Source organism: Neopsephotus bourkii, unplaced genomic scaffold (genome assembly GCF_033783945.1).
Source record: "Neopsephotus bourkii isolate Nb327-2 ecotype Australia unplaced genomic scaffold, CSIRO-AGI_Nbou_v1 NB_1763, whole genome shotgun sequence".
Lineage (NCBI taxonomy): Eukaryota > Metazoa > Chordata > Aves > Psittaciformes > Psittacidae > Neopsephotus > Neopsephotus bourkii.
In genome coordinates, this window is record NW_026902237.1 from 1 (window position 1) to 462,329 (window position 462,329).

At 37.5% G+C, this 462,329-nt stretch overlaps 4 protein-coding genes and 1 long non-coding RNA gene across 5 annotated transcripts; 3 read left to right on the forward strand and 2 right to left on the reverse strand.

Moving 5' to 3' along the window:
- Positions 1-3,728: 3,728 nt before the first annotated feature.
- On the reverse strand, positions 3,729-285,606 carry CFAP47 (cilia and flagella associated protein 47). The gene is made up of 63 exons (XM_061378057.1): positions 285,441-285,606; positions 285,174-285,382; positions 268,555-268,706; positions 267,274-267,389; positions 265,195-265,333; positions 259,789-260,017; positions 258,861-259,021; positions 257,885-258,018; positions 256,797-257,032; positions 255,893-256,085; positions 254,534-254,747; positions 253,979-254,131; positions 252,377-252,566; positions 252,176-252,272; positions 250,786-251,002; positions 249,886-250,130; positions 248,771-248,901; positions 247,555-247,677; positions 245,996-246,127; positions 244,656-244,733; positions 243,944-244,088; positions 242,288-242,382; positions 232,316-232,484; positions 229,242-229,342; positions 227,907-228,066; positions 220,666-220,858; positions 219,087-219,293; positions 209,277-209,377; positions 207,433-207,558; positions 204,626-204,842; positions 203,626-203,835; positions 201,131-201,227; positions 200,404-200,541; positions 194,531-194,726; positions 182,170-182,267; positions 181,838-181,954; positions 170,513-170,647; positions 169,890-170,002; positions 165,206-165,356; positions 164,212-164,300; positions 163,021-163,107; positions 156,016-156,092; positions 153,855-154,000; positions 148,313-148,421; positions 147,196-147,422; positions 140,654-140,834; positions 121,333-121,529; positions 119,911-120,054; positions 118,681-118,854; positions 109,227-109,338; positions 101,469-101,606; positions 81,312-81,409; positions 66,898-67,073; positions 64,664-64,771; positions 62,662-62,773; positions 56,188-56,292; positions 51,031-51,187; positions 45,710-45,805; positions 21,861-22,020; positions 21,158-21,252; positions 17,657-17,818; positions 5,342-5,513; positions 3,729-3,894 (listed from the first exon to the last, which is right to left on the reverse strand). Exons 1-63 carry the CDS (start codon positions 285,604-285,606, stop codon positions 3,729-3,731), a joined length of 9,372 nt encoding a protein of 3,123 aa, XP_061234041.1.
- A 40,295-nt stretch (positions 285,607-325,901) lies between these two features.
- Positions 325,902-358,948, forward strand: PRRG1 (proline rich and Gla domain 1). The gene is made up of 4 exons (XM_061378061.1): positions 325,902-325,992; positions 342,711-342,760; positions 346,899-347,059; positions 354,886-358,948. Exons 2-4 carry the CDS (start codon positions 342,751-342,753, stop codon positions 355,408-355,410), a joined length of 696 nt encoding a protein of 231 aa, XP_061234045.1. The 5' UTR covers positions 325,902-325,992; positions 342,711-342,750; the 3' UTR covers positions 355,411-358,948.
- A 35,534-nt stretch (positions 358,949-394,482) lies between these two features.
- Positions 394,483-430,196, forward strand: LANCL3 (LanC like family member 3). The gene is made up of 6 exons (XM_061378054.1): positions 394,483-395,155; positions 420,874-420,997; positions 422,773-422,970; positions 426,116-426,323; positions 427,406-429,474; positions 429,517-430,196. Exons 1-5 carry the CDS (start codon positions 394,610-394,612, stop codon positions 427,563-427,565), a joined length of 1,236 nt encoding a protein of 411 aa, XP_061234038.1. The 5' UTR covers positions 394,483-394,609; the 3' UTR covers positions 427,566-429,474; positions 429,517-430,196.
- On the reverse strand, positions 418,714-426,283 carry LOC133225552 (uncharacterized). Its single transcript, XR_009729188.1, has 3 exons — positions 426,145-426,283; positions 420,424-420,598; positions 418,714-418,828 (listed from the first exon to the last, which is right to left on the reverse strand). It is a non-coding gene; the product is annotated as an uncharacterized LOC133225552 (long non-coding RNA).
- Positions 430,197-436,371: 6,175 nt separating the features above from the next.
- Positions 436,372-453,653, forward strand: XK (X-linked Kx blood group antigen, Kell and VPS13A binding protein). The gene is made up of 3 exons (XM_061378046.1): positions 436,372-436,673; positions 445,423-445,685; positions 452,247-453,653. The coding sequence occupies exons 1-3, from the start codon at positions 436,429-436,431 to the stop codon at positions 453,071-453,073; spliced, it is 1,335 nt and encodes a 444-aa protein (XP_061234030.1). The 5' UTR covers positions 436,372-436,428; the 3' UTR covers positions 453,074-453,653.
- Positions 453,654-462,329: the final 8,676 nt, after the last annotated feature.

The following is a 462,329-nucleotide window of genomic DNA, read 5'->3' on the forward strand; positions in this document are numbered from 1 at the left end:
TATATGCAGGATGAAAAAAAAAACCTGCCTCTCTTTTAAGTACCAGAACTGATTCTCTAGGTGATTGTGCTGCTAATAGTTCACTTGAAAAAACTCCAAAGGCCTGATCATTTTTGTCAGGGGAGGTCTATACGATGCCACTTCATATCCCAAATGAAACTTTCAGTCCATAATTTAATATTTTGTGGTTTTATTTTTAATCTAAGTAATTTGAGTTATTTAAGCCTTAAATTACATCTGTAGTATGCAGTTTCTTGTGTAATTGCTTTAAACTGCAGATCCAATATACTTAACTTTGGTTGGCTGGTTTATTTCTATTACGAAACCTCCACCACCAAAATCTTGTAAGGAAGTCAGAGACAAGATAAAGCAGAATAAAACTTACACAGCAGTTGTTGGCACTATTTACAACATGGAGCTTATTCAGTATATGCAAGCATTACATTTTGTATTTGAAATATATGGGGGGAACCCTTGTGTAAAATAAAGTTGGAAATTGGTTAAAGAAAACAAGAGAATCTATCTTCCATCATGGCTTCTTCTTTTTATAACTGTAATGACTGAGGTTTTATAACATCTTTTGGGAGAACATTAGGTTTCTTCACTACTATCAAACACCTACCAGGAGATTACAGTATTGCCAGAGCAATTGCTTCATTTTTGTTCCTGAAGCAGCCCATTCCATTGAAACTATTAATTTGAACACTGTGATATAAGCGCTTTTCAGAATCCTTAGTAATCATCATCACTGACAGCCATCTGAAAGCTGGAACAACTGTCCATCTTAGAGACACAGCTTTTGGATATGAACTCTTAAAACAAAAATCAGCTGGAACAAAGGACACTTCCTGCTGGGGATACCACAAAAGCATGTATCACAGTATCACAGTATCACAGTAGGTTAGAGATTGGAAGGGACCTCAAAAGATCATCTAGTCCAATCCCCCTGCCGGAGCAGGAACACCTAGATAAGGTTACACAGGAACGTGTCCAGGCGGGTCTTGAATGTCTCCAAAGAAGGAGATTCCACAACCTCCCTGGGCAGCCTGTTCCAGTGTTCCGTCACCCTCACTGAGAAGAAGTTTCTTCTCAGGTTTAAGTGGAACCTCTTGTGCTCCAATTTGTATCCATTACCCCTTGTCCTTTCATTGTTTGCCACTGAGAAGAGCCTGGCTCCATCCTCGTGACACTCCCCCTTTATATATTTATATACACTAATAAGGTCACCCCTCAATCTCCTCTTCTCCAAACTGTAGAGACCCAGCTCCCTCAGTCTTTCCTCATAAGGGAGATGCTCCACTCTCTTAATCATCTTAGTTGCCCTGCGCTAGACTCTCTCCAGCAGGTCCCTGTCCTTTTTAAACTGAGGGCCCCAGAACTGGACACAATATTCCAGATGAGGTCTCACCAGGGCAGAGTAGAGGGGAAGGAGGACCTCTCTCGACCTACTAACCACCCCCCTTCTAATACACCCCAGGATGCCATTGGCCTTTTTGGCCACAAGGGCACAGTGTCGGCTCATGGTCACCCTGTCGTCCACCAGGACCCCCAGGTCCCTCTCCCCTACACTGCTCTCTAACAGGTCGTTCCCCAGCCTATACTGGAACCTGGGGTTGTTCCTGCCCAGATGCAGGACTCTACACTTTCCCTTGTTATATTTCATCAAGTTATTCCCCGCCCAGCTCTCCAGCCTGTCCAGGTCCCTCTGGATGGCAGCACAGCCTTCTGGCGTGTCGGCCACCCCTCCCAGCTTAGTGTCATCAGCAAACTTGCTGATAGTACACTCAATTCCCTCATCTAAATCGTTAATGAATATATTAAATAATACTGGTCCCAGTACCGACCCTTGAGGCACTCCACTAGATACAGGCCTCCAACTAGACTCCGCCCCATAGACTACAACTCTCTGGCTTCTCTCCTTCAGCCAGTTCACAGTCCACCTCACTACCCGATCATCCAGACCACACTTCCTCAATTTAGCTGCAAGGATGCTGTGGGAGACCGTGTCAAACACTTCGCTGAAGTCGAGGTAGACCACATCCACCGCTCTGCCATCATCCATCCACCGTGTTATTTCCTCATAAAAGGCTACGAGATTGGTCAAGCACGACTTCCCCTTGGTGAAGCCATGTTGACTGCCCCTCATAACCCTCTTATCCTTGATATGCCTTAAGATGGCACCAAGGACAAGGTGTTCCATCACTTTCCCAGGAACGGAGGTGAGGCTAACCGGTCTATAGTTACCCGGGTCCTCCTTCTTGCCCTTTTTGAAGACAGGAGTGACATTTGCTTTCCTCCAGTCCTCAGGCACCTCTCCCGTTTCCCAAGACTTGGTAAAGATGATGGAGAGCGGTCTAGCAATGACCTCAGCCAGTTCCCTCAGCACCCGCGGGTGCATCCCATCTGGACCCATGGATTTATGGATATCCAGATTGCTCAACTGGTCTTTAACCCATTCCTCATCGACTAAGGCAGACCGCTCCGTTGACCTATCTTCATCCGGGGTCTCAGCGGTACAGGGCTCTTCAGGACTGCCTCCAGCAGAGTAGACAGAGACAAAGAAGTCATTCAGTAACTCTGCCATCTCTGTATCTTCTGTCACCAGGGCACCCGTCCCGTTCATCAGCGGGCCTACATTGCCTCTGGTGTTAGTTTTACCTGCCATGTATTTGAAAATGCTCTTTCTGCTGTCCTTGACCCCTCTCGCCAGCTTTAATTCCAAGGAGGCCTTAGCCATCCTAGCAGCTTTCCTACATCCTCTAGCAGCAGCCTTATATTCTTCCCAAGTGGCCAGCCCTTCTTTCCATGACCTGTAAACTCTCCTCTTCCACTTGAGCATACCGAGCAATTCCCTATTTAACCACGCAGGTCTCCTGACCCTCTTCCTCGACTTCCTACGTGTCGGGATGCTCCGATCTTGAGCTCAGAAAAAGCAGTCCTTGAACGTCAACCAACTATCTTGGGCCCCTTTCCCTTCAAGCAGCCTAGCCCACTGGATTTCCCCTAGCAATCGCTTGAAGAGGCCAAAGTTTGCCCTGCTAAAGTCCAGGGTTGCGATTCTACTTGCTATTCTACTGACCCTACCACACAAGATCCTGAATTCTACCATCTCGTGGTCGCTGCAACCAAGGCAGCCCTCAACCTTCACTCCTTCAACCAGACCCTCCTTGTTAGTGAGGATGAGATCCAGCAGCGCACCTCTCCTGGTTGGCTCATCCACCATTTGCATGAGGAAGTTATCATCCATACACTGGAGGAACCTCCTGGACTGCGGCTGGGTTGCCGAGTAGTCCTTCCAGCAAACATCAGGGAAGTTAAAATCCCCCACGACGACCACGGCCTGTGACCGTGAGGCCGCTGTCAGCTGCCTGTAGAAGGCAGTAAAACCAGGAAGGTTTTGATAGTAGCCTTTAGTATCACGACATACCCTCCTGAACATTGTATTACACATTTTAACACACACACAGGCATTTTAGGGCAAAACTGAAGTCACAAAATAAGCATTTGGACCTGTTCCATAAATTTCCTCTTGAGAGCCAAGAGACTAAATGCAGTATGTTTCTGTCTTCTACAGTATAGATTCAAAATCATGTTACCTATAAAATACAGCACTTTAAATTAATGAAATAGCTGCAGCCCAGTTATGATTCTGTTGCTCAGATCTATCCTATCTGATGTTTGAGATTAGGTTCTAGCCTCAGAAAACTGCATAAATACTTTACGTATTTTTACCTTGTCTGGCTTGTAAGCTTAAAGCCAACTATAGATTCCTTATTCAGGCCAACTGCTTCAATGTTGATGATATCATCCACTTCTGGCTCCAAAGCAATGAACAGAACTGGAAACTTCCAAATACCTCCTGCAGTGTACTGTACTACAAGAGTTGCTTCATTCCTTAAAATTTCAGATAGAATAATACATGGAAAAACATTATAAAACATAAACTGAGTAAATGTCCAAAATAAACTTTGCGTGTGTAAAACTATACTACAGTAAAATGAAAATACAGATAGCTTTAGCTGGAATACATTCTTAATTTTTCATGGTATAGTATGTACCAGTTGCACTTAGACTGGAACATAGACTAAATAGTACTCAATATTTGCAGCAAAATACAAGAAAGAACATAACAGTAAAGCAAAATAATTGGCACACCCATGACATTTGTTTCTTCTGCTTACTCTCTATTGAGTTAAACAAATTTAACTCAATATTTTTACTTATTATTCTTTATGTACTGTGTCGGAGAATTTTGTCCAGAATATTTCAACAGTTCATACTGGAATCAAATATATCTGACAAAGGTTCATGTCCTTTAGAAAAATTTCAGACTCTAATCTCCTCAGACCCTCTAAGAAGAAAGCTGGTGCTGTAGATTTTGAGATAAAGAACCTAATTAATTGTAGTTATTGAGTCCTCTACATGAAGCCTGATAAGTCTCAAGCACAAAATGATAAAAAAAACCAAAATAATAAAATAAGGAAGGAAAGTGTAGAGATAAAACAGTTTTCTAAATTGACAGTACATGGGCTGAGTGGATAGTCATTCCTAAAGGTTTGCTTCTTGTTCGGTTGTCTTTTGGACTAGTGGAAATAAGCGCTCCCTCCTGCATCCTAAAAATGCTCTCTTTGCTTGCAACCTATAATATTCGGCAGTGACTGCTCCCTAATCTTCCTCATAATGTTGAGCATCTGAAATTATCATGTGCCTGCAAGTTACTGAATCTTCATTCCAACTTCCCATACACATCTGACTGCTTCAACAGGAATGTGCAACTTCTTTCTCTCTGAAAGGATCCCCCTTTCACAGCTTCTTTTCAAAGAGGTGGGAAAATAATGTAAATCAAAGCAAATCTGTAATTTTTCACATCACAGCTATAAAAGAGGATAATATTTTCCTGTGGACTGTTGTTACTGGGGATGTAGAGACTAATTTCAAATTCAACAATCCCATTCAGCCAAAGAATATGCACACATGCTTTCTAGGAAAACTTTTTCAAGACTGATAGACCATCTTGTCTGCGTAATTTCTATGAATTTTAAGAACAACTACATTTTATTGAAAGTCTTTCAATACTCCAATGTTTAGAAATAAATTGATGCACACACAGACTAATGCAGTAACTCAACAGAGCCATCTCACAGACAGCAAAAAGAAACACTGTCAGTTTTAATACCAAAGATACCATACTGAGAAGCAGCAAGTGAGAAAACTTACAATAATAGATCTTTGAGGTGAAAACAAAATGAAGAAAAAAATGCAGGGTGATGCCTACATAGCTAAGAGTGACCATGCAGTATTTTATTACATATTCACTTGGTAATAAGGAACAACAGCTTACCTCATTGGTTTGTTAGGTGCAAACACTATATTAAACACCAGCGTTGCAATTCTGGATTCTGTATCCCATTCTCTTTCAACAAGATGCATACCAACCAAAGATTCGAGCTGAGATTTAATTTCATTTGATTGATATTGCAATTCATACAGAAATTCCTCTGTTGTAGAGAAATCTAAATGATACAAGAGAAAAAAATATCAGTCTGTGCACACCCTAGCATCACACAGTTGGCTGGCTAGTAGCTACAATTCTTTAATTACTAAAAATGACAAGTAAACCCACTAGATATCCAAAGCTCAGTGATTTGCTCCTGATGGCATAACAAAAACTTCCAGTTTCATATGGCAGACTATATTGTTTCCAGCAAAATGAAAGCTGAAAAACTTACTTAGGAGATGTGACCAGTAGTCGCAATATTGTTCTGGCAACCACTTCTGCATTATGGTGACCTATTTCTAGTGCATCAGTCAAATGAAAATTGCATGAATGTAAGCCATTTGACTAATGCTGCTGGGGAAAATCTCAAAAACAAAACAAACAAAAAAAAAACAACAACCCCAAAACCAAACAAAACCCCCTAAAACAAACTGCGGAGACAGTGTTCTCACAGGAGAATGGATACTTGGTACAGAAAGTCTGAATAATCCTGAAAGATACAGCAAGGCCATGAGAGGCCTGAGGAAGCCTAAACAAGAAAGATAAGAAGAAGCTGGAATTCACCAAGTTAATGAGAACTGTGGACTGTTGGCAAGTTTTCGAGGTCAAGTTCTCACACCTGTGCTTAACCAATTATATGTTAGCCACTAAAGGTCTTCCAGATATGTATCCAATCGTAATATGCCAAATCACTGTAAGTGCATGTAAGAAATAGTATATAAGGGGTTAAGGCTTTGTAATAAATGGCTTCTGTCTGATCATATTTATCTCTGACTGGGTCCATATATTTTCTGTGGCAACAAACAATATTAATGACATCAGTGCCATTGGTGGCTGCGTGCCTGAGAAACAGAATACAGAAAACTAGTGAGGATGTCACTAGGAGCCTCTTTTTATTTCCTGTAGAAGCTATGAAAAGGCCAAGTAGCAATGACATAAGAATAAACATCTGAGTTTCTTGAAGCAAGTGTCTCCTCCTGTGATATTCAGCATACAATAGTAATTTGTGCACAGAAGGGAACATTTGTATGAGGAAAACAATCTCAAGTGGCTAATTTATTTAAAAGTTTTACACATTTTTATGGACAAAAAATCTTTTAACACATTCACAAAATCATACAGGAGATTCCATTTTATTATGACCATGTATCTCAGGGCACATTTTTAATTTGCACAGCTTAATAGAATGTGTGCTGTGCATAACTCCCATGTATGCTTCCCTGTATACGTTTGCTGGGTATAGGGTGGTAGAGATAATTCCCAAGCCCTTCCAACTTGGAATTCTAAAGTACAGACTACATATGTAAAAATTCCAAAAGACAATGAAGTTTTAGATAGTTGAACAAAGATTACTTTGATTTTGCCAAACTGTAATGCTACCCAAGTTTTAGTATGGAGCTGTCTTCTTACGCTTGTGGTCCTTTATCCTTTTCTGAAATGTACATATACCTTCTTTCTACTTCATTACTAACAAGCAGCTTGAACTTTTGTTGCCAATATTATTGTTACACAGATTAACCATATTAAATTTTGCAGTTTATATTGAAACATTTCCAACTTTAAAATGGATCCTTCACAGACACATGTACAATTTATGCTTTATTATAATAAATGTACTTTGTAATAATGAAATGAAATGTGAACTTTTTTACATTTAATAAAATTCCTGAGATCATCCTATATTATTCCATGCTTTGTTGTTTCTCTATTTGAAAAATACAACATTTATGCCATGCATTCAGATTCCAACACAGACCAAAGCTTGAAGTAGTCACCCTAGACAAATACCAAAGCATGGAGATTCAGACATAAAAATTAACTTATCATGGGAGAGAAAAGATGACATAATTTGGGACTTTCCACAGTGACAAAATCACAACTGTTCAGGAGATGTGCCTTTTAGCAGTTATATCGCACAATGCTACTCAGGACAAACTTATATTCGGATGTGCTAGGAAGAAAATATTGTGAATTCCATGCTGCTTGTAGTATTCAAAGACATTTGGTTTTGGTTTGATATATGCATATACCATGTTTTAGTCAAAAGCAATTAAATATTTATTTTTTTTCAGCTTCAGGCTGTTTTGTAACTTGTTCCATGCACATATTAAGTATTTAGTTAAAATATTTTAACATTTACAACAGCTAAGGAAAGATGATGCATTTATAAGTGTCCATATTTGAAAGCCTCATTATGCTGCTCACTTAGCTGGTTTTGATCTGCACTGCTGATTTCATTTAGGACTGTTCAAGAAAGAAAAATGTAATGAGATTTTTACCACAGCTGCCCTGAGGACTACTATATTACCATACTATGGGAAGCCTCTATGAATATGTTAATATTTGATTCTAGAGAATTCCACAGTATACATTCTGCCTAAACAAATTGGAAGAAACTAGAGCACTGGAGACAGAATTAATATTTTCTTTAAAGTAATGTCAAACACAATATGGCATATGGTTCAAATATGCCTTGATGCTTTGCCATGGTTTAAGCCCAGCCGGCAACCCAGAACCACGCAGCTGTTAGCTCACACCCCCCCCCCCCTTCCTCCCCTCCATTCCCAGAGGGATGGGGAGGAAAATCAAAAGAATGTAACTCCCATGGGTTAAGATAAGAACAGTCCAGTAACTAAGGTATAACACAGATCACTGCTGCTACCACCAATAATAATAATGATAAGGGAAATAACAAGGGAAGAGAATACAACTGCTCACCACCTGCCAACTGATACCCAGCCCAACCTCGGCAGTGATCTGACCCTTCTGGATAACTGCCCCCAGTTTATATACCAGGCATGACGTGCTGTGGTATGGAATACCTCTTTGGTCCATTTGGATCAGGTGCCCTGTCTCTGCTTCCTCTCGGCTTCCCCTCCTCCCTGGCAGAGCATGGGACTCACAAAGTCCTTGGTCAGAGTAAACATTAGTGAGCAGCAACTAAAAACATCAGTGTTATCAGCGCTGTTCCCAGGCTGAAAGTCAAAACCACAGCACTGCACCAGCTACTAAGAAGGAGAAAAATGACTGCTACTGCTGAACCCAGGACACCTTTTTAGCCCAGCAATTTGCATGTCTTCATTCACCAGTTTTCTTTTAAAAATCCTCCGGTTTAGTCCAGGTAAAATTTTTATTTTCTCTCATGCAAACTGAAAAATACACATGCAGATATAAAGTATACCCCAATTAATCCACCTCTGTTCTCTAAACAGAGAGCAGCAGGAAGAGTTTTAGCCACATCTGACACAACATAGATATGTTTATCAATCCGAACACTGGGAAATTATAAGCAAACTATTTAAACACATCTTGGTACATCTAGGGAATGGAAATTGCTATTATAAATATATTACTTTTTCATATTTCCTGAATAATATTATGCATTATTTAAGCGAGAAAAATGCAAAGAATATGGGAGGTTTTTTTCAGGTAATTGTTCCAAGACAATTTTTTTTTAAATCATTAAATATTTTTTTTTTGTTTTGCAAGGCAATGCATCTCAGTCTTTAAGTGTTTTCCTTTCTGTAAATAAAAACTTCCAAAGGGTAGCATGCTTTTACACAACATTTATGTATGCAGGATTACTGAAGCAGCTATGTTTAAAAGACAAACTATTTCTTCATAGCTCCATTCAGCACTCATTTGACACTTGGCCTTTTCCTGCTTTTGCACTGTCTTCCATGAGTCTTCACACACACTGCTGGAACTCAGCAGGCAGAAGGGAATGAACATTAAGTATGCAGTTATGCATTACCACCAAAAGCAGCATCAGATAGAATACATTACTGTGGAGTAGATTAGATCATTTTAATACAGTTTTCAAGTAAATATTCAAGTGAGTAGCAAAAGTGAATCACAAGAGTAATAAAGGAAAAAAATAAAAGGAAGCTTAGTGGTCAAGAACATCTTAACATTTAAGTAGATGGTATCATCTGGGTGGTAAGAAATGAATCTTGTATGAGAAGCAAATACCTACTTTTTGCTATAAAATGTCATAATACCACAATATCATCAGCAAAATAAAGAAGTTGCACAAGAACCTCAAAAGACCTGGCTGTATTAAAAAATGCCTTTCACTACATTTCTTCCAACAGGTACAAAAATGCCCTCTTTTGATCGGGCATTCTACATAGATTTGTACGCTAATCTATAAATTAATGCTTTAAAGGAGCTGATTAAAATGTTTTGGTTTTGTTTTATATTTCAAATCCATTCTATTACTTTTTCAACACTCTCCTATTTAGCATTATCTTCATTTATCTAGCCATTCTAGCAAATAAAGATCACATCTGTAGCTGAGCACAGTCGGTGTCAAACCAGCTTCTTCAACAACATATGTTATGATGTAGTCTTAATTCACACAGACATTATTTTTTCAATAGTATACTGACTCATTTGCCTCACTTTGAATGTTGCCCACTAAAACCAGTGACAACTCAAAATATCTTTTAATTTAACCATTGAATTTGTAATGGCCCACACAAATGCTAAACTGAAAACGATATTATTTCTGATTTCACATATTTTTCCACTGCATTTACTATGATGATATCTATATGCTTTAACGCTTAAGGTAGATACATTAATGACTAAAAAAAATTATGCTTGTCATTTGGAAGACCAACTTCCAACACAAGCAGATTTCTTCAGATTTCTTTGCAGGGGCAGTGTGTTTACAAATAAGTCACCAGATAATCAGTAGATCACGAAGCAATAGATCTTTTCTCCAGTCTTTTTATATGTCAGCATTATGGCTATGCTTTTCTCTCTCCCAGGCACACTCTCACCCCAGAAGTATCCTAGTTTTTAGTTTTCTTTTTTATTGTTTGGTGATTTACTTGAGATAAGTAATTCATAGGGCATGGTTTATGTTTTGGGTTGTTGTATTTTTTAAATGCATCAATGGCTCTAAGTGCCAATATTCTATAGGTAGTTAAAAGGATACCAGTCATTTTGTTCTACTTCCTTTATCACACTCTTGTGTTCAAATAATTTTCTAGCTTTGTGTATATTAAATTGTATACACTTAATCACTTTCTCTTTTCAAAAGTCATTCTTATACTCACTTGCTTTAGAAAAGTTTCTTACCATTTGTATTCCAACACTGTCACTATGTACAGTCTCTAGTTTTTTTCTCTGAGGCAGAAAACACCTTTTTCCATATTTTGAAATGTAACATTTCCATTCATGGGACTGTATCACTTACCAGTTAAAATATAATTTTAACACTGCATGAAATTGACCTTCCAAATGAGAACTGCTAATAGATTTAGCCTATCAGTCACTAGCTATTTCAGTTCCTTCAGTTCCTTGTCAGTTATATGCAAAATACAAATAAAATTTGTCCTGCTGAATAAGAGCAATTACCCATTTAGAAATTAAAACTCCTTCATAGTTACTTACAAAATTCTTCATGTTCAGGAATACAATCTTAAAATATTGTGGATCTGAGCATCACTTTGTAAATCAGCTGCGTGTCTACACAATGTATGGTGGTTTTTCTTAACTAATGGTGATACAATTAATAAGTTTAAAATACCTATTCTGAGATAAGTGTTTTATGACTACTTTAAACTTCTGTCTTGTAACTTCAGTGTAAAATTAGATCCATTTTGCTTTTATAAAAATAGATTATTTTAATAAGCCTTGATCAGTCTGGAACAATTTTAAGTGACAAGGAACACCTTAGATGTTTGCTGCTAATAATCCAAATATATTAAATTGCACTGAAGTGGGGCTCTTACTCAGCAAGACCAGCTTCAGGTTTTTTGCTGTTAAAATATTCCTGTATCCAGTATTATCTATTTGCCCGTTGAAATTCTGCAGGGCTGACCCAAAGCAATCCAAGACTCTTCACCTGAAAGCTCTGAAATTCGTAATGCTTGAAATAACATCCCTCATAGGTAGCAAAGATCTTTGCCTTGATTTTAAAGGCACTTTTACACGTTTGCCAGCTACAGGATGTAGTACTTCCAGAAGTCCTCCATCTTTTTTATAGGAGGTTTCAGAAAAGGAAGGGCAGCATGGGAATGTGTCTATTGCATGGTTCTGGATGTGGTTTTTTGTGGGTTTTGTCTATATAGAGAAGAACATATGCTAACTATAGTAATTTGCAGTGTATCTGTTGATTCACAGTCATCATACGAAACTGGGACCTAGGAACCAGGAATTGTTTCTGTTCTGTTTCTTTTTTAATACCGTCATTTATTAGAAGTTTGGGTGACAAAAATGTCAACTTAGGTTATGATATTTCCCAGTATCTTATTCTAAGTCACTAGGCAAATAAGTCTGTGTGACTATAGACTAAAGAACTTCAGTCTAAAGATTTTCTCATACAAAAAGAGATTTTTGTGCTTTGAAACACATAGAAAGCTCCCACTCAGTAGCTCTGCAAATTAAAAAAGCACACTACACAACAAAGTAAACACAGGTAAAAGGCTAATATAAACTTGCAGTCTCAGATGGAGTGATTTTCTGTGTTTCCTTTCTAACTTGAAAGGCGATATTGAAAAAAGTTTCTTAATAAGCATTGTACATCTATTCATCTCTTCAAATACTATTCTTATAAACGAGATAGAATCTGTGTCTCATATCACATCACAAGGAAAGTTGTTTATAGGTTTCCTGACATAATTCCAACACCTGTGCTACAATATAATTTTGATTCAATTGTCATATATTCATTTTTCATTGAAAATTAACAAAAAATGAAAGTTTACACACATGGAATATATGTTCATGTGCATAAAATTAAAAAAATAAAAATATCAAAAAAAATTAAAAAAGTTTAAAAAATGAAAATTTATGCACATTTATCTGAGGCAGAGAAATTGTTTCTAGTACTGTCACTAGAATTTGTAAGTGTGTCTTCGATATTTTTACACTATACTATGATGTAGCAAAAAAGGATACATTATCTATCTGACTTTTTTAATATACAAAACAGACTGAGCCACAGAGACTGGAACACGTAATCACTAGGGTCACATTGATTTGTTTTGTTTCCCTTATACAATTAATTGCATTCAGTTATACATAAGATGGAACATCTATACCAGGGTATTGTAAATTGTTCTACTCTAAAATAGATGTAATCTCATGGGAGTTATCCACTTGTGTTATTTTTGGATATTAATCATGTTACAAAACTAATACAAATTTTGTGCAGTAAATTTCTGGGGTTTCACTCTGTCTTCTCCACTGGTTTAAAGAGTAATGGTTCAAGGTTACAGTTTCATTCATTGTTCCATGGTGATTCTATGTAACTTCTAACTACTTGTCTTATACATTTAAAATCCATCTGTATCTTCAAAGCTTCAGATCAACTTGTTTTTAAACTGTCAAAACTTCAGGCCCAATGCATTAATTTATAAAATCATAATGTTTTATACATATTGTCCATAACAAGTGAGGAAGTTTTGTTTTTTCTTTCTTGCTTCAAGTTGTGATTGGAAATGTGCAATGTGGGAGGGATAAAGATCTAAAGTAGATAACTTTATTTTCTCTAACAACAACACTTGAACAGTGCAGCTTCAGAAACAGAAGACAAGTACAGACAATTTTAGCGCAAAAATGACAGGTTATAATAACCTGGAAATGTAACAGCATTTGGAATAGACTAGTATGTGTGCAAGTGTTTGGTAGTACAGCGACTGTCAGATACATGGTCTGAGGCAAACTTAGGTGTATAAACCCTCTGCTTTCTTTTCTATAATAAAAGTTTGCAAATTAATGCAGCCAGATTATTGTGAGGTGTTGGGATGTTGCAGAAGCACAGCTAAGACCTTGGAGATCTGTGCTGACTATGGTTTCAATTTACAGAAGCTTTCCCAAAATATCTTTACAAAACGATATAGTGGTTCCACTTCTATGGAAGTAATTACAGGAAATTCTGTGAACAAGAACTGGGAGAAATAGAACTTTGGCAAGCACAATCATATAACAAAGTAATTCATAGACGCTTGCAGCGAATTATATTGCCTAGGTTTCCCTTAACTGCTAAGTCAAAATACATTTTTAAGAGATATCTATTATTTGTGTGTTCTTGTTTCAGGGATATGTTATTTTGTGGTAACCAATCGATTCTTTTGGATTTCTCATTTTTCCTGGACATACATCATACTGAAAAGTAACGGTAGAAAGAATTTCATAATTTCTGGGTTTGTATTAATTTCTGGTTTTGTACTTTGTTAAGTTAAATTACTAACATCAGATTAGTTTATAATGGTTTATATGGTTCCCTGCAAGTGTTGAATATTTTAACTGAGCACGATTTTGCATAGGTGTTAGAAAGCAATTTTTAATTTATGTAATGATGACTGTTGTTCTTAAGGCTTGTAGATTTCAATTTATGAAATGGCAAAGAAACAGAAATGAGTGACTTTTCTGTAAACAGAAATATGAGCAGTTCCAAATCATTCTTCCTCACAACTGACAAGTTGGGGTTTTTTTCCAGTATTTCTAGTGATTATTCTAATTATATTAAGAAATGGGAGTAGGAGGGATGACTTGTGAGAGAAAAAAAAGCTGAATTGTTTCTTTTTTTAGTGGACTAAGTGGTAACCTTGTATATCAATAGGTAAATAAAGTCCTATTTGAAGTTGTTCATGAAAATACCTACATATATTGCAGTTCATTAAAGGAAACAAACAATACATCAAATCTCTCCCATGTTTCTCTCAAAATAAAAATCAAATTACCAGATGTTAACAAAAATTATATAGTTGACAAAATAACTTATATAGGCTTCCATCTCTACTCTGATGTTCTGTTCTTTGCTTCTACTAGTTCTCTGTTTTTAGCTGGAGTTTTCAACTTTAAAAACAAGGTAGTAATCCATAATAGAGTGACCCAGTTGGCTGTTCACCACAATGTCAACATTTTCATTTTGCCATTGCTCACAGCTTTCAGCAACTGTTAATCCGAAAGAAACACTTTCTTGTTCTTTTTTATATTGCAGGAATTTTTGAATGTTAGATAACTGCTAAAAATTTACAGAATACATTTGCTGTTTTTGCAAATGGTGGAACAAACTGAAGCAATTGCAAGAGAGAGGTTACAAACGACCATTTCAAACAAAAAAGACAGAACAGGACTGATAAGCATACTTCCTCAACCAGAAGATACTCTCTCTGTGTACCCCACATGCTCTCAACATAGTCAAATCTGGTTGCTTAGAAAGTTGTGAATTTCAGTCAAATATCTATAACTGATAATTTGTGAGTGTTGGAATGTTGTTCTTAGAAGATCACAGAAAATGAAACGTGTATTTCACAATGAATATTTAAAGTAAAGTAAAAATGCTGGTTTATTCAAATAAAAAGTAACAATCTCCATACTTGTTTGGGTGAATCTTGGCTCTTAAATTACATTCACTGAAAATACCAGTAGGGACATATGGAAGAAGATAGATTTAAAATACATAGAGGGTAGAAATATGTATTTAATACATTTGGAAATTATTCTTTAAAAAGGGCATATCATAATTGTTATGTCTAAACCAATAAGCTTTAATTATTTGATCTCTGGAGCTCTGCTGACTTCTGAACAAGTGTCATTTTAGCTAGACAGTATTTAGACTGTCCCCTCTCTTTTAAGAAATTATAACAATTTACTGTTTGAAATTGTGTCTTCTGGATTGGATGAAATTTAGTTCTTTACACAAAAGACCTGCTTGCAGATTTTTCTTCAATTCATGCTTGTCCAAATAATTTAAATACTGAAGCCCAGTAGTAACTTTTTAAATCTGATCTGCCAGTAATTATAATAATTTATCTTTGGATGTAAAAGCTTCTAACTACACATCACATATAAACTCTGATGAATCACTCTTTCAAAACAGAAAAAAGGAGAAACGGCTTGCCAGGCTGTTATCTTAGGTTTACACTTCTATTTATTACTGGTAGACTGCAGGAAACTTAGATAGTACCATTAAATTTGATTCCTAATGGGCATCAAATTCATCTATCAAGAATGACATATAATGTCATTGAAAACCATGAAAAGCACAGTTATAAATGATCATACTACTCATGGTACAAAGCATTTCATTACCAGACTTCATTTGAAAAGATGCAATGTCCCAGATCAGTCTTGCAGTATGTGCAGAAGCCAATGGTAATGAATATGAAATATTATTTGTATTAATAAAACACACAATACATATCATAAATCTGTAAGTAAGTCTTTCAAAATGCTGCCTCAACTTGCTCAATGAATGTTATTCTTGGCAATTCAGATACCACCATGTTGGAGGGAAACAGCCCAGATATGTTTAAGGTAGCTTACTCATATGTAACAAGTCAATAATGTTACAACCCATTAATGTAGTCTCTGCAGGACTAGCAATGGGAAGCAGTGAATCATTAAGGGGTAATGGGTTTAAATTTAAACAGGGCAAGTTCAGGTTAGATATAAGGAAGAAGATCTTTACTGTGAGGGTGGTGAGGCTCTGGAACAGGTTGCCCAAAGTGGTGAATGCTCTATCCCCTGCAGTGTTCAAGGCCAGGCTGGACAGGGCTTTGATCAAGCTGGTCTAGTGTGAGGTGTTCCTGCCCATGGCAGGGGGATTGGGATTAGATCTTAAGGTCCTTTCCAACCCAGACCATTCTATGATTTTTTGATAATGATCAGCTAAGCCTGCTACTCCATAGTAAAAAAACACAACCATGTACCCTGTATATTAATACACAGCTGTTCTCACAAGGCTGAATAAAATTCTGTAACAGTATTTACAGTTCTCCAAAGAAGCAAGAATCTACATTGAGAACTTCACATCTTTTTATTTTACTAGATTGATCAATATCACTTTGTAACATGGGAATATATAATAATGTGCCCAGACAAAATCTTTGACACCAAAATATGAATAAATACAGTTTATAAATAAAGTTTAAGCTATTATAAGTATTAACTAATTAGGAAGCATATGCTGTGAAAGCTCTTGTTAACTGCTCAATTTCAGATCCCTTCCTGTTTTAAAATCATTCAGAAATAAAATTTGTTTAAAGATCTGGACAGTGATTGTTAATATGAGATCACATTGGTCAGTGGGCAGGGCAGGGGCATGTTTACATGAAAATCATCCTTAAAGGAAGTATCTAATTCATCTTGATTTACCTTTTACAGCTTTTCAGTTTTTCACAGTTCTTTGGCAGGAGAGTTTCTGTAATATGGTATTCCTGTAAAGCCTGTAGTGGACCAGACTTTAAATAGCAGAAATGAGGCACAAAAGCCAAGCTTGCCTACCTGTCAAACTGATTGCCTAATAGACTGCAGTCATAGCAACTTCTACAGACTCATCTTTTATCATTTTACAATGCAGCACACTCTTAAAGTAGGAGCATGGGTGAAGTCCTTTTCTTCATTTATAGATATGTGAAACACACAGTAAGGCATCTCATTTCACGGGCCATAATTTTTAAATAATATTTTTCTTGAAAAGTAGGATGACTGATCTCCAAAAAAAATAAGGTTAAGTTTCAAAAGTGCAATAATTGATGAAGGTAAAATGTAACAATTCATAGTTTGTTGTATTAAGTATGACTGTTAACACACAAATATTAACAGAGATCCTGGGCATGTAACAGTAACAGGCATTCTTTTCTCACTACTTATATGTTGTATCGTTCTATTTCAAAGAGACATATGACAAGCTGCTGTATCTGTGAAGAAATTGATTTTCACTGTGTCCTCTGCTGTTTAACAGTAAGTGGAAGCTATATTTTTATAATGCTTTATTGCTTCTTCTGAACAAAGCCTCCTTCTATCCATTTTGTTGCAGATACTGGCCTGCTAGTGAGAATGCATCTTACAAATAGGGACAATCTGCAGATAAATACTTCCTTGAAGTGCTTACACAGCATACTTTTGCTAACGTCAGACTTTGTGCAAGCTATTCTCTTTTAAAGGAGAGATGGCATGTTTGCAAGCCTCACATTCAAGACAGATACATAAAGATCATTTCAGGCTCAAAGGTGCCTATAACTGCAGACATATGATCATACAAACGTCCCATATTTGCAACAGGGTAGAACAGGACTGAGAGAAGGAACTTCTAAAACTCATCTGTTGTCATGACAGAGCTTCACAATTGGTGAAGTGCTAACCTTATTTGCAATGTTCTTAAAACAGTGTGGTATCCAAACTACACATTCTTACCATCAGTGACTTGAACATTTTCTTGGGTGTTGGCTGGCTTGTTTGTATGAACCATAGCAGAATTTCTTGCAGCAGGCATAGCAGTTGCAGCAGGAAGTCCACCAGTCAGCAGCACTTCTACTCGTCTTTCTACTCTCTGCCTGGCTCGACAGTGTACCACAGCTACAGGGAAGCAAGAACCCAAGCAAACATTGTCATCTTGATTTTAACAAAAAAAAAACAAAATTGAACACAGATGTTAAATGTTATATGAGAATTTCAATAAGGACCAAGACAACTGAAAGCTTAAGCCCAACACACAGTTTCTATTGTTCTGTTTAGTTGAAGTAGTAGAAAATATTGCTAAGCAAACGAAAGTCTGTTCCTACAGTTAGCTCACAATAGCACTTGCAATCCTCTTTTTTTTTTTCTTAATCATGAAATATATCTTTGCTTTAGTTCATTTTTTTCAAATAGAAATTATGGCATAGTATGACATGTAAGAAAGAAAGACTGAAAAGAAATTAAAGAATTTAAATTCAAAAGTTAAATGAAAGAATATTGTTACTCTTTGGGTTTTTAATTTAAAAGTACTGTTTTTTAAACTTCAGCTTTTATAGAACTATGACAGAATAAAAAGTATTCTGACATGAGTTTCTCTTTGAAGCATGACAGATCTTTTTTCAGTTCAGTAAGTGATTCTCAAATATTACTTTTTTCATTACAAGGTAGTTTGGTTTTTAGCTTATACACCAGATTTTATAAAGCTTACTACAATAGATATTGTTTATCATTCTTTCTGTGCCAATAATTATAGGTGGCAGAAAAGAGGTATAAAATAGATGCAAGAACTGAAAGAAAAATATATTTTCCTAAAGAAAAGTCTTCAAATGTTCTAGTTACAGAAATCAACATGAAAAAGAAGAGCTGATTACACACTTCTCAGTTTTAAGGTCTACATATTATTTTCATCAGATTTATACCAACAATTCTTTAAAAATAAAGTCTGAGCTTACCATAAAGATTTAAGGATTAATAATTTAGAATCACATCTTGGTAAATAATCATATAAAATATTTTTAAAAAGAGCAATGAAACTCATACTTTGATACCATATTTATTTATCTTCAACTTTGAGTTCTGAAGCTTGATTAACTACACATTTTTTTTAACAGATCATTGCATACCAAGTTCAAGTAATTTTCTTTCTCTAAAAAATAAAATTAAAAAAAAAAAAATTCCCTTGGCCTTTTCCTGTTCAACAGGGTTTAAATTATTTCTATAGCTCTCTTCTAGCTCTCTTCTAAGCATTTCCATGAGGGAGAGTTACTGAAATAGTTGATAGTTAAAAACACATCTTTTTCTTCTGAGATGCATGGCCTTGTATTTAAGAATAAATTACACTGTCTGTATTACAGCAGCTTATCAGGTATTTCAGATTACTGTGTGCACATGTTGTGTCACATCATTTTCTATTCCACCGCTCCTCTTACTATGAGAAATGATTTTACATTTTCTTTTTCTTATATGGCTAAGTAATATTTATGGCTAAAAATCTTTACTCAAAAGTCCCTGAGCAACCTGGTGTAGTCAGACCTGGCTTTGAGCAAGGAGCTGGATTAAATGACCTCTGGTTGTCTCTTCCAACCTAAATTATTCTATCCCACTTTCAGTCTACAAGAATTGGAAAAAAAAATCTGGATGATTCTCCATTGTATAAAACAGCCAAGTTGTAATCTCCTTAACATGTACTACATGGATTGTGACCACAGATCATTTTAATTGGTCTCATGAGATACTAAGCCAAGTAACTTATTGAAGTTTAAATATATTAAGATGCAAATAAGAATGATATGAAAGATGAGCTGTCTAATACCGTAGCAAGGCAGATTTTGTTTTTGACATAACAGTTTGTAGCCTTCAGGCAATTTTAAAAAATGTCTGCATTAAAAGAAATGGAAATACTATTTTGATCATTTTTAAAACAATGATTTAAAACCAAAGAAGGTTTCCCGTAAATGGCCTGCTTTGGATTCATATCTTATAACAGAGATTTTTAAAAAGTCCATTTATAACTGAAAACCATAGGCTTTCAGAATTATAGCAGGAATGGATTCTGCTTCATAGACACACTTATAAACAGGATTCCAGGTCATTTTTCAATGTAGGATCTAGTACTTCCTTATAAAAAAATAAATAAATGGCCCAATGTAACACAGTGATGACCAAAGAGAGATACATATCCAAAATTAATTGCATTAATTCAAATATTGCACAGTTTAGTTCTGCTGTTTTAAAAAAACATTTAAGAATTTAAAATTATGTAAGATTTACTTAAGTTCCTAATCATATATAAAAGTGATGTTACTTAAGCAGTTTATGAATGCTAACAGTTTTAATTAATAACTTCTACACCCACAGATTTTGTGATTCTGTAACGAAAAGAACAGCCCAATAAAAGGGAGATTTATCACAAAGTCTGCCAATGAACAACACAACAGCTTTAAATAACACAACAAACATTCACATCAATATACATAGTTTTAATGCTAATGAGACTCGTTAAAACTGTCATTATGGGCAACAGCTGATAGCATGATAATATTCTGCTTCATCCCTTAAGGTATGAAAGTAGAAATTAAAGAGATGAAAGTTCTAATTAATATTATATCATTGGCATTTGCCTGCAACCAAATGGTCCTTAAGCAAACTAAATTGATAGCAAAAATGTCTATTTCTATAGCTTTCCAGAAGTTATTCCTGTACCTTAGTCTATTTAGTGTAGAAAGGTACTATATTCACTCATCAGAAGACAAGATGAAAAGACAAGTTGGTGTAAAATTGTCCCTCATCTAAACCTTGAGCTGTAGTTTCATCAAGGTTATAGATTTAAAATACTATCCACAATTTCTATTTCACAGTTCTGGAAATATATCACACCTTTAAAAAATTGGTGTATCAAATCTATAAACAATTACTATCCCAAAAATAAGTAACAACAAAAATCCTATGAATGTCAGTTATCTTTTAATGTAAGTTAACTTCTCAGTAGCAAGTGGAAAACTTACTGCTATTCACACTAATGTATATTCTGGGATTTAAGGAATCAAATTCAAGGCTGAGAGAAACAGTAGATACATACTCCAATATTTTGTACCCTGTAAACTCTCCAGCAGGTTGTTCTGGGTATGCTAGAAGAAAATTTACCCTTTTGTCAGTCTTTTGTTTGATTTACCTTCACTTCTCTAACTTAGCATTAACTGGGACACTGAATGGCACAAGTCTTCAGATATTCAACTGCTCATGACTCCTTTTATCCACAATGAAAACAAAATAATAGGTTTAGCTTCGTTTTGTAGGTTGGGAAAGGAGATTTTATTTTCAGTACATGCTTTTATCTTTTTTAAGATATAGCAAAGCGCTACTGCAAATTCTCATGATCAAGCAGGTGAGAACACAAATGACTTTCATTTTCTTAAATTAATTAATTTTCTTTAATTCGAGTTTTTTGTCATTACTTACTTGGAACTAATTTTTGCTGCGGTGCTTCTGGTAATCCATGAACTGGATAGATCCAGAGTATTCCTTTAATTCCCCCATTCTCTGCTACAGTAACACTGTTTGGAAAATAATTGAGAAGTATCATTATGATAGACTGATGAGACTTTCTTCAAAAGAAATCTAGTCTTAAGAGCTATTGGAGAGTTGAGACTCCATGTTTAGCATTTCAGCATATAAGAAAAATCCAACCAAATCAGAACAGCAATTATCACTTAGTTTAGTGTCTCTGAATATTATTTGAAGGCTATGAGAACATTTGTCCTTATCTGCTATCTCTTATGTCATGTCTGCAATGAAAAAAAATTATACCGTTTTTATGCATTAAATAAAAATATCCATAGAATAATTATTATTAGTCAAATATGTTAAAAGAATTAAAGGCATCTAAGAGCTTTCATTTGCTTAATATTCATAACTGCACTGGCAGCTAGTACTTTACATTTTCTTTATTTAAAGTTAGAAAAAATATTTGATATTGAAATAGATAAAAGCGTTACCCTAAATCTGTATATCTTGCAGGATACCTTTAAAGCTTATGGTGGATACCTAGTGCCTTCAAAATTAGACACTTTATTGCTCTTGGGAGATACACACAAACAGACAAAGGGGAAAATAATAACAGGATTGAGTACCCTCAACTACTTTTCCTATTAAAATAAATTACCTCTGTAAGTCTTTATTTAATTTAGCAGAATCCTCATAAGGCCAGTTTTCACCATTTTCCCTCATTACATGAATTACCACTACCGCCTCATAAGTTTTCATTGTATCTGGCATGAATAACACTGGGATGTTCAGTTTTTGTTTTGGAGCTAATCGGATTCCTGTAAGATAGAACAGAACATTATGGTATTTCAAAAGTTTTGAAAATGATTTGCATCATTTTACTCATATATTTCCTTTTCTCCTTTTTGACTGATACACTATGTAACATTTTATCATAGCATACCATTCTCCCAGTGATAGCAGATTTCATTTTACCCTGCTCTTGCTACAGCCAAATCTCAAAATCTTTTGTATAGTAGCACTCATAAAACTTTGAAATGAAACCCAGGGAGACCCTGAAGGCTGAAAACAAAACTATCATGATTAAGTGAATGTCCCACACTTAATATTCAAGAATCATGTATAATATAAGACAATCCCATTATCTTCTAGGGCCTAAATCATGTTTTTTGAGCATCTGAGGGCTGCCATATAAGAGAGTAACACTGCATAAAAAAAGACTAATCCAAAAGTAATTGTTCATGTTGAAGACATAATTGATATACATTTGAAAGAATCTACAGTATTATACAAGCCATATATTTTCTGTACAATTTTTCATCTGATTGAATTTGCTGTTAAAAAAAAACAACAAACAAACCTATGTTGCCTATAATGAAGGTGGTGTGATAAACTGCATTTTTAAGGGCCTTTTTCCAATGACTTGCCAGTCTGCCAAGTGTCAGAACATCTATCTCAGGGTATTACATATATTTCAGAAATAAGGTTATAGAAAAATTACACAGAATAGAGCTAGTAAACCATATGGTCTTTTTACTATGAAGCTCTTTGCTTTGAAAAGAAATCTTGACATTTGATGGAACTGACAGCTAGGGGTTAGGGTTCCAGCTTTAATTCTATAAGCAGAAAAACCTCTTAAGTTATGAATAACTACTTCTATATTAGCTTTGAATTGATTTTTGTGATAATTTGTCACTCCTGCTACAATGCATACATGTTAATACAGGTCTATGAGGATTACTCAGTGAATCTGCTCAAATTTATCTGAGACTGAATCTGCTCAAATTAGTGTGCATGGGACAAGCAGCACTCTCCCTGTAATTGCTTCCTCTGATAACCACAGGTTACTGTGTGCTCAGAAAATGTCAGCAGGGAAACTATCTTGTGAACCAAATGTTCAACTTCCTGCAGCCTAAATGTCTTGAACGAGAAGACTTCAGTGGTGAGACATGTATCAGAATGGGTGATAAGGAAACTGTAGTGACATCTTGGATATAAAAAAGAGGTGGTTTTATGGAAGGTGGACGTGTAGAGAGAGTAAAATGATGACAAGAAAGGACAGAAGCAAAAGAGGTCAAGTAAGTCATAGGAGGGTGGCAGAGATGGGCTTGAAATATAGCTCTCCAAAACACAGAACAGAAGTTAGGACTCCTCATCTGCACTAACTCTCTGCTACCATTTAATTATAAAGTCTACCGGACAAAGCAAGTTCTATTGCTACCTCACAATCTCTTCTTACTGTCATTTATTCCTTCAACACAAACAGCAACCTTGAATAAAGATACCCAGAGTATCTTGAGTAGATTAACAGCATGTTTAAATTAATGAATAGCCCTGCCCATACTGATTACCTTCATGAAGAATTATCATGTACTGTGCTGTGTAGGTATCTCTACAGTATATAACCCCACTGAAGTTGATATGCTTCAGTAGCTGTACATCTCTTCGCTAGAAACAATATTAAATTAAAATAAACTAACCAAATTAAGAATGGAAAATTAATCTTAAATTATGAAAGTTGGGATTACTTAAAGACAAACCACTCCACAGGATTTCTGCCTTTCAGTAATGATGCCTAAAAACCTTAAACATAGACCCTCCCCCACATTATTAATGGGTGCTACAAACACTAGGGATTTCTTACCCAACTATATCTGGATTTCTGCATGTAAAAGTTTTATCATGTAGTACTTATGGAAATTAAGCAACTGTTTTGCTTTTATAATTGCTTAAATTTTGTGTATTTTTTTAAGACTATCATAGCATGAGCAATTTGTCTTTGAAATAATTATTTCAGAAGTCTTTTACCTCAAAATAGCTTGAAAATATCATTAAAAAGTAATTAAAAATTAAAAAATTAAAATTTAAAATAGATAAAAATTAGATTATATTTCTTTTGTTTTCTATAAATAAACATTAATCTCCCTATTTGATGTGTTCAGTACACCCAATACACATCCAATATTTAAAAGAGATGTAACATATATTCATATTTTGTGCAATATTTTGGTCAATTAAAAAAAAAAAGAAACTTTAAAAATTAGCAACTAATTTTTTAATACAGTATCCAAAATAGTTAAGATGACCACACACATTATTCCCATTTGTCTGAAAATATCTCAGATAGGATCCATCTCTCTGGAACAGAAGTTAGCTCCTGCACAGGTGCATTATTTTCCTTCTGTGAGAGAAAAGGCAGCTCTCTAATGTGATCTGCCCACTTTGGGCTTCTCTAGTGTAGACAAGCAGAGGCCTTTAAGTTCTTTAAATTAGAAGTGCATTCTTCAGGATACAGTTGCAATTAATTGCCTTATACAATATTGACACAAGAACATGCATATCAAAATAGTGTAATCAACAACAGTATGCAAGCACTTTGTAACACCATCATGATAACATCTGTAAGTTTCATTTGCAACTCTTTTATCAAACGACAAATAGAACAGAATGTAAATTAATACTTATTTTTACTACATATGCACTGCATATACTGTTTGAGCTATAGCTCAGTTATGCCTACTACAGGACATAGTGCATTGGATTTTTTTAATCAATTTAAATACAGAACACATAAGATAGCATTCTGGGTCATTCTGGCAGAAAATTGGTTATTAAAGATCATGAAAAGATAAATTTTACAATATTGCTGTTGAAACAGATGGGATTCACAATTTTAATAAATATCTTCTTAGTGGAAGCTTTTCATAACGACAGTAATTTCTGTACCACTGGGCTTGCCTGCAGCTGTCAACTAACCAACTGAACATTAACTGCTAGTACAGATTTATTTCCTTATGAATTTGCCTGGTTTATAAAACAGATGAAATAGATCTAACTGCAAAAACCACACATTGCTTCATGCTTTTCTTTTCTTCTCATTTAGAGAAAGTCAGCCAGCGCAAAAGACAGTATCTATGTGAACATCTTTAATACAAATTTGCATTACCAGCCAAGTTGCTCCTATTTGCCTGTGGATCTCAAGTAACCTGCCAGGTATACCAAGAACTGATACCAGCAGTAGAACCCCTATCTTCATGTATTTATATTGTGATGACTCAACATGAGCAGGACATGGAGCTGTTGGAGCAAGTCCAGAGTGGAACCACAAGGATGATCAGGAGTCTGGAGCACCTCCCATATGAAGATAGGCTGAGAAAGTTGGGGCTGTTCAGCCTGGAGAAGAGAAGGCTGCATGGAGATCTCATAGCAGCCTTCCAGTATCTGAAGGGGGCCTACAAGAGTGCTGAAGAGGGACTGTTCATTAGGAACTGTAAGAGATAGGACAAGCTGTAATGGGTTTAAACTTAAATAGAGGAAGTTCGGGTTGGATATAAGGAAGAAATTCTTTACTGTGAGGGTGATGAGGCACTGGAACAGGTTGCCCAAAGAAGCGGTAAGTGCTCCATCCCTGGCAGTGTTCAAGGCCAGGATGGACAGAGCCTTGGGAGACATGGTCTAGTGTGAGGAGAGCTGGAGCTAATTGATCCTAAGGGCCTTTCCAAACCTAACCATTCTATGTTTCTATAACTATCCACAAATTCTTAATAAGAAATCCACAGAAATACATAGTGAGGTTTGTGTGGGGTTGTTGTTTGTTTGTTTGGGTTGTTTGTTTGTTTGTTTTAATAGAGCTGCATCATATTTAGTAAAATGCTTTGAGCCACATTTTGTTAATAATTGACTTTCACTGTCCTAGAGGCCATTAGGAAACAGTGATAGCAGAGTAAACTCAGCTGACCCTTTAAAAAACTGAAGCCATCTGATTCAAGCCAAGGGCTGCAATTAGAGTCAGCTGTCTTACAGAGAAGAGATCTATCTCCTCCCTCATTTCTTTTTTAGGTAACCTGTTTTCAAGCCTTGCCTCAAGCCTCTCCAAAGGCTGATTAAAAGATTTCTTGGGCACTGCATCCTTTGACACTTGAGTCTAGAAATCAGAACTGCATTAGGTAATTAAATCAAAATGAGTGTATTTCAGATTCCCTGCTTCACTTCTGTAGGGCACTGCACTGTGGTCAAGTTCTATGTAATTTCTCTGTCAGCCCTAGAAAGCACATAAATGCGAGAGCTAAAATTAATTAAAGTAATGAAGCAGAGGATCCCCATCGTTGGGATGCTATTTGGAAGGAATACAGATGGGTAAAAATGCAGTTGTTGCCTCTGCAGTACCTTAGGGAAATGTTTAAAAGCAAGCATCACAGGCAGGGCCACATTGGTAAAATTGTGATGGCAATGAGCAAAGTATCTTGCAATATCTTTGAAAAGAATCATCATCCTCTCATCTAACCTTATCTTAAAGCCATGTATTTTTCATATTAGTAAGGTGCTTTGATGGCAGATTTTCTAGAGGCTGAAAGGACTATCTCCTTGATGTATTGCACTTCATTTTGTAGTGTCTCAGATTGCCTTCCATTGATTGTACTCCAAAGAATGGCACTCAGTTCAGATTCCTCTAATTGAAAAAAGAGAGATGAGGCAGAGGTCACTATGTCTTCTTGAAGTCTGATGGAGAATCATTTAAGACTTGACACTTTTGTTTGTTTGGGTGTTTTTTGACTGGATAGTTTCTCCATTAAAATTATTAGTATAGAGTCACTCCACTTAAAACCACAGGCAGCCCTGCTAAAATTAGCACTGGCCATGTAAACATCAGCCTAACATAATCAGGTCTGGTTTCTACCAGTATCCTCAGAATCTGGAAAGGACAACCTCCAAAATATTCACAGACAGCAGCAGCTGCTGCTGGAGAAGGATTGCTAATTATTTCTCAATGAACTCATGCAGAAAAGGGGCCTGATATCAGGCAGTAAAGAGTGGGATATTGCCAGCACTCCACTAAGTATCTGAAATACACAATAAAAGTCAGGCCCAGGTTTTCTTCATTTATTTTGCCCTGCTAGCAGAGATAAAAGAATGGGTCAGAAATGAAGACTAAGATTTTTTTATAGCAGCTCTTCCAAAAATGGTTCAGTGCAAAATTCCAAGAGTTTAATAATGAATTAGACAGCATTTTTGCCTCAGCTGTTATTAAGGGTAGATTAATTTTTGTTTGCATCTTCCTTTGTTGTGGTTTTTAATTAATAAACTGTGAGAATGTAAAAGTCTGCATTAGTTTTGCTACATCAGTATTATAATTAGGCAGAGTCAATGGGTAAATATAAATAAAATTTTCTCAACTGACAGCCATCACACAACAACCAACAGCCTCCATCTGTAGAAATACTGACAGGACATGGTCCTGGACAACCTTGCTTGAGATGATCCTGCTTGAGGAAGGGAGGGGTTGGATGGACAAGATGATCTCTAGAGTTTCCTTATCACTTAAATGGTTCTGTGATTCCTCAATTCTGTGATCAGGATAAGATAACTATTCTTTGTCTTATTTCTGATTTTAAGAACACATAAAAAATACATTCTTGTTTGCTAAGCTAGATGCAGCTGGTTCATCTCAGTGAATTGCAGGTAATATGAAGAAAAGTCCACCTCCTACGAAGGGAAAAGAAGAAGGTAGAACAAGAGATCACCCCAGCTTAACAATTAGCTTTTCAGTGCACCTAAAGGCAAGGAAAGCAGCATACCAGCTATGGAAAGGTGGACAGGTATCCATCGAGGACTACAGGAGCTTATACAGAAATTCAGCCAGGAAGGCAAAGGCTTAGCTAGAACTGAAATAGACAAAGATATCAAAACAGCAAGGAAAAAAAAATTCAGATATGTGAGTAGTAAGCAGAAGCACAAGGAAGAAAGTCCCATTGTTAAATGGGTCAGGGAAGCTAGTTACATGTAATGCTGACAAGAAAGCGGTTCTCTCCAAGTTTGCTGTTGATACTGAATCACTGAGGTGGACAGAAGGGAAAGCCAAATTACAGACACTTGGACAGGCTGGAAAAGTGGGCCAGGAGGACTGTATGAAGTTCAGCAAAGTACAAGGTCCTGCAGATGGGTCGACATGACCAAATGTCCAGCACAGGCATGGAATGTAATGCAGTTCAAGTTACTTCGTTATATACAATAAAGTAAGCAAAAGCTAATACAATAAGGATGCAAAATGCTAAAGGTTAAATTCATCTCATCCTGATTTTTAATGTTTACATTACCAATTTTCTGTCATCAGTACAGTGTATTAGGTACGTAGGATGCAAGAGAGATTTCTTTCACAGATGGCTCACAATGATTGCATTTCTAGGAGCCTGCTTCCTGAATTATGGTTTCTTCTAGGAAAAGTTAGAGTTGTCCTCTCCCCTACCTCTGAAGGCTTCACAAAATGACAAAATAGTTGAAGCTGGAAGGGGCCTCAGGCAGACATGGTAGAATCTCCCTGCTCAAGCATGGTCACCTAGTTGCCAAAGAACATGTTCAAGAAGGCTTTTGAATAGCTGCAAGGATAGAGAAGAGACTCCACCACCTCTCTGTGTGTAAGTTTCACTGTTCCTGTGCTCAGTCACCTTCACAGTAAAAAAGTTTCTTTTATGCTCAGATGGAAGTTCCTGCTTTTCCTGTCACTGGGCACCCCTGAAAGAACCTGATCCTATCCTTCTTGTACCTTCCCTTCAGGTATCTATTATATACATCAGCAAGATCTGCTCCTGAGTTGCTGAGTTCCTTGGTTGAAAAAATTAATTCATGAATATACAGCTCAGATGTTAATAAACAATTTTACAAATGACTGGTTAAAACTTGAGAAGTTGCTTTAAAAAATAATGGCACAAATAAAGGAATGAATATTTGAGTCTTCAACTGAAAGGTTTCACATCATCACCATCATAGGAAAACAATAAAATGCATTTGTTTGCAATTTTACAAATCTCGCATTAATACAATTTTGGCTTATTTCATTGAGAGATTTCATTCAGAGGAATTTCTTTCTGGTACAAAAAATGGATACAAATTAAATGCTTGCTATTCAGGTTAAAATAAATTGAAAACAGGGCTCAGTAACTAAATATGTTGTTTCATTTAATGCAATTTATTTTGTTTTTAAATGAAGCACGTCTAAAAAGCCAAGCATAAAGTTTCCTTTCCAGTTATAAAATTATCCTCTATTAGCCTATTGTGCAGTTGCAGCCAAAATCAAAAACATTATTTTGACATGAAAGCAGAAGCAGTGGAGGAGGCCACCCTGCATTAGATGAAAGACATCTGGCAGAAGGAATGCCAAATAGATAAGAGTAGGGAGTGAAGAAGAATAATCAGGCATGAAAGTAACAAAAGTTTTCTAATTATTCTATGGTCCAACACTTTTTCTAAAACTTTGTGGTGGACTGACAGTTCCTCTTGTTTTCCCTTCCAAATCTATTTTTTCCCTCTGATAATCTGATAGAAAGTAGATGTATCCTATTTTCCTTTGACCATTTTATACATATGAAAATTGTTTATTGATCATCCTAATTTCCCTGATGACAGCTTTATGTTGATAAAATTTTGTGAGATCCAGGCATCCAAAATATAAAGGTCTGCAGCACAGTAATGCCCTAGATCCAAACTCAGAGAAAGTAGGAGACATACTGCAGAAGTGAAGGAAAACAATGCAAAATCTCTTCTACATCAGCACGGTTAGAGATGTACCAGTACACCTTTTCTCTGAATGATTCTATTTGTGGCACACTAAAAAATGGAAAAGTAAAACTCAGTTACATTAGGTCAATTGGTTCTTCCTTAACTAAATTTTAATTTTATTTTTTAACACATTTAAACATAATTCTGATATTCACAAGACAGATTAGTTCGTAAATAATGATCTAGAAGAAATACCAGAAACAGTGTGGATGAAAAAGGATTGCTGAGGTGAGTGGAGAGTTAGATAGTGATATTTTTTTAGAAACAGGATCTTAGATTTTCTGCCCTACTGTGCTAACAGGAAAACTATGGGCCATTCAAACTCTATCCCACCTTAATATAGTGAATTAAATGTGTTCTGTATGTAACTAGTCTACTAGCACTTAATAACCTGCCTAAAATCTTAAAAAAAAATAATTTGAAAATAACCACAAAAATATACATAAAAATGAAAGAAGCACACAAGAAATATCATATGCTTTGTAAACAAGTGTGACTTTCTTTTTAGTACCCAGCCACAAAAAACCCACCAAACTTTAACCTTTCTCTCTTGAAGAAAGTTCATGTTACCCTAGGATAAAGTACTAGCAAATAAGACTATGACAGCTTCCCCTTTTCTTAATCTTTTTCTAGACTTAAACACACACAAAAATGTCTTGAGTCCATGGCTGAAAGGAAACTGTAATTGCTTCGGTTCACACATAATTGAATTTCTTGACATATTTCAAATATCTGATTATTTTTGACAGATGTATTTTTACTTTCATTTTAAACTTTTACTGGATATACATATCGCTTAGTCCAATCTCTGAAAGCACAGTAAAGTTCTGAGGCTGTAGCAGATTTTAATCAAAATCTGCAGTGTTGTGAAGTCAGTAATGACACTGGTGCTGTTACATCCTTCTACTTTTTATATACAACCAAAAATTGTACTGCTTGTTTCCAGGAGAAATATCACACTTCATACAGCAGACAGCAACTGGAAACATCTACATATATATATTATATATATACACACTCTTACTGTCTCTTTTAAGTGAATGGGAAAGATTACTCAGCACTTTTGCCTTTTCCAAAGTTGTTTCCTTGACATAGTTCATTAACTTTTGAAACAGCCAGTTTAGCTATTATTCTTTGCTGTGAGTCACATATATATATATTTTCCAAGTTATGCATTTTCATAGTCTTAATGTTTACACTCTTCAATTTTTTAAGTTGAAAGGTTTCTGTAGTAAGGTAGAATTGAGCTCCACTCTATATTTTTGGTTACTTGGTACTGAAGAAAACAGGCAAAATTGGTAAGAAGAATTGTGTGCAACATCCTAAAATGAAATATGTGGCAATGTGAGCCTCAATGTGAAACCCTGAAACTTGTCAGCAAATAATCTCTGGATTCAAACATTCTCATGGAATTAGCTACACCTATTACTCAAACTGAAAATAAAGGAAATCAGGCTTAAATGAAAATACATGGTCATGCTCTTACCTACAAAGCAGAAAAGCAAATAAAATACAAAAGACTATTCTAGATTTACTTGCATTTCACTCAAAATCCTTAGACAGAACAAAGGTTTTTAGAGCTGGGGGTTCAGTCTTTACATGAACTGTTTTAAAAGTTGTCCCCTTAACTGAAATTTTTCTCCTACTCATAGCTTTGCAGATAACTTTCCTTTGTTCTTGTCCCCATAGGTAAAATATTCAGAAGTTAGCCAGAATATTGCTGCAATGTAACTGAAGTATTTTGGATTTGGCTAGGAGCTGATATCTTTGAAGAATGTCATCAAGGCTTGAGACCTCTCTTGCCTCAAGTTACTTCTCTCAATAGAAGTTTTGTTTCACAATTTTGAGTAGTTTCTTTTGCTCAGACAGCAAAATAAACATTTCAAAACCTTTGTTCTATTATGTTTTATATGCTACACATATAAAGTAATATGAGCCTGAAATCAATTCTGTTTGCTTATTTGGTTTTAGAAGTACTGAAGGCTTTCCACAGAAATAGCTATGACACATTAAGAACAGCAGCAGTAGAAAACTTGGCACTTAAACCAAGCAGTCATATCTTCCTAGTGCTAGATATGAGTTGAAGATGTTTATTTGGCATAATGCAAGTGAAAAAAAAAATACACTCTGAAAACAAAGTTTCAGGACTGAATTTATAAATTACAATAATTATATTTCTATTCTATTACAAAATAAAAGCCCTCAGAAAATATAGCCTTCATTTCTTTTAAATTTATTATCAAGTCATTTTGATTATTTCCTCAGTCCAGAATAGGAAGTTAAGTCAAATAATGGCCTGGGTGTCATTGCTGATGGATTTTATTACAGTTTTGGGAGTGAGCCCTGATGTAACTGCAGTCACCAACTTGTTCTTTTTTTAACACTAATACTTTCTGACAGAACCCACACATACTGTACTTGTTTTAGGTCTATAGGTCTCAAACTACAAAATAATTTATTTTTCAGACTCTGAAGATCCTCATGTCTACACATATCATCTTTTATTGTCAGTGTTGTCTCACATGGTATTTATGTACGCCTCTGCTCCTCAGTCATTATACCATGTAAGGACACATCAGTTTATGTTCAGAAATATTTAAACCCTACTGCAAAGATCAGGGATACACTGGGCACATAGATACTCACTGGTTGTACTCAGATCATATTTAAATTTTATTAAGATTTCATTCAAGTCTCATAATATTTTACTCCCTAAATTCCTGTGGCTAAGATGACATTTATTATGATTCTCCTGGTTTCCTGAGGGGTCACTGAAATATAGCATAAAGAGATAAAGACAATTAGCAGTTCTTGGTTGAGGATTGTGCATTGCTTCCTCTTGTGTGAAGGTTACAACCTACTCAGGAGTGCTAATTTAGAGCAAAATATAGTCAGTATTCAAAAAAATCCAATAAATATATGAGTTGGTGGCCTCTCAAATTCAGAAAGGAATATCAAGGGATATGTTTGGGCCCTTGAGAAACAGAAGAAAAGGACAAAATGCTTAGAAGCAGACATGTAGGAAATTAACTGGACTGAAGAGTCTTGCTATAGTATGAGATTAAAAAAAAAAAAATCAATAAAGTCCCCAGTGAAGACAGAAAGCAGAAGCCACTATAAGATATTCTGGAAGGGATCGAGGACCCAAATTACTCAACAGTGTCAGAATCGCTCTGAATCGTACTGACATGGAAGACAGGCTTTGGATGACTCAACGTTAAATGTGAGCTGCAGTGTTTCTTAATAGTTGCTGCAGACCCTGTACACCTGTATGAAGCCAGAAATGGGAATCACAAGTAATCCATAAGTCAGGAGGTAAGATGATTACCAACAGCAACGTTTTCATGTGAAATATAACAAAATTCTACAATTTAGATTTTACTTATTTTTGTTGTGGCTCCTCCGTTATAGTTCTTAGTAAGAGACATGTTGATTTTCTTTGATTCAGGAAGAAAGCAAACACATCATCATTGCTGATTCTTTTTTACACTTAAAGTACAGTAGTGGATAAAATCACACTAAAAAAATACCTTTCTGGAACAGGAGGACACATTTAAGGTCAGTAACTAACTTTCACTGACAATATCTTGCCATGAGATAACTGGGAATGAAAATTGTCATGGAAGTGACTTAATCAATTAGGATTTTCCATTTTAAACCTGTCAAAACAAGAAGCAGCAGCCTTCAAATCTACGGTGTTTTCATTTTCCATGTTTGACGACAGTCTCTAAAGAAGCTCAAGGCATAACTGATTTGCAGTCAAAAATTGAACAAAGGTAGGGACAAAAGTTTTTCCCAATAGCTGTTTGCCATTGGTGTCAACTGAAGTAAAGGTAGAGCAAAAAATCCTTGTGCATAAAGATGACAGTAAACAGATTTTCTCAAACTGTCATTTGTTATCAACTTAAAGAAAAAAAATGAAAAGGTTTATTTTCTGATATATGGCAGCACTAAATTGGAGTAAAAGTTAGAAAAGGGTTAAAAAACTTATTAGTTCATTTTTCTTAAAACCTAAGGGAATACATTGGATCTCCAAATTTAATTTCATTATTAGATATCTTCCTTTTATGTAAAGACTAATGACCACAAAACTTAAAAGAAAATGGTGATTCATTAGAGCCAACAGAATGCAGTGGTTATGCGTAAAGAAAAGAAAGCTTGTGTAGTCTGTATCTAATCATAGAATCATAGAATAGTTAGGGCTGGAAAGGACCGTAAAATCATCAAGTTCCAAACCCCTGCCATGGGCACAGACACCTCACACTTAACCATGCCACCCAAGGCTCTGTCCAACCTGGCCTTGAACACTGCCAGGGATGGAGCATTCACAACTTCCTTGGACGACCCATACCAGTGCCTCACCACCCTCACGGCAAAGAACCTCTTCCTTATACTCAATCTAAACTTGTCATGTTCAAGTTTTAACCCGTTACCCCCTGTCCTGTCACTACAGTCCCTAATGAAGAATCCCTCCCCAGCATCCTTATAGGCCCCCTTCAGATACTGGAAGGCTGCTACGAGGTCTCCACACACGAGCCTTCTCTTCTCCAGGCTGAACAGCCTCAACTTTCTCAGCCTGTCTTCATATGGGAGGTGCTCCAGTCCCCTGATTATCCTCACGGCCCTCCTTTGGACTTGTTCCAACAGTTCCATGTCCTTTTGATGTTGAGGACACCAGAACTGTACACAATACTCCTGGTGAGGTCTCACAAGAGCAGAATAAAGGGGCAGGATCACCTCCTTCGACCTGCTGGTCACGCTCCTTTTGATGCAGCCCAGGATATTGTTGGCTTTCTGGGCTGCAAGCGCACACTGCTGGCTAATGTTCATTTTCTCATCGACCAACACCCCCAAGTCCTTCTACACTGGGCTGCTCTGAATCTCTTCTCTGCCCAACCTGTAGCTGAAATTGATGGTACTTGATTTCTTGCCCCAGTTTTCATCCATCATTAGCAAAAGAATAAGCAAAATAATATAACGGAAATTCTAAAAATGCCAATTCAGAAACTTAAAGCACTGTTTGCCATTTTTGATTGAACCAATACAAGCATGTTTAAAAAATGTTTACTTATCCAGAACTCAGCAGAGCTTTTTTTTTTTTTTCATTTCTTCACTGCAAAACATTTCACTCATTGCAATCATTTAATTTAACATTAATAAACAGGATTTCTTAGAACTCGTTTGAAAAACTCAAGGCTCAGTGTGAGCTACTTTTCTTGAACAAGTTAATTTAATTAGAAAATAACCCTGTCTGCTTGATGTAATATTTTCCAGTGATGATTACTTCGCCTTTCGGGACCTGCTGGAGAGAGTCCAGCGCAGGGCAACTAAGATGATTAAGGGAGTGGAGCATCTCCCTTATGAGGAAAGACTGAGGGAGCTGGGTCTCTATAGTTTGGAGAAGAGGAGATTGAGGGGTGACCTTATTAGTGTATATAAATATATAAAGGGGGAGTGTCACGAGGATGGAGCCAGGCTCTTCTCAGTGGCAAACAATGAAAGGACAAGGGGTAATGGATACAAATTGGAGCACAAGAGGTTCCACTTAAACCTGAGAAGAAACTTCTTCTCAGTGAGGGTGACGGAACACTGGAACAGGCTGCCCAGGGAGGTTGTGGAATCTCCTTCTTTGGAGACATTCAAGACCCGCCTGGACACGTTCCTGTGTAACCTTATCTAGGTGTTCCTGCTCCGGCAGGGGGATTGGACTAGATGATCTTTTGAGGTCCCTTCCAATCTCTAACCTACTGTGATACTGTGATACTGTGATACAAAAATTCATTTTTATTTGGAAAAGGGAAGAATCAATAAGAAGAAAAGACTAATATGATACAGTTGGTGATTTTGCACTTGAAAAGATGTAGAGCAAGCTGGAATGGCAAAGGTTCCTCAATACGTAGTGACATGCTACTATATTGTGTATTGTGGTCTTGCACTCTTTTGTGTGATAAAACTGAATTGCTTGTTTGTGCATGTTGAAATCTTAATGTGTTATTCATACAGGTCTGAATAACAGTTCTTTTCAACAATCAAATTCTTATGTTCCTATTTAATAGAAAAGATAAAACCACATAAAATGGCTAGAAAAAAAGGAACTGTAACAGCTTCTGACAGGACTGCCTACAATTCAGCTTGTGGTTTCTGCTGGTTGTATGTAGCAGAGGTAATAAAAATTGCAGCAGACCTCAGGAATGAGCTTAAATTACTGGTCTCCATTGTGAAAAAGGCAGTGGTATGTGTAATTTAAAGACAGCAACTTTTATGGCCTATTAACATTTCTTTTATCTTAATATCTACATGAAGAAGAAAATTATTTCATTTATAAGGGAGTTTCATGGACTCCTTGATGGTTATATGCAATAGTTTGCATTCTAATTCTCTGTCCTTTAGACTATGAAAATTGTTTTCCAAATGCTTCACCGTATAGTTGTGAGAAAAAAGTATTTGCTTACTTTTCAAGACTCTAAGTTTTATTTTAGTATGGGAAAATTTTAGTACGCCTATGTCTCTGTTTCTCTGGGTTAAAATGAATACAGTGTTAAATACCTTCCCTCAAGTAGAGTGGAGATTTGTGAAAATAAAATTATCAAGTGCCTTACCAACATGCAAGGGTGGGAAGTACTTTAGTATCGGTGCACTTTCATTACCTACTTAAATTATAAAGGTTATATCTATTTTTGCAAATACATGTTTTACCTTACATAGCATATTAACAGTAATAACAGAAGTGTCAAATGCTTAGGCTTAAACTACTGCATGGCAAAATTAATGTAATAGCAAGCAGAGTCCCAGAAAATCAAATACTCTTTCAGCTTTGTTTTCATGGGCCTATAAACCTGTTGTCACCTCAAAAAATATTACTGTGCAAAGAAAAAAGTTCAATTTCCCTCTACTGAGCAGATGATACTGGACCAACTGACTATGAATGCAATAAAGCATATTATGTGTGTTGTTAACATAAACCCTGATGTTCAATGAAGAATTTTGTATTGCGTGCTTCAGTGGTTGTGAGATATTATTCCTTATAACAGTAAAGGTTATGATTTAAACTTATGATTTCATATATTTGTAACATAAATCTTTATTCTGCATTACCCAAAGAATACCCAAATTATGTCCTATACTTAATATCAACCTTCCCTCTGTATGCTTGTATACTATGACTTATGAGCAGGATAAGCATTACATTAAAACAGAGACAAAGACTAATTTACAGTAAAGCACGTCCTCCCTTTACACACAGCAAACACAGCAGTAGTGCACAAGTTCCTTTTTTCCTGGGCGGTTTGGGTCTCAGGTAGGTTTTTGTAGCTTGGAATCCATGACGTATTTAAAGAAAAAAAATACTGCTTAAACCTAAATATTATTGTAAAATGTGAGATCATTACTGATGCTGGTGATTGAAGGCATCAGCCTTGTCTTCATGTAAACAGGAAGGGTTCCAGCATAAATATTGTGAAAGATGAAAATATGATCCTGTACGCATCACAAAAGGTAGAAGAGAAAGACAAATCAAGTTTTACTGAGTCTTGTGAAGAGGAAAGAGTTACTAGTGATATGAATTTTTTGCAAGTACACTCAAGCAGGTATAATCCCAGTGGCTTTATCAAACTGAAATAGGCCCTGCCTAATCATTTAGGCTTTGTGACAGAAAAATAAATCAGGGAATCCAACTCCTCCTTTGTAACTGAAAGATATCAATTCTTAATGAGAATGTGAATAATTTATTATCTCCTCCATAAAAAATATTTTGAATAATTTGTTAATCTTAGTAATAGCATGACAAAATATCTAGGGAAGAGAAATAAAGCAGCAGAGTACGAGGGATATTATGTTGATGTTAATTAAATTATTTCTTTCCTACAGAGAACGGTTTTAAAGACCCCATGTTTCAAGAACTGCAGCTACAGTATTATTGATCCAGGTTTTACTTCTGAACAAGAAGAAATAAGTAATTTTGAGGTGAACGTAGAGATATTGGCATACCAAAGTATTGATCAAAAGAATTAAGGATACAAATAATCCTATCTTAATTCATACTACAGCAATTAGAATACATGCCTAACATAAACATTTACATTTCCCATAATTTCAGTGCAACTAAAGCAGATGGTTGAATTTAAATCCTTTGTTATTTAGGGATTGTTTTGCATACCTGAAATTAAACATACTCAAATGTTCTTCTGAATCAAGAACTTTAGCCATCAGTCAGAACTGAATAACTAAATGCATCTTCCGCTATAATGAATAATTTGACTGACTTTTTAGCAGCTGTTATTTCAGTTAATCACATACCCCACCACAGAACCAAACACACTATTTAAGTTATACAAAATCTATTATGGGATGCTCAGAGGAGGAAACACAGGAGGGAAAAGAGAAAGACCAAAGTGGATGAGGGAGTTACAAACATAGGAGAATAAAGGTAAAAGAGGATAAATTATGCCAGTCATGTAATCAGGTGCTAGCCAGTAATACTGACAATGCCTCAGAACTGATTACTACTCTATACTTTTATCAAATCCTATGCCTATCTTCTGTGCAAGCTCATTCCATATCTTGAGCCTCTATGCGAGCTGGCCACTCTAACAAAGTTCTAACTGGACTGGCAGCAAGTAGGATGATGCCTGAGTACCAGCTACTGGGGGGGACTGAGACAAGTCACTGGAGAGAACAGTGTTTTTCATGGGTGTTGGGTGTCAGCTGCTACCTAATATCAAGTCAGACCAGCCAGCAAGCAGCAAGAGGGCAGCATCTGGAATGATCCATGGTCAGGACCAGAAACCTGGTAAAGGGACTACAGACTGAGCACGCATACAGGACAACCTTAAATCCATGTTAATATTCAAGAGAAAAGCAGACATACATGCATTTGTGAGCTGAGTGAATGTATCTGTATGTTCTGACAGTGAAGTTTGAGCTGGACTAGCCAACAAGTAGGAGCAGACCAACATCCAGAAAGACCCAAGATATCAGCCAGTGACCACATAAGAAGCTAGAAGCCAAACTCATACTGGACAAACTTTAAAGTCTATGCTGATATTTAAAAGATAAGGGAAAGGGGTGTTAGTGCATCAGTAGGTTGAAGGTGAGTGCATGTACCTCCATCACAGTTCAGTCCTAAGAGTCAAATAGCACCGCCCTCACCAGGCTGCTCATGCTATTCATATTTACATGACTGCTGACTGTGCTTATGGGTGTGCTGGTAAAAGCACTGATCTCTGTGTCAATCTCTGCAGTTGGCTGTGTTTGCACTCTGTGTGTGTGGGTGTGATGGTCTGTCTGCAGAAATAGCTAATCAGCCTGGCTACTGGGGGGGCAGGAGAAGCCCCTGCCTCAAATCTGGCTCCAGCAGAAGATTAAAGAATCCTTTGTGGTCCAAAAGTCCAGCGGATTCTTACCTCTCAGTCTGAGGCTCACATTTTAAGCATACTAAGCCTTTGCTACATCATAGACACTCTTAAATGTTAAACCTCCTTATTCAGCAAGATTTTTTCTGCTATTGCCGACAATTCTGGAACTATCTATCATGCATACTGCTAAACTAAAGCCCAGCCAACACTAACTACCAAGAAGTAGAAAATACGTATCTGCATGCCCAGCACACGGACAGCTTCCCTACCCAATTCAAATAACTACCTCTGAGGACTTAGTGACTAAACTCACACACACAAAAAAAATACAACCAAACAAAACAAACCGAATTTCCTTTCTATTCCTTGCTGGCTGCAATTCAGATTGAGATTTCACGTCATTGCATCTGAGTTTGTAGTGTAAGAACACTTTCAGAAAGCAACAGAAATATGTTTCTATTGAAGGTAAATGTGTAAATTCAAGGTTGTTTGGCAGGATAATGATGGAATTATTTAATTCTATACGTTTGACTTGTGTGATTGGGTTTTACACAAATACAAGATAAAAAAGAGATGCTCCTGTGTAACATACCAGGATCTGTGCTACATTACAGTGAATTCCAGAAGAAATTACAGGTCCATCCCTGTTGTTCACAGACCCCCAATATAGCACCAAGAGTACCAACGCTTTGCAAAAAATGTCTTACAGTTGCCTTCTAAATACCTGTGCCCAGTAACTCCTCACTCTGGCACCTGAGCCTAAATGTCTAAGAACATTTGATGCTACTTTGGATGAGAAAGTAAGAGTCAGAGCAGGGATCATCACACTTAAATAGGTATAAAAAGCTCAACACTGGGAAATATGACGCAGAAGTACACAATGAACCTGCAGGTCAGTTAAGAAAAATCTTCACTGGCTTTAACATGTAAGCTGCTATATTGAGCCATATTACAAAACAGCTAAGGCAAAGTCGAATTCTTTACATAGTATGCATTCAGTATTTCCAAATTTTACCCACAGCAGTAACAAAAGAGTTCTGTTACTGTTAGAGTGGTCTAACTTAGAATTCTGTTAAGACTGCATCACTCATGTTGCTATGTCGTGTCCCGGTATGGACAACCTCTTTAAAAAAGCTTCTCTGTCAGTTAAAACATTACAACAGTGCTCATTTAATAATGGTTTCACTTGGTTAAGAAAGGCAAGCCAGGGTGATTCAGTGGTCAGGAGACTGCCATGTACATGGAGTAGAAAGGAATCCCAAGCCTTCCCTTTTGCTGGAAATTTCACAAAGCAAATCTGCCTCTGTACAATCTTTGAAGTGCCTTGATGGCATTTCAGAGGTAACAGGAAAAGGAAAAATGCTAGCTGAAAACAGAAAAAAAATTCTATTACTGCCTTGGTTAAAAATTGTTGCTACTGGATGCATGCTATGTAAAGATTTAGACTTTGCCTTAGCTTGTTTCTTATATTGGAGATTCGTTCTCTATTGACCAAAAGGGAAAAAAAAAATAAAAAAAAAATCAATGAAAACATTTTGCAAAAAGTCTAGGAAAATCTAAGTTCAGGAAAAAAAAAAAAAAGAACATTAATTCTACAGTATAATTACCAAGTACATTTACAGCATAAGCCTTCAAGGTTGAAAGCTGTTTTAATACTGCCTTCTAGAATTAGTGCTTTAAAATAAAATCTGTGCCCCAGACAATTACTTAATAAGATAAGTTTAAATTGTTTTTTTCTCTCCTGGACAGAATACAGTAATTGAAACAAAAAGGTCATTAAAGTTCAAACAAGCTAGCTCTTCTTCCCCTCAACCCATCTTGTGAAAAACATCAAATTTTATCATGATCTTCCAAGTCCAGAAGTTCTGAAATAAAAGATTCATTTTCTTTCCTATACATACCTCCTCATTTAAAAATATAGTCTGTTAAGGTAATTTTTTTCAAGAACTCTGTAACTGTTTTCAGCCTTTTCTTTATTAAAAAATCTATGTAATTGTACCATCTCTCCATACATTTTGTTATTAATATCAATACAGTAGGGTGTGTTTGTAGGGGATGTTTGTTTCTTCTTTAGTCTTCTGTCCACTTTCAGCAAAATCAGACACAGATCAACACTCCAGTGTTGTGCAAAGCAACAGCTGGCTAGACTTGAAAGTCACCATGGAAACACAAATGAAGAACAGCCATAGCAGTCTCAACAGTTGTACTTTTCAGACGCAAAATTACTAGCGAGTTTAGGGAAGGGGATAAACTTAGTCTCTAGTATATATTTGGGGTGGAGCATGGATATGGAAGGGTCTTGTACAGATGAATTAATAGCAGAGAGAGGTATGCTGTGATTATTCAAAGAGCAGAGGACGGGCGAAATGGAATATAGGAGTCTAGAAAATCAAGCTTCTTTAGTTCTGCTGCTTGAGAAACTTTTTAATACTGCTGGTAATTTTCCTACGGTGCATGTGTGTCTAGAAACGAAAGATTAATGCAGAAAATTTTTATAGCCAATTTAGAGCCAGACATAGATGTATTGATTAATTTATAGAACGAAACAAATCTGTGTCTCTGGAGTATTTACTGGGTTTACTACCTAAAAAGGTGAAGCCTAGAAGCAAAAACAAAAAGAAAAGGGGAGAAAGGAAGTAGTTGTGTCTTGTTCAAGGACACACTCTGGCTTCATCTGATCCATCCAGACTTCCCATCAAATAGATTAGCAGCAATACACTATTCTAAGTTAGAATTAATCACCTTTTCATTTTCTAACTCTATTGAAATTGAAGGAGACAGTTTCATATCAAGTTATAAAACACAGCAGGTATTTTTAAATAGAAAAATAAGATAATGCAAAATAACAGCCTCCCCTAAGGCAAATTTTCATAGTTTAAATGCTCTAAAGTGCTACACTCTGGATGTTCAGGAACAAATCATGAGATTCTAATGAAACTTACTGCATGGCCTAGCTTAAATCTGGGAGGCAATTATGGTTTGAAAATCTGTTTCCCAAGATAAATCCACATGGGAAGTCTTACGTGGATTTTCATGAGACTATGCAAAAGATGAGTATCTATCTGATGTCTTCCCTTAATTTATTTGTAACCTGAATACCTTTTTCCTTTTTTGCAACATCAGGAGAGGGTGCTGAAGTAGATAAATCATTTTGCTATATATTCAAGGGAGTGTAGTGTTCTACTTCAATTCCAGAGACTGCTTTTTTAAAAGAACAGTAATAGAGAATTTCTGCATGTTCTTACAGTGCTGCCTTTCCCTTCATTAGTTATTTCACTAAAACAGTTTTCTGGAGTTGCAAAAACACATAAGGATATACCTGCACCATGTAATTTGCAAAGAAAATAAAATTTAAATGTAAAAAAATTGCCTATAACAGGACCTATAAATATATGTAATGACCTGAAGAAATTCCAGAAAAGTACAGAGAATATTTTTTAAGTTTTATTGTTCACTGCAATAGAATATTTCATATTTTTATGTACCAATATACCAAGCACAGCTTTTTCAGTGCTGAAAAGCATATAACTCACTAGCAGTACAATTCCTACTGTGTGTCAGAATATTTTTGAGCACAGATTCCCCAATTATTCATAAAGTCAATTTGCAGGAATGCCTTAAAACATGACACAAAATTGGCCCTACTGATTCCATGTGAAGAATGTGTCAAATGTGCTGTGGCTTCAGAGAGGTTCCCTTGGAGCTGTGGCTGCGAGGTTTCCCATGCTGACAGTGGGAAAAACCTACACTCAGGAATGCCAACAGCTGGAATGCACTGACTTTGTTAACATATCTCTCTGAAAAGAGAGAGTTTAGGCTGCATCACTCATGTTGCTATGTCATGTCCCGGTATGGACAACCTCTAAAAAAGCTTCTCTGTCAGTTAAAACATTACAACAGTGCTCATTTATAATGGTTTCACTTGGTTAAGAAAGGCAAGCCAGGGTGATTCAGTGATCAGGAGACTGCCATGTACATGGAGTAGAAAGGGATCCCAAGCCTCCCCTTTTGCTGGAAATTTCACAAAGCAAATCTGCCTCTGTACAAGCTTTGGAGTGCCTTGATGGCATTTCAGAGATAACAGGAAAAGGAAAAATACTAGCTGAAGGTTTAAACAAGGCAAGAGTCATACATATAGGCCAAAGATGGCCAACAAGGAAACTAATTCTTTGCATACACAGGGTCAAGAAGGCTGCTTTTTCATGGTGAACATAATAATTTTGTCAAAAACATATGTAATCTTTAGAGTAGCAGTTTGCCTGCTTATGATGCAAAGCCTAATTAGGTGCAGCATAGCACTACAACTTTGGATTGATTTTACGGAGAAAATTGGTAAGTGTGAGAAAATACCTAAGTTTTGCAAAATAAGAACGGTAAAAACATAGATAGGAGTAGTAGCACCTCAGAGACTCAGTAAGAAACTACTGAAAGAAAAACATATAAAAAAAAAAAAAGAGTCTTCCTAGGAAGACAATCTGTATGATCAAGTATTTTAGTTTCATTGGTTTTCAGTCCTGGAAATTAATCAAAAGAAAACACAGATTGCGCATACAGAATTGATGAAAGAAAAAAATCAGATGCAAATAAACATAGAAATGAAGAACGAAGTCTTAAAATCTAGCATTTTGAGGCCTGAGTACCTGAATAAAATTTATGCCATTTCTTAGATGAAATTAGTTTAAAAGCCAAGTTAATCATAATCATCATGGACTGTACATGACATCAGAAGAAAGCTAAAATGCTTTCTCAAACATTGTTGAATAAAATATGAAACTATAATAGCAACATGTTTCCAAAGTGCAAACATAGAATTTTTACATATCAAATTTGATTGCCATCAAAGTGGTTTAACACTGCAGGCAGCTTTTTGGAAAATGTCTCCTAATAGCATATATATTTATGGAATATATTTTATCTTTTCTTCCTAAGTGCTTCGGAGAGTTAATACATGTATTTGACATTAAAACAAAGTTAGAAGGCAAAATTAAACAGCTAAGCTTAGAGATCAAGTAAAAACAGAAAAGAGATGAACATGCAAAAGGTGACATAACAGCTATAAAATACAAAAGTTTCTATATATAGAACTCGTGATGAAATATGAAGAGAGATACCTAAAAGACTAGGTTCAGCTAATTGCCCAGTGTACTGTTGCTGCTTGACGCTACACCAGGTCGTTCACAACAGACAGGCTATTGACTACCTGAAACATAATCCATAAAATGCAACGACTGAAGGTTGAATGCAAAATGAGATCACAGCTTCAGATTAGGACTGGTAGTAATGCAATTTGGTGCTACTGGAAAACAGTATCGGGCAGTCAGAAGACTTGTGTGGCTACTGTGAAGCCAAGGCAGGAAAAAAGGATAGTCTACTGTGAGTAGCAATTTCAAAGCATGGCTAGTATTTTGGCTTTTTTGTAAAAGTATGAAGAAAAAAATATTCCAAGATTCTCAGCCTCACTATTTCAGAATTTCTTCCTTTTTTTAGAGTCAGTGATGGAAAAAAACAGAGTAATTAAATAGCAGCAATCACACTTTCTCCACCAGCATCAATGTTGCTTATAAAATGATCTAGCAAATATATTCCAGCAAGTCTCCTAAGAAGAATATTTGGTTCCAACACATTTTCAAAGAATCCCTTCTTCATTACAGGGAATAGTGATAAAGCAGCAACACCTGCATTAATCCACACTTCATCTACTGTCATGTGTAAGGAAGAAGAGCTACAAAGTCTATCCATAAAAAAGATTTTTAATGTGACTAAAAAAAAAAAATCTTATGAGAACAGTTACAATTTTTATATATTGCAGTATAAAATATACATACAGAAAATAGTATGATATTCAGATCAATTCTTACATCATCTTTTTCTCCTAAATTCTTCTTTCTATATCACCCAAAAATATTGTTCAGGCATAGTAAACTTCAAGGAGAGAAAGCAGAAACAGTTCCTTGCTGGGAACAGCAAGGCCTGCAACATTCTTCACAAAATAAAGTTTTGGCAAGTACATCTTCAGGAAAATCACAGTGAATGACAAATTTTCAAATGAAATTGAAAACAAGTAACCCTCATTTTCCTAATTCAGGTCTTTCATTTGGGCAGATACTATTTCTTCAAGGAAAATGATACAGCTTATTCTAATACCTGTATTAACATGAAATTGATGACCACACATACTTTTAAGAAGCTTCCCAATTTAAATATAATTAAGAATTTTATGTTAGTAAACAGTTAATGCTTTTCTACCTAGTATTTCATAAGATTCTTTATAGTGGTGTTGCTTATCTTGACAGTCCTAAAATACAACTATATATATTTGGATTTAATCTCTTAATTCAAAGACTTTCCTAGGAATCCATCAAGACTGAATCACTCATTCACCCTTTAATTTTACTGCATGTATCTCTAACTATTATTTACTTTATTCTTTAAGTGAGACAAAAAAAACATCACTGACATGGATTCTTGTTTTCACAAGCAGCCAGATTCAGCTGATGAGTTGCACTCATCAAAACACTGAATTTCACAAACTTTGGATATCAGGACCATAAAAAATAATACCATGTGAAAACTTCAAAAGAGAACTCAAGAAATTACATACCTTGTGGTTGTTTAAACAGAAGACAGAAAGCAGATTCCTTACTGGGGGACTTCAACAGGGCAGATGAACTGAGTTGACAACTGGACTGCTCTTGATCTAGAAAAGAAATAAAAGTCAGTGAAATACATTTTGAAGTAAAAACCCGATTGAACAATTTCCCTAATAAAACAGCTTCTTAGACAGACATTTTACCAAACACATTCTCAAATGGGAGCAAATGGGACTTTCCAAAGTTTAAAATATCTGTTATTCATCTTTTCTTTGTGTCCACCTACATATTCAGCTAAATAAAATTTTCACAGAACTAGCTAACTAATCTCTGAAAAACAATGTCACTTCATAAAATGAAAAACACTAGGTTATGCTTTGTGCTAACACTGACTTAAATATATGAAATAATGCTTATGTCCAGTGTATTTTGCCTGAGAGAAAAAAATTGTTAGTAGCAGATTTGCCTTTGATAATTTAGTTCTGTTACATAAAAAAGTCAGAGAAAGCAGTCTGAAAAGATTTTGCAGTGCACATTTAACAAGGGGCATTCCTACTTTGGAAATCTTTTTATGGAAAAAGGCATGGCCAAGCTACAGTGCATGCAGTCTTATCTGAGAAATAAGGTGAGTTTTAACAATCAACAATATAAGCCAGCTATTTCAGTATAACTGTGCATATAACCTTACCAAAAGCAATCTTATACATTGCCACAGATACCAGTTTTGATAAACCAGATAACACTGGATTTAAGACAGAAACCAATTTACCTCCCTTATCCAATTTCTAACCACTACTGTAGCTTTAATCTTTTATTTGACCATTTCCCTCCAAACTTTGAAGTGAATATCCTCTAAAAAAAATTACACATTTTTCCAGAAACATCAAAATACATTTGGCCATTGAAAACTTGAAATCAAATTATCCACATAAACTGAAATAAAGCATGACAGTTATTAACAAACCACTAATAGTTAGGGTCAATTCTTATACATGTAAAATTATACAGGTAAATTCTCTGGGGTCTGGTTTATGGTGGAGATTTCAGTAGTACCAATGATCTATATTGGTTTAGTTGTTCCATAAAGTCTTAGTAACAATATTATATAGTGTTATTTACAGAAGAGCAGTAACTTTCAGCTTGAAACAGCCGAAATAGTACAAGTGCTTTTTAAATGATCTGTAACGAGTGTTCGTGTACTCTGTAGTTCTGATCATTGGCTCATATTGGGGAAAATGAACTACTGTTAAATGAACATTACTCTCAAGAATATTCTTAGTATAGCTATGAAGGCTTACGTGAATAAGAGCTGCAGATTTAAGCCACAGATGTGTATCTAAGTCCTGGGAAGAAAATTTATTGCTATTAAAATCAGCCAGAAAACATCAAGTTTTAAGAGGTCCAAGATTTCATCTGTGCATCACAAAGTAACAGATGGTGGGTAGTTTTACTTGCTCTATAATTATTCAAAACAAAGGACTGTTTGTGCTACAGTATCAGTCAAAATTCACAGAAAGAAACATTTCTGAGGAATAATGGGTTTGACAAAGTTTCAGAAATGCAAATGGCAGCTTCAGAAATGGTCCAGATATGACAATTCCCAACTAATTTCTATTTTAATTCCTAAACTATGCAATTCTAAACATAATTTCACAACTGTCTAGGGCAGAAACTGCCTATCAAAACGTTACTTGAAAACAAGATACAGAAAACTTCTGTAATCTTCTTTAACGCATTAGGTGAATCTATAAATGTTGATGTTTATTACTTGTACACTTTAATCAAGATGTCCTATTTTCATTGTTGCAACTTCTAATTCTCTTAAGAGACACATGGTCTGAAACACAATTTGTAAAGACCAAGATCAATCTAACATTTCATTCTCTCTCCTGACTTGCTACTTTCTGTCAATTTCCCCAATCCGCCTTCTCGATGGCCTCCAATAACACCAGCAATGATCGTGATGAGTCCAGTGCAATACTAAGTAAAGGAAGGCATTCCGCTAACTTGCTTTAATGTTAAAATATCAGCTAAGAGGTTTCAAAATGGTAGTAGCTTTGGGTTTATATTACTAAAACTACAAGTTTAAGAACTATTCTCGGAGATAGATTCAAAAATTTCTGTGAAGTTGAGTTACCTGCTGACAGGAACAATTCTACTTTTTGGATTAATATTTTTCAGGAAAAAAACAGGTTTTAAGAATGACTAGGCTGTCACTCTTTAAGGAATAAATTAAGAGTATGATGATGATAAAGGGGCTTAAGCACCGCCTGCATAAAAACAGGCTGAGAAAATTGAGGCTATTCAGCCTGGAGAAGGCTGTGTGGAGACCTCCTAGCAGCCTTCCAGTATCTGAAGGGGGCCTACAAAGGTGCAGTAGAAGGACTTTTCATCAGGGGCTGTAGCGACAGGACAAGGAGCAATAGGTTTAAACTTAAACAGGGGAAGTTCCGGTTAGATATAAGGAAGAAGTTCTTTACTGTGAGGGTGGTGAGACATTGGAAGAGGTTGCCCAAAGAAGTAATAAATGCTCCATCCCTGGCCATGTTCAAGGCCAGGTTGGATAGAGTGTTGGGCAATATAGTCTAGGGTGAGGTGTCCCTGCTCATGGCAGGGGGGTTGGAACTAGATGATCTTAAGATACTTTCCAACCATAACCATTCTGTCATTCTGTGATTTCAGACTAAAATATTTGTGTTTAACTAATTCAGATAGAAGGTTCCTACTGTTATGTCAAGTAATATTACAGTCATTGCTAATTAGCTTTTTCTTTTCTGAGTGTGTTCTTGCACTGCCGTGAGAGAAACTAGAACAAAAGTAGGTTCTTCATGTCAAAACACATTAAACTAACACATAGCTCATCATAACATGGATAAAAGATCCAGTCTTCTCCATAATATAGGACTGTAAATGGCCTTGAAATAACGTTCTGGTTTGAACAGCTCAAACTGATACAAGCAAAATAGACCGGGGAAAGCAAACAAACAGTAGTTAACAAAAAAAAAAAACAAAAAAAAAAAACAAAACAAACCAACAACAACAACAAAAGGAGTTTGTAAAAAAGCAAGTTCACAACTCACGACTACCAACAGTTCAGTTCTTGATAGGACAGGAAGGGTACTATGAATAATATATTCACAGTTGGATAACTTTCTGACCAGCCTGATTAGTCTCATGGGATGGCAAATTCATTCCTAATGTTGCAAAACCCCAAATTGATTAGCTTTTACTGTACACTGGGCTAACATATGTGCATTGCTGTGGTATATACAATATAAAAGTTAGTATACTAAAATACTATCTGCTTCCATCTGAGGTAAACTATGTCTTGATAACAATCAGCTAAATATATAGGTCTTTATGGAAATTATTTCCCATCATATATAAGGGCCAGAAATACTAAGCTGAAGTTGTGCATCCTTGACTTTGCTTATAATACTAGATTTCCTCTGGGAAGAAGGAAATAGGAATTACAGTAAATATTAGAACAGAGAGCAAATCATAGCATGTATGAACATGTCTAAAGACAGTCTGAATGCATAACTAAACTATCTTATTGTGATTAAAACCAAGCAAACATAATATACAGGTCACCAGCAGCAACTGGATGAGAAAAGTAACATTAAATATTAAACTGATTAACAAATTCAAGACAGCTTTTAAAGGACAGTATGGTATTACTTCCATAAAGATCACAGTACAAAATTAATTTATCTCAAAGAAAACTTTCCATAATCCCATAGACAGCAAAAACATTAGGTCATCATCATATCAGGTCTACTGATGTGTACAGAAAAATGAAAGCTGGCAACTTCTGATGCATAAAACCCAACATCAGTCTTTCACTAAGCCAGTTGCCTCTTCACTGTCCCTTTTCCAATATGAATGTCACTTTTGAGCATTCTGTATGTGCTGGACATGACTGTTCTGCACTCTGCCAGGTCCCCTACTCAGCACGTAAAAGCTGGCACTGTCCCTGAGAACTTAGCCATGATTCACTTAGTGTGTAAACACTGGATCCACTGCAAACTGTTTCTTCCTTCACTGTTGTCCACATGAGAACATCAACAGAAACTCAGAAGTGGTCTTATCATTTACAAATAGAATTCTATTTTGTGATAACCGAGAATGAAAATATATCAGCAGTTACACATGGGAAACTGTAGTGAAGTACTTAGGTCAGCAAAAGCATAGAGAATTCAGTCATGAGAATAAAATGCTCTTGACCAGACACTATTCAGGTAAAAGAATCAGCAAAATCCCCCGCATATTAACTCCATATGCAGCTAAAGCTGTATTTCTGTATTTCCGATTTATATCTCTGAAGCTGTAATTAAAAAGCATGAGTTCCATTCAACAAATAAACATGAATCTCAATTTTTTAAAGTCACCTTTCTTCACTTATGTGCCACAAACCCCAAATCACATCATGAGTGTGTAAACCTGACTTAAAACTTACCTTTGCGCAGGCTTGAATTTGCTATTCTCTTATGTTACTCCATCTACTGACTTGGTGTCAGGGGCCACTGGAATGTTTATCTTCAATTTTTGCTATATGAAGGTGCCAGAAAATGGTTTGGCACCTGTTTTTTAATTCTACATGTTAGGCTGAACTAGGTGGAGATTCACAGACCTTCTAGAGCTCTCTGCTTCTCTCAGAGTGAAATTTATTCTTTCACTGAGTAAATCTCAGTCATCAAGGAGAACCTGGGACTTCAGACTTGAGTTCTACAGCGTTTGTGAAATCTCAGTATGATTTGGCGATCTTTGATAATTCTAGATTTTATTTTTTAAAGTATGCTTGAAAATATTGCCGAAACATACTTCCCTGGAAGGTCAATCGGAAAAAAAGCCTCAAATGTTTTGCCCTTAGGAACTCCTTTAGCTGATAAAATAAAATATTTTGGAAAATAACTGACCAAACAACACATTACAACAAATTGTTTGGAACAACAAGTTGTTTGGAAAACAACTGACCAAAACAACACATTAGCTATTTGGCTTAGACATACAGCTCCCAAAACAGACCCAGGAGACCCCTACTGCCTGAATGCTACAGTGCAGTACATGGGCAATAACCAGCTTCATGTAGACATGAGACTGTTTGACCTAAGAGTTCTACTGTGAACAGTTTTTAAAGGGTTGTGTTATTTCTTAGCTGACACAGCACTGTCTAACAGAGCTTTCCAGGGTAGATGTGAATGATACACAATATCTCCATTGCCAGGAAATGAAACGAGGCAAATGTAACCACATCCCACTCACACTTCTAATGCAACTCAAGGAGTTTAAGTTCCTTTCCTCACCCCCAAAAAAATCCAAACCTCTGTACCTGTCAGCGTGACATCTACCACCACGTTTTCAGGAGTTGGATTTTTGAAGGATATCATGACAGAAGAACGCTGGCCAATACATGCACTTATGCTGGTTGGTTCCATCAGCTGAGGAGGAAGACCAGTCCCCGAAAGGTTAAATATCCACTCTGTAAGCTGTAGATGAAACGTCCTTATTTACTATTTGACAAGTTAGATCTGTACATTTTAAGGCATTTTGCCTACTTCTTCCTTCAAGTGTTCTATGTCTCTCTTCTGTTGTAAGTGAACTGCTGTTAAATGCTTGCTTTGCTTGCTTGCTTGCTTGCTTCTTCCAGCAAGCTGCTATGTTACTCTTAAGTATTGCTACCCCATACTGGGAGATGTTCCCATCTTCTCTTTGCATTATCTTTTGGGCTACACCGAGTACAGAGTATTTAACTTCTAAGCTACTCAGAGCTTCCAGTCAAGTGAATGAAATATGTAGGTGGTTGCAAGAGGGCAATTCAAAGCACATATATTAGAACCTGAAAGCAGACGAATTGAGAAGTTCTTTTCAGAAGATAAGTGAATAAGAAAAATAGTTCTTTGATTGGACAGCAGAGAATCATACAGAAAGCTAAAATTGTTACTCCAAAGATAATAAAGAACATTAACCACTATGCACAGAAGAATCTATAATATTGAAAAGAGCTAGCAGAAATAGAGTACCACCACAAAGCATAAAAAAAAGAAAATATAATCTTTATGTGTTTATTTTGATCATTTTTTTTTTCAGCACAAGAGTAAGGAGTTGCCTGCACTACACTTACTTACTCCTTTAAGATTATAAAGAGTGATGTTAATAATGCCACTCACTGTGGAACCTTTAAAGCTGAATGAGCAGCAAAGTTGAATGGTAAATACAAAGGTAATATTATTTTAAGAAAAACGTTTAATTTGTACATTCATGTTGCTGCCTTTAAATAAGAACTGACTAAAATGTTATGCTTATTACAAACTGCTCAAAAAGTGGCCCTTTGGTCTGTTTTGTTCATTATAACTCAAAAAGGTATACATCATAAGCAGAATAGAAATTCAAACCACTACTTCCATTATCTGAAATACTGCATTTACTTCTGCACAGCCTGTCTGAAATAATTAGGGAAAATCCGTGATAGACAGGGTTCAAAAATCTAACAACAAATATGGAAATATTTAAAATAAAAAGTGACTAATATATTAAGACTTCTCAGCATAAACAGGGATAAATAAAATGTCACATCATACGTCTTCAGAAAATAGCTTTGGACAGCAAAATTGAATGCCTTTATTATCATATTATAGAGGAACATTCAATCCAACAAGAAAAAAGACATTTTAGTCTTACTGAAGAAAATTATTTGGTAGAAGTCATCCAAGGCTACAAGGTTACAAAAAAATAAAAATAAAAAGAGGAAAACCTGTTTATATACTGATGTAGAGAAAAGACTATATAATACTAAAATTCAGAATATAAAAATAGGGCCTATGTTTTGTTTAGGATTTAGACTAGACAGTGATTTATATTACCTGATTTGCAGGGAGTTCTGCATTTCTCAGTCTAGTAAAAATTGAAAACTACCTCCCTTTAAAATTACATTTTATTTCATTGTTGACTTAAACATGGCCTATAGCCTGTTTATTGTTACAAACTCATGAGCAGGAAGCTAACACCACTCACTATTCAGATTCTGTCAGGAAGGTGAATGCTGCCACTGTACAAACTTTGAAGCAACAGAGGGACTAACTCCTTGGTGAAACCCCTTTGCTGGTAGTAACCGACAAGAAACTGCCCAGCAGTTGCCAAGCCAGCATACCATAGCATTTGTGTTCCTGACTTGTTCTTCCTTCCCACATTGGCTTCAAAAAGTTAAATATAAACAATAGGCTGAGCACACTTTGCAGGCTTATTTTGAAGGACTGGAACACAGGCATGAGCATGCCAGAAGATCATGTTTTCAGAAAGCTGCACGTGTCAAGCAGTTAGTGGTTACACTGGCCAGTCATTGCTACTTTGTGCTTGCTTACACACGCGGCAACAATATATACATATATGTATTTCTGCAAATCTCTTAATACATAAGTTATGAGGCAATATTAGTATAACAGTGCTTTCCAAACCCTCTGTAAATCTGTGTGAACCACCTTGTTCATAGCAAGTAGTTTTACACGGATGTGCAGTGTAGAGGTGGGAAGAGTGAGCCTGCTTTATTTTCTACAGGTGAGCTGTAAAGATCAAAGGGCTATGAAGAGCTTTATTGCTGAAGGCCCAGGCTCATGGTCTACAAAAACTAGAGACTGCAGTTTCCACTGATTTTTTGGTGGTTAGCAAGCAGAGCGATTTTGATCCCCATTGTTTCAAGTGTTGAGCACCTTTAAAACTTAAAACAGCACACAGAAACTGTCAAACTGAACAGCTAAAGGAGCCAAACAAAATTAGTCGTTGGCCTGGAATACAAAACAAGACAACCAAAAAATTATACTGATTATAGAACAGGCCTGCCTTGCCTGATCTGCAGTTACTGTTCCTCATTGACCCACTCTGTGATGGAGCTCAAGACCATGTATGATCAGTGCAAGAAATCAAGAGGATATTTAAAAACCAGAATTGTTAGGAAAATAATACAGGATAGGATCTAACATCAGGTTCATTTTCTCTCTAATATTACTTACTTCTGTTAAATGCTTTACATTATACCTGGATGCTAGCAATGTGGTAAAAGAAGAGGATAATACAGGTAAATTAGAACTCTGGGTGCAGATTACATTAAGACTGACCTTTCAGTTGTGCTGTCCCAACAAACTTAATTTCAGATTTTCACAATGGTTAGAGCTAAACTCAGACTCACTTTGTGAAGAGCTCTTCATACAGCTTCAAACCAGAAACAAATGAAGCAGGTAATAGAACAGAACAGTTTCTCTCAGTTCAGCGAAGAAGCACAATCAGAAGTAGTTAAGGCTTATCCTGTAAGTACTCTCATTAACTGATTTGAGATTAGTCAGCTATTCAGCTATCAGATGGCTTAAGTGTCCATTCAGATATATTTAATCAGAGAAATCAAGGGAGGAAAACCAGTGTCAGGGAAGGGGGGTTACATTCAAAGTTGTCTGAGGCATCGACCACTGATGAGAAGCATTCTTCAAGTCTTAATTAAAAAGGGCAGTTGTATCTCTGTAAATATTTATTGCCAGCTACCAGTATAACAATTAGCAAACTAAAATAGTCTGATATTAATTTACTAAAGACTAGCAGTGAAAATGAATACAAATCTACAGAATCCTCTAGATTCAAGCATGCCCTGGGTTCAGCCTCTTCCCCCTTCTCAGTAGCTGGTGCAGTGCTGTGTTTTTGAATTTCAGCCTGGGAACAGCGCTGATGACACTGATGTTTTTAGCTACTGCTCAAATGTTTAGTCTGACCAAGGACTTTCTGAGTCTCATGTTCTGCCAGAGAGGAGAGGAAGCCGGGAGGAAGCAGAGACAGGACACCTGACCCAAACGAGCCAAAGAGGTATTCCATACCACAGCATATCATGCCCAGGATGAGAGTTACCTGGAAAGGCTAGTGCACTGTTCGGTCAGGCTAGGTATTGACAGGTGGTATTGTACTCTCTTCGTTATTTCCCTTATCATTATAATTATTGGTGGTAGCAGCAGTGGTTTGTGTTATACCTTAGTTACTGGGCTGTTCTTATCTCACCCCGTGGGACTTACATTCTTTGGATTCTCCTCCCCATCCCTCTGGGAGCGAGGGGAGATGAAATATGGGGAGCGAGCGAGAGGGCTGCATGGCTGATGTGCAGCCTGGGCTTAAACCACGACAAGGCACAAAAAGAGCACTAAGAAATTACAACAAATATAAACCAATATATTGATATGGTTAAAGAGATCTGGAAAAAGCATTTGGAAGGATGGCATATTGACTAAAGTTCACTGCAGATAAAAATTTGGAGATTTGACAATTCTTGACAGGATGTTGCACTGTATGACAAGATTCAGGTGGCAGGGCTCACTTTGCTAAAATGAATTGTTGTATTGTTTTATTACTTCTGTATTTGGTGAATAATTAATTTTTTTTTTTCATTAAATTTCTATGTGCCATTAGAATCCAGAAAAGATAAGGACATTCTGCCCTCTTGAACTGGCCTTGGATATATACTATTCCTATGATAATTGCTTTCTCCTTGGTTTTGTCCTTAATAAATATTTTGAAACAGAGATCCTGAAAATAAATGTTGTGCTAACACCACCTATAAGTAATCTGTCCAACATATTTTATCAGGAAAAAAAAGGCCACATCGCTTCTTTCACTATTCGTTTTCTTCATATAAAATAGGTTTTTTTGCAGTATTACTTATAACACTACTGAAAACTCTTGGTAGCATGTAACTGGAGTAATTTACAGGTCAGCAATCTATTAGGATATCTGACAATCCAAAAATAATACAGAGAGGAAACTACACAGAAAGTAAATACTTCTTTCAACCAGAGCTCATGTGATAAAATATTATAATTTACATCACACTATCAGGTTTCATTTTTGTTTCCAGTTGCAATTTTTAACCAGCCAGTAGGTCATGTTGATCACTCATATTTATTTATTTATTTGTTTCTCATTTAAAAGAAAGAAAACTCAGAGATTAAATTGTCAACAATTCTAAAATGCTTACAGCAAAAAAACATTTTCAGATAAACTGAAAGGAATAATTCACTTTTTCAAGTGAATTACCTTTGCATTACCTTCCAAAGTTCAGATGAAATAAAAAATGAATCGATTTAATTTCATTAGGGAGTGGGAAAAATAAAAAGAAATTTAATTTGAGAGGTGTCAATGCTAAGAAGTGACACTCTTCTGCTGTCAAAAACAGCAGAACTAATTACCAAAAAAGCTAAAATTATTCATCACTTATTCTTGCTTCCACATCATTGCCTCACATTTTAATATTGTAAATAGAAAATTTTCTGTGTAACAAAAAAAAAAACAGACGGTTAAAACAAATTATAACTTTCAAATACCTTTGTATTTGCTCTTCCATTATGTATCCATCCACTGAATTTCAACTTCACCTACAGATTGAAACCCTTACTTACTTTCCTATTAAAATATTATCTAATTTGAATTCCCAGTGTTGTGGACAGCAAACACAGTATCATACCTGTGAACAGATGAAGGTTACTGATGCTTTGTGATTGCCTCTTCCAAGGGCAGACGGACAGAATTGCACAGGTACTTCAGTGGTGGAATGAGGAGCAACAATCACCTGTACAAGCACAAGAAAGAAGCAAAGGAAAGAATGGGCAAATAAATCAATGTTTTGTTTGGTTTTTTTTTCATCTGTTTCTCTTTTGTGCTTTGTATCAACACTGCTGATGCTTATGTGATTAATGTGTTCCACCAGATGAATTCTCTCCTCACAGCAAGCACAGGCTGCTACGGCAGCAAATGCACTGCAGTAAACAATCCTAGTGGCAGTCACTGCACGTTCATTCCCCAGAAACTACAGAGCTGGTGTTACAGATTGCTCCAAGGACATGGACAGTGGCTCACACCAATTCTGTTCAAACATGACTTTGGTGTCTGATCATATTGATGATACTGAAAGGTTATCACATTGACCTCCAGAGACAGAAATTGGCTTATAAGGGAAATACATGGCAGGTTTTAATAAAGTAGTGTTTTGTCTCTCTTCTGCTTACCTTTATCTAAAATAACATTATAAATGATGTTGTTAGGTTTCTCTTCATGTGAAGTATACTGCTTGAATCTCAATTGCACAGGGAAAGGTACGGTATCTGATTACAATGGGGTCATAAAAGTTTTTAAGAACTAGATAAGCAATGAAAGAATAGAATTAAAAATATTAAAAATGCCAATGCATCAGGAGAATTATTCAGTACAATCACTGAATACGCAATCACATGTCTGTTTCAATTAAAGAAAAATGTACTAGGTTTTTAATATCATACATGTCTAAATAATGTTTGCATGTAAGAAGATTTATTGGAATTATGGACGCTTGAGCTGTATTTTATAAAATTAATCTAATTTGCAGTTAATAAAGGTCAAAACAACACCCTACAACAGCTGGCACTGACAAGCCCTTCTATAAAGGAAATGTCAGCACTGGAAGAACAGGCTGCTAACAGGCACCAAACACAAGTTATTAAAACATTAATTTTTGTTTACTATGTTTAATAGTTGCAAGATGCTTGACTGCACCAATAAGCCCTATGACCTCTTTCTACCCTGGGGTTTTAATTGCCTTTGCTCTGATACAGTACTTGCCTTGCAGCTAAGGAAGGCTTGAGCTTATGGCACACCGAGGCAGAGACCTCCACCTGTAGCCCTTTCCTATCCCACCCAGAAACAGCAAGCAGAGCCATGACAATGATAGGTATGAGGCCCCAGTGCAGCACCAGGACCACTGGTGATGGCCACAGTGCTGAGAACATACTGCAGGCCCCAGAGAGTGAATCAGCGACAGAGGTGGCCGCTCCCATCTCAGGGCAGAGGCCCCTGGTGAGGCTTATGTTGCTTTTCTTCTCTGCCATTTCAGAGCTGGGCCTGGGCAAAGGCCACAGGTGTCCTGGTCCTTACAGTCATCTTTAGGGTGTGTCTATAGGATATTAGCATGATTACAGACTGAGATGCTAATGTGCCTTGAACAACAGATATTCCTACTGATGGCATCAGGAGCTACACTGAGCAGTAGAGAGGACAGAGCTCAGGTGTGGTCAACCAATGCACAAAACTTGAAAAGTTATTTTTCTCTCTTGAGGGGGAAGGTTTTAAAACAATTTATCAAAATATTGCCATAACAGTTTATTGCAGACATTAGGTGCCTTGTCTATTACAGGGGGGTGGAACTGTATTTTTTTAACCTTTAAAAATTTCATTTTACAGTTTCCACTGCATGATAAAAACATTTCTGGAAGGGAAAGTAGGTGGGTCTCACACACAGCATGTAGCTCACTGCTTAGGGCCCACTCCCACTTGGCTGTTAGAGCACTTGCACCTCCCACACGGGGAGCACAGCACTGCTGTGTCACCCACACTTCACAATCTCATATGTTCTGTAGGTGAGTGATACCTTGAAGGCGTATTTGCCACCAGCAGTCAGCTGCCACCATCCGACACTCACCACCTTTGCACGGCTTCTGTATTAATCAGAATAACATACCTGAGGGAGAGTCACCTCCCACAAACCACCTCCACCCCCATCTGCCCCACTGCCCAGAGTTCATTTAGCTGTTCACCATCTAAAATGAGCCTGAACAGCTCATTTCTCTTTGAGTTCCTGGGCATGCTCAGTATCCAGAGACCTTTTTTTGAGATTCTGTACTTCATCTGCAGCTTAGTTTCTGCTTACTGTGTCCAAACAGATCAGCCCATTTATCAAATGAAGGCTTACAAATGGAGAAATAACCTTAATAAATGCCCCCTCCCAAATACTTTTGAAGGAAATGAAAAAGCAGTTGTCACAGCATAAGAATATATGATTAAAGTAAAACTACAGTTTTTAAACTTTTAGTAATTTCACTAGGAGATCTACATTCTTTGGAAAAATAACTCTCCAATAAAGACAAAAACTGACTGGAAATCCATTTTCAATAAGCATTACTTGGCATATTATCATTGCACAGAAAATGCACTGCCATAATGAATCTAAATAATCAATATGGAGTTATGATAATCCAGCAGACTGCCCAGTCTGAAAGCAGAAAAGAGTTTTATTTTTTACATTATAGACCTGTTTTAAACATTTTATATTACACAGTATGCTCTTTTACCATGTCCAGAAAATGATTTGGTTTAAATAAAAAGATGGGTAAAAAATATAACTTATTTTCTACTGAAAAGCAAAGAATAAATTGCTTTTTAAAATAGACTTGAGAAATAACACTAATAACATATTTAAAGAAGGTCATACTTTGCTGCAGTCATTCAATAACATAATCTGGACGTAACCCATCCCCTTCCTTTCTTTTTACTTTATGTAAACAAGTGTCTTCTAAGATACTCATGTGTAAGGAAGCTGGTATCATTGCTTTTTATAAGGTATCAGAGATAACTGTTCAAATACGGAAACTGAGTCTGGAGAAGGCTGAGCAACTACACATGTCTTATTCCTGTTACAAATCCAATAAAGGCAGAAAGCTTTTAATGAAATTTAGAAGTTTATTCTCTACTCTGTACAAAAAATAATTACTCATGGTCATTATAAAAATAAAGTTTCTACACAGAGACTTTGAGATTGCGCTCCTCTCTGCCAGCCCTTCTTTCTTAATCTAGTTTTCTTTAATAAAAATTGTGGTTTGTAATAATTGGGATGGAATACAGCTTCATGAAAAAGGTTTAGGCTAGTTTATAGCCTGCCTTATAGCCAGGAGAATAGCAAGCTGAAGACTTACAGTGAAAGCATGTTTTTTTGGCAATATAGATGATCCCATTTGCAATAAGTTTTTGTACATTTAAGTTACATCATAAATATATATTCATATAATACACATACATGTGAAATCTGCCCATGTATTTATATAGTGGGAAAGAAATAAGTTGGGGAACATAGCATTACTGATGATTTGACAATTTTCATCTTTTAAATGCTGAACACAAATCACTCCTTTCAAGAGATAAAGCAAGCTGTGGTTAGGAAAACACCACAAAATTCAACACTCTGATGACTGTTCTCCCAGAAACTCACGCTTCTTACTATAATAATGAAAGGCAAGGGAGGAATTTTTAAGTAAATTTATGGGAGTTCACTTCTACTCCAACTTCTAGAGATTTTGGCAGAATTTACAAGGATGTTAAGTTAACCCATACAGCATAAGACCGACAAGAAGGGGAAAAAAATTAGGCATAGCCTGCTAATAAACACGTAAATAAATAAATGTTACGGAAATCCAACTCACATTAAATGAAATCCTTGAAAACTTCAAATTCTTGAAAGAAAACCAAAATGTTATATTCCATTTAAAGCTTGTTTAAGCTACAACTACAAAGCCACTTATAAGAAACCTATACTTTTCTCATTTTCATCAATTTACAAATAAGTTAATGGAGCTGCTTCTAATATAGATAAAACTGACAAGAGATCTTTAAAAACTTTGAATATAATTTAGATTTCATTAAGCAACCAGAAGTTCAGGAATACTTGAGCATAATTCAACTGGACCTCAGGAAAGCTTATTATTAATGATGTCAGTACTTGAAGTTGAATCAGATCTATAGAAATACCTTGTGGTATTTCAGTAATGCCTTCTGTTGCAAACTCAAACTGCAACAAACTTTCACACACATGGAATAAATACAATATTAAATTTGTTTACATTCTAAAATATTAGACAAAATTTTAGTTAATATTTAGGCAACTAATTTGTAGGAAACAAACTGCGTAACATTTTCTCTTCTATCTGGTGAATCTGGTTTATCTAACAGAACTTAGTAACAGATGAAATCATTTGAGATAATTTCTGACTGACAGCCCAATATCTTCATCAGTTTTACATCTTAGATGACATAAACCCAAATATGGATAATTATATGACATAGTAAAAATACTGATTTAGAATACGCAGAATTCTAGAATCATTCATTCTCTTCAAACATTACTTATCTTAACCGGACAAATTCATCATCAACCTGTTGTTCTAATAATTTGCTCTTTATTGCTGTATTTCAACCAAGCATCACTAAAATCAGAAATTTTCTGCTAAGAAGAAAGAATTATTTGCTATAAAGAGAGCAGAAACTTGAATAATTAAGATGGGAAAATGCTTCCACACAACACAAAGACACTGAACCAGGCAATATAAACTAATATATTTAGTTTATATTAGTCAACACATTACAGTTTATAAAAACAAGCAGTAATCTCTGGAAGATGAACGCAGTGCTGTATGGAAGGACTAAACCTAGGATGCAACATATTCAGGAGAAGCAGCAAGTATTTAAATGGCATCTCCTGCCTTTGTGATCAAAACTATGAAGGAAATGATGCTACCTCTTCAAACATGGGTCTGCAATGGAAGAAACAAGTTCAAAAAGGAACAGAGAGATTAAATAAATATTAGGTAGTTGCTTATAGAAAATTCACCAAAACTATCCTTTCACTGGAAGAACTACTGTAATTCACAGTGAAATTTCAGAATTCAATGCATGATTAACATAGATTGCATCCATTATGTTTCTTTTCTCCTATTCAAATGCCATTATTAGTAATAGCACTTGGTGAGTTTTAATATAAAAAGTGTTAATATGCATGACATAAAAGACAGACTAAACCACTTCACAGTTTATAGTGAATTTGGTATACCATGTATGCAAAATACAGGGCAGTTTAATTCAGTTGTTATCTTTAGAGTGCCTGTTAAGAAAATTTGGTTTTGTTGTAATGCTATGTTTGAGGCTGAAAGCTGTTTAGTTTGAGAAAGCAAAAAATACACATATTATAGCTTTGTATCATTCCTCTATTTTCCCAATACAATCTATTTTCTACCTTCTCAACTTTATTTTAGGATCTGATTACAATATACCTGTCCTCTCCCTCTGACCCTTATGCTAGTTTGCTCAAATAGAATCATAGATCCATCAAGTAGTTTGGGTTGGAAGGGACACACCAGCCCCAGTGTATGTCTTTCCTGTATTATCTTCCTAATGTCTAGAAAGGTGCAATTGCCATTTATTTCCTGTCTGCAACAGGTTTCTTCATTTTCTTTTTTCACATTAAAGGTTCTATATTCACATTCTAGTAAGAGGTCCCTCGATCCCTTGCACCACATTTTCCATGCATCTGTCCCCTTTTTTCTCATCTCCCCACCATAAAAAGGACACATTTAAGGGCATTAATTGTTAATAACATCCAAAGAGTTCTTCATAGGACCTGTACTATGAACTAGTAATCAATTGTCAATAAAAGATATTTTTCAGAATCTTGACCATCTAGAACTCTAGCCAATCTCAATAAAAACCTGAAAGCTGAGCCTATCTATATTATTCTCAGTCCTTGAAAGGACAAGAACTTTAGGCAGGAAGATGGAAGGGCTTCTGTGATGGAGAAGGAAAACATTGTGTAATAATAATAATAGGATGATGATTTTCTCAGTAAAATTCAATCCTAGGGTAAATATGAGTTTGGGGAATAACATTATTCCAGGTATTTGCTTGAAGCTTGTGGCTAAACTAATAAAATTCTTATGAAGTTCTGCAAGTTTGTTATAACTGCCATGACTTAAATTCTTACTAAAATTTTATCTACTTATCCTTAATATTTACGGGCTTATCCTGTTGATTCTTAGAAACTTGTGAAACTTCTAGTACAGCTGATTTGTTTGCAACTTCTAATATCGCCTGAATATGATTTGCAACCAATGCTGCAGTCCTTCTCAAAACCATTCCACAAAGCATTTGAGGAAAATACATCCATACTTCAGCTTGCATTGTTTTTTCAAATTTAACTGTTTTCATCCTTAAGCTAGAAAAATCTTTAGAATACACACTTATAATGCCTCCAATCCTTGAGACTATGTTGTGTATTCTGAACCCACAGTATGACACACAATTCAATGTGTTTTGGAAAGAAGGCTCTCTTCTATCACTTAGGTGAAAGCACAGAAATCTTACTTACAGGGTGTTTTGGATCAGCCTCAATTGAAAAATTGCTAGGATTGCTGTTAACAAATTCTAGCTCCAGAGTTTCTTCAGTAGGATTAAAGAGAGGTATGTATAGACGAGAACATCTGGAAAAAATACATATATGCAATGACCATTAATTACAAAGCTTCTTCCATCACATTTTATTATTCATCACATTTTCTTTCTTGAAAAATGAGTACTTTTTTTAAAAAAAGTTATGCTTCATTATATAAATAATAATTTATGTATCAGTATTTTTCTACTAGTATGGATGCATATTTAATAGCATTAATTAATATTATTAATTGTTACTAAAAACAATATAAATGATAGCAATAACTATTCTAAATACTTGAGTCAGTTGTAAGGGCAGAATTTTTTTGGTGGACTTCAGTTGCCTGGAAGTTAAATCTGGCTAAAAGGACTGCCTAGCTCCCTCAGTACTCAAGAAGAAGAAAAACAATTTCAGGGAGAACTGATCCTAATGTAGGTCACCAAGATGTGGAATCACTTTTCACAGTCTGCAGAAGGAGCCTAGTCTGAATGCCTTAAACTTGATGCCTAACTTCTATATGGTAGAAATGAATCCTAGTGTAATCAGCACCACAGCTTCACATTTATTCCTAGGCTCCAATCTGCAGATCCATGTTTTGCCTTTTTTCCTTACTTTCTGTAGATCAGGAAAAGCACTGGAGAGAAATTATAAGGTAATCAGATAAATGATATCTGCAACTCCTTTTTGTCTAAGCAACGGTTTACAGGAAAATCTTGTAATTAAGTGGTGGTGCAAATAGCTTCTCATTTAGTGCCACTAGGCATGCATTCTTCTCGATAACTTTGTAACCTTGAGATCTCAAATCAAACTTAGTGTTTCACACCAGTCATTTCAATGGAGGCTCCTCCTGTTTCCCTCTTTCTTCCTCTGAATGGACTCAAAATCTGTTTCATTTTGTACAGTTGTTACATTATTCATTACAGCATAATGGAAAATCATTATGTTGAACGTGTAGATTATGTATTTTACTCTGTCTGTCCCAGGACAAAGATTAGAGTATGCTTATTGTCTAACTGTCATGCTTTACATCTGTTGGCACTCTGACAGACTGCCCTTCTTTATTTTCTAATTAAAGAATAAACAAACCCAAGATACCTTCAATAGGGAGCACAGTTTTTAAGAGAATTTGTAGGACTCCCCCAAATTCCTCTATTCTGATCAAAATGATATATTATTTGTCCTTAAAAGAAGATTTATGACTGTAAATCACATTCTCATTATAACAGTAAGAGACACAGAAAAGATATTAAAGGTGAATCAGCGAAAACAGCAAATAAGAAAAGTTTGAAAAATACAACACATATATTGGGTTTGCAGTAAGTTATCTATCTAATGGATATTCCCTCTAGGGAAAGGTGTGGCAGGCCAACTGCCAGATTTCTCCACATATTTATCCTCCGGAAAACGTTACTCAGTTAATCATAGCTAAATCAGTAAGAAAAAAGAACACATAAAAAGCAACATTCAGAAGAGAAGTTTTTCCACTCAGGCTTTATGATCATAACTTCAGGCACTAAAACTTGCATGAAGGGGGCTCCTTCCAGAATATAAATCCCCAGGAGCTGAGTGACAGACTTGTTTCTGCCTAATGCTATGAAAGCATTGTATCAGTGAAGTATCTAAAGTAGAGAGTATAGAAATACTAGTTCAGTATTAGTTCAGAAAGAGAAAAGAAACAAAAAATTATAACAAACCTACAGAACTCTATTATGTTCTGCAGTATTTTCATAGTGGTTTCTATATAAAGACTTCAGATGATATCTATGTATACACTACTATTCTATTTATGCAGCTCTATCTATACATATATCCATAAAAATCATCTGCAAACTACTACAGTAAACATACAACACTATTCTGGCTAGTTGATGTAAACTCTTCATATGTTTTCGATGACACTTTAAAACACTAAGTCCAGCATTATGAACTACATACTTACTTTCCAAGTTCACATTGTATTTCAGGTATATTAGTTGGCAACGGTTTCTCTACAGTCAACTTCAGCGCATACCAGAACTCTTCAATCATGTCTGACAGGAATATGACACTAAAACCAGATACATAAGCTTAATATAATACAACCTTTGTGCAGACAATTAAAAATGTATGGGTTAAAAATCAGTTTAACACATGTTCTTTAATTAGTGACCAGCTTTCCCATAACACTTCTCACTGCTATCTGAATTCAGTTACCAAAACTAATACTATTTACAATTATTGATGCAGCAAAATCTCATCATCTTTCTTAACTTTTTAGCATTAAAAGTTGTGTGTTGTTTGTTTTGGAAACTTTTTTTGTATTTTAGGGACAGTAAAAACTACAACTCAAAAGCATTTCAACTGCTGACTTACAAGAGTAAGATGTAATTTCGTTTCAGTGTCACAGTATGTTCTTTCTATCTATTTTGAGCTCATAGCACACAGGAACAGAAATAGCATTCACTGATTTTTATAAGGAAAATCTTTTAAAATCTACTGATGAAACTGGGATAGACATAGACACATTTATATGAGCATGGCAAAGAGGTATGCTTTAAAAAAATATTCAATATACTGTTTTTATTCAATCAAATGTTGTCATGACTGAAAACTGCTTGCTACTAGGTGAGATATGTACAGCAGTATATTTCTGTGATGAACATTCTAACACAGTCCTTTGCTATTGTGGATTTGCAGTGTGCAAACCCATGACCCACTAAGGACCAGTTCTTGTTCTAAATGATAGATAACTACGTCTGTTCCATGACTTTATGGGTCCAGACTAACAGAGTCTTTAAAGTGAGCATAAAAACAGCTTTGGAAAGAATGATCCATTTGAAAAGATACACCTGCCACAAACATTTTTATAACACTTTTTCCCATCTGCTACCATAGAAAAGGAAACAGAGCATGGCTTCAAAAAAAAAAGATGATAGCCTGGATGTAATGTGGAAGTACCTCTGCCCAGCTGTAATTGTAGTACAGTATTGCATAATTGTATTCACATGTACAGGTGTGCTTTATGTCATCTTTGCATATATTCCTCTATGTCCCGGCCCACCAATCAGCCCAAAAGTTTGCCAGTTATTTTATTATTTGAAAATTCTGCACTTGAAAGATACCAGAAATATTATCAGGTATAAAAAAAATTTAGGTCTCTCTTCATTTGCAGAATGTATAGTCCCTACAAATTCCCACAGAAAAAAAATATTTACTGCAGTGGTAACAGTACTCATTTTTAGAAAACAGTATCACTTGAAAGCTGTATTGTACAATGACACCTGGAATTATTCTGGTCTTTGTAAAAATCAGTACAAGCAAATTGAACAGAACTTTGAAACACATGGATCTTGGCTTTGTAAATATTGTGTCTTTGAACACAAGTCATCTGTTTCTGCCCTTCATACCACCCTGCCCTCTTCCCCATCCCCACACTTTTGCCATTGAATTGATACCACTGAAAGACAGGGAATCGTTTTCCTCAATTAAGTAATGCTCTGCTAACCAAATTCCAGGAAAATAAGCTTTGCACTTTTTCACTCTTCACTAACTTGCTGAACTGGTTTAGATGAAACTAAGACCAAGATGTCATCTGTATATATACTGCTAATTACCATACCTGCACAGTTCTGTTGGCATTCCTAATGTAATTAAAATATTGTTAATTAAAAACTTCTCCATATTCATTTCCTAGATCATTGTCATTTAATGGAAGATTCTGAAGCTAAATGGATTTATGTGAAGATTGTTAAAGGGCTCTTCACCTGGCTTTAGTTAAGTTGTTATAGTTTTGCTTATACAAAGAACTAAAAATAAAATCGTGTTATTTCCTTGACAGGACTTTGAAATTTAGAAAACAAACAATTCATCTGAATTTTTCAGAGGGGCCAGCCTTCTAATTGTAAATAAATTTCTAAAACACTGTTCACAGAATCAATGCAAACTAGAAGAACTAGGGGTTATTCTACTGTCTGCCAGTTGAGTTTTTGCCCTCAGAGGAAAGATGCTGTATGGGATATAATGTATTTAAAGTTGAATTTTTTATATAAAATCCATTTATAACCTTTTTCTTTTTGGGTTTTGGGAGTTATTTTAGGACAGTATCCACGTCCAGTAACTGATGTTTCAACGAAAGTAGTTCACTTATATTAGTACAAGAGCCACAACCACAAGCATGAAAGCTCTACAACCTACCTTTCATCTGAAGTGCCAACAGTGACTGGGGAAAACTGCAGCTCATACAAAAATGCTTGTCTGGGACTAAGAATGAAAGATTTTTGTCCACAAAGTAACTGATTCTCCAGCACCACATCCAGCTTAAGAATTTTATCTGAGGGATTAGTGATGGGAATATGAATTCCAACAGTATCCTAGAGCAAAAAAAAAAATAAAATATGAACACATAAAAGATCTTTCTCAAAGAAGTGTAAGATGCTTACTTATGAATTACACCTATGTGAACACACAAGGCTGCATCTTTGATGTGTAACTCAAAAGAGAGAAGCTGCAGCAAGAGACATTTCAGACAATCTTCAAATTGAAAAGTAGGTAATTCATAGAATCATAGAACAGTTAGGGTTGGAAAAGACCTTAAGATCATCTAGTTCCAACCCTCCCACCATGATCAGGGACACCTCACACTAAACCATGTCACCCAAGGCTCTGTCCAACCTGGCCTTGAACACCACCAGGGATGGAGCATTCACAACTTCCCTGGGCAACCCATTCTAGTGCTTCACCACCAGTACAGTAAAGAACTTCTTCCTTATACCCAACCTAAACTTCCCCCTTCAAGTTTTAACCCATTACCCCTTGACTACAGTCCCTAATGAATACTCCATCCCCAGCATCCTTGTAGGCCCCCTTTCAGATACTGGAAGGCTGCTATGAGGTCTCTACACAGCCTTCTCTTCTCTAGGCTGAACAGCCTCAACTTTCTCAGCCTATCTTCATACAGGAGGTGCTCCAGTCCCCTGACCATCCTTGTGGCATGCCTCTGGACTTGTTCCAACAGTTCCATGTCCTTTTTATGTTGAGGACACCAGAACTGCACACAATACTCCAAGTGAGGTCTCATGAGAGCAGAGGGGCAGGATCACCTCCTTCGACCTGCTGGTCATGCTCCTTTTGGCACAGCCCAGGATACAAATTCCATATATAAGGAAACAGAATTCCATAAGCAAGGAAACACTCAAGTCTTCCTGGGCAGTCTACATTCTAATAAGCTAGTTCACCTGCCAAGATATGGCTGAGGCTTGACATAAAACACCTTACCTACAGATCTGCTATAGTCCCAGCCAGGTAAACCCTCCCAAGGCATCTCTCAGCGGCCAAACACAGACTGCTGAAAAATTCCACTTTGCAAGCTGTCAGACGATTCAGGCCAAGTTCTACAGGTTCTGTTCATCTTCATTTTTAAGTTACATCATACTATTTGACATTAAAACAACACCACCACAACAAACATTCCTTCTCTCATGCCTTTATGCCATTTCTCTTACTACTGGTCTCCATAACTTTTTTGTTTAAAGTCTAGAACATTTCAGACAAGGACAACCTTTTCTTGACCACTAGAAAACATGGCTACTACTAAAGACACATATTAAATTTCAGCTACTATAATAAAAAGAAGCCAAACGATGGCTTAATTAGATAAATATGTATACTTTACACATGGAACACCTTTAAGATGAGCAGGAGCTGGGCAGAGGTGGCTCACTCTGAACAGCTCCTATAGTGCATTCTTGAGCAGCCCTCAAAACGCAGTTATTTTCCAGCAGGGTTACATCAACCATCAAAGTAACCTTTGCAAACTTGTACACAAAGGAGATTTTATATTGCCAACATTAGCTTAATATTTTTCCCCTGCCAGTATAAAATAAATGCCTAGGATTACATATTTCCCTGGAATTTCTCAAGAAATTTCCCAGGAATTGCTATAGTTTTCAAAGACCTGCTACTTCACAGATGGCAGTAAGAGTACATACATATTTATCAACACAATGTAGATATATTGTACATTTCTTACATCCTTAATGGATTGTTAGCACAGTACTAGGACAAATAACAAAATGCCCATGCAATGATTAAAAGCATTATTTTTCCTGAAGCCACCATTTTACCATAAAGAATGCATAGGTTTCACACCATAGCCAAGTTCCACACAAATTTATACTCATTAATTTTGATTTACATCTCAGCATTGTGATTTTTACAAACATTTTTACAAAGGAAAAATATAAAAGCTGGAAAAAGAAGAGAATTAATCTCATTCCTCAAACTTCTTATGTAAAGAGTGCCAGTGCCCAAGAAAGAGCCATTCTGGTGCAGTATGTCATGGTTTTATTTCTTTAGAATTTGCTGTGATCCGCTTGTCCACTGCAGATGTTTCTTTTAAAATAAACTTACATAAGGTAAAATAAAATGAAATAATAAAATAAATATAAATCTGAAGGAATAGTCTCTGTAGGATTTATCTGGTTCTGTGCCTCACTGTGATTTAAAAGGTCAGATGAACTGTAAAAAGAAAACATCCTCATTTTGTTGTTCCAAGAAAAGTTAACTTTTAAGTCAATGAAATTTGCCCACAAATTACTGTCTCACATAAAACAGCTGTTGCATTATTAATTTTTCTTCCTGTGTCATACTAGAGGTATCTGTATTAGAAATCTGTCCCACACATTCCTTCAGTATTTTCTCTGAAAAAGTAATGCAAGTTAACTATATCACAAGCAATGTTTATTAATAATATTAGCATAATGTATATATTATTGACTGATATGTGTTACTAGAACCTCTGAAAGAGCTAAAATCAGAGCAGACTGAACCAAGGCCACACTTGCACTTCTCTGGTTTCTCTATGCAATCCAACTAGTTCTGCTGTTACCCAGAAAGCAGCCTCTCCCAGTGTATGAGAAAGATGCAGAAGTCTTTATTAGAGAACCATGGACTTATGAATAAGAATATAAAGCTCTTTAAATACTGATCTCTCCATATTCCTGTGGGCTCAGTTTTGAGTACCTGGCAGATCTTCTTCTGAGGGAAAGGACTTTTATCACAGCCACCTGAAATACACTTTTTTTGGCGTATCCATTTGTCTGGACACGAGACATTATTTCACCCTATATTTTTTATAAAGGGTATCCTACTGAGATTTAGATTTTAAAACTTGTGTAAATATCAGTGAAGTGTTTCTCAGTTGTTACATTCATCCTACAGTCACCATCTGCTGTGTATGGGTCACATAAAACAGACTGTTGCATTAATTTTTCTGGAGACTGCCAAAAACTGGGAGTTTCAAAGTCTGGAAAGAGCCAGAAGCAGTAATGGAAACACCCTGCCTATTCTTAGATCTGCATGTAAACATCTTGCTAAGCATGAAGACTCTGACAGTGATCTTTTGAAATTACCACTGAAGAGCACAGCAGCAGTTCATTAGTGGTACAGATCTGTGAACCATTACAAATGACAACAGTGACACAAGTTTCAGCTCAGCAAGAACAACTCTCGTGGAAGTGGGGGTGGGCAGCATATGTTTCAGAGTTACATTACCAACTTCTGAGTATGCAATGTGGTTCTCAGGGACTTGAGAGAGAGAAAAAGATTTGGCAGAGAATAGACAAAACCATTGTCTCCTCACTTGTGTGGAAACCAAAATAAATCCCTTCAAGGCATTTGACTTTATTAAAGCAGAAACTAATAATTCACTGTTCAAAATAGACCTTCCCCTCTGGCTTATCTTCTGCTGTACAGATCCTGCTTGGAACTCACATATTAGTTACTTCCTCTCAAAACAGCCAATACTATTTTTCAAATATATGGATGGATTAGAAAGTCTCTTGACTCAGTGAACCAGCAATATACACTTAGATGATATTTTTTTCCATGAAAGAGACAACTGCTAAAGAGTAAGTGTGCTCAAAGCAGTAAATGACAGCCTTTAAACATTTTACATAAAAACTTAAAAATTGGCTTGCTTCTTGACCTCTACATACAACCTGAAGGCAAAGTAACTGTTACTGTCCATTTTTCTAAACAATCTAAGATAATGAACCTGAATTTAGCAGCTTAAGTTCACCTTCTGTACTACTGTTGCCCACTGAAAAATCCACAGTACACACCAAAGTAAAATTCAGTAACCAAACCCTATTTTTTTTAAGTGTAAATTGTTACAATGTTGTCAATGTCTGAAGTTACTTAATAATTATCTATTGGTAACATTAAAAAATATGGGGTTTTACTCTGCATTTAGAACTAAAAATACCTGCAAACATACAAATGACTTGTAATAACCAAATGTTACTTAGCTAATGGATAATGAATATTCATGAACAAAATTTTCTTTGGCTTTTGAAGATTCCTGTTTTCTCAGGTGGTTCCTTTGAACTGCGAAAATTCTTTGTAATGTATCCTTTCTAAATTCCAGATAAATATATCAATGAATAACTACTGAATTTTCTAATATTTCAGCTACAATGATTTTGATATACCTTTATACCAGGTATGGAACTCAAGCAGAAAATTCATCTAAAAAATGCTGAGAAACAACCTTCAGAGAGTAACAGACACTGGTAACTCCTTTCTAGTGAGGATGATGACTAACCCAGTGCCAGAGATATGTTCATATTGTCACAATTAAATAGTCATTCCTTACTCCAGTTCACATAGATGAGGAAAGATCTGGATTCCTTTTTCAATTGCTCAAACTATCTAAAATTGGTAGGGTTTTATCCTAAAGTAAAAATTTCAACTAAAATTGTATAACTTAAAGCAAGCTTTTCCTGAGTTAATGGCATTTTACAAACTTCAACACAGCATCTGCTTTCAAAACAAATTCATAATAACTAATTTTATGCATTTGAAGTTCCTAATTCAGATACTGTTCAAGAATTTTTGTGGATAAACTTGATCACTGGAATAATGGCATTTAATTATTATTTGCTGTTTCAGAAGCTGTGCATACTATCCATAGAAATCTGGTCGAAAAGACCAGGTAACTGCTTCGACACACGTTCTAGAGATGCACAACTATAAATTAGTATTTTAATTGCACCCCAGCATTTTTAAACAGCATTCTGATCTTGGCAACACAGCAATATTCTTTTGGACAAACAGGGAAACATTTTGAGAGCAGTAGTACCCCTGTCAAATTAGTCTTAAGTAAAGGATACAACTTCCTGTTATATAGATGGACAAACTTCATAAGAATGGGATGAATAATAAAGATCCCTTCTTCCTTCTTATTCATATTACACAAGGAAAACACTGAGTTCTCACTACTCACTAATTCACATTAATCAGTGAAGGGAAAAGGAGTGATAGTGCCACCAACTCAGAAAAATGCCAGGATAGATTTAAGGTTATACTTCTGCAGAAAAACTCACAGATCATCACTTGGAAGAGCCTCCAAACGTAGTTTGAAAACTTAAGATAACTAATTTTTTTTTTTTGAGAATACTCTGTTCTGTTTCTGGTTCCTCTCATTGTTATTAAAAAAAAAAAAAAAAGCAAAAAAAAATAAACAAAACAACAAAACAAATCCCACAACTCTATACAGAGTATATATAACAAGTTTTGTCTTGAGCTAAAATTCTAGCACAAGTTCCACTGATTAGAAAGACAACTGCTACAGAGGTATATCCAGGGAATAGAGTGCAAACATTAAGTTTTCCTTTCAGTGACATTACTTTAGTGCCTAACTCACTAAGCTATGCAATCTGTACTTCAGATTTTGTCAGTGAGCAAATTTTTTTAAAAAGAAGTTTTTCTGTGGACTTGCTGTATTTAATGGTTGAGCAAAAAGCCACCTTGTTTTGATTCATAAGCCACAGGAGTAGCAACAGTAGTTATGGAACAAATGACATAGTAGTTTAATTATAAAAGCTATTCTCTTTCTTCATTTGACAGTTATTTTTCATGTATACGACCACACATCTAGCATAGACGAAACAGCCCTCTAATTACTTGGTTTAAATCTAACCTTATATTTTTGCTCAATAGCTCAACAGCAGTTAGTAACAGCTCAGCTGTCATTTTATGATCTATGTTAGCTTCCTGATACTATATCACAGAACTGACTCATGTATCTCTAAGGAAGAGAGGAGGAGGTTAGCAGTTGCTGTATGTTTATCAAAAATTCTCACTCATATTCTAATATTTCCACTAATTCAGCTTCCTTTTGATAACTTTTTTTTAATGGGATATATAAATATGGACTGGTCTGAATTATTTTCCAACTGCTTTTTAAATTGATTAATAATTACCACCTTCACAAATTTGTATTTCTTCCATAAACAATGTTGCTATGGTTCTTTTACAGAATGTTACTTTTTATGCTACCAATTGTTATGGAAGCATATTCCAAAAACTGGTCCTAGGGCATGATTCGAAATTTCAGGTTTCTCAGTTTCTGAAAGCATGATCCAAGCATCAGCCATATATAAAAATATTTAGACTGAAGTTCATTTTAGGATTTGCAAAGAACTAATGTACAGCTATGAAAACAGTGTGTGACTCTTTGTCGTGATTTAAGACCAGCTGGCAACCCAGAACCACGCAGCCATTAGCTCATTCTCACCCCCTTTCTCCCCCCACTCCCAGATGGATGGGGAGGAGAATCAAAAGAATGTAACTCCCATGGGTTAAGATAAGAACAGCCCAGTAACTAAGGCATAACGCAAATCACTAGTGTTGCCACCAATAATAATAATGATAAGGGAAATAACAAGGGAAGAGAATACAACTGCTCACCACCTGCTGACCAATACCCAGCCCGACCTGAGCAGTGACCAAGCCCTCCAGGCTAACTGCCCTCAGTATATATACTTGGCATGATGTGCTGTGGTATGGAATACCCCTTTGGTTAGTTTGGATCAGGTGCCCTGTCTCTGCTTCCTCACAGCTTCCCCTCCTCCATGGAAGAGCAGCAGACTCACAAAGTCCTTGGTCAGAGCAAACATTACTGAGCAGCAACTAAAAACATTGGTGTGATCAGTACTGTTCCCAGGCTGAAAGTCAAAACCACAGCACTGCACCAGCTACTAAGAAGGAGAAAAATGATTGCTACTGATGAACCTAGGGCATTCTTCAATTTCCAATTTACATAATTACAAACTATTCTTAAGTATATGCTTTTTACATTTAATTAAATAAATAATGAAATAAATAATAGAGGAGATGCGGACACATGATTGAAATTCTAAGTTGGATCTTCTTTAACAGTGGTTATATTTGTAACAAGCTGTCTACATTATACTTTTTTATTGACATAATGCAGTTCCCACAAAATGCAAACCTCTGCTAGAATAAACATGATGTAGTTTGGGGTTTTTTGACAGGAAAAGTCACACAGACTTAGGTGCTACAATTTATCTATATTAGCATGTAGCAAAACACAAAGAAGTAGACACATTAGAGTGAAATAGTGGTTTGTAGTCAGTGTCTATACAGAAGACATAGTCAAAGTGATCTGAACACACAAAAGATGGAGACTACATACAGGAAAATTAAAGAACCATTATTACACAAAACAAAAATTGGCAAGACCAAACCCTTCTATGACTTCAGGATCTCACTGCTTAATCTCCTTTCAATAGTTGGAATAAAGCCAGGAACAGGACTGGAATCTACCTACAGAAACTAAAACCTTCTCACACTCTACTTCACGCTACCAGCCCTTTCACTAGAAGCTACACTTACATCTTGGCCATTCTCCTGCTGGGAAATATGTAAATTATTCCTGCATGTTGAGCAAATCAACACTACTTTTAACTCTATGAATGTTTGCTTATGGGGCATGAAAAGACCAGGAATTGAGGGAAGCTCACATCAGAGTTGCACTCCTTTCTTCAAAGTAAAAGTATTCTTACTTGACAAATTATTTAATTATTCTACAAGAATAAAAAAAAAAAATAAAAACCTAAAATCTCCTTTTTTAAGTGTTTTACAATCAGAGAATCACAGTTCAATATTCATTGCAATATTTCCTAACAGTGATTACAGGTTATGAGTAATATCAAGAATCAAGCTTGATTCTTGAGAGTGGGACAGATGAGTTCTTCTTAACACCACTTTTATATTACATTTAAATGGCTGTTATGGTCAAGCACTAACATCAAGGAAGTTTGTCATAGTTTGACTTTTGATATAAAGACCTGGTGTGCTATGAATCACTTTAAAATGTCAATAGGACTAAGCAACTCTTGTAACTTTTCACCTAATATTTTTAAATATTATTGATGGAAATATATATTTTGGTTTTTATGTTTCATTGGATTTTTTAAAGCAGGAAAATTTCTAATTTAAAATATTGCTTAATTATGTCATCATTGCTTTGACTTTTTTTTTTTTTTACTCTTCATCCTGAAAAAGTGGTAATTCAGTGTCCTGGGTTCAGCAGTGGCAGTCATTTTTCTTGGTAGCTGGTGCAGTGCTGTGTTTTGACTTTCATCTGTGAACAGAGCTGAAAAACAATGATGTTTTGGTTTGGCCAAGGACTTTGTGAGCCTCATGCTCTGCCAGGGAGGAGGGAAGCCGGGAGGAAGCAGGGACAGGACACCTGACCCAAACTGACCAAAGAGGTATTCCATACCACAGCACGTCATGCCCAGGAGGTAACTGGGGAGAGTGACCCGGAAGGGGGCTAGAGTGGACTGCAGGGTTGGAGGAGGTATCGGTCGGTGCTTGGTCGGGCTGGGGGGCGAGTTATCGGTCAGCTGGTGATGAGGTGTTGTATTCTCTTCCCTTGTTATTTCCTTTATCATTACTATTATTGGTGGCAAGAGTAGTGATTTGTGTTATACCTTAGTTACTAAACTGTTCTTATCTCAACCCATGGGAGTTGCATTTCTTTCTGATTCTCCTCTCCGTCCCTCCGAGAGTAGGGGGAGGGCAAGAAGTGGGGGGGGGACTGAGTGAAAGCTGTCTGGCATTGGTTAAACCATTACATTCAGAATGAATATATAGAAGTCTACAAAGTCACGAGTAACATGGAAAGAACTCCTATAATTTAGGAGCCAGGGTACATCAAATTAAAATAAAGAGCACAGCTAAAGAAAACGGTAATGCTTCAACAAAAACTTAAAAGATGTAAAAGTATCATACTATGTGTACCTACTCTTTTTTTTCTTGACATTTTCAACAACCGCTGGAGAGGTCCAGGTTTCCTATCATACCACTTTGTTTAACTTTTTATAGACTGTGTTCAGTGAGTCTAGTACTTTCAGAGTATCGAAGAGTGCAATGAGTTTCAGAGAGCCCAGCAAAAATTTTAGAGAAAGGAGAACAGAACACTTATCCTTTTATGGCCTAAAAGACAATTATTGAGACTGCGACTGTTCAGACTATTCAGTGTCATGCAGAAATTATATGAAGGTCTGCAACTAGAACATTACTTGTCAACTGTTTGCTAGACTTCCAAGTGATGTGCCTGCCTCACCAGAAAGTAAAAGTGTATTTTTTCATAATATCCCCATTCATTTTAAAAGTATTTTAAATGCAATCTGAAATAATGTACCAAACTGCATAGGTTGGAAAAAAAACAAAACAAAACAAGCAAACAAAACCCCTAACCCTCCCTGTTCCCACCAAAACAAAACAAAACAAAACAAAATGAAACAAAAACCAACCAAACAAAAAAACCCAACCAAGCCCAACCATATAAAGAAAAACCCAAACCTGGTGAAAAAAAAAAAAAAGAGAAGATGATCACCTGAATACTGTCGAACCAGTCATCAATCCATTGCTTGGAAATACAGGCATGTATTACAATAACAAATCTTAAAATCAATATTTGATTCTGCCATTTGCAAAATAGTGGCACCATGCATTTATCAAACACAGGAGGTAACCTGAGTACTAATGATCTGGGAGAAAAGCTAAGTGGTAGTAGATCACAGTAGATAAAACAGTATTAGCACTACTAAGGGCCAAATTTGGGGCAATTTATTCTTTTCACTATCCTTTTCTTCATAGAAAAATTGAGTGCACACATACAAAAGGAGATTAAAATATTTTTACTATTGAAACACTATACTGAGCTTTAAAACGTATCATAATATGTAGTCTGTGGAGGACACTATGTTAACAACAAAAAAATTAACCCTATTTCAATTTACAGACAGATAAATTAGAGGAATTACTGGGTTACTATGTTAAAAACACTTAGGAAATAAATATCTTTTAAAATTAAAAAGTAATTTTCTTGAATTCATGGGTCAGATTCTGAGTTCTTTACACATCCATTTCACAGAAACCCATACTATCTATTGTACAGGAAGGACTATATTTGGATTTGAATTTAAATTCTGGGTTAGACTGAAGTTCTCATTTTAATGGAGGTACATCTAGGACAAAATGGAACTCAAACTTACTGTTTACAGCTGGATGAAACAGTCTAAAAGTTAATTTCTTATCTTGATTTATAGTGATTCTGCTGCCAGTAAGCATGTGCAACAGATCAAAAGATAAATTATGAGGAATCATGACATTTTATTTATTAGAATTACTATTCTACTACTTGATTTCTAAATGCATTTAGGAGACATTCTGCTTGATTGAGAAAATGTATCCTTAGCACAGCTCATTGCCTTTGTATATTTTAATATAAATTAATACATATATTTGTGTGTGTTTATATATATATTATGTATATATGAAGTTGAGAAAGGCCAAAAGAAGATCATAATTTCCCATATTCATATTTTTCCTATTTTTTTGGCTGCTATTGGAGGAAGGAAAACGAAATTAGTTTTCCCTTGAAGAGCTGGCAAATTTCTGCCTACTGAAAATGATATTTTCATCCAGCCAGAGAACTCCTTTCAAGCATTCTAGACAAACAAGGACATTTCTTTTACTAATATACAGTGATTGAGGTAACTGAAATTAGGTTAGAGTTTAAAAATAATGACTTTTTTTCAATGTCACACACTTATTCAGAAAAATACAAGCTTAAATATTTTCAGTCATGACAAGCCAAAAAGTTTTTAACAAAATCTGAGTAGCATAAAACTGGGTTTTAACTACTTTAATTGTTCAACCTCCACTTTGAATTTTAGGTTGAGAAAAAGAACACATCTAAAAGTGATAAGTAGTGGGATGAGTCTCATCAATGTACAAATGCAAATTCATTACATTATATTAAAAACACAAGTTAAACTAAATCATCTCTGTTCCAGACACTTTTTCATACCTGCAGATCTCTTATGAGACAGAAATTTTGCACTTTATGGATGGTAAGACACAGAATTTACAGTGCAAACCAAATACAAATGGAACTGGAATTTAGTCAGAATTATAGGAAAATTATAGGATATGATAGCATGAGCCAGTATTATAGAAAAGACAGATGAAAAAGAATACAACACTACTTAGCACAGAAAATCCTGAGCAAATTAAAAAAGGATGGTGACAGTTGTAAAAGTTCTAAGGGATGGGGAGGGCAGTACAGACAACTGTGGTATTTCCTCTTAGCTGATTTTTACACACTAAAAACTGAAGAGAGCAACTCTGTCCTGTATCCATGCATGCATCATGCATGCACCATGCATTGTGCTGCCAGGTAGACTCGTTTCTTCAAAATTCTCTGCTCTCTCCGAAAAAGGACTCTTTTGCAACATCAGCTGATGGCCACCGCCTCAGGCCAACACTAATGGTCAGAGTATCTACAGCTATGAACTCAGTTTCAACCTTGACACACACATTTTGCCACCTCTTTTCGTATGGTATATGATATATATATATTACATTTCAAACAGACACTCATTTATGAAGTTCAAAACGCTGAGTTAGGGAAAAGCATTTCCAAAGCTCAAACATAAAACTGGAATCTGCAAGTGTATTCATCAAAGTCTTGTTAACATCTATAGCACTCATGGCACCCAGGTGACATATATCAGGATGATTCCATACTGCCCATTCTTCCTGGGAAGCCCACCAGCCCTCACCTCTCTGGAGACAACTTCACAGTCTGTAGGCTGTCACCACAGCCACACGTCTACCATTAAGAAGAGCAAGATGTTGATATACACCTTACTCATTTCAAAACTCTGTCCTGCCAATTTTACCTCTGCTGTAGGCAATTTCTGATGTTTCAGAAATCTGATACATTACATAAGGTAGGAAAAGTACTTTGACATGCAGAAGATAAGTTTGTATTGCACTTGACTACAACACACAACTATAGCTACTGCCCAAAAGTAGTGTTATTAATATTTGAAATTAAATGTTGCTAATCCTTTAATTTCCAAGGGCCAGGAAGTAAAGACAGACTTTGAGGTCAAACAGAGATCTATGTATTAATTCAATATGACTCAGTAATGCAGCAGATGTCCCAGATGTCTACGCTTTTTAAAAATTTATCATCTTTTGAAACAATTTCAAGTTCTCAGCTTCACAAGATTCTCTCTATTGTTTCCACCAGTAAGATCTTCCTATGTTTTATTGGAAGTTTTATTTACTAGGGCATTGACCGCAACATTAAATGTTATCAAATGAAACTTTTGACCACTAGCTCTTGATTCATGTCGGTCAGCAAAACTGAGAAGCCATCACTATCTTTTCTATATTCTTTAGTGAATGATCACATTCCTTCTCCATTTTTCTCCTTGGCAAACTAAGCTCATAGAAGTACTTAGCATTAACAAGACAAGGCCTGCTTTTACAGTTCCCCGTGCTTTTAGTGGGTTTCTTCAATTTTTTTCCAGTATTTCAGTACAATTCTTAACCTCCAAGAACCAGATCTGTGAACAACATTCTAATAGCAGCACCACCAGCATTATTTGCTTTCTGCTTTTATCTGACCATTCTTAAGCAGTTAGGGCTTGTATTAGTTCTTTTACCAATGTCACACTGACAGTCATCCTCAAAATTCACCAATAAAAATGGAATTTATGAGATTTTCCATGGAGATCTGAAGAAGACATAGAGCTAATTCTTTACCTCCTTAACCTTCATAGAAAGGAATTATTCCTATTCAGGTCAACAATTTCAGTGCCACATACATTGTAAAATTATATTGGGTTTTAGTGTTTTTTAACAAGTTTTCATAGTGAATTAGATTAAAAATTAAAGGTAGTTAAAACGCACCTTGGGAATTTATTATAGAATAGGGGTCAATTATACCTTAAACATAGTTTTACCATTTAACAGTATTTTCAGATCAGAAAATTATACAAGAATATTCTTTCCATGGTCTCAAATCACAAACAAATTCTTGTAGTCTAGACACCACCCTACATCGTGCTCATCCAACACCAAGATTTTGAACACATCATTCTCTGTTTCTCAGCCCTATAGAAGTTCACAATCAGGATACTACAAGGAAAGAAGAGCAAACCAAAAGTGATATACAAACAACGATATTTTAAATTGTAGTGATAGGACAAGGGGTAATGGGCTAAAACTTAAAAAGGAGAAGTTTAGATTGGATATAAGGAGGAAATTCTTTCCTGTTAGGGTGGTGAGGCACTGGAATAGATTGCCCAGGGAGGCTGTGAATGCTCCATCCCTGGCAGTGTACAAGACCAGGTTGGACAGAGCCTTGGGTGACATGGTTTAGTGTGAGGTGTCCCTGCCCACAGCAGGGGGGTTGGAACTTGATGATCTTAAGGTCCTTTCCAACCCTAACTATTCTATGGTTCTAAATATTTTTAGAAATGCTTACAGGTTTGGACTTTTTCCTCCACATAAACCCATGCTTACATGTAAAATTAACTGAGGATAGTCTTCCTTCCCAGCATCTGTTAGCGGAAGAGGTCGTAACCTAGTTCTTATATCATATATTTTTATTTGGAAAACTGTTCCTGCAGACAAATACTATAGCAGCCACTTCTATTCACAGAACCTGTTATACGCATCCATTATTAAAGTCAGTATTTCCTAGCTGCTTAGAATTCATGCAGAAAGCAGAATGTCTAGATGATGGAGCAAATATCCATTTACAGAACAAGAAAAATATTAGCTCTGAAAATAAAAACCTCACAAAGTATAATTCAAAGCTAAATACAATTACAAATCTTTGGCAAATAAAACCAATGTCAATTAAACAAACATATTAAAAAGTTATTTTATCTTTAAATATGTGATTTAAATCATATGTATTCTATAATATGATGTAATTGTTCCTCTAAAATGACTAATATATTTTAATTCATTTTTGAGAGTGAAAGTATGTATTTATCTTGTAATAAAAATATGATTGAATACACTCCAATAATTAAGGAAATCTAACTGACTATAATAACTTGTCATACATAAGGAATGAGGGTACCAGAAGAGACTTATTCTGTTGTGAACTGTACAGGAACTGCTTGAAGTTTTTCTAGATTTCAGCCTTATCTGAGATCCAAAATTAGGAGCAGATGTCAGAAGAATAAAAATGTAACTCTTTAAATAGGATATAAAAGACACTTTTCCAAGCATTCATGTTAGTTCATACCACTGAGCTTAAATGAAGTCTCCATAAGTTTTGAGTTTTATTATTCAAAAAGTGATCATTTGTGATTACTTAATAAAATTGAATAATCCTCCATGATTATATACAGACCAACAGTAAAAATTACATTTTTCTTCTAAGGCAGCAGAACAAAATTAAATGTATAAAGTAATCTTACCAAAACTTTGCACTGCACATGTATCTTTCTTTCTGGTGGTGCAGGTATGCTGTTAATCTTTAAGGAGAACCACACTTTGCAATGTAAAGATCTTCCTCCTATGTTAAAAAGAATAAAATGTCTTTACAAATGCTCTTATGAGATGACCAATTCTAGCAGCATTCAAATCAGTGAGAAATTTGGACTTTTAGCAGGAATGCCAGCCATTGTTCACATTGAGACAAAGCAAATCTTGAACTGATTTAATAGCTGTCAACCAGCTGCATTATTTAATTCTTTCTTGTCTGGATTCAAAATAGTGACAAAATCAATATGCACACAAACCGAATGGAAATCACACTTTGGCAAAGTAGTTTTCCAGACTATCGCATTGTTTGAGAATTTCAAATATCATTGATTTGTAACTTTTTTTTCTTTAACAAAGACAATGCTAGAAAACTTATAAAATTGTGGGTTTTTTTATTAAAAGCTCATCCACCACAGATTCAAAGCTGCAAGTTATTCATTTAACAGATCCGACTATTCAGTTACACAGAATACATCCTCAAATACCTATTTGAAGAAACAGTAATTTGTACACCATCAGGTGTTGAGACAGGATGTCCTGAGTTATTGTAGTAACAAACAAGTTGGCAAGAAAGAGACCAAGAATGCTCAAAGATGCTAAACACATGCATCAAAACATTGATGCATCAGCATTGTCCTATTAAATCAGATTCATTATCAACCTTATCCTAAGCTCTGTTATCAGTAACTAGTAAAAATCTGTCCATAAAAAATGTTCAATAAAATCTTGTAAACTCACATTTAATTACACAATAAACTATCAAGAAATTAAAAATATTCCTTTTAGTATTTTGTATTACGTAGTCCAATAAGAAGAGATGGGAAATTCTAACATTATACACAAAAGCTGAATTGCATCAGACACTCCTTTTGAATTTTGGAGATCATTTATGAAGTCACAGAAGACTATTTACCTCACACCTGTATGCTCATGAAATTCTACTGATAGATTTTAAATTCTGATGATTCCGATGATTATGAAACCCTCAAATGGAACTCGAAGGTATGTTACTACTAAGGCCAGAAACAGGGAAGCATTAACTACCAGTAGCCATGGGAAGCATAGGCAAACAGACCTTTGATGTAGAGGAAGTCTGACAGTATTTTTGACTGCCAGATTGACAGTATTTTTTAAATTTTATATTATATCTACCAAATTAAATCAAAATTAGTTTACCTAATATGACCTTTGGTATATCACAGAACTTAAATTCTGTTCAGTTACAATGAATTGTTGTGCAGCTCCACACAAATGATCTGTGTTTTGATAAAGCATATTTTCCAGATAGACTTTGAGTCTTGATTTGAAGATATCCACCAGCAGTTTATTCTGGTGGCTAATTGCTGGCATTGGAGAACATTTAAATATGAGTTTCATTTCTGATTTCTATTAGATTTGCTTCAATAACCAGCCAAAAGGTCTTGCAATGACTTTAACAGATTTAAGAGATCTAGCATTATGTATCTAGCATTTTCCTGTATTTAGAATAGTCATGAAAATTAATAACATCAGCTCTTCAGTCCTGGTCAGACAGGCAAAAGAGACTGAGCCCAAAGTCTCTCATCATTAGGCCTGATCTCCACAACACATATTTCATGTGGAATTTTCTTTGCAAGTTGTTGAACGGTTGTTCAGCACCCTTTAATAATGCATACACAAGAACTGCTTGCAGTATTCTTGTTTGTCAGTATATTGTATGAGATGAAAATCACCTTAATCCTCATACTCGCACTTCCTTGAATTATACACTAGAGAGCTATATAACCAGTTCTGTTTTACCACAGCATTAGTCTTGGGAGCTCCTACTGTTTTTGTTTTATGCTGTGACCACAGCTCTTCTCAGAGGCACTGATTCCCTTATCGCAGTTCCTCACTCTGCATATATGACTTTGCTTCTAAACTGTATTTCCAATAAAACTGTGTCTGGTTGGTTTTGATTATATTAATTTCTTTAACTATTCATTGAATACTTTCTGTATTAGCTTACCCATTCTTTCATTCAGGCTAATTTGATATGCATACAATTTACTCTTTTTTTTAATACCAGCAGAGAATTACAGTCTTCCAGTTTCTGAAACAGCCTCAGTATCTTAGGATCTATAAAAATTAACATCATTGAGTTCATCTCAGTGAATGAGATCTCAGAATTCATCTTCTGAATGTCCGTTGAAGGATTCTGACATGCATGCGACCTTGAGTTTAATCAATTACAAATGAAAAAAATAGTATAGATTTGTATATTATCCTTACACAAAAACAGAACACATGATCTGAGACCTGACATAAAAATTCTCCATTAAAGACTGAAAGAAAATCAAAGGGTGCCCATTGCTTGGGACATCACATCCTTCCAGAATGCAGTCAGACTGTAGGAAAGGGTACAACACAAGTCTAAAAAATGCAGGTAGGAAACAACAAAGGGAAATGTCAATGGTAAAGTTCCATTTACACAGGATACCTGATTAAACAGCAGAACAAATGCATTTATTAAAGTAAAGAGACATGTTTTCAAATTTTCAGGTCAAAATGTTCAGTTTTGACTTCAAGTATTTAGAGCTATTGAAACATTTTTCATTTTAGAAAGGAACTCTACATTTCTTTTTGTACTTTATATGCATTTGAATTTAGATTGATATCTCTTTAAATTTTCCTCATTGCAACTTATATGATATACCAAAACCATTAGTTTTTCGCCCAGAGAGTCGAACAACCTTTTGTCATCCAGTCAGTCTGGTGTATTTAGTGATGCAAATAAGCTGTTCCCCCTGTGCACGATCTCTCTCTTTTTTTTTTTTTTTTTTGCAATGGTTTAAATGTTATGAAATTCTGCTAAACAAATCAGTGTTGTAAAACATAAACTTTTAATCCTATACTTCGCATCATGTCCTGAAGAGGTAGCAGTTTTGAAATTCCCTCCCTTATACTCACAGCATGCTTTGCTCTACTCACCCGGATGAGAATACATTACTACCACATCAGCCACAAAATGAAAAATCTGTTCTCTCTTTCCCCTTTCCTTGTCCTTTCCTTAAAATTGCTTTCCATCCTCTGTCTGCTACACCAGTCATTAAATGTGATGTCAAGCATCAGTGGTTATATATCAGCTTAAAAATAGAAAAGATTCTTTCCTCCTGATTGGGACACAGCTGCCCATCATTCAGCTACACTACACATCACTGAGGATGAAGGAAGACTCTGCCTGGTCTGCTGAAAACTGTAGATTTCTAGGGTGTTTTGGGGGTAGAGGAGGTAGGGACACAATGGGGAAATTGGAATTATGCTGCTAAATACTAAAATATCTATTTGAAATATTTTATCCTGATTTTGCACACTTCTCATATTGACATCAGAAGTATGCTTATTTAAACAAAAAGCTTAATTAAAATGGTATTCTCAAATTCAATGTGTGTTCTTTCCATAGTATTTTTACCTAACATTTGCAGAGCTAATATAGCAAATAAAAAAAAAAATATTACATTTGATTCCAGCTTTAAGTAAAACATCAACTACGCTCTTAGATGTGCCTTCAAGGGTATGTTTTTTAGCAATAACAGGCAAAGGATCTATTTTTAAGATCTATACAAAACTTTACATGCTGGTAGTTATTTAAATTCTTTTGAAGTGAAAGAATTTGAGAACTTTACATGCTGTTCCCACAGTATATGACTGTACAGAATTAAAAATATAAATTAAGACATTTTGTCTAGTTCCCTACAATATGTAAATATGTAATAGTTTCCAACATGTAAAGAGCTTACACTGCTAGCACAAGATAAATCAATATTTAGACTTCATTCTGCTCATGTGCAAACACAACATTCACAAGTAACCAACCCCACATACAGCCATCTCTTGAAGGACAAAAGCTGCTGTTCATGAGATCAATTAATATGTCATATTTATTCTGTTTTTCATTTTTGATTTAGAATATATCATCAGACTAGCTATTAAGCACATGTGATGATTTATGCTCATTTTTTAAATTTGACAGGCCTTAGCAATCTAAGAATCACAGTAAAAAGACCTAACATTTCTTCCGTAAACTTTCCTGACAATTTAAGTTTCTCTACCATGTTAAATCCACAGAAGTTTTTTGCATATTTTGTTTTTCACACCTCAAAGTTTATTTCAGATACAAAACTAGTTACACTAATCTTTCCAAAGGCACAGAAATCCTTTAAGGTTTTGGATAGCTCTTTTAACAGTGCCTCTGGATAAATCTGGTTGGTTCATATGTGTGAGGTACAAATTGTTATTTTGCTGTTTAAATAGAGCCATCACTCCACTGAAAACTATTTATAAATTGAATCCTGTTTTAACTGGCTCGAGTTATCTCGCTTCATTTAGTTTCCAAGTGTAGAAAAATTGCACCTAATTTTGCAGGGAAAGTTATAAACACTATACACATTAAGAAAATGTTGCAATCCTATTATGTTAAAAGGTCAAAATGATGTAAAAAGGCAGACACTAATATTCTTACGATGTAAGGAATAGACATCATTGGAAAGGGAATGCTTCTATAATTCTTTTTTTCAAGGAAATTATTAATTTAAGGTTATCACCTTTATCCTTGAGTTCATGAGTTTTCTCACCCAAGGGCTATAGTTTTTCAATAAATGTAATCAGTATGTATAGCTTTTAAAATTGTTTGCGATTTGTATGACAAAATAAGCTTTGCTCTCAGCTGCCATTTTATGTCCATGAACATATCTGAGCAACCCTAACATTTCAACGAATATCCATTTCATGTATCCCTTACAACATCTCTTGAAAAAATATTTTAATATCTTTCAAATATTAATCCTGTTCTTAAAGGATATGACGTTATAATTTGCTTTGAGCAACTCTCAGAAATTTAGTGTGCCTTACATTGTGTATCGAACCTAGGTAATAGAGTGGACAGTACTAAAGTGATGTTGAGGTTGAAAGACTGCATCAGTTTGTCCACCTTAATCAGAATTAATGTATGCAAGTGCTGCAATTTAAAATTAAATTATGATATTTTCATATCATAGTAATTTTAAGTAAAAAAATACTTAATATTGAATTAATTCAAAATTTTTGAGTTAATATAATACATATAGGTGGGATTGGTGAATAAGAGCATTCTACAAGAGGGACATCTCCAAGCTGGGGTAGGGCTCCTTTTCTTCAGGACTTGCCCCAAACTAGGTAATGACCATATCTCCAAAAACTTTTGTCACTTGGGAAAATTTGGAAATAGAAATTAAAACAATTTTCTAAAATGTAAAATCAAACCCACATTTTGGCCTTTTGGAATTAGGCGTGATCACCAGGAAACGAAACTTTAAAGAAGTGTCTGTTCTCTTCAAGGCAGAACCCCAGAATCTCTCTTTTTTCTTTTCTGCCTTCAATGCCGTCTTTCCAAATGAAGATCTCCACCTTATGGTAAAAACTCAGATACCACTAGCCCATAAATCATTTCGCTTTTCCCTAAACTTTCTCCAGAACTGTAAGGAGAAGAAAGAATTTAGACACCATAGAGACCTTATTTCAAAGAAATGGATGACTAGAGCTGTTGACATCTTCCATTTCTGAAGCTCAGTCTTCCATGTTATTAATATAATCACAGTATGATGTCATAACACCATTTCTCAGTTAGATACCTTTACTCCACAAAGACACTTTCTCACCTCCATCTCCCAGGTAACAGCTTCAAAAAATCATTCAGCAAATCTGCTATATCCATAGGATTGGGGGGGGAATTCTCTATAATACAAAATAATCTTGGTGCCCTTCATGAATTTTTAATGTCTTAATATGAGGATGTCACAGCTCTCCATTCTCTGTTGCAGTTGGGTGATAAAATGTAAATAAGGCAAATATGGTTATTCACCTTCTATAGGTTTGTAGGGGGTTTCTTTTTAGTCTCCATTTGTATTGTGTTCTGCACTTACCCAAGGCATGTACCTTTCATGAAATTTAGTCTAGTCTGCTATCATCCATCTACTGGTGACACACAGACATTCATCTGCTGGTACACACTGGGGCAGAATTTAGTGTCTGATCTCATTCACATGTTAACCTTTTCCTGAGGAAATCAAGGGGAGTAAACTCAGAGCACATGCCAGTATGCCATCCAGATACAAAGCACTGCTGACACTAAGTAAATATAGATGTAACCAAGAGATCAAAATCAACAATAACACAGGCAATATATTTTCAATATATTTGGCAATAGAATCCATCTCCCCTCATTTTTTTAAGGCTCTGCAGGAAGCATGACATAGGTGAACATGAAGTATTCAAAGCTAAAGAAAATTCCAAATGCTGAACAGAAATTCAGCTCTTATTAGCAACACAAGTCAAAAACTCACTGAATTTCTGGAATGGGCAAGGGGAATATTCTATCATATTAACAGTTGTAGGAATAAATTTGAAGTACTGTCACAAAACCTATCAAAGTAGGTTCACAGTGTCAATTATATTTCTTGACCCTAACTTCTTTAGTAAGAGTATAAAGCCACACACTTAAAAGAACCTCAGACTTGCAACCTAAGCCACCCAAATACTCTCTGAACAAGTGGGATGGACACTTGGGAGATGAAACAATCTACTACATAAGGAATCTGTCATGAATGAGCCACTGAAAATAAACAGAGCACCTCTGGGTAGCAGTAGTAGGTTTCAAGTAGGATAGTCTGTATGTTTGGGAGCAGCCTGCACCTCAAACACTTGGTTTTCTCAAAAGCCTGCCCTTACAGTATTATTTAATCTTTTACTGCCTGGCTTTTTATTCTTAGTCTAGAAGATTAATGTATCTCAATTGGATATCTCAAAATCAGACCATTATCACAAGCATAATCTTTGTGGTAATTTATGGGAAGATGATATGCTCTTAGCTAATACATCATGGTTTTAGAAGTTTGGATAGCAAGCAAGAGAGAGGCAAGAAAAGCTCCAGAAGAGAATAAAAATCACAAAGTAGCTAATTGCTATGCAGTGGTGAAAAGACTCATTAACCAGAATGATCTTGAAGCTCAGAAAATGACTACTGCTAAATAATTTTTTACTTATTATTTTTCTTCAGAAAGATTTTTAAGGAAAATCAATGGTTACAATCATCACATGCACAAAAACATTGCTACTAAAAGTGAACTCCCTGTCTGTGATGGAAAGAGTAACAAACTTTGAAAAGTATCAGGAAAACTATTGTAATAAGGGTTGAGAGGACAGGTTTCCTGAGTCATGCAGTCTTCATTAGTAAATAGCTCTAAAGAACATCCTAGCAGAATGGTGGTCAAAATCCACAAAATAACAAGTTTTACTACCAGGCTACACGTAACTAACACACTCTCATGTTCCACCAAAGGCTCATTCAGTCATAATTTCTAGCCCACATGAAATTTGAATTCTTGGCACAAATCTAGTAAATGCAACCATGACCATGTTCATGTCAATTCCTTAACCCAATGAACACAAACAAGTTAGGCTCTAACCTTTCCTGCTCCCACTTACTTCATACAACTTTTAAAATTACTCAAATTCTTAAGAGGTTTTTTTCCAAAGGTCTATTGATTTTTCTCCATTTGCCATATCTGGCTTTATTTCTATTGACAAATTTTGGTGATGATGGCGATACTAGATATTTAAAAAAAAAAAAAAAAATTGTCATTCTATGTCTTAACTTTGGAAAAATCCAAAGGTAACTGTCTCTGGTTTTTGGCTCATAAAGACTCAGATAATGAACAGAAAGATTACTGCTCACTTCTATTATGATGGAATATAAAGCTGCTAAGGGCGACTACGAAAAAAGGGGTCCTTGAATTTCTCAGTGGGGTTTCTGGAGGGTTGGAAAATAATCAGTAATATTTAAAAATGCACATAAAGACAATACAAACAATGTAACAAGGAACAGGATGGGAAAGGGAACAAAAGGAAAAAGTGTCTCACGCCAGCGTAGCAGAAAAGCCACCAATACTAAGTGCTTGAATAAGTTCCAAAAAAGAATGGAGTAAAATAACCCAGGCTTTGGGGATGTGGGGGCGGTCTGCATCTTGGCAGAAATAATATTCACTGGCTAGGCCTAGAAGAGCATTGCACATTTTAAGATGGTATAAACTGTGACTTATGTTAGGAAATCACTTGCCAGCTGAACAGCTTGGGTAAGCTGTGTGCCTCAGACATTTAGACATGTCTGAAAAAGTGAAATCCAGCCCAGAAGTTGTGTACACATAGTCACAGTTGACATACCCTTGGCACAATAGGATAAGTTGTACACAGATGACTTCCAGTCATGAAGTTCCTTAAGATGATACTCAGGTATTTTTCTGTTCCACATCATAAAATACAGACGTTTATACACATAATAAATATACTGTGCCAAAGAGAGAAACCTAACTGGTCATAGGTTGGCCTTTTTTGGGTGGGCATTTTCCTTTTATTTTCTTTTTAATAAATGCCATTGTTATGCTACCTAATATGCCTTCATAAATTAAACTTGTTAGCTATTAAGAGCTCTTTGATATATAATATAAAACATCAACACACTGTGGCCAGAAAATTAAATTAATATGATTTTAGAACTGGTAAAAGTCTTCATAGTACTGAAACAACATAACAATGTGTAGTTAGTGTTTTTTTCAACTTTTTCAGTCAAACAGAAGTTATTGGATGAAATATAAAATTCATCAGAAACAATGTCCTGTTACAGGCAGAAAATCAAACTAGCAGTCAAAAAAAAAAAGGGGGGGGGGCAACAGAAAAGAAACATTTATTCTTAAATCTCAGAAGTCTGCTTATAAATCTAGCACTTATTTATTGTAAAGGCTTAGGAAACCTTTTGTTTTTAAGTAAGTCTTGGCAGCTAAGGCTTGCTAGAATGTCTTTAACAATCCTCCAGGTGGTGCGGTCTCTTCTGATGTGGAGGAATATACTTCCAACAGTTAAATGTTCTTTACTATGATATTCAAAGTCATATCCTATTATTGTCAACACAATAAATACAAAATAACATTACTGGAGACAAAGCCCAGCTTTATGTCACACAAGCAAATAACTGCTTTTGTGAGTTGATGCACATACAAGCTTTTTCAAAGCTATACTCCATTAAGCAGCACAAGCCTCATTTGAGAGGCAAATGTCATTGAATCAATTGAATTATAGAAATTCGAAGTTTAGAAGGTGCTATAAAATCAATTGCTTCAATTGCTATTTTTCCCTAAACGTTTTATATTTCTTAGCTTGGAATTCAGCATTTTTTAAAAATATCAAAAAGACACAAGAAACACTGAGAACTACATACCTTTATTTTTAATATTCATTAATATTCAAAGATTTTACCCCTTCTAGTTACCACAAAAGTAAGTTAACATTTCCTGAAATACACATGAATTTCTAGCTGAACATTTAACTATGAGTTTGTTTTTAATATATGAATCTACATGAGACTTCAGTGAGAAGACAGCTCATTTCCAAACAGGGCTCACTTTTAAATTCTCTACCATACACTAACAGGCTCACCGTATGCAGTTTCCTTTGAGAAATGTGTTAAATCTTAAGGCTAAGGATGCCTGTTTTCTAAGTGAAGATATGTGAGAATTACCAAAATTATTTTATGCATCCTACAGAGTGATTCCTGACCACTATTAGATTTTTTTTTATCCAGTATTTGCCAATTCTTTTCCATAATAAAGGTGGTAAGCTAAAAACCTTAAACAAAAGCATTCCATCAAGCCTAATAGAGTTTCATGGCAATGCAGCTAGGTAAATGCAAAGGCATTAAATCTGACAAGTGTCCATTTATGTTATTTTTCAGCATAACTTTTTTCAGGAACCTTTTAATCACATTCATTGGGATTTGGACCAGTTTCCATTCTAAGCTTTGCTATAAGGTAGTCATTTTATTTCATTCTCCTAAGACAAAAAGGCAACTCCACATACACAAAAAAGCAATGTTATTCTTGGATAAAAGCTGTCTTCCCTGAAAAAAATATTATTTATGAATATAATTTTATGGCCTGTTTAACATGTTTCTGCTGAGCACTTCAGGTCATTTTAGAAAAACTATGTTTATTTCTCTATGTATAAAATACAAAACTAGTTATATGAAATAGAATCCTGATCACAATGATGAAGTGGGCAGATTTTCATTAGATTTCAGCAAAACTTATTGTAGAGATATGCAAACAATTTATGTTTTCAATAAAATAAGAAATTATGAAGTAAAATTCCATTAAATTTCAAGCAGAAGAGCTTTATGTTCATGCATTTCCATGCTAAATAAAACCAGCCCTTCATTCATTTAATGGATATTCTCTGCCTTATTTACAGATGCTGAACTTTATCAGGCTGCTCTTATTAACTTCTTGATGTATTGGTGGACAAATAAGGTGCAGATAACTCATAAATCCAGAGAGTTTAGTGAAAGCAATCCTCTAATTCAACCATAATTCATGTACATATATATCGCACTGTGAAAGAAATATTACTCATAAATAACACAAGTTTACTTGAAGTGTTCTCAGGAACACTAATCATGCTTTTATAATCCAATCTAATTGTCAAAACTACAAAAGCCTTTGTAACCCCCTCTCCCAGAAACCCCAGGAATTATTTTACTTAACTTTTTTATGAGGTTTGTCACGATTAGAGGCTATATTTTTAAATGTGCATGAAGTCTGGGTATGAAATAATATGGACATAAGGAACCATGATACATTGCCAAAAACATTACTGGAAAGCAATTTATATATGCACATTTCCCATATTTCATGCACATTTAAAAGAAATAGTCAGAAATTGCTAGGTTCTGCATTTTACACGTTATTTAGTACTGCACAGATCCACAGTAGTTACATACAAATATTTATGCTAAATGCTTTTTTCTTTAGCTGCACCTGTAAAACACCTGCTATGTAAAAAACACAGTTTACTGCAATTACAGCTACGTGGCTACTATGTGAAGCCTAAAGCAAAAAGTATGATGTTTTAAAGTACGCATTTTACACTTCAAAAAAAATGCAATACTAATTGTCATATTGTACAGCAAGTAACACTGATTTGAATGCAATATCGTATCACTTTTAAAAAGTGATAACAATGCGTATGTATATTCTAGAAGAGGTACCCTGAATGCAGCCTACATCTTCATATTTAGAAAGTAAAAGTGTATGTTCTTTTAAAAAGAAGCAAACACCTTTCAGTATTATTTGATATGAAAACAAAAAAATAAAACTCAAAATGGTAAAAATAATGCTTTTCAAAGTTTGTTTTCAAGGATAATTTCCACTATAAATGAAAACATTAATTCTGAAAAATGAACATTAATTCAAAACCAATAAACTTTGATCTAAAGATTATAAACATGAAAGACATGGGAATCCCTGTAGTACTTGTAGACATTTTTGCCTGTTCACCTTTTCACCTACCTATAAAAAATGAGGGTCGTTTGAAAGATCTTTGAGATCAGATCTACAACATAGCTCTTACAAATCATGCATCCAATAAACCCCAGTATGACGCACAAGGCAACATAAGGAATAATAAAGAATAAATGCTACATGATGTCTACATAAATTTATTGGTAGGAAATTAGACAAACCAGTTGAAAGAGAAGCATGAAAGTGAGATTTCTTTAGTTATCATGGAAAAATATGAGTCAAAAGTTCAGCAGAACAAAATAAGTACACCTTAGGGTAAAACATGAAAAAGCAAGGACCTTTCAGTGCAGATAAACAAGCATGTGCTCAGGAATCAAAATATCTCTCAACAAATCTCGCCTGAAAAAAATGCCCACTATGTTTGTCTAGAGAAAAAATATTTGTGGATATGTAAGGTTACTATTGACAGTCAAACTAATATTCAGTAATCAGTAATATGAAGTCTGACAGATACTTCAAGGTAAAGGGAAAAGATGTGCCAGCTCATTGCAAATCAGTTCATGTTTTGGATGTGAAGTGTGATATTTAGGAGACAGAAAGACACCATAAAATATCTTCTATAGTATTTCCTCAGCTCACAGAAAAGCACGACGACTACTAGCCAGATACAGTCTAGTATTTGACTTCTGATTTATCTATACATTTATTGTTGCTGCATAAATAGCACCTGACCATTTAGCTGAATTTAATCTGCAATTGTTTCAGAGAAAGAGCAAGACTCTGTGTCAACCTACAGTGAACAGCAAGGAGATACTGGCAGAGAATGCAGTACAAATGAAGAAATTCATAGGTTCTTATGGAAATCAAGTGATGCTAAAGGCCAAAGGCTTTAGTAGGATACCCCTCAAAAGGTCACAAGGGCTTCTGAACTCAGGTTAACTCTCACTGTAATAATGCTAATACCACACAGCAACTGTATGCGCTCCAGCCCATGACCGCAGTGGTTGAGACTTTCCTGACAACTGCTCTTTCCTGGTATCAGTGGTAGAATATGCAGCACTACTAATCAACAAAACCAGTAACATAATTGCTTTGAACCTTTTCTCATTTCTGAAATGTGTATCTGAGGGAGAAAAGAATGACTTGTGAATATTTGAATTTTCTGCAGGAATGTTTAACGAATTATATTACAGAAAAACACAGAAAAGGCATACCAAAAGAACAAGGTTACTTGGTGAGCTTCTTTCTACTTAGTCAAAAAAATCCCTTTCACACAATTCTACTACAAAATCAGTGCCAAATGCCATAAACAGAAATGAATAATGCCTTGAACATGCATCCAAATCTTTGAATTACACTTCTTTCACACACATATTCTCTGATGACAATGTATAAAATGCCATGTCTTTTGCCACAGTGGGAAACAGTAGTTCCCTAATATTTATAATTTCATAAGTATGTCAAGAACAATTAGGAGTCTACTGTGCCCACAGAGAAAGCAAAGGAAATATTTTCAGGAAGACAGTAGACACCATAATAAAAAAAAATCACTGCAATGAACAAGAAACACCTATTACCTACTCAGTAAAAATGTCAGAGTAGTTCTTTGATGGTTGGTTAGGTAAATCTACCTTGTAATTGAATGCATGAGAATGAAGGAATGTCCAAGTGTCTTGGGTAAATTAAAAGGCAGAATTCTATGCGAACTGTTTATTTTGCAGCTGCTAAATGAATAAAAGTCCTTTGCAAGTTCCAGCAGCAAACTACTGAGTGGACAAGACAATCTAGGATACAAGATAAATTCATCCATGAAAAAACAATAAAGTGAACTTTAGAACTACCTAATTACAAATAGTCTTCAGGAATAACTTAGTTATAGCTTCAAAGGCAGACAACAGCAGTGGTGTGAAATTGTCTGGTTATGAAAGTATAACACTACTTGTAATTGAATGATAATGCTGGAGGGGGAGCCTGATAGCAAAATGAAAAATTAAATTAGATTGGGTGGAGAAATGTATTTTATTTTCAACTGTTGAAAATTAAAAACATAATTTTTACTCAACCTAATGTTTAAATTGGTATTTCTGAAACACTAATTTTTCAGAAATGCAACAAATAAATAAATACATAAACCCTTTGCTCTGGATTTGTGTATCTATTTATACTATATCTTAACTGTTGGATTGCCCTACCAGGCTCTGAGAATGTATATGCAATTCTTTTCTCTGCTTGAGGGACTGAACATACACCTTGAAGGAAATTGTTCTTACCCCTAAGCAATAGGATATTCTAAGTAATTGCTCTTAAACAATCTAGTTGATGTTACTGTAATCTGAGTCTGTCATCATAATAATTATATTCATGTAATAGATTGAAGTAACTATTCAGACAGAAAAAGAACACCACACTGTAGAAGACATTTAAAAAACCCAATGTATTTAATTAAATTCCACTTCTTATGAAGTGTCCCAAATATTAAAGTTTTACTTTTTTTCTGGTTCAGTGCATACTCTCAGAGGTCATAGCAATTGAAACAGCATGAATAGAAGAGACTTTCCTCTAGGGACCTTCCCCTCTGTCCTCTCTTCATTACCTTCCACCCTAGATGTGCTTATATGACTGTTAGGGACTGATAAATGTTGTGTTCTTTTTCATGACATTATATGCTCTCTGTGCATTTATAATTCAGTACTTGCTAAGGGGAAAAAAAAAGAATTGTTTGCAAGCATGACAGTAAAAAAGGCGAAATGATGACCTAGATAAAGAGCAAGGGCACTGGCTGGTAAAGAAAATTACTGCTCTGTTAACAGCTCTTTTACTATTTTGTTTCAAAAATGTTATTTTTTATAAGGTATCATGTTAGCCCTATCGCTGAAGAGAGGATTAGACGATGAAGAAATTTTAGTGTGATTCTGCTGTACAGATTCTGCTGTGTTTCAATGCACACCTGTCATTTCACAGATGAACTTAAAAGGGATGGGCAGAAGTCCAGAATGCATGAAGCCATTTAACCATGGCAAATATACCCATTACTTTGGCTCAAGATTTTTTCTCACCAGAGTATTTTTTTATTAAATGGGCTACTAATTGACAAAATTCCATATATATGCAAATATTTGAGGTCTGCCAGACATAATAGAATGAATGTGTTTCTTAGTAATATAGTTTATATAGACTATTAGAATAAGTAAAATTCATTTCACAGATATTTTTAATTAGGTAAGAAAATTTAATCTATTTATAAGTTAATGCAATCCTACATGCTACAACCAAAAACATATTGATGTACAGGTTTACAAATGGAGTGACTTATTTGTAGGTAGGTCAGATGCACCATTACTAGCCTTCCCAGCATAGCAATCTTAAAACACCTGCTGCATGGAGAATGACATAACCTGAAGTTCACCGGCAGCATTACATTGTGAGCAATTACAGACTGCTTTTGTTATTAATTTTAAATGGGCTACCACACTTTGCACAGACTTTTAATTGCACACATACCATGCCTCACAAAATTCCATGTGGGCCATAGGTCCTTGAAGCATTGCTGCATCTGAATTGTTTCAGAATAACAGGTTACTTTATTAGGGGAATCAAGCTGTTCCAAGTCTCAAAAGAGCACAGGAAAATACGTTAACACTTAGCAGACTGCAGTAGGACACCTACTGAGAAAGCTAACAATTGAACATTCTTTTTGACAGAGGAAAAAAACATAAACCCTTCAAATCCTTAATGTTCTGCATATGCCAAACTGTCCCCAAAAGCTTGTATGCACCAGCATAAGCATAGCTGCAAATGCTAAAATGGTATGTAAAAAAGCAAGCCTTCTTTGGTATTTTACATTTTCAAATATGCATGCTGTTTACATAGAGATAATTTTCTTTGGATATTTTTTCTGTATCTTTTTTTTTCTGAAGAGAGGGACTCAATTAGAACAAACTAATCTGATGGTGGAGTACAGTATGTTTGAATATACAGTGTCCAGATTAGAGTGAAAAATAGCTTAATGACACAATCAAAATTTATGAGGTAGATAACTTTTAAGGATATTCCTGTTAAATAGTAATTCCAGAAATAAATATGCATGGCAGATATATCAATTATACCTTTAATATGTTAAAAGTATATTAATCATGTTAGTGCATTAATACTTAATAAATCCTAATATTTACCATTGTATACTCAGTTCTTACAATCTTTTAAAAAAGTTATCATGAATAAATACAAAGTCTTATTTTAAAGTGTTTCCATCCTGAGTACTGTTTTCCTCTTAATCACCTTTAACAGTTACTATCACAAAGAAATTATTTCAATATCCTCCATATGTGAATACCCCAGTGTGTTACCAAAATGTTCAGCTTTCAGGGATAGATTTCGGGTCTGAACGTCTGGAAGGACCACATATGCAAGAATCATTACTTTTCAAAGGTGTCAGTTCCTCAATGAACGCACTTCAAAACAGGTTTCTCTAAAGAACACAAGAAAGACACTTAACTGCCAGAAACATACTATGAGAACTACAGAGACAGCGTAGACTAGGAAATGCCACCAGTCATTGAAGGCCTGGTTGAATCACAAATTAGCTTTAAAAAGACAATTAAAACAGGCTTTGCCAGAATAAGTGTCTTGCCTAACCCTTGGGACTGTGCTTTTTTATTATGGCTTATTCACAAGTAGTGTCTCTTTTTGATGTTACTCTTTTCAAGTACAAAGAAATCAAAAAACTTGGCAATGGTATAAAAATGTAAATGCATACCGTAAGACAAACACAATGGGAAGTATAATCTTTTGATAAAGGCAATGCTCAGGGCAGCAAGAATAAGACAGTAGCATGTGCAAAATTCCCCTGTGTTCTACAAACAAATATTCTGCATCTGTAGTGCTCAGCTCTGTGAGACACCACCACTGGCAGGAACATTAAAAGCTCTTGCTTAAATGCCAGCTCTGTGTTAAGGCTTGCTGGTGGAGAAAGGGATTCTGGAAGAAGAGAGGGGGATTTGCGGTTGCAGTGCAAATCTCAGCCACTGCAGCAACTGCACCAGCTACTCACTCTTGACTCCTCTTTACAGGGGAGATGTTGGAACAGATACCTGAGGAGGGCTGAGCTGGTCTAGCAGAAGCCGAGCCAAACATCCTTATTGCACACATGCTGTACAGCAAAGAGTGCAAAACAGGGGCAATTGTGCAAGGATAGTTCAGTTTAAGAAGTTACCACAGGCTCCATAGTAGAGTGGAAAAATTTCCTCTACTTTGAAAGGGAATTTTGACAGTTCAGCAGACTATGAAGCAAGTATCTATTAATGACTAATATCAATTTATGATTCTAGCACTTTGCATATAGAAATATCTAAAAATAAATCTTACATGGAAGATCAGCTGCGTCCTACTTTTAGTCTTAGAAACCACTTAGTCTTGTTTCACTTCTGGCTACCTTGAGAAAAAAAACCTAGGACCTCTTCTCACAAAAGACAGAAACATGCTTTGGAAAGACCTAAAAACCCACGTCAGTTTAAAAAGGGGCAAGCCCCTGTCACTACATCTGCACTGCAGATGTAGTTTTGGTTTGTTTTCTTTTTCTGTCCCTAGTATGAGGCAGCATAAACAGGATTTGTCATAAGGATTGCTGTATCAGTGGTTTTCACTGAAAGGACTAAACATGTTTTTTCTTACCTATATCTGAAGGAGAAAGAGATCATAAACAAATTATGCATTTTGGAAGAGCATAATAAGTGATTTTGGTAGGAGTTACTAAAATAATATATGAAAACTATTCTAGAAATTATCATCTTTTACACTAATACCTACAATGTCATTTGGAGGAAAAAAATAAAAAGTTGAATACATGTATAATTAAGATGTATATTAAATGTGTGTACCTTAAGAAGAACTGGCCTCACTCTTTACACCTGGGGTTTATCTGCCATGGCTTAGCTAGCTAGGACGGTGACAGCAAAGTCCTCAGGTTGTAGGTTTTGTAAGAGTGTCCTTCTCTTAGATGGAAGACCTTACAAGGCTAGATGAGCTCCATCTGCCTGTTAGGAGTTTTCCTTCTCCTATGAGGATGGCTTGTCTTCGCTAACGAAGATTCAGGAAGGGCTTTACCAATGCATCCTGAACAAGACTCACCTAAAAAATCCACTGTGCAGGCTGGAAGGATTTCCTCCCACTTGTCTGTAGCGATAGGCAAGGGTCAAAACGGCAGGTGCCAAGGTGCACTGGAAGCTGCAGATCCAACCTTGCATGTGGGCAGATCAGGACACTGGTCACTTGAGATTGCCCCAGGAGATGACAGTCCTGGTCAGAAACTTCCTGATTGCCTAAGCAGCCTTTTTTCCAACCAGATTTGCCTATCCCACATGCCCTTGGTCATTGTTCTTGTAGTAAGTGTGGGTAAAGCCCTTCCCAAATCTTCACTTGCGAAGCCAAGCCATCAATCTTAAGATGATATTGAATGTTAAGGTGTGTATAACAAGGTAATTGCTTCTAGTATGTTTAAAAGGAATAATTTTCACTGAGTGACAGCAAGACAAAAATGTTTGGTGGACATATGTTTATCATTAGAAATATTTTTCTAACTTTATTCAGCTATGGACAACCTCACACTTGTTTTGGCTGCTACCAAATAAAGTTTGTATATTAATTTCCACTACATCAGAAATTTACTATTTTCTGTTAGCCCAGGTTGGTAAAAGGTATCCTTGGGGATATCTTCAGTGTGTGATCTTTGGTTTAATGCAACTGGTTTGCATTCTACTAGTGGTGTGAACCTTGCAATTAAGAAAAAACACAGAAATATCCATCAGCCATTCTACTCTGAAAAGCCACAGAATAATTATCTTTTATTAAAAACTACAGTAACATTATAGATGTAAAAGAAAACTGTGTAGGATAAAAACTGTTAGTTCCCCTTTAAAGTAAGCTCCGAATAGACTAGTACTATTATACAAATTATATCACACCTTGTTACATTTCACTTCTATTTAGGTATTTTCAGCAGATACTTTCCTCAGCTGTAAAAGTTATAGCTGTTTAGTACAAATGAATGGCTATGACAGACAACAGTATTTTGTGAAATGACCAGAAACCATTGGTTGTTTTAAAGGTAAGATGGAAGCTTGCTGCTCCTAATCACCCAGCAACATATTTGAAAAACACATTCCAAATGTATAAGTAGATCTGTCAGTCTCACATTGTTAACGGGGAATCAAACTAAGCTAAAAGCTTATCAATAATAATAACAAACAGTGAACTTGGATTTTCTATCTAAGAACAATGTCTTCAATTCAAGTTGGGGCTGTTCAGCCTGGAGAAGAGAAGGCTGCATGAAGACCTAATAGCAGCCTTCCAGTATCTGAAGGGGGCCTATAAGGATGCTGGTGATGGACTCTTCATTAGGGACTATAGTGATAGGACAAGGGGTAATGGGTTAAAAATTAAACAGAGAAAGTTTAGATTGGGTATAAGGAAAAAGTTCTTTCCTGTTAGGGTGGGGAGGCACCGGAATGGGTTGCCCAGGGTGGTTGTGAATACTTCATCTCTGGCAGTGTTCAAGGCCAGGTTGACATGGTTTAGTGCAAGGTGTCCCTGCCCATGGCTGGAGGCTTGGAACTTTATGATCTTAAGGTCCTTTCCAACCCTAACTATTCTATGATTCTATGATTCAGTTTTTCAGTAGAGATTGAAGATTCAGTAGAGATATGTCTGAGTACTTGGCATCACCCTAGATTTTTTTTATATTAATTCCTCCTAACATCTTGAAATCTGATAACTCTTATATCTACTCCTTTGCCTGCATCTATCACCTTAATTTAATCTTTGTTAAAACCCTTAAAATTCCTTTTAAAACTAGATAAATTCTGTTAAAACGAAAATATAGTTACAAAGAAAACGAAAAGATCTCGAGTTGCAAGCTCTTCTCCATTTCCTAAAAACTAAATATTGATTAAAACAACTTCTTTTTCAGGTTAAAAATAACTTTCCTTGATAGCTTTTCATGCAAGAAATATGCTTTAGCCATGTAACATAATAATGATAGATAATTTAAATACATTCCAAATTAGGTATTAAAAGCATAAAAAGCACAGTTAAATCCATAGTCAAAACTTTACTTGCAAATGTACAGAAAAAAAAAAAAAAAAAGAAGGCTAAATTAATGTAAAAAAACCCCAACAAATAAACCCAAACAAAATCCTTACCTTTGTGGTGCACATTTGTAATTACAAAAATATTCCGCAGGAACACTTAAAAACTCAAAAATTATGCAGAAACTAGGAGGTGAAAATCTGAATCTAAGTGGGTATTCTGGAATTTTCTCCTAGATATAACTGTAATTGACCAAAGGACTATCTATGACTGACAGTTAAAAGACAGTTTTTTCTACAGTGCAATGAAGTGAAGCAATATGAATGTCAGAAACAGCCTGCTTTGACATCAGCACTATTAATATTATTGGATACTTTTAAAAGAAAGCATTTCATAAATGCTGCCCCTCTCCAACAAGAAGTGAAATTCAGTGATGTGACTGTAAAAAAAAAAATAAATTAAAAAAAAAACTGAGCTTAAAATTTCATTAAAAATCTTCAGAAATCATAAAAGGAGAAGTTTCACATATGCCTGAAAGAAGCATTTGACTTAATACTGTTTGCAGGCATGTGACCTGGCATACTAAAGACACATTAAGTTTAAAAAGAGATTATGATATGAATTTATACAGACAATGAACTTACTTAACCATACTAACAAACATACCCATGTTTGCTGCATCAACAGTTTGTGGTGTCTCTGCTGACAATTTCTGAAGGGCCTGTTCCCCATCTGTCTTCTCTGGTGAGCTGTTATGTCGAGACTGCTGTTGGTCTTCAACTTCAGCAATAAATGAAATTACACCTAAAACAAATAGATAGCAGGTGTTATATTAGGCAGGGCATTAGCTTCATAAAACACACTGCCAGACAAGTATGAGTATTTCCTCACTTCAAAACTAATAAAAAATGAAATAAAACTTGCACTCCAGGTGTTAGCCATGCAAATATGATTTATGGCAATAAAAAAATACATCTTGAGTCCAAGGAAATTAACCATTTTTTTCTCCAAAAGCGTTGTGCAACTACAATAAAAAAATATAACTGTTATGGTATTATTACAGCTCATGGGAATAAAGTCTGAGGAAAATGTTCAAGGTATATAAATATTAATGTAAGAGGACATGCTTGATGGCTAGTGGATTTTAGGATTATTAATTAATCTGATTTTATGTCTCAATATATAATCCTATAATCTTGGTCTATTGCAGCACAATATTAGAGAGAAGCAAAGTGCAAGAGAAAGACTTCATTAATTTTAAAACTACCCTAACTACCAATATACTTGAAAGATGCCAACAATTATATGAAAAATTTTGCTATGCTTCTTTTTAAATGTAAGTAATTTTTCCTTATAGTTCTTGCTTCCAGTGACAATTTCAAAATACTGCGCTGTGTATATATGCATGTGAGAGAAAGGAACAGGACATAAGTGTTCACAGTTTTAAAATTTTTATTTCATCAGTCAGTAGAAGGATGGTAAAACAAAACTTTTTTGGCTCTGCACAAAACATGCTCTCAAAAGCACCAAAGTAATTGGCTGAAGAACTCTGAATAATGAATTTCTATGTGCAGCAAATCTTGGAATGCTTAAAAAGTTCCAAATCTGTAAATTATTAATCCTCAAGAATATTTCAAGAGCTAGTGGAAGAAATATGGTAACTAAAATACTACTTGAATTGCTAAACCACTTTGCTGATAATCCAACAATAGCACCATCAAGAAATCAGTGAAGAATTGACCTACAATTGCTGACACTCAATTTTCCTACTTTGTGGAAAACATATCTCAAACAAACAGAATTGATAAAAACGAGGCTAAAATCTTGATCAATAAAGGTAAGTGGATTGATGTAATGTATTCAGATCTCCACAAGGCACCCAATTAAATCTGTCATGCTTCAATAAAAAATGAGATTACTACAGATGGCATACATTTTTAAACTAAGTTTATCTGCGCAGTCTTAAAATATTCATAACTTGTCTTTCATAAATAACAACAACAACAAAAAAAGTGTATTAATATTATTAATGTAGGAAGTATTCCTAAGTAGACTGATCCCATGGTTCAGGAGTGAATGGTGCAATCCAATGACCGCTACTGGAGATTAAGATAGCTGATGACACATAAGTATATTTATTCAAATTATGGACTACAAAAAATTCCAATAAAAAGGTGCTTAGCATGATGGGAAAAAGAGTTTTATACAATGAAGAGTAACAAAGAGTCCCTAGCACCATATGAGACAATTAAAAATAAATTGGACAGGTGCAACACCACTATATCAAATGACAGATTTAAAATAACAAATAAGCATGTTTACATTTTTTTCATAAGGTTCTGCTGAACTGGCTCCTATGTTGTGAAAAGGCTTTGACACAGGAAATTTTAGGTTTTCTGCTGTGTACGCACTGCCATCCTGTAGAATCCACTGTTGCTTACACTGTTGTCAGTAATGCCAGCAGCAATTTATGTTACCTTATTGATATTGAAAACCAACTGATAAATTATAATTTGTTCATGCACAGCAGTCCCCAATGTTCGGGGATCTTTTTCTTACATCTAGTTGCTTTTGTGTGTCATATGTTATACAACATAACTTGTCAAATTATCATGGCTGACAACATCACAAAGATATAATTCCCACTGATTCAATTGGCCACACTATTATGCCACCATTAAGTACGTCAGAAAACACCACTCCTCAGCTGTCCTTTGGCATATATATAAAATATATAAAACATTAAACTTGTCAAAGCAACAATGCAAGTATTCCTAGAATGATATTGAAAAAAATAAAAATTACATAACTGTGCAGGTTTTCTTTTTGCTGATACAACATTGCTTTAAATGTTTCTTGGTCAAAAACCAAACTCTGAAGATTTACTGTCCACTCTTTAAACATTTTATACAACTTCAGTCCACATATTAATACTGAAGCCTTGTTTTATATTGTTTCAGAGAAGATGCAACCCTTTAAAAGAAGGCAAGCTGTTCTATTTCCCAATAAAATTTTAAATGCAACACCACATGTTAGACTGACTCATTGGCTATACAGTACAATACCTCAACCCCAAACCCAGTTAAAAAAAAGGCAAGAAATAGTCAACTTTTTCTTTTCTGTATAATTTTAATGGATTGTTTCAAAGATCTGGTTTGTACCTGATTATTTTCTGGTGCAGAGAGATGATAAAAGCCCAAAATATCACAATATTTTAACTGAGAACAAGAACAGAAAGCTATGCAGCCATGGAATTCATCACACAATATGAAAAGATACAGAAATGTTGAGCTTGTGGTTTAAATATACCAATATGACCTGAATAAGTATAGGTCTTGGGAGCAGGAGGAGGGTTTCTATGTTTACCTCTTTTTTTCTGACCAATGAAAAAGATGCATAGTTGCTGCCTCAGAAAAGCTCTACCATTGAGTTCAGGTTCTTCAGGAACCTGCTTAGTAAGGTTCCATGGGATATAGCCCTAGAGGGCAGGAGGGTGCAAGACTGTTGGTTTATGTTCAAGGATCACCTGCAACAAGCTCAGGAGCGTTGCATCCCAACTAGAAGGAAAGGCAGCAGGAGGGCCAGGAGACCTCCTTGGATGGATAAGTAGCTGCTGAGGTAAATTTGAATGAAAAAAAAAAGAGGCTTATAGAAGGTGGAAGCAAGGACAGGCAGCCTGGGAAGAATACAGGGATGTTGTCCAGGAAGCTAGGGACCAGGTTAGGAAAGCCAAGGCCCAGATAAAATTAAACTTGGCTAGTAACAGGAAAGGATTCTATGGTTACATTGCAAATGAAAGACAGACTAGGGACAACATGGGCCCCCTCAGGAAGCTATCAGGAGAACTAGCTATACAGAATTTGGAGAAGGCTGAGGTTCTGAATGTTTGCTTTGCCTCAGTCTTTCCTGGCAAATGCTCTGACCACACCATCCAAGTCTTGGAAGGCAGACACAGGGACTGTGAGAATGAAGACCTTGGGCCCACTGCACGAGAGGATCTGTTTCAAGACCATCTTAAGAACCTGAACATACACAAGTCCATGGGACCTGATGAAATCCACTTGCAAGTCCTGAAGGAGCTGGCAAATGAAGTTGCTAATCCACTGCCCATCATATTTGAAAAATCAAGGGAGGCAGGTGAAGTTCCCGATGACTGGAAGAAGGGAAATATAACCCCCATTTTCAAGAAGGGGAAAATGGATGACCCAGGCTATTACAGACCAGTCAGTCCCACCTCTGTGCCTGGCATGAAGACCTCATAGCAGCCTTCCAGTATCTGAAGGGGGCCTATAGGGATGCTGGGGGGGGACTATTCATTAAGGACTGTATTAATAGGACAAGGGGTAATCGGTTAAAACTTAAACAGGGGAAGTTTAGAGTGGATATAAGGAAGAAGTTCTTTCCTGTTAGGGTGATGAGGCACTGGAATAGGATGCCCAGGGAAGCTGTGAATGCTCCATCCCTGGTGGTGTTCAAGGCCAGGTTGGACAACGCTTTGGGTGACATGGTTCAGTGTGAGGTGTCTGTGCCTGTGGCAGGAGGGTTGGAACTAGATGATCTTGAGGTCCTTTCCAACTCTTAACTCTTCTACAATTCTATGATCCTATAAATTAAAAATATGACTGCAATTCATGCTAGCTATTTTTCATCTGGCAATTTTTCTACTTACAAAAAATAGATTTACTTTATAATGTCTATTTTGAATGGGAAAACCTCTATGAAGATAAATGTAAATTCTAAAGTTTCTGCATATCCTAATTTTTGTTGCTATACTGCATTTAAATTAATTATTCCCTGCTTTAATGAAAAGGAATTAGAATAATTGCTAAGACTTACACATAGGAGAAATGAGCAAGTGGCAAATCCTGCTAGCAACTACTATTCATATATGGGTTTGTAGCATAGAATCATAGAATAGTTAGGGTTGGAAAGGACCTTAAGATCATCAAGTTCCAACTCCCCTGCCATGGGCAGGGACACCTCACACTAGACCATATCACCCAAGGCCTCGTCCAACCTGGCCTTGAACACTGCCAGGGATGAAGCATTCAAAACCTCCCTGGGCAACCTATTCCAGTGCCTCACCACCCTTACAGGAAATAATTTCCTCCTTATATTCAATCTAAACTTCCCCTGTTTAAGTTTTAACTTGTTACCCCTCATCCTATCACTACAGTCCCTAATGTATAGTCCCTCCCCAGCATCCCTATAGGCCCCCTTCAGATACTGGAAGGCTGCTAGGAGGTCTTCATGCAGCCTTCTCCAGGCTGAACAGCCCCAACTTTCTCAGCATTTAATCAAAAGGTGAATTTTTTATTTATTTATAATTCTCACTGTCTGTTCTTAATATGACAATGAAACCATGAGATGAAAGAATACAGAAGTATGCAACTGCACTATGATGCACTGGATGGAAAGGGTATGCTGTGGAATATCTTGCCAGGCAATGCCATGTATGAATAGACAAGCCCTCCTTCTGTGAACTCCAGTGGCCCAGCAGTGGAGGTATGCCATAGCCGTTCATGAAAAACAAGCAACCAGAAGATCCTTCTAGCTTTGTCTTCGCTACAGATGAATTAGATTAGATTTGTTATGGTGTTGCAGTTGAAAAATGCTTATAGCAAAGGTATGGACAGGTCCTGGAAATACAGCCATAGTTACAAGAAGCTACGTATTCCTCCCACATATGATTTTATGATCATATTGAAATTAGAGCAATAAGTAGAATTTGCAGAAATCTGCCAAAGAAAGAAATGGAACTTTTTGTTGGTATTTTTTGTGTCGCTTTTTTTTTTTTAAATCAGTTTTCACACAACTGTTGAACAGAAAAAACTGTTAAGCAAGCAAGTTTAATCATCATCTGCAGGCCAGAATGTATTGGCATAATCTTCACCATCTCAATAAAACTGGCCCACAGCTACAGCCTGACAGGCCATGGCATGCAATATACTGCCTTTTTTTCTCAATGTAAGGAAAAGTTCCAAGTAGCAAAAAATCCTGCTGCTTACTTCATACAGAAACAGTTAAAAATGTAATTGAAAGATGATATATAAAATTAGAAAGCTTATTTCCAAAATTCAGAAAAAAATTATGGATGAAAGAACACTGACTATAACAATTATGTATTTTTTGCACAGGAAATGTTCAAGCATTAAGAGCTTTTTTCTATTCTGGAAAAATTCTGGTCTATTGTGTGGAATGCAGAAGTGAGTTTGATAAAAGATAAAGTAATAAGTACAAGATGCTTTATCAAACCTAAGGAAAATTGCTCTATTATTTAGAAAATAGATTGCTAAGGAATTTTATCTAGTGCCAGAATCTTGTGTGAGATATTTATTAACTATTATTTCTACGTTATAGCTGTCATAAGCTACAAACCAGCTGAAGCATATAATATTAGCCCTCTGTTGGAATGCTTCCAAATAGACTTTTGAAAAGAACTGGACCCGTTTTCAGCTTAGCAATCATAAAATAGCAAGAAGGAAAGCAAAAAAAAAAAAAAATTTTTTTTGCAGCCATATAATTTTGCAACAAAAAGAACTCTGAATGTAAAGAAAAAATGGAGACCATTTACTCAGTACAGCAATTTATATGGTGAAAGTACTTTTATGAGTTTATTCTAATATAACAAAAATAGTACTAAAACACCAAGGCTACAAAGTTTTGTACTTACAAGTTAAGGAGTTTTAAATTTAAATCATCCAGTAGCACTATGACACAGACGTCCAATAGGTATCCAAATAGTTGTTCTTTTTTCCACACAGGATAAGATTTATTCACTCAGTGGACAGCTTTTGAACACTGCTTTCTGTTTTCAATTAGTCAACATCGTGTCCCCATGGGTCATTTACTTCCCTCTGAACAAATTCACCAAACTGAATAAAGAGTACCTTTCTTTTCAGGGGTTTAAATTATACCTTATCTCTAGTATCTTGACCTAGAAAGGACTATGAGTTCCGAGTTCTAATTAATTCCCATTTGAATCACCTACATCTAATCTGTGATCCTCAAGCTTCAGGCTGGCTGCTGAACAATCCTGAAAGTGCCAAAAATGCATATGTATCTCAGCTTTGACGTTAAAGTTTTCCAGAAGCTGAAAATTCTTTGGGGTACACATATTACTTCCCAGCCTTGCACATTATGAAGCAGACTTGAATCCACAAAGTAAGCAGTTCCTTAGCTATGACACCTTATAGTTAGGTTTGTATCAGTTAACATCAGACAGCGAAATCAGCTGTCCTTCAGACTGTGACAGTGGCTTTTCTTTCCTCCACCCCTCTTTCTAGTGCAGCAGCTGAATGATTAGAGAATATGCACAGATCTCTGTGATGCAACCAAAACTGTCCCTACTGCAGAGGAAGAAGGAACATAATTTCCTAAGGTAGTGATTAAAGCAAGCACTAGGCCAGGAAGTGGATGGTAGATAACTGAGCCCTGTCTCTTTTCAAAGGATAACTTCAGACTTCTATGAAGTTATTTTAAAGCACAAAATAAATGAACTGTTTTCTGGGAAAGGAAAAAAAAAGAGCATACATCGTTTCCCACCTTTTGAACCAATAACTTTTCTGTCAGGTTAGAGAGACTGTTCTCTCGTTTTCTCACTCAGTGAAGATGTAGTAATTTTAAACATAATGGAAACCATTATAATAGAATTTAGGTGAATGACAGAACATAGGAGATGTCAATCTGAAAATGCCATCTCCACCTGGTATTAATTTGCTGTATGATAGATCCCTTGGAACCTCTTCTACTGAAACTTTCAGCATATATAAAAGAACTGGGGATTTTCTAAACCAGGAGAATATTCCTAAATCTTTAAAGTCGGAAAAAAAAAAAGGCGTTAAGTTAAATTATAGTATATCTTCAGTACCTCCTGGTGAAGACTCTTGATGGTCACAAGTTTCATTGAAAGCTGACTCTTCTTATTCGTAGAAAGGGATTTTTTTTCTCAGGGATACAAATCTAGCGAGAAGGCATTGAAGTTTTCTTGTTGTACTAGGTGAAGCTTGCCTTGTGGCTAACGGGTTGAACTTTAGTCAAGGGGAAGAATCAAATTCTGTCTTTAAACCTTTGATTCTGGAAGCATTAAGGTAACTACAGCTATTCAACAGGGTTTGGAAAAATAAATTTAAAGCCAAGAACCTGGTGATAATTCAAAATCGTTATTAAATCAAATTTCATGGAACTAATTTAATGCATAAATTTGCACAGATGCCAGCATTTTTGAAGGACCTAACCACATATTTAGGAGTAATAGACCTTTAAAAAAAAAAAAAAAACCATATTAAAAGCTAGTTTTAACAGCAATTATAGCCTTATTCTAGAAGAAAGGTCATGTTGAACAGAAATGCAATCACTAAATATAAGCAGGTTTAATCTGCTAATTTACAGGGATATTTTATATATTTGCGTTCTATATTGTACCTTGAAAGACTCCTCGTTTCCATGGAGACACAGTCAAAGTATAAGCAACTTTGTCACCTGGCTGTACCGTAATAACAGATGCACCACTCACTATTGAAAGATCTGAAAATACCTGAAGAAGAAAATTCATAAAGAATCAAAAGTAATCAAAAGCAAGTTACATTTGCAAGAACACTATAGACACAATATCCACTCTACTTGTTTTGAGAAATAGAATATGAAATATGCTATTGTTAAGTTGTAACCTTTGTGCACATGAAAAGAATACATAGTGTAAGAGTAGTGCTGGTATATACAGATCATATCAAGTACAGCTTTTGAAGCCCTTGCTCCACATAAGTATCTTACATAGACCGTGAAACTACTTACATATGTATAGATTTGCACAGACAGGCTCTTAGTATTTTACATACATTTTCTGTAGAAGTATAAGAAAGAGGCTTAATGGTAATGATCTACCTAAGAAGAGCAAAGCAAAATCTGAAGTGTCATTTTAACATCAATTGCTATACCTCAAATTATAATAAACCATGCTTTTTGTTATATTTTTTAAATGACATGTATGCAATGGCATACATAGTAACTATATGATCAATGAAAAGACTGATACAATTTTCATATGTTGAGTTTTAGATTTTGTAAACTGTAAAGCTGATTGTAGGAATAGAGGCTGAGAGTATTTTTGAATTGCATCTTGTTTCTTCATCACCTGTATAAGTTTGCCGCAGACAGACTATGATCAGCTGCTCACATAAGAGACATTAAATTCTGAGGCAGTATCAACTAATGATTATCTGCTTGAGTCACCGGATGTGCAGAAAGCCACCAGGCAGACTGCATGAACAGCTCTGTTCACACCCTCTCTTCTGTTACCTCTGCCATTTCATGAAGCAAACAGCTGCTGAATGACAGCATTTTAAACTGACACTGCAGTTTCTGCAGAGGACATAAGGTGACAGGTGATGATTTTACACTGAGGCATGCAATCCTTATAAAAAATGTTTTCAGGATATCATGTAATACTGTAGCATGTGGGAATTTCTTATTACCTTAAATAATAAAATTGTATCTGTGTTGTTCAGGGAAATTTTGAAGTGAAATCACAAGTTGGAAAAGCTCCCTAATGACTTTTTTTTTTTTTCAGCTCATCTACTCATCTATTTTCCATCTCTTTTACAATAGTAAAAGAATTAGGTACACGCACCATTTTCTTCCTCTCAAAAGTTACCTTTATGTTTTTAGTAAATAAGTTATGTTTGTATTTTCTGGGGAAAACAAAAATAAAATTCTAAGATTATCTTGTCTTCAATTACACCAAATCATTGCCTATAATGTTTGTCCTGTCTTGGGTATTTGTGTTAATGTAATCATTTGTTCAAGTGCTAGTACAACCTGGAACTCCTATTCCAAGTAAAAGAATAAAAACCTATAAGGTAACAATCTTCCTCTTCCCCAGTAAATCTGCATTTTAAGACAAATATTAGAAGTCGAAAACTGAAAATAATAGGAAAATGGACTAATTGTCAAAGAAAAAAAATACACACAAAACCAAAATAAATAAAAAAAAATCCACACAAAAAAAAAAACCCACCCCAAAAAACAAACAACAACAACAACAAAAGAACAGGCCAATAAGAGAATCCTGGAAGGCCTTGTTGAAGGAAAAAAGAAAATAATTGGGGAAAAAAGTCTTTAACTATTAACAGCAAAGAGGAAGGTAGGGGCTGTTACACACTGAAGATGAGCAAATTTCATTTTATACAAGATAATCAGTAAATTACACTTGACCCTACATTTATGGACTACTCTATTTCAGTTTACAATAAAGTTAGTAAAGTCTACAAAAGCAAAGGCTATGTACCTAAAAGCAAGGATAGGATAACAGAACTGACAGCAAATTCTTAGGAATAGAAATAAGATCAATTAAAACAAGATTTTAGCAAAAAAGTAGCATAGAAGCAGAAGTAGGATAGGTGTGATTACTTTGAATAAAATGCAGAAAGTAGGGTAATACAGTTTCTGTCACAGGCTGGATATATCAGACTAGTTTCTACCAAAAAGGTCAAAGTGAAAGGAACGCTGCATTCAGCCAATCAAGAGAAGTTTTGGATACCTTTCCAAAGAGAGGATTGAATTAACAGAAGCTAAATTATTTTAAAATTCTTAATTTTAAGAAAGTGATTGTATAACCAAACAGGAAAAAACTGACTGTAAGCAAGGAAGTCATGTTACATACATATATGGACACTGCTTCAGTATCCAAGAGCATTCTTTTTACTCCCTTGTGTCTAAAATTTGGTCTTCCTGATAACGTTTTGTTTTAACAATGTTTCCACTAGTTCAGTTATAATCACACTTCTCTGTAAACACACATGCTTCTAATTTGCTACACAGCCCAATCCCGGAATTTTAAAATCCTAAATAGCCTTTTTCATGTCAGTCTGCCTTCTGACACATTTCCCACACTCTTCCTAAAGCTATTATTGTCCTCACCCACAAGGATATCCTACATACTGCTTCATGGCTGCATGCCAAAATGAAATCTGCGTGCACATGACCATTTCATGTAGTTGTCCCTTCAAGGGCAGAAAGACAGCTGTGGTATACTTCAAAATGCCCCAAGTGTAAATGACCAGAGAACTGGGACTGCAAGGTAAATTACTGTACACACTCCTTCTCCTATCCTCTCCAGCAAGGACACAAACTTTAGTTCTTTAAGTTTTTAGGAAGATTTTAAGAAGACTGTTTAAAGCTATGCAAGCCAAAGAGTTGGAATTCTGTTTTCACAATACATAAAATAGGAAATTAAAATACAAAAATGAGCACATCTGAAATTGAAAACTTCCTAGTGAATTCAGAAATAAAACATCTATCAGCAGTACTGTATTTAATATCTTTATTATACACATTTTCACAGATACTATTTATGCTGTAAAGCAATTAGTTCTAAGAAAAAAACAGATTATGAAACCTGGATATGAAACACAACTGAGTACTGAAGGCTTCCCTTATGAGCTCAAGTTTCAGCTGAAAACCTTAAATCTGAATGCCTATTTTTGTTTTAATTTAAACATTAATATAACTCAATGCTGAATCAACTAATCTATGTTACTATCTAAACATTTGTGCCAAGAGAAACCCATAGTCCTGTTCATGATTTTGCAAAATTTACAAACCCAAATATGAACAAACCCCCATGACTGCACATGCATTGCTTCTGTATCATTCTTCCTATTGACTTTCCCTGACTGAAAATCCTGAAACTCCAGCTTCTAATACACAACAAAGACTTGTGCCATCACTGACACTATGTCCTCACCCTTCTCTAGTTTAACTGAAATATATTTAATTGGGTTTTGTGAAACAGATCTTAATAAATACACATATTTAAGAAATAAGGTCAAAATAGTGAAAATAGCAATTTTTTCTGTTTTCTAGCTCTAGTGACATATACTTAAGCTTAAAAGGAAACAACTTTAACAAACAGATTTTCACTCTATTGTGTTCTGCTGTTAGACTCCAGTATAAATAAAAACTAATGGACAGACTAAAGTGTGTTTCTGAAGTGAAAATAGAAATAGGCTTAGGATCACAGTAAGAACTGCTGGGTATCAGAAATCCCATTGCTTTTGTGAGACAAGAAGGTTATTAATATTAGAGTAGGGTTCTAAAGTGTGTCAAAGAAATAGTAATTTCATTATTTTTCTGGCCACTATAAATCCATGTTAAAAATTATACGTAACTGCTGCTGCCTCAGTCTGCTATCACCTTTCCTACAGCAGTCATAAAACTTGAACTGTTTGTAATTTAGGAATGATCAAAGCAAACCTGAAAGACAAAAACCTTGTCTCAAAGGTATCCCGATAGATATGAGCAGGCTAGAGAAAAATAGTGAAACTGTAGCATTTAGCAATGGTTCTACACTAGAAGAGGGTAAGAACTCATATGCTACTGATGCATATGTTCTGGCAGTGTTCTGGGGACAGATGCTCACATGACAACCATGGCACAGGACAAAGGATATCTTGTGTTCTATACCCATCCAATACCAAAAAATTAAGCTCCTTTTTAGGATGGAATTGTACGAAGGTTGTTACATCCTTGCACTATCACTCAGAAAATAAGAACTGTAGAATAACACAACGAAACCAAATGTAAATTAATATTAAATTTATAAATTTGACCCTACAGAAAATTTTCTCAATTTAATCCATCTCCAATGATTTAATTTTTAAATTGTGGTATTCTCCATTGTCTTATACTTCAAGTCATTATACACACACAGCCAAAAAGTATAAATGGAGCAGTTTTATGAAATGTCACAGTTTTAAAATAATTTATCAGTCAGAGGATTGAAAACTCATTCTTCAGACTAGTGATATGGCTATTTAATATGAAAAGGAATGGAAAAGGGATTACTAAAAAATTATAGTAATTTTTTTTCCCTCAGAGTTGAATAACTAAATAAGCATAACTTCAAGAATGGCAACTGATACTTCACGCTAAAGTAGTGAACAGATGTACAGAACTTAATTAAATATATACACTGTCTCTTTGCATACAAAGTTAGTAATATGTTCAGTATTACCATTTGAAAATTGTTTCTCAAGTCTGTTTAAAAATATTGACAGACTCTGCTTACTACAGCGTAAATGTTCCTTGGCACTAGGCCAGAACAGGGTCTGTAAGAGTCACTGAACGATCCCACACTCAGATATTTTCAGTGCTGTCAACAATGACATATGTTTCTAGTGAAACTCCCATTACTTTCCCTCATCCTTCTTTCAGTACATACTTTGCAAGTTCCTGAGTTATTAGGAATTAATTTAATTCCTGCAATGTCACTCCACTGAAATAAAACATCTTTGCATTGCACTGAATATGACCCCCCCCCCCCCCCGATATTTCCTACCTGTTACTCGCAACCTGCATTTCTACGTAATGAAGAGTGCTACACAATCCAGAGTCATAAACCAGTCAGTCCACCTGACAAGACCACTAACCTATCTGGCAGACAATGTGGAAACAAAAAAGACTGAAACTGTGAGGACAGATAGGAAGATTATGGAATACACAGATTTACCTGTTGTTAAAGAATGCAATCTTGATAAGGTTATATGACCTTCAGCAATCAGGTTATTGAGTTGCATGGAATTTATTCCCAGGAAACCTCACAAATACTCAACCTTCATGTCATTCTTTCATTGACATTGTAAAAATATAAAATGGTTACATAGAGAACTGAGAGAGCACTGATACAGAAATGCATTGAGGAACAAGCGATTTTATATTTCTTGATTATATACTTATTCTACAATACTTTTGGAAATTACAAATAGCTTGTACAACCTAATACCCAAAAGGTAATTTAATTGAGCCTTGAGATTTCTCTGGAGAGTTTACTTTAATGATGTCTATTTTGAACAGCACTGAGAAAAACACTTATATTTTATATTTTTACTGCAAAACCAAGCCTTGCAAGAATTAGGCACATTTATAGCTAAAGTTACTATCAAAGGTGTCATTAGTAGCAACCATCAGCACACAAGACAATTATTTATCCATCTGACAAAGTTTTATATAAAATCCCAAAAGAAAATACTATAAAAAATTTTGTTATGAGACTGACAGACTGGATTTTCATAGAAATACTTTACGTGTCCTACTCTTGTAGGATGATTTGAATCTAATTTTACAGCCACTAAAATCCACTTATGTTGTAGTCACTAAGCTTATATAAATTCAGCACTAGAGAAGGATGTGTTCTCTGCCTGTGTTATATGTGCACAATTCGTTATGAATTCTGTTGTGATGTTTTCTCAGACCCAGGAGTAAGTTAATCACAAGAAAGACCATTTGTTGTAATATCCCCTAGAACAGCCATGAAGAGCACAGTGGCAGTATTTCCCTGAGGTTTACACATCAATCAGTAGAAAATAGTTCATAAAAACATTCACATTTTTCAAGGGAATTTATGGAAATTGTTTTTTTAATCATAGAAAGCTTTGTGGGCATGGAAAGTGTTTTGCTTGGCATTTTTAAAGGTAGACTGATGGAGTCATATGCATGACCTCCACTGAATTCCAAAGGCACTTTTCTCCCCAAGTCTTTTTGATAGATATTAATGGTTGCACATACAACCACACATACAAAAATTGATTCTCCAGACAAGAACACTCCGTATATGTTTGAAATGGGAAAAGAGAGCTTTTCAGAGGGAAGAGGGTTTTCTTAATGGAAGAAAGGAAAGATTTCCCTCTTTCTCCTCCCAGACTTAACTTCCATTATAAACAGTCAGTTTTTCAGTAGTACTCTTATTTTGGTTGAGGCTATTAGACAAATACAGTGAATACTGAGAAGCAGAGTAGCATATATACAATGCAATTATTTTTTTAATGAAATTAGGTTTTATTCATTTTATAGTTTAATATATTCAGTTATTAAATTGAACAGTGAAGCCAAATTTACACCTCAAAGGCAAAATTACCCAAGTATTAATGCAGCTAAATTACTTATTGCTAGGTAGTCATTGTGCAGTAAATTGTTTATGGACAAGCCTGTAAATTATTATGCTCATCAGCTACTGACACATCTTATATCATTCTAGATATAAGCTGAGCCTTATTACTTCAGTAAATTACACGCTCCTTTTTTTTCCAGAAAATATCATGTATGTTCCAGTGTGCCTATGAGAAGTTAACTTGCATAACAAATACACTCCATCAATGGAGAATGTACAGCACAAATCAACCAACCAATTCAACGGTGAAGACATTCATTAGCCAACAAAGTTACAAAAATTCCCACCAAAACCATTTCTCAAGCTATTACTTTTTTTATTATCTTTGTTCTGTTTCCACCAAAGCTAACAAGATTTCCTCTACCTAACCATCAGTTTAGCTAAAAGACAATATCGTAAAATTTCAAAGATGCTGGATTATAAAGGAGAAGGAGTTGGTCTGTAAGCCATGGCCCCCAAGAGAAACACCGACAAAGACAAAATCACCATGCAACAGGCAGCATGGAATGAACAAAATTAGTATCAATTATTTTTCCTGTTGCCCTTTCTACTATACACTTCTGAGTAAATAAAGTCTATTTTGCATTTCTAACAAGGTTGTTGGTTACAGTTCCCTCTTAGAAGAGGTTTTCCCCTTTCTCCAAATATCCAGACACCAGATATCATATACTGTATTTATTAAAACTTCATTTAATAACTAATCATTTGGGAACTAAAAGTGAGCAAATGGTCTTCACTTACTACAATAGCACAAGACTACAGGACATTGGACAGAGAGTGCTAGAAGGAATTAATATCGTTGAGGACACAGTTTTCAGACACTGGTAGGTTTTTTAGTAATGCTTTTTTTAAACAATTCCAGCCAACCTTGCTTCAATAACTGCTCTACAACAGCTTCCAGGTAAAATCCTAGCATAGAGAAAATACATTATTCACAATGATTATTATTATATGTGCACAAGCATGAAACAGCTGGCCCTACTACTTCTCTCACAAAAATCCCAGAGCAAAAAGAACACACACAGATAGACTGGCAAGCAGTACTTTACAGAGGAAAACATAAAATTAAAGGCAAAACAAACCACCAAAACACGAAGCAGAATAAATTAAAAACACCCAAACCCCAGGTTTTTGTATTCAGAGAACACCCTCAATGAGATCAAAGTTCAGCTACACCCAGCTCATTCTGGAATAGTTAAAACTGATGTAAGTTAACAATGTTTCTGAAAAAATATACAAATAATAATGTATTCTTTTTTAATTTTGCTATTTCAATGTCTTTCACTTTAATTGGTACAAATAATACTGAGTTTGCACTCAGTGGGAAAGCAGAGGGGATAGCTCTCGACAACTTTCAAAAACATTCACTTCTTTCAGAGCTAAAGCTATAAACATTAGAAACAAATGCATTCACATGTAAAAAGCTAAGAATGTTGAAAACAAAAATGTCAAAACTGGTGATGCCCAATCTCCTACTTTGGAATACATTTCCTACTTTCTTTGGCAGGCTTGATAACGAGTCAAAAACTAGGAACATGAAGCTGAACCTTTTTATAACAGACAAAGTTTATCAAATGTAAATCCTCCTGTAATAATGAAAAATTAGAGACTAGCAAGAGCTTAAGGAAGGATTTCACACTGCCATGAGTTCTCATTAACCAACAGAAGAGTGCTATTGGTACACACTGATCTCTCTTTATAAAATAAGGTGAGGCTACTCTCCATCAGTATCTGCCTTTTTTCAGTAAAGCAGCATTTCGCGCTACTGGCTCCAAGGCAGAAACAAAAGGTCACTCATTTCATGAGCACACTAGTTAGCTAGTCAGGTTTTACCTCCTAGCAAATGGTATTGCAGTCATAGTATCTAGAAGCTATCTACTCTATATTTAAGTGCCATAATAGAGTCACAAATATAGCTTTTGTTGAGTAAGGTCCAAGATGTTCTTACTCAGGAACCTTCTCTGCAGCTGAAAAAAAAGCAGAAGTCATCTTATTTGCCCCAATGTACATTCTTCATCTGTTGACATATGACATAAGATCCTACACATAGATAAGGAAGGTGAAGAATACTACTGAAATATTTTTACCACTTTCAAATTAAACATTGAGGCAAGATAAATGGTAGAAAAATCCTGCAGTTACAATAATCCAACAGTATTTCTAATAAGAGAATGTGTTTGTGTAAATACAGTTACAAACCAATGAAAAATAAAGATTACATTTAATAGGAAAAAATCTTCCTGAGCAGAGAAACCAAGAAAGTTGTATTTTCTAAGAATTTATCTTACATTCACTGAAGTCACAAATACCTCAGCACCTGATCCATTGCCTTTCAACAACTCCAGTTTGTTATTTCCTCTGAAATTTCTTTCCCATCAGGAAACAAACACAGTATTCCCAACTTCCTCCAACATCTGTGAAACAACAACTGGGCAAAAGACACTAACAGTAATTACTGCAATGACTGACTGTCCAGACCGTAAGACCATTAGAATCAGTAAGCTCATTCTGCAATCTTTCCCTTAGTAGGATATTTATTTTTTTTTGCTCTTTTCCTGTAATATACTAATGTTTTATGAAGATTTCAGAAACTCTGTAATTCTCAAGCCACTTCTGATTTCAAAACTGATGGATTTGGCCACTGTTTCAAACCAGTGGAGGAGGAAGGGAGGAAAGACTAGAGAATGAGCAAAGCTTTGTCTCCTTAGGAACCGTCCTAAAAATCCAAGAAAGCTTTTTCCATGGAACATACAGTAAAATCATACACTATTTCACAGATATCCTGACTGTAAACATATACATGTACTGTAAGCAATTGTTTTATATATCTCACAGATACATGAATTTTAATAGTATATCTGCATTTCCAATAATATTTGCTACTGTAATACATAATTCACTGGTTCTTGGATAGAAAAAATAGCAAAAATTTACCTTGTATATTAACTTGTGCTTGGTATAATTGGGTACCCATAAGATTTTTTGAATGACATTTCTCACTTGGCAATCCATCACAACACAACCCTGTGACAGAGGTTTCTTCCCTATTCCCTTAAGGTTAAAGATGGTTTCAGTGCCAGCTCTGCTATTTCGCAAAATAAGCCTTCCCTATGATAAAAAAAAGAAGAAAAAAAATCAGTATTATAAAATTCTGCTTTGGCTGGCAAATCAACTCCATTAGTTTGTTAATCTTAAATCCAGATAACAAAGCATGCTTACAAGAAAGTGTTCCTATTGACTTTTGTAGTTCTTAAGCAAACTCTGCTGTTGAACAGAGAAGAAAACTAAATAAACAAATGTGGCAGGGTTTTTTTAATTATGAAAATTAACAATACAAAGCCTTCATATTTCCATATTTTATACTTCTTGGCTTCTTCCTTGAAGACAATTATCCAAGAAAATATGTTCTCATGCGTACTTATCCCTCATATAAAATAGAACTTTGCTCAACCATTTCCATCTGTCCTTGAAATGAAATGTTCTTCATGATTATTTGTCATCAGAGGATTCAAGGCTTTGTGCTTTTAATAGTTTTATAACACTGGTTTCCTAAAGCACATTATATTTGGTTGGAAATGCATGCTAATATTCAGGCAAAAAAATTGTACACTGCTCCTTGCTAAAGCTGTCCTAGGTTTTGCTCCGTTCATTTTAGTATTTAGACTAGTGATTATTCTGATGGTAAAAGCAGCTGCTAAGCAGTGGCTTAACATAACAGAAAATATTTTATGAAACAAAATAGCCATCACATAAATTCACTTGTGATGTATACATGCAATGAGAAATATTCAAGATTATTACTTTATTACTTAGGTAAGTAAATATAATTTAACATATGCATTTACATTCAGATTAACACAATGTATATTTTTATGATCAAAGTACAGAGTAAATTCTTTCATTAAAATGGAGGGTTTGATAGAAAAACAGATAAAGGAAGAAATTATAAAGGGTGGCGGGGAAATCCATCATTCCTAATCTTAAGCTTTGCAAAGTTAGCTCTTTATTTTTTTTACTTCAGCTAGTAGCAATCTGTCAATTTCTGATTCTCAAATAGATGCTTAATAGTAGCAACTGCCTAAGCATTTTCATAAATTGGACACTGATGTAAATTTCATTGACAGAAGCATCCTTTCAAAAAATTGAAACTAATTTCCTTCTTACCATTATAACACACTCAACAATAGGCTTGAACGTGAGAGGATACAAAGCTGTTTCATGCAGACCCACATGTATTAGAGGAGGTCCATAAAATCCTTGTCCTTCCAAAACTGCTTCAAGTTTCCAGTCCTGACTGGACAAGTTACTCTGAAATCAAGTGAAGAAGTATATTATATTACGCATTTAAAGCTCTTACCATGCATTTCAGCTTTTACTTGCAGTTATCACCAAATCAGAGCACAGTACTCATTGCTCTTTACCTTCTCTGAAAGTCTTCCAAGCTCAGCTATCTTAATCTCAGAAACTAAAAAACACCACCTGAGGTCATCAGAGCTACCTCGTGGCACTTCATAGCAGTGCATGACACCTGCAGTATTGTATATCTAAGATTAATGCTTAATTCTTAGTTGATAAGAGGTAAACTTCCTAGAATTTGACCACAAATGCCTGTTTGGAATGTGCCCCAGTTTTTCAAAACAATTCCATCACTGTGGTCTTCAATTCTGTAATAACAATGACATCATTTCTTGTAGGGGAAAAAGTAATTAGCTGCTATCCTCATCCTGAAGAAAAAAAAAAAGAAAGATAAAGAAAGGCAACAAAAGATTATGTTTGTGGGGTTTTTTTTTTCTCTTTTTCTTCTTCACAATATCAGGAACAACCTTACCAATTTGAAAACCAGCCTGACCCATTTAAAAACTGACAGGTCATCAGCCTTTGCTAATCTACTGTTTTAAAAGGTGGGAGAGAGGAACCATAGTTCAAATCTCAGGAAATATTACATCATTTTTAACTGTGGAAGATTCTCTACCCTTTCATAGATTAAGGTTGTTTGGGGGTTTTTTTTCTTCCTTTTTTTTGTTTAAGTTGGAGAAGTTCTCTGAAATTTGAGCATCATTTTCTAAAGGGGGATGATATTCCAGACTACACTGTATCTTCACTACATGGTCTTACTTTTCATTTGTCAAGGGTTTCATATAAAAAATAGATATGATAAAGCTATATATGATATATAGCTTATACTTGTCATATTTTAAAAATTGCATGCAATCCAGTTCTTCTATTTTGGTTCTCAAACTCTCTTTTTTTTTTTTTTCCATAAAGAAGACATTTATTCCCTAGATTAAACTAATTTTTCACTTTCAATGTGATAACATTATTAGCAGATTAACAATTCTCAGGACAGAAGTGAAACATTAGAAATAAGCCCATAAAAATAACATAAAACTTTAACAATTGCCATAAACTATTTTTACCATCAAGCTTTATATAATGCCCAATATGAACATTAAGTAATAATACTCCAGTCAGCATTTACATGCATTTGTGCATTTTACAACTGTAAATCTTAACATTACTGATCCAGAGGCTAGTTTTTTAAAATCTTGAATCTTAGTTTAGTTTCCAGTAGTAAAGTGAACTTACAATTGGAATATCCTGATTCACTGCTTGGTAAGCTGGAGTTACAAATTCGAGCTCTGCTTCAGCATTGTCTGTATTCACTACACATTCAATCTCATAAACACGAACATCAGAGGAGGACTTCAGAAGAATCTGACAGTGGTAGCAACCAGCATACCGAGGACTGAATTTTATAGGAAGGTCGACTGCATCACTCCTATCTAAAAACAAAACCACAAAATCGGAATGTTGTAAAGCTTTTCAGAAAGACAGAATTCACAAGCAGCATCTAGAGAAAGTACTGCTCCTCAGCAGTACATGCAACAATTTAAAGCAAACAATAGAATTTTAGAACTGTTAGCATATAAGCAAATTGTTTATTTTTCTTTAAAAAAAGGTATATATAAGCATCTAAAAAATCTTTTCTATTGGTTTTAGTACAGCACAGACAGAAGTGCTTTTAAAAGACTACTGCATGTGAATTTTTGTAAAAAACAAAAAGCATACATGCTTCTGTAGAAAGTTCTGATGGTTTAGGTTGGAAATGACCTTAAGATCATCTAGTTCCAACCCCGTGCGTCCTGGGCAGAGACACTGCCAGAGGTGGAGCATTCACAGCTTCCTTGGGCAGCTTGTTCCAGCACATCTCCACTCTCACAGTAAATAATTTCTTCCTTATCCTAACCTAAGTCTCCCCTTTTTAAGTTACCCCTTGTCCTATCACTACATTCCCTGAGGAAGAGTCTCTCTTCAAGATCCCTGTAGGCCCCCTTACAGATATTGCAAGACTGCTATGAGTTCTCCATGTAACCTCTTCTCCAGGCTGAGCAGCCTCAATTTTCTCAGTCTGTCTTCATAGGGGAAGTGCTCCAGCCCCCTTGTCCTCATGGCCTTCCTCTGGACTTGCTCCAGTTTTCATACAGTAGTTAGTGTAATTTTGTCAGCAATTACCATGAAACGTATCAGAGACAATACAGTGTATTTGGCTAATAATAGCCCCAACAATGGCTGTAATTCTGTTTAGTAATACTCATGAGGCTACTCATTAGAATTATTCTATGCGCAAGTTTGCATTGAAAGTGTGAGCTTCTGAAAGTCCAAGTTGTAACAGAATTATCGGAAGTCCCATTTGGCCAATTCACAGCACATAGGAAAAACTTCCCACAGTAATCTCTAGAGTTAGGAAGAAGTAATACAAATTCTTTCTGTCCATCTTTAGACACAGCCAGGCCTAACAAGTCTGCGTCTGACTTCCTCCTCTGCTCTTGCTTACAGAAGGAAGCAGACTCTTCCACAGTATTTTCAGCACTTCACTAGTCCTGATGGGACACATTCTAAAGAAGAAGGAAAGTCACAAGAAACATGAGGAACTCCATTGACTGTACATTTATAAGTAACAAAGACTGTTTCTTGTCACTGTTTTCAAAGCTTAGAAACCAGCCCGTGAAGTTTGAAAAGATAATGAGGAAGGTGAGAGACAATGTAACAACACAAAAGAACCTTACACATTTAACTCCAAACAAATTGCTTCTCCCTGAGGGGAAAGAACCTGACAAATTCTTGCTGTAGCTTATTTAATGTAGCTTCTTTAATGTAACTTATTTTCTGATGATATTTAGGACACTTGGACACAAACTATTCTAGTATCTTCAATGATGACTACTGATTTTTGAAAGTGCAAGTTTTCACATGCAAGTGAAAGGTTTCACCTGCAATTTTCTTCATTCTGTTTCACAGAGGTGTTCCTCATGTATCAGTTCTCACCTCTATGAAAATGAACACCAAATAGAAGCCTTCTTGTTGCCTTAGGTCATCACTACTTCAGTTTTCTTCACAAAAATAGCTCAAGTGCAAGAGACAAATCATATAAATGAAATTATTAATCTGTCAACGCTACTAAGCTATCAAAAGTTATAAATTGCACCTCAGGTTTAACCCACTCTAAAATAAATTAGTTAATTTTCTTTTAAAGACAAGATTAACAGCCTGGTAATTTTTTTTTTTTTTTAACTTTTTTAATGTTGCCACTAAGTTATTATCCCCATGGGCTATTTTCCACAAAAGTGACTTCAGTTTGTCAGTTTTGCAAGGAATTAAACTGTTCTTTCTATTCTTCAGTTTATTAATACAGTCCCTAATTTCATCTTTCTAAAATAATAATATTAGGATGTTGAAACAAAATATTTACTTAAAATTTAAAGTACACATTTAAATACTTGCATTTCAATATAAAGTAGATGTTTTCAACATATTTTTAAAGACAGACAATACAATGTACTGGAAGCCCCAGATTATTTCTTCATGAGTTTTACTTTCTTACACTAAATGGAGATCGTAATTACTAATAAATAGGGTAATCTTTCACCAAATTGGACCCATGTTTGAAATGCACACTTTCAAACTGAAATGCCTCCTATAAAAAAAATATCTTAAAACCAAGAAGAGTCTTCCTACCCATCCCATTCCATATTCATATTATTGTTTGCCATTGCTTCAGTAATTTAAAAGACATTCATAAACCACTAAAGACCCATGTGGCACCACAATAAAGAGCAACAGATAATTTCTTTGGGGTTTGTTGTTTAATATGCATCACCTCTTAGTACTTGTAAGGAATACTCATAAGCACTTTGAAAGCAAGCAGGTTAAACAGTCACTATGCCAATTGGCAATTGGAATGCAAACAAGTAAAATTTTGCTTAATACTACTTAAGAAACAAAGCAAGCACCTTAGCTTTACTAAGGTCATCCAATGCATAGCCCCTACTGAAGAGTGTTTGACAAAATATAAATTATTGCAGTGAAAAAAACATAGTAGTGTAATAATTTAAAGTACCCTTATCTAAAATCACAGCAAACATAGAGCTAAGATCTCTCTAAAACATATGCCCCAATTTACAAACATCAAAAATTTCAAAGATGGTTCTTTATGACTGGGAGAAGGAAGTGGCTGAGACATGATCTTCAGAAATAAGTTATGGAGGATAAAGAAGGAAAACTAAGCAATATTTCCTAAAGAGAAGAGAGCAGAGAACTAATAAAAAGAGTGCACTGAATGCATAATACATATTAAGAAAATAAAACCCAAGTTTTTATACCACTTACTGCAAAATAGTAAGTTAATGCAAAATTAGTAATAAAGGCTTGATCCAAAAAAGATATTACAAGAGCTAGCTACAGATTTCTGTAGTACATGATAATACACATTCCTTTCTTTTACAATATAGAATTCTCTAAAGAAAGAAGTTTTTGTTCTTTGGTTTGTTTTTTTTTTTTTTTTTAAAGAAGAGAAAAAAAAACAAGTAGGGCTTATATAATATATAATAAGAAAAAAAAAAAAGTAGGGCTTTTTAACAAAAGCCAACAAACCACAACAGTCTGAATAAATTAACTGTTGGAACAACTACCAACAAAGTGTTAAATTGCTAACAATTCTTGACAGCTATGTACAGAAACCTTTTTCAACCATTCATGGAGGAGACTCTTTTTTGGAGGCTCTTTTCAGGTATTTTTTACAAGTTTAAGAGCAGACAGCAAGCACTGTCAAATCGTGTAGTAAAAGGCAGCAGAATTCTGATAATAGCTTTTGATTCTGAATCTAAATTAGATAGCAAGGTGGAACATTTTTTCATTGAAAGTGCATTTCGGACTGGTTTTTTTTTCTACCTAGTTTCTTTATGTCTATCTTTATAAACTAGGAAAGAAACTAAACCATATGGCATGACTAAAAGCATTCTAGGTACATGCTTGCTTTAGGAAATTTTAACAATGTATATGCTTATAATATACTGTAAGACATACTTAGGCTTTCATTACAATGCATAATATAAAGTATTTATAAGCTGGTACTGACATGCTAGTGCATTTTTTGCATATCAATTCCTATCAGTGATTTCTTCCCACGTATTTTCTTTTCTTTAAAATAATTCTAGCCCAAGGGTATTGCTATCAGGTTTCTATCAATAGTATGATCAGAAATGTAAAGCCTTTTTGAGTCAGAAAACTGCAAACAAAATAGCAGCCTGAAAAAAAACCCTAAGTAAACAGGATGCCCCTCATACAAAGGATTTACACCCTGTAGTATCCATGAACTGTCACACAGAACTATGCGAGGCTCTGTCTCAGGAATTTGTACACCAGAATATTGTAATTTTAGATATTGGCAGTGATAGATCTTGTATTATTTAGGCAATTGATCAAGTATATCCGTAGAATGTTTCCCTTTCTACAGCAGGGAAGATCCTACATATGCCTGAACTTTAGAGCAAATAATTTATGAGTAGTCTAGAAATCTGATAACTAACTCCCATCTTCCAAATTTTTCTCTTTTCCCTAATAATTAAAGTGATTTTTACTTTTGCTTTGATTTTTTAAGTGTTTATTTATTTCAACTTGATGTCTAACTAGCACAGCTCTATTTAATTTTGTGCAATTTTAGCTTGTACTTTATTCTTCTTCCTCTCTTTGTATAATTTGATTGCATCAAATGTTTATTTCACTTTTAATAACAAGTGACATACTACTGGACATTCAACTTAACATTAGAATTTCAGAAAAAAAATATTTTAAGCCATAGCCTGACAGTTGGAACAAAAGTACATATCTTAGCTTTCTTTTTTATAAGACTAAGTGGTAGAAAGATTGTTGTTGCTCCTGAGTTTCTGTCAGCATTTAATAAACCTGTCACTTTATAGGTATCAAATTATTTCATTATAAATCCCTATGCTATGTAGAAAGTGCTATGCTTTCTGCACAATGCCCTTTAATAGTCAGAAATATTCTTCCATTTGAAGCACTCACTGGTAACCTGAACAGGACCACTTTCCCTCAGAGATCACAGAGAGATAGGATATTTCAGCATTCGAGACCTTGAAATAATTACCATAGCACTTTCCTGAACCCTTCCTAATTTGTAACCTCCTTTCTGAAGAAAGGAAACCAGAACCAGATGTGCTGTTCCAGTAATACTCTCCCTTCCATATAACAGGAATAGCATTTTTCAATACCTACACTGAATTTTTCCAGATACGCATTTAAGGATTCTCATTTTTCAAAATAAAAAAAAAAAAAATCCTTAATGAAAGAGGGAGAGGGAACTGAAGTCAGAAAAACACAGAGCGGGGTTGGAAGGCTGAAAGCTTTAGTTCACACTGTGAGATAAGTACTCTGCTACTTTTCAGATTTCTCAAACATTTTCAGAAACATCACTTTGCAAAACAAAACCTTTCCTCCCCATTCAACCTAGGTTACTCCATCTTTGATACACAACATAATTTAGTATAAAACCCATGTTGTTCAAATAAACCCTACTGCTGAGCAAGTTGTTCTGCTTAGCTAGAACTTACTAATCTTTCATTAATGGGCGAATAGGATAGATTTTTGTTTTGGTTTTCCCATTTTTATTCCAAAATCCATAGCCATTTCCTTCCATCCCCACCATAATCAGTGTTGTGCAGACATGCATGCGCAGCAAATATACAGCAGATAAACTGACTTGTCAAGCATGCTCCTTACTTGCAGGAAGAGCATGTTCTTTTATACAGATGCAGTTCTATCAAACAAGACTGCACAGCAGGAAATGTTTAGACAAAACAAAAAAAAAATTATCAAGATTATAAATTACACATATGCATTACAAAGCCAGCGACACTGGCAACTAAAAAAGTTTTAAAGCATGTGTCTTTACAAAACAACAGCAGAAAATAGGGGAAGTTCAGATTCATATAAGGAAGATGTTCATTACTGTGAGGACGGTGAGGCACTGCAACAGGTTGCTCAAAGAAGTGGCAAATGCTCAGTCCCTGGTAGTGTTCAAGGCCAGGTTGGACAGATCCGTGGGCGACATGGTCTAGTGTGAGGCATCCCTGCCTATGGCAGTGGTGTTGGAACTAGATGATCTTAAGGTCCTTCCCAACTCACCATTCTATGATTACGTGTACTTATTTTTAAATTACACAGAATGTTAGAGTTTACTGATTAAAATCTAAATTACAGATGAGCACCCTAACCCCTAAAGCTTCACTTGTGAAGTAAACTTAAAGTCTTTGCTGTCTATCCACATGTCCTTCTTTTAGGCAGACTCCAAGTTTCAGGGAATTTTCTGAATCTCAATTCTGACGAGAGTATGAAGTAAAGGATACTCTGATGTATTTACTGATTAATACCCTTTTTCAGCACAGCAATAAGCCTATTAATCAACAGCACAAGACAGAGGCCTTCAAAAAGTTTTTCACTATACAAAAAACACATAGCAAATACAATTACTCTCTACTGAAATTACTGCGGCAGGCATTAAACACAAAAGAAACATATTCAGTCTGATATTTAAATCCCTCTCACTTTTACAAGACCAAAACAACTTTCTACTAATACATACACGTAGAAATAGTCATTTGATAGATATAGCTGGAATGAAAACTATTAAGACCCATACCATCATTTCTCAGAGCCACATATTGAAACAGGATCTTATTTTAAATATATCCTTTGCATGAGTAAGAGTAAAAGGAATGATAATCCCATTTGTGCCTAACTATCCTGGATGAATAAGACCATCAAATGAAATTAAATTTTTATTACTATACTATTCATAGAACTGAACTCTGAAAGTTGACATGATAAGGAGTTAGAATAAAACCTCAAAATGTAAACAGTAAAATGAAAAGCTAACAAAATTTTTGTTACTGGACAGTGACCATGTAATTTTGCTTTAAAAGATTAACAATTTATTCAGAAAAAAAAAAAACAGGTGCAGGAAAATTTATACAGCATGTGGACAACGGAATACAAAGAAGAAACCACAAAATTACTGACAATGTTTTGTTCAAGAATAAGCTTAAAGCCACAGCAAATTGCTTTGGAGGCACTGATAAATAAATAAAAGATAAAAAGAAAAAAAAAAAGATTGCCCTGATTAAACCCAATGCTGAGCAAGTAGCAAGTATATGAGATAAAATTTAAAAGTCATACAAAGAAGGAGATAAGGTTGGCCACAGGTCATGAAAAAAAAATATTAATATAAATTTTAAAATGGAGCATATAATTACCAAGAAAATATACACAGTAATTAGAAAATATTACTAACATGAATATGTACATATACAGATGATACAGTGTAGGTAAACATTTTTAATTAGCTGTCTGATCACAGTATCACACAGTATCACAGTAGGTTAGAGATTGGAAGGGACCTCAAAAGATCATCTAGTCCAATCCCCCTGCCGGAGCAGGAACACCTAGATAAGGTTACACAGGAACGTGTCCAGGCGGGTCTTGAATGTCTCCAAAGAAGGAGATTCCACAACCTCCCTGGGCAGCCTGTTCCAGTGTTCCGTCACCCTCACTGAGAAGAAGTTTCTTCTCAGGTTTAAGTGGAACCTCTTGTGCTCCAATTTGTATCCATTACCCCTTGTCCTTTCATTGTTTGCCACTGAGAAGAGCCTGGCTCCATCCTCGTGACACTCCCCCTTTATATATTTATATACACTAATAAGGTCACCCCTCAATCTCCTCTTCTCCAAACTGTAGAGACCCAGCTCCCTCAGTCTTTCCTCATAAGGGAGATGCTCCACTCCCTTAATCATCTTAGTTGCCCTGCGCTGGACTCTCTCCAGCAGGTCCCTGTCCTTTTTAAACTGAGGGCCCCAGAACTGGACACAATATTCCACAATATTCCTGATGTGGCTATATAAAACATAAAAGAAAACACTGAAAAATATTTTTCACCTCCAACAGCAAGAGTGATATATGTCAAACAATGATTTCAAATTTAATTCTTGTTAGCTGTTCTGCACTTTATTTACTGGAAAGCATAGCAATGAAAACAATGCATCACATATTTCTAACTATAGACTATAACTTAGTCTACATAAGAAAAATACTGAGATTAGATCAACGTTATAGAGTTATTCATAGGTAACTTTTTCATAAATTAACACAGAATCAAAAACTTTCAAGTTTGGGGGTGCCATGCTGCTGCTGAAGATGTAGATTTTGGCACAGTGTAAAAAACTTAGACCCTCTCTGCTAATGAATGAGAATAATAAATATCTTTAGGTATTATACTAGGGTCTGATATTTCTTTTTCTTTTTAAATTGCCAGTAAAGGTCAGATTAAATTCAATTGTCATGCCAATGCAGGTATTTAGTGGGCTCCTTTAAATGAAATTATGTTATATATAATACAGTGACCAAATAGAACGTATTTATATTGTACAATCTACATACTGTTCATTATTCCTGATAGAAACAAAATTTATATCCTGTTGTGTTAGACAGGACATAAATAGTAAAAGCAATAAAACCCCTCCTATCCTAGAAGCACAGAATATGAAAAAGTAACTTCCCATTCCAACATTAACAGGTATAATACATGCAAACATCTGATCGTACTAGATCTTTTTATTTCCACATTTAACCTAGCCCATACTCTTATAAATAGAAAACATAAAGGGATTCCAGAAAAAAAAATAAAAATATATGTATATATAGGTCAAGAGTACCTTAACCCACTTGATTACATCAAATTCTGTTCTATATCAAAGGGCATCCATGCACTGTGACAGTCACTTTATGTTGATTATATTGATGAAAAACTTATCACAATCCTTAATTTTCCCCGATTTCATTAGAAGTTGAAGCTTTCTTGAGAAAGAAAGGCTAGCAGAATAGAAAAGACAAGTTTTACAAGAACAAAACATAGGAGCAGGCATACCTTATTATAGCTGTATAGTAATAAGTAAAACTTTTACCCTAGGTTATAGGGCTGCATCAAAAGAAGTGTGGCCAGAAGGTTGAAGGAGGTGATTCTCCCCCTCTACTCAGGTCTCCTGAGGCCCCATCTGGAGTACTGTGTTCAGCTCTGGGGTCCTCAACATAAGGGGGACACGGACCAGAGTCCAGAGGAGAACCAGAAAGATGATCAGAGAGCTGGAGCACCTCTTCTGTAAAGACAGGCTGAGAGAGTTGGGCTTGTTCACCCTGGACAAAAGAAGGCTCAGAGGGGACCTTAGAGCAGGCTTCCAGTACCTAAAACGGGCCTAAAGGAAATCTGGAGAGGGACTTTTTACAAGGGCAGGTAGTGACAGGACAGAGGGGAATGGTTTTAAAGTGAAAGAGAACAGATTTAGATATTAGGAACAAATCCTGTATTGTGAGGGTGGTGAGGCACTGGAACAGGTTGTCCAGAGGAGTGGATGACTCATCCCTGGAAGTGTTCAAGGCCAGGTTAGATGGGGCTTTGAGCAACCTGATTTAATGGAAGGTATCCCTGCCAGCGCAGTTGGAACTAGGTGATCTTTAAGGTTCCTTCCAACCCAAACCATTCTATGATCTGTGATTTTACAGTTTAATATTGACAGGTTTATGGCCCTTTTAATTTGCACTGGCAACCACTCCTTGTGTTTGTAGTTTCACTCAACACACCACAATATCTCCATTAACTTTAATGTTATATCTTACTTTTTTCATTAACCACAAAAGGATTCACTCTCTTACTAGTAAGAGCTTACAGAAAGGGGTGGGAGAAAGACAGGAAAAAAAAGGCTAGAATCCATTAGCTAAAACCAAGTGTGACTTGTACTGGTTTTGTTCTGGAAACACACACATTTAGAGACAGATGAGCCTAGACAGTCAAAGAATTTCTGGGGATGCTTTATCCAAGGAAAGCAGCCACTTGTTATTCTAGTGAAGCATGATCTGGTTTTGGAAGCTACTTCTCTGTTGCTTATTTTAATAAGCCATTATTTTAATACCGCTTCACATTTTAGCTTTTACAATCTTTAATACCACACCACTAAGAAAAGGGCAATTTATTTCAGTGTTAATTATACCTACCACAAGTTTCTAAATGCTCAATCCGCTATCCTTTGGTTTATAAAGTACTAAAGTTTTACTGGCAATTACCTTTCTCCAGAGCTACACAGAGGGACTGAATTATCTCCCAGGCTACTTCTTATGATTCAGACACCCTAAAGCTCTTAAGGATCCTATTTGAGTCAATGGTGAACAATCACTGTGTTACGTGACGTGGTGATCTTACATACCAAAATATTTATGTAGCAAGGAACTGCAGAATATATTCTGCTTATTATCAAGACCTTTAAGATGATGGGAGTATTTCAAGGTGTATTTCAAAGCACAGATGAGATCAAAGGGTCCCTAACAATCTCAGTATGAAAGAGAACTGGGCTGAGGATTAGACTGTGTCCTTAGGCATTCTGCTAAATGCAGACTTACTAGATGATCTCCTTCCACATGCAGCAATTGCAGAGATTGTGTCATATAACACTGACACACTATAAGGGTTGTCCTTGAACTGCTTGGCAGGCACACAGAATTCCATGACCACAGGGTTGTTCTTATCCTAAACTGTTTTTCTAGTACTGGAAAATTTCTGTGGTTTGTATTTCACGATTTTTTTCAGAATTTACATAAACTCCTTACAGACACCAGACCCTTCACTTCTTTCCAAGAAGAAGACCTCACCATAAGCAGCATAGTAGCAAATGCCAGTTGGTGTACTGATAAGGAATGGTGAGGAAATGCTGCATGCTCTCTACGTTTCTGTTACGTTTGTGCATAGGGAACCCAAAATCTTTCACCTTTGCGATCATCACAGTGAACTGACTCTACATGACATAAAAGCCTTTACAGATAGGGTCTGAACATACAGATTTATTTACAGGGACAGCCCACAGTGGTGCCCAGTGTGTGGCCATCATGGGCATAGACATTGCCTGGGCCTGCTGGGCACAGGCACTGCCTCAGGGCCAGCAGCCCAAAGGCTTTTCTCCAAGGGATGCTGGGTGAAGGGAGAGCAGCAGCAGGGCTGCCCTGGGCGGGGCTGCAGGGGCCCCGTCACCACCATGTCATAGTGCCAGCACCCTCCAACGCAGCATAACAATGCTCTGGGGCAGTATGAGTCCAGCGCCCTCCCCTGTCCCACTGCCAGAGTGCTGGGTGCTGCCAGCAGGACAGAGCTGGCAGCCTGAGGGCATCCGAGAGGAAGTCCTTGGGGCAGCGGGGGAATTCCTGGGAGGGGGTTGATGGAGGGAATCCTTGAAGCTGCAGGAAGCTGAGGGAGGTTCTGTGCTGCAGTTCCAGCTCCTGGAGGGTCCACACTCAAAGCTCATTGGATGAATGGAAATCCTGGTTCAGTCATCTGGGAGCTTCCCGTCCTCATCTGTTGGGCACCGGGGAATAGCTTGTGGGGCAGGCTGAGGGAGAGAACACTTGGAGTTGCACGAAGCTGCGCAAGGTTCTGTGCTGCAATTCCAGCTCCTGGAGGGGCCACACTCAAAGCTCGCCGGATGGATGGAAATCCTCCTTCAGTCATCAGGGAGCTCACCATTCTCATCTGCTGGGCACCGGGGAATTGCTTGCATGAGGGGGTTATGGGAGGGAACACTTGGAACTGCATGAAGTTGCGGGAGGTTCTGTGCTGCAGTTCCAGCTCCTGGAGGGGCCACGCTCAAAGCATCATCGAGGCATCCTGCTTCAGTTGGTGGGGAGCTCGCCGTCCTCACCTCCTGGGGAGAGAGTGGCAGTAGCCAGAAGAAAAAGGATGCACAGGTGGCTCAGTGCCCTCCCCCAGTGCTCTGGAGCTCCCACTGCCAAGCACAGGAAGGATTCATGCTCCCAGGATTCATCAGGCCAATGCATTTTGCTGTTGGTGGAAGCTCTGGGATTGCTCCGGACGGAAGCAGAAAAGGCAGTGCCAGTGTCCCCTTGTCCCCTTAGAGGCATAACCAGCGTGTGGAGCAGGAGCAGGTCTTGCTCACATGCTCAGGGAGTAGCCGATCGCCAGCACTGGGGTCAGGAAGGAATTTTCCCCCGGGGCACACTGGCACCGGTCCCCGGCGGTTTTTTGCCTTCCTCTGAGCACTGAGCATGACCGCTTGTCAGGGCTCCTCGGTCCATTCTGGCTGCGTTATGGCCTGGTGCTCATGCTCCACGAAGGTGGCCCCTGGTGTCCTGCAGCTAGGGGGGGAAGGGCTTTTTTCCCCCCAGGCTGCACTAGCAAGCATCCCTGGGGGTTTTTGCCTTCCTCCGCAGCCGAGCACAGCCCCTTCATGGGGCTCCTTTGGGTCATGGTGTCCCAAAGGCAGTGTCTTGTGCTCCACGCAGGTGGCCCTCGTGCCTTGCATCCAGGGGGAGGCAGCCTTCTGGACTCCCAGGGTGGCCCCAGCGTGGCCCCGGGACTTGCTGCTGTCCTCTGTAGCATTGAGCACCACCCCTTGGCAGGTCTTCCCTGGCCCTTTCTGGCCGGGTTCTTCTTGCACTGCTCTTATGTCACAGAATCCCAAGGGTTGGAAGGGACCTCAAGAGATCATCTGGTCCAACCCCCCTGCAAGAGCAGGGTAACCTAGAGTACATCACACAGGAACTTGTTCAGGTGGGCCTTGAGTATCTCCAATGTGGGAGACTCCACAACCCTCCTGGGCAACCTGTTCCAGTGCTCTGTCACTCTCACAGTAAAGAAGTTCTTCCTGATGTTAACGTGGAACCTTCTATGCTCCAGTTTACACCCATTGCCCCTTGTCCTATCACTGGATATCACTGAAAAAAGCCTAGCTCCATCATCCTGACACCCACCCGTTACATATTTGTAAACACTGATGAGGTCACCCCTCAGTCTCCTCCAAGCTGAAGAAACCCAGCTCCTTCAGCCTCTCCTCATAAGGGAGGTGTTCCACTCCCTTAATCATCTTTGTGGCTCTTGCACCACCACGGCACCACTCCTGCCCTGGCTTTCCTTTGTCAGGCTACAACAGAAGGTTTTTCCAGCTAAACTGAAGGTCTAAACTAAACCAGACTCAAATTAACTAAGCTAAACCAAACCAAATAACTTTATTAGGAATAAATAAAATACTCTTACTACCCTTAACCGTTCTGATTTGTGTCTTTGAAAGTCCTTTTGCTGCTGAAATTCCCTTAGCATTTCAGGTAAATAATGATCTCCTCATTGTACAACTCCTTGTGAGTGCAGGGAATGGAACACAATAAAATGGAATGGAGTAGAACAGAAGAGAATGGAATGGAACAGAACAGAATACAACAGAAAGGTATGCTAGGTTATGCATATAGAATCATAGAATACTTAGGGTTGCAAAGGACCTTAAGATCATCAAGTTCCAACTCCCCTGCCATGGGCAGGGACACCTCACACAAAAACATATCACCCAAGGCCTCGTCCAACCTGGCCTTGAACACCACCAAGGATGGAGCATTCACAACCTCCCTGGGAAACCCATTCCAGTGACTCACCACCCTTACAGTAAAGAACTTCTTCCTTATATCCAATCTAAACTTCCCCTGTTTAAATTCTAACCCATTCCCCCTTGTCCTGTCACTACTGTCCCTAATGAAAAGTCTACCCCCAGCATCCCTATAGGCCCCCTCCAGATACTGGAAGGCTGCTATGAGGTCTCCACACAGCCTTCTCTTCTCCAGGCTGAACAGCCCCAACATTCTCAGCCTATCTTCATACGGAAGGTATTTCAGCCCCCTGATCCTCCTCGTGGCCCTCCTCTGGATTTGTTCCAACAGTTCCATGTCCTTTTGATGTTGAGGACACCAGAACTGCACACAATACTCCAACTGAGGTCTCACGAGAGCAGAATAAAGGGGCAGGATCACCTCCTTTGACCTGCTGGTCACACTCCTTTTGATGCAGCCCAGGACACAGTTGGCTTTCTGGGCTGTAAGCACACACTGAAGCCACCTCATGTCACGTTTCTCATTGACCAGCACCCCCAAGTGCTTCTCCGCAGGGCTGCTCTGAATCTCTTCTCTGCCCAACCTGTAGCTGTGCCTGGGATTGCTCCCACCCACCTGTAGGACCTTGCATTTGGCATGGTTAAACTTTGTAAGATTGGCATCAGCCCACCTCACAAGCGTGTCAAGGTCCCTCTGGATGCCATTATTTCCTTCCAGTGTGTTGTGGTTTAACCAATGACAGACAGCTTGTTACCCACTCCCCCTCTCTTCCTGCCCTCCCCTTACTCCTGGAGGGACGGAGAGGAGAATCAAAAAGAAATGCAACTCCCACGGGTTGAGATAAGAACAGTTTAGTAACTCAGCTATAACACAAATCATTACTGCTGCCACCAATAATAGTAATGATAAAGGAAATAACAAGGGAAGAGAATACAACACCCCATCACCAGGCAACCGATAACTCGCCCCCACAGCCCGACCAAGCACCGACCGATACCTCCTCCGACCCTGCAGTCCACTCTAGCCCCCTTCCGGGTCACTCTCCCAGTTACCTCCTGGGCATGACGTGCTGTGGTATGGAATACCTCTTTGGTCAGTTTGGGTCAGGTGTCCTGTCCCTGCTTCCTCCCGGCTTCCCTCCTCCCTGGCAGAGCATGAGACTCACAAAGTCCTTGGCCAAACCAAAACATCATTGTTTTCCAGCTCTGTTCCCAGCTGAAAGTCAAAACACAGCACTGCACCAGCTACAAAGAAAGAGAAAAATGACTGCTACTGCTGAACCCAGGACACAGTGTATCAGCCAAACCACACAGCTTGGTGTCATCGGCAAACTTGCTGAGGGCGCACTCAATCCCGCTGTCCATGTCAGCGACAAAGATGTTGAACAAGACCGGTCCCAACACCGATCCCTGAGGGACACCACACATTACTGGTCTCCAGCTGGACATTGAGCCATTGACCACAACTCTTTGAGTGCGGCCATCCAGCCAGTTCTTTATCCACCCAGTGGTCCATCCATCAAATTGATGTCTCTCCAATTTAGAGACCAGAATGTCATGTGGGACAGTGTCGAACGCTTTACACAAGTCCAGGTAGATGACATCAACTGCTCTACCCCTGTCCATCAGTTCCATAGCCCTATCATAGAAGGCCAGCAAATTGGTCAGGCAGGATTTCCCCTTAGTGAAGCCATGCTGGCTGTCACCAAGCACCTTGTTGTTTTTCATGTGCCTTAGCATGCCTTCCAGGAGAATCTGCTCCAAGATTTTGCCAGGCACAGAGGTGAGAGTGACTGGTCTGTAATAGCCTGGGTCATCCATTTTCCCCTTCTTGAAAATGGGGGTTATATTTCCCTTCTTCCAGTCACTGGGAACTTCACCTGCCTGCCATGATTTTTCAAATCTGATGGGCAGTGGATTAGCAACTTCATTTGCCAGCTCCTTCAGGACTTGTAGATGGATTTCATCAGGTCCCATGGACTTGTGCATGTTCAGGTTCTTAAGATGGTCTTGAACCAGATCCTCTCCTAGCTCCATGTTCTTCTTACATGATACTTAAATGAGGGTTTTAAAACTACTCTACAGAACTGAAACACTTATTCATGTTTCATGAGCACTGCAGGGAAAACCTGCTCTGTCCAGACAGTTTAAACCAAATTCAGATCAAAACACTATGTTGAGCTTTCAAGAATGTGGAATTAGATAGTAGTCAGTGGAGGATTGCATTCAAGTAGTAATACAAGAGGTAAACCCCCAAACTAGACATGTGAATGTTATCGAACTATTCTACAGAACTGAGTCACTGTCCTGAGTACAGCAGTAGCAGTCATTTTTCTCCTTCTTAGTAGCTGGTGCAGTGCTGTGGTTTTGACTTTTGGCCTGGGAACAGCACTGATTACATTGATGTTTTTAGTTGTTGCTCAGTAATGTTTCGCCTGACCAAGGACTTCCTGAGTCTCCTGCTCTGCCAGAGAGGAGGGGAAGCCAGGAGGTAGCAGAGAGGACACCTGACCCAAACTAGTCAAAGAGGTTCCATACCACATTCCATAGCACAGCATACCATGCCCAGTATATAAACTAGGGGCAGTTACGTGGAAAGCCCAGATCACTGCTCAGGTCGGGCTGGGTATCGTTCACCGGATGGTGAGCATTTGCATTCTCTTCCCTTGTTATTTCCCTTATCATTATTATTATTGGCCGTAGCAGTAGTGGTTTGTGTTATACCTTAGTTGCTGGACTGTTCTTATCTCATCCCGTGGGAGTTACATTCTTTCTATTGTCCTCCACATGCCTCCGGGAGCTGGGGGAGGACATGAGGAAGGAGCAAGCAGCTGCATGGTTCTGGGTTGCCAGCTGGGCTTAAACCATGCGCAAAACAAGACTCTTAACTAGCATGCAAACTCTGTTCCACATATACTACTTTTGGTTATACTAAAATACATAGTTTATAACTATGTAGCATTTCCAAGCAACTATTCTTTCACAAAATCTGGGTCATTGCTACCTCTACATACACTTTATATAATCTTCCATATTACTAATGGAAAGTACTTGACACTGTCCAGCAAGTACTCATTTCTGAGGGCACACTTTCTGATGACTCTGCAATAACAAATTATCAAAATTTGCTAACTTTTCAATACAACCAGTACATTAGTTTATTTCTATAAGAGTATATAGTTTGGGTTTGAATCAAGATGTCACATCAGAAGTAAACATCTTGTGTTCTTTTTCTGTATTAAGATCTGAAATATTGCCAAAAATGTAGTAAGGTTATTTAACAAAAACTATTTTATAGGAAAATGTGTTGAATGGCATTGATTTTTATCTTCTAATTCCCTTTTGGCAGAGTTCTTAAAATATTGGCTAGACAATTTTCCTGCTATTGCAGACTAAAATTCTGATCCAGGGATTGATTTTAGTTAGCTTGGTTCCACCTTTGTTTTTCTTCATAAATCTAATCACTCTGTCATTTCTTCAGAGAAGCAGCTATTCCCACCCTAAGTAAAGCTACCACCGTGGTTAAAATACTGCTTTTTCTTCAGATAATAAAGTTAAAATTTTCAGATGAGACCAATGTTTTGCCTCCATCTACAGGAACACCACCTGGGGACTTCTGTCACAATATTAGATTTTCTAAGAGCCTTTAGAAAATCTAATATTTTCCTTTTTCCTCATTAGCACAATAAATACCCTGAATCAGCCGGGACTGTCTTTGTACTGAACACATCTTTGCTTTCATGCTTTCAGCTGCTTATCTCAGCTTTTCTTATTAGCTATTCTTTAACTCACCACCTCTCTGAATTCACTACCAAAGCCCCATTTAGGTTTTTTTGCATCATCTTGACTTTTCTGCTCCCTCATGTAACTATTTAAGTGCCTTAGTAAGAAAAAATAAGTATCAAAAAGATTGTGTTCACTGTAGAATGATTTCGTTTCTGAGTTTCCATTGGTTACTTCCCTCTTTCACTTTTATAATTTCCTTTGCTGGATAAAGAAGCAGCATGAACCAGCAGTAAATCCCTTACTATAATGTGGTTTCTTCACTACATTTTAGCAATTAATATTCTAAAAATTTCAGATAAGTTCATTCACATTTCAACTTTAAAGATAATTTTAGAAGTTGCTAAGCAACAGTGACCTGCCATATGGCCAGTTAACAATTTTTGTTCTGAGATCACGACAGAGATCTTATTATGTCCTTATCAGATTTACACCTACAGATTTTGCTCTCTCCCCTAGCTGGTATTCCCCTCTTCTACAGAGCAATCCAAAGAATCCCCTGTGCAATTATGACCAGTTTTAGTTCACTTCTAAATTAATTATTACAAACACAAGCAATTATTTTTTAACTTGACAACATAAGGATTTTAACTAGGATTTAAATATCTTGTAATTCAAGAAATGTTTCAGCTATCAACCTGTGTTACATCTATTCTTCAGCTTCTACTCACTGCTAGCCCTGTAGTCACTCATTAGGCTAGTCTTGCTTCTAATACTGCAGTAACTATTTTCATCTTTCTAAAAACATGCCTAGTGACACCTTAAAATGTTTTACAGCACAGATACTCTAATCAAGTAGAATGAATCTGTAGTAAAAAGACTTGCCAGAAATAATCAAGAGATTCCTCATTTTTATTGCAGAAAAGAAACAAAAACCACAAGGGATACACCAATTCTGAAGACAAACATGCACCATGAAAGCACATGATTGGTTCCAGTGACAGGTAGAGAAATGGATGGAGCTTTGAGCAACCTGGTCTAGTGAAAGGGAAGTTAGAGCTAAATGACCCCTTCTAACCCCTAACCATTCTATGATTCTATGAAGTGAACTGCAGAAAGATACAGAAGGACTTTACTGATCAAGAAGTGATGAAATGAAAGTACGGATGGACTGACTAGAATTCAAGACTATTAAATTTGCCAAGAAAACTGCTATTTATATTTTAAGTACAAGCCTCCAAATTGTTTGTGTCATCTAGTACCTGTGGAACGTTACGTTAGCTGTGACATAACCATGTACAGATACCTTAACAGGTAAATATTAACATAAATTTTACATAGAATCATCCAGGCTAGAAAAGAGCCTTCAGATCATTGAGCCCAACTGTCAACTGAGCACTGCCAAGAACACTACTAAATCATGTCCCTAAGCACCACATCTATATCTCTTTTAAATATGTCCAGGGATGCTGACTCCACGATTTCCCTGGGCAGCCTGTTCCAATGCTTGGCAATCCTGTTGGTGAATAATTTTTCTCCTGATATTCAATCTAAACTTCTCCTGATGCAACTTGAGACCATTTACTCATTCTACTGCTTGTTACTTGGCAGAAGAGAGCAACACACAGCTCACTACAACCTCCTTTCAGGTACCTGGGGAGACCAATAAAGTCCCCCCCAAGCCTCCTTTTCTCCAGGCTAAACCACCCCAGTTGCCTCAGCTGCTCATTTTTTTTTTTAAGAAATGCAACCTAGAGGGTTTGATAAGTTTAAATTAAGATTTTAAAAATATATATATAAAATCAACCGGCAAAGAAGGGATCAAATTGAAAGCCAAGAAAAAAAGAAAGCAATTAATATTTCAGAATCAAATTTAAGATACTAGAAAAATTTGAGGCAACAGAGACTGACTAAAGTTGACAAGATTGATCTGAAGGCTAGTGTACAACTTCTCATTGATGAGGGACAAAGAGAACACAGCATACAATCAGCTGACACCTCCCTCTGGCTGACTAAGGAGAAGCAAACAAGAAACAATATGTGGTATAAATGGTGCAGTTTGAGCACAATCACTGCTGGATGAGAAAAGGATGTGAGAAATAAGCACAAATTTAAGATCTCTCAGATAAACAAACCAAATTAATTGATCTTATAGAGCAAGTCTCCTGTGGTTATGTGCCTTTGAGAAAACCAGGAGCAAGTAAAAAGCACTATTTTGAGCTAATAAAAGAGAACTTCAGTAATGATGACAAAGACAAGGTTGACGATTTGATAAATAGTAGAATGGAGAGGAAGATAATTTTCTGATTCTATTCAGGAAAACCTTAATAACACAGATTATCTTAGTGAAAAGAAAACAAAAAAAAACCAACCCACAAATTCATCATATATAAGACTATTCTTACCTGTTTTCTGAGGTGAAAGGTCTTTTGCTGATAGAACTTTCAAATTAACTCTGCCTGATCCCAGTACTGGAATAGAGAGCTTCTTAGGAACCTCAAAGAATTCTTGCGTACTCACTTCTACACTGTAATCCACATACTTCAGCTCTGGCGGGAATTTACGAGGTTTCAGGAGTGCTTGTCTCTGAAGTGAAGGAATAATGTATACATATGAACAGTCATCTTGTAATAATTTCAGATTAGGATATCTAAAATTATACAGGTCTAAATATGTAATTCTAAAGCTAAATTGGTAATTTGGCAAGTTACATAGAAATTGTTGAAAGATCCTTCTAAATAAAGACTGTCTTGCATACTTTTGTTAGACATCATGTGTCTGAAACATTCGTTTAAGAAAAATGGAGTTTGAAATTTACAGTAAAATCATCTCCTATCCAGAAACCACTGTGCAGTCCCTTAAAGTATTCAGGAAAGGCAAGAAAAGGGGAGAATCAAGATGAAAAGAAAACATATTTTATATCAGATGTAGACAGATTTTTCATCTTTTACTTTATAAAGTTTCTGGATAATAAAAGGCATGAAAACAAAAAATTATTTTTCTGTTTTTGAAGGATAATTATATAGTTAGCTGAGCTAACTTTGATAGTTTGAAATTGACACTATATTTTAGAAAGCAAAGCATTTATAATTAATTTTAGGGCTAAATAAACTCCCCCTTTGGTAAAAAGCATTTCTAATCAACAGTAAAACACCTATTAGTAAAGGATTAGCACAGTATGTGAAGACAACCTGAAAATTATAGAATCATAGAACAGTTAGGGTTAGAAGGGACCTTAAGATCATCTAGTTCCAGCCCCTTGCCATGGGCAGGGACGTCTCACACTAAACCATGTCACACAAGTCATCTAAACATCCTAATGAACTATATTTGACTCCTGTAAGGCGACAGCATTACAGAAATAATGCAATGGTTTAATAGACTACTTGCTGAAAATTGCCATTTTCAATCCAATAACACAGTATAATTTTAATATTCAAGATTAACTGTAAATTGAACAAATTTAAAATCTGAAACTAGTCACATCTGTTTTTATAGGAAAGTCTTTGAATAAATTCTGTGAATTATCTTGAAGCAAATCTAGGGAGGAGATAATTACAGAAAAGTTTAGTTTGTGGTAAGAAAACTGGTTTATTCTATTTTTTTAAAATAGTGTCAGGACAACAGGTATCACAGTAGACATTAGAATGGGACAAGGAATGGAGATCTGTTCTGGGAATTTAAAAAGCCAATTTAAAATGAAAAGCGGATTGTTCTTAAGGATTACTACTAAGGGTAACATGGTCAAATTACTGCTGAAATCAACTGGGTTGGAGTTCTGTTTTGGATTGGTGGCTTGTCTATTGTTTGGTTGGTTTGGGTTTTTTTCTTTTTTAATACAAAACTCACATTTCCTTTCCAGTTTTATAAAGCAGACCCACACTCTGATTGCTCTGTTTTGACCATTAAACTATCCATCAAAAATGTCAACATGGCTTTAAATACAAAGTACATTTGGAATTTAGGAATCTGTAAAACCAAATAATTACGATTCTTGTTCTATAAAGAACTGGACACATACACGTGAATGAAAAAAGTACTAACTGAAACATTAAACAAGGTTTTTTTTACTGTATATACACCACTTGTGTACTGCAAATATAATCTACAGAAGGAACAAAAAGATTTGTTATGTGAATTGAAAACTTGGACTCTGTTGAATGATTTCTGTCCTGCAAGACTGGAAGTTCACTGATAGTACTTGCTAATACACACACATAAGGTTAATAAGTCAGTTGCTATATTAATAGCAAGTTCCATTTCTCTTTGATAGGACTGAAATGACAGAAAACTTTGCAGTGGGAAAAGGATATTTCATTTTCACTTGTGTTGGGAAGCTTCAAGCCAAAAGAATTATATGTATTTACCAGTTTAAATTTGATTTAGACCTTATGTATATTCAAATACAAATTTATACCTACACATGATTTCAATAATTAGATTATTTTCCAACACTGAAATAAAAATGATTTAAAAGTTTTGGTAAGTCTTAATTGACAAAATGATTGTAAGATGACCTTTGGTGGAGCACTGAACACTTCAATTATAATTATCTTGAAGATATATCTTATGATCTGAAAAATAACTGAAGTACTTACTTTAAGATCCTTGTTCATGCTATCTCATTTTTAAAGATACGTTAAGAGAAAAGATAGCTAGCTAGTATTACATAGCCTATGAACATATCAAATATCTCCTGGTACATTGTCAGAGAGTAAACAAGGAAAACATTTTTAATGAGAAACCTAGATCTTTTTGAAAGGGAAAAAAAATCCTACAAACACACACAAGACTAAAATATGTTGCCTCAAAGGGCAACATTTGCAAGAAAAATTTCCAACATAATTCAGATAAATGTTGCAGCTGCTATATTTTTTTAGTATTTTTCATGGCAGTAAGTTAGATTAAATTTAATATTTTTTAACTCATTATCAATTACAGGTCTAAGGCTGCTGTGCTACAATAAGACATATTCCAGCATGTACTTCATCACTATAATGGTTAATGGTATTCCATGTGTGGAAGTGTTACTACCAGTTAACAACAGTATTTGCATTCACTTCCCAGGGTTAATTTCTTTTTGGAATAATTTTTCAAAAATGGATTGGAGAGTATATAAAGCATCACAATTAAACTTGGTATTTTTCAAAGAACAATTGATTTTCCAAGGTATTTTCTTAGAACCACCACCTGCACTTTCTATGTGTAAAGTACGGCAGACTCTATTAGAGAATGCAGAAGAACCTTACTCTTTCCCTTCATATTACTCTTTTCCAGATCCTAATTTAGCCCCATTTCTTCCTTCCAGGAATTAACTTCTAAAACCGTTCCTCATGAATAAAATAATTTCATTATGTCAATCTCTCAGAATCCCTGTTATAAACCATATTTGACATTTCCCTTAATCCCATATCAAAAGATAAGTGATACAATATAAAAAACATTGGTCCGCTTAATAAATTGAAATCTGACCCCAGAACCTTTTGTGAAAAGTTCATTCCGATTCAAATATACCTTTTTCAATATTTTTAAATATAACTTTTTAAGTACAGTATCTTCTCTCTTCAAGGAAACTATGATTCTTTCTAAAAAAAAAAAAAAAAAAAGAAAAAAGAAACACCGACAAAAAAAGAAAAAAAACTTGTATTTATAAAAGCAAACTGTCCAAACTTAATTTACAATTTTTCCATAATCACATAGAAGACCACAAAATCCTTGAAACATGGATGTCTATGAAGAGCAGACTTTGAAGATCAGAGCTGGACAGATGTAGGATGAGATTCTGTCACATCAGCCAAGCAGCAGAAGCCATAGCTTTGAGTGCACAAGGTCTCTGCTCATCTTCCATTGATCAAAGACTATTAGCACCACCATGATGTACTAAGGTAAAATATTCAGTGCTGCTTAGCCCCATGGAAAGCAGGACAGAAAGAAAATGCACGGTGTCCTAACATCTAGAATATGGCTGTGGACACAGAGATCTGCTGTCCACGATAAGCCATGAATTTGAAGGAAGGCAAAATACAGCCTAAACACTTTTTACAGTTTAACTGAGGACACGTCTGGACACAGAGGCAAGTGCAAGCTTTAGTTTTGTGATTCTTGCAGAACAGGACTTCTCTTCCTTCCCTAATGCAATGTGCAATTATACAAGGAGGTTACTAGCATCTCTGACTATGAAGAAAGAGCCTTGTATCTAGAAACTGGGTTTAATTTAGTCATCAATTTATGATGAAGGAAAATGAGGCATGTTATTTTAAATTTCACTTCACTAACTGCAACTCCCCCTGCATACCCCTGTGAATTCTCATTCTGTTATTTCCTTCCTTCTTTTAATCACTTTCCTCTATTTACTACCATTAGCAACTTCAATCAAAACAAGTTATGTTCTTCTTCCACATTCTCTCCCCTTTCTTTCCATGTTTTTCTTTCCTTGTTATCTGTTCACCTAAACTTTCCACCTACAGCTTTCTCTTATTAATCATCTAAAAAGTATTTTGTAATTATTCACAATAATGCCAGTCCCAACCTTAACAGTGGCAGAGTTCCACCCTATATTCTTTTTACTACTACCTAAAAATGTTTTAGTTGGAATTAAATTAATGAAATGCTCAAGAGGTAAGAAATTCACACAACTGTATACTTAAAAATAAAACTCAGAACTATCTTAACATCTTCCATTAAAAACAATAAAAAAAAAAAATCACAGCTATAAATGGGCATGCACGCAGGATATTATTTAGTGTCTGGGGTTTTATGCCTTGTATATGTTTACTAATAGAATTAAGAAGCATGAGGTTACTGATTTTAATTTCTGATTTTCCTTTAAGTATCGAGATATGCATCTTTAGATTTCACTTGCTTAAGCATCCTTGCTTCCTATCTCTTCACCACTCAGCTTCTCTAACTGGTTTATTTTTTGATGCTATTTGTTTTCAGATATTTTTTTTAGATTATACCAAAGTTAAAACACACACAAAATAAAATCCTGTAACAAATTGTTTGGATTGTGTTGGTAGTACTGGTTACTTTGGGGAGACAGGGAAGGAGATGGCAGATTAAGTACTTAACGTTGCTGCTAGTGAGTCCTTCAGTGCCCAAGATTTTAAAATAAACTATTAAATTTCTCTTTGTAGCAGAACTGTTTAATGAGCTAATTTTAACCTAGCTAAATAAATAAAAGGGAGAAATAAAGATTTAGCTAATATTCCTGCACCTTTCCATTGAATGTCCATTTCCAAGTTCATCCGACTTAACTGCCACTTCTGTAATCTGACTGCACACAGTAGTAACACCTTTTAGCACAAAACATGAACAGGAGAAACAGGATGTGCACAGCAACTTTTACGGGAAAGAGATAAAAAACCCTTTTTTTTTTTTGAGTCTATTAAAAAGAATAATTAGAATATAAATATAATATTAGAATATTAAAAAGGATAATTTTATGGGAAATATATAAGAATTTTTTTTTTTTTAGTAACTCTACTTGTTAAAAAGAATCAAAGTAGATTTTTTTTTCTTACAGCAAGGAAAAGAAGCAGTAAAAACACACTACTAAAATAGCTAGGACTTTCAACCATACATATAAATGGGTCAAGTAAAACCATACAGCAAATGTTACTGAATATACGGTTTGACTAAAAAAATATAGCCTACCTTTATTTCTGTTTTCTATGTGATTGAAGTAAACATGAGTAAAATGTACAGTTTAATAGGAATGGAAAGCATGCAATTATTTAGTTAGTTATTCCACAGATTGACAGGCAAATAAATGGAGCAAGCTGAAGCAATTTTTCCTTCTGCCCATCCATTATATAACACAACTAGGTCTTCAGGAAGTGAGTAGAAAGGTGGAATAGAAATCAAAGAGAGTAACAAAGAGAGATACTGAGGTGCTGGAGAGGGTCCAGAAAAGGGCAACGAAGCTGGCATCAGAACAGGCTTCACTGGGCAGTGGTGGAATCACCATCCCTGGAAGTGTTCAAAAAATGCATAACTAGGTAATTAGGTAACTCTAGCATAAGTTCTAAAATTGCCTGTATCATAGAAGAGTGGAGGACAATTAGATAGATATAAAATACATAATGAGGGATACTAACACTGAATAAATTACCATGTGGGAAATTAAACTAGTATGCAGAAAAAAGTATTTTCCTCCATGTACAGAAAGTCTTGTAATTGCTTATGAAAAATAAAATGGAGAAGTTTTCTGTATACTGATTTAGAAATTTGGAGTAACACAGCTGCTCAGCAATCTAGCTGCAGCCAGGTAATATCACGTTCACAAGGGAAATTAAAGCCTAGTGTGTGGTTATTATCCATAGGTGGCACTTGAATTCTACATGAGAAAAAAAAGCTTTCTTATTTGGCAATATTGCTATTATAAATTTATTCACAAGTACTAATTGAATGTTTAACAGACCACCTTGGGAGGGTTTTTGTTTCTAAATATTGAAATCTTGGGAAAATATGTCTAGGTTGGAATGATGTCTAAGTAGGGAGCTATAGCTTATAAAGAAGATCTGTGGTTTTCCAAAACCATTTTGTATTGATCACAAGACATGAAAAAGTCTTTCGTGCTCCTCGATTTTTTCACAAAGCCTATTCTTTAAAGAAAAATCCTGTTTGAGAATTTTAATTTCTTACAAAAATGTGAATAAGGAAGGATAATAATACAGATACCTATTATATAGACTATGAGAGTAAAATGTTAAGGCTCTTTAACTGCAGCCAAGATTTCTCAAAGGAAGTACTTCTTAATAGCATGGAGAAAGCAGCTTCAGAATGAACATATAAAATATTGCACTGTCTGAGGGGAAACTGGGATTACAGTCAGAACGTGTGAAAAAAAACCCGTAACTTCGCAGTTTCCTGAAACTTAAAAAACACAGGCAAACAAACCAAGAGCCACTAAATAATTGCATTAACAGAGTACTGTGTTTCTCACCTCTACTCTGGACAGTCCTAACAATGCACTTGCAACTCTAACACTACTGCTCTGCAGAGTCCCTGTGATCTTTCTTCTTTCATATTCAATAGTTGACATCTGCTGTTGTGCAGCAATAGCCAGAGCCCTTTCTCTTGAGTCATTGATCACTGGAACCTTCAGATTTTCTTCAAGAATCTGATCAAGACGACATTTCAAATATAAAACTGGCTCTACCGAACTTGGACCTGTTAAATAAATTTAAAAAAATAAAGAAAGAAAGGAAAAAAAACAAAACCCCCACATTTGTCAACCAGTAGCATAACTGCATGGAGCATTTAAAATCTCAAATCTCCAAAGAAAAGCCAGAATACAAAATTGCCTTGATGTTTAGTGTTATTGCTCTAGTATGTGTGATTTACTCCAGTAACACTTTTTTTTTTAATTCTTAATCATAATGGGGAAATAAAAATTAACATAGACTGAAATACAACCCACAAGTTGCTTAGGTAACAAGAAAACCCAGGTTTTATTGTTACTACTATTAGACAACAATGAAGGTTTTAAAAGGTCTTTCTGACACCTACATAACACAGCCACTCTTTTACCCCACCAGAAGATGTTGCATCTCCTCTAAAGGAAGCCATAAGCAATTATTTCAAATAGTAGCTAATGTTCTTTCTGAAATAGGATTGGCAGCATTTTATCAGTGTCTATTTAAATACAAAAGTATTGGATTGCCTGTCAAACCACAACACTGCATATAAAACTCATGCAATTTAAAATTAGAAAAATTCTAAGTAAAGATGAGTTGTCCTAGTTCACCTGGCTACAACCTATATTCCGAAGTAGAAGAGAAATAATCAAAAGATATTCATGAAGACTATGTTGAACACAATACAAGAAAGCTAAAGAAGCTTACTAACAACCAGCTGCTGCTCTGAAGACAATAGACTGGACAAGATTAAAATAAACATCTGATAGTTACACTGTAATATCTTTCTTATAGTTCACTATAAACAATTGCTTTTACAAGATTTATTTAATTAATCTGGGCAAAAATGCATGGGAACTGAATAATATTTGCAGAAGATAATTGTTTGCTCTATTTTACTCTTCTCCCTTCTATTAGTTTTACCTTCTAATATACTGCTAACATGCAAAACATTTGGACTATCCATTGGAAGCAATCCTGAAGGCAAAGGTATATCACCTGTTCCCTCTATCAGATATATGAATTCTCCAACCTGAAATGCAAGAACATACAAATCCACAGAACTCAGAAAACAACTCATGCAGAAGATGAGGCAAGATATTAAAACTAAAACCAAACATAACCTAGTAATACTTAAAATCTGATTTGTGAAATAATTTACATATTTAGGAGACCCACTATTTTAAAAGTACGCTTAAATGAAAGAAAATTACAATTTCAAACCCTGCTATGATAATAAGGTACCTTTAACTGAGATTATTAAATGTGAAAAAGTCAAGAAATATCAATTATTGAATCCTTTCCAACTTCATATAATTTAACTAAGGATACCCTGACCCATAAATACAGCAATAAAATAAATTATAATTATATAGGTATATATAATTTAAGCAAATTCATTCATGACTTATTTCACAGTTAAGAACTTTTTTTGAAAAATGTTTACAGTAATTTTGAGCCAGTAACATTTGTCTAGAAACCAAAAAAGAGCAAAAGTCAGGACAGGAAGATGGTGCCCAAAAAAGTGGTAAATACTCCATCCCTGGCAGTGTTCAAGGCAGGATGGACATAGCCTTGGTCAACATGGTTTAGGGTGGGTTAGAACTAGATGGTCTTAAGGTACTTTCCAACACTAACCATTTTATGATTCTATGATTCTATGTACAAATTCTTCATAAAGAAGAAATAAAGTTAACGAATCTTATCTATTTCATTAAAATAACTGAAAAACTACAAAAGCTTTCATGTAAATAAAAACATGACCTAGAACAAAGGAACACAGTAATTTTTCAAGGAGGAAATGTTAGATTAATTAGCAGAGAAACAATGCTTTGAATCATGGACAAAAAAAAAAGTATGGTGCAGGAAAAGAGACACTGTTGGTTTTTTTTAAAGAAAATTCACTTAAAGTACTCCAAATTATAAAGGCCACAATCACGGCATCCCAAAACTAAGATACTTAATTTAGGTACCTAGCTGATTTAATTTAGGTACCTAGTTAATTTAGGTACCTATCTGAACTAGGCAGGTGATTTGATGATATACTACTATTGTTTTGGTAACATTTTTTTCTTTACCAAAGACTTTTTTTGGACAACATCACCTTCTACTGATTGCAAGGTAGAACCGATATAACAACTGATATAATTTGCACAGAAATCATCTCTTTATTTCTGTAAACCACATTCTGTAAAACTTGCCTTAAAAATGCTTATTCTATTATAAAGAATAATATATATTAGCCTTTATTCCAGATATGAAGGAAATAATTTATGGAACTTAGCCCATCTTCCAACCAATGCAATGTTTTCCCTTTAATATGGTTTAATATGGTTTAGAGTGAGGTGTCCCTGCCCATGGCAGGAGGGTTGGAACTCGATGATCTTAAGGTCCTTTCCAACCCCAATTATTCTATAATTCTATGATTATATAATAATGCTCAATAACATAAGGTAAGGCTGATTATTTTTTTAACTTTATTCATAGTTTCAAGACATTTATGTTAAGGCTGAAAGCATTGCAGTTATGGTTCTGACACAGCAGAAGGAAAGCCATTCAGCTGTGATGGCATTTTCTCCCCCTCCTTGATTCAGAAGTTCAGACAGTTCTTCCTTGGGAAGGATTAAAGAAACCTACAGCAAAAGTGAGCTCCCACACAGAAACTAACAGCCACTCTTGGGAACCAATTTAAACAGGAATTATTCCTGTTTGACACAGTTATTTGGCTCCATAAGGAATGCTAACAAGCTCACAGTATATACAAGTAATTTCATGAAGGTTCTGGTTGCTAGGATGCCATTTTACTATGAATTTCTTTTCCTGTCATTGCTGATATCAGTATGCTTATAGGTAGGAACAAACCCCATTTCCCTCTTTGCTTTGAAGAGCTCTTGCTTTTTGATCTCCATAGAATGAAAATCGTGTTTTCTTTCTGCTGAGTTTTTCCTAATGCTTCCTGATGGAATAGAATGGGTATTTTACTGCATGTTGAGAGTTTAGCTAGTATCTCCATGGTTTTAATGCTTTATATTTCTATTTTCTATAAGCTACAAATAGAATATCATCAACATTTTGTAGGGTTACTGATAATAAAAATAGTTAAGAAAATAGCTGTTGAACTACCATTAGCTATTTATCTAATCCCATTCCTAACCAATATTTCAGGAGAATATATAGCTACCAGGAATTTCCACCTCTCCACACAAGTCAGTAATTAAGAATAGTGTACAGTAAACTGTTCTCCTAATAAAACATTTAATTCTACATTAGATATTTAGCTGTGAAAGTCTGGACTGACATTCTCAAAGTATGACTTAGCAGATTATTGTCATTGCAATCCTGAGATGTTCACATTTAAATTAGCTCCCAGAAGCAAAGATTTAGAGAAAAAGCAACCCAGTTATGTTAACCAATATATAATTTCTTCTCTGAAAAGACCTATGCTAAAAATTTGAAGAACGTTTTTCTCACAAAAACAGAAATACTGAAACAAGTCCTTGGAAAATGCTATAAATAACTTGTGCTGTCATTTCGAACCTTAGAAAAGTTAACACCCAGATTATTTTGAAACGATTTAAGCAACATACTTAAGCAGGCCAACAAGCTTGAACCCCTGTATCTTCTTGCTTTTATTACAGACACATAGTTAATGCAATGACAGATAGGATTCCTAGTCAAATTGGGGTTTCGAACCTCAGTACCTTCTTTGTTGGTTGTAATGAAGAAGCAGTCTTTGATTACTATTTTGGTCCAAAAGGGTAGGAATGGTAAGTAGGAAGAATTTACAGAAATGCTAAATTTGGTTATTTTTTTAGATTATATAAATCACGAGTCCATACCTGAGCAATATGTCTCATCGTTGTATGAAGCTATCTGATTTTCATTCAGCATGGTAGCTACACTTGTTTGTCAATTAGACAGTGGTATGATTGAAATATTGCAGCCACATACACAATATTTAAGAAAGCAAATTTCTTCCTGTGTCATTACTGTACAGCTCTAAAATCACGCCAGCTATCTTGCAGTTTCCCTTTTCCCTAAAAGATTCACCATATTTTCTTACAAATGATATATTTGTTTGGATGAGACTTTTTCTAACCTGAACTGCTACATATAGAAAATTTTGTACTTTCAGCAGCCTTTAAATGCATCCTAGCTACTCAGCTAGGATGGAAAGACCAGGTGTTCCAGAAATACTTACCATACAGGACATAACAGTGGCTTCTCTGAGGTATTAATGCTTCCCACTATGATAAGGTGAACTTGTTCTTGGTTAAAAATTATGAGCACTAGTTAGGTGTCTAAATTTAAATGTTTCTACATCACCACTGGAGGCAACACTGGGGTTGTCAGAAATGTTCTTTTCCCTTTCCACATGAAATATAACCATCCCATATCTCTGACCACATCTCTTAGATTTATTTTCCTCCCATTAACATGTCTCTATTCACTAAATTATTTATTTTTCTGGCTCTATACCCAATATAGCATGAGCCTTTTCTTAGCCAGTGTATAGACTTCTGTGCTATGTACCTGTAATGCCCCTTAACAATCTCTTTTATTGATTATAGGATTTATATTTTTTAATTATCTGTCTCTGTAAAGAAACTGTTACATCCTTCTAGTCGGGGAGCACCCTGGTGATATCCCTGATCCAGGCTCCAGGCAGACTACACACTTCCCTATCCCTAATTATCCTTGTATCCTAACCCTAACCCTATTCCCTAACCCTAATTATCCTTGTTTCTCTCTCTCTTCCCACTATCCCTATCATTATATTATTTCCTGGGGTGACTAGAACTGCACACAATATTCAAGATCTGTACAGCATAGCTCTTCAGAAAGGTATACTAAGATTTCACATTTTATTCTTTTTCTTTCCTAATAATTTCTCTTTCTGAATGGTGCTGAGTGCTGGATTCTTTTTTTGTTGAACCATCCACAAAGATCACTATCTTCTGACATGTGGACATTTACACAGACTTTTTGTGGGTTATTTGCTGGTCTCAATGAGGCATGAGCTCACTGTCTCACTATAGGTTTTGCCAGACTATCTTCTCTCTCTCTGGTAACTTTCAAGAAACTTAAGTGAACTTCACACTCTTTAGACTTCCAGCCATATGGCTCGTTTTCTTAAAGAAATGGCCAGTGGTTTCAAATACTGAACAGGGTCAGACAGACAGGGTTGGGCATTATTTCATTAGTCTCATTTTCCTTCAAAAGCAAGGACAAGTATAAATTGGCCAAGCAGCATAACCAGTCCTGGTTAAAAAAATAAAAACAAACACTAAACACTAGCAGAAGTCTTTTGTAGTGTTCTATAGTAATGAAACATATGGAAGCTGAGAATGCACAGGGGGGAAAGAATAAGTCATTTAGTTTTGGATGTATTGTTACAAATCATGAAAACATGTCAGAGAGAATAGCAGATGCATGTAACTGCACAGAGGGAAAGCTGAAACACAGAGGTAGCATTATGAAAGTAAAAAGCAGAATATAAGCCTAGAGATCAACCACACATAAAAGAATATTAGAAAAACAGAGGGTGTTGAAAAACATTGATGGATAGAGACAAAACACAACAGCGAGCTTAAAGGGCTGTGAAAAGATGGAATAAAGACAAATAAGACTGGGACCACTGAGATGAAGGATTACAGGAACATCAAAGAATCTGGAGTACAAACTTTAAACTCTGAAAGTTGGTCAAAACCAGGTCTTGGTAATTTGATGAAATTAATTTTGATTAAATACATATGCAAAACCCAGGCTACATGAATCAAGAGAAATTGAAAGGTAATGGAGTCAGTACTGATGTACAATCTGTTCAAAAGTTTTTCCTGCATTAGTGCAAGGACTGCATAGAATCTGGATTGTCAGGCAAATTAAAAAACAGGCAGAGCAAGGAAAATAACTACTATTCTACTTTGACATCATATCCTAGATACAGTGAACAAGATGGAGAGAAGACTTTACCCTCTTCCTGCATATGTCTCATCCTAAAGCATTATTCTTGCTCCAACATCGAGATAAATTATTTAAATTATATATTTGTTTTTAAGATGAGTTGCCTGGAAAAGCCACCAAAATAACATTCCTTGCAGTATTATCTTTATTTGTAATCATTTTACAACGAAAAGTAACTTGCAGCATTTCATTTTTTTCTAATTATGTGATGATAAAAGGGCAGTAAACTTTAGTTTAAATTTCTTAACTGAAGCATCCAATCTTATGTTAGTCTCTGACCAACTTCTTGAGCAACATTTTCCTCCATGAATTATAAGAATATCATATATAGATCACATCCTTATAACTGCATAAGCATTCAAATACATTCCTTATAATATGTACATAACCCATTTGTATATTTACTTACCCTATTCACACACAGTTGGCAAGCATAGCCTAATTCTTAACTGATGGGACTACCACATGAAAACCACCTTCCATTCATACTTTCTGTTCTTACCAGTTCATTAGCCAGAATGACACTACAGTAACGTTTTTCCAGATTAAAGGGAAGGAAGTGAATATCTAAGCCTGAAGAACTTCTCCCTTCCAAGAACAGTTTTTCCACTGGACTGAAGAACTCATGCAGGAGGCTGGATTGGTCAGCTGTTAAAATAAGTTTAAATGGTTGTTTAGATACAGCAGCACAGGCTGTAAAATAATGTAGCTGCCTAAGGTTAAATATAAGGATCCTGTATACAGCCTCCTGTAGTAATCAGTATCTAAGGCACATTCGTAATTGGCAATCAGTATCTTCAGTTACACTTGTGTAGACGTGTTGCAGTATTGCATGCTGTATTATTTAAATACTTAATTTTGCTAGCTGCTCATGCTCTTATTCTGTGCTATGAAACAAGACCTAGAAAAACAGAAGCTCTTAAAGGATCTACACCCTATATGACTATGGGTAAATGACTACTGCCAGAAAGAGAGTACATTTTACTACTATTTAAACAAACAGTTTTGCTCTCAGTAGCAGCAACAATGTTATGTTATAGTCTGAAATCCTCTAGTGTAGACAAAAATACTGGCAAGCTTGCTTTCTTTGCATTGTTTTCACAAATTGAGAAAGTGCTTTCTTCATAGACGTTAAAAATCTTGGGGTTGAATCTGGCAAAGTGTGAGTACTTTCTCACTATGTGTTTTTCATCTGCTAAGCATATTTTGATGATACGGATTACTTTAGAACCAGATATTCATTCAAGCTTGGCTTGCAGATTTTAGAATAGATGTAAAAGTGAAAGCAACAGAAACGGGTGAACACTATGTAAAAAAAATATGCCAAACTCTAAATAGAACTGATTCACCCCTCAAAAACACCAAGAACCAAGCTGAAGAAAGGCATAGCCACCACCCATCTTTTCTCTGCATAGTCCAAATTTTTTGCCAAACAATAAAAATACAAATTTCCCAATATTCATGCTTTAACCAACAGTTAAATTTGATGCTAATTTGATGTTTCTAAAGCCTACATAAACAATGACACATACACAAATACCAAGAGGACTGAAGTCCTGTTTTAAACTTTCCATCAAATAGGGTAAGGCAGACCTAATAGCAACTGATTTTTTACTACTGAAGGCACTAACTCTCAAACTTGTCTCCGTTCAAGGTTTTCTCATTCAAAGTATGTAAAACTGTGGGGTAGACTGAATTAGTCTTGTGAGAGCCCTCTCTCCTCACTTTTTTTTTCTGGATTTTGTGAAATTAAAACAATTGCCAAAAAAGCAACATTTAATAAGCAGGGGGATTTGCGGGAGGTTTGGTTGGGTTTGGGTTTTTCTGGTTTGGTTTGGGGTTTTTTTGTTTGTTTTGTTGGTTTGGTTTTTTTTCCAGTTTCTTTCTTTTTATTATGGCTGCTCCAAAATAAAAAAAATATAAAATTCCTATAGTTTAAATAATACATGTTATCTCAGTTCAGGGTGTACAACACATAAAGAAGACTCTTATTTAGGTTTTGTTTGCCATGGTATTGAGAGAATAAAGAGGAATTATTCTTAAAGCAGGAATGTGCTTTTACAAGAAATGAAAGACTAATTTCATTTCCAAAGACCTGAGATGCCATTAAAAATGTCTGTAGTCTCAATCTGATTAAAGCCATAAAAACGTTTGTAATCTACTCACAAACTGGTACAATAGTTGTATTCCACTTTATTACTTGGGGTACATACATTTTATTTTTATGAACTGTATATTAGTTGGCTTTTAATCACATCTCAGAATACCATTTGAGCTAATCAATATATCTAGAAGGGCTAAATTATTTGGACTGCAAATCTGCTTTCCATATCACCTCACAGAAGCAAACCAATATTTTCTAAGGGGACAAAATTAATTTCATAAGCCATCCTAAAAATTTGCAACAGTCTCAGAAAATCCTGTAGCTCTACATTTGTATGTTTTAACAGAACTGTGGACTGATATTTCATAGGAAATAAGGCCAAGAAATGCCTGATCCCTAAAACAACCTTAGAAATCATTTAACTAAATTAAATGCATCAGAAGATAAGCTCTCTATAAATAATAATCACTGAACATACTTTATATGTCAAAATCTTGCCTAGGTAGACAATCTAATTTCTACGATTGTGACACAAGAGGTATTGTATACAGGTACTTACAGCAATTTAAGTTGATCTCTTCATTTGGATCTTCAGGCAGTGCACCATTTTTAAAATGTAATATGTTATTTTTAGAGCTAAAAGGAAAAAAAAAATGAAAGCATTATACTAAAGCTGGATATTTCTATTATTAATAGCTAGGTTTGTTCCCCTTTCTATGAATAAATACTTGAAAAGCAAATATTTCCAAGAAAAAAATCCACATTGTGGAATCATCTACCTACCAATAATATTGAATAGGACCTCTTCCACTTAAGTTACTAATCTTTTTTACAGCAGAGCCAGAACATGCTCCCTTCACTTACCCAGTATAATATCTCTGCAATATTCACATAAGCAAAATTCCATGTTAAGAAAGTACAATTATATTCTGACAGTCAAGATTACTCCTGCTCAATAACACCTTTGCAGACCTCTGTTCCAGTTCTTTTCTATCATTTCAATATCTTATGAAGATAGGAAAGAACTGTTCCCTGGTACATCATGAACTGGCAAGGCTCTGCATTCTTCTGATGCTCTCAGTTGTCTCTCATTCAGTCTTTCCAGTTTTTCAGAAAAAGTCTATAGAAATAAATCTAAATATCTGCAAATCAAATTCGCTTCAGATGCATTGTGCTCATACTAGGACTTATATTCTTAGACCTGTGGACATGTCTTGAGACCGCAGCTTCTTTCAGTAACTGATTTGCAAAAGTAAAAGTCTTACTTTGACCATTATCAGAACATATTCCAGAGACTAGACTTCCTCTTAACTAAACTTTTTTTAAGTCCCAATTTTTTTATGTAGCTCTCTCTACCTTCTTCCTAGCCTGACAGCCTCCACTTTTTAAAGATAAGTGTTCTTCTTTATTCATGTGAGCTCAATTACCTTATCCAGGTACCACCCTGAGAGCTACCTGAATCTTTTCACTTCTATCTGCCTAAGTAGGGGTTGAAGTACCTTAACACAACATTAACATTTAAAAAAAAAATAAAAATAAGACATTTAAAGTTAGAAATATTTAAAACATTAATTGTACTTCCAAGCTGCATAGCTGCATGTTACAGAATACTAGATTCTTTGTGTGTGTGAGGCACTTTCAGGGAAACATTTTACACTTATTATATTAATTAGAAAACATACCAGCAATTCATATATGCAAAAATTAGAACTATATAGTAAATGAAGAATCTAGCCTATGGCTTTGGCTTACTGGGAACCTTGGATATACCATTAGCTATTATTCCAAAGTCTGGTTTAAACTCTACTCTAAATCTAAACTTTGTTTCCAATACCATCTGGAAAAGAAACCTGTCCAGTGAAGGGGAAATTCAAATTTTAACTACTCAGCAATGATAATTCAGGACCAAGGAACAATCTGGAATGAAGGACAAGAAGGCCCAACTGGCTGCAAGCATGAATGCCAAAGGCAGAACAACTCCCTCTAAAGGAGTGAAATTTTCCCTCCTGAAGAGATAAGAAATGATACAACAGTTACAAAACTATGGATTGTGGAATGCAAGTGATCAGAAGCCACTTTTGCTAAACAAACAGCTCTGGTGCTGGGGGATGAACTAAACAGCTGGTTAAGGTACCTGATGCTGATGCTCACAGGATTGACATTTGGTGCAAGTGTACAAGGAAGTGGGTCATGTTGCAACTTTGAGGAGCTCCTGTGGAAGCGCTTATGGTGATAAATCTCTGCACAACATGTATGTTCATTAAATCTCTATATTTAAGCAGACCAGTGTGTTCAATTTGTTTCAAGGAGTACAATAAAAATTCCCTAACATCAGCTCAAAAAAATGTCAATTTGTTTTGTTTTCTTGCTTAGGCCTGGATAAATATGAGAAACTAAACTCCTGTGCAGAGCTCCACTGATTTCAACAGAAGACTGTGTTTCTGTGGTGGCAACATTACCAACTCTTAAAAAAAGGTTCAGGTCTTAATTGCTTTAATTTTATGAAATACAGCAAGTGTTGAAATGATGGCTCATTTTTCCAATTAACACATTAATGGTTTTAATTCTGTTGTTTTTATTTATTGCTCAGTGCAGCAGCAGATTTCTGGCCTCAGAGGGACTAGTATTTCACCATGTAAATTTGAAATTTTTAAATGCGGGGAATATATTTTTTTTTTAATATAACATAGTGTGATAGCAGGGATTTATTCCTCTTTCAACTTACAAATAAAGAGAATGTAGACTGTGGATCTTGGTTGGAAATGCACAAGAGGCTCGCCGCTTTATAAAGTCCTATATTTAACCCCTCCTAGACAGTAAAGTCAATAGAGCTTTAAGAAGATATATTTTTATCATCAATATTTCATTTATATATATTAAATGCAGAGACTTCAGGTACTGCATAGACTATTAACAATTATGTAGATTTAATTTTATAATCTGCAAATAAAACATTTGAAAAACTTATATATAGTAGGATGTATCATTGGTTTGAAAGATGTCTCTAAATTTCTATTTGGAATGTAAAACAGCAGTGTTTTGATTTTTGTACTACTATACCTCAACAGTAAAAAAATCCCTAATTAATTTAGAAAACCTTATCACTAAATACAACTTTTGAATTAAATTCTTATTCTTCAAGACACACTATTTCACTTCAAATTGCATGTATATTGGTAACTTCTCTAAGATACTTAAATAATCTCACTATGAACCAGGGTTTCAAATATATACTACATACAAGTATACACTGGATAATCCAGTGTATTGACTTGTCAACCTTCTCCCTCCTATTCATGACTGTTTATAACTCACAAGGGGCAGATGATTAATCTATATTTTTTGTAAATATATAACAAAGCTTCCTGCATGTTTTCCCTATTGATTTTTAAATAGAAATCTAATTTTGAAAATTCAATCTTGAAAATAAGATGTAAGATCATATTTATTATTTGCTTGTTTGTTTATTTAGATTTATTTTTAAGTTAGACAGCTACACTGTAATACTGAAAGAACACATCACAACACATCTTACTATAAAACTAGAGCGACTTTATACAATATCAGCTAGATTAACCAAGCCCCAGGACAGCAATATGTTTAAGAAGTTTAATAGGAAATACACTTTTGTTATTTAAGGTAAGATGGGCCATTTTTCAACAAATGAAATCAGTAAAGCTAAAACATGGACTTTACACTAATGTTAATAAAACACAATGCAGTATGTGCAAGATCCACATTTAATCCATCAGAAACATCCCACTGGAATCCCACAGTTCTGTATAACAAGAATGAACTACAACAAATCAATAGCATAAAAACTATTTAAGGTTTTTTAAGCCATGTTTTTTTCTTAGAAGAAACAGAGCTCAATTATTTAAGAAAAAGCACAAGACAGTGGAATATTTGAATATTTCATGGCTAAAAATAGGGGGCTGCTGTTACCATTGTCTCTGCCTGGTGTAAATAATTTCTCTTACTTATAGTGCTGATCCAAAAAGGTTGAATGTGGCATCTTTAGAGTAGAAATTAATTACATAAAAAAGTTCTTGCCTAAAATATTCCTTAGATTTTTTCTTTTTCTCCTCAATTATTATATGAGAAAAAAAAAAAAACAACACATTTGAGACTCACTTTTTACACATACCTTACAACATTTCTAGTCACAGAATAAACATAATTTTCCATGATTTTCTGTACAATCGCTATTTTTTCTCTTGGCTCAGAGTATTTGAGGAATTTATACCAAATAATAAGGTATTAGGGATGTAAAATCCCATGTTAATATGTAGTTCATGGTCTTTCTAGGAAGCATCAAATCTCATAAGAGAAGCTCTTCAAGCAAGTTCTAAAAATTTCTACTAAATTCTCCTCTTCACTTACTTTTGTTCACATACAAGTTTCATTTGCACAAGCTCATAGCCCTGAAAAGAGGGGACTGAAAAACCCAGCAACAACAAAGCCCCTCCCACTGTGCCTATTTTACATGAAAACTAGAGGAATTATCTATGTTTACTAACAGTGTAGTTAATCATTCGCAATGAACTTAATGCAATCAAAGATTTGTCTGAGAAAACAGTGAAGGGGATGAATCTTAACGTGAACACCTTAACTCTGTTAATTACAGGTTTGCTCTTCAAGCGTATTTGAAAAGAACTGATACCCTTCAAAAAACAGTTTACAACAGAATATTTGCTTATTTTTATCCAGTCAAAGTAAATTGTGCTCCTTACCATCTTATTTCCTCGATACAACTTTGTATCTTTTTTTTATCTTTCACAAATATTTCCTACCATTTTTAACAAGAGTTAAGACTGTGCACTTACATTTATGGAGAGATTTGTTTAATTTACAACAAGCACAGAGCTCAAATACACTGAAAACTATACTGCAATGTATATAAAAAAATACTGCGAGTTTCAGATCTAGGCTCAGGTTTAATATTATCTACACATAAAAGTCATTCTCCCATAGCAGTAAAATTTGATGAACCAGATTATAGCAAATAATTACATACAGCATTTGCTAGCTATTGGATCTCTCTTAAAATAAATAGTTAATCTTGCTAGGCTAACAAAAAAACACAGCCTTAAATAAATGGACTTGTAAAATTCTCAGAATATGTTACCCTGGGGATTCATTTTAATACCTATACTTTCAGAAAGGAAAATGATCTCTGAGGTATGCAAGTACAATTAAGTATTCTGTACTTACAAATGAGTATTTCACATAAAGATATACAAATTTTATATAAAACGTCATCTCTTTCAATGTCTTATCTTTGAATCAGAATGCCAAGTCATGACTGCAAAATCAGAGACTACAGCAGGTGGATTTGGCAAGTTAATAAATGGTTAGAACAGTGGTGCCACAGTCATGGGTTTGGTTATTTAGGACATGGAACTCGATTTGGGAAGCTAGGTCTACTGGAGGAGCTGATCTGACAGAGCTGCTTTTATAGGACTTGCCAGGCTGGTCAATAAACACAGCTACTCTGTTTAACATAACTGTTTTCTTGACACATGGAACCGCTTAGAACAAAAGTATAAGAACAATATTCAGAAAAATTAAAAGTATTTGGAATGCTAGGGTATTATCTCTGTTAAAAAAAAAAAAAAGCTGTATACAATATTCTGCAAAGTTAGCTTTGAAATTAATTTTTCTTTTTTTGTTATAGAGTAAGTTTTTCTTGATGTAAAAATATTTATCCGCATTCACAGCTTTTTTTGCAAGTCTCTGCAATCATGAGCCATCTTTATGACTCATGAACACTGTAATGCATACTCTAAATGGCTTGGTTGTGGTCTTAGAATAGGGTTATTAGTGAATCATTAGCATACCTTTACACTTGCTAGTTTTGCAGAAGGAAATCTATGAAGGAAACTTAGCTATTAAATGTGACCTTGAACTTTACTGTCATTCGATACTTTTTAATGGACATAATTCAAAATACCAACGTGCTTGAAAACTGCTTATAGACAGTTTTACATTAGAATTCCTGGGCCATGTGGTGTGCACTTCTCCACCTGGTTCTCCTCCCACAGGGAGCAGACCATACTGGTACACAGATGTAGACCAAGGGTAATAACTGAAGTGTCAAGGGCCTGGAAAAGTATAGAAAAGTTCATAACTTGGAAAAATCCAGGCACTTTTATCACAATACACTTAAAAGAAAAACTATGTCAGCTGGATGAAAGAAAAAAAATCTATCCTTCTCACCAAACATCATTCAGTTCCCCATGGACAAAAAGCTCTTGCCTACAACAATTGAATGACACCCTGCCTCAGACATGGGTCACTGTTAAAGTGGTTTTTTGGCTTAGACAGCACTATGTCCCAGTAAGGATATAGTTCACATGGGCCCTAGCTTCAGATTGGTATGCCTTTCCAGTCACAGTAGGATCAGCCCATGCCACAGTGACTGAAGGACTGGTCACCTCTTCGGTGTGAATAACACTATTTTGGGCATCTGTGATACTGCCAGAGGGGAAACGTGGTAGGTAAAAGGATTGCCTGCCAGGTAAAGCTTGTTACATTGTTTAAAGCAGTGCATCTAACACATCGGGAGGACACAGTAGGAACTGTGAGACTAGGAACCCCACTTGGACCTGCAGAGATTAAGTTCAAAGCATGCAAAGGAGATCAATCATGTAGACACCAAAAAAAAAGGTTTAGAATTAACATTTTCAGTCTATGACTGAAAAAAACTGAGCTATTAAACTGCCAATTATTAAAACAACAGTACAATTCCTAACACCCACCAAGTTCCAAACACTGTTTTAGGTATTTATGGTTGCTCTTTCTCTATGCTGGGCCGCTTCTAGAGAGTGACACAAATTTTATTTCTTAAACCTTTTTGATTCTCTTTTTCTCCTTTAAATTTGACTATCAGCGATTCTGATTTACATTTCACCTCTTTAAAGCCTGCCAAGATTTCTGCTTGTTCATCTAAGCTTACTGGTACTTATCTCACTGTCTAACAACTGAAGACTGAAGACTGAACTACCTGCTTTCAGACGTTAAGTCTTAAGCATGTATTTTTCTCTGTATGCCTCCTTGATTCTTATTCGAGTTGCTCTCTCTTTTCCATTCTTTGGCACTTTATTATCTTTACCACACTTAGTTTGAACTTCTCCTTCCAGATTTCATATGTTAGAAAATCTCTCCGTGGTCAGCTAGCAGTAATGTGTAGACATAAAATTATTTTAACATATCAATATATCTGCACTAATAACCTTTTGCCCTATTCTTGCATCTCCAGGAGCCTACTGAACCTGTAACATCTTATACTTCAGCACAATTAGAATTCTATATGCTGCATATTTATAATTAAAAACCTGACCTTACTCTTGCACCTTCAAATATCTCTACCTTCTTCATGCCAAGAATTGGAATTAATCCTGTTGCACTGAACTGGAACTAGTTTTCAGAGTTTCAGTCACCTAAGTCACCACAGTTGCCCCTAACCCAACATCTTTATCTTTTCTCTACAGTTATCTGTAGTGTGTTATTAAAATGTTACATAATTCATTATATTATAATTAGCAATTGCCATATAGCTTACCTGAAAATTTGCTCTTGCTTTGCTTGCTTCGCTTTATATACTTCCTCTGGCTGCATTAAGTAACTTGTGGATTCCAGCAAAGTGACCCTGGGGTATGGTTAGTACACATTTTTTAACTTGCAGAATGAAGACAACATTAATCTTATTTTTTAAATGAAGGCTTGGTAAGTAAGTTTATTATTCTCAATTAGAGATACATTAAAAGTACTGACAAAAAAATTTCCAGATTTAAAAAAACCAGAATTTATTGATGTTTTAATTCTTCCTTATTTAATAACTTAGAACATTTTGCACAATTTAGGCCAAGACAGTTATCCATATCATAGAGCTGATTTAAGACAACCTTGTTGACCACCTCAAGAACTTAAAAAACCAAACAGATGCTAAATAAACTCCTAAGATTCCCACATACAAGGCTTATAGCAGGGCACATGATTGGGACAGTGAAAACAATCCTGTCACAGGTGTGTACATCAAACCCATTCTATGGGGGCAAAAGAAATTTAATTTGCAGCTTATGCAACACATATATTACTCAGATCAGTAAAATAAGCTAAAAATATTACTGGATATTGCTCTTGTAAAGAAATCAATTACATGAACCAATCCTTAACTCTATAGACTAAAGACAAAATATGGAGTCATATCACATGCATAGATTAAAAGGGGCACAGCTGTCTATCTCTTTTATATTAAGTGAAGCAATATTTATAACTCCGCAGTTGTTACATCTATGATGAATATAAATGAAAAATTAGGTTAACTGATAGTGTTGTAAGCCCCAAGGCGAAAACATGTTTGTTTTTTTTTTCGCATGCTTAGTAATTTAAAACAGCAGGATAAAGCATATTGGGGAAAAATAACCAACTATTAATTAACATGGTTTGTTTCTCTTTGGAATTCTGCTGGACCTCAGTCAAACACAAAAATACAAGCAAAGTTCATGAACTCCATTTGATTAAAGCTCTAGCTTTATTGCTTACACTGAGATTAATTTCAATTAAGGCTTATTTATCTTTTTTTGTTCATTACAATAGCTTCCACTTCACAGTGCTTGTAACAATTTTGGTAATATAAATCCCCATAATTTAACCTTAAGGTTTTGCATTTTTAAGAAGAAGAAGAAAATTATGGAAAAGATTTGATAAAACAAAATAATCATTAAACATCTGAATTTACAGCACCATCTACCTGAATATGCCACCAGTACTGAAGGGGTTGGTAACATTTAGGGTAACTTTCTTCAGCTCATAACATGGGGATTTGCATTTCAATATATCCTAAAAGAGAATAAAAAATGGTATCAATATGAAAAAGTTACAAACCTATATTCATGAATAATACATACACAGGAAAACATTACAAAGAATAGAACCATGTGTTTGACTACTGGTGACTACAAAATTAACACAATTTAAGTGCTAGGCTTTGTTGCCCACAAAGAACAGTTGAAGCCTGTTTCTTCTTAAACATGCATTAAATTTCACCACATTTTAAATACTCCTCCAAATGATAGCACAAGGCCAAGAATTGAGCTATCATCCTTTTTCTTTCTTATCATTACATTCTCTCTGATTTTTTCTCTTGCCCCAATCCTTCATTCTAACATCAGTGTCTTTTGCTATGGGATAAAGTCTTGTGAAAAAAAAAGAAATAAAAAAGAGAGAGATAATTGTTATAAACACCATCTAAGTTCAGAAGAGGATCTATCCACACCTACTCAAGAAATGTTTGATAATAAATGCTGGAACACATGCCTATCTCTGCTCTTACCATTTCTGGGATACATCTTAAATCTACAGAATGTTTAAAGTCACAAATAAACCTAGCAACACCTAACAAAATTTTGCTGTCCATCTACATCTGACAGCTGAAATAACTAAGTTGAAGCATATCACCACCTTCACAATGGAATTTCCACAAGCATTCATATTCCAAAAGGGCTGCAGATCTAGTTTCAGAGCAATCAGAACAAAATTTTAAAATTTATTCAGGATCTAAGTGTGATTTATATCCTTAGGATTCTTAGGTATTCCTCTAGGCTTTTCTACACTGTACATAAGCTAATATTGGGAACCTGAAAATTTATGAATTTCAGGTTTCACCTCGGTTCACTTTTGTTTGATATAAGGTACAGAAGAACAATATTTTTGTGGCATTGTTAAGCATACACACATAAACTTACAGCAGGCTCAATATGGTTGACTTCAGATTTCAGAGAGAATGTCAGTGTGGCCCCATGTATTCCACCCACATTCTTCGAGACCAGTAGCAACATTGCTTCAGCAGGGTGTAGAAAGCGACTGGTGAATTCCACATTTATAGCTGCCTGTCTCCTACCAAAATAATAACAATAATAATTGTTTAAAGTTTGGCACAACATTTTGACTCACAAATTACTCAGAAATACCAATTCAGAAGCACATTTTAGACTCTTTGTAAGAGAAAGAGGCTAGAAAATAAGTAATTTGTTTCTTCTGGAAACAATTTCCTACCTAAAAAGACCTGAAAACATTCTAGTAAAAGAACTATACAGATAGAAAAAGAAAAATTTTGAATCCTTAATGCTTGTTATGACCTCAGCATGTAGCTTAATTTTTCTTCCCACATGCCCTAGCACAGGAAGTTCTCTTTCCTTATAGTATTACCCTAAGTTAACAACTGATTTACTTTATTCTCCTGCTTGAACAGGTTTTTTGTAAGTTAAACAGGCAGGTATCCTGTTACAGAATCATAGAATAGTTAGGGTTGGAAAGGACCTTAAGATCATCTAGTTCCAACCCCCCTGCCATGGGCAGGGAAAATTAGGGAAAAAATCCTCAAAGAAGGATATAGCAGAACTCAAAAAAGCTCACCCAACTGCAGAAAGGATTATTGTAGGCAATAGAATTAATCCAGTATGATTTCTAGGCTCAACCTGTAGGATAAAGGAGTATGATAGTGGGCAAAGTTCTTCCTAAGGCCAAAAGTCTCAGGATGTCAGTTCTGAGAATCAGTTATGAAATCCTGGAAGTTCTTACAGCATTCATGTTCCTCTTACAGAGCCCCCAGACATCATTTCTGACAGTGAAGAGTTACTAAGCCCTCCAGAGTCTGAGGGTACTAAGTCACCCTGACATTGAAAACATCCTGGAAAATGCATCCTGGGACTGCAGGCTCCCAGACAAGTATACTGCCTGAGACATCCATTTCGAAAACCACTTTAAGGATCCAGTTTTAAGGAGTCTGCTCTTGTCACAAGAATAGCAGGGAAATGGAGTGTATGGAGCATTCTGCCTGATCTTTGCTGTCTGGCTTATGCAACACCAGAGAAACCTGATTTGAATTGTCGACTGTTGCTTTCTGTGGCAAAGCCAACACCAGGGAAAACACAAAGTTGCTTAGTTTTTATTATTTATTCATCTGTGCTGTAGACAATGTAAAGTGAGAAAAATTCGGCTCATGGAATTGTTCTATAATCTTGCTCATTCTCATGTTATTATAACTAGCTACATCCACACCCACTTCAGATGATATACTGTAGGTGTCAAAGAACCTTAATTTCTTTATCAGCTCAGCATATGCCACCTTTCAAAAAAACAATGAACCAAATTCTCTCTATTTGTTGTACTCCAGTGTAGGAAAAAAAATAAATATGAAAAGGTGCTAAGAGGAATCAGATTTACAGCTTAAAGCCAACAGAAATCAGTAGATAAAACAATCCAAAGTAGTTCTACATTGCAGGCTACTATGTGCAACCCAACCATCCTTCCATTGCTTCTGATAACTAGTATTTGGAAGAAGCATTTTTCTGAGAAAGCACCCATATTATCTGAGGCACAAGGCTGGATTAAATTACTTTCTGAGGTAATTTCCTGCACTGTTTTACATGTCCTGTGATTCGCAAAACCCCAACAGTTAAAGAATTTGTCATTCAGATAGAGGTTTTTTTTCCCCTCAAGAGAAAATCTCTTTTGCTACTTCCAGGTTGAATCTGTACAACTCAGCTTCAAGCTGTTGTTCATATAAAAAGTTTTGCTCTGTACTGTTTGCAGTTAAACAGGTCCCTTTCCCAGAAAGGCACTTTTAAATACTGATCAAGTAATTTTTATCACTTCTCTTGTTAAGATACCCAGACTGAGTAACTTATATGCATGTCTACACATAAGACAGATTAGACACCTTTATGCTATTACTGTTGTGATCTGCAAGTTGACACGTCACAGTGCGGTGTCCTGCAGAGTGGGAAACTCAGATGAAAGATTAATTACATCGCATGCAAGGTATGACACTCAGCTACACTGAGAATGTTCTGATGCATCCCAAAAGCCAGAGCAGAATGACAGTATAGTCTCTGGAAGTCCCTGATGTTCAGCTGCTTAGGATTAAAGCCAGTTTCATCTTAACCAATTGATATAAAATATTCATTCTTGACAGATATGGAGCATAGGTGGCAAGGTTTTGCTAGTAGGGGGCTGTAGAGGCAGCCTCAGTGAGAAGAGATGGGGAGCTGCTCTGTGCAGGGCACAAATGGCTCTGGCTGGTGCCATAATGGATCCAGATGAGCCCATCAGCCAAGCTGGTAGCACCTCTGTGAAAGCGTATTTAAGGGCAAAAACATCAGAAGGGCAGAAGAGTGAGGAAAAACAGTAAGAAACAGCAGTGGGAGCATCAAGGTCAGATAAGTAGAGGGAGAGTGCTCCAGCTGCCAGAGCAGATAATTCCCTGTAGCATGAGGAGGGGGCTACACTGGAGCAGACATCCACACTGCAATCCACAGAGGGCCCCATGCCAGAGCAGTTAAACATTTCCTGAAGTAACTGTGATTCATGGATACTCATGCTAGAGTAAATTTTTTCCTGAAAGACTACAGTCCATGGCAGGACCCACAGAGCAGGAGAAAAGTATGAGGAGGACAGAGAAGCAGAGAGGAACTGCTACAAAGTGGCTGAAGCCATTTACTCATCCTTACACCCTCTGCCATTCAGGATGGCAGGGAGAGAAGGTAGGGGACTCAAGAATGAAAGAGTGAAGTTCAGTTTGGTAGAAAAGGGTGGAGAAGACATGAGGTGATGTGTTAATTTTTATCTTTGTTTCCTACTACAAAAGTCCATTTTAATTGAAAATTAACTAAAACAATTTCACCTAAGTCGAGCCTGATTTTCCCATGATGGTAACTGGTAAGCAGTGTCCCCATCTTTCTCAACTCAAAACCCTTTTTAGCACTTTTTTTATCTCCCATTCTGTGAAAGAGATGGAGTAAGAGAGTGTCTAGATATGCATCTGGTAGCCAGCCATGTTTAACCCACGACAGCCATTTATGAGTTTCTCCAGCTAGTAGTGGACCACGGAATGCATTGTCATGGTTCTTTGAAAATACAGATAGAAACATAGTACATATTTCTATCACTTTGTTACTGTTACTTTAAAATCTCTATCTAATGCTTCACACTGCTTCCTAATATATTTAAGTAACCCCTTTTCATTACCCTTTGCCTTTCTTCTCATTTTTTTTCCTGATCTGTTTAGCTTATCAATTTCTTGCAATTCATCTCTCCTAGAAAGTAAATGCAGTGTTTTTCAGAATGGGCCTTCATCTACAGAATCGTCCAGGCCAAACATTCTTACACAGCAGGTCCAACAGGATTAGTCCGTCATACTTATTCCTCATTAGTGATTACAATGACCCACAGTCATCACAAATTCAATTATAATTACTTCTAAATATAGGAATTTGGCAGATAATTACAGGCACATCTCTATGCATAATGTCTTTCTAAAAGTCTTCCAGCTCTCCAATCGGAAGACTGACAAGTTTAAGTTTCTTTAGTCTCCCTATCAATACTATAGTTCTTTTCAGCTGTAATTGCCTGAACTCTCATGAGTGAATGTTCTCTGAACTGCTAATATTTCCCTTGACCTTTTACCCTAGCACTTTCGTAAAGCAAGCTTTACAAATAGACTGAAGCTCTACAGCAGGCCTTCACCAGGCAATAGCTGCTATTTTTAACTGCTTTGTCTTTATTAGTTTATCTAAAGGACCTGTTATTTCAGAGATAAAAAGGCTGGCTAGGATCAAGCTAGCTTGCAGTAAAGGACAAACCAGTGATGAAGGCATATCCATATTTAAACATAATATTCATAAATTCATAAGGAACTGTTTCAATTCAGGGGAATAAGAATGTAGAGTTATCTGACCTTATGTTTTTTGAACCATTACAGATACTCAGAAAGTTTTAACATACACCTCCAGCTTTCAATGTAGAAATGTTCTTTGATACAGCAAGTAGGTTTTCCTACATTTTAGTGATTCTTAACACATTGATTAATCTGCCTTCAATCCCATATTTATGGATTATTTACTTCAAAAAGTAGAACAAAGAACTTTAATGTGAAGTGCTTGTTTCTAGCTATCTCTTATTCCTAAACAGATCATAGTCATTATCATTTAAAAAAAAAAAAAATACTTCTGTTAGGCTTCACTAATACACTCACATCAAATGTTTTACTAAATATACTGAAAATTCTCCCTTTTTATTTAGGCCACAGGATTTTTTTTTTTTTCTAGAAGTCTGTTACAAGCCTACCTGCTGTCTCTGAGTTTCTCTGAAAGCATTCTTTCCAAAGAAAGCAGAACATTCTCCTCTAATGATCTGAAAGTTTGTATTCTGCTCTTAAAGCCACCTACTGAGCTAAAATGCAAATGTCCCACTGAAAAAATATTCTAGACTTGTTCTAGGTTTAGGAAAAAAAGCCTTATCTTTATATCGACTAATTTTGCCATTTGTATTTGAACACATTTCTAGTGTTACACCACTATTAAATTAGGAGTTCATATTTCCATAATGCTAGACTCGTTAATGACAAAAAAAGCCCAAAACATTACTTACTTAGGGGCAACGGTGACAGTGTTCCCTTTAGGTAATGAGAAATCATTGGCATCTCTTCCAACGAGAATAGCATTGTACATCAAAGTTTTACGGCTTGGGTTTTTCAGACGCACCTATCACAACAACAACATCAGCCTATTTTTACTCAATTTTTCAAGTATAAAATGTGTGTTCTGCAGCTAAGTTCCAAAATACAGACTAAGGGTTTCACAAAATAAGAAAGTACTTCAAATATTTAGGTAGGTAATTTTTCTTCCAAAGAAGCATGGACTTCCCACAGACTATCCAATCTCAGTTTTTCTGGGTACTCTTTTTGCAGTATACACTACCCTCCTATGCCTGTTAATCTCTTATTCCTCTCTGACTTTTACCTTAGATTTGTTAGATTTGTAGATTTTTATTGTGTTTACAAGCAAAGATAAAAAAAAAAGCAACAGAATTCAGTATCCCAAGCCTGAAGAAGTTAAAAAAGAAGATGCATACTTCCATCTTCTATATTTAGTAGTCAAATGACATGAAATCCATTGATTCATTGTTGTAGTATATACATAATATAAACACAGATATACATACAATGCTTTGGCCTTGTACTGCTACAAATTTAAATTCAGTGGTATTAGTACCTGTTTAATAACAGTTGCATGGAGAGCACCTGTAAATTCTATAGTATTCTTGGGTAAGTAGTGAGGGAGACTTTCATATAGGTGGACACATAGAATAAGCATCATGACTGGGTTTGGATCACAGATGTCACTGGCCTAATATTGGAAAGAAAAAAGGAAAAATAAACAGACATACTGTTAAAATTTTACCTGTTCAGTTTAGAGATATGAAGGTGAAACCCAAAAAGTTATGGCAATTATTACACAAATATTTTCAATCTAACTTTTAATAACTGGATTAGGCATATAGCTAAGATGAATATAAAACTTGACAGTGCACAAAAAAGCTAATTCTTGAAGACCACTGTCATGCTCTGGTAATAAACCTAGGATAAAAATTAAACCACATTTTTTTCCCCCACAGTTCAGCAGAAACAGAGGTTCCTTTTACATGAAGCATAATGAAAAAGCAAGTAAAATTCACTGACTGGAAAACATTTGTATTTATTATCTTTATAAAAAAACAAATCAAACAAAAAAACCTCTTTTAAAATCTTTTGGTTTACTCTGCAAAATACCATCCCAAGTACATCTACATATATTTTTGCAACTGTTTATGAAGACATTATCACTATCACTAACAATTATATAGTTATTTTTATTGAGATAACAAATTGATTTACAAAAGGTATCAAGTATTACTGCATCTTAAATATTTGATTTACAGAAACAAATTTAAATGCAACTGTGAAACTTGTCAAAGCTTTAGCACTCAGCGATTCTTATAAGTCATTGAAAAGCGAGAGGTAGAAACTTCTCCATCAAATACATGAACTTTTCAGAAAGCTAATCAAACAGTAAAGAGACTTAATGATGTAAGTGGTTTCCCAAAAATACAGGCAGGAAAGATCTAGCTACAGATTTAAATAAACAAGACTCTGTACTTCCTAAATCAGAAAAATTAAAGTAAGTTTTTTAAAACTTATTGATTAGCAACTTTATAATATATAATAAAGAGTATTATAATGAAGTTGTCTATAATATACTAAATAAAATTTACAACTGCAGTTAATTTCTCTCCTGAATTAAATATGAAGTCATACTGAAAAGTACACACACTTGGGAGCAGATTTAAGCAGCAAACCACTTCATTAAACTGCCACATGTCATCCCATTAAAAGGTGCTTTTTTTCATTGAAGACATTTTATTTGATCCCTTACATAACTAACAGTCATTCACTATGGCAGTATTTGAAAAAGACCCTCCTTTGCCTAATGCCTAGAAAGTGATTACCCTTCTAAATCCTCTCACCTTACAGGGAAATTTTTGCCTAGTTCTCAAGCAAAAAAAAACCCAGACCTATTGGGTTGCTGCTGATTGTTACTCTCACCCTCTCTAAGAAGCTTGGATGAGTTGTACATAACTACAGGCAGTCTCATACCACCACTCTAGAATAAAGTTTCCTTCTGAATGGTTTCATCATATCATGATTTTGCAACTACAAAGCATTCAAAGAGTAGACTGAGCACATTTTTAATTTTAATATTGACCTGTACATTACTTAGAAGCATTGCATATATATAAAGTTAATGTCTTTCAGATCTCCAGGGTCATTTAAGACAGCAAGAAAATAAGTACAAGACACTTTTAAATCCCAAGACTTTATCTTATGAAAAGTAGCTTACTACTTGTTTCTTTAAATCACTAGGAACTCAGCAACTGCTATGAGATATTTCATATACAAATACTTTATCAATAAAGGAAAAGCTTTCTCTAGCCAGCAACTATTGAAGTTTTGCATCTATTTCTAAGGACATGAACAAACAAGTCTCAAATGATATTACATTATTTTGTAGTACAAGCATACGAGGGCAGACAACATTATTTTTGCACTGTCCTAACAAACGGGAAAAAAGGCAAAATTAAACAAAACTATCTTAAATGGCATGCCTTTTTGTTTATCTGAAAGAGCTTTATTTGCACCAGGTTTTATTTACACCACCAGTTGAATTTAGAAACATGCATACTATATGGATCTGAATCTCTCTCATAAGCATGTACATGGCAGGCATATCAATGGAAAAAGATCTAGAAATACATTTGTAGCTTTTAGGCAAAAAGGGAAATCAAGAGTTGCATGGAATTAACAATGTGCTCTCAATGTTCACCCTCATCCATCCTCCAAAAACTACTCCAAGTAATAACATCTCCCAGCCACATTAGCCCACACTGTGCATCAGAAAATCACGTGAGTTGGTAACAGCCCACAGATCTCTTCAGATGAGCAACAGTCACATCAATGACAGCTTCATAAATATATCTTCTATGTGTACAAAAAACTCTTGTGTGCACTGTAAGCGCAAACATATTTGATGATTCAAGACTAGCAAGCTATCGATAAACCCAGTATACAATTTCCCTGCTTTTCTGCTTACACATACTTCCCTCAAGCAGACCTTTATAGAGAAGGTCTTGTAACATAACCCAAGAAACCTGCAAGCCTTGAACTTATTAGATATGAAGCAAAAACTCACAGTAGAAGAGTGTACAGTGATTCTGTGAGATCCCTCACGAGAATAGAGCAATTCTAACTGAAATTTGCTAGATGGCTCCAGCTGTGGTAGCATGGAGAGAGAATGTGATACTCCAGGGGAAGCCTTGGTTATCTTTTCTGGGTAAGGTAAAAATGCAATAAAAATGGTAATGTGATACTTTTGATTAAGTCAGGTTTAAAAAAAAAAATTAAAGTAAATAAATGCAGTCCATCTAATTAATTATGACATTAATTGAAGTATCTTGAATAAGGAGCCCAGGTTTTTGTCACAACCACTCTTATAAAAAGAACAAAGTTTTAAAAATATTTCACAAAAAAGTTCTCTCTCTAGATAAAAATACATTGTGTTCATGGGTAAATTTTCTTACTGCTGTACCTTTTCAGGACCAAAACCTCTTAAAACTATGAGGATAACGTTGTATCAGCTTAATTTTTTCTTACTTTGTCAGTAAAGACTCATTTTAATATTTATTATGAATTCTACAAAAATTTCCAGGGATCTCTGAGAACAACAGATATTCCTATACATTAATATTTCTTCTATGAACTACATTATACCAAGTTTTCACAGGACAACACTTCCAGACCCACAATATTTTATTGTTATGACCAACATGAGATGATTTTTATTGCCTAAATGGAGGCAATAAATTTATTTTTAAGAATAGGAGGAAATAGAGGAAAAAACTGCTTCAAATCTTTTTTTAACTGAGTCTTATGAGGCAATTTTCATAATGAACCACCTATTACAGAACCTCAATACTCTCTAGCAGATTAATCAAGGGAATGTTTATTATTTCTAAAACAGTAGGATAAAGAAAACAGAGCAGCTATTTAAGTCAGTTACCTGCTCACTGATGTGAGTCTATGTAGAAATATTATTTGCATTAGTTAATATTTCACCTTTGTATATGTCTGCTTCTACATGAGCCAATTCTGCATTTTACTGAATGGAAAAAAATGCTACATACTTAGATTATAACCAGAAAATGTAGTAATTTTCTTAATCCAGTAAAATTTTTGTACAGATTATATTTTCCTCTTCAGTATTAAGAAGATAAAATAAAGAATAAATATCCAGATTCCTGAAACATCTGCAAAAATATGACTTAATTAAGAGTGTTCCTAAACTATGGTTAACTATACAAATATGACTTAAAGTTATGTTTTTCTTTCTTTTCCATGTATATCTCTCAAGGACTATAAAAAAACTAAATCATAATTACTTAGCAGTTCCTTTTTTTTTTTTGTCATTTTGAAGAACAAAAAATTCTAGCAATAAAAAAATATAAAATAAAATCAGTGGGAGATCGTAAGGGTAAAACAGTCAGCTCCATAAAGCAACTCCATGGGAAGAACTAGTCCTATGTGGATTCTCACTAGGAACCTTGAAGCAAAAGTGAAAATTTCAATCTCATTACCAGAAGTTTTTTGATAACTGCAGTTACTCTGTGACACAAATATTAATAAGAGCTTGCTTGGGAAAAGACATCACATTTCTTAGCCACATGGTCTGAAAAGAAGAGAAAACTTTCTGGCCTCCTCTGGGCTGCCTTTTAGTGCAGACTTATCTACCATCTTAACTGAGTTAATTTTTATTTCCAAGTTAAAAATTTATACTAGAGCATACATGCAGCGCTTCTACAAACAAGCCAACTTCCTAATTAGTAAATGCTCAAGATGCAATAAAACACCTTGTGAAAAAGTAAACATACATCCCAAAGGAGATCTCAACAGCCAGTCTACAGATTCTGCAGAAAGGCCCTTGTTCCTCTAGTTAGTTCCTTCTGCAGCTATAGCTAAAAAAAAGCTTAATCAATGTCCCTTGTTAGAATAAAAAAAGCAGCTGTAATGATATTGAACAAGTATCCACAAGGTCTAAATGCTACTGATCTCCACGGAATATCAGAGGCTCAGTATCCCACCATTTTACCTCTGCCAACAGAGCAACTGCTTGAGAAATGAATAAAGGAAATTGGGTCTTTACATTGTCAATGTACCGCATAAAGTGGTCTTTACATTGACATAATTTGTCAGCTTCTGGAAATTAGTGGCTTAAGGATTTATTTATTATTGTTGAACACCTCTCTGTCATCATTTTAAATTCTTCCCTATTTCATTCTTTATATACAGAAATAAGCCTGCCATTAACAGTTTATTAATTTGTTTTAATTAGAAATTGTTTGTCGCACTTTCTTCCTCTTTTAAGGTTATTAAAATGCAGTATTAGCTGCAATCTGTTGCCTGAAACATAGGACCATAAAAAGTAGCTGAAAGTTAAGTCTTAAGACTCTAAGAAAGAAAAATGATGCATCACAGGCCACAAGTACAAATAGCTCCACCCTCAAACAGCTACTTCTTGATGACTGATGGATTGGCAACTGACAAAGGTTTTCTTCAGTAACAAAAGCTGCATTCTGACATAATTTTGGGAGGAAAAAGGGCATGAAGGGCAAAAAATTTGAAAATCTAGTGAAGCCACCTTCTTCCATGACAAAATTTTTCCAAATATGAAAAGGCCTCTCCCATTTTTTTAAGAGTTGGGTGCTTGCTTGGTAGCTTTTCATTTGTGCTTTAATGTTGCTTAGTTAAAGAAAATGCTGAAGCCAAAAACTGGATAAATTATTGTACTTCAAATGCTAAGCATTTCAAGACTATATAAAAATGGATAAAAAAATCAATGGCTGGTAAATTAGTTCTATTACAAAAAGAAAGTTATTTGACTTTTATAAAACCACCAGCTCTGTGATTTTAATTCCATAACCAAATCTCCATGGTTTTAATCACTTGTATATTATTAAAATCTGGTCGTTAGTATTGCTGGTACTACTCCTCAGAAAACAGTTTGCAACTGCTTACAAGTAATGGTTCTTAATTTTATGAAAATAAGTTTATAACTTAATGCAAAAAAATAAATGGCATTAGTCACAGCTACATCATTCCATGATATTTAGGGAATGCTGGCAGTTCTGTTTTATTAGCATAGCCGTGTAGTGGATTGATATTAGAATAGAATATATTATAAACAAATATTAATCTATCTAGCTGGAGAAAGAAAAAAAGGGTGATTTCAATCTGAAATAATCACAGTAACTATAAGCCAAAGTTCTGACAGACAGAAGAGAGAAAATCTTCATTAAAAGATATCAGGAAGAAATAGATCACTGAACCACTTCTTGTGGCAATAACACTGTTTTTCTGAACATGTAATTATTACTTGAATAATGTAACAAAGCAAACTATTCAACAGATGCAAAAATCATGCAAGAGGGCTTTCCCCACTGCAAATCAATGATGAAAATAGACATCCTATGCCAAAGAAAAGCTACTAACAGGCCACAAATGACTGGAAAATAGAAAATGCTTGGAATCAGTGGCCATGTTACCTAGGTAACTAATTTAAAGCAACAATTGCAAATGACCACTGAAAATTATGGCAAAACTATTAAACAGAAGGTAATAAAAATACTATATTAAATTTCAGAAACAGAAAACCATACCTCTAATCTTCATTAGTTATTTCCAGATTGGTCAGGCTTAAACATTGAACTTAAAAGGTAAACATATAGGAAACAATGTTGTGTGTGAAAAAAGATGGTTCTTAAGTTTATATAGGCTTTGCTTACACAAGTGCAGTAGCCAAGTTTTCAATAAGCTGGAAGTCAATGTGAGGAAAGAACACTCAGCAAGTCTGGATAAAAGATCAAGTAGTCATTTTGGTGTCTAAATAAAGCTTAAAAGTCTGTATTTTAATATGTTTCTAATGAATACACATATGAATATCCTTTTTAAAGGACTTCGTCTATGCCATGCATATCCAGTTTCTCTTTAGATATACCCCAGGTGAGACCCTTATCTGGTTCAAGTACTTTTCAGCCACTCTGATGGAAATAAAAAGCATACATTTCCTTTCCTTCTATTTCCATAACAGGTTTATGGGGTGCCTACAAGTATAACCTAGGTCAATCTAAAAATAGACATTGCTAAACAGATCATTTGCCTGTTGCAATTCATGTTTTCATAGATCTCATGCCAGTGAAAATGCTATCACAAAATAAAGTCACAGAATGGCTTGGGTTGGAAGGGACCATGAAGTGCATTCAGTTCCAACACCCCTGCCATGGGCAGGGACACCTCCCACTAGACCAGGTTGCCCAAAGCTCCATCCAACCTGGCCTTGAACACTTCCAGTGATGGGGCAGCCACAGCTTCTCTGGGCAACCTGTGCCAGTGTCTCACCACCCTCATAGTGAAGAATTTCTTACAAATATCTCATTTAAATCGACCCTCTTTCAGTTTGTACTCTGTGATAAAGAGTCCATTTTTCCTGTGGGACCCTTTAATTACTGAAAGGCAGCTATAACATCTCCATAGAGCCTTCTTTTCTTCAAGCTGAACAACCTCAACTTTTAGTCTGTCTTCAAAGGAGAGGTATTCAAGCCCCCTGATTATCTATGTAGCCTGCTCTGGACTCACTTGAGCAGGTCCATATCCTTCTTGTGCTGGGGGCCCTCAAGCTGGACAGAGTACTCCAGGTAGGGTCTCTAAAGATCAGAGTAGAGGAGGAAAAATCACCTTTCTCCACCTGCTGGTCATACTTCTTTTGATGCAGCACAGTATGCAGTTGACTTTCTGAGCTGTGAGTCCACGCTGCCAGTTCATGTTCAGTTTTTCATCCATCAGTACCCAAAATTCTTTCTCCACAGGGTAGAAGACGTCTTTGAATCCATGTTTGTGATTGCCCTGACCCAGGTGCAGGACCTTGCACTCAATCTTGTTGAACTACATGAAGTTTGCATTGGTCCACCTCTCAAGCCTGTTTGGGTCCCTCTGGATGGCATCACTTCCTTCTAGAGGATCAACCACACCACTCAACCTGGTGTCACTGCCAACTTGCTGAGGGTGCACTCAATCCCACTGTCCATGACCCCAACAAAGACAACACTGGACCCTAAATGGACCCCTGAGGGCCACCATTCATAACTGGTATCCACCTGGTCACTGAGCAATTGACTACAACTCTGAATGTGACCATCCAGCCAGTTCTTTATCCCTTTAGTGGTCCACCTGTGAAATTAATGTCTCTCCATTTTAGAGACAAGAATGTTGTGTGGGGCAATATCAGATAGTTTGCACAATATTATCAATTGAGCTGAATTCCACACAAATGTGCTTTATCTAATGCCCTTATTTATCAAGCTTAGAGATCAAAGCAAATATTTGTTGCATTCACTTTTATAAGAATGCTTAGGAAGATTCAGTCCTTTACAACTCTCTCAAGTGTTTTTTTCAGGATAACCTAGGAAGATATGCATGAGAAGACAACTGCTATTCTAACAAATAAGAGTGATTTTTTTTCCCTCTTCTATTTTCTGAATTTAAGAACACAACAATATTAAATTTGTATCTCAGGCAAACCAAGGTATTTGCATTTAGTTTATAGATTGGTGGATAGACAGATGTAGAGTTCTATCTGTGTATTTGCAGTATCATATAAATTTTATTCAAGTAACTAAGAATTAAGAAAGAAATCCTTTTCCTTAGTCTTATCAAGAAGACGCCATATTTACCAAACTAATAGCTCCTTATTAACATGAAAGAAACTGAAGACATAAAAGTGTTAATCATCTTCACAGATGACTACAATGAAAATACGACTAAAGCACCAAGTGACAGCCAGGAAATTAGCTTTCTAAAGGCATACAACAATCTGTAGACTTCCTCAAGGTAAAATTCTTCCATATACCGGAAATTAAAAAATTTCTGTGTTGCTGCATTTCTTTCTTCTCTATTGGCTGCTGACAGCATCTTCTTTCTCTCCATTTCAGACTCAAGTCTTGGGGTTGCCATCTAACCCTCTTTCTTACTCATGTGGCTGTGTTATTGCCTAGTTTCACTGCTTCCTATTCCACAACAATGCTGAATTCCTCCCTCTATTTCAACAAAACAGCCACATTCAGTTTTAGTTTATTGACACACTCTGACTTTACTCACAAGATTTTCTATAGCCTGCTTGAAAATATCCTCCCTTTTAGTTTATCCCAAATATAAATGTCAGTATTGTTGGCCCCTATTTTAAATCAGTAGCAAATTGAGTTCCTTTATGCTCTATACCCAATCACTGAATCTTCTCTCCCAATCTATCCTTGTCACATACATTCCCTCCATATCACTGTTACTAACCATCTCATCTTGTGATATTTTTCAGGGGGCTTTCAGTCAGATCTTCTTCAAATCAAAGCATTTCAAACTTAAAAATATCAAACACAAAAAAATACATAGAAAGTCATCATTAACACCCCAGGGTTGAACAGTCAATCATTATTAGAAAGTGGAAACGAATTTGTTGCCTAAAGTACTCCATCTTAAGCATATACATGGATCCTTAAAAGAATTTAAAAGCCCTGAACTCTGTTAGAAGTATAATTTAAAACTTGCAGCTGAAGTCTTACAGACAGTTAAACTTCTTTATTATTGTAGAAGCTTAGATTTTTTAAGGGATTCAAAGTGCCATCTATTCCAGACTTAACATGTGTCTCAGCCTGGGCTGTCACCACCATCCTTGTATTAGTTACTGCAAAGCTGTCTTGAAAGTTCAGAAGCAGTGATTGCCTCATAATCAGAAACTTTGCCAATACTGTTGAACTATTTTTGCTTGCTAAATTTAAGAGACAAGACTATCAGAAAAATCCTAAATTAGCAACAGAATTCATGTATTTTGCTGGGTTTATTGCTGAAGAAGCTTATGAAATTTCTACAGTAGTCTTTGAAAAGCATATATGAATTACAATAAATCTATGTAAAAAGTACCCTCTACCTTCTCTTTTTTGACTTTCCCCAGTATTTTGTTGTAGAACATGTCTTAGCTAGAACTAAAATACAGACCTAAAAGACCCAAGATATCTTCCTTTTTTCGGTGTTAATAGATTGTATAGATTTAAATTCCTATTCTGTATGGAGATGAACTTTCCCATCTATAAAACCACCAATACCTCAAATATGTGCTAACTAATAACATTGTAGTATTTTAGATGCTGTAGTCTTAAAACATACGAACTGCATTAAACAGAATACCCTGGAGTTCTGCTTCTACCTTTAATGTGGTTAACTACCTGTGCGTATCTGACATCCAGCCTTTGATGCAAAATATGCCTTCATTCTGATGGTTTTACCTAGATTATCTTTTTATGCTTCCTGTCAGTCACAAGTATGCAAAACAGTGGATTGTCTTGGTTTAGCCTGCCATAGTAAAGCCATTATAACTGCATATCTGTATCACAATGTGGTAGCAATACAGTAATCAATACAACTGGAAATAGGAGGGTTAATTTTCCCTATAATCATATCACAGTCAAATGGAAATGGAGAAAAAAAATAAAAAGGTGTAATTGAGCTTCCTTTCATACTACTTTACTCACACTATACCTCTACCTCTGATTCCTAATACTATTAATTCCTTTGGAAAGTTTTCTCACATACCAACAAATACTATGTCTATTCTACTGTATCCTCTTCTGATCTTCTAGACAGTCCTTATATCCTACACCAACACTAGCCTGTCACAGTCCCTGACATTCACTTTGCTTGTGATGGAAGATGCATCACTCTGCAAGTTCTTCAGGGAACAATGTATCTTAAAGAGCTTTTACTAATTTTGGTAAGGACAGGATTTTTCATGACACAGCAATCAAAACAGAAAAGAAAAATAAGAGGGAATCTATTTTGAAAAGGTAATAGCCCACTAACTAACACATGCAACCAGTAAACGGAATATGAAAGCATGAATTCCTGTGAGAATATAACTTTGTAATATAGCCCTGCCATTACTATTATCTGGCCATAACCATTGTACTGAACTTATAGGGTCTCAGAACTGGGGTTTGATAAGCTTTCCTCTATCTGAAGGCATGTTGACCAGCTTGTAGAGTTTTGCTTTATTTGGTTCAGCTGTGACAGCAACTTTTTAACTGATCAGGCCTCTACGACTATTTTGTTTTATCTTTGTAGAGTAATTCCAAAACCCACAGCTATAAATAACTCACAAACGGTCAGTTAAAGAGGGGCAGACAGGAAGCAGGAGAAAAGTGGGTTTAGGAGCAACAAAAATGACAAAGAAATAATATCTAACATATGTAAAAGGCACCACATATAGAAAATTTGGAGCTCTAGGCTAATGAAAAAAAGAGATGTAAAGCATGCTATTAAACATATAAAAAATTATTCAAATTGGATCCTAGATTGAACAAGAAGCTAATATTAACAACATGATAACATTCCCAAAATGGGATGTCAGAAGCTGACAGCTTACAGTGTTACTCTCACCAGCAGCCTAAAGCTACAGACCTGTGTGCATCAAACCTTCATGGATCTTCATCATTAGATAGATGCACCAGACAGTCATGGGGTTTTTTACCACTCATTTTCAAGCTTAAGTGCATGATGTTTGTTCTTAAATTTATTTTGTCTAAATTGCCCTAGAATGTTAACAATAAATAACAAAAAAACTCAGGTTTTCATTGTGTGATTGGTGATGCTAGAATCTGAACTGAATTAATCATAATGTTCAGCTAGTTGTATATATGTATATATGATTCTACAAAGCAAGGAATTCTGGAAATTGCTTATAATTAAACGTATTTATATGAAGTAGTATTTTCATTTTCATCATACAGTAGCACATCATGAAACAAAAATGCTTTGCTAAAACCTCACCTTAATTTCATGTACAATATTACTATTATAAAAGTGAAGAAAAAAAGTATATAAGAACTGCTAGTACAAAATCATTTACCTTTATGTCTATAGCCAGACTGATAGCGTGCATAGCATCCACAAGTATCAAAGAGTTGTGCAGAAACTGTTCAGGAGTTCTTGGCTTAGTATACATCCTTACAAAGTGAGTAGCAATCTAGAGAAGACAGAAATCAAACTCTTGATCTTCCACTAGGCAAAATTACTATGTTTGTATTTTCAGTCTTTCAACAACCCATAAAATCTAAATTTTTAACTAAAATTTAAATAACTGATACTGAAATAACCACTGAGTAAACCTGAAGGCCTGAATAAACCCACTTACATTTATAAATTGTATAAAAATTGCACAATATTAAGAAAAGTCCTTACCAAATATGGACAATAAGCTGCCAGCTGTGCTGCTAATACCAGACTATCTAGAAGATCTCGGTCAAAATTTACTATCCATCTCATTGGTGGTACTTCACCTGATTTAAAACCAGAGCAAGGTGAATTAGACTCTTCTCCCATGGGAAGCTTAATTTTATTCTACATAGATATTATGACAATTTGAAATGACTGAGTAGAGGAAAGAATAGAAAAAGGAAACATCCATTCACATGTAGAACTTCCCAGGCATAATTGTCTTCCAGAGCCATTGCTGAAAACATGAAAAATCTCACCTAGAATATTGTAACTATTAATCATACACTCTGATGTAGCATGAAAAAGTTATCACAAGGGAAGAGAAAGCAGGTAAACTAAACCTCACAGATTAGGAACCTAAACATGTAAATTATTTTTATAGGTATAACATTTGTAGGGCTACTGAAACTCACAAAAATATGCATGAATCCTTTAAAGATGCAATGTTTAAGCAGATAAGGAAAAGGTTCTTGATTTACTTTAAGGTCATATTAAGTTATTTGTCACAAATGCAATACAAAGGAAAGCTAACAGCTCAGTTCCTGCAGCATAGATCACTACTTCTACGATTGTGTTCCAAAAGCCTATGCCTCAGGTTAGATTATTTTTTACATTTCTGTTTTTATTTAAAATAAAATTTATTTAGAAAGTAAATAGTTTATTTCTTAGTATTTCTTATTTAAAGAGTTCTATATCTTAAATATTTAACATGGCATTTAGACAACAGACTTGTGTTCTTAATCATCATATCAAACTATAGAAGGAATACAGTCATCTGAAAAATCTCAACCTTAGGTATTCTCTAAAAAAAAAGTTATTGACATACCAACAACTCAATGCTTTAAATCACTGTCTATACCAATTTACCAGCACTTTGCTCTACAGATAATACACACTCTGTGAAGCATGAACACACAGAAGCTGATCCTTTTTTAAGGACAGCAATCTTGTCACAAATATTCAAATGCTGAGTCATGTCTTCTCTCATGTTATTTGTAGTTTTCTTCCAATTACTATTGCAAACATACTCATTGCTCAATTTCCTTTGTTTTCATTACTGTCTCAGGTCCAAGCTCCTAAATTTAGGGAACCCTTTGGACTTCAGCCACTGACAAAGTTTTTTCAGATAGACCGGGATCATGCTTGCTCATATAGGACAAATTATATAGGTTTGATTTCACTATACATCCAGAGAGTGCATTGTTAACCAAGTCTGAAGCTTCCTAAATTGAAAAGAAAAAAAAAAGGAAAACAAACAAACTTATACACTACAGAATCTGAGATGAGCAAAAATCTCCTACAAATTATAAATACATAATCTTAACGTAAAAATAAAAAGAAATGTTCTTTTCTTAAAAATTGCTACCCTTAAAAGATAAAAAAAGTTTGTAACACTGAACTGTTATCATAGCAATAACAGTATTCAGACCACTATCTTCATTAGCAAAAGAAGAATTTGGAAACACCACTAGTTGACATAGAAATAATTCAAAAGAATGGAGGCATTAAGTGTTTCATCAGGTTACACATTTCAGATCCTTATTACAAGTCTGTCCTTTTTAACAGCTTCATTCTATAAGACCCAACACATGTAAGCAGGGACACAAATCACGTACATTTTAAAGGCCTCTACCTTTACAGAAATGATACAATAACCAAAATGAAAGTTCAAGAAAGAGAAGGGGGTAAATTCTTTATGCATTTGGATACCAAAGAATGCTAAAACTTGCTCTTTACAAATTAGATGACACTATGCCTTAGATGTAACACTTCAGTCAGTGTTCTTAAGGATTTCCAACTTAAAACTGTTTTGGGGTATGTTATAAGGCCTACAAACAACAACTATCAAAACCACACTGACTAAGATAGTAGACTGTTGTATATTGAAAGTTATTCAATTTCTTAAGGTAACCTTTACACTCCTAAGTACTTTCAGACATCAGCCAGGCTGATGTACCCAAGCAAGTTATTGTCCAAAGGCCAGGACACAAATCCAAAATACACTGAAACTGAAAAAAAAAAAAAAATCCTGATTTTAAACTGAAAAAGTGGCAACCATTCCATGTAGTGTTGAAGATGCTGAATCTTCAAAATGGTTTTCTACTAGCACTTATTTTACTTGAGGTTATACCTCCTCCATTGCCTTTACCCACTTACTTTTGTTTGATATTAACTTTGATTGCAAAATTGTAATTAAAGACAGGGAAACTGTTGCTAGAAATGCTGCTGCTAATGCCAGATTATAATTTATCAACATCAACTCAAGTAACATCAACTGATACCCCAAGATGCACAGTTAAATCAGAATTGCATCTATTACCAGCTATAGGTACAAATTTGGTTGTGTAACTCCTCATTTATAGCAAATAAGTTAGTTGTAAGCTTACAAAATTGTTCTGTGTAATTGTTTTATTCTCCTGTATATATTTTGCTTCAGACTAAATTTAACTCCCAGTTACATCCTGGGCATGACGTGCTGTGGTATGGAATACCTCTTTGGTCAGTTTGGGTCACGTGTCCTGTCTCTGCTTCCTCCCAGCTTCCCCTCCTCCCTGGCAGAGCATGAGACTCACGAAGTCCTTGGTCAGACTAAACAGTAACTAAAAAATTGGTGTTATCAGCACTGTTCCCAGGCCAAAAGTCAAAAACACAGCACTGCACCAACTACTAAGGAGAAAAAATGACTGCTACTGCTAAACCTAGGACAATGCTGAACTAGCTTACCAACAAAAGCACTTACATTCACCTGAGCTTCACTCTGTGACATTGATAATTATTTTAGTTTGCCACTTCTTCAGTGTGTGATAAGATCCAAAATCCCATATTTTTTTCTATTCATGCTGTAGAGTGACTTCAAATATTATTTAAACTAAAAGACCACCAAGAGAATGAGCTTAAAAGCTGATGTCTGCTGCTATCTAAACCTCTATCTATCTGCAGTGTTCTGCCTCATCACACTATTCAGTCTCTTCCCACCAGTCTCTGTTTATACATCCAGTTACATTCAATAGGATGGCTTTCACAACAGTTATGATCTTGGATCTAATCAGGTGTAACTTTGGCCAACATCTTCCCCTACACACATGCCAAAACGTGTTCAAGGTATAAAAAGATAGACTGAAATCTTACTAATACCAAATAATTACATAAAATACATTTTTCATATATTAATAATTACAGTGTTCTTAAACAGTGAAAAAAGTATTCATTAAATGCATGTTCATTTGAAAAAATATATCAAACCCCACTATTTAAAGAATTAGAATGAATATTTCATTTTCTGTATGTTTTCAAATCAAGATTATAACATTAATTTACAAGTTTGTAAAGAAAAAAATTCTACTGTGTCAGATTCTTTTTTTTTTTTCTATTGTTTAACTGAAACAACTCTTTTTTCAAGCAGAAAATTATCAATAATTCTGGAGGGACAGGTACCAAACATGAAGTCTGACTGGATATATAACACCTCCCTGTTACTTATGTTAGGAACAGAACACAGTAAATTCCAGCCTCAACATCTAAATTGGACAGTATTAATTTTAATAAGTTCAGACCTCCAATTTTACGAATGTCTGCAGTAGAAGACATTAATTTTATCCCCACACCTTGGTTAATTGCTTGCAGTTATTTCAAAATATTTAACGTAGTCACTGCAAAAAGAGCTCCTTCAGCAAAATACATTTTTAAAAGCTATTTCTTCCTAAAAAGTTATCCTTTCTAATATAAATCCACCATTTTACTGATCATAATTACAAACTATAAAATTCAATAATCTTTCCATCTTTTTTTTTTTTAATTAATAGAAAGCCTAACCGTCAGCTGTCTGCAAATCAAACTGCAAAGTCCCCAGTTGTATACTACTCAGTATTTTCTTGTCGAACTTGGAAAATAGCATAGAACTACCTTAGTACAATCTGGAGGTAATATCAAGCAGGTTAAAGAATTGATTCTGGAAAGAAGAATAGGCTGCAAGATATGAAAAGGCCATAATTTAATCTCTTGAACGATTGAAGCAATGATCTGAAACAAATAGTATGAAATCCAATAATGATCTGTGCAGTGTACTACAATTAATTAAGAATAATTCATCTCACAAGTACTAGACAGAAAACTGGATAGATGGAAATTCTGCAGAAAAGGAACTGGATATAATGACAGCAAAGATGCATAAATAGGAGAGTTGTATCTTAAGCAGGTAGACTGATCCTTTCACTTCTATTCAGTTCCAGTAGTCTCACCTTGCATAAAAACCAGTAACTGGCACCAAACTTCAAGAAAGACACATATCAACTAACAGAGTTTACTAGAAAATAAAGGAGAGAACACAGAAAGACTGAAATGATGTAATTGTTTTACCAAAGGGGGGGGAGAGGGAGTAACGAAACAGAACATAATAATTTGTGAATACTCATAAAGTTACTACAGAAGCAGAAATCCACTGCGCACCACAATTTAGAAAAGAAAGGATGGACTTAAAATCTAGCAGATAAATTTCGGGTTATGTTAGACGATAGCAAACTCTTTCAAATGGAAATGAGTGGAAAATAGTGGCAGGTATTGCCTTAAGTGGAAAATGGACGATTTTCAGAGGATTTTACAACAGTCCAGGCAAACACCTGTCCAGTATACTACAGATATAATCAAATAGTCAATTAGTTTAGTCTTTGCACATGAGAATGAAACAGATTTTTTCTCCCTTTCCTACCTTCAGTGGTAGGAAAACTACTGAAATGGGTTTTTTTCATGTTTTGCTTTTATTAACTGATCCATCAGTATGCTTTATCTCACTGACTTAGTAAGTAAGTTGGTAACAGAGTATCTCTTTGAAGATAGATGGTAGCGTTTTCATTCAAAGAAACACCCCAGACAATGGATAATTGTATCAAGTTCCCAACAATCTCTGACACAGTTGCTCACAATGGTTATGAAGTAAGTCAAAACTGCCTCGATATCGCAAATGTATCCCACTTCTAACAGTGAAAATTAAATCTTTTAAACTGTTTGGCTCCTCTTCTGAAAAGCAGTTCTGAAAAGAAATTATACAGTCTTATACTGTATAGACAGCCAAATGTATTCTTTCTAGTAAAACACTGTTCAGCCCTCCCAAAAAAAACCCTACATCTAAACAGCTCTTCCACCACACACCCGTATTTAGTTTCTCTGTGGAAAAAAATTACCATGAAAAATCACCATTAATCTTTAAAGAAAAATACCAATAGAAAAGAAAATAAAAAAATGTTGTAACACAGAAGTATGATGTATTAATATTATCTGGATAAGAAGACTATCCAGAAAGATCAAAATTGTCTTATACCAAGTGTTAAACCTCTTAAAGAATCAAATTTGGTTTAATCTACTAAGTTTTTTTTATGTAAAAAAAATAAGAACAGCAGGAAATCTTTAAAGAAAGCACTGTGGTTTGAAGTAGATGATCTTAAGGGCCTTTCCAACCCCAACTGTTCTATGATTCTATTTCTTGTGAAGCTGTTCTACTTTTTTCACAAGCAATAAAAAAGTTAAATCTTGCTGTCAGTTGCAAAGTCAACTGATACATGTCTAAGGAGGCACAACAGCTATCTTCAGAGATGATAAATTCCCTGTCATATAGCCACTTTTTTTTTTTTCAAATTCTGAATTACTGAGGAAAAAACATATAGAAATAGGCTAAATTCGGTAAGACTTTCCAAATAAAGCTAATGTATTCACAAAAAATCTTGAATGACATTTAATGATCAAAAGTATGAAATGGCACTTTAAATGAAATACATAAATTAGACTATGTTACTAAAAGAAACAATTGAATAGTTATATGACAACAGTCTGTTAAGTAGGCATGCCACTGAGAATGGGAACCAGACATTGTTAAATAGCTCAGCAAAACACAAAAATTTGTCAGTAAAGGAAGTACCAAATTACAGCATTAAGCAGCAAGCTCAAAACAAAATATTTTACCTACTATATAGATTTTGAACTTACTGCTTCAGTAGGGTGTAACGCAAAAAGTTTGCACAGGTTCAAAATACAATTCAATGAATTCACAGAATAAAAATCTACCACAACCTTTAAGAAATACCACCTCCATCTCGAGCCATCTTGAATCTCAAATCAGGAAGTCACAGATTATGTATAAAGAAAGTACAGCCATATGTTTGCACTGTTACTCATCTTTAAACATCTATTGGAGGTTGAATACTGAGCTAGACAGACCTTTAAGCTGTCACAGTATGTCCTTTTTAATGCAAATTACTGCAGTAATAATGGTTTATAATATTGTATTACAACTTCCTATTCTGGGATCTGAAAAATCTCTGGAGGTGGAACTAATCTATGGCTACAATAATGCCTATAGCTGTGTTTCAATAGCTTACATCTGGTACTGAATAACACAAACATTTACAGAAGAAAGATGTTGCAATAACCTTTTCTGTAAGTGCTCACATTAGAAGTAGGATAAGGTTTAAAATTATGGTACTGGAGTATGCAATACAGATCATAAGAAAGATGAGAGGAAATATGCCTTTGAGTATTTTTGGAAAAAGGCTATTATGTTTTTTTCTAAGATGTATTTAGGATAAACAGAATTATAATGCATCTACCTTCAGCACATACACCATGCGAGGCTACATTTATCTTAACATAGAGAACAAGGAGTCTTCTATTAGAGACTTGCAGGCAAATTACAGTTCCTACTTCAGGCAAGATGCTATACCACTTGCTCAACAGAACTGATAATTATTCTTTTGAGAACCCCTGAATGATCAGGGACACATCAATTTAATACCACTGTCAATTCATAATAATTCTAAGCAGAAAAGTTCAAGAAGCACCACATGGGGCAGTGACAGAAAAACAGATACACTGGGAACATGTATCATTTATTCCCATCTGTTGCAGAGGCTTTTACCTTGAGGCATGAACATTTATCTTTCTGCTCCTCACAAAATTTTTCAACCGCCTTTCGCTATCTATGCAATTCTTTTTTATTTATGCCAAATCTTATCCTAAATAATATCTTAAATTGAAAAATTCCTTAGGTTTTATGCATCACATAAGAATGGTGTTACTTTTATCAGTCTCCATTTTGTTTCTTTTCACGAGAAAGTTTGTATTTGTAAAGAGAATAAGTTTTAAAATCACTGAATTGTAGTAAAAGCTTCTTGGTTAACATCTCACCTTTGACAGTTTTTTTATCATGGCATTTCACTGATAGATCACTTTGGTTTAAAATAAAATAAATCACAACAATTCATTACAGCATACATGAACAAATACTGTAAACTCACATTATCTTATTTAGTTTAAAAAAAAAAAAAGTTAAATACTGTTCTCAATGAAATTCACTGTTTGATCCTTACAATGAATTACCAGAACCTTTTTCAATCAATGAGTCTGAAATACCTTCTCTCCTCACAAAATATCTCAAGTTGTATTACTAAATCCACAGCTATACCATACTCAATCTACACATTTGGCATGCACTGCAGAAGTAGCAGTAATTACACAATCAGAAAGCTTATTTATTCCGATTAGTATACAAACAATGCAAAGTGCCTTGTTCAGCTGAAATTAGAATAGCTGTCTAGGAATCTCAAAATGTAATGCAAATAAAGAAACAAAATTTCTTTCTAAAATATTCACCCGATTATTCTTATTTATGTAATAAGGACCCTCATTTTTGAGGGTCAGCATATATGTATATACACATATACATTTTTACTTATAAGCATACCTGTCTACACACACACACACACACACACACACACACACACACACACACATTTATGTGTATGTGTCCTGGATTCATCTGTAACAGTTATTTTTCTCCTTCTTAGTAGCTGGTGCAGTGCTGTGTTTCGGTTTAAGTCTGAGAACAATGCTGATAACACACCAATGTTTTAGTTGTTGCTACATAATGCTTACCCTGATCAATGCCTTTTCAGTCTCTCATGCTCTGCCAGTGAAGAGGGGTACAGGAAGCTGGGAGGAAGCAGAGACAAGGACACCTGACCCAAACTAGCCAAAGAGGTATTCCATACCACAGCACATCATGCCCAGTACATAAACTGGGGCGTTACCCAGAATGCCCAGATCACTGCTCAGGTCAGGCTGGGGATGGGTCAGTGGGTGGTAAGCAACTGTATTGTGCATCACTTGTGCTTATTAGGTTTTTTTTATTTTCTTCCCTCTTTAGTTTTATATTCTCTTTCTTTGTTACTTCCATTACCACTACTATTATTGGTGGCAGTCGTAGAAGTTTTGTATTATACCTTAGTTACTGGACTATTCTTATCTCAACCCATGGGATTTGCAGTCTTTCAATTCTCCCCATCATTCTGGGAATGGGGGGAAAGACAGAATCAGAAGTGTGTGAGCAGCTGCATGGTTCTGAGTTACCAGCTAGGCTTAAACCACAACAGTATTCATACACACAAATATATATGCAATTATATGTAGCTGTAAGAGTCTCAACTTTTTTTTCTTCTTTTGAAATATCTTTTTAGGGGGTTTTCAAATATGAATTCTTTGAATCTTTTTAATACAGGACTTCTCCTTCTACTTTTATAGGTTTTGAATTACGGCATTCCAAAACTCCAGCAACTTCTTAAGTTTTTTCCTGACTCCTCCTTTTTTTTCTCTTTTTTTCTTCATGCTATCGGTAGTTTTTTGGGAGAAATGTTGAAAAGAAAAAAAAGAAATATGAAGACATGGTAGAAGGTAAACTGAAATTTTTTTACACTCAATTCATGCTTCCCCTCTTATCATTACTATTGCCCATATAATACCTTAATTGGGCACTGAATCTCATATTTCATGTATAATTAAAGACTTAGCAAAATAGGCAAAATTCCATTTTGCAATTTTACAGCATTTGTCTCAAGTTTCAACACTGCTTTCCATTTTATGTTAACACATAAGGGTGCTTCCCAAAACATATGTCAAGCAGCTTTTGAAACGCTTACTATGTAGTAGCAGTAAGGGCAGAAGATGTGGAGGTAGTAAACTCCTTGCTAATATTCTCTCTATGATATTAAGATCTTAATTCTTGCAAGAGTACTGATGAATGACAGGTATCTTCAACTTCAGAAGGAAGTAATAAAGATGTATATTTAAAGCCTCTCTGCACTGCACAAACTCCAGCTTGCTCACTGTCACATTTCACTTTAAATAGCTTAGGTAGCACAGGAAAGACTGAGAAATGTGGCCTGGACAGATCTTCATTTTTTCAGTAGGAAAGGATCACCAAACAGATTAGCTTGAGCTGGAAGCAGCTTGTCATGTTTTCAGCTGGGACAAGAGTTAATTTTCTTCCTAGTAGCTGGTACAGTGATGTGTTTTGGCTGAAGTCCGAGAACAATGCTTGATAACACACCAATGTTTTAGTTGTTGCAAAGTAGTGCTTACTCTAAGTCAAGGACTTTTCAATTCCCCATGCTCTGCCAGTAAGGAGGGGCACAAGAACATGGGGGGAGCACAGCCAGGACAGCTGACCTGAAAATAGCCAAAGAAATATTTCCATACCACAGAACATCATCCTCAGTACAGAAACTGGGAGGAGCTGGTCAGAAGAGGCCATTTGCTGCTCCGGCACAGGCCAGGCATCAGGTGGTGAGCAATTGCATTGTGCATCACTGTTGTTTGCTGGTGGGGGGGGAGTTGTTTTATCTCTCTCTCACTGCTTATTTTCAAACTTCCCCCGAGTTGTCCTGACCTTTCTAGTATTACTGAGCATGGCCTTGCAATAACATTGGCTAGCTTCCTTACATTTTTTGGTGCAAGCCATCTGGTCTCATAGACTTGTGTTTATCTGATTTAAGTGCTCCCTAATCTAATCCTCCTGCACCTAAGGTAAATCCTTCTTGCTCCAGATTTCCATTCATCTTGAGGGCCTAGGATTGCTCATTGCTAGTCTTATCAATAAAGACCAAGGTGAAGAACTCATTAAGAACCTCAGCCTTTTCTGTCCTCTGTCATCAGATTCTCTATCCCACTCTTTCTTCTGAGGGAACGGCACAGTAGCAGACATCAGTTCATTCTGAGGCAGTAAAGGCAAAAAAGTAAGGAAAGGAAATGATAGAACAGAGGATTCAAAGACATACTGAGGCAAGTCATTGTGGAACAGAACAGGATAAGATCACTCAGTTAAGAACTTTCGTTCTATTAAATGACTATGAATTTCATAATTTTTCAGAATTTTCCCTTTTTTTAATTATTCTATCTTTAACAACACTCAATAATGTAGGGTTTTAAGAGAAATGGAAATAGAAGCAAAAGAAGAGGGCTTTCTTATGTGCATATACTGAGGTATTTCTGTGTGCCCCCTAGCAAACGGAATACTATTCATGAACCAAAAAAACTATATACAAGTCAACATAGCAAGGTAGTATCTAATTTCCCACAGACAGAAAGCATATATAATCTCTACTTTCTCATTCCAATCTTGTACTTCTCTGAAAGCAGAAAAACATAATTAACTGAAATTGTAAGGGAGAACACTAATGTAGATAAACATTCCTCGGCAGTAACCACAAAATTCATCTTTACCTGTGACTCAGAGTCTAATCTGCAAACAGGTCTGCACAAATGGATGCACTAACTTCCTGAGCTGTCTGTCCTATTAGCATGCCTTAATAGAAGTTATTATTAGTACTGAGAACCCCAATATTGTAATTAACTTGCCCTTTTTGGATGCTAACTTTGGGGACCATTTTAAAATAAGTAACTGGAAAAAAATACTTAACAATTGCTGATAACCACATGAAACCCCATTTTTTAAAAAAACTTACTTTAATATTTTAATATTATAACATACTCTTGGCACCTAAAACTACACCTTCAATAACTGCTTAAAAAGCATCATCAGTAGATATTTCACCTGGACCAAGATATTTAGAGGATTTTGCACAGAAGTGTCCACCAGATCTGCTCAGTCCCCACAGGCCAGAACAAGGCTTGCTCTGCCTAAACATCTACGTATTACTATAGCCTACAAACAAAGAGAATGGACAGTAGAGCTGAGGAACATATCCATGTGGCATTTATGGTGAGATACAAGACTGGCCACTAAATTTTATTTTTAAGCTAGCCACTCTCTCTGCAAATTGTCATCTATATACACAGGACCTGGATAACACCAAGCAGAGTAGAGTACTTGCAATTGACTGCAAGAGAGCTGCACTAAAGCAGGCACTAGACACAGAAAGTAAGAAAACAATACATTGCAAATACACCTACTTACTGTCAGGCATGTTACCTTAGCTCAGGAAGCTCCCTGAGTTAATCATAAAATCAGACCCAAACTATGACTTGACAGCTAGAAATCTATTTCTATTGGCTGCAAGGGGTATATGTTAGCAGCAGAATTATTCAACCCATTTAAGAATATCTAGTATAAATTGTTTCTGCACACTAAAATGAGAAAAACAAGGGGATATTCAAAGCATTTGCAAGCCAGAGAATATGACCAAATGAGACTTGTGGAAGATTATATACAAATAGGTTATCCATAATTCAGATAGCTCAGAAATCACTCAAGACAAAAATGATGTTAGACAATCTTTTCCATGTGTGGTTTATGAACCACTCTGGAGTCCTTGCCTGACCATCATCAGAATGCCTTTACTTAGTGTCAACTATCCATCCAAAGTTAATGCTGAAAGAGACAATGAAGTTAGAGTCAAGAAGCAAAAGACACAAATTATGCAAAGATATAGAATTAATAATAACTAATGGTTGAACAGTTATATTAGATTTGAACACCAGAACTGCTTAGGTCAGTGTTAAACAGAACAGGTCATTTTGCCTAACTTAAACAATCACGTCAAACTGACCTTGCAAGCAGGACAAGATTTATAATCTGGTAACTTGGTCTCCATTATTTTCCTAAATGGCATTAGAATAAAGGCAATACAAAATTTATTCTAAAAATTCTGAACAGCTAGCTCTCAAACACACCACTATAAGCATGAACACTAACAACTGCATGTGACTATAAATACAAAAACAAAGAGAAATTGATAAGTTAGCACTTCCCTCCTGAGATCATTAATGGAAAGAAAGAAGGTTCATCATGCTTCACCCTTTATGCCTAGTTTGAAACTCTAAGGACACACAGAATACAGAAGGCATTTCACAAAAGTGCTAGTAAAACAGACACTTTTCTTGGAACACAGAAAAGCAAGGAAAGCAAATACGTATGTGCAGGCAATAACTTATCCAAAAAAAATACTTTCAGTGGCAATTTATCATGATATGTCTACGAATAGCAATTCTAAAAGTCTACAAAAACAGTATTAAATGGAAGAGTATAATGAAAGAATTATTTCACCTTTTTGACAGTCTTTCCACACAGTTTTTCGATTCTTCTCATAATGTTTATTCAACCAGGTGAGGATTGTTCGTTCATATGGAGAATATATATTACTGGATAATGGTTCTGATTTTATTCTTGGCATGTTCTGCACATTTTCCAAGCTGAGGTGATCAGCGATATTACGTGAAAAAACATGTGGAAGAACAAACACCTGAAATTAGAAAAAGTGGTTTTAAGGATTTAAGCATGAACTATATAAAAAGAACAATTTAAAGTTAAGTGACAACCCCCCCACTTCAAACTCAAAAGGTTTTCTAATTTAGAAAAGGTTTAGGGCATTATACATTAGCATAAATATATAACACAAAAGAGAACAGACTCGTTGAGGTCTTGGGAATCTGTAAAGGTCCCAGCCAACTAGAAGCTGGCAAATGTTGTCCTGGTTTTTAAGAAGGGGAAGAAGGAAGACACAGGCAACTACAGGCCTCTCAGTCTCACTTCAGTGCCTGGTAAAATTATGGAGAATGGTGTTCTGGGAGTTGCTGACAAACATTTGAGAGACAATGCAGTCATTGGTCATAACCAGCAGAGGTTCACAAAGGCAAAGTCCCGCATAACCAGCTTAATTTTCTTTTATAAGAAGGTCACCCATCTAGTTGACCAAGGGAGGCCAGTAGATGTGGGTTTCTTGGATTTTATCTAAGCTTATAATACTGTCTCTCACAGAATTCTTCCAGACAAAATGTCCAGCATACACCTAGACAAGTCCAAAATACGATGGCTGAACAATGGCCAACAAGTCAGGCTAAAGAGTTTTAGTAAATGAGGTTACATCTGGCCGGCAGCCAGTCACCAGCAGGGGGTCATCCAGGGCTTAATTTTAGGGCCAGTGCTCTTTAGTGTTTGTATGAATGATCTGGACATAGGGATTGAATGTACATTAAGTTTATTAGTGATACTATATTAGGAGTAGCTCTGGACTCTCTCAAAGGTAGGCCTTACAGAGAGATCTGGATAGACTATAGAGCTGGACAATCATAAACTGTATTAAATTTAACAAGAGCAAGCACCATATTCGCACCCACGATGGAGTAATCCTATATAAACATTTAAAATGGGGGATGAGAGGCTGGAGAGCAGCCCCACACTTAATTGCATGGTTTGGTTTTATGTATGAGTAGCAAGTTGGGCTATGGGTCCCTTCCAACTCAAGATATTCTATGATTCTAAATAATTTTTAGTTTCTGATATTTTTCCAAGTTTTGAGGAATTGAATGAAATCACAGGACTCATCTGGATTCCAAGAATTATTGTGTATATTCTATCCAAAGCACTAATCCCTGAACTACTATATTGGTCTCCAGTGCAACCTACAGACAATCTTGAAATGGTATCTTTCATGAGCCAGTTGCTTAATCAGGTCCAAACTACACTGACTGCTTCCCCTGAAAAAATAAACATTTTAATATCTACAACAAAATTTTTGATACTCAGTCTTGTATGAACATATATTTAAAAAAATCTGTATTTAAAATATATAAGAAATATAAAGAAGTTAAAAGTAAAAATTCCACACAATATTTTCCTTTTCCCCAATTCCCTGCCCCCACAACTGAAATGGCTGCATAGAAAAACATATTTGAAGGAAGAACACAGAACTTATTTTTGGGATGATGATGAAGTCAACAGCTTTGCTTTCATCCTCCATCATCAAAGAGGTCTCAGACCTGATCACCTTAGCCAGTGACTAGACTACCAAGGATCATGGTCATAAATGCTAATTACACTGCATCAGCTCCACAGTGCCATTATATTCACAGATAATTTAGGATGAGTTTAAGGACTAATTGTTTGGTGAAAAAAAAAAAGGCTATCATTGACAATGTCAATTGACAATTAATCAATTAATGCAAATCCAGTAAAATATTATTTTAAAATACGATTGGGCCCAGTTTCTCAGTCCCTTAAGCACTCTCAGTAATGACTAATTCCCTAACACAGAGATACATAAAGAAAGTGCCATTTCATCTACTCAGAATGGAAACAGCTTGCACCCCTTTTATAATTTTTTCTCTTCATATTAATTTCCAATACCAGATTTTAACAGGTTTGTTAGAGAAAGCCTCAGTTTCTTGAGGCAAAGTGTTAAAACTTTAATCCCTCCACTTGCTGCAGAAGTACTCTTACTATATACTCTTAAATATAGTATGATGCAGCTACAGCCATGTGGCTTCACAGTTTCCACATTTACAACTGCATTTCTTTTTTTTTCTCTGAAATTTTTCTAAAGACAAATTTTATATATACTACTATACAAAACTTACCTACTAATGTACACTAGATCCAAGCTATAACATCCATATTTAATCACAATTTTTAAAATAGTCACTTTGAAATTCTTTTTTAAACCCTGAAGCATTTCAGTTCAGCAAAGCATAGTTCTATACAGAGATGGCTGGGCTAATTTAATTTAAATATTTGGATTTCTCTCCATGGCACTTTATTGATTTGCATAGGACTATTTTATATGAAAAAGAAATAAGAATATCAGCATACTCAGATACAAAACTGAAGAAAACAACAGCAAAATAAGCAAACAAATATATACTATTTCATGCTTTTCTCAAAAGGCAGTGTCTTTGCAGTTAATTTATTGCCACATTCCTTCACCAGTATAATCTGACGTTCTGTGAAAAGAATCAAAACAGTAATAGCAACTACATTTAGAGGAAAACATGAAGAGTTATTTACCCATAAACCACTATTTTACTGTCTTTTAAAAAGAAAAATCCAATCCATCTTAACGCAGTTCATCAGGGACTGTAATTATAGAACAAGAGGGAATGGCTTTAAACTTAAACAGGGGAAGTTCAGGTAAGAACAGGTTGCCCAAATAAGTGGTAAATGCTCCATCCCTGGCAATGCTCAAGGCCAGGATGGACAGAGTCTTGGGCAAAAACATGGTCCAGTGTGAGGCGTTCCTGTCCATGGCAGGGGTTTTGGAACTAGGTGATCTTAAGGTCCTTTCCAAACCTAATTATTCTATGATCCTAAGATACACGCATGCTTATATTCCTACTGATATCCTGTGAGGGAACCAGAGCATTGTTCACCAGAACAACGACATTTTGGAGCCCACTGTATTTATTAAAATAACTAACTGAATAAAATAATTAGCTATAAGATTGGGAAATATTATTAATTATAACTATAAGAAGCATCCTTATTACCACATGCCCATTAAATTTAAAGATAGTCTTTATTGAAAATCTGGCCTGACCCAGGGGCTAACTTACCACTTCTGCTATTAGAGTCTCTCTGTTTCCATTAGCCTAGTCTTTTCAGATTTGCAAAATACCATCAATATTTTAGTCCTTGCTTGAAAAGAGAACTAAAAGTATATCTTTCTGACTGATGAATTTGCCATTTTATTCCCCACAGGTTTTATCTTTTCTTCAGAATAAAATTAATTTTCCATTCTTCTGAGATGGATTTACGTGTGCTTGTTTTCCTCTGGAACTTCTGCAGCAACAGAAGTTTTCATAACAAATATGTGGCCATAATGCACCAAGTACAGGTATGAAAGTAACATGAGATAACATTTCAGTTGATAAAGAAAAATATTAAGTATTTCTAATAACAGCACTTTATTTCTAAAATAAAATTGGATAACAAAACTTCTTTTAGATAAATAGATCATTTCCTTTAACTTTTTTATGAAATTTCCAGCATGCTGTGTAAGGATTCTGTTTCATCTTATATTGCTTGAAATCAGACTATTGTAATCACAAAAAAGCTTGTCTCTACTTTCATTTTAATTAAACTGGTTTTAAGATATGAAACATTCTCTTAACTTCAGAATATTTCAACAGTAACCAAAATAAATATTTTTTATGCAAACCAGTCTTGCTGCCTTGACAGTTCATATCCTGTTTTTATTTATTGCTCCTATGCTTTCTTTACAAATCTAATAAAATAAATAAATAAACCTTCTTCAGCAGCAGTCATGGTCACCCTTATAAAAAATGGGTTTGAACAAAAGGGTATGTAAGAGTGAACAGAACTAGTTCCAAGATCTTTTTTTCTCTTAAAAGTTCTGCTTATGCTGTATGTTATTGAATTGAATACCATGTTAGCGAAATCGCATAAAGCTATAACAAAAAAGTAAAGCAGAGATGTTTAATTCCTAAGACATCAGTAGGTGGGACAGAGAATATGAATGTGATGTTAAGAAGCTCCAAAGATTTACTATTAGAGGACAGAAATATGGAGGAACAATGAATGAGAACCTGAAACATGTTTCTCATGCATGAAACAGAACTAGAATGATGAAGAGCACATCTTCACAATAGTTGTAAGTTGATCTAAACCTGAAGTCTTTCTTGTCCCCAGCAACCATGTGTTCTGTCCCACTCTTGTGTCTACACCAACAGTCAGATAGACGCAAGAGTTTGGAAGCATTACCCTACTCCAGTAGTTCTAGCAAAAGGAAAGTGGCAGAAAAAATGGAGTCCAGAAAACTTGTTTTTCCCTACCATCTGAGACATGTTCTTTCTAAGACATGCAACCTGCACCTATGTTGCTCTCAGACATTGTAAAGGCTACAAAGTTTATTTTAAAAGACTGCACTTCACATGCACACATGGAAGAAAAAAAAACACAAAACTGAAAAAGGATTAAAAAGAGTTAAAACTTTTAAAGAGGCACCAGCAAAGCTGAACCAGGCCACCTGAAAACAAATATTTAATGATATCAACTTTTTAGAAGATTAAAAAAGACCACAGATTTAAATGACCACTTAAGTGCTCAAATTTGCTTTGGAAAATGTGATTAAGCCATCCAAAATTTTTATCTAACTTAAGTAAAAATAAAATTAAATAAAATTTGAGAAGTACATAATGACCAAGTTCATTATATCTTAAAAGGAATAGATATTATATAAAATGCTTTAAGAATTCTATTCTAGTCTAAGACAATAAATACCATGGTTATATGTCTAGTCAGCTAAGTATTTCCAGGGAAAAGTGTTTCTAACCAGGGCAACAAAAAAACATGTTGGAGGGTTTTTTTTCCTGCAATAAGCGTTCCAAAACATGTAATTCTAAAAAATGCAACAGCAGCAGTCATTTTTCTCCTTCTTAGTAGCTGCTGCAATGCTGTGGTTTTGACTTTCTGCCTGGGAACAATGCTGACAACACCGATGGTTTTAGTCGTTGCTCAGTAACGTTTACTCTGACCAAGGACTTTTTAAGTCTCATGCTCTGCCAGGGAGAAGGGGAAGCCGGGAGGAAGCAGAGACAGGACACTTGACCCAAACTAGCCAAAGACGTATTCCACACCACAGCACGTCATGCCCCCTATATAAACTGGGGGCAGTTACCTGGAAGGGCTAGATCACTGCTCAGGTCGGGCTGGGTATTGGTCGGAAGGTGGTTAGCAGTTGTATTCTCTTCCCTTGAAGATTCCCTGGTTGTTTCCCTTATCATTGTTATTATTGGTGGTAGCAGCAGTGATTTGTGTTATACCTTAGTTACTGGACTGCTCTTATCTCATCCCGTGGGAGTTACATTCTTTTGATTCTCCTCCCCATCCCTCTGGGAACCAGGGAAGGAAAGAAGGGGAGTGAGCGAACACCTGCGTAGTTCTGGGTTGCTGGCTGGGCTTAACCCATGACACTGTTCTAACAGAATTTCTTAACGAAAACAGAACACACTGCTAACATTTCAGAATTAAGAAAATTAAAATATTCGCAATCAATTTTTTTCTTCTCTGTTAGAAAGAAATAAAGAAAAAAAAAACCAAAACTTGAATATACCACAGATCTTTTTAAAAACAAAGTTTTTGCCATCAGTTCTTCAGAATCTAATTGATAAATATCTCTAATTTACCTTGTATATTTGCAGCAGCACATCTGTCCAAGCTCGTTTGCTCATTGTCTCAAATACACTGTCCTCCAGAATTAATAGATGCTTGTTACTGTAGATCTCTGAGATTTTTTCATCTATTTTCAACTCAGACATATGACCCTTCAGATAAAAGAATGGGATTTATTTTTTTTATATTTATTCACAAGAGGACAATAATGAATCAATGGCATAAATGTCTGATAATGTCTACTATAGTGCAACAGTGATCAGCAGCATTAGAACCATTTACAGTTCGCAGCTGTCCCAGGGATAAGCAGTGCAATACAGAGTTGACAGGATTTGAAAACAGCAATAGGACAGAGAAGCAATAGAAAGGATATAGTTAAAAAAAACAGGAAAATCAATAGAAAATAGTAAAATTAATTTTACTTTGAGAAAACACATCTGTTGGAAATAAAGTACAGGTATCAGCAACAGTAGAAGGAATGGAATATGAAAAATGTGTTTGTGCCAGTTTAAATTTCAGTTCAATTTCATGCACATGCTTAGATGTGTGCAACCCAAAACAGTCACCCCAGTAGGAATACTCATGGTCCTCAGTGGACTTTCGTTAATCTTTGAAAGACTGACACTTAGCACACGGTCCTTGTTAAAAAACAAAGAACAAAAAATGGAATGAAACTAACAAACACAAAAGCAAAGCAAAACAAAACAAAAACAAAAAAAAAAAAAACCAAACCAAACCTACCTTAAGTACAGTTTGCTGTATTTTAATCCGTTTCTTATAATCATCAGGTTCAAGCAGAAATTCTGGCATAACATGAGGAAGATATGCTCCATGGCATCTGAAATCATAAAGCAGGAAAAGTTAATAGGTCAGCAAAATAATTCTTTTTAAGAGCTGTCCAAGTTTTTTAACTTACTCAGCCTATGTACAAGCTCTTCTGAGTTTCATTTAAGTGCCCTTTGGACTAATGATCCAGTGCTACTAATTGCTTTGATAGTTTCTATTTATGAAATTCATGTGCCTACAACTAAACGGCTTCTTTACAAGAACTGGTTCTCCAGAAATTATTTATTACAGCACAAAACATCAAAACCAGGTAATACCTATTTCCATGTGAAAGTCAAAAGACCAGTGTTACGTAACATTAGCAGAATTAAAATTTGACGATGCTTCATCTGTCTGCAAGTCTGATGTCAAAAGTCACGAGTGTGAGAAAAGGGATTTCAAAACTCTATCAATTGTTAAACTGACTTGCCATCTGTTCTAAAGTGACTAATAAATTCAATAGGAAAAGTAATGAAAGGCAACTTCAACAGATTGAATACCAAGGAAAGCTAACTTCCACATGAAGAAACACTATTCTTTATTTCAAATGACAGAGTTTAAACAAATGTTGATGGAAAAGGGGGAAAATAATGAAGAACTCTTAAGTTTATTTTTCTCAGGGGAACAGAAAAGTTTCGTGACTTTCAGGTCAGAAAGATTACCCTACCATAGCTAGATTTACATTGTTCTCTGTGATTTTAACATGGCTAATGTGAATAACAATCAGATGAAATTTTCGTGTTATGTAACCAGTCTCTCACTCAGGTGAACTGATCATATTTTTGTGGTACCATACAGTCTAAATTCAATTTACTTCGTACATTAAAAATCATCACATTTTGAAACTAGGATCATGATAACTTGTTTCTCTTCCCACAGAATTATATTTTGCTGGTAAGAGAAAATATTTTTACTCCATATTTTAAACAGTGACATTATCTTTTCAAATTATTGAAATTTCATGTTTCATACAGTTACCCAGTAGGGCTTTTTAAGACACAAATATTTTAATCAAGGTCCCAAAATAATATTAGTAGCCTGGTTCTAAAACTCATCATGTCTGAAATTCACGTTTTCCACTAAAGCATACACTCAGTCCCATGAAATCCCTTTAAAACTTCAGTTCTTCCAAAATTATAAAAGGAGGAACCTATACAACATTCATCTTTTCAGGTATCCTATCTTTCTTTCAGTGTTTTTACTTGGTAGATACATGAGAATAGTATCTACAATAGAATTATCTACAATCTTCATCATCAGAAAAGATGGGTTCTATGTAACTGAATATTCTCAAAATTGGCTGCATTTCGCTATTGTGGAACACCATCTTAAAAAAATTCTCCTTATTAATGTAAATATTTAACACAATACAACGTGGGGATATTTAGATTAGCCATTAGGAAGACATTCTTTACTCTGAGGGTGGTAAGGCACTGGCACAGGTTGCCCAGAAGAGTTTTGGCTGCTGCTTCCCTGAATATGTTCAAGGTCAGGTTGGATGGAGCTCTGACCAACCTGGTCTAGTAGATGTCCCTACCCATGGCAAGAGGATTGGAACTAGAAGATCTTTAAGGTCCCTTCCAACCCAAACCATTCTGTGATTCTATGAAAATTAATTTAGGAGGAATTCTAATGTAATGACATAAAATCACAAAATCGTTTGTGTTCCTGGATTTCTTGTCTGACTGCCTCTTTGTTGGTACTCATTACTCCTGAGCTTGGATGAGGTGAACTGTGAATATTAAACAGCTTTCTTAGGCTCCTTTTATCTCTTCTCTGTTTCACAGCAACAACAGCAAAGAAGGATGAAAAGAGTTTATTAACTTTTTTTTTATTTGTACCATCTCTGACAGTTGTTCCATATTATGTGACAAGGTAAGATTATCAGTGAAGGTAGCTAATAGCTACATCCGTTGAGCAACAGGAGTAGTGCTTCCATTTCTTGCCATATCATTAATTTGAAAGACTAAGAAATGACAAGATAAGTCTACAAATTTTTTGTTAAAGCCAGTAACTATAGGACAAAGAGCATCAGTGGAATGGTGATCATTAATGACAAACCTGATAGGACTATCTAGTTAGTCTGTCTAAGGACTGAGGTTAAGAGTCATCTTCTTTCATAATTAAGGAAGCAGAGCTCCTGTGAGATTCCTGTGTTACATACACCACTATCACAGGACACCTCAATTAGTGAAAACTGCAGAGGATAACCTTGGAGGAAAAATTGGTATTTTTAGTAAATTTGGTAAATAGGAACCCTTGTTAAAAAATTTCTAAGACATAAATTTTAGATCACAAAAGTATAAGGGAAACCCTAAACTTCTGATATATTGTTCAGTTGGAATTATGTCTGAACTATGCTAATAAAAAAGTGGAAATATGCATGCACATTTTATCACATATCTACTTACTTAAGGAAAGCAAGCAATATAGAGTGCTGGCAGTGGAGCTGTAACATTCGTTCAGTTGGATCAAGGATCAATGCTTGGCTCGGTGTAATGTCTGGTAACAATTGTCCACTCAAATGGAATAGCATGTCATAAACAGTCTTAGTATCTTTCTCACGGTTTTGTTTAAAAACCTTGTCTTGTGAAGACGTTGTCTGGACTCTGCACACATCACTAAGGGAGAAGAACGCACAAAACAAGCTAACACTATATCATGATGGCAAACATGATGAACCATGAAGTAAAAACAGCACCAAGAAGGATGGAAAGTATATCACTTTTTTCTTTTTCCAGAACTTTTATAATAATGTAAGAATTTTGCACTGCATGGAATAATTAATAAATATATGTGAAATATTTAGTAAATATATGCATTTGTCACTTCTTTCTGCCAACATAACTTTGATTTCTATCATATTTATAAATGTCTATGTGTTTCTGTCCTAAAAGAGTAGCTTCTTCATTATTTAGTAGCAAGCTAGGTAAGATCAACTAAATGATGCCACTGATATATTTCCAGAGTGTTTGCAAGAATGTTGATTATGAAATTTCCTTTCCCGTCAGTTTCTTAATCTTTAAAGTAGAAGGGGAGATGGGGGGGGGGAAGACATATTGTTAAGACACTTATTGATGCCATCAAAGATGGGAAAATTGCTAGAACTGTGCTCATTCTGGGAGAAGAATCAATTTCAGTTAAGAGGGTGACATATAGTTTGAACTGCATATTTAACATACTCTGCATTATAATATAACAGAGCATCATAGTTCAAAATATATTTTAGAAAATGAAAAATAACACCCGAGTAACATTTTCATATAAACAGCACACAGATGCTGCAATTTTAATATATAACTGTGCATTAGAATGCATTTATATTCCTCAGATCATATCCAAAACACTTTAGTATATATGTTAACATTTTATAAGGCAGACATAAGTTAGCTGTAAGCAGATATGAATTACCGTCTCAGTGAATATGGTATTGAAATAGGATTTTGTCCCTTAGACCAACCAAAGAGAGTAAACCAATTCTTAACAGCAGTTAGGGTTTTCTGAAAGAAGATGTACTCCTCTTGATCTTCACTGGGAAAAAATGAAAATTTATTTTCTCTTTCTTCTCTTTGACTGCCAGTTTCATTACTCTCTTCAATCATTTCATCACTCTCAGAAGAATCAGATTCTAAATGATACAGAAAAAATAAAAAGAAAATATCCAGAGAGATTCCCTATTTCCCTAGTTTTGTCTAGTACAAGAACAATTATTATTTTTAAAACCATAATGGCTTTCAGAAAGTAAAAGATTATCAGACAACTACTGATCAATTTTTTCAAGACTAAACAATTTATGTAACATGAACATGTTTTGGAAATAGAACAAATTATATTCTTGGACTCTAACATAATTTAAAGAAAAAAATATCACCCAAACAAAAATAGATTCAGCTATGGCTTACGAAACCACAGCAATCTTAAAAAAAAAGTCTTACACATATAGTTCCAGTAGATACAGCTTTTCCAGCTAGACAACACTAGTTCCCCTTCTCTCCCTCACAGTCACATAGCATAGCTCAATACCTGGCTTCTGTTCAGCTTATGAGGTAATGTATAAGTAAAGCTAAACCTACATCCCAATCTATAAGCCTTCAGACTTTTCTCTCCTCTATTCAACCTCCTTTCTCCTAAATTCTGACCTGGTCAAAACTTAGATTATCTATTTTAACAAGTAGTAGTTATCAACAACATCATCAACAACAACAGTATTGCATAAAAAATAACTGAAAAATACAATCATTCTATAAGCCTTCAGACTTTTCTCTCCTCTATTCAACCTCCTTTCTCCTAAATTCTGACCTGGTCAAAACTTAGATCATATATTTTAAGAAGTAGTAGTTATTAACAACATCAACAACAACAGCATTGCATAAAAAATAACTGAAAATACAATCATTCTCCTTGTATCACAAAAAAAACTTAGATGATTCCAAACTCAAAGGTGTGATTTAACACCACTGTTGCAGTTTTAATATTTCAGTAAATGATGAAAAAATAAAACTAATACCTTAGATAATAAATAAAAAAAATTCTTAGAATTTAAGAAGAAAAAATATGCAATATAAATAAAGGTTGCTTATAAGGATACTGGGAAGGGACTCTTCATTAGGGACTGTAGTGATAGGACAAGGGGCAACGGGTTAAAACTTAAACAGCGGAATTTTAGACTGGAGATAAGGAGGAAGTTCTTTACTGTAAGGGTGATGAGGCACTGGAATGGGTTGCCCAAGGAAGTTGTGAATGCTCCATCCCTGGTGGTGTTCCAGGCCAGGTTGGACAGAGCCTTGGGTGACATGTCTTAGTGTGAGATGTCCCTGCCCATGGCAGGGTGATTGGAACTTGATCATCTTAAGGTCCTTTCCAACCCTAACTATTCTATGATTCTATGACTCTGAAGAGACTTTATAAGATCACCATGCAGACCTCAGTTTGTGCAGTTCTGTGGGCTCACAAGATTACTTGCCCCATCTTGTCACTGCCACCTTTGCACAGCCTTTTCAGATCTGAAACCCAGTTGCTATTTTGAGCTCTTATTATACCATTCCATTAAAAATTAATCATGTCGGCAGAGCTACTATTTAACCTGTTTTACTACCCCTATTTGTCTTGATAAATCAGGTATTGACTTGGTAAATTCATCTTAGAGAATGACACAGAAACATCAGCAGATCTGCAAGAGTGGAATACTAACAGTGAATGAAACACCAGCAACTTCAGCTGTTCTAACTTCCTAGTTAGAAAACTAGCAGCTGAAAGAAGAGGTATGTCAACAGACTCAGATACTAGTCATCTGACAACCTTACAGAAGATCTATTACTCTTAGTTCCTACGGAACAGCACCATAACTGAGACCCCACTGACAATGGTTAGATTTATACAGTACTCCATAAATGCATTATAAATGTGGAAGTCTAACCTGAGCATACAACTAGACATTTGCAGAACACAGCATTTTTCTGGGCCCCTCACTGTAAGAGAGATACTGAGTTGCTGGAGCAGGTCCAGGGAAGGACAACAGAGCTGGTGAAGGGTCCAGAGAATAAGTCTTATGAGGAATGGCTGAGGAAACTGGGTCTGTTTAGTCTGGAGAAGGCTCAGAGAGACCTTACCGCCCTCTACAACTACCTGAAGAGAGGCTCAGTTGAACAAGGTAGGTGTTGCTCTCTTCTCCCAAGTAACAAGTGATAGGACAAGAGTTAACACCCTCAAGCTGCAGCAGGGGAGGTTTAGGTTGGATATATGGAAAAATTTCTTCACCAAAGGGGTGATCAGACATTGGAACAGGCTGCCCAGGGAAGTGGTGGAGTAGCTTGGTTAGCTCATGCCTACAGACACAATGCCCTTCTTTGCAACAAGTGCCTTAGGTTTGCATAGTATTTAATTGCTCTGCTGGCATCTCTGCTCATGTGTTATTGCAAATAGGACCTTGATATTGTTTGGGTTTTTTTGTTTTGGGGGCTTCTTGGAGGGGTTTTTTGGTTTTGTCTTTTAGTGGTTTGACTGGTTTCCCGTAAACATAATCTGTTAACAGGAAGGAGAGTCTTTACCTGCATGGCCAGGTTTCCCATGGTGTCACAGGAGAGAACAGCCTCCCCAGTATTCATTGATTATACATACAAAAGCATTGTTTACAGATGTGAAAAATACCTTTTTAAAACAATAAGCTGAAAAACAGTTGCAACATCTCAAAGTGTTTAAGAGGAACAGTTGCGCTCTACCTGATTCAGAATCTTCATAGCTTGTGTCAGTGGTTGCACAAAAGGTACTTGAGGAAATACTACGGGCAGGTGATGGTGAAGTAAGGAATGGATGCAGAACAACTTCACTACTGTGGCCCTTGATGTCTATAAAACAAGATTACAAGCTGCATTTGAGCAAACATATTTTATTGTCTCTGTGTTCTAACAGTTTATAAACAGATATCTGCTTCTATATTTTTCTACTTCATTCTTCAGTTTAAGAAGTAACAGTTCTCATTTGACTGATGAAAACCTTATATCAGTCATTAGACCTGACACAAAAAAAAATAATAAAAAAAAAAAATTGCATAGCTTTTTCTATTAACTGTATATTTTACAGCCTGGGTCTCCATACTTGCTGAAAAAACACCTATCAGAACAGACCTAATTCAAGAATTCTAAGTCGTGAACAAAATATTCTTAAGGAATTTTTAGTCACAGCTCTGTAATGAGTCTCCATGTACTATTATCAAGCTCTTTCAGACTCAACAACACATATTTTACAAACTCAAATGTATGATTTATCAATCCATCAGTTCTGTCAGAATATATGTCAGCCTTTGATAGGATTAGAGGACCCTATTCTAGCTATCTCTGATGTCATTCTCCAGAACAAGAGTAGAAGGGGAATCCAGTGTAATTTCTAGAGAAGTAAATGCACCAGTAATATAAGGAAGAGCTCTGTATGCTTATCTTTAATTTCCCATTACTGGCACCGTTATTAGTGTGGTTTGGAGCAAGTAACACAAGAGCATTGTGTCAGATATGTGGAGGCAAAGCTCCCCTGAATAGCTTTCCAAGCCACTGTGTTGTACAGATATGGTTTGGTCACATTAAATAGTCTATACAAAACCTACAAAATAGACTCAAGCAAATTAGTGGAAGTTATTTGCTTCAAAACTGATAGTGGGACCAAACCAATAGGCAATCAGTACAGGACAGAAATACTCATTACTAACAGGTGGTCAGTTATTCTAAAGCCATCACTTCATTTTTGTGTTAATGCTCAAGGGAAACCTACAAAGCATCTTCAAAAGACAAGTTGCAAAAATGATCTATTGATCACAAAAAAAAAAAATCACATTTATGAGAGATAATATTTTCCCCTTTGCTATCTTCATTTAATTGTGCTACAATCCATGAATGGTATATTACCTATACCTATCTTATATATGAAAAAAAAAAATATATGTATATCATTACCTGTCTTCTTGCTAACCCCTTTTTCAGCTTCAAAGTACAAACTCTCTTTATTCTTAGATAGCCCAAGTAACACACAAAATATTTCTAATCTCTGATCACAGGCTTTTATTGGGCATAAAAATGTGACTTTATCCTCCAGCCTTCAAGGACAGTAATTAAAAAAAAAAACAAACTGAAAACTATTCCCAACAGGCAAATAACAATCACTTTTTATCATAACATTATGTGGCCTGCTATTCTGCTTTCTTCAATACATACCCAACTGTTGTCCTAGGAATAACTGAGGATCACTATCAATATCATTTTAATTATATTAGTTTACTCATTATTGTTTGGGCTGTTTTCTCATACTTTAAAAACTTCACAAAACATTCCGTAGGATTTAGGTTTGCCCAATATTTTTAATAAACATTACCTAATCATACATATATATGTTTTCCTCATTTTCAACAAGAAAACAGAAGCTATTAAACTGCTTTAAAAGTTTAATTGCATTATCCCCTTGTAATTAATGATGAAAAATACTATGTTAATGATAACATCCCTGTTATTATACTAAAAACATTGCAAATAGCACTGGACATGATATAAGTTTAAGAAGTAGTGTGTTAACTGCTTACCGCTTCTCAAGATAATTTGTTCATCAGAGCAGTTAACTGCAAAATATGGATATAAAGTAAGAAGGCAATTCTCCGCTGTTGCAGCAACTTGAATTTTGAACCTGTTCAAAATAAAATGCAAAAAACAATAGTTTCAATTTAGCTTTGGTAATTGAGATATTTCAGCACAAGCATTTAAGAGAGAGAATTAAGGTGTCCAGACAATTCTCCTATTCTGGTTCAGTAGGAGAGTACACAGATGGGACTGCACATGCCAATATAGTGAAGACTAGTAAAGTATGTCCACTTCATAATTTTGCTATGAGCATGAATGTATTATTAATCTGAAAACTTTAGAGCTAGCAGAGATTTCATTAAATAAATAACCTAATAACCTCTGACTCTCTGAAAAGAAAAAAGAATTAAATTACAGCTAACATTTAGCTGTAGGAGGAGACAGCTAACTTGCTAAATATATCCTATAACTTTTGATAGGGGAAGTCTTCTTGAAAAGTAATTCTGACTTTGATTTAACATTCTATAAGACTTTACTGAAATATCAAAACAAATATCTGGAAATTAATAGATTCAACTTGAAAACAATGAGATATTGACTGCAATTACTAGAATGCAATAGAAATTAAAGTACATGCTCCAGTGTTCACTACTGTGAATATATTAATATGGCCATAGCCATATTAATGTACAACAATCCACCTTATAACCTGTTTGTTGTACATCCCCTCAGTCTCTCAGGGTGCAATCAATGTGCAAACTATTGCCAGCAATAGATCCCTGTTAGCCATTTGCATTTATGTTCTTAACTCACTGCAACTGACAGGTAATTCTATTGAGCTTTGTCCTATGTTTACACAGCTGGTTATTTACTATACATTAACTTATTAACTAGCATTAACATTCACAAACTGTTTTGTTTAAGCTGTCAAAATAGAAAGAAAAATGTATTTTAACAATTCAAACAGCATGCTGATAACTGTCTTGCTTTGATGTATTAAGAATAACGCATATGGAAAATATACATTCCACAGAAGAAAATAGTATGTTTCCTATTATTTAAATTACATATTGAAGGATAATTTCCTATTTAATGTAAATTTAGATTAATAGTAAAAGATACCAAGAGACCTTACAGACTTATTTATATGATGTAATTAGCTTCTCCTGCTTTGATACAGTGTATGATAATAATCAAGGAAAACAAAAATGTTTTTAAAGTTCCTGGGTTTACACCAGAAAGTAACTTTTCTTTCCTCTTTCACACTTCTCTCTCCATATACAACATTCTTAGATACTGATTTCAGGGGAATTCTATTAAATAGAAAAAGGCTCCAACAAAATCCATAGCCGTGTTTCTGATTTGTAAATATTCATATCTGGATTTCAATTTCATAGCTAATAGTTATTTAAAACAATAATCCAGCTCTGCAATGTTTTGGGTTGTTTGTAGGACATGTGAATCCTATTGGAACCTGGCTGGGAGTGGGGCAAGGACCTTAGCCAGTTTCACCTCTTAGCATAGTAATTCTTTTAGCTAACTTCCTGCTTTCTGCTTTTATCCAGCAAAAATCTCAGCAACAGGCCATCAGCAGGACACACAGCTGTCAAAGATATATCTATATGTATGAAATGTACATCCTCAAGCCAGGTGTCACTTTTTCTACCTTCATCAAGCCATTTGAAGACAAACAGGGTCAATAACACAGAGCTCACCAACTTCCAGTCACAACATTACTGTGATAAACAACAATTCTCACTACTCTGCAGGTGTACATTAGGTTAACTTCACCCAACAGAATTGAGGCAGGGGTGGAAGAAAGCTGCATGCATGTTAATAAAACACATAGCTCTCAAATTATGTGAAAGTAACTGAATGTATTATCGAACTCAGTCAACTTTCCAGTTTCTTAGTGTGGGGTAAGCACCTCAGCTATCCATCCTAAATGCTTACTTGAGATTTGGGCATATACCAAATCTTCATTCATGCTCTGATTTGCACAGTAGCAAAACAGAAAAGTGTGCTTGAGAACAACTGCAGCACATCATGAACTAGTTACCAAATGCAATAGGTGATACTACTCAAAGCAAACAACCTAGAATATAAAGAACTGCAATTGCTACAGAACATCTGTGTACAAATAAATGTCTCAGACCTCAAAATGCCACTGCAAGAGAAGCTCCTCCTTGCTTAATCCAGCTAGCAATCCAACAAAGGCAGATCTCCTTGGCTGCTGTGGTATTATAGTAAGAGAAATTAATACACCCAGCCAATAGCAAATGCATATATTATTAGCTGAAAAACTCAGAAGCTTTAGAGTGCTTACAAGATGAAAAAAGATTGGATGGTGAAGCACCTGTGCTGGCTGAGCATGAGCTGTGAAGCAACATCACAAACCTGCAAGTGATAGTCATGAGTAACTGCTACAGGCAACAAAGAACCCCAATTACCAGCCTGACCTTTCATCTAGGGAGGTTCGCTGCATGCCTACAGCTTTAATGCAGGATGCTTTTGAGAGACTGATGCAACTTTCTGATCTTTTGCCCTGCCACTCTTCCAGATAAGCACCAGTGAAGCTGATGGGGAACAGCTGACCTGGGACATATCAGACATAACTGCACGGCCTTGGGAGCAATAATAAGGGAATGGGGCACAGGTGGTCTTCAATCATGTTGGTGAGGAAAAAGAGCTTAAGGATGAGAAGATGGATCCTGCAAGTCAACAACTGGTTCTCCAGCTGATATTGACAGCAAGGATTTAGCTCCTGTGACAGTGGGTTTGCAGTGGCTGCAGTGACTATGATTCAGAAATCTAAAAGGAAGGAAAAAGGCAAAAAGCCATTATCACAACCCTGTAATTCCAAAGAGCAGACTTTGGCCAGCAAAGAGCCACAAGGATGAATGGACGGAAGAACCCATCATAAAGGGAGAGACAGAATCGTGAGTGTTCAGTCTGGAGAAGGCTCAGGAGGATATTAACTACATGTAGAAATATCTGATTTGAGGGAATACACAAGATGGAGTCAAACTCAGCTATGTTCAGTGACAGCACAAAAGGCAATGGGTACAAATTGAAAATACAGGGTTATTATAATAATATAATAATAGAATATAATGCTTAATAAAGTGAAATATTTGCGATCTACATGAACCATTATTGCCATTATTGTCTCTGCTAATGCATATTTCCAAAGAACACAAAACTGGAAAATGGCCATTAAATATGTTGTTTACCAACATTAGAAACCTGCTGATCATCAAAAAACTAAGGCTCCAACTATGATGAAAAAAAAAGCAATCCAACACTCTATATAAAAGCAATTTGTTTATTTCTTTTAAATTAACTCTGATTATTTTGGTTTTGTTGTTTTGTTTGGGTGTTTAATTTTTTTTGTTTGTTTTAATTTTTGTGGGAACACAAAAGAACATAAATCAAAACATTTCGTCCTTTTTATTTTGCTCTATAGCATTTCAGACATTTTCTAAATAGAAACAAGTGATTTGTCTTCCATCAGTGTATCCCAAATCCTCTAGAAATACAGGCACAGATAAATAACCCTTCAACAATATTAACAGATGCAGTATATACAATCATAGGAATAGTTAGGGTTGGAAAGGACCTTACGATCATCTAGTTCCAATCCCCATGCCATGGATCACTAACAGTTTCCAAAGAAAAAGAATCCAAACCCATTAGGATCTAACTGACAAATTTCTTTAACAAAATTGCAAAAATATTTAAGGGACGCTCACACTGCTAGTTTATGAAAAAAAACATACTGATTGTGGAATTGATTAGGGCCAACAGGAAACAATGTGAGCGTGAGGCATTTTGCATGTCTTCGTGAAGAAGGAATAACCTAGTAGCAAGGGAAAAAGAAGGTGTAATTTAAAAGTAAGTAAATAAAGACCTGCCCTCCTCCTTTCCCACAAAAAAAAAAAAAGAACAACAACAACAAAAAAAAAAATCCTTGCACAGATCCAGAGACAACAGAACTGGAATGAAGAGAAAAAGACGACCCATGCAAGCTCTGCCACTTCTGCTCACAAATGAACAGTTCCCCAACACTGAGGAGCCCTTATCGTTTGCAACAGGAGCTCAGGCTTCCACAGCAATCAAAATAATATAATACTGAACAATGACAGGCACATGGTTTCACATGATATACAAGACTTTTAGCTGGGAAAATAGCCATCTTTTTTCTAGTAGCAGCAATAATGTCAGTTTTTTATTCAAGAATAACAGACATTTCAGCTGGCAGGGACCGTCAAAACTGTAGAAAGGCACAAGCACAGGAAAGAACATGAGTGATTAATAAGTTTGAGCCATCCTGATGTTCAAAAGCACTCCCAACTGTCTGAAGTAAAATGCCAATATATTATTAGGTCAGATGAATGCAGCAAACAAGCATGCAAATATCTACCTCCCTGCTCTCTCCAAATTTGAATGACATTAATAGAAACTGACAGCCCTTATTCTCCAAGATATGCCAGCAGAATACATGCATTTGAAATTTGAAAGCAGTGCTATTAAAGAGCTGCATGGTTTAAGCACATCTCCCAACAGCAAAAGGGAAAAAACTCCTTCTATGAGACAAAGAGATCTCACTTCATAACTGGGTACGTTTTAGTGATGGTGTCTCAGCTGCATTATGTCCTCGCCTTCTGACATTCCAACCACAAAACACAAATAGCATCAGAAACTTAATGAGTTTCCCCAGGTTCCCAGTGGGAGAGGAAAAGAAAATGGAGAAATGTAGAACATGGGAGGCAAAGACCTCAGCACACTTCTGTCACCAATGATCACAGCAATTCAGCTACACAGCACATGTGAGGGTTTTTGGTACTTTGGTGCCCAAAGCACCATTTTCTCTGATTGTACAACAAAGTATGCACCTGTTTTTTACTACCTATCTTTTACAAAGAATAAGTTAAATGTAATTTCATTCAGGTTGGCAGAAGCCTTTTTTTCCTGTTAAATTATTTATCTAATCAGCAAATTAAAAAATGTGATAACAATTAAAGAACAAGTATAAAAACATGCCATGTTTGCAGAGGTTTTTTTTGGTTTATTTTTTTCAAGTTTAAGGAAATAAGTGTCATAGCTGAATATTTCTTCCCATTTATTAAGTACTTGCTTAATATATTCTTGAATTTTCTGTTATCTTTTACTTCTCTATTACTATCGGCCCCATACAGGGATATGTCATTTATTCTGTTTTGGAGTCAAAGAAGCAAAAAGGAAGAATAGAGATGAAAAATAACATTAAAAATAAACTGCAAATTCTCATTAAAGGCAGTCACTAAACAAATATTGATGCACTTTCTTATGAACTATTTAGTGGAATTTGCGCACACAGTCAATTACTTGCACAAATGACAATCATGTATCTCAAGTTTTCTTTTACAGGTACATATAGCATGGTTTTGCTACAAAATATGATTGCTTATCTTCTTTCAAATGTTTTTTGCAATGTAGACAAATTCAACAGTATCTATCCTCTATCAGTGTTCACTTTGATTTAAAGGAAAAAAAAGACATTATTATTTAGATGGACTTAATATGAACAACGTGAATCAATCCTACTGTAGTTTTAGAAATGAAAAGCAAAACATTGCACAGCCTAAGTAAAAAAAGACCAAAACACATAATTCATCTCATCAGTACTCATGCTTTTAAATATGCCTAGAATTAAGTTTTGCTTAGAAGTTAAGCCTCCTCTTCTAAGTGGTTAAATACAGGACATGATATTTTACTAACATATGAAAATAACTTTTTAACTCACTTATTTACACTCCAGAACAAAGAATAGGAGATCAAAATTTTAGTTCAAATCATTTCAAAATACATATTATTACTTTGAAAATTGAAATATAAGGAGAGAATAGCTGACAAATTAATACATCCTCTGCAACTGATACTATGAGATTTCACAGCCCATTAAACAAACCAGGAGCCTATCCAAGATCAGTTAGCTTTCATAGGTCTTATAAAAGGTTACAGTTTCATTGTTTTATCATGAAAGATCTATAAGGCCTCAAAATCTTGCCGTCCTAAAAGATTTCTCTCCTGGAAGACTCAAATTAACAAAGCAGATTGAATTCATTAGTTACACAGTTTGAAACAAACCACTCAAATGCTTAGCTAATTAGTTGAATTGGGTTTGAAGTTTGAATGCATTTCATAGGTCTCCCATGGGGGAAGGGGCTGGGAAGAATGAGGATATGCAGATAAAAAGAAATTGCAGCTACAGATTACTACAGATTGGAATATCAAAGCACGTAATATTATTAACACTAGTAACGAAACCCAAGTCTGGATAAATTATCAGATACTTTACTTAGAACAACAATATGGTCAGGATTAGAAAAATTAGACACTTAGACTTTCCTAACTGAAGAAAAGTATTCTTTCTGGTTATGACTGAAAAAAAAATTTCTAAAAGACAATATGAATAATATTACTACACTAACAAATAGCACATATGGAATCCCTTTGTTTTGGATGGTGTGCTATTGCACCCACTTACATGCAGGCTTTTACAGCCCACACACGCACGCAACTGACTGACAGGAAATCACATATGCATTGTCAAGCCAGTGTTGTTAGTTCTATTCTGTAACAAATAGCAATCTACTATGTTTTAAAATACAGCAACAATTTTAAAATTATGTGACATTTCAGACCCTGAATTTTTTTGCTTTGCGAGCATGGATGTCACAATCTTAAGATTTAAGATTACTTTGATGACTTTTCAAAAACACATTGAGTTTGCCTTTACATTGAAGATGGTATCTTTTATTTCTTTTTAATAACAAATATAGGAAAAAAGTTTATTACACATCAGAAAGGATTGTTTATCTGTAACAAGGTTTGAGAAGCTGCTAGTGCATCATATCAAAACAGTTATTATAACTAAATATTATGCCTATTCAGATGCATATTTTAGAACTCATCGTAAGCTTAAGTTATCCTTTTCTCATAATTACTGCAAGACTTATCACAAATTTATGAATCACATCCCACACCATGATTAAATCTTAGAATTAAATAAAATGAATAAGAAACAGATTCCTGGCTGACAATCTATACATGAAAATACTAATCCAAAGCAAGCAGCAGTAACTGAAAGGTCCACAATCCTTGCATCAAAATAATATAAAATTTAGTTTTACACACAGTAAAAAGCCCATTCTAAGCTGGAGGATGGAGATATTTAACCCTCAAAATAGCTGCTTTACACGAAAATAGTAACTGCAGGTATTACTTTTAATCACAATAATACTTATCTTTCCTCATCATGTATACACCGATTCATGCCACAAAGGGAAGAGATGAACAAAGGGATAAATGCTGAAAATAGTTATTTTTGCACAGAACATTCAATAACAGATTTGATTTCCATTCACTAGGGGCAGAGGGACCTTTTGCATTGCTTTTCAACGTTCTCACTTAAAAAGCAGCCTACTACTATAAAATCAAAGCAAGATGCATGAATTTCACATTTGCATATGTCTTCATCACTAAATGGTGTTTTAAAGACATGCATTTTGATATGAACACTGTATATAAATTGCTATCAAACCCTAGGTTTTCTGTCCTTAAGGAAATCAAGTCTAACAGGAATCAGACTGTGTAAATTCCTAAGTATTCTTCAGATGATTATATTAAAAAAATAAAAATCAGTACTTTTGAAAACTTTAAATGCTTTCTGACTTAGTGTGCAGGATTGCATCTGAGGAAATATATAAAATACATAAATAAATATCTATCAATGTAAAGCACATCTGTCCCTTATGCCTTCTCTTTCATAATTCCCACTTCTGATACTGATGTCCTGGAAGTCCCTCTGCAGCAGTGCAGAAAACACTGAAGAGCCCAGCACAGAGGGAAGGAGAAGACAGCAACAGTTTTCCATACTTTGCTATCCAGTCTGTGTCTCATATATCAGAAGTATGTAGGACAAGACAGTATCTTGTATACTTCTCGTACAGCAAAGTGTGGTCCGAAGATGAAATATATTCTTAGTGTACTTTTATCGATTCCTAGCTTTACACATTAAAAAAAGATGAGCAATATCCATCCATGCAGTTTTGGTTACCTGTCTGTTGAAATGATTGTTTTTTATCTTATGCTCCAAAGAACGCCTTCACTGAGATCAGGAGTTGGCCTCCTTTTTATTCATGAACCAACTGTTTCCCTATAGAGCTAGTCAAAGATACTGCCCTGTCCCTTGCAAATTTGGAAAAAAATAAAAAACAAAAATAAAAAAATAAAAAATGACAGAAGCATTATTACAGTAATCACTTAATAGTTACCAATTCCTGTCTTGGCATACACACAAAGTGCAACGTTATTACAGACATTGCAGAAAGAACTAGCGATCAGGAAATGCAGCTGAGGATACAAATTTATAGCAGGCTGTCCTGCTCTAGAAAGCTTAAAAACAGAGAACATAAATCCACAGAAAGAAAAGTATTAAGGTATAACAATAAGACGAGTTAAAAATGACATTTAAAAAATAAACAAAAACACCAAAGAAATGGGACATACATACACACACAAAAAAAAAATGAATAATAAAATAAAATAAAAAAATAAAATAAAATAAAATAAAATAAAATTAAAATAAATAAATAAAATAAATGGTAGCAGTACAGTGCACAGGGAAAAAAAGACCAATAACATGGAGAGCAAAAGACTGAAGAATGGTGTGTAGGTATAGAAGGAAGAAAGGATGTCCCTTCAAAATAAGACTGGAACATGCCCTTTGCTGGTTCCTCACAAAATGAAATTCTGATTCCCAGTCTAACTCCCCCTTGAAAAGTATCCTTCATTTTACTCTGAAACTCAGAGGCCCAGGAATGAATAAACCACATGTATAAATAATAATCATATGAATAAATTGCAAATATCCTCAAGAAAGAAACAAAAAATAAGAGAGAGAGGGAAATGGAGGGAAGGGAGGGAAGGAAGGGAAGGAAGAAGAAGGTAAGGGGGGAAAGGGGGGAAAGGGGGGAAAGGGGGGAAAGGGGGGAAAGGGGGGGAAGGGGGAAAGGGGGGAAAGGGAGGACTCTTGGGCAGTTCCACATTGTACAGATAAGTCTTTAAAATAACCAGAAACTCCTACTTTGAGACAGTACTTGCTAAGTTACTCAGTCACCTATTGAATTCTTTGGTACCAGAGGAGCAACTAAAGCTTTGTTGGACTAATGGACTAATGAACTAATCCTTTGCAAGACCACTCCCCTGCAACTTTGTAAAGATTGCAAACAGGTGATGAGAACCACTAGCTCTTCCAGATGCCAGGAAACTCTAAATCAGTCACAAACATTTTTTTAAAAAAATGAAACATAGGAGAAAGTCTCAATGAAATAAAATTTCACAGTTTGGCTCAATCCAAAATCAGACAATCTCAAAATCCAGCATGGAATGGAGTGGAAGATTTTAACAGGGTAGTTTTCAAAAACCAAAATATTTTGTAATAGAAAACATTGGGATTCGCTGCATGAAGACCATGTTGCTCCAAAGCAATCTGAGAAGGGCGAAATAAACATCAGAATTAGCAGTAGATATAAATGGTGTACAAGAACTTAAGATGGCCACTTAGATAAATCTTACCTTAGAGACCAAAGCTGAACTTTGTTGTTGGGGGAGGCGGAAAAAAAAAAAAAAAGCAAAAGTCAGTTCTGTTTCTTTTTTGTTTCCAGAATGACTCTTGTGTCCCTTTTCCCAACCAGTATGAGTCCTGTGTCTTATATCCAATGTTGTCAGTTTAGACTGTGCCCAAAATGAATTTCAATTGCACACATTACCTGTTTTCTTCGTCATCAATGAAGCAGATATCCCCTGAAAATGACACTGGCCTAGATGATATGAAGCTGATACGACAAATTAGTTCCCTATTTGTGCCATCTGAAGAAAGAACAGTATCTTGTCCTGAGAACTGTACAGAAAAAGGGTAAATCCTTTCACCATCTTCGAGTTCAACCTCTGGAAGTTCAACTTGAATTCGTGATTGCCTGAGTTAAAAATAAACAGTAGTTATGTTTGGGCTCACAGGATGACAGTAATAAAGTTTAATTCACAGGTTCATATGTTTATGAAACTTTTTCACAGCTACATACAGAATAATAACTTGAGTTTTGAGCTATAAATCGAGTTAAACTAAAGGATTATTATTCCTTTAGCATTTATATGCTAGTTTGTTTTCCACATGTGTCTGAATGTTTCATACCAACCTACAATAGTTCAACATCTAAATGAAGAGCAATTTCTACTAAGAGCATAAATATTACTTCCTTACCTTAGATTTCCTAAACTTAAAACTTTCACTGATATTTATTAAATTGCATTATTGCGTAACAGTTAAGGCAATTTTTGAAATAGAAATATTAAGGGGAAATTCATGAACATACTTAAGATGCTTTCCCCAGATGTGTAACTTTAAGTTCCAGTTCTAAAATGAGAAGGGCAGTCAGTCAAGACCCATATGAAATCCTTTCAGTTCAGTACTGATTTACTGATATTAGAGAAATAACTTTATATTACAACTCAAACAAAATATAATAATAATAATTTGAAAACAAATTTAATTAATGTACAGCAACTTAAAGAGATTTCCTGCAAATCTTCAGGTATTAAAATTATATGTACGTAAGCATAACAAACTAATGTTACTGGTCTTTACTAACTGCAAAGTCGTATCTTACCCAACAAACACGTACACAAGACTGTTTCAAAAGACTGAAATACTAAGATCTCTACCATATTGGAATAGGCATGTTGCTGAGTTATGCTATATAATACGAAGATTATAAAAAGTCTCTCTTTTCAATTCAAGTAACAGGATAAAGTGGGTGATCTAAAGAAAAATTTAAAATCTATAGATAGTTTATTATATTAAGTGACAGGTACAAAAAAAATGTGCTCTCATCTTCGGTAGTAAAATCTTGTTTAGGAAAATAAAAGCAAAACAATACAAAAAAAGAACCATGACCCCACCAATTGTCTAAACAACATCTAGATTTCAATGCAGTGCTTTATAACTGATGGAGTAGAAAACAATAGAAATATTTTATCAGATCACAATGTGAAGAAAACAAATAAAACTATGATCTTAGTAACAGCTAAATTCAACAAAAAATCCTAGAACTCTCTTTTTCAGTTTTGTGCTATTCAAAGTAATTTTAAAAGCGTGTAACAGATTAAATCTCCCAGAAGATGGTCACTTCATGAAGCAGGAATATTTCGAGGACGGAACATGAGCTTGTTGAATGTACAGCAACATCAGTTACATGAATTTTCTCTTAAATATGCAGACTCCTCTACTGAGCAGAAAACCAATAGTAACCTTCACTAACAAATTAAGAAATTCGTTTTGAATTTTTTTACCTTATATAATCTTGTGGAATGATACTGATGGCTGTTTCAGTTTTTACATCCAGAGGGACTGGCATCAGCATTAAAAAGGGGGGATCAAAGTATATTTTTGGTGACTTCACAGTGCCAGACAATGTTATTTTGTAATGTGATGGATTATCATCTAGACAAAGTGACATTTCAGATACGTATGTCCCAGGACAAGCTATAAAAAAATAAAATAAAATAATAAAATAAAATAAAATAAATCAAATAAAAAGATGTATGCATATATATAACCACAAACGTGCAATTAAAAGAGTTTGGAGAGGTTTGTGGGGAGAGGGAGGTTGACTGGTTTCTTAAAAAGTCATTGGTCTTGCTTTCTTCCTCAAAACGTAGCTTAACATACAGTAAATACTGTATTCTGATACAATTGTATTAGAAGAACTATTTATTAAGAAAGCTTATAACCCTTGCCTGTAGGAAACCAGAAATCCATATTTTGTTTAATTTGACCAAAATTTTTCAAAGTGTGAGTTCTTAATTTGTTGTATTAATTGTTTTTATATAACATCAATGTAATGAATTTTAAGAATTGCAGTCATATGTTACACTAATGAATACAGAAAATGCTAATTTTATAAAGGAATAAATACCAGAAGAATCTGACTTTCAAGGCAAGAAAAAGCTGGTGCCTTTTAACATGGCAACCGCTACATTTTAACATATGACCATAAAACCTGTGCTGTTGAAAAGCCTCACACAAGCCAGCAGGACAGGTCCTACCCTCCACTGAGAGCATCTCCCATGTCCTTGCATTCTGCAACTTGTGCTATCTTGCTATCTGCTGTAAGGCATTTTTCTCTAGGATGGGAAAGCACATTTTCTTTCACCGATACAGGAAGCAAGGTGATTTCTTCCACAATTGTTACACTACCAAAATGGTGCTTCAAAACATTCAGCATCATTTGCTAAATTTTCATTCATTCCCACCTGCTGAACAGCTAGCAAAATACACAGTTTTAAGGGCAAACTAACAAACACTTCCTGTACTTAGAAGTAAATATGCATGATATGTTGTAGGACAACACAAAAAACTAATCTTTTCATTTTTGAGAAAAATACCTTTCTATTTGATTACCTTCTGACATCAGATTAGTAAGTATAAAAACATCCTCACTGAATAATTGAGGAAAGAGATAACAAAACAAATAATTTTATATTTTATTTGTCTGTATGAGCACGTGTCACTGCAAACAAAATAAACATTATGAACTCTTCTGAGATTACCTCAGATATTTTCACAGCCTGAGAAAGAGATGCCATTATTTACATATACAAAGAAGAAAACATGGTGTCTTCAAATTATTTTGCCTTACTCCCTCCTTATGAGAGCAAATTACCTCATGGAGATAACAAAAAAGGAGCTTCACAGATATCTTATCAGAATATGGCCTGCAGATCCCTTTGTTTCAGACCAGAAAACAGAAAGCTGTCAAAGTGAAAAACATTAAATGGGAACTTGTTGCAGTGTTTGCAACATCTAGCTAATTCCCTGTTACAGGGAAATCAAATTTAGGAGACAATACTGTTGAGAAGGCTGAGAAGCTTGTGCTTCTAGGCTGTCCTGGTTGCAGCTAAAACCAGGATATAGGCTTTGATGCACATCTGTTTTCCGGCACACAGCCCTTTTATGAGGGAAAGTTGAGAGAGCATCAGAAAAGTCATGGAGAGGTATGAAAACTGACATGCTTGTAAGAAAAGATCTATAGAATTTACTCCCATGTACAGGTTAGACAAGTCTACTGTCCTACAGGTGTGCTTTAACCAGTTATGGTGTCCTACCTTCATACATATATATCATATATGGTTAAGTGAAAGGCCATAACCAATAAATGCCATTAGGATGGAAAGCCATGGAGGAAGAAAACCGGGGGGTGTATGTCTGTACCAAAGAATATGAAATTTTCACTAACTCACATCTTAAAATATTCTTATTTAACATATTTGCAAAGTTAAGCCTTCAAAATTTAGGAAAGAATACTGTTAAGTTTTCCTCATATAAATTTTTAATCCTTACTGTACATAACAATTCTAAAAAGTCCAGTAACTATATGATCACATGCATTTGCAATAAAATCTGTAACTCACTCAGAAGGCAGAACAGATAATGCTTTTCTGTTTAGCTCCACACATTTACTAACATCAAAATTCTGCATAATATGTAAGCCAATAATGTATTGCTTATGTCAAAAACACCAGGATGTTGAGATATTGTCTTTTTTTTAAACAGACATGTAGACAAAAAAGTGAATTATTTCATTAACTTTTTTTCATTACTTTGTAATGCCTAGGACTAATGTTTTCAGGATATTTCATGTTAAATATATTACTTTGAAATTAATAATTATGTCCTGAACTAACAGCTGAAGTTATGAGTTTATTCTATTAATCACACCTTTCCTGCCTACTGTCAAAGCTTGGGGTGCTGATATTTTTATACACCACCATTAATTTCTATAGGACAAACAACAAGCAGTCCAGCAGATGTGAAAATTTTCCTTAGGGAGATATGATGGTATTTACAAATCTGCCAATCTAAATTTGCCAAGGGCTAACAAAATCTGTGGAATTATATGGGAAATTTCTCCTTTGTATTTTCTAGATACATTTATGAGGGGAAATAAGTATTCATTGTCTTACCTTAGAAAAAAGAATTACTAAAGAAACACAATTTCTCGAAGTACAAGTGTATGTGATCATTAGCTGCTACATTTTCAGTCTAACTTGTACTAGAAAATTAGTGCAAGTTAGGCATCCAGTTCAGAATGCCTAACTCCCTAGCATGATATTGTGGAACTATACTTCATGCAGTCTCCTTGTTAACAGAAACATAAACAGATCACATTTCTGCCAAAAGTTCGTTATATAATATACTTATCAGAACATGAAAGTTCTCCTGTCAATCGTACTCAAACACTTTTGGAGGAGAAATACTTCAAGTTCCCATACTTTTTACTCCATCTGCTTCAGTCCACTTTAAAGAGAGAGAAAAAGCTACTTTGAACAGCCACCTCTTTAAGTCTCTCCATATTCTCAATTCCTCCAGAAATTTTAACTATATAATAGCATGGGGTTTGATATTTTGAGAGTGTGTGGGAAGAAAGTAATATCACCATCTGCTCTTCTCAACCTCTTAAGTTTGTATTAGAATATTATCCAGTTCCTGCACTTGTCCACTTGTCTCCCAAAAAAAAACACTTGCAGTTTAGTTTTAGTGCCTTTGCCTTTCCAACAACTCAAGCCTTATTGCATATATACACCTTCAGCATAAATGGGTGTCAGTGAAGAATTTGAATACACTGAAATACAGAATTCAAAGCAGAAAAGTCAACAGTAGTTAAAACAAGTAAGCTCTACAAAAAATGAAAAAAAAAAAAACCCTGATCAAAAATAAATTCATAATTTCTCCACAGAAACTGTTAAACAGTGTAGTTATTTAATATCTTATTGTTGCAGAAAGAAACCTTAGGAGATGGAGGTCATGATGGTTATCTGTACCCATCACATAATCATCATATCTTCCAGGGTCACTGAACTCCTGGCAACCCACAGGCGCATTTCTGGGTATTTTTCCACACAGGATTCCAAAGCACAGATTTATTGTAACTTACTATGCTGAAGGTAATTTTATTTTCATATCACAATAAGATATAGTGAAATTTCTCATATACTCTTAATTCATTATACCATAGTACAGCAGAAGATATTCATATGAATATACTTTCAGTTCTTCTGCATCTCTATTAAATTTAGTGTACTTATTTTTAATGGGTAGCACTGTATTACCACACATTATATAAACTCTAGCATTTAATTTAATACTGTACCTTACTATAGTATTTAGCACTCTATTATAAATGTTGCACTGTAATGCACACTCAAAATTCATTTTAAGGTTTGTTCACCCCCACATTCTACAACCTTGCAGTACAAACCTATGGAGGTAATTAGCACACCATATTCATTAACTAGGTCTCCTGTGTGGGTTATGATGTATCTAATGTTTTCTTACAAGAAAGAGTAATTATATTCAGTGAAGGTATAGCACAAGTAGGCTATAAATTTGGGGAAAATACTTAGAACATCAAATCAAGGGCAATTAATTTTTACAGTTATTTATGATTTTCTGTAAGTAAAAGAAATAGAAACACAGAAAAAATATGAATAATTGTCATTTGAATTTATTTTGTCAATCATATTTTTGAATATACACATCTGCATTTAAACATGCAATTTACTCAGTAATTCAAAATATTGGTTTTTATTTGTATGCTGTTCTCTGCTTCTCAGGCTTTGCAACATGCAAACAATTTTAATGCATTATCATTACGTTAATACCTAAACAGAACACAGCCATCATATCAATGATCATTTTAACTATTATCACATGATGCCTCTCCAGCTGCTGCACAAAACAGTATTTGAATTTATTTATTTTTTTTTTTATTTCCTCTCTCAAATGCCAGTGCGGTACTGAGAAGAAGGAGCAAATGAGACCCTGTGCTCATCAAGTCCCTAAAGATCACCAGGTATCTGCCAATACAAATTAGTTCTTTTTATTATCCAAGTCTAATATTGCTGGGAGCAATTTTCTTTTCAAAGCTATATATATTAACCTAATCAATGCAAAATACAGCTATTATGTCTCCTATTAGAATATGTTTCTGAAATCCAAAGCAGACAAAAATGTTTATATGTATTTTTCACAAATGGTTATTTCAGTATGATCCACAATTAACTCTAATTATAGGCACCCACTGTAAAAATATCTACTAAAATACCTTCTCAAAGTTACAGCACTTACTTTGTAGGCTTTATTATCTGAATACTGCAGGAAAAAAATACCCTATTGCAAGCAAAGTAGAAATTTATGAAAGGATAAAAAAATGTTTGAATGAAATATAAAGTTTAAAAGTAAACTACATGGTGTGCTTTTTTCTTGCACCTCAAGGAATAACAGAAGGTTAAGAGTTTGTTTGGGGTTTTTTTCTACTTTTCAATCTGCTGTATTTCCATTCTTCTTTTCTCTACATTCTTACTCCAAAGACCTGGGGCCATAACATGTTTCTGTTTCTTGACTTCTTTATCCTATTTTTCCTTTGAGTTGTATCTTAACAGCTTCTCAAAATTCAAAAGTTTATGCGAAGGCTTTCTTCTGTCTAGACACACTCTCCAGATGTGCTTTGACTAGATCCTTACATGCTTCCTAAGTGAACTGTGATTCCAAGTCCATATTTCTAAAACTTTGTAAAACTGGAAATCTGAAAAGAGATAACTTCCAGATTTTTCTCCTATGATATCTCTCTGCATTTCGTCTGGTCTTCTTGCAATACTGCTCCCACTATTTTAGTCCTCCTGATTTTTATATTTCAACATTTTCTCACACCCTGGAACAATATTTTCTTTCAATTCACCTAGTATCCTTGGATTTTTTATTTCATCTTGCTTCCAAAACAAATCCTTAAACAAAACATGTTCATCTCTGTGTATTTTATTTTGATAAACTATGCCAGTTATCATTAAAAATTGACTGAGCACCTGCATAGATGAAATTAAGATGAGATCACATCATTTGGTTCCAAAACCAAGGATTACACAAAGTACAAAATAAACCCCACGTAGTAAAAAATCCTTATTGCTTTGAACACATTTTTATGGCTATTTCATAAACAAATGTTTCAGAGCCAAAAAAACAAGGGGTTTGCAATTTACTTTGGAGGAATATAGGGGAAAAGGAGACAAAGTGATGCATCAAAGCCAGAAACATGTAAATATTTTTGCTCAGCCTTCCAATAGTAAATGTCTTTTAACTTTCTTCTAGCAGTTTAATTTGTAGCAATATATAATACAGTAATTTAAAAACATATTTCTAAATGGATACCTCGTGGACATCTCAGAAGTGTAAAAACTACAACTACAGATACTGATTGGGTCAAAAACTTTCCAGGTATTATATGCACAGAGAAATACTATTTTAGAGGAGTCAGAATTTGCTACTCAAACAAATAAAAGAATTTAAAATAAATGACCTTTTAAATCATTCTGGAAAAAAAAATCATTATATATTAATTACTTTTCCACTTCATGAAGCAAAATCACAAGTTGATGTGATTCATAAACTGAAAACAAAACTACCAATGAGGCATAAAACACAATGGAAAAACAATGGAAAAATGTTTTGAAGTACATCAAGAGACTCCAAGCAATGCATGCAATTAAATACTGTTCTTGCATATTCCTATGTTTGCAGGACAACATTTAATACAGTCTTCTCAATTTATCATACAGAATCATGCCAGGGCTCTTATACCTTTTTATTTTTTTTTTTTTTATTATTATTTGGAATTACATTGAATTCTTTCCGGTGCTTGAGGTCACAGATTTCAGTCCTACCATAAAGAACAGCAGCAACATCTTTCTTTAGGACAGGGATGCTCACTTGCTGACTTGGGATAAGATCTAACTGACAAAAGAACTTCTCTTCCCCTTGAGAATGCTGGGGTCTCAAAAGTAGGCCAGTTAAAACTGACAAAATGACTGAGCTCTGTAGGCATTAGTAGGATATCCTAGTGGACTTGATTAAGTCAAATACAATGTTACTATTGTGAACACTTGATTGGCAAGAAGCTGGAATCCTAATAATCATGTTCTGTCATTGCTCTCTGGCGTATGTGTATGATTACTATCTTCCTGCACGCTCTCAAGTTTTGTTCGAAACCTATCTTATGTTTTTTGTTTACAGCCTGTTGCCCAAGCAGGCAGCTCAGGAAATGTCATGGCTATGTGATTTTGCATTTAATTGAGGCAAAAAATTTTCATTCTTATCTAAATTATGCCTATTTTGAAAAAAAGCTTGCACACATTCCAAGTACCCTTGGAAAGCTTTAGTATTTAAGTCAACCTAAATGCACGTGAAGGACCAGTAATTAAAACAATTCAGATATCCCAGCCTTTGATGTTTGATATGTGCAAAACTTGATGCTTTATATGTGCAAAACAGACTTTTCGAATAAAGCTATCAGGTGATTCCATGCCTTGTTTTCATCCTGCAGCTGTCTTATTTTCTCTGAACCACAACAAACCTTTCTCTTGGCATTTCAGTTCGTTATTTAGTCATTTCAACAGGAAGTTAATTGAAACAAGTGCTAGTTATGATTCACCATAAAAAGTCATTTAAACAAATCTGAAAAATTCAGGAAATTACTTACAAGGGCAGAAGACTACAGCAATACTGATTTTTTGTCCAGGATCAAGAAATCCAGTCTGCAGACTAAATTTAAAAACATCATCTTCTGTATTTTTGCCTACATTGTCATGATATATTTTCCATGTCAACTGCTGCCTTGAGATATTCTTCAGGTCAAGCTTCTGTAAATATTTGAAGAGAAAGGAAGAAGTGATGAAAGAAAGAAAGCAGCAAACACCATGATACTTGTCATATTGCTCTGTCCTAAGCATTTTTTTTGCAATCAGATAAGAGCAAAAGCAAGAAAGCACTAGAAAGCAGTGAAGCCCAGCTTTTTACAAATGCAAGTTGATGAGTATGCCTATCAGCTCAGACTAGATGCTTTCCAGTCACTCTCCAAATTCATAAAGAGCAATTCTTTCTCTCCAGAATAAAAAAATCATTTATACAAGGTAACTAGACAAACAGATCATGGTTGGAGTGTTTAGCTAGACAGAAATCAAGAGATTTTCCTGATGAAGCACAGCAAGCACTAAATACATGGTTCATGACATCTAGATTTACAGGTGGATATGTGGGAAAAGCAAGACGTTCAGAATAGTTTTTCAAAAAACATCATTTCAACTTAATTTAATGTGAGTGGAAACAAACAAAAAAATCCTTTCCTTGATCTCAAAGTTACTCTTTCATCTCCTAACAGATCCATAGCTAGGAAAAGGCCTTGACTTTGTACTATCATTGCTTTCTGAAGATACTTGAAAAAGTTTCAAGTGTTTTCATCCTTGCCAACAATAATTCTTTACAATTTCTAAACACTTTGCGAATTAGAAACAATAAATTATAGTCTATTACATTTTGCATTCATACAGCCAAATTCTGTATGTTCCAAATCGGAATGGCGCTGGCCAATTATGCTATTCAATTCAATTATCCTATTCAATTCAATTATCCTATTCAATTATCCTAAAGCTGTCCCATGCAACACACTGGGACAGCAATTTAACTGTATGGGACATCATGGCACCCTAACTGCATTACTGCACTGTCACTGCCTAGTTTACTAGTGTAGGCAAAAAATCATTGTGAGGAAGCTATTTCTTACACAATTCATGGTCAGTGTTTCATAGTACCCACACTTTACCATATATCAGAAAGTCGAGAGAAGACCAGTTTTGAGTTTTGGAAAAAATTCTAGTGATCAAAAGGAAAACATAAAATAAAACTGAACAAAATAAGAATGGGAAAACATATATTTTAACCATGTATTTGAAACACGACTGAATTTTGAGTTCCATATCTGTATTCTTTTCTCTGTCATTTCTATTTAGAAGCTATAACAATACTTGTGATTACATACCTGAGAATTCAGACTTTCCTCAGCAATGTTGAAATATAAGCCACTTGAATGTTGTGAAAATTTAAGTTCCCTTGTGGAGAACTCCAATGGTGAGTTAAGTGCTTTTGGAAAAAAAAAAATTGTTTATACAGTGTTATTTTGACAAATACTTCCTCAAAGTCCAATCATAAGATCATTGTTTCTGCAGAAATATTTCTCTCCTTGTTTTAAAGCTGTATTTCCTTTCTGTTGTTCCCATGCTATATTAAAAATTACTGTGATTTTACTTTCTGTCCTATTATGATTCTTTAGTCACATTAGCATTATTCAAATTTTACATCTACCAGACTTACAGCATCTCTTCTTCATATAAAGATGCTGCAGAGACCCACATGATCTTTCTACTGCAGATGAATGCATTTGTAACAATAATAATCAGAAAAGGCTTGAAATATTTTGCAATAAATTGCATTTTTCTGAATTTCCTATAGATGCGACGAAAGCGTCACAAAGGATGAAGTTTAAAGTGATAATTTGGACAAACAGAGGTATATTTTCCTATAGCCTCATTTTGCATATTGATTGAATGCTGAAAACGAACCTAGAAAGTCTAAAGTATCCTTTTATTAAAACCTGCAATTTTGTTTCAGACTTCGTGATGAAGGGTGGTGCTCAATTGTCTTCTCCTAAAAAGCCCAAAGAATTTCCTCATCACATATCTCACAATATGAAAACAATAATACTATTCATATTTCCTAAAGCACAGGCATATAAACTAACATTGTTTCGAAGTAGGAATCTAATCTGCTGGAATGTTTCTACCAATATGCAACTATGTTTTGTTCACTTACAAATTCCTCACCTCTCACAGAAAATGCCTGCACAAGAAAAAACATGGCATGACTGAAAGCCTAGGCAGGAAATTACCTATCCCATGAAAAAAAAGAAACAGCTCACATGGGGTCAATTAGATTTATAATACGTCTTCTTCCTTTAAGTCTGGCTGAGGTAGGGCTTGTACTTTTCCACTTGAGTTTTCTATTTTGCTTTGGGCTTTTTTACTCTTTCAGTGCTTTCTTACATACTGATAAGCAGCTTCCAAGGGAAAAGTCTTACAAGTATTCAAGAGACATTCTTTCCTTCCCAGATACTGAAACTGTCTACAAACTTTGATTTTTAAAAATAAAATAAAATAAGAAAGATCCATGATAAATCGGAAAGACATTGACTACATTGAAGTTAGAAGTCTCAGTTGACCCCTCGGAGATTATTGTGATTCTTTTCTCAGAAAAATCCCTAGTACAAATATCAGATATAATCTATTGATTTAAGTAGCAACTGCACTGTTCTGTGCAGTCTGAATCCCAGTCAACCACAAAAACTGTCACAGGGAAGAAAATAAAATACTTAATGGAAAGCGCCATAAAGCACTAGAATTTGCAAGATGAATTTTAGCCCACTTTTAGTTTTAAAGTGATAATCTGTAATAATGAATCAGTAACAGATATACATTTTAAGTTATCATAAATGTAATAAAATTATCAAGTTCTCTTTAACAGTACAAAAAATTGGCTAGTTACCTGCATCTGTATGACCGTGACGTACTGAGTGGTTATTTGTTAGACTTCTCTCCCTTTTCACAGTCCACTAAAATTCCCAGTAAGAATATACTTCAAATATTTAAATTTAAATACAAGCTACATTTTTTTCAACTATTTCATAGAATTGAAAATATTATATAATCACTTTAATATTATGATTACTTGTTGTTCACCTACAAGTAATAGCAATGGTACTTTGAAGAATTTCTATGTGGCAGAAGCACAAATTTGTAATAACATGTACATAGGATTATAATCTATTACCAAGACCTATTGATTTAATTTATTCATTATTCCACAAAGAAAGGGAAAAGGAAACAAACATTTTCTTTTTCTTCAGGTTACATAACTTCTGTACTAGTAATTTGTCACTTTGATTCATGATCTTTTTAGAGACATGCTTTGTAATAGTCTCACATACATTTACCTTTATTCTACATGTTCTTAGACTAAAGATATTTAGAAGTATTTAATATTGATTTGCTTCCACCACAGAATCTAAAGAAGGTCTCTCAGATTTCTTTGATATTTTAAAAGATCTCAGAAGAAAGACTTAATTTAAAGCCCTACAGAGAAAGACAAAGAAAAAAATAAGCCATAGATAAAAATCTAAAAAGTTTGAGTTGCTTTTACCCTACGTTATGCATTTAATTGGCCAAGCCTGCTTCAGTGCTCCCAAGATGTTTAAATATTACACAAACATCATTCCAGGAAGACACTCTGAACTTAAGTCAAATGAACAGTGACTATACATTGAAAACTGGAATGAGGAAAGCTAGTGGATTCAAGAATTCACAATGTGTAGGTCTACATGACTATAAGGACAGACAGGAGACTAAAGAGAACCACGGATTATTTTCAAGAGAAGCAGAGAAGAGTCATTTAAAATATCAATTTCTTGCTGCAGGCAAATGGCCTGTAACTTTGGCCATTAAAAAGCTGACAGGCCAGAAGAAAGGTACAGTTCTGCATACAAAAGCAAACCGAAGCAAATGAACTACACTACCACCTGCTCTCTCAAATTGGATCACTGCCAGTGAGAGGCATTTTCAAGGAGTTTTAAATATATCTAGAGCTCCTAGTTTTGACAGGGTGAAGAAAAAAACAAGTATGAATTACATACTACCTTTCCACACTTTTCAGATGAACTGCTGTAAATACTAAGGCCTGCATGATTAAGGTCTAGAAATACTAATGAATCAATAGAAACAAAACTTGAGTTTTAGTAAACTTTTTTATTGCTCATTAGGCAAATGGTTCTATTAATTATTTTTTTCCCCAGCACATTATAATTATGTAAAGAAAGTTCAGGTTTACACATTTAAAAATACAAATAAAAATTTGAAATTTTTGCAGGTAACCAGAAAATTTACGTATTATGCAATTATCAATGAAATTTTTCTTAACTGGTAATCCTCTGCAATCAGGCTACAAGCAAAAACATCACTACACACGTAAGTATCCACCATGAGCATAAATCCCTAGTTTACCTACCAACTGCTTTAACTCTGCAGAGTGGAACAGCCACAGTCACCATCTGTGGTGAAGGACCAAGAAGTTGCTGCATAGATCTCACAGAAGTTACAGATCCACGGGTTGCCTGTGCCAATGGGAACTCAGCCAGAGGAGTATTCACTGGAAGAGTGAAGTCATATGCCGCCACCTAAAGGACAAAAACATCACTCTGGTCACTTTCCCAAAGAAATTGTAGGTACTTGAACCATCTGATCGGTATTACCATTTCAGAAGAACTCCTGAAATTAATTTAGGACCTGATCTTGATAGTAAAATATGATAGTTTATCAGCTGCCAGTATCAGCTCTTTAAGTAAGCAGTGGCCTGCCATTTTTTCTGCCACTGTGGAAAAATTATATATCTACAAGTAGCAAGGTTATCAGCACAGACAAGGCTTCTGATAAATCACTGTGTTTTGTTCCTCTCCAACCACTCTCCTGAGTGAATAAAGATGGGAGCAGTGGTTTAAAATGCATAATCATGAGAAAGAAGGGGGGGAAAAAAAGCTATGTAAGTTAAGAAAGCCTTTCTAAAAAGCTGTCACAGCATACCCAGAATAAACAAAATGGGCTCTGAGATCATGGTGAAGCATGAATTAAAAATGGAGATACTCCAGGGAAAAAAAATAATTAAAAAAAAAAAGCCACAAATAAAAATTCTACTTAACATTGTTGTCATTGAGCAGCTCAAAATTCCAGGAGTCCAAATTCCAATGATTTTGATCCTATTTTTGTCTCTGCAATCACATCCCCAAAGAACTGGGGTTTAGAATTTAAAGGATAACAAGTTTTATACTAATTCCTCTTTTTGACAGACTCTGCACTTGAGAGGACAGTGCACTTCCAAGGAGGCATTTCTTGCCTCTTGTTTTTTCTTTCCAAAGATCAACATGCTAGAGCTGTATGTTCTCCAGACAAAGGTACAGACAGCCCTTACAAAGGTAGAGGAATTAAAAACAAAACTTCTGCACTGAAATCACTGTTGGAGTCCTCCAATTCCGTTTTCATCCTGAAGGCCACTGAAATCTCCAGAAAGGATTCTGGCCTATAAAATCTGCATGCTGCTAAAATCTGCAGTGAAACCAGATATATAAAGTTATGACTCATTTAAAAGCTTTCAAAAACTGCAGAAAATAGTGCATCATGCTTCACTTTCACATATGTGGCAGTGAGTAAAATGACATGAAAGAAAAATATAATTTTGTCCTAAGCTCGGACATGAGGCATAACATGAATTCTAACAGAATCATCACAGGGCTTACATAATGAGAAGCAAGTACACAACACTTACACTGTTTGGAGTTCCCACAGGGTTTGTAACACACAGTTATGAACTCCTGGTAAGCAAGATGTGTACTGAGCCTCATGGAGTATATTGTATTTTTGCTTAGTAGGAGGAAAGTATGGGATGAGGGGAAGTTTTCTTAGAGAGATCTCCACAGTACCTTGATTGATATAGATACTTGAAATCTGATAGTGATTAGATTTAATAACATAGAATTTTCAAAATCAACACGGTGAATGCCATTAAAGAGTTTTAGTAACTAAAGCTCAAGGTGTGTCAAACAAAGACTGAGTAAAAAACTCCTGATTTTATTTAGATACCCTTCTATTTTTAGTATATCAAGTCACCCACATAAAATACTCATCAAGTTACATCTTCAAAATATGTCCTTGTGGAATAAAACCACATAATTTAAAATTAGACTGAAAAGGGTATCTTTTCATAGTGTGAGAAGTTCCTTACACTTCAAAGTATGTGTGAAATACATGATTTCACGTTACTAACAGTGGCTCTTTACTGTTTTGGAGAAACAACTATATCTTCCTATAGTAGAAAGTAATAAGCATTGCATTTAAAGACTGAAATACCTTAAAAAAGAAAAAAAAATCTTTCACAACTATTTCCCACAACTTGAGAAGTTTTATATAGAAAAGATGAATACATGTTTATTTTGTAACCCTGCTAGCTATTAAAATGCATATGTAAGAGAGAACTTACATATGTAAAGTGAACCAATACTAGGAAGAGATAACAAGACTTGCTAGATCAAACATTTCTTGCCATAGTCACAACACAGACTGCACATCTCAATGCACAGCTTAGTTTCTAAGAACTGCTAACAGCCTTGACACCCTTGACAGCAGGTACTTCCCCACAGGGGCAGATTTAACAGCTGAAACACCAAGAACTACAGTAAAAACTACTACAAGAACTACAGAAACCATCACCAAAAAAAAAAAAAAAAAAAAGAAGATAGGAAATACTTTCCATCCCTAGTGTGTGTGACATATGTAACAATATAATGACACTAATTTTTTTAAGTTTGGTAATGGCCATTTGAACAGATTGTCCAGAGAAGTTGTGACTGCTCCAACTTGGAAGTGTTCAAGGCCAGGCTGAATGGGGCTTTGAGCAACCTGGTCTAGTGGAACATGTCCCTGCCCATGGCAGGGGTGTTGAAACTAGATGATCTTCAAGGTCCTTTCCAGCCCAAACTGCTCTGATTCTTTGATTCAAATGCTTAAACTACAATAGACATCCTTACATCATTTGATATGCAAATAAGTTCAATTTAGCACTGCAATTTTTCTTCATCAAGGCTGTTACATCTAAAATGTTTAGGCCAGACAACTAACAGTAGAATCCCTTTATCCCTCTCTCAGAGCAGCTATTCAAAATGTGTTTTCCATCCCCACTACCAGGAAAATTTGTTTTAGTCTGACTATGCAACAAGGGTTTTATTTGCTAAGAACTGGCAAACAAAACCAAATGTGTGCAAGGCAATTCACTACATGTAGGACATAACGTTCACAGAAAACCTACATTTGCTTTGAAGTACAATGGTGTAAATTCAGAGCCAGCATAACTTTTAGAAATGTCTTTATATAACTGAGAAAAAAAATCATAGAACTTTTGTTTCATTCATCTTTACCTCATTAACTACACATTAACCTGTATACAAATGAAAAATTCTTTTAAAAGTTTATATACCAAGAAATCATATTGTGATACCTACACATATACACACACATTAGTGAAACAGAATTAAAACTTCTTTTTTTTAATTAACTTTGCAAGTAGAATAATTATTTTTCTTTTTATACATATTTTAAGAAAAGAAATGTTATTTGTGTTTAATCTTTAAAATTTACATGAGAGAAGTTTCTATTATGGAGATTGTATAAAAAAATAATTAATGACTATTAAAAAAAATCCTTATACTATTGCTGGACTTACAGCTGCTTTTTAAATAATCTATCAACAATTTACAGTTATCTATTGAGATATTTTTCTGCAGCTGTATTTAACTTCATAAACCAGAGAATAGAGGGAGGAGCACGAAGCAATCAGCCTTAGAGAGAGTTCTTTCATAAACACTCAAACTTGTTTATAACGTTAGAAGAAATATTTTTCCCGTCCTGATTTGCACTTAATTATGCAGATTTGCAACATCTACAAAGTGGTTGTCTTAGCAATAGAAATACTTCAAAAGAAGCTTTAAAAAGACTTGTCATGTAAGACAAATGAGCTTTTTGCAATGCCTTCATACAGAATATCTCCAAAATATGCCAGAAAAATGCATGCATGCCACAAGAAGATAACAATTCTTTAAATAAAACTGATATTCCTGCATACTTTCATGTAGAGGGCATTTTATAAAACATTTAAATTTTTTTATAGACTTGCTAAACAAATAGAAGTTGTTGATTTCAAGAAATCTGTCTGACCAAGAAAGCCCTGCTACAGACACTTATTTGAGTTTGTGAAATAGGTTTGATACAAAGAGCATGGTAGCTCTAAGTTCAAAACTGGTGAGTGAACATAACTGAATGGCTTCCTCAGGCCTAAATAGTCAGTATACATAAAGAAACAAAGGATGAACAACTACCCCATCAACCATGACAATTAAAATGGTACTTCATATAAAAATTCATGCATAAGAGAAATGAACTCAAGTATAGTTGTCAGGTTGAAGGGAAGGAAATCTGAGAGTAGAAAAAAAAAAACATTATCTTCAAAAACCATTATCTTCAAAAACACTTTCAAAGCAGTTACTTCATTTCTATCTCTAATTACCCCAATGCAACAATATATTTTGTGCTTTATAAAAAAACATAATTTGCTAATTATTATTACAATACATCATCTATTCTCAAGGCTCAGTAAAAATTGTGCTGGTAAATCCAGGAATCATACAGTTTAATCAGCACAAATAGTATGTGGCATCTCCCTAAATTTACAGCACTTGCTTCCACAGTACAACTTCACAGGAAATTGCAGGAAAACCAGCAAGCTAACTCATAACTTAAAATTAAGTTGCAACATCTGTAAAGGATAATAGTCTTGTATTTATCATACAGTAACATGCCAACTGTTCAAATATCTTGAAGCATTAGAAGTCATTGAATTTTTGTCTAAACACTGATTTTAATGTTTCTTCATAACACTAACACAGATTCAGCAGTGAAACAAGGAGAGAAAAATTAAATTTACATCAGAAAAAGAAAAGCCAAAACAAAACAAAAACCTTGCTTGATTCAAATTTAAACGTAACTCCAAAACCAAGTGTTTATGTCCTGCAACTGTGTATTGTATACATTCTCAACCTACACTCAGATGCAACATTAGCTTTTTCTTAAAACATACTTAAATCTTTCACAGCCTAAACTCCCCTGCTTTATATCACAGATAAAGCAGCTTTCCACAATGAATAATGTAACTAACATTCAAAGCCGTTATTCAAAACACTGAAATAAAACTAAATCTCTCCTTTTTATATGGTCAGAGAAGATGCACCAGCAATCCTCTGTAATTCCACAGCTGCAGATTTTCCATAGAATTCATTCTTACACCATGAATTCTGTTCTTTTATTAAGAAAAATAAAAATTACATCTTTAAAAATGCCAGAAAAATCAAACCCAAAACCACCTGTCACTTCTCTACAAGAAGCTTAAGCAATAAGCTCTGACAGGTGTTATTTGCCATATTTATTTCAATCAAAGGCTCTTGTAGGCTTTGTTATTACACAGCTGGGTATTTTGTGTTTTTTCCAAAATGTTGCAATTTGCTATTTTCTAGCAGGTTTTAAATATATAAATAAATACAATTACTTAATTAATTACCTAATTAATTTTGAAGCAGTACACTCCTGCCCTTTGTTTTGCCTGCTTTCCTTACAAGACTGCTGCTAGCAGATGGATGTTCCTGCCTGGAGAAACACAGGAGCAGTTGAGGGACAAAGATGCACATATACTTAAAGTGACCGCATGTTGCCTGTTTTGTGGTAGCACAAAACCACAGGAATGAGGTGCTTTTTACTGCTACTTGGACAGGTAGCTTGCAGAAAGAGAACTAAAAACAGAAAAGCCATGCTTATATGCCTCTTGGACAGTACAATTTAAAACTCACTACAAAAATAAGCACTGCTAGCAATCAGTAAATAATAATACTAGTAATTAGGTGCTACCACGTAGTTATAGGGAGTTTTGTTTGGTTGGATTTCTTGTTTAATTACCAGAAATTTTCTTACTATTCAGCTCTGAAATAAGAGAACCCTGCCTAGCCTATCAGACATCCAGCTGGCTAAACCCCTTTAAATTGCAGTAAAAAAAACCCTAAAACATAATTGAAGTGTGTCTCAAAGTTATGTCCAAGGAGAAAAGAAAGCAGCATATGGCCTGTATATAAATAGGAAAAGGAATATTAGGAAATATTTGCTAGCTTACCAGTTTATATATATTTTTGTATACTGCTGTCACTTTCCTGGCCAACAAACACCAAGATTAAACTTCCTCCAGTGAGGCAGAGAGCCCCATCACCTCTAACACCTTCTGAGACACTGGAACAACGGAAATGCAGATCCAGGCTGTGATGAGCAGCATCCTAGCCTTACCTACAATGACTTCATTTTACCACTTAGAATATTGGGAGAATTAAATCTCTTTATATATTATAGCCATGGCAATGTACTTCATCTCTAAGAGCATCATATGATGTCACATGTATTTGTACATATCAAGGTTTAGTGAGAATTGTAGGAGGTATTTGGAATTCTTATGCATTTACTTTGTTGCTTTGAGGCTTTTTAAGCCAGAAGGAAAGTTATTGCCAAATTGATTTTCAGAAGAATTCAAGATTGCATTCAAGTCTAAATTACTTAAAACTTACATTAATAATCCAAGTAGTTTTAATAAAAATCTAAAGCATATTAAAATTATTTCATGCTTTTGTGATTTTTTTTATCAGTGCTCCTGAATTATTTTGTTTCCTTTTTTTCCTTAGTTTTAGTATCTACTTTCTTAGCAACTGCATTGATATAGTGAATTTTTGTTGTTATATTGGGTACTGTTGTCATTACCAACTACAACAGCAGGCAGTTTTAGTAGAACCAGAAGGTGGACAGAAAAGAATGTGACTCAATGGGATATACAAATTTTGTAGCAGCTGGAGGTAAACTGGGTAAGAGCAGTTGTCCAGAAAATGGTGATGAGATCAGAGAAGCATCTGTTCGAGTACAGAGGCAGGAAATAGCATTTGCAACCATGAAAACTGAAAAGGGAAAGTTTAATATACAGAGAAGTTTAGAGTTTTTTCAAGACTTGAAATCCAGAAAACAGAAGGAAGAAATCTGGTGAGAAAAGGGGAGAATCTAGGTGAGGTAGAATGAGAAAGAACTTGGATCCAGTGGTGAATGTTTTAAGAATCTGTAACTAATGAGAGTTTCTGATCACAAGAGATGCTGGCACCTGGACCAGAACTATGCTTTTATTAAGATTCTACTTTGCAGGAGTTAAATTGAAGAAAACCTACACCATTCTAGGAGTTACATGTAGTTCACATGCTCTTTAGTCATGCCATACTGGGCAACATATTTACTTTCCAAAGTTAATTTCATTTTACATTACCAGTGCTATTACTGCCAACTATCAATGCTGCGCTCACTCCCAGTGATGCTAACTTGTGACCACCAGTGGGCTGTGAGTCCTAAGTGTATTTGGGCATGTGGTGCCTAGCAATGAGTAAGCTGCCCCCTAACAGGCAGGCAGTAATAATACTTGAGCGAAAGGGAAGCACTGATTGTGCAGTGAGCTTACCCAGTACCAAGAGCAAAGTAAGAAAGAAATTCTGTGAGCATGGGGAGAGAATAGGCAACTGAAATAAAGACAGTTCATTAAAGCAACACTTATTAGTTGGTTATAAGGTATAAGGTGCCCAAGGAAGATTTCATTTTTTAAATTCTTTATTCCCTTACTTCTGAATTTATGTTTGCCAAAATTACTCTCAAGACTGAAAAAAAAAAAAACCAAACCAAAAACCAAAACCAAACACCTTATATCCAGAGTTTAAACATCAAAAAAAGATGACATCAGATAACCCTATAGAGAAATCTATAATCAATAGATGCAATATATTCTACAGTAGTTGTGGGGTGGTCGGTTTTCTTAAAAAAAGAAGAGTAGGCACAAAGGAGATCCAGTCAAATTGGAAGATTTGAAAACATCTTACAGAAGGGTATTACAGTTTAATCAACCATTTACTTTATTTAGTGTTATATCTACGGCTTACTAGAAGCTAATTCGCAGTTATGGAGCAGCATTTTGTTTCTCATTTCTATTGACAATCTTTCAATTTGAATAAAAAATGAAAAATGTTGTTGAATACTTATGATTTTAAACTGAAAAAGAAAATGTTCTTTAAGGCTGCTACAACAAGTTACTTTTGTAAATGAAATACACACCTCAGAGTACTTTACTGGTAAAATAAAAATCAAAACTAATTAAATTTCAAAGCTTGGCTGTAAGAACAGTACTAATATATACCTATTCATTAAAGGTTCAATCAATCTTTTCCTTTTTATTTGTAAGAGCATTTCCACACTCCAATTTCATCATTTCAAGCTAAAAATCTATATTCCTTTGTACTGGTTAATTTTAATTGGTTTGAATTTCACACTTGGCAAGAGACAGCCACTAAGGAGTACCATTATAATTACTATGAGCCTTAACACTGGCCTGCGTGGGGACACAATTTCATCTCTGGAGCAAAAACATGCTGTTAGAATACAATTTCACAATGGACAAGTGTGACTGTCTGCCAGATTACTTATCCCCCTGGGACAGAGTGAATCATTTCTGGTGCTGCTTCTCCGACCCATTCTTAAGACTCTTCAATAATTAAGATTTCTTCTTAAGTAGTTTATTTCAATATTTTACTCTTTTCTCTACAATGAGTTTTTATATCTAATCTAATCCATCCTGGCATAATTTAAACCCACTACTCATTACTTATCTACTGCAGTGAAGAAGCCTATATAAATTATATTCCACAAACTATTGGAAGTTATATCTATTTTTTACACAGTTTGTGCTTTCTGGACTTCTGATGATTTCCAGGGTTTTCTTTCAGACTTACTTTTCAAGGGAGATTTTCACACTTCTTTCAATTAAGTGTGATATCCAAACTGAGAAAGGTGTTGCAGCTGAAGTGTTAACTTCACTGATTAGAATAACTATTTTACTTGCTTTACTTACATTATTCCTATTCACACAAATCACTATGATGTCTGCCTCTATTCATAATATTTGTTCAACTTGTGATCTATAATACCATACACATAGATTATTCCAACAGCATTATCTAGTCGTAAACTTCTACGATTGACCCTTCCTAATTAAATGAAAATGTCAGCATTTTTCCTTACTGATCTTCCCTCCAGTTTGATAATAGGTCACTGGTGATATTCTGCAGGTACCATTTTGCAAGCAATTACATACTTTTTGATCTAGTCTAAATCTGACTACTTGATTATGAGAATGCATCTGACAGTGATGCAAGATACATCTACTGCTTCTCCCCTAACCTCATGGCCTCCTATACTATAGGAGAAAATTAGTTTGGTTTGCAATAGCTCATTTTTTATTAATCTATTAACTCATGTTTTGTCAGGAAAAATCATCTGAGAGTAGTGAATGTGCTATAAATTCACCCCATCAGTAATTTCACAATAGCTTCCATGTGTACACATAATCTAAGCTGACAGTAATGAGAGAAAGAAAATCACAGTTTTACCAGACAGTCTGTAATATGTAAATATTATTTGAGTGATGCTTTCAACAAAAGAATTCCCTTTTATTCAAAACTAAAGTGCTAAAAAGGAGGGCGGGTGGATTAGAAAATAATATTGTCAACCCTTCCAAGATGCATTGCCTCTGATATTATTTAAGGAAAAAATGCAGCTAATGCAACAGGTTTATGTGCTATAGAAGTGATCCCCAGCTGCTTGTTCCTAAACTGATTTATAATATCAAAGTTTTCTTTCAGTTCACTGTTCTCCAAATACGTAGAAACCCCAAATCCTCAATTTCTAAATTGTTATTCAATAGGTTTAGATTTAGAATTTGCTGCAGCACTCTCTATTGAAACCTACTGCCAATAAAATGTTATTTTCATAATTTAAAACTAACCCACTAAGTCTCACTTTTTCAGTTTATTTCCCTCAAATAGCTCTTTCAGAAAGCAACTATGCCAATCCTTAAAGCACATAAAACTCCTCTACTTTTGTAGACCCTTGGTCATATGAGAGTTTAAGCATGAATAACTGCAAAAATAAAATGGCTGTCTGTTTGTTGAATGATTTAATGAATGTAACTTAAGTTCCTACCTTTTCCTGTCTGTTTGTTGAATGATTTAATGAATGCAACTTAAATTCCTACCTTTTCCGTTTTTCAGTCATTGATATAGTGTGTGTTCTTTGTGTATGCAAATGTTTTAGGAAAGCAGCAAGTTATATAATGGTCATTTCAGAACTTGTTTTCTTAAGAATTGGATTACTATTATAAAACTATTGCACACGCTAAAATGTGAATCTAAAATGCCTATATTCTTTCACCATAGAAATATCACTGACCACAATTTTAATTTAGCATAATCACCACCCATAAACCTACCTCTTTTGGCATGAAGGACAACAAGCATTGCAAAGCTGACTTTCCCTTTAAGTTAACTGAATACTTGTAAGGCGTTGAAGAACAGCCGTCAAACACTGTCAAACAAAATTCAGAATAAAATTACAGATGTTATTACTCTAAATATCAACTTGATCACAGTTGCAGTACTTCAAAGTGATTTCCAGCATAAGGTATCTATATATTTGTATGGTAAACATTTCTCACAAAGTTACAAATTAATATAGTATTTCTTATAAGGATTCTAAGGGTAATTTTGTGCTAATCACCAGCAACTTTCATTAAGCTTTTGATTTGCGAGAATGTAATATTTCAGAAAAAAAACAAACAAACCAACAGTCATTTACCTTTGAATAAAAGTGTTAGGCAAAACCAGCTAACTAAATAATGAAATTTAAAATCACAAGGAGAAAAATAGTCAGCTGGAGCTATTTTTCTAAATTACTTTTAAGCATGATCTATACAACTTTATCAATAAGGCTTGCATTTTTCAGACTTTCATATCCAATTTTAAGGCACTGGGAGAAGCAACAAACAAGATAACGTTCCTTTGAGATCAGTATTCATCCTGGAACACCAGGATCAATGCTCATCCAATATTCACCATTTGAACAGTATTGGACCTGACTGGATGTCACCATTACTTGTTTCAAGCACAAACTCTGATCTAGAAATCATGTGCAATAAGATGATTCTCATGCTGGATAGCTGGCTGTTGCAGATAGTCTTACAATTCTTTTCCATGTTAAGATGACTGGCTAGGATCCCTCACCTACCACCATATGGTAAGAAAACCCTTCTGCTTTTGTCAGATTTTTTTTTTTAATAATCCATATATAGTTATACGTAAAGATAAAGCTAAATATTATAATACTACATTGCAAAAGAAAGAGTTCTGATTTTCTCAGCTTTCAGGGACAAGAGGCCATATAAGCAGAGCTGCAAAACTCTCTCGTGACTAAAGATATTGGAACAGCAAAGAAGATGCCAGTACTGAAGTAGAAAAGGGATGAGCAACAATGAGTGAAGGATATGAATCTGCACTAATTATATCAAGAGACAAAAGAATAGCAACCTGATTCCACACACTGCCCCAATGTCATTCTAAGTTGGGCATCACGAAGAACAGAGGTCCTGTGATTAACCTGCAAACACTCTGTACCATTAAGAAAAGAAGTCTGGACTCTTATACTGATGATGAACTAACTGAAGGGTAAACATTGTCTAAACAGTGGGTAGAGGCCCACGAATAAGAAATGACTATAGTTGTTTGGATTTGTTTGGTTGGGTTTTTTTAAGTTCTTTAATTTTAACTGGTGAGAGGTATTCAAACTGTTTTTTAAACACTTTTTAACCAATATAGAAAAATAAAAACAAAAAATGAAAAGAAAAAAAAATAGGGGAGGAAAAACCCTACAGGCAATCTGACATTTTCCAAATGCTTATTGTTTGCAATTGTTATTTTACAGGCATACCAAACTATCTACTCTTAATTTATATTTAGCAGCACCTTTAAAATAATTGCTTTCGATTTTCTTAAATAGGAAAAACTGTATACCAGAAATAGCTTTACAGCTATTCTCTTACCATTATCCATTCTTTATATAATGAAAATTCTGATATAGCAAAAGTAAATACCTGACGGGTCATCAGCATTCAATTCAAAATCCTTATATTTACAGAAGTCAAACTCCACTCTGGTACACGCATGTCCCTTGTTCTGCAGCAAAAAGGGAATTGATTTTGTAGCACCGACATAAACGCCACCAAAGTCAAATTGCTGCTGTAAGTTTAAAGAAGAAAAAAAAAAGGGTCAAAGCACTATGAAGTCAAGCACATTACTGACCAGAGTGTGAAAAAAATATAACTGTTCAAAGATTCACAATTTCTAACATAATAATAGCCTTGTTTAACCAATTTTCTTGAATTACTCTTATTATCAAAATCTTTCCAGGACATAAAATGCAACAGCTAAGAATCCAATACGTAAGTCCTGTTACACCATCAGAAAAGCTTTCATGCTTTGGTAAAGAGATCAGAGGATTCTGGGAAACCTTATTGATGCCCACCCCCCCACCCCCCCCCCACCTGAAGGAAATCATCTCCTTTTTAACATGCTTTTTCCAGATTCTTGCATTCAAAAGCTAAGGCTGTCAGCTACCATTAATGCAATGGGCATATATACATATTGTTTTTAATTTCTCTTCCAAAGTTTTTCTCTTTGATAATTTTCTCAGGAAGCTAGTATAAGGAAAAATGAAAAATATGAAGTAGGGATGAGCCACTTTGACATCCACAGAAAGTAAAACACTATCAATCTTACCAATTGCTACCAATATTTTATACTTACCACATCAATGTTTATTTCGGGGACCTCTACAAATCCACCAATCCTAAGCATTAGTATTTCTGAATTTCGCACTTCTACCTGAGTGGACAAAAGTGTGATTATTGACAAGGTCATTTTAATGTAAGTATCTCACCAAATCAGTCATAGTTACATGAAAAAAAAAAAAAAGGTTTGGGTTTTTTGTTTGAAAAAAAAAAAAAGACACCAACCAACCAACCTACCCCAGAGACAATGAGAGGAGAAAGACATTCAACTTAGTTTGTAATGAAAATGTAATTATGCTCTTATAATATAATGCATTTCTGTTATGGAAATGTAAGGAGGTAAAGAAAATGTCTTCATTTTCCAGGACATTTATATACAGATTCCTGTGAGATGTGGCTTCAAAGAAGAACCAATCATGCCTCTGTGGCATACCATACCTGTGATGGTTGCAATTGTCAACAAAAAAAATACAAAACAAACCCACACAAATTTTTAGGAAATGCCAGTTTTCAGCAGAGAAAAATAGCATTGCAGGAAGTTGTGCCACTAGATTGAAACTAGATTGAGAAAGATAAGTGGTAGGGTTAAATTTAAACTGAATGGATGGGTTAGATCTATTCAGCAGATGTGAGGACTGGAAAGCATACTACAACACAGACTGCTTGACAGAGATCCTGGTACAAAGTAGGTACTATTGTTTTGAGCAATGCTAAATCTGGTTTGGAAATGGAAAAAAGATATGGATACTAGCTTTAGAGTGCATACTGTAGACAGCCACAAAGGATGGATAATCCAGGATTACAGTCAGAAAAACTAGTAAAGATCAACTCCGTGATAGTATCCTTTTACCCATTCTCACTTATCTGATCAGGAACAAGTTCAGGAAGCAGGCATGCAGAAAACAAAATAGGATTTGTTGTTTATTGCACTCCCATCATCAAATCAAGTCTATTAGTAAATCCACCTCTGAGATGACCACAAAAAAATGTCAAGAAATTAAAGACACTGCGGTGTTACAGTCCTGCTCCAGTACAGATCATAAAAGCAGCGGATATGCCTATATAATCTTCTGAAGACAACCACAAGTTAGTTTCAACAGTTTGCCAAAGGTATAGTATCAATCAGTTCAAACAGAGAGGCTGCTTTGATACTTCCCAGCAGGACAGAGACAAAATTCAGAATACGTTACAGCAGTCATCAACTGCTGATAAAAACCTTTTTTTTTTTCTTCCCCCCCCCCCCAAACATTAGAACACTGGAGATAAAGTCCAAAAGATACTTAAATGCACACACACCTCCACACATAAACAGCCAACATAACACTCAAAAGGCAAAGTTCTTCTAGTTTTGATTACCTCCACTTTTGTATCAAAATTCATTTTTGCAGTTGGATTAAAACAGATTTTGAGATCAGCATAGCCTCCCACAGGTACCACCCCTTCAGAAGGGGAGATCATCATTCCAGGCAATGGGTTTGAATCACGAACCTTCAAACACAAACATAAAACATTAATGATTCTGAAAAAGGTGGTGGCTTTGGGGAAGGGAAGTGTGGAGAGATTTGGTTTGTGTTTTTGTTGGGGTTTTGGAATTTTGTTTTGTTTTTTTTTTAATACCAGCATATCTATAATGAAGATTTTATAGTCTTACAAGAACATTCATAGCATGCAATGCTAACTTGGACTTAGAAGCTTGAGAAAAAAATACAGGCAAACAAAATAAAGTAACAAATTCCTAAACATGATGACTGTCAGTCTCTACTACAAAATAATGTTTGCACAGTGGTTGAAAACTTCACATTCTGGTTTTCAAGTTGTTTTCCAGAGCAAATTAAAATTAAAACTTGCTATCTAGCAAACCTCCAGAATATCTTACAATGCATATTTTCAGTGAGAGATAAATTCTTCACTTCTTTTTTGACACTCACAATAACAGGTCACAGGATCCTAATACTGTAAAGTTCACTAATAATACTACTAGTAAATATCCAGTTTACCCACAATTAGTAGAGACAAAATAAAATTTGTTCTCTTCTAATGCGCTGCAAATGGATAACGTTTTAAAGTATAGCTACACAAGTGATAATGACCAAGACCAAGCAGCCATCTCTTGGCTTAAAAGCAAATATGGAGGCTTAAAACGCTGGGCATGTTTGCCTTATTGATTATGCAGATTTTATTAATTCAGATCTATCCTCCAAGAGTGCAGTAATAATACTTAATTACAATGCTCCATTAATAAACAGAGAAATGAGGTAAAAATCAAAATAAATTAATCAAGTTTCTTAGTATCGTAGTAACGTAGTAAAAAAAGTTCTGAGGATTTTAATGAAAACTCTCTTGTTTCACTAAATAAATAGAGCAAATTACTGTGTGATCAGGAGAACAAATGAAGTTAGGTTTTCTACTAATTTGTGTATTATGTCTTTACACACTCTGTCATCCATCTTATCTCTTAACCAATTGATAATACAGCCTATCTTCCTCTCACATGGTAGTAATCACATTTGCTGTGTCTGGTCTAGGTCTATGCATGTACTGCCTGGACAGCTAGTAGAAATGATAGCCAGTTTGCTCTGCCTCTCAAAATATAAAAACATCCAAGCTGTACCTGCTTTTACATATGCTACAACAGTACGAGATTCTACCCCCACCACTGGTTCTCATGAAACTTCCAGAACTTTTTAGACCATTACTACTTTGCTTGTCTGTTGGTCCATCTATCCATCAATCCAAATTTGATAGAGGGATGAATTCCTATTCAGATAAATACTGCTTCTTCAGAAAACCAAACAAAAATTTAAGTAGGCGTGTACCAACTGAGAACACAAACTCTAATATGATCTGATAAAATGAACTCCCTTCTTCCTCCCCAGCTAAAGAAATTAAATATGTTGAAAATAATTGTAGCTTACTTGGAAGTAAGCATGATTGCATCCTATGTTTCGAAGAGTAGCTGTCTTACAAGTAGATAAGCCCATTGGACTATGACTGAAGGGTATCCTTTGTTCCACAAATTGAACTTTAGTAGCACCAAGCTATTAAAGAAAAATAAGAAAAACCAAGCAAACTACATATTACTAAGTGCAAATACATAAATCAGCCTAATTTTCTTTTCATTATATAATGCATTAATATACTTGTGGAAATGGATAAATTAGAAGTATTCAAATAGACAAATACAGTTTAAATGTGAGACAATATTTACTCAACATATTGAACTTATCTCTATTCAAAGTGAACAGACAACCCCAGAGATATTTCTGGGCTAATTTCAAGACAAATAAAAATATTTTAATTAAATTTAATTTAACAGCATAAGCTGTGTGATTTTCTTTTAATCCTAAATGTGGGATCAGGACAAGATACTTCAGAGTTTTTAATAGCAGTAGAAATACTAGTATTCTAACTTACGCTCTCGTTTATGTATATAACAATTTCCAAGGCTTCAAAAGAAGAGGAAGAAAATGAAAAAAATTACTGGGGAAAAATCCTAAAAGATAAAGAAAGCACATAAAAAGGAAGGGAAAGTTTTTATTGGCTCCCAAAACAGAAGTTCTAGTGCATGTAGCCTGTACAATTCAGTGAGAGAAAAAAAAGAAAAAAAAATGAAAGAGTCTTTCTCCTTTGCACTCCCTGGCGTGTAACATAAGATATGATATGATTAACCTAAGCTGATTTTCACTGTTTAGAAGACTATGCAGAGCACTGCTTTTCAAATTATCACAAATACTAACACAAAATTACATTACAGTCTGTTGTCTCATATACCTTCCCACACACAGATTGACTTTTATCCCTTCATATATGTGTCTATAGTACTATCACCCTTCAACCTTTGTTTGGCTAAACTAAGCAAGCCAAGAACAGTAATTAGTACTTAGTATATAAGGACAACTAAGTTGTGGTGCAAAGAAAGGTATATCATTGCAGGCAAGAAAAAGCCAAATTGTCTCTGTCTTGACTTCTCCATTCATGTCTTTGGAGCAATATTCTTTTTTTAAACATGTCAAAAAGAAAACATATGAGACTAAAATAATTTTAAATACATAATAAAAATATATTTAAGAAATTACTTGTTTAGAAAAACCACACATTTTGCTTCTCTATACCTCCTACACAAATTCTTACCTTTGCAAAACATTTCAACGTAACTGTGTTTCCTTTACGCACACACAACTTGAATTCTCCTGCTTCTGGAGAGCTGTACCCTGGATGCCAAACAACTTCACACTCCAGATCCCTATAGGCCTCCACAAAGCCTAAGTAAATATGCATAATTTACATGTTATAGCATACATGTACAGTTAGCATATTGTTAATTAGAATAACATAAGCACATTAAAGTGAAGTTACTATTACTGAAGATTAAGCCTACATTTCAAAGGTGCTGAGCAGTATGCAGAATTAAGTAGAATTATTTTCTGAATTCTCATGACAATTGCATAATCTGTTTATTAGTACCCTGCAGTAAAACCCACTCAAGAGTTCACCGGCAGTTTTTAGCCATGAATTACTCAAATAGTCAACATTTTAAAAAATAGAACCACAATCACAAATTTGGGAAAGATCATATACATTTTCGTGCTTGCAATAGAGTCCGAACTTGTATCAGCAGAAATATCTTTTATTAAGAAATCAGAGCTGATCCAGCAAAATTTTGTTTGAACTTGTAACGCCAATTCAGTTAGCAGTTAGTTCTTTAATAATGAAGTTCCATCATACTGCTGCAGAACACTATAATTCAAAGGAAAGAAAGTAAAAGTTAATGTTTTACAACACTTCTAACAATATTGATCCATAATGTAAGTGGAAACTGATCCCAGATTGAATTCCATTTGTATCACTCAGACTCTCTACATTGTCTTAACAGCTTCACATACAGTGCTTTTGGGAAATTTCATGTCCTGATAAGCTGTATAATATTGCTAACTGTCATTAAATACCTGCCTCACTTCTGGAATCACCAATCTGTACTGAGAAAAATAGTTACATAAGCACTGCTAGAAAAAAATAACTGGACTGAGTATGCAGTCAGAGAAGGCCTCGTAGAGGGAGTGCTGCTATGGTATACATTCTGACCTGACCTGACCTGATCTGATCTGATCTGATACTACTTTTGGGATACACTGATGTTGACCCAAATCTAAAAAAAAAAGAACTTATAGCATCAGCTGAATGTTTGTTTCATTTAACTTTGTTAACATTTAAGATACATTCGCATACACTGGCCTTGCACAGTATACCTTTGGCTGGCTGTACAGAAAATGCAGTTTTTCTATTTTTCATTACAGGTTTCCAAGTAAACTTAGCAGGATGATTTCTGGGATTGTATACCCTGACAGTTGTTCTAAATTCTGCCTCTGCTAGGTAGCCAGGATTAGGATTTAAGATCACTTCTCTTGCAGACAGCTCAAGTTCAACAGACACTGCTTTTGCAATTACCAGCACATGCCCAAGATGTTGGCTGTTTATTGTGTAAGTGAAAGATCTGTAACAAAAAAAAATGTATTTTTATGTATTTGTTACATCCAAGTTATGTGAAATATAATCATTAGCAAGAAAATCCCTGACAAAGCAGTTATGAACACACAGTTAAGATTGACTTAAGTTAGTTAAGAGAAAGCACTTTGCAATTGTTTTGCATACAACTTAAATCATGTTGAAAGTGAAGATCATCCCAAAAGATGATCAACCTCATACAGTCATTTCAACAGCTTTATGAAAATAAGAGTCCTAACTCCATATCAGAAGGCTAGAAAACTGTGTGCCTATAAATTTATCCACATGCTGCATCAAAAGCATACATGCAGCAATGCAACACTATGCTGGAAAAAGCACAGCATTTTCTATTAAATTTTCCTAACAAATATATTGCAATGGCAAACATTTTTCCTTGATATACCTGTGGTTATATGGGCTTTTGACAGCACAGTTTCTTGGGGATTTTTTAAATCTTAAGAAATATTACTATACTAGCAAAATTTTGCAACATAAAACTGTATTAATTATTGCAGTATCACCATAACTGAGTGTATACCATTAACAACTATCATAATTATATTGAGCTTAAACCAGCCACGGGATTTTTTATTTTAGTACTGCAAAGAAAATATGTAAATCAAGACAATTATAAAAAGCCTTACTTTTTAAACATTCCAAGAGTCTTTGTCTCAAATGCAATTGGAACATGAGTCTTTGTAAGAGGGGGCACCACCTGAGACAATGGACCTGACTTCTGTAATTCATCGATTTCAATATCAATTTGTACCCATATATGAACTAACAAGTTATTGACGATGTGCAGTTTCCTGAATGTTGTAGATTGCACACAAACATCACCAAAATCCATAGTAGAAGGACCTGGAATATATAAGTATAACTGCTAAAACATTATGATCAAAACATTTTAGTTCTTCAAATTACAGAATTAGCCATTTAGAACAACCCTGTGGCAGAACAAATTCACACTAAAATTTGGAAGTAAATACCATGCATGTTCTGTGTGCTTTCAGTAGTACAATTCAAACGCCAGCATCAACATTTATTTCTATGACAGCAAAAGCAATGTGGTAATTACTAAAGGAATTATTAATAATCACAAATATTTTTATTGATCAGATATTTAAATACTTAGACAACCAGCAATTCACTGACAATTTATATACTTAACCTGTTTGCTCCCTCGGGTTTGATCATTTGCTTTAATAATTCATGTAATTTGCTGGTGACAGGATTATCTCCCTACTTTATTTATGGCTATCATGAATTTTTATTCTGGTCTGCAAATTTCAGTGCTCATGGAACTAATCAAACATCTTACAAAACTTTTAAACACTTTTTGTAATTACTATATTTATCTTATTCTGCTTTTCCTTAAGTGTATCAGTATGCACAGCTACACTATGCCAGTTCTGGCTTCCCTGAAAATTTTTAAAAAAAGGCCAGAACATACTGAATATTTTTACTTTCCTGCTAAATAATTTTACCAAAGAAAAATGATCTCAAAATAGGCCAGTTTTAATACCAAGTGTTGTCAATAGACGAGACCCTCACAGAATTTAGCACATGTAAATCCCCATCACAGAACAATCCACTGAAATTATTTTAAAGGAGAATCCTGAAGAAGTTTCACTTTTTTTGGGTGTCACAGTTCACTCTTAATTCCCAGAAATTCTGGACACTCCCATGAATCTTCCCAATATTAATATTAGTCCAGATACTACCCAATAACTAGGCATAGGGGTATCAACAACCCTCATATTATGCTTCATTGATGCTTTTCTAATAGGCTGTAGTATGAGCAGTCTTTAAAGAAAGCTCTTTTTACATTTTCATGTCTAATCATACCTTGCTATTTTGTGAGAAAAGCTTTTGTTAAGCACTACTGTAGATAGTAAGCTGCCACCAAACTATTTTCTATTTAAGTTGAAAAATTATGAATGTAAAGTGCATTACTGTAAATGAGAGCTTTTATAACAAGTAGTGTATTTATTATTGTAGTACTATATTTAGTAACCAAATTAAAAATCTTACCTATGAGTATTTGATGAAGCTGCTTTGATGTCAAAGTTAGATTACAGTCTTCCTTTTCCTTGGTAGAAGATGGCATAGCATTAAGCCCGCTCCAAGTCTGTGATAAGCACAAAGCATCTTCTCAGAGCAGGATTAAAATTCTTATGCTTTTTATATGGTAAACAAATTATGCTTACGTTACTATTCACACATTTAACTTACATCTTTGATTGAAGATTTAAAACCAATTGGTGATGTTTTTTGACTAGTTAATAGGCGATTCTCATCTAAAGGAAGCACTTTGAACTGTGTCTTCTCCTTGTGAATATCTGTGATTGACATCTTAGGTGACATAAGCCCTTCAGCTGGTTGAAGGCCTATGTTTACAGAATTATTATAAATATAAAACTGCCTATATGGGAGGAGAAAAAAAATATGGAAATCCAGAAGTTTGAGCATCCCATGTTCCACACATTAAACTATTTAATATGGTTAAACAAAACAAATTATACTCTAATTTAGGATATTTCATTATCAAAAAAATACTTCAATTACAGAAAATGCATTGAAAACTGTTTTACTGTATTGTTTAGGCAACAATTAACAACTGTTGCACATTTGTAGCAATTGATTAGCTACCAAAATATAAATATGATATCGTGCCTAAAATACTTGTTCAAGAACAATTAAGCTGTAAAGTCAAGTACTTAAAAGTTAGTAAATACCAAGATTACAAAGAATCCTTTAATTGTATATGTCTGAACTGCACCACTTACAGCCTTATTTTCAGAGCAACTAATTCTTTTGGTTAAAGTTCAAATTCAATCAATGTTGCCTGCAACCAAGAGATTTGAAACTTCCAGAGATCTTATACAGATGTTTTCTACCAAGTATTCAGAAAATTAATACTATGTTGGATAGTAACAGTGAAATTCATCTGATAATTGTGAAACGCTCCTTTCTGATCTTGCTCCTCATGCAATAGAATATAACTTTAATATATGCCTTATAGTTATATAAGCAGTTCAACCATTCCACACCACCAGTTTCTTTCAAGAACACCATACACCATGTGCCTATATGAAAATAAAATAAATCAAGCTCCGCAGGCCTTGTCTGAATCATGATGTATATAAACAGAGTAAGGTAAATTGAGATTACAAGAATAATCCACTGGCATTATTTTTTTCTTTAAATAATGGCTCTTGAAAACTAAACAATCTTAAGATATTACTCATCTTCTTTAGAGGTTTTACAGGTTGGTTTGGGGCTTCCTTGTTTTTTTTGTTTTTTAATAAAACTTTTAGAAATAACAGAGGCGTAAGTTCTTTTCCGTTATTTTGTTCCAAAGCATATCTAAAATAAAGCTAAAAGACCAATACAATCCGTTAATCTTACCTGCTTTATTACACAAATTATTTCATAATTTACATACTGAATCTGCCACTCTGGGTCAGCTACAGATACAAGTTGGAAATACATACTATTTATCATATAAAAATAAAAGAGAATCCAACACAATCAATGTCATATTTTTCCTATTAACTGTAGCCAACTCTTCTTAAAACTTGGCACTTTATTGTAATTTCAAGTTTCATGCCTCCATCCCTACATTTTATCCAGGAAGTGATCTCTGTCTAAATGAACATTTGAAGAAAACAGGTTTTGTTTTAGGCATTTTAAATGAAGATCCCAAGACCATAATCATTTCAGCATGGGACAAATTTAGGCATATGATTGGTGCCACTAAGTTAACTCTGCGCATATAAACACATTTTTCATATAAGCTTGAAGTATTTATTTATCCTTTAAACAAAATCTTACCTAGTGGTATCTTTCAGTAAGCGACACTGTCTTAAACTAGAAATGAAGTCTGCATAGTATTTCTTATGTGCTTCTTTTGACAGACGTTCATAGTCAGTATAAGAAAACTCTGGATCTATATAATTATATCTTTCAGTCTTTGTGAAAATAGTCCTAAGTATTTAAAGAGAATTGAAGTTTCACTATGTGTGTAAAATAATTCTAGGTCTTGTTAGAATGAAAACATCAATTTTGTTACATATATATATTTCATTGCAAACATTATTTTTATTGTAGCTGATTATTAATATTTAATCTCATAAGGGCAACCATAAAGATGAAATACTGAAACTGTAACAGATGCATTTGTAGTTTCACATGAGAAAAGCAACTCGTGAAATTTATTTGCAAAAGGCATAAGTTTAAGTAGAACTCAGTGAATTTTAAGGAACTTTAGGCCTGAAAAACAAAAAAGTCACAAAACCCAGTAAACTGTCATATGAGCAACCAATCTCTCTCTTTTATATACTATATAAGAATGTGCAAATTTGCATTGTACATTCGCATAATTTTTACCTGTACTTTTTATTCCATTCACCAGGCCTAATGCTGGCTGCCCGATCATTAGGAAAAGCTGTAAGTACATCACCCTTACGATTCCTGTTTATCCGGTGAGTATGAATTTGTGTTTGGGTTGATTTAAGTATTGCCACAGGTGCTGTATCAGTGCACTGTCTTGTGCCATGAGCTACAAACTGTCCAACTGCATTGGAAATCATTGGTGTTATACCTTAAAATTCAAGTAAAAGATGTTACATTCACTTGTACTAATATATACTGAACAATAGTCAGCATGAAAAAAAAGTATTAGAAAAATAATTCTTAATTTATAATGGTCCACCTAGCATTGCAACTATCAGTCACCCATCCCACTGTTTTCCTCAGACAAGAGAGAAAAAGGCATTCAGACCATCCTAGCAATCAACCACTTTCCCTGGGCTAGATCACAGACAAGCAAATACTAGAATGCAAACCACTCCTACTATGTCCAGCTGTGACTCACTGTCTTGTGCATGCACATGACCAAACACTCAGAGCTGCCTCTGTGACAACAATGCCCGCAGTTTCCTAAAGCTTGCCTTAAGGGCTGCAAACACAGGCATGATTTTTGACAAAGAACTCCCAAGCTATCACAATTAAAAAGAGCTCTGATGTTTTTCACTCTAGTTTCAGAAAAGCACGTGTACATTAAAGAGAAAAATTATGACAGAAACTAGTCCATGTGTTTGCTCACTTCTCTTGTCTATATATATGTTTTAAATATCTATGTTTAAAACAGCACTATAAATAAATTAGTAAATCCAGTCTTTAACTGCCCTTTTCTCCCCAACCTGAAAAAAATACCAAAAAAAAAACAAATAACCAAAAAACCCCAAACAACAAACCACCAAACAACTACGTTCCATCCTCCAAACTATAAGAGTGATTCCTATAGTATTTTCCTTCCACTGCCCATGGAGGCATAGTTTGCAAGGAGCTTCATTCCAGCCTTATCCCCCCTCCACTATATACAGATACAAGTATACATACTCATCCTCAGAGACTGGGAGAACATGAAGATATGGAACCCCATCTCTATAAGGATCTGAAAAAAAAAATCACTTTCCCTCCATGCTTCAATGAAGCTTAGAAGCAAAGCATAAATATCAGTAGCCTATAGAGTACAGGTACCCCTCATAACCTCTTTATAAACCTGCAATAGGAGCAGAATGAGGACATTAATAGGACAAAAGGTAAATGAGCATTTAGAAAAGCTGACAAAACCTGAATATTAACTCTTTGATCCACAGAAACATATTTTAATTGTGCATAAGCACTTTAAAAAGTACTTATAAAACATTTTATCACTTGTCACTTATCTTTTTAGCATCTTACCAGGATTAATTTTGAATAGAATGTTTACTCGTTTAGATTTGCACACACCATTAAAGCTCAAATATATTTGATGAAAGGATTTTGTCTTCAGAACCTGAAAATTATTTTTCTCAAACGCCGTACCAATTATATCAACAACTTGCTTCACTTTAAATGTTCCTATTTGATGTGGAGTAAATGAAAACATCACATCCTGGAAAATAAAAGTTGTTATGAGACATATGACCAGAAAAGCAAAGTTTTGTGTAATTCTCTGTTTGAGTTACTTCTTTCCACACTTACTTCTAAGATAAGTGCTCAAAACTGACCTTTTAGAATATGCCAACTGCCACACATAAATCAACAATATAAGGAAATAAAAAACTGCTACACATCAGACCACCACAAAGTCACAGTTGCCCATTTCCGAGGCAATTATTCTCTCTTGTGCCCTGAGTTACAGGTTTGTGAACTTGCAAGTGTCCGACTCCATATTTGACATAAATTAGGCAAAATTTCTTCCATTAAAAGAAATTTTATCTTACTTCAGTAGCTCTCATTTACTGAAAGAAAATAAAATGATCCTGGAAAGGTTTAAACATAAATCAGCCTTCTCAAGTCAGTAAAATATAAGAAATTTAAAGCCAGGAAAAAACTGAGTAAAGTTTCTTTAGTGCTGTGTCATGGTTTAAGCCCAGGACATGCTGCAATTATTTTTTTTTTTTTCAAATTTAAATTAATACTTGTTGCTTCCTGGAGTACAGGAAAGGCACTACATAAGCAGGAAAAAAAAACACATTTGGATGATACTAAATGCCATGGCTATTGAAATGAAATTGTTCTGGTTTATTTTCAAGGACTTCCACTGCTGACTACTGTAAAGTAATCAGCATGTCTACAGAATCTAAGAGAAAGGGTAAGTTACCTTTGCAGATTTTTTTGTAATTTTTCCTTTTTCAGGAGATATATTAAAGTGAGCAGTCTTGCGGAAGCTGAATGCTACTGGAAGGGACTCAGATTCATTTTTGAGTGTGCACAGAACTTGTGTTTGTTCGCCCATGAAACAGTCCGAAAAGTTAATAACTGGTCCTGGATTAAAAGTTAACATGACAGGAAGCCCAGAACCTGTCAAAGCTAAGTCCATGTGATGGGGATGATTCACTGCAATAGACAAACAAATAAAAAAAAAACCCAAACCACAAAAAAATCTCACACACCTATTTGCTTACACACAGAAAAGTCATACTGTAGTTTTATGGTTGCAAAACCAATATAATACCATAATATGATGTAATTATAATGCAATTTTCTATAAACTTAGCCCAGACATGCTTACTTATAATGGCTTAGATAACATATTACCTCATTACGGAAGCTGAAGGTGATCAACTATCCACTTGAAAATGCACAAAACTGGTATTAGCAAAATGCTGGTGACTTCCAAATGACTGGGGGTTCTTTTATGTCTTTCAAATATTTACATTTATAATTAAGTTCTAGGTGTTCACTAGCAGCCGGTGTGTTCATGACACACAATTCCCTCCTCGTTTCTACTCATTGTTCAAAGAGGTTTTGGTGCTAAAACATTAAAGATGTAAGTTACAATAATTTACTTGTATAAATAGAAAAAAAAACAAAACAAAACAAAAAACAATACAAACATAGGTTTCCCATAAAACTGCTAAGATGAAGAAATTTAAAAAAAAAATCCAGACATACAGTTTTATCATCCTCGTACACATTTCTGATAGTCACTATTGATTGATGGCTTTGCTTCACGAATGAAGATTTGGGAAGGGCTTTACCCACACTTACTACAAGCGCGATGATGACTAAAAGGGCAATGTGTGCTAGACAAATCCAGTTGGAAAGAAGGCTCCTTGGTCATTCAGGATGTTTCCAAACAAGACTGTCATCTCCTGGATCAATCTCGAGCGACCAGTGTCCTGAACTGCCTGCAGTTCAAATCATTGGGTCTGCAGTGGTACTCACTATATGTTTCCAGTAACAAACCTTTGATTGCTGTAGCACCATCATCAAGGGCCTCCAGACAGACATCTTTATTTCCAACATCCTCAAATCTCAGAAACAGTACATAATCTTGCTTTGGTGATGAGTCATGGACTCCAAAGTCTCTTTGATATTTTCTGTAAGATCCACAAACTCTAATTACAAGACGGGGAAAAAAACAAATCGCCAAACTCTAACCCATATAAAAATCAAGGCTTATTTTTCGTCAACCAGTCTGGCTTTGTTGTGGTTGGATACAGTTTGAACAAATAGCCTTTATACTTCCTTTCAGACAGTGGAACAGCAACAAATTTAAGCAACAGTACCTGTATGCTTATTATACTAGTCATCTGACATCTTGTCCAGTCTACAACAGTTTTCTAAACTAATACTACATGCATAATAACCACCTGTAACTATAGTTTAAGTATGGGATATAGCTAGAGAGCATTTTTTTTCTTTTCCTTATCTTCAAAAGAAATGTTCCTTTATGATTTTTATTTTTTTTTAATGGAACAAAATTAGTCCAAAATGTTTTGGTTTCTTGGTGATGATATATATAATCTTTCAAAATTCTGCACATATAGTATATTTTTATAAAATAAATCTGCAGTCATCAAAAAGACACTTAATCTGACACTGTAAAATTCTCTCAAAAACCTCTAAAGACTTAACATACTTAATGAGAACTGCAATTAGTTCCCTTGGCAAAATCTAATAAAATTCTTGTTCTCTCAAAAAGAGCTTAACCAATTCTTGGTTCAAATAAACCCTTAATGTATTATGAAACCTCTTCCAGATAATCCCTTCAGACTTTACTTCCTCATTTGTAGTATCATGCCAAGCATTTCTTTGAAGACACATAAAACATAAGAAATCATTCATTAAAAAATTGCAGACACATTAACTTAAGATCATTACAAAATAGCTTAGCCAAATCAGTTTGTATGTATGTGTCTGATTTGGAGCACTCACTCACTTCGGAGTAAAGTACAGTGTAACCAAAGACTTCTCATAAGGCAGCAAGGTGCCTTGATTAGGAATGCACAAGATCAAGGTGGAAACATCTACATCTCTTTTTCTATTCTTGAGGCTTAAGTCTTGTAAAGCAGCTTCTGTACTCCTCTGAAGATCTGTTCCCTAAAATATAATCAAAATGTAGAATAGTTTAGCCTGTTTTGCTTCCCCTTTTGTATTTGGTATTTGGGTGGGGTTTGGGGGGCTTTTTCCTTGGTTTTGTTGTGGTTTTGTTGGTTGGGGTTGGTTGGTTGGTTGGTTGGTTGGGGTTTTTTTGGGAGGGTAGGAGTGTTTTCTTCCTTACACATACATTTTCATCATTTTCATATTCACACATCATCACACAGAAATTCATAACTTAAGTAATAGCACTGACATAGCTACCTATCACATGGCAAATTAACCAATTTTTAAACATCAATTCCATGACAAGGTTTTGAATTCCCTTTTTTAAAGATGATGCTCACTCACACGATTGCACTGCCTGAGAAAAACAAGTGAAACCAGATTCATAACATCTTAGAATACCAAAGTATGTTTTGATTTCAAAGCAGGATTTCAAGCAAAAACATTCGAAAAAACCCTAAGAAACAAGCAAACAAAACCCACACAGACACATGGACTGTACTTACTCCTGTTAAGGTTAAGATGTCACAAAGTGAAACAGAGATATCTGAAAAACTGAATTTCAAAATTATATTATAGAAAAATATTTGTTGATTAGACAGAAATTTTAGAAAGAAAATTTAGAAATTTTAAGATCAGGAAATGATATGACATAGTAAAAAATACTAGAAGAGTAATGCTGAGAAACAAAAAAAAAAAAAAAAAGCAAAAGCAGAAGTGAAAACAAGTTTTCAACTGAAATAAAACCCAGAACAGTTTCTTACCATCTCTCCTCCAATGGCATTGTCTTCCAGTACTGCTACCCAGTCCATACGCTCAGGACTTTCGTTGTATAAAAATATTTGTTCAGTCTTTGAAGACCCAAAGTAAACTGGTCCAAAGTTAATGCATTCCAATATATTTCCACAAGACACTCCTAGAACTTTCAGAACTTGCTCAACCACAACAGCTTTGACCCATACTTCAGTGCAGCCATGACCTTCCAACTCCACTCTGTCGGTAAGAGCAGAAAGCAGGAATAGGTAATGTAGGAAAGTGTTAGAAATAATACACTTGGTTTAATTAAAATCTATGCAAAACTGAACCTAAGCAGAGCATTCAAATCACTGACTCTCCATAAATAACCCAACCTGGGGCGGTGGGAAGTCGTACTTGACAAAGTGATACCTAAAAGAGATACTACTATTCAGTAAGAATCACACATTTTACATTGGGAAGTTTTGGGGGGCTTTTAAAGTTTTTCTGCTCTTTTAATGCTTGAAAAAATAGGAATGATATCTCAAAAGAATCTGAGATATCCATAGATGATGATACAGTGCTCTTATTTCTGAGAATCTTTGTTTCTAGCTACTAATTCTGGTATATATGCGGTAATTTTCTTTTAGGCAACTGGAGTTAAATTTCATCTAACAAGCATAAAAGAACCATTGCTCTTCCTGCCTGAATGCTAGATCTAGATGATATCACAAAACACCAAAGGACCATAAATACAGGGTACAAATCTTTATTGCTAGAATTTTAATAAAACAAAGCAAGTTTGTTCTTGTTACACAAAATAATCAAATCTACTAATATGGCTATTGTTCTAATAGAATCAACTATCCTTTTAAATAGCCTCTGAGCTGAAAAAAAAAAAAACCCAAAACATAGAATCATAGAATAGTTAGGGTTGGAAAGGACCTTAAGATCATCTAGTTCCAACTCCCCTGCCACGGGCAGGGACACCTCCAACTAAAGCATGTCACCCAAGGCTCTGTCCAACCTGGCCTTGAACACTGCCAGGGATGGAGCATTCACAACTTCCTTGGGCAACCCATTCCAGTGCCTCACCACCCTAACAGTGAAGAATTTCTTCCTATATCCAATCTAAACTTCTCCTGTTTAAGTTTTAACCCTTCTCTTCTCCAGGCCGAAAAGCTCCAACCTTCTCAGCCTATCTTCACACGGGAGATGCTCCAGTCCCCTGATGATACTCACAGCCCTCCTCTGGACTTGTTCCAACAGTTCCATGTCCTTTTGATGTTGAGGACACCAGAACTGCACACACAATACTCCAAGTGAGGTCTCACGAGAGCAGAGCAGAGGGGCAGGATCACCTCCTTCAACCTGCTGGTCACACTCCTTTTGATATATTCCAGGATACGGTTGGCTTTCTGGGCTGCGAGAGCACACTGAAGCTGCCTCATGTTCATTTTCTCATCAGTCAATACCCCCAAGTCCTTCTCTGCAGGGCTGCTCTGAATCTGTGCCTGGGATTGCTCCGACCCAGCTGTAGGACCTTGCACTTGGCAGAGTTAAACTTCATATGGTTGGCATCAGCCCACCTCACAAGTGTGCCAAGGTCCCTCTGGATGGCATTCCTTCCCTCCAGCACACACAGCTTGGTGTCATGGGCAAACATGCTGAGGGCGCACTCAATCCTACTGCCCATGTCACCAACAAAGATGTTGAACAAGACCAGTCCCAACACCGATCCCTGAGGGACACCACTCATTACTGGTCTCCAGCTGGACAAGAGCCATTGACCACAACTCTTTGTGTGCGGCCATCCAGACAGTTCTTTATCCACCCAGTGGTCCACCTATCTAATTGATGTCTCTCCAATTTAGAGACAAAGATGTCGTGTGGGACAGTGTCAAACACTTTACACATATCCAGGTAGATGACATCAACTGCTCTACCCCATCCATCAGTTCCATAGCCCCATCAGAAGGACACCAAACTGGTCAGGCAGGATTTCCCCTTAGTGAAGCCATGCTGGCTGTCACCAAGCACCTTGTTGTTTTTCATGTGCCTTAGCATGCCTTCCAGGAGAATCTGCTCCAAGATTTTGCCTGGCACAGTGAGACTGACTGGTCTCTAATTCCCTGGGCCATCCATTTTCCCTTTCTTGAAAATGGGGGTTATATTTCCCTTTTCCCACTTGTTGGGAACTGCACCTGACTGCCATGATTTTTCAAATGTGATGGCCAGTGGCTTAGCAACTTCATTTGCCAGCTCCTTCAGGACCCGCAGATGGATTCAATCAGGTCCCATGGACATGTGTATGTTCAGGTTCTCAAGATGGTCTCAAACCAGTTCCTCTCCTACAGTGGGCCTAGGGTCTTCATTCTCACAGTCCCTGCATCTACCTTCCAAGACTTGGGTGGTGTGGTCAGAGCCTTTGCCAGTAAAGACCGAAGCAAAGAAGTCATTAAGAACCTCAGCCTTCCCCAGATCCTGTGCAGCCAGTCCTCCTGATAGCTTCTGGAGGCAGCCTGTGTTGTCCTTAGTCTGTATTTTATTCACTACGTTCCTATAGAATCCCTTCCTGTTATCCTTAACATCCCTAGCCAAGTTTAATTCTAATTGGGTCTTAGCTTTCCTAACCTGGTCCCTAGCTTCCCAGACAACACCCCTGTATTCTTCCCAGGCTGCCTGTCCTTGCTTCCACCTTCTGTAAGCCTCTTTTTTCATTCAAATTGACCTCAGCAGCTACTTATCCATCCAAGGAGGTCTCCTGGCCCCCCTGCTGCTCTTCCTTCTAGTTGGGATGCAACATTCCTGAGCTTGCAGTAGGTGATCCTTGAATATCAACCAACAGTCTTAGGCCCCTCTGCCCTCTAGGGCTATATCCCATGGAACCTTACTAAGCAGGCTCCTGAAGAGGCCAAAGTCTGCTCTCCTGAAGTCCAGGGCAGTGAGCTTGCTGCACGCTCTTCTCACTGTCCTGAGGATCTTGAATTTGACCATCTCGTGATCGCTGCAACCAAGGCTGCCCTGGAGAGTCACATTTCCAACAAGCCCTTCCCTGTTGGTGACCACAAGGACAAGCATGACACCTTGCATGACACAAGCATGACATGTTAGCTCCTCTATTACTTGCAGAAGAAAGCTGTCTTCTACACAATCGAGGATTGCTTATGCTGGGCTGTACCGTCGCTCCAACAGATATCAGGGTGGTTGAAGTCTCCCATGAGAACAAGGGCCTGCAAGTGTGAGGCTGTTCCTACCTGTCTGTAGAGTGCTTCATCTGCAGATTCCTCTTGATCAGGCGGTCTGTAACAGATCCCCACAGTAATGTCTCCCATCGCTGTTCTCCCTTTAACCCTGACCCTCAAACTCTCTGTTGACTGCTCACCAGTCCCCAGAGAGAGTTCCATACTCTCCAGCCTATCCCTAACATAAATAGCAACATCTCTTCCCCACCTGCCAGGCCTGTCTTCTCTAAAGAGCCTGTAACCTTCCATTCCAACACTCAACTCACAGGAGCCATCCCACCATGTTTCTGTGATGCCTGTTATATCATACTCCCATAAAAGTGCACACATCTCTAATTCCTCTTGTTTGTTCCCTATGCTACGGGCATTTGTACAGAGGCATCTGAGCTGAGCTTCAAATGAAGCCTGCTCATTGGCTGGAGAGGCTGGAATATCTCTACATTGCTCCAAGCATTTATTATAGGTGCTGGCAACTGACAGAATGATGCTCCCCTCCCCCAAACCACCTAGTTTAAAGCATCCTTGACCAGTTTGGCAAGCCTCCTACCAAAATGTAGAACTCCACCAGCCCCCAGTAGACCTGGCCTACTAACTTGGGTCCCGTGCTCAAGACACCCAAAACCCTGACTATGGCACCACCCTTTTAACCATTTATTAACCTGGCCAATCCTCCTAGCCTTTTTAGGGTCCTCCCCTGTATCCTGGAGAATTGACAAAAAGACAATCTGAGCTCCAGAGCCTCTAACGACCTCTCCCAGGGCTCTGTAGTCCTTCTTTGTGTTCTCCAGGCTAAAAATTTTTCTGTTGAATATTCACATATAACTACACAATCCTGGACAGCAAAGGAAAAGCAGAAAGCATGATGCTTTGCAACCAAAACACTGAAACTCAATAACCAAAGAAAATAACAAATGAAGAAGGATGTAACTGTGGTACAAAATGCAAATATTTTCTTCCCCATCACTCCAGTAGAATTTGTCTCCTTTCCTTTCATTTCCTTTTCCAACTAGCTACACAAATGAAGAATATAAAGAAATAATATCAAGTGATATGTCTTAATAATTTTAAAAGACAACTAGGAAAACAAGCCAACCACACCCTATTCACTATTATAATAAAACAGGATTGCAAAGGACTTTTGTCGTGGTTTAAGCCCAGTCAGACATGCAGCTTGCTTGCTCACTTCCCCCCCTGTTCCTCCCCCCAGCTCCCAGAGGGATGGGGAGGAGAATCGAAAGAATATGACTCCCACTGGTTGAGATAAGAGCAGTGCAGTAACTAATAAGGGAAATAACAAGGGAAGAGAATACAGCCGCTCACCACCCTCCAACTGATACCCAGCCCGACCGAGCAGTGATCTAGCCCTTCCGGGTAACTGCCCTCAGTATATATAGTGCGCATGACGTGCTGTGGTATGGAATACCTCTTTGGCTAGTTTGGGTCAGGTGTCCTGTCTCTGCTTTCTCCCAGCTTTCCCTCCTCCCTGGCAGAGCATGAGACTCACAAAGTCATTGGTCAGAGTAAACATTACTGAGCAGCAGCTAAAAACATCAGTGCTATCAGCGCTCTTCCTAGGCCAAAAGTCAAAACCATAGCACCCCACTAGCTACTAAGGAGAAAAATGACTGCTGAACCCAGGACAACTTTACAGATGGGAATCTAGTTTCAAATTCTGGCACTTTAAAAAAGTTTATATTCACCAATTGAAGGGAGATAAGTTAGGCATTTAAAAACAGTCTATTCTTAAAGGACTTAGTGGTTGAAAATAAGTTCTCTCCATTTAAAACAAGATACACCAAAGGACAACATAATGTTTTTCAGACACCTGAAACGCAAAAATCCAATGGAAAAATAGCAAAGTTAGAGAAGCTAAGAAAAAAAAAAAGGAACACAGGATGTGTAGAAAGGTAAAAGATACAAAAGGCTCTTGATTAATTGTATAATGAGAGATATGCAAAGAACCCGTATCATTACAACTTATGAGAAAACTTTAATAACACAGCCAGGTATACAACTTATGCATCACTGATTACATTATCACCACAGAACATCAAATTAATTTAATAAAAATAAATGTGGAATACAGCAACTGACACCTAGAAGATCAACTTTTTCAGATAAACAATCACAACAAAGACTAGAATTAATAATGTAACTTAAAGAGCTGGATTTCCTCAGTCATACACTCACTTTACCACTTCTTTGATGATTCTGGGTATATCTGTGCAGATATCCACTTTAACTATCTTCCTAGATTTTGGCTCTACTACTCCTCTGATAGGTTCTATGTTAAGCAGGACAGCGCCATCGTATGATACTTTGAATGTACCTAAAAGAAACAGAATAATAAACACAGTGTTAGACAACAAAGTTGTAGATTTATATTCTTCTACTACACATTTGGAATTACAAAATACACAATGCAGATATTCACAAGCAGTACATTTTCTTGTGGAACAGGAAAACTATTTCTAACAACAAAGTAGATCATTATTTCCAGCATTTCTTTAAATATTACACCCACATGTCCCATGCCATTTTGCAAGTTGGAACACAAAAGGTACTCCCATTCCAGACAAAAGTGACTATACAATAAAGCAGCTGTAAGTAAAGGTTTGTAAGTTACAGGCTGGTTTATACAGAGCTCTAGACAGCTGCTATAGCCAGAAAGTTAAATGTATAATGCAGTCAACAACAGTTTTCATTATTTGGTACACATCACAATTTATTGCAAGAGAAAACAGTGAATATTTCTAGGTTATAATTTGTTTTAAATGTGAAAAAATATATATTTAACCAGCAGCACTAATTAACTGATATTATATCATACACAGCAAGAAATTGTTTCAAATGTAGAAAAAATTCACTGTTTTACCTCAGACAATCCCTGACATAAGAAGCAAAAGCAAAGGACTCATTTTGTGCAAGGGATGAGATGTGAAAGGTAATGCTTGAGTCACAGGCTGGCATACAGCATTTCCTGCTGATACAGTTTATGTGCTGCCTGTTAGTGTGACCCGCTGTGTTGATTTACAAAGTCTATAGAAAAACCTATCCAGCAGCTTTTCCTTTATCTGACCTCAATACATCCTTTATTAACCACCACTTTCATTCTAATTTTCCATGTCCAATCCTGCAGAACTTGACTACGCAACCTGCATGCATCATGCAACAGAGTTTATAACTAGAAATAGCGTGTACACAATGTGAGAAATTTCACATCATGGATATTAGTTATAGATGCATATGCATTATCTCATTTTCTTTATTTAATCATGATTTCTCAAAGTGAAATGTTACTATGTATAAGAGTTGTTTATATAAACTACATACTAAATCTTTAAAATAAAATCAAATTCTGTTCTAACTAGACAGTCATCTGGGTTTGGGGGGGGGGGGATTTGTTTTGGGTTTTTTAATATTTCAACTCATCTCTGTGTTTCCACAATCATGTATTTTCTTTTGATACAGTATTTCTGTGGAAATCTATGAAGCAAATGCTCACACAACCTTGGCCTACTGCAAATAAAAATCTCTTGTGTTTTAATAAACAGCTGTACAAGTGAGGAACAAAAAAACAATCAACAGCCTTAAATTTGTTGTTTGAAACGGCACATAATTGCCACCCTGCTTTTGGAGAAAGGTGCCTGCAGCTTTGTCCGGTGAAAAGGCAGTCAAATAGATTACTTGGATCCCATAAGGATTCTTATGCACCATGCTCTGTGTTTCTTATATTCCTTGGAAGCATCCCTCACAAAAGTTAAAGATGTGCATGTTTTGAAAGCTCTATGACTTCAAAAGCTATGGCAGCAAGATAAAAAGACTTCTTGTTACTTTCTGATAATAAAAACAGCTCAACTCCCATCCTAGAGGACTTCAGCTCTGAAAGTACAAGGAGCTTGTAGTTGTTTATTTAACAGACAGCTATTGGGATCACAGAATCACAAGACAAAAAGAGCAAGGGCAGACATGATTTGCTATTATTTATGCTGTGCATAGTAGTCCAATGAGAAACTGACGTTTTTTCATCTTTCAGATAGGACTCAAAAAATAGAGAACTCCTAAAATTTAGCAAAGTTCTAAATTAATTTTTCTTCCCTAAGGAGAAGCAGTACTGCCTATAGAAACAATGGGCCATTTCTAACACCTTTAGCTACAACACTCATAACCCCCATAACCCACTCGGCCACTCAAGTGTCTACTTGCATAAAATTACATTTTCCAAAGAAATAAAATATTTGTATAATGTAATCCATACTAAATATTTACCTGAAGATGATCCACGGTTAGCAATACTAATTTCTTTACTAATTACTTTACTGTTTGCAATCACTGTACCAAAATTAGTCTCTGACTCGATTTCCAGGCAACAGCACGGAATCAATCTGCAGAGAAAAAACATGGTTATATGCTCCCAAAACTTGAAAATACCTTTGCATTTTTAAAGAAATTTGGTTAACTACTCCAGCAGAAGAGAGTTCTGCTTTTCTCCTAATTCTCCTACCAATGTTTATGCAACTCACTTCAGCAGTATGGTATACACAGGGAAGATGTAAAAGCGATCTAGCTGTCTATCAAGCTGTTTAATGGCTAACTACTGTAGCTTTAAAACATTATAGCTTTAAACAATTGGTCAAAATGGAATGTATACATTTCTATTTAATTTTAAATAATTATAGTACTAAGAACTTTAAGTAAAACTAGTTAGTTACATCGCAAAAGAAGACCAAAGTTTACATTCACTGTATTTTATTACCAGCTGCCTGAACTAAAAGCAGCGAGAAAACATGCATGCCAGTTCCAATTTACAGTCATCTTGTTTTATAGATACTTTATGTGGCTTCAACAAAACTTACTACAACAGACAGAAGTGGATAATGACACAAGTTATTCCTGTTATTGATTTAAGAGCCTTAGCCAGCATGACAGCAAAACTGTACTGGGTACTTCTCGGCCATAACAAAAAGATCATGCTTGTTTCAGGAAACCTGTATTTTAAGGGCCCCAATTTCTCACACAATCACACCTCTGATCTCACATAAACTGTGTATGAAATCAACTGGAATTTTACATCAGCATAACTCTATCTCATCTCCTCTTAACCACAAATAGGAATATGCAGGAACAACTATACCATGATCTGTGTTACATAGGGTACTAGAGACTAAATGGAGAAGGAAGATACATCTCCTTCGCCAAGGTAGATAGACCCTGCCTGTGTAATACGTTGCATGGAGGAATGGCGGGGGGGGGGGGCAGGGAGAGATGTATAAATGTTATCAACATTATCATAACCAAATTAGAATGAAGCAAAACCAGAATCCAAAGTCTTTCTAGAATCTTAGAAGACATTGCCCCAATTAGCTAATTACCTTTGTGCTGCTTCGGAAAAAAAAAATAAAAATCTTACTTTTGTAAGAAAACTTACTATTTGTTTTCAGTGCAACTGACACATTAATTACATAGCCATAGGTGACTTGTATTAGCAAGCTTTCCACAAGATTAAACTGCTAATCATAATGGCAGCATATGAACTTCTGAACACCATACCCAAGCAGGGGGATATCAACTATCTCATCTTCTATTAAAAGAAGTAGTCTATCTTGAAGATCTTCTTTACTCTTAGGATAATATTCCACAAAAGCTGTAACTCGAAGTCCAGGTGCAACAGGTTTTTCTGGATTTTCCACAATCAATTTAAACTGTAATAAAAAAAAATCTAGTTTTAAAAAAGATATATATGTGGTTCATTGATTTTAAATTCAAACCCAATTTTTAAATATATAGGATTTTATAAACTTTCTTTTCCTATTCAATGAAGTTCAGACTTTCTACAGTAGGGCAAAAAGAACAAATACTGACACATCAAATTACACAGAAGAGTTAATTTAGAAAAATATAATTTTGAGCCTTTCCAAGAGAGCTTTAGCTTTTCCTGCTGTTGCAAGAAACCTTCAGCAACACAGAAGTCAGCTATTACTCAATGGTGAATCTTTTCAGTACCTCTGAAAGTAATAAGGATCAAGTCTCAGTTCAAACCATCAACTAAAGGAGACTGCATCAGAGGTTTCTCTAGGTCTGTCTGACATTCAGCAAATGTCAAGAGGATGTCCTTCAGATTGTTGAAAAATCTGCTTGAAGGGCCCATGGCACCTTCAGTTTGGGGGATCAAATGACAGAAAAAAAACCAACACAGAAGCAGCTGCCAGAAAGCAGGTTTTCCCTCTCTCAAAAATTCTGGTTTTGTTGTTTGTAAGCATCTGCTTATAACCAACAGCCCCACACATTTTTTCATTGAACAGAATATACAAATAATCTACTAGCACAAAGTGGGAAATACAGCAGTTCCCTAGAAAGTACCCTAGTACCCTAGAAAGGAAAGCCTTGTAGCAAAATCTATAGTTTCTGGGGTGTTTCAGTCTTTTTACAATTCACATCACTCTATGCACAAAAGGCTTCTGCTCTATATGTCCAATTTTACTCATGTTATTTCTGAAAAAGGGTCATCCCAGTATTCTTTATTTTTTCTGTTCTAATTTATGTTTGACATATGCAAACATATCATTTACTACTTGTTGATTTTATTGTCCAAGCATCCCCTTTAACATTTTCCTAGCAGTATAAACACTCAACTAGAGGAAATTTGTTACATAACATGTATCATGATTATGGGCTCGATTTTGAAAGAGTAACCATGTTTTAATTTTGAACTGTGTAAAATTATTTTTGAAAGTTAATTAAACAGCCAAGCATATTCATTTTACACAAGGGAAAATTAATATGTTGTCCTACTGCCTTTAATGAAACCTATGGAAAACTGCTTTGTGAGCTAAATTTCTTGAAAGGCATTCCTTGATCACGCACCATGACAGCTCAAGGAAGGTTATTTTTCAGTCCTTGTACCCTATGAATGTAATACCTCTGAAAATTTACAGATGAGTCATACACTTCAGAGCCGTGTAATAACAGATGGCAGCGTAAGGTCTGTGAATGAGAAAGGTCAATATAACAGACCTTTCTAGAACTGAGCATGTGAAGTCGAACCTTGTCCTCTTATCAGTCAAATTAGTTGTCTCACTCACAATAGCATTAAAATACTCTGCAAAGGCATGAGATACTTACAGAGGTAAAAACTTGTTAAGCTATGATTGAGTAACTGTTTCTCTAAAATTGACTCTGCCTTTCCACTTCTGGAGCACATGAAAAATTGATAAGGCTGATGAAAACTATCAAACCAGAATAAGCACAGCCCTACCAAATCAACCGCACTCAACAGTTTCCAGCTCATTTCAACAGTCTTCAGTTACAGTGTAATAAAAATCAAGATCCACCTCACACAAAGTTGTGTGGGGGTATAAAATGCAGGTTTGGCCACTCTTGACCTCCAAAAGAAAGGCTGATTACTCAAAACAGCAAAATTATCCAAGTTACTACAAGTGTCTGACAATGGTTTTGAGGACTACCCTAGAATATACATATTCATAGACCAAGCTGCTGTGAACACAAAGCAACATCAGCTTCTGTTCAACACCCAATGGGAATTTAACCCTTTGATCCTAATTTTTACATAATTAACAGATAATAAACTAGCTAAATGAAAGACCAAAGTAAAACTAACCACAGACAGGTTTTGCTAGGCCAACATAGGATACAAGTCAAGGGCTAAACTGGTTAGAACTGTAAAGATGCATTTGCCTTAAAAAACTCTGTCTATGCAATGATTTTTCCAGAACTAATTAGATAATATTAACAGTGACCATACTACCTTGAGCAAAGATTATAAACCCCTCTTTTCTGAAAAGCCCTCTGCAAGCAAGCATAACAAATGAACTACACCACTCAAAAAACTCAGAATATAATACAAAAATAACAGAGCTATCAGTCAAAACTATGGAAACCCAAGCAAAAATAATTTCAAACACTGTGCCTTCCAGATAATCTGGAAAACTTCTCAGATTTGGTGTTCACTCTGTGGCAAACTGATCAGTTTCTACATAACACTGCATGAAGTAACAAGGAACTCATGGGCTTCTTGAGGGATAGAACTTCTGGAGACTGCAGTCAGCCAGTAAAGTTAAGCAGCATTTTCTACCAGCAAGGGACTTTATGTAGCAGAACTTACAAGCAAGTACTTCTACTGAAACTCTGGATTTAACAAGGGAGCTCTCCAAATCACTCACAACCTCAGGAAACTATAGTGCTGGGAAGGCTGGAGTTCATTTGATCCTGACTTACAGGCTTCAAATGAGCAGACTCATTTGAAGCTCTACAAAATAACATTTCTCAAGTGTCATAGAAATGAGACCTACACATTCTCACAACAAAATGATAAACCAGGACTGAAACCCTCCTTCAGAACTGTCACACAAGAAACAATTCAGACAATTCTGAGAATTGCATTTTTTTCTTTCTATTTATCCAGTTATTCAACAGTTTTAACCTCCAATTCACTGGCAAATTTCAGTCAGTTTCATAAGCTGTGCAGACATCCATGAGCCATTTGCCATTTGCAGCACTGAATGCATTTACACCTACCAAAGCAGTCTCTTACATAGGACTGATAATAGAAATTCACTAAGACAAAGAAGCTATATACTAAGACAAAGAAGTTTTAAGCAAAAGGAAAAGCATAAAATTGTAAGGTCAGCGAGCTAATTAAGCAACTTTGCTACTACTTGTCTAGGCCTAAGCCAATAGGGACTGCTTGCGTGCTAAAGATGTATACTGGTTAAGGCTGCTTTGGTGGTTCGGAAAACTGCTGTGAAAGCACTTGCACATACTCCGAGAGAAAAGGTGGAAAGTTCAACCTAGGGGAAGACTTTGAGCCTTCATCCTCACAACCACTGTTGACCACCACCAGAGGACAGCACACATACCCAAGGAGGAATGGCAGAGTTTCAAGAAGGATCCCTCCTCTTCTCAGAAATCTTATGAAGATGCGTATCTACTAACATAAATTTGGGGTAAGCTGGGCAGTGAGCGCACATGTTAGCAGGAGCAATCCCCCACGTGCCCAGTGCCAAATAAACAAATACCTACTTAATAGTTATCACAGTATCACACAGTATCACAGTATGTTAGAGATTGGAAGGGACCTCAAAAGATCATCTAGTCCAATCCCCCTGCCGGAGCAGGAACACCTAGATAAGGTTACATAGGAACGTATCCAGGCGGGTTGTGAATGTCTCCAGAGAAGGAGACTCCACAACCTCCCTGGGCAGCCTGTTCCAGTGTTCTGTCACCCTCACTGAGAAGAAGTTTCTTCTCAAGTTTAAGTGGAACCTCTTGTGTTCCAGTTTGTACCCATTGCCCCTTGTCCTACCATTGTTTGCCACTGAGAAGAGCCTGGCTCCATCCTCGTGACACTCCCCCTTTATATATTTATATACACTAATAAGGTCACCCCTCAATCTCCTCTTCTCCAAACTATAGAGACCCAGCTCCCTCAGTCTTTCCTCATAAGGGAGATGCTCCACTCCCTTCATCATCTTAGTTGCCCTGCGCTGGACTCTCTCCAGCAGGTCCCTGTCCTTCTTGAACTGAGGGGCCCAGAACTGGACACAATATTCCAGATGCGGTCTCACCAGGGCAGAGTAGAGGGGAAGAAGGACCTCTCTCGACCTACTAACCACCCCCCTTCTAATACACCCCAGGATGCCATTGGCCTTCTTGGCCACAAGGGCACAGTGTCGGCTCATGGTCACCCTGTCGTCCACCAGGACCCCCAGGTCCCTCTCTCCTATGCTGCTCTCTAAAAGGTCGTTCCCCAACCTATACTGGAACCTGGGGTTGTTCCTGCCCAGATGCAGGACTCTACACTTTCCCTTGTTATATTTCATCAAGTTATTCCCCGCCCAACTCTCCAGCCTGTCCAGGTCCCTCTGGATGGCAGCACAGCCTTCTGGCATGTCGGCCACCCCTCCCAGCTTAGTGTCATCAGCAAACTTGCTGATAGTACACTCAATTCCCTCATCTAAATCATTGATGAATATATTAAATAATACTGGTCCCAGTACCGGCCCTTGAGGCACTCCACTAGATACAGGCCTCCAACTAGACTCCGCCCCATAGACTACACCTCTCTGGCTTCTCTCCTTCAGCCAGTTCACAGTCCACCTCACTACCCGATCATCCAGACCACACTTCCTCAATTTGGCTGCGAGGATGCTGTGGGAGACTGTGTCGAATGCTTTGCTGAAGTCAAGGTAGACCACATCCACTGCTCTGCCATCATCCATCCACCGTGTTATTTCCTCATAAAAGGTTATGAGATTGGTCAAGCATGACTTCCCCTTGGTGAAGCCATGTTGACTGCCCCTCATAACCCTCTTATCCTTGATATGCCTTAAGATGGCACCAAGGACAAGGTGTTCCATCACTTTCCCAGGAATGGAGGTGAGGCTGACCGGTCTATAGTTACCCGGGTCCTCCTTCTTGCCCTTTTTGAAGACGGGAGTGACATTTGCTTTCCTCCAGTCCTCAGGCACCTCTCCTGTTTCCCAAGACTTGGTAAAGATGATGGAGAGTGGTCTAGCAATGACCTCCGCCAGTTCCCTCAGCACCCACGGGTGCATCCCATCTGGACCCATGGATTTATGGATGTCCAGATCTCTAACCCATTCCTCATCGACTAAGGCAAACTGCTTCATTGACCTGTCTTCATCTGAGGTCTCAGCGGTACAAGGGCTCTTCAGGACTGCCTCCGGCAAAGTAGACAGAGACAAAGAAGGCATTCAGTAACTCTGCCATCTCTGTATCTTCTGTCACCAGGGCACCCGTCCCATTCATCAGCGGGCCTACATTGCCTCTGGTGTTAGTTTTATCTGCCATGTATTTGAAAAAGCTCTTTCTGCTGTTCTTAACCCTTCTCGCCAGCTTTAATTCCAAGGAGGCCTTAGTCATCTTAGCTGCTTTCCTACATCCTCTAGCAGCAGCCTTATATTCTTCCCAAGTGGCCAGCCCTTCCTTCCATGACCTGCAAACTCTTCCACTTCAGCATACCCAGCAATTCCCTATTTAGCCACGCAGGTCTCCTGACCCTCTTCCTTGACTTCCTACGTGTCGGGATGCTCTGATCTTGAGCTCGGAAAAAGCAGTCCTTGAACGTCAACCAACTATCTTGGGCCCCTTTACCTTCAAGCAGCCTAGCCCATGGGATTTCCCCTAGCAATTGCTTGAAGAGGCCAAAGTTTGCCCTGCTAAAGTCCAGGGTTGCAATTCTACTTGCTATTCTACTGGCCCTACCACACAAGATCCTGAATTCCACCATCTCGTGGTCGCTGCAACCAAGGCAGCCCTCAACCTTCACTCCTTCGACCAGACCCTCCTTGTTAGTGAGGATGAGATCCAGCAGCGCACCTCTCCTGGTTGGCTCATCCACCATTTGCATGAGGAAGTTATCATCCATACACTGGAGGAACCTCCTGGACTGCGGCTGGGTTGCCGAGTAGTCCTTCCAGCAAACATCAGGGAAGTTAAAATCCCCCACAACGACCACGGCCTGTGACTGTGAGGCCGCTCTCAGCTGCCTGTAGAAGGCCTCGTCAACTTCCTCACCCTGATCCGGTGGCCTGTAACAGACCCCCACAACAGTATCGCCGCTGCCAGCCTGCCCCTTAATTCTCACCCACAGACTCTCAACTCGCTCATCATCTGTCCCCGGACAGAACTCAACGCACTGTAGCTGCTCTCGCACATAAAGAGCACCCCGCCTGGCTGGCCTGTCTTTCCTGAAAAGGACATAGCCCTCCATGACTATATTCCAGTCATGTGAGCTGTCCCACCACGTCTCCGTAATTGCCACCAGGTCATAATCTCCTGACTTAACACAGGTTTCTAGCTCCTCCTGCTTATTTCCCATGCTGCGCGCATTGGTGTACAGACATTTCAGGGAGCGAGCCGAGCACACCGATTTCACCCTAGGATTACAGGAGGCCTCCCAGTCTTCATCAATTCTGGAGCGCTGTCCCACTGAGGCAAGCCCAGCTACAACCCCATCCCCCTTCAAATCTAGTTTAAAGCTCTCCAAATGAGCCCTGCTAATTCGTGTCCCAGCATCCTTTTGCCTCTGTGCGATAAACCTTTCACACATGCCATTGTCCAGACTGGTGCCCTATAAAACCAGCTGTTATCAAAGAATCCAAAGCCCTGCCTGCAGCACCAGCCTCGAAGCCAGTCGTTTATGGACTGAATTTTCCCATTCAGTCCCACATCATCAGTGGAAGATGGAAGGAATAAGGAGAAGATCACTTGAGCCCCAGAGTCTTTCACCATCCACCCCAAGGCCCTGTAGTCTTTCTTCATCCCCCTCAGACTGCAGGAAGCAGCTTCCCCCTCACCCGTCTGGAAGACCAGCAGCGGGTAGTAGTCTATCGGGTGCACCAGGTTGGGGAGCGCCCTGGTGATATCCCTGATCCGGGCTCCAGGCAGACTACACATTTCCCTATGATGAGGGTCAACTCTGCATATCGGGCCCTCTGTTCCTTTCAGAATGGAATCACCTACTACAATGACCCTTCTTTCTTTCTTACCAGAGGCAGTCTTGAGGTGCGAAGTCGACCGCTTTTTCCTATGTGGCCTTGTAGGCGGGCCTTGCACCACATCCTCACCTACCTCTCCTTCCAGATCCAGGGCCTCAAACCTATTACGGAGGGTCACCTGGGGAAGCGGGGCAGGAAGGGAGGAGGGCTGCCCACGACGCCAAACCGGAACTTGCTTTCAACCCTCATCATCTTTTTGGTCCCCTACCTCTGGGCGACAGCTACCGGGCAGGGGCTGTCTCGGGCCATCCCCCTCTGTCTGAGAGGGCAGAGGGTCCATCCCCTTTTGGGGGTATCTCCCTGGAGCCGTTCCAACTGGCCAGCCAGGGAGTTACTCCACCAGTCAATCTCCCTTTCACACTCCCTGATGCTCCTCAGCGTCTCAACCTCCTCCTTAAGTTTAGCCACCAAGCTAAGCAGATCTTCTACCTGCTCACACCTCACACAGGTGGAATGCTGTCCTCCCTCCCCCGGCAGTAGCAGGCTCTGGCACTCCCTGCATCCAGAGACCTGAACAGCCACGGTTAGGGCCGGGGTGTCTGTTTGAGTTGCTACAGCTCTCTTACTGTTAGCTCTCTCTCTGGAGACGACCATATTGGTCAGCAACACGACCTACTTGTTTTTCCCTGCGCCTGGTACCAGCGACGTGTCGCTGCCCTCTCAAGGGCTCTTTCAAGTCAAGGGACAGGGGAGTGGTCGCCGACACCGTGGGAACACCCCCCGCCACGTCAGCCGCTCTCTCGCAAGGGCTGCTGGGATTTCGGGAATCAGGAAGCATCGGGAAATGCCAGGAATCGCGATGCCTCTGCGCTATCCCCTCTGATTTTCCTAATCTCAGTAGAAGCTCGCGGTCGCTGTAGCTGTGCTGGCTGCAGCTCTAGCTGGGCTAGCTCCAATCAGCTGACTGAATGCGAGTAGCAAGTTTCAACCGAATTTAAATCTCCCACCATCACCGTGGGAACGCCCCCCGCCACGTCAGCCGCTCTCTCACAAGGGCTGCTGGGACTTCAGGAATCAGGAAGCATCGGGAAATGTCGGGAATCGCGATGCCTCTCCACTACCACCTCTGATTTTCCTAATCTCGGTAGAAGCTCGCGGTCGCTGTAGCGTGCCTGCTGCGGCTCTAGCTGGCTAGCTCCAATCAGCTCCAATCAGCTGACTGTTATATTGACTACTGAGTTTCTTTATGGTGCTTTTCTCGGCATCAGATTTTTGACCCAGATGGGACACTCTCTGCTCGGCTGCAGAATTCACTGAATGCAGGGACTCCCTTGGGACCCCCAGGATTTCCCAGAGGGACTCCTCCCTTCATTCGGCTCACTGCAGTAGCAGACAAGGACCATCACTGCACCACCTTTGAGGTATTTGTTAAACAGTTTGGCTTGGTTGACTGGTCTTGATAAAGGGTTCCCGTAAGATGTGGGAGATGTCCCTTGCAGGGCTTCGCATCACAGGGGAAATTCCTGATGCTGATACTTGGATAAGGTTTGAGTATGGAAACTGAGGTTTATGTAATAGTTATTGTGAGCATTGTGATTTTAATAGTTATTGTGCTTTGTATGACTAGAAGTTTATGTGTTGTCCACCGTGTCTGGTGCAAAACAGTGTGAAATCTCCATAGTTTGACAAGGAACTTGGTTAGGAACGTGTTAAGTTACTGATTTTACATGGGAGGAGAAGTTGCAGGTCATAAGGAGACTCAAAAATATTTTGAAAGAGTACAGGGTTTTCCAGTGACTGTGAATGATTGTCCTTGCCCTAAATGTAGGCATTGTTTTTTTATGTTTAGCTGCTATTTGTAATCATTGTGGGATATATTTGTCATCAGAGCCATTATCTTTATGCCAAAAACGTTGACCTGATTTGTGAAGGGTGTGGGGCACCTTCCAGTTTGTTAGGTGTGATTAACACCTGCCTATATTGTGCCTTGGGGTGGGGTAGACTTTCTTGAAGGAAGAAGAAAGAATTCTTCAAAAATAAAAAGGTGAAATTGATGATGGGAGTAGTGGAGTTTTGAAGAAAAGTCCTCTTGGCTCTAGTCTAGATCACTGGAAAAAGACAGGGGGACCGCCCAGTGCAAATGTGAACAAAAAGACCTTGATTGAATACTGTAACCAGTGGTGGCCCCTCTATAAATTAGAGGACGAAGAAAAGTGGCCGGTTAATGGAACTTTAAATTACAATACTTCATTGCAATTAATGTTATTCTTGAGATGAGAAGGAAAATGGGACGAAATTACATATGCAGATGTGTTTTTCACTGTACGGAACCATCCTGAGTGGCAAAAAGAATGTTGAATTAATGTTGTCCCACAGGATCCTCTAGTATTATCACTGGAAAAAGATCAAAAGAAAGTAGAAGGGAAATTAAAGCGATGCTGCTCTGCCTGTAGTATTGGACAGCATTGTCTTAAAGCTACAAAGACCAAAAACGACAAACAGGATCGTATGCCAGAACCAGAGAAGTTAAGGGCTCCCATTTTGAAAAATCCACAGGCAGAAGCAGGGAGCTCTCATGCAGATAGTAGCAGCAAAATTGAAGGGGAAGTGGAAGCCTCTGGGGGAGATGCTCCTATAACAGCATGAACTAGGAACAAAACTCTCAAAGGACTTCAAATTGTAGCACCCCTTAGGCAACTTGAAACCTGAAGGGGATCCAGTTAGAGTTGAAGTTCCTTTCAGCGCTGGAGATTTAGATAACCAGAAAGAAGTGGCTAAAAGGTATCAGCAAGATCCCGATAAAGGGGCTAAGAGGTTTAAATTAACTGTTAGAAATCAGGATCCTGACTGGTCTGATGTTGATTTAATGCTCAGAGAAATTACTGAAACTGGAAAACAGTTGATATTGAAAACTGCTAAAACTCCTGTCCAAGCTCAGATTACCAGAGGAGCCTTACAGGGAAATGTAGATCAGCATGTACCATTGACTAATCCTAATTCGGACCCTAATACTGCAGGAGGTTATCAAATGTTGAGTCGTTATTGGGATTGGATTAAATTAGGACTAGAAAATGATATCCCCAAAGCAGTAAATTGCTCAGCACTTTATGAAGTAAAATAAGGGCAAAGTGAAACCCCGACTGATTTTTTTAGACAATCTCCAGAGTGAAATGAGGAAATACACAACTTTGGACCCGTCCTCAGATTTTGGAACACAGCAGTTGGTTTCATTATTTCTAGGGCAGTCAGTCCCAGATATTAGAAAGAAACTATAGAAGTTGAAAGAGACAGAAATAAGAGAATTGTCAAAGTTGTCAGAAGAGGCTTGGAGCGTGTATAGGAATAGATAGAAGAGAGAAGAGAGGAGAGAGGAGAGAGGTGAAGACAGGAGAAGAGAGCAGAGAGAAGAGAGAAGAAGAGAGCAGAGAGAAGAGAGAAGAGAGAAGTTGACTAGAGTCATGGCGACTGCAACAGTGGCTGCTTTAGAGCAAAGTAGAAATCGGAGATGGTTACCAGGACATGGCAGAGAGGATTCCCCCCCATGAAAGGAAGGGGGGGAATACGGAATGAACTGAGCATCAGTCAGTGTGCTTACTGTAAGAAGAATGGACATTGAAAACATGAATGCCCTGAATTACAGAAAAGCTCCTCGTCCATAATAGCTGCTACAGATTGACGCGGACCTGACGCATCTACCCTAGCAGATCCACTGGTTAAAATAAAGCTAGGGGAATATGAGAAGGTAGTTGATTTTTTAATCAATATGGGATCATCCTCCTTCTCTGTTCTAACCAGAAGTTGGTGCCTGTAAGTAATGACTTTGTAAAGATAATAGGAGCTACCAGACAGCAGAAAAAGACATTTTTCCCTAAACCCCTTGAATATACATTGGGAAGACAAATTGGAATACACAGATTTTTATACTTGCCAAATTCTCCCAAATCCCTGTTGGGACAAGATCTATTGGAACAATTAGAGGCAACCATTGAATTTAAACAAGGAAATATAGAATTAAGAGAAGAACAGGTGATTGAAATTTTAAGTGTAGCTATGATAAACTCGGAAATATCCCAGAAATCTGAGATAGAAGTGGAAGAGATTTTGAATCAGGTATACCCAGGAGTACGGGCTTCAGAAGTTCCTGGAAAATCAAAAAATGCAGTTCCAATAATAATCAATGTTAAAGAAGGAGTGAGTCCAGTAAATAAAAGACAATACCCCTTAAAACTAGAAGATCAAAAAGGAATAGGGGATTTGATCAATAAGTTCATAAAAAATGGGTTATTAGTCAAATGTGAATCTGATTATAACACCCCTATATTACCAGTGAAAAAGCTGGATGGTGCTTATTGTCTAGTACAGTATTTGAGGACAGCTAAAAAATAGCTAAAGACTTACATCCAGTGGAAGCTAATCCTTGTACACTCCTCATGAAACTTAAAGATGACCAGACGTGGTTCACAGTACTGGATCTAAAAGATGCATTCTTCTGCCTCCCCCTGGCTCAAGTTAGTCAGAAACTGTTTGCTTTGGAATGGGAAAATCCCACAACTGGGAGAAAAACTCAACTGACCTGGACAGTGTTGCCTCAAGGGTTTAAAAACAGCCCAACAATTTTTTGAAATCAACTAGGTCAAGAATTGGAAATGTGGAAGCCTCTTGAAGGAAATGAAGTTCTTTTGCAGTATGTGGGTGATTTGTCAATTGCAACTATGACTGAGTGTATTCAGTGGACAATAAGTTTATTGAATTTTCTTGGATGAAACGGATATCGAGTCTCTCAACAGAAAGCAGTAGCACAGAAGCATGTGAACTACCTGGGATATGAAGTCTTCAGAGGACAATGAGTGTTGGGGACTGAGCACAATGAAGCCATCTGCCAAACCCCTCTTCCTCAAATGGTGAAAGAACTCAGAATTTTTTTGGAATGCAGATTATCAATTTACAATTATGGCATCATAGTTAAACCATTGTATGAACTTTTAAAAACCAACAATATGCAGATGATATGGACAGGTGAAGCAAAAACTTCTTTTGAAACCCTCAAGAAAGAACTCATGAGAGCTCCTGCCCTAGGGTTGCCTGATGTGACAAAACCATTTTGCCTCTTTTCACGTGAAAACAGGGAATAGCCCTTGGAGTCCTAGTGGAACAATTGGGGCCCTATAAGAGATCTGTGGCCAATTTCTCTAAACAATTGGATGAGGTCAATAAAGACTGGCCAGGACACCTACGAGCAGTGGCTGCTGTGATACTGAGCATAGAAGAAGCCTGTAAGTTTACTTTGAGTCAGAAGATAACAGTGCTGGTATCACATGATGTGTCAGCAGTGCTTGAGCAGAAAGGTAATCATTAGCTATCCCCGTCTAGATTCCTAAAATATCAGGCAATTTTAGTTGACTCAGATGATGTGGAAATTTAGATCGCTAATGTTGTAAATCCAGCTCCCTTTCTTGAAGGAAAAGCTACGGAACCATTGGAACATGACTGTATTGAGACTATAGAAGCTGTTTACTCAAGCAGACCTGACTGAAAAGAAGAGCCTCTGGAAGAAGCACAAGATTCCTGGTATACTGATGGAAGCAGTTTTGCTCACCAAGGAATTTGTAAGTCACGATATGCAATTACCACCACTACGGAGGTAACTGAATCAAATCCTCTACTTGTAGGAACATCTGCTCAAAAGGCAGAACTCATTGCCTTAATAAGGTCACTGGAATTTGCAAAAGGGGAGAGAATTAACATACGGATAGATTCTAAGTATGCCTTTGGAGTCGTTAGTGCCCATGGGGCAATTTGAAAAGAACGAAGCTTGTTAATGTCACAAGGAAAACAAATTAAATATGCAGAGGAGATCTTCCATTTATTAAAGGCTGTACAATCTATATTAATAATTTCTATTAATTATATTAATAATATTAAAGGCTGTACTTGTGCAAGCCACTATTATTCATTGTCAAGGACACCTTAAGGGTGATGCTGATCCAGAAAGAGGTAAAAGATTGGTCAATCATATGGCCAGGCAGGCAGCAGAACAAACACAAGAGCCCTTGGTGATGGCATTAGTTCCTGAAGGAAAAATTATAAATCAAACAGAAGTTCAATATTCAGATTCAGATCAGAAATGGATTCAAGAAAAAGGGAGGCAAATTCCATCTCAGGGATAGGCTCATTTAAAGGACTGGGCAATCAAATGTTAAAATTTGTCAAAGATGAACATACTAAGACTCATTGGGGTACAGACTCTTTATATGAATATCTGAAGACTACACTGGCAGGGAAAAATTTGTAGACTACTATCAGACAAGTCACTCAGCAATGTGTGATCTGTTTAAGAAACAATCCTAATACAGGAAAGAAAATAGCACACAGAACTATAGTGAGAGGAAACATTCTGGGAGAACATTGGTAAATTGATTTTTCTGAATTACCAAGAAAAGGGGGTTACCGATGTTTACTAGTATTAGCAGACACCTTTTCTGGATGGCCAGAAGCTTTTCCATGTAGAATTAATAAGGCAATAGAAGTGACTAAAGTGATATTAAATGAAATAATACCAGATTTGAAGTACCAATAGCTATTTCATGTGACCGAGGAACACATTTTTGTGCACAAGTACTGCAACTGGTTAGCAAAATATTAGGAATTAATTAGCAACTCCATACTCCATATGGACCACAAGCTAGTGGACAAGTAGAAAAGATGAAATCATATGATTAAGCAACAAATTGCTAAAATTTTTCAGGAAACTCATTTATACTGGTATTAGGCACTTCCTATCACTCTATTGAGAATACATGTAAAACTGAGAGCTAAGGAAAAGCCCTTTTGAAATTCTGTTTGGAAGGCCACACCAGGCAGTTGCAATAAATAACGACAATCTAGAACAGTTAAGAAATCACTGTCTCCAGGAATATATGATCTCTTTGGATAAACAGTTAGAAAAAGTCCATAAACAACTGTCAGAGACTAAAGTTAAAAGCGTCGACCATAAAGTTTACTCTTTTAACCCGAGTGACTGGATATGTATTAAGAATCTTTCAGGTGACCCTCTTCAGGAAAAGTGGGATAGATCATACCAAGTGCTGCAAACAACGTTCATAGCTGTCAACATCCGAGAACGACCTTCCTGGATCCATTATTCCAGAATAAAGAAGACACCCACAGGGTGGAGAGTGGAAGCTACAGGACCTTTACAAATGAAATTCCGGGGAGATACATGAAAATGAAATTTATGGCTGCTAATGTTAATGCATACAGGCTGTAGCATTGGTTATAATAAAAATTTAATTTTGCAATTAGTTCAAGAATACAGAATGTATCCTCCATTACTGCCTGTCTACCAATGTCAACTGAGGCAGGAAATCCAATTTCATGGGGAAACTTACCAATTTGACTAAAATTTTGGAAAATATGTGGCAAGGATATAGTGAAAGCAAGTTACAATGGGTAGATACTGAAGGAAATTACTCTCTGAATTATAAAAAAGTCAACGGTTCAGTCACTGAGTGTAATGTAACTAAACCTCCCACTTCCTGGGCCAAGGAAATAAAATAGCAGCCCTCTGGAGATCAATGGACAAACATTCCATGGGGCTGTCAGATACCAAAGGTTTGGAAAGATGTTCCGAAAGGATCCTGGGAAGTTATGTCCTCAACTGGGTGGCATATAGAATTCACAGGGAATTGAAGGTAGTCCTAAAGATCCATTGTGGGTGTAGGTGAGTTACAGTAATATTGAGGAAATGAGAAAAAAGAACACAGCTAATAAGCCACAATGGAACTGCACTAGAGTATATAATTGCAGTTCTACAGAATCAGAGATACAACAAGTAGTGCCTGCTGCCCAGGCATTGAGATTAAGATATATTTGTAGGAATTACTTCATGCAGTTAAACGACACTTGGTCACATTTAACTAATAACAATACATGGCTCAATTAACTGCCACCAGGATACTATAAAAACAATGTTGTTTGGGTAGGCAGTGATGGAATTTGGCCCACTCATTTACAAATAATAGATAAAACAAAACAATGGACCTTGGGATTATTAACATTACGTCCATTATGGAGAAAATCTCCCTTGCAACCACCTCTATGGAGATGAATAAAGAGAGAAAGTCAGGAAAACTGGCAATCCCCTAGCACAGGTACAAGAGTATTATGGACTAGACTAGTATTAAGGACATACAATATTATGGGCTAGCTTCGCTCCAGAATACTCAACATTAGAAAATTTATTTTTTTTTTACATAACCTTACTCAACAGGTAGAAAGCTTAGGGAACTCCACACAGAAGGGTTTGCAGGACTTAAACAGGCAATTACAGACAACTTCCAAAATGATATTGCAAAATAGAATGGCATTAGACCTACATGGGATATGTGGCTTCCTAGGATTAAAAAATAAAATGTTGTATATAAATTTCAAATGTCACTCAAGATTTAAATAAGCAAATTGATCAAATTAAGAAAATAGCATGAGACAGTGGAGCTTTAAAACAAATATGGAAACTACTTGGTTCAACAAAATTCCACAGGTATTTGGGTTTTCTCTCGCAGGTTGGTTTGCTGCCTTGATACAAACTCTAATTGTAATTATAGTAACAATTATACTAATAAAAATAACCTTAGGTTGTGTTAAAAAAATATAACTAGAAATTTAGCAGGAATCTATGTAGCAGTAAATAGCCTATATCAACTGCATAACCTCTCATATGGTACAAAATTAAAGAAAGTTATCCTTTCTGTGCAAATGCAAAAGAATTCTTAAAGTTACATAAAAGGGGGATATTGATAATAGAAATTCACTAAGACAAAGAAGCTATATACTAAGACAAAGAAGCTTTAACAGAAAGAAAAAGCATAAAATTGTAAGGTCAGCGAGCTAATTAAGCAACTTTTTGCTACTGCTTGTCTAGGCCTAAGCTAATAGGGACTGCTTGTGTGCTAAAGATGCATACTGGTTAGGGCTGCTTCGGTGGTTTGGAAAACTGCTGTGAAAGCACTTGCGCATACTCCGAGAGAAAAGGTGAAAAGTTCAACCTAGGGGAAGACTTTGAGCCTTCATCCTCACAACCACGGTCAACCACCACCAGAAGACAATAGGCATGCTCAAGGAGGAGTGGCAGAGTTCCAAGAAGGACCCCTCCTCTTCTCAGAAATCTTATGAAGATGTGTATCTACTAACATAAATTTGGGGTAAGCTGGGCAGTGAGTGTGCGTGTTAGCAGCAGCAATCCCCCACGCACTCAGTGGTGAATAAACAAATACCTACTTAATAGTTTTGGCTATTGAGTTTCTCAGCCTCAGGACCTACCAAGGTCGGCAGCCCTTTCTGCAAAACTTAAGGAATAAAAGCTGGGCACTGAGATCTGTTTTACCTCTGACAATGTTCTGCACTTCAAGGGGGACACTCATCTGGTAAGTTCAAGGCGAGTGGGGTACCAGTTCCTCAGCCAGGACAAGCCCTACAGGGAGGGACAGAGACCCTCGGGACCCTGGCCAGAGTGTCGGCATGGGGCGCTGCCGTTACTCATGCACGCCGGAGTGGTGCGAGGCACTGCACAAACAAGCACAGGGCCAACAACTGACTCGTAAAGACTGGCAGACCTCGGCGACGTTAGATCCGCCCGGGCAGGGGCCGTGGGGGCACACACTCCCCTCCGCTTCCCTCCCGGCCACCCCTCACCTGGGGCCGGCGCGGCGGCAGCAGCTGGAGACGACAGCTCCCCAGCCGCTGGTTCTGGACGCTGAGCGCTGCGCGGTAGCTGTTTCCCGGCACCGCGTCCCTGAAGCACAGCTCGGCCGGGTCGATGCGCACCCCGGCCACGTCCCGCCACCCACCCGCCATGGCCGCCGCCGTCTCATCGAGCGGCCTGCGCGGCTTGGAAACGATCGCTTAGTAACGGACGCAGGACGCTGATTGGAAGCAAAAGAGCGGCGCTTCCATACACACCAATCGGAAGAGGATGGAACGGGGCAGGGCCGCGGCTAGGGGCTCGGCGGGCAGCGGCGCCGGCGGCTTTCGGGTGTCCACGGACGTGGGGTTGGGCAGGAGCTGGAAGGAAATAAAAACCCCAGACCCGCTGTTTTGGAGGTGCACCAAAATGGCCACATCCCATTGGCCTGTATTTATTAAGTAAAGGACACCTCCTGCTAGACCCGGTTGCTCAAAGCCCCGTCCATCCTGGCCTTGAACACTGCCAAAGTCAGCTAGGACGGGGTTTTGAGCAACCGGGTCTAGTGGGAGGTGTCCCTGCCCATGGCAAGGGGTTGGAACTACATGAGCCTTTCTAACCCAGACCATTCTACGGTTCTATGAAAGAGATACCTGAGCCCGTGCTCCTCCCACTTGTCCAGCATGGTCCCTCTGTTTCACCTGAAGAGTTTTCCTGCTGTGAGTCCCCCTCCAACAACAGCCCAGGACAGTGAAGGGCAATACAAACGTGGACACTGTTCCTGCCCTGCCTTTCTTAAAGGTGGATTAAGCTGAAATAAAAATGCCTTGATTTATCTTCTGGGCACGCATGTTAATGACAGACATGGTCTACACAGAGCCAAAGCAGGGCACTCACACTTGTTAGCTCAGTGTCTGCAGTGCCAGTGACTACACTAATAATTCATTACATGCGTTTACTGAGTGGTGAAAGATGTGCTCCTGTGCTGTATCCCTATGCTGTAATTGAAGTGGTAAAATGAAGTTGACAAGAATCCAGCACTTAGGCAGAACTCGGAGGATAATGGGCTGTGTTATGCTTTACCTCAAAATAGCAGAAGCAAGGAGAGGGAACAGTATGCATGCAGAACCTCAAACATCAGTTTAGATTAACCCAAAATACTTTGCTTTGGATTACTTCATCCCTTGAAAGTGTATAAGGACTCAAACTATTTATATTTTAAAAGTCAAATATGAACAGTGCAAACATGGATGGCACAGATCAGGAGAACTACAAAGTACATGAAAGGCAAAAAGCCTGATTTTAATGGGTGAGGAAACCTGAAGCGAGCAAGGAGAGAGAGTCTTTGTTTCTATTACTGTGGAAGGACACTAACAGGTCTTTCTGTCCTTCTTAAAAATTCAAGCTACCAAGAGTAAGTAGAATCCAGGCATCTGAAAGGAGTTCTTCAGGAAGACTGCTTAAATCTCTTTTATGGCAACATGATTGTACTTAACTGGCACACACAGACAAAAAAAAAAATAAATAAAATAAAGGAAGATTAAGTTATCAAATAATTAAACTCCTCTGCTTTTTCACTTTAGAGAATGGAGAACACACCTACATAGTTTCTCTGATCTTTGACTGAAATCTTGAGGAAAGTCAAGGGACACAATATTCCATCTAATAAATATCTGATCTAATGAAAGAGAAACCTTCAAAGACTTTATACAGACTTCATGATGGTGCCGAAAAGTGACAAGCTCATTAGTTCATCTTACATTGTGTTATTTTTCAGTTTTCACATGAACATGGAAATGTTCTGTCTTTCTGATCACAGAAACCTAATACAAACACATAATATTTTTAGAAACAAAACTTGCTTATGGTTTTGCCTTTCGGTTCAGACCTTACTAGAGTAGAAGAGGATCTTCAGAAGGTCCCTGCCCTCACTACTCCATCTGACCCTTCTGGTGTCCTACATTCTCACCTGCTTCCCTGTCTGGTCACTAGCCTTCATTCTGCTAAGTAAGATCCATGTAGGGCTGTATAATAAACCTGACCTGTGAAACAATCCTGATGTCATTGGAGAATGGTGGTCTTTAGGCAAGATAAAGTCTTTTATTCAATTTATAGCACTATTTCATGAACAGTTGAAGCAGCACTATCAATAGGGTGGTAACTTTGGGAATGGGGGCTGGAGCAAGCAGCAGAGACAGAAATCTTTAAAAATCAATTCTTTCATAAAAGAATTAGCAGCAAAGAACACTGCCTTATTTTCACCTGACTTTATATAGATATGTCCATACAAAATTTAACTAATTTTTTAGAAACAAAATTTAACTGTGATTTAGCTTGTTTATAGAGGAGCTAAGTTCTTCATTAAAAAAAAATTGTAATCTCTCTGAAATAGTTTGGCTAGGCTTTCTTCCTCTTCTACAGATCATTATATCTAAATGCTTACAATTGCCATCATTATGATATCTCATTATGAAACAATAGTAGATAATGGACTCTGCTCCTTCCTTTCCTTAGTTTATGATGGCTTCATAAAATTTTTATCAGTCACCTAATAATTATCTCCAAAGTGAAAATTATTGTAAAGGACCAAGCATCTGTTTTGATGACAGAATCTTTATAACTAGTGCTAGAGTATAGATTCTGTACATCCCTTATCCTTTATCACTAAATCATATGACCACATTAAAAGCAATTTTACTTCTGCAGAAATTCATGCTATTTTACAGTGCAGTAAGCTGTACAATTCATACTGCATTCACCTTAGCAGTATCATGATGAATAATAAAGCTTCACAGCAAACTTCTCAAAATTGCATTATGGTCATCAGAGTGAATATTATAACCTTATATAAATCCCCACCACACTTCAGTATTTGAGTCGCTTCTATCTTTCATAAGCTAGACTTTCCAAACCTTAAATTTGTTTGACTTCTAATCTGACTATCCTCCCAGGTTCGAGGCAGGAAACCAAAAGAGCACAATTAGTACTTTCCATTTCATAGAAATGGCTATTTTTTTTTTTTTTAATTAAATAGCCCCAGCTTGTTTGAATCTACACTGGGGCCTCATGTAAAATGAGATGCAGAATCAGAAAGCCATCACCAGTCTGTTTTCCCATGCTGCGCAAGGGTAGAAAACTATTAGAAAACATGTATTAAAAAACAGCGAGACCTGAGACACTGATCCTATCTGCCCATGTTCTAAACATGGGTCAAGGTACTTCTGCACTGAACAAGACACCTATTACATCAGAAGTAGCTCTCGTTCATCTAGGAATCTCTAAAACCATAGACAAATCCCTTCAGAAAGAATTCAAGAGGTTAGAAAAAGGGGCAGTTAAAACTATCATAAGGGTGTTTTATTTGACAGTAATTTTGCAACAAGAAATGGCAGTGATACCTGAGATGATTAAATTAATTTGAACAAACTGTCACTCATACTGCACTTCATTGCTGGAATCTGAATCCAGAGGAACTGTGAAAGCTGACCTATTTATTCAACTTCAGGAGGACCAAATATTCAACTTCAGGAGGACCAAGTGCCACTTACCGGTAAAACAAGTAAAATGTATTTTTTAGGAGTTAGACAAAGTCCAAATAATGATGACTAATAAATTATATTCCTTTGAATATAATCTTGCAAATTGCTGCATTTAATGGGAAAAGAGAATGTTCAAAATGGCAGATCTGGGCTCTAATTCTCTCTAAAGGTCTCTTACTAAACAAAGCATTCCGTGAGAAGCAAAACTAATGAAGATTTTAGTTGCTCTTTTGTCTCAGTGAAACCATCAGTCTTCAAAAAGCATGCAAGAATTGACAGTCTCTAAGATGTCTTTCTTAGATTGGGTTGAAAGGAGCAGGACCAAAATTATTTCAATAATTGAATGACAGATTGTCAGTTAGACAAGACAATCACAAATGCCTTCTCTTTTCTTTGTTTTAGAGTGACTTTTTAGAAATTGGTAAATTAAAACCCTGTATCATAAATACATAGAGTCTTCATTATTCAGCAGTATGGTTTAGGGCTTCAGGAGCCACATGCTGAGGGATTATATGTACCTATACAGCAGAAGCAGAATGGGTTTATTAGTGTACTCTTTTAGTCACAGTATTGCTATAACCTGACAATACTGATTTGAGGACCAAGGCGAGTGTGAGCATGCAGTGCTCAGCTGAACATTTTGGTCTTGAGAGCTCACAGCAGTTAGTCCAAAGATTTCAGCACCAAAGTACAAATGTGTCCTTTGTTTCCTGCAGTCTGCTCCAATGGAAATGCTTTCTGCATCTGGTATCTTTTTTAGTCAGAATGTGTGAAAACATCCTTGTTCATGAAAAATTTAGTAACTCTAAAAGCATCCATAACTACTCACAAATACCATGTATTAGACAAATATAAAACTGTTGGGTAGAAAGAATAATCATTGAACCACACTGAGAAACATGATGAAGATGTATGTTTCTGAGCTGGGCAGATCATCTCTGATTAAAACAGAACATAACTTTAGAGAAACTGCATATATATATAGGTAATAGGAGATTCCAATAAGGGATGGTTTTGAAAAACTTCTCATATAAATCAGGGGTGCTTTAACAGCTGTCTGTAGCTTTTAAGGCCTACCATAAAATGATGACCACACTGAACCACTAGACTTTCCAGACTGACATCAAGATGTCAACAGCTATTGGCACCAATGAATCAATATTAAATTTCCACTGTACACAAATAAGATGTGATTTCCTAAAGTTACTAATAGTGGGATTCATCATGCCAAACTTCACTACTAAAAAATAAGTGTCTAGTCCAAGCTTCCATTAAGGTTAGGAGTGAGACAAGTACCTGCAGAGGATAATCATTCCTCTCCCCTTACGCAAGTATTTAAAATGTAATTCCATATATCACATTAGCTTTATGCAGGTCTCCTGGTATTTAGTTACTTAAGTAATTTCAAGAATCTTTTTCTTAGGCAGTAATGATAAAATTATTAAGGACCATGTTCAGATATTAGTGAATTTATTTTCTTTTGCCTGAAGGAAGAAAATTACTGCCTAATCATTTTATGGTAAAATTATACCTGTATCTTTTACATTTTATAAGCAATTTTTCCAACTTATTTCCTTACAGTCCAAGTGCTTAGTAAGATAAATAAAATTTGCAGTCATATTTAATACTTGATTCTTCTTTTCAGGGCTGCTCTGTATCAATCTACTTTTCCTGAAAATAATCCTCATGAACATCATCAGTTTGCTGCATTACACTAGGAGAGCTCATTTGTCTTCATAAGTTACAGATGAAACAGTACTATCCAATTTAGCTGGGTTCTTATGCAGTAACAGCCTTGAAGATCAATAGCAAAGCTTCAGTATTGCATTAAATGGGAATTAGGATAGAATATATCTTGCAGAGCATTGAAGATACATACTTTGGGGAATTAATGCTACTCAGTAAGTTAATGACACATTGCATCAACATATGCTTTCTTTTATGAATTTTACAGATTTTTTTCAATTCCTATTTTAATATTTTATCCCACACTAAGGAATAAAGGTGAAACATGGGCATTCAACTGACCTTCACTATTCCATTCATTATTTTAATATCTCTATCCTAATATTTCTTGCTCAGCTTAATCCTGTGTTTATATATATACGTTTCTCTGGTTCAAGGTTTCTCAATGCGATTTGTTGTTCCTTTTCTAGTCACCAGCTATTTTTAAATGCTGAGGTTTACCTGTAAATCTATCTGTACTTTTTTTAATGCAGTTCAATATCCTGTATGTATTGACATTTTGTATAAAGCAGGTATTTAATTGATTTACTTCACTGACATCCATTCCTCTTTTTTGGCTGGTCCTATCAACATAGAGGCTCCACAGGACTTCAACTCCTCCTTTAAATATGCAGTACTTTCACCTTATCTAAATTTCATTTCACCTGCCAGCGTGACCTAATTTATCAGCTACAGATATAGTGTGTCTATTCATTATGGTACATTAGATATGTTTGCATTTTAGGCTACATATAAAGGGCATTTTGCACTTTCTAATTTTTCCTAGCCATAGTGAAATATATTTAATGAACTGGGAAAAAAACAAAATCAAAAAACAACTTGGCAATAAACTTTTTTCAGCAATTTCATTAAGCACCTATATAGTATACAACAAAATTACATCCATCAGTGCTGTAAGACAAGAACAGAAACAAGCAATCCATAATAAAAGCGGTTATAGAGGTCACCAGCATTAGCAGTCTTGAAGACTATTCACACAGAGCTAATAGTCTGGGTAACTGTTGCAAGCTGAATCTCATTTCTTCAGTATTTACTACTTTCTATTAACTGAAGAGGGATCCACATTCCTGAAATTACAATCACTAGTCTTTCTTTTCTTGGGGGACTTCAACCTACCAGATATCTGCTGGCTACAGTACAGCAGAGAAAAAACAGTCTAGAAGGTTCCTGAAGTGTGTGGAAGATGTCTTTACATAGCTGGTGAGTGAGACAACCAGGGAAGGCACCCTGGCTGGAGGCTGTCTTGGGCACAGCAATCATGAAATGGTAGTTTTCAGTTCCTGGAGAAGTAAGGATGAGAGTCAGCAGAAATGCTACCGTGGACTTCCAGAGAGCAGGCTTTGACTTGTTTAGGTGACTATTTGACAGAGTCCCTTGGGAGGCAGTACTGAAGGGCAAAAGAATCCAGGAAGGCTGGATGCTCTTCCAGAAGGAAATCTTCAAGGTGCAGAAGCAGGCCATCCCCATGTGCAGAAAGCAAGCTGGGTAAATCATACCCAAATATTAATTGGGCAAGCCATGATGAAAATGTAATTTTACTTAATAATTTTACAATATCTATATGTCTAAAAGTGTAGGCCCATGAAAATCAAACTATTTTGATAGTGTTTCCTGCAGAATTCTTTCTTCAACCCAGAGAACTACCTACCTATATGCAGGCAGATTTCACATTTTCTGGGAGAAGATGTGATTTTGTTAATTTATCTAGGCACTGTGTAGCCTCTCACCACATTCAATGTGCATTTTGGAAATACAAGAGGTTCAGAAAACTTTACAGATTCTTTGCTATAATTGAATATGCTTATATCTCTGAGATCTAACTGCCTAGATGTTTGGTGAAAGAAAATGTAAAGCAAAATTATTTGCAAGAATATTAATTCTTAGGAAATACTAAAATGACCAAAATAAGTTCTTCCCGAGCTTCGTAAATACCTTAGGGTGTATGAGTATAATCTGACTTACAGGTAAGAGGCATTTCCAATTGAGATAAAATCCCATTTAAGAGCTACTAATGTAATTTAGCAGGCTAATAAATATTTTGGTCATATGTTGAGAAATCTGCTACAGAGAGCAAAACCCAGCTTCTTTCAGTAACTGACTGAAAGTGGATCCACTTCTGCTCTCATGAGTCCTACCTGGCACAGCAGTGTTAGCAACAGATGGACCTGCTATGGGGGGCAGGAGGAAGGAGGTAGAGAAAAGGCGAAGACAAAAGTTGTTCCTGCAGCCAGGCACCTATCCATATACACTGTGAGTTATTGTGGTGTGATCTTCTAATATTTGTATATTTTTAAGTAAAAATATTAAGTTTAGCAGTATTTGTTTCTTATGTCTCCATGTGTTCTCAGATGAGATGACCTATGTAAGAGCAAAGCAATTACCATCAAAGAACTATCCCCAGCATTGGGGACATTTATAAATACTTTCTGCAGAGTTTCCTTGGTAAACATTTCAGGGTCTCATATTTTCAAAATAGGCTGAGTATTTGAGGTGAGTGTTTTTATGCTGTTCCCCACTCCCAACTATTAATGAAACTTTTCCAGGATTTATCTTTAATTTTGCACAAATCAGTGGTATGCAGATTGTAAGTCTCCATCAATCCTAAGAGGAGGCAGTTAGCTGAGCCTATCAGCCACAAGAATAGTAATTCACTAGGGATTTGTATGCATGGCTTATTTCTCATTTGTCTTCCCTTGCAGGCCTCCCAGCACCAAGAACAGCTGTGCACTGAACTGCACAGATCAAGCAAGCTACTATATTTACCACAGTGCTCTTCTTTACTGCCAAAAAAGTGGTCAGATGTAGCACAGCAATTTATACTGCTGAATTCTATTATCATAATATTTTTGTAATTTTGTCCACATTCTGAAAATAAATTCATTTGCCCAATGCCATTATCTGTTGAGGAAATATAACAACATTTTAATAAAGATTTTAAATTCCCTATATTTGAATTAGGTGTTTACATTTCACAGTAGCATAATTTAACTCAAATTCAGCTTTCAGCAATCACTGGAACATTTCCCACAAGTTCTTACCCAGAGGTCTAGAAGCCAGCTTACAAAGTTTTTCGTTTCTAGCCAAGGACATAATCAGCATTTCTTTACAGTAACATCACGAGGCCACCACTCCTCCATCAGCCTACGTAGCTTCAGGGGACTAATGCCCACAGTATTTGACAGATTGTGAAGCATTTCCTGGTAGTCATCATAGTCATCAGTGACTTTTTATAATTTAAGACAAAAAAGTGTGTTATCATCTAATTAGACTTCCAGCAATATAAATGCCTTGTGATTTACTAAGATCTAATTGCTTATTTAATTCCAGTAGCTGGTTTTGTACTAAAACTTATCTTTTAGAGATCCTGGTATAAAGATCTCCAATTCTGACATACTAGTATTCTTTGTTTGGTTCCAATAACTAATTATAATTACTGTCCCTTCTTCATTCACTCTACTGTCCTATAGCAGGGTCCACCATTTATGGATGTGTCTCTAAATCCGAGATCCATGACTGCAAATGAAGATGCTCCGATGGCTGCAGAGGTAACCAGGGACATCAAAAGCTTTATTGACACTTTGAATAGTAGACCTTTGTTCTGGCATTTAAAATACATCACTGGCATTTCAGAAATCTCTAATTAGCCTAATCTTACTTATATTCAGTCTCCACTTTAAAACTAGAAAGTCCAAGGACACATAAGCATAAAAATAGCCTACTAACATGTAGCTAAAATTTATAAATGCAAGTTCCAGATATGAAACACATTAAGAAATTGAAAGCCTTTGTCATTCCAAAGTATTTAAATATTCTGGATGAAAGATAAACAAATGTGAATGTAAAAATAAAGTTACAAAAATGCCTGTATAAGTAACTTCTTACTCCTTCTTACTACCAAGAGCACAATTAAAGCATAATTTGGGATGGTTTCAATTGAATGTACGAGGGAAGTCTGCTGGAAATTTGCTAGAATTTTTGGCACAAAGTCCTTGAAGTATCTGAAGGAACTAGAAAACATTTCACACCTTGCTAGAACAAAACAATTAATGAAGAATAATAAAACATTTCAAAAGGCTAACGTGAAAACACATGCAATGAGACATATAAGAGCTGTAGGTCAGTAGCTGCAATCTAGAAAGATGTAGAAAAATTCACACATGAAACAGCAGACTGGGAAGCTGGAAAAGTTCAACAAGTATGTGTATTATTCAGTATAGAAAATGGTAAAAGAATATGTTAATACTTGTTAATCACTAAGGTCAGTGCAAACAGAATAAAGAAGAGTTGGATTATTTAACTGTCAGGTTTGTAGTAGGTTGCAGATTATATCTGCATGCAGATTTGTATTCACTGCAGTTGCCTCAGTTTTTCTAGATTAGCATGCATGTTTTTCTGACAGTGGAAAAACTTAAGGATAGTGGTGTAGTCTGGACAGAAAGTTAACAGCCATTGACAATTCATAGCTGTTTGGGAACGACAGCAAAAGTTGTTAGCACTGGAGGTGGTGAAACATCCTGCTGTAGGGTGCTTACTGCTCCAGTGACACCTGAGCAGCAGGACAAAGGGAAAAGGTTGAAAAAGGCATGTATAAGACAGCCAGGTACTGCAGTGAGTTGGTGACCTTGCAGTATACTTGTAGTTTCTAAAGAGATTTAGTCCTGGTAACTGCAGCTTCAACAACAAAGCCAAACAGCTGCTGGTGGAGATAAGCAGTCTAATTTACTGCTGAAAAACGGCTTCTAAAAGATTCAAAAGAAGTCCTTATCTGGAGGTGTTCCTGAGGGGTCTCAGACAGTAAGTGAGCTGCTGTGATACTGGCACCCTCTCAAAGGTCCAGAAGAGTCTGAGGTGCAGAAACAGCCAAGTAGCTGCCCAGCTGGGGAGGTGACTGGAGGAAACTGGGGAAGCAGCCATCTGTAGACAGAAAGACCTTGACTCAGGCAAATACTATGTAAAACAGAAAAAATGGTACAATTGCAGAAATACTACTGCATCCAGCTAAAAGCAACTGAGGAATAGAATCTACAGTTACGCTTTTTCCTCTGTGTCAGAAATATGCAAGGGCTGTACACAAGCCCTCTCTATCATGATCTGGTGGCCTGCATTCAAACACAAAGATTACATAAGTTATTTAGTTTTTCTGAATAAGGCCAATTCTTTGTAGCTGTTCTGTGCCTTTGCTCTCAATGAGTCATTTTTGGGAGGGGAGATCATGCACATAATTTGACAACAAGCTTCTGAAGACAATAGTTCTTTCATGTCAACTATATCCTGCTTAGACCAGTAGATTAGACTAACCCATGACTGACATTTAGTAACAGTAAAGGGTTTTTTTTAGTGAGTTAAAAAGAAAAAGGGGCATCTTTCAGTTCTAGATTCTAAAAGGGAGTCCTAGAATTCGCATTATTTCTTAGAAATCTAGATATTGGAAATCTGTAAGCTTTTTTTAAAAAAAAAAAAGTTTGTATTTTAACAGTGAATAACTAAATACAGCTCATACTTCAAAAGGCTTTTTTTGTAACTCCTTAGAAAGGAAATGTTACAAACAAAAGGCAAATAAAGAACCCTCAGATACCTCAATTTACTCTTCTACAAAAAAAGAAAAACAATTTCAGAAAGGGATAGATGTATATAATTTCTAAAAAGTCTGCCTTTAATTTTTCAGGCCATCCTCCCATTACCTATGCAGGAATCAGAAGCTGTGGCATACACCAGGATTGATTGAAAACTCAGGAGTACACTGATATTTTTCCCTCTGCTTGTCCTTACTCTTTGTCTTTGTTACCTAATAAAACTTACTAAATAATCCTCAATGTGACCTTTCAAAAATTGTTAGCTAAATCCCTCTTTGTTATCTTAGACCATCTTATCTATATTTGACCAATTCATTTCTTTTAGCTCTGTCCCCCTGTGAATTGTTTTTTAAATTTACCTTTCCTAAGTTGATTTTTTTTCTGCCTGTTACTGTGTCTTGTTTCTTTCTTTTGGTTTTTCTTAGTTTTAAGATTTTATATTTGTCTGATTTACTATTCTAGAGTCATTTATCATCATTCTTTCTGATTGTCATTATTTTGTCAGTTTTCTTTTTAATTTGGTGGTTTATTTCATATCCCAGCCTGCCCACAGCAACATCTTTTGATTAATTCATTTTGCATTTACTTTTAATCTTTTATTCTCTTTCCTCTCCATGACTCAGCCTGTGTTTCCCATACTTTTTTTGTTTATTGTATTTGTAGCTATTTTTCGTGTGTTCAGCATCAACTACTAGAACTTTCTAAGGGCATGAATACAGAGAGACAGCTTCTGTGCTGAATGAGATGATGTCAGCAAAGCAGCTTCTGAAAGCACATTTCATTCCACTGACTTGTTAACAATTAGGAATCACAAAACAAATTGGCCTGTTGTATCTGTAAGCTATAGACCTTGAATCTGTCTCCTGCAATTTGTTTCAATTTTATTCCACATAGATTTTGCAATTCTATGGCAAATTGGTGTATCTGTTCAAAACAAACACATTGCATGATTCTGCAAGAACTAATTTAATGGCAGCCAGCGATCATGAAATCACCACTTCAAATTAATTAGCAAGTCAACATCATTGCAGTTTGCAAAGCAATCCTTTTTACTTTCAGTTTTGGAGATAACTTTCATACTTAGAGCAATGCAGATTAATTTCAAAGTACCATGTCAGGACTGCAAGAGTAACTACTGTGTGAATTTAGTGTTATACTGCTTTAAACCCAAGCATCAGAAAAACAAGGATATTGATTCTCTATTACCTGTCTCTATTGCAAGTATAATTTAATAAAGGATGAATGCCCTCTTTTTATGTTACACTCAACCCCTTTGACCTCAGTAGGGTTTCTTCCAACTCTAACAATCACATCCTACATACAGCATGCCTTCCCAGTCAGGTCAGTTTTCTGAATATCACGACACTATATATGAGGGATATATATTTCATGGCAATTCAGAATTGAATACTAAAGCCTTAGCAGGAAATTAAACTAAAAAACAAAAGGATTCTGTCCCAGAATTTCAAGAAAGGATTGCAGCCGTCAGTGTGATTTATAAGATAATTAAATGTACTTTCCAACACAAGTTCTCATGTAATATTTTCACAATATTTTATTCATAGATTATTTCCTTGCTTTTAGTGTCAGATCTTGTAGTCTGGTTTCTATTATAGCACAAGCTATTAAATAAAGAGGTAAATAAGTCCTAAAGAAAATTTCTATCATGTCTTCCAAGAGATATCCACCACTGATTTTACAATATCAACATTGGAAACTTCAAATTCTTTGTCAGTTGTTCTTGTTGTTTATCAGCCTTGTTGTTAATATGACATATTTGTACTTAGAATATTTCTGGCCTTAATAACCAAGCACAGATTATTGTTTTGCTTGGTTCCACTGAGAAGCCTTTATTATTTAGTATTGTTTTCCCTTGAAAGTGCTTATACACACTTATAAAGCCACCTTCCATATGACAATTTAAACAAGTCCAACTTTGTCAGCATCTCAGGATGTATGTTAGTGAACGAGCTATTTCTGATGAACAAGATTTAATTTAGCATGGCTCACATGTTAACAATCATGTTGCAAAACTGCCGGATGTTGTGCGTCTTCATTCAGTGCTCAACTCACTGATTTAATACAGAAGGACTTCTGGACATATACTTCATGTTCTTTGTGTTGCTATAAGAGTAGGCAATCACTTATTGTATACAGGCACACAAAGCCGTCGCAGTGGTCAGAATGTTCCTGAAAAGTATGAGAGTAGCAAACCAAAGGAAGATAACATGGCCTTCAACCTATATAGGTCAGGAATATATATAAATCTCATTTGTGTACACCAATATAAAATCTTGTTTGAGAGATTATATGAATACATATAAATCTCTTTTGAGGGGCACCAGAAAGCTTGATTGACAGAACTACACTACTGATAGAGTGCCATTCAGGGGCATTGGTGCATTATTATGCAACAATGACATCTGCTAAAGTAAAATATTTTCTTCAGCCTTAGAGTCATTTTTGTGATTCTTCTCAACCTCTATCTGTTCTTCCAACTTTATTTTTTGAAGCATTGATGTCACAGCTGCACAGACTGTGTTGAGAGGTAAAATCATCTCCATATTTCCTGCTCATAGTTCTGGGGTTTACACACCATAAACCTTCTGTTATAGCACATCACAGAGGCAGACCATGCTGCCTCCCTACTAAAACCTTTCATTGTTTTCCAGGACACAGACTCTGTCCTCTTAAGAGATACCTACAGTCTTATTCCTCACCCTGTGTCCTTCTAGCAGTTTGTATTAAAGTTACAATGTGTTTCATTGAGCTCAACCTTCTTCCCTTGTAATCCAGAATAGTCTGTTGGAGTGACTTGTTTTTTATTACTTTGGACTATTAAAAGATGTTAACACCACTGATTTTATTTTTTTGCTTTTTTTCTGCTAATTGATTGAAAATTACGAAGAACACGGAGCTGATCAAAACAAAGCTGATTAAAGACTAGGACCAATAACTAAAGAACTTTCCTGAAAATGTCATAATCAGTAATAACTCCCTGCTGACGAGCACTCTTTGAGTCCTGTGAGCTGGTTCTTAATCCATTTAAGATGTACTTTACTGATTCTTCATAATCCTGATATTTTTATCAGCATGTCATTTATAGTAAGTCAAGTGCTTTACAGAATGATGAACTATAATTGTAAGTAGGAAGTAAAATATGTTTGACAAAGCCTATTTTTTTCATAAAATCATGTTTACCAAGCTTTATTGTTAACCTTTCTCTTTTAATTTTCATCAGCGGAATCTCTAGCAAACCTCCTGTTATTTTCTTTTCCCCCTTGAACATTTTGAATACTTATAAAATACTAGTATGGTTTTGATCTTCAGAATCATCCATGTGCAAAGACTTATTCAAATCTGACATTTGCAAGAGACAATCCTAAATGTTATCTCTTTTAGTAATCCTAGACGTAAGCTATCTATGTTTGCCAATGTGAAATGTGAGCTACTAATAGGATCATAGAATACTTAGGGTTGCAAAGGGCCTTAAGATCAACTAGTTCCAACCCCCCTGCCATGGGCAGGGACATCGCACACTAAATCATGTCACCCAAGGCTCTGTCCAACCTGGCCTTGAACACCACCAGGGATGGAGCATTCACAGCTTCCTTGGGCAACCCATTCCAGTGCCTCACCACACTTACAGTAAAGAATTTCCTCCTTATATCCAATCCAAACTTCCCCTGTTTAAGTTTTAGCCCGTTACCCCTTGTCCTATCACTACAGTCCCTAATGAAGAGTCATTAGTGTAAATTCATCTAAAATTAACTGTTACGTAGGATTCCCACAATGGAGAATGATAAGATCCCCCATAGAGCCATTTGATTCCAGTTATCCTGAAGAGAATCAAATAAATTTAAGTATGTATCAGTAATATTGCTGTGAATACACAGATATTAATAATGCTAGGTACAAAACATACACACCTAATTCTTGTGTACAGTTCTATGTAAAGGGAATTTTAAGGAACTCTAAAGCAGAAATGCATATGTGAGCAAGCAAACACCACTTATACTGTTAGGGACTCTTATTTTCATGCCTGCTAAACAGACCTCTTCTGTGGGAGCTGTAAGGGGGTCCCATAACTTTAAACATATGCAGAATCTATAGAAGCTGCCCCTAAGTGTGCAGGTGGAGCTATCATTAGACTGGGCCCTCATGCCCTGCAGCAATGCCATCAGTTGCGCACCCCTTCTTGATGCAGAGCTGAGCACCATAGTGGCCTGTACTGCAACAAATCATTAAAGGGCACCATAATATGAACATCTGGATGGGTTCCCCATCTGAGGGCTGGTGTTAATTTGGCTGCTATGCTTGCTAGAAAATGTGGGCAGCATAGTCAATTAAGCTTTTCCTGAAACGCTCAGGGAAGAGACTCTGTTTCATGCTGATTGCTGACCAGACGGAAATATTCAAACGAGACACACAGGGGGAGATTGCTGAGTATGCAAGGGAACAGTAATCAGTGCAGTAATGGATAAAGAGAAGTATAAGCAACAAATTGAAAGAATCACCACCTTTTTCTTGTAATATCTAAGAAAGGAAAAATTCCTTGCCACTTAGAATCATGATTCAGTGGGGTCCTAATCTGCAGAGAGGATGCTTTCCATGGTCAGTTAGGCAAGACAAAACATATTTTTGAAGGCATGGATATTAATAAGAACCAAGTTAAGGGTATCCAAAGAGCTTATTGGATGAGCAGTGCAGGCACTGGAGTGTTTGGGAAGAAAGCAGAAAACAGGATCCAAGGCCAAGCGTAACAGGGAATATGATGCAGTCACAGAAGGATTTAAGAACAGCAGCTGTTACAGCATCTCCAGGAAAAGGACACCAGTATGGAAAAGGGCAGAATTCCCCAGAAGAGTGAGTGAGTTAAGCCGAAAATTAAGTGAAGCACAGGCAGCTGTTTGGACTATACTATGAAATAAAAGAATACTTCAAAAATATTTAATCTGAAAACTTCAACTGAAAAATAAATTAGCTGTAACAGCAGACATGATGCAAATCATGGTTAAAGCAGAATTAAATACCACTGTGTTTAGAGCAATAGCAAAAGCATTAGGGACTTCAGTAGGAAAACTAGTGTGCTTGTTACATCACCCCAGTGATTATTGACCATCTGGGTCTCACCTTTTATATTCAAAATTAATTCAACTTTGTATGATGCCTTTGTTAACATTAACAGTCAAGTTATCACACTGATTTTAACATTTAAACATTTCAGGATATTTCCACAGGTACCTTGGCTGGAAATCACCGGAGCATGAAGGTATCAGTATGATGTAATTCCAGTGTTGTAGATGTAAAACTTTATTCTTCAAATTCTAACCCAAGCAATTTGCAGTTTGTTAGTTAGGTTGAATTTTTCCAAGACTTCAGCTAAGCTTGCCATTCAACAAGCAACTCCGCTAACAGCTAGGAGTGTTGTTCTGATGTCAGTTCTCTTCAAATCAAGTCTCAAGAAACATATATCAGTCAAACCACAGTGGTTGCTCTTAGGGCACGAATACAGTAGAGAGCTCCTCATTGCGACTTTTATCACTACCTTTTACTAATTTTCTAAGTTTTCTTGCTTGGTCTAAAGGAATATTCCACTCGTCCAGAACTTTGGGGTTGTCCTGCTATGTGGGTTTTATTTTTGCTTGATTCGTAATATTGTGAATAACTCCGTCATTATTTGCTCCTGACATGGCTTCCTTGGGAATTCTCCATTGATAAAATGCCACGTAATCTAACTGCATCACAGAGAATTGTGTGATAAATCTTTTCACAGGAATGGCTTCCATCCACTTAGTAAATGGGTGAAAAATAACTATATAGTGCTGTTTCTCTAAATGGTAATTCAAAGGAGATAGTCTGTACCCTGGTCCGAAAACCTCCTACACACAGGATTTGGGTTTGAGGTATAAGGGTATTTACAATTGGTCCTGCTAACCAGCTGTGCATCAGTGCATCCTGCTAGCCAGTTCTGCATCAGCCAGCATTACACAGTACTAACTCCATTTAATGTTTAGCTTTGGCAGAAGACGCTTTTCATTAATAGATCAGGTCAGATTGTTTTGTACCAGTGCTGAAATTAGTCATGCTCATATTGGTTCCTCATAGTGGTTCCTCATATTGGTTCCTCATCTCCATCTGCTCATATTGGTTCCTTTTATTGGGCAAATACCAACTACTGTTGGAACTGAAGTCCCCAGAAGTCTAACTTTCCAAAGACAACACAAAAAGTCAGAAGGTCTTCAAACCTGGAGCAGAGAGTTATATATGGTTCAAATTAACTCAAGTAACTATTCTATTAAATTTCCTAATTGTTCAACTGGAATATATGCTGAGAAAAGCCTGTTTAAGCAATGAATTGAGAAATATTTGAAAATGAAAGGGAGAGGTAGCATTTTAAGTACCTTATTAGGAAATTTAGGTGTAGTGAATGGAACAGTGAGTTCTGTAGACCTTAAATCAATTTGGGATAAATTATCATTGATGGGAAATGATGTGATTAAAGCCTTCCTACAGAGAAATGAAAGACTGCAGGTTTCAGTACACAGCCAAGGAGAATTATTATTCCTCGAAAAAGCTGTGTTGTCATTAGTTTCAAAAGCTATAATAATAGCAGATAAATCAAATTGGGGTATTAACAGGTCCATGTGGTTTGCTGATATTAAAATGCATTACTGTAAGGATTAACAGAAGCAAAGTTGACCTAATTAAGTATAGAAAGGTCTGTCAACTGTATCTTAAAAGACTGTAAACCAGTAGCTTTACTTACTTTACTGCATGGAGCTGTACTACAGATGTATGAAAGGACCACACACAAACGAGTGACCCTTGAACTGTCTCCCCTACAGAATGACAACTACTACCATAACAGAAACAACAGAGCTTAATGGAAGATATTGAGGAAGAAAGCTTTTTATTATGAATCCACAGTAAACGAATTAGTGACATGGTCTCTAGGAATCAAGAAGAAAACTAAATATAATCAGCAAGAAATTACAGTATAGGTATCAGAGATTAAGATGCCAGCAGGTTGAAGGAGGTGAACTTGCTCCTCTGCTCTCATGAGACCTCACTTGGAGTACTGTGTGCAGTTCTGGTCTCCTCAACATAAAAAGGACATGGAACTGTTGGAACAAGTCCAGAGGAGGGCCACGAGAATGAGCAGGGGACTGGAACACCTCCCGTATGAAGATCAGCTGAGAAAGTTGGGGCTGTTCAGCCTGGAGAAGAGAAGGCTGCGTGGAGACCTCATAGCAGCCTTCCAGTATCTGAAGGAGAGACTCTTCATTAGGGACTGTAGTGACAGGACACGGGGAATGGGCTAAAATTTCAACAGGGGAAGTTTAGATTGGATATAAGGAGGAAGTTCTTTACTGTGAGGGTGGCGAGGCATTGGAATGCGTTGCTCAAGGAAGTTGTGAATGCTCCATCCCTGGCGGTGAGGTCAGGCTGGACGAAGCCTTGGGTGGCATGGTTTAGTGTCAGGTGTCCCTGCCCATGGCAGGGGGGTTGGAACTTGATGATCTTAAGGTCCTTTTCTAACCCTAACTATTATATGATTCTGTGATTCAGTAAGTCTCAGTGGGACATACTGTTCTACAATGCTACAACCTCTAGTCTGTTATGTGTGCTATTTCATCCATTATTGAACTATTAGCAATGCAGGTTATGGTTTTATATACTACAGTGGTAATTTGTTACATATGTTATCTCAAGGTTATTTTCAACAAGGCACTGAAAAATCAATAGTTTACGAGGCAAAATATAAATGTTTCCTCAAGAGGACAATGATTATGTGCAGACTGTGGACTGAACAGTGTGACCAACTGTGTTTTTAAGGAAATTGTGATTTGAACAGGTCACCATGAAGGAGAGAGTTATTGCAGCCTGAAGAGAAACAAATAAATTTGAGCACATACCAGTAACATTACTGTAAACACAGAGATATTAATAACACATGGGTAGCAAAGCATTATATATACATGTATACCTATATTCTTTAAAAAAGTGCTGTGCAAAGGGAGTTTTCAGGAATCCTAAAATGAGAATGCATATGTGATTGAATCACTGACCTTAGAATAAGAACATACTGCAAAGTGCTGAGGCTATCACAAAGACACATTTGGAAAACACTGCCAGAATATCTTAAAGAATGATAAACTGCCTGAACAGACAATGGCTATACTGTCAAAGACTATTACCTTGACAGCTGCTAAAAAAAGGGCAACTTCTGTGCGACATGGGGGGGATTGTGCAATTTATCCATGAACAGAACATAGTGAAGCTGCCCCTGACTAACTGCACAAGTGAGGCAGAACTGAGTACCGTGGTAACCTGCACCACTATAAATGCAGGCATCATTTTATTATTATTAAACGGCAATGTAACATTCTGCTTCCCCAATGAGGTGTGGAAGTAATTTGGGAGCTACAGTCCCAGCTACAGAGCGTGGAATAAACTCCCTTCTGGAGTACCTGCCCTTGACTGGAGAGAAGGTGCAGCTGACTAGCATTGGGCTGGACCACTGGACACAAACTAGAATTAGTGGGATTCTCCTCACACTAGCAGAGTGGAAAGTACTTTTTTCATCCTCATGTGTTATGGCTAGATTGCTCTGCTTCTTTCTAAACAGAAACAAAAACATTTCTTAAATAAATAGTTGTTCCTCTTGCTCTTCAAAAATTTCCATCTCCTTGTGGCAGCGGATACAAGTTACATTTTATATGCTCCTTAATACCCTTGAGAAGGTGTTATTTTTGTCCTCAGAACTTCCAGTCTCATTTGTTCTGATATCTTTATCTCTCCTTATTGACATTCCAGTTTTTTTCTAATTTGTAATTCATACTCACTAATGTTGGCACTCTAGATTTTTTCCTTCCTTTAATTTGTTTCTCATTTTTTCCTTTAATTTCTTCCTTCACTTACCACTGAACAAAATAAACTCCCAGGCAGCATTTACTTGACTTCTTTCTTGACTGTGGGATGAACCTGGTAATGAGTTTATTTCACAAATTACTTTTTGTCTTAACCTGGTTTATCTCAGAAATTTTCTCAACTTTGGAAATTCATTTGTGATTTGAAGCATATATATAAATACATATGTATATATAAGGGGACTATATAATGCTGAACAGAACTGCCCATGGTTTGTTCATGGTGAGTATAACAACACCACTGGTCCCAAGGTAACCATCAACTTCAAGTCCAGAGATTATTCATTTATCTTTAACTGCCACACTGTTCAAGTTCAAAATAGATATGTGATTAAGAAAGTAGGGAACACATCCTGACCATACTGTATCAGACCCTGGATATTATTTACATCATAGTTAAAATTAGCTACTGCCTGTAAACAGACAGCAGGTAGGTAAGGGATCAGCTCTCTCACTGCAGTTAAGTGAAGCTTTCCCAGATAAACTAACTGCAAGGTACTCCAATTGTTTGAGATATCCACCAAACTGTTGGAAATCTTACTCAGAAATCTTACTAGCATTTTCTGCAGGAGAAGGAAGAGCTGCCCAGAATAATATTATGGACCATGAAAAATGCTTCACACATATGAATGGCCTTGTCCCTTTGGATCTGAAGTGAATAGGAAAAAGAAACAAGCATTTAGAGGCATAGCCTTCATTTCAAAGACATTCCTTTGAGTTTTGTGGCTGGGATGTAAAAGGTAGTCAGCTCAGAGAGATCAAAGCCCTAGAAATATAAATCCTGAAGTGCAGCAAGACAGGTATACTCAAGTGAGACAGAAACTACTAGCTAAATTATTTAACAGTATGCGTAATGTTTCAACTTTGTGCTGCTACTTTTTATGGCATCTAAATCAATTTATTTCTCTAAATAGATCCTGATGCTTTGCTGCAGTGACTGGAAATTACTTTCACCTCTTCCACTCTATCAGTGAAAACTGAAATTAGTTTTATCACTTCATTGTAAATTTTTGCAAATTATGTAATTACGGAAGAATGAATTATTTTAAACTATGAAAGGGCTAAAGCTATGTTCATCTCTCTGAGGCACTACAGAAATTCTGTAACTTCAAAACAAGCCAAGTTATTCCTTGTATTCTTGAGTCTTAAATATGGGTTTCATTATTCAAAGAATAATGAGATAAATAATGAAATGAGTCAGCTGTATCTTTTATCACTGAAACGCCATGTCCACAATGACTGTTTTGCCAGTACACCTAGGAATGCTGGGTTTACATAAGAAAGATATTGTCATTGTACATGAAATAGGACTTTATTCTTCTTCCTACAGAAGTCTGAAGGACTCCTTTGCATCAGTTCCACAGAGGGCTTTATCAGAGGAGCTGCAGGGAGTCCTGCCAAGGCACTTTACAATAATCTCCATCTCAAAACTGTCTCTTCTCTTCTGCCAGAGGCTATTTTCCTCAGAAGAGAGCTGGCAGACTGCAGTATGTGCACATACTTCACTCCTCCAGAGCAAATCCTTAAACTATAAACAAAGATGGGCCTGAACCACCAACACCAGGCTGCAAAGGGAAACAGCTAAAGAGCACTTAATTCTGCGAGCTTTGCAACAGGGTGGCAACCTTTTTCAGGGTTGAGTAAGCCAGCCACCCAGTGTATGGTATCATCTGTGCCTGTCCCAGCCAGATATTGCACATATTCCTCCTAAGGCTGTACATCGCAGCATTGCAGTTACAATGCAAGAAGAGAAGTCCCTGAAGCGGGTAAGAAAGGCATGCTGAACTACTGGGTCCAAAAGTAATTTGCCTTCGATTAGAGAAAGTGTGGCTAAGACATCCTGCTGGAGGCTGTCAGAGGGAATTGGGAGGCCCTGAGCAATCCTGGCTAAGGGCTTCTGTGGTTTCACACAGCTGATGTGCATGCACAATGATTACTCTGCTGTTGTATCCAATTAGTGCAGGTTCTCCATGCACACCTTTGCAAAGCAGCTGTACAGCATGAATGCAAGGGCTGATATTCCTGCATCAACTGGAAAGGCTGCAAGACATCTGGAAAAGCAACTGACAGGGAAGTAAAGGAAAAAACATGTCTTCCAGCTATTTTTAGGGAACACAGTCCAAAGTCTGAAAGGACTGCCAAGACCCTTTAGGGATTTGGACCCTGGAACTCAACAAGGCAGCTAGAAAAATCATTCTTCTAGTATGCCAGGAGTGAAGAGGTCAATAATCAGATCCACATGTAGCTGGGACAGAAAAGATACAGAGATTTTTTTTTTATGACAGTCTTCCTGTTACTGGTATCTTGATAGAGTTGATGAGGCATCCTATCTAAAAGTGGTGGCAACTAATGAAGTGTTGCTTACCATTGCTGCCTTCTGTTTAATGACCTGGTGATGTGAAGAATGCAGACTGCCCATGAGCAGTTCTGTTGGTACGTGCTCCAGGTGTCTGCAAACATGACATTTGCAAAGATGACGTTTACTCTGCAGTCATACCTGAAACACACATCCCTCAGGTCTTCCCAAAAAGTAAACCAGGATTATTATGAAATCATATTATTACTAAAATGCATATGCAGATTCACTTACTTTAACACAGAAAGTGTCCTCATCAACACAGAGAAACCAACATGGTACTAGGATCCAAATGCTTTTCTCCTAGATAAAGTAATACAGTTTTATGTGTTTATTTAAGCAGTTTAATATTCTTATACACATGGAGCAGTATTTGTTCAATTGGCAAGACCATTTTAGACACACTGTATGAAAATACACATTTTCACTTGAAGAATAAAACACTATAATAGAGAGTAAAAAATACCGTAAGTTCTAAAGAACTTAAATGTCAGCAGTGCAAGTCAAAAAACGTGACTAGTCAGCTTTTAGCATAGTTTCCCAGAAGTAGGAGAAAAAAGAATAGAAATGCAGGGAACAGCTTGAAACACAGCTGAATTTGTTTTAGAATAGGACCCTCATGCAAGACTGAACTCAGATTGTGTTAATGCTACTGGCATTTGATGGAAGATTACAGCTTGTTCACATGGAAAATTACTGTAATAAAAGGTAAGCTGTGATTCAAAAGTACTATAATGGCATTAATACAAATTCATATGTGGACACTTTCATCTAATTAAGAGGTCTTTTTCCAAGTTTTGGCATTAATTCCTTCAGAACTGATTTCAGCTAGACCAGAAAAAGCCACTCATACCAGAATATGCATCTATATAGACAGTTATATTAGTACAGCTACGTTAGCCTAATTATGCTTCTTTAATTTCCAAAGAAATTTGTAGGAAAGAAAGCAGTTGTGATTGTTGTTCTTAACTTTAATTTTTATGATTTAATTGTGACTAAAGAATTAATATGTTAGATGATATCCACCTACCTTTGCATTTGACTAACCTGCAAGTTTATATATCATACTTACTTGTTTTTCTTAAATCTCAGTTCAAATACAAACGATAGTTTCTCCGTTTCAAAAGACACAACTTTTTATACCTGTAAGAAGAAATTAATATAATGAATTTTGAATAATTTCCTCTAATGAGCTATTGTACAGATATGAAGTTAACTTTTTCTTTGTCGGTGAACCTTGGCAATAGGTATGTAAAAATGTAAAGGATACTGTTAAAATAACAGATGACAGATCAAGTATGGTGAGGCAGATAAATGACCTTTGATGATCTCTGATGAAAGATCAGTGTTCAAAACTGGGACTTCTGTCCTACTCAACTTTTAATGCCCTGAGATATGTTACTCAACCAGTTAGCTGAGTATAGTTATCTGTATGATACCATTAAAAATCCAACAGACAAAAACATAAGCAATTAACACTGTACCATTCATATTTAATATAAATTCCATGAAAGTCACTCATGCAAAGTTATCTGGGAGTTTGAAATTCTACTCATCACTGTCATAACTAAACAACTTGTAACCCAGATTTCCAGCAATTTAAGACCTTAGTGGGTTTCATGAAATATCTGATCTCCCTTCAGGTTTCACTATATATATCTACCCTTTGTATTTTTGTCACTATTATTATTGCAACTACAAAATTAAGAACAGGGTTAGCCAGAAGATAGCCATGTAAAGAAGCTTCCTCAGGTAGAAAAATCGTATGTGATCCTGAGGTTGTCCAATCTCCCAGCGCTATGTGCCTTATCTTCTCATTTCTAAGCTGCATCATCTTGGGAGGTCAGCTGTCTTAGTAGTTCATAGACTGAAATTCAGCCTTTAATATAGTCTGGTCTTGATTTTTTAATCCCTTTAAGGTTTAGCTCTGAGGCCTTCAAGCAACATGAGGAATATTCTGGGACTATGTGAAGGCATTAAAGAAGACTTGACATATGCACAGGAGACTAACACCACAAGGAAGTGAGCTTTTATTTGCTGTACCAGAAGGAAGAAAAACACAGTTTATACACCTCTGGAAATCAAGCAGTTTTAATGAAGACAGCACCACAGTTCACTGTAATAAGATGCAGCCAGGACCCACTGGGTAGTTATATGCAAAGAGTATTCCATACCTCTGCTCTTTTCAGATTGTTCTCTTTGTGGTCACTGTGCAGGGTGATGCTCTTTTTTGAATGCTTAGCTTATTTTTCTGACCCTCAGTATATTCCCCCAGTCCATTCATCTTAACAGATTTCCCTGAATTAAAAACAAACTCTCAAAGGATAAGAAAGATTATTAATCCCTACAAGCTCACAGTTCTCCATGGATATTTTTATTGTCTTAAAGATTTCTATTACCTTGATAATACAATGCATTAATAAAGCAACAATAAGGAAAGAGAGCATATTGGCATTCCAATAAGTAGAAATGAATAATAAATATTATAGTTCAATATATTAAAGAATTATATACTAGGAGTCTTTTGGAAAACAAAAAAAAAATAATGTGAAGAGGTAAACAGGTTAGATCTATAGGGAGTGCCTGAGCGAAAGAATAAATTCCAGCCTGAATCCTGCATTTAGTTCTGTGCCTACAAGAACAGGCTTTTGTTATTGAATTCAACACATCCAGTATTTCACAGAATGTGTAGCCCTCTCTCTGACGCATAATAAGCAAAATTATTATTACCTTTTTTATATGTATGTTCCATTTTGGATGCTTTTCACAAGACTGTTTATCTGAGAGCCCATGTCTCCTAGAGAGACTGTTGACACCCCAGCTTGAGCACAGCTATTCTAGCACAGCAGCCTAGTGAAGATGCAGTGTGCATCTGTTGAAGAGGGGTTTTCTGTCAACTTGGTTATGTTTTTTTCCCCTGCAACATTAATCAAGCCAACAAAAGCGCTTTCCTGCATCATGGCTCTATCAGCAAGGGACTATGATTATTTTCACACTTGCATCTGAAATAACTCTGCTGGCAAAACTCAGTGCAGGTCAAATCTGAAAAACAGCTGAGGGAAACTGTATAGTTGATAATAAATAATACATGCTCTGAAAGCCATTGCAAGTTATTTACTTTGTCGGATTTAATGGAACATAGCTGTCCCGTGATGGGCTTTCACTTCTCCTGATAATCTAGTTTCTGTGCAGTGTGCATAACAGTCCTGGGTAGTAACAAAATAGAAACCATTATAATGAGTTAATACAGTACCATTTGCACGGTGCACATTTATGATTACAGCCAGTTCCTTCTAAGCTGCCAAACAGGACTCTCACAGCTGTAAGCAAGGTTACTATTCGCATTATAAGCACTGCCTCAGCAGCTTCCCCTGTGTACAAGATAGGCAGCGCTTCTTAAACTGCCTTCCCACAGGCAGATTCTGCAGGCAGACATGGTCTGGAGGGACTGGAGACAAGCCATCTCCAAGCTAGAAGATATGTAAAGACGTCAAGGGGCAAAGCTAATAAACCCTGTTACAGTAAACTAGCTTGGGCTCAACAGTGTGCTAAACAGGAGCACAGCTCCCAGTTGACCTAGACTGTGATAACAGTGAGTTCGTATCTGCCTGTAAAAGACTGTAGGATTGTTTAAATCTCTGGAGAACAGGATACTCACTGAAACTCTCAATATACTGCTCAGCACATAGCAAAAATCAGGGGTCTACCAGACAGCTGAGTCGTGATTCACGTATTTAGGGATACATTGCAACACAAACAGATGGAATAAATTCTTTTACAGATGGGGCCATATACGCCAATAAAAGACCTGGGGTTTGAGATCTTAAGATTATGAAAACTTCAAGTGCTTAAAAGAGATCTTCCCATATCTGGTGTTTGCACAATTACGTTCTTTGGAAAATTTCAGCACAAAATGTTCAGACATATCTGAGAATACAGATAAGGAATAGCATTGGTTTGCCTGTATTAAAAACCAGGGGTTAATTTTATGTGAGGGAAGAGTCTTTTGCATACTAGTGAAAATCTGTCCAACTGTCCAATGAAATAAAAAAAAATCTTAGATTGCACATAGTGATAATACCTCTTTAGAAAACTAACTACAATCTATAGAGTCTAATGTTACTGAATTGCCAAACCACTTGCAGCAACTAAAGACTGCCCAAACCACATATGTGCCATCTATGGGAGACTGTATTTCACACAGACTTTGTTATCTCCTGCTCCCCTTGCTATGGTGTGCAGCTAGGGGCTAGACCATAGAATAGGAAACTCTCCTCTGTACTTAGGAGGGAATTGACCTCATCTAACTTTGGTGATTTAAATTTCTAGTCTACAAAAAGAGTCAAAATTCACTCTATGGAAACATTACTGAGAATTTTTCCTTTCTGAAAATGCTAGATACTGATCTTCAGATGGGACATATATTACCCACTGGAGACAACTACTTTCTTCCAGGGACCAGAAAGATAACCTACAAATGTAGGTTAGACTAGATGCCTAACTTGTAAATAGCTACAGAAAATCAAGATGAATCTCACTTTAGGTAAGCCTTGCTACTGGGATGGTAACATAGCTAAAGACTATTTTATAACTCTAGCACGAGGCCATCAGCTTAGATTACACAACTCACTTCTGCCATTCCTGACTTCTGCGACCTTGACATTGATCTCTCTAGTGTTCCCCTAACTGTTGTTGTGCAGGCAATGTAGCTCTCACTCCTGAGAACATTTACCTTCTAATGACTACTATATGTGATCAGTCACAATGTTTAAGATTAGAAATCCATTAAAGAAGATTTCTTCTTCTGAATCATGTTCTTTTTAACCTTTGTTAGGATACACTTACATTGGAATTGGGTGCTGTATTACTTCGGCTTCTGGAGCTCAGCTACCTCAGGAAAATCCGTTTTCCAGCATCTGTTACTCATGATCCATAACATTCTTGAAAAAACAAATCCTCAATACATCACCAATTGTTATTTCATCTCTAATGTACAGTAGATAAGATAGTTAATAGGCTCATATTATGGCAGAAACATACATTCAAGGCAATTTTGTGACTTAAGAGATTTTGTTTAACCTCCTCAATGCATTTTGTATTTAATGTGATATAGGAAAACTGAACTTACACTTCATCTGTAGAACAGATACAATACAAGCTGTAGGTGATTTCCTACGCCAATGATTTCCTCCAACCCTATTTCAAAACAGGTAGGGAGAAAAGTATTTTTTTCCTCCTATCAACCTGAACCTTCAAGCCAGCTAACACAACTGTGAAAAGAACTGTCTACTGCCCGTTTCCTTTAATGGTCAGTAGACAACTTTTCAATACTTTCTTATACTTTCCTAGATAGTATCCATAAAAGCCCTGAGTACATTAATAAGCCTTACTTGCCCTGCTCAGTGCCCTGAGGGCCTCCCCCAACCCTGCCCATGGGCTTAGAAGCCCCATCTCAGCCCAGCCAGTGGCTGTCAGTCCCTGCCTCAGTCATGCCATATGCTTGCTAGTATCCAGGTCTATACACCCCTGTCCTGCTTTGTCGTCACTGCCCTCACTCAGCCCCTGGCTGCCTGTGCCCTGGAGGGAGCACCTGACCCTTCCTGCTCCCTGACAGTAGCCTGAAAACATCTTGCTGACTTTGATAGGTTTCAGCATGTTCGCATATAAGTGAGCAATGATTTTGAAATAATGACTTACTTATAGCTTTCTGCAATCATTAAAAATTATTGTGGTTTTGTTTAGAATCTTAGAATATTTGTTGTTCCCTTAGGTTCTCATGGATTTAATTCATTTTCTGAGAAGTATGACTTCCAATTAATAAACAGATGAGAGCTTTAAGTCCTGCAGAGACCTAAAAATCTCAATGTCTAAATGCTTGTTAACCATAAGGCAAACAAACCACTTGTGTTATTTTAAAACTTAATAGATTAACTTCTAAATTGCATTAACTGAAACTAGTTGAAAGTGTGGTTGATTATCAGGTATTTTGGCATATTTAGGCTCCTTCAGGCAAAGGGAAAGGGTGACTTTTTCATTAACATGGGGAATATTCACCATTTCTTACTGTGGAATTTTTTAGGTTGATTAAGGTGGCTTCTCAGGGAATCAGTTTAAAAGAAAAAATAAATTTATCTAGGTTTTAAATGACAGAAAAATTGAAATATGCAGAAATTCACTTGAATGGAAAACTGCTGGTGTTGAACAAAATGTTCCTGTGTTTGTTTCCTAATTTGTTTTCTTAGTGAAGAAAAAAAAAATAATCATTTTGAATCCATTAATACTGCTAGGAAGGAACTTAATTTTTCCAAAGGATTATTAATGTTTCTATGTGTGTGGAATAAATATAACATCACCCCCAATCACAGTCTCTCAGGTTCATTAGGGAGACATGCTAGGGATAGCATCTTGGCAAACTCATTAAGAGTTTCTTGTTGCAATCAAATTTGTCCTGTCATAGTTGCCAGGCTCATTATAATAGGGAGAACAAAACCTTGTAACTCTGCTTCCCCATTTATTAAATTTTGAACTGCATATACCATCTTTGTTTTGCAGGAAGCATCTACAAAGGCTGGCAGAGTGTAGAAATGATCATGCTGAAAAGGATTTTGTTAGCCAGTGCTGGACATAGATTAGCATTATTTGTTTCTTTGAAATTACAATACTGTAGCTCTAAGTGACAAAACAGGGATGCAGGAAGATTTTCTGTGTACTAAGTGTAGAAAAGCACAGGTCTGTGTTTGAAGACCTCAGGGGCTTTCTGTCAACAGGACAGCTAATCTCTAGGTTAAAGTAATTTTTGTGGGAGACTATTGGCGACACAATACTTCCAAAACGCTTGTCACGTCTATGCCTCAAAAGTGTATTGATGCCAGTGCACCTCAGAGTTCATTTCCACAGGGTGGGTCACTAAAAATTTGCTGCTGCTACTATGGGTGAGGTTTTCAGGAGCATCAGATCTGGAAGAAGGTAGGGCACCGAATGATCAGAACTGGAGAAGGGCTGAAAGAGGGAAGATGGGGATGGGAGGCTGAGGTAAGACAAAATGAGAGATCTGGAAAAAGGGAAAATGGAAGACAAAAAGGTAAAGGAAGCTCTCCTCCTTTCAGTCACAGCAAGTAAACAAATCAGCTTAGCTTGCTGTGGAACTGAACCTTTAAGTCTGAAAGCTTGAATACATTGGTCTTCTGGTATTGTTAGATAGCTCTTTTCCAAAGAGCCTTTGATCTAGAGATTCCAAAGAACACTGTGAGATTAATTCTGAGCAAAAATTTAATTTATAAACATTTTAAAAACAAACATTTGCACACCCTGATATGAACAGAAAATATGAACATTTTTCTGTGGTGCATAGATAAATTCCATTAAACCAAACGTCTTTCTGTCTTTTGTGTGTGTGTGTATGTGTGTAAAGTCTAAAGACAAGTTGAGAAGCAATAGACCATTTTATTTATATTCATAGCATGGCACAGAGTGAACATAAGGCTAAATAATGGAAGAAACTATTGTTCACATCTTCCACTGCAATAACTTCAGAAGCCATCTGTAACAAATACATTTTGTTTTGAATAATATGAATCTTAACCTGATACTTTTCAGACCTAATGCCATCCAAAGGGGCCTTCACACGCTTGTGAGGTGGGCTGATGCCAACTTTATGAAGTTTAATCATGCCAAGTTCAAGGTCCTACAGCTGGGTCGGAGCAATCCCAGGCACAGCTACAGGTTGGGCAGAGAAGAGATTCAGAGCAGCCCTGTGGAGAAGGACGTAGGGGTGCTGATCAATGAGAAAATGAACATGAGGCAGCTTCAGTGTGCGCTCACAGCGCAGAAAGCCAACCGTACCCTGGGATGCATCAAAAGGAGTGTGACCAGCAGGTCGAAGGAGGTGATCCTGCCCCTCTACTCTGCTCTCATGAGACCTCACTTGGAGTATTGTGTGCAGTTCTGGTGTCCTCAACATAAAAAGGACATGGAAATGTTGGAACAAGTCCAGAGGAGGGCCACGAGAATGAGCAGGGGACTGGAACACCTCCCGTATGAAGATCGGCTGAGAAAGTTGGGGCTGTTCAGCCTGGAGAAGAGAAGGCTGCGTGGAGACCTCATAGCAGCCTTCCAGTATCTGAAGGGGGCCTATAAGGATGCTGAGGAGAGACTCTTCATTAGGGACTGTAGTGACAGGACAAGGGGTAATGGGTTAAAATTTCAACAGGGGAAGTCTAGATTGGATATAAGGAGGAAATTCTTTCCTGTTAGGGTGGTGAGGCACTGGAATGCGTTGCCCAGGGAAGTTGTGAATGCTCCATCCCTGGTAGTGTTCAAGGCCAGGTTAGACAGAGCCTTGGGTGACATGGTTTAGTGTGAGGTATCCCAGCCCATGGCAGGGGACTTGGAACTAGATGATCTTAAGGTCCTTTCCAGCCCTAACTATTTTATGATTATATGATTCTAATGATTTGCATTACTTGAACGTAAATCATTAGCCAAATGCAATGATGGAATAAATTTATAGGATTTCCAGAAGAAATCAAAGTTGATTTATGTATCTGAAACAGATAATACAAATGTTCTCATGAATTTTTCATATTTGGAAAGAATCAAACCTAAGAACAAATTCATTTATTTTGAATCAGTATTCAACTGCTAAAAAAATTACTTTCTATTTGTATATTTAAAATCTTTTATTTAATAATCAGCATATACTAGAAAGCAATACATCACAACAGTAATGTGAACTATTTTTAACATAGAATTGAATGTGAAAGCAGGAAATTGAATTTATTTTTATAAGATCAGTTTTCTTAATGGAGATCTGAAATATACCACTTCAGACAGCAATACAAAAATGTTTATTTTTCAGCCAAACCTGAATTCATCCCCCCGTGTTCCATTATTGCCAACAAGCTGGGCATAATGAAATATAAATGCAACTATGGAAGAATCCAAATGTCTGCTTACTTGGCCTGATTCAGACTTTAAAAAAAAAAAAGTATCTAAAAATGAAAACTGTTATACATTTTATTGCTCATTCACCATTTTAAATCTGATCTTGAGGACATATTCAGAGACTTGTATTAGCAAAAATTACACTGTAGGATAAAAATGGAATCTTCATTTTGAGATAGTTTATTTGGTAAAAATCACAAGTATCAGGAAGAAAAAACAATTTCAACCTCCTGGTATACCTGACATACCAGTTCAAACTGTTTTCCTTTTAAAATTCTTACTCCTGTCTCCTTAGCTCTGAAGTCCAAACACAGTAACTGTAGAACAATATGAATTTTGTGACAATTTTTTTCTTTGGGGAAACAACAGATGTTGGCTATTAAATACTTGGATAAAATATTATTACTAACACATTTTAAGAGCATAATAATGCTTCCCTTTTTGATAAAGGGTTTGATATTTTACTACCTGAAATCTTACAGTTGGCCATGTACATACTGCCAGAGGGCTGGAAAGCAAAATAAAATGTGTTTGCACAAAACTGCCACTGCATGTTTATATAAACTAGTTTCACTTGGCACTGCAACAGATAATAGAAGTGCTACAGTAAACCACCAAAGTTCCACTGAGGGAGTGATATGTAACAGCAAATGGCTGGGGAAAATGCAGCTATTCCTTTTGAAGGCTGAGAGTGGAAATGCTCTAGGTTCACAAAGCCCATTTCTTGGCAGGAGGCAGTTTAGGGAAGCTCAAGGGCAACAAAGAGAAGCACCTGCTACAGAATACAGTGCACTGCCTATAGGAACTCCATCACGTTAGCTGGCTAATTCATCAGAACTGTACATGACAATAGATAAAGACATAATATTACATGGCTTTATCATGTATCTCTGTTTTTTCACCATCCTTCTCTTAACACCTCATTCCAAGAACTCATTAAATTCATTAAAGAGAGTGATGAGGTTGTCTTCAATTTGTAAGCCCTCTCTTCTAACAGGTAAGCAGACAAGTCAGAATACCTGTCACCTTCATCCTAATGAACTTCATCTTGCCAATCAGATACAGGTCAGCATTCCATTTAATAAAACAAAGACCAAAAATACTCAAACTGAGAGATCCTTGCCACTTCTAGATACCATATAAAGGGAGACTTCTAGATACCACATACAGGGAAAGGGAAACCACTAAGCATTCTCTCTGCTCTCCCAAGCAATGGATACTTATCGTTTGCCATAAGTAGGTGAAATCCTACTGTTTTCTGGCAAATAAATAAGAAACAAACAAACAAATAAAAACCCAACAAGAATAAAAAAAACACTATTATAACGAGAGATTTGACTGATAATTACTTGAGTGTGAACTATTAGCTTTTCTGTGGTAATTCAGATTGCCATGTTCCAGAAAGATAGTAACAATATTTCCTTGCAAGGTTTATGGGGTTTTAATCTGGATAGAATCACTTATAAATACTGGAATAGTGAAGATCAAAACAGCCAATTCCAGAGATCTATCAACCATGCCTTTCTGTGTGAGGCATGTTGCTAATGTCTTAGGATGGTAGGTAGATAAACTAGAATAGTAAGCAGCCCTTCCCTGTCAGGGCAATGCAACTACATCTGATGTAGTACAAAGCAGGCCCTAAGAACACCTGAGTAGTTTTAATGCATGTCCCTTGGAGTGGTAGGATACTCATTTGGTCTTTGACTCGCTCATCCCAAGAGACTTATTCTGTCCAGAAAAGAAGTAGGGTCTTCTAATAAGATCTCTCATTTAGCAGAATTATAGCACACAGAGGATTTTGTCACCATTCTGTTGCAAGTAAATTCAAGAGATGCACTTGGAGGACTGTACGGAATAAACATAATTCTCCATAGACTTTTATTAACAATCAGAAGGCACACAGTGATGCATCTTATAAGACCATGTCAGTGGAATTCTGACAGTGTGAAGTGACAAAGTGTTAAATAAGTCACTCAAATTTATGCTGGATTTTATACTTTGGATATTCACTCTTTTTCTATGCTCACCTTGTCCCTAAGTGTGTGTATCAAACATATATCACAAACAGTATAACAGATTTTAAGAAAAAAAAAATTAAAAAATAATGCATTGGAAGGATGCTATTTTATTGAGATGCTCTGGAGAAACACTATAAACCACAGAAAAGGAATCCGAGTTGCTTGTGACGTAACAGGGATACTGAGATTGCTAGAACAGCCCTATTAAACATAGTTGCTTATTTACTTTTTATATCAAATGGACTTTTAAAAGCCTTGCATGGTGTTATAAAATAAAAAGTCACTTATCTATTTCCTATTCTTCTTCTCTTCTTGAAAGTACAGAAATATATTCCAAAGTCACAGGGTAGAGTCTAGCAGTGTGAATCCAAAATCACTTATTTCCACAAGTATCATGGGAACTGGAATTTTCCTAACAGTTATCCGACTCAGTTTTAAGAATGGTATTACTTCATCAGCTATTTGTTTTTCTTCCAGGAAGTTAGTCTGAATATTCTCACATTCTTATCCAGTGAGAAAAAAAAGCTACTCAGAATCCCTGATGAGAAAACTGCTTATTTTGTTGTCCCAGTAGAGGTCTAGGCACATAATCTTCAGTTCCAAGGTTCACCACTGTCTGAAATAACTTACAGATTCCTGACATTCAATGCAGCAGTTTTTGTGGCTGTTAATGTGTAAGGAAGAACTGCACAGTTAAAGGCCCTGGTTTGTTTTTAAGTATTTCTATTTGTCTCTTTTTCTTTCCCTCTTTATTTGTTTCAACAACACATAAGAAATTACAAGAGATAGAAACACTCAGGATCAAAAAAAATAATGATGGCACTTTCATTGGTGACATGGAGACCACCAATCAAACTAAAATACGCATTATAAAACCAGTGGTACAGGACTTAGCCTCCTCTCCTTACTGCAGGTTATAGAAGAGAAATACCCTTCAATTACTTTGTAATATGTGGCTATGATCAACAGCACACTTATGTGATCTACAATGATTTAAGTGAATACCATCACAGATAGTGCTTTGTAAACAATTCACAACACAACAGGAACACACATCAAATCCTGTCAATGTTTGGGAAGGCAATGTAGCAAATCATAACTTGGTTTCTGAAAGCACAAAGCCATTTAGAGACAAGTGGTCAATCATTTAGAACACTAAACATTCCAATGTCCCTGTGCTAGAATAATAAAGGATTATTAAAAAATCTAAAATATTTGAATCAAGTTAATGTATTACGTGGAGATATTTAAACACACTTGAAAACAGCCCAAGAGTGTATAATTCATTAATGTGGTGCAAATTCAAATAATGCAGCAAGCAACTGTACAGTGAAGCCCATCTGCTAATATGAAGATTTTGTGAGGCAGTTCTTCAGTGCAGAAGCAGGGTTGGGGATCATTATAAGGCAAGACAGTTCAACTCCTTGGGAACATCACTTCTCAGTACTGCCATTGCATACCAACACCCTTGCCTGATTAAGAGGCAACTGTAATGGGCCCTAGAGGAAAGCCAACCTAGTCCTATATGGCTGAGAGGAACACTTCTCCAGACCAAGATCTCAAGGCAGATGGACTGGAGAGAAGATGCAGCTGAGTATACTGGAAAATATTGTACCGTTCCCCACAGCAGTTACAGCGTCTTTGTGCTATCTAAAGTTTCAAATCTAGATAGCAAAATAAGATAAAGGGATAAAAGGAGGAGGGAAAGTGTGTTGCTTTCTTGTTCTCAGACTAGCCCTTTCAGTGCTGAAATTTGCCATTTTTCAGAAGATGAGAAAAAGTCCCAGAGCAGGAAACACTGAGTAACGAGGACATTGGATCTATATCTGATGTGGCACTCTAGAAACCTCTCGGGTTTACTTTCATTTGCTTTGCTTGATGACAGAGATAATAAACATTTATGTGAAAGTGTGACATCAGAGAAATGCTCTAGTGCAAGGTACAATTTAACTGTGCAAACACAATGCAGAAAAACTTTATATGTGAGTTTGAAAGACAGGGCTCATAATAAACCTGCAGCATTTTTGGCAGTGAGTACTTTATATATTCCCCCTTTGCTTGTTTCAAGGAAGTTCTGTATTTAAAAGTATCTTTCCTTGCATCATATTATATGAATAATTAAAAAAGATTTTGTAAGTCATGCTGTCTTTATATGTGTACCCTGTGCCTAAATTTAGGGTATAAAGTTGTTGTGTTAAGAGTATAGAAATTTGGCAGAAAGCAAACCCCATTGTGTTCCAGCCAGTCCTCAGAGATCAGAGAGGCTGGGGGCAGCCAGGCTTAACTTCTGGTTATAACAAATTTGACACTCTGCATCTGGTCATGTTCAATAAGAACTTTCACAATTACAGATTCATGAATAGTGTGGTTTATCGAAACAACAGAAATACAGGTTTGGAATTGCTGTTGATAAATTCACTTACTGTATTAGCACTAAAATCCAAACCTAAACCATTAATTGAGCTCATACAGAAAAAAAAACAATAGGTGATTCATTAAGCTTAGGTCTACCCGGAACGCCAGTATAGTTGGAGATGCAAATCTTTCCAAAGAGTTGTCCCTGTGATGCTTGCACCTTGCAAAGCAATGGTAACCCAGTAGTTCAGAACTGATAATTACATATTCCAGAACTGATAATGATACTAATCTAGATGAGTGAGATAACATACAAAGACTTCTCTAAACAGACCATCCATCCTGCTTCTCTGGGCAATGTGCCAGAAGTGGTAATGAGGCATATCAGACCCCAACCCTCGGATGACTACCCAGAAGAAAAGGGGCAGTGGTTAGGTAAAGGGTAATTCTGGAAGGAGGCAACACGACCACTGATTCAAAAGAAAAGAAAGACTGAGCATGCATACCTGATCAGCATGAGAGGTGAGAGGGACTTTTAACCAATAAGGGGTAGAATACTAATTAATGAATAAGTGTGTAACTCTCAACCAAGGGACACTGATTTGTTTCTTAAAATGTACAAAAAGCTTATTTCTATACCACAACAGAAGTTGGGAAGAATCTGATGTTTGTGATATTTTTCATGAAAACTAAGAGTCATTCTGGTGAATTATTTTTATGAAGTGAGACATCTCAAAGAATTGGGACCCAAATGTTTCCCCACCTCATGTACAAGAAGCAGAAGAGCAGGGATTTGAATTTGTTTTCAAAAATCCAAGGAAAGTACCTACACAGCAAATTTATTACCTGTACTAATGGGTCTCATTCTGTCTGGAAATTCTACCTTGGAACATAGATACCTCTCCCAATTTAAATTTTATTACACTATGTCCTCAAAACTTGATTAATTTCTGAGGAGAAAGTAAGGAGGATAACTGTAAGATTCCCCAATGACTTCTACTTAAGGATTGGTCTGCTTTTATTCTTCTACTCCTTTCACTAAGGCTCAATGTCAGTTTGCTTTCTCCCAATATAGCTGTGACATTTCTTGTCCTCTATCCACAGAGGGTTTTTTTAACTTTTTCATTGCCCTGTTGAGATTTTGGCTCTAAGCCTTCACAAACAAACTGTGCAATGTGTCTGGAATCAAGGAAGAAAATACTGCATAATTACCAAGTTAAATATTGTCTCCTAGCCTTTATGAAGAATTTTTTAATCTATTGCCTTTCCTGGTTATTTCCCAACTACCTCTAATTAAGTTAAACAGATACGGTTGAATAACAGATATTCAAACAACTTGTGGCAAGCATTTGTAAATTATTACAGAAAAACTCCCTGCCTTCCAAAGACAGGCAGATCATAGAATCTTACAATCAACTAGGTTGGAAAACACCTTTAAGGCCATCAAGTCCGACCTTCACCCCAGGACTGCCAAGTCCACCACTAAACCATGTCACTAAAGGCCTCGTCCACACAGTTTTTGAACGCTTTCAGGAATGGTGATCCCACCACTTCCCTGGGCAGCCTGTTCCAGTGCTTGATAACCCTCTTGTTAAAGAATTCTTTCCTAATATCCAGCCTAAACCTCCTCTGGCACAGATTGAGGCTGTTACCTCTTGTCCTACCAGCAGCAATTTGCCAAACAGTTTCCAGGTTACAGACAACTATGGGGAAAAGACAGGAAGAAGGACAGAACAACTGCTGCTTCACAGAGTAAGGAAGACTGAGCTGAGGAGAGTGGACTGCCTCTCCTGCTGTCTTGTGAGAGGGACAGTTACGCCACTAGACATCCCACTCTCACTTACCAGCAGGGACAATCACATCAACAGTACCTCCATTAGGCTGTGGCAGGCAGGTAGAGAAATTCAGCCTTTTCTGTGTTCAAATCACTTACAGGAAAATGCAAAAGGTCAGTTGAGACCATTCTGAGGAAGGCATCTTACTCTCTCAAGCAATCTAATGGAGCTGGCCACTACTTTTTGTCCACACTACGGAAATTTCAAGTGGTGTTATTTTAGGACAAACTTGAGGTCATTATTCTGAAGAATATTCTAGTCTAAGGTATACACAGTTTCTAAAATTTGTACCTTTCCCATCATTTATTTAGTAAGATATTTTTAAACTTGCAGCTGACTCATAAAATGCCCTTTTATTTTTATTCTGTTTAAAACTAATAGGTATCTGTATATTGAATTACAGAATACAATTTAATTTTAGAAAATAAATAAATAAAACATCAGTGAATTATGTGTCTACAATTCAAAAAAGATGTTCCGATGATTCAGACCAAACTGCAAATAGAATATAAAGTTATCTGTATTTCAAATGCAATTACAATACCATAATTTAAAAGCTATCTTTTGTTCTAAATGTATTTGAATCTTCCCTGAATTCCTTATTCACAGCACTGAAGATGCTTTTCTAGTCCTAAAAAGTATTATCAACATAAGCAATAACGGTGTTTTTCTCACTGGTGCAATTGTTATCAGGAGCACACACACCCAAAAAAAGAGCAACCACAAAATTTTCTTACATAAAAGAAATTGTGATGAAAGTCTGTCTGTACTGCATATAAAATTTCAGATTTTCATCTTCAGTTTTGAATTGCTATTGGCAAAACTTAAACATTCCTTGAAATATCAGACGCTCAGCATTTGAATATCAGGTGGCTTTTCTCATGCTATTCAGGCAGTCTTTAACATGTCATTGTTCTCTTGGCAAACATTTTACTACTTCGGCTGCAGACAAAGGGCAGCTGAAACTTAGAATAACTTTAAAAGAATTTTCTGTTCTACCAGTAATGAAACCATCTCAAGGTAGGTTAGTGCTCAAGACAAACCAAAATGACTGGTGATTGTTGTAATTTATGCAAATTGCTCATACCTTGAGGTAATTTTGGAGAGTTTAGAAATATGTCAGAAATAATCTCTTTTGTGTCTGCAGACTGCTGGAAGCATATGGCACTTACAAATGTGACAATCTTCAAGAGATCAAATGGGTTCACAAGAACTTTGCCATACAAAAGGTAAAATATCTTAAGTGCATAAGAATCCATGTTCATTAAATATGCCTCTTACTGTGACAAATGTAATACAAAACGAAACATGTAAGTTATTTGGGACATTGTTTTTATCTTCTCTGTATGCAATCTTTGCTTGTACAGTGTGTCTCTGCCTTCTCAGCATTTCAACTATAAATACTAAGTATTACACTGCTAATGGTGCTATATAACTTTCAAAGCACCTTTTCTCCTCTCAGCTTTGACTTTTGACCTACAGTCTTGAGCTAATAAAAATCAATGTTTTAAACAAATGAATTAAAATCTAATTATGTAGACAACATTGAATTTTCTATTTAGTTGAACCATTCTTTTCTAGATGCAGATTTTGTCCTTCACAGACATGAATGAACGGGTACGATTGAGGGCTTTATTGAAATACTTTTTAATATCCAACTGAAATAAATTCCACAGAGTAGATTTGACTATCAGCTCACCAACACCAGAAGAACTGTCTTCTGTGGAGTAAAGTCCCTTTTGTTTAGAAGAGCTCAAATGAAAACACCAATGAAGGGTACTAAAGACTCAGAAATGGAGAGAACTGTGAACTATAAAAGGTATACTACATGTGATTCTAATTTCAATGATTATTAACTACCTTATCTTTTTCTCTCTCCTTAAACTTCATGTGACCCTGATTGATTCAGCTACATAAGAAGTTTATAAGGGACTTATTGGTGGCCATTTGTCATCAGGCCCTCAGCGAACTTTCAAGCAGCACAGGTATTTTGTCTTCTACTGTTTCAAGGGATTTGAATTTCTAAATAATTCTGTCCAAGTACTGTCAGATATATTAGTGTCATTTATTTTGTTTAAATCCTGATGGTCTCGGTCTCAGCTCTCAGTTGGCATATATGAAAGCACTAACTTTTAATTATAGGCCAAGATCCATTAAAGAAGCTGAGACATGTCTGAACTATTACAAACTGTGTCTCATCTTTCTGTTCCTTAAATGGCTCTGTGACTGTATGATTACCTCATTCTTCTCCCTGCTCATTGCCAGTTGTCTGTTAATATAAAATTAAAGGTAAAAAGTACTGGTATACAGCATAGTAATCCATTAAAAATTGAAGCCACAGAGCATTGAATGCTAAGGCAGCAGCAGTGTAAAAATAAATAAAAAAAATGCATATTTATAGGGAGCTTTACTTCCATTTTCATGGAATAAATGGCATTTTACGCTCCACACCATTTAGAGCTCAATCTCTCTTCTGGCAAGCTGAGCTGTTATTTTTGTGAATCATTCCTAAGTCATTTATAACCAGGCCACTGCACCACTGACAACAGCGCTTTTGAAGTCAGGTAGGGATTATTAATTTGCTGTGAGTTTTCTGAGCAGCTTTATCTTCTTTCCATATGCATCCATTAAAAATCATAGAGGCAAACCTGAAGGTACTAGTCACAAACCCTTCCTAAAAAAGAAGCTAACAAACCCTTTGGTTTCAGATAAAGGACCAATTCTGGGCAGCCCAAAAAAAAAAAAAAAAAAAACAAACAAAAAACCAATCTATCCTCAATTTGTGTGAAACACCAGGGTTTTAGGGTTCCTGAAATGCACCTACCAGGAGGGTGAGATCCAAGCACATCCAAAATCCCAGATCTCTGTGAAACAAGATTCACTGCCTCATACAGACACTCCTGGGGACACGGTAAAGGGGTAAATTGTAATTAAATCATAACTTCTCCTGTCATTTTTAGGCCTCCATCAATTGCCGGTGGTGGGGTGGTACAAGAGACCTCCCTACTACAAGGAAAGGCTGCGCGTACCCTTACGGACAAATTGACACAAACTTTAGGACTGGGAACGCCTGGGGCCGATGAGGCAACTGCCGCCGTGTCCTCATTTTCGACCGTCCCCGGGGTCTGTTGGGCCAAGGGTGACAGCCGAAGGGGGGGGGTCCTCCATGGAAGCGACGGAAGGTATCATCCTGCGCCGGGGAGGGAGCCACTGACCCCTAGCCCAGCCCATTAAAGAGTCTCCGAGGAAAAAACGACACAGCTGAGGGTCAGCGGCGTAATGCGGGGCAGCCCACGGGCTCGCAGCACCTCAAGCAGACGACTACCCTCACTCCGCGCCATGCTCCCCCCTGGCGGTCGGCAGGGGGAGTCGCCGGCGGCGCATGCGCGGAGGCTTTGGCTGCTCCTCCGGGCACGCACCGAGGAGCTCAGGGTCAGCGAATACGGTGGTGCTAGCGTGGGGCTGGGAGCTTGGGCCATCCCCGCTGCCCGCTACGCTTTGTCCCGGCGGATCCTCGCCTCGGGCGGCAGCGGTGAGTATAGGGCAACGCCATGAGGGCTCTTGCCCCGTCGCGTGGGCTGGGCCGGGCGGAGGGGCGCAGCGCTGTCGAGACGGGCAGGGGTGTCCCGGGAGAAAAGCGAGCAGCCGCGCCGGGGGAAGGGTCCAGGCTGGCAGACGGTGCCCCCTCGCCTACCGGTGTACGGCCGGGGTCCGTGCTGTGTCTCGGGGAAGCGGAGGGGCTTCCTGGAATGGGGCCGTGTGTGAGGGACCCTGCGGGTGAGCAGGGCGGGGGTCCCGGGTGGGTGCCGGCGAGGAGGCCTCCATGGGGAGAAGAGGGGGACGTACCCGGCTGCCCTCCTTCCCTTGCTGGTCTCCGGCGGCGGCTGGCGCTGGCGGAGCCGCCCGGAAAACTTCCCTCAAGGGGTTTGTGCCATTTCCAGTCAAGCCAGGGAGGAAAATATTTTTAACAAAGGAAAAATGCTGCGGACTTTCTTTTCCGAAAGAGTTCAGTGGCTGTCTCCAAAATAGGCAGTTAATAAATTTTCCTCTTTTAAGTTTTAAACGGCACCACCACCAAAGCGAAACAACAAAATTAAACCACAACCATCTAAAGCTTTCACTTTCCTGTTAAAAGTTTTTTCACTTTTGTAGGGGCCACTCAAAGCCTCCACCTGTGTTAGATCTGCGGTAGTCAGGACAGGCTGTGAAGCTGAAGCTGTAAGATGCTGGGGGTGGGTAGGTGTATGGAAGGAAACAGCCTAATCTCTCCAGAGGTTCAATGGACCTCTTATAGGCCTGGCACTGGCAAGAGAACAGTTCGTGTCCACAGAAAGCAAGAGGGGTGTAGGGAGACTATGTTATCACAGTTGAAACTGGGATTGAATGTTGTGTTGGTTGAACGGTAGAAGAGCAAGCAGTGGCTGGGAACAAAACAAAGAGGAATGGAACCAGTGAGTAAAGGGAAAACTAAGCAAATGAAGACACTCAAAATAATCCCAAGTTTTCATGACCCTGTTGTCATCATAGACAAGTCTGGGGGGAGAAGGGGGACAGTTATGCAGATGTTGGTGTTCTAGGTTAAAATCAACACCTTAAATTTATTATTACTATAGGCTGGCACTGTCACTGGAAAAAAAATTCTAGTCATGTTTTTTTCTGCAGCTGTGGTGTTCTTTGCCACCTTCTGCACCATCTTCTCCCCATGCTGGTGCCATTGTTTATACAGCAGTGGGGTGAAGTGGCATGGAGTATTACCCACAAATTCACACTAAAACATTTTTTTCTAATTAACCTAGTTAATACAACTGGTTCTCTGCTCTGCCATAGGGGTGCTTATGTTAGCTCAAGGAACGACGTGATGAGGAGGCAAAAAGTTTATTATTTTTTGTATACGGACAAATAGGTATGTATGTAGGAGCACTGGGCGGGTTACATACACATGAGCATCTATACACATAGGGACACAAACAGCTGTGTAAAGGGATTGTGCAACTGCAGTGTCACGCATTCTGGGCCTTGTGTTGAACAGAGGCAGTGCCATTGATAAAGTGGTTGTGGGGGAGGTTTACAAGTGTGAAAGGTGACTTACATTGTAGTAAGGGTGAGTTTGCAAGACTACTTCTGGCTGGGCCAGGGGAGTTGAGATTAGAAGCCAGAGAGGAGGGAATAGGGAATTTTTGTGGGAGAAAACTGCATGGAAGGAAAAGAATTAGACTTTTTACACATCTGTTCAGCCATCTTACTTCAACCTCTTTCAGACAAGAAAAATTTATTTTCCAGGACAGTTTAGGAAAGAACTTGGGATTCCTCAGTATCTCCATTTTCTTGGAATTAATCCCCAGGAATTAAACCACAAAATCCCTGGGCAAAACATGGATTATCCCATTCTCGTGCAAGTTCATCCATAATTTGTGTCCACCTAATGCAGCAAGATAATGTATCAGCTCAAATGGTAAAGCATTGCCTTTGTGTTACATGTTACAACCAGTTAAGTGTCAAGCTTGTAAGAGTTTTCCTTTGTTAGAAGTGGATAGTTACACACAGTTGGAGTAACTGTACTAATGTTGCCATTTCCAGAAGCACTAACAAATGAAGGAGAACTGAAGTTTTTAGTTAGCTTTATTTCAGCCTCTTCATACATCTAGATTGAATGACAGTTTTCTGTTAAGTAATAAAATAGTTTCTTACATAAAAAAATCCTGTTAGACTCAAGTTATTAAAAAGAGTAAGTATTTTGGCCTTGTGCTCATTACTTAGGTCATGTGATATCATGACTTTTTTCTAAACATGGCTCAAACCTGTGTTCATATTCTGCTTGGCTGTGGAATCACCTTAATATCTCAGTAATTGAAAAATCCTCCCCTTAATTGAGAAAACTTTCCTAAGACAAAGAAATAATCATCCTCCCACTCCACGTGAAGAATGAAAGATAAAACTATGGAGACCAAATCTGATCCAGGGTAGGACCTGATTTTTTTTTTTATTATTTTTTTAGGGTATTGAGTTTGGTGCCCTGGTTTATTTTAAGTGTGCAGGTGCACATCAATTGAATAACTGGTCTAAAGCTATTCTACTTTTGCAAATCAATCACTTGGATTTTAGGAGAGGCACCCCTAAAATAAAATGAATGTAGCTGAAGTGTACATTGAAACAGGTTTTTTAAGTAGTTTATCTAGAGTCATGAATGAATTCTGTGGCAAAAGTAGGGATAAAATGTACTTTGTGACAGTGCAAACTTATGGTAAACACAGCATTGTGAACATTTTTGTTTGCTCTGTCATTTTAAACAGTTCCCTTTTCCTGTGATCCTCTTTTCTGTCATTTTGTCCTGCGTACCTCTGTGGCCTCCCTCACTAGTGGTAGCATAACCATTCCTGTATCAATCTGGTGAGGTGTATCATACAATTAGGTTGAGAAAGAAAATGTGACTTAACTTTTGACTTATTACCTGGCTCTTACAAACAGCTGGATGGGTGGAGGAACAAGGGATGTGGTTGGTACCACTTACCCTAATATGAGTGCTGGAAAAAGCCTAAGCCATTTTTCTCCTCAACTTCCCTGTCCCATTGATCTCATAAATCTTATATACTTTGTTCTTATTTAGTCAACAAATTACAGCAGGTTCCTGTGGCAAGAATTTTATTTTGTTGCACCATTCTGTTAAAAACTTTTGCTTTCAATTTCTCAGTTAAGTTATGAACATCTCTGCAGCTCTGTATCCTCCTCTTTCATGGATTCAAATCAGCTGTTTCCACTATGCTGGCATTGTCTGGCTTGTGTTTCTTTAATGTGGTGGTTTTTTTGCTTTAGCCTCCAGAGACAATTTACTTTCTTCCCTCCATCCCTTGCTTCCTCTCCCACATTATAAACAAAAGCACTTGCAATGTGCAGTTGAGAACAATACAGAACTGGCAAGGGAATGGATTAAATGACCTAATGTCTGATATCTGTTCTCCTGCCAGCTATTTTTGTTTGAGTTCACATGTCTGTAACTGACCTTTTTAAAAATCTAATCTGACAATACCCAGCCCTTTCCTTATTTACTTTTGCTTTGTTTACTGATTCTTGTTAAGTAAAATTTGATATACTTTTGTGAGGTCTGAAGTATGCTTAGCCCATTTTCTTGTTGCCAACAGTTTTGATGGTGATTATCAAGTCATCTGTGTTTTAGCCAAGGTTTATGAATGCCATCATTAAAACAACTATGTTGTAAAAGCAAGGCCTGTCCATACTGGAAGTTAAGGAAATTACATAACAACTACCTAAAATCACACCATGTATTTTAGCCTGTTAAGGAAATATATTTGTTGAAAGCTATTTTATGCATATTTCGGGTTATCACTTATTTTTAGTGGTAATCATCATGTAAAATATCTTTAACTTTGGATAAAAGTTACTCATCTGTTCCAAAAAGACACTTGTAAAATTGGACAAGAAATATGTTTGCACAGCCCAACATATTGGAGGTAACATCCAAGGCTAAGAATCCTGGAAAATATAATAGTACAAGAAGCATTGCCTATTTTCAAACTAAGAAGGCTGCTTTGTGCAAAGTTTTTTGGGGAGAGGGTTTGTAAGCATGGGTGACAGACTATTCTGCAATTACATCTTGAAAGTTTGAGATCACTCGCGTTTTATACATTACATTGTGCTGTGTTACCTGTTCAGTGGAGTGTTTCTTTTAGAGCATTTGACTCAACCTGCTCATGTGCTTCTGAAATGACTTTTGAATGTTGGTTTCTTGTGTTTTAAGATCACCCATTCTCAGTTTTCTAATGCAGTAGTTAATCTGCACCTGTATGATTACTCCAATGGCGATTGGATTAAGTGATACTAAAATCAAAAGAGAAACCATGTGAAAAGTAGGATTGAATAGTTTATTGTAGATAAGACTTCTTGGTCCTGTGAAGTACTCATTTTGTTGCCTGAAACTGCAGAACTTCTGTGTTTGCCAGAGCTCTAGGTTAGGTGAGATTTTTTTTTTTTTTTTTTTTTTTTTACACCAAGCCATGATACCTTATTAATGTGCTCTGTTTTCCTGTAGTATAAGAATGAATGCCATGGACCAGTTTCAAGATTAACTTTACAACAATTACTTATTAAATGCCTACCACGAAATTAAATGTTTAATGTCTCTAAACTGTAATATTTATTATAATCATCTGTATTTCTAAATGTTTACTACTTGGCATTGAAGAATGATACCTTTTTGGCTCAAAAAGTGTGTCTTAGCTCATTCATGTGGGGCAGTTGTTGGGAATGCTACTAGGAAATTCAGAAATAGACACTTCATCAGATGTGAACTTTTGCACCTGCCTGTACCTCCAGGTTAATCAGCGTGCTGTTTGCTGACCTTATGTGTATTCTTCAGCTTTTATTTGCAGAGTATTACTTTTCATACTATTTGCTAGATAAAGCTGTGAGGAGAATCAACTTTCTGTTTATTTTTCTGTCCCTAGTCTCCATTCTTGTGCTCATAGGGAAGGGTTGAACAGGGTCTCAGCAGCAGAATTCTTAGCTAATTCTTTTTCCTGTCTTCCCATAGATTTCCCCTGTGGCAGCTGAAATTAGCAGAGTCTGACATTTTATTTCAGTGCTGCTGAGCATTTCTGAGTATCAGAAATGAAATGGGCTCACTGTGCTATTTTCTGTTTGCTACTGTTGCTTATCAGAGCTGTGGGCAGCAGCAAGATAAAGGCATGGCATATTGACTGTGTGGCTTTGTAAGCAGCTTAACTGATCTAAGCTTGTCTTGCTGCCTGAAAACAAGAGTTCTTGCTTTCCCCCTCTATCCTTTGCTAAGTTTTGCATTTTTACTGCTTCTCTTCTGCTGGAAGTGCACCAGCACTCTTAATGCTGTGCAGTCTACTGAACTGAGGAGCTTATTTGTTTTAAAATGAAACCAGTCAAACTAAAATAATATGCACACACTGGGCTACCTCTGGCTGGCCTTGGGCGCTACTAACTGGACCTTGGATCAACTCGAGGGAGTGGGATTGTATGGTTCTGTGTGGAGTCTGCCTACTCAGCTTTATCTGGGATTGATTTAAGTCCTGACTCCTAAACTGTCAGTGAAGCAGTACTGTATCAGCATCTTTCTCTGCCAAAATGTTTGAAGAATTGCAACAAACTGCTCAAGGGGCAAGGTACCAGAAGTCCCTCGAGGGCCAAGAACCTGGTGAACAGATCTTGGGCTCAGACTCTGAAAGTGAAAAGAAAGGTGAACAAAATCATTTTTTATGCAAAGGCCCCTTAGGAAGAACTATAAAGAAGTGTTCAACTACAAGCTGATCAGATCTGTAGTTGTCTGTGAGAAACAGAAGTATCAGAGCATTTTCATGATGGCTGTTCTTTAGAAACTCTGGGCAAAGGTTTGATCAAAGTTTTCATCTTTGTATAAGAAAGAAATTTTTTACGGTGAGAACAAGAATTCACTGGAACAGCCTCCTCAAGGACATGGTGAAGTCCCCATCACTGGAGGCTTTCAAGATGCTATTGGACAGGGTGCTGGGTAACCTCATCTGGGCTCCCTTTCCCAGGAAAGATTGGATGAGAAAATTTGTTGAGGTTCCTTCCAGCCTGGGCTGCTCTATGGTTCGGTGATATTTTTTTGTGTGTGTGGTTGAAGTTACCTACATGAGAAATACAAAAGGTAGAGATGCACCTGCTGGTATGTAGCATGTCTGCCCTCACTGAGGCCTCTGATCTCCAGTACAGCACTGGGTAGCAGTGTTAGGAAGGGAGGACAGATTCCTTGACTCTCCTTCAAGGTTGGAGCCAGAACGTTGTTTTTGATTATACTTCAAAGATGTAAATCAGCTGAAGTACTTTAGTGTGTACATTTGTTCATATCCTACTTAGAAAAAAAAAGTAAGTGTAATGCAGTACAAACCATAGTCATTTGTATATCTTATTTGGAAATTCGTGTAAAGCTGGTGCGAGAGAAAATGGTCACGGATGTTGTGAGAGGGGGGAAATGGTTTACTGCCCCTGTTCTGTGGATTCTGGTTGTCTCTGCCTTTCTGTGCACGCTGTGATTTTCCAGTATGACAGAAAACTTCATAAAAAAGTATGTAGAGGAGTTGTGCCTCATTGTCTTTCCCTAGTTACCATAGAATTCAGTAAGATGAAATATGTAACTATGACTCTTCTGTCGCTTCAGTGCAATTTGATTTTTTTGTTTTTTTGGATGGCTGGAAAATCCCATTAAAGCATGCTCTGAAATGCTGTCATGTGTGCCTTGCTTCAGGGGAAGACAGATGAGGTGGAAACTTGCATTGAAACATGCTGACGGTGCATAAATATTTGGAAGAGAAGGCTTTGTTTGCACATTCCTCTTGCTTAGTTTAGCACTTCACAAAGAAATTACTTTTTATATTCTGGCTAATTTTTCTGAATTAAATGAGGTGTAAGACATTGGCCTACCAAGCAAATACTAAATGTCATTTCTCTACAGAGCAAGTATTTGCCCCACCTTTGCCTCATCACAGAAAGGCAAAATAACCTTTGTGAAGTAGGTTAATATAATTGAAAAATACAATTATTGTATGCAAAATGAAGATGACAGTGTGAAATTATCCAGGTTTCTTTTGACTACAAAGATCTAGAATCTTTCTGATTTTTTTTTTTTAATAGCTCTTTGAAAAAATACTGGTAGTTTAGAACAAAACTGTTTTTTAAAAATTCAAGAAAAACTCCAATGACTTGAGGATAATCTTTTTCAAATTTATAGAGTTGTCATGTCTTTTTTTTTTTTTTTTCCTGTGAAAAGAGGAGACTTGAATATCAGATCCAGACTGATAAAGTTGGAGGCTAAATTTTGTACAGCTGGTTTGTGGTACAGGAATATCCATAAAGGTATTACATGTGAAATTTGGCCCATAGTTTTGCTTTTTAAGATGTATTGGGAAAAAAAGAATCTATAATGGTTTCAAAGTAGGAAAAATGCTACGTAATTACCCCTGATCTTGTAACATTTTCAGATTGTACAAACTGCAATGAAATTATGTTCTTGTAAATGGACTGGGCCCAGGTACTGTTGCTTGGCCCTTACTCTCATGCCTGAAGATGTGTAATCTGAAGGTAGTGCTCTGTTGTTTTTATAATCCCTTACTTGACCCATAATGCTTTAAAAGGCAAACAGCACTGTTATAATCTGTGTTCTGAATATTTTGATGTGTTGATGTGGGAACAGATGGGAGACCTAGAGCCAAATGAAGAAGGAAGGTTGTAGATTGTGAGTAGTATATATTAAAAGACCGCTTGCCATCCATCAGTTTGATTTCTATTATATGCTTGTATTTACTCCCTAATATTTTAAACCACTTTATCCAGTTCCTCTTATTCGTTCCATACTGGGCACTGGACTGCTTCCCTTCTTTCATAGGTAGGTAGTTATAAAGGTATATGCAGTGTCTTTTGTGTATGTAATAATACATACGTTCTTTGGACTACTGTGTAATACTAAAATGTGAAGGTAAGCTGGTTCCTGAGCTTTAGCAAGTGGTTGAAATATTTGGGAAATTGTGTGGCTACAACCTGTGGAAGATGCTAAATTTGATGTTAATAACATGAAGACTGTTGAAAGGTAAACAGCCATTTTAGCATACTGGAGATCCTAAGTGAGAACATAAGTAAGAGCTGCAATATTAGATAAGCCAAAAAAGTCAGTCTGGCATTGTGTGTTGTGCCAGCAGCTGACTGGAGATGCTATGGGAAGGGTCTCAATGAAGAGCATGAACAGAGTAACCTTCCCTGGTAAAGTCCTGGTTACTGTTAGATTGGAAACTTCATGGGATAGAGGATACATCTGGACAATTGTGTTATAGTCATCAGCAAATTTCTCCTTAATTTATTGATTTTATTTCTGTTATTTAAACCTGTGTCTACTTTTTTTCTCAACAGCATTTTACAGCAGCAAGTTCTGTAACTTAAGCACTATGTGAAAATTCAGGTGTTTTGATTCGCTTACATCTTTCAGCCTAGGTCACTGTCCCTCCTGTCCCACATGTTGTCAGAAATAATGGTTAGCTATAATGTGTTTATATTCTCTGGGCACGAGTATATAGCTGAGCTGAATGTCTACCTTCTTTGAAAAGAGTGATTTGTTATATAGTGATTATTTAAACATAGAAGGTTATGGGTTTGTTTTGTTGGGTTTGGGTTTTTTGTTGGGTTTTTGGGGCAGGGGGGGCGGGGTTGATGTTTTTTTTTAATAGTAGTGTGTAGGTTTTAATCCTTATACAGTCCAGTTTTCAGCTGGAGTTCAGAGCTTCTGTTTTCAGTTCCAGCTTCTCAGTTTGTTGTCTGTAAAGCATAGGGAGATGCTTTGAACTGCAAAGTGAAAGCTGTTTGTAATTTACAAAACACATACAGACTTTATTTGTATGAAAATAGGACAAAGTAGGAGAGGAAAATAAAAGTGAGTGCACATTCCAGTCTTCTAATTTAAGGAGGCTGTGAGTGAAAACATGCTATAAAGAAAAATGCAGAAGTTCTGATACAGCTTGTATGTTTTTTTCCTTGAAAAGAGCTAGCAGGTCCATTGATTGCTTTAACTTACCATAAAAAACCAAAAACCTGAAACAAACAAGCAAAAAAGACAAAACACACAAAACCCCCAAACAACATGATAGCTATTGAATAAGCAGCTGTCACTTCACTAGTGTAACATGTGAATTTATCAATACATTATTTAAAACATCAGCCACCTATAAATGTGAGGTAGAAGGATCATAACATAGTTCCCCTGGCTTATTGTGTATTGACTTTGTGAGTTTACAACTTGGTAACATGGGGAGGAAGTTATTGCAAATATTGACAATAGTGATCATAAACTGAATGTTAATTTTGTAGTCTGTAATTGGAAGTTTCCACTCTTTGTGTGAGTGTGGGGAGAATGTGCTTTTTCGGTTTGTGGAGTTTTTGGGGAAGCTGAGGGGTTGCTACATTTTCTCCTAGTTCCCAGATTAGCTATATATGGGGTTTTTGTGAGTGTGGTGTTGTTTTGTTTTTTTTTCAAGCAGACACTCTGGTATTTCATATTTTTAGCTGTCAGATTGGATCCTATGGTATCCTGTGTATTAGCAGTATTTCATTTCCATAGTAAGAACACATTTGATGATGAGAGACAAGCACATAGGCTGCTTCAGAAATCTCTTTCACTATGGTGAGGTTGTTTTGTTTCTGGGAGTTTTCTTTGATTGTTTTGGTTTGGGGTTTTTTTGGCTATTTGTTGTTTGTTGTTTTGTTTTTTTTTCTTGAGGGAGAGCCTCGTGTTACCTGTATTTTTGTCAGCTTATTTGTCAAAATAATTCTGTAGCTCTGCAGAAAGTTTTGCCGTTCACTGTTGCCACATAACAACCTTTAATTCTTTGCAGAGGAATCATTTATCTGGAGCTTCCTTCCTCACACCTTCTTACTACATTGAGTGTAGTCACACAGGATGTATTGGGTGTATCTGCAGTAGCATTTTGGTTTAGATTAGGAGTACGCTTTGGAAGCAAAACTCCCAGTTGTCACCACTTTCTGTGCTTTGGTTTGTATTGCAGAGGCATTTCAAAGACTCAGACTTAATTACTTTAAACCAGAAGATGTGCTCAAAGAGCATCCCTTTTGCAGTCCCACTGCCACATGGTTTTCAGCTCATGGAATCAAATCAGACCTCTAACCCAAAGTAAAATTCTCAGTGTATGCATTGTGTCAATTGGATCCTCAGCAGCAACTGTTTTTTTCTTCAGATTCACTGCTATTGCTCTGCATTCCTGGCTGATGTGAATTTAGTCATGGATAAACATAATGCACTTAAAGGCTATTATTCATGACCACTGTACTTGCTTCAGATAAAAGAGTCCAGCTATTCAAGCCCAAGTTAGAATAGATAATATCAAAGTGGTTGACAATTTGAGTTGAATTTGGAAGCTGACACTTAAGCAGTAATTAAGTCTGTGAATACCATAGCTATAATGAATCTGTTTTCTGTCTCTGTTGCCTTTTGCCCTTTCTTACTTTATCAGTCTGAGTTCTCCTACATTCTCTAACATACTTATTCTTGTGACACAATTGCTAATGCAGATCACCACCATATTCTGACACCTCTTCTGTGCTGGATGAGCTCTTTCCCTGTTCTCATCTCTTCAATGTTATTTGACTTGCTAGTTTGCAGCCATCTGTAGAGGCTGTGGCTGGTCCTTAGCAGGGTGTATGCTTTCTGACTGCCTTCTTTCTGATGGTGAAAATGGGTAATGATTTACAACCGCCAAAGGCGCCGTGCTTCCTGAGATACTGCCGCAATTGGTAAACCCCATCTGTACTTCAGTGAGAACGTTAATGGCTTTTCTCTGTTCTTCTTGGTCATTGATCTTTGTGGAAAACTTATGGTAGCACAGAAGAAGAAATCTCCGTGTCAGATTTAGTTAAAAGCTACTGGGGGAGGGGAGGGTGGAGAGAACAGAAAGTAACACAGATTCATTAGTTTTGCGTCCAAACAAAATCAGAATAAAAACATATCCTCCTGCGAAAGCTTTATTTAACTGTTCACCGGTCCCACTTGAAAAAGGAGAGAAATTTGTTATCTTTATGTCAACACTTAGATGGATTATCAAGATAAATACTCCAAATTTTAATTCCCAAAGCATAGTGGGATTGTCTAACGTAAAACAGCAATGTCTTTTAACTGTAGCTTATAGAAGACTGAGATCTGAAATGCCACTATGTAGACAGCTCAAAAAGGCACAGTCTCTTGAGGATTTATGCAGTTCTGGTTTCAGTACAGATGCAGTTACATAAGTGTTCAGTTATGCCTCACAAGAACTGCCCCAGATGGTTCCCATGCGCTTTAAAACCATGAAACCTGCAAATGAAAGTTTTCCAAAGGGAGAGTGTTGTTACTTCTCCCACATGTCCTACTGGCCAAGTGTGTGCATCAGAAGATTGACCTTGTCTGGTTTTGAAGGAGAGGAGAAGAAAGAGATATCTTACAGCAACTGCCCGTTTGAGCCAGAGGAGCCTGGAAGTAACCAGAGAATAGCCAGCCAGAATATCACCACAGCTTTAAAACAACAAAAACCACCTAAATAGATGTGCTGTTTTGGGCTGTGAGAGAGTTTTTCTTCATGGTAGCTGGTATGGGACTGTACTTTGGGATTTATGCTGGAAACAGCGTTAATAACACAGGGATGCTTTTGTTATTGCTGACCAGTGCTTACACAGAGCCAAGGCCTTTTCTGCTCCTCGCACCACCCCACCAATGAGGAAACTGGAGTGCATGTGAAGTTGAGAGGGGACACAGCTGGGACAGCTGACCCCAACTGACCCAAGGGGTATCCCATACCGTATGGGGTGATGCTCAGCATATGAACTAGGGGAAGAAGAAGGAAGGGGGAACATTTGGAGTGATGGCATTTGTCTTCTCAAGTGATGTGTGGTGGAGCCGAGGTGGCTGAACACCTGTCTGCTGGTGAGAGGCAGTGAATGAATTCCTTGTTTTGCATTGCTTGCATGTGGGGCTTTTTCTTTACCTGTTGAACTTTTTCAGTTTCAGTCTTCCTCCCTCCTCATTCCCAAGGCGAAGTGAGTGAGTGCCTGTGTGAAGCTTAGTTGCCAGATGGGATTGAATTGTGACAGCCCTTTTTGGCACCCAACATGGGACCTTTTCGGCACACGTCACAGTTACTTTGGAAGAAGGGATAATGAGGCAGATGCCTAGACTTCAGTCTTAGCCATCCGAAGTCCTGTCCAGCTGCTGTCAGGATGAGCCATCTTCTCTGTGTTAACAGGGTGGTGTTGCAGAGTTGTACTTGGCATGCTTGTTCTATGAGTAGTAATGATACACTTTATTGGTTTTAAGGTGGAATGGCAGTCCACTGAATACAGGTTTCTCTTAGCAGTCTGGTTTGTGGGTTTGAGTCCATGTGTAATCAAAATTAATGATAATATTTTATAATGCTGTGATTGGGTAGTATCTATAAGGCAGAGGTTTTTTCAGTTCTCTAATTCGCTCTTATCCTTGTGCTGTAATAAGTCTCAGGTGGGAGAAATCTTTTCTGTCTTTGTCGGATTAAGTAGCTTCAGAAACGTTCCATCCCTCTTTATTCCCACCCAGTTTCTCTGGAAAACCTTTCTGTTGCAAGCAGACTGAACTTAATAAATGCAGGCTTCTCCCGTACCCTTATCTACGGACTTCCTATTCAAAGAAAAATCAATGGATTTCTCCAACATTTGAATGTATTTAAGATCTTTGGTGTGCTTTTACTGGGGAAAAAGTTATTTGAAACAGGTCATAATAAGAAAAAATTGTAATCTTCTGCAGCATTTTTTCCAAGGATGTAAAAGACGCACATGGTGGGACTGGGTTTTTAAGGTAGGCACATAATGTATTTTGAATAAAGGCAGTCAGGCAACTATCATCTGTTTTCCTCTGTAATTATTTAATGTTGTTATTTTTCTTCTAAACAAACCTCCCGCAGGAGTGTTTCAGTTGTTGCATTGCACCTGGTTTGGGGATATGGATTGGAATAGGTGTGTTCATTTTTAGACTGAACATCTACTTATGTTCAAGTCAGTGTCCCTTGAATGTACCTGCTTTCATGAAAAGCTCTAGAAGAACCCACATATTTATAACTTTAAAAAGTTGTATAGCTCTATGTAGCATCTGGTTGTAATTGCATCCCAGTGGCCTCATTAATTGTACAGTTTACAAAATGAATACTGATGGCTGTATTCCTTGTTAGAATTGTACTGTAGAGTGAAAAAAGTAAATTCCCTCTTCCTACCTGGGTACTGTAATGTCTATTCCCTCCCCATTTTTGAGAGGACATGATGGCCTGGCAGTGCTTTAAATCACTGTTAACGCAGCCTGTGAGAAACTAAGTGTGTGAAAATGTTTTTGCTGCTTTTTGTTACGCTTTTCTCTTCTCTTTGTAAGTTCTTCCGTTAAGGACTTGCTTTGTTCTTTATATTCTGTCTCCCTAGAATATATGACAAGTCAGTGAGTGGGAATAGTGAAGGCAGTTTGGACTTGTATGCCCTCCATCAGATCTTCTGTCCTGTAACAGTACATGCTGCACTCGTTTCCATTGAACTTGTCAAGTGTTCCCAGAAGTAGTATACCTGCCAACCAAATATGGTTATCTTGACAAATGCAACAAAACCTTGCAGAAATACTGTCATGAGCCAGCAACTTTCAGTGCTGAAATTAACTGGCTTCCCACTTTAAGGGATACATTGCACTACTAGAGTATGATTACCAGCTTTGAAAATGTGCATAAAAATATTCTATGCTTTGTGCTTATACGTAGTGTATACAAGGTTTGGGAACTGTCAGGATTAAAAATAAAATAGGTTAGTTGTGGAAAGAAGTGTAAAGCTCAGTTTGTTACTTCAATATTCTTTAAAATTTCATGCAAAATGTTTTCCCTTAGTGAGACTATAGCCCTTTGGTGGTGAGCACAACTGCTGGTAAATAGCAACGGCTTTGTTAGTATGTTTCCTTTGCTGTGTCATGTGCTTTAGAACTCACTGAATTTCCATTAGGTCATTATACTTTCTATTAGAAGTGGAAGGTTGATTGTTTTAGTTTAGTTTTGTTTCTTACCATTATCCTGTCAGCCAAGTAGGCAGACAGAAAAGGTCACTTGTTGGTCAGGTATGTCAGCTTGCCATTGAGCTCAGAATTTAACACTTGGCTATAGAGCTATCCATGCTGTCCATTGTGTTGTCACTTTAGCAAATCTAAGGTGATGTATAACCTCTTGAAGAGTGTGGAGGGGATAATATGTAGAAGATAGTTGGAAAAGGGATTCCTGATACAGTAAACAGTGGTGTTACTAGTGAGATACTCTGGGTAGAGGATTTTATGTTCTTGCATTGGCATGTATATGTGAAAAACATTGCTTTTGACACCATAAGAGCATCCTAACCTTCAGTAAGGTTCATGAAGACTTAAAAGCAGAAACTAAATAGAGTTGGGTAGAGAAATAAATGAGTCAGTAGCGAGTCAAGATGTAGTATTGCCAGCCCTGTTCAGCTTTATTATGTACTTGCTTGTTTGATCCCTTTTTCCAAACAACCTTTGAACTATTTAGTCAGTTTGAACCAAGACTGTCAGAGAATAGAGGACTGAAAAATAATTAAGCTTTTTCTTTTATGTGAAGGGGCAGTTGAGGGCAAAGACGCAAGTGGTTCTCTGCGGTGTCTGTTCTGTGAGTTTACTGTCTATGTAGTGGCAGGGCAACCATTCCCTGTGTACTCTAATCAACCTTTTCCCCAATACGTATTTGTTTGTCACAGCAAGAAGTTAGCTGTGTTTTGTGGGAGCTTGGAAATGAAGAAGTTTGGGGAGAGGAAAGGTAGGGGACCATAAAAAAAAGACACACATTTGTAGTAAAATGGGCAAAATTAGTTTCAGGTAGATCAAAATACTTGTAATTGCTGTAAGAATTACAAATTAGAAACTGAAGGTTGTTGAAGGGAAGTTTCTCCACCACAGCTGCTGGAAAGCTGTATTTGATATTTCCTAGAGAAGGGCACACTGGTTCCTTTTGTAATGGAGGAATGGTGAAGAGAAATGTAATATGTGTTTTGCTGCCAATTCAGCAAATCTTCGTTTTTGTCTCCAGTTCATAAGATACTTGCCTTCATTTCCACTGACAAATAGTGCTGGTGTTTCTTCTCCACACATTTTCCCCATCTGGGAATGAATATTAGAATACTGACATATACAAAGGTCATGGTGTTCCAAGTACCCAGTGTCAGGTGCCAAGGTGGCAGTGCCACATTCTGCTTCTGGTGGACAAGATCCAGTAGCAGGGAAGAGGCATTAGTCCCCTCATTTCCATCACAGTTCGAGAGCCATCTAGTTGTGACTAGGCGAGCATGGATGTGGATACATGTTTTGCTTTTGTTTTTTGTTGTGGGTTTTTTTTGTATTGTTTTGTTTTGTTTGTTTGTGTGTGTGTGTTTTAGTGGTTTTTATGTTTGTTTGGTTTTTGTTGGGTTTGTTGTGTTTTTTTTCAAATGTTGTTGAAATCCACACATGTTGCTTGTTAAGGGGTGAAATATCAAAGACTACCCGATTTTTTTTATTTTTATTCTAAATTTAATGCAGAGAAGAGTCCCCATTAGAGAGGGTAAGCTTGGTGAGGTACATTTCATACACTGTTGTACTGCTACTTCACCAGAGCAAGGGAGGACTCATGGGTCTTGCTTTTCTATTACTGGGAATCTTGAGCTGCTATTGCAAAAGCAGCCACCTGAAACTGGCAGGTAATAAATGGCAGAATAAATTCGTAAGGTAACCGATGAAGAGAATAGTTACAGCACTAGCCAGATTTTTTTACCTGCTTGCTAGTAAAAGCTTGGCAATTTCTTCAGCATAGATATTTGGGTTGTAACGATGTGACTACCCAGAAAATGACACTGATTTTGGCTTTGTTCAAGAACCAAGGGGCAAAGGTGGTTTTGTCTTTGCATAGAGAAGTCTGCGAAGAAAAATACTCCAAGAAACTGAAAACAGTCCCTCAAACTACTCTTTTTGCCTTTAGATGTAGTTCTTGTTGGTGTTTTGCCTGGTGGGTGCAATGAGTTTTTTTCACTCTCCTGAGGGCATCTTTTGTCTGGTCTCTTTCCAAGATGTGGTATAAAGTACATGTAGGTTCCTGTAGGACAGGTTGGGATCCTCTCACGTATTTCTGTTTCCCTTGCCAAATCACGGATCTTGTTCTGCCACTGAACTTTATGCAGGAATCGTGTTTTAATCAGTAGCATACTGTGAATGAGTTTGCATGTGTTCATTCTGATTTTAGAAAGTGTGATCCAAAGACTAAAGATAATGAGTTGACTTGGTGATCTCTGCAGAGTGAATTTAAGTCTTGGATATGGGTTAAGTAATTACAGTGGAGAAAGTAATACCTTTCAAGTTTGATTAGGGAAAACAGTGGTTGCAGATTTACTTAAAGTTATATACTCCTTCTGTTTCATATTGGCATTTTTTGCATATTCTAAATATAGAAAGCTTTGAAAAAGGTTAAAGCATTCACCATTTCACAACAGTTACCTTTTTTTTTGGATAGTGTTCCTATACTACTGAATTTAGTCTACATGCAGTATTGGTACAGTTCAAAAAAGGGGTTAATCTTGATCATGGGGTTTCCAGCACTCACTCGTTTGTAGCAGCATGTGGAAACAAAGAGAAACTTTTGCAAGTTCATCAGAATTCACAGACTAAATGGGATGTTTCCTTTTTTGTTACAGACTTTATATTTGCAAGTTCCTTGCCTTGACAGTAATCATCATGGATAGCGGTAAGTTTGTTAACTTAGTGATAAGTGTGCATTCTTTATTACTTCCTGTGAAGTGGGCGTTAACACACCCTGAAACTATCCTTTGCTGAAAATCCCAGCCAGTTTGCATAAACAATGTCCTCTGCTATTGAACTAGATCTGGTGTTATATAGGATGCAGATCTTTTCCCGCACTAAACTGAACTGGAATCATACTGCTGTTCTAAAAGAGATACTATATGCAGGCTAATAATCATCACATACTCATTTGTGGACTTTTGAAAGCTGGCTGCAGATTGAAGACCACAGAGATGAATTTCCAGACTGGAATACTTTAGTTTTAACTGTTCTTAAGCTTGTCCTAGTAACTCAGCATTCTCAGAGCAGGATTTACTTTTAAAGCATTTTAAGTAAATGCTCAAATCTTTCTCCATTCTGCTCTGTGCAAACCAAATAATTTTTTTAAGATCACCTACAGAAAGTTTCAGAACTGTCAGTAGCTGCACCTTCATGATTAAAACTAAATGTCTATATCTAGTATTTAGTGGTGGTTTTAATCTGCTTAGGTGTTGGTAGGAAGTCAGAAAAGGGAAGATTCAATAGTAGTCTCAATAGAACTGGTTTTGGTGTCCAGAATGCCGTGGGCTTTGCTTCAGCAACACTTCTGTGCCTCTGAATACTTTTCCCATGCTGCTGCTCCCTGTTCCTTCTGTCACTAAGACCTGAAGCCTATTTTCTTTGCCTATGGCAGCTTCAGCTGGTAGGCTGAGACGTATTTATCCTCTCATTTCCTTACCTCTTTCTGATTCTGATTGAATTTCACCTTGCTAGAGTATCTATTTGCTATTGTGATAAGCACACAGGTTTTCTGGGAAATGCGTAATAGATTGATCTGGCTGTATTACTCCCTTCAATAATAGTAAGTGAAACTAAGACTTTGGAATGCTTTTCTTTGTAGCTGTCTGATGCATAAAAACTTGCTAAAAGCAAAGTGTTACAGTAACACACTGAGCACTAGCATGTTTGAAGAAGTAAACATGTATTCAAATGCATTTAATTTGGTAGCTCTATAGCTTTATCTGTATTCTACAAAAGTTGAAGGAGAGGAAGACTAGATTATTTGTTTCTGTGCCTATCTTACGTAATGCCAAAAAAAATTTTGTTTTTTTTCTTAGTCCCTTTTGATTTTCCCTTTATTTGCTAGTTAGTCTCCTTAACAAAGTGAAAAAGAAGTTTTATCTTGCTCCATAACTTTATTCTTGTCACATGCAATTCTTCCCTGATTATCTTTAACTCCATAGTAACAACTAGAGTGAATTCAACCACACCATAGCTTGCCTAGGTGCACATCCAGCTCAAAGCAGGTTTTTTAGTCCCTCCTATGCAACTGTAACTGAATGTATACATGGTGCTACTGGAATACTAAGTAATATGGTTCCGTTATCTCATTTTATGGGATTCATCAGGCAATGACTGATTCTCATTAAATGACTATATTTCAGTTGGTATCTCTATCAAGATTGCTTTGATCAGTGTATTTTTTTTTTCTTGCTGCATTTGCATTGACTTCTTGATTGGATTTAAAGTCAATAGGAGTGTGGAGAGCTACAAAAATGTCAAATAAACCCAGACTAATTAATATACTTAATTTTTCCAGTTTTGCAGAGTCGGAAGCCATTCCTAGTCTGGACTAATCATGGATTATTATTTATCAGACACATTTAGAATTAATCATTGTGTGCTTTATTTTCCTCAGTTGGCTTTTTTATCTCTATGATGAATGCTTTTGCTCTACTATATTATAAGAGAAGAGACTTTCTGAATATGAATCACTAAATAAAAAAGTTGGAGTTTTTTATATAGTCATATATTGGCCATTCTTGAATATTGGATTACTTTAATGTTTTGCTGTTCTTTGTCAATGCATTTTGAAGTAGAAATGTATGCTGAGCTCTTTTTGGAAAACTAACCTATTTCCTAGAAACTCATCCCAGTGAGTGTATCGAATGCAATATTTTGTAACATGTCAGCTTCTAAACCTTTGTTTTCAGTTTCCTGCTTTGGTAAATTGAAAAGTGCTTGCAGGAACAGAGATTTGTATGTTTCTGAGAGCCAGAGGCTTTGAATTGGGGTATTTTCAGCTTCCTGCATTTTCATTTTTCTTTTCCTTCTGCATTCAGTACAAAGCTGTCACAGTTTCTCTCATTGCTCTTTTCAGAAACAGATTCCACTTGTGAAATGAAATTCCCTAGGTTTTATCTGCTGAAGGGAAACTTGATTTATAGTGTATTATCTGCTCCTCACTGATTCCACATATGGGCACTGTTAAGAGAATCTGGGCTGTACCTCGTTCTGCTTCAGGAATGCCCAGAGGAGGAGTTGTTGAGAACTATAGAGGACTGGCAGTCCATCCCCCTGCATGGCTGCATGCTGGCTTCCTGATGCAGACATGTCCTTCAGGTCATCATGTTTAGGTGATCACTGAGATGTGTTGAAAGAAACCAAGCTCTTTAGGCCTAGAGAGGAGTCAGAGGAGTGGTGTGGGAAATGTAAAGAAGCCATCCTTTTTCCTTTCCCTTTTGAAGAGATCCTTGCATATTAATTTGTATGTTCAGCCAGCAAACTTACACAATAGCAGATGCTCATGTGCTCACCTGTGATGCTGTAGAAAACCAAAATTGTAATGGGTGCAGTTGTAGAGTTCTGTGCCCTGAACCTCTGTCAGCATCATGAATAGTGTAATTGTGTGGTGCATTTGTGGACCCACATGTATTCAACTGAAAGTATGGGAGTGACTGGGTGTTTTGGAGTTTAATCTTCAAATCTTAATTTAATCCTTTGCAAAAGGAAGATGACTGTCTAACAATTTATAACAAAGTATAACACAAAGACTAAACAAAATTAAAGTAGATCACCCTAATTATGGTAGTAACCTCATTGCTGAAAAATCACACAACATCAGTCTAAAGCAAAAGCATTGTGGTCATCTTTGTAGATTTGCTGCCATCCATTTTTGAAACTCAAAATCAGATTAGCAGGGAAAAGAAAACACAGCTGATTTGTATAATATTATAGATAAATCATTTCTTAAACCAGTCAGTTGCTGTCTTTAGCAGATAGTGAGTTTGCCTTCCTAGTATATCAGGTGTCTTGGACTAGCTGTAAATGAACCAATGCAGAAATAATTGCACAAGTAGGGAAAGTGGTTTGAGCATATCAGCATGGCAGTGTATTGAATAATTATCCACTCTTGCTGGCAGTGAGAGCACAAGAGCAGTAATACTGCACTAACATGATGTCCTTCCTTTCTGACCTGAAATACATGGAGAATTTCTGCATTGTTCACTGCAGATGTACCTCCTGGGTAATTCAGTCTGATGGATTTTGGAGTGTGCCAGTTGCTGTGTATTACTGTAAAAATCATTGAGTCAAGGAGTTTGAGGAAAAACTGAAACATCAGAAGAGCTTCCAGCTCTTTTCTTGAACAAAATACTAAGAAAAGCAAATACGGAATACTGTGTTAGAACATTTGTTGTCTTTTGAGGTTGTTTTATTTAATTCATTGAATAGGGTGAGGTTTTGTGTATGAGTCAAGAAAACAGAAGGAGGCTACTTCCCCCACACCCCCAAAAGGGCCATTATTTCATGGTTGAGATTTCTGGAGTGAAGGAAGAAAGTCTCCTTCAAAGTTTCTTAAGAAAACTTACAGACTTACAGCAGAACAGCTGCATTTGCCAAAGTTTATGTGACAGGGTAATATTCATAAATATTTATATCAAAAACTTCAGAGCATTCTGGTTGTGATGCCTTCAGGCAGTTAAAAAATATCCTTTTGGATGTTCACAAGCAGTATTTGTTTGTTCTGTGTCGTCTTAGTTTACGAATTTGCTTGAGCTGAGCATGTGCCTGTCTCTTCTGAGCACTCTTCTTAGGCACCGTCTTCAACTGAACTGAGGTCCATCACATTTGACACATATGACAATAACTACCCCAACAACTTACAATAGTGAACTGAAAGGCCTTTTATCATATTAAATAAAGGGGAAGACTTTGAAAAAGCTCTTTTAATTCTCAGAAGCACATTTTGTTTCAGCAGTTCTAACATGAGGTTTTGGATGTCTATTTCGGAAGTGACCTTTGTTGTCTTTCCTATTATTCAGTGTTCTTAACAGAAGACAAAGCCAATTCTGTGTTAAAAAGATACCCAAGAGCCAACACATTCCTGGAAGAAATAAAGCAAGGTGACATAGAACGTGAATGCAAAGAAGAAATCTGTAGCTATGAAGAAGCAAGAGAAGCATTTGAAAATGAGGAAAAAACGGTAAGTTTTGGTGTGTATGTAAAGATGGCTGAGGTGTATTGGCACTTAATTTTTGGGTGTGCTGAATGCTTGTGTGTCTTCCAACATTAGATTTGGTTTTTGCCCGTTTCTTTAAGCAAATAAGGTGTATGGTGGAAGTGGATAGTCTGCACAACAGTGATTTTTGAATCCTTTATCTCAAACTGAATTTGAAGGGGGTAGAAGTTTCAAAGATAATTTATGCTCATAAGTGTTGTGAAATAGACAGCTGGGAAGAAAAGGAACATGAATTAATAACCCCACTTGAGAAGAGGTAGGCAAATCTGTCATCGTTTGGCAGCACTATTTACCCAAATAGCCTACGTACTGGTTATCTTACTATCACACACTTAAGTTTGACTTGGATATCATAAATGCAGTTGTTTGTCTTAGAAAAAAGGGGACAAGGAGTAACGGGTTAAAACTTAAACCAGGGGAAGTTTAGGTTGGATATAAGGAAGAAGTTCTTTACTTTGAAGGTGGTGAGGCACTGGGATGGGTTGCCCAGGGAAGCTGTGAATGCTCCATCCCTGGCAGCGTTCACGGCCAGGTTGGACAAAGCCTCGGGTGACATGGTTTAGTGTGAGGTGTCCCTGCCCATGGCAGGGGGTTTGGAACTAGGTGATCTTAAGGTTGTTTCCAACCCTAACTATTTTATGAAATCATGGGATTGAGGCTGTTATGGGGCATATATAGTAGCAGAGCGTATAAGTCTTTGTTTATCTCACTCCTGGAATAACTTATTAACTATGTCCACATGAAAAGAGTGAGCAATTCAAAAAGCTTTCTGTTTAAAATATGCCTTCAAATCCTAGGTGCTGGTGTAGCTGGCCAAAGGGTTTAATGCCCAGACTGTTAATAGTCTAAAACAAGGAAAGTCTAGTGGTCTTTTTAAAACTAAAATCTGCAAACCCCCATAGGGTATTATTACACAGCAGTGATCTAACATATGGAAAGAACAATAATGTATGTTATGCAAGGGCAGTGATGCATTGACTTGATGGGAATGAAGCAGATACTGCCCACACAAAATTGTTGCATAAGTCTGATGGCTTCTGTAATTAATAGAAGCTTGTGGGCTAATGGCTCTGCAGGCAGTAGCTGCACATCATACCCAACATATCTTTTATTACTTCCCAACATATAAAAACAGCTCACAGGGTTTTGACAGTGGCATCTGACCTATTTAATGCAATACAGTCAAGGATTTTTATTATTATTATTCAAGACAGACATGGATGAAATTAGGCTGAATTTGACGATAAATGTGAACTGAAAAACAGGTGCTAGAAAATGTGACTCAGAACAACAAACAAATACTTCAGCAAACACTTTTATCCCTTGTGTGTTTTTGCACAGGGAAATTATACTTGCAAGGCCGGTGGGTTAATGGGCAAAGTGGCACAGGGAGCATTGCAGATTTCTTCCAGAATTTACACAGGTGATGCATTCCACTCTTTAGTGACTTGGCTCTACATGAGGTAATAGCAATGTGTAAAGGCATACTGAATGCATTAAGTTCTTGGCATCTTTTTGCTGGAGATCATAGCTGGGGAGATGGATAAGGCTGGAATGAGAGCTTTTTAATTTGTTAAAATTAAGTAGTAGGACCTGCAGTGTCTCTTCAGAGCTTCTTCTTTCTGAAACTAAAATGCATGCACACACGTGTTTTACCTCCCAAATTTGGCTTGGTGTGGCTATTCCTAATGATGGCTAATTATGTAATTAAGAATAATGTGTACAATGGCACAACTTGCGTAAAACTCCAACACAACATCACTTCTGGTGAAGTAGCACAAGAAGTTCAAGTCCTCAGAGGAAAGCATAGCCCAAACATACTGCTTCTCACTTCAGCTTCTTTTCTGCCATTTAGGAACATTTTGTGTTTCTATTTTACTATTTCCCAAATACCTTTTGGTATTTGGGAAATAGTAAAATAGAAACAGTTACGTTTCCATCCTTGCTGTAGCCTTTGTGTCACAGTGGAGAAAGGGCTTCCAATGAGGTCCTGAAATTTTATCCATTTCTACTACTGTATCTTTTTTGACTAGCTGCTTTATTCTGGTGTTGGTAGTTTGCTAATGGGCCAAGCTCTGCTAATGTGCAGCTGTTCCTAACCAGCCTCATTTACTCAAGGCTTTGTTTAGTCCATTGTTCTCCAGCTGTATCCATCTTTACAGCCACTTAGGTAAAACTTAATTTCTGTGTCCCAGAGGAAGGAAATGGATGCAGTAGACTAGCTTCATGGTACAGTACATTCAGAGTGACAGATGCAGCAATTTCATAGTATAGGTAGACTGGAAGTCAAATAGGGTCTGTAGCTTGTTTAGCTCATGGTAACTGTTTTGTGACATCTCTCTCTTTGTATTTTTTATCTTGTCCACTTGGTTCTTGGCTTTTCTGCAGTCTTCCGGGGAAATGTGCAACATACAGATGTGTAATACTGAAACAATACCAAGCAGTTCCCTCAAGTTATTTTTATTGCATGAGTTTTTCTTGGAAGTTAGCATGATGTATGTTAAGTGTACATGCATAGCTGTAATGGAAATATTGAATGCCTTTAACACTATGTAGGCTTGGGGATTTTGATAGGTTCAGAATTATTATTTTAAATGATAAAGGGATTATAAAGATAATACAATTATGTTAGAAAGACTAGAGCCAACAGGGAAGAATTTGCATGGCTTTGTGGATAAAACAGAGTATGAAAATCAGTGCTGACAAATGTAGTGCATATGTGGGAAAAGGGAACATTCATTGTATATATGAATGGCTCTGAACTTGGGGACAGGATCTGAATTTGAATCTATGAAGATTTGTATTTAATGCTTAGCAGTCAGGCAAAACCAAAACAAAATAAAAGCTTGAGTACTAGGAATATGAAGAAAGGAAAAGTGATGAAAATGGAGAACATAGTTATGTCATTGCACAACTGCATCTTGAATGTGCTAAATACAGCTCTGACCTCCCTGTCTCCTAGAAATCAAATTAGTAGCTGAGGAAGGAGCAGAGGGACAAGTGTGACAGTTGACCAAAGATATGAAAAGACTTCTATAACAATAATAGATATTGAAAGAGTTAAATGAGGGAATATGTGAAGATGTCTGTGACGAGCATGAAGATCGAACTGAGGTCAGTCACTTGCCATCCTTCTGACAGGAGAGCTAAGAGAACCTTAAAGGAAACTGGAAGGTGCAGGTTCAAAGCAAATTGAAGTGTCTCTTCTCACCACAGATAATTGAGCTGTGGACTGCTTTGCCACAGGATGTCTTGGATCCTGCAAGCTTGTATAGGTTCAGAGAACAACGATATAAATGAATGGAAGATAAATCAATCTGAAGCCATTGAATAAGAGGGGTCAGCTTTGGCTAATGGAAGTTCTGCAAGTACAAATATTTGAAGCTGAGAGAGTATTGGTGTCTGCTTTTATTTGAACTCTTCTTCCAGGACTCTCTAATGATTGGTGTTAGAGAGAAGGTAACAGATTAGGTGAACCCTGGGTCTGATCGAGTAAAGCTGTTTATTTGTAGTAGCTGTAGCCTGCAGGCAGCACTGTATGTGATCACTGGTAAGTTGTTAGAGGTTGCTGGGAGACTCAGAGATTTATTCAGAGGTTTCTTTGCAAAGTATCTGAGTATGATTGAAGCACTGGTACATTTTATTTACATTAACTAATTTTTTTAAATTATACTGCATGAAGACTTGAAAAGTTAGAAATCACAAATCTTCATTTGTGTTTAAAATTTCCCACAAATTTTAAGTATTAGAGAAAATTGCAAGGTTATAGCTCTATTCTAGCAAAACAGGCCACTAAAAAGCTTATCAAGCAACTCAGAACTTGTCGGCACCAGATCTGTGATCAAGTAAGACTGCTAACATAAGTGTGTGTGTAGTTAATGGGTGCTGGAAAAATACCCAGAAGAGAAGAGGTGAATCTTTTGCTGCTACCTGGAATTGAGGGCAGACCAGAATAAAACAGTGTAGCAGGTACCCTTACTTCCAATTATTGCCTTGTTCACATCCTCTGCCTAATGAATACCAAGCAGTCTCCTGTCTGGCATATTATTAGTCTACCTTTAAAACAAATCAGACAATTGACCAAGAATCATCTGAGGTTGTTGATACTGTCAAATGTAGTAAAGGCCTCAGCTGAAATTCTCAGCAGGGTGCGAATCTCTTAACTTTCATGTGGATTCTTTATTTGAATCATCATTCAGATCCAGTCGACTGGTGCTCTGTTCTGAGAAGTATTAGAAATAAAAGGGAAACAAAATTCTGGCAAATTGACTGCAAGTGTCTTTGTGTGAGATACCCTTGAGAATTCATTTTGATTATTTCCAACTGGATTTGCCAAAGCAGTAAGGGACATTGAGAAAAGTGGTTCCCAGGAATAAATGTTAGATGTTTTCTGAGTTTGTTGCAGTTATATGATTCTGGCCTGTTTATCTTACTTTTTCAGCCTTTTAAGGCATATATGCCTGGTATTCCCACCTGTACAGCACCCAAGGGTAAATGGTTATTGAAGTATTCTTTTCATAAAACAAGAGGTAATAATTTTGTCAAGTAGTAGTAGTCCTTTTTGTTGGTGGTTTAAGAGACCAGCAACTGTGGAAGGGATGTTTGTGCTGTGAGTTCTCCAACTTTTAAATTGCTCTAAATTTCTATGAGAGTTGTGCAGCTGCTTCCTAAGTTTTCAGTACTTCCCCCCTCTTCGATTTTTTTCATAGCAATTTGTAGAAATGCTCACAGTGTGCAAAGTCATCCAAGTTCTCTGGTTTTGTTGGACGGTGATTCAGCTTTGACTAGGTGGCTTTTCCTCTTCCTGTGCTTTCACTTCACAGTGCAATGTAGCTGTGTGGTGACAGAGCAGAGGGGGAACTACTTGGCAGCTGTGCAGCTCCAACCAGAGTATTAGTTTCCTAAAGTTCCTGTCAATTTTATCACTCTGGAATTAACAGTATTTGTGCTTCTCTTGAGCACAAGAAATTCAAGCTAGAAACATGGGGTCTGGTACACCTAGTAAGATTTTGGTTGGTGGGATTTTGTGGGTGTTTTTTTGTTTGTTTGTTTGTTTTCCTAATGACAAAACAAGTATTTGTTTCTTAGTATTTTTCACCTGTGTGCAGAACTTTCTTACTTTAGCCTCAGATCTAAGGCACTGTAACTTTTGACAGGGGCATATGTGTCTAAACTGTTGGAATTTCTTTTGCCTTGCATATAAATAAAAGTGGGCACTAAACTATTTTCATCCTTAAAGCAGTTTAAAGTCGTATCTTAAGCTCTTTATGCACCTGTCTTGTCACACCATCAACCTGAACATCCTTCACAACTACACACCCTATTCTGAACTAATTGTCTGCCATGCTGGGAAAACAGCTTTTCTGCTGCTTTGCCGTGTTGCAGAGTGACAGAGAGATGCTTTATTCCAACTTTCTGAAGAGGGTACAGAGACATTTTCTTCAGTAGTTAGAGCTGAGCCAGGAGTAACATGGAAACAATACTAAAATACAAGTCACAACTTACTACCCTTCCGTCAGAGAAGGTGTATTTCCTCTGCAGTCTGCAACACAAAATATATTGCTAGGAGTAAAGTGTGATTTCTTCTTTTTCATCAAAACTACCTTTTTCCTCCACAGTCTTTAAAATAATCCGTTCTTGCACACTATACTCGATGACTTCCAGTAAATCTTTGCAACTTTGCCCTCAGAACCAAACATTGTACCATTTTATGCTTTGCTGCTGTTGAGGCAGCAGAACAGTGAAGTGAGAAGCTTGGTTCCAGTACAGACAGCAGGATCTAATAATCCTAATGAATCTTTTTATACTTTTTTTAGTAAACAATATATTCATTATTTATTCTGCTAAAGAATCTAATTAGTCATATTCAAACTGGATGGAAAGATAATAGGTAACATCTTAACTGTCTGGTGATTGGGTGGGGAGACATGAGGTGTTGCATTTTGTTGGCTTTTGTCATGCAGAGATCTCAAAAGTCCTCAGCTGTGCAGCTAATGCAAGTTTTTAATGTTAGTTCGCCCCCCTCACATTTGTTTTTTCTGAAGTGCGCACAGTTGATCTGGTTCTCACTGTGAAACAATGCATCAAGGAAGGCCTTTGTAAATGAGTACCTGTAGAGGTTAGTCCATCTTCCCAGACTTGCTTACTTTGTTTGAAGTCAGTGCTACTTAGCTTAAGGTTATTTGGACCTTGGTTTGCATCAGAGGATCAGAGGGGCACTGTGACAACCTGCTTGTGATGTCAAGCCTTGGAATGTAGGAAAAATACTTGATCCTGGATTGCTGTAGGAATTAAGATTTTTTTTTTATTTATTCCTTTTATTTAAACTTGCACTGACTGTTGGTATAAGAACAACTGAATTTGTTTTAAAAATTTACAGGATAGCCAGGTATTCCATACACCTGGCATTGCTCTTAACCTTAGTGAATTCTGATGAAGCATTATGAGCATGTGTTTTGCCCATGGGGTCCTGGTCCTTTGCACAGGGCATGCTTAGCCCCCACACCAGAGGGGCCATGCTGCTTCTGGACTCAGGCTGCCTCTGAGATCAGTTTGATGGCACTATCCATTTAACACCAATTGCGGCAGCAGTCATGAACTAAAAAATGTATGGATCTGATTTGTCTGTGCACAAAGCCAGTCAGTCTGCAACCTGAGTGCATCACTTACTAATAACTGGGCACTGACAATATCGATTTTACCTGGTGACTATTTTATAAATACCTGCATGTGAGTATGTGTGCTGTCACTTAAAATGGATGTTGGCATGAGTATGAATGAGTCGGTCCTCTGCATTTTAAAAGAAAATAGTTCAGAGTTTCTGGCATGGATTTGAGGGTTGTGGGGCTTTTTTTTATTTATTTTTATTTTTTTATTTTTGTACATGACTATAAAAGTGGAAGTGCTGCTTAGTAGGAGAGATCTTATATTACAGGTGAGGATTACTACATTTTGAGGCATGGTACGCTTTGTGTACTGTTTTTTCATAGCATTCACTGCAGAGAAAACTGGATGGCAATGTGGTCTTTGTGTTCCTGCTTGTGCATATTAATATAGCAAAAAGTACTGTCAAGTATTGGTGTTCACCTTTATTTTCACTTGGTCATATTTTCTTTTTTCCACGTTCTGTTCCATTTATCTGTAGCTGTGTTGTCAAAATTTCCAGAACACAGTAAGCTGTGTAATATTCTCATAGTGCTGGAGCTATTTTTAACTATAAATAGAGGATCTGAATCAACTCAAAATAAGCTGACAATTGCTTTATGAGCCAGAGCGTGAGGGAAGTCTAAATTACGAGACGACAGTACAACATAGTTGTGCTTTGCCAAAATGGTATGTCATTCTGAAAGAGTGTTTCCCTGTGAAATTGTATTAGTATATTACTACAAATTTAAAACAAAGGAATGAAGTACTATCTTTTACCTTGAGCGATGCTGAAAAACTTTAATCCACCAGATGGCTGATTTGCATGCTGATTATATATTATTATTATTATTGTTGTTGTTGTTATCCTAGTCCTGTCTGAGCTGCGTGTTTACATATTAAGTGTAGACACAGGAATCTTAAAAGCAGTGAGGAATCGGTTTAAAAAAACCCAAAATTCTTTTGTATCGCTAATCACATCAGTAGAAAATTTGAAAGTTTATTGTGTGTGCTTATCCATACCAGTTCTTAGTTTAATCATCAGTATTTTAAATGCCTTTTTTGTTTTCTCATTCATTTGAAACAACTTGATTACAGTGATTGTTTTTTAACTGTAGTTTCTGACTTATCCTGTCTTGTTCTTCTAGAAGGAGTTCTGGAAATCCTACAAAACCGAACTTGAGGGAGAAAATAACACAGGACATACCTGGTATTCATTTTACCTTGCATTTCCATTAATCATTGGCCTTTTCATTATCCTCATTGTCATTTTTGTCATATGGAGATGCCTGTTTAAAAAGAAAATGCGTAGACAGTCGGTGTACATGCATAGGGGAGCCCAAGAAGCGATGGGTGATGGTGCTGTGGCTGATGGCAGAGGTCCTCTTCCGCCGCCTCTCAGCATTGTTCATTCCCCACAGGAGGAAATGTATGAAGTCAGTGGGCTCTCTCCAGGAGATCAGAGCTATATGGATGGACGGTCAGACTCAGTATCCACAAGGCTCTCAAACTGTGATCCTCCTCCTTCATATGAGGAAGCCACTGGTGAAAACAGTATGAGAAGAAGTGAAACTGAACAACATTTAGATCCCCCCCCAAAGTATGAAGACATTGTGAATTGTAGTTCAGCCGGTGCAATTGCACTATCTCCTATTGTCACCAGTACTAAGTAAACCAAGAAGAATGCTATGGACTTTTTAAAAATTACTAATCATTTTGTAGCACTTTATCTTGGCTTATTATGCATTTCTGTAATTTAGTGGACTTGTATGATGAACTTCACTTTGGGTTTAGATCCACTTTTTCTTTGGGTTTGGGATTTTTTTCCCTTTTGGCGGGTCTTAAAAATTAAGGACTCTGCATTGAGAGTGTAGTGCAGATACAAACGTGGTGCTCTGTCATATTTCTCAAAAGCAGTTCTGTGGTGAGGATGGCACTTATTTTAGTCCAAATATTCTCCACATTCCCCACAGGATTTATGGAATCTCCCCTTTCTTACTGCAGACTGTCAGAATTGCCTGAAATAGGGAATCCTTAAGCAGCATTTTGGACAGCTGTTTACACTAAAGGGGACTGATTTTGCAGTATTGCCTTTTGCCCAGGTGGTTCCTTTTTCTCACTTGGATTTTTTTGTTACAATTTGCACTCTATCATGGGCCCTTGAAGCAGTAAGCCATTGTGTTCAAACCAGTATCTCATTATGCTGGGGTAATAGCAATAATTTCAGAGTCCTAGCACAAGAGGTGTATTCTAAAGCTTTTGCTATTACAACTCAAAATTCTGTAAATGTGTAGAAGCTAACAATCCTAGACACTACTTAGTGAATTTAATACTGTACCACTTTTGTCCATGTTCTGACTTTCCTCTCTGTTTTCATATCTGTTTTTACTTGTGTATTCTAGAGGTGATGAGTGTGTGTATGTTAAGTTTAGAACTTGAAAGTTCATGCAACAGTAAATAATGAAAATACTGAAATACGTGAGTGGATAAAATCCTGATAGTGGTCTTCCTACCATAGTCTTCACTGGGACCAGGATATTATCCATAAACTCAGAAACCCGTAGATACTACTTTCCTTCTAAAAGGGGGAAAAAAGGAAAAGCATTCCGTGTATGTGTGTGACTTTTTTCCCCCAGCTGCGAAATAAAAACCTCTTCCTCAAATCCTGATACTCTTTGTCTCTTGCATACTTACACATGTGGCATGTGTGCACCTTGTGGTTGCTACGGAAATCCTTTGCAGAGAACGTAACCATTTTTTTAACAACAAATATATTTATTGCTTATCAATTCCAGCAAGGTGCTTCTGTTGCAAGAGTTAACTATGTTATAATGAAATACAACTGCTTAAATTTTTCATTGTTTCTAAGAACAGCATAGTACTCTGATCGATGAGATGAGCTCCTGAAACACACTCCATTCTCAGTGTACACAAGCCTTTTTTTTCCACAGCTCTTAGGTTACGGGTCCTCATCAGAGTTCCTGGGAAGCATGTTAGTCGAGCCTGGCTCCAGAAGTTGCTTCCTGACTCATTTCCAGCTTTGAGCATGGGGCCCACCTGCTAAGGCAAAACTGGGAGGACACATGGTGTGCATTTTTAGGAACACAGTGTAGGCATAGCCCCAAGCATTAGTCTGGAGTGACTTTTTGAGGTTGAAGACAAGTGGATTTCTGTCAGACTTGATGCAAGTTAGAATGGAGGCTTAAACAGAATTTCAACCACCTGATTTAGACACTGATGATAGTTAAGGCGGTACAAGCTGTAATGTGGCAATTCTTTTTTCCCAGCTTGATTTAAAAGTTCATTGATTGGTTTAGCTTCTGAATACTCATTTCAGTTTTCTTCCCATGCCAATGTAGCTGGCATTACCTTTCATGTTGTTCTGTGTTCTACTAATGAATTATCACCAATTGAAATGTATGAGACTTGAAGGACTACTGTGTTGACTTTCCTACAGCAGAAGCCCAGACTGTATCTTGTTCCAAAGACCCCAAATGAAAGGCTAGTGGCATCCATTTGAAATTCCTGTTATTGTCCAAGATGTATGCTGGTGTCTTCTGTTTCATGGGGGCTTGGTCCATCTTCCCTAAGAAATTTTACAGAAAGCTGCTGAAAAGAAATGTATGGTCATAGGTGGGTGTGTATATGCACAATCCCGTAATAATCTGATGTGATGTATTGACAAATGAAGTAGGATTTTATGATTAATTTTAGTTCTCAATTTTGATGAAGAGTAGGTTGCCTAAGTTGCCTACTGAGCACATTCAGTGGCTAAGGCAAGTTGTATTAAGAGTTAATAGATGAACTCCAGGCCAAACCATTGTCAAAAACTTGACCTATATTCCTTTTATATGATAGTTATTCAGCAGATAAGTGCAGTGTTTTGGACACTTGCAGTAAGAATTGCCTGGGTCTTAATTTTGGACTTTCTGACCTTTCCTTTTGAAGTGGTTTTAGCTCTTGTGTGTCCTGAACTGCCACTTGTAGAAGTTAAAGCTTCTTTTATACTGAGCAACAGTTAATATACTGCTTTAGGCAGACATTACCAAAACAGTGCCTCATCTCAACATGCAGGAGCCACCTCAAAAAGAGCTGGTATTTCAATGTCCATGCCATATTGGCATCTTCTGTGCCTGCCAGCACAGCTAGTAGTTTTACCAGCTTGGATATAGACTCTCCTGTAGGAAATGCATGGAGATTGCCCATTTCAGATTAGGTCATTCAGCAGACATCATCATCCCCTGAACATGGGCAGTCTAGTTTAGAGATGAGCTGGTTTTGCTTTGTCTTCTAATTACTGTGTATTCCACTGCCACTTCTAACAGTTTTATGCTTCTGGCTCCTAAGTTGAACATGTTGGTTTTATGTGCAATACAATAATGATGCTCATCCTTCAAAAAAAGCCACAACCAAATATCTAAAGTGATCTACATGTTTAATTTATTGGGTTATGCCTTTTCCATGTTCATGAGCCTGAAAGCCATTGTGGGTTATAAGCTTATATGTTGGTGAATAGATTTCATAATTAAACAAAACTTACGCAGGACAGTTACCCAAATGTATTTCCTCTAAGACATGAACAGCTTTCTTCATGTTGGAATAATGTCAAACTACAAATTGTTTTGTTCTTATTTATGAAATGTGGGAAAATAGCTTAGTCTTGGGCCTGGCTTTTCTAATCTGATTGAAAAATAAAATTTCATTTGTACTGGGTTTTTATACAGCGCCTTTTTTTTTTTTTTTCCAGATCACTTTAGTCTTTTACCTATCCTGTAACTGCACTGTCATGCAATAAATATTATAAATGTATAATTGTACCTCTCTAAGGGTTTTGCAAGTCTCAATGCAGTACTAGCTTGACTGATGATATGAATTGTCACGGACACTGCCTTTCCCACTTCTGAATATAACCTTGAATTTCATCTTGTATTGGGACTGAGATGGTTTATCTACTAAAACTAACTTAAATATGTGTCACTGTTTCAAGAAATGATTTAATTATTTGTTTCAATGATATTTAGAATTAGTGAAGGTTGTTCTGTCTTCACTGGATGTAAATAACCCCTGATTACAGTATTGCATCCTTTAAAGGGGTTTGGTTTACATTAAATTATCCTATTTAAACATTTTTGCCTATGTTTATAGAAAATTTTTTGTAACATTTGTTTTTCAATATGCTAAATAAAGTTTTTTAACATGCCGCTTTCAAAAGGAGTTCTACACAACTACAGTGAGGATTTTTGTGTGTTTAAATGGTGTTCTCTTCATTTCCATTGTTGTATGTACTTAATCAGTTGCATTGAATCAGTTGTTTTGATAACTTAAAACACAGGTTTCTTTGCAAAGACTTGATATTCTTTCAAAATTCAGGCTCAGTTTTAATCAGATTTGTGAATTTATTTGTTTACCTTTTTTAAAAAAAATAAAAACATAACAAAAAAAGCATTTGTTGTAGCCACAACTAAAAACAGTCACAGGCACGTAGAAGCAGAAACTGTTCTCTGTTATAAGGTGAAATGGTACACTGTAGCAAAAAATGTTTAGGTCAGAGATCTTGATTTCGAAGTTGGCTTCAGCCCTTTGAAAGAAACAGATTGCAAAATTCTGCACTGGCTTTGGGAATGATGCATTAATAGTGAACAAAAAGGGGGGGGGGGAACCAACAAAAAACTAAACAAAGAAAATGCAACCTTGCATAATGATTCCTGCTGGAAACTGAAGATCTCCATTCCATTCAAGACAAACTTTGTGTCGTTCTTTCTCTCTCAGCTGCTGGTAAATAGGATAATACGTCCCTGGTACTTTTCAGTGGTTTACCGCGTGACTGGAGTCTGTTGCAGGCATTAGTGAAGCCCAATGGGAGGTAGGTAGCTTAGAGTGTCATGAACACGAGCGCAGTTTTGTACTGGTCATAATAAAAGTGCAAAAAAGAGTCATTAAACAAAGTGTGTGGGACTTCCCAAGCCATCATGTGCGTAGTGGGTCAGCTTTTATTTGCATAGCTCAGAACAGTGCTCCATGTTGGGTTAGGTGGCATTTGCTGTGCGCATACATGTTCAGTGTCCCAACCATACATCCATCAGTACTAGCTAACCTGTTTGCACATGGTTCAATGCACGATTGCCTTTGTATGCCTGACGTCTAGCTATTGAAATGTGGCGGATATAATGTTAATCTGGTATCATGAACCTTGCTGTCTATAAAAAAATCATCACACCAGGTTACTAGTGATGAATGCTCATTATTTATTGTTTTGTGAACACTGTTCGCTGCTGTTCTAAATCACACTGATGGATTTCTTTTCTTCTTCTGCATAGTGTGAACTTTGTGAGTATTTTGTAGTACTACTTGCTGCTTTTTTAAAAAGAAGAAAAAACATGTTCAGCTGAAAGCAGTGAGGTGACATCTGTGCTGTTTCATTGCTTGCTGCACACGCATTTGATTGATTTGCTACAGGGTAATAGAACTCCGAACTTTGCCAGAAAGTTGAACTATGTTTTTCTTCTGCAGTGGGGTCTCAGTAATTGTATTTTTCACTTGGCAGTGAGTTACTGAATGCCAAGTAACAAGTCAATGCAAGAAAAACTTTGCCTATATTTTCTTGATTGTATCAATTATGCAGCATTTGCTTACCATTTAGCTCTCTGCAATGGTACTTGCTCTAATATTAGGACCTGTATTGTCTTTCCCTGTCCTGTCTCAGTATATCATGCAGTAAACCCACACTGACTGCTGTGCAGTTTTCCCATCTTAGAAACAACAAAGTCTAAGAATCCAAACAAAACACTTCAGTGTGACCTGCCCTTTCCTTCTCCATTCGGATGCTTTGTATGTACCTGTGTGGCTCCTGGGGTTAGCTGAGGAGCTTAGAGAAGGAAAGAAACAATCAGAAATTTATCTCCATATACCCAGCAACATAATCTCTGCATGAGAAGTGACCTGTACCAAGACTGTTTCCCTGGCCTTTTCCATGGTGTGGGATATGTTTTCCCATAGAACAGACCCTGGACCAAGTCTATAGGTCAGAGGTTCCTAGTTTTTGTCTGTATTATCTTACTTGACTGTTACTGCTGGCAGTAACACAGCACCCCCTTTTTGCTGTGCACAAGGACTTGTGTTGTTTATGACTGCATATTGCAAGGTCTATGTATTTGGAGACCTTGGGACCCAAACTTGCTTACTTTTCTTCCTTGTCCACTTCCTGTGCTGGCTTGCTCAGCTGTATTTCAGTATTGATCAAACACAGCTGAGGGGCTGAATGCAGGCATTTGGGGTCAGACACGGCCATCACTGCTGTGAGACATGGTGAGCCAGAGGGCACTCTTACCACCTCTGGCCTTTTCACTTCCAGTCTTAATGCAGCCCCTACACGTGGATCATTTCCAAGATTAAAACCACTGCAGCCAGTGTTTCTTGCCAAGATTTGCCGTGAAAAGTGATGCTGTCAGAGACAAGCAAGGGCGATACGACCAGCTCAGATATTTTTCCCTGCTGGTACCCCTGACTGCCTTGCCACAAGTCATGTATTTCCATTTACTCTTAGAATTGTTCTTAGTTTTTATTTTTTCATTTTGTATTGTCTGGGTTTTGGTTCTGTTGTAACCATAGGTTCACAAAACCACAGGTTTTCCTTACAGGTAGATGAAGGTAAAATATATTTGCCCTCTGAAAGGAAACCCCGTGGGTGAGAGTTTATTCAGACTAGATTTTTCTTTGTGTGTACTCACCTCACCAGGGTTTTAAATAAAACCAAAGGGTTCCATACCGCTGTCTGCCTTTTATATTGTCTCCCATTTATATCTCGGTGTCCCCTTTTCACATTGCAGTGTTGTGGCCTCGCATTTCTGAACATTAGGTTGGTGTCTCTGAATGTACTTCTTCCATCCAACACCCATGTGAAATTGTGGTTTGGATCAGTTCCGACTCACCTACAACTTCAAGAGTGCTCATAAAAGTGTAATAAAGGTTGGGCACCCTTACACATCCATTTGCTAGTACTGCAGTAAATCCTCTGTGAAAGCACTGGACAAAGGGAGAAGATTGAAGGTAAATGTCAACTTTAAATTAAAACAGTTTCCTTCACGCAAAAATCAAACAAAAGAGCTGACCCCAAACTTAAGCCTGACTGCTGTCCTGGGTGATTGGGATGCATTGCAGAGAGTTTGGCACAGGACCCGTGATCTGCAGCATAGCTGCCTGTGCTCTGTGGGCAGCAGCCCATCTGCCGGCATAGCGAGACTTGTGGGCTGGGAGAAGCCCAGCATCCTGACAATTAGCACAACCCTGTCAGTTGTATGCTGGGCTTCTGTGGGTTTTGCCCACAATAAGCGTGTTGTAATGTTTTAGGTTCTGTTCGCATGTGGGTGTTCAAAATCTGAGGCACGGGGGCAGCCGAGAACAAAACATTGCTTTAACATCTACATGCCCACCATGGCCTCCAGGGACTGGCTCTATTCCACATCAACACAGTGTTAGTGCAGCTGTGCCAGGCATAATGACCCTGCACCCAAGGAACAGCCTGCACTGTTTTGTGGAGTGTGGGCTGGCAAGTGCAGCCTGAAGGTGTACTTGGAGTAGTGTTGTTCCTGGTTATAGGGATTGATATTAACATTTAGGTAACCTTTTACTCTCAGTCTGAGCTCCAGATTTCTTTTTAACAGTTTAATAACTTTTGCAACGTGAAAGGTGTCTGCCATGTATATTCAGGTACATCCAGCAACTGTAAAAGGGGTAGATGCTTTGGTTTTGTATTTCTGGGTGGTTTGTGTTTGTTTTTTCTCTGAACTCGGTGACTTTTGCATTTTATTTAACAACAGTGCTGAGTAATGGTACTTTCTTGTTCTTTTTCCCCCTAAAATCTTCTATGTGCTTTTATATCAAAGTGCATAAAAGTTGACATTTTTATTGGGCACGTTCATTAGAAGAAATGTAGGCTTGGAAATCATTTCTAATGTTATATTCTCTTTGATAATTTTTTTTTTCAGCTTTATGAGGTGCTATTTGTTGCTCAGTTTTCTTACCTATTTGTGCTGCCACCTCCGTTATCTTTCAGCCTTTCCACACAGGCAGCTTGGCTCTGTGAAAATGCTGTCATCTCCCCCACTGGCAGGAGAAGTGTTCAAAAAAAGGGTTTTCTGTCCCACACCATGCTTTCAGATTTCAGCACTAGCTGCTGTGTATCAGCACAACACTGACAGCTTGAAGGCTGTTTACAAAGTCATGATACCAGCACCAGAATACTCAGTGGCTTGGGGCTGATAGCAAATGCTCAGCCTATGGGGAAGGCTGGTTCTTGTCCTGGCCTTTCTATTCACCTACAGCCCTGGAACAAGTATTTGGGCTTGGGCTTCCTCCATTGCAAGGACATTAGGCTGCTTTGCACACTAGGCTAGGCTAGCATCTTTCATCTTTCCTAACTTCAAAGCCCCTTGACATTTCCTATAGTATATTCAGATTTCTGGGTGTAGTGAATTTAAACTACTTACCATAGACATAATTTACTTACTAGCTTCTCACAGGTTGTTGGAAAGCAGATCAGTATTTTTCTGTTAAGGGATATTGCAGGGTGTGTGTTTGAGCTGCTCCCCTTGTCTGGTTTTTGTTTTTTTGTAAACTGGTGACACCAACCTTCCCTTTGTACTTTTTGGGTCACAAATTCCATCTGGAACCTTCAAAGCCCTTGCCAGTGCAGGTTTTGTTGCTTGTTTTTGTCAAAACTGGCATGGTCTCAGGAGCACTTTTACCTTCCCTGAGTTACTCCTCAATATAGAAGAGTTTATTGAAAACATTCCTGAGCAGCACTAGTTGATGGTTGTATGATTGAGTACAGTGATGTTTCCTAGCAACTTGGCTGAGAAAAGATCATCCCACGTTGCTCATTTGTCCAGAGCTTTCCAGATTGCTGTGTAAAAATATGTTCTTCCTCTTGAAGCTGACTAAACCATCTCACTTCATCAGTACTCCCTGCACCAAGTTTTGAGCCATACTGGTAGAAAGGCTTCTCCAGGAGCGACATTAAAGGTATAAGCCCTGTTCTATGACTCCTATTTCAGGTGCAAGACTGACATATCCAAAAAGCCCTACCAGGAGCATAGCTAAGTAGTGCTACCCCACCTCACCAAAACATTCACTTCGCTCTGGCCTGCCATTTCTCAGCAGCTCTTCTGTGTCAGAGCTTGCACAGAATAGAGAGCTGGGCAATTAATTTTGCTGTCAGACACAGGTTTTCAGAGTCAGGTACAGCCTGTGGGCCTTTCATCTGAGCATCTCCTGTGTGCTGGTGATGATGACAAATGATGGGCTGATTGTCAACATCATTTCAGTTATCATAGAATACCAGTTGGAAGGGACCCCAAGTTCCAGCCTTATTTCTTTCTTGTAAAGAGGTTGCTGTTGTTCATTATTGTGAATAAATACTCCTCTTTCATATGATTTTGTGGGTGAGATGCTATCCCCCTTCTTCTCATGGCATTTCCCTCTGCTTTCTCAGATAGTCTCCTCAGGTGCGATGACACTGTATGTCACCATCACAACCATTGTCTGATTGATCAGAGGCTGGCTAACATTCAATGCAGACATGATGGAGGCGTTGCTAGGTGAGAGCAATGGCAGAGATGCTGATCTTTCCCCCTCCTAAAGAAGGGTGGTGCGTACTGATAGAGAGCTCGTTGACAGAACGTGCTAGAGCTCAGGCTGCTATAGTGCGTGCCCTATGGTAGCAGCCACTCTCTCTAGCCTGCTAGTTGCATTTGACCATAAAGTAATGCCTCTGAAAAGAAGACACACTATTGCTTAGAGACCTTTTATGCTTCAGCACCAGCCTATTGCACCACACTCTGCATGACCAAAGCTAATGTGGAAAGAACTGCTCAGCCATGAGTGAGACACTTAACTGCAGGGCTGTGAGACCTGTGCTGGCTGCCCACTGGCCTAGGGTAGCTGTTCTGCTTTACAAACCCCTGAGCTGCCATGGACATCTCTACTTGAGAGATCACTTCTCTCTTTGTGCCATACTCCTGCAACTACACGTAGCAACATCTTAGCTGCATTTGTGCTGCGAAGGAGTTTGGGGGAGCATCAAAAGCTTTTCAGGCCCATGGAGTTGCCTGTCTCTTTCTTACTCATGTGGCCTTAATTTTCATGTCTTGGGGGTATATTGTAAGAGTTGCATTTTTTTTTTTTACATGGCTTTGAAGGAAGCATAAATAAATTATGTGGGCATATTTTGGGAATGTTCCTGCTATCACTGTCCAGTGCCTGATACAAATTGTTTTCTTCACTTTGTTATTTAAACTGCCGGCAGGTGAGATAATGAATTTTAATAGGATGCAACAGGGTTAGTTTTACAAATCTAATTATTGGAAGGGCACTCAGATATGTTAAAGGTCTCTTTTAATGCCAAATCTAAAGACAGTGAAACAATTAAATAACAGTCTAGTCTTTTTCTTAATGTACGTAAAAAAAAGAAAAAGATGTCAGGTCAATTGAAGCAATTGCACTAGTAGTGCTGCAGGAGTGTTAGAAGCCCTCCAAACTGCTTGGTTTTGTTCATGTACATATATCTCTGATATCATTATAACTTTATTGTCTATATTTGCATCAAATTAATGCACACTTCTCTGCTTTGACTTAGCCTGCCTTTGTGCTGCGATTGATATCCAGATAGCCAGGAAATCCACAACAAGGAGATCATCAAAATGGAGATATTAGGCCAGTCACACAGGACCAACCACCGTCAAGCGCAACCAGAGATACTGGTCTGCTAAACAGGATTGTCCAGTGCAGGCCAATACAGGTGGTATCTGTGTGAAAGAGTCAACCTCCAGAGAGGGTTAGTTGGAGGCTCCTTAGAGAGCAGGGAGGCAGCAGGGAGGGAGGTGAGCAGGAATGCTGAGGTTATCCTAGGTACCTTGCAGTGGCTGTCTAACCTGATGGGTGTTTTCATTCCTCGGGATTTTTTAAATCACCTCTCTGCTCCTCTGGTGGTATGTATAAGGTCATCTCTGCAGGGCAGGTAGATAAAGTGTCCCCTAATGCCAAGAGGTTTCCAGTATCTTTCCTGTAGAAGAAAATAATTTCTCCCATCATCATGTCTCCTTGTCATTTCCCCTTTATGGCTCTGTCTGTAACAACAGCGAAGTCTGGCCTGCCATAGTTCACCTTAAGGAAGCAAGAGTGGTTGAAGTTCAATTTCTACGTACATTTATACACTCACATATCAAATCCACTCCGTCCTGGACATGAGGTTAGAGCAACAAGGTCCTGTACCTGACTCTGGCCTTACACGGTTAAATGTGTGCAATGGTTGACTCTCGCTGTGGTTGGAAAGCACTGATCAAGGACTGTGGAGAGTTAAATCTTGCTGTATTTCAGGTCTTTTCCCTTTAGTCATGTTCCTATTGAACTGAACACTCTTCAGAACACATCTTCACAGATTAGGCTTTCTTTTTTATTCTAGCCTATGCCAAGGCGAATTTATAACAGAAGTTTTCTTTCACTCATGCATAACCCTGAGAAAGATTCTTTCAGCTGTAGTTTGACTAATCTTACAAAGAGCAGAGTTGTGCAACTTTGTCTAATCTCACCATGTTGGAAAAGATGTATTAAGAAATAAAAAGATTAAAAATGCAGTGGTTGTGCACGAGTCCATTCTCATTACATCTTTCCAAGTAACCATTTCAAGCTTTTATCTGTTGTTGAGCTTTGTTTCTATCACTAATAAAACCACTATGAGACAAACAATGAAATATTGATTTAGTAACTTGGAACTTTTTAAACTGCCACTTTATTCAATGTATCCATAGGCAGCACAGCAGAATGAAAGTTTTATTGTAGACTGATTGAACCTATTGGTTTGAGCATGACACGATGAAATTGTAACATAGCAATAAAATTGCAGGGCACATTTATGCCATCTGTTTCATAGTAGAAAAACAAATAACATTTCGATGATGCCCCCAAACAATAAATCTGGATTTAGAAAAGAAAAATTATTGCAGCTTGTGATGTCAGGAACAGCCTAAGATGTTGCACATCCTCCCTCCCCTGCTGTTACTCAGCAACAAAGCTCTCACAAGTGTTTCTTGTTTTAGCCATCCTTAGGTTTTTTAGTCTGATGGGTTAAGGGCTCAAAAACATCCATCTTTAAGTCAGAGAACACTGATTCAGCAGATGATCACCACTTCCTGTCCTGTCTATTGCTTTTATCACCTTTTCATTTTCAGAGTGGGCAGGAAGGAAGGTGGTGTGGTTGCATTGCTCCACAGTCAGTCAGTGATAGGAAACAAAGGTAAAGGGTCACAATCTATTAGCAGGAGGCAAGCATGAAAGAGTTTTGGTCTATCTTCCACCAAAGCAATGTAAAATCTGTAACCTGTGTTATCAAGAAATGAGGGAACTAGATTACTGTAATGTAGTATGTGCAGAAAAGGTGTTTTCCTTAGGAAATCAGTGATGTAAGATAAGGGTTCTCTTATTCCGACCACTCATCAAGCATTTGGTATTGTGGCCCTTGTATTTTTACATATCCTGTGACCTTAAAGAAGTACCTATAAAATACTGTCCTTGCACCTACTGAAATCTGTAGATAAAGTTATTAAGATGAGTAATAAATTCTTTTTTAATGATTTTTGTTGCAAAGTTATAAATGTTATGGCGTATCTACCTAGTAAGAACTAAAAAGCATCTTTCTTCTTTGGTGGGAGGGATTTCTTGCAGGGCGTTTCTATGCAGTTTCTTAGTTTTCTGTGTGCCCTGTTTCCCACAACAGTCCTCTGTAATGTACCTGGACAACCTTCTGTAATGGTATCTGTTCAAACTCCATACATTGACATTTGGAGGAGGAAAGGGGAAGACGAAGGATGTTAAGGTTGTTGAAGCATTAGTTTCTGGTCCAGCTGCAGCACTGTGATTGCCTCCAGGCATCTGTGCGCACTCCCAGTGGCAAAACCCCTCTTTGATATGTCCTCCTCAGTTCAGATACCCATCTCCTAGTCCTGGCTAGTAAACACTTCCCTGCAGCCTTCCCCACAACCTCCTGCTTTACAGAACCAGACCTTCATAGGTAATTGCTGTGAGTCTACCATCAACTTCTGTTACCCAGCTGTCTCCATTAGGCACCTAGTTACTTGCCTGGCACAAATCAGTGCCTGTCTGATTTTAAACTAGAAGGATGGAAGCAACTGGGTTTGTTTGTGTTTAAGCTGCAGAAGGCCCGGTTTTCATAGGGTTTTTCATAGCGTTCACCAGTTTTAAGATGAGAGCTTGGAAAACACCATTAAAATGAAGAATTGTTGCAAGGTAATAAAGAAACAATCTTCTTGCTTTAAGGACTTGAGCTAAAAGCTAAATGACTGTAGCAGCTCAGATTGTAAAAGCAGTGGGAAATTTAATGAACAGTGACCCCACAAGAAATCCAATCTGTCTGTTAATGTTTAGTTTTGTCATTTCTTCTGAAAAGTAGCAAACTTCTATTATATAATCCATTGGTTATGGAACCTGGGGTCAGGCTCCCATTGAGCTTAACTCTGCCAATCTGTCTCAGCTGAAATTACTGACCTTCCCCATGTAATGGGTAAACACCCCAAGCAAGAAATAAGTATGTGAGTACTGAGAGAAAGAGTTATGGTTGTGGGTTAAGGAAATTGTCATGAACTTGACTGCAAAAGCTGTAATGGTTTGTAAATTGCCCTAATATTAAACTGATTCAGACAGCTAAATTATTTAAAATGTAAATTATGAAATTGTGATTAGTAAGTAGTGGAGGATGCCACAGTTCTGTAACATGTCATTCATCTGGATGCTGTAGAATTATTTATTGCAAATCTCGTGGCAAAGGTGGTAATCAAATAAGAGATAAAAATATGAATCTCTTTGCTTATGTTTAGCTATTAAGAGCATGTATTTACTTAATCAGGTAGTGGAAAGAGGCACCTTGAAAACTAGCTGAAAGAAGTGTATTTTAGCTAAAATAATTAAGCTAAAAGCAGGAAAGCTGCAAACTTTAAATAGCACCATCCACACAGGTCACTGTGGTGAGCACAGTCCTGGAAGAGGCTAGAGAAGTTGGCTGCTCCTGCCCCCTGCCACAAGGCAGAACCAACCCTGTCCTGTAAAGTTCTTCATTCGGGCTAACGTTTCAGGTTGGTTTCATTTTAATCTTATCTACTTCTTAAATCAGAAGCTGATCCTGTTTGGTTATGCTTTGTGACCAGCATGGTCAAGCGGCTTTGCACAGTAGTTTGTCCTGTGAGAATGGGACCGTGTGTGCCTGGGATGTCACTTTGGAAGTGACTGAGCAGACAAAACTCTCCAGGGATTTGCCACTCTTCTTTTTTTCCCCCAGTGGAATAGTGGGGATTATCCAAAGTCCAACCTCTATACATGCACACCCCTCAGTGTTCAAACTGAACTGCAGATTTATGAACTGGTTACATACTGCATGTCACACCTATGTTATCTTCTTTATGATGCTTTCATAAAAATTGTGGAGCCCTATTTACATGTGTGTCTTAGATAAAATTTATTTAAAGTCCACTCTATTTTTGCTTCTAAGTATACTTCAATTTGTGGCCAAAAATATAACACAAGTAAAGTTTCACATTTTAAAAGTTACAGAGCTTTATACAGTTTCCATCTTTTTCACTCTTTTTTTGTTGCTGGCTGGCATTTGGTTCTGTGGACTGGAAAAACTGCTTTCCCCAGTAGTAACATCCTTTTTCATTAAGCAAATCTTGTTGCTGTAAAGGAAATTTTCCAGCTGGTGGTTTGCTATTGCTGAAGTACAGTGAAAAGTTGGTAAAAAATAGTCTGGAGAAGGCCACTATTTTAATGAAAAAGAATGAACCTATAAAGGGTGGTACTGATATTCAGGCTGCCCTGGAACCCAGGCAGTCCTGAGCCAGAGCCAGATGGGAATGGTGACTGGGGACCACTGCAGACCCAAGGATGGCCAGGCACCACTGGGGATATGGGGCAGCTCCATGGCCAAGCCAGGGGCCCAGCAGGTGAAGCTGGGGCAGCAGGGTCTGCTCCCAGCCCAGGGCAGAGGCCCCCAGTGCTCTTCCTCACCAGCTTTCCCAAGTGGAGATACCCAGGCACCCCAACCCCGGACCAGGCAATAGTTAGATACCTGTAACCAGCAGGATCCTCCTGTTGCCTTCTGCCTCTTCTGCACGGATGTCATGGGGCAGGCAGGAGGACAACAGCCTCCCAGACTGGCTCTGGTGTGCCCTTTGCTTCTTTGCACACCTGGGCACAGTCACTATACACCACTATTTTTATGCATGCTTTAATCTGCTAAGCATTCTTATCAGAAATATATATTCTCTCTTTGCCCTGGTAGCATTGTGCGTGTTCAGTGTGTGCAGGCAGCAGCAGCCACTCGGTTGTATCCACTGCTCCCACTGCACATTTCTCTGAGCAGGGCTTCATAGTGTCTTTCCTAGTAAATCTGGAAGTAAATTTGGAAACTAGACTTACTAAAGAACTCTTTCAAATATATCTTGGGGGGAAAGACACCACACCTTGAGTGCATGGTGTCTCTCTGGGCAGCAGAAAAGCCTTGGGCAGGAGAAGTGCTCCTTGCCCGTCCCTGGTGTCCAAAGGAAAGAGAAAACAGTATGAGAATAACTTAATTTTCCATTTTTCATGATGGCAGCACAGCCACTCCTCACAGTGGGGCTCAGGACTGTTAGAGACTGATCTGTCCTTATCCATACAGAAGTACTTGCTTCATCCAGGTAATTCTCCAAGTGCAGAGTTTCTTCCAACCTGCTGAGACTCTCCCCTTCAGTGATGCCACAGTCTCTGTGGCACAAATGGCTCTGCTTTTCACCATCTTCCCTCCTGCCCTCGGAGGGCAGTGGCACATCCTCAGCAATAATGACAGCTTAGTGCATGTGTCTAAACCTGTGTGTTCAGGGCACCATGTGCATGAGCAACAATTTCACCAACAGTGACTAATCAAACTAGTTACTTCCTCCATTCCACAGAGCTGCCCAATGGCTTACAGCAATTAAGCAGCATGATATGTGGGAGAAGCACACACAGTAATGTCTATGTCATGCTAAATATGTTGACCCTTTAGTGGCCATGGGCCTGGCACAACCTGCATCCAGGTCCCTGCCATGCTGGCACGGTCAGCTGCAGGCTGACTGGCCTGTTTGCTCTGGAGGAGTCAGTGCTGCCAAGCCTCCCTGTGTCCCTGCAACACTCTCCCGGCCTTCCTGTCCTCATCATCTGCTGTTCCTCCTGCTGCAAATAGTGCAGTCATAGCCTGTACAGTCCATTATCTCACCTTACTTACTTATTCATTTGAAGCTGTTGCTTGTAAGCCTGGTGTTTCCACCTTCTAACAGCATTACTCATAGCATTTCTGATGTGGTTCATCCTAATTTAGCTGTCAAGACCTGGTTAATGACTCTCTGTTCTCCTTTCCAATAGCTGGTGATGTTGCAAATCACTGCCAGAGACTGGAGCTGGCAAGTAGCTTCTGTGTAATGCAAAGCAAAGACAAATCACTCATCTAGAGCTGAATCGCTCAGAAGAAAAATATTTCAGCTGCATCTGATAAGCGAGCTGCAAAATATGTGTGGCCTTTTGGAATATAAGACAGAATATGAAATATGTGGGAAAAAAAAGCATTTCTGGATGGCATTATAAAAAATGTTTAGCATATGGTTAGCAGTTTCCAGTCAAGTGGGAGATAAACCTTTTATAGACTGCAGCAGGAGCAGTGATTTGCTGTCAGTGGCAGTTTCAAAAAGCTCATTCGGATCAACCAGATTAGGAGGTGGAACAGAAATTTGCCAGCTAAACAAGGGAGGTTACAGACCCGAGGAAGAGATACAAAATAAGGTATTCAATTGCATGAGGTTCAGTGAAAGTAAGGACATGAACCCATAGAATTTTATTCATACTGTTAGCCCTGTTAAAACAATTAATAAAGGGACTACCCCCTGAGGATGAGTTGTAGCACTGCGCCTCCAGTTTATCTGTTTTACTGAGTGTCTGAGATAGGAAAAAATTGGAGTTTTCTTCTGATGTTTAGTTGTCCTAGATTGGATAGCAGCAGAGGGCCATATTAGCTTTCGTGAGATGAAAGAAATTTAATGCATACTGATTATACGTTACTGCTATAAGCAAAACAGCAACACTTTAGAAAAGTAAATGCTCTTTCTATAAATACTATGCATATATTGTAGAATGAAATTTTCAGTGCAAGAACCTATCTTTTATTAAGCAAGGGAAGCGCAATGGATGTTGCTATATTGCCCTCTCGTGGGAACAGCAGCTAAAGTCTCTGGAGCTGCGAATTCCCCTCCCTCAGTGACACGGGTTTTCAGCGGCCTAAGCTGATGGCCAAGTGATGGTCTGCCCGAGGAGAAACTGTTGAGAGACCTGCCCGTGGTAAATTTTTAGTCAAACAAGTCAGTTTTCCCTTAAACCTTCGGTTTCTGCATTTCTGCATGAAAGCAGCTCTGAGGCTAGGTCCCTGCTGGAACTGCAAAGGTTGTCCCATAAAGTTCCAACAATAACCAGTCCAACGATGTACAGCTCCTCTTCCCAACTCTCTTTCTGCTGGACTTGATGTAGCAAACCGTAATGAAAAAGCAGGGCAATGAAGAACATTCTTTCATGACAGTGCACAGAGTACATGCCAGAAGTGAAGAGAGCATACTAGGGATGAAAGCCTATAGACAGAACCATTCTGCCTTACTGTGAATGATGCTATCTATCACACAGATTGCTGTAATTGCCTCCCACATTGCTATATCTCATCTCTATTCTGTGCTGCTCTTCTGGGAATTTTAAAGCAGCATATTCCTGTCTAGCCAAGGTACTTTTGTCACCCGCACTGAGAGTTGTCTGCGTACTTCATAGTCTCTGAAATATTTATCCTCACACTTTTCTTGTCAGGTAAGGAAATTCTCCACTTTGCAGATGACAAACTGAGGCACACTGATGAATTCTCAGCTCCAAAAAGAGATTTATGCATTCAAAGTCGTGCTTAGGCAGAATTTAAGAGTGTATATCCAAAATGTATCTTGTGAAAAGCCCCTGCTACATGCAGGAAGCTGGCAAGGAGTTCCCTTCTCTGCCTGAGGGAGAAGGAAAAGTGACAGAGGTTCAACTCCTTGTTACAAGCCATTTATTTCTGTATATGAAACAGAAGTTCCTAAATAAAACTGCAGATAAGGCTTCACATGCAGCCTGTGTTACTCGCAATCACGTTAGGATGGAGGAGGAGGCAGAGCCCACAAAGCTACCCTGCTGTCAGTGGCTGAGGAAAACCCTTCCTCTCTTGTTTTATGCACATGGGACACCTACAGCCCAAGAGAAGATCCTCCCTGAGAGCCTACTACATTGTCCACAGGCATGCTGTAGGTGGCCTTGGCTTCTCTGACACGACCAGATAGGTTCATGCTTAACTTGTGAGATTGTCTGGGCCTGACCTGCTGTTCGGAATTAAGTTCAGAAGCCTGAGCTATCCTGGATTTCAGTTAAGATGACTTTATCACAAAACAGGATGCCTTGCTTCTGCCCAATAACCAAGAGCACTGCTTCAGGAAACATAAAACCTGAGTTCTAGGCTCTTCTAATGCCATGCAAATTGAGGCCCCACCTTCCTAAGCTTAGAAAAATACCCTAACCGTCAGGCACTGTGTATTTGGGGTGGGAATGGTCCCCATTATTCTTGGGCCATTGTACATCTGAGAAAGGAAGGACCATGGCACCAGCAGAGCAGCCATGACCTGGAGCTCAGTGGGCTGCACATTCCCTGAGAACAGGTCTCTGGCTCCTATTCTAGAACATTTTTCTCAATCTTATGAGCACAACGTTCCAATTTTCTGAGTAGCCAGAGAAACCACAGAGCACCCCTCCCCGGGTGCCTACAGCCCCCCCCCTCCCCATGGGGACCCTTGCCTTCAGCTCTCACAAATTCAGCACTTTTGACTACAGAGCACCGTGAGTGCAGCAGGAGAGGTGGGGATCCCCTCTATACAAAATGCCCCATAAGCTGGTACCTGACATAATTTTCTGTAATGCAGAGCCATTGGTTCAAATTTCAACAATGGTGATGCTGACTTGGGATTTAGCCTCCTGGGCATGTCCCTGGCTACAGAAGATGGCAGGCAAAACACCACAGACTGTGCTTTCAGGGCTCTGAATCCCTGTTTCCCCAGGGAAACATCAAAGACAAGGTTTCACCTCTCTCAGTGCTTCTGACTGACTAGTTTAAAACTCCCCTGTGCTCAGCAGTTTGGCCTTCAGACATTCCCACATGGATATCTGATTTTCCTGTCTTCAGTGGAGAGTGACTGTCACCCCACTATGTCACTGTTGCAGATGGCATGGCAGGGCAGATGCTGAGCACAGAAATGCCACCTGCTCTAGATCGCCAGTCCTACAGCCCATAGGCAAGCTGAATGCCTGCTAAAGTGTTCTGTTGAAGGCAAACAGCCATGCTGAACAGACTCCTTTGTTTTCTTTCTTGCATTTATGACAGTGATTTTAGAGCCCATCTTCCCTAAAATGTTCTTTCTGAAAGAGTTATTCATGTTGCTTACCAACAGCACTTAAATTTAGGCAACTAATTTAGACACCTATCTGGGGATACTAGCCTGCCTGATGTCCCTTGTGCAGCGTATGGAGAAACAAAAGCTCACCCAGAAGCTTTCCAAAGCTAGAATTAAAGGTCAGGGCCTGTTTTAAAGTCACCAGTGGTGGGTTATATTAAAATTCAGTGCAACATCTGGATTTCCTGATTTGTCCTCAAGGATTCTCTCGTCCTCAGCTGTTAGACTAGGCCTGTATAAGACTAGGCATCTCCTTCCATTACATAATGTATCTATCTCCTAAATGTAACTTGTGAGGAGGAATACTATTAGCACTTTTCTACTTGATAATGCGGTGCAGCAGTAAAGGAAAATGTTACATTAGAGAAGAGATATGGTTTTTCTGTAGACTGCAGAGAGCTTCTTTTGAAGCCTCATTCAGCAAATCACTTGGGAGCTGAAGCCCACCCAAAGAAGATCACATCTTAGTATGTACATGTCTTTAAGCAGATGTTTAAGGACATCTCTATTCAGCAAAGAACACAAATGTGTGTTTAAATCCCACTGAAGGCAAATTTCCTCCATAAGTGCATTACTGAACTAGGACTTTGAAATACATCATCACCTCTATTTGAAATCCTTCCTTACTCTGGAGCTCTACTGTTTCACAAAGAAAAGCCATATGGAACTAATCATGCACATTTTGTCTAGCAGATAGGCATTATAGCAGATTGTGTTTTCCCTTCAAGTGATTGTCCATATGAGCACACAAACTGTGCCATGCATATATCCAAGCACGCAAGACAAGATTGTTAGCCCTAACAACATCCATTCCGATGTACCTCCTGCTTAGTTGCATAATTATGAGATGAACACACTCATCACTGCCTATCTGCCAGCCAAATGAGGCTTCCTTTCTTTTTTTTATCTAACATGTGTGTGTGTCCTGCCCTCACACAGACCTTACTCTTTTTTGAGATTGTTTTCATCCTTATTTTCTTTCATTTAACAACCGGACTTTTTCCCTTGTCTGTTGTCTCCTCAGAAACATACAGTAGAGTTCAGACTACAGGAGAGAGATTTCCCTTTCTGGCAGACTACTACATTGCTTCAGAGAAAAGTATATTCCTTGTGGGCACATGTTTTCCTGAAACTTCAGTACTGGTTTACAAAGAAACAAGGGAGGACCAACACTGCAGAATTTCTGTCAAATGTAACTCCAGTGCTATCAAGGAGGCATCAATCACCTGCAAAGCAGACCAGGAAAGTAGCTCTCTGCCACTATTGACAACCTCATGATATGAGACCTCTCTTTATTTTTTAAGCATATAAAGGGGTTTAAACGAGCTACCTTTCCTTATCAGTGCCTCTATCTCTATCATGTAATGAAAATCAGAGACAAGAGAGGAGAGGAGAGGAGAGGAGAGGAGAGGAGAGGAGAGGAGAGGAGAGGAGAGGAGAGGAGAGGAGAGGAGAGGAGAGGAGAGGAGAGGAGAGGAGAGGAGAGGAGAGGAGAGGAAAAGAGGAGTTCATACAAGGTACACGGTTAAAGAGGTTCCTTGGCTCTTATGAGATGAAATAGTAGGTCCCCTCAAATTGCCCTATGATAAGACTCAAGCATGATATTCATTTTATATCCATGTGCAGCATTTCAAATGGACCAATCAGTCAATCCAAACATGGTGGGAACAGCTTTCTGAATCTGGAAGACCTTGTGCAGCACTCAAGTCGAAAAGTGAGCCAGTGATAGCAGCACCATGCATCTGAAATCAGTTTTCTTTAAATTTACCTTACCCTGGAATTATAAGTGACCAAAAGAACCTTGAAAAAGACTCAGCTGTCCACTAATCCTTCTATGAGAGGTCTGAAGAGAGATGATACAATAAGTATGTACATAGCAAACATATTTATGCTAATCATTAAGTATGGAATTTTCACCATTCATACACTTCCCCTTCATCTAAATGACAGAAGTTGCTGACGATCTGTCTCAAGGTTAATCTCTTAAACTTTTCCTCATTCAAGCTGTTGTCTTCACAAGTGTTTTACGAGTGAAATTTGATACCATGGTCTCTACTATTCAATGCTTTGTGTCTTCAGTTGTGGTAAAATACATGCATAGGGATTGCCAAGTGAAAAGCAGCAGGCAGCTGCCTGGAGATCCTTGCTCTAAGAAAGGATGGGACTCTGCTTCAAGAAGTCAGAGGGTACCATTTGATATCTAAGAATATATAGAATCACTAAGCAACAATGCATATTATGTTTATCTTTTACTGTGGTCATTCCAGAAGCCGGTCACCCTGTGTGACAGCGTATCAACACAACCTTGAGACACTAAGGTTCAGTGAGACATCACTGCTGCTGAAGGCCACCATCTTGTACCTACCAGCCTCTTACACCTTCATATTCTACAGAATAGCTTTGGCAGCTTATTAAAGGATACAGTCTTTCTCCACGCTGTCAATCTTCATTATCAACCTCTTTAAACTGCTGATTAGCCAGGTATCTTTCCACATTGGAATCAACCATTACAGAGGCTGAAGTGTCAGACAATGCAACTGTGGAGAGACTTCGGTCTGTTTTCTTTGGTGCTGCCTATTCACCTTCCTCATCACTTTTCTGGATGCTTCTCACCAGTTTCAATTTCTGCAGAAACTGGCTTATCTTCTAGCATAAAGGCTAGAAAACCAGCCCTTCTCATTTCACATCAGTAACCCTTTTCCCTTAGAAAATTGATTCCTTCTAGATCACCAACCAGCCAACTCTCACTGTCATGCTTTGACAGTCCCCTGCCTGATGGTATGCCCTCTTGTAGTAGCATGAACTTTTAAATAGCTGGAGGAAGTCTGTTTCAAAACAAAACTCTGACTGATGCAATCTGTAACAGATGCCTCCAGGTTTGAACACTCTGTATACATTTGTTCACTCTTGTAAAATTGGATTCCCTGTCCGCTGAAGTGCTTGTTCGTGCATCAGTGCTTTAGAGAGAGATGTGGACTGTCTGGAAAGTGTGCCAGCCCTTCCTTTCATATCAAAGCAATGATGCCTGATGCTAATTCTTACAAGCAAGAAGGGAAGTACCAAGAAGTTTTCCTTTGTTGAGGAGCAGCAAACCCCTGTATCTGTCCAGGTGTGATGTCTCAGTCCAGTGTTCTGCGGTCTACCCCATTTACGGGAATGTCATCATTCCTGCAGAGATCCCAAGTCAGTACCAACAGTTCAAGACAGTATCGTCGCAAAATTTTCTATGATCAGGGATGTTGTCCCATGGTCAACTTTCTTCTGACTTGGAAAGGTAGAAAGTCCCAAACTTCCAGTAAAGGGATGTTGGGAAGCGTGGCTTCATCTACATCACTGCATCTCACAGCACTGTGGGTGGAAGACTCCTGGGGTGAGAGCATGAATGATCTTGCCTAGAATGAAGCCTCTTTATAGAGAACACAAAGGAGTCTACTAGATCTGAATGAAGGCTAGTGACATTCTTGACATTATGTATGTGACACACAGGGGGATTCTTTAAGTATCAGCCTACAGTACTTACTGAAACTTAAGAATATAGAGCTCTTCATCAGTCTGTTGAAAGTGCATCTGACAGCTCTAGCCACCTACAGGGAAGTGCTTTGTTTTTCCAGTCATTACATCTCTTCAGAATTTCTCTTCCAGTCAGGCATCTGCTCCCTGACTGTGACCAAAATTTGGTTCTTGCAATGATAATGGGCCATACATTTGAACTCAGCACATCCAGTATCTGCCCTTATCTCTCTTAACTTTAGATAGAGACGTCAGAGAGATCCAGACTCTCATGACTGCTACATAGCTACTCTATGCCATGACATTTAATTTTGGATATATCCAAAGTTCTTAATCAAACCAGTTCTCATTCCTTCCTAATTGAAAGAAATCCATCCTTCTGTGTTTATGGCTAAATAGCCTTTATAAGCAACAGAGGAAACACAACACAGAATAGTTGTAAAACATGATGGGGTTTTTTATTTTAGTCTAACAGAATACAGCTCTTCCTCAGTTCTTTATATCCAATACAGAAAGATCATATGATAATTACAGTAGCAAGCTATTTGAGATGATCCAAATGTAGCACCTGTGGAATATATAACACAATTTTTAAAGTAGCATGTAATTATGCCTGTTATAACTCATGTGGTGAGTACTGGGTTCATCTAGAGTGAGACCTTATTGTGATTTAAAGAGAAATGGCAGGTTGTGTAAATCAGATGCCAATAAAGACCAAATAGCAAAGTTATGCACCTCACAGTGCATACTGCGTTCTTTCTCTTTAAAAGCGATGGGTATAGTTCCAACTCAAATTGCTGTGTCTGTCATTGTGTCATTCTTGCTCATGTCACAGCACTGGGGCTATGAGGCAAACTCATCCCAGCTCTTCTCTCTTCAGGCTGCTTAGCATGAAGCATTCTGAGCATTTTATTAGCAGTGTTTTGGACTCTGTAAAGATGACATGCTCATCCTGTGTGTTGTAAATAAACCTCTGCATTATGCCGTGATGCTAATTTACACACATATAAACACATCTAGCACAGACAGATATGTGTGTACAGTATTTTCTACTGAAAAGTTGTACTTTATATATTTTCCAGACTATGCTAATAGTGTTTGTGGAGGTGAATATTTAATGTAAGTGTAAAGATTCACATTAATCCTTGTCTGTAAATCAAAAGGAGAGAGAAAACCTAAGATTAATACAGCCAAAATGTCTCAAAAAATACTATTCTATGCATTAAGCTTCTCTGTGTTTAAAGTATATCTCAGTTCTTTCCAGTTACCTAAGCTAGTATAGTGGGTATATATTCTGGAAAACTCCAAAGCTAGATATTCCATTACTGTAACAGCTCTGAAATGCATTGCATTGATCCTACCACAAATATTTGTCTACTGTAGAATATCTAATGCCAGGAGAAGGTAATGTTGAGGAACTTATATTTCCTACATGGGAGATGGATACAGAGAGGGTAGGAATTTATGGCAAAGTGAAAATTTGAAACACTTTTAATGGCTGTCATTTAGATTAGACAGATGACTGTAATGTTAAATGGGCATCCATCAGAGTGAGATGGAGAAGTTGAATTTTTTTTAACAGCTCTAGTTTATCATATAGCTGTACTTGTGAGTGGGTGTTTGTTATTTGCTTAACATACATGTAAGAGAATGAAAAAGGAATATTATCAACATTATAAACAAACATTCGTATTTTGCAGTCCCAGGTGGGACTGAATGAGTATTTTATTTACTGAAAGGGCAGCTTGGATTCACATCTCACAATTCACATGGCAAATAATTTGGACTTGGCCTTGATTTGAGCTGTAGGGTTAGCTGTGAATCAGAAAAGAATTGAAGGAGGTAGGTGTGTGTGCTTCCTTGTATGCTGCAATATTTGGCCTCAAAAACTTTCACTGAAACTGCCAATTTTATATAAAATACTTAAAAATTAATGGACACAATGGCACAAATGCGTTTCTTCCATCAGCAGGCCAGTGCTGCAATGACCATGCTATAGGTGTGCTTTGTCCCTAATTCTGGCCAGTGATGAAGGTGAATAGATTTACTTCACTAGGACTAGGCAGCAATGATGATGCTTGCCCTTGCTTCATAAACTGTACAATCCAAGTTGGGAGTAAAGCAGTCCTTTGAGAGAGAGCAACTATTGATCCAAATCTGAACCAGCTCTATTAATCAACTTATGAAAAGTGTCTGAATATAAATCATATTTCATTTTTCAGTGTCATAAAATACTGTGGAGGTTGGGTTGATCTGCAATATTTCCATTGCTTAGCCACTTCAGTGAGAAATCAATCATTTGAAAAACATAGGTGGTTAGAAACTTTCAACTTAGCTTTCGATTAAAAGAGGAATACAGCAGAAAAATGATTCTCTATTTTTCAGGTGAGTTATGTTATATATTTTATACTGTTGTATGATTTGATCATTCTTGACAACTTTCCGAATATAATGCAGAATTCTCCATCTGGAAGCAATACTAACTCATCTCCCTTATACAGAATAAAAAGAGCAACGATAGTTGGGTTTATGCCTGTGAGCAGAAAAACTGTGTTGCACTCTCTGAGGACGTGAAGAGAACAATGTCTAAAGGAATTATTCTGGAGTGGTTGAATAATTATAAAAGATGTGATTGTTTTATCTTGGCTCTTATGTTTACCTGCTTCTGATTTTATGAACTGTTGCTTGTGTTTATTCAGAACACCAGAAATTAAAAAAGGCACATGCAGATGTGTATTTGACAAACACGAGAAATAAGATTTATTTAATTCTAATTCTCAATGTTTGCATTCCTTGCAATAAACACATAAAAGACAGTTTACAGGTAATTACGACATATCATTCTTTGGTTGCTTCATTATTCAATGAGGTTATGAATGTTAAATATGTGCCTGAAAGTGGTATATCTTCTTTGAAAAAGCTCAATACCAGATTCCAGAGGCATTCAAAAAAGTCCTAGTTTGACTTTCATATGTCTTAATAATATTTCACTTTTAATTTAGAGATATCATTGTTCTTCATCTTGGGAAATTAAAATATAAGAAAATCACAGTAAGATTTGAGAATATTTTTCACCTGAGTAGCTCTTCTCTTTATGATGAAAATCACATCCTCCTCTCCCTGCTCTGTATCTGAGAAATTGCCACAGAGACTGAAGGCACACAGTAGATCATGAGCTAAGGCAAGAACTGAGATGAGTTTCTCTGATTTGTGAATCTGTATCCTAGCCACCTAATTAGGTAACTTTGATTCAGTAGTAAATCCTCAATCTTTATTACATGCACTGCTGTACAATCTAGGAAGCCACAAGCAGGGGGCTGTAACCTACTGTTTTAGGCACTCTGAAAACAAGAACAAAAAAAGAGACTAGAGAAGGGTAAAAATGTAAGATGAAAGAGCAGTGCACAGTACTGCATTTTTTTCAGAGGGCATTTTTCATTGGCTTTCCACATATCCTGGCAATACTACAGCCTTAAGATGAATTTGACAGTTTTCAGGTCTTCTTTCCATTCTTTGTACAACTGATGATGACATACAATTTCTGAAGTAAACAGTGACCACACAGAAGCTACCATTCAGTACCCAATACACAGCAAGAGCCACAAGTACAAATTTCACACTTGTCTCAACAAAATCCGCAGTGACTGGAAAGGCAAACATCATTCAACTATAGTATGAAACTAGAGTCTTTTTCTGATGTCTTGTTTAAAGTGAGTGGTCTCAAACATCACTTCTGAGACTTAGGAAATATTAAGCAGCCGCTTTCTGTGGGCTCTGTTCAGCAGGGGCTGACACCGACAATGAAAAGAGTGCACACAGGTCTGATTGATTGATAATTTTTTGTTGTGTCTATGGTAGATAAGAGAATATTAACATCATGGCCAGCCTTATCTGCCAAAACCAGCACCTTTTGTGGAAATTTAAGTTATTTTTAGTGTATGGCATTATAAGCATTGTCAGGACCTTTGGTAGTACATATGAATGTAGTGCCTAGGAACGGCAGTGCAATGCTTTATGAATGCTCACAGCTCTGAAGACCAGAAAAGCCAGGTGAAGCAGCAGTGCTAGCAGTGCAGCTGCAAAGAAAGGACAGTGAAGGTCAGGCAGCATCTCAGGTGCCTGGGAGAACAGAAATCTGGAGGGCAGCTGAACTGAGCGTGACCCCAAGCAGAGTCTGACAGCACTATAAATAGATACCATAAAGGTTATTCTAATGTGGGGGGCTTGGGTTTTTGCTGGTTTTGTTTAGGGGTTTTTTTTTTGTTTTTTTCTTTTTTCTAACTTAAGATTTATACATAGGAAGAAATCTGGAAAACAACCGTAGTTATCAAATGAGCCTCAGGTGAGGATTCATCTTGAGCCTAATTATTACAGTAGACTGCTGCAATAGGATTGTAAAATCATTTAGGTACGAAAGCACCTTTAAGATCATCAAGTACAACCGTTAACCTAACACTGACAAGTCCACCACTAAAACATGTCCCTAAGTGCCACATCTACACATCCTTTAAATACCTCCAGGAAAAGTGAGTCCACCACTTCCCTTGGCAGCCTGTTCCAATGCTTGACCACCCTTTCAGTGAAGAATTTTTTCCTAATAGCCCATCTAAACTTCCCCTGGCAGAACTTGAGGCCTCTCCTCTTGCGATGCATCCCTCTTTCAGGTAGCTGTAGAGAGGAATAAGGTTGCTTTAAGCCTTCTTTTCCCCAGGCTAAACAACTCCATTTCCTTCAGCTGCTCCTCATAACACTTGTGCTGCAGGCCCTTCACCAGCTTTGTTGCCTTTCTTTGAACATACTCCCATCCAAGCCACAAGCAGCCAGGAGAATGATGTGGGAAACAGCATTAAAGGCTTTACCAAAGTCTAGGCAGACAACTTCCACAGCTTTTCCCTCACCAGCTAAGTGGCTCACCTTGTCATAGAAGATTGTATTAGTCAAGCAGAGCCTCCCTTTCATAAACCCATGCTGTCTGGGCCTGATTATCCGATTGTCCTGTACGTGCTGTGTGATGGCACTCAGGATGGTCTGCTCCACAACCTACCCCAGCACCAAGATCAGACTGATAGGTGTATAGTTCCCCAGGTCCTCCTTCCAGCTCTTCCTGTAGATGGGCATCACATTTCTTAAATTCCAGTCAACTGGGACTTCATCAGTTAGACAGGACTACTGGTAAAGGACAGACTACAGATATCAGATCTCATAACATATATGTCTACAGCACAGGACAAGTCATCCTGATGGATTTCTACTGAGTTGCTGTTTCTAATTGTGGGTGGTTTTCTTATGTGTGGTTACCAAAAATGTTTCTAGCAATTCCAACATAGAAAATGCAACAAAAGTGAAACCAGTCATCTAAGTCTCTCACACAAATGTCACAGTAAATTTAGCATTAGCTTTATTTTTTCACTCCATCTTTATGTTTGTATAGAGGCATACAGCCAGAGATGTATACTCAAATGGTGTTAAAACAGGTGGAATTTTACAGTAGTAAAAATATCACTTCCAAATAAATGCTTATGGACTAAACTGCCATGGTAATCAAGTGTTATTAACTTTCCATATCATTATTAAAGTTTTACACTTTCCAGTCTCATGTATCAAAAGACCTGAGCATGGGTTCATGGACATGTTCACAGATGTCAGCTCTGAAAGCCGGCATACCACCTCTCTGTGCTTTATCCAACAGGTAAGCTGCAGAGGATCAACTCGGTTCATTCTGCAGATGAAAAGAAGGGCTGGGAGTGGGACCCAGATTCTTTGGAGTCATGTTCAGTGATTTCACCAGCATGACCACTCTTTCCAAAAGCAGGTTGCACCAAAGGACAGGCCTGAGAAGCAGTCTATATTCCTGGCTGTTCTCAGTCATAGGATTAGCCTGATCCAGTCACATGGATGTTTTACCTCATTCCATGAGCATTAACTTAAGAATAAAAAAAATTAGTGCAGAATAAGTGAATCATATTTGTATTTCTGTCTCCATTAAACACAGCAAATTTCAAGATGATCACAGTCTGTATGTACAATCGAGAGCATCTGCCATGTCAGTCTTTAAATTAAATACAATATTCACCTTTAATTCTGGGAGAGTGTTCCCATCCTATAGCATCACTGGCATTTGAATTAAATGCTTCGAAAGAAATAATAGCAGGGGACTTTTGAAAAATAGAAGAAACTGATTGTGTGTGCAGATGTCAAAGAGAAACATAAAATATAACACAGATAATTTTTTTTTCTCTTTGTCCTTTCCCTTGCCTTGCCTTGCTTTGCCTTGCCTTGTTTTGCCTTGCTTTCCTTTGCCTTGCCTTGCTTTGCATTGCTTTGTCTTGCTTTGCATTGCCTTGTTTTACCTTCCCATTTGCTCATCCCGCCTCCTCAAGAGGGATGGGGAGGAAAATTAAAAGATAAGAACAGTTTAATAACTAACATTCAACATACTACTACTATTACCATTACCACTACTACTGCTACTAACAGTAATAAGGGAAATAACAAGGAGAGAGATATAAAATTAAAAGAGAAGAAAAAAAAACAAACAAACAAACCATAAACTCAAGTGATGCACAATACAATTTCTCACAACCCACTGACCGATACCCAGCCTGACCTGAGCAGTGATCTAGCCCTTCCTTGTAACTCCTCCCAGTTTATATCTTAGGCATGACGTGCTGTGGTATGAAATACCCCTTTGCCTAGTTTGGGTCAGGTGTCCTGTTTCTTCTTCCTCCTGGCTTCTTGTGTCCCTCCTCACTAGCAGAGCATGAGACTGAAAAGTCCTTATTCAGGGTAAGTGCTACTTAGCAACAACTAAAACACTGGTGAGTTACCAGCATTGTTCTCAGACTAAAGCTGAAACACAGCACTGCACCACCTACTAGGAAGGAAAATAACTCTATCCCAGCCAAAACCAGGATGCTCATCTACAGATACACTTGAGACCCACTGAGGAATTCTGTACTGAGCAAGGCAAGGCCAGCTCCCCTTGCTGTGAGCCTGACAGTGCAGAGGCATGGCATTACGGGGATATCTCACCAGATGTCTCCCTTGTATCAAATTCTTAGGTGCAAAGTTTATGTTAAGGACCAATTAGAAAATCTTCATGAACTCCATTTAAAAGATGTTATATATGACTATGTAAATATTGCTGCATAGTCATTTGTTCACTAGAGAAGACAGTTTTAAAGTAAGTTTCTTCATTTTAAATTATAATGTTCCTTAAAAGAGCATCCTTTGCTGATTAGAGGTATCCGTTTGTTTAGCTGCAGTGCCTGAAGCTTCAAATTTGATTGCATTCATTTTAATCACATAACTGATCTTATTTTCAGTAACATGGAGTTGTTTGTTCCAAATGCATTTATGAATTCTAAACTCATCTTAGTTCTCCCACATGCTGGAAATGATACTAATCTTCCTAATTCCCGACATCATAAAATCCCGACCTACACAGAGCAGAATGTGCTGGAAGAAGGTAGCATCCTTTGAATTTATTTAAACTAAAGAGACTTAATTTCAAGTCTTTAATCCTATTTATGCTACCCTAAGGGACAGGGTCCAAAATCACACATGACGTTTGTGCCTGTGATATGAAAGACCTGTCAAGTCTCACACACTGAAAGTGACATTAATACGCTTGACTCATAGAGTTATGTCACACTTCCTCAGGCTATGGCTGTATCTCACCTGTTTGCCATGATTTACCATCTTCTTTCTTACTAGATGAAACCTAACTCCCAGAAGCAGCCAGCTGCCATTCCATATTCCTCCAGCTGACAAGACGAGGGAGAAGAAAATAGACCAAGTGAGGGAGCATCACTTCACAGCACCCTTTCCTGGCTCCTGTTATTAACCTCTTCCTCTACCCTGTGATAGGAGTGCCTCCCTGCCCTGTGTGTGGGATCTTACTCTTTGGGAATAGAAAATCCTGAGCTTTCTGGGCCTGCAAGGTAAGCACCAAAGAGGGTAAGCCTTTAACAAGGCAAGGCAGGGAGAAGTTTTGGTGATGGAAGAAATCACACTTGCCTTCTCTCTGCAGCATGCTGGAGTCAGAGATGGCTTTTCGAGAAATACTTTCAGCCAGAGCAGAGAGAGGGTGAATTAACTAGTAATTTTACAGACAACACGTGAACTTCTGTTCCTAACCTCACATGTTTATTTTCTACATCATTTCCTTTATCTACATTGTCTTTTTCATTAAAGAACCTGAATTATCCAGCTTACATGGAGAACGTATAATAATCATGTTTGTGTGGAAAGGCTGTGGGGTTTTTTCTGTCATTCACTAGTGTTACTTTGTGAAGCCTTAAGTGGCTTAAAACACCCTTTAAACAGAGTTATTTCTGCCTACCTCACTGAAATCTCAACTCACATAAAGCTGGAAGGGGCAAATCCTGTGCCAGAGCAGTATATGATCCACTGAAGCACAGACTTTATATCAAGTACGTGAGCAATTTTGACCTGTACAGCTTACTGAATCACAGTCTAATTTTGTAACATCCCATCCAATTTTATATCTTAGTACCTGAACATTTTGCCTTATGAATAGGGAACTAGAATGTCTCCCCTGCATAATTCATGAAGTTGTGAATTATTTTTATATATCCTCTACCTTTTTTTAATAACAGCATTTGCAAATTGAAGACTAGAAAAACAAAAATGCTTAACAGCATTCCGAAACAATCTTAGACCATGATCTTGCAAACCAGATTTACTGAGAGGAGTGAGGGACCATTCACACATGTAAGATAGACCCCAGGTGTAAACATTTCCTGGATCATAGCTTATACACTTCAGAGTGCAAAAATAAAGCAAAATATTTTTGTTCAAAGTCCAATAACAACACTGCATATTACTTTAATTTATAACTTCAAACCAGTAATAAGGCTTACTCCTGCTAAAAAACCAAACCAAACAACTAGAGTATAATGTATTTTACATTTCTGTTACCTCCCCTTGGATGCTGAAAAAGCAAAATACCATAAACTGTTACAGACGGATCTTCATCTAGCACAGTCTAACAAAGCTTCTATGCATCCCATCAGACTAACATATAGAAGTGAAATGAAGACAGACGGTATACTAAGTGCAAGAGCTGTAAATTAATGTGAACAGAAATTGATTTTGTAATGTTCTTGGCCCTTTCCCAAAAAAACATTATCACTGTGTTTATAAAAAATGCTCCACTCATTGTTTCAGGATGCCTAAGAATTAAAAACTCTGACTTCCTTAGTTATTTTCTCTTCTGAGACCTATTTTCAGCTCAGTTGCAACATCCACATAAACAAACAAACTTTCAAGGACTATTAAAATTTAGTAGACCAAGGATATTAGGTTATTAGGGACTGTAGTGATAGGACAAGGGAAGTTGTGAATGCTCCATCCCTGGCGGTGTGCAAGGCCAGGCTGGACACAGCCTTGGGTGACATGATCTAGCATGAGGTGTCCCTGCCCATGGCACGGGGGTTGGAACTTGATGATCTTAAAGTCCTTTCCAACCCTAACTATTCTATGATTCTGCTATTCTATAATATTGCTGGTGTACAGTACCTAGTTCTGGGATCCCCAGTACAAGACATCTGTCTATGGAGTTACTGAAGAGAGTCCACTAAAAGGTCACTAAGATTATAAGGGACTGGAGTATCTCTCATATGAGGAAAGTCTGAGAGAGCCAGGATTGCCTGGCCTGGAGAAAAGAAGGCTCAGGGAAGGATCTCATCAGTGTATAGAAATACCTGAAGGGAGGGTGCACAGAAGATGAAGTGAGGGATCTTCCCAGCGGCGCCCATTGACAGGCAAAGAGACAAAGGGCACACAGGAACACAGGAGGTTCTGTCTGAACATCTGGAAACACTTTTTGACTGTTAGGGTGACTGAGCACTGGCACATGATGCCCAGCTAAGTTTTGGAGTCTCCATGCTCAGATATTCAAAAGCTGCCTGGAGATAGTCCTGGGCAATCAGATCTAGGGAGCCCTGTGTGAGCAGTGGGGTTGGACCAGATGATCTCCAGAGATCTCTTCCAACCTTAGCCATTCTTTCATCCTCTCCATATTGAGAACTGTGCTTTAAAATGTGCAGTCAAAATAAATTGATGAGGAGACTGCAGTTTTGCTGAGTATAAACTTCATTAATTTTTGAAGTCTTAAATTAAGCCATCTTTTTTGAGTGGAAGACCATACATGCAAAGTCAGGTTGTTCTATGTTTTCTTAGGTCTGCAGTTGTAAGGGATAATTCATCAGCATCCCATAGAGAGAAGTCAGTATTCTGCAGATTCACAAAAACATATAGACCAGGCTGCTCTTACTTGCGCAAAGCTGGACCGTGCAATTTTGCATGACTCAGTGTTCTCTAACCTAGGGTACTTTATTCCTTAGATTGTGCTGAAAATAGGTGGGATAAGTCTCATTTCTGTAAACCCAGCCTTGTCTTATGGTTTTGTGAGTTTAACAAAAAACTCCCACAACCCCTCCCCGAAAATAAAAACAAAATATCCCACAAAACCCACCACAAACCCCAACCAACCAACCAAAAATAAAACCAAACAAAAACCATCCAAACATTAAACAACAACCAAGCAAAAAAAAAAAAAAAACAAACAAACACAACTCCCCTCAAATAAACAAGCCAATAAGCTACAATAAACTACCTGGAGAAGGTTTTGTTCCTGGACAATATTGTACTTCTATGCGTGTGTACCTATCTTGTAACACACAGCATATCACCTGCCCCTGTAAATGTCAGATATGGCAAGCTAGGAGATTTAGACCAGGTCAATATGAATGGCCAAGATGGAAATTTTACAAAAGGTCAAACACTGCACTAGTTTTGATGATTCAGAACTTGGAAATCTTCCATTCACATTAGCATGTATCTAGCTGCCTAGCATATCATTAAACAGTAACTTGTTTCTGGAGGTGCTCTCTTTCTTCAAGGACACAAACCCATTATTATCATTATAATCAGTACCTGCATTTAAGGCCCCAGGGCATTTTCTTATCAGACTCAATCTTACAGCCTGAAATTCCAACATCATACATTATTACACAGTGCCTGTGCCCGATTTAGGGCTGCATTGGGTCCAGTCACTTTCCCCAGCTTTCTTCACCACCTGCAGGCCCACTGCATGAGGTCCCTGCCCTGGCAAGCAGAAGCACGATTCGTAAATAAAAGTCTAACATTTCCATCACAGCAATTACTGAGATGAGCCAGCACAAAGGCAAAATGCACATAGAAGAAACTTCAAGTAAAACATCATGGATAAAAATGTTAGCTGCTTTCAGGTTAAAACACTACTTGATTTCAGATATTGATTTTTGTTCCTGTACTTTGAAATGCATCCAAATTCCGGCTCTGACAAAAACATTACAATTAAAATCCTGGATATCACACTGACATCAATTGTAGAGAAGATGCACTTACGGAAATTTAGACTTTACAATATATGTTGTACTGGCAGACTAATCAGTAAGACAAAAATAGCTACTTTAACAGTGGAATGCAGACTGGATTTTTCCCTTCCTTATTCAGTTAGACAAAGTCATAACCATGCTGAGAACTGCAGATGAACCATGGCTCTCTAAGCACGTAAGAGTATTTGTGGTTTGTTATAAATCACCTTAATCATAAAAAATTTGACATAATTTGCTGGACAAAGAAACTGTGGATTGTGACAGACTTGTCTGCAGAAAAGAGCTTTACCATCCTCTTAGTCTTTATAGGTTCAAGCCAAGGAAAGGTGCACTACGAATAACAGTACCTATGGAAAAAGCTCAGGACAGGGTCAGGATAACACTATTTTGAAGTTAGATTTTTTACCATTAAGCCAAAACTCAGAATTTCAAACCTCCTGTTCTGAAGAAAGCCCTGTCATTTGTCAACAGCTGAATGGTGATTCACCCATTGCAAATAAGTCTACATAGAGATACTGAAAAATGCAATACTCTCTTCAGAGACTTCATAACAGCTGCTATGTTTTTATCTGCTGAAAGCTGAAACCCTTACCAAAATTAGCCCGCTTCTCCAAATGGAAAATGTGATATTGGGTAAGTAGAATCAATTCTATAAGCATTGAGTACATCTGCCCACACTTTCAGTATCTTGTTACAACAACCTTTAAGTTGGTCACTGTATACCAAACACAACCTGAAAATGTTCTAACCTTGTTTCTTTAGGAAGCAAGGTTTGCATGACCACATGTGGCTGTCCAGGCACCTAATCAGCATTTCTCACTATTCTCATAACTTTGAATCTGTTGGAATATTCAACCAAATTTTGTAATAAAGGCAGAGTCTCAAAGGAACTAAACTGCTGCTCAATTCCTAAGTTTCATGAAACTGAGCAGTGGGCAGAAATTCAGTGTGCCCTTGGAGCAAGAAGTAATTCAGTGCATTGCAATGGGCCAGATGTAATCCAACTCCACTCACCAGCTGCAGGTACCTGCCAAGTCACCCCAGCCATTTGTGCCACACACTCCCCACCAAACAGGAAGAGTGTGGTTGGGATGCAGTGACCAAGGTGAGAAATTACAAAGGTGACAGGCCTGGGAATAAGATGGTGGCAATGGAAAGCAGAAAACAATCAGTCAGGCACCACACCTTATTAGTATTAGTTCCACTGCTTGTGGCCCAGCTTTATTAATAACAAATACATATAAATCTCAGAGTGTAAGTCTGCAGCATAAAAGCACAAGAGCAGTCACAGTATGCCTACTAGAATTCAAATGAAGTAGGATAATTTAAATATCCAACACCACATTTAACATAATCTTTGTGAAATAATTGCTTTATCTTCTGACGTGTAATTTTCCTTGTGATTAAATGGCAATACATGCACTAAAACTTACATCACTTCTGTCACAGAGAATTGTGTTTGTATTATGAACTGTACACAAGCAATAGAACAAATGGTTGACTTAGGAAGAGAGATTCCATTGTGCAATGTCAGGAAACATTTCATTTTCAAAACAGGTCTTCATTTCACTGTCAGCTGATTGTCACGGAACAAAACCCACAAAAGCTTTTGTGTAGCTTTGTAAGGGGAGTCCATACAGAACAGGACAGCTCAACCTGAGATATTTGGGCAACTCTTATAATCTCTGTAGTGCACAGTGATAATTTCCCCTCCACGAACCCATGGCAGGGAAGGTAGAAGAAAGGCATACAGGGAATACAATCTTTTCTAATGCAGACATGAAACATCTCTGCCTAATTCGTTCCCTTCTCCCAAATGCCGAAGGGGCAGCTGCCTGCCAAACACGAACTGATGACAAGGCAGGGATAGAGGTGAGTGGGGATTCCCAGAACAAAGCCCAAAGTGGCAGCAAGAGGAGCCAGCTGTAAAGCTGACCTGCGGTAGGAAAGCTCTCTGGGGAGATAAGAACAGCACTGGGTAGTGATGGCTGATTATAATAAGTAAGGTGGGAACTAATTTTGGACTTAATAGCCTGTGTGCTCAAACCAGCCTGAAGACTGTCTAGCACAACCCTATTAATGTGTTCACACTATTAAATGCACTTCTGTTATTGAAGCCCAGCCTGTGTACTGGAGTCCAGCATTTCCCCTTCAGCTCAGGAGAGATGTGGAACACTGCTAACAGCAAAACTGGCAACCATGTGGGTATACACAGCTCCTAAAGGAACACAGATTTTTTTTCACATTGATAATAACTGCACCAGATAAATGCTAGACTAACCCATAAGACATTTGTTAAAGATTCTTTGACTCCCTACATTACAACCAAGGGCAAACTACTGTGTTTTGTTGGAAATATCAGATGGCAAGGAATATGGAATAAACAAGTTAACAAGCATGCATGAACAAGTAACCAGTAGTTAGCTCTACTTTGAGCATAGGTTGGACTCGATGTTCACCTAAGGCCCCTCCTAACCTGAATTACTGCATGATTCTACATGTTATCAGTATGCAACAAGCCTACCTCCAGAATACGTGCTCTATAATGATGGATTTACTAGAACAGAAGAAACAGCTTTGAGGCTTCAGCTCCCTCCTCTACCGTTACCTCCGCCCACCACGCCAGTAACATACCCTTTTCTTGTATAAACCATGATTTGTTTCCAACTCCTTGGCTTGCTGTATCTGATTTACTGAGCCAAACAGGAGGCACAGCATGGCCAAGTTGCACAGACCAGGGAGATCAGGGAGCTGCAGCGCTGCAGAGAGGTGAGAGGAAGGAATTCACATTTTTCTCATCCTGAAGCCATACACTGGAAGCCCACTCTTACTCTGGGACCTAAGACAAGGGCATACCTCAAATTATGATCTGATGAGGGACACATGATCTACATCTGAGAATCACCCCTGCTTCTCTTCCTTTTGCATCAGGACTGCATCTGTGCTTGGTTGAGTGAAAAAGATACAGAACACATCCTGTCTGAAAGTATGAAACTTTTGGACATGAAAACACGAACAGTTTGAGACATTTTTTTACAGCTATAAAAAAAAACACACATGTAATTTTAATGCAGCTCTCCCTTTTGTTTCAGTGGTTTAATACTTTTATACAAAAGTACAGCAGAAAGTGTCATGCTCATTTCTTGCCTAATTGCCGTATGACATCTGCTAACCCTACGGTAGCTAAGCACTCCCTCTTCTGTCAAAAGACTCTCCATTGCACAGGTGATCCTTTTCAGTATGTCATTACTGGCTCCCTTTTGAAAATACTGTAGCAGTCATATTTGACCCTCGTACAGAAGAGTGCTGCTAACCCAACTGATTTTCTCACAAAGCCTGTATTTTTCTTAAATCCTCTGCTGCTGAAACTGGCAGAGATCCATTTCCCCTTATGAGATTCTCTAAAACAGGTGCCTGCACCAAGGTTACTCACTCAGCTACTTTCAGTTCAGGGAGACAAGTGCCTCCAGTAAGACAGTTCCTTCACAGCAAAGGGAAGACCATGTCCAAGTCGACTCCCATCTCAGAAGACTGCAGGAAAATGCCTGACCTTTTAATTTGGAAAAAAAAAAAAAAAAATGATTGGAAAGATGGAGAACATGGAAGAAATAGTGTCTGCATGAAAAATAAAACTCCCAAATTTGTACTTAAAAAAGCAGTTCTCTACAACCATCAGAAATCATGCTGGAAAATCCTTAGCTACACCCTGAACCTTATCAATGGGCTGACAAAAAGCCAACTTATGACAGAAAATAATGTATGAATGAGATATCCTATCCACTGGTAGGGCATTTTCACATTTTCAGTGCTCTAGATTGCCAAGATATGTGTGGTAGATACCTCATATGGTAGAGTTGTGAGCAAGCCAGAAAAATGGGGCTTTAAGGAAAACTGTACAAACACAGACTAGCGGGTGATATCTGGAATGTACATAAACATGACAAAACACCCTCAAGGAAAGTGTAGAAAGCAAAAACAGGGTGGAAGCAAATGTCTGAGCATATCAAACTCCCCCCCCCCCAAAAGAAGGAAAGAAAAAGAACAGGTGAATTGAAACAAAAAGTGGGAATGTGAGGAGCTACGCAGAGTTGAAGGTACTTGAGGAAGAGGCAGGGAGACGTCTGAAACAAGCAGCCAGCACAAAGCAGAGAGAAGCCAGCCACAACTTTAGAAAGGTCCTTCCATGTCCAAAGGACAGAGCTTTGGCTCTTGCGTTGCTGCTGGGCCATCTGCTGGCTACTGGCTGCAGCCCCCAGCAAACTGCTCCCACTTTCCTTTGGGAAGGCCCTTGTTTATGGAGGCTGTATCTCCAGAGAAAGTACCAGAGACCACCAGGTGACCACAAGTCAAGCATCTCTGATAAATCCACCTACACTGCATAAGTTCACATCATTAGGGGAAGATTGGACTACTCTTTATTTGTATCATGTAAGAGATGCTCTTAGTATCTGCTTCAAGATTGTCATTTTTTTTGTTTGTTTTCCTTTTTTTTTTTTAAGTGGGAATTCATTCAGTGGCCTACAGTTTTTGCTCCTCACAGGCTCTACTTGGCTCCCACAGGACTGAAAGTAGCCAAAGGTGGCCTGGTTCCATTGCTGGTCTTTGGAGGACTTGCTAGCTTTCCATGTAAACTGGCCTCGGGCTGCCTTCGTTTGGATTTGCCTACATCATCCTTCAGATTTGGCTACAGCATCCCTCGAGGGGCTGTTCCACGGCCAGGAATAACTCAGCAGACCTCTGGCCACTCTTCTTAGCCCTGACTCTCTCCTGTAGGCCCTGCACTCACCTCTGACCCAAATCTTCCATGGCGGGGGACAATGAAAATCCCAATAAACCCATTTCCCTAAGGGATATTCAGACGGGTCGGGCGAAGGCGCTGCAGTGCCTTCGATGCGGGAAGGCGGAACCCCTGGCAGGACGAGCCAGAACCGGGCTGCCCTCCCTCGTGGCTCGGCTTGGCCGTGTGGAAACCCTGATCAGCCCCATCACCGCCTCGACACTTCAGCGGCGCTCGCTGAGGGCAGGTGGAGCACTAAGGCGGCAGCAGCGGCCGTTCCACTCTGCTCCGCCTCGGGGTGGGAGGGAGAGGCAGCGGCCGCACTGTGGCAAACCAGTCCCCGGCACCACCGCGGGGCACCCACCAGCCTCCCCCAGCCTCCGCTCCTTGAGGCTCGCCAGTTCCGCCCCTCCCGCCGCCCCTCACGGGCACCGCCGGCGGGGCGCTCGTTTCCCGCCTTCCCGCTTCCTCCCGCCTCTCCCGCCGCGCTCCCTCCGCCCCGCTCCCCCGCCCCCTCCTCCGGCAGCTCCCCGCTCGCTGGCTCCTTCCCTGCCTCCCTCCCGCCGCTCCCCGCTGCGCAGAGCGCCGCGCCGGCGGGGTTATGGAGAGCCAGCGCTGCTTCGCCAACCGCTTCGATGACTACCCGGGCAGCCCGGAGGCGGCGCCGGACAAGGAGGCGGCGGTGCCGCTAGTGACGGCCACCATCGAACGGATCCTACGGGAGCTGCCGCCCCTGGGCGGCCCCCGCGGCTGCCAGGGCGGGCTGTACGGCGGCGTGGCCGGCGTGGCCTACATGCTGTACCACGTCGCGCAGTGCCCTCTGTTCGCGCCGTCGCGGGAGGCCTACCTGCGAGCGGCTCGCCGCGTCGTGGACGCCTGCCTGCGCTACCAGGAGGGCAGCGGCGAGGCCGACGCTGACACCCGCGCCGCCTTCCTGCTGGGGGGCGCCGGGGTGTACGCGGTGGCGGCACTGGTCTACAGAGCTCTGGGGCTGCCCGACTTCGCCCGGCCGCTGGGCAAGTTCCGGGAGCTCAGTGAGGTCTGCGCCCCGCTCTCCTTCCTCGAGTGCGGCTCGGACGAGCTCTTCGTCGGCCGCGCCGGGTACTTGTGCGCTGCCCTGGTGCTGAAACAGCGGCTGGGCATGGAGGTAAGGGCGCGGGGCGCGACGTCCCCCGGAGGCACCGGCCTCGCCGTCGGGGCTGTCGGTAGATCTCCTAGGAGCTGGGACGCCGGCGGCTCGCCCCGCGGTGCCGCCTGGATGATCTTGCCTCTGCCCCGCGGTAAAGGGGAATGCACCTGTGCCGGTGCTCTCAACAGCAACACCAGCAGAAAAGCTGGAAAGCTTGCACTTTGGGGGCAGGCTTCAGGAAGATCCCCGGGTGGGGAAGCTTTCTCTAGCAGCAGCGCTCCTACCCTGAAATAAAAACTGCATCTTTTGCAAGAGGGAGCGGGGGGCACCGGGAGTGCTGGACGCGGTCCTGCTGAGTTGGGCAGGCGCTGCATCCCTCTCCATCCCACTACATGCCGCTCCATCCCTCTCCAGGTCGCTCCCCAGGGAGCGCTGAGAGCATCAGCTCTTGGTTGCCAGATGGTGAATTACTTGGCAGGAGCCACCCCGGGCTTTTCAAGATAATTTCCGTAAAATGAAGTGGGTGAGAAAAGGAATACTGTTGGGTAAAGCAGAGTGAGAGATCTCGTAACAATAAGTAGTGCTGTGCTTTCATTTGCAAGAATACAGATTTTGAGAAGTGCTTGGTTTTACTAACCTCAGCATACAGAATCTGGTAGTCTTTTGGAAAGCTGGCCATGTATTTTGATGCTTTTCATGAATAAGAGCTGGGTTGGGGTGTTTTTCTAGAAGCATGAGATGTGATTATGGGTCGACGTGCTGGTGGTTTCAGCCGGGACTTTACCCTAGGATACTGTGATTGTCAGTGCTCACAATTCAGCGCTTCCACTGACTACACCATAATAATTAGTGCAACTGATTCTGTTTGCTGTGGTGCTTGTTACTATGTGGTCAGTGCAGTATGAGCAGGCATTTGTTACATTTTTATTCCTGTCCTCTTGTCAGGTCCAATCTGTGTTTCCTCTGTTAATCACTGATTTGCAAGTTCATATGCTTCTGGCTTTCTTCTGGGAGAGGAAGTAACTATTACAAGTAAATGATGTAAAAGCAAGCGGCTCTGCCCCATCCAATACCAGTAACTGCAGTCAGAGTCCATGGAACCAACTGAATGTTTTTTGATTGCCTTCAACAAAATTTCTTAAAGCACTAAGTGTTTAAAGTAGCATACCATAGGTGCTGTTTCTTTGGTTTTTATTTGTATTTTATTTTATGTATTTGCATTTGTATTTATTTATTTGTATTGTAACCTCTGCCAGGTTAGATGGGGCTTTGAGCAACCTGATCTAGTGGAAGGTGTTCCTGCCTATGGCAGAGGGCTGGAACGAGATGACCTTTAAGGTTGCTTCCAAACCAAACAGTGCTTTGGTTCTATGGTTGTCTGAAAACTATAATCATAACCATGGTTATGTTGTTTGTAACCATAAGATAACCAAACTTGCCATTCTGACAGCATTTCATATGAGAGGCAAGTTTGTAGATGCATCACCATCCTACATGCAGAGTGCAGCAGTGTCAACCTGAGGGGATGGTTCACCACAGAGGAGTAAGCCACCCCTATTAGTTCAGTTTGCACTGGGGGAGCGTGTCTAGTGCCCATATGGGGTGCTTTTGGTGATGTTGTGACATACCAGCTGAATGAGGAGGCACCCTGGACTCTACTGCTTCATTTAGTTCCTTCATCCATGTCTTATGTCCTTGAGAGCAATTGCTGAACAGTTTGGAGAGTAGGTGCAATCACCTCTGACAGTGTGAGGAAGGGAAAAGCTCTTTTCTCTCCTTGTTTGCTTCTGGAAAAATTATCCTTTATGCAGCATAAAGAGTTAAACAGCCCCACAGATGAGCACACATATACACTTATTGTGGAATCCATTTAGCAGGTGGGCTAACTACAATGATAGAGGGGTTTATTTTGCCAGTAAAACATATTCTCAGTCCCCTTGGTGATGTTTTAACTGGTAAGCTAACATCCTTCCAGAGTGTTATTTATTCTGTCACCACATTGTAATTTTAAATATATAGTGCAAGAAAGACTCTAAACTGTTAAGTATTGCTAAAACCCATTTTGATTTTTTGTTTTAACAACAATTAAAACTTTTAATTAAAATATTTTGCACCTTAGTGAGGCAAATTATAATGATTTCTAGTCTGTATGTACTTATGCTTGAGCAAAATTTGGGTCCTTTGATAAATGTTCCCATCCTAATACAGAATTATCTTAATTAGTACATTGCCAGACCCGACCATGCATCTTTTTACAAATAAAAAAAGGGATGCCCAGAGAGTGCATGTCATTTATTACCCAAGGTCAGACGGTAAGCCAGGTACATCCCAGAATAGAAGCAATGCCTTGTGATTCGAACCACTAGAAAATGCTACCTCCTGTAATTTGATTGTGCTCAGTCTCACATGGCTCACTGCAGCATGTTTTCTTGTTTCCCACGTTCTTTTGGGGTTTGGGGATTTTGTTTTTTGAGGATGCTGTGCAAACATTTCCAGCACAAAGTGAAATCTATTCCTTACATTGAAACACAGCCACTGCTGCCCATATGGTTGTTTTTTTTCTGAAGAAGTTAAATAGTGACCTATATACAAGAAACGGTTTGCCCTTGAAGAAAGGCTTTTTGAGCAATTTTTACAGCTTGTGTTGCGGGTTTGGTTTTTGGTTTTTTTCCGGGCAGGGAAGGAAGGAATTGGTGTTCAGTAAACACCAGTTTAGCTCAGCTGCTGTGTACTGATGCTTCAGTTTCTTGCTAAAGAGTCTTGGTGTTTTAAAGCATTGCATGTTCTTCGGAAAGTTAATGGACTGTCCGGAAGGATCCAGTCTATTGAATAACACTGACCTCGTGTGAAGAAGACATTTGCATTCAGCTGGTGTTCAGTTTTAGGCTAATACAGCATTTTTCCCTGATTAATTAATTTTGAGGTTTTGGGTGAATAAGGATTACTTCAACAGTCAAGGCTTAACAGGATCTGACTTTCATGATGCACTATGCATTAGGAGAGATGCTTTTCATTGTTTAATTTATTTAATTTGCATTACATTGTAGTCAGTGCTTCCCAGGCAGAAATGGGTAAAATACTGTTTTTGCAGAAGCAATGTGTTATTTGTCTAACGTACATATGAATAAGATGCATGCATTTTAGCTGCCCTTAACTGCTGTGTTTTCGCTGTTCAGGGGAAATTTTGTTTCTGTTCTGCTTTCTTCGGGTACCTCTTTTTCTGATGTTTGTATGTTGGTTCATTATGTGCTCTTGTGAAAATCTCTCAGTCCTGCTTTTAATTCTTTTTACTCAGTCTTTATTTATTTGTGCAAACAGTAGTAAGACACCATTAAAATGATGGTCCTGTCCCCCCATGTTATTTTATCCTCCCCTCATTTTTTATCAGTTTTCTGTCCCATTTCGTGGTGGATGGAGCATGGTGTGTCTCAGTAGTTGTGTTTCCTCCTGGCAATATAGCTGTCAGATGACAGAGGACAAGGTACAGAAGTTCAAGTGGATTCTTGGATCACCATCTGCTGAGATGGAACTGCCTTTTAGCACAGGTCAGGTTTTCTTTTAATAACTGACTGAACCGATGGGGTTGACTGACTTCCACTAGCCTCGAGTTGCAGTGATGGGTAGCAGCATACCACATAGGAGGTAGGGCAGCATTTTGCAATACTGCCTGATGCTGTGGTTTCATGACAGACTGTAGTTTTGAAAGACACTGGGGCACTGTAAGAGACCCTGGCCTGCAGTTGCAGAGGTGATGAGCTAAAGCAGCATGCTTTTCCAGCAACACAGCCACAGCAGTTCCCTTGGGGCTGACCCACTGGGGTGAGTCTTGAGTATGTGCGGAGACCTTAAGCTCTTCCAGTTACTGCATGGTTAAGATTTATGTCTCTGTGGCAGAGGGGCATCTCAATTTCCTTTTCCAACCAATGCAGTGTCATGATTTGGTGTGTGTTTCCAAGATTGTTGTGCTGTCTCGGGGAGGGCATAGTTCTGTTGTTAGTCTGTTGTGGGATGCGTAGGAAGGGCAGTGATCTTTCCAGCAGGACTACACTGAGTGTAGTGCCCTGCTAAAAACCATACTTTCCCTGCATGCTGTCTATCAAGAGAGCCTCTTTTGGACCTCACAAGATTTCAAATCAAGCTAATCAACTTTACCTGGTACATGGAAAACACAAATAGCACTGCTGTGTAGTGTGTGGGATCTCGGTGCCACAGCAATGGAAACGTGAGGCAGAACTGGCTTTAAAAGGCAGTGGAACAGGCTTATGGGCAGTGTATGGGAATGACAGGTCCAGCCAGTAAATTTCATAATATTCTGGGAGAGAAGATGTAAATGAATCAAAATTATCTTTCAGCTCCTCAGACAGTTCTAGATTATATTACTCGTTCCTTAGATCCCTCCAGCTAATGTTTTAAAAGACAGTTGTAGGTAACTTTGCTCCAAATTTTGAAATTCTCTTTTTTTGGGGGGTTTAGGGTTTGGGGTTTTTTTCTCTCTTAGAAAAGAATTCAGAAAGTGTGAGAGGAAGGAGCTTCATGAATCCTGCCTAGAACATGTTCATTTGCAAATCTTTAAAGTAGAATGTAAATGTATGAACATAGTGCTTATGAAAGACACTTGATGGAGTGATCTTAGAAAGGGAGATCTGAAAAATATCCACGGAAGAGATGAACCTCCGAGTGCTGTAGTGCAGAGTCTCCATGTTAGGCTTTTAATCTCACCTGTGCCTGAAAGGGAAGGGTTGTCCTTTGAGGCGAGATTTCATTCCTTCTCTGAGCCCAGTAAAGTCATTTCCCCCTGTGGAAAAATTAGCCAGCTCATCTGAAACATTGTGGTATTTGAAATGTCAAATATCGTGGTGCTAGCTGGAGCTGTACTGATTTCATGATTTCATTTTACACAGGCCACTGCACAGACAGGATGTTGTGTTTTTTTGCCACAGAGAGGTAAAATAAGATAACAGTAAAAAAAGGGTTTTGATCCTAGCCTGCCTCTTTTAAATGTACATTGTTCTAGCTGTAGTTTCCCCAAACCACACACATGGGATAGATTTTGCATCAATTTACCTAAATTGGTGAATTTAAACCAGGAATCAAAAATAGGAGTTTTCTAAGGTAAACAGTGAAACAAAGGGAATTATTTGTGTCTGTATTTTTTTAGAGAACGTTCTGAAATTGTTTGGGTCTACATTTCAGAATGTCTCTGTTTCTCTTTAGCAGGGCAACATGAATCATTTTTATTTTAAACAGCCTTAAAATTATGAGATGGGGACATCTTGATAACGGCTGCTTGGATTCAGTTCAACACAGGGGACACTAAATATCCGGTTGTAGTGTTGAAAGTAGAAAATTTGGGTTGAAAAAGTGAAATTTCAAGTGTATTCTTTAACAGCCAGTAAAAACAAGCACTATAGTACAGAGGGTTTGGTGTAGACCCTGCAAGGACTGGAGGTTTTATTGGCACAAGTTTAGCTACATACATTATAGATTCTGTTGCAGAAATACGGATTTCAACTGCTTACAGCTGAAGAGTGGTATTAATCTGCCACTGTCTTCTAGAAACACAGTTTTGTACAAAAGCAGTGTCATATCTCTATAGTGCTTTGTGCTGTTGGAAGAATGTTTGCATATACAGCAGCATCTTTTTGCTGAAAAAAAGCAGCCCAAGCAGTCATACCAATGTTCTAATACCAGTTTTTAACAGAAAAGGAATATGTTTATCCAAAGGCATCCTTTGTATCCAAAACAGATCACTACTTTCCCATCCTTCTTCTAACTCCATTAAATTTCACATACCGGAACTTAACTGTGAAACTGTGTCAGTTCAGTTGTCTTCCTCATCATCACCAGGGAGAACTTTTGGGTCACCAGTCCTTGTCCTGCTAGAAGCAGAGGTGTTGAGCACGGTGTCTTTGTTCTCTGGAGAACAGTGTGCTGCCTGTGGCTGGAACATGAGCTCTGTGGAACAAAATGCAGGAATTGGAACGAGGGCATTTTTGTGGAAAAAGTGCTGAGCAGTTCTTTGGACCTGTGGAGCATCAGGTGACTGAATCTCTGGAGTCATCTGTAGCCATGAGAGCATTTGAAGTAGAGAAGGAGGGGATCTCTCCAGCAGAGAGGAAGCTACTGTTTTTCACAGCATTAGTTACTTGTGATCAGTTTGGTGACACACTGTGGGAAGTTCCTTTAATCTATTGTCTTAGGTTTTCAGATTTTTGTATGTTGTATTTTATACATATGTCAAATAACTTTATTACAATACTGCCTTTCAACAGATAGCTATGTTTGATGTTCATGTTTTCCTCCATGGCAAAGGCTAATAGTGATTTTTTTTGTCATGGTTCTCACAGACTCACAGTTAACATATGCATGTTAACATATATGCTATGGATGGCATAGCAGAAAGAAAGAATGCATGTGTAGAACATGCATATATGGTGGAGTGTGTGAAGGCAGAAAAACAGGCAGGCATGGGGAAAAAAAAATATGTTCAGCAGGCTGAACACAGAGTGGAAAGAAAGAGCCAATAAAAAGTGATAAAAAGAGAAAAAAAGGTAAACTACTGGTGAAAATAAAAAAAAATGGAAAGTTAAAGAGGAGTAGGAGAATTTAAAGATGAAGGGAAAAAGGCAAGAAACAATGTAGACCCTGGAGCAGGGGAGATTGAAACTAAAATCAGGTTCTCTGGCAAACTGGTGTGGATCTGATGGCTAATGTACTTGATCTAAAAGTTCAACAGAAGAGTAGAGGCAGGGAGAAAATGGGTTAGGGAGTGGGCAGAGAAGTAAGCTACATTTCTTTGAGGAAAATTACAGTTTTTTTCTGCCTTTTTTTTTTTGTTTGTCACTGTTCTGTCACCATCTTCTCTTTGAATAGTCTCATACACTTAAAAAACAGCTGTCATCACATTTGGTGCTTGCATATTCAGAACACAGTATTATGTCTGATATTCTATATTTTCTTTCTCTAAGATAAGCTGAAATAACTACTTAATGTCTAGGAAAAATATGGACATTTTCATGAACATTGCTGTACTACTTTTGACACTAACATTTTTCTATTGCATGCACATAATACTACAAATTAGTATGTAACATAAACATTAATGCTGTTAGTAAACCTTAGTTTGGTATGAGGCTAAAGAAGCAAAAATGTGAAAGACTGAGCTGATCCTGAGAGGAAAGAAAGAGCACGAGGCTAACAACAATTGCCAATGAAATCATAAGATCCTCAGCACTTTACAGCAGTGAAATGGAGGGATAAAATTAAGCCTTAAGTTTCTTAATAGTCATTTGATACACATTGTTAGGACATTAGACTTGTATGTAAATCACAGCACAGATATGCAGCACAACTAGCAGGGCCCCAAAATAGAAAACATCCTCTTCTTTCCTCTCACCTCCATTAAATCAATAGATCCTAATCTCTGTTAGTTCAGCTAGGCAATCTTAAAATCAACCTACCACCCTGCTGACAGGCTGTGTAAGACTGCAGAGCAGTCTACTCAGCCAGTAAACCATTGTCTTCAGTCTCACCTCCAGGCAGTAAGGGAGCTGTGGAGAGAGGATCAGGGAAGCAATTAAAATGGTAAGTCACATGCTCCCCCTCTACTGCTGCAGGAGTATCCCATCACAGCATGGTGTAATGCTGTAGCAATGGTGTAATTGCTAGAAATGGGAGTTCTGTTTGTCAGCCAACTTCCCTATTCCACCCCCTTTTTAAAAAATCAGAATTCAGTGTATGCAATCAGGTCACCATTTTTGACAAGACAGTCTGTCAAAATGCCTCTTTGTCTGTGTCTGTCATGCAGTTCTTTGACCATTGACAAGCATGAGATTAAGCACTGAGTGATGTTGCGTAACCTCCTGTCCACTCCATTACAACAGGGCTCAATGAAAATAAGCAGTCAAAAGCAATTATTTCTTATCTATGTTGTAGGATTATTTTCAAGTAATTGTTAGCAAGCTGATTATATTTTTTTAGGAGTAGTAAGGCAAAATAATTGAAATAGCTATTTCATTTTTCATATTTTCATTTTAGGCAAACATGACCAGAAAGTACCTTAGTAGCAGTCCAGGCTGTTGCTGAGTCATTTGGTGTTTCTTAGCTTGGTATATTTTGACCTGTGAGAGCAAAACCATAAATCTGGTTTTGCAGCAGATCAGCATTCCTGAATTCCTCATTTTAATGGCTTAATATCTCCTGTTGAAAAACAGTGGTTCATGAGTGAGATGGAATGGATGTCAGATAGCGCTGAATGATCTGGGGGAAGAAAAAAAATGTCAGATAGCTACACTTTCTAGCTGTCCAAGATATTTAATTATTTTGTGTGGCTAATCTTTTCTTCACAGAATACTTCTATTCTGGCATTGGTACAATGATAATGCAATTGAGGATTGTAAGCTGGGGATGTGCTGGTCAAATTTAGATTTCAGTGTCAAGGAAATGGAAGTTGCTTTTAAAAGTGTTTGGGCATGGGACTAGAAGCAGCACAAGACAAAGCAGCTCTCCACTGGCGGGTCAGTGCAAAACTGGAAAATGGTGGGTATTGCATATTCCATACTGGCAGTGTTCTGCAGTTTGTGTGATCAGTCCTGACAACCAAATTATGTCCTTACCAGAATCAAAGAACTGGTATGGACCTTGAGAGGTAATTGAGGCTGCCATCTAGCCCCCAGGCAGGTGTACCTGTGCCTGTGTCATCCTAGCAGCCTCTCTAACATGCTCTTCATACCCCCCAGTAATGGAGCATCTGCAGTCTGCCATGGCTATCTGAGGCACAGTTTTGTTAGCTTCCCTGTTAGAAAGTCTAGCCTAATGACTGATCTGAATCTTGCTGTAATTTAAACCTGATACTGCTTTTCCTGACCATTGAGAAATAGTGAGAAGTTCCTGTTCCTCTTTACAGAACCTCTTCATGTATTTCAAGACTTCTATAAATTCTACCCTTAATCTTTTCTAAAGAAACAACCCTAATACTTCTGATCTTCCCATGCCTGTCATGTTTTCTACATCTCTAAGTCATCCATTACACTCTGCCAGAGTCCCTCCAGCCTTTCCTAAAGAGTGCCAGAAATTGGACACGATTCTGGCATGGGACTTTCTAACTGAGTAAAGGAATAACTTTGTGTTTCTTCCAGGTCTTGTTTCTGTTTATACAGCTCAGCAAGGTGTTCACATCTCACACTGGTGTGATGCTGACTCACATCCAGCTCATGACCTGCAGTTATTCAGCTACTGCATGGACAAGTATTCATTAGGAGAAACCTCTGAACAAGTGAAATAGGTAGGGATCATGTAAAGACAAGGAATCACTGAACTGCAGAAGCTGTGCTATGGTACACAGAATGAGAAGCTTCTTCAGCTGAAGGAGCTTTGTTTCATTAATGCCAAGTAGAGAGTCTCCTTTCCTTTATTCCCTGAATAAAACTGGGAATCTGTTATTCTACTTTGTAACACCACATGTGCCATTATATATTCAGGAAACATCTGTGAAGTGATATAGTGGAAGTATAGTTGAAAAAATATGTTTGAGAGGATCATATTCAGTTATTTATTTTGTACACATTATAGATGAAGGAATAAGTGAAATTTGAAGAAGTGTCTGGAGGCTAAACTTACAGTGTTCTTGTGATTTGCTTTCATTGCTAATGTAAAGATAAAGCTCAGTGTTGTCTCTCTCCCTAGTTCTGGCATCTTCAGTGAGGGCCATTTTTGAGGGCCATGAATCTATTCTTGGATTCACCAGCAGCGTGAGTCAATGGAAGTCTATCCTCTATTTTGCTGAAAGTTTCTTATAGTCTCAAACAACATCACCAGATAAGTTCTTTGGCTTACTGAAACTGTCTTAACAAAAGTAAAGATTGTCTTGCAATAAAGTAATACTATGAGCAAGGGTTGGAAGCATCAGTCTTGCCATAGACATTCATAGGACTTTGAGCGTGCCATTTTCACTAGGGTTCTTTATCCCTTTGTAAAGCTAACTCCCGATCCCTAGATATTTGTATTTGTTGTCTGTGAAATGGCTAATGTTATACTTAATTGCTTTAGCTTTCTGAGGCTAAGACAGTAATTAATTAGTCAAACCTACAGTTATAATAGCAATGGACCCTAAGATACACGTTCCACATGTAGCTATTTAAATTTGAACAAGCCTAAGTTGGTCAGATATGAACTCGAGGAAAATTCTTAGTAGTAGAACAGCAAAACAAACTTCTTCAGGGTCTTTAAATAAACAGAGATTTGTTTGTTCTTAGTCTTGCAGAGCTGAATCAATCATGAGCTTTCTTATGCTAGGCTGCCATAGAATCATAGGATAGTTAGGGTTGGAAAGGACCTTAAGATCATCAAGTTCCAACCCCCCTGCCATGGGCAGGGACACCTCGCTCTAAACCATATTACCCAAGGCCTCGTCCAACCTGGCCTTAAACACTGCCAGGGATGAAGCATTCTCAACCTCCCTGGACAATCTATTCCAGTGCCTCACCACCCTAACAGGAAAGAATTTCCTCCTTATATCCAATCTAAACTTCCCCTGTTTAAGTTTTAACCCATTACCCCTTGTCCTGTCACTACAGTCCCTAATGAATAGTCCCTCCCCAGCATCCCTATAGGCCCCCTTCAGATACTGGAAGGCTGCCATTTTCATACATACACATTTTTTATTATGCCAACAAAAATACCTGGAAACAATGCTTATATAACTGCCACATATCCAGGAGACAAAATGTAGACATAGTTATAATGTGAATGCATTTATCCTGTTTACATTTTCTTCTCTGAGCACTGTGGGACTGCTCGCTTATTTTGGTAGAACAAATATTATGAGATAAATCTAAAAAAAACACACAGGTAAGCTGAATCAAATTCAGACTTGAATATAATGATCTCTAGAGTAGTAAAATCCACACCATCTGTCTGAACAGTGTATTGACATACTCACATTTGGGTTTGGCTCAGTTGCAGAGTCAAAACCTGGCCAAGGCTGGAAGGTACCTCTGGAGATTTTCTGGTCCAGCCTCCTGCTCAGACCATGATCCACAAGAGCAGATTGCTCAGTGCACTTGGGTTTATCTCCACACTACAGCCTACCTGGGCAACCTGTTCCTGTGTTTGGCCACCCTCACAATAAGAAAGCTTTATATTTAAGAAGAATTTTCTGTCACTGGGCACTGCTGAGAAGAGCCTGGCTCTGACTTCTCTGCTTTCTCCCATCAGGTGTTTATACACATTCATAAAGTCTGCCCTGAGCCTTCTCTTCAGACTGAATAATCCCTGAGTTAATACATGGCAAATACCCATGGAAGGGTAAAAAAATTAAATGTGCCTCCCATAAATGGCAGTCATTGCTGCTCCATTCATCTCTTTCCCCAAAAGCAGGCTCACAGTGCTATTCCACCTGCTCTGTGTCCCCCTAGTACCTTGGACAGGCAAAGGATTGCAGGATTTGAACCCTGCAGTTGCAAGCAGGGAAGAGTCTGAGATCAAGAAGGGTCAAAAGGAGCCATTCAGCACCACACTTTGCCACAGAGCCTTAAACACTGGTTGTGGGTCTTCTTGTCAATCTTTGCTGTATCAAGGAAGGGCAAATTCTTTCCCTGGTAGCTAAGTATTAAGGTGAACAAAATAGTTCCTGGCTCTTGCAGATAATTGGGAAAGTTCTGGATTTTAAGAGCTGTAGTGTAAAGATATTTTTTTTTAACAAAAACAAAGCAGTCTTAGAGCATGCTGCAGCCCAGGGGTTTCTGGGTGCCTTGCGCCCCTGCAGCATTGAGCGTCTGTTAGTGAAAATGTCTACACCAGGGTAAGAGGTGGACCATGCCACACAGCTAAAGGAAGATAGATGTACCCTAAAAGTACCTGTCCTCCTGAGTTATTGCAAGATTGTTTCCTCAGTGCTCATATTAATCAAACACCTCAGGTTGATGCTTGCCAGTGAAGGAGGGGAGTTCCCTGCCCCACATTATGTGTGAGGAGCCAAGAAGGCATCAGGGAAGAAGGTGAAACCTTTTTCTGAAAGCTGCGTTTAAGTACATGTAGTTTGACATAACAAGGTTGACTTAGAAAACAGATTATGTCATCTGTAGGTCCCGAAACAGCTGGCTGGGCCCTTCTGTCTCACTTTGCACAGTTCTTCCTGTAGGGCTGCAAAGAAGAGTCATGTAAAATGACAAATCCAACAAAGGAGAAGCATGGCATTGAGTTCTCCCAGGGCAGGAACAACACAATGTGGTTTGTAGCATGGGGTAATAGTAATTCCTTTTAGTTAATTATACAGGACTTTGAGATCTTCAAATGCAGGGTAATGGCTATGTGCAGTTAATTTTGATTATTGTTGATGGTGGTATGATTTGTCTCATGGCTCTTACTCCTCTTGCTTCTTTCTGTGTTAGGTTTGAACTTTTCCAGAGTAATCTGAACTGTACCTTCTGGTACAGCAGTCTCTTTTTCCCAAAGCATGCTTGGTTTTATACGTGATCACAATTGAGAGTAAGTAGCGCAAAGGGAAGATTGATAACACTTTCCTAATTGCAATGTAGTACTAACTGGCAATCTTTTAACCAGGAGAAAAATACAGATGGTGATCCCATTACTTACCAAGTAAGCTACATTTTGAAGACCACAGTATCCCGCATTTCCTCAAATTAATCCCATGACTCTTACTCTGCTCCTGAAATGTGGCAGTATCGAATTATAAGTGACTGTCTGTGTCTGAAGTACAACTTGAATTGTATTTGGAGTTGTAGGCATATTGCCAGGCTTTGTTAATGGTGCTGTGTGCCACTGGAAACTCTTTTACTGTTTTTTGCTTCAGAACTGTCTTTGTCGATGTGCCTGGGAGGATCCAGGAGCCACCTACAGATCATCAGGATTTTGCTACTTCAGACTGCTACCACAATCTAAGAGTAGGATAAAAGTCATATGACTCAGAGGACTCGATCACCTTCATCTGGTTTTCCTGCATTATGCTGTCAGCATTCTTCTTGTAGCTTAAGTTAATATTTCTATTCAGTGGCTTATTGGCATGGCACAAATTGCAGATCATCACACAAAGTAAAAGTGGCATGATGCCAGCATGGAGTTTTCCAGAATTACCTTTACTTGAAAGCGGTGCTGGTGCTACTTTAAAGTGACTAATTTATGCTTCTGTTAGCCTGTGAATGATGCTGTTTTGTCATTTACCTCATTTAACTAATTTCACAGGTTGCCACATTGTTCCTCAGCAGCAAATATTTAGACATACTTCTAGATGCCACATGCCTCATAAATATCTGCATAATAGAACTGTGCATATAAAGCAGCATGACTTAGAAGAATAAAGAATTCTTGCTAGACAAACAAGATCAGTTGTTGCAAATAACAGAATTATAAAATTAACAGCTGATGAAAGAGCAATAGCCAATACCCTGTTTACATTTGAATGGGGCTTTTGATGCAGCATTGAAGATAATCTTCCTTGAAAACATAATTCATGCTGGCTTGGATGGGGACATTGTGGATTTGGAATTGGCTGAAAGACCACAAGCAAAGCTAATAGTAACTTCTAATAAAGGACTGATTTAGGAACCAGCCTTATTTATTATCTCCATTAGTGATCCAGAAGAGGCAGCTCACTGGATAAGAATTGGTTTGGCTTTTAAACTGACACAAGTGCCAAATACCATGCACAGACAGAGGAAAAGTATGAAAACAGCTCAAGAGATTAAAAAATGAACTAAAACAAGGTTTATTTTTAGCAGTATAAGCCCATGTGCCTGGGGAGCATTATCTATACTTATCCTGTATGCTAGGAAGAGCTGAGATTCAAGTAAGCTGAACACCACAGGGCCTGAGTTACTCCTGTACTCAGTTCATGTGAGTGTTAGCATTTCATCTGCACATATGTTGCATCACTGCTTGTACATCTGGATGTAACGTGAACACAAGTTCTACACTTACTTTAATGTAAATTAGCATTACATTTCTTTGTATTCATCCTGCATGGGAATGAACAGCTAATATAAATGAAAAGTCATAACCAGTCCTGATAGAGGTTAACACAAGATGGCATCCAGGTCAATGAAATTTTAGACTGCCTACACAGCTGGAGCACCCAACAGAGATACTACGGATTCATTTTCTGTGATTCTTTAGGCCTTTCCATTGCCTAAAAGCCACTCTGTATGCCAAGACCTGAAAGCTTTGCAGTCAAAACTTTTCCCTGCTGGTGACTAATTTTGGGTATACCTAAATGCCCAAGGCACCTAGTTTATGCCCTTGAAGTCTTGTAGGCATCTTATGATAGGCATGCAAATCCTGAGAGTGCTGCACTGTGGGGCTCATAAGGTATGGCAAAATTCATGAGCCAACAGCTGTATGACTTGCTACCCATGGAGCTCTGATACAGATTTACAGTGCTCTATTTTATCCATGGTGTTTATGCAACTCCTAGTTGCCTTCCCACAGTAGTAGCAGCTTGCCACCTTTTTCACTTTGTAGATCATCTTTCCCTCCTCCAAAGGAGTCTCTAAAGCTACAGCTGGGGAGCATGCCCCACTTAGCTGCTCTCTCCCAGTTTGCTGGAGGTGCACTTCTCACAGAACCCCAGGCAGGGTCTGGCTTGCTATGGAGTAAAAGTGAACTAAGCATCATGCCTTTTCTCATTAGCAAGGGCAGAATGTGTTCACCTCTCATCACCTGTACAGGTTTTAAGACCAAATTGGGCTTGACGAAAATTACAGGCCAAGTGGGGGTCATACTCTCCTCCTTTTTATGTTCAATAACCTTGAGATTTCATCACTAACCTGGTAATTCAAATTCACAACCCTTCTCTTTCTGACACAGTGCAAGAATTTAAGCCGATGCTTTTAAGCTGCCTGTGCTGATGGCTAGAGCAAGTCTCTTACTGAGCTCTGATTGAAATTACTTATATAAAATACTCAAATTCTGTTCAGCAGAGCAGGGCCTGAAGGGAAGTGCTCCAAACTCTGGGCTCCAAAGTCACTGTTTCTTTGTCACCCAGAGTGTAAGCATGGAAAGAAACTGTTCCTGTGTGGCAGTGTGGCACACTAACAACAGAACAGCTTTGAATAACAGTTTTCAAACTTGTCCAAATAGTTGACTGCTTGCATTTCCTTGCAGTCAGGAGACACCAGTATACAAACAAATGTTTCTTCTTCAGGATTTGTTTCTGATGCTCCATCTGGTTTAATATCTTGTATCAGTACTAGATGACTCAAAGTAGCTGCACAGATGTCTGTGGAAGGCAGTTTTGAAATGTGCTGTCTGTAGCTTGCCTAACCTGCATTTTTAAAGGAATGGCTTTATGCTCTGAAGCACAAGGGATTTCTTCTGGAATTGATGGGCTGAGTTCTGGGAGCTGGTTGTATAACTTGGACTTGCAACATCTGTTGGGAAGAAATGTTCTTCAATTGTGAGTTTTGATAAGTTAGAAGGTGATAAAATATTTATTTAAAGATCACAGGCTCTGAAGAATTGTAATTTAATTTAGTTGGAGTGTTGGGGCACATCTGGCAGTTAACCTAAAATCTTTAAAAAAAAAATAATCATCTTAATCATAGAGAGGTTCAATTGGTTTGTTAGAATTCCACAGTGAGAGTGGACTCATTGTGCAGAAATAAATTCCCTAGCTTACTTGAGTCTTGGGTGAGCAGAGAGATATTTTGTCTTTAAGCTTGCTATTTTTGATATGCTATCCTTTTGTTCTTACATAACAAGGTAAACCATCTTTCTGTGGTTAATTACCTTCTGTCCAGAAAATAAATGTAGCAGTCTTTTTAGCTTCATTTCTTAGGAGAATGTCTTACTTGTTTCTACAACACCTGTTTCTGCTTGATTTTTTGTATGTTATTGTGGTTGGTTGATTTGTTTTATTTTGATGATGAGAGAACACCTGGAGACCTGCCCAGTCCTGTAGTCCTGACAGAAAAAAATATCATCCTGGAAAACAGTGGAAATTTGACCCATGTCCTACAATCACAGCTGCATCTGTGAACCATGACCTAACATAACAGCTTGAAAGGCAAATGTATTCCTGTTAAACTGAATATCGAGTGAGATCAGATAGTTCTGTCCAGTACAATTTGATGGTGGGGGTATAAACTGCGGTCTTTCATTTTATTGCTAGGTTTTTAGCCCTTCAAACAATGTATTTGCAGTAGGAAAGAAACTTTACAGGAAGAGTGTAAAGCTCTGCCCCAACACAAAATATAAACCATTACTTGAAATTCTGGCTTCAGGGGAGTGGTGTCTCATACCTCAACTGAAATTACTAATCCTTTTTCCTTTAGATGTGGAAGACGGTGTATTGCCCAGCTCACCATAGGAAACAATCTCCTTGAGAATATTTGTTGACATGAAGCAAAATTCTTCGAGGAGTTACAGGGAGAACTGCTGATTATAAATGCAGTTCTATTCAGTACAGGCATAGAGCATACACAGCCTTGAACTGTAAAAAAAAATGATGAAAGAACCCAAATGTTTTTATTATATGTAAGTCATGCATTCCACATTGGTGTAGAGCAATGAATGAGAATGCATCTGCTTGTCACTTCCCTCCAAAGTGATTAAAATGAAAGTAGGATCAATCCTTGAAGAATTAGATGTTTGCTCAGCTCTCTCTCAGGTTTTGCTACTCTGCATCTGCAAGCAAGGTTATCAAGAAGGCCTTACTCCTGTGTTCTCAATCTTCTACCTCAGACAAAATCATTATTGGCCTCAACTGTGAGCCAGCCCCATGGTGTTATTGGTAAGATGTGGACTAACAAGAATTTATAGGAATAATTACATGGCATAGAAACCCTATTTACTAAGTGAATTATTAGGCTCCATTCCTGGGGATCATTGAATTATTTTTATATCTACGTTAGATACTATGCCAACTGGTAAAATTTTCAGCATTTCTTATTTAACATTTGCCAGGGGTAACATCCCTCCAAGTTAGGACCCATTCAGTTCAGTGGGGACTTTGACATTAAAAGTCATATGGATGTCTAATAGGTTAAATGACATGAACAAATAAAAAAAAAATCAATACTGCATGAAACTTCACATCATTCTGAGTGATTAAGATGATGGTTATCACTTAAGATGGATTGAACTATGAACATCTATAGAGATATGCTCAAGGAACTAGAAATCAATCTTTCTCTATCCCTATCCTATACTTCTTATTTGCTGTATTGCATAGTTGCTTCCAGTGTAATAAAACTATTAATCTTTTTTTGTGATCTCACATGAGCAAGATAATTACTGTTGTTTAAACAATGGAAGCTTTATAGTTATATACAATTGCAGCATGAAAACTGTATTGACCATCTGGAAAGAGATGAAAAAGTTTTGCGACCATACAGGTTCTGTGCAGTAGAAGGATGGGCAGAAAAACATTTACTCATCCAAATGTGCTACATGCAACCTGCTGTTTTCCCTAGGTCAGTACTACACTGAAGTAGTAGACTGTTATGTAGACCACTGAAATGTAAACCATCCTCTTCAGATGCAGCTAGTTAACATGGCCTACAGGGCCCAGGAACAATTTCACTCTTTTATCTCTCTTCCCCTCTCTTTACCCCTTTTCCCTCTGTCTTAGGGTCAGTTACACCAACCCATCTCTGTTTTGTGGTACCTTTTGCAGTGTAGTACCCCTCTGGTCCTTCCCAGCCAGACAAGGAATAATGGAGGTATCCAGCCAGCATAGTCTCTACCGGAAGAGATCACTACAGCAGTGAAGTTTTGTTAACTCAGGTGCATAAAGTGATTCACGGTGCTCTTGTCTCTTTGTCTTAACTAGTTTAAAGGAACTTTACAGGTATTAACATTTTTCCATACAAAACTAGACTAAGTTTCTGTCATGGTTTAAAACCAATCAGGCAGCTTGTTCACTCACTCCACCCCTTCTTTCTCTCCCCCTACTCCCAGAGGGACGGAGATGAGAATCGAAAAGAATGCAACTCCCACGGGTTGAGATAAAAACAGTCCAGTAACTAAGGTATAACACAAATCACTACTGCTACCACCAATAATAATAATGATAAGGGAAAAAACAAGGGGAGAGAATACAGCACCACCACCCACCGACGGAGAACTCGCTCCCCCCCGCCCAACTAAGCACCGACTGATCCCTCCTCCAACCCTGCAGTGCACTAGCCCTTCCAGGTAACTCTCAGTTACCTCCTGGGCATGATGTGCTGTGGCATGTGATACCTGTTTGGTCAGTTTTGGGTCAGGTGTCCTGTCTCTGTTTCCTCCCGGCTTTCCCTCCTCCCTGGCAGAGCATGAGGCTCACAAAGTCCTTGGTCAGACTAAAACATTTGAACGGTAACTAAAACATCGGTGCTATCAACACCATTCCCAGGCCGAAAGTCAAAACCACAGCACTGCACCAGCTACGAAGGAGAAAAATGACTGCTACTGCTGAACACAGGACAGTTTTTCAGAGCTTAAATTTTGGAGATGAACCAGTGATGTCCTCATTTCCTCTTATCCCTTGCAACAGTGTATTTCAGTGCCTGATTTCACTTCTGTGTTTAATGACACCTTCAAAATTAACTATGTCTTCATGAACTTGGCAGCAATGTAATTCATAATCTTAAGAGGTCCAGAAGTAAACACATTACAATTTATTAGATCAGTGCCCTGTCAGATGCTAAATGTTCTTGTTTCTAGAGGAAGTAAAGGAATGAAGGAATAGAAGTGCCCAGTTCTTTCTAAAATCTTCAAGACATCTTAAAACATGGGTTATCGACTTTGTTCAGTTGCTATATACACTTTCCATTTGCATTTGTAGAACTCCAAGCCTAGGTCAGCCTCCCTGTGAAAAGTATTAGCTTTTACTGACTGACTCGACCAAATTCTGACCATTTCATGTTGACCTGAAGACACATACAAACACTAATAAATGCATTTTTCCAAGGAGCAGTCTGCCTAAGTTCCTGGTATCAAATGGTGGTGCCCAATTGAAGGGGACTTGCATGATTTTTTTGAGTTCAGACTAAAAACATGGCTACTGCAGAGTATGGGGAGACTCACCTTGTTATATAGTTTTATATTGTCAAAGTCTGTTTCATAAAGCCTGCTTCCTGCTGCTCAGGAGCTGGAAGAATGGATAATACTTCTTACGCCTCTCCATTAGTTGCATACATAAACCAGTTATAACAACAGGGCAGCTTTGCTACAACCAGATATGTCTCTGGAACAGATGAGAACATGAATTCACTTCCAGTGAACCAGCAGACCTGCTGTTAAGGGGAAGTGAGCTGATCCAGAGCACAGGGGCAGAGCAGATGTTCCATGCTTACCAGTGTAAAAAACGGAATGGGATCCTGGGGCAGTACAGATACAACACAATGGGCAGCCTGTTACCCAGACAAGAGTGCAAGGTGTTCAGCTTGGAAGATGTTTATCACTGTAATGCAGAATTATCAGGGACATGTATTTGGAGTGCAGAAGGATAGATCTCCCACCAGGAGATGACAGCTCTGCACTGCAGTTTTGGCATAAGCTAACAACAGCACTTTTATACTGATGTACTTTCTGACTGAGACTAAACAGAGTCAAAGGATTTCCCACTGATGAAGTTTTTACATGAATAATCTTCCACCTACGTATGTGGGGAGTGTAGATGGAAGAAAAGCAGTATCCATGCAGCACTAATCTCTGACTCATTTTCAGCTGTCATAAACTGCCCCAACGTCTGGTGTATGCATGGTTTGACACACAGGAGCTCCAAACAGGGATTTGAATTGCAGAAAGTTGATCACTGATGCATCCATTTTGGCCACTTCCCAGGCTCTGTGCCCCCAGAATGGCTCAGCCATGCATTATACAGCCGATGAATGATAATAATAATAAAGGAAAGAAGAATCTTTCTCGTTTGTTGAAAAAAGCTGGGGTTGAATTCTGTAATGTAGAAAAAAGCTTCTCCAAGCAGTGTTGGGTTTGTTTCTCAGTTAATTTGCAAGTGTTATATTTTTGCTATTTTTAAACATGTTTTTCAATTCATGCTCTTGAATTTGGGTGCAATTCTAGGGAGAGATGTTTGAAATTAAATTGTTGGCTTTCTGTGGTAACCCTAACTCTCTAATAGGCAGAAGAAAACATGCAGCTGGGGTGCAGACAGCTGCCAGTTGAAAGCATAACACAGGAGTGCATCCCTGGGTACCTCAATTCTTCTGTGATGGGACTCGTCCTCCTGAAGGATTCCCTGCTGTCTTTGAGGTTGACCAGCACCTAAGCTCTCAATAGGCGGGCTGTTACCTCTTCAGTCAGTTTGGTTATCTGAACTGCTCTGCTCTTAGATCTGTTCCTTGACATCCTTCTTCAGTTCTCTAGCAGCAGAGAGCAAGGGGTTGTGCTTCCTTACTTTCTTCAGGTAAAGAATGTGATGGGGACCTCTTGTTTCCTTCCTAAGACCTAGTAGAGCCACTATATTAGAACTGGGTATCTGTACCCAATCGGACCCTGATGCAACTGAGTGAAAGATGTTGGGGCGTGGGTGTAACTGGAGAACCTAATGTTTTTCCTGTCTCTTCATTGGCCCAGAATGGGGGACTTTAAGAAAGGCCAATTGCTGTTTTTTCTTCAAACTCTCCAGTGTTTGGGACAGAATGAAAAGAGATGCTCATTGCATTTGACCAACTGTGTAACAGCACCAGCTGTTCTCAGGCAGCCTCCTAGGTACAGTAACAGTTGTGCTGCATCCTTTTCTAATACACTTAATTTGCAGTCATGTTTGAAATTTTCTCCTTTTCAAGGACAGGTTTAACAGCGGAATTTGATGGATTTTATGCTACACAGTCCTGGCAAGTGAGACCTGTGGAAATTTTGTTCTCTCTTAGCAATAAAAAAAGTGCTGTATTGTCTTCTTTACCAGTAACAGGACAGGACTGACATTGCTGTTTCCATGTTGCTGAGGCAAAGAAAGAGCAAGCCTCAAAACCCCCCAGATTTACATGTTAAAAAGAAGCAATAACAATGGGATGTATAGGGAAATCTGTTTTACTCAAGATTGCAGTCTAGTACCATTTTCCAGTGAACTGGCACAATCATATTAGTAGTTGTGCTGAGTCTACACACATTGCCATGTAGTTGTGTTAATATGGGAAATTTGGAAAAGTATGCTCTCTAGAAAGTACTGTTACAGCATGAAACACACTGCATTAGAACAATGTCAGTAGTACTCCAGAAACTAATCTGATTCCTTGAACAAACTTTTCAGGAGATTTAAGAAAAATATTTATTTCTCACTTTTTAAAAGAAGGGTGAATGTAGCACTGCTTGTAAGGAAAGCAGACAGCTGTGCACCTGGAGTTGGTTTTCTCAGTGTGCTGCAGGAGAGGTACATCAATCAAACTGGAGTAAGTCTAAAGGGAGACAGAACACTGTCTTTCTACATGCTAGTCTTCCATGGCTTCAAGCGTTAGCATCATCTGAAAGGAAAAAAACCTCTCCATGACTGCACGGAAAAGTCCCTGAACAATTTCAGCCCCATCTTTGGTAGAAAAAACAAAATAAATTAAGGAGTGAACTTTAAGTATCATGCAGTGCAGTAAGGTATCCTTGAATTACCAAGTTGGCTTCGGCACCTTTGCTTGAGTCAGCTGTCCTGCTGAACACAGAATTGTGTAGCTTTTCTACAGCACTCTTGAGTATTTGAACTAATACACAAGCTCCCTCTGCTGGCCTTCCAGCATAGGAGACTAATGGCAAAGCTTCTGTTAGGTTATTGGAACTTATTTTGACACTTACTGCAGCATCAGAGAAAGTGTATGATCAAATTCATGTAAATGGCTTTTTTGAAGTGTGGCAGAGAGGTTTTATGTGTTAGATACTTTTTTTTTTTCCATGCACAGAGGGAGTTTTTTCCCACAATAATGTTAACCTCCTTAAAGTACTGATGCATCAATAAAAAGATAATGATACGTGGTATTCAGTAATGCCTTCTGTTACATACAGGAAAGAGCTCTAAGAAAATAAATACAAATCTTCTAAAAGAATTAAGAGCTTACAGTCCTCAAATATCCTCAGTACAGTATGGAGTCCTATGTAGCAGTAGTTTTCCTAAGGCAAATTATAAGCCAAGGGCCTTGTAGCAGACATTCAGAGGAATGATGAAGTGCTGACAATTTTACTGTAATTGACAGCAAAGAGCTTGTCCTGCTGCTTTCAGTGTAGTCCTCAGGGTCAAGATTTCTGTCTAAAGTTCTGAAAACGTATCTAGGGCCTAGCACTGTCATAACCAATATATTACAAAATCTCAGGAGATTGAAAGGAGATGTGAAATTATTTACTTCTAACAATCTAAAGGTTGAATAAGATTGCTAACAAAAGATGATGTTCTGTGATTACTGTAGACATGGCACTTCCTTCCTGACTTTTTACAGGGATTTACTGGATAAAGTACCTGCCTTAAATAATTCACAGATTTGTGGAGTGCCTTAATGGGAGAAGGCATATTGACTGCAGTAGCACAAGAGAAAAATGGAGAGACTTTGGAAACACGGTGGCTTTTTAACTGTAAGTAGGGCTTCTAGGCACAGGCAGTAGTACAAATACTAAGCATTAAAGTGCTGCTGAACAGATACAGAAATTGCAGGGGAAATGAGGAATGCATGCATTGCAACCCTTGATCTAGTGAGGAGGCTAATGAACACTTCTAATGTGATAGGACAGGTTGTGGTGTCTTTAAAAATACAAAAAGAGCTGAAATATTAAACCATCAGCAGTATATTTCTTAGTGTCAGTAGTCTTTTGGCCAAGTACTGACATGATAAAGAATAATTTTACCTACTGTGTAGCCAGCTCATATTAAATGACATTCAAGAAATATAAATATATATATATATAGCTATCTCAAGCATGAAATTATTTCTGGGTAGCATATTCTCATTTTGGCTTTATCCTTCATCAAAGCATCTGACAGTGTTCACTAGACAACATGATACCAATTTGTGATTTATCCTTTTAAAGCCTTTGGCATGATCACTCTGTTTCTTTGCTGTCCCTAATTAAACATATTGTTTCAATAATTCACAGGGGCAAAGAGGCATTGCTACTACAGTGAAATTAAAATGAACTTTGTCAAACCAGCTGTAGTTATGATTAATGTATTCTGTTATTGTTGGCTTGGGCATAAGCTTTTAGCTGCTTTCTTAAAGATACTGTGAGGTAGCATACAGAAACTAGCCAGAGATGTTATTTCTTGGCAAGGTGAAAAATCTGAGGGGATTTTAAAACAGAATTGGTTGAAATACAGTGTAGCAAGACAGTGGGGATCTTAAGTATGATTTCTGATCAGTCAGCCTTTGGGAGGCCACTAATAATGACAGTAAACGAGGGTTTCTGTTCCAGCCAACCATTTCCTAGAATAAGAAGCAAATACAAATGCTCCATATTTTTGTTGAAAACACTCAGCAGCCCTACAGTGACTGTGGATTGAGGCAAGAGATAGTTGGAGTCAGCACAAAAACTTTTGCATTTAGTTATTAGTTAGGACACATCTCCTACCTGCCTTAAGCATTCAGGCCCATCCAAGTGGCCAAGAAGAAAGTTGCTTTCAAGATACACAGGTTACTTTCTTTTCCATTTTCTTTGGTAATGTGGAAGTGGGTCAGCGTAGGTTTGTTTCTATCATCCATTCTAATAGTGATTTTAAATATCATTTTTTGTCTGGCTTAGCATGTAGGCTTTCTTTGCATTCTGAAAAAAAAAGGTGATATCGTTAGCATATTTCATTATGCCAGCCAGAAAGGTATACTATGTATGTACTTGAGTAATCATAGTGATTAAGTGTATGACTCTTTACACTTACTTTATATTAAAAAATGGTGAACAATTCATTTCTTGCTAGCCGATACTTCTTTATTGTACAAGGCTGGATTTGAGTAGAAGTTTAAATCCATTTAAAATACATAATCGGCATTTTAAAATAGCCATTAATTGAATTTGAAAACTAAATGCCCTGAACATAAAAATAAGCTTCACAAAACGTGGTATCGAGAGACAGTTCATTTTTTAAGCAACTGAACTGACTAAGATTTTTCTAAAGAGTGTGCCTTTGCCTTCCAGAATTACAGCTAGGAGAGCTTATCATTCACATTGATTTTCAAAGGGTTACCTTACAAATTCTTTACAAAGTACAGAATTTGCAGGATTAGGTTCTAGGCTGCAAGGTGGTAAAATAAGAACTCTGGAGAGAATGGACCGCCTCTCATAGTCTCTGCTCTCATTTGCTTAGGAATTAAATTCTTTATTGAAGATGAAACAATTCATTTAAAAATTACTGGAAATGAGTGAAGTCTCCAGATGTTAAAGGCTTATTTACTTCTACTGCAGTAACATTAAAGATCTTTAATCAAGATCAGAAGTAGGCTGTTCTCCAGGTTATACAAATATCATAGGCATTTGAAGCAGCTGTAATAAAATGTCTTGTTAACAGGGAGCAAAGTAAGATAGACAAGATTTTTCAGCCATTAGTTTTCAGTCAAGTTCTAAGTGATACTAATTATCCATAGCATCTTTTACATGCCAAATGAGACAATATGGTTTATAACAGATGTTGTCTCCATACTTAATGCTAACAGAATCTTTTAAACTTGAAGAAGTAATTGCAAATCTTATTATAACACAAATTATAGCAAAACCAAATGTTTTCAGAAACATTTTAAATACATTACCTTGATATTCAAGGTTAGGTTTAGGATTACTATTTATCTTGTCAAGCCTATTTCTACGTATTTTTTTTTTCTTCTGCTTCATTTTACTTTTTTCCTTTCTCAGTTCTCATTTCAAAAGTTGAAATATATTTTTGCAAAGTACAGCTGCCGTACAGGTTTTCACCTAAAGCCAAAACCATACTTCAACTAAATGATTTAAATGACCTAGGTATAGGTCAGTAATGTACAGATGTGGTTGACACAGAGGAAATTGCCACTGACTGTAGTGAATTGCATATAATTAAAGCTGTAGTTAAACCCTATAAGACCAATTCCTGTCTGAATTCTTTAGGTCAGTAACTTGGAAAAGTTCTTTTCGGGTGAAATATACTATTTTCAAGTCCTAATTACATTTGACACCACTAAGAGTAAGGCATTAGCCATTTCTTAGGACTGCATTAAAGGCAGTGTTGACCTGTTCATGATAATAAAGTCTTATAAACGTAGTTAGTCTGCCTTCATAGAAACCTGTCTTGCGCTTCAGCTTTCGTAGCATTTTCTTGAAATAAGAAAGCCTGATTGTTCCAAGATGTTTCTAAACCCACATATGCAGTTGTGATTTTCAGTAAAATTTAGTACCCTCTTCCTTGCATTCTCTTTTCTGTCTGCAGAAAAAATCTGTTCCAATATGCCTGTAACACTTCTTCTCTAGGTCTCTTTTCCACTGTCTTCTCTTAATGTCTCTTCCTCCACTCTGGAGGTTGTTCTGTAGCTTGCCTGCTGCTTGTTGTCAGCTTCCATCAGACTGATGGATCTCTGGGAAGGAAAGGCAGGAGCTCTTAGTGAGCCTCTTTTCACCTAAAGATGTGGCATTTGCTTTCCTGAGACAGGATGAAACTCTTTTTTTAAGAAACATTATGTAATTTTACTGTTTAAGGTAAGAAACTTTTAATAATGATACACATTATGGCATGCTTATAAGATTAAAGGCAGTACCTTGTGAACCAGCAAAAAAGCAGAGTCCTAAAAAATGTCTAAAAATAAAATTATTATAATGGACTTGATGTTTGGTTTCATGTTTCTGTTTAGGTGCTGACCCCAGCACAAATAAAATCAATTTGCCTGGCCATACTAGAATCGGGAAAGCAGTATGCAGTGAAGAAGCGGAAACCATTCCCTCTCATGTATTCGTACTATGGAACGGAGTACCTTGGTGAGTAAAACACACAGACTACTTTGAAACTGATGCTATGCATAGATGCTGAGGCAGTCAACGTTTCAGAAATAAAATATGTAAAACACACAGTGTAGGATTTTTCCTGATTTGGGGCCATCTAAACTCCTAAAACTGCTAACTGGGACTAAGGAGCTGGAAGGAAGTACTGATGCTGCCTAACACTGGGGAAGGCTGGGGTACCTGTGCCACTCCAGGGAAGCAGCAGGCAGCAGCTTATTTTAAGGGTAAATATGCCTTTGTTGGATGGAGACAGTGAGAGGTGTGGTGACCATGCCTGTGTGCAGAAGGTTACCAGAGAGAGCTTTCAGTGTATGATTCTGTGATGTTATTTGTAAGCTCTTGTTGCCACGCAGGGACTTGCAGAGCATTTTTGGCTGTAGTAGTGCAACTCAAGGTTATGATCAGCTCCTACCCATCCTGAGCAGCTTAGCTGTAGCTCATCTGAAGCAGTGGTGAAAGATCACTGAGCAGATCCCTAGTGGGGTCCTCAAGACACAATATCACACTGCAGAAAGTATAAGATTGATTTGAGATCTTAATGAGTTCTCTGGCAGGGGAGAAGTCAATGAGTGGTGCTGCTCCACAGACCTGGCAGACAATTCTTGCACTGAAATTTAGGTTTTAGCTGACTGATACTGTCTGTTCAGCAACTAGGAATACCATTTACAGTCCAGTGTCAATTTGGGTTCAATAAAGACTTCAAAATAATGGTCTAGAGTCAGTAGTTTGTCAAGAAGAATAATGTCTTGAAATAGTATTCAGTTTAGGTTCAATTTAACTTTGCGCATGGATTTTAAGTCATATCATAGAATAGTTAGGGAAAGGACCTTAAGATCATCAAGTTCCAACCCCTGCCATGGGCAGGGACACCTCACGCTAAACCATCTCACCCAAGGCTTCATCCAACCTGGACTTAAACACTGCCAGGGATGGAGCATTCACAACCTCCCTGGGCAACGCATTCCAGTGCCTCACCACCCTAACAGAAAAGAATTTCCTTCTTATGTTCGACCTAAACTTCCCCTGTTTAAGTTTCAACCCATTACCCCTTGTCCTGTCACTACAGTCCCTAATGAAGACTCCCTCTCCAGCATCCCTATAGGCCCCCTTCAGATACTGGAAGGCTGCTATGAGGTCTCCATGCAGCCTTCTCTTCTCCAAGCTGAACAGCCCCAACTTTCTCAGCCGATCTTCATACGGGAGGTGCTCCAGTTCCCTGATCACCCTCGTGGACCTTCTCTGGACTTGTTCCAAGAGTTCCATGTCTTGTTTATGTTGAGGACACCAGACCTGCACACAATACTCCAGGTGAGGTCTCACAAGAGGAGAGTAGAGGGGCAGGATCACCTCCTTCGACCTGCTGGTCATTCTTCTTTTGATGCAGCCCAGGATACGGTTGGCTTTCTGTGCTGCAAGTTCACACTGCTGGCTCATGTCCATTTTCTCCTCATCGACCAGCACCCCCAAGTCCTTCTTCGCAGGGCTGCTCTGAATCTCTTCTTTAAATATCAGAGTGAGAGCAGAAAAAATTCATACCTATTTTTGCATAGGTAGGGAAACTGGAAATGAAAGAAGTAGTAACAAATCAGTGTCTTGCACTTAGAAAGCTTTTATTCCAAGCACTACTTGGAATAAAAGAAAACGAAAGAGCCACGCACTTGACAAGGAAATCAGTCCCAAGGGAAAGTTGCTGTGAGGTGGAGGCAGGATCTAAACCTACCCTCTAATTTGACTGTTTCTATTCTTTACAGGTGCAGCTCATGGGCTTTCATCAATCCTTCAGATGTTACTTTCCTATTATGAGTACCTGCAGCCAGCAGATCAGGAACTTGTGTGGCAGAGTGTTGATTTTCTTATGGACCAAGAACAGAATAGCAACTGGCCTCCTGAGCTGGGAGAGACAATCGAGCGGGAAAATGAGCTTGTGCACTGGTGTCATGGAGCTCCAGGTTCTTTTCCCGTTGATGCTATGAATAGCCAAATGCTAATCGCATTGCTTTTCAATGTTAGGTGATTCCATGTAGAAGATAGTCCAGGTTAAATTTGACCAATTTTGACATTTTATGATATGATAGGAAAATATTCAGGCTTTTTCTCCGGTTAAGAGTGTTTCAGTTGTTGCTGAAGCAGCTGGAAAAATACGTGTATTTTCTGCCTTAAAAGCATAGGTGATCACAGCTGAAAGTTCTGGTGATCCTGAACTGTGTTTTTTCTGCTCTTGCTCCTTTTCATTATCAGATCTGAAAGACTGGTTCAGCTGAGTCAAAAGACAGCGTACGGGTAGGCACAGAAATAGCGTGCAAAAGAACATTGATATAGACACATCAGTGAGTTCTGGGAAGGCCTTCAGAATAGCTTTTCCCCCCTCATCAGAATCAAAATTTAAGTTGCACTTACTACATGGATGAGGCATAAATTTGACCAAAGTATTTTAATGTGAAGGGGAGTTTGTACTAGCAAAAAAGCCTTTTTTTCTCAAGGTTACCCATATAAAAATGCTTCTCAGAGGTAAAGCGTTTGACACGGTCTCCCACAGCATCCTTGCGGCTAAATTGAGGAAGTGTGGTCTGGATGATTGGGTAGTGAGGTGGACTGTGAACTGGCTGAAGGAGAGAAGCCAGAGAGTTGTAGTCTATGGGGCGGAGTCTAGTTGGAGGCCTGTATCTAGTGGAGTGCCTCAAGGGTCGGTACTGGGGCCAGTATTATTTAATATATTCATCAACGATTTAGATGAGGGAATTGAGTGTACTATCAGCAAGTTTGCTGATGACACTAAGCTGGGAGGAGTGGCCGACACGCCAGAAGGCTGTGCTGCCATCCAGAGAGACCTGGACAGGCTGGAGAGCTGGGCAGGGAATAACTTGATGAAATATAACAAGGGAAAGTGTAGAGTCCTGCATCTGGGCAGGAACAACCCCAGGTTCCAGTATAGGCTGGGGAACGACCTGTTAGAGAGCAGTGTAGGGGAGAGGGACCTGGGGGTCCTGGTGGACGACAGGGTGACCATGAGCCGACACTGTGCCCTTGTGGCCAAGAAGGCCAATGGCATCCTGGGGTGTATTAGAAGGGGGGTGGTTAGTAGGTCGAGAGAGGTCCTCCTTCCCCTCTACTCTGCCCTGGTGAGACCTCATCTGGAATATTGTGTCCAGTTCTGGGCCCCTCAGTTTAAAAAGGACAGGGACCTGCTGGAGAGAGTCCAGCGCAGGGCAACTAAGATGATTAAGGGAGTGGAGCATCTCCCTTATGAGGAAAGACTGAGGGAGCTGGGTCTCTATAGTTTGGAGAAGAGGAGATTGAGGGGTGACCTTATTAGTGTATATAAATATATAAAGGGGGAGTGTTACGAGGATGGAGCCAGGCTCTTCTCAGTGGCAAACAATGAAAGGACAAGGGGTAATGGGTACAAATTGGAGCACAAGAGGTTCCACTTAAACCTGAGAAGAAACTTCTTCTCAGTGAGGGTGACAGAACACTGGAACAGGCTGCCCAGGGAGGTTGTGGAATCTCCTTCTTTGGAGACATTCAAAACCCGCCTGGACACGTTCCTGTGTAACCTTATCTAGGTGTTCCTGCTCCGGCAGGGGGATTGGACTAGATGATCTTTTGAGGTCCCTTCCAATCTCTAACATACTCTGATACTGTGATACTGTGTAAAGAGCATCAATCCTTAGTTTGGGTTCGTGAGGTAAGGCTTATGTCTGTCAGTTCAGAATCTAATCCTATACCTTAGCAATTTTAATAAGTAATGCTATATATTGAAATAGCCTTTTTACCCCCAGGCAAAATTTTGTTGCTAACTAGACATGTTGGCTTGATAATATGAACCTGCAAGGTTACAAAAAACCTTACTTTTATTAAAGAATGTCTGTGAATACTGATACATTGCTTTTAAAGGTGTTATATTTAAATTACAAAAAGTACATTATAATTAACATCCCCTAAATGTGCTTTCTGCTTATGCTTTATCTTTTTGCTGTTATGGTTAAGGAACAAACTTCTTGCTCCCACACTCTAATGAAGTAAAGCCAGCTTTTGTTTAACAAACTTTTTTACCTTTAAAAGGAAAAAATGTACTCCTGCAGCTTGGCTGGCCTAATGATGGAGGCTGCAGGGAAGATGCCCTCTTTGTTTCAGCGTCTTAAGAGTAGTTTTTGACTTGGGTTTAACTGTTAGTGGAGATGTATGCAGTGAGACTTGCCCAAAGAGACAAAATCCTAAAGCACATAAAGAAGTTACTTTAGGAGACATTTGGAGACATGCAGTATAATTTTTCCCCAGAAGATCCTGTATCCTATCACTGGTTTTGGGTAATAATACACATGTAGCTTACAAGAACACTTTTCAGCTACTTCAGTGTATATTATATTCAGACCACAAGTAAGCTGTTCTAAACATTTCCTTAGGCGCTTGATTTGGTTATGTGTCTTATGCATTCTTTGAAGGTTACCATGAACTGAGCTGTGCAGTGCTCTGTTAGAAATTATAGTTAATTTATTCAAATCCCTTCTAAAAATAAGCCAAGTTGTTTGGTTGGTGCTTTGTTTTGCCTTTTTTTTTAACAGAAGTTAGTATGTGTAACTATTTATAACTAGAATAAAGCAGCATGGGCTCCACTTTAAAAAAAAAAAAAAAAAGGCAAGTTTCTTTTTATCATTTGATAAATTATCTGTTACCAGTGTAAGAAATTATCTTGCCCATCCTTGTGTCAGTGTAAGTAGGTAAGGTGTATGGAGATTTGAGACCAATAGAAGATAGCACTAAGAGTTTACTGTATTAAAGGCAAAAATATAACTACTGTTCTAAATTGTTAGAAGACTGGGAATGTTAGAGTAAACCCTGAAATTCAGTAATGCATTGAAAAGATTGAAGATGGTTGTGTCACATGGGGTGGATAGGTACATCTTAACATATGCTCATATGCTTTTACCATAGCAGATATTCTCCCTTCCATATGTAGCAAATAGATATGTAACACTGACAAGTGCAAAGCCTGAGACTGCAGTTTTTAAGTATATTAATCTTTGTTTTCTTATGTGTTCTATGAAACTCTTGGCCTACTTGTTACAAAAGACAATCTCACTGCTATTTTCCTAGGCATTGCATACCTGTTTGCCAAAGCTTACCTGGTTTCCAAGAAGCCTCAATATCTGGACACTTGTATCCGCTGTGGAGAGCTAACTTGGCAGAAAGGCCTGTTGAAGAAGGGACCTGGAATATGTCATGGAGTGGCTGGTAGTGCTTACGTGTTCCTGCTGCTCTATAGGCTCACTGGAAACTCAAAATACATATACAGGGCACAAAGGTTAGAATTCCAACCTTTTTGGATTCAGGGTAACACTGCAAAGTTTCAGGAACATTTATAAAGCTGTGCAGAGACTTTGATCACCACCCTTAGATGTAACCTGAATGTTTAAGCCTCAGGTTCAATTCTACTTATGAGCTGTGGAGCAGGCACACTCTGCAGAGAGCCCTGCAGTCCTGCCTCCAGGCTGCCTGTGGCAGGAGAAGCAACAGGTTCTCCTGGGGCTCCCTCCCTCCCTTCCTGAGAGCCTGTGCTCCTTTGAAGGGAACTGGGGTAGATAGGTAGCAGTGGTGTGCATCCAGGTCTCATTCTGACATAAGGTCAGAAAGCAGCCAGGTTGTGTGCTTGTGTCCAGGAGAGCAAAATGTGATTTTTTACGATTTTCAGAACATTTAACGCTATTCCTTACTACTAGAAGTGGAAAATAAGTATAGGAGCTGCTTTGCTGTTACTTTACAGTTTTTGAATTTATCATTCCTATAGCCAGTTTGATATTCTGCTGTTCAGCTTAGCTAGTGGGGCTAATTCCATTTTGTTCTGATGCAAGCAAGTATGGTCCACTGAAAATTCTGTCACAGTGCTGCAATTATATTTGTCTTTCTGCAACTTACAGTATTCAATGTTTGTTACTGACAACATAGACTAATGAGGGGAAGTAGTATAATAATTAGGGTGACTTATTTTCAGCCGTCTGCTCTGAAGTGAGAACATCTTATTTGTGTAGTTATTTTAGCATTACAGAATTTAGTGCATCAATGTGAAACGCTGCTTGCATCCTGCTGAAGTAACAATTGAGATAAAAGTTATATACAAGTGTGTTTAAGGATATCTTACAGAAATCAGAAAAAGCTTATAGCTCTTAAACAAGCATAGCACACATACAGATTGAAAAAGTTTGTCTCTTCTAGATCTGTTTCATGTGGAAATTGGATAGTGTAAAATTTGCAGATAAGATTAATCAACAAACATTCTATTTTTTTTAATCATTGAATGTTATTAAAATGATGCTTTCAAGCAACAAGTAAGTAGACTTAGAGGGACATCAAATAGTAACAAACCTTTTTTTTTTCTTTTTCTCCCAGGTTTGCAGAATTCTTGTTTACAGAAGAATTTAAGGCTGGTTCCCGGGCATTAGAAAGTGTATATAGTCTGTATGAAGGTTTCTCAGGAACTGTGTGTTTCCTGACTGACTTGCTGCAACCCAACCAAGCCGAGTTTCCTCTCTTCAGTGTCTTTGTCTAGAGAGCAACATTCTTGAGGGCCACATCCTGGTGAGGATGGGAGAGGACACCTGCAGTTTCACTTATTTGTCAAGACAGGCTATTACAAAACAAGCCAGTGGTACCACTAATGCTAGCCTTAACATAGCTGGGAGTCAGGTGAAAAAGAAACTACACTGGGGTTTTGGGAGGGAAGTGTGTGGTCAAAAAAAATAGGATAGTGAAAAAAAAAAAGGGGGGGGGGGGAAGTGACTGAATCTGATGTGGTAAATATTTCACTGTAGTAACAAGCAAAATCTAATTACTCAAGTGAGAGAGAAAAGGGCATTCTCAAACTCTTAACTTGGTGGTTATGCTGGGTTTAAAAAAAAAAAAAAAAGGCGAGCTAGGATTACAGGGATATGCAAAGAAGAAACAGTGATGCATCCAATAGGTTTTAAAAAGAGACTTGCAAAAAACTTCATGCAGCAATGCACTTATTGGAGAGGGTGTCATAGACATGTCACTACACTGCACAAAGGCAAAATCTGGGATTTTTTACCTAAACCACATCTACTAGTTCTAGTAACATGTATTAGAAATACTTGTATCCTGGAGCTCTTTTGTCTTCATGTGCGTATAATGATGTTTATGTAGATAGCTGTATATTTAGCCTGCAGTTTCACAGGTTCATTTTAGCTAGTGGGGTTTCATGTGTGTAAATGAGAACTTAATGTGACCCTTCCTTTCAGAGCTCAGTCTACCATGAGGAGCTGGTCTCCTAACTGATTCACTGTGTCACTTTTGTCAATACTTTCCCTGTCACAGGGAAGATGAATGGAGCCATTGAAAAGACTTGGATTGAAAAGTTCTATAGCAAAGATACAACAGGCAGATGCTTTTTTCATGGTACAACATTACTAGATAAGTATTGTTCAGTGGTATAAAAAAAATCCTTTAAAAATTAATTACTTACAACGGCATTCCTGATCAATAACATACATATTTTAGAGAATGGAAAATCTGTTTTCCCTGATGAATTGTTCACTACAATCCTGCAAACTGAATGCAAAGCTTGGGTGGCATACTGGTCTTAAAACCCCCGATAATGAATTTCAAATTTTCTTCTTTTCCTGATCAACCAAATAATGTGTATGCCCAAATGATTTGCAGCTATGGAAATAAATGGGTTGCTCAATACTAGTTGCACTAGCACTTAATGTTGCAATTATATGCTGTTTTATATGTATTATATATATGACATGGTACTTGTAAACTAAAGAAAACACTAACATAGGTTTGTACTAAAACCTATAAAATCAATATCCATATTTAAAGTATATTTAATATTTATTTATTTATTTTTATGGGAATAATGTAATGCAATTACCTTTAAAGACAGATTGGGAAGACCAGAATGTCGAAAGGTGGAATTAGGGTGAAAAATGTATCATGCATGCACTGCCAAACAATGCAGTCTCTCTTCTTGCATTCTCAGCTGGAGAATATTACAATTCTTTTATTTTTGATGGCTAGTGGATAAAGTTCCCATTTAATTTTGGTATTCCTTGATCAGGCTGTACGTTGGAGCCAGGTCTGACAATCCTTCCACATTTTAATAGAGTAATCTCATTCCTAATCTTGCCACTTATTTTAATGTCTTGCATTATTATGAGCTGCAGATTACAACTTCTGTTTTGTCTTGCACTGTGCAGCTCTAATTAGTTAGTCAAAGAAGTAACCATATTTCATTAGTGAATAAAGCAATGCAGCTCAGTATCAGTTTGTCAAGAACTATGGGATTTTTTGGTGAATGGAAATGTTAAAATTCAATGTAGAGTTGCTATGTGTTTACATAATTGTGAGATAAAAGGTCTTCTAAGCAAGCCGTTGATGTCACTTTGTTACTCTGAGCAGTGAGATGTGTACACATAGGAGCTACACCAGCCCCAGTGACCAGTACAGCAGGTATCCAAACCCCGACAATTTCACAGGGAGGTATACATGTGAGGCTAAATCAAAAAGTCAGTGGAGATGCGCATGTCCTCTGCCCAGCCCTGCTGCAGTGCTCCTGTTAGATCAAAGTCAATTGTCAGTAGTGGAGACTGTAAACCCATTAGGATTTTTATCTAGTTGCTTCCTGTAATGCATGTGTCTCATATATTTCATAACATGAATCGTTTTAAAGAAATGTTTAAGGAAGGTAAAACTGGGCCTATTCACTTTTCCCCTGTGCTAAATAGCTTTTCAGTCTCAATTTTTATTGGGAGGTAATGTCACTCAGCTAAAACATGTAAGAAACAGCATTTGTGCTATAGCATTTCAATAGCTACTGTAACCGTATCCTATCTTATTGTAATACAGAGAACTAGCTTTTGCCATGATCTAAACTCAAGCTGTTGCAATCTGCGTATATTGGCAATCCTTTTATTTAGAGATACAAGCATAAACCAAAAACATCTAGCATTTTGATAACTACACCCTCAAAAAACACAACCAACTCCAGACTTAAGCCTTAACACAATCTACATATATCAGAACAGTAATCATGACCTTTTGATTTTGTACTCGGTGCTTACATTTTAATTATCAGTGGGCCACGACATTTAATTGTGTCCAGTTAGTTATTTCTCAGGAAATGCTTGAAGAAAATCTTTGCCAAAACCTCAGTAAACCTAGAGCACAATAAATCAGCACAGTAACTTAGATCTTGACCAAGTCATTAATGCTGATACTGTAACATATACCACATACACGTTAAAATTTACCATTATAACAGTACATGAAATCACTCAAATTTTATTATGCTTAACTTCCAATGGCCATGTTTCCGTTTATCTTTTAATGTAATTCTTCATAAATGGTAGGAAATATACATTAAAAACTCGGTGTCAGTTTTCTAGTGGTTTCCCCTCTGTGTCTCTTTGTAGAAAGTTTCTGATTTACATTCATATGAGACTATAATCTGCTCTGTGTTGTATTCCAACAGCGCACACCAAACAAATCTTCTGTACCTGCAACCATGCTTCATATATGAAGCCATGTACTTGGCTTCATTTGAGAAAGAAAATAATTACCTGGGTAATTAGTACCTGGGTTAATCCATTCAGCAATGAGAAAACCCATGCAACCACCCAGTTTTCAAAATTTAGGTCCTAAACACATCTGTAAGTCATGCAAGTTCAGCACTGACTTCATCAAGGGCAGCATGCAAACTTTGTTTGCTGATAATTAAGATCAGTTACAGTAACATAAATATCAATTCTCATGGGATACAACTTGTAAAAATCTTGGAACATAATTATTCATCTGTTTCATCAGACATGGCAGTTTGAGCTTCATGGCTTTTCTCACCTGACCTAACTGGGTTAAGGTGGCTATTAGACATGCTGTAGCCACAGCTGCTGAGCACAGTGTAAACATACCCCAGGGCTCTTCTGAAAATGCCAGTCATTAAATGAGCAGGTTTTTTTCCATCCTCTTCCTCCTCTTAATTGTCTACCTGCTTTTTTTCCTTTGTATACTATGCATGCTGTACCATACATGCTATTGCAACCTTTAAGACACTGACAGGAAAGCAACCTGAGCAGAGCCATCAGCACTTTTCAGTGCAATAAAAAAACATCAGGTCCTTTGTGTTCCCTCTTTACTGCTTTGAGAAATCGATCAACCTTTATTAGACATTGTCAGCAGGATGCTGCATCAAAAGGAGCGTGACCAGCAGGTCGAAGGAGGTGATCCTGCCCCTTTATTCTGCTCTCGTGAGACCTCACTTGGAGTATTGTGTACAGTTCTGGTGTCCTCAACATAAAAAGGACATGGATCTGTTGGAACAACTCCAGAGGAGGGCCATGAGAATGATCAGGGGACTGGAGTACCTCCCGTATGAAGATAGGCTGAGAAAGTTGGGACTCTTCAGCTTGGAGAAGGCTGCGTGGAGACCTCCTAGCAGCCTTACAGTATCTGAAGGGGGCATATAGGGATGCTGGGGATGGACTCTTCATTAGGGATAGTAGTGACAGGACAAGGGGTAATGGGTTAAAACTTAAACAGGGGAAGTTTAGATTGGATATAAGGAGGAAATGAGGAAATTCTTTCCTGTTAGGGTGGTAAGGCACTGGAACAGGTTGCCCAGGGAGGTTGTGAATGTTCCATCCATAGATTTCAAAAGTGTATTCCTGTACAGATTCTGCCATGGTGCTGTGACAAAAGACTGCATTACCAGAAACTCAAGAAGCCTCTTTCAAAGTGTAAACACAAGTTCCTACATCACATTTGCACATCAGTTTCTTGACTGTTTAGTTTATTAAGTGTAGGCAATAGGAATTTAAGTGATATACTACTATTTCTGATTACACTGTTAATGCAAAGAGTATGCATTCTGTGGGTATTGGTGCTTATTTGTGATGTACCTGTGTTTGTGTGGTGCTGTTTGTGAGTAAAGCTGTAGACTACAAATCAGTTTGAGGAGCTATATACTATTCATGATTTTTGGTAGGTCATCCACAGGTTACTGTCATGGAATAATTTTGAGGGAAACTAGATCTGTATGTCCAGATTTAGTGATTTCAGGATTTATGGAGCCAGATGCAATAAGTTTCATCAACAGTACACTTCTCATAAATATATCTTAATGTTTTCCTGCTACTTACAACTTCTCAGTATGAGAACATATTCATTTTGTGCCACTGCTTTCAATTTCTGCTTTGTTTGCATTATTGTTTCTTTCAGTTTCCCTGCCTTTATTTCCCAACCTATGAATAACTTCAGAAGGCTGAAGCAGCAGCCCAGATCCTTTGTTCTTGAAAATAAGATTGATTAATTTTGCTTGAGGGATGTTCCACTTACTTGCATTACATTATCTTACACTCCCAGGTGGTCTCTTCTCACTGGCTTTGCCATTTCCCACCTGCCAAGGAAAAAAAAACATTATATTGTTTAGCAACTGCTACTGATGTTTTACATCATTAAATACAACATAGACTTTCCAAGGAACATGTTCAGTTCGCTAGTATCTCAGTTGTATGAAAACAGTCAAAACCAAGTGAAATGGCTACACATCCCAAAATACACATTTAAATAGTTCTGGGAAATATGCACAAATGAATGCAAGTAAAGTGGTTACCCTTTTTGCCACTTTGTGAAATTAAGTAATGCCACTTTAATGTTCTAATAATAATTGTATGGACATGTAGAGAGTGTGATAAGAATACTGATTAGTATTTTTAAAATACTGTGAAAAAAAACAACTAATGTAGGTATCTGATATATTGAGAAACATAGAGGTGCAATATGTGCAAGTGGAAACTTTCATAAGCAGTCAAATTTTTATTCTTACAGTTACCTGCATATAGAGTTATAGCATCTGCCAACATATTGCATGTTTTATGCAAACAATGACCTATTTTTGCATATGCATGCATTTTGAGAATATAACCTTGTTACTCAAACCTGTAAGATCCATAGACACTGTACCTCTGAGGTCTGCTAAGTAAATCTTAGGTGCGGTAATCTACATACTTTGAATATTCACTGGCAGGAGTGCATATTCTAATCTGTATGAAGATTGGTATATCAGAATAAGAATTTCCCTGTAGGTTTTAAAGAGTAATCTTCCTATGAAGAACTACACTGATGAGCAATTGCTGGCGAAGAGCACAGCGTAGATTGCTCTATGAAAGGTTTCAGTTTATATAAATGTCCTGGCCTAAGAAGTAAGCAGAAAGCTAAATAGAAAAGAAATGAGAAAATGACCAAAAATCGCACTACTGAGGGAACATACTCAAAGTCATCAGCGAAAAATGCTCAGGGCCTAAAAAACCAATACAGCAATTTAGGGATGTGAATAGGCATTTTCCAAGAGAAGAGCACAGTTCACTTCATTGCACAGACAGTGGTACAGTGTGCACTGCATAGGTTTTTTTGCTGCCTTGAACAGCGCTTCATTGCCATTATTGCAAAGTCATCATATGCTGAAGAGTCTGCCTGTGAAGGAACCTACTGTCTGCCTGTAGCTGAACCTACTGCCTACTCCAGTCATTTAATGAAAGTGATGTACTCTACTCATGTTTAGGCAGTTTAAAAAAATAGATCCAAGAAGCCAACATGCACCAATTTCTTGACCTAGGCCTGTGAGTTACTAAACCTCTTAACTAATTAGTCCTGTCACTGATGTCACTGCTGGTCCTGTACCGTATATATTTAAAGTATTTACATCATGCTCTGAAAAATTCAATTTATAAATAGCAATCTGCTTCAAAATACATAGATCCATATTTATTTTTAATACTTACAAGAAGGTCCCTTGACTTCATTCATTGCATAACTCAAGTACAGCAATACCAACTAGAATGACAGAAAACTAATTAAAAACTCATTCTGTCTAGTGCTATAATGGCATTTGGATAAAAATTATAATACAGTGATATTCAGCAACAGCACTGCATGAGCACATGCATACTCCCCAGAAAATTTTACGTAGAAGTCCTGACGTCAATTATATCCCATAATGAAGAGAAAACAAATCCTATTCAAGAATTTATTTTTACTTCATATAGAAGAGAAAGCTGTATGACCACAAATTTAACTCTGCTTCTGTCTTCATTACCATGACCACACACATAAGTTTTCCTGTAACAGTATTCTGCTTTCAATGCTGATTTGGCCTCCTGTGCCCATTCTAAGGGCCTGATATGCCACCTGTTGATGCCAGTGGTGAATCTTCACTTGATTTCAGGCAGGCAAGGATAGGTCCTTCCACATGTGTGAAATAAGGGCAAAACTACATTGTTCTGGCCCCTAAGCATACAAGCTTTCCTTTACATGAGTCCCATGGAATTAGTAAGGGTTGTTCATCTAGTAAGAGGAAAGCACAGGTGTTTGCATGTGCAGGACCCTATTTGATAGCAGTTTTATACCCATTTTCCCCCAACATACATGAACGCCAATGCCAACAAAAAGTACAGGGAACTTAAATAGCATTATTTCACGTTTAGCTTGTGCTGGTGACACTTGATTATTCAATATATTCCAACATGTGGTGTTCATTTCTTGAGTATATGCTGCACCTTAGATTGGTTTCTCAATGTAATAGCGATTCACAGCCATAATATGATACAGACCCTTAGAATCAAGATTGATCTGATTCTTAGAAATGCACCTTATTGTTTAAAACGAGGACCCCTGCTCTTCTAATGTTTTAAACACTGTGATCTTTCAAATGTGTTTATTGTATTAGTTTTTTATTGCAAATTATTATAGAAACTAGATTTTATAGCTTTTTAACAGCCGTGAGAAGACTAAGCTTCATAGTGGCAGAACAACCTCTGTGTATATCCATATTATGAATCTTAAAGCTGTGATTATATTTTGCCTTAAATAAAAGCCCAACCTTGAACTGTATGATTTTGTACTGGATTGCTTATTTCTGTACTTACTTTCCATAGTGCTGGCAACTTTTCCTTCCTGAGATTAAAGTTTTTCACTTAAGTGTTTATTTTCAGCCTCTTTATAGCTCAGTATACATAGCCTCTTCTCTTTATAGAAAGACCCCTCTGTTCGCACTGAAGGGCACTACAGCATTAAATTCACCAAGACCTGCCTATAACGAGGTTTATTGTCATCATGAGGTGAGCTCACCTAAAGGTGAACAGGGGGGGACTCTGGATTTGCCAGCGCACCAGTGCAAGAAATGTCCCAAATAAAGTGTCACTGGCATTTTCTGTATAAATCTGGCGACAACTCAAGTTGCATTAAAAAATAGTAGCAGACATGCAGAAATAGCCATTAGTGTTATCCCATTAATAGACCAATAGCATGTCAAACCCTAGTATTTTGTCTTCCTGTTGTGCTGCTGGTAAGTCTCTGGTCTGTAGCTGACCTCCACCTGCAATTAACAGATAAGGCTGAAACAGTATCTATCAAGGCAGGCATCAGATCCAGCTGATCATGAACCAAGTACCTGCACCAAACAGAGAAGTGGCAGTGATGTGAGACTCCCCTTGTGCAGGGTAGAGGCACCTTCTGCTGACCTAACTTAGAACCTCAGGAGCCTTGTTTCTTGCCAGGTGCTACGATTCAGGTTGTTGTGGAGAGACTGCAAAGGCTTACCTTGCCCTCAGGCTGTCTTTTACTGCTTGTCATCAGTGATGCTGCCTGCTGGTATGGGTGACCTTACACATACCCAGAATGCCTTCTGGTGCTGCTGGTGTTGCAGCAGCACTTTGGGTTTTATGATCGTGGGAGCCTTTGAAGGCAAAGGCCTGACAAGCAAGGGTAAGACCCACCTGAGAAATCCCTAAAAGGGCAGCTCTGCCAGCAGGCTTACTGGCTGGGTGAGGAGGTCTCTGAACTAGAAGGGGTGCATCACGGTAGGGTCACTATGACTCATGGCACCTTTTCTGCATTTGGTTTTTTTTTAATCAGCTTTTAATGTTTCAGAGGGTAATTTTCTTCCAGATGTAGGCCTTTAGCCTGAAAGGAGGCAGGGGTACTTCCCCCTCAGCATGCCAAAGCCCCCCCGCAAAGAGCAGTTCCATCTTTCCACCCACCCCACACAGGTCAGTTATGTATCTTCTGGCCAAAGGAGACGCGAGGAGGGAGTGCTTTTCCCATTTACAGCGCAGCCAAGGCGCTACCAGGACCAAGCCCCAGCACAGCCGAGCGCATCCACACGGGGGTCGCCAACGGGAGGTCCCCAGCGACCCCCGGGCCTTGCCTTGGCCCCTCCTGGCCGGAGCCCGCGGCGCGGCGGCTGCGCCAGCGGCTCCCTTACGGTGGGCGCCCCCTAGTGGGCGCTGTGCCTCAGCGAGCGGCGGCTGGGCGGGCCGGGCTGGGCCGGCGCGTGGGGCGGCTGCAGCGCGGCGAAATCGCCCCCCGTGGGCTGAGGCGGTGTGGGGCGGGCGGCGATGAAATTCCCGGGCTCCGTCCTCGTGTCGCTCGTCCTCTTTGTGGCCGAGACGGTGGCGGCGCTGTGCCTGAGCGGGGCGTACCGCGCGGCGGGGGACCGCATGTGGCAGTGGCTGACTCTGCTCTTCGCCCTCCTGCCCTGCGCGCTGGTGCAGCTCAGCCTGGTCTTCATCCACCGCGACGTGAGCCGCGACCGCCCGCTGGTGCTGCTGCTGCACCTCCTGCAGCTCGGGCCCCTCGTCAGGTCGGTGAGTCCCGCCTCGCCCCGGCCATCCCACCTCGGCGGGGAGAGCCCGCGGGGCTCGCTCGGTGTCCAGAAAGCCCCGGCCTTTGCGCCACTCCCGAGCTGCCGCTGCTGCTGCTCTACACCGGTGTTACCGGCGACCGCATCCTCCCTAGTCTTATTTCTGAAGCTGCGGGAGGAATCATTCCCTTTGCAGGGGATTCTGTCCTTAGGCAGGAGAGCGGCGGGGGGCCGCGGTGCTTTGCGGCCCTCGGTAAGCGCTTGGCGTTGGAAGGAGATGGGTGAAGCTTTCCGGAGGGGTGGGCAGGCGGAGATCTCGCTCCCTTTCACGGGTGGCGTTCCTGCTCTTGTTTTCTGTCCTTGCAGCTCTTTGCAAACGGCTCTCATCGCTGCTGGTTCATCCGGAACACTTTACTCTGAGGTTACCTCCAAGAGAGAAAAGGAACACTTGCTCAGTCGCTAGTTTAAAACAGTGATAGGATGCATCTCATCTGTGCATCTTGGGAAGACCAGTAATCCTGTAGTCTGTCTCCTCTTTCCGAAAGTGAGATTCTTGCCCCAGATTGCCTTGGAAGTTTTTCAACTTCACTTCAACTTCTCACTGAAAATGTCCTTAGGGACAAAAGAAACAATAGATAGGTGAAAAGTTACAGAAGTCCCGTGACAAAGTGTTTGTTGTTGGGCTTTCATTTGGAATTTAAATTCAATTCTTTTATTTAAAGAGAAAGGCAGTAAATACAGTATCTCTGTGGTAGAGGCTAGGAAAAGCATCCCAAACTTTCTGAAATTCCTGGGCAGTGTGGAAAAAGACGATGTGTTCACATTAATAAGGGTGATGTTTGGATGTTACAAAACATCTTAAACTTCAAACCCCCATTGAATTCCTCTATAACCGTGGCTGGATTTTTTTGTTTGCTTCTTTTGTGAATATTTTCAAGATATTTAAATTATAGCTTAACAGTTAGGTTCTTGATATTTCTAAAAGCTAAGAACAAAATACTTCCGTGTTCTTTGGAAAATAAGAGTGGACCCAAAGGGAAAGCAACTACCAGAATAAAAATTATGCTCATGACTTTTGTCATTCTAAATCAGTTTCTTGAGATTAGACAAGGAAAGAATGTCATGTGAAACTGCAAGAAGTGCAGCAGCAAGCGAAGGATGTAAATAAAATTAACAAATTAGAGGATTTTATTTCTAATTACTGGGAAGAGACATAGACTTCTGCTTTGACCTTAACCACCAAGCACAATTTCACTTTTCCTTTCTCAACAGAAGTTTATCTGTTTGCAACACAAGTTTCATCTGGTGCAGAGCACACTCTGTGCTGTGTTGGCAAGCTCCCAGCTGCAGTGGGTGATGTAAAAGTAGTGTGTATACAGCAGCCTTTTTCTCTCCTGCCCTCTCCTCTCCGTGATACTGCAGTGTATGAGTGTGTCACCAGCTCTGCACTTGTGCCTTTCTCAAAGATTTACGAGCTGAGCGTTTCAGGAGGGTTGAAGATGCTCTGGAGGTGTTGCAGTGTGCCTGTGCTGCAGTTCCCATGGCATCCTTTAGGCAGTACAAAGTGATGTGTGTTAACCTCTCTCTAGACCCAGGACAGCTGGAATTATAGTTGCTGATAAAAAGGGCGTAGTGCCACCTGAAAAAAACTTATTTCCTGCTAAAGGCATGAAGGGCTCTACAGAGCAAAGAGGAAAAGTTTTGTAGAAAACCACCTCTCTTCAGATTCAGGGAAATGTGTCTATTTGTAGGACAGAACTGAGGGAAGGTGATGTGATCTGCCTGTGACAGACATTAAGGGTCTCTTTTTTGGTTCATTGTCTTCCTATCCACTGCCACTAAACATTGTTTTATCTGTCAGAAGAGGAAACTGATCACTTCCCACCAGGTGTAGATGTGCACTGTAAAAGTTGAAGTGTTTTCAGCATGTGAAATGCCTTTCCTTTCCCTGCTTTGCACAAGATGCTTTCTATTCTGTGTGGACTGGAATACATGTAAGTCTGAGGTTTTGGCTGTGTCATCACTTTGTTGTAGCTTTAACCACTGTAAGCTGAAAAAGACCATTTTCTCTGGAGATGTTTTCTCACATCCTTTTAGGCAAAGTTCTGCTCGTTTGTACCAGAGTCCTGCTGCTGTTAATCATCTGCTTGAAGTCACCCAGTATGAAGCCGCACTCCATCCCCTGTGTTGGGTCCCTCTTACAACTCACGGGCACAGCCCAGACCCTTTTAGGGAGGGCTGGGTTAAATAATGTCAAGTAGGGTACATAGTCACCCCACGCTATCAGAACAAAAGGTTAAGGAGCCTTAGGCTGTGTGAGATGACCATGCTTCAACAGAGGACATTCTGCTTTCTCTGGCTTTAAAGAAGCTGACACTAACTTTTTAATCAGCTCGGGTTTGTGACATGATGCAGGACAGTATTTCTCTGTTCACACTCAAATATCAATGCACTGCTTTACAGAGAGCCCATGCATGTTGTGTGAGTTTCCTTTATCGTCTTAAAAGCTAGACACTTTGCTCCCCTTCCTTTTTCCCTTAAAAAGTCAAGTTTAAATTTTGGGGAATGGTTTGGCAATATCTTGGCAGGGAAGGAGGCTATTTAGCTTGGCAAGCCAAATGATCCAGCCTGTATTGAATTCTCTCCATGACAGAGGAAAAAGTACATTCTCTCATAAAACCTTCTTTTATACCACCACCTTCCCCAAACACCCACACTCCACCTGTTCAGGAGGCACTTGCTGTCCTGCTGCTACCACTGGAAGCACTAAAATTAGGAAGCATTCCTTCTCATGCAGAGGACTTTTGCTGTACTGGGAGAGTAGTGTTAATGCACTCAGTTTTAATTCTTTCTCCCACTATGAGCTTCTCTGCATATTCAGAGCAACTTGTACAGTAAAATTCCTACCCCCTTAAGTAGCCTGGCTCTGATCCCCAGGATGCAGGCATGCCTTAGACTATGCAGAGAGTTGGCTGGATCAAAGTGACTGCAGGTTTCCAGGCACCATGTGGTATTCCTGCAGTATTTCAGGTCAGTAGCACTCCTTGTGAACACACTGATTTGTCTGGATGCTTAGAAAATAAATTTGGATTCTCGTTCTCTCATTCTTTTTTTTTTTTTTTGTGAAATTAGATATGGTTTTTGCCACATAAAGTAAATTATAACAAAAAAATTATTTTAAATAATAGTCAATGTCATAATGTCAGTGAGAGATTTAATACATTTTTCTTTTCTTTAGAGAAAATCATGATAGGCTTTTTGGCTCATTATCAGCTGCTCCTGATCCAAGAACTGTCTCTTTGTTCCCTGTTCATTTGAATGGCACCTGTAGCACCGAGATTATCTCAAGATTTTAGGTCATGCTACAATTCCAATACATATCTGGATGTATATTTGCTAGTGTACTGCCCTGCACTTAGGGATTTATTCAAAGTGCAGATAACTCTTCATGAACGGTGCCAGAGAACCCCCTGTTAACTTCCTTGCCCTTTTCTGTTCTGCAAGTAATGGATAGGTTGGGGGCTGAAGCTAGTAGTACAGATTTCTGACAAGCTGGCTTGAGCAGTTGGGATTTATAGTCACAAGTTGGGGGTGTTGGTGGTATTGAACCATAAATCTGATGGATGTGGTGGTTTCCTACCATCTAACTTACTGCAGACATTACTGAAGTGACATACCTACTAGGGACTGGGGTGAACTTGGCAGTGCTTCCTTCTGGTACTAGCTCCATTGAGAAGAAAGCTAAGTGACTGCTGGTGTCCCTGAAACTACAGTCCCTAGTGCTCTATTAGCTGAATGTGGACATACAGGCTCTTCCTCACAAGGAGCATGCAATCAGGAGATGTCTCTGTCTGCAGAAGGATGAACTGCTCCTGCAGAAAAAAATTGAAAGTTCCTGCCCGAGGCAGGGGCGGTGGAACTAGATGATCTTAAGGTCCTTTCCAACCCTAACTATGCTGAGATTTTGTGATAACAGGCCTCTCAATAGAACACTAATGACCGTTTTCCTCAGATTTTAACAGGACAAGGATATAAACAATAGACTACAATAGAGTTGGGGGGATTTTTTGTTGTTTTACTTGTGGGGTTTTTTTAATGGGGTCAGGCTTGTTTTCTCAAGGCATAAGGAGAAACAATTACATATGTCTGAGTATTGTGTAGACAGCAGCAAAGCAGATGCAATAGGATGTTTGCACCAAACTGCCAGGGGAGCTGCTGTTACAGTCATAGTTAAATTCTGTAAGCAGGAAGTGAAAAAACCCCAAACCAACAAAAACCAAATCAAAACACCTATAGGCTGAAATTATCAGAGGCATTAATGTTTTGGCTGCCTAGTTCTGCAGTTTGAAATTTAAAACGCTCTTAACAGTGCAGATAGTCCTTCAGTCACGTTGTGCAGAAACAGAAGGTCTCTCATGAGTAGTCTCTTTCTTAGTGACCTGTTTTGTAGTTCTGAATAGCACAGGTCTAAAAGCCTCTCTTCCCTGTGGGACTTGGCTGACCTTGCTGTAGGAGATTCTGAAAGCTCTAAAATTTACAACTGTTGATGCATCTCTTTCTAGATGAGGAGAATATGCCTAGACCCTTTTCAGGCTTCTTCATTTTTCCCTTGTTCTTGAGTAGGTGTGTTAAGTGTCCATGATGTGATGAACAGAACCGATAGTGCAGATAGAACAATGAGTGAGGAACAGATCTTTGCCTGATGCAGGTAGTAAATCCACAGGGCTGACAAATCTTTTGTATGCTTCTCTAAAGAAAATAAATTACTAAAAATTGAGCCATTAGGGAAATCTGTTTATACATTGGCAGTGAGAGTGTGTGGATAGGTCTTGAATAGAGATTTGTTCTTGGAGTGCTTGTTGGCTGTGGGAAGTTCTGGTTTCATTGCCTGCTCCCTCTTCACACCATTATTTCGCCTGCATTTGAATCCCACGCATCCATGATTAAAAGAGGGAATGAGGTGCTTGCTCACAGCGGGCATGTAAGTATAAGATTGTTCCTCCTACTGACTGTGTAGAAGATGAATGTGTAGCTGCTGAATCACCCCTTGAAGACACCATCAGGATCCTTGAAAAAATATAGCTCTTCTCTCTGCCAAGATCTGGCAGCAGGGGAGAAAGCAGCCCCATCTTTTACTTATCTATTGATTAGCACTGTAGAGTAGATCTGACATTTATTTTCTTCAGAGTAACTTTAGTTCTTTCAGAGCCTGTATTGTGACTGCCATTACATGCAGTGAAAATGGCCATCTGCTTGCCTTGTGCTGTGGATGTCATGGGAGGATGTATTGAAAGTATCCTAAACATCACTGCATTGCAGGAGATGGATTGTGCAGAAGTTGGGATCTCTCACTGCTGTTGCTTTGGAGGGGAGCAGTGATGAGCAGTGAGCAGCTGGGCCTTCTGGGGAATTCCCATTCTGTAGCAGTTTGTGGAGGAAAACTGGCAGGAAGCAATTCCTTTATCATGGAATCATAGAAAGGTCTGGGTTGGAAGGGACATTCAAGATAATCTAGTTCCAATGTGGGGCATCCACACCTTCTCTGGGCAGCCTGTTCCAGTGCATCACCACCCTCATAGTGAAGAATTTCTTCTTAATGTCTGATCTAAATTACCCTCTTTTGCATTGTATCTTAGTTGTGTTTCATACTAAAAAGGAACAAACCAGTTCATTTAAAGACAAGATGTCCAGCCCTTCAGAATGCACTTCACAGGCACAGTTGTAACCCACCACGTGCATGATCTGAATTGATTCTTCATCATTGTTCTGAACTCTTCTCACCTGGATGGTTCTTCAGGTGCTTACTAAAACATTTAGATTGGTGCTTGCTCTATCACCAATGCTTGCTCTTTCAAGCACCAACCAACGCTCTTTCATCTGTATCAGATGACAGCCTGCTCCTGTTTGAAGCAGTTGCTTGGGCAGTGGCTCCAGTTAGAGTCTTGAGTGCATTTGTTATTTGCCCCAGAAAGCATGACCTCCAAGACACTTTCTGTGTGGGATGGGGTGGGCTGGCCTTGGAGAAAAGATGAGCATCATTACTATTGTAATCTGAGTGCTTGCGCATACCATTTTTATTGCTCTGTTGTACTGGTAAAAGTGCCCTTTGGCTCTAAGGTTTGTTCATTAGACCTTTTCACATTGTGTTTGCTTTTCTATACAGGTATAAAATTTCCCATCACAAAACGGTATACTTCTACTTAATACCTAGGTAATATATATGAATCAAATGCTTGCTCCAAACCCCAACATTTTGTTGATTATAATATTTGCTATAGTCAGTAGTCTTATGAATTTTATAATCTGTATTATGGGATTACTGCATATTTGCTAGATGGGTCCCTAGACTGTATCCACTTCTAATGACACACAGAAAGAGTTCAGAGGCTGATGCTGAGATTTCATTTTCTGTAATAGCTTCAGACTTGCCCTCAGCTCAGGATGAATAGATGGCTGTGAAAACTAAGTGAGACAAAAATGTTCTGGGATCTTTATTTTGGAATAAAATCAGTGTTTTTGTTTCAGAATCTCTGTTGGCTTCATAAGATGTGCTTTATTAATTTTTCACACTTTATTTTTGGCTGCATGGAGTTTTTCACATGGAACAAGACTGGCAGGGACTGAAATGATTAACAAGGGGAAAATAGAAAGTTACCACTGTGAATGGAGCCTGTGGAACACCAGCACTTTGAATGGCTGTAGTGATAATGGTAGCTGATGCCTAGGGAATCAAGGATAATACTACAGGATCCTAAAACTGCTTTCCATCTAGAGCAGAGGCAAGTTGCTAGCGGTCCTGTTAGGGGGAAAAAATAAGTTTATTAAAATAAAAGTCAGTATGCTTTTATTTGAATTTTCATCAATCTGGTCTGTTAGCTTTCCCCTAAAAGGCAGTAAACTCTGACTTTGCAGTTGTTGAAAAAAGTCAAGCTAAGGAGGAAACAGGAATTCAAATTCTTGGACAAGCATACTTCTGAGCTTTGTAATTGTGTGATACTTGTAAATAGAAGGTAAGCCTTATTTGTGCATTACAAAAACTCACTGGCCAAATCTGACCTGTCAGAGACTTGGAGGCGCTGCATTCCAGCAAGTTTTACCTACAGAGGCAGCCAGGTGAAGGAGATGAACCTCAGCAGGCACTATGGAAGGAAAGAAGACCTCAGTCCTCTTCAGAGGATGATGCTCATGCAAAAGAAGATGCCATGTGTGTTGGGCCATAGAAGATGTGATGTGACGAGATCTGGTGCCATAGGTCACCCTCTCAACTGAGGGTTTCTCCTCACACAGCCTCCCTCTGGATTGGAAGACAGTCCTCACCAGTTCTGCTGCTCACACTATGATTGTTTTATCTCTTGAAGCCTGTACCAGTGTTAGGCATAAAAGAAGGCAGGTTGTGTCCACACTGGGTTCGGACTTCTGGGGGTTTTATTTTTCAGTAGTCAATGCAATTTATCCTTTATCGTCCTGATGTACGTGGACAGCATGCCCTGTATTTTTAGGACCCCATGCAATGTGGTAGAAATAGAGGTTCTTTCCTCTCTCTTCTCCCTCAGCTTGTGACTTCACCTGTAGCTAAGTAGACTTGCTTGTTATTACTTCCCAGACAAGGCTGACTATTGTTGTACATGTTTTGGGTCCTGCATGATGCCCAAGCCCACCCTTGACATCTTCATATCCAAGCAGCTCTCTTAGAATAGCTTTACAAAGCTTTTGCCAATCTGAAATTAGTAGTTGGAAGGGAGTTTCAGAAACTTTCAGGCATCTGTCTGAGGCTCTATTGTCTTTAATAATCAAGGAGCCAGATTGTCCTTTTTGCTATAGCGTTTGCTGCTGCCAACCCTTTTGGATTATTGTCTGTGTATATGTAGAGGCAGCAAATAGTACAATATGTAATTTATATATAGAAGTGCATATGCTAGCACCCCTTTGTTCCTTAGAAGTTCGTCTGTGGTAAGTTAGACCTACATAAGCAAGAGGGTTTGTTCCCCTTCTGTTTAAAGTTTGAAGACCTGCAGCAACTGGAAACACTGCATCTTCTTACTTCGAATGTTTTTGCAAGATTGTTTAATATGCCTTAAACAGTGCAGAAAATGTAAGCAAATGTAAGGAGCAAAGCTCTTATTTCTGCGTCTTTTTTAAAGAAATGTGAATTTCCAGGGTTGTGAGGCTTGTTCTCATTCTTGCTGCTATGGCTTGTTAAGGCAAGAGTTAAAGAGTCCAACTGTTCATGAGGTATGTGCACCCACTCATACTCTGAACTCCCCTCCAACATCTTGAGACTTTTTGTTTAAGACATAAAAAGTGTTTTTACTGTAGTGTCCTGTTGGCATGTCACAGATGTATGGGTAAGTAGAAGAGAAAAACATGACTATCTGAAGAAAAACTTCCAACTTGATTTCTGGGTTAGCAGCCTATGAACATTGTAGAGGATGAAGAGTTTAGGGACTTTAATAGGACAGCAGAGAGCAAGGGCAGCTTATAGGAAACAACTAAACCTCCTCCCATGTCTGAGTACTACAAGCAGCCCAAAGGGCACTGCCAGATTCTTGCTCTTTACTTGCACGTAGTTCACATTTTTAAAGAGTGAAATCTTCATATTCCAAATTTGCCAGAAGGAGAAAATGTACAGGCTTTGCTCTATGAACGTATTACTTAAGTCTTAGTATATGATGGCTTAAAATACTTAGGAGTGGGAAGACCTATGCTTTCTTTTTTTTTCCTGTTACATTAATTACTGATTTGCTTCTAGGTGTGTGGAAGTCTTTTACATTTACTTCCATGCTGGCAGAGTTGAAGAGCCCTATGTCAGCATCACAAAGAAGAGGCAGATGCCCAAGGATGGGTACTCAGAAGAAATCGAAAAAGAAGTGGGACAGGCCGAAGGCAAGCTGTGTACGCACAGGTCTGCATTCAGCAGGGCATCTGTGATCCAGGCGTTCCTTGGCTCAGCACCCCAGCTCACTCTCCAGCTCTACATCTGTGTCCTGCAGCAGGAGATCACAGCTGCCAGAAGTAGGTAGAGCTATTGTTTTCACCTCTGTATTTTGGTGGGAGGGAGAGGAGAAACATCAGCAGTCAGGTATAGCTGTCATGGACAAGAATCAAACTTAATTGTACTAGGTTTCATCTCCCTGACAACTTCTGATGGTTGTTTTGATGGTGATGTTGCTGTCAAGTTTGTCTTTATATGATCATATTTTAGACTATGACAATTTGTGTAGCATACTTGGATTGCAATAAAAAACAGTAATTTGATAAATTGGCTATTGTGGCATGCAAGGTAGGCAGCTGGAGGGACTGAGCTGTTTTCTTGAAAAGATAAAACAAAAAATTACCTGTGTTCCATTTTGAGTTTTGAGCATACTTTCTGGAAGATTCCATTGGGTACAGTGCAGAGCATGTTTTTCCATGCTGCAGTAAGGAAGGTGTACTTTCAAGAATGTGGTTTTAAATACGGACTGAGGGAGTGAACAGACTTTACTTGTGACAGACACTGAATTTGGTATCTAAAGGTAGGACTCACTAAGCTGGTATGCAAATGTGGCCATCTAATCTCTGGACCCAAGATGTTAAGCCTTCACCACGCAGTGCTGCACCACATGGACTTACCAGGACTGTGGGACTCTGCATCTTGCTCCAGTTCATTGAAAAATCAGTCTTGATTTGCTGGCACACTGCTAAATAAAGAACCTACTCCAGGGGGTCGTAGGACAACCAGCCTTTCGGTGTAAAAAGGGACTTTGGCAACTATGTGAACTGGAGGTATGTTTCCACTGAAATACATCTCGTTACATCTCTGGGGTCCTGAGAGGCCAGGGATCTTTTACCAGCTTTACAGCTAGGGAGGCTGAGACTAGGGTAACCCATTATGAATCTGAACATTTTCTTCAGTTCTGGTGCCTTGGTTGGCACTGTACCAAGGTAAGGAACTAAGATTTTTAGACAAGCCTTTATAATAATGTCAGGGTTCTCCCCTCAGTTCAGAGAACAGAAGACTTTAGTATTCCAAAGGGTGAGTCAGTGCATAAGCATATTACAACAGGTTGAGGTCTTTTTACAAAAGTATTTGTTTAAGGTCATAGCAGTTCTTACTTGAAAGATATTACTCCTGACCTTACTTCACAGCTAAGGTAGTCTCTTTGAATAACCATGGCATCTGTGCTGTGGGATGGGAACAAAGCAGCTGAATCCTTTGCTGAGTTGTGCAATTAGCAGAATTTCCAATCATGTTGCTGCAGGTGGCATTTGCTTGAGAAAGGTCACCTTTTTATTGTATTTCTTCTATTACTGGTGTTGACCTTGCTGGTCATGATTGCCAAGGCGAAGTGCTGTATTCCAGATTATTAGAGAATTGCATATTTAATGATTTGTAACTCCCTGTTCTGACTTCTATCGGTCACTGCTGAAATAAATTCTGAATCACAGACTGATAACTGATAAGTGACCTTCTGTGGGTGTAGTTAAACAACCAGAGAGAAGCTGGCTCACCAGAGAGTTCAGTAAACCCACCAGCAAATGCAGTAGTCATCTCATGTCTCTCAGGAGCCATCTCCATAACACGTGTAATTCTAAAATATAGACATGTAAAGAAAATATGTGTGTGTATGTGTATATATATATATATATATAAAAAGTGGTTTTGTTTTGTTTTTTTCTACTCAGTGTTTTGGGAACAGCAGCAATGTCTGTTAGAGCTCATTCAACAGAGAAACAAGAGTCCTGACCACATCCCTCTTGCGTATATTTTACCTTCTGAAATATTTACCCTTTCTGCAATCTCTTCAGCCACCTTACTCCTTCAGTAGTACCTTTTATTCACCAGTATTATTCAGGCTCCAGAGTAAATGAGAATGATGCATAGCACAGTGTCAGCTTGTGGTTTGTTGTCCTGGGTTCAGCAGTAGCAGTCATTTTTCTTCTTCTTAGTAGCTGGTGCAGTGCTGTGGTTTTGACTTTCAGCCTGGGAACAGCACTGGTCACACCGATGTTTTTAGTGGCTGCTCAGTACTGTTCAGTCTGGCCAAGGACTTTCTGAATCTCATACTGTGCCAGGGAGGAGGGGAAGCTGGGAGGAAGCAGAGACAGGGCACCTGACCCAAACTAGCCAAAGAGGTATTCCATACCACAGCATGTCATGCCCATTATATAAACTGGGGGCAGTTACCCAGGAGGGCTAGGTCACTGCTCGGTCGGGCTGGGCATCGGTCGGCAGGTGGTGAGAGGTTTTATTCTCTTCCCTTGTTATTTCCCTTATCATTATTATTATTGGAACAGTTATTGGACTGTTCTTATCTCAACCTATGGGAGTTGCATTCTTTCGATTCTCCTCCCCATTCCTCTGGGGAGCAGGGGGAGGAATAAGTTGGACGGGAGGAGTGAGTGAGCAGCTACATGGTTCTGAGTTACCAGCTGGGCTTAAACTGTGATGTATGTACATGTTGATTCTTACGTACGGATACGTGACTTTAACCTTTTGATCTTGCAGCATCATCAAAGAAATTTAACAGTCAAGCTCTTTCACACTTCAGATGTCTTCAACTTCCATGTTCTTTGACACTGATCCTCCAAAGTGCACTATTTTTTCCATTTATTTATGTTACAAATATCACTGACTCCTTGTCTTTTCATTTCCACATTTTTTGTCTTCTCTCCTCATGAGTCTCATTTATTTTTATTTATTTTTTGCATTCCTACACTAACCTGTCTGTTATTCTGTGTAAATTCTGCTTGGTCAGTGGTAATGAGATCAGTATCAGCTGTGAGCCTAAAGCAGTTTATCATCATGCTGCATAGCATGGCTTGTCCCTTTCAAATATGTTTGAAACTCATTACTGCTTGCACTATTGAATTGAACGGTTCTGCAAAAAGCATGCATGCTTGCCTAGAACTTTGTCAAAAAGAACCATGCTGCATCTTATGTATTTCATGACATTAATTAATTTATCTGGGTATTTTCTTCTGGATGATCATGCCGGTGTTCTCCAAAATTGTCATTTCACTGTTCAAGAACATAAGATCAAGAGAACTAAAAGCAGGACAAAGCTTCTAGGTTACTGATGAAAGACGTAAAGCTTTGGTGACTGTTCAGCATGAAATGTGTAGAAGTGGTGTTGGGTGAAATGCCACACTGGAAACCCACCAGTATGGCCTGAGTCCTAGTTTTAGGCTTTCTTTGATTACAGCGTAACTGGGAAGAAGTTCCTAACTTGTTAGTGTATGAAATGCCCAGCGTGACTTTGTAATTGCCACTCCAGAACAGGAGCTAAGGTCTCTCTTGTGCACTTGGGCTTTGCCCTGTATTAAATGCTTCAGCATCTGTCTCTATCATGCATTGCCTTAGAGTCAGCTATTACTTTGTGTTGAAGAGATGCCTGACATTAATTAGGCTCAGGTCCACTTACTGTTGGGCAGTAACCCAGACCTTTTCACTTAGGTAATACCACCTGGAGAAGTGGAAGGCCAAGAGGTGCCAAAAAGACCCAAGTTAATTGCAAAACTCGTAAGCTGGAGGTGGGGGTTGTGTGACTTTGCCTCTTACCCTTGAAAAAGGGCCAGTTCTTAGTGTGCAGTATTGAATGTGGAAGATATGTTTCTGGTAAGAGTGATCTTGTTGTAAGCTTAAAGTTTTTGTGCTATTAACAGCAGTCAAGTTATTTTTTCAAGTGTTGCTTACAGTGACAAAATAATCTCAGAAGGTGGATTTCTTACCATTTAAAAGTAAAATTATTCTGCTGAAGAAGGTACTTCTTTTTAAGTGAAAATCTGCAGCAGTCACTGCCATCTTCAAGAATAGTGGTTTTGGGCTTTTCTGTTTTTGTTTTTTGTTTTTTTTATTTTGCAGTGTCACTTTCCTAATGTTCATGACTCAGCTTTGTAGGTGGTCTTACTAGATATCTGTAAGATGCTTCTACTGTTGCTTCTCCTCAACTCATTAAGCTCTGACCACAGACTCCTTTTCTCATTGTTTAAACAACATAGTCCAAGTATTAATAGTTGGTTTTAAGTGTTGAAATTATATCTTAAGGCAAAAAAAAGAAATCATACCTAGGTGTCTTGCCCTAAGTAAAAAAGTAAGTGCCATTATTTTTCAAGGGTTCTGGTTATCAGTTTAGAAAACTATAGTATATAAATAGATAACTTATGATTCTTCAGCAGAATATAAGATTTGAGGAATAGGTATTTGTGATGTAGTTCATCTAGAGCAGAATTCACTCTTTTAGCAATTTCTGAAGTGGGAACCACCAGGTCTTGAAAAGATTTAACACATAATAAAAAACCAAAGTAAATCAGTGCCTCCCTGGATGACTGAGTGTGCACCTTTGATTTGTAAGAAAAGTTCAGCCTACTAGGAGCAACAAGGAAAAAGAGAAATGCCACCTTTATAAGTACTGTTAGGGAATTCGGGACTGATCCAGGGCCTTTCAAATTTCACTTCTTTGCCTGCTCAGTATGAGTAAAAGCAACAATAAGGTCACACTCCTCTGTTTTCCTTTGTGGTTGCTTCAAACCATCTTTTATGCAGACCTAAAAGTGATGTTCAAACTGAAGGTTTGGTGGCAGTACTGAGCTTTTGAGAAAAGAGGACTGGGCTACTATATTAAACCAGCGTCAAGAGTGGTTTCTATCAGTAGAGAAATGCCTCTTTCAAAGGCTTGAGTTTTTAAGACATGTTTGAGATAAATAAAAAATCCCTGAAATAAAATGGGGTAGTAAGATGCATGTCGTGTTTATCAAAGCAGAAAGCAAGCAGAGTTCCAGGACAGCAGCACCCTGTCCCTAGTGTGTAGGGGTTTTTGTTTCTTTAACTTTGAGAATATTCTTTTGTTTCATTAGGTGCTGGAAGTTATTTGTTCTTTCACAGTTCTAGAGCTGGCTCAAAACTGCAGGAAAGATTTTTGTGAAGACCCACAGGGTATGAAGCAGTGTTCTTGGCTGCACTTGCTTGCTGCTCTGCTTTCAACCAAATTCTGAGAACAAGTACACTACTGAGTAAGAAAGACATTTAAAAACACCTAATAAAAATCTAAGTGTTAAACAACCAAATAAATAACCATTTCCTGAGAATTTATGCACCACCAAACTGGCCTGTAGAAAATTACCACATAATATGGCAAACATTTTTCATCTTAGTGCTATTGGAAAATTAGATATAAAGGATTGATTATTTTCCAAAATAATTCAGAGGTGTTTGAGGATCAGGGTGGGAGAGAGGTTAACTAAAATTATTAAAAAAAATCCAGTTAGAAAGTTGTTAGAGATCCTGAAATACACTTGTTTATTTCAAAGTCATGCTTATAAATTAATAACTTTAATTAGAAAAAGTCCTGATAGTCATGGCTATAGAGCTATAGCAAATCAGGGAATCCAGTTCATTTGTAGGATATTGACACATAAACTAATTGAATGCTGCAGAAAGCACTGGTTGCTAAGCAATGCAGCAGTAATTGACATAATCAAGAATTCCCAACTCTGATTGTTATATCTGATGCATATAATGTTCTGTACCGTGACCAGACAGCTTGGTTAGTTTCATTGAAAGTTCCTTGCATGGACAAAATATTAGATTGAAATGAGAAGTATTGATTGGGGGGATGCCTAAAATTAGTCCCCTGAATCAGCAGCTAATTGGCATCTCAGTAAAAACTGTGAAGAAAGTATGCAAATGCTAACAGAACTGTGGGCAGTTGGCACTTTGAACATCAAGGTGCTTTCTCAATGGATGTTTATTCTATGCATCCAGGGTTCTTGTACGTTTGAACCTACTTAATGTGGCAAGACAAGACTCCTTCCTGGAATGCCAGAAAGCTTTTTCCCTATTGCATCTGGAGGGGAAGCCAGGTAACCCTTGGCTTCTGCCTTCACTTTCTGAGAATTTAAAAGCCATGAAACATTCACTTGAGGGTTTCTGGATAGATGGGAGATACGAAAAGTTGATCTGAATTTAAAGACATTTTTTAAAAGTGTTGATTTTAAATGCATGATACAGATAGGTGTATAGGAAAACACAGTGGAGACAAGTGAGCAAATCTTACACAGTTGCAGATCTCTGCACAGGCAGAGAATGTGCAGGTGGTTCTGGGTTTAAATTGCTCTGGCTTTCAATTTTGAGCTCCATCACAGAGCTTTTCATTTTAGACAATTTGCCGTGACAAAGAACTTCACAAGCACTGAGTTATCTGCATGCCCGAACTACTCCAATATTTCAACTTCTGTTTTGCAGTTTTTCATCTGTATGGGGAGGGAGTGGCACCCCTCTGCCTTTTGGAGTACTGTGAGAGTTTGAGAGCAGGTTGGATACTCTTATGACTGAGCTATATAATTACCAAGGACAGTATATGTACAAACAGCCCATGTCAGGGGGAGGAGGAGAGATGCTTCTGACTGTTAAGTGCCTTTTTGCTTTCTAACTACTTGGAAAACTAAAAAATGGAGTCTAAAATAGGAGGTAGGGTTAGAGTAAGAACCCAGATGTGTATACAAGGAATGGGGGATTTTTGCTGTGAAAACAGTTAATTTGCAATGTCTTTAACTTCTGCTAAGCTGAAGGTCCTGATCTGTCTTTTCTCTTTGTAGGTATTTTTATGGTCCTTTCTCTCCTGTCAATTGTATATGGTGCCTTACGCTGCAACATCCTGGCTATTAAGATTAAGTATGATGATTATGATGTCAGCGTGAAACCAGCTGCCTACCTCTGCATATTCATGTGGAGAAGCTTTGAGATTGCTATACGGGTTACGGTGTTGGTTCTTTTCAGTTCAGTCCTTCAAATCTGGATACTTCCCGTTGTGCTAGTGAATTTCTTTGGGTTTTTCTTCTACCCATGGATTCTCTTCTGGCAAAGCAAGTCCCCATTTCCTGAGAACATAGAGAAGGCATTGAGCAGGGTCGGCACTACCATTGTCTTGTGCCTTCTCACCTTCCTGTATGCTGGCATTAACATGTTCTGCTGGTCAGCTGTGCAGGTGAAGCTCAATGATCCTGACTTAATTAACAAATCCCAAAATTGGTACCGACTGACTGTGTATTACATGCTGCGATTCATCGAGAATGCATTCCTCCTGCTGATGTGGTACATCTATAAAACTGATATCTACCTCTATGTCTGTGCCCCGTTGTTGGTCTTGCAGCTCCTGATAGGTTACTGCATGGCTATCCTCTTCATGTTGGTCTTCTACCAGTTCTGCCACCCTTGCAAAAAGCTCTTCTCATCCAGTGTTTCTGAAGGTTTGCTGTCCTGTTTCAAGTTCCTCTGCTTTATTTGCAAGCCTCCCAAATCCAGCATACTGATAGACAAGGCAGAGGTGAAATCTCCTGAAAATTCTGATGAAGCACGGAGCAGTAGCAAGACAATATATTCTCAAAAGGGGAATCCTCATCAAAGCATTTCTTCCAATGCCTAGTACATCTGGAAGCAAGTAGGTGCCTTTGGAAGATGGCAGATCACCTGCTGGGAGCATTGTGTATCTTGGACATTGTGTCTTGTGGATGGGATTACTTTCTTACAGGTGTAGTACTGCATGACAACTGACAAGCTTACCTTTGTGGAAAATGTAGTGTATGAGTATGTGTATCTCTGTGTTTGTGTACTGAGAGCAATCTTTCTTTGTAGAATTCTATTTCAGGGTTTTCTTGCACATAGGTTTATTATCACATGCTTACTTTGAAACCATAGAAGACATCCTTCAAGAACCGGCCTGATGCTCATCTCACTCAGGAAATCTGAGGATGGAAGGGAATGCATTTTATTTCAGATAGAATGTCATTATGGCATGCAACCCTAGCATGGAAACAGAGCATAGACCCTGACTATATACTGACTGTAGCTGTGGTCTGCTTTGACCAAATTGCAGACTTTTTTACACTCTAATGAAGTGTAATAAGATAATACTTCTGTCTGAGGTATAAGAGTTGGACTTCTACAATGCAGTGTAGTCTGGGTTGCCAAGAAACAGCCAATTAGCCAGCACTAATACTGAAATGTGACTGGCGTTACCGGCTTTGCACTGTTTCACCCTTCACATTTGCTGCTTGTTAGCAAGGGAATTAAATTTAACACGTTAATTGGGATGTTCTAGAATAGCTAATTTTTCTGACATTATCGTTTGTCTAATACTTTGTTTGTGATCAGCTAGTATTAGGGTGGTGTTCACTTCACATAACTTTAAATATCTGAAAGCTGGGCAGATAGTGTGAGCTAGTCATGTGGGTGCTATCCGGAGCACATCTTCAGGGAGTGATTCAATCCATTTTATAAACATCCTCTTAAGGCAAGTGATATGAATCATTCTCTGGAGACCTATTACTCAGTGTTAACCAGATGCCTTGACAATTAGTTTTGACTATCCATCTCTTTTTCAGATGGCTAAAGTTAAGAGATAAGCACTACACTGATTGTTAGAGAGTTGGTAGTACACCAAGCAGGCAACTCAGTGACTTACGTGGTGATAGAAGACACTGAGTGCTCCTTTTTTAGGCTATATGTTATGGTTAGTTTAATATCAGTAATCCTAAACCCTCTGACTTCTTTACCTCAGAAGTATCACAGGCTTGAAATCTGGAAGAGGAAATGGAAGTTGTTGACTTTTTCTTCTGTGCACTATATCACCGTGAATAAAAGTGTTCTGTTATTTTTCAAATTGCTCAGAAAGCTTTAATAGATGGTTGCCCAAGAGTTTATTGGAAATACACAAAATTAATTTTATTTTCAAAAATTGAGTGAAACCTTTTTGCACTGTGTTATCTTAGCACCTTGCATTTCTTTTGAATATTATCCATTATGGCTGCTAGTGAAAACAAATAATTTATGACCAAAAGCATCAACTAGTGTCCTAAGCTTAGCCTCCATCCTGTTGTCATGGAAGATGTGAAGTTCTTCAGTTGGAATGACATCAGCATCATTGTACTAGATGTGTCTCAAGTTCAGGTCTGAGGTCATTTACCATGGAATATGTCACATGCAGTGCTGCAATGAACTAAGATGTTTTGATTCCTTACTGCATGGTAAATGAATGTCTTCATACTTCAGTTTTGTAATGGAGTTGTGTTTCTTATTTTGCTTAATATGTGTCTCTGTGTGGTATATGTATGTAGTTCTCATTAAATTATTGGGGGCTGGAAGTGAAATTTTTGGCCTGAGCTTGCCATGGGAACGTACCTCATGTATCTGGTGAAAATACCAAACGCCTCAGTTCAGTTTCTCTCTCCAAGGAGCATAGAATAGTGAAGTGATGCTTTGAAGACATTATGGTATTTCTCTGTACTTCTGTATGATTCTATGATGTACAGTATAGTATTTCTCTGTACTTCTTTAGATGTAGAAGAATATTTCAGGTTTGTTGGGTTTTGGTTGGTTGGTTGGGGTTTTTTTCCCTTTTTTTTGAGGGGTTGTTTTTTTTTGTGGTTGGTTGGTTTTTGGTTTGGGTGCTTGGTGGTTTTTTTTGGTGGGTTTTGGTTTGGTTTTTTTTGTTGTTGGTGGTTTTTTTCCCAGTAGTGAGAAACTGTAACCCCTTGCTTTCAGATCATACGGAGTTCAGCACACAGGGACAAATTTTCAGGTGTTCTTAGCTAAAACTGAGTATCTGACTTCATAGTTGGATACTCATCAATAATCAGGGAATTATGGCTGTTGCCTATCTACAGATGTACCTTGGTCTGAAACATTAGTCTTTGGAGAGGAAAAAAGAAAAAGTAGCTTCATATGTAGAAGTACTTTAAAGAGAGAGCTCTCAAATCCTTAAAGCAGACCTTGAATACCGTGAAATGATGGTGCAGTTCTGATTTTGCCACTTTGAAACAGTGGAAGCTTCACAAACAGCCAGTGAAATGTTTGTGCTACAATGAAGTCATCAGTAGGAGAGCTACACAGCCAAGAATCCAGTGTGGTTACATTGCGAGTACCATTTAACTTCACAATACCAATGATGAAGACTACTGTATATGCATATTTTTAGAAAGTATGCCATATCACTTCCTATTTTTTATACCAATCTCCTGAAGTGCATGCATAGGGAACTGAGTATTTAAATTACTGTTATGAGAGGGAAAATTAAAAAAGATACTTGTATAAGTTACATTATTGTTGTGTGGTTTTGCCTTAGTTGTGCAGACAAACCAAAAAGAGTTTGAACACTCCAGCAGTGTGAAGGCCATTGCTTTTGCAGTGCATCATGTCACCACAGCATGGAGTGCAGGTTAACAGTATTGCTGCTGATATATGTTTTGATCTAGCTGTGTTGCCATTGCTGGTAGAAAGATACGAGAGCGAGTCATAGAGACAAAGGTACTCTGTTAAGACCTTTGTTTTAAAGGACAAGCTTGCTTATCTAAAGTGTGCTGTAATGCTAGGAGAAGCAGTTTTTTCTCAGGTTAATGACAGTCTAGGTAGTGTTGTTACCCACCCAGTGGCTACACTGAGGGGCTAATATTAGCTACAAAGGTTATATGTGTATAAATGAGTGATGCTTTGCTGCAGGTTGACTGTGGTTTTACTCTCCTCTACAAATGTTAGAGGTATATGTGTTGAATGGAAGATTATAGGGCCACTTAAAAACTGTACTCACTTGAGTAGTCCTGGGTCACACAACAGATTGTTCAGTAAGGATTATTATGTGTATAAGAGTATGCAAGATCTGATACACAGGTTTTCTTTTATACTTGTAAAGCAACACAAATTAAAATGTTGAAACACTCCCTTAAGTTGTGCTGGTATCAGTTCTTAGTCTGCTTAGTCTTAAGAAATCCAAGGTGAAGGTGACATAGCACACTGTCTTCTGTTACCACAGCAGAAGAAATCTTTCCAAGCTGACCTGACAGAAGAATAACTTGTGATTAATTTGGTATTTCCTTACCTCTGACCAGTAGTGTTTCCATGCTGTTTTTAGCTGGTTGGGGTCTCAGCAGATTTTGTAGAAGGCAGGCAGTTTAGGAGACCAATATTATACTGAACAAGATCAGTATAGGTTATTTATTGTCAGGATGAGAATGTTTAGTTGGTTTACACTGAGAATCAGAAAGAAATAATTACGTTATAAAGGATCTTTTAACTTCCGCTCTGCAAACCTGTTTCATGCTTATATGGATTTACCAGGTGCTTGTCTCTGACCTTAGGAATAGCCATCACTTAAATGAGCAATGAGAGAGGATTTTCGAAGTCCTAGTGGTGGTGGACGCCACTATCTGCTAGTATGAGCTGTGCTTCCTAACACACAGGAAGTAGTTAATCCTTTCTTACAGATGTTATATTTAGTCTCAAGGGATGATTTTTACATTAGTATCCAGCATATGTATTTTTTAAATCAATTGTAGGTTAAAACTTCTAAGAAAGATTTCAGATTTAGGCATAACATTGATAATTTCTGTTTTCAACATGGTTTCTTAAAGAAAATCTTATGTGACTACACTGTTTCTTTGTCAACCCTGTTCTCCCCAGTACATATTAAACTCACTGGACACATTAAAGCTGAGTTTTTCTAAGGACAGATATCTGAGGAAATAAAGCAGTTTGATACAAGCTTTGGGAAGGCTATCAGCTTCCAGGAGGAAAGATGGGAATTGAGAAAATGATCCTCCTAATAAGAAAGGTTTCAGCATGACCTTGCTTACCACTTAGCAAGCCAAGCAACTGGCATGCTTTAGGTGTTATAAACCTGTGTCTTACTCAGTGATCCACATACCAGCTACCTCTTGCACTTAGCTTCTAGTTGTGGGAATGAAGAAGTACAGAAGCAAAGAGGAGGAGGAGGACATAATGAAGTCATGGGAGGTAACAGGAGTCACTTCAGTTTAAAGGCTGGATTCTACAGGACAGTATACTTTCTTTATTGTTCCATTGATTGTAGAATACTTGAGATTGGTAAACTGTAATCTAATTTAAAAAAAGGGGATTTTTTTTATTTTTAATTCCCCAATAATTCCTATTTTTTTCCATAGCAGCTAATAATATCTAGTCTAAAACAATAAACCATTTTCTATTTGAGAGGCTTATGTACCAAAGAAGACTTGGAGGTACTTGCAGACCAAATATCATAGCATTTTTTTATAATCCTGTATTTTAAGATGCAGTTGAGGTGACTGCCTCTATTCACTCAGGAATCACCACAGGAACATGAAGATACAGTAATTTGGCAGAAATGGTAAGTTTTATTTACCAAGGACAGAAGATTTGAAAAGTAAGAAATGTTAAGGATTATGTAATTTCTTAATCACCAAGAAAAATAAGTGTAATAAAACTGTTAGGTCTTGAGTTCACCCTAAAATTAAAGTAAAAATGAAAGGTAAGTGCTTCAGAATGAGTGTTAAAGACCATTGAATGAACAACAATTTTGTATCTTGGAAAAAAGGATCAGTTTTATCCTTTTTTTGAGAAATCAGCCAAAGATACTTTCAAGAAAATGATCAGAGATGGGTTCAGATGGAGAGTAATTCCACAGGTAGTCAAGGTGAAAATTAATTCATATCTGGCTTCTACATGAGAGCTAACTGTCAAACCAGTAGCACATCACCTTACAGACAAGGCACTAGTGTTGCATTTTGTTGTCTTTATGCATGAATTTGCAGTTCTTGCAAATCTGTCCTGTAGTAAAAAGTGTGTACTATACTCAGCAGCCAAGAGAAAAGAGAGGTGCTTGCAGTTGCTTTAGCTTTGCAGTTGATCCCTTGTAACACCAGTTATGTTCTTTAGAATGTATGTCCTAGCTATTCCTCCTTCCTCTCTGCTGCTTCATGGTGGTCATTTTAAACAGAAATGGAGAAACAAGGTGGGGTACAGCTCAGATGCATTTTTAAGTAGTGCTGCTTTTTCGAGCCAAAGCTGAATGGCCGTGAGAAGGGCAGAAGTCATGGAGTGCATCCATTCTTCATTGACACACTCGAAATATTAATAATAGTGGGCAGTACAGTAATGCAAAAACATGCAGGTACTGTTTAAAAAAGTTAGGATGGAAAGGAAACCTTTTAGCACCAACTTTAGAACTGCAAGGAAAGCAAGGGAGATTTACAACCAGAGTAATTAGGTGTTTCTTAAACATTTGTCCCATTAGTGTCTATAGATTAGAGTGGGCTTCCCCTTCTGCCCTCGCCCCCTTTCTTCTTTTTAGCAACCAGGAGAAAACAGACCAAACATGAAAAAAAGAAATATTTTTATGAAGAAGTAAAATGTTACTGCAAACCTACAGAAATATGTAGGGCAACTCAAACATTCAGGGTACAACTACAGTTATCTGCTGGTGCTCTCTGAGGTGCATGGTGCAACCCCCAGTAAGGAGTCCAGGTGCAGACAGGCAGTTACCCCAGCCTTAGAAACTGAGGTCTCCTTGGTCTAAACATAGCCCTGGTTTATTAAAAAAAAATACAAACAAAAAAAACCCAAAACTTCCTTTTTTGTTTGTCTGGTTTAATACCAGCACAGTCATAGAATCACAGAATGTTTTGGTTTGGAAGGGACCTTAAAGATCATCTAGTTCCAACCCCCCTGCCATGGGCCTGGATACCTTCCACTAGACCAGGTTGCTCAAAGCCCCATCCAACCTGGCATTGAACACTGCCAGGGATGGGGCAGCCCCAGCTCATGTTGTGCTTCTCATCAACCAACACCCCAAGTCCTTCTCAGAGTGCTGTTCTCAATCCATTCTCCACCCAACCTATAGCTGTGCCTGAGATTGCCCTGACCTACATGCAGGACCTCACACTTTCCCTTGTTGAACTTCATGAGGTTATCATTGGCCCACCTCTCAAGCATGTCCAGGTGCCTCTGGATGGCATTCTTTCCCTCCAGCATATCAATCAAACCACACAGCTTGGTGAGAATGCACTGAATCCCACTGTCCATGTCACTGACAAAGATGTTTGAACAGCACCATCCCCAATACCCGGAGGAATGCCACTCATTGCTGGTTTTCACCCAGACATCGACACTATGACTGCAAGTGTGAGTGCAGCCATCCAGCCAATTCCTTGTTCACTGAATGATCCATCTGTCGAATCCATGCTTCTCCAGTTTAGAGACAAGATTGTTATGTGGGACAGTGTCAAATACTTTCCATGAGTCCAGGTAGTCTGAACTGTATACATTGCGTTGCAGTACACATATTCATTTTGATTCTGTATCTCAGCACAAGTAGACGATTTTGAAGCTGGTCAGAACAGAAATATTACTACTGACACAATACGTGCAGTTTGCTTAGTCAATTCCACCTTCCTTTTGTGTGCGAAGTAATGACCCATGCAATATATCAGAGTTTTTAACATCATTTGGTAGCTGGCTGGTTCCTGCTTGGATCATGTTTTCTTCATCAGCTGACAAGAAGTATTGCCCTGAAAAATCAAGTGTCTGTTCTTTATAAAAAGATAAAATATAATCAATTGGAAAAACCTAAGACATTGCACATGCTAAGCCTTATTCATAGTGATTTGGCTGTGTAGTTCAGAAATGAACCAAAACCCTTCAGAGTAAGAGGAAAGTGAAAACATTGCAGGGGAGACAGGTTATCAGCTGAGAACAGGCAAGGAATGCAATAAGTGAAAAATTACTTCTGCCTTGCTGTGAAATGTGGACCTCAGTAATGATGTTGGTGCTGTGCTGTAAAGATTGATGGTAAGGCAAATTCAGGGAGTGCTAAAGAGTGGTGTACTATGAACTTATCAAACAACTCAAATGCCAATTACACCTGACTCTTCAGCATAACTTGCCGTTGATACAAAATGAAATGGAAGCCCTAGAGGGCTCCAACCAGGAGCCCGTTAGTGAACACCTATAAATCACTTGTCCTATAGCAAACAAGGGCTTGTGTTTGAGCTGCTGTCTTAATGAACCATACATCACTGTTCTTTCCAGGGCACAACAGCAAATGAGCAGTTGTGTCTTCAAGCAGGAAAAGAAAAATGAAATTGGCAAGGGAAAGGGAAGAGTAACTAGCAGGAGATCTAAAATGAAAACCCACAAACTGGCTATGGTCTTAAGTACATCACTTATTCGTGAGAACTTCTAGTGTGATAGAAACTAAATGCAATTTCAACATGTGTAAAAGCATATTTGTATAGAAAAAAATATTGAAAAAGGAGTATGATTTGACAGACCCTCCCTGCCAGGTAGCTCTAGCAAATCCTATTTGGAAGCACAGAGGTGGGCTAATGGATCTCTGAAGGTCCTTTCCCAGGCTGTGATTGTGAGCTGCTAATTAGAGATGGGATTTGACAGCCCACCACTGAAAGATAGAGGGGAAAATAGAAAAGTTATTTTGACCAGGGGTGCGATAGAACAGGGGCCAAGAGGGTAGGTGAGAAGGTCTGAGACAGAATGGCCATGTCTCCAGCTCCTTGAGCTGAGCTGAACTCCATGAGTGATGTGGGGTCCGCGCTCCTGGTGCTGTGCCTAGGCTGGTCAGTGCTGCCCAGTGGGTGGCATTGCGGAGCCATCCTGCAGCAGCACCCAACCCTCCAGCAGTCCCCAAACTCTGTCTGGGCTGAAAGTCTTCTGTGCGATGCACGGTAAGAGCATAGAGGAAAGCTGCCCTCCCTCCCGCAGAGAAGAGTTACCCTGGGTTATCACAGGCATGTGTAAGGTGGTGGAGCGGAAGCCAATAGGAAAAGAAGTCTAGCTACACAAGGGGAAGCAAACACATAATAGCTGTGTTGCAGTCCCAGAGCCAGACTAACAGATCGTAGAACTTAGTAGCCTCCCAAAAGACTGCAAGCTGGGCTCCTTCTCCCTCAGTCCCATGTGAAGCCAGGTTATTTTGCCTTCTGCCTTTATGCATGGGAAGTTATGCTACCCTAACTTGACTCCAGCTCCACCTGGAAACTACTGGCAGCTTAATGTAAAGAATTTCGAACAGGGTACATTGCTGGTGGTGGTTCTCCTACTAACACAGCAGCGTGCACCCATTCTGGCCTGTTTGTGATAGTGCTGTTTGGCTTCCAGCCAAGACTGATATGGCAAATAGCATCTGTATCATACATGCACTTTTTGGATACAGCACGTGGTCTCTCATGTTCATTGCAAAAGGCACTGGGAGGAAGTATTGGAGCAGGGAGCTACACTGAGTGTTACAGTGTAAAGCAAAGACAAAAGGATCTGCCAGTTGTTACCGAAGTCTCACTGACATTTTGTTTCCTGGTTCACATTTATCCACTTTTCTGCCCTTGTCTTAGCATGGAATAATTTCTTTTGTAAACAAAACAAAGAGCAGAAGATTCAGACTACGCCATTCACTTGAGTGAAGACAAGTGAAACCTTCAGGCTGTGTATGAAGGCAGTCATAGAACCGTAGAATGTTTTGGATTGGAACGGACCTTAGGGATCAGCTAGTTCCAACTCACCTGCCATGGGCAGAGACACCTTCCACTAGACCATGTTGCTCAGTCCCTTCAGGAAAGACAGCTTGATAGGTCTCTTGTCTGCTTCTTCGGCTTTCATGCAGAATCAAGGTGAACAAGGATTGCATTCAAAATAAAGATATCTGTCTACAAAATAGAAGAGGCTAATCAAGGTCTCTCCTTGGCTTTCCTCCTGCTACATGGGAAGGAGGAGCTGGGTGTCTCACTATGTTCTTCATGTCACTATCATGCAGGATTTTACATTGTCCCTTTTAAGAGGCAGGTGTGAAGCACCTACACCTATTGCAACTGTCTGACATTAGTTTTGTGCAGGAATAAACAGAA

Bases quoted from the DNA above. Each gene is read 5' to 3' on its own strand.
- CFAP47 (XM_061378057.1), bottom strand. From the start codon at position 285,606: ATGGGATGTGGCCATTTTGGTGCACCTCCAAAACAGCGGGTCTGGGGT. The intron at 251,003-252,175 runs GTAAGATTTTTA...TATATATTCCAG, and splicing joins GCTTCATCAAATACTCATAG to GTCCTTCTACTATGGATTTT. The intron at 250,131-250,785 runs GTAAGGCTTTTT...TTTTTGTTACAG, and splicing joins ACTCTTGGAATGTTTAAAAA to ATCTTTCACTTACACAATAA.
- PRRG1 (XM_061378061.1), top strand. The intron at 347,060-354,885 runs GTAAGTTTTGGT...TTGTTCTTCTAG, and splicing joins TTGAAAATGAGGAAAAAACG to AAGGAGTTCTGGAAATCCTA.
- LANCL3 (XM_061378054.1), top strand. From the start codon at position 394,610: ATGGAGAGCCAGCGCTGCTTCGCCAACCGCTTCGATGACTACCCGGGC. The intron at 420,998-422,772 runs GTGAGTAAAACA...TATTCTTTACAG, and splicing joins CTATGGAACGGAGTACCTTG to GTGCAGCTCATGGGCTTTCA. The intron at 422,971-426,115 runs GTTCTTTTCCCG...CTATTTTCCTAG, and splicing joins CTGGTGTCATGGAGCTCCAG to GCATTGCATACCTGTTTGCC.
- XK (XM_061378046.1), top strand. From the start codon at position 436,429: ATGAAATTCCCGGGCTCCGTCCTCGTGTCGCTCGTCCTCTTTGTGGCC. The intron at 436,674-445,422 runs GTCGGTGAGTCC...ATTTGCTTCTAG, and splicing joins CAGCTCGGGCCCCTCGTCAG to GTGTGTGGAAGTCTTTTACA. The intron at 445,686-452,246 runs GTAGGTAGAGCT...TTCTCTTTGTAG, and splicing joins GGAGATCACAGCTGCCAGAA to GTATTTTTATGGTCCTTTCT.